The 548,194-nt window shown below is 40.5% G+C and overlaps 7 protein-coding genes, 2 non-coding genes and 4 pseudogenes across 21 annotated transcripts; 7 read left to right on the forward strand and 6 right to left on the reverse strand.

The window, feature by feature from the left end:
• The first annotated feature begins 23,165 nt into the window (after positions 1 to 23,165).
• PPM1E (protein phosphatase, Mg2+/Mn2+ dependent 1E) lies at positions 23,166 to 260,222 on the forward strand. 2 transcript variants are annotated; one of them, XM_012445453.2, is made up of 7 exons: positions 23,166 to 23,773; positions 225,462 to 225,580; positions 239,177 to 239,376; positions 244,300 to 244,488; positions 247,895 to 248,038; positions 249,230 to 249,323; positions 255,115 to 260,222. In XM_012445453.2, the coding sequence occupies exons 1-7, from the start codon at positions 23,292 to 23,294 to the stop codon at positions 256,170 to 256,172; spliced, it is 2,286 nt and encodes a 761-aa protein (XP_012300876.2). In that variant the 5' UTR covers positions 23,166 to 23,291; the 3' UTR covers positions 256,173 to 260,222. The 2 variants fall into 2 exon arrangements, with proteins under 2 accessions (XP_012300876.2, XP_064234480.1); XM_064378410.1 differs by lacking the exon at positions 23,166 to 23,773 and adding an exon at positions 55,035 to 55,206.
• On the reverse strand, positions 49,610 to 50,099 carry LOC135275697 (large ribosomal subunit protein uL11-like; annotated as a pseudogene).
• Positions 110,632 to 110,738, forward strand: LOC135275818 (U6 spliceosomal RNA). The gene has a single exon (XR_010343389.1). It is a non-coding gene; the product is annotated as a U6 spliceosomal RNA (small nuclear RNA).
• On the forward strand, positions 118,588 to 118,683 carry LOC135275829 (U6 spliceosomal RNA; annotated as a pseudogene).
• On the reverse strand, positions 181,614 to 182,296 carry LOC105725782 (transcription factor BTF3-like). Its single transcript, XM_064378043.1, has one exon. It carries the CDS (start codon positions 182,294 to 182,296, stop codon positions 181,808 to 181,810), a length of 489 nt encoding a protein of 162 aa, XP_064234113.1. The 3' UTR covers positions 181,614 to 181,807.
• On the reverse strand, positions 216,282 to 216,387 carry LOC135275803 (small nucleolar RNA U3; annotated as a pseudogene).
• LOC135275809 (U4 spliceosomal RNA) lies at positions 247,481 to 247,621 on the forward strand. The gene has a single exon (XR_010343381.1). It is a non-coding gene; the product is annotated as a U4 spliceosomal RNA (small nuclear RNA).
• Positions 260,223 to 270,324: 10,102 nt separating the features above from the next.
• Positions 270,325 to 380,471, reverse strand: TRIM37 (tripartite motif containing 37). 9 transcript variants are annotated; one of them, XM_012445449.3, is made up of 25 exons: positions 380,037 to 380,237; positions 377,404 to 377,505; positions 369,881 to 369,921; positions 367,156 to 367,272; positions 362,252 to 362,339; positions 359,133 to 359,255; positions 357,775 to 357,898; positions 354,954 to 355,021; positions 345,786 to 345,910; positions 337,936 to 337,986; positions 336,439 to 336,520; positions 329,669 to 329,745; positions 324,875 to 325,054; positions 319,974 to 320,088; positions 318,142 to 318,351; positions 316,666 to 316,802; positions 310,612 to 310,697; positions 301,121 to 301,315; positions 296,792 to 297,103; positions 289,291 to 289,419; positions 287,961 to 288,150; positions 284,568 to 284,686; positions 274,040 to 274,183; positions 271,669 to 271,739; positions 271,499 to 271,581 (listed from the first exon to the last, which is right to left on the reverse strand). In XM_012445449.3, the coding sequence occupies exons 1-24, from the start codon at positions 380,055 to 380,057 to the stop codon at positions 271,681 to 271,683; spliced, it is 2,895 nt and encodes a 964-aa protein (XP_012300872.2). In that variant the 5' UTR covers positions 380,058 to 380,237; the 3' UTR covers positions 271,499 to 271,581; positions 271,669 to 271,680. The 9 variants fall into 9 exon arrangements, with proteins under 9 accessions (XP_012300873.2, XP_012300869.2, XP_064234481.1 ...); XM_012445450.3 differs by lacking the exon at positions 271,669 to 271,739 and having other exon boundaries at positions 270,325 to 271,581; positions 274,040 to 274,156; positions 380,037 to 380,471; XM_012445446.3 differs by lacking the exon at positions 271,669 to 271,739 and having other exon boundaries at positions 270,325 to 271,581; positions 380,037 to 380,471.
• A 5,158-nt stretch (positions 380,472 to 385,629) lies between these two features.
• SKA2 (spindle and kinetochore associated complex subunit 2) lies at positions 385,630 to 419,977 on the reverse strand. 2 transcript variants are annotated; one of them, XM_012445508.3, is made up of 4 exons: positions 419,868 to 419,977; positions 397,242 to 397,328; positions 391,520 to 391,716; positions 385,630 to 386,282 (listed from the first exon to the last, which is right to left on the reverse strand). In XM_012445508.3, exons 1-4 carry the CDS (start codon positions 419,898 to 419,900, stop codon positions 386,270 to 386,272), a joined length of 330 nt encoding a protein of 109 aa, XP_012300931.1. In that variant the 5' UTR covers positions 419,901 to 419,977; the 3' UTR covers positions 385,630 to 386,269. The 2 variants fall into 2 exon arrangements, with proteins under 2 accessions (XP_012300931.1, XP_012300930.1); XM_012445507.3 differs by having other exon boundaries at positions 391,540 to 391,716; positions 419,868 to 419,962.
• LOC135275784 (U2 spliceosomal RNA) lies at positions 394,929 to 395,089 on the reverse strand (annotated as a pseudogene).
• Positions 419,978 to 420,421: 444 nt separating the features above from the next.
• On the forward strand, positions 420,422 to 452,281 carry PRR11 (proline rich 11). Its single transcript, XM_064378412.1, has 10 exons — positions 420,422 to 420,539; positions 432,258 to 432,390; positions 438,850 to 438,997; positions 439,546 to 439,668; positions 443,781 to 444,053; positions 445,174 to 445,272; positions 445,803 to 445,915; positions 447,531 to 447,590; positions 447,680 to 447,776; positions 451,683 to 452,281. Exons 2-10 carry the CDS (start codon positions 432,263 to 432,265, stop codon positions 451,749 to 451,751), a joined length of 1,110 nt encoding a protein of 369 aa, XP_064234482.1. The 5' UTR covers positions 420,422 to 420,539; positions 432,258 to 432,262; the 3' UTR covers positions 451,752 to 452,281.
• A 7,204-nt stretch (positions 452,282 to 459,485) lies between these two features.
• On the forward strand, positions 459,486 to 465,242 carry SMG8 (SMG8 nonsense mediated mRNA decay factor). Its single transcript, XM_012445504.2, has 4 exons — positions 459,486 to 461,261; positions 461,917 to 462,062; positions 462,310 to 463,182; positions 464,798 to 465,242. Exons 1-4 carry the CDS (start codon positions 459,503 to 459,505, stop codon positions 464,993 to 464,995), a joined length of 2,976 nt encoding a protein of 991 aa, XP_012300927.2. The 5' UTR covers positions 459,486 to 459,502; the 3' UTR covers positions 464,996 to 465,242.
• Positions 465,243 to 472,807: 7,565 nt separating this feature from the next.
• GDPD1 (glycerophosphodiester phosphodiesterase domain containing 1) lies at positions 472,808 to 519,983 on the forward strand. 3 transcript variants are annotated; one of them, XM_064378413.1, is made up of 10 exons: positions 472,808 to 473,054; positions 482,608 to 482,650; positions 490,342 to 490,477; positions 494,059 to 494,104; positions 503,575 to 503,693; positions 504,208 to 504,297; positions 511,317 to 511,450; positions 514,627 to 514,686; positions 516,491 to 516,542; positions 517,361 to 518,849. In XM_064378413.1, exons 1-10 carry the CDS (start codon positions 472,913 to 472,915, stop codon positions 517,481 to 517,483), a joined length of 945 nt encoding a protein of 314 aa, XP_064234483.1. In that variant the 5' UTR covers positions 472,808 to 472,912; the 3' UTR covers positions 517,484 to 518,849. The 3 variants fall into 3 exon arrangements, with proteins under 3 accessions (XP_064234483.1, XP_064234485.1, XP_064234484.1); XM_064378415.1 differs by having other exon boundaries at positions 472,839 to 473,054; positions 516,491 to 516,527; positions 518,839 to 519,983; XM_064378414.1 differs by having other exon boundaries at positions 472,844 to 473,030.
• Positions 519,984 to 548,194: the final 28,211 nt, after the last annotated feature.

A 548,194-nucleotide genomic window follows, 5' to 3' on the forward strand; every position in this document is an offset into this window, starting at 1 on the left:
TTTTGTAGATACAGGGTTTCACCATGTTGGCCAGGCTGGTCTTGAACTCCTGACCTCAGGTGATCTGCCCGCCTCAGCCTCCCAAAGTGTTGGGATTATAGGCATGAGCCACCACGACCAACTGTTCTTTTTAAATGTAAGTTTGATAATTCCTTAAAATGATCTGCTTTTATAATTATAAAAGAGAACCCAGCACCATGAGTCAGCGTATTATTCTTTTCAGTTTTATGAGTGAGATACAAATTTTAGGGTGACCAAACTGATTTTAGTGACCTCAATCCTAAAATCTAAGCCATTTGTTTAGATTTTTATGACATTTTATGATATCAAAGGGAGGACTTTGGAGCTGTTATCTCATCTAGAGATTGTTTGGAACATATATCTTCCAGAATAATCAGATTGATAGGCTCACAATCATTTATTTCTACATTTTTGTTTTTTTTTTGTTTTTTTTTGAGACAAGGTCTCACTCTGTCACCCAGGCTGGAGTGTGGTGGCATGATCACAGCAGATCACTGCAGCCTTGACCTCTCAGGCTCAAGCAGTCCTCCTACTTCAGCCTCCTGAGTAGCTGGGACTACAAGTAGGCACCACCATGCCCGGCTAATTTTTTAATTTTTTTGTAGAGACAAGGTCTCACTATGTTGCCCAGGCTGGTCTCAATCTCTTGGGCTTAAGCGATTCTCTTGCCTTGGCCTCCCAAAGTGCTGGGATTATAGATGTAAGCCCCACACCTGGCCTTACTTCTGTATTTTGAAACATGGTATGATCCAATCTAGAATTATAGTTGTTATATTGACATTTTTCTTTGAATAATCTTAAATCAATTAAAGATTTCGATTTGTGATGGTTTCAAAATCACCTAAAAATATTTTGGCACCCCCTCCTGGCTAACACGGTGAAACCCTGTCTCTAATAAAAATATAAAAACTATTTTTTTATATACAAGCATGGTGGCACATACCTGTAGTCCCAGCTACTCCGGAGGCTGAGTCAAGAGAATCACTTGAACCTGGGAGGCGGAGGTTGCAGTGAGCTGAGATCGTGCCACTACACACCAGCCTGGGCAACAGAGTGAGACTCCGAAAAAAAACTACATATATATATATATTTTTTGGCACCTGGCTCTTAGTACTTTTCAACTCACTCACAAAATTTACTTTGGTTCCCTGTAGGGGAAAAAATTTATTTATTTTTTCTTTTGAGACAGTCTTGCTCTGTCACCCAGGGTGCAGTGGCACAGTCTCGGCTCACCACAATCTCTACCTCCAGGGTTCAAGCGATTCTTGTGCCTCAACCTCTTGAGTAGCTGAGATTACAGGTATGCACCACCACGCCCAGCTAATATTTTGTATCTTTAGTAGAGAGAGGTTTCTCTATGTTGGCTAGGGTGGTCTCAAACTCCTAGGGCTCAAGTAACCCACCCATCTTAGCCTCCCAAAGTGCTGGGATTACAGGTGTGAGCCTGCATACCCAGCCATATTTATATATTTATTTTTAAACTTTTAGGTTCAGAGGTACATGTGAAGGTTTGTTACATAGATAAACTCATGTCACAGGGGTTTGTTATACAGACTGTTTCATCACCCAGGAATTAAACTCAGTACCCAATAGTTACCTTTTCTGCTTCTCTCCTTCCTCCTACCTTACACCCTCAAGTAGACCCAGTGTGTGTCTATTGGTTCCTTTTTTTTTTTTTTAATGGAGACTTGCTCTGTTGCCCAGGTTGGAGTGCAGTGGCGGGATCTTGGCTCACTGCAACCTCTGCCTCCCGGGTTCAAGTGATTCTCCTGCCTCAGCCTCCCGAGTAGCTGGGCTTACAGGTATTCGTCATCATGCCCAAGTAATTTTTTCTATTTTTAGTAGAGAGGGGTTTTACCATGTTGGCCAGGCTGGTCTCTAACTCCTGACCTTGTGATCTGCCTGCCTTGGCCTCCCAAAGTGCTGGGATTACAGGCATGATCCACCATGCCTGGCCTGTTTTTTGTGTTCGTAAATTCTCATCATTTCGCTCCCACTTATGAGTGAGAACATGCAGTATTTGGTTTTCTGTTCTTGCGTTAGTTTGCTAAGAATAATAGCCTCTAGCGCCATACATGTTCCTGCAAAATACATGATCTTGTTCTTTTTTGTGGCTGCAAAATTATTTAAATAATTGAATATTAAATACTGCGACAACTATATTTTCCAAGTGTTAGTGATAGTTGATATTTCCTATCACAGACTAAACAGTAAATTTATAAAATTACTTCAGTGTAATTATTCTTTTCTGAAATGGATTATATAGAATAGCCATTTCTTGAGAGTGAAAGCAGGCATTGCTAACAATTATGCCAGTACAGAAGATATGAACCAAGACTAACTTCAAATTACTTCTCTAACATAGAATGACTGGTTGTGACTATCTTTTATGGGCCTCAAAGCATATAATTTTATTATAATTGATGCCATCATTTTAACAAATGCCCATTATTTATATTCTGCCTGCTGAAATCATAAAATCGAGAGTATGGAGCGTTAAGTGATAAGTATCAGTGTTACCAAGCATCAGATAAGGTAGGAGCTCTCTTTTTTTTTTTTTTTTTGAGACAGGGTCTTACTCTGTTACCCAGACTGCAGTACAGTGGAACGATCACTGCTCACTGCAGCCTTGATCTCCCAGGCTCAAGTGATGATCTTTCCACTTCAGCCTCCTTCGTAGCTGGAAATACAGGCATGCACACCATGCCTAGCTAATTTATTTTTATTTTGTAGAGACAGGATCTCACTATATTGTCTGGGCTGCTCCCAAACTCCTGGGCTCAAGTGATACTCCTGCCTCAATCTCCCAGAGTGCTGAACCATTGTGCCTGGCCTCTAGAATCTCTAAAGTATCATAACACTGTACTTTATTTATTTCAAGACAGAGTCTTGCTCTCTTGCCCAGCTGGAGTGCAGTTGTGCAATCTCAGCTCACTGCAACCTCTGCCTCCCAGGTTCATGCAATTCTCATCCCACACCTCCTGTGTAGCTGGGACTACACCATGCATGACCATGCCCAGCTAATTTTTTTTTTTTATAGACAGAGTCTCGCCCTTTTTGCCTAGGCTGGAGTGCAGTGGCACAATCTCGGCTCACTGTAACCTCTGCCTCCCAGGTTCAAGTGATTCTCCTGCCTCAGCCTTCCAAGTAGCTGGGATTACAGGTGCCCACCATCACACCCAGCTAATTTCGTATTTTTAGTAGAGATGGGGTTTCACCATGTTGGTCAGGCTGATCTCGAACTCCTGACCTCGGGTGACCCACCCCCCACTTGGCCTCCAAAAGTCCTGGGATTACAGGCGTGAGCCACCATGCCTGGCTCTATGACCACTTTGAATAGTTGTGTATAATTTAAAAATTTTTTTTTGGAGTTTCAGTTGTTACTTGACTTTTAGTGTTTAAAACAATGCTTTAAATAAACATAAAAGTTCCTTTTTTTCTGGTGCCCCTTGGATTCAGCATAAGTTACGTTTTAAAGAAATCAAAAAAAAAATTTTTTTTTTTTGCTCTTTATTCTTACGAAGACCTCACCCGAAAAAAATTGTTTTTTATTAATTTTTTAATTGCTGCTATAATAAATTTCCACATATTTAATGGCTGAAAAGAACACAAATTGATTATTTTACAGTTCTGGAGTCTGAAATCAGTTTCAGTGGTCTGAAATCAACTTGTCAGTAGGCCTGCATTTTTTCTGGAGGGTGCAAGGGAAAATTTGACTCCTTGTCTTTCTAGCTTCTAGAAACTGCCTGCATTCCTTTGGCTCATAGCCCCATCTTCAGACTCAGAAGTATAGACTCTTCCAATCCCTCTCTGCTTTGATTGTCACATGGCCTTTTTCTCACCGCTACTCCTCCTGCCTGACTCTTACAAGGACACTTACGATTATATTTAGAGCCCACCCAAGATATTCTAGGATAATCTTCCCATCTGAAGATCCTTAATTCAATCATGTCTGCAAAGTCCCTTTTGACATGTAAGATAACATTAATAAAGTCTGGGGATTAAGTTATAAACATCTTAAAGTAATCATTATTCAGCCCCTCTTCATATGGCAACATAATTCAAGAAATAATGACCTTTGGGTGAATTATATGCACACTAAAGTTTGAAAAGCATCCTCTGTGGGTGCTCACAAATGTCAGCTGGTAGCTGCTTAAAAAAAAAAGTTTGAAAAGCACTGTGACAGGCTTGTTACCGTTTTAAAATTGCATTCATGTCTCATCTGAAGGCTTTAAAAAAGCTGTATTCATGGATGGTCATTTCCACTTAGGAAACTGAAGGGTGGTTTCTTAGCTTTTTTTAATTATTATTATTTTTTGTTACTTTATTTTTTAAAAAGTTAATTTTAAAAAAATAATAAATGTAGAAGATTTTTTGGTTTTTTTGGTTTGTTTTTTGTTTTTTTGAGACAGAGTCTGGCACTGTTATCCATGCTGGAATGCAGTGCTGCAATCTTAGCTCATTGCAACCTCTGCCTCCCAGACTTAAGCCATCCTCCCACCTCAGCCCCCCAAGTAGCTGGGAATACAGACATACACCACCACGCCTGGCTAATTTTTGTGTTTTTTGTAGAGGCGGAGTCTCACTTTGTTGCCCAGCCTGGTCTCAAATTCCTGAGTTCAAGTGATCTGCCCGAGTCAGCCTCCCGAAGTTTGGGATTACAGGTGTGAGCCACTGCACCGGGCCAGTTTCTTAGCTTTTTGAAAGCTTTATTTTTCAAAGATTTTTATTTCTTATTCAGTTATGAAATACATGTAAATATAAAGACTTTCCCCATAGCGTTTTCTTTTTCTTTTTCTTTTTCTTTTTTTGAGATGGAGTCTCTTGCTCTGTCACCTGGTCTGGAGTGCAATGGCACCATCTTGGCTTACTGCAACCTCTGCCTCCTGAGTTCAAGGGATTCTCCTGCCTCAGCCTCCTGAGTAGCTGGGACTACAGGCACATACCATTATGCCTGGCTAATTTTTGTATTTTTCATAGAGCTGGAGTTTCACCATGTTGGCCAGGCTGGTCTCAAACTCCTGGCCTCACATGATCCGCCCACCTTGGCCTCCCAAAATGCTGGGGTTACAGGCATGAGCCACCATGCCCACCTCCCTTAGCATTTTCTGTTATTTGGTTTTAACTCAAGATGTAATAGTACACCTATGTCCCACAGCTTATATAGGCTTGCCGCCTAATGCTACATCAGTAAATTGGTTAAAGTCTCACCTTCTGGCAAACCACTGATTGCATCCAGGTTTCATCTTGTGGTGAGTATGGCAAATATAAAAGATGTATATTGCCTTTTACTTTTTTTTGTACCATTGCTATGAACACCCTTTTTGGTAATTCATTTACACATAAGTATATTCATACTCACACTGAAAAAACTTATTTTCAAAGTTTTTTGTATCAACTGCGTTTTACCATAACTTGGCACAGTTCGTACAACACAGACTTCATAGAGTCTACTTTAAAAATTATTCATTCTGAGAAGAACAAATAAATATTATCAATTTGAAATTTTCTCTGCTTTGAGAAACCTATTCTGATGCCTGTGAAAAATCACTCTGATCCCAAATAAGTTATTAAAGATATAAAATAGGCTGGGGGCGGTGACTCACACCTGTAATCCCAGCACTTTGGGAGGCCAAGGCAGGCGGATCACAAGGTCAAGAGATCGAGATCATGTTGAAACCCCATCTCTACTAAAAAATACAAAAAAATTAGCTGGTGTGGTGGCGCACGCCTGTAGTCCCAGCTACTTGGGAGGCTTAGGCAGAATCGCTTGAACCTGGCAGGCAGAGGTTGCAGTGAGCCGAGATTGCACCACTGCACTCCAGCCTGGCGCCTGGTGACACAACAAGACTCTGTCTAAAAAAAAAAAAAAAAAAAAAAGATAAAATATAGTCTGGGCATGGTGGCTTACACCTATAATTCTAGCACTTTAGGAGGCCACGGTGGATGGATCATCTGTGGTGAGGAGTTCAAGATCAGCCTGGCCAACATGGCAAAATCCTGTCTCTACTAAAAACACAAAAATTAGCCAGGCATGGTGGTGCATGCCTGTAATCCCATCTACTCAGGAGGCTGAGGCAGGAGAATTGCTTGAACCCAGGAGTCGGAGGTTGCAAGGAAGTGGAGGTTGCAGTGAGCTGAGATTACGCCACTGCACTCCAGCCTGAGCAAGATTCTCAAAAAAAAAAAAATATGTAAAATAAAGTATGGAATTAAAAGCCCAGAAGTATTTTTTCTTAGAAAAAGTAAATTGTATTTTTAGCTTCGGTTTTGGGGATATGCAACTTAAAACATTTATATGGTTCTTAATTATTTATGAAACACTTTGGCTGGGCACGGTTGCTATTGCTTGTAATCTTAGCACTTTGGGAGGCCGAGGCGAGCAGATCACCTGAGGTCAAGAGTTCAACACCAGCCTGATGAACATGGTGAAACACCGTCTCTACTAAAAATACAAAAATTAGCTGGGCTTGGTGGCACATGCCTGTAGTCCCAGCTACTCAAGAGGCTGAGGCAGAAGAATCGCTTGAACCTGGGAGGTAGTGAGCTGAGAGCACACCACTGCACTCCAGCCTCAGCAACCGAGCGAGACACCATTTCAAAATAAATAAACACTTCTACATCATTTCATTTGATCCTTCTAGCAGCTCTGTAAGGTAGATGTGATAGGCTAGCCTGCCTGCTTTTCATCTTTCCTTCCTTCCATCCATTCAATGTCTAGCACACATTTAACCACTTGTTGAAATAATAAATATTTCAAGTAAGATTTGGAATAAATTGTTTTTTTCTTTCTTTTCTTTTTTTTTTTTTTTTTTTGGTGATCCCGACGTGATATGAACAAATTCTGTTTTTCAAATGGTAAGATGAAAATACTATGGTCATGCATAGGATGGTGTTTATGAGCATGTTTGATTATGAATTAAAATTAATACTTTCTTGGCTTTATCTTTTTTAATGTGGTAAAATAACTATACATAAAATTTGTCATTTTAACCATTTATAAATATACAATTAAATGGCAATAATTACATTCACAATATTGTAAAATTATCACCACTAATTTCTAAAACTTCATCACCCCAGACAAAAACTCTGTACCCATTAAACAGTAACTCCCCATTCTACACTCTCCCCCAGCTCCTGGTAATCTTTAATCTACTTTCTGTTTCTCCGAATTTGCCTATTGTAAATATAAAGTGAAATTATACAATATTTTTATTTATTTAAGACAGGGGGTTGCTATGTTACACAGGTCTTGAACTGCGCTCAAGGCCTCCTCCCTCTTCAACTTCCCAAGTAGCTCGGTCTACAGTCCATGCTACCATGCCCAGCTAATATTGTTCTCTTCGTGTCTCAGTTATTTCTCTTAGCATAATGCTGGTTTTCTTTTTTTTGTGGTGAGGGGAGTGATTTTTTTTTAAGGCAGGGTCTCGCTTTGTCTTCCAGGCTGGAGTGCAATGATGCAATCTTGGCTCACTGCAGCCTCTGCCTCCTGGGCTCAAGCGATTCTCCTGCCTCAGCTGCCAGCATAGCTGGGACTACAGGCACAGGTCACCACGCCCAGCTAACTTTTGTATTTTTTGTAGAGACAGGGTTTCTCATGTTGCCTAGGCTGGTGTTGAACTCCTAAATTCAGTTGATCTGCCTGCTTCAGCCTCCCAAAGTGCTGGGATTACAGGCATGAGCCACTGCATCTGGACTTAGCATAATGTTTTTAAGGTTTATCCATATTGTAGCATATATAAGAACTTCATTTCTTTTAATTGCTAAATAATATTCCATTGCATGTATATACCTCAGTAGTTCCCCTTTATCCAAGGAAGATATACTCTAAGACCCCACCCAGTGGATACCTGAAACCAAAGATAGTACCACACTTCTATGTATATGATACATGAATTTTTATCTTCACAATTCCCTGGATAGAAGACTCGTTAAGAGTTTTGCTCTCTTTTTTTTTTTTTTTTTTTTTTTTTGAGACGGAGTTTCGCTCTTGATACCCAGGCTGGAGCGCAATGGCGCGATCTCGGCTCACCGCAATCTCCGCCTCCTGGGTTCAGGCAATTCTCCTGCCTCAGCCTCCTGAGTAGCTGGGATTACAGGCACGCGCCACCGTGCCCAGCTAATTTTTTGTATTAGTAGAGACGGGGTTTCACCATGTTGACCAGGATGGTCTCGATCTCTTGACCTCGTGATCCACCCGCCTCGGCCTCCCAAAGTGCTGGGATTACAGGCTTGAGCCACCGCGCCCGGCCAAGAGTTTTGCTCTCTTACCCAGGTCAGAGTGCAGTGGCAGGCTCTCGGCTCACTGCAACCTCCGCCTCCCAGGTTCAAGCAATTCTCCTGCCTCAGCCTCCAGAGTAGCTGGGATTACAGGTGCGTGCCACCACACCGAGCTAATTTTTGTATTTTTAGTAGAGACAAGGTTTCACCATGTTGGCAAGGCTGGTCTTGAACTCCTGACCTCAGGTAATCCACTTGCCTTGGCCTCCCAAAGTGCTAGAATTACAGGTGCGAGCCACTGCTTTCGGCCAGAAGGCTCGTTCTTACTATAGCTCCTAGCAATCTTGGCGTAACATTTTTTTCTTATTAAATCTATAATTTTCACCTTTTCACTAAAAAGAAGAAATTTATGGCTTCTCTTTAGCATATCCTAATTGCCAGCATCATTACTCTTGCAATTTGGCACCATTATTAAGTAAAATAAGGAATACTTAAACAGAAACACTGCCATACTTATACCTGACAGTTGATCTGATAACCAAGCCAGCTACAAAGTGATTAACAGGGCAGGTAGCATATAGAGAGAGATGATTCATGTCCCAGGCAGAACAGAGCAGGATGGTACAAGGTTTCATCATTTTACTCAGAACATTGCACAATTTACAACTTAGGAATTGTTTATTTCTGGAATTCTTCATTGACTATATTTAGACATCAGTTGACCTCAGGTAATTAAAACTGTGCAAAGTGAAATCATGGGTAAGAAGAGACTAGTAGTATACATTTTGTTTATCTATTTATCTGTTAATGTAGGTGTCCTCAACCTGCAGGCCACCGACTGGTACTGTACAGCAGAGGTGAGTTCTTGGGGAGAGAGCAAAGTGTCATCAGTATTTACAGCCATTCTTCATTGCTCAAGCTCTGCCTCCTGTCATATTAGTGGTGGCATTAGATTCTCATAGCCCGAACACTATTGTGAATTGTGCATGCAAGGAATCTAGGTTGCATGTTCTTTATGATAATCTAATGCCTGATGATCTGTAACTGTCTCCCATCACCCCAAGATGTGACCATCTAGTTGCAGGAAAACAAGTTCAGGGCTCTCACTGATCGTTGTATAATTATTTCATTATATATTACAATGTGATAATAATAATAGAAATAAAGTGCAAAATAAATGTAATATGCTTGAATCATCCCAAAAGCATACCCCTGCCCCGGTCCATAGAAAAATTATCTTACCTGAAGCCAGTCCCTGGAGCCAAAAAGGTTGAGGACTGCCGTGTTTTGTTTTTTGTTTTTTTTCTTTTTCTTTATTTTCTTTCTTTTTTTATAGAGACGGAGGTCTCACCACGTTGGCCAGGATGGTCTCAATTTCCTGACCTCGTGATCTGCCTGCCTCGGCCTCCCAAAGTGCCGAGATTACAGGCATGAGCCACCATGCCCAGGCTGCCATGTTAATGGATATTTGGTGGACATTATGATTGGTTTTGTTTTTGAGACAGAGTTTCGCTGCTTTGCCCAGGTTGGAGTGCAGTGGCGTGATCTCGGCTCACTGTAACCTCTGCCTCCTGGGTTCAAGTGATTCTCCTGCCTCAGCTTCCTGAGTATCTGGGATTGCAGGAGCCCGCCACCACATCTGGCTAATTTTTGTATTTTTAGTAGAGTCGGGGTTTCCCCATGTTGGGGGCTGGTCCTGAAGTCCTGACCTCATGATCCCCCACCTCGGCTTCCCAAAGTGCTGGGGTTACAGGTGTGAGCCGCTGCCCCCGGCCTTGTTTGTTTTTTTGACTCAGGATCTTGCTCTGCCACCCAGGCTGGAGCACAGTGGCACAATGATGGCTCACTGCAGCCTCCCACACTCAGGCAGTCCTCCTACCTCAGCCTTCCAAGTAGTTGAGACTACAGGCACATGCCATGATACCCGGCTAATTCTTGTATTCTTTGTAGAGATGGGGTTTCATCATGTTGCCGAGGTTGGGCTCAAGCAGTGCCCCTGCCTGGGCCTCCCATAGTGCTGGGATTACAGACATGAGCCACCAGGCTGGAGTACATTAGTGTGATCATAGCTCATGGCAACCTTCAATTCATGGGCTCAAACCCTCCTCCCAGGTTAGCCTCCCAAATGCACATCACCTGGCTAATTTTTTTTTTTTTTTTGAGACGGAGTCTCGCTATGTTGCCCAGGCTGGAGTGCAGTGGCACGATCTCAGGTCACTGCAACCTCTGCTTCCCGGGTTCTTCCCAGGTTCAAGCAATTCTCCTGCCTCAGCGTCCAGAGTAGCTGGGACTACAGGTGCCCGCCACCACACCTGGTTAATTTTTGTATTTTTAGTAGAGATAGAGTTTCATCAGTTTGGTCTCAAACTCCTGACCTCAGGTGATCTGCCTGCCTTGGCCTCTTAAAGTGCTGGAATTACAGGTGTGAGCCACCATGCCCGGCCTTTTTTTTTTTTTTTCTTTCCAGACAGAATCTTACTCTGTCACCGAGGCTGGAGTGCAGTGGTGCAGTCTTGGCTCACTGCAACCTCCTCCTCCCTGGTTCAAGCAGTTCTCATGCCTCAGCCTCCCACGTAGCTGGATTATAGGTGCATACCACCACAATTGGCTATTTTTTGTATTTTTAGTAGAGATGGGGTTTCTCCATTTTGGCTAGGCTGATCTTGAATTCCTAACCTCAAGTGATCCCCCGACTTTGGCCTCCCAAAGTGCTGGGATTACAGTCATGAGCCACTGTGCCTGGTTCGTACATGAGCTATTCTTTTTTTTTTGAGATGGAATTTCACTCTTTGTTGCCCAGGCTGGAGTGCAATGGCGCGATCTTGGCTCACTGCAGCCTCCATTTCCAGGTTCAAGCTATTCTCTTCCCTCAGCCTCCTAAGTAGCTGGGATTACAGGCATGCGCCACCACGCCCAACTAATTTTGTATTTTTAGTAGAGACAGGGTTTTGCCATGTTGGTCAGGCTGGTCCTGACCTCAGGCAATCCGTCCACCTCTGCCTCCTAAAGTGCTGGATATTACAGATGTGAGCCACTGTGCCCGGCTCCTGTATTAGCTATTCTTATTTTTCTCTCTACTGCATTTACTTTTATTATTGATAAGCTTCTTACTAAACTGTTTGTAACTAGTGATAAAATTACAGTATAATATAGTAGAAAATACATGGGACTAGAGTTGGAAGATGTGCATTTTAGTTGCAGCTGAGACATTATCAAGCCATGCCAGATTTGGCACCTTTATTTTCTCATGTCTTCACCTTATTTCTCAAACAAGATAGGACTAAATGATTGCTAAATTCATTGGTCTAAATTTTATGGGTTTTGCTTTTGTAGAGCAAATATTAAATATTTACTTTAAATGATTAGTACTGAAAACATGGAAAGGAGTGACATATACTTTTATTTTCAAAATCAATAATATTAGAGATCCCAATACAATATATTGCACTTCAGTTTTGAGAGTAATGTTGAAATATTCTATTGCTTTAAAAAATAAAACAACAGGGGCCAGGCGCGGTGGCTCACGCCTGTAATCCCAGCACTTTGGGAGGCCGAAGTGGGTGGATCACGAGGTCAAGAGATCGAGATCATCCTGGTCAACATGGTGAAACCCCGTCTCTACTAAAAATACAAAAAATTAGCTGGGCATGGTGGCGCGTGCCTGTAATCCCAGCTACTCAGGAGGCTGAGGCAGGAGAATTGCCTGAACCCAGGAGGCAGAGATTGCGGTGAGCCGAGATCACGCCATTGCACTCCAGCCTGGGTAACAAGAGCAAAAACTCCATCTCAAAAATAAATAAATAAATAAATAAATAAAAATAAAACAACAACATTGAGTTGCAGAAGAGAGGCTGGCTGTTCATAATATGTATTTTTAGTTAACGTCAGTGCCTAAATTTACTGTTACTGTTAAAATTTACAGAACATTTTGCTCCCTCAAAACTGATTTTGGCATAAAATATGTTGACAAGATATCATGTATTTTTGACCACAGTATATTCCTTTGCTTGTTTTCAGTTTTTGTGTACCATTGATATCTGATGATATCCTTTTATGTTTCAACTATCCATTTGACTCCCATTATGTGTAGTTAAGATATAAGCTTTTACCTACCATTACTCAGAGTGATTTTATGTGTAGTTTATTTTATGATGATTTAAAAGTTGGGCTAACTTCAAAAGGGCTTGAGAAATTACAGAAGTTATGTCCTACTTACTTTCAAAATAAAAAATTAACACAAGATAAAAGACAAAAGCCAGGGAGCCAATTAATGAGAATTTGTATCAGAAATTCTTACAAACCAAGGCAAAGACGAAAATAATTGGTTATGTAATAGTCTTGGTCTAATGATAAGAAGTGTATCAGTTTTTCAAGAGAAAAGGTGTTTTCTGGCTGTTTTTATTTGTGTTTTAACTAATTTTTTTTTCCTAAGTAATATTTGTATAGGATTTAAATTATAAAAGCACAAATTTTAAAATTCAGTGAAAAGTATGTTTTCGTCTCCTGTTTCTGAGTCATTGTCCTTAGTTTCTTTTCAGGAGGCAATCATTATTACCAGTTTCTTATGACCTCTCAGAGCTATTCTATGTTTCTAAAATATAACTATATTTTTTCTTCAATACTGAAATAATATACACATTGTTCTGCATCTAGCTTTTATATCAGTACATGTAGAATTTTCTCAAATAAAAACCTGCTGGTCAGGCAAGGTGGCTCATACCTGTATTCCCAACACTTTGGGAGGAGGTATAGGAAGGTCTCTTAAGTCTAGGAGTTGAAACTAGCCTGGGGTAGTTTGTTTTATAGTAACAGATAACTGAAACAGCTGCCTGAGAGCCTCTCTGGGTGAGTTACCAGATCTTCCCAAGTTGTGTCTTTAGGTGCCTTCTTAGAATTTCAGATCTTCTTGTCCAGTGTCTTTTAGCTTTTTCTGTTCATCTTCGTTTCTACTGACACCATTCTTTTCTCTACTCTCATTATCACCCATTGCCCAACTGATTCCAGCCTTCAATCTCTCTTCTTCAATCCATCCTGCATTCATCTGAAAGAATGTCTGCATATTATATTTTCTTAAAACACATTTTGGTTACATTTCTTTCTAAATTCAGTATGTTTGTCAATACTTAGAACACACAATTGTAATTCCATCTCCCACTATAGCCTAGATCTAATCTTGAACTTTTGCCCATAGGCTTTATAACCTTAAAGAGTCATGGAATTGGGCCGGGCGCGGTGGCTCACGCCTGTAATCCCAGCACTTTGGGAGGCTGAGGCGGGTGGATCATGAGGTCAAGAGATGGAGACCATCCTGGTCAACATGGTGAAACCCCATCTCTACTAAAAATACAAAAAAGTAGCTGGACACAGTGGCGCGTGCCTGTAATCCTAGCTACTGAGGAGGCTGAGGCAGGAGAATTGCCTGAACCCAGGAGGCGGAGGTTGCAGTGAGCCGAGATCGCGCCATTGCACTCCAGCCTGGGTAACAAGAGCGAAACTCCGTCTCAAAAAAAAAAAAAAAAAATGTCATGGAATTGTGTATTTCCAGCTATACAAAATTCCAGAATTTTTTTTTTTTTTATTATTTGAGACGGAGTCTTGCTCTGCTGCCCAGGCTGGAGTTCAGTGGTGTGATCTAAGCTCACTGCAACCTCCGCCTCCTGGGTTCAAGAGATTCTTCTGCCTCAGCCTCCCCAGTAGCTGGGATTACAGACATGCACCACTACACCCAGCTATTTAGTAGAGATGGGGTTTCACTATGTTGGCTAGGCTAGTCTTGATCACTCCTGATCTCGTGATCCACTCACCTTAGCCTCCAAAAGTGCTGGGATTACAGGTGTGAGCCACCAGGCCCGGCCAATTCTAGAATTTTATATGACAATTTAAAAGAATATTTTATAAATTAATAATTTCATGTGTGAAGGACTCAAGTTCAGTTTGAATATATATTTTGATTTGCTGCCTTCGTGCAAATAACTGCAATGTATTGTATTATTACTTAAGTATATGGAGGTTCATCAAATCTTAATCCTCAGCTTGCAGAATTATTGGAAATGTGTGTGCTATAATTGGTGCCAAATATGTCATTTATAGATCACTCTTTCATAAGGCAGCAAACTAATTCATATGCCCAAATCATTTTCTTTCTGGAAAAGATACATTGTGTCAGCATGGTTACCATGTGTGGTAATTGACAATGTCTGTGCCACATGGCTTACTTCTACCCTTGTCCGACACAGCTATTCTACCACCTATGATTACCATATGTTACAGCACTCTAGGTTAATGGAATCATTTCCATCTTCCCTTCTAGTCACAAATGTCATTGTGGCTCAATTCCATCAGCTTAAGTAATAATAAAATATTCAGTATTATCTAAGCAAAAAACATACCTTTGTAAAGTTTTCATATTTAGTTGATGGTTTCATTTCCATTTTTAAAAGCTACATTTTTTTGATAAATGCATCTGCTGACTAAAATAGGACATAATCAGTATCACTGTGAATTCTTGCATGTGTTTATTCTAAATAAATATATAAAGGTAATTAAAAATTAGATAATAAAGCCAAAGTTTTACCACCATAAAGCAGTTTTTGTTTTGTTTTGTTTTGTAATGTGAAAACTAGTAGCAGAAGGTTGCAGTGGATTTTTAAAATAATGTCAATGTATTTTAGAAGAACCATTCATTATAGAAGGAACATACCACATGTTAGCCATTTATAGCACCACCATCAAATTACTATCAACCCCTGCCCTCTTCTTCTTTTGTAAGTATATCATAATAAGTTAAATAATTTTGGCTACTCAAAGAACCATGCTAGATAAACAGAAAGATTGTTATTAATGGTTAAAACAAGAAAAAAAGTTAGAATCTGTTTTGGGGATTTACTTCTTTGCTTTCTAAAACTAGTAAAATACAGTGCATGTGGGCCAGTTATTACATGATGTGAGTTTTAATTTTGACAGCTTTGAATTATTGCTGCAATATGCCATATTAGTCAGCAACAGAAAACTAATAAAAAATTATTATAGCTGTAATATTTTTGGCAGTAAATGAGGATATTTTAAAATTATATTATTAATCTGGGATATAGAACAGGAAGAAGTTTCTATTTGAAAACATTTCTGTGTTGCTCAGTTTTTTCAGTTGTCAGGTATTCTGTTGCTTCCTACTAGTCAATTTGACAACATAGTCAAATTAATATTTTAAAAAAACTATTGGCCAGGCATGGTGGCTCACACCTGTAATCCCAGCACTCTGGGAGGCCAAGGTGGGCAGATCATGAGGTCAGGAGCTCGAGACGAGCCTGGCCATATGGTGAAACCCCATCTCTACTAAAAATACAAAAATTAGCCAGGCATGGTGGCGCATGCCTCTAGTCCCAGCTACTCTCGAGACTGAGGCGGAAGAATCGCTTAAATCCAGGAGGTGGAGGTTGCAGTGGAGCTGAGATCATACCACTGCACTCCAGCCTGGGCAACAGAGTGAGACTCTGTCTCAAAAAACAACAACAACAACAACAACAACAACAACAAAACAACAAAAAACTATTTATATCAAACTTGTGCAATCTTTGGCCCATGGGCCACATGCAGCCCATGGCAGCTTTGAATGTAGCCCAACAAATTCATAAACTTTCTTGAAACATTATGAGGTTTATGCATGGACTTTTTTTTTTTTTTATTAAGCTCATCAGCTATTGTTAGTGTATTTTATGTGTGGCCAAAACATTTCTTCTTCCAATGTGGCCTGGGAAAACCAAAAGAGTGGACACCCCTGATTTATATATTAGTTATCCTTCCATTCCATTCTTAAAATATAAATTTAAAATACACATTTTAGTATTTGCAACTTAATATTTATCATTAGGCCTAGCCTTAAACACGTACATAAGCATTAATTTTTAGGCCATGGGATATGAGCTATATAGACTTTGTTATTATACTCTATCCAAAATATAAAATGCCAATATTTTAACATAAACTATGTTTTACTATTTGAGATACGATATTAGCTTCAAATCAATGATTTTTTACAACTAGCAAATCAAAATTGAGGGTTTTCTGAAAATAATGTTTCTATTTTTGCCTATAGAAAAAACAGGCATACTTTAGAATAGAATAGACAGAATATTCCAGACTTGTGTAATCAAGCTAACTTTTTTTTTCTTGAGACAGGGTCTTGTTCTCTTGCCCAGGCTAAAGTGCAGTAGTGTGAACACGGCTTACTGCAGCCTTGATCTCCCAGGCTCAAGCGATCCTCCTACCTCAACCTCCCAAGTAGCTGGGACTACAAGGATGTGCCACTATGCTCGACTGATTTTATTTTTTGTAGAGGCGAAGTTTCACTGTGTTGCCCAGGTTGGTCTCAAACTCCTGGACTCAAGTGATCCTCCCACCTTGGCCTCCCACAGTGCTGGGATTACAGGCATAAGTCACTGTGCTTGGCCCCAAGCTAATATTAACTGCAGGTAAATTGAGAAGTTATAGACTTTTTTTTTTTTTAATCAGCTTTAATAGATTTCTTGGTTATAAGCATCAATTATTTATATATTCAATATTTTATTAACCTTAAAAAATTAATAGACTTTTTAGAGCAGTTTTAGGCTTACAGAAAAGTAGAAAGGACAGTTCCAATATATGCCCTCTCCCCTCACTTACATATTTTCTCCTATTAACATCTTGCATTATTGTGGTACACTAATAAGGTACAATTAATAAGTCAATATTGATACACTATTATTAACTAAAGTTGATAGTTTACAGTAGGGTTCATTCTTGAACATTCCATGGATTTTGATAAATATATAATGATATGTAGCTACCATTACAGTATCATACAGAATAGTTTTCACTGCCCTAAAAATCTCCTGTGCTCTACCTATTCATTCTTCCCTCCCTCCCCCAGAAACCCTGGCAACCTATTCTTCTAATTCCAGGAAACAGTTTACTGCTAACTTCAAGTAAACTCAGTGTTCCAGTAGCCTCTTTGGAGACCTAAACTTGCTTTAACTTTAACTTACTTAACTCATTTATAGTTCTTTCATATATACAATCAGTTTTTTTTTTTTTTTTTTTTTTTTTTGAGATGGAGTTTCGCTCTTGTTACCCAGGCTGGAGTGCAATGGCGCGATCTTGGCTCACCGCAACCTCCGCCTCCTGGGTTCAGGCAATTCTCCTGCTTCAGCCTCCTGAGTAGCTGGGATTACAGGCACGCGCCACCATGCCCAGCTAATTATTTTGTATTTTTAGTAGAGACGGGGTTTCACCATGTTGACCAGGATGGTCTTGATCTCTTGACCTCATGATCCACCCGCCTCGGCCTCCCAAAGTGCTGGGATTACAGGCGTGAGCCACTGCGCCCAGCACAATCAGTTTTTTTTTTTTTTTTTTTTTTTTTTTTTTTTGAGATGGAGTCTCGCTCTTGTTACCCAGGCTGGAGTGCAATGGCACGATCTCGGCTCACCGCAACCTCCGCCTCCTGGGTTCAGGCAATTCTCCTGTCTCAGCCTCCTGAGTAGCTGGGATTACAGGCACGCGCCACCGTGCCCAGCTAATTTTTTTGTATTAGTAGAGACGGGGTTTCACAATGTTGACCAGGATGGTCTTGATCTCTCAACCTCGTGATCCACCCGCCTCGGCCTCCCAAAGTGCTGGGATTACAGGCTTGAGCCACCGCGCCCGGCCACAATCAGTTTTATACTTCCTTAAAGTATTATTTGTTAATATATCAGTCAGGATGTAGTTAAACAGAGAATGGGCTGGGTGCCGTGGCTCAAGCCTGTAATCTCACTTTGGGAGGCTGAGGCAGGCGGATCATGAGGTCAGGAGACTGCGACCATCCTGGCCAACATGGCAAAACCCCATCTCTACTAAAGCACAAAAATTAGCTGGGCCTGGTGGTGCATGCCTGTAATCCCAGCTACTCGGTAGGCTGAGGCAGGAGAATCGCTTGAACCAGGGAGTCAGAGGTTCCAGTGAGCCGAGATTGCGCCACTGCACTCCAGTCTGGCGGCAGAGCGAGACTCTGTCTCAAAAACAAACAAAAACAAAACAAAACAAAAAACAGAGAATGCAGGAAATTGGTTACACAAGTGATGAAAGAGTTAAAAAAAAAAACAAAAAGGATTCACTTCTCTAAGTCCTAAAAGATTAGAAAGCTGAAAGCTGCTACCATCCCTAGGCTAAGGGACAAATTGGGGAAGATGTTATTCTGGAGTTCAGGGGCTAAGGACACTGGCAAAAGCTAGAATCCCAGTGAACATATTCACAGGGAGGAAAGCTACAAAAGAGATGCATCAGGCCTCAGGACCCAGCTAGGGAACAGGGCTTTTCTCCTTTCTTCCCAACTTCCAGTTTCTTCTCAATGCCTACCACTGGACAAATCCCAGATGAAAGTCAGCTGTCACAGTAGCTTAGTAAATACAGCCCGAAAGGGTCAGCCCTCCTACAATACAGAGCAGGGCACAGGAGAAGAAGGAATAGGTATGAGGGGAAAAAGGGCAAGGACTGACACAGTAATCAATTTTTTTTAACTTTAAAAGTCAACTTTATTTAGGTGTAATTTATATACAGTATGCTTATTTTAAATGCACACTTAAATTTTTTTTTTTGAGATGGATTCTGCTATGTTGCCTAGGCTGGAGTGCCGTGACTATTCACAGGTGCAATCATATCACACTGTAGCCTTGAACTCCTAAGCGCAAACAATCCTCCTGCCTCAGCCTCCAGAGTAGCTGGGACTAAGCACATGCCACCCTGCCTGGCAATAATTTTTGACAAATGAGTGTGCCCATATGACTAACCAGTCAAGATATGGAACATTTTCATCACTTCACAAAGTTCCCTCTTACTCCTTTGCCACAAATCTCCCACCTCATCTTAGTCCCAGCCACCAAGAATATGCTTTCTCTCACTATATAGATGAATTTTGCCTGTTTAGGAATTTTATACAAATAGGATTATATAGCATGTATTCTTTTATGCCTGGATTTTTTTGGCTCAGCATGTTTTTGAAATTTATCCATGTTGTGTTTATCAGCAGTTCTTTTATTTTTATTGCTGAGTAGTATTCCATTGTATGAATACACTAATTTATCTGTTCACTTGTTGATGAACACTGGGTTGTTTCCAGGTTTGAGCTGTTGTGAATGAAACTTCTGTGTGCAGTTATGTACAAGTTTTTTTGTGTGTTTGGGGTGTGTGCATGTGCATGTGTGTTTGGTGGATGTTTTATTTCTTATGAATAAAATATCTGGGAGAGGAATTGCTGGGTCATATAAGAAACTTCCAAACTCAACAATTCTTTTTAACCTTATAAATATTACTATGAATGTCCACAAAAGGACATTGTGCATTTCCTCCAAAGAGCAAAGGGTTAGAGGGAGAATAATTTTTATGAGAAAAAAATAAACTCAAAAAATTTAATACGTTAAAAATACTGTAAGCTTTTCATAACTCAATTTTTTTTTCTTTTTAAAAAATGTATTTTAGAGACAGGGTCGTTTTTCTTGCCCAGGCTGGTTTTGAACTCTTGGGTTCAAGCTATCTGCCTCAGCCTCACAAAGTGCTGGGATTACAGGCATGAGACACCGTGCCCAGCCTAGTATGAAAGGGGATTAGGAAAGTGTAATAGGAAAGGAGCTGACAAAGAAAGCAAACTGATGCAAAATAATTACTAAAAGACTTCTTGACAATGGCAAAATCATCCTACACAGCTGCTCTGAGATCTCAGCACTGCTGTCAGCTACCTTCTGGCAAAGCTACTTTGTCAAATGGATGCAATAGGATCCATATTGATCTTTATGAAGGAATATCTTTATTAATATAAGCAAATACGCCTCTCATTTATAGTAATGTAGAGGTGTGGGCTTTTTCTTTTACTCTTAGTAGTATTGTTTCCCCAACATATATCACTTCCCTTTGAAATGTGGGCTGAGTCATAAATTAATGTCACAAATAAATGTCATCTAGATGAGGGAAGCAACTATGTTACAAAGTAGGAGGGCGTAGTTTGATATGAATTGTTACAGTTGACAGCTAAGTACTCTTGAACTAAATGTCATTATGTCAAATTCTGAGATATTAAACAGTTGTTGGAATGTAAAATTGTGGACATTTTGGTTTGCAGCCTAAGAAGTTTCCTTTCTAGATATTCTGAATTGGAAATGAACAGGTGGATTGAAAACAAAGACAAATGAGGAGTTTAAAAACTTTCTTGGCACCTCATAGAGAAGTTGCTCTACACTGGTAATGTTTTAAACAAAACACATATAAATACATTCAGCATTTCTGGAAACAAACTTATTGGATCTTTATTTGCCTTTGGGAAAAAATATGTTACTCAGTATATTCTTTCTATCATGTATTATTTAATCTCAAGCTAGGAGAGGAACTCTGTTTTACATGATGCCATAATGTACATTAGTGAGCTCAACCCACTTAATCTTAAAATAACAGTATCAGGTCAGAGATTTAGAATACAGTATTATATGAAAACAGTTGGCAGAGAGGCTCCCTCTTCTGTCATTAATAACTGGAAATGATATTTCAGACCCTAAATCCAACTGAAACCTAAAAACAATAAATGGAGGCTGATGCGGTGGCTCACACCTGTAATCCCAGCGCTTTGGGAGGCCAAGGCAGGCAGATCACCTGAGGTCAGGAATTCAAGACCAGACTGACCAACATGGAGAGACCCTGTCTCTACAGAAAATACAAAATTAGCCGGGTGTGGTGGCTCACGTCTGTAATCCCAGCACTTTGGGAGGCCGAGGCAGGTGGATCACAAGGTCAGTAGTTTGAGACCAGCCTGACCAAAATGGTGAAACCCTGTCTCTACTAAAAATACAAGAATTAGCCAGGCATGGTGGTGTGTGCTTATAATCCCAGCTACTTGGGAGACTGAGGCAGGAGAATTGCTTGAACCCAGGAGGTGGAGGTTGCAGTGGGCCCAGATCCCACCACTGCACTCCAGCCTGGTGATAGAGACTCCGTTTCAAAAAAAGAAAAAAAAAGAAAAGAAAACACAAAATTAGCCGGGCGCATGTAATCCTGGCTACCCAGGAGGCTGAGGCAGGAGAATCACTTGAACCTGGGAGGCAGAGGGTGCGGTGAGCCGAGATAGTGCCATTGCACTCCAGCCTGGGAAACAAGAGTGAAACTCTGTCTCTAAATAAATAAATAAATGAGGAGGATGGGATGGATAATTTGTGAGAACATGTTTTTCAAAGTAGAGAAAGAATCACTATGTTTTTGCTCAATTATATGTTGCCACGGACATGGCAGTTTGCAGTAATGATACTATGATCTATACAGCTGTATAACAACACAGCTTCTTTCTCTCCCACTCCTTCAGTAAGGTTTAAAAATAATAGGTTTCAGACGGGGAATTGCTCCATATATAACCAGACTCCTAAAAGGAAAAAAAAAAAAAGAAAAAAAAATAATAGGTTTGTGTGCAGTTTGGTAAGAAATTAGAATCACTTAAAGTCATTTCACTTCTAACCCAAGAAAGAAATAAAGAGACTTGGGGAGATGGGGAAGAAGAGTAAACAAACTGTAGAAAAAAATACATATTATATGATAAAGTATAATATGCATTATGCAGAGACTAAAGAGGGGAGTCTTGGTTTCCTGAAAACTAATGGGTAAAATCCATTGAAGTGGGTAAATCCAGTGAAAAGACCTGGATTGAGTCCTTGTTGCATTACTTGCATGTGACCTTGAAGCAAAGTCACCATGTCTTTAAGGCTCAGTTTTCTCACCTATAAAATGGAATCATTTTATAGGCTGGGCGCTGTGGCTCATGCCTGTAATCCCAGCACTTTGGGAGGCTGAGGCAGGCAGGTCACCTGAGGTCAGGAGTTCGAGACAGCCTGGCCAACACGGTGAAACCCCCTGTCTACTAAAAATACAAAAGTTAGGCGGGTATGGTGGTGGGCACCTATCCCAGCTACTTCAGAGGCTGATGCAGGAGAATCTCTCGAATCTGGGGGGTGGAGGTTGCCATGAGCCGAGATTGTACCACTGCACTCCAGCTAGGGTGACAAGAGTGAGATCGTTTCAAAAACAAAAAAAAAATCATAATGGTAATGTCCTATACCTCAAGGGACTGTGGTAAGGATTAAAGGGGTGAAATCAATGGGTAGACTATGAAGCCCAATAGAAATAAGGTGTTATATAGACACATTGCACTGCTGATTCTCCAGAGATAGAGAAGAGTTAAGGAAAAATGCATTTTCAGAAAGCTTTGGCGACTAACGACCTGAGTTCTCCAACGCCAAGGCTGGAATTTTGGAGCCCTTGAAACAAATAATTTTCAGTTCTCTTTTAAGAAATGAGAATAACACCACTTTCTTCACAGAATCAAGTGAGAGAACCTATGCAAAGGAACTTATCACTTGGTAGGTATTTGAAGCTCTCTGTCCCCTAAAATTACTTATTCAAAAGACTGTCAGCAACAAAAGGTGTTCACAGTGTGGTATCTTTCAAAACATACTCTAAGGCAAGGAACAGATAAGGAAACGGAAGTACATTCAATTGGGATCCAAGCAACCCGAGTGGGAACCCAAGAGTTGGAGACGTCTTAGCTCATTCCTAACCACGTGAGGCTAGGGTATCCATCCAATAAAGACATTCAGAATTGGAGAGCGGACGAGTCGAGTGTCCTTTCGACTTCGCGGACTCGACGGGAGGGACCCTGCAATGCTTAATTAGAACCGGTTGCCATGGCGACAGTCTCTAGGCAGCGTGGGCTGAGCTCTCCGTAGGAATAGAGGGTGGGCCATCTCTGGACCCTGCGCGCACCCGCCACCAACTTTCCCTCCAGATCCGAGAGGGGCGGCGCGCTCCGCCCCCGGGCCGCGCACGTCCGTGCTCGGCGGCGCGCACGCCTGCGGGAGCCCTCTCCAGGCAAGCTAGTGCTGATTGCTCGTGCCGGTGCGGCCGTTAACCGCCCTTGCGGGAGCCAGAGGCTCAAAAGCAGCCTCTTACCCTTCCTAGGCTTCCCCTAACCGCTTTCCCCAGTCGGCCCCGGGGCATGAGCAGCGATGGCCGGCTGCATCCCTGAGGAGAAAACTTACCGGCGCTTCCTGGAGCTATTCCTGGGCGAGTTTCGCGGACCGTGTGGCGGCGGCGAGCCGGAGCCGGAACCCGAACCCGAACCCGAACCTGAACCCGAGTCAGAGCCCGAGCCCGAACCTGAACTGGTAGAAGCTGAGGCGGCCGAGGCTTCGGTAGAGGAACCCGGGGAGGAGGCGGCCACGGTAGCCGCGACGGAGCAGGAGGACCAGGAGCAAGACCCGGAGCCCGAGGAGGAGTCGGTGGAAGAGGAGGCGGTGGTCGTCGTTGAGGGTGAGGAGGAGGCGACTGCGGCGGCAGCCCCGGGGCACTCGGCCGTACCGCCGCCGCCATCGCCGCAGCCCCAACTGCCGCCGTTGCCCCCGCTCCTGCGGCCGCTGTCGGAGCGCATCACCCGCGAGGAGGTGGAGGGCGAGAGCCTGGACCTGTGCTTGCAGCAGCTCTACAAATAGTTAAGTAGCTGGGTTCGGCTGGGGGTGGGCCCGCGGTTCCCGCAGCGCCGGCCTCGGACGCGGCTCCCTCGGCCCCTCAAACTGCTCTCTTTTTTGCTTCTCTCCCCCGCGCCCGCGCCTGCCGCCTCTGAAAGCGCCCCCGCTGCTCGGACCCGGACGGTCGGCTGAGAGCGGCCCACGCCCGCCTCGGCCCCCGCGCCTCCTGCCCGGCCTTGGAACCGCTCTCCTGGGCCCTCGCGCCCTCCTGCCGGGCCCGGGCTCCTCATCCCCCTTTACCTTGGTCCCCAGCTTCTAGCTCCACTTCACGCACCCTTTCCCCTTCCTGCCTGGAAAGGTCCTTCCTCCCAGGCTTGAGCTCCCTCTTCTTCCCAGCTCCCTTCTTCCTCCTGGAGGTTTCCTCCCACCCCAGTCTGTCTTTTCCCGGGCTGAGTGCCTTGTTGTTTGGCGGCGGAGAGACGCGACTCCTTTCTAGGCTGAGCTGCGAGGTGCCTCTGCGTAACTGCAACAATGATGATTATACTGGCCCCATATCCAGATGATAGACTGGAGTAGATTTTCCGTCAGGTGCTCAATGTTGAAAGTGAAGAGCTTTTTAGATTTTTTCATACACGGGAGCCTAGTCTCTTAGTTTAGACAATTGACATTTCATAATTGAGAGAGGTGGGCAGGAATTGAGAGGGAAGGGTAAGCAAAATTTCTCAAGCGAGCCTTCAGGTGAAAGAGCATAATTCATTAAAGTGGAAAAGTCAGGTTGTTTTGATAAAATTGCAATTAGGTGCAGTATTTTCAGTCCATTAAGTAGATGGGGTGGGGTGGGGAGAAAGCAGATGGCTTAGCTACACAGATGAAAGTCTAAAATAGAAAGGTCAAGGCTTTGCCTTTCATCCCAGTTCTGGTTTTTATAGGCCTGAAATAGAAACGGTTTACAGTTGCGTTTCTTAACGGAATTGTTCCGCAATAATGTCAGAGGAGAATACTAGTAAGTCTCTGAAAACATTGGTAAACCTAGGACATCTTTTACCATTCAGCTGATAGTTGTAATGGAAGGTGTTACTCTGGCCACCCAAAAAGTTTACTACTGCAAGATTCACTGTAATTAAGTTCACACTCACTTTTGGGATTTTCTCAAAAGCCTAAATAAAGGAAGGCCCTAGAAAATAAACCTGTTTTGTCTTCATCCAAGCTAACAGACACCTGATTAAATTATTCTCCTGTTAAAGCAGCAGTTTGTCAATAGAGGAAAATCATTTAACAAATCTTCCATAGAAGTGGACTGTGTTGATGTCTTATACTGTAAGCTATCTAAAATTTTTAAAATCCAGAGATAAACAGTATTAACATTTAGAGTATTTTTTTCTAGTCTTTGTAAACTATCATAGAAAAGGGCTTATGAGATGTCATTTTTTACACGAATTAAAGATAAAACTTCCTGCTTAAAATAAAACGGAAATGTTTATTAAAGTGAAGGAATTTATCTCAGCAGCAGACTAGCTAATTCTTATGAAGTTTGCAGAATTCAAACTTCAGAGAATGTCCAAATAAGGTCATTAGTTTAGTACAACCCTGAACATTTACCATGTAAGAAGGTCTTTCTCTTTTTTCTTTTTTTCTTTTTTTAATGAAACCTATTTAAAGATGACGGCAAAAACAGCAAAACACACACACACAGATGACGGCAAGAAGATGTGTGATTTTTTAATATAGAAGAAGGACACGGCCAGGCACGGTGGCTCACACCTGTAATCCCAGCACTTTGGGAGGCCAAGGCGAGCGGACCATGAGGTCAGGGGTTAGAGATCAGCCTGACCAACATGATGAAACCCCTACTCTACTAAAAATACAAAAATTAGCTGGGTGTGGTAGCTCAGGCCTGTAATCCCAGCTATTCAGGAGATTGAGGCAGGAGAATCACTTGAACCCGGGAGGTGCAGGTTGCAGTGAACTGAGATTGTGCCACTGCACTCCAGCCTGAGTGACACAGCAAGGCTGTCTCAAAAAAATTAAAAAAGAAAGGGGAAGCAAGATTAATTTTGATACAGGAATAAACTAGAAAACACTGAAATGATAAAATGGCCATCTAGTTGAGAACAAAAATTTAATTTGAAATAAAACTAGCAAAACTAAAGTTACAAAATATTTCACCTTAAATCAGGGATTTCATCATTTATATTGTGTTTTGTGTAGAAGCTGTTAATGTGTTTTTATTCAGATGTAAAATAGCTGGCTTGTTTATGTAAAATATCTTTAAGGTCCTTAACTTAAGGTTAAAAAAAAAAAGTTTTTGTCCAGGAGGCCAAGGTAGGCAGATTACCCTATTTGAGACCAGCCTGGCCAGTATGGCTAAACCGCATCTCTACTGAAAACACAAAAATTGGCCAGGCATGGTGGTGCATGCCTGTAATCCCAGCTACTCAGGAGGCTGAGGCACTAGGATTGCTGGAACCCGGGAGGCAGAGGCTGTAGTGAGCCAAGATCGTGCTGCTGTGCATTCCAGCCTGAGTGACAGAACAAGACCTTGTTCCCCCACCTTGTACTCCCCCACCAAAATAAAATAAAAAATAAAAACACATTTAGCTGGACATGGTGCTGTGTACCTGTAGTCCCAGCTACTTGGGAGGCTAAGGTGGGAGGCTTGCCTGAGCACAGGAAGTTGAAGCTGCAGTGAGCCACTGTACTCCAGCGTAGTGACAGACTTTATCTCAAAAAAAAAAATTACCTATGTTTTACTCCCTTCTCTAAATTTAAATCCCTAAGAGATTAATTTCAATGACAAGCTGAGAATTTCTGAGGTTAAGGAGAGACTGTCCTTTGAAAAAGTGGAGGTGAGAGATTTTATAACTTTGAGATAATTTGTAAATAAGTATATAACTGATCTTACAGGAGATGTGAATATAAGGCTATCCGTGTAGTTTATATGGGTCAGTATTTTGTATTTTATTTCTCTATACTAATAGAGATTTTGTATTTAATTTCTCAATACTAGAGATACAAATATTGTTTTTATTCCAGAAGAAACAAATATTCTCATCTTTTTTCTTTCCATTTTTTAACCAAGAGACTGTCAGACAAAGATGAAGTCATAATTAGAGCTATATTGTCATCTTATTTTCAGAACAGTTACTCATTTAGTCTGGGTTAGACTTCCCAAGGGGGAGACCAATATCCCAAGAGTCTGGCAAAGTTAAGTAGTTCCAGATGGCTTGCAGTAATAATGAGGGTGGACACTTTAAAAATGGCTTGGAAAAGAAAATCGCTGGTTATAGACACTAATAATTCAGTTAGATTGAATTGTGTGAATCATTAATGACTTTGGATTAGGTCAGAAAATCATTAAACTTTATCTAATTTACAAAAATATAAATGGAAAATATATAAATGCAAGTTATATAATATCCATTTTTAAATTGCACATTTTTTCTTATTCAAAAATAATAAATGTTCACATTTATTAAAGAAGTGGAGAACATTCACATAAGCAAAAAGAGGAAAAATACCATTCATTGTTAATCATGCTTTCCAGGTTTTTTTCCTGTCACTCAGGCTATCCCACTTCTTCTCTGTGAGCTTTTAATATTCTGCCTACCCCTTTAGTATTGGTGTTCTGTCCTTGACCTTCTCTTGTTTGACTTATTTGTCCCTAGTCAATATCAATTTCTCACATGACTTCAGTTATTGTAGTTATGCTAAAGGCTCCCAACTCTGTCTCCATCCTTGCTTTGACTGCTAGAACAGCTTTACCTAGATGTCAAATTTTCCTCAAATTAAACTGTCTAAAATAGAATTCAGTCCTCCAACCCTCTTTACCGTCCCCAAAACAAACAAAACCAAAACCTGATGCTCTTTCTGGTAGGTTCATCCCTGACTTCTTTTCACCTGTTACATTTAGTCAAATCTTGTTAATTCTACCTTGTAAATATCTCTTAAATATGTCTTTCTCCATTCCCACTGTCATTGTCATCTCTTGCCAGTCTTACCCTTCTTCAGTATATTTTCTCCAGTGTAGCCAAATTGTTTAATTGTCACACTGCTTAAACATTTTTACCCTTTACCCAGAGTTAGTCAAAGTGTAAGGTTAAGGGCACAGTCTTCCAAACTGCAAAGTCTGCCCAAGACTTCTAATCCTGTTGTAAGGGGTTAGGGTGCAACTACAGATTTCAAATGAAGAGGCTACACAAAACCATCCTCACTTCTGACATCAACTGCAAGTTTGGGGGTTTCCCCAAACTACCCTCAAATTCAGTAATGCACTAGAAAAACTCTTCTCACTGAAAGCTATTACACTTAGGGTTACAGTTCCTTAAAAGGACAAGCTACAAATTAGAACCAGTCAAAGGAAGAGAGATGCCTAGGGTGTTGTCCAAGAGAGTTGCAGATATGAAGCTTCCATTGTTCTCAGGGAACATACCTTCCATACCGTCCCAGCATGAATATATGGATGTATGGAAATACACACACAGTATTGCCCACCCAAGAAGAAGTTCACCTTAGCTTTGGTGTGTCTAGAGTTTGTGTTTTGTTTTGTGTTTTAAAGAGATAGGGTCTCACTATATTGCCTAGGTTGAATTCAAACTCCTGGCTCAAATGATCCTCTTACCTCAGCAGAGAGAGTTTTTATTGAGATTTATTGATTGTTTGCATGGTTGAATTCAGTTTCCAGTCTACCCTCTCCAGAGGTCAGGCTGATACCATGTGGTTCATGGGACCCATCATGAATAGTAAGAATACTCATATTACTCCAGAAATTCCAGGTGTTTAGAGGCTGCCTCCCAGGAGCTGGGGGCAACATCTGGACCTCTCTTTGGACAAGGATAAATTTTTTTACTACATATCCCTCATCACTGATCTCTCCTTTGCCTTCTAGATAAAATCCAAAGGTAAGGGCTTATAATCTTACTTCATTAGTCTTATCTCTAGAATCACTATCCACCTGCTTCATCCCAACTCTACCCCTCCAGAAACTACATTTGAGCTATATTAAACGAATGTATTTGTTTGAATGTATTGTGTTCTCTTTTGCCTCTGCACCTTTGCACATAGTAATTATTCCCTCTGCTTGGAATACTGTGCTCCCCCAATACCCACTCCCAACACAATCCAATATCTTACCCATTTTTTAAGTCTCTGTTTAATGCCATTTCCTTTAGGAAATCTTTGCTTACCATCCTCACACTCATTGTAATTAGTTAGGGGTTCCTAGATGGGCGCCATAGCTCACACCTGTAATCCCAGAATTTTGGGAGGCCAAGGCAGATGGATCGCCTGAGATCAGGAGTTTGAGACCAGCCTGACCAACGTAGAGGAACCCCGTCTCTACTAAAAATACAAAATTAGCTGGGCATGGTGGCGTATGCCTGTTGTCCCAGCTACTTGGGAGGCTGAGGCAGGAGAATCGCTTGAGCCCATGAGGCAGAGGTTGCGGTGAGCCAAGGTCATGCCATTACACTCCAGCCTGGGCAACAAGAGTGAAACTTCATCTTAAAAAAAAAAAAAAAATCCCTCCCCCCCACACAAACAAATGAGTTAGGGGTCCCTTCTATGTTCCCCTCCATAATACTCAGTGCTATTCCTCTTGTAAGTACTTGTTTATTATTTTTTTGTCAACAAATATTTATGTCTCTGTCACTAGACCAGAGGTCTCCACATTGAATTGCACCTAAGATACTTCATGGCCAGGCGCCGTGGCTCACGCCTGTAATCCCAGCACTTTGGGAGGCCAAGGCGGGTGGATCACGAGGTCAAGAGATCGAGACCATCCTGGTCAACATGGTGAAACCCCGTCTCTACTAAAAATACAAAAATTAGTTGGGCATGGTGGCGCCTGCCTGTAATCCCAGCTATTCAGGAGGCTGAGGCAGGAGAATTGCCTGAACCCAGGAGGCGGAGGTTGCGGTGAGCCGAGATCGCGCCATTGCACTCCAGCCTGGGTAACGAGTGAAACTCTGTCTCAAAAAAAAAAAAAAGATACTTCATTGGGGCAAAGGAAGAAAACATTAGAATCTGTTTATTTGTATATAACATATGAAATTAATTGCCATTAATATTTGACATATTGAGATTGGCAACTTGTTCTGTATGACAACTGATTTCATGTGAAGCATGGTAAATGAAGTATTCTGAGGGAGTGCAAATTCCACAGCTTATGGGGGTTGACAGTGGCATCCTTTCTCTAATTTTTAGGCCATTACAAACTATTATGATTTATCTGTGCCTGAGTAAATGGATTTATGGATTATATTTGGTGGTGTTAACAAAATTAACCCTCATGAAATGGAAAATTGGCTTTAAAAGTTCCTATGAAGATGACCAGGCTTGGTGGCTCATGCCTGTAATCCCAGCATTTTCGGAGGCTGAGGCGGGCAGATTGCTTGAGTCTTGGAGTTTGAGACCAGCCTGGGCAACATGGCAAAACCCCATCTCTACAAAAAAATATAAAACTTAGCTGGGTCTACAAGCACATGCCTGGAGTCTCAGCTACTCAGGAGGCTGATGGGAGGACTGCTTGAGCCTAGGAGGTTGAGGTTGCAGTGAACTGTGATCATGTCACTGCACTCCAGCCTGAGTAACAGAAGGAGACCTTGTTTCTTTCTTACCCTTTATTTATTTTTTCACTTTTTATTATAGAAACCTTGTTTCAAAAAAAAATCTGTGACAAAATCATGGGTTAAACATAATATTGATAATGAAAGTGTAAGAAACAATAAAAGTTAATAGCTTATAGTTCTCCCACCCTTAGTTACATTAGATTTTTTTTTTTTTTTTTTGAGGCGGAGTCTCGCTCTGTCACCAGGCTGGAGTGCAGTGGCACAATCTTGGCTCACTGCAACTTTCACCTCCTGGGTTCAAGTGATTATCCTGCCTCAGCCTCTGAAGTAGCTGGGCCTACAGATGCACACCACCATGCCCAGCTAATTATTGTATTTTTAGTAGAGATGGGGCTTTACCATGTCGGCCAGGACGGTCTTGATTTCTTGACCTCATGATCCACCCGCCTCGGCCTCCCAAACTGCTAGGATTACAGGCGTGAGCCACCTCGCCTGGCCCTTACATTTGATTTTTTAAAAGATGATATAATCATATTTGATGAGAAATCAGCAAAAATGGAATTATCGAGTAGATTATGTTAAATATAAGAAATAAATACTAGGATATTATTAGAATGGGATATGTATGTGTATATATTATATATAATAAGTCTACATACACTGGGGTTTATGAGGCTTACATTTTTTTTTAAGAAAAGTCAGAAATGCTTAAATTTTTTGACAGGGTGATGAGCAAATGTTTGAAGGCAGTTGCATTACATTACTAGTGATGTGTTTGTCACTATGTTTCTAAGTTCTACAATGCCAGACACATGTATAATGTGCAGTAAATATTTGCTTATGCAGTGAATGAGCTAAGAGGTTTTAAATGAAGATACTTGTTTTAACCTTTCAAGAAACGTAATTTTTTTTTTTTTTTTTGAGACAGAGTCTCACTCTGTTACCCAGGCTGGAATGCAGTGGCGGCATCTCAGCTCCCTCTGCCTCCTGGGTTCAAGCGGTTCTCATGCCTCAGCCTCCTGAGTACTGGGGATTACAGGCATGTACTGCCATGCCTGGCTAATTTTTGTATTTTTTTTTTTTTTTTTTGAGATGGAGTTTCGCTCTTGTTACCCAGGCTGGAGTGCAATGGCGCGATCTCGGCTCACTGCAACCTCTGCCTCCTGGGTTCAGGCAATTCTCCTGCCTCAGCCTCCCGAGTAGCTGGGATTACAGGCACGCGCCACCATGCCCAGCTAATTTTTGTATTTTTATTAGAGACGGCGTTTCACCATATTGGCCAGGCTGTCATAAATTTTAATATTCTCATGTTACCAAACTTTTTATTGTAGAAAATTTAAGGTATATAAAAAATAGAGTACTGTAGTCATCATCCAGCTCACCAATTATCAGTCTTAGTTCATCTATACCCTGTACATCCCATCTCACCTCCTATTACATTCTATGCAATTTTTAAATAAGTATTCAGTAATTTAATTATAATTCTACTGGACATTTTAAGTGTTAACAGTTTTTGGTTACTCTGAGAATATTGTGATGGTCCTCTTTTGAACAAGTCTCTGATTTCCTTAGGATATATTTCTAGTGTTTGGATTACTATGCTAAAAAGTATTTAAAGGGTTTGATGCAGTGGGTCACATGCTTATAATCCCAGCACTTTTGGAGGCCAAGGTGGGAGGATCGCTTGAGCCCAGGAGTTTGAGGCTGCAGTAATAATCATGCTACTGCATTTCAGCCTGGGTGACAGAGCGAGACCCCATTCTAAAAACAACAAAAGGTATAAAACAAAAGTATAAAAACAAAGGGTATTTAAGACTTTTGATGCATAGTTTAAAAATGTCCTCTTGCAAGGTTATACCCTCTAAGCAGGTTTTATGTAAGAAAAAGATTGGTGGTATTATGAATAACTTAAACATTTTAAAACAGAATAATAAAACATCTACTTTCAACAAATTTTCATTATTATTTTATATTTTTTATAAGGAAATAAGACATTTCATATGAAATTAGAGACTTTGTTGTAAACCCTATTCCCTTTAGTTTCTTTTCAGAGGTAATCTGAGAATTCTGGGAATGTATCCTTCTGGTCTATGTTTTTATGTTTTTACTACATATGAATTTGTATAGTCAACATACATGTTTAAAAAGTTTGTTTTGGTAACTAGCTATTTGAGGTTAAGCTTTTTTAAAAAATTCATGTTGAAACTTGTAGATCTAGTTATTTCATCGTAGCTACTATTTATCATTATATAGTATGATTATACTATGATTTATCCAGTCTCCTATTGATGGACATGTTGGTTGTTTCTAATTTTTCACATATATTAATACTGTTCTAATAGATACATCCCATAATCTCAAAGGCTTAACATAATATTAGTTTATTTCTTGCTCATATAGAGTTCTGTCTGTAGAGAAGGAGGATTTTGTATTATGAAGTCATTAAGAAATCCAAGTTGATAGAGACTCTGTCATTTTTAACCTGTGGTTTCCAAGGTTGCTCTAGGCATCAACATCCATCCAGTAAACATAAGAAAGTGGAGAATGGTGTTTGGAGGTTTTTAAGGGCCAGTCCTTAGAAGTGGCATATATTATTTCTGTTCATTTTCCATTGGCTAGAATTTAAATCATATGACACCACCTGAGACCTATATTTTCTTTTTTTTTTTTTTTTTTTTTTTTTTTAGAGAGAGAGAGAATAGGAAGGAGAAAAAAGGAAGAGAAAGAGAGAGAGAGAATGGGGAGGAGGGAGAAGGAAAAGAAAGAGGGAGAGAGAATGGGAGTATTGGTTTCTTGCCCAGGCTAGAATGCAATTTAGTAATGGGTATTGAAAACCTCTTTTATACTGATAATTATACTTAATGATGTAGTCAGGAAGGAATAAGGGAAGAAGATAACAAACAAACAGCCAACCAATATTTAATTTAAACCTATGAAATGCTATGCGATTACTGAGGAGTGATTTACTTCCAATTATATAGTCACCTTTGGAATAGGTGTGAGGTGGTAATGTATGTTTTGTGTATTTGAAGTGGAGAGTACTATAAATATTTATTAAGTTTACTTGTTCCGGGTCTGAGTTCAAGTTCTGAATATCATTGTTAATTTTCTATCTCGTTGATCTATAGAATCGTTAGCTCTTCTTGTTGCATTGATCCTTTTGCCATTATGTAATGTCATTCCTCGCCTCTTTTGATCTTTGTTGCTTTAAAGTCTACTTTATCAGAGGTGAGAATTCCATCTCCTGCTTTTTGTTTATTAGTTTATTTTTACTCTCTGTTCAATTGGTAAATCTTCCTCCTTCTCTCTGAGTCTTTGTGTATTGTTTCATGTAAGATGGGCCCGGATGCAGCATACCGATGGGTTTTGGCTTTTTATCCAATTAAAATATATGTAAGTTTAATACCAGCATTTGATGCTAGCTGGCTGTTTTGCCCATTAGTTGATGTGAATTTTTTATTGTGTTAAAGTTCTTTGCTTTTTGATATATTTTTGGAAAGGCTGATATTGGTTGTTCCTTTATATGTAAAGTGCTTCTTTCAGAAGCTCTTGTAAAGCAGGCCTGGTGGTGGTGAACTCTCTAAGTACTTGTTTGTTCGCAAAAGATTTAATTTTTCCTTCGCACATAAAGCTTAGTTTGGCTGGATAGGAAATTCTGGGTTGAAAGTTCTTTTCTTTAAGGATGTTAAATATTGGTCCCCACTCTTTTCTGGCTTGTAGGGTTTCTGCTGAGAGATCTGCTGTAAGTCTGATAGGTTTCCCTTTATGGGTAACCTGAACTTTCTCTCTAGCTGCCCTTAGTATTTTCTCCTTCATTTCAACCCTAATAAATCTGGCAATTATGTGCCTTGGGGTTGGTCTTCTTGAAGAATATCTTTGTGGTGTTCTCTGTATTACCTGGAGTTGAATATTACCCTGCCTTGCCAGGTTGGGAAAATTTTCCTGAATGATATCCTGAAGAGTATTTTCCAACTTGGATTCATTCTCTTCATCACATTCAGGTACACCTATCAAACGTAAATTAGGTCTTTTCACATAGTCCCATATTTCCTGGAGACTTTGCTCATTCCTTTTCATCCTTTTTTCTGCATTCTTGTCTTCTCGTTTCATTTCACTGAGCTGGTCCTCGACTTCTGATATCCTTCCTTCTGCTTGATCAATTCGACTGTTTAAACTTGTGCATGCTTCGCGAAGTTCTCGTGTTGTGTTTTTCAGCTCCATCAATTCACTTATATTCTTCTCTAAATTGTCCATTCTCATTAACATTTCGTCAAACCTTTTTTCAAGGTTCTTAGTTTCTTTGCATTGGGTTAGAATAAGTTCTTTTAATTCACAGAAGTTTCTTATCACCCACGTTTGGAAACCTGCTTCTGTTATTGGAACACCCGTGTAATCTATTAAGCCTTGTTCCGTTACTGATGAGGAATTGCAATCCCCTGTAGAGGGAGAGGCATTCTGATTTTGAGTATTCTCTACCTTTTTACGCTGGTTTCTTCCCTTCATTATATATTTGTCCGTCTGTTGTCTTTATAATTACCGACTTTCTAACTGGGTCTCTGACGTCCAACTTGTTGATTCCCTGCGCCGAAATCTGAGCAATCCACTGAGCCGGCCGAAACAGCGGTGTTAAGATTGATGGTGCTTTTCTGCCCGGGAATATCCGGACTCTGCACCAAGAACTGGCGTGCTAAGGCACCAGCAAAACCGCCACGCCGGCCACAAGAGTCGCCCTGGCGACCCGTGGAGCTCCTCCACTGGGAATCTCGTGGTCCGTGAGCAACTAATATTCGTCTGAAAGTGTGGCGTCCTCTCGTTCTTTGCGCTTTCACTGGGAGGTACGTGCCCGAGCTGCTAATCATCAGCCATCTTGGATCTCTCTCTCGAGACCTATATTTTCTAAAAAAGGGGGCTAGAAAATGAATTGCTGGCTTGCAGTTAATTCCAAGAAACAACTCTGCACTATGGAAAAAGAGTACAAAATCTTGATAGCTGGTGGCCTCTGCCCTATAGGTAATGCTAGTTTGGACATGTCTCTTTGTGCGTATGTTCATAGGTTTCTCGGGTATATTTCTAGAAGTTGAAATGTCATATTGATATTAAGTACATTTTAAATGTATTAGGTATTGCCAAATTGTTTTGTCCAGCAGTACTGTATGAAGAGTCTCGTTTCTCTACATTCTTGCTACTATTTGAACTGCTATACCATGAAGCTTATATTTTAACACAGGTGTGTGCCATTATTCCTACTGAACTATGTAGGAAAGAATGCTTATAGCTGAATAGGATCTTGATTTAGAGCATTTTAGAAGAGGAGAAACTGCCTAAAAGTCTAAACCAACTCTGTTCAATAGGAATATAATATGAGCCACATATAGTTTAAAATTTTCTATTAACCACCTTTTTAAAATTAAAAAGAAAGAGGTGAATTTAGTTTTAAAAACGTATTTTAACTCAATATATCCAAAATATTACTATTTCAACATGTAACCCATATTAAAATATTATTAATGAAATATTTTATGTTTTTATACCAAGTTTTTAAAATCCTGTGTGTACTTTACACTTATAAGTACATCCCAATTTGGAGTATCACATTTCAAATACTTAATAATTATATGGGGCTAGTGGCTCCCATAATAAACAGTTTAGGTTTAGATTTGCTATTTTTCAAATATTCTGTAACACATATCTAACAATTTTAAATTCATGTTTAAAATAATTGAGGAAATATAACATTTCATATTAAATTAGAGACTGACATTTCATATTGACATTAGATCCACTCAGCTGGGTACAGTGCCTCACACCTGTAGTCCCAGCACTTTGGGAGCCCAGGCTGGAGTGCAGTGTAAACACAGCTCACTAGAGCCTCAACCTGTGTTCCTGCCTCAGCCTCTCAAGTAGCTGGCACTACAGGCATGTGCCGCCATGCCCAGCTAAATTCTTCTGTTTTGGTTTGGTTTTTTGTTTTTGAGACAAAGTCTTGCTCTGTCACCCGGGTTGGAGTGCACTGGCGCAATCATGGCTCATTGCATCCTTTACTTCCCAGGCTCCCGAGTAGCTGGGACTACAGGCACATGCCACTATGCTGGGCTAATTTTTGTATTTTTTTGTAGAGATGAGGTTTTGCCATGTTGGCCAGGCCGGTTTCAAACTCCTGGCCTCAAGTGATCCATCTACCTCAGCCTCACAAACTGTTGGAATTGCAGGCATAAGCCACCATGCCCAGCCTACTGGTTGTTTTCTTTCTAGGTTTTTATAGGCCTGTTCTCATCATCTTTCTCTTTATTATTATTTTCCTTTTCTGCTCTCCCATGAAAGGTAGAGGATAAGGAAGAAAAAGAAGAAAGTATTCCATTCCCACACCCCTTTAGGTTGGCTTCTTATTTTATGTTTTTGTTGATGTGTTTGTTTTGTTTTGTTAACATTTTCAACTAGCTCTAGAAATGTTTGCAATTCTTATTACTGATTAGCATTCCAAAACTTTGTAATGAACATTTTTTCCTTTTTTTTTGAGACCGAGTCTTGCTCTGTCATCAAGCTGGAGTGCAGTGATGCGATGTTGGTTCATTGCAACCTCCAACTCTCTGATTCAAGCAAATTCTTCTGCCTCAGCCTCCCAAGTAGCTGGGATTACAGGCATGCACCACCAAGCCCAGCTAATTTTTGTATTGTTAGTAGAGATGGGGTTTCACCATGTTGGCCAGGACGGTCTCGAACTCCTGACCTTGTGATCCTCCCACCTCAGCCCCCCTAAAGTGCTGGGATTACAGGCATAAGCCACCGCACCTGTCCATTTTTCATGGATTTAAAAGAGTATTCTCATCTGATTTATATGAGAATATTATGAACAATGACAAGTTTGAAGAATAGCACTATGTGAAGAATTTAAAAGATTGAGAGTATCCTTAATTATTCATGTATGTTTTCACTTAAGACTTTACTCTCTGGTGTATAGCTCCGAGAAAGGCTAGTTTATTACTGCCTATCCTAGTTTAACAAAGAAAAAGAGCCAAAAGAATAATCTGCTGGATAGAAGTATCTGGCCAGGCTCGGTGGCTCACCCCTGTAATCCCAGCACTTTGAGAGGCTGAGGCGGGTGGGTCATGAGGTCAGAAGTTCAAGACCAGCCTGGCTAAGATGGTGAATCCCTGTCTCTAGTAAAAATATAAAAATTAGTCTGGTGTGATGGCGGGTGCCTGTAATCCCAGCTACTCGGGAGGCTGAGGCAGGAGAATCGCTTAAACCTGGGAGGTGGACGTTGCTGTGAACCAAGATTGTGCCACTGCAATCCAGCCTAGGTGACAGAGTAAGACTCCATCTCAAAAAAAAAAAATGTATCAAAGATAATTTTTTTCCTGATGACTTGATCCCATAATGATTTTATAAGATCACTAGAAAAACATTACCATTGCTGTCTTTTATGGATTATAGTATTTGACCTGCTTTTACCACAAAGCACAACCTCTGGTCTTTGATATTTTTGTAATTTCTTTCTTTTTTTTTTTGAGATGGAGTCTCACTCTGTCGCTCAGGCTGGAGTGCAGTCGGGCAATCTTGGCTCACTACAACCCCCGCCTCCTGGGTTCAAGCGCTTCTCCTGCCTCAACCTCCCGAGTAGCTGGGATTACAAGTGTGCACTACCACGCCCGACTAATTTTTGTGTTTTAGTAGAGGCAAAGTTTTACCATGTTGGCCAGGCTGGTCTGGAACTCCTGACCTCAGGTGATCCATCTGCCGAGGCCTCCCAAAGTGCTGGGATTACAGGCACTAGCCACCACGCCCGGCCTACTTTTGTAATTTTTTTTTTTTAAGATGGAGTCTCACTCTCTCGGGCTGGAGTGCAGTGGTGCAATCTCAGCTCACTGCAACCTCTGCCTCTCAGGTTCAAGAGATTCTCCTGCCTCAGCCTCCTAAGTAGCTGGAATTACAGGTGTGTGCCACTATGCCTGGCTAATTTTCGTACTTTTAGTAGAGACGGGGGTTTCACCAAAATAGTATTTTTACTTAGGCTAAAGCTCTAAAGGGGAAGAATTATGTTGTAAACATGTTCTTTATGGAATCTAACATCACATAAATATGAGATGACAGTCGTTAAATCAAGCTATCACTGATTTTGCAAAAGGAATGATCTCTTAAGTTCTGGGGTTTGATTTCTGGCAACTGAACATTTATTCAAATAGTCTTGGTTTAAGGCAGGTTATAAGTAGTTTCATTGATTACTTGGAAAGATACTGGTCATATTCACAATATACTTATATATAATTCGAGGAACAAAATTATTTTCAACTTTTTTAGGGTCACATGGAAAGTTAACGATATATCTTTTCTAGTTTTGAGTGTTTTAAAATAAAAACAATTTTGTGTCTAATAAAAACCCTGTGCCCAGGGTATTCTCAAATCTTGGATTGATAAATACAAATGTCTTTCTGTAAGAGTTAACAACATACGAACTTGCAGAGGGTCAGCATTGTCTACACTCAAAATAACAGTTGTGCAAGTATGAATAGTAGATATCTGTTCCTGTTTCTCTTGCTGCTATGTACAGTATTCTGTGAGAGCTTGTTTAGGTACTGCTTTATATTTATTACCTCTTTTAATCATCATAAAAAGTATATGATAAAAGCTTTTATCATTAACCTGTTTTGCAGATGAAAAAGCTGAGGCACATAGAATTTAAAGAATAAGTTTTCACCATCAGCAGTGTCACCAGGACATTAACCTAGGCAGTAAGACTTGAGGGATTATAATTATGATGTTCATTTTATGATTCTTATGCTATATTATAAACAGTTCCTATGGGGAAAAATTTCAATGCAAATGTAGAAATTGAATTTTGATTACCGCCACTTGCTTAGTTTAGGCTTTTATCATTTCTTGCCTTGATTACTTCAGTAGCCTCCCAACAAATTTCACTGCCATTGGTCTTTTTTCCTTTTAATTTAGCTTCGCTGGATTTTCCAGCATTATTGAACTGACTGTGGTTGTCTTTTTAAATTATTTATTTATTTATTTATTTAGAGACAGAGTCCCGCTCTGTTACCCAGGCTGGAGTGCAGTGGTGCGATTTTGGCTCACTGCAGCCTCTGCCTTACAGATTGAAGAGATTCTCCTGCCTCAGCCTCCCAAATAGCTGGAGTTCCAGTCATCTGCCACCACACCCAGCTAATTTTTTGTATTTTTAGTAGAGACGGGGTTTCACCATGTCGGCCAGGTTGGTCTTGAACTCCTGGCCTGAAGTGATTTGCCCACCTCAGCCTCCCAAAGTACTAGGATCACAGGCATGAGCCACTGTGCCCTGCTTTTTTTTTTTAAATAGACATAGGGGTCTCACCATGTTGTCCAGGCTGGTCTCAAACTCCTAGGCTCAAGTGATCTACCCACCTTGGCCAAGTGCTAGGACTATAGGTATGAGCTACCATACCTGGCCCTCACCCTGATTCTCTAAAGATATTATGTTAACCACATTTTCTTTATACATTTACATATTGATGGACACACACACACATACACACAAAGATATTATGTTATTTCCTGCTTTTCTGCCTTTATAGATGCTGATTCTTCTGCAAGGAGCATCCGCTTCCCTAACAAGAATAAACCTTCCTTTGGAGGCGGATAGGGTGGTTGGATTTTTATTTTATCTTCCACCCAAAAAAGTATCTTACTCAGGGATTACCTATAGATAAAGAGCCATCTAAGGGTTTTCCACCAAATATTTCTCTAAACTCTTGCCTCTAATGAAAGAAAAGAAAAAGTTAATAATTATTGCTGTTTATTAAAAACATAATTGAGAAATCAGAAATTATTCAAACATAGACTGAAATAATAGTTCACAAATTGGTGTATGGCTTATAACAATGGCAAAAAATAGAAAAATACATTATTTTTCACTTACCAAGATGCCTGGAGATTTTTTTTTTCATTTAATACTTGACTAATCTTGCAATCTCTTTAAATTTTTCAATTTCATTATTATTGAAATAGCTGAAGGTACCTATTTTCTATATAATTTTAATTCCTAATGCAGCAGTCATCTTACTCAAGAAATATCCCCTTTGGAGACCGGGCACAGTGGCTCACACCTGTAATCCCAGCACTTTGGGAGGCTGAGGCAGGCAGATCACGAGGTCAGGGGATCGAGACTATCCTGGCCAACATGGTGAAACTCCATCTCTATAAAAAAAAGGAAATATCTCCTTTGGAAAAAAAATCCTGTTTGTGTTTTTGGGTTTTTTTTTTTTTTAAGTAAAAAGAGAGACTGGGCTCAGTGGCTCCTGCCTCTAATCCCAGCACTTTGAGAGGCCAAGGTTGGTGGATTGGTTGAGCTCCCAAGTTTGAGACCAACCTAAGCAACATGACAAAACCCTGTCTCTACAAAAAAATACAGAAATTAGCTGGGCATGGTGGTGCATGCCTGTGGTTCCAGCTACTCAGGAGGCTGAGGTGGGAGGATAGTCTGAGCCCGGAAGACTGGCCTGAACCCAGGAGGCAGAGATTACAGTGAATCAAGATCGCACCATTATACTCCAGCCTGAGTGATACAGCCAGACCTTGTCTCAAAAAATATATATCTAAATGAAAAGAGAAACATTTTTGTTTAGTTAGTTTGCAATCTGTATTAATGCCATATATTCAGTATCTGATCTTTTAGAAGCCAATAAAACACATACGGGTCATAAATAAGCAGTGGATTGGCCGGGTGTGGTAGCTCACTCCTGTAATCCCAGCACTTTGGGAGGCTGAGGCAGATGGATCACTTGAGGTCAGGAGTTCGAGACCAGCCTGACCAACATGGGGAAACCCCATCTCTACTAAAACTACAAAAATTAGATGGGTATGGTGGCTCACGCTTGTAGTCCCAGCTATTCGGGAGGTTGAAGAAGGAGAATTGCTTGAACCCAGAAGACGGAGGTTGTAGTGAGCTGAGACTGTGCCACTGTACTCCGGCCTGGGTGATAGAGCAAAACTCTATCTAAAAAAAAAAAAACCAATGGATGATAAATTGACATAAACCATTGATCGTTTGTATTCTGAAAGAGCCATGGATTATAACCCTCACCATGGTATCCATATACTGTAACATAGTTTTGAAATCATCATTGTAAAATCTTTATTTCTTTGCATAATGCATTAAAAAATGGCTCAGAGCTGGGCGCTGTGGCTCATGCCTGTAATCCCAGCACTTTGGGAGGCTGAGGCAGGTGGATCACCTGAGGTCGGGAGTTCGAGACCAGCCTGACCAACATGGGGAAATCCCATCTCTACTAAAAATACAAAATTAGCTGGGTGTGGTGGCACATGCCTGTAATCCCAACTACTCAGGAGACTGAGGCAGGAGAATTGCTTGAACCCGGGAGGCCGAGGTTTCAGTGAGCTGAGATCATGCCATTGCACTCCAACCTGGGGGACAAGAGTGAAACTCCATCTCAAAAAAAAAAAAAAAAAAAGCTCAGAGCAGAGTAAAGCTTATCTTTTAGAAATAGAATTCCATTTTATATAATAAAATACCCAGTTTATGTTTAATATTAAAGTAAAACTATCCTTGACTGCCAAGGAAAAGAGGAGGAAATAAAACAAATGATATTAACTATAGTGCAGGTCTGTAAAAATACATTGTAGATTAATATACAATTGAGCTGGGCATGCTGGCATACTCCTTTAGTCCCAGCTACTTCAGAGGAGGTGCAAGAGGATCACTTGAACCCAGGAGATCAAGGCTGTAATGTGCTATGATTGCATCTGTGAATAGCCACTGCACTCCAACCTGGACAACATAGTGAGACCCCATTTTTAAATTAAATAAGTAAAATATATTGATTATCAAATATAAAATAAAAACATTCTCTCAGATTGAGACCTTACAAATGAACAGCAAAAATTAGTACCTTGGCCAGTAGCGGTGGCTCACACCTGTAATCCTAGCACTTTGGGAGGCCAAGGCAGGCAGATCACGAGGTCATGAAATCGAGACCATCCAGGCCATCATGGTGAAACCCCGTCTTTATTAACAATACAAAAATTAGGGCTGGGTGCGGTGGCTCACACCTGTAATCCCTGCACTTTGGGAGACCAAGGCAGGCAAATCATGAGGTCAGAGTTCAAGACCAGCCTGGCCAACATGGTGAAGCCCCATCTCTACTAAAAATAAAAAGAATTAGCTGGATGTGGTGGCACACGCCTGTAGTCCCAGCTACTTGGGAGACTGGGGCAGGAGAATCACTGGAACCTGGGAGGCGGAGGTTGCAGTGAGCCGAGACCTCATGACTACACTCCAGCCCGGACAACACAGGGAGACTCTGTCTCAAAAAATAATACATAAATAAACAAATTAGCTGGGTGTGGTAGTGTGTGCCTGTAATTCCAGCCACTTAGGAAGCTGGGGCAGGACAATCGTTTGAACCAGAGCATCAGAGGTTGCAGTAAGCTGAGATCGTGCTGCTACACTTCAGCCTGGTGACAGAGCAAGACTCTGAAAAAAAAAAAAAAATTAGCACCTCAGTGTTGTTCAGACTAGCTAATTAAACATCACAATGGAAAAATCTATTAAATATTACATTAATTAGGTTATTTTTATGTTCTTACATAGGTCAAACTTATCAAACCAAGAAACTGAATTTTTTCTCACTTCCCCAAGGACTATAAAAGATTTTAATTAATTAAGCTTTTCGTATTGAGAATTCCCTTGGTTTTAAGAAGCTTTTTATTTTACTGTAACTTTTCTAAGTAGTTGTTAAAGATAGTCTTATGTGTGGTTTGGTAATTTTTGTGGCTAATACATACTATGAAAAAATATAGGTATGCAGTACCATGGAATATATGATCAGCCATGCCAAAGCAAGATATTGAGTCATTTGTTATTTCATGATATGTATGTTTATTTCATGATATGTATAGTTAAAAGTAAATTCTAAAAAAATATGATTAAGGCTGGGCGCTGTGGCTCACACCTGTAATACCAGCACTTTGGGAGGCCGAGGCAGGTGGATCATGAGGTCAAGAGATCGAGACCATCCTGGCCAACATGGTGAAACTCCGTCTCTACTAAAAATACAAAAATTAGCTGGACGTGGTGGCACGTGACTGTAGTCCCAGCTACTCGGGAGACTGAGGCAGGAGAATCGCTTGAACCCGGGAGGCGGAGGCTGCAGTGAGCCAAGATGGCGCCACTGCACTATATCCTGGCGACAGAGCAAGAGTTCGTCTCAAAAAAAAAAAATGATTAAAGACAGTATTCTTTAAAAACAAAACAAAACCAAAAAACCTGACATCAGTGAGTCTCTTTCTTTCTTTCTTTCTTTCCTTTCTTTCCTTTCTTTCTTTCCTTTCTTTTCTTTCTTTCTTTTTTTTTCTTGAGATGGAGTCTTGCTCTGTCTCGCCCAGGCTGTAGTGCAGCGGCATGATGTCAGTTGACGGCGTCCTCTGCTTCCCTGGGTTCAGGCAATTCCCCTGCCTCAGCCTCCTGAGTTGCTGGGACTACAGGCGCGTGCCACCACGCCCAGCTAATTTTTTTGTGTATTAGTAGAGAGGGGTTTCACCATGTTGGCCAGGATGGTCTCCTGACCTCGTGATCTGCCCGCCTCGGCCTCCCAAAGTGCTGGGATTACAGGCGTGAGCACCGCGCCCGGTCAGTGAGTTAGTTTATTTTTTTATTCACTTGTTTTGCACCTCATTACAGACGGATTTCAAGTACAAATTAATTTTTTTTATAATGGAAGTAATATTTATATATTCATTAAAAATTACGTATCTACTATATTCCAAACACTGTGCTAAACGCTACTTATTCGGAGATAAACATGTTCCTTTCCTCAAGAAGTTTGTGGTTTAGAGGAAAAGTCAGACAAGTTAACCAGCAAGTACAATACAATGTGATCATGTTATTGACACTATTACGTATGAAGTGATATACTGAGCACCTTACATAGTGTTATTCTCTATTTTTCAGATAAGGAAATTCTTAGAGATATTAGGTAACTTGTCCAAGGTCACACAATAAGTGTGAAATTCAAATGAGAATTTGAGCTCAGATGTTTCTGACTCCAAAGCTTGTTATCTTGCTGCCTCTGTACAGTATACTGATTAGAGTTAAGATACAGCAATACAGAGGATTTTATGGGAACACTAAGACAGGTGAGCCAAAGTAGTCCATTGGATTTGGAAGGGGACACTTAAATTCCATTTAGAAGACTAAATAGGAATTAGCCAAGAGGAAGAGGGAGCTGAAAAGCATTCCAGCAGAGACATTACCATGTGCAAAGGTGTGGAGATGAGAAAGCATAGCACATTTGATACTTGTGTGGCTAACTTTTATTTCTCTTAATAAAGGAGGGTAAACCTGCAAGGAAAACCAGAGAATGACCTGCAAGTAATTCATTCACTCATTTATTCAGTTACTGTTGGGCACTGTAAATTCTAATTCATTCATTCATTCAGTTACTTTTGGGCACTGTAGACTATATTGCTATATTTCTAGACTGTATGCTATATTTCTAGGAAGATACTGGAATTTTTAAATTAAGTCACAGACATGTCACACATGTTAAACAACATACCGTGTAATTAGGAAGCAGAAGAGCCTTAAAATCTTAATTCTGCCCTCTAGTTTGTTTTATTTTGCTGTTAAAACAGTGCCTTCTAAATTGTAAAATTTCTTTCTCCCTCTCTCTTTTTTTCCCCGATCATTTCTCTCATCATGCTACCTGATGCCAAGCTGTGTGGAGATTTTAGAACTGAAGACTGCCTAAACTGTTCCCATTTCAACTATGTTTAAATCCTATTTGCTTCCTAAAGATTTGTAAAAGGATAAGTATGTTTTTCTGTATCCTCTAAACGACCTTATCTTTTAGAGGATAAATGTATCAAAAGTACTAAAACAGATCCTTTCAAAGATGTGTCTGGAGAGATAGAAGCATACCAAGCTGCTGCATAGCATACAGGACAACACAAGACTATGACCCATAAATCAAGATATAAAACTTAGGAGGTAGAGAATAACTTTCTGACTTTGAAGGGGTGACGTTCATAGATACATTTATCATTCAGTGAGATAAATTTTTATTTTTTTCAACCTTAGAATCTAAAGAGACGGGCTTCAACACTCATTTCAAATGCTTTATCTTACTAGAAGAATTTCCCTGAGGTCAGCTGGAAGTATCATTCCCTCCCATGAACTACCTCAGTGTTGTATCTTTTTATCTTCTTAGAAGACACTTGGTAATTCCTTCCTTTTTTATTATAAGTCATTTATATGCATGTCTTATCTCTTTTATTAAATTGCACCTTCCCTGAAACAGAATTCATGTTTGATCCACAGCACTAAGCCTTGTACATATGAAGCACTGAGTTAATATTTAATGAATTAAAGCATAGCATATATATTATAAACTGAGTTATTAGAGCAGTTTCTTTTTTTGAGACAGAGTTTTGTTTTTTGACTGGGCTCGGTGGCTCACGCCTGTAATCCCAGCACTTTGGGAGGCCGAGGCAGGTAGATCACGAGGTCAAGAGATCAAGACCATCCTGGTCAACATGGTAAAACCCCATCTCTGCTGAAATACAAAAATAGAGCAGTGTTTCTTTTATTTATTTATTTATTTATTTTGGCTCCCTGTTGGGGAATCGAACCCCAGTCTCCCTCGTGTGACAGGTGGGGATACTCACCACTATACAAATGAGGAGAGCAGTGTTTCTTTTTTTTTTTTTTTTTTTTTTTTGAGAGCAGTGTTTTTTAAGTGTTGAACATGAATTACCTACATCAAAATTACCTGGAGTGTTTTGTTATGCAAATTCAAATTCCTGTGCTTCTGCCCACACCTACTAAACTAGAATTTCTATGGGTTCAGGGAATCTGTTTTGAATAAAATTGTAGGTAACTGGCCACTGGCTCACACCTGTAATCCCAGCACTTTGGGTGGCTGAGGTGGGCAGATCACCTGAGGTCAGGCATTCAAGACCAGCCTGGCCAACATGGTGAAACTCCATTTCTACTAAAAAATACAAAAGTTAGCTGGGTGTGGTGGTGCACGTCTGTAATCCCAGCTAATCAGGAGGCTGAGGTAGGAGAATTGCTCGAACCTGGGAGGAGAAGGTTGCAGTGCACTGAGATCTCGCCATTGCACTGCAGCCTGGGTGACAAGAGCAAAACTCCACCCCTCCCCCACCAAAAAAAAAATGTAGGTAATTGTGGTGCACATTAAAGTTTGAGAACCACTGCACTGGGGAGGATGTAAGAATCCAAATTTAAGTTACATTTACATGAAAGGACAGATGTATATCTTGATAAAAATTATAAACATTTGGTACATGGTAGAGTATAAAATATAAGAAAAAGTGGGCTGGGTACGGTGGCTCACGCCTATAATCCCTGCACTTTGGGAGGCCGAGGCAGGTGGATCATGAGGTCAAGAGATCGAGACCATCCTGGTTAACATGGTGAAACCCCGTCTCTACTAAAAATACAAAAAATTAGCTGGGCATGGTGGCGTGTGCCTGTAATCCCAGCTACTCGGGAGGCTGAGGCAGGAGAATTGCTTGAACCCAGGAGGCGGAGGTTGCAGTGAGCCGAGATCATGCCATTGCACTCCAGCCTGGGTAACAAGAGTGAAACTCTGTCTCAAAAATAAATAAATAAATAAAAATAAGAAAAAGTGAATAAATACGTCCAATGGAAATTTTTCCATATCACAGTAAGGACCAATCAATATTTTGGAAAGTTAAATCTAAAAAAGCATATTTAGATGTAAATAATTTTAAATATTGACCATTTTCTGTGAATGCATTTGAAATAAAATACCATGATTTTATAATTAAAGACTAAGAAAAGACATATGGGACATCTTATCTGCACGTTCTTATATTGCTACGTGCAAAGATTGCCTTTTATGGCATGCTTCTTTATAAAATAGTTTGTAACTAATAGTACTGTTAGAAATATTGTGGTTTAGATAATATTTAACATATTTTGCTCCTTATTTTTCTGTAACAACACATTATATTGTTAGATTTACTTGTAGATTTTCTTATTTGTGAATGTTTTATTTGTGATTTTTTTAAAATGTGAAATTGTTAGAATGCCAGTTACCTTGGCATATGCATTCCTGAATTGATAAGGACTAAGATAAGCTATGGCAAGCAAGTAATATAAATCTTCATCTAGGTAGTTCTTTGTTTTGTTTTGTTTTTGAGATGGAGTCTCACTCTGTCACTAGCCTGGAGTGTAGTGACGCAATCTTGGCTCACTGCAACCTCCGCCTCCCGGGTTCAAGTGATTCTCCTGCCTCATCCTCCCGAGTACCTGGGACTACAGGTGCACGTCACCACGCCTAGCTAATCTTTGTTTTTTTTTTTTCTTTTTTCTTTTTTTGTTTACTTTATTTATTTATTTATTTTTTAATCTTTGTTTTTTAGTAGAGATGGGGTTTCACCATGTTGGCCAGGATGGTCTGGATCTCTTGACCTTGTGATCCGCCTACCTTAGCCTCCCAAAGTGCTGAGATTACAGGCGTGAGCCACCAAACCAGGTAGTTCTTTATCTCTAATGTGATAAAATAGTTTTGTAAGCCTAAACTGTCTTTATAATGGTAATGCAAATGAGAAATGTTTAAATAATGCTTGTAATGTAGAGCACTGGTCCAACTATTTTACATACATTAACACATTTAATCCTTATGAGAACTAAATAAGACAGGCACTGTTATTATCCTTATATTTCAAGTTAGGAAATTGAGGTACAAATTAAGCTATCTAAATTTACACAGCTGATAAGTAGCTAGGACAATCTGGCTTCAGAGTCAGCATTCTGAACCACTCTATAATAATGTTATTGTTGTATTTTTAATTAGCAATTTGTTTGACTTTGTCATAATCATTTTCAGATCTTCCAGCAGTTACATGGCAGATATTTTCAAGTAAGTATTTTTTAAAAATTCAACCTATATCTAAACAATATCTTTTAAAAATTGTTTTTAATGCTATTCTTTTATTGATTATATCTAGTAACATTGAGATTTCTTAAAAATAGTTGGATTTCAGAGGATTGTTTTAGCATGCCATTTTTGGTGTTTGTGATGATAGTAGATGGTCATTTAACTTACAAAAGGAAAAAAAAAGACCAGACATATGGTGACTCATGCACTTTGGGAGGCTGAGGCTGTGAGGATCGCTTCAGCTCAGGAGTTTGAGACCAAACTGGGCAACATAGTGAAACCCTGCCTTTACAAAAATGTTTTAAAAATTAGCCAGACATGGTGCTGCGCCTTTGTAGTTCCAGCTACTTAGGAGGCTGACATAGGAGGATCCCTTGAGCCCAGCAGTTTGAGGTTGCAGTGAATCACTGCACTCCAGCCTGGATGACAGGGAGACCCTGTCTCCAAAAAAAAGGAGGGGAGAGGGATATTTATGTCTTTAGCATTGATCGACTCAAATGAAAGTCTAGTAATTTTAATTTTCAGAAGCTATTAGGACACATATGAATTCTTATGACAAAACCTAGATAAATTTGCATATGAAAGGTACTAGTTTTTCTCTACAAAAATGCATTTTTAATGTCTCTGTGGTATACAAGAATAAAATATTTGTCCTTGATCTGTGTCACTTCCTTATTTTAAATTCACCAAATAGGTCATTTTAGGTGTCATTTGTTGCTTTATTTTAATAAATACTGAAAATGATTAGCCACTTTATAGAAATACCTAACCTATGAACTTGTGAATATTGGACTATGTTTTAATATTTAAATCATGTTTAAAAATTAATCTGTTTCTTCAAAACATGAACTTGTTGAAGTGGTTTAATTGACTACTATCAGTCTCTGTTATAATCAGGACAGTTCAGAAGAAGAGAACTAAATTAGAGAGAAACCCAGAATGGAAAACAAGGGAGAGTTTAACCCTTAGAATTAAGGTTAGTGATCCGGCGTGGTGGCTCACACCTGTAATCTCAGTACTTTGGGAGGCCAAGACGGGTGGATCACGAGGTCAGAAGATGGAGACCATCCTGGCCAACATGGTGAAACCCCGTCTCTACTAAAAATACAAAAAAATTAGCTGAGTGTGGTGGCGTGCACCTATAGTCCCAGCTACTCAGGAGGCTGAGGCAGGAGAATTGCTTGAACCCGGGAGGTGGAGTTTGCAGTGAGCCAAGATCATGCCACTTCACTACAGCCTGGTGACAGACTGAGACTCCATCTGAAATAAATTAAGAATAAAGGGTTAGAAAAAGAGGAGGTGGGCTATAGGAATATATATGATAGGAATAAATGATCCTTTATTGAAATATTTTCCTTTGTGCCTCTTAACTAGCTGGGCATCGAACAGCACCACTGTTGATGTCATCTGTGATGTCATGAGGGTGATGGCCATCAACATTACAGCTCACAGACTGGGCAGTCCCCAGGATCTCTTTAATGGTTCCAGAGAGTTCTCTGGCTAAAGATCAGTGCCACATCTGTCGAGCAATCTCATCGAAAGTGATATTCCCACTGTGTTTACTGTTTTTCTGTTTCTTTCTATCTTTGGTGGTTCCTTGAGGGCTTTGATGATCAGGGCAGAGGCAGAAGGCACCACCTCAATCTGGGCCTGTCTGTTCTGAATGGTCAGTTTCATTGTAATCCTCAGGCCCTTCCAGTCACCCATTGCCTTGGCAATGTCATCACCAACCTTTTTTGGAGACAGACCCAGGGGGCTGATCTTGGGGGCCAGTGCAACAGTGGCACCGACGTCCCCCCCCCGGTGCACCTCAGGTATATGACTTTGATCTCATTGGGGTCGAACTTTGGCGGCATGGCGGAGGCAGCTGGTGTCAGATGAACCCGGATTTGGGACGACCGAAGAAAGTTGCACCTTGGCCTCCTCCAAGCCAAAAGCCAAAAGCAGGAATCTTTAATAAGAAGATTATAAGGCTGGTGCAGTGGTTTATGCCTGTAATCCCAACACCTTGTAGGTTGAAGCAGGATGATTGCTTGACCCCTGGAGTTTGAGACGAGCCTGGGCAACATAGCAAGACCCTGGCTTTACAAAAAAAAATTAGCCAGGCACGTTAGTACCTGCCTGTAGTCCTAGTTATTTGGCAGGCTGAAGCAGGAGGATCCCTTAAGCTAAGAACTTGGAGGCTGCAGTGAACAATGATTACAACATTGAACCTCAGCTTGGGTGACAGAGTGAGACCCTGTCCCTCACCTCAAAAAAATCATAGGTATGCCCAAACATGTTGCTCTTAATAGCATAATTAAGCTGGGCTTCGTGGCTCTCACCTATAATCCCAGCACTTTGGGAGGCCAAGACAGGTGGATCACAAGGTCAGGAGTTTGAGACCAGCCTGGCCAACATGGTGAAACCCTGTCTCCACTAAAAATACAAAAATTAGCCAGGCACGGTGGCAGGTACCTGTAATCCCAGCTACGTGGGATGTTGAGGCAGGAGAATCGCTTGAACCCAGGATGCAGAGGTTGCAGTGAGCCGAGATCGAACCACGACACTCTAGCCTGGTGACAGAGTGAGACTTCGTCTCAAAAAAAAAAAAAAGCGTAATTAAGATATTTTTGTCTTTCAATGCAAATTTGTAATCTAGTAAATTGAAAAGTAGTATGAACATTGACTTATCTGTGGAACTCAAAGGAAAAGGATCACTGTAATTTTATATTTTACATGAGAAAAGATTTCTTAAATTTTTTTGCTTTGATCTATATTTTGTCATTTCATTGAGAGTAGAAAAAGAATGAATAGCTTTTTATAAACAATATTTTTGTTTTCTACATTTGACACCAGTATGAAACTTACCCAAGTTGTTTAAATTTGTTTTTTGAGATGGAGTCACCCAGCCCTGTCACCCAGGCTGGAGTGCAGTGAGTAGCTCAGACTACAGGTGCATTCCACCACGCCCGGCTAATTTTATTGTATTTTTTAGTAGAGATAGGGTTTCACTGTGTTAGCCAGGATGATCTCAGTCTCCTGACCTCGTGATCCACCCATCTCAGCCTCCCAAAGTGCTGAGATTACAGTCACGAGCCACCACACCCTGCCAGTGTTTAGGTTTTAAAAATATAAACTGAAGATTTGATTTTTTTTCTTATTTTTTTTTAAGGGAGGGGGTTGTTGCTTTGAGGGGAGTTACACTTTTTTTCTTTGTCTTTTGTTTTTTTCCTTTTTGTGGAGAACGGGGTCTTGCTATATTGCCCAGGCAGGTCTCAAACTCCTGGGCTCAAGCTGTCCTCCTGCCTGTGCCTCTCTAAGAACTGGGATTACAGGCATGAGCCACAGCGCCCTGCTATTCTTTGTTTTTTTTGAGACGGAGTCTCGCTCTGTAGCCAGGCTGGAGTGCAGTGGCACTATCTCGGCTCACTGCATCCTCCACCTTCTGGGTTCAAGTGATTCTCCTTCTTCAGCTTTTTGAGTAGCTGGGACTAAGGTACACATCATCATGCCCAGCTAATTTTTTGTATTTTTAGTAGAGACAGGGTTTCGCCATGTTGGCCAGGCTGGTCTCGAATCCCTGTCCTCAGGTGATCTGCCCGCCTTGGCTTCCCAAAGTGTTGGGATTACAGGCATCAGGCACCTCAGCCGGACGTTTTTTTTAAGATTGAGTCTCAGTCTGTTGCCCAGGCTGGAGTGCAGTGGTGTGATCTTGGCTGACTGCAACCTCCGCCTCTCAGGTTTAAGCAATTTTTGTGCCTCAGCCTCCCAAGTAGCTGGGACTACAGGCACGAACCACCATGCCTGGCTAATTTTTATTTTTTTTGTAGAGATGGGGTTTCACTGTGTTGCCCAAGCTGATCTCAAACTTCTGGGCTCAAGCAATCTGCCTGCCTCAGCTTCCTAGAGTTGAAATTACAGCTCTGATTCTCAGGCCGACATTACAGGCCTGAGCCATAGCACCTGGCCATAATTTATGTTTTAAATAACATTTTGTTCTGATTAGATAGGAGCCACATGCTCATTATAAGAGTTCTTGAAACTATGGGGAAAAAGAACAAAAATTACTTGTATTATGCCACTCCAAATAGCCATCGTTTAGGAATAGTTTTCTCTTATTTCTTTTTCTATGCAAATATAACTAAATTGAGATGATACATATATGTACATATGGTATTATGCCCTGCTTTTTTCCTTTAACACTTTAAAATAAGCACTTTTGTAAATCAGACGTTTCTTGAAAACATAATGTTGAAATGTTGTTAGTGTGATTTTGCTCAAAATTCACAGTAGGAGGTATATTTTATTTTGTGATTAAGGCCACACATACATATTTAATTGTATCAAAACATAAATTGTAAAACAGTATTAAGGGTAATGCATTTTGATTTTTTTTGAGTCAAAGTTTCGCTCTTGTTGCCCAAACTGGAGTGCAACGGCGCAATCTCGGCTCGCTGCAACCTCTGCCTCCTGGGTTCAAGTAATTCTCCTGCCTCAGCCTCCTGAGTAGCTGGGATTATAGTCGTGCACCACCATGCCTGGTTAATTTTTTTGTATTTTTAGTAGAAATGGGGTTTCACCATGTTTGCCAGGCTGGTCTTGAACTCCTGACCTCAGGTGATCCACCCGTCTCAGCTTCCCAAAGTGCTAGGATTATAGGTGTGAGCCACCATGCCCGGCCTGCATTCTGATATTATCTGTTTTATTTTATTTTTAAAAATATGCTTTTTGCATCCCTTTGAATTGATTTTGCATTTCACTAATGGGTTGCAGCCTGCAGTTGGAAAAATGTCTCCAGTGTGAATATTCTTTAATTCAATTATGACTCTTTTATTGGACAAATTTGATTCAGAATTTTGCCAGTAGATGAATTTAAAAGTGTTTGTGAGTGTATTTACCAAAGTAATTTAGGCTGGCTGTAATAAATTATTGCCAAAGTGTTAAAACATAAGTCTTCCGGCTGGGTGTGGTGGCTCACGCCTGTAATCCCAGCACTTTGGGATGCCGAGGCAGGCGGATCACGAGGTCAAGAGATCGAGACCATCCTGGCCAACATGGTGAAACCCTGTCTCTACTAAAAAAATACAAAAATTAGCTGGGCGTGGTGGCACATGCCTGTAGTCCCAGCTACTTGGGAGGCTGAGGCAGGAGTATTGCTTGAACCCGGGAGATGGAGGTTGCAGGGAGCCGAGATCGAGCCACTGCACTCCAGCCTGGTGCCTGGCGACAGAGCAAGACTCTGTCTCAATTAAAAAAAAAAAAAAAAAGTCTTCCTTATCAGTTTGTTGTATACTTTTTACAGATTTTTGTATATGTTCATTTACTCTCTATGTCATATCTATTTTTACACACTTTTTTCCCTTTGAGGCAGAAGAATCGCTTTACTACACCTTTAAATTTTTTAAAAGTGTATCATGACTATCTTTTCACATCAGCATATAAAGATTTACCCTGTTCTTTTGTCTGCTGCATAGTACTCCATTACAGGTGGATCATAATTTAACTCTTTCATCATTAATGAAAATTGTGTTGCTTCCAATTTTTTGTATTACAAAGAATGCTACGGTGGCCATTCATATATATAGATCTTTGTGCATACCTGCATATATTTTTGTAGAATAAAGTTTCCTGGAATTGAGGTTGTTGAAATATAGGGTATACACACTTAAAATTTTTTTTCTTAAAATCTTCAACCTATCCTTCACAACATTTATATCAGTCAACTCTAACTCCAATAGTATATATAAGAAAGAGGCTGGATGCCATGGCTCACACTTGTAATCCCAGCACTTTGGGAGGCCAAGGCAGGTAGATTGCTTGAGCCCAGGAATTAAAGACCAGCCTGGACAACATGGTGAAACCCTGTTTCCACAAAAATTAGCCAGGCATGTTGGCACACAGCTATGGTCCTGGCTACTCAGGAGGCTGAGGTGGGAGGATCACCTGAGCCCGGGAGGTCAAGCAGTAGATATTTTCAATTTTAATTTTTGCCAATCTGATGAGCAAAAAAAATGCGTTTGATTTGAATGTATTGGTTTGGCATCTTTTCATATGCTTATGGTGTTTTATAGTTCTGTGAATTGCTTGTTGATATCTTTTATGAACTTTTGTATCTTTATTATTGATTTATAGGAAATCTTTATGTATTATGGATATTAGCCACTTGAGTATTATGTGTTACAAATGGCTTCTCATAGTCTATAAAATGTCTTAAAACTACAAGAGAATCTTTTTCTATATAGAAATTAAAATTTTTGTACTTGGTCACATTGGTTAATTTTTTTCTTTATGGCTTCTGGGATTTGTGTTTCTTAAGGGTCTAACTGACCTTGTCTACCTATTGTCTTCTATGTTCCTCTAGATATTTATAGCTTTTTATGTTTATTGGGAATTTTTGTATTGGATACCACCACATATAAATAGTTCTTTTTTAAAAAATTTTATTATTATTATTATTTTTAAGACAGGGTTTCACCATGTTGGTCAGGCTGGTCTTGAACTCCCAACCTCAGGTGATCCACCCGCCTTGGCCTCCAAAGTGCTTGGATTACAGGCGTAAGCCACCACACCCGGCCCATATAAATAGTTCAAATTGATATATCTAATACTTCTGATAAGTAAATAATTCTTTTAGTTAGGAAGATTGGCAAGTTTGTGAAAGGAGTTCTAATTTTGTCAAAATGCTTAAATTGAAAGCTGGGAATCTATATTGGTAAATATAGTTGGCTAAGGCATGAATATAAGATTTATAAATGGTTGGTATAATGGTAGATCTTTTTTGGATAGGAAAATGCTTAAACAAAAGTACAGATATCTTTTTTTTTTTTTTTTTTTTTTGAAACAGAGTCTTACTCTGTCACCCAGACTGGAAGGCAGTGTTATGATCTCAACTCACTGCAACCTCCACCTCCTCGGTTCAAGAGATTCTTCTGCCTCCGCCTTCCGAGTAGTTGGGATTACAGGCGTCTGCTACCATACCAGGTGAATTTTTGTATTTTTAGTAGAGGTGGGATTTCACCATGTTGGCCAGACTGGTCTCAAACTCCTGACCTCAGATGATCCACCTGCCTTGGCATCCCAAAGTGCTGGGCCACCTCACCTGGCTCAAAAGTGCACATTTCTAAGCAATCTCTAGGGCCAACCAAATTCATTTGAAATTAACTTTGGGTGTTTCACAAATTCTTGCCTTGGTGACATTTTCTGTCTTAGAATGTAAGGGAAGAAATATATTTGTATAAGAAATCTGGAGGGATATACACCAAATTATTAACAATGATTTTCTTGGGGCCTGACGTGGCTGACACCTGTAATCTCAGCACTTTGGGAGGTTTAGGCGGGTGGTACACCTGATATCAGGAGTTTGAGACCAGCCTGGCCAACATAGTGAAACCCTGTCTCTACTAAAAATACAAAAATTAGCCGGGTGTGGTGGCATGCACCTGAATCCCAGGTACTTGGGAGTCTGAGGCTCCTAGGAGAATCACTTGAACCTGGGAGGTGGAGGTTGCAGTGAGCTGAGATCACACCTCTGCACTCCATCCTGGGCAACAGAGCAAGACTCTGTCTCAAAAAAACAAACAAAACAAAATTAATTAAAAAAAAAACAGTGATTTTCCTGGGATGGTAAGATTTCAGATTTTTTTTTTTTTTTTTTTTTTAAATTTAAGACAGAGTTTCACTCTTGTTGCCCAGGCTGGAGTGCAATGGTGTGATCTAGGCTCACTGCAACCTCCACCTCCCAGGTTCAAGTGATTTTTCTGCCTCAGCCTCCCGAGTAGCTGGGATTACAGGTGCATGCCACTATGCCTGGCTAATTTTGTATTTTTGCTAGAGGTCTTGAACTCCCGACCTCAGGTGATCCATCTGCTCAGCCTCCCAAAGTGCTGGGATTACAGGTGTGAGCCAGTGCACCTGATAGATTTCAGATTTTTTTTTAAAACCTTTTTACTTATTTTTTAAGTTTTTTTTTAATCTTTTTTTTCTTCTTTTTTCTCTTTTTTTCCTAAGTTTTTTTTCCAACAAAAAAATGTTATTTGTTTAGTAAATATAGGACAGATAAAGGATTAAATGAAGAATACTGCTGCTCTGGATCTATTTATAGCCAATGAGGAAGAATTGGTGGGTAGGAACGATAGAAACCTCTGGAGACAAAGTGACCATTTTATAAAAGTTTGTGATAGCTAGGATGAGAATTCTAGAAATAGCAACATACATATATTGTCTAGATGGTTGGAAGGAGGCTTTAAAAAATTGAACAAAAAATAAGTAGTCATGACCTCATGAGCTAAGACTGGGAAAGTTGGGAAACATTAAAACATAATTATATAATTACACAGTTATAAATTATAGCAATGAGTTTTTTATAAAAGGCAAACGTTACATGCAGAGCAGGCCAGGAGTTACAAAAAGAAAAAAGAAAGAAAAGGCAAGTGCAACTAAAGGTACTGTGACTCCAGTTGCAACAGTGTTAGGTGTTTTTTTTTGTTTTTGGAGACGGAGTCTCTGTGTCACCCAAGCTGGAGTGCAGTGGCGCGATCTTGGCTCACTGCAACCTCTGCCTCCTGGGTTCAAGTGATTCTCCTGCCTTAGCCTCCCGGGATTACAAGCATGAGCCACTGCATCTGGCCTTAACTCAGGTTTTATGAAGGATATATATAAAAGTTGAATATAGAAAAGTGACAAACATATAAGTGTGCCAAAAAAGTTAAAATTCAGAATTAACAGATGTGAGGAATATATTAAAGATAATTTTAAATATTTTACAATTCAGAAACTGGAATAAGGAAAATATATGCCTATTTAATATTAACTGCTCCTATTTTGTTTCCACATTTTCCATCAAGGAGAATAATCTTTATTCTGTAAGAACAACAAATCAGTTAGTAAAGTAGAATTAAAGTCCAATATTCTTTAATTGAAATTAAGAAAGCATCTTAACTACTCAATATGACTTTGTTTCCTACCCTGAACTAATTATATATCTGAGATTGCTATGAACTTGTAGGTAAGAAAGTTGAATTTTGAGGAATTGTTGAGAATAGAAAAATGCCAGAGGATTGGAGGTAAGCAATGAGTAAGGACTTTGACAGCATGTTGATTACATTCAGAAATGACAAAGCTTGATGGACCTTCATGCAAACAGTAAAAATAATTTGAAAGTCTTGTAGCAAGAAGGACTTAACAGATTGGTTTAAATAAGTATAACTAAATATATAATCCTGCATTTGGGTTGGAAAAAAAAAACAGTTGAAGAATTGATGAAGGATAAATAGCCTAATAAAAGCATTTATGACAAAGGGAATTTTATTGTTGATAAACTTAATTACGAATCAGCCACATGATTTGCCTGCCAAAATTCAATTATTATAGTTTTCTGAACAAGAGAGATTGGTTAGGCTTGGACCTGGCATGTATCCAGATTTAGGTGTACTGCATTTGAGAAAAATTGGCGTATGTTCAAATGGTAGCAGTATCAGCTCTTTCTCATGTGACAAAAGAATTAGATTTAATCTAGCCATAAAGCAGCTCTGGGACCAGTGATTACAGGAAGACTTAAGCCCAATAGAAGGAAGAATTTTCTAGTGATTAGAGCTGTCTAGACAATAACAGGATGCTTTGAGAGGGAGTAGTATATTTGTATAGTGGTTTTCTTTTTTTTTGTTTGTTTTTTGAGACAGAGTCCCGCTGCTGCCCAGGCTGGAGTACAATGATGCAATCTTGGCTCAGTGCCACCTCCGACTCCCAGGTTCAAGCAGTCCTCTTGTCTCAGCCTCCCTTGTAGCTGGGATTACAGGCAACCACCACCAGGCCCAGCTAGTTTTTTTGCATTGTTAGTAGACACAGGGTTTCGCCGTGTTGGCCAGGCTGGTCTCAAACTCCTGACCTCAGGTGATCCACTCGCCCCGGCCTCCCAAAGTGTTGGGATTACAGGCGTGAGCCACTGCACCTGGCCTGTTTTTTTTTTTTTTTTTGAGACAGGATCTCACTGTTACCCAGGCTGGAGTACAGTGGTGTGATCTCAGCTCACTGCAACCTCTGCCTCCCAGTTGAAGCAATTCTACCTTAGCCTCCCAAGTAGCTGGGATTACAGGCCAGTACCACCACACCCAGCTAATTTTTTTTGTTTTTTTGTTTTTTTTTTTTGAGACGGAGTTTCACTCTTGTTACCCAGGCTGGAGTGCAATGGCGCAATCTTGGCTCACCACAACCTCCGCCTCCTGGGTTCAGGCAATTCTCCTGCCTCAGCCTCCTGAGTAGCCGGGATTACAGGCACGCACCACCATGTCCAGCTAATTTTTTGTATGTTTAGTAGAGACGGGGTTTCACCATGTTGACCAGGATGGTCTCGATCTCTTGACCTCGTGATCCACCCGCCTTGGCCTCCCAAAGTGCTGGGATTACAGGCGTGAGCCACCACGCCCGGCCCAATTTTTTGTATTTTTAGTAGAGACGGGGTTTCACAATGTTGGCCAGGCTGGTCTCGAACCCCTGACCTCAAGTGATCTGCCTGCCGAGGCCTCCCAAAGTGCTGGGATTAAAGGCATGGGCCACCACTTCTGGTCCTTGTATACTGTTGGAAGGAGGCTAGTTTAATTTTTTGGTAAGAATGTTATAGAGGGAATTAAAGTTTGAATGTCTTGAATATATACATTGGTTTGGCTTTACATTTTTTCATATGGTTACTGGCCATTTTTATATCTTCTTTGGAGAAATATTTATTCAAATCCTTTACCTTTTTTTTTTTTTGAGATGGAGTCTTGCTCTGTTGCCAGGCTAGAGTGCAGTGGCACGATCTTGGCTCACTGCAATCTTCGCCTCCCAGATTCAAGCAATTCTCCTGCCTCAGCCTCCCGAGTAACTGGGATTACAGGCGTGTGCCACTACACCCAGCTAATTTTTTTTTTTTTTTTTGAGACGGAGTTTCGCTCTTGTTACCCAGGCTGGAGTGCAATGGCGCGATCTCGGCTCACTGCAACCTCTGCCTCCTGGGTTCAGGCAATTCTCCTGCCTCAGCCTCTTGAGTAGCTGGGATTACAGGCACGCACCACCATGCCCAGCTAATTTTTTCAGTAGAGACAGGGTTTCACCATGTTGACCAGGATGGTCTCGATCTCTTGACCTTGTGATCCACCTGCCTCTGCCTCCCAAAGTGCTGGGATTACAGGCTTGAGCCACCACACCCAGCTAATTTTTTTTTTTTTTTGAGACGGTGTTTCGCTCTTGTTACCCAGGCTGGAGTGCAATGGCGCGATCTTGGCTCACCGCAACCTCCGCCTCCTGGGTTCAGGCAATTCTCCTGCCTCAGCCTCCTGAGTAGCTGGGATTACAGGCATGCGCCACCATGCCCAGCTAATTTTTTGTATTTTTAGTAGAGACGGGGTTTCACCATGTTGACCACGATGGTCTCGATCTCTTGACCTCGTGATCCACCTGCCTCGGCCTCCCAAAGTTCTGGGATTACAGGCGTGAGCCACCGCGCCCGGCCTAATTTTTGTATTTTTAGTAGAGACAGAGTTTCACCATGTTGGCCAGGATGATCTTAATCTGACCCTGTGATCTGCCTGCCTCAGCCTCCCAAGGTGCTGGGGTTATAGGTGTGAGCCACAGCGCCCAGCCATACCCATTTTTTAAGTGGGTTATTTACCTTTTATTGAGTTGTAAGAGTTCTCTATATATTCTGGACAGAAGTCCTTTATCATATATGCTTAGCAAATATTTTCTCCCATTCTGTGAGTTTGTCACTTTCTTGATGGTAACATTTGCAACACAAAGATTTTTAATTTTGATGTAGTCCTATTTATTTTTTCTTTTGTACTTGTACTTTGGTGTTGCCTAATCGAAGGTCATGAAGATTTACTATGTTTTCTCCTTAAAGTTTTATAGTTTTAGCTTTTCGTTTAGGTATAAGATTTATTTTGAGATAATTGGTTTATATGGGGGAGTTGGAGTCCAACTTTATTCTTTTGTGAGTGAACATCTAGTTATCCTAGCATCATATGTTGGAAAAACTGTTCTTTCTCCTATTAAATTGTTCTGGCAATGTTTTTTTTAAGACGGGGTTTCTCCATGTCGGTCAGGCTGGCCTTGAACTCCCAACCTCAGATGATCCATCCACCTCAGCCTCCCAACGTGCTGGGATTACAGGCATGAGCTACCACACCTGGCCCTTTTGTTTGTTTGTTCTGGCAATTTTTAAAAGGATAGTGTGACTTAAGGCCAGGCTCGTTGGCTTACGCCTGTAATCCCAGCACTTTGGGAGGCTGAGGCGGGTGGATCACGATGTCAAGAGATCGAGACCATCCTGGCTATCACAATGAAACACCGTCTCTACTAAAAGTACAAAAAATTAGCTGGGTGTGGTGGCACGTGCCTGTAGTCCCAGCTACTCTAGAGGCTGGGGCAGGAGAATCGCTTGAACCCAGGAGGCGGAGGTTGCAGTGAGTCGACATAATGCCACTACACTCTAGCCTGGGCAACAGAGCAAGAGTCCGTCCCCCGCAAAAAAATAGTATAACATTTATTTATTTACTCACTTACTTACACTGTCTTCCTCTGTTGCCCAGGCTAGAGTGCAGTGGTATAATCATAGTTCACTGCAATCTCCAGCTCCCAGTTTTGACCCTCCTGACTCAGCCTTCTAGAGTAGCTAGATGTACCACACCTGGATAATTAAAAAAAAAAAAAAATATATATATATATATATATTGTAGAACCATGATCTCCTTATGTTGCCCATGCTGGTCTTGAACTCCTGGCCTGTAGTTATTTTCCTGCCTCAGCCTCCCAAAGTGCTGATATTACAGGTGTGAGGCACCTTGCCCAGCCATAACGGTTATTTTTTATAAAAATACAATAAAAACTATGGAAGATGGGAGAGAAAGTACAGTACCCCCCATCTTAGGGGAATGTGTTCTAAGAATCCCAGTGGATGCCTGAACTGTAGATGGTACCAGACCCAGTTGCTGATTGCATCGATTAAAGCACGTTTTAGCTCATGTCTTCCACTCAAATTTATACCACCTTTTCCGTCTTATCTAAGTACTTATTATACACTGTGGCTATAACTTTTGCCGTTTGAGGTGTGACAGCAAAACTAACACAAATCTTTTTTACCTTCAATTTCACAGTCAGGGCGAGGATCCCTTCTTCCCGTAGATCTCAGCAACCTCAGCATATTATTTTTTTCTTTCCTGAAATCAAGAACTTTCACCTTTTCACTTTAAAGGAAGTACTTTATGTCTTCTCTTTAGCATATTCAAATTGCCAACATCACTACTTTTGCAATTTGGGGCCATTATTAAGTAAAATAAGAGTTCTTTGAACACAGACACTGCTATAATGCTATCTGACAGTTGATCTGATAGCCAGCTTGGCTGCTAAATTACTAACAAAGCTGGTAGCATGCACAGCATAGATACACTGGACAAAGGGATGATTCATGTCCCAGGCAGGACAGAGTGGGATGATGCAAGATTTCACTGGGCTACTCAGAATGGTGTGCAATGTAAAACTTATGAATCATTTATTTTTAGAATTTTCCATTAAATATTTTGGACTACAGTTGACTGTGGGTAACTAAAACTCAAAAAGTAAAACCATGAATAAAGGGAGACTACTGTAAAGTATAATTCTGCCACCCTTACACAACTTCCATATTATTGTTTTTGTTGTTGCCTAATGTTCCATCTGCAGGTTATACATAATTTAATAAATTCGTCCCTTATTTTGAATATTTGAGTTTAATATTAAATATAACACTGAAATCATAATCTTTCTTCATAAGCTATTACCTTTCTATTGCATAATTTTCTTTTATACATTTCTGAAAGGATTACTTCTAAATTTACATTGAAAACCACTAGACTAGTTACATAATTTTGATTTCGAAAATTGTGAAGTAGGGGGTGTTAAATACATTGGCCAGTTTAACATTACAATAGCAGCTGATACTGACCTCTGGCTGTGGGTCAGGCGATATGCCAAATAGTTGTGTGCATAATCATATTTAGTTCAGATTCTATTAGATAAGGAATTCAAGGCTCAGAAAAGTTTGACAACTTGCCCAAAGTCATATAACTAGTAAATGGCAAAGATCGCATACAGGGCTGTGTGACTCCCATACCTCACTGGCTCCCATACTGGACATAAACAGTTACGATGGCAAGATTCCCACAGTGATAGATTAGATTAGATTAAATATTTTTGAAATAATTAAATTTAAATTGAATATTGAATTCATAAGACTTAAGTACTAATATTGGCATTAGTACTTATGTGCATTATTGGCCCAAATTTTTCTTGTTTTTCTTTTCTTTTTCTTTTTTTAAACCCACAGCCAACATTGTAGGCCCAATATTTGTTTTGTAAAAATGGAAATCTAAAAACTGATTATTCTCTGGAGATTTAATAATTTGTTATTCTTGGGCTCCATGGACTAATCATTTTGTATTATTCCCATGTGTATAGCACTTACCATTCCAAAGAGTCTAGAGAGTATACGTAACCAATACAGATATTGTTTCACTTATGAGTACTTTAGTAAAGAAATGGAAAATGAATTAGGAGTCTTTAATATCAATGTGTAAATCTATATTTCTTGATGTCTTAAAAATATAAATTTTAGTATTTTGGGAAGAATATACATAATAGTAGAATTATACAGATAATTCTATATGTATATAATTATGTACATAATAGTAGAAGAATATACATAATTTCTGATCCAGACATCTAGGTCCTATGAATGTATATTCAGTTAATAATGGTCAGCACTTAGTAGTTATTTCAATTGTATAATTAATAAATGTGTTTAGTATTTAAAACAATTATCTTTTTTAAAATTTAATTTTAAAAAAATAGAGATGGGGAGGAGTCTCACTATGTTGACCAGGCTGGTCTCGAACTCCTGGCCTCAAGTGATCCTCCCTTGTTGGCTTCCCAAAGTGCTGGGATTACAGGTGTGAGCCACCATGCCTAGCCTGAAATAATTATCTATAACTCATAATTATTGCTACAGCCTGAAATATAAAGAGAAAAATCACAACTATAAAATGATGCTTAAAAAGAAATGGTAATTTTGAAATGTAATGGCCTAGAAAAAAATGGTTTTGGTCATGTTCACAGTTTTCTTTAAAACATGAAAATGCCAATTCTACACAAATTCTTGGTTTAGGTTTCTATTTTTGCAGTCTTTTAGCACATCAAACTGTATAAACTTTTTTTTCTTTAAGACAGAGTCTTACTCTGTTGTCCAGGCTGGAGTGCGGTAGCACAATCTCAGCTCACTGCAACCTCTGCCTCTTGGGTTCAAGCAATTCTCTTGCCTCAGCCTCCCAAGTAGCTGGATTACAGGTGCTTGCCACCATGACCAGCTAATTTTTGTATGTTTAGTAGAGATGGGCTTTCACCATGTTGACCAGGCTAGTATCGAACTCCTGACCTCAGGTGATTTACCCACCTCGGCCTCCCAAAGTGCTGGGACTGTATAAACTCTTTCTTTGCTTGATTTTCACCCAAAGAGTTAGAGTTTATACAGATTAACAAGGTGACTGGAGGTATTTGTATGTCCTACACAGGAGAGTCACTTCAGTTTGCTAGAACAGTACTCTTTCACTGTGGGTGTAGTTTCACATACAATTGTGAGGGAAGAAGGTACATTTACTTAGCAGAAGCCATCCATTTTACCAAATGCCAATTCCCTGGATTTACTTCTTTTAAACTAGTTTTAGTTGAGTTTTCATCTTATTGGTAACATTTAAAAGAATGTTCAATTTGTTTTTGCTCCAATTTCCTGCTGCTGTTTAGGAGGAGGTGGACAGAAAAGAATTGATCATATTCAAGAATATAATAGCAATGAACATATATTTATCAGTGCAGAACTTAAAGACTAAGACTTTAGGTCTGGTCTTCTTCCTTTCTCTGCTTTTCAGTCTCTGACAACAATGGCAGGGATTTAGGGCAGACAAATTGAACATTCCTTTTCATGCTATTCAGATTAAAACTGATCAACTAAAGAGTTAAAGAAGTGAATTCAGTGACTTGACTTTCAGTTAAAATTATTTTTTGTAAATTTACTTTTTGTCAGTGACCCAGAACTCACCTAAGCAACCACATCAGTTGAATTAATCCTAATAATGAATTGGCAGATGCTTCAGTTACATTGCCTTCATATCCTCAAAATTGGGAATATTCATAATGACACATCACAAAATGGACTATCAAGCCTAACACATAAAGTGTACATCTGTTTTGAACTAAAAGATTGACTAATAAAAGCAATTAAGTGATCTTTTCTCTAGAAGTTTGTTTATGCTGAATTCTTCTTCTTTTTTTTTTTTTTTGAGGTGGAATCTCACTTTGTTGTCCAGGCTGGAGTGCAGTGGTCTGATCTTGGCTCACTGCAACCTCCACCTCCCAGGTTCAAGTGATTTTCTTGCCTCAGCCTCCCAAGTAGCTGGGATTACAGATGCGTGCCATCATGCCAGTCTAATTTTTTGTACTTATAGTAGAGACAGGGTTTCACCTTGTTAGCCAGGATGGTCTCCATCTCCTGACCTCATGATTCACCCGCCTTGGCCTCCCAAAGTGCTGGGATTACAGGCGTGAGCCATGGTGCCCTGCCGTTTATGCTGCCTTCTACACCTCTAGCTCCACACTGACACCACAACTTAAGCACATAATTCTAAGAGAACATAGGAAACATATTTACTTTTCATTTCAGTATATCTAATAAAGATTCTTCCTTGTTCCACATGAAATAGCACCTCTTTAGGTTTCTTCAGACTCGTACCTCATTCTTTTCCATCCCACCCCTATTTAGTTATTAACCATTTCTGTCACTTTTTCCTTTGAAACATGTCTCAGATTTAGTCTTCATTCTTGTTGCAGCCACCTCATTCCAGTCTTCATTACTCATTGCCTTCTAACTTGTTTTTCTGATTACATTCTTCTTTCTAATAGTAGGTTAAATTTACACTGCTTTCATCACATGTCTCTGAGTTAATCCCAGGAACTCTGCAAAATTCACTAGCTAATCTCTGTCTTAACATAGGATGTAGTATCAGAAGAATGAGCTGTGATCCACTAGTGCTTTCCTTGCTCACTTGACAGCTGCCTGTTATTTGAACAAAAGGCATCTTTATTTTTATTCTTTTTTAGATGATTCTCAGATGTGATCCTTTGCACATATATATGGATCACATCTGAGAGTCATCTATATATATATATGTATATACATACACACACATATATATAGTGCAAATACCTGCCTGTTATTACCTTTATATGTGACATGCAAGAACACTGTTGCCTGTTTCCGACATTCAACAAGCATTATAGTTTATCTAGTCCCATAATCTCATTTTATCAAGAAGCCTAAGTTTTTTCAGGCTGTGGTTATCTCTTTCTACCACCAGAAAGTAAATTTCTTGAAGGTAGGCACTATAGAATTTTCATTCTTGCACAATTTTTGGCAGTTTTTATGTATTTTTGAAATTTCTATTGAATAAATAAGTTAGTTGAGCAAACATTTATTGTATTTATTGAGGGCTTACTCCATTCTAGCCACTGTGATGATGTATGTAGCACTGAAAAGGGACAGGCACGGTTCCTTAGTGTGATCGTGGTTCGTTAAAGCCTCAAACTCCTGGGCTCAAGTGATCCTCCTGCCTCAGCCTCCTGAGAAACCAGGACTACAGGTGTATGCCACCATGCCCAGCTAATTAAATTTTTTTTTTTTTTTTGGTAGAGCTGGGGTCTCACCATGTTGCCCAGGCTGGTCTGGAACTCCTAGCCTCAAGCAATCCTCCTGGTGTGGCCTTCCAAAACTAGTGGCATGAGCATGTTTAGCCCAGCTCCTGTCTTGAGTTAATGATCTAGTGGGAAAGGCGGGTATTAAACAAATACATGGACAGTTATGATGGTCTAAAATGGACATCATCAATTCCTTCTCTTTGTGTATATGCATGCTATTTTTCATGTGTAGAAATAGAGTCTAACTCCCTTTTCCTTGAATCTGCTGGCCAATAGAATATGGCAGAAATAACATATTGGAACTTTTTTTTTTTTTGAGACAGAGTCTCGCAGTGTTGCCCAGGCTGGAGTGCAATGGCATGATCTCGGCTCACTGCAACCTCCACCTCCTGGGTTCACACGATTCTCTTGCTTCAGCCTCCTATGTAGTTGAGATTACAGGCACGCACCACCAAACCAGGCTAATTTTTTGCATTTTTAGTAGAGATGAGGTTTCACTATTTTAGCCAGACTGGTCTCGAACTCCTGACCTCATGATCCATCTGCCTCGACCTCCCAAAGTGCTGAAATTATAGGCGAGAGCCACCACGCATAGCCAGATTTTGGAAATCTTGAAGCTAGGCCTTAAAGCTCTAGAGCTTGTGTCTGGGTGTCTGGGAATATTTTTCTTGAGATAATCCCTCTTAAAACCCAGTCACTCTGCTGCAAGAAGCTCAAGCCACATGGAGAGGCTTTGTGTAGGTAACTCCAATCAATAGCCCCAGCTGAACTTCAATGGCCAGGATCAACTGGTCCTGTGAGTGAGCCATTTTGAACATCAAGTCCAGTCCAGACTTTAGATTACTTCATCCCCCCTACTATCTTACTGCAACCATGTGTGAGAAAATTGAGAACTACAGAGCTCAGTTTTGTCAATCCACAAAATCTTAAGAGAGAATGAATTGTTTTAAGCCACCAAATTTGGTTTATTATGCAGCAGTATAATACATTTTGGTTAACCAGAATGTAAATTATCAGACTATCAGATTATGATAAATGCTATAATGGACATGAACAGGGATAAAAGGAAAACATAATTTAGATGATTCAGAGATGGCAACCTACAATTGTTTAACAGTGTTTTGTCTTTCTGCTCAACTCTGCATTTGGTGAGAGCAGATACTGTCCTATTCTTAACTTTATCCGCAGCACATGGCATATATGCTCGGTATCTTCTGAAGTAATAAGGAAGACCTTTTATTAGTGTCTCAGAGAAGTCTCTCCTTTTATTAGTGTCTCAGAGAAGTTACTCCAAAAAGGTTAAGAATCACTTTATTAACAGCAAAACTTTCCTCTTTCTCCACTTGCATAGGAATACCACATTTTACCCAAGGACAAAATTCCAAGTTTTTTGGACTGAATACCTACACCCAGGATCCATGTGAATAGGGCAGTACTTTCCTGCTAGAGGTTATAGGTGTTGCCTTTGAATTTGGGGGATTTAATCATAATGGGCCACATCACATGTATGGAGGTTACGCAAGTGATGAAAGGGACTTGGGCCAAGGAGCACACAGATGAGTCTACTTAATGAAAGAAAACTAAGGCTCCGATGAAGTCTGTTATTCTATAGTCACTGTAATCCTTAACCCTTTTTCCCATTATTCCTCACATGAACTTTCTGCTTAATTTATTTCATTTTAATGTGTTTCAGGGAGTAATTCTCCTCTAAGGTTACACCTAACTCTTTTCTTCCTTGCCCATTTCTTCCCTATACACCATCCTTCTTCCTATCTTTGTGTCTTTCTTAGTATGTGTTTCCCCCATTTTCTACGGTACTTTTCCTTCTTTACACTTACATAGATCTAATCTTTTGGGGGCTATTTTGAGTCTACTTCACTGAAACTTTCCTTGAAGATTCCAAGTTAAATATGTCTCTCTTTCCTGAGCTTTTATTTTACTTATTTGTCCCCAGGACATGACTTTCACTGTATCTTGCTTTATACAATTATTATTACAGCAATAATTATTAGTATATAATATATAGTAATATTATATGGTATATATTATAATTAATAATATTACTATAATTATTATTTTTGAGACAAGGTCTGACTGCCACTAAGGCTGGAGTGCAGTGGTGTGTTCTCGGCTCACTGTAATCTATACCTTCTGGGGTCAGGCCATCCTCCCACCTCAGCCCCTCAAGTAGCTTGGACTACAGGTGTATACCACCATGCTCTGCTAATTTTTGTATTTTTTGTAGAGACAGAGTTTCACCATATTGCCAAGGCTGGTCTTGAACTCCTGAGCTCAAGCGATCCTCCCACATTGGCCTCCCAAAGTGCTGAGTGCTGGGACTACAACCGTGAGCCACCGTGCCTGGCCCATATCATAATTATTTATAATTTTCAACTCTTTTTATGTAATATGGCTAAAAATACTTGGAACAGTGATCATTTTATTTTTACAAGAATTTTACTACTTTTTTTTTTTTTAAGGTGGAATCTCACTTTGTTGCCAGGCTGGAGTGTAGTGGCACAATCTCAGCTCACTGCAACCTCCACCTCCTGGGTTCAAGCGATTCTCCTGCCTCAGCCTCCTGAGTAGCTGGTACTACAGGTGCGTGCCACCATGCCCAGTTAATTTTTGTATTTTTAGTAGAGATGGGGTTTCACCATGTTGGCCAGGATGGTCTCTCTCTCTTGACCTTGTGATCCGCTCACCTTGGCCTCCCAAAGTGCTGGGATTACAGGCGTAAGCCACCGCGCCTGGCCAACATCACATTTTAAAATATATCATTAATGTCTGTAAAATGTATATATATTTTCTATTTTTACATTGTTTTTAAATTCACCTGGATGCAGGTGGGCTGAGGCCACAAAGGGAATCAGCCATATATATTTTTTTGAGATGGAGTTTCACTCATCACCTAGGCTGGGGTGCAGTGGTGGTATCTCAACTCAGTGCAACCTCTACCTTCTGGGTTTAAGTGATTCTCCTGCATGAGCCTCTGGAGTAGCTGGGATTACAGATGCCCACCACCATGCCTGGCTACTTTGTGTGTTTTTAGTAGAAACTGGGTTTCGCCAAGTTGGCCAGGTTGGTCTCAAACTCCTGAACTCAGGTGATTCGCCTCCCAAAGTGCTGGAATTACGGGTCTGAGCAATGGCACCAGGCAAAATACTGATTTTTTTTTTTTTTTTTTTTTTTGAGATGGAGTCTTTCTCTGTCACCCAGGCTGGAGTGTAGTAGCACGATCTTGGCTCACTGCAACCTCTGCCTCCTGGGTTCAAGCGATTCTTCTGCCTCAACTTCCGAGTAGCAGAGACTACAGGCACGTGCCACCACACCTGGCTAATTTTTTGTATTTTTAGTACAGATGGGGTTTCACCATGTTAGCCAGGATGGTCTTGATTTCCTGACCTCATGATCCACCTGCCTCAGCCTCCCAAAGTGCTGGGATTTACAGGCGTGAGCCACTGCACCTGGCTGATTATTATGTTTATATAGTGATATAGTTAACTACACGTGAGATCTGGAATGTAAATTTTACATTAAATACAATATTACTTGTTTATATCTGTACAGTTCTATATTTACAAGTTTCAACATCTATTTTATCCACATCGATAAGTAGAATTTAATACTTCTGTATAAACTGTCTATATATCACTTTTATTTTGAGACAAGGTCGGTCTCTGTTGCGTGCAGCAGCACAATCTTGGCTCACTGCAACCTGTGTCTCCTGGGTTCAAGCCATCCTCCCACCTCAGCCTCCTGAGTAGCTGGGCCGACAGGCATGGACCACCATGCCTGGCTAATTTTTAATTTTTTTTTTTTTTTCGAGACTCAGTCTCCCTCTGTCACCTAGGCTGAAGTACAGTGGCCCGATCTCAGCTCGCTGCAACCTCCACCTCCTGGGTTCAAGCAGTTCTCCCTGCCTCAGGCTCCTGAGTAACTGGAATTACAGGCACCTGCCACCATACCTGGCTAATTTTTGTATTTTTTTTTTTTTTTTTTTTTTGAGACGGAGTTTCACTCTTGTTACCCAGGCTGGAGTGCAATGGCACGATCTCGGCTCACCGCAACCTCCGCCTCCTGGGTTCAGGCAATTCTCCTGCCTCAGCCTCCTGAGTAGCTGGGATTACAGGCACATGCCACCATGCCCAGCTAATTTTTTGTATTTTTAGTAGAGACGGGGTTTCACCATGTTGACCAGGATGGTCTCGATCTCTTGACCTCGTGATCCACCCGCCTCGGCCTCCCAAAGTGCTGGGATTAGCCACCGCGCCCGGCCTAATTTTTGTATTTTTTAGTAGAGACGGGGTTTCAGCATGTTGGCCAGCTGGTCTTTAACTCCTGACTTCAGACAATCAGCCCTTCTCAGCCTCCCAAAGTGCTGGAATTACAGGTGTGAGCCACTGCACCTGGCCAATTTTTAAATTTTTATAGAGACAAGGTCTCCCTATGTTGCCCAGGCTGGTCTCAAACTTATGGGCTTGATATCTTCCTGTCTTGGCCTCCCAAAGTGCTGGGATTACAGGCATGGGCCACCATGCCTGGCCCTATTTATAATTTATTTTTTGAAGTATTTTATTTTTAACTTTTAGGTTCAGGGGTACATGTGCAGGTTCGTTATACAGATAAATTGCGTGTTGTGGGGGTTTGGTGTACAGATTATTTCATCACCCAGGTAATAAGCATAGTACCCAATAGGTAGTTTTTCAATCCTGCTCCCTCTCTCCATTCTCAAGGAGGCCCCAGTGTCTGTTGTTTCCTTCCGTGTCCATATGTACTTGATGTTTAGCTCCCACTTATAAGTGAGAACATGCAATATTTGGTTTTCTGTTCCTGTATTAGTTCACTTGGGATAATGGCCTTGAGTTCCATCCATGTTGCTGCAAAGGACATGATCTCATTCTTTTTTTATGGCTGTATAGTATTCCATGGTGTATATATACCACATTTTCTTTATCCAGTCTACCATTAATGGGCATTTAGATTGATCCCATGTCTTTGATATTGTGAATAGTGTTGTGATAAACATATATGTACATGTGTCTTTTTTTTTTTTTTTTTTTGAGGTGGAGTCTTGCTCTGTTGCCCAGGCTGGAATGCAGTGGCATGATCTTGGCTCACTGCAACCTCCACCTCCCAAGTTCAAGCAGTTCTTGTGCCTCAACCTCCCCAGCTGGGATTACAGGTGCTCACCCCCATGCCTGGCTAATTTTTTTTGTATTTTCAGTAGAGACGGGGTTTCACCATATTGGTCAGGCTAGTCTTGAACTCCTGGCCTCAAGTGATCTGCCTGCCTCTGCCTCCCCAAGTGCTGAGATTACAGGCATGAGCCACTGTACCCGACCTACACATGTCTTTATGGTAGAATATTTTATATTTTTGGGCATATATACTCAATAATGGGATGGCTGGGTCAAATGGTAATTCTGTTTTAAGTTCTTTCAGAAATCACCAAACTGCTTTTCACAACGGGTGAACTAACTTAGATTCCTGCTAGCAATGTGTAAGTGTTCCCTTTTTGCCACAACCTTGCCAGCATCTGATATTTTTGGACTTTTTAATAATAGCCATTGTGGCTGGGTGTGGGGGTTCACATCTGTAATCCCAGCACTTTGAGCTGAGGCAGGAGGATCTCTAGAGCCTAGGAGTTTGAGAGCAGCCTGGGCAACAAAGTCAGACCCTGTCTCTACAAAAAAATAAAAAAAGTAGCTGGTTGTGGTTACACATGCCTGTGGTCCCAGCTGCTCAAGAGGCTGAGGCAGGAGAAATGCTTAAGCCTAGGAGGTGGAGATTGCAGAATGAACTATGTTTGTCCCACTGCACTCAAGCTTGGGAAACAGAGTCAGACCCTGTTAAAAAAAACAACACACACACAGGTATTCTAACTGGTGTGAGATGATATCTCATTGGGGTTTTGACTTTCATTTTTCTAATGATTAATGATGTTGAATATTTTTTCATTTGTTTGTTGGGTACATGTATATCTTCTTTTGAAAAATGTCTGTTCATTCATTTGTCCACTTTTTTTTTTTTTTTTTTTTTTTTGAGACGGAGTTTCGCTCTTGTTACCCAGGCTGGAGTGTAATAGCGTGATCTCAGCTCACCGCAACCTCCGCCTCCTGGGTTCAGGCAATTCTCCTGCCTCAGCCTCCTGAGTAGCTGGGATTACAGGCACACGCCACCATACCCAGCTAATTTTTTATATTTTTAGTAGAGACGGGGTTTCACCATGTTGACCAGGATGGTCTCAATCTCTTGACCTCATGATCCACCCGCCTTGGCCTCCCAAAGTGCTGGGATTACAGGAGTGAGCCACCGCGCCCGGCCTTGTCCACTTTTAAATAGTATTTGTATTTTGCTTGTGAACTTGTTTACATTCCTTATAGATTCTGGATATTAGACCTTTGTCAGATGTATAGTTTGCAAATGTTTTCTCCCATTCTGTAGTTTGTTTATTTACTCTGTTGACAGTTTCTTTTGCTGTGAAGAAGCTCTTTAGTTTAATTAGATCCCTTTTGTCAATTTTTTTTGTTTTAATTGTTTTTGGAGTCTGATTCTGTCACCCAGGCTGGAGTGCAGTGGCACAGTCATGCTCACTGCAGCCTAGAACTAAGTGAGCCTCTTCCTTTAGCCTCTGGAGTGGCTAAGACTACAGGTGCATGCCACCATGCCTGACTAATTTAAAAAATTTTTTAAATTAGCCGGGTGTGGTGGCTCATGCCTGTAATACCAGCACTTTGGGAGGTCAAGGCAGGTGGATCACAAAATTAGCTGGTCATGGTGGTGTGCACCTGTAGTCCAAGCTACTGGGGAGACTAAGGCAGGAGAATTGCTTGAAGCCGGGAGGAGGAGGTTGCAGTGAGCTGAGATCGTGCCACTGCATTCCAGCCTGGCACCTATCAAAAGAGTGAGACTGTGTCTCAAAAATAAATAAATAAATAACATAAGTTGCAAAGTTTCCTCCTAAAAAAACAAATAATTTAGTATAGTTCAATGTTTATTTTTTCAAGTTTCCAACAAGTCATTGTTTACTTTTTAAAAAGTAAAATTTATATGCAGTACAATGCATAAATCTTAATTGTGCCATTTGATGAATTTTGACAGATGCATATATCTGCTAATATCCCTATCAGAATTAGAACATTACTGCTATTCCAGAAGGTTTCCTCATGCCCTGTCACAGTCAGTCTTCACCCATGCTGCCGAGAGGAACCATGACTTTTTTTTTCACCATAGATTAATTTTGCCTATTCTAGAATCCCATGTAAACAGAATCATATAGTATAGACACTTTTGTGGAAAGCTTCTTTAGGCAGCATGTTTTTTGAGATTTATTCATGTCATTGCATGTATTCAGTTACTTCGTTTTATTGCTGAGTAGTATTAGATTGTGTGAATGTACCACAGTTTTTTCATTTATTCTCCTGTTGATGGACATCTAAGCTGTTACTTGTATTTTTGGCTACTATGAATGAAGCTGCTATGAACATTCTAGCGCAAGTCTTTTTTGTGAACATGGCTTGTATTTCTCTTAGGTCAATATCTGGGAATAGAAATGCTGGATCATTAGGTAGGTAGATACACATGTAGTTTTTAAGAAACTACCTGATGTTTTACAAACTTGTTATACCATTTTATATGGCCATGAAAAATGTATGGGAATTTCAGTTGCTCCATCTCTTCACCAGTATTTGGTGTTATCAGTCTTTTAAATTTTGGCTATTCTCTTGGCAAGTGGCACTTGTATATTGAGGACAAATGTAAAAATCAATCAAATTTGGCTAGTCTCATGGGCATGTAATAGTATTTTGTACTTTTTTTTTTTTTTTTTTTTTGAGACAGAGTTTTGCTCTTGTTGCCCAGGCTGGAGTGCAATGGCGTGGTCTCGGCTCACCACAACCTCTGACTCCTGGGTTCAAGTGATTCTCCTGCCTCAACCTCCCAAGTAGCTAGGATTACAGGCATGCACCACCATGCCTGGCTAATTCTGTATTTTTAGTAGAGACAGAGTTTCTCCATTTTGGTCAGTCTGGTCTTAAACTCCCGACCTCAGGTGATTTGCCCAGTATTTTGTAATTTTAATCTGCATTTCCCCGATGACTTATTATTTTGAGGATCTTTTTTTTTTTTTTTTTTTTTTTGAGACGGAGTCTTGCTCTTGGCTCACTGCAACCTCTGCCTCCCGGGTTCAATTGATACTCGTGTCTCAGCCTCCCAAGTAGCTGGGGTTACAGGTGCATGCCACCATGCTCAACTAATTTTTGTATTTTTAGTAGAGATGGAGTTTCACTGTGTTGTCCAGGCTGGTCTCAAACTCCTGACCTCAAGTGATCTGCCTGCCTCAGCTCTCAAAGTGTTGGGATTACAGGCATAAGCCACTGTGTCCAGCCCTGTGTTTTCTTATAGAAGCTTTATGTTTAGGTCTCTGAACCAATGTAAATTAATTTTTATGTATAGTGTGAGCTAAAGATGAGAGTTCATTTTTTCCCATCAGGATATCCAATTATTCTGGCACTATTTGTTGAAAAGATTTACAATTTCCCATTGAATTGCTTTGGTTTATTTATTGAAAATCAGTTGATAGTGCAAGTGTGGGTCTTTTCAGTGTTCTCTAATTTGTTAATATACTTGTCTATTTATGACAGAATCATGCTGTCTTAATGATTGTAATTTCACATTAAGTCTTTTTTTCTTTTTTGAGACGGGGTCTTGTTCTGTCACCCAGGCTGGAGTGCAGTGGCACCATCAGGGCTCACGGGGTCTTGTTCTGTCACCCAGGCTGGAGTGCAGTGGCACCATCAGGGCTCACTGCAACCTCCACCACTGGTGCTCAAGCTATACTCTTGAGCTATACATTTCAAGCTATACACCTCAGCCTCCCCAAGCAGCTGGAACCACAGGTGTGCGAAACCACAGGCGTGCGCCATCACACTCTGCTAATTTTTTTTTTTTGAGTTGGAGTCTGAGTCTGTCCCCCAGGCTGGAATGCAGTGGCACAATCTTGGCTCACTGCAACCTCTGCCTCCTGGGCTCAAACAGTTTTTTTGTCTCAGCCTCCCAAGTAGCTGGGACTACACGCATGTAGCACGTGGTACCATGGCTGGCTATATTTTTGTGTTTTTAGTAGAGACAGAGTTTCATCCTGTTAGTTAGGCTGACCTCGAACTCCTCACGTCAAGGAATCTGCCCGCCTCAGCCTCCTAAAGTACCGGGATTACAAGCATGAGCCACTGCGCCTGGCCAATTTTTTTGTATTTTTGGTAGAGATGGGGTTTCGCCATGTTGTTCAGGCTGGTCTGGAACTCTTGAGCTCAAGTGATCCACCGGACTTGGCCTCTCAAAGTGCTGGGATTACAGGTGTGAGCTACCATGCCTGGCCTCACATTAAGTCTTGAAATTAGGTAATGTAAATTCTCCAACTTTGTTCTCCAAATTGCTTTGGATTTTCTAGATCTGTTGCATTTCCATATAAATTTTAAAATCAAGTTTTCTGTCTCTACAACATTCCTGGTAGGAATATGAATAGGATTACATTGACTATGTATATAAATCAATTTGCAAAGAAAGTAAATCTTACTGAGTCTTTCGATCCAAGAACATTATATATATGTATATACATATATAGATGGATTTTGAATTTTGTCAGGTTTTTTTTCTGCATCTATTTGGACGACTATATGGTTTTTGTCATTTATCTGTTAGTATGTTAATTATGTTAATTGTTTTTTTAAACATTAAACCAACATTGCATTTCTGGAATAAACCTCATTTAGTCATGATGTGTTATCCTTTTTATATACTGCTAGATTCAATTTGGTACTATTTTGTTTTCTTTCCTTCTCTCTTCCTTTTTTTTCTTTTTATAATTTCTCTGGCTTTGATATTGGGTTATTTTGGCCTCAAGAAATATTGAAAAGTGTATCGCTTCTATTTTCTGAGTTGGTATAAGATTGATGTTATTTCTTTAAGTGTTTGACAGAATTCACCAGTAAAACTATGTTGGTATGGGTTTTCTTTGTGGGGAGGTTTTTGATAACAAAGTAAATTTCTTTAATAGACAAGGGGCTGTTGAGATTTTCTCTTTCATCTTATCTAAGTCTTTGTAAATGATGTATTTTAAGGAATTTGTCTTTCATCTAATTTGTCAAATGTATTGAGATACAATTTTTTATAATAGTCTTTTTTTTTTTAAGGTGTGTGGGATTTAAGATGATATCCTCTTATTATTCCTCACCTGGGTGATGGTCTCTGTTTTTTTCTTGACGTGTCTAGCTAGAATATTATAAATTTTGTTGACTTTATCAGTTTCGCTGGCTTATCTTTTCAAAGAAACAACTTTTGGCTTTATTAATTTTTTTCTGCTGTTTATCTGATTTCCCCTTCATTGATTGCAATTCTTTATTGTTTCTTTCCTTTTATTTACTCTGGGTTTACTCTGCATTCCTTGATTTCTAATTTAATTCTACTGGGGTCAGAGAACATACCCTCTATTTTAATCCTTTTATTTTTACTAAAATGTATTTCATAATATATTCTATCTTGGTGAATATAACATGTACACTTGAAAAGAATGTGTATTCTGGCCTTTTTGGATGTAGTGTTCTATAAATGTTGATTAGGTCATGGTGGTTGTTAGTGTTTTTTCAGATCGTATATGTTTTCATTGATATTTTTAAGTGAGAGAAGAGTGTTAAAATCTCCAGTTGTGATTGTGATTTTGTCCATGTTTTCCTTTAATTCTGTCAGTAATGCTTCACCTTGAAACTGTTACTTGACAAAAATGCATATTTATGATTTTTGTTTGTTCCTTATGAATTATTTTGTCTTTAGATAACTGTCCCCCTTTATCTCTGATAATATTTTTTCCCTTCAGTTTTTTTTATTATTTATTTTTATTTTTATATTTTTGAGATGGAGTCTTACTCTGTTGCCCAGGCTAGAGTGCAGTGGCATGATCTCAGCTCACTGCAATCGCCGCCTCCTAGGTTCAAGCTATTCTCGTGCCTCAGCCTCCTGAGTAACTGGGATTACAGGCATGCACCACCATGCCCAGCTAATTTTTTGTATTTTTAGTAGAGGTAGGGTTTCACCATGTTTGCCAGGCTGGTCCTGAACTCCTCACGTCAAGTGATCCACCTGCCTTGGCCTCCCAAATTGCTGGAATTACAAAAAAATCATTGCAAGGCCAATTGTCAAAGAGCTTTCCCCTCTGTTTTCAACTAGTAATTTTTTAGTTTCAGGTCTTATGTGTAAATTTTTAATCCATTTTGAGTAGATTTTCATGTATGGTGTAATAAGAGTCTAGCTTCATATTTTTTGCCTAGGGATATCCAGTTTTCTTAACACCATTTATTAAAAAGATTATCCTTTCCCCATTGTATCTTCTTGGTGCCTTCGTTGAAGATTTGTTGACTATATGGGTTTGGGTTTCTTTCTGGGCTTCCTATTCTGTTCCATTGGTCTCTATGTCTGTGTTTATGCCAGTGCTATACTACTTTGATTACTGCAGTTATATAACATAATTTGGAATCAGGAAGTGTGATCCCTCCAGCTTTGTTCTTCTTTTTCTAGAATGCTTTAGCTACTTGGGATCTTCTGTTGTACTATTAATATACAAATGTTGGGGGTTTTTTCTATTTTTTTATGAAAAAACTATTGGAATTTTGATAGAGATGGCATTGAATCTGCAGATCACATTGGATTATATAGATATTTTAACAATATTAGTTCTTCCAATCCATAAACACAGGATATCTTTCCATTTATTTATGTCTTAAATTTTTTTAATTAGTGTTTTATAGTTTTCCACATTCAGATATTTTACCTTCTTGGTTAAATTTGTTTCTAAAACTATTTTATTACTTTTGATGTTACTGTAAGTGGGATTTTTATCTTCATTTTTTTCCATGTAGTTCACTGTTAGTATATAGTAATGCAACTGATTTTTGTGTGTTTTTAAATCCTACAAATTTGCAGAATTCATTTATTAGTTCTAACAGTGCTTTTTTGGAGCTTTAGGATTTCCTATATATATAAGATCATGCCATCTGCAAACAGAGTCAATTTTAGTTCCTCTTTTCTGATTTGGATAGCTTTTATTTCTTTTTCTTGCCGGATTGTTCTAACTAGAACTTCCTAGTTCTAGTTATGTTTGATAGAACTATGTTCTAGTTTTTGTACTCTGTTGAATAGAAATGGCAAAACTGAGGATCGTTGTCTTGTTCCTGATCTTAAAGGAAAAGCTTTTTAGCTTTTCACCATTGAATGTGATGTTAGCTGTGTTCTTGTCATATAGGGCCTGTATTATATGAAAGTATATTCCTTCTATACCTAATTTGCTGAGAGTTTTTATCAAAAAAGGATGTTAAATTTTGTTTAGTGTTTTTCCTGCATCTCTTGAGATGATCATATGATTTTTATCCATTATTCTGTTACTGTGGTATATCACATTTATTGATTTGTATATGATGAACAATCCTTGAATCTCAGAGATAAATCCCGCTTGATCATGCTATGTAATCTTTTTAATGTGCTACTGAAGTTGGTTTACTGGAATTTTGTTGAGGGTTTTTGCATTCGTGTTCATCAGGGATATTGGCACTACTAACATTTCAAGCCAGATAATTCTTGGTTGTTGGGGCCATTGTAGCATATTTAGCAGCTTACCTGGCCTATACCACTAAATATCAGTAGTACCTTCCCCTACTTCTAACAACCCAAAATGTGTCCAGACAGATGTTGTACCAGAGCGAGCATAGAAAGTCAACACCAAGACAAAAGTATGCCAAATTGCAGGGTCTTTATTGCCAGCGGCCACGGAGGACTCACGTTTCTCCAACCCGGAGCCCCAAAAGGAGAGTGTCAAGACCTTTTATGCCCATAAACCACTTCTTGGACAGGGGTGGGGGCGAGGGGCTTTGGACATACCAAGGGCCAGTGGACTTTGGACATTCTGTAAACCACCTCGTGGATGGGGGTGAGGGTGAGGGGCTTCGGACATTCTGAGGGCCAGGGGACTTTGGACATTCTGATTGTTACTTAAGTGGGTCACAAAAGTCAAGATAAATGTTAGTTTACACATTGCCTGGGTAGGGTGGAAATTACAGACCTTAGTTACTTATTACAAGTTGCAGGGGCCAAGATGGCGTGGGTTTGGACTGCTTACCTGTCACATCAGGGTTACAGAGAGCAGTCTCAACAGAAAGCCGAAGTATGGTTGAGGTATGCAGTTTTATGGGGCTTTTACCATGTCACACAGATTTCCCCTAAAGGACAAAATCATTTTCTGTTCAGAACCACTGTTTAGCCTGTAGAACAAAAGTATACTGAAGAGTAGAAGTAACTTTATGGATTCCTAGATCAGTATGTTCTGCTGCCACTGCTACCACCATCTTCTAGGCTTCCAGAATTTATGGTGTTTTTGTTTTTGTTTTTGTTTTTGAGACAGTCTTGCTCTATCACCCAGGCTGGAGTGCAGTGGTGCGATCTCGGCTCACTGCAACCTCTGACTCCCTGGTTCAAGCGATTCTCCTGCCTCAGACTCCCGAGTACCTGGGATTCAGACACGCGCCACCACACCCGACTAATTTTTGTATTTTTAGTAGAGATAGGGTTTCACCATGTTAGCCAGGATCGTCTCGATCTCCTGACCTCAAGTGATCCGCCTGCCTTGGCATCTTAAAGTGCTGGGATTATAAGCATTAGCTACTGCACCCAGCCCTGGATTTATGCTTTTAATAAGGTAGTGTAGTACTACCTCGCCATTATGTTCAGAAGCAAATGTGAATTTAAGTAGCATTTTAAAATATGTAATTCAAATATTACTAATTTTTTATTTATTTTGTTTTGTTGTAGAGACAGTTTTGTTCTATCACCCAGTCTGGAGTGCAGTGGTGTGATCATAGCTCACTGCGACCTTGAACTCGTAGACTCAAGCAATCCTCCTACCTCAGCCTCCCAAGTTGCTGAGACTGCCCAGCTAATTTTTTAATATTTTGAAGAGACTGAGTCTCACTATGTTGCCCAGGCTGGTCTTGAACTCCTGGCCTCAAGCAATCCTCCTGCCTTAGCTTCCCAAAGTACTGGGATTATAGGCATAAGCCACCATGTCTGGCCTGCAAATATTACTTTAAATAAAGCTGCTTTTTAAATTTAAAATTTTTTAATGATTGGTTTTGAAAAATTTTAAAATTTTTCAAATTTAAATTTTTAAGTTTTCATAAGTGATATATATCATAAAATATTTTTGAACCTTGTTTTTATTATATCCATAAAAGTAATACATTCAAACAGATAATGGAATATGCTTTTTGACTTCATTTTCTTCTTACCAAAACATTCTCTAACTATATTTAATTGTCACTCAGCTTCTAGTGAATTATAAGTGTAGGTTCTCAGTATTTTCATACACTTTTGGAAGACATGGAGATAGTCAGGGAAGGAGGATGGCAATTCAAGTGCATAAAAATAGTTTTTACTTTACATGTTGTGACTCACTTAAGTTTCATTGTTATAATAAATGTTAAAGATATGCTATCTACTTTTTATAGTTTCTGAATAATTTGATCAGGTATAATAGTTATTTGATAATGAATACATTTGAGAAAATATTATTTAAAATGTACTCTGGTACAGAATCTTCCTGCCATTATTATTATTATTATGATTATTATTTTTAAACTAACTTCAACTGGGCGTGGTGGCTCATGCCTGTAATCCCAGCACTTTGGGAGGCCAAGGCAGGTGGATCATCTGAGGCCAGGAGTTGGAGACCAGCCTGACCAATATGGTGAAACCCTGTCTTAAAAATAATAATAATAATAACTTCAGTTTATTTTACTGATATATAACATTTTTTTTTTTTTTTGAGACAGAGTTTTGCTCTGTCGCCAGGCACCAGGCTGGAGTGCAGTGGCACAGTCTTGGCTCACTGCAACCTCCGCCTCCCAAGCTCAAGCAATTCTCCTGCCTCAGCCTCCCGAGTAGCTGGGACTTCAGGCATGCACCACCACGCCCAGCTAATTTTTGTATTTTTAGTAGAGACAGAGTTTCACCATGTTGGCCAGGTTGGTCTCAATCTCTTGACCTTGTGATCCACCCGCCTCAGCCTCCCAAAGTGCTGTGATTACAGGTGTGAGCCACCGCGCCTGGCCGATATATAACATTTTACTTATTTAATGAGGTACATGTCATATGTTTTTGCATACATAGAATGTGTAATGATCAAGTCAGGGTATTTGGGGTATCCATCTGAGTATTTATCATTTCTATATGTTAGGAACATTTCAAGTTTTCTCTTTTAGCTGCTTTGAAATATATAACACATGTTGCTAACTATAGTCACCTACTCTGCTATGCCTTCTATCTAACAGTACTTTTCTACCTCCCTGAGATCAACTTTTTAAAATTTTATTTTTTTTGTAGATATTTAAAATTTTAATAGGTTTTGAGGAATAGGTGGTGTTTGGTTATATGACTAAGTTCTTTAGTGGTGATTTCTGAGATTTTGGTGCACCAATCACCCAAGCAGTGTACACTGTACCCAGTGTGTAGTTTTTTTTGTTTTTGTTTTTGTTTTCTTGAGATGGAGTTTTGCTCTTGTTGTCCAGGCTGGAGTGCAATGGTGGGCACCATCTCGACTCACCACAACCTCCACCTCCCAGGTTCAAGCAATTCTCCTGCCTCAGCCTCCCAAGTAGCTGGGATTACAGGCATGTGCCAATACGCTTGGCTAATTTTGTATTTTTAGTAGAGATAGGATTTCTCCATGTTGGTCAGGCTGGTCTTGAACTCCCCACTTCAGGTGTTTCGCCTGCCTTGGCCTCCCCCAAAGTGTGGGGATTACAGGTGTGAGCCACTGTACTTGGCCCCAGTGTGTAGTCTTTTGTCCCTCATCCTCCATTATTATTGAATGATGACATTATCATTATACAGATACACAGATTCACTTGTATGTACCATCATTTTTTTCCAAATATTCCATAATAATATGTAACCTCACTAAAATAGCCCTGAATGGAAAGAAAATCATTATACTAGTAGCATTATAGGAATTAGAAAACAATGTGCAGTTTCATTTTCTGATCATCAAGGATCTGAAAATACTGTTTTTCTGTAATATGAAGAAAGCAAGTATGTTTCCTTGTATCTATATAAAATCATCTCATTTATTAAGAATAGAAAACCTAAAATGTATGGTTTATTTCAATATGGATCCAGACCAGTTCTGAGAACTTTTTAATATGAGGTTCAGACTGTTCTGCTAAAAAAAATTAATATATCAATCTTGACAAAATCTTTTTGTGAAAAATAACTTCAACTTGTCAAATGAGAGGTATGACTCATAGGATCCCCTCCACTAAAGAAGTATGGCACAGATTAAGCTTCCATAGACTTACGGAACCAAATAAATATTAAGAAGGATTTGTTGGCTGGACATGGTGGCTCATGTCTGTAATCCTAGCACTTTGGGAGGTTGGGGCAGGCAGATCACTTGAGGTCAGGAGTTCAGGACCAGCCTGGCCAACATGGTGAAACTCTGTCTTTATTAAAGATACAAAAATTAGGCCTGGCACAGTGGCTCATGCCTGTAATCCAGCACTTTGGGAGGCCAGGCGGGAGGATCACCTGAAATTGGAAGTTCGAGACTAGCCTGACCAACATGGTAAAACCCCATCTCTACTAAAAAGAACAACAAAAAAAGCCGATGTGGTGGCATGTGCCTATAATCCCAGCTACTCAGGAGGCTGAGGCAGGAGAATTGCTGGAACCCAGGGGGCAGAGGTTGCAGTGAGCTGAGATGTCACCACTGCACTCCAGCCTGGGCAACAGAGCAAGACTCCGTCAAAAAAAAAAAATTAGTCAGGCATGGTGGCGTGCACATGTAACCCCAGCTATTCTGAGGCTGAAGTGGGAGAATCACTTGACCCTGGGAGGTGGAGGTTGCAGTGAGCCAAGATCGTGCCACTGCACTCCAGCCTGGGTGACAGAGCGAAACCCTGTCTAAAAAAAAAAAAAAAAAAGAGAAGGATTTGTTTTCCTTTTAATATTATACTTTTTTTTTCCAGTAAGTAGTACCTGGTTTTCTGTGTAATGTGCATGTTTTCGACACTATGAATGCATCAGAATAGATGTAAAGGAAGACTCATTTTAGAGTTTTTTAGGTTATGAAAACTGACCATTTTAAAAATGTATGGACAATTATTATCATTATTATTATTTTATTTGAGACAGGTTCTCTATTGCTAAGGTTGGAGTATGGTGGTGTGATCATGGTTCACTGCAGCCCCAACTTCCCTAGCTCAGGTGGTTCTCCCACCTCAGCCTCCAAAGTAGCTGGAACTACAGGCATGCGCCACCATCCCTGGCTAATTTTTTTTTTTTTTTTTTTTTTTTGAGACAGAGTCTTTCTTTGTCACCAGGTGCCAGGCTGGAGTGCAGTGGTGTGATCTCAGCTCACTGCAAACTCTGCCTCCAGAGTTCAAGCAATCCTCCTACCTCAGCCTCTGGAATAGCTGGGACTACCGGCGTGTGCCACCACACCCAGCTAATTTTTGTATTTTAATAGAGACAGGGTTTCACTATGTTGGCCAGGATGGTCTCGATCTCTTGACCTCGTGATCCACCCATCTCAGTCTCCCAAAGTACTGGGATTACAGGTGTGAGCCACTGTGCCCAGCCTACTATTTTTGTATGTTTTGTAGAGAGGGGGTTTTGCTGTGTTGCCCAGGCTGGTTTTGAACTTGGGCTCAAGCAGTGCATCTGCCTCAGCTTTGCAAACTGCTGGGATTACAGGTATAAGCCACAGCACCTGATAGCCATTGTTATTTTTTTCTTTATTATCTTTTTTTACTTTAACTTCTGGGATACATGTGCAGGACATGCAGGTTTGTTCCATAGGTATACATGTGCCATGGTGGTTTGCTCCACCTATCAACCCATCATCTAGGTTTTAAGCCCTGAATGCATTACATATTTGTCCTAATGCTTTCCCTCCCCCTTATTCACCACTCCCCAACAGACCCCCATGTGTGATGTTCCCCTCCCTGTGTCTGTGTGTTCATTGTTAAACTCCCACTTATGAGTGAAAACATGTGGTGTTTGGTTTTCTGTTCCTGTGTGTGTTTGTTGAGGATGATGGCTTTTAGCTTCATCCATGTCCCTGCAAAGGACGTGAACTCATTCTTTTTTATAGCTGTGTAGTATTCAATGGCGTATGTATGTCACATTTTCTTTATCCACTCTATCATTGAAGGGCATTTGGGTTGGTTCCAAGTCTTTGCTATTGTAAATAGTGCTGCAGTAAACATACATGTACATGTGTCTTTATAGTAGAATGATTTATAATCCTTTGGGCATATACCCAGTAATGGGGTTGCTGGGTCAAATCGTATTTCTGGTTCTAGATCCTTGAGGAATCACTATACTGTCTTTCACAATGGTTGAATTAATTTACACTCTCCGACAATGTAAAAGTGTTCCTGTTTCTCTACATCCTTGTCAGCATCTGTTGTTTCCTGGCTTTTTTTTTTTTTTTTTTTTTTGAGATGGAGTCTCACTCTGTCACCCAGGCTGGAGTGCAGTGGCACGATCTCAGCTTACTGCAACCTCCACCTCCCAGGTTCAAGTGATTTTCCTGCCTCAGCCTCCCGAGTAGCTGGGATTACAGGCATGCGCCACCATGCCCAGCTAATTTTTGTATTTTTAGTAGAGACAGAGTTTCACCATGTTGGCCAGGCTGGTCTCAAACTCCTGACTTCAAGTGATCCGCCCACCTTGGCCTCTCCTAAACTGCTGAGATTACAGGTGTGAGCCACTGCACCCAGCTGTTTTCTAACTTTTTAATAATTGCCATTCTGACTGGCATAAGATGGTATCTCATTATGGTTTTGATTTACATTTCTCTAATGACCAGTGATGATGAGCTTTTTTTCATGTTTGTTAGACACATAAATGTCTTCTTTTGAGAAGTGTCTTGTTTATATCCTTCACCCACTTTTTGATGGGGTTGCTTTTTTTCTTGTAGATTTGTTGAAGTTCCTTGTAGATTCTAGATATTAGACCTTTGTCCAGTGGGTAGATTGCAAAAATTTTCTCCCATTCTGTAGGTTGCCTGTTCACTCTGATGATAGTTTATTTTTCTGTGCAGAAGCTCTTTAGTTTGTTTAGATCCCATTTGTCAATTTTGGCTTTTGTTGTAATTGCTTTTGATGTTTTAGTCATGAAGTCTTTGCCTATGCCTGTGTCCTTGATGGTATTGCCTAGGTCTTCTTCTAGGGTTTGTATGGTTTTGGGTTTTACATTTAAGTCTTTAATTCATCTTGAGTTAATTTTTGTATACGGTGTAAGGAAGGGGTTCCATTTCTGTTTTCTGCATATGACAAGTCAGTTTTTCTATTTATTTTTTTGAGATGGAGTTTTGTTCTTATTGCCCAGGCTGGAGTGCAATGGCGTGATATCAGCTCACCACAGCCTCCACCTCCCATGTTCAAGCAATTCTCCTGCTTCAGCCTCCCAAGTAGCTGGGATTACAGGCATGCACCACCATACCTAGCTAATTTTTGTATTTTTAGTAGAGACAGGGTTTCTCTATGTTGGTCAGGCTGGTCTCGATCTTCCAACCTCAGGTGATCTGCCCACCTCAGCCTCCCAAAGTGCTGGGATTACAGGCATGAGCCACCATACCTGGCCAGCTAGTGTTTTTCTAGCACCATTTATTAAATAGGAAATCCTTTCCCCATTGCTTGTTTTTGATAGGTTTGTTGAAAATCAGGTGGTTGTAGATGTGTGGTGTTATTTCTGAGGTCTCTGTTCTGTTCCATTGGTCTATATATCTATTTTGGTATCAGTACCATGCTGTTTTGGTTACTGTACCCTTGTAGTGTAGTTTGAAGTCAGATAGCGTGTTGCCTCCAGATTTGTTCTTTTTGCTTAGGATGTCTTGGCTATACAGGCTCTCTTTTGATTCCATATGAAATTTAAAGTAGTTTTTTCTAATTCTGCGAAGAAAGTCAGTGGTAGCTTAATGGGAATAGCAATGAATCTCTAAATTACTTTGGGCAGTATGATTGGCCATTATTTTTAATGAATGAGCTGGGGTCAAGTATTCAGCATTTATAGTCCTCCTTATTCTTTGTGTTATCTCATACTAGCATGTCTTCCAATCCATGGAAAGGACAATAGGATCCAAAAATCATGGTTTGGGGAAGGAAAATGCTACATAAATGTGCATAATGTGAGCAAAATACTTATTTGTATTGGATTTAAGTTCTCTTTTCTGACAGGTATACAAAGAAAAAGCTACATAAAAATGTAAAAATATTTTCCCCCTTTTGGAAAGATAGTCTTCACTCATTATTTACATAATAAAAGGTAGAATTTACAACACTTTGGATACATTTTTTTTTTGGAGACAGAGTCTTGCTCTGTCTCCCAGGCTGGAATGCAATGGCACGATCTCGGCTCTCTGCAACCTTTGCCTCCCAGGCTTAAACAATTCTCATGCCTCAGCTTGTCGAGTAGCTGGGATTATAGGTGCCCGCCACCAGGCCCAGCTGATTTTTCTATTTTTTAGTTGAGGCAGGGTTTTGCCATGTTGGCCAGGCTGGTCTTGAACTCCTGATCTCAGCTGATCCACCTGCTTGGGCCTCCCAAAGTGCTGGGATTACAGTGCCCAGCCTGGATATGTTTTCAATAGAAAAAAATGAAACAATTTAAATTAAGACCATTTTTTAATATGATTTTTGTTTCAAAACCCCTAAGTACTAAACATATATGTATTTTTTGAGATAGGGTCTTGCTGTGTTGCCCGGGCTAGAGTGCAGTGGCATTGGTATGGCTCACTGCAGCCTCAACCTCCTGGTTTAAGTGATCCTCCTACCTCAGCCTCCTGAGTAGCTAGGACTATAAGCTTTTGTCACCATGCCTGGCTAATCTTTTTTTTTTTTACTTTTTTATAGAGGCGGGTCTTACTTACTATGTAGCCCAGGCTAGTCTCAAACTCCTGGGCTCAAGTGGCACTCCCACCTTGGTGGCTTCCCAAAGTGCTGGGATTACAGACATGAACCACCACATCTAGCACAACATAAAAATTTTTAACAGTGACACACTTCATGTGTTACATTTTGGAGTTTAGAAATATTATTCACTGGCTGGGTGCAGTGGCTTACTCCTGTAATCCCAGCATTTTGGAAGGTTGAGTCTGGTGGACCACCTCAGGCCAGGAGTTTGAGACCAGACTGGCCAACATGGCAAAACCTTGTCTCTACCAAAAATATAAACATTAGCCAGGCATGGTGGCAGGCGCCTGTAGCCCCAGCTATTCGGATGGCTGAGGCATGAGAATTGCTTGAGCCAAGATCATGCCACTGCACTCCAGCCTGGTGACAGAGAGAGACTGTGGAAAGAAAGAAAGAGAGGGAGGGAGGGATGGAGGGTGGTTGTTCACCAACCATCAATAAATCTCATTAAGGAGTCATTTAGATAAGAAAGGTGTCATTTTTTTCAGAAAGATGCATTTAGTCTAATGATGCTCTATGATGTCAAATGCTATGGAACATTTATTAAGCTATGCAATAAACTTAAGACTCAGTTCTGTTATATTCTTGGAGCTCTAACACATTTTTAACAAGGAAGAGTAGGAAAACCAGGGGTGTTCTTCCTTCTACAGGGCCCTAGGCATTTTTCTGTTTCTGAGAAAACCAATCATACTACTTCAAGAAAAACATGGACAAACTTTTCAAATCCTACATTACAGTGTTAAGTCAGATTATGATAAATTTAGAGGGTCTCAGATACTAGTTCCATAGTATTAAAGAAATTCTCTTGGTTTTGTTTTTGTTTTGAGACACAGTCTCTCAGTGTTGCCCAAGGTGGAGTACAGTGGCTCAATCTCGGCTCACTGAAACCTCCGTTTAAACAGTTCTCCTGCCTCAGCCTCCCGAGTAGCTGGGACAACAGGCATGCACCACCGTGCCTGGCTAATTTTTTTTTGTATTTTTAGTAAAGATGGGGTTTCACCATGTTGGCCAGGATAGTCTTGATCTCTTGACCTCGTGATCTGCCCACCTCAGCCTCCCAAAGTGCTGGGATTACAGATGTGAGCCACCATGCCCAGCCAGTTTTTGGGATTTTTAAAAAGAAAATGTTTTAGTGAACATACTTGATTGCAAGTTTCTTTCTTTCTTACTTCCTGGAATATCAGAACTATATCTTATATAATACTGTTGTGTATTTCAGGGTGCCTAACATAATACTCATTCACTAAATAAACACCTGAGTTGAATTGAATATAATATTTAGTTGCTTAATTTTAAATGTAAGTTATATTTAAGTAGCAGTATATAAAGTGAAAAATGTGCTTTTTGGTGAATTCTATAAACATGAGAAAATGTTCTGTAATTAGATAACGGTGGTGATTTTGCAATTCTGTGACTATACTAAAAACCATTGAATTGTATACTTTAAAAAAGTAAGCTGTGTAGTAGTATGTGAATTACATCTCAAATTTTTAAAAAGTCAATGTAAAAAAATACAAAGGTGAGTCATAAACTGGGAGAAGATACTTACAACACAAAAAACTCATAAAAGAACTCTCATAGGTCGAGCATGGTGGCTCACACTTGTAATCATAGCACTTTGAGAGGCCAAGGCGGGTGGATCATGAGGTCAAGAGATTGAGACCATCCTGGACAACATGGTGAAACCCCAACTCTACTAAAATTACAAAAATTAGCTGGGCATGATAGTGTGCACCTGTAGTCCCAGCTACTCAAGGCTGAGGCAGGAGAATTGCTTGAACCCGGAAGGCGGAGGTTGCAGTGAGCCAAGATTGCGCCACTGCACTCCATCCTGGGCAACAGAGCCAGACTGTCTCAAAAAACAAAAACAACAACAAAAAAAACTGTCACAAATGGATAAGGAAAAGACAACCCTATAGATAAACAGACAAATAAAACAAATGGGCATTTCACAAAGAGAAAACATGAATAGGCAAGAAACATTTTAAAAGATGCTTAATCTCATTTGAGGTAAAGAGATGAAAATTATTACCTCAATGAAACAAGCATTTACACATACCAGACTTTCAGAAATTAAAGAATTGGATCATCCAAGTAGACAAAATATGAAGAAACATGAACCCTTGTATACTGCTAGTGAGATTTTTTTTTTTTTTTTGAGATGGAGTCTTGTTCTGTCACCAGGTTGGAGTGCAGTGATGCAGTGTCGGCTCACGGCAACCTCTGCCTCCTGGGTTCAAGCAATTGTCCTGCCTCAGCCTCCCGAGTAGCTGGGACTACAGGTGCACACCACCATGCCCAGCTAATTTTTGTATTTTTAGTAGTGACAGGGTTTCACCATGTTGGTCAGCATGGTCTCAATCTCTTGACCTTATGATCCGCCTGCTTCAGCCTCCCAAAGTGTTGGGATTACAGGCATGAGCCACCGCACCCAGCCTGCTAGTGAGATTCTTTAACTGGTACAACTACTTTGGAAAGATGTTTTGGTGTTACCTGGTAAAACTGAAGATGCAAGTACCCTTTCATTAAGCAGTTCTACTACTAGGAGTATGTATGTGTGTTTGTATGTATATGTAATCTGTCCTTTCTCTGTTGATTGTTAATACCACCTTTATCAATTATCCTATTTTCATGGGCCTATTTCTAGGCTCTCTAATATGTTAAGTTGGTGGTTTGTTTATGCAACTATTTTTTGGTGGCTTAATTACTATAACTTAAAAGTAAGTTTTAGTGTCTAGTAGGGTCATCTTCCCGAATGTCTTCAGGGATATTTGGCTATTCCTGGTCCTTTGCTCTTCCATATAAACCTTAGGATTCACTTGTCAAGTCTTATGCCTTGTTGGGATTGTTATTGAAATTACATTGAATTACTTTGAATTGATAGGTCATTTTGAAAATAATTTTCCTGAATGTATTTCTCCATTTATTTAGGTCTATCTTAATGTCTTTCTGTCAAATTTTACAATTTTCTTTATAAACTTCTCATAGTCTTTTGTTAGATTCTTCCTATGTATTTATGTATGTCTGTGTGTTTGTGAGAGAGGGGAGGGAGGAAAGAGGGAGTGGAGGAAGGAGAGAGAAAAAGAATATATAATTAAACATCAATTTAAAAATAGCTTTATTGAGATATAATTTACATACCATAAAATTTACTCATTTTATGTGTACAGTTCAATGATTTTTAGTAAATCTTCAGAGTTGTGCAACTATCACTACAGTCTGATTTTAGAACATTTCTATCACTCTAAAGTTTGTGCCAGTCACTCTTGGCACACTTGTTGGCAGTCACTCCTTGTTCCTATCCCTAGCCCCAGGCAACCACTGATGTAGTTAAAAAAAATAAAAATTAAAAAAAAAAAACTTTTTTAAAGCTTTTTTAGTACGAACACATAAAAATACACAAAGTTGGCCGGGCGTGGTGGCTCATGCCTGTAATCCAAGCACTTTGGAGGCCAAGGCGGGTGGATCACCTGAGGTCGGGAGTTCAAGACCAGCCTGACCAACATGGTGAAACCTTGTCTTTAAAAAAATAAATAAATAGACCGGGCGCGATGGCTCACGCCTATAATCCCAGCACTTTGGGAGGCCGAGACGGGTGGATCACGAGGTCAAGAGATCGAGACCATCCTGGTCAACATGGTGAAACCCCGTCTCTACTAAAAATACAAAAATTAGCTGGGCATGGTGGCGCACGCCTGTAGTCCCAGCTACTCGGGAGGCTGAGACAGAAGAATTGCTTGAACTCAGGAGACGGAGGTTGCGGTGAGCCGAGATCGCGCCATTGCACTCCAGCCTGGGTAACAAGAGCGAAACTCCGTCTCAAAAATAAAATAAATAAACAATAAAAATAAAATAAAAATAAAACACACAAAGTTGACAAAGTAGAACAATGACTCCCAAACAACCAATAAGGACAGTCTTCTAATCTTCTAATTCTCACCTGGATTGTTTTAAAACAAGTCTCATTTATTCCATAAGTATGTCAGTATGTGTCTCCAAGGTATGATGGTTTCTTTCTAAACTGAACTAAGATTTCATTTTCATTATCACACCTAAAAAGATTAATAATCTTTTTTTTTTTTGAGATAGGGTCTTACTCTGTCACTCAGGCTAGAAGTGCAGTGGTGAGATAATAGCTTACTGCAGCCTTAAATTTCTGGGCTTAAGCCTGTTTCAGCTTCTTAAGTAGCTAGAACTGCAGGTGCAAACCACCACATCTAGCTAATTATTTTTTTTATAGAGACAGGATCTTACTATGTTGCCCAGGCTGGTCTTGAACTCCTGGCCTCAATTGATCCTCTCACCTTAGCCTCCCAAAGTGTTGGGATTACAAGTGTGAGCCACGGTACCTGGCCAAACTAACTATATATATAATATATATATATATATATAGTTATATAGTTATATCTATAGTTATATATATTATATATATCTATAGTTATATCTATAGTTATATATATTATATATATCTATAGTTATATCTATAGTTATATATATTATATATATCTATAGTTATATCTATAGTTATATATATTATATATATCTATAGTTATATCTATAGTTATATATATTATATATATCTATAGTTATATCTATAGTTATATATATTATATATATCTATAGTTATATATATTATATATATCTATAGTTATATATATTATATATGTGTGTGTGTATATATATGTGTATATATATATATATATTTTTTTTTTGAGACGGAGTTTCACTTTTGTTGCCCAGGCTATAGTGCAGTGGTGCAATCTTGGCTCACTATAACCTCCAACTCCCAGGTTCAAGCAATTCTCCTGCCTCAGCCTCCCAACTAGCTGGAATTAATGACATGCGCCACCACACCCAGCTAATTTCGTATTTTTAGTAGAGATGGGGTTTCTCCCTGTTGATCAGCCTGGTCTCGAACTCCTGATCTCAGGTGATCCACCTGCCTCAGCCTCCCAAAGTGCTGGGATTACAGGTATGAGCCACTACGCCCAGACAATTTTTTTTTTTTTTTTTGAGACAGGGTCTCACTCTGTTGCCCAGGTGGGAATGCAGTGGCACAGTCTCAACTTACTGCAGCCTCACCTCCCAGACTCAAACAATCCTCCCACTTCAGCCTCCCAGGTGGCTGAGACTACAGACATGTGCGACTAGGCTGGGCTAATTTTTGTTTATTTTTTTGCCCAGACTGGTCTCAAATTCCTGGGTTCAAGCAGCCCTCTGGCTCAGCCTCCTACATGTTGGGATTACAGGTGTGAGCTACTGTGCCCAGCCTCCTGCATTTTTTTCATTGCCACATGTTTGTTGAAGAAACCAGATATTTGTTAGTAGACTTTCTTACATTCTGGACTTGGCTAATTGCATTCTTGTGATATCATTTAATATGCTTTTATATCATATTTTCTGTAAAAAGGTAATTAGTTCTAGGGCAGCACATGCTGTCCAGTTAGAAATACAAATTACAAATGCAAGACACATAATTTAATCTGGTAGCTGCATTAACAAAAGTAAAAAGAAAAAGGTGAAATTATCTTAATGGCACATTTTATTCATCCCACATATTAAAAATATTATTCCACCACGTGATGTACATAATTATTAGTAAGATACTTTACAGTCTTTTTGTACCAAATCTTTGAAATCTGTTGTGTATTTTATGTTTACGACATACCTCAATTCAAAGTAGCAACATTTCAGGTGCTCAGTAGTTATGTGTGGCTGCCATGTTGGATAGCACAGATCTAGAGCTTTGATTTTAGGTTTGAGTTTTTTTCAAGAATAATTCATATGTGGTGCTGTGTACTTTATATTGCATTTCAACAGGAAGTACATAATATGTTTCCTTTTTTGTGATGTTAAGATTGGTCCAAAAGTTTAAGTGTCGTCAGTAATCATTCAGTACTTGCCCCAGCCTTTCACCTAATGGTTTTAGCTGCCTTTGATGATCTTTGCCTATTTTTGTATTTCATTAGTGATTCACAATAGTGACTGTGTAATTCTTTCATTTCTTCTGCATCTAATATCTGAACTGTTCTACAAAGAAAAATTTTTTCTCATCGGTTGTTCTTCTACTGAAGTATTTTCTGTCATAGTTAATCATTTTGTTATAAATTGTTATGGCCCACTATATGGCTATATGGCTGGTTTTTTCTGGTTTTTTTTTTTTTTTTTTTTTTTTTGGGACAGAGCCTTACTCTATTACTCTGGATTAGTACAGTGGCACAATCTTGGCTAGAGTATAGTGGCACAATCTTGGCTCCCTGCAACTTCTACCTTCCGGCTCAAGCAATTCTCCTGCCTCAGCCTCCTGAGTAGCTGGAATTACAGGCACCCGCCACCATGCCTGGCTAATTTTCGTATTCTTGGTAGAGACGGGGTTTCACCATGTTGACCAGGCTGGTCTCGAACTCCTGAACTCAAGTGATCCAGCCCCCTCGGCCTCCCAAAGTGCTGGGATTACTGGTGTGAGCCACCTCACCCAGCCTTGTTTTGCGATTTAGATTGTACGTTTATGTTCATTGGTACTTTACCTCAAGATGATTTTCATATTTTAGCCAGCATTTTTAGGTGACATGTTGAAAGGTATTTTCAGGGTAAATTAGTGTTCTATTTGCCTGGAATGGAAGATAGTAAATTTTTTTTTTTTTTTTTTTTTGGAAGAAAGAAAGAAAGAAAAAGAATGGAGAAGAGGAAGAAAAAGGAAGAGAAAGAGAGAGAGAGAATGGGAGTATTGCTTTCTTGCCCAGGCTAGAATGCAGTTTAGTAATGGGTATTGAAAACCTCTTTTATACCAATAATTATACTTAATGATGTAGACAGGAAGGAATAAGGGAAGAAAATAACAAACAAGCAGCCAACCAGTATTTCATTTAAACCTATGAAATGCTATGCGATTACTGAGGAGTGATTTACTTCCAGTTATGTAGTAACTTTTGGAATAGGTGTGAGGTGGTAATGTATGTTTTGTGTATTTAAAGTGGAGAGTTCTATAAATGTTTATTAAGTTTACTTGGTCCGGGTCTGAGTTCAAGTCCTGGATGTCCTTGTTAATTTTCTGTCTCGTTGATCTATAGAATCATTAGCTCTTCTTGTTACATTGATCCTTTTGCCATTATGTAATGTCCTTCTTTGCCTCTTTTGATCTTTGTTGCTTTAAAGTCTACTTTATCAGAGGTGAGAATTGCATCTCCTGCTTTTTCTTTGTTTATTTTTACTCTGGTTGGTTGGTAAATCTTCCTCCTTCTCTTTGTTTTGAGTCTTTGTATATCGTTGCATGTGAGATGAGTCTGGATGCAGCATACTGATGGGTTTTGACTTTTTATCCAATTAGAATATATATAAATTTAATACTGGTATTTGATGTTAGCTGGCTGTTTTGCCCATTAGTTGGTGTAAATTTTTCATTGTATTAATGCTCTTTGCTTTTTGATATATTTTTGGAAAGGCTGATATTGGTTGTTCCTTTATATGTATAGTGCTTCTTTCAGAAGCTCTTGTAAAGCAGGCCTGGTGGTGGTGAAGTCTCTAAGTACTTGTTTGTTCGCAAAAGATTTAATTTTTCCTTCGCTTATAAAGCTTAGTTTAGCTGGATATGAAATTCTGGGTTGAAAGTTCTTTTCTTTAAGGATGTTAAATATTGGTCCCCACTCTTTTCTGGCTTGTAGGGTTTCTGCTGAGAGATCTGCTGTAAGTCTGATAGGTTTCCCTTTATGGGTAACCTGACCTTTCTCTCTGGCTGCCCTTAGTATTTTCTCCTTCATTTCAACCCTAATAAATCTGGCGATTATGTGCCTTGGGGTTGGTCTTCTTGAAGAATATCTTTGTGGTGTTCTCTGTATTACCTGGAGTTGAATATTACCCTGCCTTGCTAGGTTGGGAAAGTTTTCCTGAATGATATCCTGAAGAGTATTTTCCAACTTGGATTCATTCTCTTCGTCACATTCAGGTACACCTATCAAACGTAAATTAGGTCTTTTCACATAGTCCCATATTTCCTGGAGACTTTGCTCATTCCTTTTTATCCTTTTTTCTCCAATCTTGTCTTCTCGTTTCATTTCACTGAGCTGGTCCTCGACTTCTGATATCCTTCCTTCTGCTTGATCAATTCGACTGTTTAAACTTGTGCATACTTCACAAAGTTCTCGTGTTGTGTTTTTCAGCTCCATCAATTCACTTATATTCCTCTCTAAATTGTCCATTCTCATTAACATTTTGTCAAACCTTTTTTCAAGGTTCTTAGTTTCTTTGCATTGGGTTAGAATAAGTTCTTTTAATTCACAGAAGTTTCTTATCACCCACCTTTTGAAACCTGCTTCTGTTATTGGAACACACTTTTTCTCCATTAAGCCTTGTTCCGTTACTGATGAGGAATTGCGATCTCCTGTAGAGGGAGAGGCATTCTGATTTTGAGTATTCTCTGCCTTTTTAGGCTGGTTTCTTCCCTTCATTATATATTTATCCCTCTGTCGTCTTTGTAATTACCGACTTTCTAACTAGGTCTCTGAGCGGACGTCCAACTTGTTGATTCCCAGCGCCAAAATCTGAGCAATCCACTGCGCCGGCCAAAACAGCGGTGCTAAGATTGATGGTGCTTTTCTGCCCGGGAATCTCCGGACTCTGCACCAAGAACTGCCGCGCTAAGACACCAGCAAAACCACCGCGCCGGCCACAAGAGTCGCCCCGGCGACCCGTGGGGCTCCTCCGCTGGGAATCTCTTGGTCCGTGAGCAACAAATATTCGTCTGAAAGTGTGGCGTCCTCTCGTTCTCTGCGCTTTCACTGGGAGCTATGAGCCTGAGCTGCGAGTGATCAGCCATCTTGGATCTCTCTCCAGATAGTAAATATTAATATTTTTAGTTAATCCATTAGCGAAAAATGAGAGAGCTAATATTATCTATTATACCATAAAATAAGACTCTGCCTTTTAAAGTAGAAAATGTGGAATTTATCCTTTGCACTATTGCCTCAAAAGTGACAATATTCTTGGCAACCAAGTTGCATTACATTTTCAAAATCTGTTATTAATTTGTATGCATTCTGCAATCTGAACAGAAGTGGTAGGAAAAAAATGGAGACTTTTTTCTTTGTATTGTTAACTATTATATTATGTTTAACTGTAGAGGTCTATGTGACTGTGAAGTATCTATCCTTTTACCTAATCAATAAAATGTTACTAATTAGCCGAGCGCGGTGGCTCACGCCTATAATCCCAGCACTTTGGGAGGCTGAGGCGGGCTTATCATGAGGTCAGAAGATCAAGACTATCCTGGCTAACATGGTGAAACCCTGTCTTTGCTAAAAATACAAAAATTAGCTGAACATGGTGGTGTGTGCCTGTAGTCCCAGCTACTTGGGAGGCTGAGGCGGGAGAATCGCTTGAACCTGGGAGATGGAAGTTGCAGTGAGCCGAGATCACGCCGCTGCACTCCAACCTGGGCGACAGAGAGAGACTCCGTCTCAAAAATAAAAAGTTACTAATTATTGATTGATAGGTACAAAGTGAATCAATTTGTGGTGTTTTTCTCATGGTAATTTTGTGTTCACAGCTCACATCCTTAGCTAGAAAAAAATGTATATATATAAGACCTTGCTCATTAAATACTAAAAGATAAGGAATTAAAAATAAAGGCAGGACAGATGTTTCAGAATTGCATTTATTTTTCAATTCTCTAATAAGAATAGGGATTTCTAATATAGTCTATTCAACAACTTTATAATAGAATCCACAGCAAAAGATATGTTTGATAGTAGTTTCACATTTTGTCATAAGAAAATGGTAGGAGATTGAAGTTGTTGCACATCATTTTAGTCCAAATGTCATCTGATTACCTCAGGTGCCTAAAATTACTTACTTTCTTACATTGTTTGAGGGATATATTTTTGTTTTAACCATAAATAGCGCACAGTGTTTTATTTTATTTATTTATTTTCTTGAGATGGAATCCTGCTGTCACCCAGGCTGGAGCATGATCTCGGCTCACTGCAACCTCCTCCTCCTTGGTTCAAGCAATTTTCCTGTCTCAGCCTCCTGAGTAGCTGGGATTACAGGCACATGCCACCATGCCTGGCTAATTTTTCTTTCTTTCTTTTTTTTTTTTGCGGGGGGGAGGTATTTTTTAGTAGAGATTGGATTTTGCCATGTTGGCCAGGCTGGTCCTGATTTCCAGACCTCAGGTGATCCACCGCCTCAGCCTCCCAAAGTGCTGGGATTACAGGCATCAACCAACGTGCCCAGTCACACAGTGTTTTATTTGGTAGATTTCCTCAAGTCTTTTCAGAAGCAAGTGAAATAAAATTATGAAAAATAAAAAAGAATATCCTTCTTCCCTTCAATCTCTGTGGCTCAGTCTTAAGGCCCAAACATTATACGTTTGTTTTATGGTAGTCATAATTGTGATGTGGCAGTGAGAGATGAGAGAAATATTTTAAATTACTGCCTACAAGATATGATGTTCATTATTGTTCTCAAGTTATTTCATATGTTTATTCTTTTTCCCTTGAAGAAAACCCAAGATCTTGTATGGCAGGGACTGTCTTCTACTTTTATGTACCTCTATGTTCTTTTTGTCAAACTTCAGGCCCATATAAATTTCCAGCTTGTTTAAAACATTTTTGCCTTGGCTACCTTGTACAATGGGATCTTCAACCTCACATCTTGGAATTTCTCTTACTATTCATAGAAAAATTATGCACGTAGTGGAGAAAAGCTCAATCTAAGTTGACTTCATAGAACTTCCATATTTAGGGAAAGACCTTAAGATGTCTTTCTGGGTCATTTGCTATTTGATATATCCAGATTGCTCCTTATCCCAATGAAAACAGATAAAGAAGGTTGTACTGTAATTAGCTAATTCTGTGATTCTTGCCAAGATAGTAGGGGTTGTTCATTGTGAACACATTCTGCTGCCAACAGCTGTGTTAGAACATTGTGTTTATTTGTGAGAGAATTTGAGTATGAACAATTTGGTTTAAAGATTAAATGGGGGAATAGATTATATTGATAAAACTGATGAAATATTTTTTATTAAAAATTGTTTTTATACAGAGAAACTTACATTTAAAGCATTAAATATACTGAGCATTGTAGAAATTGAAAATTCTGTCTGTATTTCATTTGAAAGAGTTTCTAGCTCCTCTTGCCTTTTGAGAAGTAGGCAGATGTACTGGAGGCAACCTAGCTTGGCATGATGAGCAACAGATTGGAACACAGCGCAGAACTAGGTGTACAGCATCAGGAAGTACAACTCAATGGATATTTTCTATGCACAAGGAACTCTGACAGGCACTATAGTGGGAGAGGGGGTTGAGGTGAATATAAGCATGAATAAGAAGTAGTCTCCTAAATAATGTAAAATAATAATGCAATGGAAATGGAATTAGGTAAGTAAATAATAGAAAACAGAATGAAACATGTTAAACAGAGTTTCCAATAACATGGTAAAGAACACAGGAAAAAACAATGAATATTGATTAAGGACTCACAGAAGATATCATTAAGAATATGACTTTTAAGTTGATTCTAGAAAAAGGGAAGTATTTTGTTAGATGGAAGATGGCAATATGAGTGTGAAGATCTCTTTTTGGAGGAACTGGTAAATATGAAAGTATGCATTGCCAAAATACAAATTTTATTGAAGGATAAAGGAGAACATAAAGTCAAACTCTGTAATAATTAACATTTCTATAATATTTTTATGTACATATTTAAGACTTTGATAACAGCTAAGGGAGATATGTATTGCAACCCCCAATATTTACATGGTCCTGTGTAATTTAATGGAAGGCTCTGGATTTGAAGGCTAACCTTGTCATTTAAAAGCTATATGACGTTGGGTATTAATTGGTATTACTGAATCTCAGTTTTCTTATCTACCAGATACATATAATACCTTTTTCAGTAAATTGTTTCAGGGCTGCTGCATAGACTGTACAGTGCATCATTCCAGGGGTGGTGTTCACACAGACCGGGGGCTGACAATGTTTTTTTCTGTAAAGAGCCAGATAGAAAATATTTTAGGCTTTGCTAGCCATAACCCGTAAAATATCTGTCACACCAACTCAACCTTGCTGTTACAGCACAAAAACAGCCATAGGCAATATGTAAACAAATGGATATGACTATATTCTAATAAAATTTCACTTATAAAGTTAGATTCTGGGCCAAATCTGGCCCACAGTTCAAAGTTTGCTGACTGCATAGGGCAGGATGTGAATGGTGAACCCTTGAGTTGTGCAATTCTGTGACACAGGTTGTTTTAAAGAATAAATTACTTGCCGGGCGTGGTGGCTCAAGCCTGTAATCCCAGCACTTTGGGAGGCCGAGGCGGGTGGATCACAAGGTCAAGAGATGGAGACCATCCTGGCCAACATGGTGAAACCCCGTTCTCTGCTAAAAATATAAAAATTAGCTGGGTGTGGTGGTCACACGCCTGTAGTCCCAGCTACTCGGGAGGCTGAGGCAGGAGAATTGCTTGAACCTAGGAGGCGGAGGTTGCAGTGAGCCGAGATTGTGCCATTGCACTCCAGCCTAGAGCCTGGCTACAGAGTGAGACGCTGTCTCAAAAAAAAAAAAAAAAAAAAAAAAGAATAAATTACTTATAGCACAGAAATATTTCTTTTTTTTTTTCTTTTTTTTTTTGAGACGGAGTTTTGCTCGTTACCCAGGCTGGAGTGCAATGGCGTGATCTCGGCTCACCGCAACCTCCACCTCCTGGGTTCAAGCAATTCTCCTGCCTCAGCCTCCTGAGTAGCTGGGATTACAGGCATGCGCCACCATGCCCAGCTAATTTTTTGTATTAGTAGAGTCGGGGTTTCACCATGTTTACCAGGATGGTCTCGATCTCTTGACCTCGTGATCCACCCGCCTCGGCCTCTCAAAGTGCTGGGATTACAGGCTTGAGCCACCGCGCCTGGCCGCACAGAAATATTTCTAGTTTAGTACACGTGAATGCTCAATGATAAAAGTCTATCTACTTGGCCGGGCGCGGTGGCTCAAGCCTGTAATCCCAGCACTTTGGGAGGCCGAGACGGGTGGATCACGAGGTCAAGAGATCGAGACCGTTCTGGTCAACATGGTGAAACCCCGTCTCTACTAATACAAAAAAATTAGCTGGGCATGGTGGCGCGTGCCTGTAATCCCAGCTACTCAGGAGGCTGAGGCAGGAGAATTGCCTGAACCCAGGAGACGGAGGTTGCGGTGAGCCGTGATCGCGCCATTGCACTCCAGCCTGGGTAACGAGCGAAACTCCGCCTCAAAAAAAAAAAAAAAAGTCTATCTACTTTTCTTTCTTCTCTTTTTAAAGTTACTGCCATTGAATTCTTGGGTAAACTACTTAAACTTTTACCCTCTATTTACTTCAGAATTCTCAGTAGGGAAATAAAAACTATCTTTTACCAAATTAACTGTAATTATGAGTTAGAGTGATAATAGGTGAATGTTGTTTTGAATTTCTTAAAGTGAATGTTAACTAGAAATTATAAGACATTGTTATAACTGAGTGCCATTGTATTAGCAATCTTAACTACAACATAATAGGCAACATGAAGCCTAAACTGATGGCACTATTTGGTGTCTTATGTGATTTCCTACTATTTGTAAATTAAAATTTTTACCTGGACAATATATATTGTTTTGGATTTCAGCATAATTAGCATATGGTCCTGATTTTGGTACCCACCACATAGTTTTTGTCAGACTGTCATTGCATTATTCTTGAAATATAGCTAATAATTGAAAAAGAGGCTTGTATTCTTTTAGAGATACCTAGAAAGAGTGGGGAAGATGTGAACTTTCTTTTGCTTTATTATAGTTCTGTTAATGGTGTTCCTTTCAAAGAATATTTTCTTTTTTTTTTTTTGAGACAGAGTTTAGCTCTTGTTACCCAGGCTGGAGTGCAATGGCGCAATCTCGGCTCACCGCAACCTCCGCCTCCTGGGTTCAGGCAATTCTCCTGCCTCAGCTTCCTGAGTAGCTGGGATTACAGGCATGTGCCACCATGCCCAGCTAATTTTTTGTATTTTTAGTAGAGACGGGGTTTCACCATGTTGACCAGGATGGTCTCGATCTCTTGACCTCGTGATCCACCCGCCTCAGCCTCCCAAAGTGCTGGGATTACAGGCATGAGGCACCATGCCCAGCCTCAGAATCTCAATTTTTAATTACTGAGTGATTAACATTGTATGTATATACCACATTTCATGTATCCATTTATCTGTTGAAGGACACTTGGATGTTTTCACCTTTTTGACTATTGTGAATAATGCTGCTGTAGAAATTGATATACAAAGTGTCTGTCGAGTCCCTGCTTGCAATTCTTTTGAGTATATGCCTAGGAGTGGACTTGCTGGATCACATGGTAATTCTATGTCTAACCTTTTGAGGAACTGCCAAACTTTTTTACAGTGGCATGCATTATGCTTTAACAGATAGTTTTGGAAGACTTTTTATTACCTTATTTTTAAATGTTTTTTTTTTTTTTTTTTTGAGACGGAGTTTCGCTCTTGTTACCCAGGCTGGAGTGCAATGGTGCAATCTCGGCTTACCGCAACCTCCGCCTCCTGGGTTCATGCAATTCTCCTGCCTCCCGAATAGCTGGGACTACAGGCACGTACTACCATGCCCAGCTAATTTTTGTATTTTTAGTAGAGACGGGGTTTCACCATGTTGACCAGGATGGTCTCAATCTCTTGACCTCGTGATCCACCCGCCTCGGCCTCACAAAGTGCTAGGATTATAGGCGTGAGCCACCGTGCCTGGCCTAAAATGTTTCTTTTTAAAATAAGAAAATGTCTTGGAATTTCATAAATTGTTATTTGGGGGTAATAACATTTCTGTATTTGCCTTTTTAGTACTTTTTTATTTTTCCAAATTTGAAATATTAAATACTGATTTCTTTGGCATACATTTACCGAGAAATTAAAAGGATCCTTGCATTCCAGCAAGTGAAACATGCTATAAATAAATCATGCTACTTCTCTAACTATTAATATTTAACACTTGGGATTCCCAAGCATTCTGAAACTTGTATGTTAACAAAACACTAGATTTTGCTTATGTCCTAGAAAATGCTTGCATTTCTCAAAAAGAATACACTCTAGTTTTTTTCTAAAGTTAAATCTGTGCTGTATCTAGTCCATTATGAGTACTTAACTTGAAAAGTAAACAATATTAAACAGGAAAAAAAAATGAGACAGTACTTAATAACAGTTAAGCTTTATGGAGTATTTACTATATGCCAGACCCCGTGCTAAGTAAACACATTAATTTAACCTCACAACAATGTATATTGGGTAGGAGCTCTCATTGTCTTTATTTTACAAGTACAAAACTTGAGACACACAGAGAGGTTAAATAAGTTGCCTGTGGTCACACAAGTAGCAAGTAGTAGATTCATATTTAATTCAGAACATCTTTATCTACAAGCATATTTTAGTGACTGCGTGTTCCCACTGATGAAGATAATAAATAGATCTTTATTCTTATCTTTTGGAGTTTACAATAAAGATGAGCCCAAAACACTTAATATTACTGTTGTAAAGGCATAGCTAAAAAATGGTAATTGGACCTTAATTATAGAGATTTGAGGGCTATTTATTCCCATATATACACTTTACTTAGTGTAAACTTTTGATATAGACTGACCCCAAGTTCATTATTTGCTTGGTATTTCAGACACTGACAACCCATTTATGAGCCAATGATAATTAGATCACCTAGATCTGGGTTTAAACTTATTACTGACACCACATCCTTTTTGTTCTTTATTATTTTTGAGTGCTTCTCCCCTACTTCCTTGAAATGCTCTTGCTTTCTGGAAAAATCTCTTTATGTAAGTTCCTTATGGGCAACAGTCGATGAATAATGCTTGGTACATTATTAGTACTGAATAAATATTTGTTGAATAGCCATGTGCAGTGGCACATGCCAGTAGTCCCAGCTAAGTCAGGAGGCTAAGGTGGAAAGATCACCTGAGGTCAGGCATTGATATGAGCAGCCACTATACTCGAGCCTGTACAACATGGGCTTTGTGGCTAAAATAAGAAAAAACTTTGATTAATATATCTATATTGTTTCTCTTTATAAATCTTTGGATGATGAAATCCAAAATTATAACTGTTGTTGTTGTTGTTGATCTCTGCCCCCCCCAATTTTCCATAGGCATATTGCTATTTGTTTATTTTTTTGGAGACAGAGTCGCAATCTGTTGCCCAGGCTGGAGTGCAGTGGTGTGATCGCAGCTCACTGCAACCTCTGCCTCCCAGGTTCAAGTGATTCTCCTGCCTCAGCCTCCTGAGTAGCTGGGACTACAGGCATGCACCACCACACCCGGCTAATTTTTTTTGTATTTTTAGTAGACACAAGGTTTTGCCATGTAGACCAGGCTGGTCTTGAACTTCTGAGCTCAAGTGATCCACCTCCTTCAGCCTCCCAAAGTGCTGAAATTACAAGCATAAGCAACTGTGTCCGGCCTATCATAGCCATATTTCTAATTACTTTTTTTCTTGAATATACAAGAAGTACTATAACTGTATTAATCCATTTTTACATTACTATAATAAATACCTGAGACTGGGGAATTTATGAACAAAAGAAGTGTTTGTTTGTTTTTTAAGACAGAGTCTCCGTCTGTTGCCCAGGCTGGAGTGCAGCGGTACCAACTTGGCTTACTGCAACCTCCGCCTGCTGGGTTCAAGCAGTCTCATGCCTTAGCGTCTCAAGTAGCTGGGACTACAGGCACGTGCCACCATGCCCGGCTAATTTTTTGTATGTTTAGTAGAAACGGGGTTTCATCATGCTGGCCAGGCTGGTCTCAAACTCCTTGTGATCCACCTACTTTGGCCTCCCAAAGTGCTGGGATTATAGGTGTGAGCCACTGCAACCAGCCGAACAAAAGAGGTTTAATTGGCTTAGGGTTCTGTAGGCTGTACAGGAAGCATAGTGTCTTCTGCTTCTGGGGAGGCCTCAGGAAATGTATAATCATGGTGAAAGGCAAAGGAGAGTAAGGCTTCTGGCATGGTACAAGTAAGAGAGAGGGCAGGAGAGAGGTGCTACATGCTTTTGAAGGACATGTCAGGGCTGGGTGTGGTGGCTCACACCTGTAATCCCAGCACTTTGGGAGGCCGAGGCAGGCTAATCACCTGAGGTCAGGAGTGTGAGACCAGTCTGGTTAACATGGTGAGACCCCATCGCTACTAAAAATACAAAAATTAGCCAGGCGTGGTGGTGTGTGACTGTAATCCCAGCTACTCAGGAGGCTGAGGCAAGAGAATCACTTGAACCTGGGAGGTGGAGGTTGCAGTGAGCCGAGATGGTGCTACTTCATTCCAGCCTGGGAAACAGCGCTAGAGTCCATCTCAAAAAAGTAAATAAATAAAATTAATACATAAAGGACATGTCTTAAGTGGGCACTCACTCGCTAGTATGAGGAGAGAACCAAGAGGACGGTGCTAAACCATTCGTAAAAATCGACCCCCATGATCCATTCACCTCCCACCAGGCCCCATTCTAACACTGGGATTACAATTGGACATGAGATTTGGGTGGGGACAGAGTTCCAAACCATATCAATAACAATGATAAAGGGCATGAATTTTTGTGTCAGATCTGAAATTGATCCTTGCTCCACTTATTAATTTTGTGTGACCTTGGGCAAGATATGAAACCTCTCCAACCTCAAGTTTCTCCTCAGGAAAATGTGGTTGATAATGGTACTATCTCACAGGATTGCTGCCAGGATTAAGGAAGATAATAATACATGTGAAATGCTAAGCCATGTGCAGGACCCATTAATGTACAATGAATTTTTGGTTTTCGGTTTCAAATTAATTGAGATTCAACTGTAAAAGAAATGATTGAAGTCCCAAAGGAGAGTGCTTATTGGACTAAAAATAGGAAATATATACATAAATGACTTTAACAGACTATATGAATAAGTTAAAACGAATAGAGACTGAATATACATCAATGACTATTATTTCATTATAGTGTCCAAATGGTGCTAGAAGCTCAACAAAATTATTGTCCATGTGCTGTTATCTTATTTAGATATACAAACAAATATTTTAAAATAAATGTATTTAAATTATATCATGAATAAAATAAATTACTTGTGGGAGTGAGTCATAATAAAGCAAATACTGGATAGCAAGCACCCTGAAAAACTAGTGGAAGAGTTGGAAATAGAGTAATAACCGAAGTCTTTAACAATGAAGGAAACTTATTTTAATACTCTAGCGGGTTGGGGAAAGGGTTTTCCTAGGCTCACAACTCTATTGTTATTTACTAAAGGTAGGGAGGCAAGTGGGCTGAAAGTATGAAAACTGTCCTTTCCCAGATTTCTCCCCTGTCTTGTCTAAAATGACACCAATTATTCAACACTTATGCTCCTTTTAGTGTAAACTAGCTTATTTCTAATAACTAATTGAGATATATCAAGGTAATGAGATTTTGAAAGGAGATCAAGGAAAAAGCAGGAGATGTAAGTTGTTGATGAAGACAAAGCTTTTAGTGGGAGTTGAAGTGGCAGCTTTAGGAAAGAATCTGGCAGGAAGAAGACCAAGATAGCCCAGATAGTAATAAGGATTACCAAAACGAGAGATGGAAAGAAGAATATAGTAAAGGAGCTGAGAAAAAAAGTAACAACAGCAAAAAAAGTGGAAAGAGACCAAAGAAAAGGAGGCACTGAAGCATAGCATTGAATGAGATAAACAAGTATGCAACTAGGAGCAAGGACTGTAAAAAAGGGACAGCAGCATGGATTGTTTACTTAGAAGTAAAGTTGCTGAGTCTGATTTTTTTTTCTTGACCAGTCCCAAATATCTTTCTCCAAAACAAGAGGGAATATGAACCAACTTCTTACTATGTTATGGGTTGAACTGATAATTATGGTTAGAATAACTGCTAGGTGTTTGCTATATTGTTAACTAGAATGTTGGAAAATTGGAGCCAGTTTTTATTGGCCATCTGTTCTGATCTTATACTAGGATTAAATGTTTACTAAAAATAGAACAGGTTAACATTCCTAAAGGTTTAGCCCATAGGCATTTGTAAACTTGCTCTTTTATTAAGATAATTTGTATTTTAAACACTGGTTGGCCATGAATAGAAAATGTAAAGATTTGGATTTAATAGGTAGTTCTTTTCTGGAATACATAATGTGTTTTTTTTCTGTCAGGTAATTCTAATTACAACAAGCATAGGTTTAAGCCTCTGGCTGATAGTTAAAGTTATGGTATCAGTCAGGTCTACCACACTGCCAGGACTTGCTGTTGGAGAGAGAATAGATTGTAATTGATTCTGTTGTTTAGGGTCTGTGACAACTGAAGGCTGCCAAGGTCAGTTGCCCTACTCTTTCCATTTTGTCACATGTAAGTTAGGCAGCAAAGTATTGTGAAAAAAATGTCAGAGAGCTGACTTATGATGATTACTATTCTTGTTTGACCTGGGGCAAACCCTTCCGAGCCTAATTTTTAAAAAATTTTCCAAGTGGAAGCATTATTGTAGGGTCAGACATTATAGCGTATGTGAGCAATTTTTAAACTATAAAGGCAACCTATAAAAATGAGGTTTTGGCTGGGCGTGGTGGCTCATGCCTGTAATCCCAGCATTTTGGGAGGCTGAGACAGGTAGATCACAAGGTCAGGAGATTGAGACCATCCTGGCCTACATGGTGAAACATCTCTACCAAAAATAATAAAAAAAAAAATTATCTGGGCATGGTGGCAGCTATTCGGGAGGCTGAGGCAGGAAAATCACTTGAACCCGGGAGGTGGAGGTTCCAGTGAACTGAGATCGCGCCACTGCACTCCAGCCTGGTGACAGAGAGAGACACTGTCTCAAAAAAAAAAAAATGAGGTTTTCATTTCTGTCACCTAAGAATTGTGTCTAGTTTAAGAGAGGCTAAAATGGGCATATCCTTGTCATGTAAGCATTTCTCATAAATTTTTTCAAGGAATGAAATGGGCAGGAAAGGAACTATGGAAGTAATGGAAAAAGAATCATGTGGGTATTTGCATGAAAGATAGACTTACTTGAAATTCTAGGCACAGGAATGGTTTCTCAGGATTGTGATTATGCTATTCTCTGAAAGATTTAGGTGAAAGGACAAAGTCCTTATTTATGATTAGATATGTTTTATATCAAAATACAACAGTATTGAATATAGAAGAATGGCTCTTACGCATCTATAGTTACTCTTTGAAATTTGAAAATAACATTGCTGGCTGCTATCTGAATCACCTGTTGTTTAGTTATATTTTTTCTCCTTAGGAAATTGTGTTTTGCATATCGTTTAATTATTGTAAGACGTCTGCAAAATTAGCACCACAGAAAAGGTAAAAAGTTAAAAAAGAAAAACATCTGCAAAACTAAGCACTGATTAGACTAAATATGGACAAGGTACAAAATTTAATTTTAATTCAATATAATGGACTATCCCCAAATATACAGATGTATAGGATATAATATATGTTTTTAAAACATGAGTTAGAGAAAAGGTTGGAGAAAGGGTTTGAAAGGACATGAGCACAAAGATGAATATCTAAATTCAAGGTAGAAAATGTATGTAAGAATTATCAGTCAATATATTTATTTATATATAATTTAAAACTTTTTTTTAATATGAGAAGAAATCTGTAGGTTGTCCTAAATGTAGCAGTCTTAATCTAAATAATCTATAGAACCAACACTCTTAAGACTACATAGGCATAGATCCTAGCCAAGAAGTTGCTAATCAACTGCTACACTGATACAGAATAAACCTTTTATTTTTATAGTTTTGTGTACTCAAAAGTTTATATCAGTGAAGATATTTCTTCAGTCTAATCATTATTAGTCATTTTAATGGAATCAAATAATCATGAAAGAGGAAAGGTTCAGTTGTAAAATCTTTATTTTTATTAATGAATTTAGGTTGCTTTAGTTGCTAATAAATGTTGTTTTATGTTAATACTATTTTTGCTTCTTTGTGTTTTATCTTGCATTGTGTTACTGTGAAAAGAAGAAATTGATTTAAAATATCTGGCTTATGCAAAGGCATAAGAATGATACAATGGACTTTGGGGACTTGGGGGGAAAGAGTGGAAGGGGGGCGAGGGATAAAAGATTACAAATATGGTGCAGTGTATACTGCTTGGGTGATGAGTGAATCAAAATCTCACAAATCACCCCTAAAGAATTTACTCATGTAACCAGATACCACCTTTACCCCATTAATTTATGGAAAACTAAAATAAAAGTAAATAAAGGGATGTTTGATTTACACACACACACACAAATAAATACAATCCAGCTGAGTGCAGTGGCCTATGCCTGTAATCCCAGCACTTTGGAAGACTGAGACAGGAGGATCCTTTGAGTACAGGAGTTTGAGACCAGATTGGGCAATATTAGTGAAATCGTCTCTATAAAAAATTAAAAACAAAAACTTCTGAATAAAATATCTAAGTGTATTTCTTATTTTTCTTTTTCTGAGACGAAGTCTCACCCTGTTGCCCAGGCTGGAGTGCAATGGTGCGATCTTGGCTCATTGCAACCTCCATTTCCCAGGTTCAAGTGATTCTCCTGCCTCAGCCTCCCAAGTAGCTGGGATTACAGGCATGTGCCACAACCCCTGACTAATATTTTGTATATTTAGTAGTGATGGGGTTTCACCATGTTGGCCAGGCTGGTCTTGAACTCCTGACCTTGTGATCTGCCTGCTTCAGCCTCCCAAATTGCTGGGATTACAGGCATGAGCCACCATGCTTAGCCCCATTCTCTGTCTTATTCTGTATAGTTATAGTACATTTTTATATCTAAGATATAAATGTATAAATTATAGTTTTAATGTTTCCTGACATTTTTCTTAAGTTTATTTAGAGCAAAAGAAAACTGTTTTTGGGCCAGGCACAGTGGTTCATGCCTGTAATCCCCGCACTTTGGGAGGCTGAGTCGAGCAGATCACCTGAGGTCAGAAGTTCGAGACCAGCCTGGCCAACATGGCAAAACCCCAACTGTACTAAAAATAGAAAAATTAGCTGGATGTGGTGGCAGACAGCGGGCACCTGTAATCCCAGCTACTTGGGAGGCTGAGGCAGGGAGAATTGCTTGTACCTAGGAGGCGGAGGTTGCAGTGAGCCAAGATTGCACCATTGCACTCCAGCCTAGGTGACAGAGAGAGACTCCCTCTCACAAAAAAAAAACTGCTTTGATATCTTACATTATGAAAGAAATTTAGCTGGACAGATCCAGTTGTTGGATTTATAAATAGCTGCAGATATTTACAGCAATAAAGGATTTATTCAGGTTGCTATGGAAACTAAAATTCAGCAGAACCTCAAAGATAAGCTATATTGAAGGAAGACGTACATTAACTGTACATTTAACCAAATTATACAATAAAAATTGTTGCTTAATATATTAGATAGCAAGAAATTAGTTTTACATGTCCGTGTAACTTAGTATTTTTAATGCACAAAGATTTTGTTACTAACTTATCTGTATGGGTTTTATATACTTTTTTCTTTTTGAGATGGAATCTTGGAGTCTCGTTGTGTCGCTAGGCTGGAGTGCAGTGGCACAATCTTGGTTCTCTGCAACCTCTGCCTCCCGGGTTCTAGCAATACTCCTGCCTCCGCCTCCCGAGTAGCTGGGACTACAGGTGTGTGCCACCAAGCCTGGCTAATTTACTTGTATTTTATTAGAGATCGGGTTTCACCATGTTGGCCAGGATGGTCTCGATCGCCTGACCTTGTGATCCGCCCACCTCGCCCTCCCAAAGTGCTGGAATTACAAGTGTGAGCCACCGCACCTGGCCTGGGTTTTATGTATTTTTTTTTTATTATTATTCATGTTGAAATCCTAGGGTTTTATATACTTTTAAGGAGCTTTACTTATGGTAATGATGGATTGTGCTGACCCATTTAAACTCTCTTTCTTGGTCTTCTTTGTAATGAGTTGCATTCTTATTTAGATTTGCTGGCTGGGGTTGAGGGTACATTTTTGAGTCAGTGGAATATGGAAAATATGGAAAAGCCTGCATTGGGCTTTAAGTCCATGATCTTTTTTTATTGTTTTGAGACAGAGTTTTGCTCTTGTTGCCCAGACTGGAGTGCAATGGCACGATCTTGGCTGACTGCAACCTCCACCTCCCAAGTTTAGGTGATTCTCCTGCCTCAGCCTCCTGAGTAGCTGGGATTACAGGCATGAGCTACCACACCCAGCCAAAGTCCATGATCTTACACCAGTGTTTTATCCAACTTAACTGTTTACAATCTTTTAAGACATTTAAATATGTCTATCTATTCAGATATTCTGTTACAGTGGGTCTAGGAGAGGGAGATGAGAACCTATAAATTTTAAAAATAATTGGCCGGGTGTGGTGGTTCACACCTGTAATCCCAGCACTTTGGGAGACCGAGGCAGGTGAATCACCTGAGGTCAGGAGTTCAAGACCAGTTTGGTCAACATAGTGAAACCTCGTCTCTACTAAAAATACAACAGGTAGCTGGGTGTGGGGGCAGGCACCTGTCATCCCTGCTACTCAAGAGGCTGAGGTGGGAGAATCACTTGAACCCAGGAGGTGGAGGTTACAGTGAGCTGAGATCGTGCCAGCCTGAGCAACAGAGAGAGACTCAGTCTTAAAAAATAAAAATAAAAATAAAATGTGCTCATTTTGGCAGCACATACACTAAAATTGGAATGATACAGAGAAGATTAGCATGGCCCCTGCACAAGGATAACATGCAAATTTGTGAAATGTTCCATATTTTTTTTATAATTAAAAAAGAAAAAAATAATAAAATAATAATTGTAATTTTTAATGTAATATGTGTATAATTTTTAAAAGTGAAATAGTATACTTTAAAGCGTATACTAAGAACAGTTTCTTACACTTCTTCATTCTCAGTTCCTCCTTGGAAAAAACTATTTTAATATTTTTTTCTTTTTCTCTCTCTTCCTCTCTTTGTTTTTCTTTACATTGGGATGGCAACAGCAAGAGAAGGAACTATTTTTAATTATTATTATGATGATGATTATTATTTTGAGACAGAGTTTTGTTCTTGTTGCCCAGGCTGGAGTGCAGTGGCACATCTGGCTCACCTTAACCTCTGCCTCCTGGGTTCAACTAATTCTCCTGCCTCAGGCTCCAAGTAGATAGTATTACAGACATATGCCATCTTGCCCGGCTAATTTTGTATTTCTTTAGTAGAGATGGGGTTTATCCATGTTGGTCAGGCTGGTCTCATACTTGCGACCTCAGGTGATCCACCTCCCTCACCTTCCCAAAATGCTGGGATTACAAGCATGAACCACTGTGCCCAGCCATTTTTAATACTTTCAATGATTTCTTCTGGGATTTACCTGTCTGTAAATAATGTTTGTTGTGGACATGTTAATATGTTAAATCTTGGGGGAAAAAAAGAATGTTTCTATTGCTGTTTCTTATTTTTTAAGTTATAGACAGTAACTCTTTGTTTTCTATTCTGGAAGATAAAGCTTTAACAATTTTATCCAACTCCTGATACCACTTACTTTCCCCCACAAATCCCAGTATAATCATACCACAACTTTAGGCAAAATAACATTTATATTGTTTGAATTATGTATATATTGTTAACAACTGAGCCACCATATACTGTGTTTACATTTTCTTTCTTGTATAACTTTTTGTTTTTCCTGGAGTTAATAATTTACTTTTCATTTGTTTAGTTTCCCATGTACCTATTGTCCTTTATTTTCTGAACTTTGCAATAGAAATATAAAAACCACTATCAATACAGTTAAACATCTTGGATAATCATTTTTTGTAAGGCTTTCATCTTGGAACTTTGCATCTACCTGTTCCAATCCAGACTGTATGCTCTCTGGATCTTCTGTGTAGCTCTACCATGATCCTTGTGGTTTCTGATGCTTCTTTTTCATTAGAGCTTCGGTTTTCTGGCTTTCATTTCTTTCTGGGTTTCATTCCTCATTTTGCTGGTGCACATCCTTTACTAGTCTTCTTATAAAGGATTCATGGTGGCCGGACATGGTGACTCATGCCCGTAATCCCAGCAATTTGGGAAGCTGAGGCAGGTGGATCACCTAGGGTCAGGAGTTCGAGACCATCCTAGCCAACATGGTGAAACCCTGACTTTAAAAAAAAAAAAAATTCATGGTTAGAAAGCATGAAATGTACATTTAAAAAGTTTTTTTATCTTGGCCGAGCATGGTGGCTCATGCCTGTAATCCAAGCACTTTGAAGGCCAAGTCAGGCGAATCACCTGAGGTTGGGAGTTCAAGACCACCCTGACCAACATGGTGAAACCCCATCTTTATTTAAAAAAAAAAAAAAAAAAAAGTTTTTTTTATCTTAAAAACAAAAAGATTTATGGGTTTTTTTTTTTCAGGCTTTGTTAACCTGAAATATCTTTATTCCACTCCTCCACTTGATTGTTAGTCTAGTTGGGTACACAATTTCAGGTTGAAAGCTAAGCGTCATGGCTCCTACCTGTAATCCCAGCACCTTGGGAGACCAAGGCAGGTGATTTGCTTAAGGCCCAGGAGTTTGAGGACAGCTTGGTCAGTATCGTGTGACCCTGTGTCTAAAACAGCAATTAGCCAGGCATGGTGGGTCATGCCTGTAGTCCTAACTACTTGAAAGGCTAAAGCAGCAGGACCACTTGAGCCCGGGAGTTTGAGGCTGCAATTAACTCTGATTGGGCCACTGTACTCCAGCCTGGAAATCAGAGCAAGATGCTGTCTCTTAAAAAAAAAAAAAAAAAAATTATGTTAGAAAATTGTTTTCCCACAGAATTTCAAAGGCATTAGTCTATTGTCCATCAGTTTTCTCTGTTATTATTGAGAAAGATGATAGCATTCTGATTCCTGATCCTATTTGAATGTGGCTTACTTAATTTAATTTATTATTATTGTTTTTTGAGACGGAATCTCGATCTGTCCCCCTGTCTGAAGTGCAGTGGCACAATCTTGGCTCACTGCAACATCTGCCTCTGGGTTCAAGCAGTACTCCTGCCTCAGCTTCCTGAGCAGCTAGGACTATTGGGCATGCCACCATGCCTGGCTAATTTTTGTATTTTTAGTAGAGACAGGCTTGTACCATGTTGGCCAAGGCTGATCTCAAACTCTTATCCTTAAGTGAGCCATCCGCTTTGGCCTCCCAAAGTGTTGGGATTACAAGCGTCAACCACCCAAAGTGTTAGGATTACAGGCGTCAACCACCACACCCAGCTTGTATGTGACTTACTTTATCTTAGAACTTTTCAACTCTTCATTTTTTCTTTTTTTTAGATGGAGTCTCACTCTGTCACCAGGTTGGAATGCAGTGGCTCAATCTTGGCTTACTGCAACCTCTGCCTCCCGGGTTTATGCAATTCTTCTGCCTCAGCCTCGTAAGTAGCTGGGACTACAGGTGCACACCACCACACCCAGCTAATTTTTATTTATTTTAGTAGAGATGGGGTTTCACTATGTTGGCCAGGATGGTCTTGATCTCTCGACCTCATGATCTACCCACCTCAGCCACTGCACCCAGCCTAGACTCTTCTCTTTAGCCAGCATTTTGGGAACTAAGTAAGGGAATACAGCTGTTTGTATATAATTTTTCACATAGTATTCTTAATTTCAGTAAGGTGATTTACCTCAGTCCCTCACTATATACCTTGTGTCTTTGAATATAAGGCTGTTCTGGTTCAATTAATCAGAAAATAAACATTTTCTCTCCTACCAGTGTGAGGGAGGTGCACTTGTTTGGTTGCATGGGAGGTTGGAAGAAGAATGTCTTAGGTATTTCTTCTGTATAATTTCAGTGAATTGCAATGCTTCCATCACTTCTTATACTTGCTGTCTGAGATAGCTGGTATCTCGAGTTCCTTAGATTCCTTTGATGAAAACCAGCTAGATTCTTGGTGTCATCCCCCATTGGATAGTTTGTACTCAGCTTTCTCTGTCCTGCTATGTGAAGGTTGCTACTCCTTCATTCCCTTTCTTGCTTTCAAATATTTATTAATCTTTTTTGTCCACTGTCATTTCTTCCATGTCTTTTTGTTATTTTAATTTCACATTTCAGGAGGTTTCTGAGATAAATGGATGTGTGTAATCTGCTATTTTAAATCAGAAGTCCTGAAAGGCCAACATTATTGCCAGTGCTTTTACTGTTTCCGTGATAGGCACTGTGTTCTAAGGCAGCTCATTTCCTCTTTGGGAAGCACTGTTTTTTAGTGTCTGCTTATCTTGAGTAAAAGTCTGTCTCTGTAGGACTATTGATCCTATTTCTACACCTTAGAGTATTCCAGATAAATCTGTTGTCTTCCACATGGTAACCTTTTGTAGACTTAAACACAGTATTAGAACTTAAGTATTTTTTCTTCTCTAGAGTAGACATAACCTGGTTCCTCTATTTGATTCTCAGAAAATACTGTTTTAAATTTCTTCACTATCCAGGTCATTCATTTCTGAATTAACTGTTCTTAAAGAATGATACCTAGAATTGAGAGCAGTATTCCAGGTAGGATCTAACCAGCACAGACTAGGATAAATTATTATAATTTTCTTTTGAGATATTGTTTGATAAAAAAAATAAATAAACCCAGCACTCCTGGTATGTTCTGCAGAGGGAGAAGTTTCTCAGAATTTTATCTGCTTGAAATTAAAGAAAAAATGTAAAGCTTCTACTACTTCTATATGTAGAGAGAGAAACCTGAAACATACAGTGATTTGGTTTTGTTTTGTTTTTAAATTAGAACAATTGGTGCTCCTTTTAAAAAATAATCTGGAGTGTAGGTTGAAAATTAAGATGTTCTGCATAATAACATAACAGGAATTTTTAAACTTTAATTTTGAAATATTTTTAGACTCGGCCGGGCGTGGTGGCTCACGCCTGTAATCGAAGCGCTTTGGAGGCCAAGGCGGGCTGATCACCTGAGGTCAGGAGTTCAAGATCAGCCTGACGAACATGGTGAAACCTCATCTTTAAAAAACAAAAAAGAAATATTTTTAGACTCACGTAGAAGTTGTGAAAATAATACAAAGAGTTCACATGTACTCTTCACCTAGCTTCCCCCAATGACATCTTACATAACCATAGTATAATTATCAAAATCAGAAAACTGACATTGGTACAATATTATTTATTAACTAAAATACTGGCCTTATTTGGATTTTACCGGGCTTTCATTTGTTTGTTTTTTGAGATGGCGTCTCACTCTGTCACCCAGGCTGGAGTGCAGCATAGCGATCTCTGCTCACTGCAACCTCCACCTCCTGGTCCAAGCAATTCTCCCGCCTCAGCCATCCTAGTAGCTAGGATCACAGGCATGTGTCACCACTCCTGGCTACCACTAATTTTTGTATTTTTTATTTAGTAGAAACGGGGTTTCACCATGTTGGTCAGACCGGTCTTGAACTCCCAACCTCAAGTGATCCACCTGCCTCAGCCTCCCAAGATTTCACCAGTTTTAACATACAATCCTTAAAAAATGGCTGGGCGCAGTGGCTCACGCCTGTAATCCCAGCACTTTGGGAGGCCGAGGCAGGTGGATTATGAGGTCAGGAGTTCAAGACCAGCCTGACCAACATGGTGAAATCCCAACTTTACTAAAAATACAAAAATTAGCTGGGTGTGGTGGCGCACACCTGTAATCCCAGCTGCCTAGGAGCCTAAGGCAGGAGAATTGCCTGAACCTGAGAGGCGGAGGTAGCAGTGAGCCAAGATCGTGCCACTGCACACCAGCATAGGAGACAGAGTGAGACTTTGTCTCAAAAAAAAAAAAAAAAAAAAAAAAAATTTTGGTGGGGCGGTTATATATAGTTCTACAGGATTTTATAACACGTATAAATTCATATGACCATTACCACAATTGGGATATAGAACTCTCAAAGAAACTCCCATGTGCTAACCCTTTACAGTTACACCCCAATCCTAATCCCTGGCAACCACTGATCTGTTCTCCATCACTATATTGTGTCACTTTGAGAATGTTATATAAGTGGAATTATCCAGTATGTGCTTTTGAAACCCAATAGTTTTTCAACAATTACCTCATCACCCCATTAATAAGTCTCCAGTTACTATTATTGCTATCTTTATGCCCATGAATACCCCAAGTTTAGCTCCCTCTTATAAATGAGAACATGTGGTATTTAGCTTTCTGTTCTTGCATTAATTCACTTAAGATAATGGACTCCAGCTGCACCTGTGTTGCTGCAAAGGACCTGATTTTGTCCTTTTTTTTTATGGCGGGATAGTATTTCATGGTATATATGTACCACATTTTCTTTATCGAGGCCACATTTGATGGGCATCTAGGTTGAGTCCATGTCTTTGCTATTGTGAATAGTGCTGCAATGAGCATGCAAGTGCATGTGTCTTTTTGATAGAATTATTTGTTTTCTTTTGGATATATACCCAGTAATGGGATTCCTGGGACAAATGGTAGTTCTATTTTAAGTTCTTTGAGAAATCTTCAAACTGCTTTCCATAGTGGCTGAGCTAATTTGCATTCTCACCAACAGTGTGTAAGTGTTCCCTTTTCTTCACAGCCTTGCCAACATCTGTTGTTTTCTGACTTTTTAATAATAGCCATTCTGACATCTGACTGATGTGAGATGGAATCTCATTGTGATTTTGATTTACATTTCTCTGATGATTAGTGATGTGGAGCATTTTTTCATGTTTATTGGCCACTTGTATGTCTTCTTTTGAGAGTGTCTGTTCATGTCTTTTGCCCATTTGGAAGTGTTTTGTGGTTCTTGTAGAGATATTTCCCCTCCTTGCTTAGATGTATTCCTAGGTTGTTTTTGTTGTTGTTGTTGTTGTTTGTTTTGTTTTGTTTTGGTGGAGTGGAGGGTATGGCTCTTACAAATGGGATTGCATTGTTGACTTGTTTGCCCACTTTTTTTTTTTTTTTTAATTAGCAACTGCATCTGTAATTTGCCCACTTTTTAATTGGACTGCTTACTTACTTACAGTTGAGGTTAGAAATTTCCTTATTTATTCTAGATATAAATTCTTTGTCAAATATATATGATTTGCAAATATTTTCTCCCAATCTGTGGCTTCTTTTCTCATTTTCTTAATGTATTTCACAGAGCAAAAGTTTTAATTATGATGAAGTATAATTTATTAACTTTTTAATGGGTTTTACTTTTGATGTCATATCTAAGAACATTTTCCCTAAATTTAGGTCACACAGAATTTCTCTTGTTTTTTTCCTAAGAGTCTTATAGTTCAGCATTTGATAAAATTATGCATTTGAAGTTTGTTAATTTTGGTATAACTTGTGAGGTTTAGGTCAAGGTCTATTTTGTCACCTACAGGAGACCAGTTGTCCCAACATCATTTGTTAAAAAGACTATCCTTGCTTCATTAAATTGCTTTTATACCTTTGTCAGAAGTTAGTTGTCTCTACATGTGTGAGTCTATTTTTTTACTCTTTTTCTGTTCTATTCATCTATGTGTTTATATGTCTCCAATATGACCGTTTAACTGTTGTGTATATATAATAAGTCTTTAAAAAGCTAATGTGATTATCCTTATTTTATTCTTTTTTCAAAATTATTTTAGCTATGCTAGTTCCTTTGTCTTTCCATATTACCCTTATTTTATGCTTTTTTTCAAAATTCTTTTAGCTATTTTAGCTTCTTTGTCTTTCCATATAGATTTTAGAATCAGCTTGTTCATATGTAAAAATCTGTTAGGATTTTGATAGGAATTGCATTAAACCAACTGCAGGTCAGTTTTGAGAGAATTCACATCTTTACTTTGTAAAGTCTCCTAATCCATGAGCATGCTACATCTCTCCAGTATTTAGGTCATTAAGACTTTTTTTTGGCCTGATGCAGTGACTCATGCCTGTAATCCCAGCACTTTGAGAGGCTGAGGTGGGAGGATTTCTTGAGCACAGGAGTTCAAGACCAGCCTCAGCAACACAGGGAGACCCCATCTCTACAAAAAACAGAAAAATTCGCCAGCTGTGGTGGTGCATGCCTATAGTCCCAGCTACTGGGGAGGCTGAGGTGAGGTGATTGAGCCCAGGAGGTCAAGACTATAGTAAGCCATGATTGTACCACTGCACTTTAGCCTGGGTGACAAAGCAAGACCCTGTCTCAAACAACAAAAAAACAAATTTATCAGTATTTTGTAGTTTTTAGCACACAGATCCTGTGCATATTTTGTTAGATTTATACCCAAGTTTAAATTTTTTTTTAGTGTTATTGTAAATGGTCTGGGAAATTTTATTACCCATGATATTGTTGGGCCTTCCCACTGTAGCTTTGTATTTTATTAAAACATATATTTTTGACTGGGTACAGTGACTCACACCTGTTAATTCCAGCATTTAGGAGGCATAGGTAGGAGGATTGCTTGAGCCCAGGAGTTCAAGACTAGCCCAGGCAATATAGCGAGACCTCTATCTCTACAAAAAAATTTTTTAAAAATCAGCCATGAATGGTGGTGCATGCCTGCAGTCCCAGCTACGCAGGAGGCTGAGGCAAGACAATTGCTTGAGCCCAAGAGTTTGAGGCTGCAGTGAGCTACAATCATGCTACTGCACTCCAGCCTGGGTAACAGAACAAGACCCTGTCTCAAACAACAAAACAAAACAAAAACAAATGGGACGTTCACTTCAGCAGCACATATACTAAAATTGGAATGATACAGAGAAGATAAGCATGGTCCCTGCACAAGGATGATACGCAAATATTACATATTATAATTAAAAAAAAAAATGGGGAAACAGAGACTTAGAACAGTCAGGTAATTCATTGCCTAAGGTTACAAAATTAGAAAATGGTAGAGCTAGGATTCAAACCCAGGTGTGGCTTTAGAATCTCTAACATGATATTAACTACTATACTGCTGCTCAAAGCAAGGCCATCCTGATCTACTCTAGCTGCTCCTGTTTTTTAAGTGTTGGATATATTGTTGCTCAAAAATGACAATAATCGGTCTAAGACTACTAATTTTATCTTTTATGTTACCCAGATTCAAATTCTTTCAGGTAAAAATGAACCATTTATAACATTAAGATTAATGTAGTTCATCATTGCCTTCTTTTTATCTAAATCAAAGAATTCCCAGGGGGCCTGGCATGGTGGCTCACACCTATAATCCCCACACTTTGGGAGACAAGGCATGAGGATTTAATGAGGCCAGGAGTTCAAGACCAGCCTGAGCAACAGAGTGAGATCCTGTCTTTTTTTTTTTTTTTCGGGGGAGGAGACAGAGTCTTGCTCTGTTGCCAGGCGCCAGGCTGGAGTGCAGTGGCTCAATCTCGGCTCACTGCAACCTCTGCTTCCCAGGTTCAAGCAATTCTCCTGCCTCAGCCTCCCAAGTAGCTGGGACTACAGGCGCGCACCACCACGCCCAGCTAATTTTTGTATTTTAGTAGAGATGGGGTTTCACCATGTTGGTCAGGATGGTCTTGATTGCTTGACCTCATGATCTGCCTGCCTCGGCTTTCCGAAGTGCTGTGATTACAGGCGTGAGCCACTGCGCCCGGCCCGAGATCCTGTCTTTATAAAAAAATTTAAGAATCAACTGGGTTTGTTGGTGCATGCCTGTAGTCTTAGCTACTCCAGAGGCTGAGGTGGGAGGGGTCACTTGAGCCCAGGTGTTGGACGTTACAGTGGGCCGTGATGGTGCCAGCCTGGGCAACAGAGTGAAACCCTGTCCTTGAAAAAAACAGGGCTGGGCACGATGGCTCATGCCTGTAATCCCAGCACTTTGGGAGGCCAAGGTGGGTGGATCACGAGGTCTAGAGATGGAGACCATCCTGGCCAACATGGTGAAACTCTGTCTCTACTAAAAATACCAAAACTAGCTGGGCATGGTGGTGCACACCTGTAGTCCCAGCTACTCAGGAGGCTGAGGCAGAAGAATTGCTTGAACCCTGGAGGTGAAGGTTGCAGTGAGCCGAGATCACTTCACTGCACACTCCAGCCTGGTGACAGATCAAGACTCCGTCTCAAAAATAAAAAAACGAAAACAAACAAAAAAAACCCCAACAAACAAAAAGAATTACCAGGATATGCAACTGTGAGAGAATGAGAATAAATATATAACACACACACACACACACACACACACACACACAATCTCTCATTATCCCTAATAGTTACAAACTGATTTTATTTCTGTTTAAGATTACTCAGAAACATTTATTAGACTTTTAATTTATGTTAAGGAATTGTTTAAAAGACCTTCAGAAATTCTATTAAAATCATGAGACTTTTTTTTTTTTTTGAGATGGAGTCTTGCACTGTCACCCAGGCTGGAGTTCAGTGGCACCATCTCTGTTCACTGTAACCTCTATCTCCTGGGTTCAAGCGATTCTCCTGCCTCAGCCTCCCAAGTAGCTGGGATTATAGGCGCCCGCCACCACATCCTGCTAAATTTTTGTATTTTTAGGGGGTTTTACTATGTTGGCCAGGCTGGTCTTGAACTCCTTACTTTGTGATCCACCTGCCTTGGCCTCCCAAAGTGCTGGGATTGCAGACATGAGCCACCGTGCCCAACCCATGAAGCTTTTATAAATTATATGTGCTACACATTTGCTAATTTAGACAATGTAGTGTGCTGCATATAAAAGTTGGCAGCATTTGAGAAGTTAGTCTTGACTCTGCCTCATCTCCAGCCAGGACTCCTAGACTGTCCCAGAGAAGGTGATGATCACTGACTATAACATGTTAATAAATCTTTGAAGCCATTCAGTTAAGAGAGTCCTGTAGAATCTAAACATAGATCTTACACCTTTCACAAAAATTAACTTAAAATGGATCATATACATGAATGTAAAATGCATAACTTATAAGACTTCTAGAAGATAACATAGGAGAAATCTAGTGACCTTGAATTTGACCATGAGTTATAGATACAACTCAAAGAGCATGATTAATCGAAGAAAAATATTTATAAAATTGACTTTAAACTTGTGTTCTCAGAAAGACACAGGAAAGGGAGTGAAGATAAGTCACAAACTGGGAGACAATCTTTGCAAAACATATCTGATAAAGGACTTGTACCCAAAATATACAAAGAACACTTAAAATTCAACAATAAGAAAATGAACAACCCAACTAAAAAATGAGCAAAAGGCCAGGCTCGGTGGCTCACGCCTGTAATCCAAGCACTTTGGAGGCCAAGGCGGGTGGATCACCTGAGGTCAGGAGTTCAAGACCAGCCTGACCAACATGGTGAAACCCCATCTTTAAAAAAAGAAAAAAATGAGCAACAGATCTAAATAAACACCTCACTAAAGAAGATGTAGAGCCGGGCATGGTGGCTGATGCCTGTAATCCAAGCACTTTGGAGGCCAAGGCGGGCGGATCACCTGAGGTCAAGAGTTCCAAGACCAGCCTGACCAACATGGTGAAACCCTGTCTTTAAAAAAATAAAAATAAATAAAATAAAAGTAAAAAGAAGAAGATGTAGAGACAGCAAATAAGTATATAAAAAAGATGCTCAACATCATTTGTCTTTAGGGAATTGCAGGTTAAAACAATGAGATACCATTAAAGTCTGTTAGAATGACCAAATTTAAAAACTGAAAAGCTGGTGAAGATAAAAAAAACAAAAGAAACTCTCATTTTTATTGGTAGAAATGCAAAATGATGCAGCCACTTTGGAAAACAGTTTGGCAGTGGCTTACAAGAAAGCTAAACATACTCTTACCATATGATCTAGCAATTAATCGATTTTCGAGGTGCAATAGACATACCCATTTGAGTTGTAAACTTATGTCCACACAGCAACCTGCAAAGGAATGTCTACAGCAGCTTTATTCCTAACTGCCCCCAAACTGGAAGCAACAGATTGTCCCTCAGTAGGTGAATGGGTAACCAAACTATTGTGATACATTCATACAATGGGATGTTATTAAGTGATCAAAAGAAAGAAGATACTAAACCAGGAAAAGGCATGGAGAAAGAGCATAGATGCATATTGTTAAGTAACTGAAAAACCTACATACTGTAACAATTCCAATTATGTAACATTCTAGAGAAGGAAAATTATGGTGGCAGTAAAAAGATCAGTGGTTGTCAGGGATTGTGGAAAGTAGTGAGGGAGGGATGAGTAGGTGAAGCAGAGGGGCATTTTAGGGTGGTGAAACCATTGTGTACGCACTGTAATGGTGGATACATGACGTTATGCATTTGTTAAAGTCTGTAGAACTTTACAGCACAAAAAGTGAACCTCAGTGTGTACAAATTTCAAAATAGCTTTCAGAGCTAGGCATGGTGGCTTGTGCCTGTTATCCCAGCTACTTGGGAGGCTGAGGTAAGAAAATCACTTGAGTCCAGGAGTTCAAGTCCAGCCTGGGCAACATGGCAAGACCCTGTCTCAAAAACAAAAAAATTTAAAGAAAAAATAATATTCAGGAGGTCATGGGATTTAGGAAAGAAAGCAGACTGTGACAAAGAGCATCTAACTATATTACAAATATATGAGACAACCTCACCAAAAGGGATGGGGAGAAAAGTGCTACCCTAACTTTGAAAATGATTGGAGTCTGTAAAACTGAAGGCAAAAGGAACTGTACAAGAGTTCTTACTCAAGTTTTTCTGCATGGGTTTATAGGTTAATAAATGCATTGTTGCTATACTTGTACACTAACATTGAACAACTAAAAAAATAGATAGCAGATAGTCAGAGCCAGGTTTCTCATTGTTACAGTAGAAATTTTACAAATCAGCAAGGAGGAAGCTAGAATGACCCATGTGGTAATGGATTAGAGTTGAAGATACCAGAAGAGCTCATGTATAGATTGTTACATGTGGAAATTTTTATAGATGAGATGGGTATATGCACAAGTTAGTATATGTTCTATAAAGTTTAGGAGTTTCCAACACCACCACCACCACTTCTGACTCTGACTGTAAGTTTAGGGATCCCTAAGATCACCCTCAGGTTGAATGATTCCCCAAAGGTACTCACAGAACTCACTGAAAGCTGTTATATTTACAGTTATGGTTTATTACAATAAAAGGATACATATTAAAACCAGCCAAGGGAAGAAGCACATGGGACAGAGTACTGGAGAATTCCTCATGTGAACCTTCCAGTTGTCTTCTCCCAGTGGAGTAACGGACAGTGGTAACTTCCCCCAGCAACAGTTTATGACAACACACTAGAATTACTGCCAACCAGGTAAGATCACTCAAGTCTTGGTGTCCAGAGTTTTTATTGGGGCTTGGTCATATAGACATGATTGACCACTCACATGGTTGATTTTTGTTACAGATATCACATGGCTCAAAACCTCCACCATTAATTACATTGTTAATATAGGCTATTTGGCATGACCTAAAGTTCCCAGGTTAACAAAGACCCACTTTTCAGTCAGGCATTACAAGGACTTAGAGAATATCTCCCTGGAGCCAATGACAAAAGCCAGACCAATTCAGTAGTAACAAGTATACCTTGGCCGGGCGCGGTGGCTCACGCCTATAATCCCAACACTTTGGGAGGCCGAGGCGGGTGGATCACTAGGTCAAGAGATCGAGACCATCCTGGTCAACAAGGTGAAACCCTGTCTCTACTAAAAATACAAAAATTAGCTGGGCATGGTGGCACATGCCTGTAGTCCCAGCTGCTCAGGAGGCTGAGGCAGGAGAATTGCTTGAACCCAGGAGGTGGAGATTGCGGTGAGCGGAGATTGCGGTGAGCGGAGATTGCGGTGAGCCGAGATCGCGCCATTGCACTCCAGTCTGGGTAACAAAAGCAAAACTCCATCTCAAAAAAAAACCAAAAAACAAAAAAGCAAGTATATCTAGTGCTCAGATCTTGGTTTGTAATATTAGTGTTCAGTAAGAGTAACCAGGACTCCTTGGAGAAATGGCTGATTCCAGGGCTGGGGTAGAAAATGTACAAAACCAGCCTGGGGCATTGTAGTGGCAGAAAGTAAGAAAATGCTAAAGAAAAAAAAAAGATCACTGTGAAAGGTATGTAAAAGAAGTCAAATGAAAGAGTACCCAATGGGAAAATGTAGAAACATTTGAGCAAAATGAATGAATGAATACCATACTACTGTATTATAACCTAAAGTATAACAAATATTCATGATTGTGGTGGGTTGCAGCTGATTTGGACCAGTGTCACAGTTGGTAAAATAATTTGCTGAAACAGCCGTAAATTGAAGAAAGTAGTGTGGCCAGGGGCGGTGGCTCACTTCTGTAATCCCAGCACTTTGGGAGGCTGAGGTGGGTGGATCACCCGAGGTTGGGAGTTCAACACCAGCCTGACCAACTGGAGAAACCCTGTCTCTACTAAAAATACAAAATTAGCTGGGTGTGGTGGGGCATGCTTGTAATCCCAGCTACTCGGGAGGCTGAGGCAGGAGAATCGCTTGAACCTGGGAGGTGGAGGTTGCGGTGAGCCAAGATCTCACCATTGAACTCCAGCCTGGGCAACAAGAGTGAAACTCCATCTCAAAAAAAAAAAAAAAAGTAAGTGTATTAGAAAGAAAGTATGTTGCAAGGAAGCAGTGGGCAGCAGAGCAGGGAGGAAGCTGTCTGCAAAGAGGCAGGCCTGGTGGGAAGTTTTATAGGTCAAGCTGGAGGGACTATGTGTAGAATGAGGTATTTGGGAGCAAGATATTGTGCAAATGGGTTTATAGTTAGCTGTTTCTCAGAACAATTGTTCTCCCCTACCCTGGGGCACTCTCCTTGTTGTTGCTAATTTATCAGGACTCCACAATGAGTTCCTGCTGATATATAAATAATTGGATAAATTAATAAATGGAAATGAAGAGACAAATCTTCTCATATGGAAAAATGCTAATTAAATTACGTAGATATTCCATCCTAGGGAGAGGGAGCATAATTCCCCACTCCTTAAATGTGGGCTATGCATAGTGACTTCCTTCCAAAGAGTCCCTTATGAAAAGTGGGGAGTGGGAGGAAGAGAATAACTTCATAGGAGAGACCTGACAAGCACATCTTAAAGCCAAGTGATTATGGTCAACATAAATAGTCATAAATGATGTTGATATCATGTGTACCCTTGATATGATATGATGAAAATGATACTTTATAAATAGTCATAAATCATGTTGATATCATGTGTACCCTTGATATGATATGATGAAAATGATACTTTATCTCTGTGATCTTTGTCACAAAAGTCTGTAACACCAATCTAACCATGAGAAAAACAAATTCTTTTTTTTTTTTTTTGAGGTGGAGTCTTGCTCTGTTGCTGAGACTGGAGTGCAGTGCAGTCACGCAATCTCGACTCACTGCAGCCTCCAACTCCCAGGTTCAAGCAATTTTTCTGCCTCAGCCTCCTGAGTAGTTGGGATTACAGGTGCATGCCACCGAGACCAGCTAATTTTTTTTTTTTTTCTGAGATGGAGTCTCACTCTGTTGCCCAGGCAGGAATGCAGTGGCACAATCTCAGCTCACTACAACCTCCGCTTCCTGGGTTCAAGGGATTCTCCTGCCTCAGCTTCCTGAGTAGCTGGGACTACAGGTAAGTGCCACTACACCTGGGTAATTTTTGTATTTTTTTAGTAGAGACAGGGTTTCACCATATTGGCCAGACTGGTCTTGGACTCCTGACCTCGATCCACCCGCCTTGGCCTCCTGAAGTGCTGGGATTATAGGCATGAACCATTGTGCCTGGCCAATTTTTGTAGTTTTAATAGAGATAGAGTTTCCTATGTTGGCCAGGCTGGTCTCAAACTCTGACCTTAACTGATCCACTCACTTCGGCCTCCCAAAGTGTTGGGACTACAGGTGTGAGCCACCGTTTCCAGACTGAGAAAAACAAATTCTAATAGAGGGCCATCCTACAGTGTACCTGACTGGAACTCTTCAAAACTGTCAAGATCCTCAAAAAGAGAAAGTCTGAGAAAAAAAATCACAGCTAAGAGATATCTAAGGAGATTCGACAATTAAATGTAATACAGTGGCATCCTGAATGGGTATTGGAACAGAAAAAGGACGTTAGGTAAAAACTAAGGAAATCAAACTATGAACCAGTTAATAACTTTTCAATATTTGTTCATTAACTGTAATAAGTGAGCCATACTAATATAAGTTGTTAATAATAAGGGAAAATGGAAAATGTGTGTGTGTGTTGAGAGGTATATGAAAATGCTGTGCTAGCTGCTCAATTTGTAAATCAAAAACTGTTGGCTGGACATATTGGGACTTTGGGAGACCAAGGCAGTGGAACACTTGAGGTCAGGAGTTTGAGACCAGCCTGACCAACATGGTGCAACCTCGTCTCCACTAAAAATACAAAATTAGCCAGGTGTGGTGGTACGTGCCTGTAATCCCAGCTACTTGGGAGGCTGAGGTAAGAGAATCTCTTGAACCTGGGAGGCGGAGGTTGCAGTGAGTCAAGATCACGCCATTGCACTCCAACCTGGGCAAAAAGAACAAAAACTCTGTTAAGAAAAAAATAAAGTAAAATAAAAAACTATTTAAAATGTTTTGATTTTAAAAAGAATTTTGGCCAGGTGTAGCACTTTAGGAGGCCGAGGGGGAAGGATCACGAGGTCAAGAGATCATGACCATTTTGGCCAATGTGGTGAAACCCCACCTCTACTAAAAATACAAAAATTAGCTGGGTGTGGTGGCGCACACCTGTAGTCTCAGCTACTTGGGAAGCTGAGGCAAGAGAATCACTTGAACTCAGGAGGCAGAGGTTACAGTGAGCCGAGATTGTGCCACTTAGCCTCGGCGACCAAGTGAGAGCCTGTCTCAAAAAAAAAAAAGTGAAAAAAAAGCTGGGCATGGTGGCTCATGCCTGTAATCCCAGCACTTTGAGAGGCCAAGATGGGCGGATCATGAGGTCAGGAGTTCAAGACCAGCCTGACCAACACCGTGAAACCACATCTCCATTAAAAGTACAAAAATTAGCTGGGCGTGGTGGCGTGAACCTGTAATCCCATCTACTCAGGAGGCTGAGGCAGGAGAATAGCTGGAACCCTGGAGGCAAAGGTTGCAGTGAGCCGAGATCACCTCACTAAACTCCAGCCTGGGTGACAGAACAAGACTCTGTCTTGAAACGAAACAAAACAAAACAAAACAACGTACTGTAGAACAAGGCTGGCCACAGTGGCTCACACCTGTAATCCTAGCACTTTGGGAGGCCAAGGCAAGCAGATTGCTTGAGCCTAAGACCAGCCTGGGCAACATGGTGAAACCCTGTGTTTTATATATAGATATAGATACAGATATAGATACAGATATGCAAAAATTAGCTGGGCATGGTGGTGTGTGCCTAGAGTCCCAACTACTCAGGAGGCTGAGATGGCAGGATCAACTGAGCACTGGAGGTTGAAGCTGCACTGAGCCGTGATCATGCCAGTGCACTCCAGCCTGGGCACAGAGCTAAACCCTGTCTCAAAAAAATAATAATTGTGAAACAATGAAGATTGTAGGGGAAATGGCATATGAAAAAGTGATTAATCACAAATGGGATACCCTAAGCATACAATGTAAACAACTGTCTGACCTTCAAAGGAGGGTTCAGAGTATGCTTTGCAAGTCTAGGCAGAGCATTATAGTTTTTTCACATACCTTTCTATATGTCATATAGTGTTAAATACAGAGATATATTATTTTGGGAATTAAGTTCTTAAGAATTATACTATATTTTGAGAAATGTATTTCAACTATCATTATTTATTCTTATTTATTTATTTTATTATTATTTTTTTTGAGGTGGAGTCAAACTGAAATGCAGTCGCACGCAATCTTGGCTCACTGCAACCTCTGCCCCCAGGGTTCAAGTGATTATCCCGCCTCAGCCTCCCAAGTAGCTGGGATTACAGGCGCCTGCCACTGTGCCTGACTAATTTTTGTATTTTTAGTAGAGATGAGGTTTCATCATGTTGGCCAGGCTGACCTTGAATTCCTGACCTCGTGATCCACCTGCCTCCCACAGGTGTGAGCCTGTTAAAGTAAGCTTTGCCTGTGTCTGAATGCTGAGTCTTAACAATGTTGCTAATCACTTAGGCAAAACATGTGACCAAGTCTACATTTGCTGGAAATTTCTGATGTTGTAAATATTTGTAAATACTAATTAATCATGATTAATTAGTATCTTCAGGAAGGAACCAGGGGTAACATAGAGTAACCTATCAAGTGGATTTACTTTTACAGATTCATTCCTCTACAATTCTGTTCATGGTTCATGTTTTTTTTTTTTTTTTTTTGTTCTGGGTTTCTTTCATTGTGGTAAAATACACATAACAAAATTTTCTGTCTTACCCATTTTTAAGTATACAATTTAGTGGTATTAAGTACGTTCATATTATTGTACAACTATTACCACCATCCATCTCCAGAACTGTTTTCATTTTGTAAAACTGAAACTTTCTATCCATTAAACAGTAACTCCTCATTCTTTCCTCCTCCTAGCTCCTGGCAACCATCATCCTGCTTTTTGACTCTATGATTTTGACTACAATTAATAACTAATTTGAGTGGACTCATACAGTATTTATCTTTTTGTGACCAATTTATTTCAGTTAACATGATGTCCTCATCAAGGTCCACTCATATTGTGGCATGTATTAGAATTTATTTCCTTTTTTTTTTTTTTCTGAGACAGAGTCTTGCTCTGTTGCAAGGCTGGAGTACAGTGGCTTGGTCTTGGCTCACTGCAACCTCTGCCTCCTGGGTTCAAGCTACTCTCCTGCCTCAGCCTCCTGAGTAGCTGAGACTACAGACATAAGCCACCATGCCCAGCTAATTTTTGTCTTTTTAGTAGAAATGGGATTTCACCATGTTGGCCAGGCTGGCTAAAACTCCTGACCTCAGGTGATCTGCCCACCTCGGTATCCCAAAGTGTTGGGATTACAGGTATGAGTTACTGTGCCCGACCAGAATTTATTTCCTTTTTAAGGCTGAATAATACTCTGTTGTATATATGTACCACATTTTGTTTATCCATTCATCAGTCAGTGGATACCTGGGTTGCTTCCATGTTTTAGCTACTGTGAATAATACTGTTATTATATAGATGTAAGATTATAGATGTATAAGTTTCTCTTTGGGACCCAATTCTTTTGAGTATATACCCATAGAATTGCTGGGTCATTTGGTAATTCTATTTTTAACTCTTTGAGGAAACCATTTCCACAGTGGCTGTACTATTTTATATTTTTAACAGTGCATAGGGTTCTGAATTCTCCACATCCTTGCCAATGCTTGTTATTTTCTGTACCTCATTGTACTTTTGATTTGTGTTTTCCTAATTAGTGATATTGACTTTTTTTTCATGTGCTTTATGACCATTTGTGTATCTTCTTTGAAGAAATATCTATTCACATCATTTGCCCACTTTTTAATTGGGTGGTTATTTATATTGTTGAGTTCTGTATTAATTCCTTGTTAGATATATGATTTGCAAATATTTTCTCTCATTCTATGGGTTGTCTTTCTCCTCTGTTGATACTGTCTTTTGATGCACAAAATTTTTAAATTTCCATAAAGTCCAGTTTGTCTATTTTTTTGTTGTTGCCTGTGTCTTTGGTGTCATATCTAAGAAAGCATTGCCAAATCCAATGTGCTTTCTGGTTTCTTGCCTTGTGTTTTTTTAAATGAGAATTTTATAGAATCAGGTCGTACCTTTAGATCATGGAGCCATTTGGGGTTAATTTTTGTACATAGTATTAGGTAAGATCCAATTTCATTCTTGTGCATGTTTCCCAGCTCCATTTGTTGAAAAGGCTGTCTTTTTCTCCATTGAATGGTCTTGACACCGTTGTCAAAAATCACTTTACTATATATGCAAGGATACATTTCTGGATTCCCTATTGTATTTCATTGTTCTTCATATGTGTCTGTCTTTATGTCAGTACCATTCTACTTTGATTACTGTAGCTTCATTGAAACTTTCGAAATCAGAAATTGTGGACGGGCATGGTGGCTCACACCTGTAATCCCAACACTTTGGGAGGCTTAGGTTGGCGAATCATCTAGGTCAAGGGTTCAAGACCAGCCTGGCCTGCATAGTGAAACCACATCTCTAATACAAAAATTAGCTGGTATGGTGGCGCATTTCTCTAATCCCAGCTACTCTTCAGGAGGCTGAGGTATGAGAATCACTTGAACCCAGGAGGTAGAGGTTGCAGTGAGCTGCAATTGCACCACTGCACTCCAGCCTGGACAACAGAGCAAGACTCTGTCCCAAAAAAAGAAAAGAAAGGATGAAGTGTGACTCTTCCAGCATTGTTCTTCCTTTTCAGGATTATTTTGGCTATTCAGAGTTCCTTAAAGTTCCATATAAATACTAGGATGAGTTTGTCTATGTCTACAAAAAACATTATTTGGATATTAAAAGAGAGTGCATTAAATCAGCAGATCACTTTGGATAGTATTGACATCTGAACAATATTAACCCCATTCAATTCATGAGCATGGAATTTCTTTTGTTAATGTCCTCTTTTCTTTCAGAAATGTTTAGTGGTTTTCATTGTATTGCTTCTTTGGTTAATACCTAAGTATTTTATTCTTTTTGGTGCTACTATAAATAGAATTGTTTTCTTAATTTTCTTTTCAGACTGTTCACATTTAGTGAATAGAAATGCAACTGATTTTTGTGTGTTGACTTTGTATCCTGCCACTTTGATGAATTTATTAGTTCTGACAGGTCTGTGTGTGTGTGTGTGTGTGTGTGTGTGTGTGTGTGTGTGTGTGTGTAATCTTTAGGGTTTTCTACATACACAATCATATTATCTGTAAAGAGATAATTTTACTTTTTCCTTGCCAATTTGGATTCCTTTTATTTCTTTCTTTTTTTTTTGCCTCATTTCTCTGACTAGGACTTCCAGTGCTCTGTAGAATAGAAGTAGACAATCAGGCAACCTTATCTTGTTTCTGATTTTAGAGGAAAAGCTTTTAGTCTTTCATCATTGAATATAATGCTTTTTGTGGGTTTGTCATATATAACTTTTACTACAGCAAGGTAGTTTCTGTTCTTAGTTTTTTTAGTGGTTTTATCATTAAAGGGTTTTTTGAATTTTATCAAACATCAATTGAGATGATCATGTGGGTTTTTTCCTTCATTTTGTTAATGTGGTATATTATGTTCTTTGATTTTTCATGTGCTGAACCATCCTTACAGTCCAGGAATAAATCCCATTCAGTCATGGTGTATAATTCTTTTAATATGCTACTGAATTCTGTTTCTAGTGTTTTGTCTAATGGTTCATGATTTTCAACCAAGTGAGATAAATTATTTAAAATGAGGTCACAGGCAAACTGCTGCTCCCAAAATTGGAGATACCAACAGGTGAAAACACAGAGCCACAGCTTAGTAGAGCAGAAACCCACAAATAGCAACCTCTACAGATACCAATATCAGAGTAGGGAGATCTGAATTGTAATTGATGTGTTCCTGGAAACTCAAGTGTGGAGTTTGAGTGGTACCTGCTCACACCTAGTCATAGGGGATTTAGGGGAACCCAGTCTTACGGGTGCCCCGACACTTTTGTGAGTTTTACCTCCAAGAGCTGTATAAAATTCTCACAGTGAATATATAAAAAAAAAATTCCAATGTGCTTCTGGAAGGGAAAGGGGAAAAGGAACCATGTGGAAATACACCAGAAGACTGTTCTTCTTAACAAGCTCTGCCCTAAGGATAAATAGTTAACTAGAGTCTAACCTGCTAGGGTTTTGTTAGAGCCTAACTGACCTGGGATAAGCTGCATACCCAACTCCAGCCCACTCTATACATCCTGTCCCACCTAAGGGGTAAGGAGTGGGGGTAGACTGAGAAGCAACATGAAGATCACATCTGGAGGTACAGGCTCACTAAAAGATAGAAACCTAATCATAGGACTGTATAATGCTTCTCCTTCCTCCACATCTTACCACCACATTACTAAAGGCCTATTTATAGCAATTCCTTTTACTGAGTATATCATGTCTGGCTATCAAGAAAAATTACAGGACATGCTAAAAGGCAAAAACACAGTTTGAAGAGATAGAGCAAGTATCATAACTAGATATGACAGGAATGTTGGAATTATCAGACCAAAAATATTGCAGCAAGTTTTAGGACCTACTTATAAGTTAGGAGCTTAAAGATCAATTTTTTAAATATACAGGGACTTTCAATTATAGATGGATTTTAGTTCATAATAGTAGTAAAGCATCCTATGTTTCTCAGCTTGTGAAGCAAATTATCTGCAGAACTACTGAGTCCTTTAGGCTTAATCTTTTTGGTTACCAAGTCTTGCTTGATGGACATTAGTACCAGCCCAGTGAGTCTTCTCCTACCGTACAGTATAAATTCTTTTGCACAACACAGACTAGATGTTTATTGCTATACAGATTTACCAAAGCAATATGTAGAAGATACATAGGGAAAATTGTTATGAATAGTATGCTGAATAAACAAATAGCCAAAATCAATTTACTTAATATGGTCATGGAAATTGAACTTTGGTATTTCCAGTGAAATCAAACTTTTGAGGTATATCTTGTTTGTGAAACTTGTATGTATTTAGATACTGCATTATCTAAAAGCATATTCCATGTAAGTGATAATTGTGAAATATTTTTTCATTTTGCTAATAATTCTCTGGAAAATGTTAATCTTGAGTTCTATATTCTAATGTGTAGTAATGCATGGTCATTTTATTTTATTTATGTGGGTTTTTTTTTTTGAGACAGTTTCACTCTTGTTGCCCAGAGTAGCGTGCAATGGTGCAATCTCAGCTCTCTGCAGCATCTGCCTCCTGGGTTCAAGCAGTTCTTTTGCCTCAGCCTCCTGAGTAGCTGAGATTATAGGCATGCGCCACCATGCCTGTCTAATTCTATATTTTCAATAGAGATGGGATTTCTCCATGTTGGTCAGGCTGGTCATGATATATGTTCATTTTACAATGTCTTCCAACAATTAAGACAAAATACACTACCTGAATTGTAATTGTTATGGACTGAATTGTCTCCACAAAATTCATGTGTTGAGGTTTTAACCCCCTGCACCTCAAAATGATACTGGCCCCTATATCATGTTGCAGTTAAGTTTTAGAATGTTAAATGAGGTGTTTAAGGTGGATCCTAATCCATTATGATTGGTCTCATTATAAGAAGAAAAGATTAGGACACAAATAGAAGAAACACCATGTGAAGACAGAGGGAAAATATAGCCATTTATAAGCCAAACAGAGAGGCCTCAATAAATCAACCCTGAAGACATCTAGATCTGGAACTTCTCATCTCCAGAACTGTGAGAAAATTTTCTGTTGTTTAAGCCACCCAATCTGTGGTGCTTTGTTATGGCAGCCCTAGCAAACTGATACAGTAATGATAGTAATTTTCCCTATAGGGAAATTTTCTTCTCTATATAGAAGTTTGTTTAAGATTAAAAATTTGGAAATAATTTCAGATTTACAGAAAGTTGCAACAGTAGTTCAGAGAACACCCTTATACTCTTTACTCAGTTTAACCTACTTTTTCCCCATTTGCTTTGTCTCTCTACTTATTCATACATATATATATTTGAACCATTTGAGAATAAGTTACATATACTATGCCCTGTTATCCCTAAATACTTCACACTTTCTAAAAATAGGGACATGCTATTACATAACCACAGTACAATTATTAACTTCAGAAAATGTAACATTGATAAAGTAATCTGTTGTCCACATTGAATAGAAGATTTTTTTTTTAACTTTGAGTCACTGAGGTTGTTTTTGTTTTATTTTGGTGTTGCTACAATAACGTAGTGATTTTTGTTTGTTTCTTTGTTTTAATTTGTTTTCCTGGGGCATAATGGTTCAATGGCCGTACTATGTGGGTAGCAGTTTTAATCAGACTGAGTTTAAATTCTAGCTCTACTTACTTAGCTGATTGATCTTGGGAAAAATTATTTAACCTCTCTGTGCTTTAATTTCTTCACCTGTAAGGTTAGTAGGGTTACTAAGAGAATTAAATGAAAGAATATTTAACAGCTCTTATTAAAGTACATGCCATATAGTGAGGATTTTTATTATCTATCCAAATAATTTTTAAGTAGTAATTTTTCCTATAGGCTTAACAATGAAATGTTGCTTCTTTCTTTTGAAGTCAGAAAACAATACCTAAAGTTCTCTAGTAAAACTTCCTGGGTTCCTATCCGAGTCACGGCACCAAAAGAAAAAATAAAAATAAATATTAAAAAAAAAACTTCCTGGAACAACACATAACAGATGGTATTTAAAAAAGATCAATAAATTAGAGATGAAGTCAGCAAATCATTCAATTCTCTAGCCACCTATGGTTTAAAAAATTAATTCATAAAACTTCCATTTTTTAAATAATTGCAGGAAGCTGCCCTATCGTAGCAGATAATTTAGGTAAAACCCCATCCAGTGTGTTTACTGTAAACTGCTACTCCCTATGTATTACGCTTTGTTCATCTAACAAACATTTTGAAAATTTTTTCATTCTTTTCTCAGGCATATAAACACTGTCAATAAAATAATTGAGAATATTTCGGAGTTTTTTTTACTTCCTTAGAAAATGTCATGTTACCAAATTCAACAGATGTGATTGAGAATATAATGCTCTTGATTCCTCCTTAACCTCTCTTATAAAGCCACTAAATGTGTTTTTAGAGTATTTTGCAGAATCTTTATTTTTTTATACTTTTTATTTAAGTTTAGCTTTTTAATCAGCACATAATTGTATATATTTATGGAGTACATAGTGATGTTTTGATTCATATAATGTATAGTGATCTGATCAGGGTAATTAGTGTATCTATCATTTCAAACGTTTATCGTTTCTTTGTGTTGGAAACATTTAATATCCTCCTTCTAGTTATTTGAAACTATATATTTTTGTTAATTGTAGTCATCCTGCAGTGATGTAGAACAGTAGAACTTACTCCTCCTATCTAGCTGTAATTTAGTATTTGTTAACAAATCTCTCCCTATCCCTCTCTTTCTCCTACCCTTCCCAGCCTCTAATAATCTCTGTTCCACTTTTTACTTCCATGAGATCAATTTTTTTTTTAGCATCCACAAATGAGTGAGTATATGTGATGTGTAACTTTCTGTTCCTGGCTTACTTCACATAACATAGTGTCCTCCAATTGCATTCATGTTGCCAAGAATGACAGGATTTTATTATTTTTCGGGCTGAATAGTATTTCATTGTGTAATATATACCATATTTTCTTTTTCTTTTTCTTTTTCTTTTTCCCCCAAGACAGAGTCTCGCTCTGTCACCAGGCTGGAGTGCAGTGGTGCAATGTAGACTCAGTGCAACCTCCGCCTTCCGGATTCAAGCAATTCTCCTGCCTCAGCCTTCCGAATAGCTGGAATTACAGGCGTCCACCACCACACCCAGCTAATTTTTGCATTTTTTTTTTTTTTTTTTTTTTTTTTTAGTATTGATGGGGTTTCAGCATGTTGGCCAGGATGGTCTTGATCTCCTGACCTTGTGATCCACCCACCTCGGACTCCCAAAGTGCTGAGATTACAGGCATGAGCCACCGCGCCTAGCTATATACCACATTTTCTTTACCCATTATCTATTGTTAGACACAAGAACGTATGCTGGTTATTATGTGTTTCCATATGTTGGCTGTTGGGAATAGTGCTATAATGAACATGAGGATGCAGATATCTCTTTGACATACTGATTTCCTTTCCTTTGGATAAATAGTCAATAGTGTGATTGCTGGATCATATGATAGTTCTATTTGTAGCTTTCTGAAGAACCTCAGAATTGTCCTCCAGATTGGCTGAAAAGCCATTACATTTTTCATTCGCATTAATTATGTCATTGTCAACCTTAAATAATGAGATTCAGAAAATGTTGTTTTTTTTTTTGAGACGGAGTTTTGCTCTTGTTACCCAGGATGGAGTGCAATGGCATGATCTCGGCTCACTACAACCTCCGCCTCCTGGGTTCAGGCAATTTTCCTGCCTCAGCCTCCTCAGTAGCTGGGATTACAGGTCCGCGCCACCATGCCCAGCTAATTTTTTTTTTTTTTATTTTTAGTAGAGACGGGGTTTCACCATGTTGACCAGGATGGTCTTGATCTCTTGACCTCGTGATCCACCCGCCTCGGCCTCCCAAAGTGCTGGGATTACAGGTGTGAGCCACCGCGCCCGGCCAGAAAATGTTATTAAGTATAGTGTTTATTCAAGTGCAAAACTTGAGGATAGCCACATAGGAAACAGACTTCAAAGAAATGGGGTTAGTGTTCCAGAGTGGAAAAGTTGAGGTTTCACTTATATAAGCAATTAACAGGTTTGCAATATTTTTCATACAGGATCAGTACATATGTTATGGCAATTTGACTGGTTACAGTTTGCTACATTTAAAGGAAGATTGGTTCTACATTCTGTGAGAAGGGGTGATGATCTGAAGGGATCTTATCTCTGGTGCCACAAGACCTTTCCTGATCATTTACAGGAAAAAGCAGAAGATGTAGCTGCATGCTACATGACTCAGGCCCCATAGCCACGGTCCTTTGAAGGTTCAAAATAATTTAAAGTTTCAACAGCTTTAAGTTTAAATTATTTGCATTTCCCCCTTTTTATCAAGATCATTTGAAGAAACCATCATAGATGAACTCAAATGGTTTTGGCTTCTTTTATTTTTCAGGAGCTCAGTCTTCCATTGCTAGGAAGGCTCATTACTAGAGAGTCATGTCCCATGGCAAGGAGAATTTGTCAGACTATAAAGCAAATGGAGTATAGGCCCCATTTAGAACAAGGAGGTGACTTTGTGACTTGAATCAGGCTACACAGCTGTGTATCTTCAGTTAAAGTAATTAATTGAGCAACCATTATTTTAGTCTTTTCAGTTGTGTGTTGACTTCATTACAAACAAATGCCATAGTAGCAATAAGACAAAAACAGGACAAAACACAACAAATGATTTTAATTCCTAGAATAAGTAACAACTTCTGCCACCAGCTTTCCCCAGATCCAAACCAGCTGCTTGTCCAATTGTTGAGAGAGCTGTTGGATCTCAGAAGTTGGTTATTTGGGTTTTCATATCAGCCATTAATTGAGTGATGTTATCTGATTCATCTGGGATATAGACATAAGACTCAGTTTTTATGATAGCTCAGTTTCCCCCTTGGGTTGCAGTGAGTATGTGTAAAGCCATATGGTTTTGCAATACAGCCTTTCTCATAGGACCAACTTCATTGTTCAATAATGAGATACTTATGTGGCTGTCATTTAGGGCTTTTTGATGTGTGTAATTGGTTAGGGTCTCTACATGCCAAATGACATCCTCAATACCCAGTTGTTGGCAGAAAGATGGAAACTAAGTGATCATAACAGTGGTATTCGGAACAAACCCAATGAGATTATAAATAAGGAAGATTTGCAGGCTTTGAAAGGGTATGAACTATTAGACCTTGTGCCCAGGCATAACTCAGAGAATATTGTCCTAACCATCCTGGGAGTAACCATGGCCATGGATTGGTGTCACACAGCCAACTTGGCGTCACACAGCCAACATAGTCCATTTGGAGCTAGCCAGTAAATACACAATGCCCCATTTAGTGGCATGCCAATCAGCACTTTGTAATATAATGGTGCATATGCAGTGTTCCTTAGTTTTCCATTCCATATTTCTAGTGGCAAAGGTGGTTTCATTATTGGGCCATGTATCTTCAGTTTGCTTCTTTTATTCTCAGCGTAAAGGAAAAAGCTGATGAAGCTGACCAAAAGAGGGGGTTATGCCAGCTAAAACAGTCCCAAATTTGTGTTATACCATCCCCCATTCGAGTTGTCTCATTTTTCTGTTGACAACTTGATTTCAGTTGGGGCAGCACTAGCATTAAAGCTAACATACTGGCTTTACTGAAAAATCTCTTCCCATGGCCCTTGCTTTATAAAGTATTATCAATAGGCCAGTGATAGACATTATCTTATCCTTAGTCATACTAAGTGTTAAGCACCAATGATTGTTTTTGAGAAGCATGGATATATTTCTGGTCTTCTATTCAATCTTATCCTTGGAAAGGTAATACCCACCATGGTGGGCCAGATCCACTGGAAAGGGGCATGCAGACACATATCCAACAAATGTTTTTCTGTAATCTGTCAGCATAGTCTTGAGCCCATTACAAGATGTTTGCTTTGTAGACAAGAGCTGGTGATAGCAACAACAAAACGTAAGAACAAGGAATGAAAATAAATTTAGTAGAAACTTGCACAGGGTGACCTTCTCCATCTATTATGATTATTTATATTAAGAGTTTGTTTAGATACAGGCCTGGTTCAGTGTGTTGGGAAAACTGACTACCTCAGATGCTATCTTTTTCTTGTCCTTGTTGGCTCTGGAGAATTTCAATTTTAGATTACTTGTTTGAGATGAAGTCCAAATTGTCAAAGTGACTTTCTTTAAATGGGTGACAGGTATCCAATAATGGATTCCTTTTAGCCTAGCAGCACAAGGGTTAGTTATGTGCACTTGATAAGGTCATTTCACCTTGGTTGGAGGAAGTCCTTTAAAAGATGCCATTTCTCATGTTACTGGCACCAAAACAGAGATATAGACCAATGGAACAGAACAGAGGCCTTGGAAGTAATGCCACACACCTACAACCATCTGATCTTTGACAAACCTGACAAAAGCAATGGGGAAAGGATTCCCTGTTTAATAAATGGTGTTGGGAAAACTGGTTAACCATGTGCAGAAAGCTGAAACTGGGCCACTTCCTTACACCTTATACACAAATTAACTCCAGATGGTTTAAAGATTTAAACATAAGACCTAATACCATAAAAACTCTAGAAGTTTTTAGCTGGGCATGGTGGTGCGCGCCTGTAATCCCAGCTACTCGGGAGGCTGAGGCAGGAGAATTGCTTGAACCCAGGAGGCGGAGGTTGCGGTGAGCCGACATCGCACCATTGCACTTGTCTGGGTAACAACAACGAAACTCCGTCTCAAGGAAAAAAAAAAAAAAAACTCTAGAAGTTTTATTCTAGACAGTACCATTCAGGACATAGGCATAGGCAAGGACTTCATGACTAAAACACCAAAGCAATGGCAACAAAAGCCAAAATAGACAAATGGGATCTAATTAAACTTAAGAGCTTCTGCACAGCAAAAGAAATAATCATTAGAGTAAACTGGCAACCAACAGAATGGGAAAAAATTTTTGCAAGCTACCTATCTGTCAAAAGGCTAATATCCAGAATCTGCAAAGAACTAAAACAAATTCATAAGATGAAAACAACCCCATCAAAAAGTGGGCAAAGGATATGAACAGGCACTTTTTTAAAGAAGTCATTTATGCAGCCAAAAAACTTATGAAAAAATGCTCATCAACACTGGTCATTAGAGAAATGCAAATCAAAACCACATTGAGATTACTATCCCATGCCAGTTAGAATGGCGATCATTAAAAAATCTGGAAACAACAGATGCTCAGAGGATATGGAGAAATAGGAACGCTTTTACACTGCTGGTGGGAGTGTAAATTAGTGCAACCATTGTGGAAGACCCTGTGACGATTCCTCAAGGATCTAGAAATAGAAATACCATTTGACCCAGCAATCCCATTATTGGGTATATACCCAAAGGATTATAAATCATTCTGTTTTAAAGACACATGCACACGTATGTTCACTGTGGCACTGTTTACAATAGCAAAGACTTGGAACCAACTCAAATGCCCATCAAGGATAGACTGGATAAAGAAAATGTGGCGCATATATATCATGGAATACTATGCAGCCATAAAAAAGGATGAGTTCATGTCCTTTGCAGTGACATGGATGAATCTGGAAACCATCATTTTCAGCAAACTGACGCAAGAACAGAAAACCAAACACTGCATGTTTTCATTTAAAAGTGGGTGAGAACACATGATCACAGGGAGGGGAACATCACACACTGGGGTCGTTGGGGGGTGGGGGGCTAGAGGAGGGATAGCAGGGGGCGGGAAGATTGGGGAGGGATAACATTAGGAGAAATACCTCATGTAGGTGATGGGGGGATAGAGGCAGCAAACCACCATGACGTGTATACCTATGTAACAATCCTGCAAGCTCTGCACATTTACCCCAGAACTTAAAGTATATATTAAAAAAAAAAAAAAAAATGCTGTTTCTGTCTGGGCATGGTGGCTCATGCCGGTAATTCCAGCACTTGGGGAGGCTGAGGTGGATGGATCACTTAAGCCCAGGAGTTCGAGACCAGCCTGGGCAACATGACAAAACCCCATCTCTATGAAAAACACAAAAAATTAGCCAGGCATCATGGGGAATACCTGTAGTCCCAGCTACTTTTAGGGTGCTGAGGCAGGAGGATCGTTTGAATCCAGGAATTTGAGGCTGTAGTGAGCCTAGATTGCCTCCGAACTCCAGCCTGAGTGACAAAGTGAAATGCTTAAAAAAATAATAAATAAATAAATAAAATAAATAATGCTGTTTCCAATAGATAAAGACTCATGGTTGAAGTCCATAGTCCTTGGGTTCTTTGTCTTCCAGGAGCTTATAGTGGACAGACTCTTTTACTAAATTACAGTTTTTAGTTAGCTGCCTTACAAGGCCATTGCAGTAATACAACATATATCCTTTTACTGTAATAGATTCACAATTTCCTAGAGACAATTTCATAGGTCTGCCTGTTTCAAATGGAAACAGCTAGTATTTATCAAAAGGGGTTGATCTTAGGCTAAGCAAAACCTTAATGGAAGAGCTTTTGGCAAAGGAATTTTAAAAGCCTTAGTTAATTTTTCCAGTTGATTTTTGATTATTCTGTTTGTGTGTTCCACTAACCCAGATTACTGGGGGCAATATGCATAATGGAAATGTTGGAGAATAGGCCAGATTTCATATATTGACTGGATTATTTCTCCAGTAAGATGAGTACCTCTGTTGCTATGAAGTTATAGAGGAACTCCCCAACTTGAAATAATTTTCCTTAAGAATTTTACTTATTGCTAATGCTGTTGCTCTTCTGCATAGAAATGAGAAAGCATATCCAATGAGAAAACATAATTCATTACAAGAATATACTTGTATCCTTGTGATGGTGGTAGCTGGATAAAATGTAATTGTCATACCTTGCAGGGGCTTTCAGGTAGAGGAAAATGACCTTGATTGCTATGTAAAGGTTTCCCTGGATTATGTTTTGGGTAGATGTGGCAGTGATTGTATACCTATATACCAATCCGCAACTGAGGAAGGCCTCCAGTAATACTGTTTTCCCCAAGTAATCATTTTATCAGGGCCCCAATGAGTTAAATAATGTACATAAGAAAGTTGACTGTAATTTGATTGGAAGTATGGGTAGATCATTTGGTCCATACCATAGTCTGGTCTTGGAGGAGTATGTTTCTGCTTTTGTTTCCCAATTTTCTTTTTTAAAATTATTTATTTATTTATTTATTTTGAGCTTTAAGTTGAGCTAATTTTATGACAAAATCAAGTGCTTTCTTAAAAGCTAAAAATGGTTTGATTTTTTTATTCAAAAACACTTAGAGCAGCCCTTTCTACTGTATTATCTGCTAACTGATATACTTTGCTTTTTGGAATGTCTGACTTTGAATGTCTTTGGATCTTGATAATGGCTAATGATTTGGGCAATAATACAGCTTCTAATAATTCTGAAACATGATATCTATTTTTTTTTTGAGACAGTCTTGAGTGCAGTGGCGCAATCTCGGCTCAGTGCAGCCTCCACCTCCTGGGTTCAAGTGATTCTCCTGCCTCAGCCTCCCAAGTAGCTGAGATTACAGGTGCTTGCCGCCACACCCAGCTAATTTTTTTGTATTTTTAGTAGAGACGGGATGGTCTTGGCAAGGATGGTCTCGATCTCTTGACCTCGTGATCTGCCTGCCTCGGCCTCCCAAAGTGCTGGGATTATAGGCCTGTGCCACCGCACCCGTCCAGTATCTGTTTTTAATGGACTGATCAGAAGAGGTTAAAAATCCTCTTTTTTATCTGGGCATGGTGGCTCACCCCTGTAATCCCAGCACTTTAGGAGGCCGAGACAGTGAAACAGAAGAGTTCCCTTGACGCTTTCGTGAAAATCATGAAGGGGTGGCTTGTTTACTCAGCCTGCAGCTCTGAACCCTTCACGGGAGTGGGAGCATGCAGGTGAGTGGATGCAGGAGCCAGGGCAAACGAATGCTGGAACCAGCCGGCCACCTCTCTCTGGTGGGAGCAGGCCCTGTGTGGGCCCCACAGCAGGATCCAAGCGTGTTGCAGTGGTCTTTTAGCTCTACCATCCAGGAGGAATTGCTGGTGACCCCCAGAGCCCCAGAGTGCATGTTACTAGCTCAGTTGGCCTTTTGCCTCATCATGAGGGGCAGCTGCCCTCTGCTAGTGAGGGCAAAGGGCCAGTGTGACAGCCTTTTTGGGTTCCTGCACCCTGAAATCTTGTCTGATGCCCAAGAGGAATGAGGTCACATGGACTTCAAGGATGGTAAATGCAGAGATTTTATTGAGCAATGGAAATGGTTCTCAGTGGGCTGGGGAGCTGGAAAGGGGATGGAGTCGGAAGGTGGTCTTTCCCAGGAGGTCAGGTGTCCCTGTCTGAACTCGTCCAATCATCCCCAGCTGAACTCCTCTCTGACCGTAGTCTCTGATGTCCAGCTGCTTTTTCTACTCTTGATGTTCAAATGCTTCTCTCTTCTGTGTGTCTGCTGAGTTTTGGTTCTGGGGTTCTTATGGGCACAGGATAGGGGACATGGCAGACCAAAAAGGAACATTTGGGTGGGAAAATGGGGATGTTGGAGTTCTCATTTAGGGCTACAGGTCTGGGGTTGAGGCTGGAACCCTTGCCAGGGACCCCACCCTTTTCTCTCTAGTATTTCCTTGCCTCCTGTCCAGATCAACAAGAGGATCATTTGAGCACAGGAGTTCAAGACCAGTCTGGGCACCATAGCGAGACCCTGTCTCAAAAAAAAAATTATCTTTGTTTGCATAGCACTCCCAAGTCATGAGCTACTCTGACAGCATGTCTGCTGCCAATATAAATATAAGCAGTTGGCCGGGCACGGTGGCTCACGCCTATAATCCCAGCACTTTGGGAGGCCAAGACGGGTGGATCATGAGGTCAAGAGATTGAGACCATCCTGGTTAACATGGTGAAACCCCGTCTCTACTAAAAATACAAAAATTAGCTGGGCATGTTGGCACATGCCTGTAATCCCAGCTACTCAGGAGACTGAGGCAGGAGAATTGCCTGAACCCAGGAGGCGGAGGTTGCGGTGAGCCGAGATCGCGCCATTGCACTCCAGCCTGGGTAACAAGAGCGAAACTCCATCTCAAAAAAAAAAAAAAATACAAAAAAATTAGCAGGGCTTGGTGGTGCACACCTGTAATTCCAGCTACTTGGGAGACTGAGGCAGGAGAATTCCTTGAACCCAGGAGGCGGAGGTTGTGGTGAGTCAAGAGTGCGCCATGCACTCCAGCCTGGGCGACAGAGCGAGACTCCGTCTCAAAAAAAAAAAAAAAAAAAAAAAAGACATGCAGTTTATAGGATATTTATTTAAATATGTGAAAATTAGACACAGCTGGAAGACAGAACAGATAGATCCCCTCAAATTAAGGAGCTAATTTTTACATTGAATCCTAGGTCTCCAAAACCAGGGAAATGCCATGGGATTGGACAGTGTAATGCTTCTACAGTGCCCCTTGCTGGACAGGCATTCCCCCAAGACTGGTGGATAACCCGACATTAATTAGCTACTCCGTGATCAGCCCATCCTCCCTGGGAGTCTTAATGTCTTTGTGACAACTGTTTCCATAGCCCTTAATGGTCAAAATTACTCTTTTGCTGAACGCAGTGGCTCACGCCTGTCATCCAAGTACTTTGGGAGGGTGAAGTGGGTGGTCATGAGGTCAGGAGTTCCAAGACTACTCTGGCCAACATAATGAAACCCTGTCTCTACTAAAAATACAAAAAATTAGCCTGGTGTGGTGATGTGTGCCTGTAATCCCAGCTACTCAGGAGGCTGAGGCAGGAGAATCGTGAAACCAAGAGGTAGTGGTTGCAGGTTGCAGTGAGCCAAGATGGTGCCATTGCACTCCCGCATGGGTGACAGTGCGAGACTCCATCTCAAAAAACAAAAAACAAACAAACCCACTCTTCTTTTATCTATATGTAGGAAGAAATGAGTAGTCTCCTGCAGTAACGACCACTCAGTGTAAATGCTGTCAGCTACCTCCGTAGCTGCAGTCATCACCAGTGACTTTCAGCTATTAAACACTCGAAGGTCATGTTCTCCCATAGTACAAAGTAATCCCTCGTATCCCCAAAAGCCAAAGAGATTAGGGAGAGAGAGCGAGCTTTAGACCTGAAAAAAACCTTCCACAGGTCTCGGGACTCCACAAGGAAAGCAAAAGACCCCGAAAAGTAGATGTGCAGTAACTTTTTCTATGTTCCTCGAGAGATCTTGGGACCACTAGAAGTCTCCTCTAGATTTCTTCATTTGATATCAAAGATGACAAAAGGAAGGAGGAACAGAAGTGAAAGGAAATGGAAAAGTAAGTCTTAGAGGAGCCAAATTGGGATTTTAAGCTTTTCAAAAGGCAAAAATCATGTTACTCAAAATTGTTACTCCCAGATGTTGAAGAATAGTTATATTATTAATTGCTGTTAGATTGTGTAGAAATTTTTAACTTCTGCCATTCGATTTTCTTATGGGAAGGAATGAGTGTTGCTGGGCTTGTACAAGGAATAATCAAGCCTCTTTTTATACAATCCAAAACTACAGATCTTATTCCCTTCAAGACCTTCAATCTTAGAGGGTATTGCTTAAGGTTTGGGAGAAGTTTTGACGGATCTATTTGGATTTTTTTTCTTTTGAGACAGAGTTTCGCTCTTATTACCTAGGCTGGAGTGCAATGGCGCGATCTCAGCTCACCGCAACCTCTGCCTCCTGGGTTCAAGCAACTCTCCTGCCTCAGCCTCCTGTGTAGCTGGGACTACAGGCGTGCGCCACCATGCCCAGCTAATTTTTGTATTTTTAGTAGAGACGGGGTTTCACCATGTTGAGATCTCTTGACCTTGTGATCCACCTGCCTTGGCCTCCCAAAGTGCTGGGATTATAGGCATGAGCCACCGCGCCCAGCCTATTTGGATTTTGATTGGAGGAGCTAAGATAATTTTCCTGATATCAGTTGAGAATTTTGACTTCAACTAATCAGGTACTACTTTTTTGTTGTTGTTGTTTTGTTTTGTTTTTTGAGACAGGGTTTCACCATGTTGGTCAGGCTGGTCTCAAACTCCCGACCTCAGGTGATCCGCCTGCCTGGGCCTCCCAAAGTGCTGGGATTACAGGCATGAGCCATCACACCCAGCCTCAGGTACTATTTTTAACAGTTCTTCTAGTTCTTTATTATTTAACAATTTAGTATTCTCTATGGCAATATAAATTGCAATTAAAAGGATCAAATTTGGAAAAATTTTTGTATCTAACAATTTTGTTTATCTTCTAATTCTAAATACATTTCCTTCTTTTGAAAGGAGATATGGATATTATATAATTTAAAACATTTCTCCTTATCAAATGCATGGGGACTGAGGAAGCTAAGAGGAAAATACGTGTTCCCTCTAGGGAACCTAACTGAAAAACTATAGGATGAGATTTATATTCTGTTATAGGAGTATTTCTTACACCCACCATCTGTATTGTTTTTTGACTCCAAGGAATGAGAATTTGTAAGAAGGTGGGATTTATTATTGAAAATGTAGCTCCGGCATCATTAAGAGCTTGTTTTGGGCTAGGCTCTGTGGCTCATGCCTGTAATCCCAGCACTTTGGGATGCCAAGCTGGGTTGACCGCTTGAGCTCAAGAGTTTCCAGCCTGGGAAGCAAGGCGAAACCCCATCTCTACAAAAAATACAAAAACCATCTGAGCATGCTGGTGCACACCTGCAGTCCCAGCAAGTCAGGAGCTGAGGCTTGAGTCTGGGAGGCAGAGGTTGCAGTGAGCCAAGATTGCACTACTGCAGTTCAGCCTGGGTGACAGAATGAGACCCTGTTTCAAAACAAAAGAAAAACAAAAACAATGTAGGCCCTCGCTAACTGTATTTTTCAAAAAAAAAAAACATTTAAAAAGAACTTGGTTTGTTTTCCATTTAAAATTATTTCAATTACTCCTAAGGTATTAGTGAGAAGAAGAGGGAAGTTTCTTTTGATTTCCTCAGGCACTCCTATTATTCCTTTTCTCTGGCCTGTTTTTGTTCTTTCCATTTTAATTTTCGACAATGCTTTTTTAAATATCCAGGCTTTTTTTGCAGTCATTGCAAAGCAGGGCATTGGGTCAGTTTTGGAGTTTAATAGGCTTTTTAGGGATTATAATTGGTTGGACAGTTGTTTTAGTTGTAAACTCATTACCTTATTGGCTTTTCTTCTTTGTTTAACTTCCGTTTCCTTTTCTTCTTTGGTTAGGGTATGGGACATATGTCCAGCAAAATAAACTAGATAATGAGTTTGAAGGGTAACCTAACTGGTACATTGTTTCTTTATTATAATTGCCAATTCTTAATCTAATCCATTTATAAAGTTTAAGTTACAAGGCCAGGCACAATGGCTCACATCTGTAATCCCAGCACTTCGGCAGGCCAAAGTGGGCAGATCACCTGAGGTCAGGAGTTCGAGACCAGCCTGGTCAACATACTGAAACCCTGTCTCTACTAAAAAAAAAAATTAGCCAGGCATGGTGGCATGCATTTGTAGTCCCAGCTACTCAGGAGACTGAGGCATGAGAATCACTTGAACCCAGGAGGCAGAGGTTGTGGTGAGCCAAGATTGTGCCATTGCACATCAGCCTGGGTGACAGAGCAAGACTCCGTCTCAGCAACAAAAGTTTTAAGTTACAGTAACTGTCATTTTGGTGATTAGTATAACTTTATTCTGATAGATCTGAATATTTTTAAATGTTTTTTCCCCAAATCTTTCATAGTACAACATCACAGGTTTTATATCATTTGGATATTTGTCCCCTCTGAATTTCATGTTGAAATGTGATCCCTAGTGTTGGAGGGACCTAGTGGGAGATGTTTAGCTTATGGAGGGAGATCACTTATGAATAGCTTGGTGCCATCCTCACAGTAATGAATGAGTTTTCATTCTGTTGGTTCCTGTGAAAGCTGATTGTTAAAAAGAGCCTGGTACCTCCCCTCAATTGCTTCCTCTCTTGCCATGTGATCTCTGCATACCAGCTCCCCTTCTTCTTATGCCATGGATGGAAGCAGCTGGAGGTCTTGACCAGATGCAAATACTGGCACCATGCTTCTTGTACAGTTTTCAGAATTGTGATCCAAATAAACCTCTTTCTTTCTTTCTTTTTTTTTTTTGAGACAGACTCTTGCTCTGTCGCCCAGGCTGGAGTGCAGTGGCGTGATCTCAGCTCACTGCAACCTCCACCTCCCGGGTTCAAGCAATATTCTGCGTCAGCCTCCTGAGTAGTTGGGATTATAGTGCCTGCCACCAGAGCTGGCTAATTTTTGTATTTTTAGTAGAGATGGTGTTTCACCATGTTGGTCAGGCTGGTCTCAAACTCAGGCCCTCGTGATCCACCCACCTCGGCCTTCCCAAGTGCTGGGATTACAGGCTTGAGCCACCACGTCCGGCCCCTCTTTTCTTATACATTACCCAGCCTCAGGTATTCTTTTATAGCAACACAAAGATAGACTATGACAAGGCTTATCAAAATTTTGTTGATATTGTATTTTGCTCCAACGTACCACTTTTTGGAAAACTAAGGGGATAGCATGTAGTAAAGCTTTGGCAGTGTTGCAGGCCCATTCACAATCTGCTTGAGAAAATTTATGGAAGTTCTCTAAAGGATTTCTCTAATATGCCTTTGCTATCCTGTTTGGCTTTATCAAAGATGAACAAATTGATATAAGTCAGAGGATCTGGGAATATAAGTTTGAATGTTTAATTCAAATTCTCTAGCAAATACAATAGGATCCTGAAGAGGATCAGGAAATTCTTTTTTATTTTATTTTATTTTTTTAAAAGAGACGGGGTCTCACTATGTTGCCCAGGCTGGAGTACAGTGGCTATTCACAGGCCTGATCCCTCTACTGATCAGCACGGGAGTTGACCTGCTCCGTTTCCGACCTGGGCCGGTTCACCCGTCCTTAGGCAACCTGGTGGTCCCCCGCTCCCGGGAGGTCACCATATTGATGCTGAACTTAGTGCAGACACCCGATCGGCATAGCACACTACAGCCCAGAACTCCTGGACTCAAGAGATCCTCCAGCGTCAGCCTCCCGTATAGCTAGGACTACAGGCACACACCACCACGCCCGGCAGGAAACTCTTTAATTATATCTTAGTTCTACCTTTGAGAATGGTTGAGAAATCAAAGCAGGTTCTCCTTTACTCAACATAGGGTATTCCCTAAATGGAGCCAGAACAGCAGGAAGAGGAGGAGGAGGAAGAAGGGAAGGTAGTCTGATAGACAAGGAAGTTCTGACAAGGAGGGACAAAGAGAGGAAGGAGCTGAAGGAGAATTGTCAGCCATGTTTTTCAATTCAAAATTATTTTAGATGATTTTCTCATTTCCTCTTGCAAAGAAATGACTTTATCAGGAAGCTTCTAAGTATCATTGAAAATAGGTCTCCCAGTTATTTTGTTGTATTTTAGAGCCAGCTTTTATTTTGGATTCAGGGGGTACCTGTGTAGGTTTGTTATATGGGTATATTGTGTGATGCTGAGGTTAGGGGGTGCAAATGATCCCATTACCCAGATAGTGAGCATAGTACCCAATATGTAGTTTTTTAGGCCTTGCCCATGCCTAAGTAGTTTCCAGTATTAGTTTTCCTCTTTTTATGTCCATGTGTACCTGATGCTTAGGTCCCACTTACAAGTGAGAATATGCAATATTTGGTTTTCTGTTTCTGTGTTAGTTCACTTAGGATAATGGGAGCTGGATTTTAAAAAATTGAGTATACAGAGAAACTAGTTTAGGTATTTCAAAGGTACCCGCATTTCGGCCACTGTAATTTGGGGTCATTGCAAATTACGCATGACCAATTTTCTTTCTTTCTTTTTTTTTGAGACGGAGTCCTGCTCTGTCACCCAGGCTGGTGTGCGGTGGCACAATCTTGGCTCATTGCGACTTCCACCTCACGGTTCAAGCAGTTCTCCTGTCTCAGCCTCCCACATAGCTGGGATTACAGGCACGCGCCACCACGCCTGGCTAATTTTTGTATTTTTAGTAGAGACAGTGTTTCATTATGTTGGTCAGGCTGGTCCTGAACTCCTGATCTGGTGATCTGCCCGCCTCAGCCTCCCAAAGTGCTGGGATTACAGGCATAAGCCACCACACCTAGCCTGCATGACCAGTTTTCTAAATATTTATGTGAAGATGTGCCATAAGTATTAAACATGAATCCAGCTTACATTTCCAGTGGTGGATCTCTTCTTCAGGAGGAATACTTGGTTTTAGATGCATAATTACCTAGACTTTAGATTTTCCTCTTGAATGACCAAACAACTTAGTGGAAGATATTTGGGATCAAGTGTGCTTGCCTGGTGCTGCCTGTGGGACTAGCTCCTCAACGTTTCACCCTTAAGTTGGTTCTTCCCTTTTATGTGTCTTGGTGATCCCAAGAGACTTGGGTGCTTAAGGCAGTAGGTGATCATTTAATTAAGCAAGGTTATGTGCGCTCAATTAATTAAGTAAGGTTCCCTGTATAGTTTTTGTTTGTTTGTTTGTTTTTAGACAGGGTCTTGCTCTGTCACCTAGGCTAGAGTGTAGTGATATGATCATAGCTCACTGTAGCCTCGAATTCCTGGTCTCAAGTGATCCTCCCTTGTTTCAGCCTCCCAAGTAGCTGGGACTACAGGTGCATAGCACCACACCTGGATAATTTCTTATTTATTTTATTTATCACTGTGTTGCCCAGGTTAGTCTTAAACTCCTGGGCTCAAATGATCCTTCCACCTTGGCCTCCCAAAGTGCTGGGATTATAGGCATGAGCCACTGTGCCTGGGTCTGTATGCTTTTCTTAAGGGATTTCCTGTAAGACTGTTTCATGTCATCAGCAATGATCTCCAACACTCCCACACAGACCTCAGTAGCCTAAGGTGCCTTTCAGTTGGCAAGAACAGTGTCTCTCATCTTTGGGACTTATTTTGTCCTCAGAAAGAGCCTTTTGTAATTTTAGTTACTCAAGAAGAAACTTTAGCCCAGGCACAGTGGCTCACAACTGTAATCTCAGCACTTTGGGAGGCTGAGACAGGTGGATTGATTGAGCCTAGGAGTTTAGGACCAGACTAGACAATATGGCAAAACTCTGTCTCTACAAAAAATTAGCCAAGTATCAAGGTACACACCTGTAGTTCCACCTATTCGGGTGACTGAGGTGAGTGAATCATTTGGACCTGGGAAGTTGAGGCTTTAGTGAGCCACAGTCGTCACCACTGCACTCCAGCCTGAGCAACAAAGGGAGACCCTGTCTCAAAAAAAAAAAAAAGAAGAATATTTAGATTTGCCAGTTGAACGAGCTTTAGAATCTGGTTAATTTTAAAAATTACAAATTTTGCTTAAGTTACAAAGATTCATTTCCTCTTTTCAAAGATAAACTGTTTTTTCCCTGACCAAACTTCCAAATGAGATAAAAAGTTATAGAAATTCTAATGACGCTGGGCGTGGTGGCTCATGCCTCTAATCCCAGCACTTTGGGAGGCTGAAGCAGGCGGATCACCTGAGGTCAGGAGTTTGAGACCAGCCTGGCCAACACAGTGAAACCCCATCTCTACTAAAAATACAAAATTAGCTGGGCATGGTGGCGTGCACCTGTAATCCCAGCTATTCTGGAGGCTGAGGCAGGAGAATTGCTTGAACCCGGGAGGCGGAGATTGAAGTGAGCTGAGATCGCACCACTGCACTCCAGCCTGGGCAACAAAGTGAGACTCTGTCTCAAAAAATAAGTAAAAGAACCAGGCCATGTGGTCACAAAAAAAAAAAAAAGTAAAAGAAAAGTAGGCCGGGCATGGTGGTTCACGCCTGTAATCCCAGTACTTTGGGAGGCCAACGCGGGTGGATCATGAGGTCAGGAGATCGAGACCATCCTGGCCAAAATGGTGAAACTCAATCTCTACTAAAAATAAAAATAAAAAAATTCTAGAGTATGATGTGCACCTATAATTCTAGCTACTCTGGAGGCTAAGCCAGGAGAATCGCTTGAACCCAGGAGGCAGAGATTGCAGTGAGCCAAGATTGCGCCGCTGCACTACAGCCTGGCAACAGAGCGAGACTGTGTCACACACAAAAAAGAAAAACAATAATAATAATAATAATAATGTTTGAATCTCTACCAAGATGGGAGGTTCAGACCCCGGGAGATACTTTACTAGAGATTTCCATTGACTCTGGCGAGGTTGGATGAATGAAAGTCATTTATGTTGGTATCGGCATTCCAGTTGTCAGCAAAGTGACAGCTATCATTGGAGGTCTGCTTTGAGTCCCTTTGTGGTCACCAAAATGTCAGCCTTAAATAATGAGATTCAGAAAATATGATAAAGTATAGGGTTTATTTAAACACAAAGTGTGGTCGGATCACTGTCCATTTGTTTTTGTGGGCTGGTTGCTGAATGAGTTCTGTCTTCTTGTATGGTCTGGTCATTGTTCATTTGTATATCCTTCAATTTCTTGCTACTACAAACAAATAATAAATGACAGCCACCTAGGAAAAGCAGACTCCAAACACATGGGGGCAAGTGTTCCAAAGTGGGGAAGTTAAGGTTTCACTTACATAGGCAGTTAGGTTGTAACATTTTTCCATACAAGGTCATTGCATGTATTATAGTGATTGGTTACAGCTTGTTAACATTTCAAGGAAGCTTGCTTTAACATTAGGTGAGCAGGGGTGATAATCTAAAGAGATCCGTGGAGCTGCAAGGCTTTTCCTAGTCATTTACAGGGAAAAGCAGAAGTTGCAGCTGCATGCTACTGAGTCAGGCCACATAACCACATTCCTCTCAGGGCTCAAAATAATTTAAAATTCTGACAGCTTTAAATTTGAATTGTTTAATTTCACACCATCATAGGCCTAAGCTCACATTTTATTCAAAACAACTTCAACGTAGTATAGATAAATTTTAGTAACTCTGTAAGTTGGTATGATTTATCTCTTTAATATCAACGAAACTTAGGGATTACCCTCTGATGTTTGCTGCATATATATCCACAGATTGATAGCAAATATTTTATTGCACTATTTAGTTCTATATTATGCCATCAGCATTAATACTTTTCTAAAATAAAGCGGAATCTTTTCTTTGTTTTAAAATGATCACAGTTCCCAAGGAAGAAACTACACCAATTTGAGTCTAAAATACCAAACATTGAAGAATATGAAATTTATTTTCTAAGCAGTGGAAAACCATGTATCTAATGAAGCAAGTTGGTTCAGGTGGGCTAGCTGGCAAACAGAACAAGAGCTACAAGACTGTTGTAGAGGTAGCAAGACTGAAACATGATGTTGATTGGAGCAGAAGAAAATGCTCAAAACACTCATAGTATTAGTGTGTGTGTGTGTGTGTGTGTGTGTGTGTGTGTGAAGGTCTCACTTGTCACCCAGGCTGGAGTGCAGTGGCACAATCTTAGCTCACTGCAGTCTTGATCTCCCAGGCTTAAGTGACTCCTCCTCCCTCAGCCCCCGCAAGTAGCTGGGACTACAGGTCCCTACCACCATGCTGGCTAATTTTTGTATTTTTTGTAGAGATGGGGTTTTGCCAAGTTGCCCAGGCTGGTCTTGAACTCTGAGCTCAAGCAATCTGCCTGCCTTACCCTCCCAAAGTGCTAGGATTACAGGTGTGAACCACCATGCCCAACCTAGTGTTAATTTTCTTTTTGCATGATTTTTACACTACTATGAAAATAAACAAAGGCCACTCAAATGAGAACCAGCATAATTCATTTATTCAAATCTTGCTATAACAAGGAATCAGCCAATGTCACTTTCATTGGGCAGACTCAAAAAGGAGTTAGGCGAGTTTTATAGCGAAAAAAAAAAAAAGATATTAAGGTGTGCTCTGATTGGAGGTTGTTGGCATGGGGAAGTTGAAGGCCAACTATCTGAAAGCAGAGGATCTTGGAAATTAATTCAGGAAACATAGTTGGCTTTCTCTGGTTGGCCCTAAGTTGAAAGGATGTAGGGGTTGGGGCACAAAAATAGGGAAGCTGGTAGTCATTAATGAAATCCTTGCTGTCCTGGGGTGATTGCTGCCAAGATTATAATTTGGATTTCCAGGCTGGTTGCTGAAGAGATTGTAGGTCAGAGTTCTGTCTTCATATACGGTCTGGTCATTGTCCATTTATGTATCCTCTCATCTCTCACTACTGAAGAACAAATAAAAATGATTAATGTTTTATAATTTTATGGAAGACTATATTCATGTAGCTTTGAGAGATTTGAAGAGTCTAATAGTTACAGAAATCTTTGCAGATGAAAATATTTCATGTCTGAGAATATAAGATGAATTATGTTTATACTGTAAGATATCTTTGTGAAGGTCTTGTTACACAGGTAGAAGTGGATTCTGGACTTCAAAGATATATCAGTTACAATAGTAATACGTACTTATGGGTCTTTTGAAAAATTATAACCTGGTTTGGACTACCTCAGAAAGATTGGTTATTTTCTCCATGAATTATTGGAAAATTGGGTCTCTCTTTTTTTTTTAGCCTCTTGCCACCCAGGCTGTAGTGCAGTGGCCCGATAATTGGCTCATTGCAACCTCCACCTCCCAGGTTTAAGCAATTCTCTGCCTCAACTTCCCGAGTACCGAGTAGCTGGGATTACAGGCGCCCACCACGACACTCAGCTAATTTTTGGTATTTTTAGTAGAGACAGGGTTTCACCATCTTGGCCAGGCTGGTCTGGAACTCCTGACCTTGTCATCCACCCACCTCGGCCTCCCAAAATGCTGGGATTACAGGCATGAACCACCTCACCCAGCCAATAATTGGGACTTTTAAAGATGTAAGAAAGAAAGTTACTGGTATATCACCACTGGAAACTCCTCACATTGCAATATTTTGTAGAGAATATACAGAGGAAATTGGTTGGCTGTGATGAAGATCATATTTGAGTGTCTACAGTTTTTTTTTTTTTTTTTTTTTGAGACGGAGTTTCACTCTTGTTACCCAGGCTGGAGTGCAATGGCGCAATCTCGGCTCACCGCACCCTCCGCCTCCTGGGTTCAGGCAATTCTCCTGCCTCAGCCTCCTGAGTAGCTGGGATTACAGGCACGCGCCACCGTGCCCAGCTAATTTTTTGTATTTTTAGTAGAGACAGGGTTTCACCATGTTGACCAGGATGGTCTCGATCTCTTGACCTCATGATCCACCCGCCTCAGCCTCCCAAAGTGCTGGGATTACAGGCGTGAGCCACCGCGCCCGGCCCTTACAGTTTTTTTTTAATTACATTTTTATTTTGATAAATTTTCAAATATAAATATTTTATATAAAAGTAATACAACATCAATAGATAAAGCCTTTGAAGTAGTCTTTATCCTCTTCCCTCCTGCCCCATTTTTTATCCCCTCTATTCCTGTAAGAGGCAACCTCTCTTTAATTTGGTATATGTCCTTTTAACTCATAAAATCATTATTTCTAAAAACAATGTAATTGCCCTTACTTGACTAATTATAAACACAAATATGGAAGGTTTGAAAGACTTACTTTCTAGGTTCTTTTAGACTAGTAAATTATTATAATAAGCCTGAAAAACAGAACATTATTCACCAAACAATTCAATAACTAAGTAACATATATTCTATGTTAACTAGCATATTGTCTTTGTATCCATATTAATGTATCTAATTAGTGGCAGGCATCTAGGTCTCTGAAGGAAGGAAAAAGGAGAGTTTGGGGAAAAGAACCAATGAAAGAAAGCATAGATTGACACCTTGAGAAATGTACAAAAAGTAAGTGAGAGGATTTCCTCTTGATCATGGCGGAAACTATTAGGTCTCAAGTTTGGGTTGATCCTTTTTTGCCTGGCCCTTACAGAAGCCATGCTTTTTCTTGTTTCGAAATGAATGGGCACAATATATATACTATACTTGTCAATCTCAGTGTTTCGAGTACTGCCAGTTTGATGCTGATGTGGCAGAACAAAGTTCAGTTTGTTAAAAGTATAATTTATTCTCCAAATATAAATTGCCTTTGTTTTATAAGTACCTACATAAAAAGCTTAAGTCCCAGCAACAAGTTTTATTTTTATTTATTTTATTGTATTTTATTTTATTTTTTATTTGTTTATTTTTTTGAGACGGAGTTTCGCTCTTGTTACCCAGGCTGGAGTGCAATGGCGCGATCTCGGCTCACCGCAATCTCCGCCTCCTGGGTTCAGGCAATTCTCCTGCCTCAGCCTCCTGAGTAGCTGGGATTACAGGCACGCGCCACCCTGCCCAGCTAATTTTTTGTATGTTTAGTAGAGACGGGGTTTCACCGTGTTGACCAGGATAGTCTCGATCGCTTGACCTCGTGATCCACCCGCCTCGGCCTCCCAAAGTGCTGGGATTACAGGCGTGAGCCACCGCGCCCGGCCTGTATTTTATTTTATTTATTTTTGTTTGTTTGTTTGTTTGTTTGTTTTTTGAGACGGAGTTTCGCTCTTGTTGCCTAGGCTGGAGTGCAATGGTGTAATCTTGGCTCACCGCAACCTCCGCCTCCCAGGTTCAAGCCATTCTCCTGCCTCAGCCTCCCAAGTGGCTAGGATTACAAGCTTGCACCACTATGCCCAGCTAATTTTTTGTATTTTTGGAAGAGAGGGGTTTCTCCATGCTGGTCAGTCTGATCTTGAACTCCCGACCTCAGGTGATCCGCCCACTTTGGCCTCCCAAAGTGCTGGGATTACAGGCGTGAGCCAACGCACCGGGCCTAAGTCCCAGCAATAATTTAATAGAATCTTACGCATTTTGTTTTAAATACTCCTGTGATTCATAGACAATCACAGTTGACTGAACAAAAACCTATATTTAGTACCTATTTGAAAGGTACTGTAATTAAGTCTGTTTTAGTTCTAATCATTACTAACACTGTGGATAATGGAGGAAAGGGGGAAGTGCAGCTTTTCAAAGAAGAGACCCATGAGATGACTATAGTTAGTTTAATCATAATAAAAAATCCCAAGGATGTCGACACATCTGTACTATCATTAATGAGAGATACTGTAGGAATACTTCATCTGAAAAGGATGACTTCACGGAGTATCAATGACTTTACATCACTTCAGAGGATAAAAAGAGTTTATAGACAAGGCAAGGTGGCTCACACCTGTAATCCCAGCACTTTGGGAGGCCGAGGCAGGCAGAACACGAGGTTAAGAGATAGGAACCATCCTGGCCAACGTGGTGAAACCCTATCTCTACTAAAAATACAAAAAATTAGCACCTGGGGCTACAATGCACCTGTAGCCCCAGCTACTCGGGAGACTAAGGTAGGAGGATCACTTGAACCCAGGAGGTGGAGGTTGCAGTGAGCCGAGATCGCACCATTGCACTTCAGCCTGGCGACAGAGCCAGACTCTGTCTCGGAAAACAAAACAAAACAACAAAAAGGGTTTATGTTTTTCTGGTGCCTGAATGTTATATCTGGTGCCTGAATGTTATATATGGTGTCAGTTACGCTGACTGCATGATGAGTATTATGGTTTGTGATTTAAATGTATTATAAACATAATTTTTATTTCCTTCTAAAATTTCGTTTTTGCCTTAAGGAAGAACACAAAATGCTATTCATTCACTGGTAATACATCTGTGATTTATAGCATGTTCTATAAAATTTCATCTCCAAGGAAAAAAATTTCTATTTGTACATAGATAAAATTTTTATGATCTTGATTAATTTTTTTTTCCTGAGGTGGGGGGCCTTTCGAGGGTGGACCTGGCATCCTGGGCGTGAGAGGGAGGGGGATCTTGATTAATTTTTAAAGGAGTTATATTTGTATTATCTTTAACTTTTTAATTGGGTTTTAGAGTATTTTCTTTTATTAATAGGCATATGACTATAGCCTTAATTTTCTCAGTAGATTAGGAAGCATTTTTCTATATTTAATCTCTATATTTCTTTTAGTTTTTTACTTTCTTGAAGATAACTAAAATGTCAATTACTAGGGAATTCTGTAACCTGAGAGTGATATTTTGAAATCTGCTATAATGACATAAAGATGTGTTTTTTGATACAGGAAATGGAAATACTGGCAAACTAAATATTTGTTTATAGCTACTTGTTATTTCTAATCCTCTTCCTGAAATGTAAGGAATTAAAACTTAAACTTTTATTTATGGAATGGTAAATTAGAAATTGATATTTGAATTTAAGAAAATGATATTTGAATTTAAGAATGTCTACTTCAAATAGACATAAAATGTTTTGCTTTAAGATTTTACAGTGTAATAAAACTATTTGCATAGTACATCCTTAGGTAAAGTGGCGTTTTTTCCTCATGAAAAGGATAAGGTTTCCTTAAAGAGAGGAAAAAGGAAAATAAGATACTGCTTTTAAAATTCCCTTCTTTAATTCCTATTTTTCAGAAGATAGCTGGCTCACATATTATATTTCAAAATTTATCAGTTCCCCACCAAAGAGACAAATACATCTTTACAATGGTTTATAGATTGCTGGGAGTTTTCTGCTCCATATTTACAAAAAACCGCAATTTCCAAACATTATATTCTAAAAGTTTGTTTTAAAATTTTAGCTGAGCACAGTGGCTCACACCTGTAATTGCAGCACTTTGAGAGGCTGAGGTGGGTGGATCACGAGGTCAAGAGATTGAGACCATCCTGGCCAATATGGTGAAACCCTGTCTCTAGTAAAAGTACAAAAATTAGCTGGGCGTGGTGATGCATGCCTGTAGTCCCAGCTACTCACAAGGCTGAGGCCAGAGAATCGCTTGAACCCTGGAGGCAGATGTTGCAGTGAGCCGAGATTGTGCCATTGCACTCCAGCCTGGCAACAGAGAGAAACTCCCTCTCAAAAAAAAAAAATGTATTTTAGAATTTTTGATATATTTTTCCATAGAAAGAGTTACAAATGGTAGGTTAATAGGCTAGTCCACAAAAGTATTTTTAACCCACAGAGTAGTGAGGAATAAAGATTTGTTTTAAAGATTTTTAAATTTTTATTTTTATTTATTTATTTTTGATACTGAGTCTCGCCCTGTCGCCAGGCTGGAGTGCAGTGGTGTGATCTTGGCTCACTGCAACCTCCACTTCCTGGGTTCAAGAGATTCTCCTTGAGGCCTCAGCCTCCAGAGTAGCTGGGACTACAGTCATGCACCCCCATGCCCAGGTAATTTTTGTGTTTTTAGTAGAGATGGGGTTTCACCGTTTTCGCCAGGATGGTCTTGATCTCTTGACCTTGTGATCTGCCTGCCTCGGCCTCCCAAAGTACTGGGATTACAGGCGTGAGCCACGTGCTAGGCCTGTTTTAATGCTGGCAATTTAAGGAAAGCAGGTAGTTTGAATCACAGGATTGGGAAACTTGTATGGAAATTCTAAAGAGAACTTCTGGATACATTCAATGTAGCTTCAGAAACTGTTTCTAATTTTTTGTCAAAACTCTCCACTATCTTTTGCAAATGCATTACTATTCTTGAGGTTAATAGCTCACAAATGGAACAATGAGAAATATTTTCTTTGAGTGGTTAGGTGATAGCTGAAAGAGGGATTATGGTAAGAGGATCCATAAATAATAAGAATTTGATATGTGAATTATATCTCAGTGAAGCTGTTATTTAAAAAGTAAAAAAATAATATAAGCTATGGTTCTATTTAAAAAGAATAAAGTAGGTGGTGCTCGGTGGGTCATACCTGTAATCCCAGCACTTTGGGAGGCTGAGACAGGCGGATTATGAGGTCAGGAGTTCAAGTCCATCCCGGCCAAAATGGTGAAACCCTGTCTCTACGGAAAATACAAAAATTAGCTGGGCGTGGTAGTGTACGCCTGTAGTCCCAGCTACTGGGGCGGCTGAGGCAGGAGAATTGCTTGAACCCTGGAGGCAGAGGTTGCAGTGAGCTGAGATAGTGCCATTGCACTTCAGCCTGGCAACAGAGGGAGACACTGTCTCAAAAAAAAAAATAAATAAATAAAAATTGAAAAGTAAAAAATAGGCTGGAGTCTGTGACTGCCCAGAGTCCGCAAATCCTCTGCTCCAAGCCCTTTAAAAAAAAAAAAAGGAAAAGGAAAAAATAAAAATAAGAAAATAAAAAATAAAAGCATGAAAGGGGAAATAACTTCTTGTGACTAAACTTCCAAATAAGGAAAGAGTGGCTTTACATTAGTTGTTTGTATTTGTAATAATAAGTGTCAAGTAAGCCATCAGTTTACTAAATTCAGAAAAAAACAAAACAAAACTTAATCTGCCATCTAGGGAAAGAAACAAATGGCAAATATAGAATAGATGATGTTTTTTTAATTTGAGACGAAGTTTTGTTCTTGTTGCCCAAGCTGGAGTGCAATAGCGCCATCTTGGCTCACTACAACCTCCGCCTCCCAGCTTCAAGCAATTCTTCTGCTTCAGCCTCCCGAATAGCTGGGATTACAGGCCTATGCTACCACACCTGCCTAATTTTTTATATTTTTAGTAGAAACGGAGTTTCACCATGTTAGCCAGGCTGGTCTTGAACTCCTGACCTCAGGTGATCCTCCCACCTCGGCCTCCCAAAGTGCTAGAATTACAGGCATGAGCTACCATGCCCGGCCAAAATAGATGATCATTTAAAAGCTAAGAATATTTTATGAATTGGAAGGTTAGTTTAGAATGCTATAAAATATAGCCTAGAAAATTCTAAAGAAAACTAACTTTTGCTGTTCTAATTTAGGGAACAAAATAAAGGATGATGTTTAATTCATTTCTTCTTTAAGTAATTCAGTTGAATTTTGTTACTAGATTAAGAAATGGTAATATGAAACTAATAAATTATCTAAAAGAGATGTCAAACTTTAATGATTTTATTTTCCTCAACTTGCCATGTATTTTCCCTCCTTTTGTCCTTCAGGACTTTTGCTAGAGATGACAGTAGGATGTCTCTGCAATAATCCAGACACTAGCATTTGACAACTAGGAGGCATTTTTGTATTTTTTTTTTTTTTTTTAGAATAAAGGCATTTTAGTCTTCAGACTACTCAGTTTACTCTATATTGAATAGAATTTTTAGAGAAGGATCTTAATTGCATATTCTGTATCATAAAATGCACATCAAAGCATCAAAGTGTTTGCTCACAGAATTAGGAACACAGACACACATACACACAAAGACACATATACACATACAGTTTTTTAGACGGAGTCTTGCTCTGTTGCCCAGGCTGGAGTGCAGTGGCACGGTCTCAGCTCACTGCAACCTCTGCCTCCTGGATTCAAGTGATTCTCATGCCTCAGCCTCCCAAGTAGCTGGGATTACAGGTACCTGCCACCACACCCAGCTATTTTTTTGTATTTTTAGTAGACACGGTTTCACCATGTTGGCCAGGCTGGTTTTGAACTCCTGACCTCGTGATCTGCCCTCCTCGGCCTCCCAGAGTGCTGTACAGGTGTGAGCTGCTGCACCTGAGCACATATATTATTTTTAATAACTTTGAAGCAAAAGGCTACTTGTAGTGCCTTATTATCTCCACATACATATATACAATATTTATTCTCTGAATAGGTGATGAAAGAAAAAACTTTAAAAATAAAAAAATACATATATACAATATTATAAATATTGGAATGCAATATTATATTTGTATATAATATTGTATACAGTATTATGAGTATAATATTGTGCATATATATAAAAAACATGGTCTCACTATATTTCCAGGTTGAACTTGATCAAACGCCTGGACTCAAGCAATCCTCCTACCTCAGCTTCCATAGTAGCTTGAACTACAGGTGTGTACCACTATGTTTGGCTAATTGTTAACTCTGTAGTTTTGACCATGAAGTTAAAACCTAAAATTAGGATATCATTTAGGAAAAAAAGATTAGGTGCTGACATAAACTAACTTTTAAAATATTTGGGCTTCAACTTTATCCGCACATGTATTTCCAGAACCCTTGGGCTTTGTAGGAGTGGCAAAACTCCACTTCCATCCTCTTAGGGTTCCAGCTGGGCCTGAGAATTAAATTGACATAAGACATTAACTGGAGAAAAACATACAAATTTATTTAATACACATTATACATGGCATGGGAGCTCTCGTAAGGAAATGAAGACCCAAAGAAGCAGTTAAAGTCAGTCATTGATATACTGAATTGGACAAAAATAGTAGCTGTGAAAAAGCAGCTAAATTGTGTGGGGAGGCTTAAAAGATAAGAGTTATTTTAACAAGGTCTGTACAGAATTCTTTTGGTCTCAGCTTCATCCTTGAGGATAAGGGTGTTATTCCTTTTGGTATAGTGAGGGTGTCTTTTACTAGGAATTTCATCTCCTGCTTTTAGAAAACAGAAAAGAGGTTAGGATGATCTTTTTGCACCTGCTGTTTTTCAAGTGCCTTTAATTCAAAATAGTCAATATGTCTTAGTGGTATATTTTTAACTCCTTCAGCTTAAATGGAAGATTCATGTTTTCTTGAAAGGATTTGGAATATGAAGTTTCCTGCAGAATTTTACACCTAAGATGTATAAACATAAGAACTTTACCAGAATAGAGCAGTGAGAGTCTGAAACAATCTTTCAGGGAAAATCTGATGATATCTCCTGAACATGTATGTAATATTTTGGCTGTACTTACAGACTTCTTAAGAAGTATAATTGTAAGGAGAAAATTTTTCTTCTGATTCTGTTGCAAAAGAATTTGTTTGTTTTGTTTTGAGACAGGATCTTACTCTGTCACCCAGGCTGGAGTGCAGTGGCATGATCTCAGCTCACCGCAGCCTCGACATCCAGGGCTCAGCTGATCCTCCCACCTCAGTCTCATGAGTAGCTGGGACCACAGGCACATGCCACCACTCCTGGCTACTTCTTTTTGGTATATTGGGATTTTTGCCATATTGCCTAGGCTGGTCTCGAACTCCTGAGCTCAAGTAATTTTTTTTTTTTAAGTTGGTGATGGTCCACAACTTGTGATACCTAAGTTTATGTTTATGTCAGTAATATATACAAACAACATGCAATGTTTATTTCCTATATATTTTATTCTGCGTTAAGTTTTTTAGAGGTAACTTTGTCTACTCAGCAAGTAGAATGTTACACACAAGTAAAGTCGTTGTTGTTTTGTTTTGTTTAGTCTTGCATTGTTTTTGTAATCCTAATTAAGGATAATATTCACTTCCTATCCAGAGATTATACCAATCCATTTTATTCTGCTTTTTGTTTTCCCCTTTCCTTCTTTTTCTTTTTCTTTTAAAACATACACAAGTGTCATACATGAAAACACTTTAATTGCAAAAACTTCCAAAAATAGAAATATAGGAGGCTGGGCTCAGTGGCTGATGCCTGTAATCCAGCACTTTGGGAGGCCAAGGCAGGTAGATCTCCTTGAACCCAAGAGTTTGAGACCAGCCTGGGCAACACAGCAAAACCCCATCTCTATAAAAAATACAAAAAATAGCCAGGTGTGATGGTGTGCACCTGTAGTCTCAGCTACTCAGGAGGCTGGGGTAGAAGGATGACTTGAGCCTGGAGACAGAGGTTGCAGTGAGCGGAGACTGTGCCACTGCATTTCAGCCTGGGTGACAGAGCCAGACCCTGTCTCAAAAAAAAAAAAAAAAATTGCCTGGCTTGGTGGCCTGTACCTGTAGTCCCAGCTACTTGAGAGACTGAGGTGGGAGGATCACCTGAGTCCAGGGGGGTTGAGGCTGCAGTGAGCCATGATCATGTCACTGCACTACAGCCAAGGTGACACAGTGAGACCCTGTCTCAGAGCAAAAAAAGAAAAAAGAGAAATATAATAAAAAGCAAAGTGTTATCTTTTTCCTTTCCTCTTCTATCTTATTCTCCTCTCCAGAAATCACTACTTTAATATGTTTCATTCAAAATCTTTTTCTGTATATTTACATACTAGTTTCTATATAAAGAAACATATGGTTTGCAGGAGGATTTTCCACCTTTCATATAAGTGGGGTCAATGAGTCTATATTTTTAGCATCTTGCGTTTTTTGTTTTTTTGAGATGGAGTTTTGCTCTTGTTGCCCAGGCTGGAATACAATGACGCGATCTCAGCTCACTGCAACCTCCGCCTCCTGGTTCAAGCTATTCTCCTGCCTCAGCCTCCCGAATAGCTGGGATTACAGGCGTGTGCTACCACACCTGGCTAATTTTTATATTTTTAGTAGAGATGGGGTTTCACCATGTTAGACAATGTGGTCTCGAACTCCTGACCTCAAGTGATCCACCCACCTCGGCCTCCCAAACTGCTGGGATTACAGGCGTGAGCCACAGAGCCTGGCCTGCATTGTTTTTCAGTTAATGAAATGTAGAGGTCTTTCTGTAGCAGTACTACTATTTAACTAAAATAACCACTTCATAATGTTCCACAGAGGTTTATTTAACCATACTGAACTGATGGACAGTTAAGCTTTTCTGTTTATCATCAAAATTCTCTGATATTCTCCTCTCCTATTTTTTCTCTTTTTCTGTTTTACTCTGTTCTTTTTGAGATTTCCTCAACCTTATCCTTCTCTTAAGATTTTCATTTTTTGTTATTACATTTATAATTTATAGAAGTTTTTCTACTCACGCCTGTAATTCCAGTACTTTGGGAGACTGAGGCGGGTGGATCATGAGGTCAGGAGTTCAAGACCAGCCTGACCAATATGGTGAAACCCTGTCTCTACTAAAAAAAAAGTACAAAAATTAGCCGGGTGTGGCGGTGCGCACTTGTAGTCCCAGCTACTTGGGAGGCTGAGGTAGGAGAATCACTTGAACCCAGGAGGCAGAGGTTGCAGTGAGCTGAGATCGCGCCATTGCACTCTAGCCTAGGCAACAGAGAGAGACTCTTTGTGTGCTGAATGTTTTTTTTTTTTTTAATTTTGTTTGTTACCGGTATCTCTTGGAAATAATTTTTTTCCCTAACGTTTTCTTCTGCTTGCATACTTCCTTTCTACTAGATTACTTTCTTTTCTTTTGTTAATTTTGGTCTCTATATTCCAAATATAGGCTTTCTTTAGGTATCTAGTAATTCTTAGCTGTCTGTTCTTAAGTAAGGATAGGTGAATAAAAGCCAATTGGGAAGCCTAAGTGCATGAATGGGTCTTGTAGATTTTGAGTTTTACTGTAGGATGACCTGGTTAGAACATTTGTTAGGTAACCTTCTGGCTTCAACCCAGTAGAGAGGAAGAAGAGGGCTTCTGATCCTAGAATTCAGCATTCACCTATGCATAGGGTCACTTAGTCTCCTTGTTATTCAGAATAATACCTGCATCCTCAACTGTACCTGGTGTCTTCTAATCAAGGGATGTCATTTTATCCTCTCCAGGGAATAAGGTGCAGACTTCTGCCATGATTGAGTTGTTAGGGAGAGAAGGTTACCTGGAGATGTGGAATGGAGGAAGGAAATCTAAGGATCTAACAGCTTCTTAAATATCTTTCATCCAATTTTTCTTATTTTAACCATTCCACCCCCCACTTACCCCCAGTTCTACAGGTCTGTAATCTTGCCAATTCTTATGCCTTTAGAAGATTCTGTGGTATATATTGCTTTCCTCACTGCCAGTTTAGGACTTGGCTCACTCAGCTTTCCTCACTGCCAGTTTAGGACTTGGCTCTCTCTGGTCTGCTAAGTCAGTTACCACTCTGTCATCTACTTTCTGATTTACAAAAATCTGTTGCTTTTTTTCTTCTTCTCTTTTCTTCCTTACCCTTTGGGATTATGTATCTTAAGATTTGCCTTAATTTTTGTTTTAGTAGGGTTTCTGAAAGGAGTACATTGAATATACATATTAAATCTGCCCTCTTACCCTGTGAGTCTCTTATGTTATTTCTTTGACAGAGAGGCTGCAGTACATAGTAGTTGAGAGTGTGAGTTATAGCACCAGACTCAATCAGAGTTTGAACTCTGATTCTGCCACTTACTAGCCATTAGATTAACCTCTACATTCCTATTTTCCTCATCTGTAACATGGGGGATAATACCTACTGTGTAAGGTGACCAGAGAATTAATTAGTTAACTAAAATTAACTTATGTAAAGGACTTAGAGCAATGCCTTGCACATAGTATACCCTTAATAAATATTCATTATTAATATTACCTTTCTTCTCTTTTCTCCGTCTTTCCTGGAACTCCTGCTAGTAAAATATTAATCTCCTTAGATTAATCCTTGAAGTATCTTATTTTTCCTTCATACTTTTAACCTCATGTGTAGTTATACTTTCCTGGGGATTATTGTAACCTCTGTTTAATATCTCTTTTTTTTTTTTTTGAGATGGAGTTTCGCTCTTGTTATCCAGGCTGGAGTGCAATGGCACGATCTCAGCTCACTACAACCTCTGTCTCCTGGGTTCAGGCAATTCTCCTGCCTCAGCCTCCTGAGTAACTGGGATTACAGGCACGCGCCACCATGCCCAGCTAATTTTTTGTATTTTTAGTAGAGACGGGGTTTCACCTTGTTGACCAGGATGGTCTCGATCTCTTGACCTCGTGATCCACCCGCCTCGGCCTCCCAAAGTGCTGGGATTACAGGCGTGAGCCACCGCGCCCGGCCTAATGTCTCATTTTAACAATCTTATTTTAAATATCAAATAGCTCTTTTAACATCGGATTTTAATCTTTCATGTTAAGGGATTTTCTCACATGTTCAGTGACCTTTGGTAGTTTGTACATATTTATTTTAAATTTATTAAAAGCTCTTTACGAATAAAACTAATTGTGGAGTAAGTAAGGAATAAGCCTTACTTTTGGGTGTTAGGATGGACATAATTATTATGAAAAGGACCTTTCTCTCAGATTGTGCCGTGCCTCCAAAAAGACTTACAGTTTCTCTCCTGGGCAATAAAGTACCTCTGCTCTCTATTCTGCCTAGTGTCCTCAAGTCTGGAACACCCCTCTTCAATTTCTCTAGAGGTCAAACTGTCATTCCCCCACCAAGTTTGGGGTGTATGCACTTAGCTGCTGGTATTCTACACATGGGAGTAGGGAGGAGAATCAACTGTTCACATACGCAGACTCTTATCCTGGTTTTTCACTTTGTGCTTCCTCTTTACCCACTTGGTACTTCCAAGGTCAGAGGCTTTCCCAGATTCTTTGTGGGTAAATTGACTTTCTTCTCACTAGTGTCCCCCTTTGCAATTTCCTGAGGTTATAGCTTCTTCCACCATAATAAATGAGATACCACTCCTCCATTTTCTCTCCCTTTTCTAAAAATATGTTATCCACTGTAAAAAAATACCATGTATTCTCTCTTGTGTTTGATTGTCCTTGAGGAATTAAACCTTTTAAATTATGTTGCCATCATTTTATTACGGGAGCAGAGAAATACATATGCTTGATCTTCCTTTTCTTTTTGACAGAAGTTGTCAGATAAATGTTATTTTAAAGTATTTTATCATTGCATTTAACTATACTTTTTTTGTTTTTTTGAGATGGAGTCTCGCTCTTATTGCCCAGGCTGGAGTGCAGTGGTGCAATCTCGGCTCATCGCAACCTCCACCTCCCAGGTTCATTCTCCTGCCTCAGCCTCCCGAGTAGCTGGGATTACAGACGCCTGCTACCATGACCGGCTAATTTTTTATATTTCTAGTAGAGACAAGGTGTCACTATGTTGGTCAGGCTAGTCTCGAACTCCTGACCTCAGGCGATCCACCCGCCTCTGCCTCCCAAAGTACTGGGATTACAGGCGTGAGCCACCACGCCCGGCCTTAACTACATAGTAATTTTTATGAGTGGCTGGCATTCCCTAGTACACCTGGAAAAAGTAGGCCAGATTTCTTCATATATATGTATGGCTGCCATGACCACACCCTCCTCTTTATAACAAGCAAGTGGTAATGAACAAACTCAGGTCATAGAATCCAGTGTAAAGAGTTTGAATTCCCACAGGCAGGCCAGGTTCCTCTACTTATTGTTAATGTGCTGGAGCTTGACATCTGTCTCTCCTAGAAACAGACTTCACTCAGCCATAATTCTATTTTCTTTTTCTTCCCCTTTTCCCTTTGCTAGCTTGAATTACTGGCATTAATTGAGGATTCCTTTTCTCTGACACATAAGAAAGATAAGGTCCATTTGGTACACTCTAAACATCCGTACAGTGGAATATTTGGGAGGCCGAGGCGGGTGGATCACAAGATCAAGAGATCGAGACCATCCTGGTCAACATGGTGAAACCCCGTCTCTACTAATACAAAAAATTAGCTGGGCATGGTGGCGCGTGCCTGTAATCCCAGCTACTCAGGAAGCTGAGGCAGGAGAATTGCCTGAACCCAGGAGGCGGAGGTTGCGGTGAGCCGAGATCGTGCCATTGCACTCCAGCCTGGGTAACGAGCGAAACTCCGTCTCAAAAAAAAAAAAAAAAAAAAAAAAAAGAACAAACAATGTATGCTTCAATATCTATGATCTTCAAAAATACTATGTTAAGTGAAAGAGCCACATGCAAAAGATTGCATACGAAAGGTTCAGAAAGAGCATATCTATGGGGCCGGGCGCGGTGGCTCACGCCTGTAATCCCAGCACTTTGGGAGGCCGAGGCGGGTGGATCACGAGGTCAAGAGATCGAGACCATCCTGGCCAACACGGTGAAACCCCGTCTCTACTAAAAATATAAAAAAATGCCGGGCGCGGTGGCTCACGCGTATAATCCCAGCACTTTGGGAGCCCGGGGCGGGTGGATCATGAGGTCAAGAGATCGAGACCATCCTGGTCAACGTGGTGAAACCCCGTCTCTACTAACACAAAAAATTAGCTGGGCATGGTGGCGCATGCCTGTAGTCCCAGCTACTCAAGAGGCTAAGGCAGGAGAATTGCTTAAACCCAGGAGGCGGAGGTTGCTGTGAGCCGAGATCGCGCCATTGCACTCCAGCCTGGGTAACAAGAGCGAAACTCCGTCTCAAAAAAAGAAAAAAAAAAAAATACAAAAAAATTAGCTGGGCGTGGTGGCATGTGCCTGTGGTCCCAGCTACTCGGGAGGCTGAGGCGGAAGAATCGCTTGAACCCAGGAGGCGGAGGTTGCAGTGAGCCAAGATTGTGCCACTGCACTCCAGCCTGGTGACAGAGCAAGACTCCGTCTCAAAAAAAAAAAAAAAAAAAGTGACCATCACATATATAAAACTCTGTGCATCCTAGCTAACAAATTTAAACAAAATTCCTATAGCATTTAATTATTAATTTATGGAGATTTAGGTTTGTTGACCTCATAAGTGAGGCCTTCTTTTAAAGATAATTACTGTATTTGAATTTGTTTCATTCATTAACTCACCAAATCTTTGTGAGTTCCTTTTATATGCCAGGTACTGTTCCTAGGATTACAACACTGAACAAAAACCAAGAAGGCCCCTCTTTTCGAGGAATGAGGTGGAGGTGCATAGGAGTTTGCTGTTTTTTAATAAGATGATCAGGGAAGGGCTCTCTGGTAAGGTTAAGTAGAGATCTGATTTTTATTCTTAAAAGTAGAGATCTGAAATAAGTGAAGGCATGAATGATGTGGCTATCTAGGTGAAAAGCTTTTGAGGCAGAGGAATCAGTAAGTGTAGAGACAGGTAAGAGAATGCTCAGCAGGTTTGAGGAATGGCAGAGAGATTTGTATGACTTGAAGCAAAAGTGAAAGAATAGTGTTAGAAAACAAAATCAGAGAGCTGGCAGGGTATTAGACCGAGTAGGGTCTTGTAAGCCATGGTCAGGATTTTGAGTTTTTCCCTGAGTGAGATGGGAAGGCAATACAGGGCTTGAGCAGAGGAAGGACATGATCTGATTTGCATTTTTAATGGATCACTCTGGGTGCTGTGTGGAGACTACAGTATGAGGAAAGAAGGTGGAAAAGGGGAAATAATTGGTAGTAGTTAGTTGTCCAGGTGAGAAATGATGTTTAGACCAGGGAAGTAGTCTTGGAAGCAGTCATAAGTGGTCAGGTTCTGGATATATTTTGAGAGAAGAAACAATAGGATTTGTTTATGTAGTGTATGAGAAGAGAAGAATCAAGGAAGGATAAATCCAAAGATTTTGACTTGAGCAACTGGAAGAATGGAATTGCCACTTACTACGATGGAGAAGAGCAAGCTTAAAGGGAAAAATCAAGAGATTGGTTTTAGATGCTTAAGATTGTGGTGGCTATTCAAGAGAAAATACTGAGCATGTATGACTGGATATAAGAATCTGAAGTTCAGAAGAGAGGTCTGACTGGAAGATACAAATTTAAGCATTGGCTATAAGTAAATGGTATCCATTGAACTGGCTTTACAATTACCCACTATACATACAATGAAAACTTCTCTTTATTTTTTTCTCACATTATGGAATATTGATGTCTTGTTCTCTTTGGGACTCTTCTCTTTAGACAATGATTTTTACTCTCATTTATTTCCTATGTTTTAAAATAGAATTTGAAATCAGCAAAAAACTTTTGGCATTGCCAACCTCATCAGTTTCTAACAGTTACCTTCCAAAACTACAAATGGATATTTAAAATGCATAATATGTAGCTCTTAATTACTAGATAGTTGAATGTCATTTAAGAGGTACAGACCATTCAGCAAGAGATAGGAGAAGTGTCATTATGAATTTAAAATTTAACATTTTAAACAGGTATGGATTTATAGCATCATTCTCAGTCATGACTTCAGGGTCTATGTGTTCTTTTAAGTTCATTTCTTTTTTTTATTTTCTCTATTTTAATGTAAAGGAAATGTGAAATTTTGAATTATATTCTTCAAAGTTATTAGAATCATTATAATGGAAGTGTTAATGTTAAAAAGTCTTTATCAAGATCTAATATTAAATTGTATAACTTGCTTATTCTACTTTTCTATCAAGATTAACCTTCTACCAACTTAACTGCTTAAGGATATTACCTGCTTCTTTTTCATTATAATAAGCAAATGTGTGTGTGGGAGTTTATATGGTATTTGCTCATTGGAATCATTTTCGGAAAATGATAGTTCAATTCTGATAATTGATGAGGAAAGCGTTTTAAAAATAATTTTAGATTTTTTTCTACTGCAGTTTTTACTGTACTGCTTTTGCCACTATTCACAATTATACTTAGTAGAAATGCTCAGTTAGTAAAATTATGCCATATCTAGTTCTGTAAATTTCTGCTTTACTCTTATGTGGTTGCAGGTATATATCTTTATGTGAGATATTACTGCCCTTACTAGAAACCTCAAAATACCTCATAATACTGTGCTTGTTCTTGAAGTGATGGTTTTAAAAGCTATGCATAATAAACTGTCAGTTATCTTCAGTATACTTGATTATTCATTACTTATTCAGGATGAGGCAATATACTATGTATATCTAATCAAAGTAATCAGTGGTTCCTATAAATAAATTGTATTCAAAGAAACATTTGTTAATTAGTAAATAAACACACATACAGTTGCTTCTCAATTTACAGGTAGTTAGGTTCTGTAAAGTTACCACAAACACTGAATCAGTGAATATAGAAGCATTGCTTCTAGAGGAAGTAGAGGGTTAGGTTCCTGTGAGCCTCTGTTCATGACATTTTTATCAACCAGTCAATACAACCTTGTTTGATGTGTGTTTTTGTTTAAAGATACCTTATTTAATATATACTGTTGATTCATTAACACTGAACTCAGGCCAACAGGACTATATATAAGAGTTAAGGTTGTTTAACACAACTATTTTTTTCATAAGGCACCTCATAATCTTCTTATGCATCAGAACACTAGATAGCATATCAGCATTATGCATAGGGACCATTGTAAACAGCAAAATTACTAGCACAAAGCATAAAAATGTGAAAAACAGCATGAAAGAGAGTGAGAAAAGGACACCCTGAGAGCTAAAATAAGAAGGCAGAACAAACATCACTTTGTTTGACCTGAGCTGGGTGTGTATGCTTCAGGTAAATCAAATTTTTTGCCACTTTGTACATGTCCATAAATGACTGTGAAAGTATTGACTTTGGGGTTACAAATAAATTTTAGTGACTGTGGATTTGCAAATATAGACCTTGCAAATAATGAGGATCAACTGTATTTATGTGTGTATATAAACATACACACATATATATATACATGAATTTTTTTTCATTCCTGCCTGGAATGCATTTTAATTTCTTTTCTATCTGTTCTATCTTTTTAACAGAATGCATTTTAATCTCCTTTCTATCTTTTCTATCTGTATTCTAACTATTCAGCTCCCTGCTTGGATGTTATCCTATCTCAGAAACCGTTTCCAGCTCTCTTAAATAGTCATTGAGTATGATCTCATATCCCTGTGTACATGTCTTTTATAATATTTTTCACATTTTGTGTTAATTCTTTGCCAAGATTCTCTAGACTGTGAGCTCCATAATGACAAGGACCTTTTCTCATTTACCTCTGTATCCTTAGTGATCAACACAGGGACTAACACATAGTTGAAATGAAATAAAAAGAAATTTTTTTTTTGAGATGGAGTTTCACTCTTGTTGCCCAGGCTGGAGTGCAGTGGGTAGGCTTCTGTAAAATTGACAGACAGGGGAAAACCCTGTAAAGTGGTTGGTTGCAGTTGTTTAGTAGGTAAGGACTAAAATTAGTTGATAAAGCAGTGGCAGGATTTGAGAGGATTGACTCCAATTTTGAAAGAAGTTCGATTGTGGGCAAAATTTTCTCAACCAGCACTGTATGCTACAGAGAAGGCTTTTATGAAAGGAAGAGTCAATAGGTGTGGCAAACTTCATTGTTGTCTGTTGTCTCTTTTTTTTTTTTTTTTTTTTTGAGGCGGAGTCTTTGCTCTGTCCCCCAGGCTACAGTGCAGTGGCGCAATCTGAGCTCACTGCAGCCTCCACCTTCCAGGTTCAAGCAGTTCTCTTGCTTTAGCCTAGTGAGTAGCTGGGATTACAGGTTCCTGCCACTGAGCCTGGCTAGTATTTTTGTATTTTTTAGTAGAGACGACGGGGTTTCACCATCTTGGCCAGGCTGGTCTCAAACTCCTGACCTCGTGATTCACCCGCCTCAGCCTCCCAAAGTGCTGGGATTACAGGTATGAGCCACCCCGCCTGGCCTGTTGTCTTATTTTAAGAAATTATTACAGTCACTCCAACTTTCAGCAATCACCACCTTGATCCGTCAGCAGCCATCAATTTGGAAGCAAGACCTTCCACCAGCAAAAAGCTTATCACACTCTGAAGGTTTAGATGATTGTGAGCATTTTTTATCAATAAAGTATTTTTAAATTAAGGTATGTACATTTTTTTGGCATCATGCTGTTATACACAATAGACTACAGTATAATGTAAACATAACTTTTATATGCCCTGGGAAACCATAATGTTTGTACAACTCACTTTATTGTAATATTTTTATTTTGCAGTAAAGCAATATTTGTTTTATTGTGGTAATCTGGAGCTGAGCCCATAGTAGCTTTGAGGTATGCCTGTACTATAGTTTCTTTAACCTGTTTCCTTATTGATGTTGTTTTGTTCCAGTTTGGGGCTATTAGAAACAACATGGCAATGAATATTCTTGTTAATGTCTTCTTATGCACATATGTAAATTTTCTCTAGTTATGCTTGGGAGTGGATTGCTGAATCTAGGTTATGCACATCTTGAACTTTATTCTATAGGGCATGCAGTGTGCCAGATATTATTCTAAGTACCAAATGTAAATATAAATATGTACCTCACAACCATCCTGTGAGGTAAATATTATTTTCCCTGTTTTACAGATTGGGAAACTAAGACACAAAGAGATTAGGTGACCTGCCCAAATCACATAGCTAGTAAGTAGCAGATCCAAGCAATTTGATTCCAAAATCCAGGCTTTTACCACCACATCATGCCACAGCATGATGCTTTTACATTCTGGGAATGAATGCATGTATTTTTCTGCTGTATGCTTATCTAATCTCTTCAAATCTTGGTTCTTTTTCAAAGTTTGATGTTGTTTAATCAAGGGCGAAAATATTCACTAGAAATATCATCATCATAAAAAATTGTGAATATGATCAACACGAGCCACTGCCTTGACTTTGATCAATAGTCAGGAAACTAAACTACCAATGTTCTTCCCCTTTTGAACAAATTACATTGCATTTTTTGATTACATAACTACTGAGGTGTTCTATTAAAAAATAAAAAATGGGCTGGGTGTGGTGGCTCACGCCTGTAATCCCAGCACTTTAGGAGGCCGAGGCAGGTGGATCACCTGAGATCAGGAGTTCGAGACCAGCCTGGCCAACATGGTGAAACCTCATGTCTACTAAAAATACAAAAACTAGCTGGCCATGGTGGCGTGCGCCTGTAGTCTCAACTACTCAGGAGGCTGAGACAGGAGAATCACTTTAACCCAGGAGGCAGAGGTTGCAGTGAGCCAAGATGGCCTCACTGCACTCCAGCCTGGACAACAGAGTGAGACTCTGTCTCAAAAAATAATAATAAAGATAATAAAATATGAAAAATTAAAATATAATTATTTTATAACAGCTAAAAATTCCTGTTCTGTAATGTAGCTTAATATTTCAGACTACTGATTGTATTATACATTAGTAATAAAGATTAAAAGAATGTTCTAAATTGTGGAAAGTGAGGAAAAGGAGAAGAAATGAGAAAATAATAGATTTCTATATAGAGTTATAGAAGTAGCTCTATGTCTGCATAGTTTAATGCTGGTTGGAAATTTCAGACTACTTTGAGAGTGTAAGAATTTTTTTCATTCTTACTGCTAAGATAGGGTTGCAGTCCATTTAAAGTTTGTTATAGATCTTTGTGGGAGAAAAAAAGGAAGATAAATGTTTGAGGTTTTTTTTCCTTTGTAAGTTCTTTAGCTAAACCAGCTATGCTGCATTGTATGAGTGGATTTAGGATGTTAGGGATCCTTCACCATTTTTTTTTTTAGAATAAAATATACCCATTAAGTATCATTTATTTAATCTAGCATGTGGGATGTGAAGCATTTCCCACAGAAGTCATTTGTCTCTGTCTATGGAAAGGCCTTCCTAGGGAACAGTTAATGAGATTGCTTTTTCTCCTGACTCCTTTATGCAGTTTCTGAATCCAAATTATAAATTTATCTTGCAATATTATACTTCTGATGATGAACTTACCGACAGTAACAATCAACTGCCATCATTGTTTTGCTTCAAAGAAAAACTTAATCCTGCCTGGCACAGTGGCTCACACCTGTAATCCCAGCACTTTGGGAGGCCAAGGTGGGCAGATCACGAGGTCAGGAGTTCAAGATTATCCTGTTCAATGTGGTGAAACCCTGTCTCTACTAAAAATATAAAAATTAGCCAGGCATAGTGGTACGCACCTGTAGTCCCATCTACTCAGGAGGCTGAGGCAGGAGAATCGCTTGAACCTGAGAGGCAAAGGCTTCAGTGAGCTGAGATTGTGCCACTGCACTCCAGTCTGGGTGACAGAGCAAGACTCTTTCTCAAAATAAAAGGAAAACTTAGTCTTTCAAAATGCTGACATTTTAATCTTTCAGATATAGGCATTGTGAAGCAAAAAATAATAAATAATAAACAATGGAAAATATTTATTAAAGTATATTAGAAACATATAGATCCATATTGTCATGTTTAGTTGGATAACATCACAAATTTATATGTGCAAGAAATATAAAATTATTTTATTTCCTATAAATTTTTTTTTTATTGAGACAGAGTCTCACTCTGTTGCCAGGTGCCAGGCTGGAGTGCAGTGGCGTGATCTTGGCTCACTGCAACCTCCGCCTCCCAGGTTCAAGCAATTCTCCTGCCTCAGGCTCCCAAGTAGCTGGGACTACAGGTGTGTGCCACCACGCCCAGCTAATTTTTGTATTTTTTAGTAGAGACGGGGTTTCACCATGTTGGCCAGGATGGTCTCGATCTCCTGACCTCGTGATCTGCCCGCCTCGGCCTCCCAAAGTGCTGGGATTACAGGTGTGAGCTACCTCGCCCGGCCTATTTCCTATAAATTAAATTAAAAATGACTTTGAATTGCCCAACCTGGTAAAATAAAGATTTATATCAGTCATTATGGGAACACACAGAAAAGAATATGTCTTTCTTCCTTTCCTTCCTTGGTCCTCTCCAACCTGAGTAGCACGAAAACCTAAGAATCTTTTAGGAAAAAGAAAGCAAACAGGAGATGGGCCCACTTGTCTGCAGTTATCACCATCATGGACTGATACCCTTATAGAAAAAGTTCATGCTTCAAGTCTAATGACATTACTGCTTTCTGGTCAAGCTTGGGCATGAGAAACTCTGCTGATTGTGAGTCCCCAGTACCTACAGTTCAGGCTCCCAAGATACTCCATATAGCCATCTTCTTTGAGGTTTTTGTCATTTCCTTGGGAACAGCCAGGAAGTAGGGTTCAGGTCACAACTATCCCTGGTGTTGCTACACATTTTTCCAATTTGGGGAAGTTGGGTTTAGCAGGCTATTCCCCTGTCTCCCTTACAGTTCTCAAAGCTTTTGCCTTTATCTCAAGCTTCCAGAAAATAAAAGTTCAAAGGCAGATTATCTACAAAGAGCTTCTGCTTTCCACTCCGTAACTCATATCTTCTGTAAATAATAGAACCTGAAGACCTGGTTACCTGTTTAGAATGAGGAAAGGGGAAAAGAAGTAGAGAACAAATAAAAATTAAAATCTTAATAAATTGTCCTGCCACACTGACATGCACACCCACAGATATAAACATACCACTTTTCTGCCTAGTCCTGGCTTCTGGGTTGTTCAATTTTTATTAAGCACTAGTAGGAAGAGGGCCTAGAGTATTATAGATTAATCTGTATTTATGAATAATTGAGAACTGACTAATAAAATGGGCAACTTCAATATTATGTTTACTTCTTGTTGTAAAAATCAGAGTAAAGTTTTGTTACCTAGGGTTCTCTCCTCTTCCCTTGCCAATTATTAGAAAAGTATTACTTTTCTAATAATATCATTGTGGAGGACTTTCAACAGACACTAAAGGGTAGCAAAGTAGCACAGATCTATAATGAGTCATAGAAACCAGATCTGATAGTATTATGACTTTTACTTGAATTTGAAATAATTTTAATAACAGCCAAAAATCATTGTTGAGGTCTATACTATTCTGAAAGCTGAGATAGAGAAGAAAGGTGAATATATGTCCTTACAAGGATCTTGCAGATAGTGAAAAATATGTGAATACATTTATAATTATGACATAATAAATTTAAAAGTTGCCATGAAAGCATAGAAGTGGAAGAAGGCTACTGAAGAAGGTAAGGTTTTAACTGAGTTTTAGGGCCAAGTAAGTGTTATTGACTAAATGAAGAAGAGAAGTTTAGGCTGAGGAAATGGCATCTATGAGGTTGTGTTAACATGAAACAACATAACACACAGTTACGTGTACCTCTACTATGTAAATACTTGCATATAGCGGGAGTAAAGGGTATCTAGGAGGAATGGGGTGAAGGCAGAGACAGCATGGGTCAGATATGCTAAGTTAAGCATATCTTGAGTGTCTCTTGCCACTGAAACCTTGGTGGAATAAAATCTGAAAAAAACTTACTATAATTCCTCCCTTTACTATTTTGTTAAGTTTATGTTACCTCTTACATGGTTAATTGTAAGTTCTTAATAGTGCTGTCCCATGGAGAAAATATCTCTTTTTTTTTTTTTTTTTGAGACGGAGTTTCGCTCTTGATACCCAGGCTGGAGCGCAATGGCGCGATCTCGGCTCACCGCAATCTCCGCCTCCTGGGTTCAGGCAATTCTCCTGCCTCAGCCTCCTGAGTAGCTGGGATTACAGGCACGCACCACCGTGCCCAGCTAATTTTTTGTATTAGTAGAGACGGGGTTTCACCATGTTGACCAGGATGGTCTCGATCTCTTGACCTCGTGATCCACCCGCCTCGGCCTCCCAAAGTGCTGGGATTACAGGCTTGAGCCACCGCGCCCGGCCCATGAGAAAATATCTCTTAGCACCACAATGACATATGAATAAGTGATCCTGACATTTTATCTTACTAATTATCTGTTACTTTTTTTTTTTTTTTTTTTTTGAGAGGGAGTTTCGCTCGTTACCCAGGCTGGAGTGCAATGGCGCGATCTCGGCTCACCGCAACCTCCGCCTCCTGGGTTCAGGCAATTTTCCTGCCTTAGCCTCCTGAGTAGCTGGGATTACAGGCACGCACCACCGTGCCCAGCTAATTTTTTGTGTTAGTAGAGACGGGGTTTCACCATGTTGACCAGGATGGTCTCGATCTCTTGACCTCGTGATCCACCCGCCTCGGCCTCCCAAAGTGCTGGGATTACAGGCGTGAGCCACTGCGCCCGGCGAAATTGTTTTATAATAGATCTTTCAGTAAGTTTCAGAGTAAATTAAAAAATGAACTTCTTGCCTCTTTAATGGTGTTATTAGAAAGGGATCAAGTCATTGTAGCTTTGCAGATTAAGCGCCAAACAGAGAGAAATCAATTGCATTCTCTTTACCTTCTTCTTCTTTTTAACATTGTTTTTAAGACTGAGCACAGTGGCTCATGCCTGTAATCCCAGCACTTTGGGAGGCCAAGGCAGGTGGATCACCTGAGGTGAGTTCAAGACCAGCCTGGTCAACATGGTGAAACCCCACCTCTTTAAAATACAAAAATTAGCCACTCATGGTGGTGGGCACCTGTAATCACAGCTACTCTGGAGGCTGAGGCAGGAGAATTGCTTGAACCTGGGAGGCAGAGGTTTCAGCGAACCAAGATCATGCCACTGCACCCTAGCCTGGGTGACAGAGCAGGATTCTGTCTCAAAAAAAAAAGTTTTTAGAGACAGGGTATCACTATGTTGCCCAGGCTAATCTCAAATCCCTGGTCTCCAATGATCCTCCTGCTTTTCAGCCTCCCAAAGTGCTGGGAGTAACACAGAAAACCCTAAACAGGAAAAGTGAACACACAGGGAATCTTGCACCATCTAATTTAGTGGATTAGGGGAAACTGTGTAGATATCCATCTCTAATGCTTTGAAATTGTATCTACTTTTGTGAGGTCTCCCACTGGTCTGCAGCTACTCCTTCATATTTTCTGCTTCACTTTCTGATTCTCTGTTGTTTTCTTCTGACTGTTGGATATTTTCCCTTAGACCAGGCTGCTTAGATAGCTCTAGCAACTAGGTACAGTCAAATGTCATATAATAAAAATCAGTTACAACTAGGAAGTATTTTAAAACATCAGCAACTGGAAAGCTAATTTAGTGGTTTGTTTTTTCCCAAGCAGCAGGTGCCAAGTAAGCTAATTTAATTTCAACTATTTGTCTACCAACAAGGCTACTTAAGTAGACTCTGTCTGTGTTCAAAGCAAGCTGGGCTAATGTCTTTGGCTTCATTAAGTTACTCAGTATTTACAGATGATATGCCTACTTTTCTGATTGCAGTTAGTGGGAAGGTAAGAGAGATAATAGGTATAATGCTGCTTAACCTATATAAAGTAGAGAATAATTTAGATATAGTGAGAAACTATTAAAATTCCTAGGGGATAGGATAAAGGCTGATAACTAATCTAAATTTTTTATTTTTTTTTTCGGAGACGGAATCTTGCTCTGTCACCCCGGCTGGAGTGCAGTGGTGCAATTTCAGGCCACTGCAACCTCTGCCTCCTGGGTTCAAGCGATTCTTCTGCCTCAGCCTCCTGAATAGCTGGGACTACAAGCCTGCGCTACCATGCCCGGCTAATTTTTGTATTCTTAGTAGAGACAGGGTTTCACCATGTTGGCCAGGATGGTCTCGATCTCTTGACCTCTTGATCCACCTGCCTTGGCCTCCCAACTTACTGCTAGGATTACAGGCATGAGTCACTGTGCCCATCGCCCCCGCCCCCCCCGTTTTTTTTTGTTTTGTTTTGTTTTTTTGAGATAGAGTCTTTTTTTATTTTTTTGAGATGGAGTCTTGCTGTGTCGCCAGGCTGGAGTGCAGAGGCGCAATCTCGGCTCGCTGCAGCATCCGCCTCCTAGGTTCAAGTGATTCTTCCACCTCAGCCTCCCAAGTAGCTGGGACCACAGGCGCGTGCCACCATGCCCGGCTAATTTTTGTATTTTTAGTAGAGACAGGGTTTCACCATGTCGGCGAAGCTGGTCTCTATCTCTTGACCTTGTGATCCACCCACCTTGGCCTCACAAAGTGCTGGGATTACAGGCGTGAGCCACCACGCCCGGCCTGAGATAAAGTCTTGCTCTGTTGCCCAGGCTGGAGTGCAGTGGCGCAGTCTTGGCTCACCACAACCTCTGCCTCCCAGGTTCAAGTGATTCTCCTGCCTCAGCCTTCTGAGTAGCTGGGATTGCAGGTGCATGCCACCACACCGGGCTAATTTTTGTATTTTTAGTAGAGATGGGGTTTCACTATGTTGGTCAGGCTGGTCTCGAACTCCTGACCTTGTGATCCGCCTGCCTTGGTCTCCCAAAGTGCTGGTATTACAGGTGTGAACCACCATGCCTGGCCTCAAGCCCACTTTCAAATAACAGTACACCATTTCATTGATAGTGTGAGTACATTATAATAATAAAATAATTCTAACTCCTACTTGCCATCTATCTCTTATATTGTTGTTATTTATTTTACCTATACATAAACATATCCTTAAGCACATAGATATATGTATACACATAAGATATATACATATTCATAATCAAATGTATTGTTGCCATTATTATGGATAAAGTGTTAGGTTGGGTCAATTAAGAATAAGAAAAATAAAAGCTTTAACTTTTATTCTTACTTATTCCTTCTTTTGTGCCCTTTTCTTTTTTATGTACATCTCAGTTCTGACCTGTATCAATTCCTTCTTTCCAAAGAACTTCTTTTTTTTGAGAGAGAGTTTTGCTCTTGTCGCCTAAGCTGGAGTGCAGTGGAGTGATCTCAGCACACTGCAACCTCTACCTCCTGGGTTCAGGCGATTCTCTTGCCTCAGCCTCCTGAGTAGCTGGGATTACAGGCGCCCACCACCACACCTGGCTAATTTTGTGTTAGACACACACACACACACACACACACACACACACACACACACATTTTTTTAGTAGAGATGGGGTTTCGCCATGTTGGGCAGGCTGGTCTCAAACTCCTGACCTCAGGTGATCCATCTACCTCTGCCTCCCAAAGTGCTGGGATTACAGGCGTGAGCCACTGTGTCCGGCCCCAAAGAACTTCTTTTAATATTTCTTGCAAGGCAGATCTACTAGCAACAAATTTCCTCAGTTTTTTTGTTTGTCTGAGAAAGTCTTTATTTCTCCTTCACTCTCTCCTTCACTCTCCCCTCCCCTTCCGCCCCCACTGAGACAGGTTCCCACTCTGTCACCCAGGTTGGAATGCAATGACTGACCATAATTCACCGTAACCTTGAACTCCTGGTCTCAAGCAGTCCTCCTGCTTCAGCCTCCTGAGTAGCTAGGACTACAGGTACATGCTGCCACACCTGGATATCTTTGTTTCCTTTTTGTAGAGACAGGCTCTTGCTATGTTGCCTGTCTGGACTTGAATTCCTGGCCTCCAGCAATCCTTCCAAAGCACTGGGATTATAGGTGTCAGCCACCATGGCTGACCTCTCCTTTACTTTTGAAGGAATATTGCAGGGTACCGAATTCTAGGTTGGTGGTTTTTTTCTCTCAACAGTTTTTTTTCACTCCATTCTCTTCTTGCTTGCCTGGTTTCTGAGGAAAACACAGATACAGTTCTTGTCTTTGCTCCTCTATAAGTAAGGTGTTTTATTTTTCTGGCTTCTTTCAATATTTTATTCTTTATCCTTGATTTTCTTCATCTTTTTTCTTTCTGAGACAGAGTCTCACTCCTCTGTTACCCAGGCTGGAGTGCAGTGTTGCAATCTCAGCTCACTGCAACCTCTGCCTCCTGAGTTCAAGTGATTCTCGTGCCTCAGCCTCCCCTGGGATTACAGGCACCTCTACTATGCCTGGCTAATTTTTTTTCGAATTTTTAGTAGAGACAGGTTTCACCATGTTGGCAAGGCTGGTCTTGAACTCGTGACCTCAGGTGATCCGCCCACCTCAGCCTCCCAAAGTGCTGGGATTACAGGTGTGAGCCACCGCGCCCAGCCTATCCTTGATTTTCTATAGTTTAAAAATGATATGCCTAGGTGTGTTTTTGTTGTTGTTGTTGTTGTTTTGACATTCTGCTTGGTGTTCCAAAATTTCTGGGTCTGTGGTTTGGTGTTAAGACATTACTTTGTGGAAATTCTCAGTCAATATCCCTTCCCCCTCCCCCCTCCCCCCTCCCCTCCTTCCCCCCTTCCCCCCTTCCCCCCTTCCCCCCTTACCCCTTTCCCTTTTCCCTTCCCTTTTTGTTTTTTGACAGAATCTCACTCTATTGCCCAGACTGGAGTGCAGTGATGCTATCTCGTCTCCTGTAACCTCCGTCTCCTAGGTTCAAGCGATTCTCCTGCCTCATCCTCCCAACTAGCTGGGATTATAGGTGCCCACTATCACGCCTGGCTAATTTTTGTATTTTTAGTAGAAATGGGGTTTTGCCATGTTGGCCAGGCTTGTCTTGAACTCCTGACCTCAGATGATCCACCCACCTCAGCCTTCCAAAGTGCTGGAATTACAGGCATGAACCACTGCACCCGGCCATCATTATTATTTTAAATATTTCTTCTGTTACTTTCTGTCTTTCCTTTTTTTTTTTTTTAACTAGGCAAAGAACTTTATTAACCTTAGTTTCAAACTTGATTCCCAGGCTTCTTCGGCTTAATTAGCTGCAAAGAATGAATTGTGTATAAGCAAAAAACTGAAAAGAACTGCAGTGTCCAAGGGGCTTGGGCTTAAAAATATTAGAGATCTAGATTTTATCAGATCCATAAACAAAAATTTCTTAAAAAGCAGTCATAATATAAAACAGCAGCTCCCAGTAACTTCTTCAAGTTTTATCTTCAGAAGCTGACTCAATTCAGTTTGCCTTATTCTTGGAAGCCTCATCAAAATTCTCCACAAGATCTGGAACTTCATCATCATCCTCCTCTCCAGTAGCAAGTGGTGCTTTTCCATCCACAGATTGTTTGGGCAGAGCTTCAGCCAGTCTCCTTAAACTAGTCAGACTGTGTGCCCCAAGCTGGTTTAAGATGCTGGGTAGCATTTCTGTCAGCTGCTTTGTCTCAGCATGGCCTGTAAAGGTGAAAGTGTTTGCTGCCAGAGATGCCTGAGCTTTAGGGTTGTTAAAGTGGATCACTGTTCCTTGGTTTGTAAACACATTCACCTCTTCAATACCAGAGATATTGTTTACCCCTAACTTCTTTAAGGAGAACTGAAGTTTTTTATCATCTGCTGTGGCTGTTCTATGAACCACCTTCTTCTTTCTGTGAGCAGTTCCTTTCCCACCAATGCACACTTGTGCCTGCAGTTTGGCGAGTTCTTCCTGGTTCATGATTGTTTCTTTCATCTTGTCAGAGTGGATAAGGGGTCATGTCGGGGACTATGGTTGGCGCTCAGGGGGTCTCGGGTGGACCAGCTGAGATTAGGCGCACCCTGTCTTTCCTTTTGCCTGGTATTTATATAATGAGTTGCCTCACAGTTCTTGAATATTCTGTTCTTTTTTTTTTTTCTTTTAAATGAATGAGAAGTTCTTATGTTGCCCAGGCTGGCCTCGAACTCATAGCCTCACCTCCTCAAGCGCCAGGACAACTGGCCTGAGCCACTGAGACTCCCTGTTCTGGGTTTTTTTTTTTTTAGTATTTGTTTTCTTTGCTTTTCAGTTTTGGAGGTTTCTATTGTATATCCTCAAGCTTAGAAGTTCTTTTCTAAGCTAAGTCTAGGCTACTCATAAGCCCATCAAAAGCACTCCTCATTTCTTTTACAGTATGTTTTATCTCTAGGATTGATTTTGGTTCATTCTTAGGGTTTCCACCGCTCTGCTTACATTGCCTATCTCTTTGCATGTTGTCTATTTTATCCATTAGAGCCCTTAGCATATTAATTATAGTTGTTTTAAATTCCTGGTGTGATAATCCCAACATCTCTACCATATCTAGTTCTGATACTTGTTCTGTCTTTTCAAAATGTGTTTTTTGCTTTTAGTATGTTTTGTAATTTTTTCTTAATAGCCAGACATGATGTATAGGGTAAAAGGAACTGCTATAAATAGGCCTTTAGAAATTCAGGGAAGCATTCTAGAGTCCTATAATTAGACTTCATTCTTTTAGTGAGCCTGTATCTATGGATTATGAGCTTTACATATGGTTTCAGGGTTTGTTTTGTTTTTTTCTTCCCCCTTAGATGGGACAAGAAGGCTAGAGTGAGCTAGAGATGGGTATTGCACTTCCTCTAGGTCAGTTAAGCTCTGATAAACCCCAGCAAGTTAGAGTCTGGTTAGCTAGTTTATCCTGAAGGAAGACATTGTTAAGAAGACCAGAGTGGCCGGGCGCGGTGGCTCACGCCTGTAATCCCAGCACTTTGGGAGGCCAAGGCGGGTGGATCACAAGGTCAAGAGATGGAGACCATCCTGGTCAACATGGTGAAACCCCGTCTCTACTAAAAATACAAAAAATTAGCTGGGCATGGTGGTGCGTGCCTGTAATCCCAGCTACTCAGGAGGCTGAGGCAGGAGAATTGCCTGAACCCAGGAGGCGGAGGTTGCGGTGACCCGAGATCGCGCCATTGCACTCCAGCCTGGGTAACAAGAGCGAAACTCCGTCTCAAAAAAAAAAAAAAAAAGAAAGAACACCAGAGTGCTCTGCCACATTTCAACATGGTTCCTTTCCCTCTCTTCTTGCCAGATGCATGAGGGGACTTTTCTCTGATATTCACTGTGATGACCTGGTAGAGCTCCTGGAGGTGAAACTCATAAAAGTGTGGGGAGCCCCTCTGACTGGGTTTTCCTGGAGTTTTTGACTCTCAGACTTCTACACCTCGCCTCCAGCAGTTTTTCAATTAGTTTAGGTTTTCTTACCCTGGACCTGGTTCCTGTGGAGGTTTCTGATGGATATGTTTTATAATTCTCTGTATACATCTGTCCAATTTTAGAGGCAGTTGTGACCTCACTTCTCTTAAGAATCTAAGAAGTGTTGTTGGTTTTGCAGTTTGCTTAGCTTTTTACTTGTTGTTAGGTTGGAGTGGACACTTCCAAGCTTCTTACAAGTGGAACAAAAGCTGGAAGTCGTCTTCTATTGTTAAAATAATTTTCTTCACATTTTTTCCCTTTATTTTAATTGTAACAGGAATCGGGGATAACACTTAACCTTTTTGTGTGCTACAGAATAGTGAAGTGAAGTTCTTACTAAAGATTGGAGTAGTCCTTAAGACCAGATGAAATAAGCAATGATCTATACATGATTTCAAAGGGTCAGTTAAAGGATGTTCAGGTGCATTTAAAAGTATCTCTACTGGTTAATAATAATATCTAAAATCGTAGCACTAGAGGTTTATTTCTTTGTTTTATTGTTTTGTTCTTGTTTAAATGCAGATAACCCTGAAGGGTTTTCTTTTGTATGTTTTTAATATAAGGTCATTCATTCATTCAACAAATATTTATTGAATGCCTGCCATATATTAGATGCTGTTCTGGGTGCTGAAGATGTGAACATTATTGATTGAGTCCCTATGGAGGGCAAGAGTGAGATAGACAATCATTCACAAATAAATAATAAGAAAGATAACAAGAAGGTTCTTTTTTAAAGAGAGTAAGAAAATCCTCTCTAATGTTACATTTAAGCAGAGACTTGAAGGAAATGAGGGTATGAACCATATGACTGTCTGAAGAAAATTTGTTTCAGGCAGAGAAAATGATGCAAATGCAAAGGGCCTGAAGTAAGTGCATAATTGGTATGTTTGAGGAATAACAAGGAAGCCAGTGTGACTGGAGTGGATTAAGGAAAGAGTAGCATTGTAGGAGACAGTCAATGTGATACTGTGATTTATAGTAAGAAATAATACCTTTGGTCTTCCTCACCATTTCCTGACACACAGCTCCTAAAACTCTCAGAATCTCCAAAGTGATGTGTCTTTTTGTATGATAATGTTGGCTGGTGGCTCCTATATGACCTCAGGATGGGGAGGCTGGTTGCCAGGGAAACAGACCATATGTCTAAAAGATTGAAACTTTTGGCAGCGCAGTGGCTCACACCTGTAATCCCACCACTTTGGGAGGCTGAGGAGGGTGGATCACGAGGTCAGGAGTTCAAGACCAACCTGACCAAAATGGTGAAATCCCATCTCTACTAAAAATACAAAAATTAGCCGGGCATGGTGGTGGGCGCCTGTAATCCCAGCTACTCGGGAGGCTGAGGCAGAGAATTGCTTGAACCCGGGAGGCGGAGGTTGCAGTAAGCCAAGATCGCACCACTGCACTCCAGCCGGGGTTACAGAGCAAGACTCTGTCTCAAAAAAAAAAAAAAAAAGATTGAAACATTCAGTCCCACTTCCTCTAACTCCTACATCCAGGGAGGGGAGAGGAGCTGAAGATTGAGCTGGTCAACAGTGGCCAGTGATTTAATCAATCATGCATACATAATGAAGCCTTTGTAAAAACCCAGAAAAGGACTAGATTCAAAGAGGTTTTCCTGCTGGGGAGGGTAGCACACCTTTAACTCCACAGGGACAGAAGCTGCTGTGCTTGGGACCCTTCCAAACATCACCCTAAGTGTCTCTTCATCTGGCTATTCATTTGTATCCTTTAAAATATCCTTTGTTGATGCCATTTCTTACCATTTGTACAAAAAAAAATAAAATATCCTTTGAAATAAATTGGCAATAGTAAGTAGAATTATACCTGAGTTTTGTAAGCTACTCTAGCAAATTAATTGGACCTGAAGAGGGAGTCATGAGAACCCCTAATTTATAGCGAATTGATCATTCTACCTATCTCCAGGTAGATGGAGTCAGAATTGATTGAATTATAGGGCACTCACTTGGTGTCTGTTGGAGAATTGCTTGATGTATGGGAAAAAAACCCCACACATCTTGTGTCAGAATTAACACGTTGAGTGTTGAGAGTAGGAAAAGTGATTTTTCCCATGTCCTACAGTTAGCAAGGTAATGAGTGAATTTATAAGTATCTAGCCTTGAGCAGATTTTTAAAGAAACAAACTTTTAAATTTTGGATAATTTTAGATGTACAGGAAAGCTGCTAAGTTAATATGATAATCACCCAGTGGGTTCTTCTTGCCTACTGCATAGAGCTGATTTACTGAGACAGCAGTATTGCAATAGAGAAACAGTGTAATGAATGTAGAGCCAGCTGAGCAGAGGACAGGAGTTTATTACTCAAATCACTCCCCCTGAACATTCAGAGACTAGGGTTTTTAAAGGATAATTTGGCAGCAGGGAGGTAGCAGAATGCTGATTGGTTGAGTTGGGGATGAAATCATAGGGGAATCTAAGTTGTCTTACTGTCTTCACTTCCTGGGTAGGATTGCAAGACCAGCTGAGCCAGTTTTACCTGTCCAGGTGGCACCAGCTAGTCCATGAAAATAGAGGTGTGAAAAATACCCAAACACAAATCTTAGGTTTTATAATCATAGGAGCAGTTGAAGAGGTTACAAATCTTGTGACCTCTATACATGGCTGCTAAACCACAATTGTAACCTCCTGGCTAATTTGTGAATTTTACAAAGGTGGTTTTGTTCCCTGAGCAAGAAGGGTATTACCATCTTTGTTTTATTTTATTTTATTTTTACTTTTTAACATTTTTATTTTAAAAATGAGGTTTCACCATGTTGGTCAGGCTGGTCCTGAACTCCTGACCTCAGGTGATCCGCACGCCTTGGCCTCCAAAGTGCTTGGATTACAGGCATGAGCCACCACGCTCACCATCTTTGTTTTAAAGTTAAACTAAATTTCTTCCATGGTTAGCTTGACCTCTGCCCAGGAGTGAATAAGGACAGTTTGGAGGTTCGAAGCAAGATGGAGTCAGTTAGATTAGATTTCTTTCACCATCATAATTTTTCCATGTCAGATTTTTCTCACTGTCATAATTTATGCAAAAGTAGTTTCAGTTTCAATATTACCATCTACCTCTTACTATTTCCCCTAATTTTGACATCTTACACTATCATGGTATGTTTGACAAAACTAAGAAGCCAAACAGCATTTGTTCGTTACTGTTAACTACATTCCAGACTTATCTTGTATTTCATCAGCTTTTCCACTAATGTCCTTTTTCTGTTCCAGGATCCAATCCAGGATACTACATTGCATCATGTTTCTTTATTATTTTGCAGTCTGTGACAGTTGCTCAATCTTTCCTTGTTTCCTATGAGCATAGCAGTCTTAAGGAGCTCTAGCTGGGTGGTTTATAGAATGTTTTTCAATTTGGGCTTATCTGATGTTTTCCAAAAGACTAGACTGGGGTTATGGGCTTCTGGAAAGAATACCACAGAGGTAATAGACCCTTCTCCAGGAGGTAGTGTTAACCCACATCCCCAGTCTTGAGTGTGGGCTGACTCGCTTCCTAAAAAAGAATATGGAGAAAGCTGGTAAATACTACCTTAACCAAGTGATCAAAGTTACTATCACTATCAGTGATACTATGTTGATATGATGTGATGAGTCCAACAAATTTTGATACAGAGATAACTTGTGAACAAGACCTGTTTTTAGAGAAATCTTTACCCACTTTACAATTTTCCATAGACTAAACTCAGTAAAAAGTACATATAATCTATAAGAAAGTTATTTTAAATCGAGATTTTTGACATTTCTCTTTGTCTTCCACAATTATTTATTAGTTAACACCCAAGATTGTTGTCATTTGGTAGTGTCTGTATGGGAGAGAGGAAAAGAGAGAGGAAGAGAGAAGGAAGGAACAGACTTTGGCTGCTTTGCTGCTTTTGTAGTAATCCACAAATACATCATATCAGTGGTTGTAATTCTTACCAGAAAGGGATTCCAATCTAGACCCCAAGAGAAGGTCAAGAGAAGGTTCTTGGATCACAGTGCAAAGCAAAAGCAAGTTTATTAAGAAAGTAAAGGAATAAAAGAATGACCATCCCATAGACAGAGCAGCCCCAAGGGCTGCTGGTTGCCCATTTTTATGGTTATTTCTTGATTATATGCTACACAAGGGGTGGATTATTCGTGCCTCCCCTTTTTAGATTATATAGGTTAACTTTCTCATGTTGCCATGACATTTGTAAATTGTCATAGCACTGGTGGGAATGTAGCAATGAGGATGACCAGAGGTCACGCTTGTTAAAGTCTTGGTTTTGGTGAGTTTTAGCCATCTTCTTTACTGCAAACTGTTTTATCAACAAGGTCTTTAAGACCTGTGTCTTGTGCCGACCTCCTCTCTCATCCTGTGGCTTAGAATGCCTGGCTGTCTGGGAATGCAGCCCCGTGGGTTTCAGACTTATTTTACCCAACGCCTATTCAAAATGGAGTTGCTGTGGTTCAAAAGCCTCTGACACAATGACCACAGACTATATTGAATCATGTATGGTCAGTAGATTGTTAGTTTGTAAAAGCCCTGAATTATTATTATTTTGAGATGGCGTCTCACTGTGTCGCCCAGGCTGTGGAGTGCAATGGCGTGATCTCAGCTCACTGCAACCTCCGCCTCCCGGGTTCAAGCAATTCTCCTGCGTTAGCCTTCTGAGTGGCTGGGACTACAGGCACCTGCCACCAGGCCTGGCTAATTTTTGTATTTTTAGTAGAGACAGGGGTTTCTCCATGTTGGCAGGCTCATCTCAAACTCCTGATCTCATGATCTGCCTGCCTTGGCCTCCCAAAGTGCTGGGATTACAGGCGTGAGCCACCGCACCCAGCCGAAAGCCCTGAATTTTACATCTTTATAATTCCCATTTAACTCAGAGCTGGCTATATTAAGTGACATTTTTTATAGCCAAATGGTTACCTTTTTGTTGCAAATTTAAGAGATTTTCAAATGTTGATCTCTATTAAAATGCACTGTAGCTTACCTACTTGGCAATGTGGAATGGAATGAATACCGAATTTGTAGATTGAAGATTTGTGTTCTAGGCCCTATCCCGTTACTTCCTAAATATAACTAGGGCTAATTCACTTCTCAGTTTTCTTTTTTTAATTTTTGTTTTGTTTTGTTTTGTTTTTTTCTTTCAATTTTCTCATCTATAAAATTGGTATAATCATACTTCACCTTTAGCTACGCCTAGTATTCAACATGCATCATCAGAGTTTTTCTATTTAAATCATGTTGTGTGTTTTTGTTTGTTTGTTTGTTTGAGACAAGGTTTCTCACTTTATTGCCCAGGCTAAACTCAAACTCCTGCTCTCAAGTGATCCTCTCACCTTAGCCTCCTAAGTAGCTGGGACTACGGACACATTTCACTGCATTTAAGTAGATTTTAAAGGCCATTAAATAATTTGGAAAAAATGATTTCAAGCATAGCATTCCTAACAATTAAGCAGCTATTAACTGCTCCTTACAGGTTGTTGTAAAGTTTAAAAGAGAGCATATACATAAATGTCTGGCACATAATAAAGTTTGAATAAACAGAAAGTAATAGGAGAGAGATAGAGTTTTCTATTGTCCTGTTTCCCTGATCCTATTTAAGTAAATATTTAATTCAGCCTTGTTCATTCTCCATAGGCCTTTGCTTATAAATTCCTGTCAATAAGAAATTATAGCTTAAGGATGAGCTTGCTGTCATTAAAAAAAAGAAATTATAGCCCAGCACAGTGGCTCACACCTAAAATCCCAGCTACTCAGGAGGCTGAGGCAGAAGGATTGCTTGAGCCCGAGAGGTTGAGGCTGCAGTGAGCCATGATGACACCACTGCACTCCAGTCTGAATGGCAGAGGAAGACCCTGTCTCAGAAAAGAAAGAAAGAAATGACAGAAGCTAACTAATCAGATGTTAGGGATACTATAGAGAGAATTCCTACTTGCAAATTGAAAGTTGACTAGATGACTTCTGTGGTTCCTTCCGATTCTATGATTTTGCTTTAATACATATTGTACCTATCTCTTAGGATTTAGTTGAGAACTTTAAGGGCTGAGATAGTATATGTGAAAACCATTTGAAAACATAAAGTACTATACAAATATGTGGTATTATTATATAAGACTAGTAAACTAGTCAACAGAGATTCCCTCAGTAACTATAAGAACTATCTGTGGCCAGGCATGGTGGCTCATGCTTGTAATCCCAGCACTTTGGGAGGCCAAGGTGGGTGGATTGCTGGAGGCCAAGAGTGTGAGACCAGCTGGGCCAACATGGTGAAACCCCGTCTCTCTACTAAAAACACAAAAATTAAATGGGCATGGTTGTGTGTGCCTGTAATCCCAACTACTCAGGAGGCTGAGGCATGAGAATTATTTGAACCCAGGAGGCAGAGATTGCAGTGAGCCGAGGTTGCACTGCTGCATTCCAGCCTGGGCAACAGAGCAAGACTCTGTCTCAAAAAAAAAAAAAAAAGGCCGGGCGCGGTGGCTCAAGCCTGTAATCCCAGCACTTTGGGAGGCTGAGGCGGGTGGATCACGAGATCGAGACCATCCTGGTCAACATGGTGAAACCCCATCTCTACTAAAAATACAAAAAATTAGCTGGGCCTGGTGGCGCGTACCTGTAATCCCAGCTACTCAGGAGGCTGAGGCAGGAGAATTGCCTGAACCTAGGAGGCAGAGGTTGCGGTGAGCCGAGATCACGCCATTGCCCTCCAGCCTGGGTAACAAGAGCGAAACTCCGTCTCAAAAAAAAAAAAAGGAAAAAACCTATTGGTATTCATTAGAAATTAAAAGGTATACATAATGTATTGAGGTTTGTTTTGTTTTGTTTTGTTTTGTTTGGTGAGGCCCAGAATTTATTGTATTAATAATTGTTACCATTGTTTGTTATCTATTTCTGTTTGTTTTCTTAGCTAGAGGATTGTAGCACTTTTTTATTGCATACATTCTCCTATTTCTTACACTCCATTTACTCTGTGACAGTTTTTCCTAAGGCAGTGGCCAGATGTGTTATTGTGGTTCAGGTTATAATTCAGCATTTCCATCAAGGAGACATCTTTCTGAAAACTATTTGGAAATAGACAATAGCCCTCTGCAATCAAATTCACTCAGCTTGATGCCACTACTCTTGGTTTAACATAAGCAGCACAGAACCAATTTTATGGTGAATTCGGAAGAGAAGCTATTGCTGGAAAGTAAAATGACTTTGAGCCCTTCTATGATATCTACTGCCAAGTATTTCTTCTTCTCATTATGAGAATAATACATACTTTGTACTGTTGTGGTTCTTCTGCATAAAAAAAGTTTTGTGTTTTTTTTTTTTTTTTTTTTTTTTTTGAGACGGAGTTTCGCTCTTGTTACCCAGGCTGGAGTGCAATGGCGCGATCTCGGCTCACCACAACCTCCGCCTCCTGGATTCAGGCAATTCTCCTGCCTCAGCCTCCTGAGTAGCTGGGATTACAGGCATGCGCCACCATGCCCAGCTAATTTTTTGTATTTTTAGTAGAGACGGGGTTTCACCATGTTGACCAGGATGGTCTTGATCTCTTCACCTTGTGATCCACCCACCTCGGCCTCCCAAAGTGCTGGGATTACAGGCGTGAGCCACCACGCCCGGCTAAAAAAAGTTTTATAACCCCTTTTTTTTTTTTTTTACTTTTGTCATTTTTCATTCTCTGACCAGATCAGATCTTTTCAAAGTCAAACTGTAATTTTATTATTTAGTTCCCTATGGAGTAGCAGTTAAAGAAAATCATGGTAAATTACTCTATTCTTAGTTGTAATTTTATTTCACAACTATGAATAAAAGCATTTTCCAGGTAGGGCGTGGTGGCTCATGCCTGTAATCCCAACACTTTGGGAGGCCAAGGCAGGTGGATCACGAGGTCAGGAGTTCAAGATCAGCCAGGCTAAGATGGTGAAACCCTGTCTCTACTAAAAATTAGCCGGATGCAGTGGTTTACTCCTGTAGTCTCAGCTACTTGGGAGGCTGAGGCAGGAGAATCACTTGAACCCGGGTGGCAGAGGTTGCAGTGAGCTGAGATTGTGCCACTACACTCCAGCCTGGACGACAGAGTGAGACTGTATCAAAAAACAAAACAAAACAAAACAAAACACATTTTCCTAGATATTTTCCTTAGAATTCCTGAAAACGGTTTCTCAGATCTTTCTCAGTATTAAAGCCATTTTGTTCCTAGTTGCTGTAATTTTGTTACTTCCCCCATCAGCATTCCTATTTCTTTTCATTTCTAAAATTCTTTTGGTTTATTTTCTGAGTTTAACAGTGGGAAATCCATTTGACTGTGCTCACCGCAGGTAGTAAGTACTGTGGTAGTCACTGGATTGGTTTCTTTGGATGGTTAAAAGAATAAGAGGGTAATTAAGCTTTTCTGAAGCTGCCAACTGTATTGGAGGTTTGGTGTACATTTAAGGCTTATTTAAAAATAGTTCCTTCAGAAACTGAACTATTAACCAGTAGAATTCCTAAGGGCATATTCTTTTTATCAGGTAGAGATTACTTAGATTACTGGAATTTGTGTCAAATAGATTTCCTCTTTCATATAAGGCTAAGTCTAATGCTATACTATCTCATTCAGATTTGTAATATTTAATTTATGATCTTTAGTAGGGTACTTTTTACCTACCATAAACTCCCAAATACAGCTTTTTAAAATAATGTATGCTTTAAAAATACAGACTTCTTGTAATCCTAGCACTTTGGGAGGCTGAGGCAGGCAGATTGCCTGAGCTCAGGAGTTTGAGACCAGCTTGGGCAACATGGTGAAATCCCGACTCTACTAAAATACAAAAAATTAGCTGGGCATGGCAGCGTTCACCTGTAGTCCCAGCTACTCGGGAGGCTGAGGCAGGAGAATTGCTTGAACTCAGGAGGCAGAGGTTACAATGAGTTGAGATTGCGCCACTGCACTCCAGCCTGGGTGACAGAGGATGACTTTGTCTCAAAAAAAAGGCTTTTAACGGAATAAGAAACATTTATTCAGTTACTTTTAAAGACGCAGAATTAGCCACGATCTTTGCTTCTTGAACTCAAAATCTAAATCTAGATAAAATACAGAAAAGGAATTGCTTTTATGAGCTACAGTTATGAGGTCTAAAATTTTATCTGCATAAACTGGGATGTTGACATCTTTAAAACCCCAAGCATTCTGTTCTGAACCATAAATGGAAGCAGAGCTATAGCCTTCAGATTTATAATTTTCACAGTGGTTTGATTCAGAGCGCTTTGAAAAGGTAATTTAAATTTAGATTTAAATTTGAAAGGGAGAAATGCCTTAAGGTTTTATAGCTCTCAGAAGATAATGGATAGGAATAGTCATTGTGTGTGAGAGAAGAAAGAAAACCATAAGAGGAATGTGGAATTTAGAAACATGTACTAAACCTGGTGGAAGAATAGAAATTGATAGATGGAAAGAGGTGATGTAGGGAAATATACAGTCATTGAATTTGAGAGTTCTTGAATAGTTAACATTCAGCTTTCAGCTGTTCATTCAGTAAATATTTATTGAGTACCTTTTGTGTGCTTTTTGGCACCAAGGTTTTAAGAAGATAAGTATCAATGACATAACTAATTTTGAACTTTTTGTTTTGAAATTATTTTAGATTTTTTTTTTTTTTTTTTTTTTTTTGAGACGGAGTTTCGCTCATTACCCAGGCTGGAGTGCAATGGCGCGATCTCGGCTCACCGCAACCTCCGCCTCCTGGGTTCAGGCAATTCTCCTGCCTCAGCCTCCTGAGTAGCTGGGATTACAGGCACGCACCACTGTGCCCAGCTAATTTTTTTTTTGTATTTTTAGTAGAGACGGGGTTTCACCATGTTGACCAGGATGGTCTCGATCTCTTGACCTCGTGATCCACCCGCCTCGGCCTCCCAAAGTGCTGGGATTACAGGCTTGAGCCACCGCACCCGGCTTTGAAATTATTTTAGATTTATAGCAAGTTGAAAAGATAGAGAGTTCCTTCTCTCAGGTGCTACATGATTGTGGTACATTAATCAAAACTAAGAATTTACCATTGGTACTGACATTTTTAAAGGACTTATCTGGCTCTTGCTGGCAGAATAAACTATGGGGTCGAAGGAGGCAGAGTGGAAGCAGGGAGACCAGATAGCAGTTGATGACATTAATCCAGTGAAAGCATAGTAATGATGGTTTAGACTAGTGGGCTATCTATAAAAGTGGTAACAGATAGTCAGATTTTGAAGATAGAACCAAGAAGATTTGCTGATGGATTGGATTTGGGATGTGAGATAAACAGAGGAATCAAAATGACTCTAAGATTTTTGGAAAGGAGTCATTTCTAAAAATGGAAAATGAGTTTTAGCACCAACCTTACTGTCCTTTCCTCCACAGCTCTTTAAAAGTTTTAGTTATTTTAGTATCTACACAGACAATCCTGTAATGTTCAGATATCTCTGTTTCTTGACCTCCTCACCTCCAATGATCTTGTCTTCCACCTCAATTTAGTTACTCACTCCTAAGATCATCCTCTAGGCCATGTCATTACTAATAACTAAACCTTCATTTTAAGCATTCCACTCTCCTGTCACAACTCCTGTCTTTCCAGCCCTCTCCCTATAGTACATGGACTTCAACAATTTTAACTCCAACTGGAGCTTGGATCCATTTTCCCTATAATCTTCACTACCCTCCTTCCTTGGCCCATTGTTAAAATTAGGGCAAATGAAAAAATAGAGTTACTGTTTATTGAAATAAGGAAGTTTATAGGAGAAATGGGTTTGGTGAAAAGAGGTTGAGAATTAGGATTTTGTTTTGGGACAAATAAGTTTAATAAGTTTGAAATGGGGCCGGGCGCGGTGGCTCATGCCTGTAATCCCAGCACTTTGGGAGGCCGAGGCGGGTGGATCACAAGGTCAAGAGATCGAGACTGTCCTGGTCAACATGGTGAAACCCTGTCTCTACTGAAAATACAAAAAATTAGCTGGGCATGGTGGTGCATGCCTGTAATCCTAGCTACTCAAGAGGCTGAGGCAGGAGAATTGCCTGAACTCAGGAGGCAGAGGTCGCAGTGAGCTGAGATCGCGCCATTGCACTCCAGCCTGGGTAACGAGCGAAACTCCGTCTCAAAAAAAAAAAATAAGTTTGAAATGAACATTAGCTATCCAAGAGCAAGTACTTGAGTATAAGAGCCTGGTGTTTGAATGAGAAGTTTGGACCAGAAACATACACTGGGAGTCATCAGCATATGGATAATATATAAAGATATGAGACATGATGAAATCTATTAAATGGCTTCAGATAGAGAAGAAAGCAAGGAATCAACCCTAGGCAATTACCATTTTTAGAGGTCAGGAAAGACTTGGTGCAGTGGCTTACACCCGTAATCCCAGCATTTTGGGAGGCCAAGGTGGGTGAGTCACCTGAGGTCAGGAGTTCGAGACCAACCTGGCCAACATGGCAAAACCTTGTGTCTGCTAAAAATACAAAAATTAGCCAGGCATGTCTTGGGAGACAAGAGTGAAACTCCATCTTTTTTTTTTTTTTTTTTTTTTTTTGAGACAGAGTTTTACTCTTGTTACCCAGGCTGGAGTGCAATGGCACGATCTCGGCTCACCGCAACCTCCGCCTCCTGGGTTCAGGCAATTTTCCTGCCTCAGCCTCCTGAGTAGCTGGGATTACAGGCACGCACCACCGTGCCCAGCTAATTTTTTGTGTTAGTAGAGACGGGGTTTCACCATGTTGACCAGGATGGTCTCGATCTCTTGACCTCGTGATCCACCCGCCTCCGCCTCCCAAAGTGCTGGAATTACAGGCGTGAGCCACCGTGCCCGGTGAAACTCCATCTTAAAAAAAAAGAAGAGGAACCAGTGAAAGAGATCAAAAGAAGGATCTAATGAAATAGAAAGAGAACCAAGAGAAGTAGTGACCCAAAAGTGAAACAGAAAGGTTTCACGGTGGAGAAAAATGATCATTTATGTCATATACTGCTGATAGTACAAATAAAATTCAGATGAGAATTGACAGTTGAGTTTGGCAAATGGAAGACATTGTGACTTTAATAAAAGCAGTTTGAGAAAAACAGTGAGAATTAGAGCCTGAATGGAATGAGTTAAAGAGAAAATGGGAAAAGAAGGTAGAGTCGCAAGTACAGATTGCTCTTTCATACCTGATTGGAAAGGGCAGTAGAGAAATGGGACTTTGACTGGGGAGGTGAGATGTTGGTCAAGAAACCTGTATTTTAACATTGGAAACATTGCATGCCAATGGAAATGACTAGTAGAGAGAGAGAACTGATAATGTAAGAGAGAGAGAAAATTGCCAGTTGGTGAGAGGGGGTAGAATCCATAGATGTGGTTAGGTGCATTGTTTCACGTCTGTAGTCCTAGCACTTTGGGAGGCTGAGGTGGGTGGATGGCTTGAGCCCAGGAGTTTGAGACCAGCCTTGGCAACATAGTGAGATGCCATCTCTATAAGAAACAAACAACAAAAACAACACCCAGGTGCCTATGAGGTAAGAGAATCGCTTGAACCTGCGTGGTTGAGGCTGCAGTGAGCTGTGATCATGCCATTGCATTCCAGGCTGGGTGACAGAGTGAGACTCCGTCTCAAAAAAAAAAAATAATTAAATGGATACATAGAAGAGATGGCCTTAGATAGATTTATGGACAGTTTTACGATTGTATAGGAAGAAAGTGTACGGGTATAGATGCACATATTTTAGTATATGTTTAGTGTGATGAGAGCTTATCTGAGTTATAATTTCTATTTTTTCAGTGAGAATGAGGAGAGGGAGGGAGAAGAGTTGGTTTTTTAAAAATATAGTAAAAGGTCACTTAAAGTTAGTAGTAATGAATTAAAGGAAGCCAGGTCATTATGTTTGAATTTCTTTAGTCACATTCAGCTGTTTCAATGGTACAGTGGCGTGATCATAGCTCACTGCAACCTTGAACTCCTGGGCTCAAGGGATCCTCCACCTCAGCCTGCCATATAGCTAGGACTACAGGTGTGTGCCACCACACCTGGCTAATTTTTGTATTTTTTGTAGAGATGGGATCTTACTATGTTGCCAAGACTGGTCTTGAACTCCTGGCCTCAAGCAATCCTCTTACCTTGGTCTCCTAAAGTGTTGAGATTACAAATTGTGAACCATTGAGCCCAGCCTCTTACCTTATTCTTTTTAATGGCTGCACTGTATTCCATTGTGTTTCACCAGTGCCCTATTGAGAATTAAAAAAAAATTATTTCTAGGTTTTTGCTGTAGCAAACATCATTAAATATATGTCTTGAAGTACTTTTGTGTGTATGTGTGTGACGGAGTCTCGCTCCTTCGCCCAGGCTGAAGTGCAGTGGCATGATCTTGGCTTACTGCAGCCTCCACCTCCTGGTTTCAAGCGATTTACCTGCCCTAGTCTCCTGAGTAGCTGGGACTACTCTGGTGTGGCACATACCATCATATCCGGCTAATTTTTGTATTTTTAGTAGAGACAGGGTTTCACAGTATTGGCCAGGATGGTCTCAATCTCCTGACCTTGTGATTGAAGTACTTTTACAGCTATATAAATAGAATAAATTTCTGATGTTAGGTTGAAATGTGAATTTTGAAAAATATTAGTGATAGGTGTGATGGCTCATGCCTGTAATCCCAAGACTTTGGGATGCCAAGGCAGCTGGATCACTTGAGGTCGGAAGTTTAGTCCAGTAGCATGGATTTCTTTTTCTTTTTAATTTTACTTTAAGTTTCGGGATACAAGTGGAGAATGTGTAGGTTTGTTACATAGGCATACGTGTGTCATGGTGGTTTGCTGCACCTGTCAACCCATTATCTAGGTTTTAAGGCCCTGCGTGCATTAGCTGTTTGTCCTAATGCTCTCCCTCTTTTTGCTCCCCACCCCCTGACTGGTCCTGTTGTGTGTTGTTCCCCTCCCTGTGTCCATCTGTACTCATTGCTCAACTCCCACTTATGAGTAAGAACATGCGGTATTTGGTTTCCTGTTCCTGTGTTAGCTTGCTGAGGATGATGGCTTCCAGCTTCATCCATGTCCCTGCAAAGAACATGATCTCATTAATTTTTATGGCTGCACAGTATTCCATGGTGTTTATATACCACATTTTATTTATTCTATCATTGATGGGCATTTGGGTTGGTTCTATGTCTTTGCTATTGTAAATAGTGCTGCAATAAACATATGTGTGCATGTGTCTTTATAGTAGAATTATTTATATGCCTTTGGGTATATACCCAGTAACGGGATTTCTGAGTCAAATGGTATTTCTGGTTCTAGATCCTTGAGGAATCACCACACTGTCCTCCACTATGGTTGAACTAATTTACATTTCCACCAACAGTGTAAAAGCATTCCTGTTTCTCCACAACCTCACCAGCATCTATCGTTTCTTGACATTTTATTAATCACCATTCTGACTGGTATGAGATGGTATCTCATTGTGATTTTTATTTGCATTTCTCTAATTACCTGTGATGTTGAGCTTTTTTTCGTATGTTTGTTGGCCACATAAATATCTTCTTTTGAGAAGTGTCTGTTCATATCCTTTGCCCATTTTTTAAAGGGGTTGTTTTTTTCTTGTAAATTAGTTTAAGTTCCTTGTAGATTCTGGATATTGGAACTTTGTCAGATGGGTAGATTATAAAAATTTTCTCCCATTCTGTAGGTATAGCATGGGTTTCAAAGAGTTTTGAGGGAGTAAGGAGAGACACTGATCTGTAGGTGTCAATAAGGAGCAAGTCCCTAAAAACAATAAATAAAATTAAATGATTTCATTAAATTACATTCTTTTTTTTTTTTTTTTTTTTTGAGACGGAGTTTCGCTCTTGTTATCCAGGCTGGAGTGCAATGGCGTGATCTCGGCTCACCGCAACCTCCGCCTCCTGGGTTCAGGCAATTCTCCTGCCTCAGCCTCCTGAGTAGCTGGGATTACAGGCACGCGCCACTATGCCCAGCTAATTTTTTGTATTTTTAGTAGAGACAGGGTTTCACCATGTTGACCAGGATGGTCTCGATCTCTTGACCTCGTGATCCACCCGCCTCGGCCTCCCAAAGTGCTGGGATTACAGGCTTCAGCCACTGCGCCCAGCCATTAAATTACATTCTTATCAATAGTGTATGGATGTACTAGTTTCTCTATACCGTTCCTTCTCCCCTCCTCCAACTGGGAATTGTTAATGTTACATGGTTTGTGTTAAGCTAAATTGCAAAGTATTGGCTGGGTGCGGTGGCTCATGCCTGTAATCTCAGAACTTTGAGGGGCCAAGATGGGAGGATCACTTGAGGTCAGGAGTTTGAGACCAACGTGGCCAACACGGTGAAACCCCATCTTTACTAAAAATACAAAAATAAGCTGGGTGTGGTGGCACATGCCTATAGTCCCAGCTACTCAGGAGGCTGAGGCAGGAGACTTTCTTGAACCCAGGAGGTTGCAGTGAGCCAAGATTGCACTACTGCACTCTAGCCCAGGCAACAGAGCGAGACTCTGTGTAAATTAAAAAAAAAAAAAAATTGCAAAGTATTCTCATTGGTTTATTAGTTGTCTCTGATGAATAGCATTGAAATAGGAGGGAAGAGTACTATTGCTTTTCATTATAACTCCCTTTATATTTTTTAGTTTTTAACTATGTGCTTGTTATAGGAATTATTTAAAATATGTGTGTATGACTGGGTGTGGTGGCTCATGCCTATAATCCTAGCACTTTGGGAGGCCAAGCAAGTGGATCATGAGGTCAAGAGATGGAGACCATCCTGGCCAACAAGCTGAAACCCCGTCTCTACTAAAAATACAAAATTTAGTTAGGTGTGGTCCCAAACGCCTGTAATCCCAGCTACTAAGGAGCCTGAGGCAGGAGAATCACTTGAACCCAGGAGGCGGAGGTTGTGATGAGCTGAAATCTTGCAATTACACTCCAGCCTGCATGACAGAGAGAGACTCCGTCTCAGTCAATCAATCCATCAATCAATCAATAGTGTGTGTATGTGTGTGAGTATATGTATGTTATAGAGTGTATATATAAAGAATAGTCAAATAATATGATAGACTTAGCATCCATAACCAATTAATTGTGCTGTGCTGACAGATTATTTTGCATGTGTGTGTTCATTTCCTAATAAACTTTACCGTTTCTTTTTTTTTTTTTTTTTTTTTTTTGAGACGGAGTTTCGCTTGTTACCCAGGCTGGAGTGCAATGGCGCGATCTCGGCTCACCGCAACCTCCGCCTCCTGGGTTCAGGCAATTTTCCTGCCTCAGCCTCCTGAGTAGCTGGGATTACAGGCACGCACCACCATGCCCAGCTAATTTTTTGTTTTAGTAGAGACGGGGTTTCACCATGTTGACCAGGATGGTCTCGATCTCTTGATCTCGTGATCCACCCGCCTCGGCCTCCCAAAGTGCTGGGATTACAGGCTTGAGCCACCGCGCCCGGCACCATTTCTATTTAATTGAAGAGTAGCTTGAGATTTTAAGAGAAGCTGATTTTTTTTAAATTAGTATTTGTATGGCATTTGTGGAAACCGATTGTCTTCAGCGTAACATAATAAAAACAATTAGCTATTGAGGCTAATATAAAACTGCAACAGTATCTACAGCTTCAGATTTAATATGCTTGCATTAATTAAAACAACCTAATTTTTCTAACCAAATTGACTATAATATGTAAATTTTATAACCTCAAATATATAAAATAAATGTACATCTAAAAACAAGGTATTATAACATGAAAATTAAACTCTTGATTTTAAAAATATTGACTAACATTGAATTCAGAGACTTTGTGTTTTCCTTTTTTTTTTGAGACAGCGTCTTGCTTCATCGCCAGGTGCCAGGCTGGAGTGGAGTGGCGCAGTCTCGGCTCACTGCAACCTCCGCCTCCCTAGTTCAAGCAATTCTCCTGCCTCAGCCTCCTGAGTAGCTGGGACTACAGGCACGTGCCACCATGCCCAGCTAATTTTTGTATTTTTTAGTGGAGATGGGGTTTCACCATGTTGACCAGGATGGTCTCGATCTCTTGACCTCGTGATCTGCCCGCCTTGGCCTCCCAAAGTGCTGGGATTACAGGCGTGAGCCACCGCGTCCGGCTGCTATGTTTTCATTTTAACTCACAATTTAGGTTTTTATATCTGATTGAAATTTGTCAGAACATATGGACTTAGAATAAATGTCTTTGCTTTAAAATATATATATTTTTTATACTATAGAGATATATTACGTACTGATTTTTAAATTAGAGTATTTTCAGTCTTTTGGCCTTTTGCAGCTATCTTTCCAAAAAAATAATGGAATCTTAGTGAAGTGTTTGGGTTGCAGTTTCCATTACTGTTACCAGTTACCCATAATAGATATATCAATCAGGGGCCTTTGTTACTATAGCAGTGTTACCTCAAATAAATTCTTTTAAGGCCACGTGTGGTGGCTCACTCCTGTAATCCCAGCACTTTGGGAGGCTCAGGCAGGTGGATTGCTTGAGCCCAGTTCAAGACCAGCTTGAGCAACAAAGTAAGACCCTGTCTTTAAAAATTAAAAAATTAGCCAGACAGCCGGTGCAGTGGCTCACGCCTGTAATCCCAGCACTTTGGAAGGCCAAGGTGGGTGGATCACCTGATGTCAGGAGTTCGAGACCAGCCTGACCAGCAAGGTGAAACCCCGTCTCTACTAAAAATACAAAAAATTAGCTGGGCATGGTGGCGTGTGCCTGTAATCCCAGCTACTCAGGAGGCTGAGATAGGAGAATTGCCTGAACCCAGGAGGCGGAGGTTGCAGTGAGCCGAGATCGCACCATTGCACTCCAGCCTGGGTAACAAGAGTGAAACTCCGTCTCAAAAAAAAAAAAATTAAAAAATGAGCCAGGCATGGTGGTGGGTGCCTGTAGTACTAGCTACTTGGGAAGCTGAGGCAGGAAAATCACTTGAACCCAGAAGGCAGAGGTTGCAATGAGCTGGGATTGCACCACTGCACTCCAGCCTGGGCAACAGAGCAAGACTCCGACTCAAAAAAAATAAAAAAAACAACCAGGCATGGTATGTACCTGTGGTCCCAGCTACATGAGAGGCTGAGACAAGAGGATCACTTGAGCCTAGAAAGTTGAGGCTTCAGTGAACTGTGTTCGTAGCACTGCGCTCTAGCCTGGGTGACAGAGCAAGACCCTGTTTCCAAAAAAAAAAAAAAAAATGCCAGGCGCGGTGACTCACACTTGTAATCTCAGCACTTTGGGAGGCCAAGGTGGGAGGACCTCTCTACTAAAATACAAAAATTTGCTGGACATGGTGGCGTGTGCCTATAATCCCAGGTACTCAGGAGGCTGAGGCAGGAGAATTGCTTGAACCAGACCTGGGAGCTGGAGGTTGCAGTGAGCCGAGATCCCACCACTGCACTCCAGCCTGGGCTACAGAGCAAGACTACCTCTCCAAAAAAAAAAAAAAAAAAAAAAATTGCTTTATCTGGCAGATACAACCAGAAACAAAAAAGCCTCTCACTATGGAAAAATCTACTATTCTGGCATTCTTATACTATTGTCAGGACTACTTGACATTTGAAAGAAATTATTATATGTATTATTACTATTATTTTATCTGGATAGTAAAATATTAATGGTGAATCTAAATAATGGGTATATGAATATTTATTGTAAAATTATTTTCATTCTTGTGTACATTTGAACATTTGTATAAGAGAATACTGACAAGGAGGAAAAAAGCATTCGATACTCTCAGAAGCAATTTTTTCCTTATGTATTTCATGAAGAGAAGCAGAGTAACTTAACCCCTGAAAGTTAAGTTACTTGCTTATTATGTTTCTGGCTGGATATAAGTTTTCACAGAACCAATCTGAGATACAACTGGGTTTCTTTATGTTACGTTATTTTGTTTTATGTACATATTTGGGAATTTAGCTTGTTTATTCTTACCTCATTTAAAATTCTGTTAGCTTTGGAAGGTCTTAAAAATGAGATACACTGTCATTATTTTCAATATCAGAAATTCTTCCTGCTATCTCTGTTTTGAAAATTTACTTGTTTTGTCTATGTTCATACCACCCTGAATGTGCTCAATCTCATCTGAAAATTTACTTGTTCTATCACAATTTATAAGAATCAAGTACCTGGGCTGGGTGCAGTGGCTCACATCTGTAATTTCAGCACTGTGGGAGGCCAAGGTGGGAACATGGCTTGAGCCTAGAAGTTGAAGATCAGCCCGGGCAACATGGCAAGACCCCATCTCTACAAACATTTTTAAAAAATTAGCCAGGTGTGTTGGTGTGTGCTTGTGGTTCCAGCTACTTGGGAGACTGAAGTGGGAGAATCACTTGAGCCCAGCCCAGAAGGTGCCAAGGCTGCAGTGAGCTGTGTTCATACCACTACCCCTCAGCCTGGGCAACAGAGCAACACCCTGTCTCAAAAAAAAAAAAAAAAAGAAAGTAGAATAACAATGACCTTGTCTGCTTCTCTCAAAAATCATCAGAAAAAAATAATTGGGGGAAAAAAGAAAAATGTCAACACCATCTTCAATAAGAATAGGAAATACCTGTACCATCAAATGACAAAATAGTATAATAGCTATCAAATGGAAGAAAGACCAAATAGGTATGAAGAAATGATGAGATGCTTGCATCTGCAGATCTCAGTAAAAGCCAGTAGAGTTTATTCTCTAAAGAAAGTGGTGTACGCCAGGTATAGTGGCTCACATCTGTAATCCCAGCACTTTTGGGAGGCCAAGGCGGGTGATCACAAGGTCAGGAGTTCAAGACCAGCCTCACCAAGATAGTGAAACCCCATCTCTACTAAAAATACAAAAATTAGGCCAGGTTCGGTGGCTCACGCCTGTAATCTCAGCACTTTGGGAAGCCGAGGCTAGTGGATCATGAGGTCAAGAGATTGAGACCATCCGGGCCAACATGGTGAAACCCCGTCTCTACTAAAAAATACAAAAAATTAGCTGGGCGTGGTGGCGCACGCCTGTAGTTCCAGCTACTCAGGAGGCTGAGGCAGGAGAATTGCTTGAACCCGGGAGACAGAGGTTGCAGTGAGCCGAGATTGCACCACTGCACTGCAGCCTGGCACCTGGTGACAGAGTGAGACTCTGTCTCAACAACAACAACAACAAAATACAAATATTAGCTGGGTGTGGTGGCGGGGGCCTGTAATCCCAGCTACTTGGGTGGCTGAGGCAGAGAATTGCTTGAACCTGGGAGGTGAAGGTTGCAGTGAGCAGAGGTTGCATCACTGCTCTCCAGCCTGGACCACAGAGCAAGACTCCATCTCAAAGTAAAAAAAAAAAAAGAAGAAGAAGAGAAAAGGAAAGAAAGAAAAAAAGTGATGTATCCTGAGGAGCAAAATCCAACAATTTGGGAACCATACAGGACTGGCAGTGGGAGCTTCTCAAGGCACCAAGGAGGAGGAGAGGAGGAGTTGAATGAAGCATTGGAAATACACCATATTTGTAAAAAAGTGACCAACATAGTGAAACCTCATCTGTACTAAAAATACAAAAATTAGCCAAGCATGTAGTGCATGCCTATAATCCCAGCTACTCAGGAGGCTGAGGCAGGAGAATCATATGAACTCAGGAGTTGGAGGTTGTAGTGAGCCAAGATCACACCATTGCACTCGAGCCTGGGCAAGAGTGAGACTCTGTCTCAAAAACAAACAAACAAACAAACAAACAAAAACTAGCAGGAGGATGTACTCTAGTAAAATCTAAGAACTAATTTGTTAAAATAAATTTTAAAAAAGAGAAACATGGGATCTGGGAACAGGTGATTCACCACAGAAGGGCTCCGTAAGGAAGTTCCAGGATATCATTTCTATATCAGGTATAGGCCAAGGAATTTTCTAGGGAAAAAAAAACAAGAAACAGGGAGTTTAAGCCTAGACCAGGGAGTTTCCTAGGAAAAAATAAGGACTGGTTTATATGAGCATATGAAAAATATTATTGAATGACATGCCACAGTGATGTTGGAGCATTTGGAAAAAGAATATTGATAGGTCTGTTGGAAACAAAGCAAATGAAAAAAAATAAAGCAAAGCCGGGCGCGGTGGCTCAAGCCTGTAATCCCAGCACTTTGGGAGGCCGAGGCGGGTGGATCATGAGGTCAAGAGATCGAGACCATCCTGGTCAATGTGGTGAAACCCCATCTCTACTAAAAATACAAAAAATTAGCTGGACACGGTGGCGCACGCCTGTAATCCCAGCTACTCAGGAGGCTGAGGCAGGAGAATTGCCTGAACCCAGGAGGTGGAGGTTGCGGTGAGCCGAGATCGCGCCATTGCACTCCAGCCTGGGTAACAAGATTGAAATTCTGTCTCAAAAAAAAAAAAGAAAAAAATAAAGCAGTTATCAACTCTACGAAAAACAAAATACAGTCAGGCACCCCAAAACAATGTTTTAGTCAATCATAGGCCTCATATACAGTGGTACTCCCATAAAATTATAATAGAGCTGCCCTGCCCTATACAATTGTATCATTTTTATCTGTTATACCATATTTTTTACTGTATTTTTTCTATGTTTAGTTACACAAATACTTACCATTGTTTTAAAACTGCCTACAGTACTCAGTATTGTAACACACTGTGCAGGTTTGTCTCTAGGAACAATAGGCTGTACCATATAGCCTACATGTGTAGTAAACTATACCATCTAGGTTTATATGAGTATGCTGTATGATGTTTGCACAATGACGAAATTGCCTGACAATGCACTTCTCAGAACGTATCCCCATTATTAAGTGACACATGACTGTAATTGTACAAGAAAGGGGTTGTGGTCTTAGTCTACTGTTCAGCAGTTCACACTATTTGCATGACTGTAATAATAATTTAAAACTCACTGATTTAACCAAATATTGGGAAAATTTAGGGAGAGGTTCTGTATGTGAGAATAATTACTAAAACTTCATGTTGTTGAAGTGATATTGTTAATATTGATAAAGCAAGAAATCAAAAAGAACTAAGATGTCTTCTACCATGGGGGGAAGATAATAAATCTGGTATTTAATATTGACAAATTAAGAAATATCAGTATAAATATTTTATTTAGAAAGATGGAAACAGGCTGGACATGGTGGCTCACACCTATAATTCTAGCACTTTGGGAGGCTGAAGCAGGTGGATCACCTGAGGCCAGGAGTTAGAGACCAGCATGGCCAACAGGGTGAAACCCCATCTCTACTAACAATACAAAATTAGCTGGGCATGGTGGCAGTTGCTGGTAATCCCAGCTACTAGGGAAGCTGAGGCAGGAGAATCTCTTGAACCTGGGAGGCGGAGGCTTCAGTGAGCCAATATCGAGCCACTGCACTCCAGCCTAGGTGACAAGAGTGAAGCTTTGTCTCAAAAAAAAAAAAAAAAAGAAAAGAAAAGAAAGATGAAAACAGGGAGAATGACTAGAAGAGTTGAAATTGGTAGCCTCTGGAGCTTAGAGAAGAATGGAGAAGGGTCTTTCATTATAAGTCTTATAGTACAATTCGACTTTTTAAAGGAGGTGACTATAATATTTTGACAAAAATAAAAATAACCAGTAAGGGATTATTTGTGTGTAGTGTATGCAAAAAGTTATGTAAAGCTATTCTTAGCTATTCTTGTATTTATTTGGCATTAATTACAAATTATATCCTATAGGTAACAACTGAAGATTACTGAAGATTATGTTATATGGTACACTCTTTTGTAAATATACTGATTTTTTTTGTTTGTTTGTTTGAGACAGAGTCTCGCTCTGTTGCCAGGCTCCGGGCTGGAGTGCAGTGGCGCAATCTCGGCTCACTGCAGTCTCCGCCTCCTTGATTCACGCAATTCTCCTGCCTCAGACTCCTGAGCAGCTGGGACTACAGGCATGCACCACCATGCCCAGCTAATTTTTGTATTTTTTAGTGGAGACGGGGTTTCACCATGTTGACCAGGATAGTCTCGATCTCTTGACCTCGTGATCTGCCTGCCTCGGCCTCCCAAAGTGCTGGGATTATAGGTGTGAGCCACCGCACCAGGCTTTTTTTTTTTTTTTTTTTTTTTTTGAGACGGAGTTTCACTGTGTCACCCAGCCTGGAGTGCAGTGGCGAGATCTCAGCTAACTGCAACCTCAGCCTTTTGGGTTCAAGCGATTCTCCTGCTTCAGCCTCCCAAGTAGCTGGGATTACAGGCATGTGCCACCACGCCTGGCTAATTTTTTTGTATTTTTGTAGAGACGGGGTTTCACCATGTTGGCCAGCCTGGTCTCAAACTCCTGACCTCAGGTGATCCTCTCACCTCAACTTCCCAAAGTGTTGGGATTATGGGCATGAGCCACTGTGCCTGGCCAATTTTCTACTCTTAAGGAATATTCATTCTAAGGAGTTACGGAATGGCTTAAACTTTACTGCATGAATCAGAAAAATAGTAATACCCATTCAGCAAATATATATTGAGTACCGTGTGCTAGTCACTGATCTGGGCACTAGGCATCAAAAAGAGACAAAAGCATCTGCAGTCTAGTGGAGGAGCAGTGGAGACATAAACAGTAAACATAATAAAAATGGCGTGGCTGGGCACTTAATCCCAGAACTTTCAGAGGCCAAGGCGGGCAGATTGCTTGAGGTCAAGAGTTTGAGACCAGCCTGGCCAACATGGTGAAACCACATCTCTACTAAAAATACAAACATTAGCTGGGCATGGTGGTAGGCACCTGTAATCCCAGCTACTCTGGAGGTTGAGGCAGGCGAATTACTTGAACCCAGGAGGCAGAGGTTGCAGTGAGCTGAGATCACGCCATTGCACTGCAGTCTAGAAGACAGAGTGAGACTCAATCTCAAAAAAATAAAACAATTAAAAAAATGGCTGGACTGTATTAGAAGTTGGTAAAGTCTATGCAAAAAGAAAAAGACATGCAACATAATCAGAGGGTTCGGAAGTGCAGTGAGAAGAGGAGAAACCATCAAAGGAGACTGGAAGACAGAACCCCGTTAAGTAGTATAGGAAAATGTGACATTATAGAAGCCTAGAGAAGAAAGTGTACCAAGGTAGATGGCATGATCAGTAGTCAGAGGCTCCTGAGTGAAATGGACTTGAGAATAGACTACTGGATTTAGCAACAGGAAAGTCTCATATGTGATGCTGACATGAACTGTTTCAGTAAAGATGTGCTAATTTCTTCTCATTGTGGAGAAAGGATGACAAGAAAGATAGTTACTGCTAAGCCCTCTTCTTTTTGTGGTATTATAGCAGTAGTGGTAGTTTGATCTCTGGTAAATTTGTAACATCTAGATTGCTATTCACAGAAAACAGGATAACTGGTTTTGCTTGGATGTCAACTTGATCAGTGTGAGTAAATGGTAAGATTATACTGATAGCATCAGTAGGGAATGAGATTTCTGTTGTGAAAACCCCAAACCCAGAACTGCAGGAACTAGTCCTTTGGTAAGTTACATTATTTAGGTACAGAAAGGCTAATGAAGAAAACTGGTGGTGTGTGGGCTTTGCAATCAGTTGACTCCAGGTGGTATTCCTAGAGGTTGCTCGAGAAAAAAAATAGTTTAAATTCAGCCCCAATTTTAATTCCATCTAGTCCACTAAGAAAAAGAATACTAAGTCGGTGGAGAACTTGCCTTTTTTATTTTTAGCTTAATGTTTATTCTAGATTTAGAATACATTTGATTAACTGGGGTAAGGGGATGATCAGAAATTCAATATTTAACTGCTGTCATTCCAGCAAGGGCATACTGAGCAGATAGCATCATCATAATATGTGGGTTGAGATGAGGCTGCTTCAGATGAGTCTCTCTCAAAGTTAATTGATGGAAACTTCCCACCTTCAAGAATTTTTATTACCTTAGCAATGCTATGCCAAGACTGCTGAAACACAGCTGTGGGTGCTGTGCAGACGCCCACATTGCCAATGTCAGGAAGGATGTACTTTTAAACCTCTAATTTATCTAATAATGTCGTTAGTGATTTGTGTAGGTTTGACATTGTGATGAAAATTCTTCCTGGCTTGGTTTATAACAAGAATTCAGTTTGCAGTCTTAAAATGTATATTGTCTTAATATGCATGTGGAAGATACTAACAAGTCAAATTACAAAAAGATCTGACTAAAATACCATCCTGTCTATCTAAAGGAACTTACTGTCCACCATGGTATTTGAAAATGAATGCAAATTAAATGTTTTTATGCTGTAATAATCTATCCATTGTGGTTCCTGCTTTATAACAAGATGGCAAGATGCAGTGCTGAAAGAGAGCCAGCTTTCATATTCAGTCCAGTCTGACTCCTTTCCTATTCTCTAATGGAAAATATAAATAGATTGGATTGATGTCAGCTTATATAGTGGAGATGGAATAGTAAACTCTTGTAAATAAATATTTTAAAAGAGGTAGGAAATAGTACTTTCTTGTTTAAAATATAAAATTTTATAGTAACAATATTGTTTTATATGATGTTTATCATGTAGGCTTGTCTCTTTTTTGTTTGTTTTTGAGACAGAGTCTCACTTTGTCAAGTCCAGACTGGAGTGCAGTGGTGTGATCTCGGCTCACTGCAACCTCCACCTCCCGGCTGAAGTGATTCTCCTGCCTCAGCCTCCCAGGTAGCTGGGATTACAGGCGCCCGCCACCATACCCGGCTAATTTTTGTATTTTTAGTAGAGACAGGATTTTACCATCTTGGCCAGGCAGGTCTCAAACTCCTGACCTTGTGATCTACCTGCCTTGGCCTCCCAAAGTGCTGGGATTACAGGTATGAACCATTGTGCCCAGCCATAGGCACATCTCTTTAATAAAAAATGTGAGGAATTCTTTCCTAACTAATGGATTCACTGCAAGGATTGATTGCGTTTATCAAAATCAGTATACATTTAATGTTTCAGAATACACCCACTGCATAAAGTAGAGTATTCCTAATTACTTATAGAAAGAATATATAGCGTTTCTTCCACTCTACTGGACTATGTGAAAACCTTTGGATCTGAAGTGTCTTTATACTTTTAAGCTGCCTTTGTCCCATGTTTGAAATTAAAAAACCTTATTTGGAATAGAATTATAGAAGTAGAATTTTAGACCTGGATTGACTTTAGAGTTGTTTATTTGTTTTTGTTTGTTTGTTTTTTCCAGGTGGAGTTTTGCTCTTGTTACCCAGGCTGGAATGCAATGGCGTGATCTCGGCTCACCACAATTTCTACCTCCTGGGTTCAAGCGATTCTCTGGCCTCAGGGTCCCGAGTAGCTGGAATTACAGGCATGCACCACCACGCCTGGCTAATTTTGTATTTTTAGTAGAGACGGGTTTCTCCATGTTGGTTAGGCTGGTCTCAAAACTCCCGACCTCAGGTGATCCACCCCTCTCGGCCTTCCAAAGTGCTGGGATTACAGGCATGAGCCCCACTACCGGCCGACTTTAGAATTATTTTATATTCTAATTTCTTAATTTTCTAGTTGAAGAAATTGAAACCCAGAGAGTTTAAGTGTCTTTTCTAAGATAACCGAGCTAGAACTAGAATCCACCTTTCTAACTCCTTGTATTTCTGCTATAATTTCTTGTCTCCAACAAGTTAATCAAATAGCAATTACATTGTAAGTTGGCAGAAGTTTTAGGTCTCCGTCGTGTGTGTGTAACTATATATATTTTCAGACTTCAAAGTCAATAGTGATCTATAATTATTCTTCATATGTATCTATGTTTTTATCTCTGTAGTTACAAGGAGAAGTCACAGTGTTTAAATTATAAGTTAAAGTGATTTCTGAGTATCTATGAATATATAAATAATAGTGTTTAATATATAGGTAACAAGGATCCATATATAATTAAGTCCTGCAAGCACTATAGGTGAAGGAAATGCTAAGGATTCTCCTGTGACTGGGCCCCAATCAATACTTATCTAAAGCATAAGAAATGAACATAGTCAGTACTGATAGGCTATCTGTGCCAATACACTAATTCTTTTTTTTTTTTTTTTTTTTTTTGAGACAGAGTTTTGTTCTTGTTGCCCAGGCTAGAGTGCAATGGTGTGATCTCAGCTCACTGCAACCTCCATCTCCTGGGTTCAAGCGATTCTCCTGCCTTAGCCTCCAGAGTAGCTCAGGTGCCCACTACCACATCCGGCTGATTTTTTGTATTTAGTAAAGATGGGGATTCACCATGTTGATCAGGCTGGTCTTGAACTCCTGACCTCAGGTAATCCACCCACCTTGGCCTCCCAAAGTGCTGGGATTACAAGTATGAGCCACCTTGCCTGGCCCACTGATTCTGATAGTGACTTGGATAGTTTCCATAATGATTTAACGTCATCTCCTGCTTCAATTCTGTCCCCAGATACTGAAACAAACTAAAATAATTTGGGTAAATAATAATACTGAACTATTGAAGGTCATTAGAATGCAGTTACATTTTTATAATTCAAAATCTTCCACCAAGCATGTTTTCAGCTGTGGCTATTTTTGAAATAGAATTGAGGAAGCAAGATTGACCTACCCAGATAAATATTTGGAGGATAAAGATGATGCTAGCCAATGTGAGCTGCAGAAAAGAACAGTCAGAACATTCATGAATTCAAGTTTTGTGGGGCTTTTTTTTGTGTTTGTAGAACATTTATTGTTAGCTTAAAGCAAGCAAGACCCCATGCTTTGTTTACAAAGCTCAGTTTATGAAGTTTTAGGAGAACCTGTATTTCTGCTTTACAATTTATAACGTTGAGAAAGTCAGTATACACAGAAATTCAGATATGTATTCATGAGCATAAATAGCTTTAATGAAGTGGAATGTGTTACTTATATGACTAAACTTAAAAATTAAAACCAAATGGGCCCCTAATTAATTATTTTCAACATTGTTTAAAAGGCATTTATGTATATAATTTTTATATGCCTTAGCCATAAAATAGGCAAATATTTTAATTCTGTGTAAATATATAAAAGCTGTACTTTGATACCTAAAACAAACAAGAACATATCAAACTGGTATGTATGGAAACAAATACCCATTTCTTCTCAGGATGTGAATTGCTTGAAGATAAAATGGAAAGCACTTCAAAATATCTGTTTATGTACATAAAAAGAAAAGCATCATTCTTGGATTATATTTGAGAGTCCTAACAAGATTAATTTGACTTGGACACAGAGTCCCCCAAAATGATACTGCAAATATTAAGGAATTTCTAATCATATTGCACTTCAGCAGTGTTCTCAACACAATGACATTTATAAGCCGAGTTCTCCAAACTGCCACGAATATTGGCTCTGTTCTGATATTTGCTATTCTTATTACATTCGCCAAACTTTAAAACTTTCTGTATCAGGATCTTTCAAACATTTTAAGAGAAATGATGAAAGAAAGCAGCTTGCTATGTTATTATCATGTTAGTCACTCCTAGAGATTCTCTTAAAATGACAAGCGTTAATGATAAGCTTTTATTTGAGGTATATCAAATATTCTCTGATGTGATGGCTTTAAAATATATTTGCAATTCTGATTTTTCAGAAATAATCGCTTCCAAATCAAAGTCAAAATCAGAAGTTATTCATGCTAAGTGTTATAGCTTTCTGACATGTAGGAATAACTGATGTGGGTGAAACGTCTTGCTTGATGTTTTACATCTAGCTATTAGTCAGCTAATCCTTCTCCCTGCTTCACTGAAAATATTTTCATTCTGTCTGACAAAAGGTAAAATTATATTAACTGTGACTAAAAATGGATTGCAGATGACACCTTAATGAAACTAATGGTTCTTGCCTTATTCTCTCTTTATTATTATTATTTTTTTGAGACGGAGTTTCACTCTTGTTGCCCAGGCTGGAGTGCAACGGCGCGATCTTGGCTCACCGCAACCTCCACCTCCAGGGTTCAAATGATTCTCTTGCCTCAGCCTTCTGAGTAGCTGGGATTACAGGCATGCACTACTACGCCCGGCTAGACAGGGTTTCACCATGTTGGTCAAGCTGGTCTCAAACTCCCAACCTCAGGTGATTCGCCCGCCTCAGCCTTCCAAAGTGCTGGGATTACAGGCATGAGCTAACACACCCGGCCAATTCTTGCCTTATTCTCTAAAGTTTTCATTTCTTACATTTGGTGAACCTATATCTAGATAGTTTAATAATTACACAGAAGATATCCTTTCTTTTGGAACTTAGATGGAACAAGATTTCATAAAAGTTTTCAGATCATTTTTGTTTTTTGGGGTTTTTTTTGAGACAGTCTCACTTCATCACCCAGGCTGGAGTGTAATGATGCGATCTGGGCTCACTGCAACCTACAACTCCCAGGTTAAAGTGATTCTCGTGCCTCAGCCTCCCAAGTAGCCGGGATTACAGGTGTGCGCCACCATGCCTAGCTAATTTTTTTATTTTTAGTAGAGTCAGGGTTTTGCCACATCGGCCAGGCTGGTCTCAAACTCCTGACCTCAGGTGATCCACTCACCTCAGCCTCCCAAAGTGTTGGGATTACAACCATGTACCACCATGCCTGGCCCAGATCATTTTTAATGTAAATTTAAAAACAACCCAATAAATTCCATAATGACATACTAAACGTTCATTTAGTTAAACATTTGGAATGTGCCTAGTTAATCAGAGTAAGGCATGACAGACAGGTAAGCAGTTTTTACAAAGGGATTAGTTTTGTGAAGAAGCATTTTTACTCATCAAGAAAAATTCAGTTAATCTCCATAGCATGGAAGGAGACATGGTAACATTGTTTATAAAGCATTTGGATTTTAAAGAGATCTCATTAATTGATTTCATAATTGTTAAAAGGTAGTAACTTTCAAATTTTTTTGATCATAATTCAGTATATACTTATCTACATATATATGTGAAACAATACTTTACTTCATGCACCTTATTCTTCTATTTCCTTTAAAAAATGCTGGTCATAATTCATACATTAATTGCATTATCCACTAATGGATCATAAACTGTAATTTGAAAAATACTGATGAATAGCTGGATGCAATGGCTCACACCTGTAATCCCAGTACTTGGGGAGGCTGAGGCAGTAAGATCGCTTGAGGACATGAGTTCAAGTCTAGCCTGGGCAACATAATGAGACTCTGTCTCTAAAAAAAAAAAAAGCAGGGCATGGTGGCTTGCACCTGTAGTTCTAGCTCCACGGGAGGCTGAGGTGGGAGGATTGCAGGAGTTTGAGGCTACAGTGAGCTATGATTGCACCACTACGCTCCAGTCTGGGCAACACAGCAAGGCTCTATCTCAAAAAAAAAAAAAAAAAAAAAAAATTATTGATGAATAAGAAAATAATTTTCTATTATTTTTTTTCTTCTTGAAGACAGAATGTAAGCATTGCCATTTTATGTGTTTCTGAACCACTCATTTCTTTGAACTCATCTAGACCTTGTTATCAAAAATTGCATCAGCTCAAAAATCTTGTACACAAGCATCCTGCTCTAAGACTACAAATTCTGCCCTAGATTTTGTGCCCAAGTACTCCCACCTACAATTCTTTAATTACATTTAGACCACATTGGTTTACAACTCAAGTCTGTTCTTTCTTTCTTACCCAACTTAGAGTCCATGGTCCAGTATTATAATCACATCCTTAAAAAGATACTCAGTTCCACCCAATGCTGTGGCTCTCTGTAATCCCAGTTACTCAGGAGGTTGAAGTGGGAGGATCCCTTAAGCCCAGGAGTTCAAGGCTGCAGTGGGCTATGATTGTGCCACTGCACTCTAGCCTGGACAGCAGAGCAACATTCTCTTAAAAATAAGTCAAAACAATTTTTTTTAAAAAAGATACCAAATCTCTAGCCAAAGATGATTGAATAAAACGTGAAATAAAAAAAAAAAAAGACTGGCTGGGCACGGTGGCTTATGCCTATAATCCCAGCACTTTGGGAGACCCAGGCAGGTAGATCACGAGGCCAGGAGTTCAAAACCAGCCTGGCCAACATGGTGAAACCCCGTCTCTAATAAAAATACAAAAATTAGCTGGGCATGGTGACAGGTGCCTGTAATCCCAGCTACTTGACAGGCTGAGACAAAGAATTGCTTGAACCCAGGAGGAGGTTGCAGTGAGCCGAGATAGTGCCACTACACTCCAACATGGGTGACAGAGCAAGACTCCGTCTCAAAAAAAAAAAAAAAAAAAAAAAAGATACCAAATCTGGCAGGGGAGGGAGATTTCAGTGAGCTGAGACTGTACCACTGTGCTCCAGCCTGGGTGACAGAGTGAGACCATGTCTCAAAAAATAAAAATGCCAAATCTCCATTTCTTCACTTTATAGTGCTACCTTGCAAAACCCCAAATCCTCCTTGTCAGAGACATTTCTCTAAAACTTAAATACAAAAAAGAAAACACACAAAACAAAAACCCCAAATAAACTGCAAATCTTGATGAACTAGATGGTTCTTTCTGTCTACACATGTGCCAACATAGATGAAAAAGTAATGCCATAAGAAAAACTGATTTCATTTAAAAATTATCTCAAACTTCCCATAGTCTCGTAGCACTGTGTGACGATCCTACTACTCTCTGATATTACTATTTCATATCTACTTTGACTTCATCCCTCCTCCTCCCTTTTTACCCTCATTACCTAGTTTGTGATTTAACCCAGTGGTTCTCAAAATGTGGTTCCCAGACCAGCAGCAGGGTTATTGAAAAAACTGGAGCTTTGAATGAAAAGACCTTCCAAACAGGCTTTGTGTGAGCAAAATGGCTGTTTATTCACCTGGGTGCAGGTGGGCTAAGGCCGAAAAGGGCATTAGCAAAGGGCAGTGGGATAGGAGTTGGTTTTATAGGTTTGGGTATTTTTTTTTAGGGAGGCAGAGGTGTTGCAGAGTAAGATCAGTTACAGTGGTGGAGGGTAGGGGCAAGGGAGTATACATGACCACAAGTTTAGTTACAATGGCAGGGTTGGGTGAGAGGTATTTACATTATCATAAGAACAGTTGAGATGGCAGGGTTGGGTGAGGGGCTTGTTTGAGAAGGGATCAGGGAGTGGGTGGGGGACGTCAGCCAGGACAGGCAAGACTTCTGACTTTCGGGCTCCAGGCTTGCTTATGGAAACCTGACAGTTATCACCTGGGAACTTGTTAGATATGAAAATTCACAGGCTTCACTTCAGGCCTATTGAGTTAGAAACTCTGTGGATGGGGCTCAGCAATGTGTTCTAAGAAGCCCTGTAGGTGATTCTGATGCATGAGAAAGTTTTGAAAATGAATCTAGCCTCATACTTCATTGAGAAGCCCTTCTCTAGAACATAAGCTCTAAGAGGGCAGGGGTTTTTACTTTTTTGTTTGTATGTATCCTGAGCACTAGAACAGTGCCTGGTACATAGTAGGCCTCAATAAATATTTGTTGTTTCAAATCATTAAATGAGAATACCCGTTGTTTCCTGCTAACATCTAAAAATGTACCTGCATCTGTATTCATTTTCTTCTTTTTCTAACTAAGGAAATGTGCCTCATCCTACAGTCAGATTCTACACCATTCCAAAACAACAGACTTTCCCTTTCCCCTATCCCCTATCAGTTATTGCCCTATATCTCTGTTTCCCCTCTGTCCCAAATCTCCCTGCCCCCTACCCAGCAGTTAACCCATTCTAGTCTGACTTTCACTTCCACTATTCAGTGGTTCTTGACAAAGTAACTTTTTTTTCTACACATTCAGAGAAACTTCTCTAGTAACACACTATAGAAATGATCCCTGAAAGTATAGTCTTGACAAAGTTAATTTTTTTTACTGTCTTTATTGAGATATAATTCACATAATATAAAGTTACCCGTTTAAAGTTTACAACTAACTGATCACAACCAGTCATAGGTTTCTTTATTTCTTCTCCCACTGCTTCACAACTCGCCTTTTTAAAAAAGTGTACAATTCAAGGGTTTTGATACAGTCACAGTTGTTCAACCATCACCCTAATCTAAGTTTCAGAAAAGTTCCATCACCCCAGAAAGAAACCCCCTGTCTATTAGCAGTCACTTCTCATTCCCACCACCCCTCCAGTCTTAAGCTACCACTACTGTCTGCTTCTATAAATTTCCTGTTCTGGGCTTTTCATGTAATTCTTATTATAGAATTACAAATTCTATAATAAATGGTCTTTGTGATGGGCTTCTATTACTTTCCATAATGTTTTCAAGGTTCAACCACATTGTAGCATGTATAAGTGCTTCATTCCTTTTTATGGCTGAGTAATATTCCATTGTATGAATATACTGCATTTTATTTATCCATCAGTTGATGGATACTTGGTTGTTTTTACTATTTGATGATTATAAACAATGCTGCTATGCACATTAATGTACAAGTTTTTTTTGTGGATGTATGATTTTATTTCTCATGCATACATACCTAGGAGTGGAATTGCTGGGCCGGCTATATGGTAACTTTACCTTTAAAATGTTAAGGAACTACCACCAAAGCAGCTGTACCACTTCACATTTCCACTAGCAATATATGAGAGTTCCATTTATCCACATAGTTGCCAACACCTATTATTACTAATTGTCTTTTTTCTTATAGCTATTTTATTATAGCTATCCTAGTGGATGTTAAATGGTTTCTCATTGTGGTTTTGATTAGCATTTCCCTAATGACTAATAGTGTTAAAAGGAAAAAAAAAAAACCTGTTTTTCTGTACACCCACCTTTTTTTTTTTTTTGAGTCTCACTCTGGTCATCCATACTGGAGTACAGTGGCATGATCTCTACCTACTGCAACCTCTGCCTCCCAGGTTCAAGCTTCAGCTTCCTGAGTAACTGAGATTACAGGTACGCCACCACACCCAGCTAATTTTTTGTTTGTTTTTTTGTTTGTTTGTTTTGAAACAGCATCTTGCTCTGTCTCCAGGCTGGAGTGCTGGAGTGCAGTGGTGCAATCTCGGCTCACTGTAACCTCCGCCTCCTGGGTTCAAGCAATTCTTCTGCCTCAGCCTCCCGAGTAGCTGGGACCACAGGCATGTGCCACCATGCCTGGCTAATTTTTGTATTTTTAGTAGAGACAGGGTTTCACCATGTTGGCCAGGATGGTCTCGATTTCTTGACCTCGTGATCCTTCCACCTCGGCCTCCGAAAGTGCTGGGATTTCAGGCACGAGCCACTGTGCTTGGCTAATTTTTTAATTTTTAATAGAGACAGGGTTTCACCATGTTGGCCAGACTGGTCTTGAACTCCGGCCCTCAGGTGATCCACCCACTTCGGCCTTCCAAAGTGTTGGGATTACAGGTATGAGCCACCTTGCCCGGCCCCACAGACTTCTGACACTAAATGTGTGTGGGGTTTTCCCACCAACCAATTCTCCATTTCTCTCTGGACACCAATTTTACTCAATTCTGACAGTAATTACCTGGAATTACAACAGATCCCACAGGTTAAGGGCTCAGTCCGGCAAGATGCCCCCACCTCAGATGCCAGTTATAAGTCTGGACCTCCCAAAATTCTGGCCAACTGGTTATAAATCATGAGTTCCCACAACCTTCTCCTAAGTTAAATAACTTACTATACATAGTCTTATAAAATTCAGGGAAACATTCACTTATGTTTACTGGTTTATGAAAGGATATTATAAAGGATACGAATGGCCGGGCGCGGTGGCTCACGCCTGTAATCCCAGCACTTTGGGAAGCCGAGGCGGGTAGATCACAAGGTCAAGAGATCGAGACCATCCTGGTCAACATGGTGAAACCCCATCTCTACTAAACATACAAAAAATTAGCTGGGCAGGGTGGCGCGTGCCTGTAATCCCAGCTACTCAGGAGGCTGAGGCAGGAGAATTGCCTGAACCCGGGAGGCGGAGGTTGCGGTGAGCCGAGATCGCGCCATTGCACTCCAGCCTGGGTAACAAGAGCGAAACTCCGTCTCAAAAAAAAAAAAAAAGGATACGAAGGAACAGCCAGATAAAGAGAGCTACATAGGGTGAGGTCCTGAAGGGGATGAGTCTTAAACATAAGAGCTTCTGTTGGAGGTGGGATATGCCACCCTATGTTCACCAAACCAGAAATAATGTAGACATATTCAAGTAATTATTAAGTCAGTCTCCCATCTCTCTCCTTTCCTCTAGAAAATGAGAATAGGGTTGAATATCCAGGCCTCTTACTATAGCTTGGTTTTTCTGATGACCAGTTGTCATCCTGAAGCTATCCAGTAGCCCACCAAGAACAGCTTCATAAGAACAAAAGGCATTCATAGACTATACAGGAAATTCCAAGGAATTTAGAAGCTCTATGTCAGAAGCCAGGTTCAAAGACTAAATATTAGAAAATGCTTCCAGTACCCCTATTACTCAGGAAATTAAAAAGGTAGTTTTAGGGGCACTGTGTCAGAAACCAAGGCAGAGACCAAATATATATTTCCAATGATGTCACAGATGTTGCACATCTTTTCATGTGCTTATTGGCCATTTGTATATCTTCTTTGGAAAAATACCTATTCAGATCCTTTGGGCTGTCTTTTTATTACTGAAGTATAAGGATTCTTTACATAGTCAGGCTACAGTCTCATTAGATGTATGATTTTCAGGTTTTTTTTTTGTTTGTTTTTTTTTTGAGACAGGGTCCACTGTCTCCCAGGCTGGAATATAGTGATGATTATGGCTCACTGCAGCCTCAAACTCCTGGGCTTAAGCAATCTTCCTGCCCTAGCCTCTCAAGTAGCTGGGACTACAGGTGCACCCACCATACCCAGCTTTTTTTCTTTTGTTTTGTTTTGTTTTTTTTTTTGAGAGACATGGTCTTGTGAAGTTGCCCAGGCTGATCTCAAACTCCTAGCCCCAACCTTACCCTCCCAAAGTGCCAAAATTACAGACATAAGCCAATATGCCTGGCAGATTTGCAGATGTTTTCTGCCAGTGTGTGGGTTGTCTTTTTACTTTATTGATTTGTGATACAAAAGTTTTAATTTCTATGTAGTCCAATTTAACATTTTTTTTTCTTTTCTGCTTATGCTTTTGGTGTCAGATCTAAGAAAACCATTGCCTAATCCAAGGTCGTGAAGATTTACTCCAATGTTTTCTTTTAGGTGTGTTACATAGTTTTAGCTTTACATTTAGGTCTGTGATGCATTTGGGGTTAATTTTCATATGTGGTGTAAGGAAAAGGTCCAACTTGATTATTTTGCATGTGGATATCCAATTTTTCCAGCACCATTTGACCATTTCTTGAAAAGATAGTTTTTTTCCTTTTTTGTTTTTTGAGATAGAGTCTTATTCTGTCACCCAGGCTGGAGTGCAGTGGCATGATCTCAGCTCACTTCAACTTCTGTCTCTTGGGTTCAGGCAATTCTCATGCCTCAGCTACCCAAGTAGCTGGGATTATAGGTGTGCACCACCACACCCACCTAATTTTTGTATTTTTGGTAGAGACAGGGTTTTGCCATGTTGGCCAGGCTGGTCTCGAACTCCTGGCCTCAGGTGATCCACCCACCTTAGCCTCCCAAGGTGCTGGGATTACAGGTATGAGCCACTGTACCTGGCCTTCCCCCTTACCCCCCACTTATTTGACCTCTCAGCAATTGACAGAGTTCACTACTCCCTCCTTCAAATACTCTCTACTATCTTGGTTCTCCTTTTACAAATTTTGCCATTTCTCTTTAGTCTTTATAGGTCCCTTATCTTCTTTTTTTTCTTTTTTTTTTTTTTTTTTGATATAGAGACAGGGTTTCATCATGTTGGCCAGGCTGGTCTTGATCTCCTGACCTCGTGATCCGCCCACCTCAGCTTCCCAAAGTGCTGGGATTACAGGCGTGAGCCACTGCACCCAGCCCCTTATCTTCTACTAAGCTTCTAAATATTGGGTTTTCAGTTATTGTCACTGTATAGCAAATTACCATAAAACTTAATAAATAATAAATAAAACAATTATTTATTAAGCTTACAGTGTTTTTGAGTCAGAAATTAAAACTGGGTAAAGCAAGGTCACCTTATCTCTGTTCCAACTGGGGCCTCAGTTGGAAGACTTAGGCTGGGGGACTAGAATCATCTGAAGGCCTGTGAACTTACATGTCAAGCAATTGGTAATGGCTACTGGCTGGGGGACCACAAGCCACATCCGCATGAGCCTGTTCATGTGGTTTCTCCACATGAGCTAGTTTGGGATTCCTCATGACTTGATGGCTTAGCTGAGTATCAAGAGCAAGTATCCAGAGGGAGACAGAGGAAGAAAGAAGAGGGAACCAGAGGGAAGCCACATGGCCTTTTATGACCAAACTTCAAAAGTCACACAGTATCACTTTTGCTACATTTTTTTTATCCAAGTAGTCACCATGCCTCACCCATGTTGAGATTAGGAAGGGAAACAGACTGTCTTTTTATGGGGAATGGCAAGGTTCTAAAATGGCATGTGGAACCAGGAATGTTGTCGTGGCCTTTTAAAAAATATTTGCCACAGTCTTTTCTGGCCATGCAGTTCACATCCTTTCCACTTGCTAAATACACTCACCCACATCCCCTAAGATTTCCCAAAGTCTAATCCCATTATGGCATTAGGCTTAGGCTTGAGGTCCAAGATCTTATTGAGGCCAAGACCATGTACAGATAAGATTTCTTAGGTAAGATTTCTTCCTTAAAAAAAAAAATCTCCAATAAAAGTTTGAATTTTATGTTTAATTATCAAAATGTATACTATATTAGATCAATTGTGTGCCAGTAATTACACTGATAATGCAGTATAAAAGAAAATGTTTAACACCGGAGGCTTATGGTCACAGGAAGGTTTTTTTTAATTTAATTTCAATTGTCATACATATTTTTACTGCAGAGACATATTATATACTGCTTTGACTGAGTCCCATAGACTTTGGTATGTTGTGTTTCTATTTTCATTTGTTTCAAGGAATTAGTCAATTTCCTTCTTAATTTCTTTCTTCACCCATTGGTTGTTCAGGAACATGTTGTTTAATTTACATGTATTTGTGTAATTTTGAATGTTTCTCTTGTTACTGGTTTCTAGTTTTATTCCATTATGGTCAGATAAGATATATGATTTCAATTAAAAAAATTTTTTTGGCCAGGCACAGTGGCTCATGCCTGTAATCCTAGCACTTTGGGAGGCCTGACTGGGTGGATCATGATTTCAGGAGTTCAAGACCAGCCTGGCCAACATGGTGAAACCCTGTCTCTACTAAAAATACGAAAATGAGTTGGGTGGGGTGGCACACACCTGTAGTCCCAGCTACTCGGGAGGCTGAGGCAGGAGAATTGCTTGAACCCGGGAGGCAGAGGTTGCAGTGAGCCGAGATCACGCCATTGTACTCCAGCCTGGGAGACAGAGCAAGACTCTGTCTCAAAAAAATAAAATTTTTTTTTAGTCTTGTTTTGTGTCCTACCATATAGTCAGTCCTGGAGAATGTTCCATGTGCTAATGAAAAGAATTCGTATTCTGCAGCTGTTGGGTGAGACGTTCTATACATGTCTGTTAGATCTATACTAATGTTTCTTTGTTGATTTTCTTTTTTTTTTTTCTTGATGGAGTCTTGCTCTTTCACCCGAGTTGCAGTGCAGTCGCGATCTCAGCTCACTGCAACCTCTGCCTCCAAGGTTCAAGGGATTCTCAGCCCTCTGAGTAGGTAGGATTACAGGCACCTGCCATCGTGCCTGGCTAATTTTTGTATTTTTATTTTTATTTATTTATTTATTTTGAGACAGAGTTTTGCTCTTGTTACCCAGGCTGGAGTGCAATGGCGTGATCTCGGCTCACCGCAACCTCCACCTCCTGGGTTCAGGCAATTCTCCTGCCTCAGCCTCCTGAGTAGCTGGGATTACAGGCACACGCCACTATGCCCAGTTAATTTTTGTATTTTTAGTAGAGATGGGGTTTCACCATGTTAGCCAGGCTCATCTTGAACTCCTTATCTGAGGTGATCTACCCACCTCAGCCTCCCAGAGTGCTGGGATTACAGGTGTGAACCACCGCGCCTGGCCTCTTTGTTGATTTTCTGTCTAGATGATTTGTCCAATGCTGAGTTGGGCGTTGAAGTCTCCAAATGTTACTGTATTGGCATCTGTCTCTCCCTTTAGATCTAATAGTATTTTCTTTATGAATCTGAGAGTGCGCTGGTGTTGGATGCATATATATTCACAATTGTTATAGCTTCTTGCTGAATTAATCCCTTTATTACTATATACTAATCTGCTGTTGAAGCTCTTTATTGTATTTTTTATTTCATTCATTGAATTCTTTAGCTCTAAGATTCCTATTTGGTTCTTTTTTTATGATATCTCTTTATTGAATTTCTCTTATTTTTGTTAACTGGTCTGTACGTATTCTCTTGTATCTCATTGCATTTTCTTAAGATGATTATTTTGAGCCACATGTGATGGCTCATGCCTATAGTCCCAGCTACTTGGGAGGCTGCAGCAGGAGGATGGCTTGAGTCCAAAAGTGCTGGCCTATAGCGTGCTATGCTAATCCAATGTCTACACTAAGTTTGGTATCAATATGGTTACCTTCTGGGAGCAGAGAACCATCAGGTTGCTTAAGGAGGTATGAACCAGCTCAGGTCAGAAATAGAGCAGGTCAGCCAGGTGTGGTGGCTCACACCTGTAATTTCAGGAATTTGGGATGCTGAGGTAGGTGAATTGCTTGAGCTTGGGAGTTCTTTTCTATTTCCATAGCTTAAAATACCATCCATATGTTTGCAACTTCCAAATTTCATAACATCTCAAAATGCCAGATTAGAATACTCAGTTAACCATTTGACACCTTGACTAGAACATCTCAAGTATTTCCATCTTTTTTTTTTTTTTTTTTTTTTTTTGAGATGGAATTTTCACTTTTGTTGCCTAGGCTGGAGTGCAATGGCACGATATTGGCTCACTGCAATCTCCACCTCCCGGGTTCAAGCGATTCTCCTGCCTCAGCCTCCTGAGTAGTTGGGATTATAGGCATGCACCACCATACCTGGCTACCTTTTTTTTGTATTTTTAGTAGAAACGGACTTTCACCATGTTGACCAGGCCAGTCATGAACTCCTAACCTCAGGTGGTCCACCCATCTTGGCCTCCCAAAGTGCTGGGGTTACAGGCATGAGCCACCGTGCCGAGACGATATTTTCTTTTCTTTTTTAATACAGAGTCTCACTCTATTGCCAGGCACCAGGCTGGAGTGCAATGGCACAATCTCAGCTCACTGCAACCTCCACCTCCTGGGTTCAAGCAATTCTCCTGCCTCAGCCTCCCGAGTAGCTGGGACTACAGGCGTGCGCCACCACGCCCAGCTAGCCGAGCCGATATTTTCATCTTAACATGTTAAAATGGGCCGGGCGCAGTGGCTCACGCTTATAATCCCAGCACTTTGGGAGGCCGAGGTGGGTGGATCATCTGAGGTCAGGAGTTCAAGACTAGCCTGGCCAACATGGTGAAACTCCGTCTTTAATTTAAAAAAAAATGTTAAAATGAACTTTTGATTTCTATGTTACCCCACTTGCTTCACAAACTTGTTTTTTTCCTGGTTTCCCCATCTTGGCAGATGATTCTACCATTCACCTAGTTGCTCAGACCAAAACCCAGGATCAGACTCAATTATTTTCTCTCCCTCTCTCACTGCTACATCCAGTCATCGACAAGTTCTATATTTCTTCTCACCTGGGTTATAACAACTTCCTTATTGGTTACCCTCCTTCATTCTTGCTCCCTTCTAATTTCCTTTCATACAGCAGTCAAAGCAATAATTTAATTCATATGTCTGATGTAGAGCAATTATGAGTACTCTCTTGCTCATAATCTTCTGTGAATTCACATTACCCTTTGAAGAGAATTCAAATTCCTTACTATAGTCTATATCTGGTCTTTGCCTATTCCTCTGATTTTAATCTGTGCCACTTTCCCCTCACCCACTATGCTTCACTTCCTCTGGGCTTTTTCAGTTCCTTACATATAACAAGCTCTCAAAAAGGTCCTGTATCACTGAGTACAGTGGCTCACACCTGTAATCCCAGCACTTTGGGAGGCTGAGGCGGATGGATCACCTTAGGTCAGGATTAGCCTGGCCAACATAGTAAAACCCCATCTCTAGTAAAAATACAAAAATTAGCGCACGCCTGTAGTCCCAACTACTCGGGAGGGTGAGGCATGGGAAAATAGCTTGAACCTGGGAGGTGGAGATTGCAATGAGCCAAGATCGCACCACACTGCACTCCAGTCTGGGCAACAGAGGCGAGACTGAGTCAAAAAAAAAAAAAAAGTTCTGTATAAATTTTATTCCCTCTGCCTGGAGTATTCTCTCCTGACTTCCCACTCCCACATAACTGAGTCGTTTTCATCCTTTAAGATACTGCATTCCTAGCCGGGTGCGGTGGCTCACGCCTGTAATCCTAGCACTTTGGGAGGCCGAGGTGGGTGGATCACCTGAGGTCAGGAGTTCAAGACCAGCCTGGACATCATGGAGAAACCCCATCTTAAAAAAAAAAAAAAAACCAATAAAAATAAAAAAATAAAAAAAAAGATACTGCATTCCTGAGCATTCTATCTAATAAGTATGTACCCCTCTTTATTATTCTCTGTTGTTGTATCCTGTTTGTTTCCTGTATAAAACTTATCCCGCTTTTAAGTTATATCCTATTGGTTTGTCATCTGTCACTAGTTCCACTAGGTAAGGAGCCATGTCTGTGTTATGCATCAATATATACCCAGTGCTCATAGTGCCTAATCAATAAATATTAATTAAATATTGTTTAAAGGTGTAATTTTGTTTTGAGACAGTCATAATTTATTTTAAAAAGTATATAATTATTAATAATGTTAAATGTATTACCTCCTAATTCTTTTACTGAAAATAGCCTTTTATCTTTTTTCTTGCAGTAACTGTCCTTCCTTTTTGGCTGCTGCTTTAGCCAGAGCCACATCAGATGAAGTCCTTCAGAGTGATCTTTCTGCACATTATATCCCAAAGGAAACAGATGGCACAGAAGGGACTGTGGGTGAGTACCTTTCTACATTATTTGTTTAAAAATACTAGAATCTTCTCTGTGTAGTTGTCCACAGAAAATACCTGCAAGATACTTAATCTAATTACATTTACCTGCTGGTTATTTATATAGTGGTAGGAGGAGAAAAAAATTGCTATTTTTTTCCAAATCAATAAAAGGAGGGGAGAGGAGAAAAATACAAGTGTATTTTGAAAAAGGTAGAGTAGTATATAGAAGGTAACTGGAGCAACAGGAGATTGTCATAAGTGATATCTAGATGAATGGGAAGATTAAAGTGAGGAATGTGAAGCTAACAACAACAAAGATGAGTGAGTGAGGGAGGGAGAATTTGAGCAAAACCTACTTGAAATGTTTAGGTTACCTTTAAAAATCCAAGTTAGGTCAGGCACAGTGGCTCACGCCTATAATCCCAGCACTTTGAGAGGCCGAGGTGGGCAGATCACCTGAGGTCAGGAGTTTGAGACCAGCCTGGCCAACCTGGTGAAACCCCATCTCTACTAAAAAAAAAAATACAAAAATTAGCTAGGCATGGTGGCACATACCTGTGGTCTCAGCTATTTGGGAGGCCGAGGCAGGAGAATTGGTTGAACCCAGAGGGGCGGAGGTTGCAGTGAGCCGAGATCACACCACTGCACTCCAGCCTAGATAACAGAGCAAGATTCTGTCTCGGAAAAAAAAAAAAAAAAAAAGTCCAAGTTAAAAGATACAAATATTCAAGAAATCAGTTGCAACACAACTTCTCACTAATTATATTAAATTTTATATCAGCCAGGCACGGTGGCTCACGCCTGTAATACCAGCACTTTGGGAGGCCAAGACGGGCGGATCACAAGGTTAGGAGATCAAGACCATCCACAAGGTTTCACCTACTAAAATACAAAAAAATTAGCCAGGCGTGGTGGCGCACGCCTGTAGTCCCAGCTACTTAGGAGGCTGAGGCAGGAGAATCGCTTGAACCCAGGCTGCAGAGGTTGCAGTGAGCCGAGATTGTGCCACTGCACTCCACCTGGACAATAGAGCAAGACTCCATCTCAAAAAAAAAATTACATCTACCAGTAAATAGAGCTCTTTATGACAGATATGCAATTGTTATTTAATTGCATAGATCATTGTACATTTCTTTTCCAGGGAAATGATGAGGCTCTATTTCTTAAATAAGTTATGTTTATTGTCTTAGGCTTATATGTATTTGACAAGATCTAAAGAAAAGATTTTTATAAAAATTAGAGAATTATGTCCGGGCACGGTGGCTCACACCTGTAATCCCAGCACTTTGGGAGGCTGAGGCTGGCAGATCATGAGGTCAGGAGTTTGACAACAGCCTGATCAGCATGGTGAAACCCCATCTCTACTAAAAATACAAAAATTAGTGGGGCATGGTGGTGTGTGCCTGTAATCCTAGCTCCTTGGGAGGCTGAGGCAGGAGAATTGCTTGAACCTGGAAGGCAGAGGTTGCAATGAGCCAAGATCGCGCAGCTGCACTCCAGCCTGGGCAACAGAGCAAGACTCTCACAAAAATAAAAAAATAGAGAATTACTACTCAAAAATTGTTAAGAAATTTTAACATTTCATACGGTTTGTTCTATTTAAAGCATTTGCCTTTAAACATGGTATATATGGAGCAAAGCATATATTAATGAATTTGAGTAGCTGGATTCCAGAGAATGTGAGGCAGAGGCAGCTATGAAAGTAAACATTTCTGTTCTTCCTTTATCTCTGTAGATTGTTTGTGACAGAAAATTGGCAAGGAAGGAATTACTTTTCTTGTTTTTACTGAGAGTAACTGATTCACCTAGAATCAAATTGTTCCAGAGTCAAGTTGGATAGAATTCTTGCTAAAAAGTACTGGTCTTTCCTCTGCTACTGATGCATAGAGTAAAAGCCTTATAATGAAAAGATAGATTAAATTCTGCTTCACTCCAGCCAGGGTAACAGCTGATTCAGCTCCAGCTCAGAACAATGACATTAATGACTGATGAGTAATTTACAGCTGTGAGGGGGTGGACTGCTACTTTGGACAGTTTTCACTTTTTTGCATCCTTTTTTTTATTTTTCCATTTGAAGCAGCAAGTATTTATATACTGATGTCTTACACTACTCCCTGCAGAAGGAGAATACTTAATCTAGAAAGATTAGAGTGTTGCCCTACATGCCTACTTTGGAAGAATCTTTTGATCCCTATAAGATAGCAAAAGTGAAATGAAAGGTTTTCTTTTTGTGGACATAATTGGTTATTCTGATTTTTTATTTTTTCAAGAGATTACCTAGTAATCTCTGTTCGACTGCTGTGATTCAGACTGATCTACTATTATTCTAAACTATTTGGAAATCCTTTATTTAACCAAAAGCACTCATTGTGAACTGCACCACAGAGAATCTCTGTGGGGCATATTGTGTTTATCCATACATCAAAGCAGGAAATGAGCGTACTGAATAAGGCCTGCTGTCACTGCCTTAAAGTCCTCACTGAAGTGCCTTTTTTTTTTGAGAGGGAGAGAATAGGAAGGAGGAAAAAGGAAGAGAAAGAGAGAGAGAGAATGGGGAGGAGGGAGAAGGAAAAAAAAGAGGGAGAGAGAATGGGAGTATTGCTTTCTTGCCCAGGCTAGAATGCAATTTAGTAATGGGTATTGAAAACCTCTTTTATACTGATAATTATACTTAATGATGTAGTCAGGAAGGAATAAGGGAAGAAGATAACAAACAAACAGCCAACCAATATTTCATTTAAACCTATGAAATGCTATGCGATTACTGAGGAGTGATTTACTTCCAATTATATAGTCACCTTTGGAATAGGTGTGAGGTGGTATGTATGTTTTGTGTATTTGAAGTGGAGAGTTCTATAAATGTTTATTAAGTTTACTTGTTCCAGGTCTGAGTTCAAGTTCTGAATATCCTTGTTAATTTTCTATCTCGTTGATCTATAGAATCGTTAGCTCTTCTTGTTGCATTGATCCTTTTGCCATTATGTAATGTCATTCCTCGCCTCTTTTGATCTTTGTTGCTTTAAAGTCTACTTTATCAGAGGCGAGAATTGCATCTCCTGCTTTTTGTTTATTAGTTTATTTTTACTCTCTGTTTGATTGGTAAATCTTCCTCCTTCTCTCTGAGTCTTTGTGTATTGTTGCATGTAAGATGGGCCCGGATGCAGCATACCGATGGGTTTTGGCTTTTTATCCAATTAAAATATATATAAGTTTAATACCGGCGTTTGATGCTAGCTGGCTGTTTTGCCCATTAGTTGATGTAAATTTTTTATTGTGTTAAAGTTCTTTGCTTTTTGATATATTTTTGGAAAGGCTGATATTGGTTGTTCCTTTATATGTATAGTGCTTCTTTCAGAAGCTCTGGTAAAGCAGGCCTGGTGGTGGTGAAATCTCTAAGTACTTGTTTGTTCGCAAAAGATTTAATTTTTCCTTCGCTCATAAAGCTTAGTTTGGCTGGATAGGAAATTCTGGGTTGAAAGTTCTTTTCTTTAAGGATGTTAAATATTGGTGTCCACTCTTTTCTGGCTTGTAGGGTTTCTGCTGAGAGATCTGCTGTAAGTCTGATAGGTTTTCCTTTATGGGTAACCTGACCTTTCTCTCTGGCTGCCCTTAGTATTTTCTCCTTCATTTCAACCCTAATAAATCTGGCGATTATGTGCCTTGGGGTTGGTCTTCTTGAAGAATATCTTTGTGGTGTTCTCTGTATTACCTGGAGTTGAATATTACCCTGCCTTGCCAGGTTGGGAAAATTTTCCTGAATGATATCCTGAAGAGTATTTTCCAACTTGGATTCATTCTCTTCATCACATTCAGGTACACCTATCAAACGTAAATTAGTTCTTTTCACATAGTCCCATATTTCCTGGAGACTTTGCTCATTCCTTTTCATCCTTTTTTCTGCATTCTTGTCTTCTTGTTTCATTTCACTGAACTGGTCCTCGACTTCTGATATCCTTCCTTCTGCTTGATCAATTCGACTGTTTAAACTTGTGCATGCTTCGCGAAGTTCTCGTGTTGTGTTTTTCAGCTCCATCAATTCACTTATATTCTTCTCTAAATTGTCCATTCTTGTTAACATTTCATCAAACCTTTTTTCAAGGTTCTTAGTTTCTTTGCATTGGGTTAGAACAAGTTCTTTTAATTCACAGAAGTTTCTTATCACCCACGTTTTGAAACCTGCTTCTGTTATTGGAACACAGGTGTAATCTATTTAGCCTTGTTCTGTTACTGATGAGGAATTGCAATCCCCTGTAGAGGGAGAGGCATTCTGATTTTGAGTATTCTCTACCTTTTTACGCTGGTTTCTTCCCTTCATTATATATTTGTCCGTCTGTCGTCTTTATAATTACCGACTTTCTAACTGGGTCTCTGACGTCCAACTTGTTGATTCCCTGCGCCGAAATCTGAGCAATCCACTGAGCCGGCCGAAACAGCGGTGTTAAGATTGATGGTGCTTTTCTGCCTGGGAATCTCCGGACTCTGCACCAAGAACTGGCGTGCTAAGGCACCAGCAAAACCGCCACGTCGGCCACAAGAGTCACCCTGGCGACCCGTGGAGCTCCTCCACTGGGAATCTCCTGGTCCGTGAGCAACTAATATTCGTCTGAAAGTGTGGCGTCCTCTCGTTCTTTGCGCTTTCACTGGGAGGTACGTGCCGGAGCTGCTAATCATCAGCCATCTTGGATCTCTCTCCCGTGTTAATAATCTGAAGTGCCTTTTGTCTCTCCTCTTGCTTGTTTCCAAAAATAGACTTAAAAAAAAAAATCCTTAAAGTTATTTTCATGTTTACATTATCCCTAACAGAATGTTTGCTAAGTGACCTTGGATATCTCACTTAGTACAAATTTAGTTTGGTAGATACAACTTTTGTCCAGACAAACTAAAACCAATTTTAGGGCCGGGCGCGGTGGCTCACGCCTGTAATCCCAGTACTTTGGGAGGCCGAGGCGGGTGGATCACGAGGTCAAGAGATCGAGACCATCCTGGTCAACATGGTGAAACCCCGTCTCTACTAAAAATACAAAGAAAATTAGCTGGGCATGGTGGCGCGTGCCTGTAGTCCCAGCTACTCAGGAGGCTGAGGCAGGAGAATTGCCTGAACCCAGGAGGCGGAGGTTGCGGTGAGCTGAGATCGCGCCATTGCACTCCAGCCTGGGTAACAAGAGCGAAACTCCGTCTCAAAAAAAAAAAACAATTTGAGGGCCAAGTGTGATGGCTCATGCCTGTAATGCCAGTTCTTTGGGAGGCCAAGGCAGGAGAATCACTTTAGGCCAGGAGTTTGAGAACCAGCCTGGGCAATATAGTGAGACACTATTTCTACAAAAAATTTAAAAATTAGCTAGGCATGGTGGCATGCACCCGTAGTCTCAGCTAATTGGTAGGCTGATGTAGGAGAATCACTTGAGCCCAGAAGTTTAAGGTTACAGTGAGCTATGTGCTACAGCCTGGGCAACAGAGTGAGACCCTGTCTCAAACAATGACAAAAACAACAACTCAAAAAAACAATTTCAAATATCACAGTGTAAAAATTATTATTATTATTATTATTTTGAGAGAGAGGATGTCACTCTGTTACCCAGGAGGGCTGTGGCATTATCACAGCTCACTGAAGCCTCTACCTCCCAGGCTCAAATGATCCTTGCAACTCAGCCTCATGAGTAGCTGGGACTACAGGCATGCACCACCATGCTCAGCTAATTTTTGTATTTTTTGTAGAGACAGGGTCTTGCCATGTTACCCAGGCTGCTCTTGAACTCCTGGGCTCCAGTGATCCTCCTGCCTTGGCCTCCTAAAGTGCTGGGTTTATAATCATGAGCCTCTGAGCCCAGCCTACTGTAAAAATTAAAAGCAAGAAGGGAAAATGATCACTAATACAGATGAAATTAAAGAATGATAAAAAGTTTTTGTAAGTAAATTTGAAAACCTGAATGTTTTCTAGAAAAAAATAATTAACAAAGTTTATCTAAGAAGAAAGAGATTGAGAAAATTATCGAGGAACTGTCCCCCGAAAGGCCATGGAGTCAGTGACTCTGCAGGTGAGGTGAACATTTTCAGGTGATCGAAGAAAGGGAGATAATTCGAATACTTTTTATTTTTTTAATTATATATTTATTTGTTATTTTTTGAAACAGAATCTTGCTCTGTCACCTACACTGGAGTGCAGTGGCGTGATCTCGGCTTACTGCAGCCTCTGCCTCCTGGGTTCAAGCAATTCTTTTGCCTCACCCTCCTGAGTAGCTGGGATTACAGGTGTGCACTACCACACCCGGGTAATTTTTGTATTTTTAGTAGAGACAAGTTTTGTTATGTTGGCCAGGCTGATCTCGAACTCCTGACCTCAAGTGATCTACCCAACCTGTGCCTCCCAGAGAATTACAGGCATGAGCCACTGTGCCTGGCCCCAATCCTTTTTAAAATGAATGCTCCATTTGCACGAAAAAAGAAGGAAAATTTGCATAACATAACACTGATACCAAAATCTACCCAAGACTTAAAAAGGAAATGAGAGACCAGTCTTAGTGATCAACATAAAAAAAAACTTAGGCTGGATGTGGTGGCTCATGCCTATAATCCTAGCACTTTGGGAGGCCGAGACGGGTGGATCATGAGGTCAAGAGATTGAGACCGTCCTGGTCAACATGGTGAAACCCTGTCTCTACTAAAAATACAAAAATTAGCTGGGCATGGTGGTGCACGCCTGTAGTCCCAGCTACTCGGGAGGCTGAGGCAGGAGAATTGCTTGAACCCAGGAGGCGGAGGTTGCGGTGAGCCGAGATCGTTCCATTGCACTCAGCCTGGGTAACAAGAGCGAAACTCCTTCCCAAAAACAAAAAACAACAACAAAAAACTTAAGTAGGCTGGGTGTGGTGGATCACGCCTGTAATCCCAGCACTTTGGGTGGCCAAGGCGGGCAGATCACCTGAAATCAGCAGTTCCAGACCAGCCTGGCCAACATGGTGAAACCCCATCTCAACTAAAAATACAAAAATTTTCTGGGCGTGGTGGCAGGTGCCTGTAATCCCAGCTACTCGAGAGGCTGCGGCAGGAGAATTGCTTGAACCCGAGGCATAGGTTGCAGTCAGCTGAGATCATGCCATTGCACTCCAGTCTGGGCAACAGAGCAAGACTCCATCTCAAAAATAAAACAAACATCTTAAGTAAAATATTTGAATATTGAGTACAGCAGTTAATTCATTCAGTGAATGTTTTATTGAGGACCTACTATAGATGCTTATTATACTGGGGAAACAGCAGTGAATAAAAAAGATCAAGAATGAAATATTGGGAAGTCTGTAGCAGAACTTATCTATTAATAGGGCAAAAGAAAAATAATCTCTAAAGATGCCAAAAGAAATATCTGATAAAACTTAATATTCCTAATTTCTAAAATATTCTTTGTAAAGTAGGCCTAGATAGATATATCTTGGATGCCACATTTATGCTTAATGTATATTCTAGAATTTGTCAGTTGTACATGACTACAAACACAGCTTCAGTTATCTTTAGCAAAACAATGTATGGACTGTCTTCCAGAATAAGGGATACACAGGTAGATTCAAGGCTTCAAACGAGCTCAACAGGATCTGGCATTTCTCCAACTCTCAGCTGTACTTTCTCTCATTTTGATTTCATTTTCAGACTCCATGAGGTAGCAGTATGACTTGCTAGGAACCCAGGTCTTATCTGTCCATATTTAAGTTGAGCAGGAAAACAAGAGTAGATTTTCTCAGTTGTTCTTACATAAGCCACAGGATTTACTCCAATTGACCCAACTTGGATGGTTTCCCATTCCTGAACTAATTACTGTGGCCAAAGGAGGGGGATTCTTTACCTGGCTAAACCTGAATCACAAGGTCTCAGAGTAAAGAAAGAAGGAAATGTTACTGGAAGAAAGAGCAATGTTTGCTGGTTTTAAATAACAATTAAAGTTCTGGCCAGCACTGGTGGCTTATACCTGTAATCTCAGCACTTTGAAAGGCCAAGGCGGATGGATTTGAGGTCAGGAGTTCAAGACCAGTCTGGCCAAAATGGTGAAATTCCGTCTTTACTAAAAATACAAAAATTAGCCAGACGTGGTGGTGTGCCCTTGTAATTCCAGTTACTCGGGAGGCTGAGGTATGAGAATCCCTTGAACCCGGGAGGTGGAGGTTTCAGTGAAACGAGATTCCACCACTGCACTCCAATTTGGGCTACAGAGCAAGACTCCATCTCAAAAAAACAAAAACAACAACAACAAAAAAAAAGAAAAATAATTACAACAAAACAAAATCTGATTCAAAATGGCAAATAAATAACCAGGAATAAATTAAGAAATACGAAGGATTTATATTAACACTCTATTGAGCAACATAAAAAGGATTTAAGTTTAAAAAACACTATAATTTGTGCTTAGAAAAGACTCTATGAAAATTATATATGTTTTTTCCAAATCTACAAGTTCTATGTGATCCCAAACACAATAGCAACAGGTTTTTTTGCCCAAACTTGTCAAAATGTTTAGAAAGTTCACCTGGAAAAATAAACATAAAACTACCCAAGTGACATCCTTTAAAATTAAGAGTAATAGGTAGGAAAACTAGTCCTCCTGATATTAAAACATTTTAAAGTTATGGTAACTTAAAGAGAATAACTTATAGAAATAGATACTGAAATGAGTGAAGCAGAACACGGTCAAAAAGCATATAAATGTTTATTTAATATTTTATTTTATTTTTTTGTTCATCTTTTTTTAAATTCACAATTTGATTCTCTGCATATTTAATATTTTAATGGTTACTTAATTTATATAACAGTTTGCATATTTATTTTTCAACAAGCATGTAATGAGACCCTGCTATCTGCTAGGTACTATGCAATGGCTTGTCAAGGGCAGTTAAGACAATCTCTATCTGTAGTCCAATTTGGAGATGAAGAACATGGACTTTGGAGTCAGACAGACCTAGGATTAAGAATGATTTTGCCTATTTGTGAAATGTTCTAGAGGCATAGAATGTAGCAAATACTCAATAAATGTTTTTTTTTAGTTTTTTTTTTTTAGAGATGGGGTTTCACCATGTTGGTCAGGCTGGTCTTGAACTCCTAACTTTGTGATCCACCCACCTCGGCCTCCCAAAGTGCTGGGATTACAGGCATGAGCCACCATGCCCAGCCTAATAAATGTTATCTATTATTACCAAAAGTGGTTAAGAGCTTTAATAGACAATATGAACAAAGTATAATGGGAACACATGGGAAGGCAACTGGGAGTGGTATGAACAGATCTAATGATTTACCAAATGTTAGAGGAAACTGGTATTACTTCCTCTAACCAATTTAATCTGTCTATACCAGCTCTGTCCAATGGACAGTGCAGTGATGGAAATGCTCCCTATCTGTGTTGCTGAATGTGGCAGCCACTAGCTACACGTGGTTATTGAGCAACTGAAATACAGCTAATCTGGCCAGGCACAGTGGCTCATGCCTGTAATCCCAACACTTTGAGAGGCTGAGGCGGGTGGATCATGAGGTCAAGAGATTGAGACCATCCTGGCCAACATGGTGAAAAACCCCGTCTCTGCTAAAATACAAAAAAAAAATGGCCAGGTGCAGTGGCTCACACCTGTAATTCCAGCACTTTGGAAGGCTGCGGTGGGAGGATTGCCTGAGGGCAGGAGTTCAAGACCAGCCTGGTCAACATGGTGAAATCCCATCTCTACTAAAAATGGAAAAAATTAGCCGGGCATGGTGGCGGGTGCCTGTAATCCCAGCTACTCTGGAGGGTGAGACTGGAGAATCACTTGAACCCAGGAGATGGAGGTTGCAGTGAGCCCAGATTGCACCACTGCACTCCAGCCTGGGCAACAAGAGTAAAACTCCATCTCAAAAAATAATAATAATAAATTTAAAAATAAAAAACATATTGAATTAATTGTTTTAATTTTCCAGGGCAAAAAGTATATATATATGTGTATATATATAAAAATTAGCCTGGCGTGGTGGTACGTGCCTTTAGTCCCAGCTACCTAGGAGGCTGAGGCAGGGGAATCACTTGAACCTGGGCAGTGGAGGTTGCAGTGAGCCGAGACTGTGCCACTGCACTCCAGCCTGGGCAACAGAGCAAGACTGTCTCAAAGAAAAAGAAAAAGAAATATAACTAATATGACCAAAAAACTGATTTTAAATTTTATTTAATTTTAACTTACTTTTTTAGATGGGGGTCTTGCTATGTTGGCCAGGTTGGAGTGCAGTGGTGGCTATTCACAGGCACAATCATATCATACTATAGCCTCAAACTCCTGAGTTCAAACAGCCCTCCCATTTCAGCCTCCCAAGTAGCTGGGGCTGCAGGCACACTGAGACCACTGCACCCTACTGATTAATTTAAATAACCACATGTAGTTAATAGCTACTGTACTGGACAGTACAGATCTGTATAATAAGAGTAATATAAAAACCAAAGAATGGTATAATAGTTTATTATTTGGTGACTATCCTGATAGTTAGTATGTTGTTTCACCCTACCCCACTCTCCCTGAAAGTTTCTGAATTCACTTGATTGTTTTGTAATCCTCTGTTATGGCTGTGTCAGATGAGGACACGTCCATCCCAGGGTCTGCATTTGGGGGACTATACTGCTGCAGAGACCAGATAGGTTGCAGTGATACAAGCAGGTAATTGCTAGCTGGAAGAAATAGTTTCTGGCGGCCAGTGCTTAAATGAAAATTGAAGTTGCTCAAAACAATCAAAATGTTGGATTGTCTATTGGCCTTAGTTTTCTTCTTGTATATACCTCCATAGGCTGTCTTTGCTCTTTGTTTTTTCTCTTTTAAATTTATCTTTGATTTTCAGTTATATAAAAATGTTAACAGTAGGGATAGGCATAGTAGCTCATGCCTGTAATCCCAGTACATTGGGAGGCTGAGGTGGGAGGATCACTTGAGGCCAGGAGTTTGAGATGAGCCTGAGCAATATAGTGAGATCCCATCTCTACAAAAAAAAAAAAAATTCTTTTTTTTTTTTATATATATTTTTCTTTTTCCTTGCAGATTCATCAGGAAAAAAATATTTTCTTTTGGTTAGCCATGGGTGGTGGCGTGTACCTGTGATCTCAGCTGCTTGAGAGGCTGAAACAGAATGATTGCTTGACCCCAGGAATTGTAGGCCACAGTGAGCTATGATTGCATCACTCCACTCCAGCCTGGGCAACAGCGAGAGACCCTTTTATTAAAAAAATAAAAATAGGCTGGGCGCGGTGGCTCATGCCTATAATCCCAGCACTTTGGGAGGCCGAGGCGGGTGGATCACGAGGTCAAGAGATCGAGACCATCCTAGTCAACATGGTGAAACCCTGTCTCTACTAAAAAATACAAAAATTAGCTGGGCATGGTGGCGCACACCTGTAGTCCCAGCTACTCGGGAGACTGAGGCAGGAGAATTGCCTGAACCCAGGAGGTGGAGGTTGCGGTGAGCCGAGATTGTTCCATTGCACTCCAGCCTGGGTAACAAGAGCGAAACTCCGTCTCAAAAAAATTAAAAAAATAAAATAAAATAAATTGGCCAGGTGCAGTGGCTCACGCCTGTAATCCCAGCACTTTGGGAGGCCGAGGCGGGCGGATCACAAGGTCAGGAGATGGAGACCAGCCAGTTCGAAACCAGCCTGGCTAACATGGTGAAGCCCCGTCTCTACTAAAAATACAAAAAATCAGCTGGGCGTGGTGGCAGGCGCCTATGATCCCAGCTACTTGGGAGGCTGAGGCAGGAGAATTGCTTGAACCTGGGAGGTGGGATTGCAATGAGCCGAGATTACGCCACTGCGCTCCAGCCTGGGTGACAGAGCAAGACTTCTGTTTTGTGGGGAAAAGAAAATTAAAGGAGACAAAGCCACGATATGGGATTTACCACCCTGTGCTATGTTAATGAGGAAAAAAGGAAATGAGGAAAAACTTCAGGTCAACTTTTTGAATATAGTCATTTTAAAAATAATTTTGAATAAGGAAAGAGGTAAATGTAGTCACAGATTAAGGCAAAGACAGGACTGAGAAGTTGGGAGTCCACGTCCCGGGCTGTTCTAGAACATACAGTCTCTCTCTTCTTTGGGATTTGTATTCTAGATTGGAGGAGGCCTGTGTAGCCATTGCCATCTGGCACTTATTTTCTCAGGCTGTCAAGCTATATCTGATTTAGTTAAGTAAAAAGAAAATTTAAGTTCAATTTTTTTTTTTTTTTTTTTTTTTTTTACCTGAGATATAGGAGCAACTTCTAAAATACTGGCCTGAGAAAACCTAATCTCTCTTTGGTATTTCAGTAGCTCAGCTTAAGTGGTGGACGCCTTGAGTGGAGGGTTCAATGACAGGAAATACAATCTCTTCAGTACCATTCAGTGTTGGCTTAAAAGGCTTACACATCTGTCCATCTACTGAGGGTACATGTCTGCCTCAGAAGTCAGCTCGCCAATTCTAGCCAATAGGTGAAGTAGTAGACACAGGTGAAGCAGTAGGCTTAGGGTCAAGAGTTCTGTTGGTATTGCTTCTCTGGTTGCTCACTCTCTTTTTCTATCTAAGGTCACACGAATAGACAGAGTTTAGGTACCTTTTTCCTTAGAGTAATATAAAAGTTTTAACTCATTTGCTAACCTATTGGCTAAACTATTTAAACTACTGCCTAAAACTTTAATAAACAAATACATTAAACAGAAAAGACAGGCTGAGCATGGTGGCTCATGCCTGTAATCCCAGCACTTTGGGATGCCAAGACGGGTGGATCACCTGCGGTCAGGAATTCGAGACCAGCCTGGCCAACATGGTGAAACTCCATCTCTACTAAAAATACAAAAAATTAGCCAGGCATAGTGGCGGGTACCTGTGATCCCAGCTACTCAGGAGGCTGAGGCAGGAGAATCACTTGAACCCAGGAGGCAGAGGTTGCAGTGAGCCAAGATCACACTATTGCACTCCAGCCTGGGCAACAAGAGTGAAACTCTGTCTTAATTTAAAAAAAAGAAGGAAAAAAAATATACACACGCACAAACAAACACAATTCAGTTACAAATGATGATCATTTATAGGAGAAAAAAGGGTATTGGATATAAAGGAAGAAGTCAGGAAGAAAGAGAACAAAGACAAATGGTAAGCAAAGTAAACCCTTCTTATTTCTGTAGTTTGTGAGCTGTTTTCATAGGCCTTCCATATCCTAATAAACACTGTGTATATCCAGCTAATTGGACCATGGAAGCAGTGTTAATCACTACTTATTTTTCTAAGCATGGCTCTCCAGGTGATAACCATAGCAGACAACCAAAAAGAAACTGGTGCTGGGAACTAGGGAGCAGTGTGGCAAGAGCACTTCTTCGGCTGAAAGTCAAGCCAGGAATAGGTCCAGCCCTGGCCAAAGGTTTTCTCCTCATAACAAGAATATTTAGTGGCAGCTGCAGGCTGCTGATTTTCTACTAGATAGGTTGTGATTTTCTCTCTTCAGAAGCAACATTTCATTTTTCTTGAGAAGGATGAATTTCTTCTATTAAGGAGGAACTTGATTAAGGTGACCTACTTCTGTCTTTAACAAGCAGAGAAGTGAAAAGCAGTTTTACAAGGCTCTTCATTGGGGATTTCTGTTTCTTTCACAGAGATTGAGACAGTGAAATTGGCCCGTTCTGTCTTCAGTAAACTACACGAGATTTGCTGCAGCTGGGTGAAAGACTTCCCCCTCCGCAGGAGACCCCAGCTTTATTATGAGACATCAATCCATGCCATCAAAAACATGCGCAGGAAAATGGAGGACAAACATGTCTGCATTCCTGACTTTAATATGCTCTTCAACCTAGAGGTAAAGGGCACTTCTGGAGAGTCAGTGAGATTTTAAAAACAAAACAAAACAAACACCTTCATGGTTCTGTTAGAAAAGGAGAATTCTGATATATTTCTAACTGTATCTCTGGTAGATTAGATAGAGTAGGGCTAAATGCAAAGTGGCACAAATTTGCAACAGAAAGGGAACTATTTTATGTTCTTTGAATAGGTAATGCATTCATATGGTTCAAAATTGGGAAAATAAAAGTGTCTTTTTTTTTTTTTTTTTTTTTAAGACGGGGTTTCACCATGTTGGTCAGGCTGGTCTTGAACTCCCGACCTCAGGTGATCCGCCCGCCTTGGCCTCCAAAGTTCTTGGATTACAGATGTGAGCCACCACACCCAGCCAAAAATGTCTTTCTTATCCTTGTCTCCCAGATACTCAGTTCCCTTCCATGAAGGCAAGGAAGTCAGTCTTTTGTATCACCTTCCAGAGCTATTCTATAAACATATAAGCAAAAAAGAAAATGATTAGGCTGGGCACGGTAGCTCATGCCTGTAATCCAGCACTTTGGGAGGCGGATGCGGCAGGATTGCTTGAGACCAGGAGTTCGAGACCAGCCTGGGTGACAGACATAGTGAGACTGTCTCTTAAAAAAGAAAAAAGAAGACTGGGCGCAGTGGCTCACGCCTGTAATCCAAGCACTTTGGAGGCCAAGGTGGGCGGATCAACTGACGTCAGGAGTTCAAGACCAGCCTGACCAACATGGTGAAACCCCATCTTAAGAAAAAACAAAACAAAACAAAAAAAAAAAAAAGAGAAAATACTATTTAAAAAAATTATATCTCAATAAAGCTGTTTTGTAACAGCAGCAGCAGCAATTTCTATAGCATAATCAAATGGGGTATTAAGTTCTCACACTACTATGATGCTGAAGCAACACAAACATAAAAGGAAAATTTAAGGCTGATGCAGTTTTTTTATTTCATGTGATTTTCTTTTTAAAATCTTGGTCTCTGAGATAGGAAAGTAGCTGGAATTATATTTCATGAATCTCTGTGTCTGACAAATTGGATCCATATGAGCCTTGGCAGCTTAATAACTATTTTCTTGTTATCTTTCTTTTCTTTTTCTATTAAATGTATTATGTTAATACAAACAGAAGTAGGTTTGTTTCTTTTGCCTGTCACTTGCCTCTTTTCTTCACTCAAGTCCATAACTTAAAAATTACAATGTAGTAATTTATGCAAAGCATAATATTTCCTCTATTTGGCAGCAAAATTTAAATTTTAGTTGACTGTCAAGGTTTAATCAGCAATGATGGCGGGTTGGTAATTGGTGCTTATGTTATATGTTATGATAGAGCAGCTGATGCCTTTGTTTCCAGTACCATGGCCATGCAAATATAACACAGAAGGATTGTGTGATAATCCTTGTATCACTATACCTACTTGAAGATTATACTCATGTTTGTGGGCATTATTGTTGTTTGTTGACTTGGTTGGTTTTTATTTTGCCTCCTAATTTCAAAATCAGCCCAAGGTCTTAACTCAGAAAGGAGCACCTTGCTATAGTGAAACACACTTTGAGAGTAATATGGGAACACATGTTTAGAACCTAATAAATTTTCACACTCTTTGATCTGGTCATTTCACTTTTAATTCTTTATTATAAGAAAATAGAAATGCAGGCTGGGTGCGGTGGCTCACGCCTATAATCCCAGCACTTTGGGAGGCCGAGGCGGGTGGATCACGAGGTCAAGAGATCGAGACCATCCTGGTCAACATGGTGAAACCCCGTCTCTACTAAAAAATACAAAAATTAGCTGGGCATGGTGGCGTACGCCTGTAGTCCTAGCTACTCGGGAGGCTGAGGCAGGAGAATTGCTTGAACCCAGGAGGCGGAGGTTGTGGTGAGCCGAGATCACGCCATTGCACTCCAGCCTGGGTAACAAGAGCAAAACTCCATCTCAAAAAAAAAAAAAAGAAAGAAAATAGAAATGCAGAAAAGTCTTAGACATGTTTTGTTTGACATAAATGTTTTCTTTACAACATTGTTTATAATAAATTGAAAATGATCTAAATCATGAAAGGGAATGATAACTATATGTTCATATAAGATGCGTATTTTAAGCCATTTAAAATAATGTCTTCAAATAAATCTTAATGAGATGAGGAAATGCCAATAATAAAAATGACAAAAAGTAGGATATAAAATGTTATGCACATTCTGATCCTAATTTCATTTACATATATATGTATATATAGATATAGATATGGATATATAGAGACAGAGAAGACTGGTTATCTGTGGATGGTGGAATTATTGGTGATATTTCCTTTGTCATTAGTCTAAATTATCACACATTATTATAATAGGGAAAACATCAGTGAATGTTTTTAGTTCTTTTAAAAAGAAGCTATACTTCTTTTATTTTTTAAAGAAATAAAAAAAAAATTCTTCCTTTTGTTTCTTCTGGTACTGTTTTGAGTTGTTTAAAAATGAGTACTGCTTTAGCAGAGATAGAAATTCTACCTATCAGGATTATTCCTTTTTTTTTTTTTTTTTTGAGATGGAGTCTCACTCTGTTGCCAGGCTGGAGTGCAGTGGCATGATCTTGGCTCACTGCAACCTCCGCCTCCCAGATTCAAGAGATTCTCCTGTCTCAGCCTCTAGAGTAGCTGGACTACAGGCATGCACCACCATACCCAGCTAATCTTTGTATTTATAGTAGAGACGGGGTTTCACCATGTTGGCCAGGATGGTCTCCAACTCCTGACCTCAAGTAACCCACCTGCCTCAGCCTCCCAAAGTACTGGGATTACAGGCGTGAGCAACCGCGCCCAGCCGGGATTATTTCTAGAGAGTTGTTTAATCTGTCTTTAATGGTGTTAAAGTTGCTAAATGAACTAGTTGTAATGTGCGTATTAGACATAGGTTTCATAATATTTTGGTTATTCTATGGACCTTTATATTTGGTACTTTTGGGAAAGTAACATACCCTTTTAAAAAGAACTTTTTCAGCCAGGTGCAGTGGCTCTTGCCTACAATCCCAGCTACTCGGGAGGCTGAGGTGGGATGATCCTTTGAGCCCAGGAATTCGAAGTTACAGTGAGTTATGATCATGCCACTGTACCCTAGCCTGGGTGACAAAGTGAGACCCTGACTCTAAAAATAAGTAAATAATAAGAACTTTTTCAGGCTGGGTGCAGTGGCTCACACCTGTAATCCCAGCACTTTGGGAGGCTGAGGTGGGCGGATCACATGGTCAAGAGATCGAGACCATACTAGCCAACATAGTGAAACCCCATCTCTACTAAAAAATACAAATTGGCTGGGCGTGGTGGCATGCGCCTGTAGTCCCAGCTACTCGGGAGGCTGAGGCAGGAGAATCATTTGAACTTGGGAGGCGGAGGTTGTTGCAGTGAGCCAAGATCGCGCCTCTGCACTCCAGCCTGGCGACAGAGCGAGACTCCATCTCAAAATAAATAAATAAATTAATTAATTAAAAAGAACTTTTTCTTTTTTTTTTTTTTTTTTTTTTTTTTTTTTGAGACGGAGTTTCGCTCTTGATACCCAGGCTGGAGCGCAATGGCGCGATCTCGGCTCACCGCAATCTCCGCCTCCTGGGTTCAGGCAATTCTCCTGCCTCAGCCTCCTGAGTAGCTGGGATTACAGGCACGCGCCACCGTGCCCAGCTAATTTTTTGTATTAGTAGAGACGGGGTTTCACCATGTTGACCAGGATGGTCTCGATCTCTTGACCTCGTGATCCACCCGCCTCGGCCTCCCAAAGTGCTGGGATTACAGGCTTGAGCCACCGCGCCCGGCCTTAAAAAGAACTTTTTCAAAGTGCAGATATACTTGTTATTTTAATAGCGCTTCCAAATCCCCATGAGACAGCAACTCATCCCTGCCTAACAGATGAGAAAACTAGCACAGAATCGTATGTGATTTCGCTTAAGAATCAATGACAGGCCTGGAGTCCTCTAAGGCTCCTAGAGCCTAGGAAAAAGAACTCAAAAGACTTGCAAACGAAAGTCATTACATACTGTTGCCTGAAGGGAGCTCAGGACTCAGTGCCAGTTCAGTTGCCACAGATCTCTTAAGTGAGACAGAGCTGAGATTTAAACACTTGAGCAGATGATAAAGCAGCAAACTACTTAATGGTTGATATGGCATCTTATGATTAGGCCTTTTTTGTCAAGATAAAGCACAGGATTGGAAGATCCCCCCACTGGCAGTTGCCTTTGCAAGGAAATGTGAAACTAAAATCTTAGATCATGGGGTGAGGCAAAGTGGTCAGCCACACAGGGCATTTGAGCATCTGATGTGGTTCAAGTTTGGTAAACTAGTTTAGAGATGCTATGCTGTTTATGATGAGAATGCAGTGTGACTGGGAATGATTTATGAAGAACGTATTATAGTTTAGAAGCATGTTTATGCTTTCATATCTTTATATATCTTAAACTTGAATTTAATTGCCCTTGTGCTGGAAGCCCAGTTATTTTCTATTGTTCTCAGGTTCTAATTTTGCTATTAAAGAACTTTCATTTTGAAAAAAAAAACTCACTCAATCTAGAGCTGCTTTTGTTCAATTCCTTCTCATACCCTCTGTATTCCCCCTCCCTCAACTTGTAACAGGAATTTTGAAGCAAATGTATGTGGGTGGTTTCCATGGTACAAGACAACAACTTTCACGGAGAGAGAGGGCACTTCAGCTTGAGCTAATTGGGTATGACGTGTTCCTGTGTTCTGGTGTGTAAACACAGATGCCCTAATATTGCAGGTATTTCAGCAGTTGATCAGGCATGTTAGAGAAGGAAAACATTTAGTCTCATTATTCCGAATGACAAATGCAGTGGAGGAGAAAGGATGGGCAACAGTGATGCCAGGAGGTTGGTTCATTTGAATCATGCTATACCCAGCTCCCTTAACTGTTCTGTGTTTCTTTTGACAGGACCAGGAAGAACAAGCTTACTTTGCAGTGTTTGATGGCCATGGGGGAGTTGATGCTGCCATTTATGCCTCCATTCACCTCCACGTTAACTTAGTCCGCCAGGAGATGTTCCCCCATGATCCTGCTGAGGCCCTTTGCAGGGCCTTCCGGGTCACTGATGAGCGGTTTGTACAGAAAGCAGCCAGGGAGGTATGCCCCTTTCTCACAAATTCCAGCTAGAATTGCACTAGCTGAGCTCAACTTAGTCTGTATAGTTAAAGGGCTATTTAGATTTTCTCTTTCGGGGCAGACATTATCCAAATTGTATTCTTGACTCATAGTATTGGATTCTGTTGTAGTTCTAATTGCCTTTTCAGGAAGTTTCAGGGGGTACAATGATGTACTATATAGAAAGTCTCAAGCTGTAATTTTCTGGATTCATTTCTGTAATAATTGCTGGATTTGGCAGGTGAGTTTCATCTTTCTTTTATTCACCATTGCTTGTCAGGTTCACACCAGGACCATCTCTCTAAGCAGACTCTTGCTGACAAGATCTGGATATGGTGAATAAAACAATGGTCTAAAAAAGAAACAGAAACTGGGATTACTTCCATACATTTGGTTCTAAATGGGTAGGCAGTGTTTTGCTGAGTATCTCTTGAGGGAAAATTCTCTTGGAGAAGGTGAATCCTTAGATGATCCTTGAGCTGATTTTTCTCTTACTGGCAGAAAAGTCAGAGCTCCTGTTCTACGTTGCTAAGGTTAATCAGACCTAAGTTTTTTACTTTGAATGAATGGCAAGGGCTCTGTATTAAGGTCTAAAAGTTAAAAAAATTAATTATCATTCTAGGTATTGGTACATAATTAACTAAAACATAATTAACTATAGTATTCTATATTGGTTTTGTAACGAGGGATGAATAGAAAGAAAATGATTTTTAATTTTTTTTTTTTTGAGACGGAGTTTCACTCTTATTACCCAGGTTGGAGTGCAATGGCGCGATCTCGGCTCACCGCAACCTCCGCCTCCCGGGTTCAGGCAATTCTCCTCCCTCAGCCTCCTGAGTAGCTGGGATTACAGGCACGCAACACCGCGCCCAGCTAATTTTTTGTATTTTTAGTAGAGATGGGGTTTCACCATATTGACCAGGATGGTCTCGATCTCTTGACCTCGTGATCCACCCACCTCAGCCTCCCAAAGTGCTGGGATTACAGGCGTGAGCCACCGCGCCCGGCCCGATATTTAATTTTTAAAAGTAATTACAGAAATAGATACAGACAGAAAATAAGACTCCTGCCCTGTGACTTAAACATTAACTTTTTTTTTTGAGATGGAGTCTCGGTCTGTCGCCAGGTGGGAGTGTGGTCGTGCAATCTTGGCTTACTGCAACCTCCGCTTCCTGGGTTCAAGTGATTCTCCTGCCTCAATCTCCTGAGTAGCTGGGACTACAGGTGTGCGTCACCATGCCCAGCTAATTTTTTGTGTTTAGTAGAGACAGGGTTTCACCATGTTGGCCAGGATGGAAACATTAACTCTTTTTAAAATGGGCTTGGAGGCCAGGTGCAGTGGCTCATGCCTGTAATCCCAGCACTTTGTCAGGCTGAGGTGGGCAGATCACAAAGTGAGAAGTTCAAGACCAGCCTGGCCAACATGGTGAAACCCCGTCTCTACTAAAAATACAAAAAGTTAGCTGGGTGTGATGGCACATGCCTGTAGTCCCAGCTACTCAGGTGGCTGAGGCAGGAGAATCACTTGAACCCAAGAGGTGGAGGTTGTAGTAAGCTGAGATTGCGCCACTGCACTCCAGGCTGGCTGACAGAGGGAGACTCCATCTTAAAAAAAAAAGAAAAAAGAAAAAAGAAAGGGCTTGGAAAGATCAGGGTAATCATTTAATCCATAGTTAACACTACCAGCAATAATGAGGCTTGGAATGAATAAAACAATAATTCAGACCTATTTGATATTAAGAAAGAGAATTATTTTTTATCTCTCCCCTCCCCTAAGTTTGGATTAATATGCAAATCCAACAGTAACCAATAGAGTCCACACAAAGAGGTGGGGCTGGAGAATAAAGCCACGCTTGACCTCAGAGCCCCCAGTCTCTTGAGGACCTGCATTCTGCTTGGCTCTGCCTCTCTTGAAGCTGTGGGCTTTCATCATCAGAGTTGAGGACAAGAGCGGGCCCCTGAGAGGTGACCTGTAATCACTAATGTGAAACAAAGAGAATCACTCTGTCTTCTTCATCCTGTATTCTTTTTTCTCTGTCTTCTCAAAATTATGTTTTTTTTTTCTGACCACGTTTACCTCATTTGTTTCGTCAGTGACCCTGGTGTCGCTCAGTTCTGCCAATAGTTCTGAATAATATAGGTTTGTCTCAGCAGCCTCTTTTTTCCTCCTTATGCTTCCATGTGCTGCTAACTGCTGGGAAGAAAGCAGCTATTCCTGTTGTGAAGCAGCCCTGCCTCCTGTTCTCTCTAGGGCATATGCACTAAAGTGTCTTTATCATGTGTTCTAGGGGGCTGAGTTTTTGAACATTCTGTGTGGGAAGACATTTTATTGGTGGGTGAGGATGTATAACAAACTTTCCCTATATAGGGAAAATGAGAAGTTGTTTTTCTCATTGGATACAAGAGGCCTTTTACCACCCCTGACGCATTGGTTCTAATTTAGGCCACGTCCTTAGTAACAGAAAGTCATGCTTGTTTGGTGGTGACTCATGTCAAATGGGGATGTCATTTTCGTATAGTAGGATCAAGAGCTTTAAGTACAGTGGTAGCTACTGCAGTGAGATTCCAGGCTGTTTGTTCTTTATGCAGTGTTCCAAAAGCAAAGGCCCCTAAAAATATTGGTAGGGAGGATATTTTTTAAAAGTACAAGCATCTTAGTACTCCAGGGAACGTAAACTGTCTCTTGGCTCCTTAGCTTAATTTCCAGAGATTAGAGCACTTGTTGTGTACCAGTCAGATGTTTTATATATCATTTTGTACAGCTAGGATTCTCCCACTGAACAAATAGGATGTCAGTAATGAAATGGAGAGCAGAATATAGATATTTTTACTCTGAAGATTTGTATAGGGGATTTGGTGCTTGCCTGGGAGGAAAAAGAATTTCCATTCTTATTTATGTACTAATCAGTTATCTGTCCTTGGGCAAGTCACATAACCTGCCATAGTTTTCTTATTGGTATTTAAAGTGGAATTAAGCTTTGCACAGTGGCAGTATCATAGCCAATGAGGTTTATCCGAGGCGCAATTATTGCTAATTGAAAACTTTTCCCAATACCCCGCCGTGACGACTTGCAACACAGTCGGCACTGGCAATATTTGACAGTCTCTACGGAGACTGATTATAAAAAAAAAAAAAAAGTGGAATTAATAATCATCCCCATTTTTGCATATCACAGATCAGGTGGACTTATATGTGTATATACACATAAATAAATACATGTATGTAAAAATGCATTGAGACATATGAATTATTGTGTATTTGTGAAATTCCATTATCAATAGTGTAGCTCCCAGCTGAAAAGCTTACATTAATTATAAATTGCTTCTCAGTAAGAATGTAGTATCTATTTCTTTTCACTGAATGTGGTTTTATTTAAACTATTTTCAGAGCTTAAGATGTGGGACCACAGGAGTGGTGACTTTCATCAGAGGCAACATGCTACACGTGGCCTGGGTGGGTGATTCCCAGGTTATGCTTGTGAGAAAGGGCCAAGCTGTGGAACTAATGAAGCCACATAAACCTGACAGAGAGGTAAGTATGGTCTGTTTTAATAGAGCCTATGGTCTAGTTATTAGTTTAGATTTTCTAGTTACTGATTAGGATTCACTTAATTTTTTTTTTTTGAGACGGAGTTTCGCTCTTGTTGCCCAGGCTGGAGTGCAATGGTGCAATCTCGGCTCACTGCACCCTCCGCCTCCCAGGTTCAAGCGATTCTCTTGCCTCACCCTCCCTAGTAGCTGGGATTACAGGCATAAGCCACCATGCCCGGGTAATTTTTGTATTTTTAGTAGAGACATGGTTTCACCATGTTGGCCAGGGTGGTCTTGAACTTCTGACCTCAGGTGATCCACCCGCCTTCACCTCCCAAAGTGCTGGGATTATAGGCGTGAGCTACCACACCTGGCCAGGATTCACTTAATAATAATAATTATTTCTTGAGATGAAGTCTCACTCTGTCACCCAAGCTGGAGTACAGTGGTGCAATCTTGGCTCACTGTAACCTCCAACTCCCTGGTTCAAGCGATTCTCCTGCCTCAACTTCCTGAGTAGCTGGGATTACAGGCATCTGCCATTATGCCCAGCTAATTTTTTTTTTTTTTTTTTTTTTTTGGAGACGGAGTTTCGCTCTTGTTACCCAGGCTGGAGTGCAATGGCACAATCTTGGCTCACTGCAACCTCCGCCTCCTGGGTTCAGGCAATTCTCCTGCCTCAGCCTCCTGAGTAGCTGGGATTACAGGCATGCGCCACCATGCCCAGCTAATTTTTTGTATTTTTAGTAGAGACGGGGTTTCACCATGTTTACCAGGATAGTCTTGATCTCTTGACCTCGTGATCCACCCGCCTCGGCCTCCCAAAGTGCTGGGATTACAGGCGTGAGCCACCGCGCCCGGCATGCCCAGCTAATTTTTTCTATTTTTAGTAGAGATGGGGTTTCACCATGTTGGCCAGGCTAGTCTCAAACTCCAGACCTCGTGATTTACCTGCCTTGGCCTCCCAAAGTGATGAGATTCCAGGTGTGAGCCACTGCGCCTGGCCACTTAATATTACAATTATTACTACAATTATTACAATTATTGCTATCAGCAACTGTGTCCACCCTCCAATGGAGAAATAAGAACCTTTTCATGAGCAGATAAGTATTATATTTGTTGTTTACTGTTAAAGTAGATGAATAAATCCTGAATCCAGTTATTTGCTTCTTTTTATTGTATTGCTGTTTAGGATGAAAAGCAACGAATTGAGGCCCTTGGAGGTTGCGTAGTCTGGTTTGGTGCCTGGAGGGTGAATGGAAGTCTGTCGGTCTCCAGAGCTATTGGTAGGAAAAACAATTTTTTGTTTCTCCAAACTGTCCTCTTCTAGCTCACTGTCCTGTATTAACTCTGATGCAGGGAATCTGAGATGATAATTTATATTACCAGAGTGCTTATTATTATTCTTTAAAATAATAATTGGATAATGCCTCTTTTAATAATTGGATAATGCCTGTTTTGAGTTAATTAAACCTGTATATTTATATACTTAAATTCCATTACTGAGAGAACCATATCAAGAAATGCAGAATTTACTTTCTATGCTTTTTAAATTTTGTTTTATGGAAGCCTTTAATCATCAGTACACAAAGCTGCTTTAAACCACAGCGATTGGGCCAGGCACAGTGGCTCACATCTGTAATCCCAGCACTTTGGGAGGCTGAAGCAGGCAGACCGCTTGAGCCCAGGAGTTCAAGCCTGGGCCACACAGTAAGACTCCCATCTCTTTAAAAAAAATTTATGTATCTGGGCATAGTGGCTCACACCTGTAGTCCTAGTACATGGAAGGCTGAGGCAGAAGGATTGCTTGAGTCCAGGAGTTTGAGGCTGCAATGAGCCAAGATTGTGCCACTGCACTCCAGCCTGCGCTAAGGGAGTGAGATCCTGTCTCAGAATAAAAACAAAAAATCACAGTGTTCCTCATTTCATTGCATTTTGGATGAAATCAGTATTTTCCAGAGAATGAAAGTCTTTATATTTTATCCACATTTATTTTGTTTATGCCTTTAAGTTATTTCAATGAAGGGCTGGGCATGGTGGCTCACGCCTGTAATCCCAGCACTTTGGGAGCCGAGGTGGGTGGATCATGAGGTCAGATCAAGACCATCCTGGCCAACATGTTGAAACCCCCATCTCTACTAAAAATACAAAAAATAAGCCAGGTGTGGTGGCACATGCCTGTAGTCCCAGCTACTCGGGAGGGTGAGGCAGGAGAATTGCTTGAACCCAGGCGGAGGGTGCAGTGAGCCGAGATTGCACCACTGCACTCCAGCCTGGGTAAAGGAGTGAGAGACTCCATCTCAAAAAAAAAAAAAAAAATTATTTCAATGAATTTTAAACTGATATAAATAACAGAATAATAGGAAAAACATTGTGCTTTGTATATGAAAACTACTTTCTGTATGTGGTATGATAATTTGTCAGATAACCCTGGGGTTTCAAAGCATCCTATATCCCTGGGACTTAAATTTTTCAAAAGAAGGGGAAAGTCAAACTTGGTCTAACACATAAACAGCTAAGTTGGCTGGACACAAATGCAAGGGTATAAGTTCAGAGAATTCCATTTCTGTCTTTGTCTCACTTTGGGCCCTGGGTTTATTATTTTAGGCTTCCTGGATTCAATTCCTGTTTTTTAAAAAAGAATAAATCAATATGTGTATCTATATGGGTGATATGTACATTGCATGTATACTGCAGTTTTTTATCTGCTTCCCTAAAGAAATGAAGTAATTAGACATGGGGATAACATGGATAAATGGAATTCACATCTAGTCTCAAAATTTAATCATTAACAAAAAATTCCAGAACATGAAGAAAATCTTAAAAGGATTGTGCTTTCACCACTGATTTGAGTTCCTCCCACTCTTTGGGAAGTTGCTGGCAAGCTGTGAAGTGGCCCAAATATGAGCAGAAAGCTGAAAGGGAAATAGAGAGCTAGAAGTCTACAAATACCTCCTGAAAAATTGAAAGTCGGCTTTACCTTAGACTGGAGGGAGTTAATAGGAACTCTAGAATAAGGCCAAAAAGGGGAAATTGCTCATTTCTAAAATATACCCTTATATGGAATTATTATTTTTGGTAGGGAAAATTGTTTATTATGCACATTGTAGGAGGTTTAGCAGGACTGTCCAACACCCATTAAATGCTATCCTTGATTGAAAATCATTGAACCGGGCCGGGCACGGTGGCTCACGCCTGTAATCCCAGCACTTTGGGAGGCCAAGGCGGGTGGATCACGAGGTCAAGAGATCGAGACCATTCTGGTCAACATGGTGAAATCCCATCTCTACTAAAAATACAAAAAATTAGCTGGGCATGGTGGCGCATGCCTGTAATCCCAGCTACTCAGGAGGCTGAGGCAGGAGAACTGCCTCAACCCAGGAGGCGGAGGTTGTGGTGAGCCAAGATCGCGCTATTGCACTCCAGCCTGGGTAACAAGAGCGAAACTCCGTCTCAAAAAAAAAAAAAGAAAGAAAAGGGTTCATTTTTATTGTTTCTATTTTTAGGATGAGGGGATTTTAGATTTCAGCATGTTTGTAAGAAAAAAAAGAGAGCAAGTAGAGGGGAAATTGAAGACGAGAGAGTAGAGAAGGCGGAGTCGTCCTGTGCAGGTTCAGTTAGGACAGGAAAAAGACACCTCTTAGCCTGAGAAAATGGTAGCTCATATAGGGGAATCTCTACAGATTAAAAAAGAGTGTAAGGGGCAGGGGTGGGAGGGGAACTGAGAAAATTCAAGCCTGATCAACTTGTCTTTGAAGTAGGAAATCAGGCCATCTACCAAAATCCAGTAGCTTAAGTGGATGAGGGAGTTGAAGAATTTGAGAAATAATTGGAAACCTCATGGAATAAAATAGGGAGTTGCAAAAGGACTCCTGGGCAGAGTTCAGCTCTACTTAGGAAATAAATGATACTTAAATTTTAAAAGGTTTTCGACAGTTTCTCCCCACGAGCCCTTCAGACTTATGATTCAAAGTTGACAGGGGCATGATATGTTTCCTAACATATGAAGAGAGGAGGTTGAAGACAAAAGGATGTTGCCATTTCTACCATCAAATGGATATTCATGCCCTCCTACCAAATTTGGGGGCGAAATGTCATGAATTTGACACCCAACAGTAGAGCAGGTGAAAAGCCAGAACTTTGGCAGCGTTTTCTCTGTGCAAATCTTTGTATGTTCTGTTTCAAACTAACAGTTGCAGTAGTCTTTTAATTGAAGCACTAAAACAAGATTTTTGGGAACAGTGTGACTCAGATCACATTTATTTTTAGAGGTGGAATTCAGAAAATAATAACGATGATAATCATATAGTCAGGTAGAGTAGGGTATGGGAACTTTAGTAAATTGGTGAAGGACACTGAATCCCATATTGGGTTTTATTTATTTTTTATTTTTAAATATCTCTTAGATTTCTGCATTTTCTGCTTAAGTAGATTGGGTTTTAATGAGCTCTAGCAGGCTATGGAGGCACCATAGCATGGAAGTGAAGTTGATTAAATTAAAAGGATGCTTGGGAAAGATGGTTTGACTCCTGTAAGAAATAATGAATGGAGAAGAGCCTAGATATGAGAAAGATGAGCAGGTTATATGTTTGTGAATGGAAGGCATGAAATGAACATTTATAACATCGAAGACTAATTTCTTACCTAATAAATATACTAACCTGGGTAATTAAGTAATTATTTGTTGCTCTGTGTATCTAATCATGCAACCTGCTGGACAGGGCATGTGCCCACATTGGTTCCAGCAGAGTTATTCTCAGGGTTCCTAATGAGCTTTCTATCCTATCATCTGAGGAGTAAACAGAGATGTAAAATGTTGGAGAGAAACTTTTTTTTGAGACAGTCTCCTTCTGTCACCCAGGCTGGAGTGCAGTGGCTCAATATGGGTTCTGCAACCTCTGCCTTCCCTGTTCAAATGATTCTCCTGCTTCAGCCTCTCAGGTAGCTGGGACTTCACGTGCACACCACCAGGCTTGTCTAATTTTTGTATTTTCAGTAGAGACAAGGTTTCACCATGATCGCCAGGCTGGCTTTGAACTCCTGACCTCAAGTGATCCTCCCGCTTTGGCCTCCCAAAGTGCTGGGATTACAGGTATGAGTCACTGCTCCTGGCCAACTTTCTTGGGTCAGAGAGAACCTATAACAGATACTAGAAATAATGAAATATAGTCAGATCACTCAAGTGAGTTTATCTTCATTTTAATCTTCCCTGAGTCAAAAAGTTCAGTTTTAGCACAATGGAAAGGATAGTAATTGATGAGAATTGTGTAGGTAACAAGTAGAAGAGCTAGGACTTGGACCCAGGCAGTCTGACTCTAGTGCTGGTGTCCTTAACCACTAAGCAATATGCCACTGCTGTATAATAAAGCCGTTTGTAAATATCTAGAGTTTATTTTTTGTTTTTATAATACTATTTAATGATGATTTATGATATCCTACTCTAGGAATTATTGCTCATTACCCTGTGTGTATTGTTTTTTTTTTTTGTAAACAAGTGAATGAGAGGCCAGTTGCAATGGCTCATGTCTATAATCCCAGCACTTCGGGAGGCCAAGATGGGCGGATGGATGCTTGAGGCCAGGAGTTTAAGACCAGCCTAGGCAACACAGGGAGACCCTTGTATCTATTTTAAAAAAAAAAAAAAAAAGAAAAGAAAAATTAGCCGGGCATGGTGGTGTGTACCTGTAGTCCCAGCTAGTTGGAAGGCTGAGGTAGGAGGATCACCTGAGCCTGAGAGATCAAGGCTGCAGCGAGCCCTGATCACACCACTGCACTCCAGCCTGGGCGACAGAGTAAGACCCTGTCTCAAAAAAAAAAAAAAAGGAAGTTAGTTAATTAGAGTCCCTTGTAGTAGTCATAAGCTATTTGGTTACCTGACAGGCTAAGGACCCTTTTGCTGCGTTCTCACAAAGTACCTAAAGGAATGTAATCAATGTAAACAGTGAATGAATCTGGAAGTGCTCTGGATCTGAAAGTCCTAAGTGAACAATTATCTCAGTAGTCTGGTGATAGAAACCTAGTTTAGTGTGGGCCCGAGGTCTGCAGTCTCACTCCTACCCCAAGCACCCTACTCTCCAACTGCAGGTTACTCCTTAATAGTCCTGTTCCCTCAATTGAGGCAACTTCTCTTCCTGGTGATAACTGACTTACCCTTCAGGACCAGCTCAGATGTTATTCTGTGAAAGGATAAGCGAAGCAAGGATGAGATGTCATTCTTTCTTCTCTAAAGAGAGAAAGGCCCAGAGAGCCCTTGGGTTCTCACAGTTGTTAGTAAGTGGGGAAATGCACAATAACAATAAAGACAGGAGTGGGTGATGATGGGAGCATACAAAGAATATGGTAGTCTCTAAATAGAAGAGAAAACAAGCCATACATTTTTGTCTGTTCTCTAGAAAAGCACCATTAAAAAACAGAAAGCCAAGTGGGTTGGGAATCAAGAAAACTGCATTCAGCTCCCACGTGTGAGGCCTTGGGTCGGCACATAACTCTTCCTAGCTTAAGGGAGTTAGACTTGATTTATAAAATCTCATGTAACTCAAACCTTCCTTCATGCTCACAACATGAAGCTATTTATTGATTTCTAAACAAGAACACAACAAAAATTGTTTAATGGAGAATGATCAAAGCTTTGGTTTCTTTCTTTGAATGTGGACTTGTTCTCAAATTTCAATTAACTCAAACCTAACCTCCTGCAAAAGAACAGCTCTACTACATCAATCATGTTTTCCTACATAGTGTACTGAATTTTCCAGTACATCAACGAACTTAGATCTGACATTGTTGTTATACTCAGCTAAGCCTAAATAATAGCCAGAGGCACATATTCAGAGTCTAAGCTACATAAGGATTTATGCTCAGTAACTAGCAATTATTTAACTGGGAATAAGGAGTAAACAGACCTGATTACCAGAGAATTTAAGTATTTTGTCAAAAACTATTTAAAAAATTCTTTCCAGTCAATTCAGTTCACAATCCAGTAAGTTGTGATCAGAGTCATGGCATTGTTCATAAATGTTCTTAGCACAATAGGTAAAACAAAGGCTGACTAACGATGCCCCTACCCTCTGCTTCCCACAGGAGATGCTGAACATAAGCCATATATCTGTGGGGATGCAGATTCTGCCTCTACTGTTCTGGATGGGACCGAAGACTACCTCATTCTGGCCTGTGATGGCTTCTATGACACCGTGAACCCTGATGAGGCAGTCAAAGTTGTGTCCGACCACCTGAAAGAGAATAATGGAGACAGCAGTATGGTTGCTCACAAATTAGTGGCATCAGCTCGTGATGCTGGGTCAAGTGATAACATCACGGTTATTGTGGTATTCCTGAGGGACATGAACAAAGCTGTAAATGTTAGTGAGGAATCAGATTGGACAGAGAACTCTTTTCAAGGAGGGCAAGAAGATGGTGGGGATGATAAGGAGAATCATGGAGAGTGCAAACGCCCTTGGCCTCAGCACCAGTGCTCAGCACCAGCCGATCTAGGCTATGATGGGCGTGTGGATTCATTCACTGATAGAACTAGCCTGAGCCCAGGGTCCCAAATCAACGTGCTGGAAGACCCAGGCTACCTAGATCTCACACAATTAGAAGCAAGCAAACCTCACAGTGCCCAGTTTTTGCCACCAGTTGAGATGTTTGGTCCTGGTGCACCAAAGAAAGCAAATCTTATTAATGAGTTAATGATGGAGAAAAAATCAGTTCAGTCATCATTGCCTGAATGGAGTGGTGCTGGAGAGTTTCCCGCTGCTTTCAATTTGGGTTCAAGAGGGGAGCAGGTATACAGAATGGAGAGCTTGTCTCCTGTCTGTCCAGGGATGGAAAATGAACAGTTAAAATCCCCGGGAAACAGAGGAGTTTCTAGATTGTCCCACTTACGCCACCACTACTCAAAGAAGTGGCACAGATTTAGGTTTAATCCAAAGTTTTATTCATTTCTCTCTGCTCAAGAGCATTCCCACAAAATAGGCACTAGCCTGTCCTCACTTACTGGAAGTGGGAAGAGAAATAGGATAAGAAGTTCTCTGCCTTGGAGGCAAAATAGTTGGAAAGGGTACAGTGAAAACATGAGGAAGCTCAGAAAGAGTCATATTCCATGCCCAGATCTTCCTTGGAGCTATAAAATAGAATAATTTTTCTTTCAAGTAGGCTAGCTAGCTCTCCCCCAATAAAAAACACCACTATCAGAGTAGAAACAAGGTAGACATTTCTAAAACATGTGCTTCATTATGAATCCATGGATGGCTCAACTCTTCAATGTAAATAGATCTCTAGGAAACTCAAAGTACACTGTTTTCAATCTAAAAAAAAAGTATTGGCAGTTTCACTTGCAAAATTATACAACTGGTCCCTGTGATGTGTCTCGACACCTATATACAACCCCCTTCCCACCATCCCTTCATGTCACTAGTGGAAGCTTTCAAGTTAGTTATTTCAGTCAGGATATATAGTGCTGAAATCTCAATGCAGTTGAAATCTGGTCTGATGTGCCTAATATATCTATGGAAAATTTAATGCTGAATTAAATTTAGTTGGGAAATGTCCCTCAAAATCCTGGGCACTGGCCGGGCGTGGTGGCTCACGCCTGTAATCCCAGCACTTTGGGAGGCCGAGACGGGTGGATCATGAGGTCAAGAGATCGAGACCATCCTGGTCAACATGGTGAAACCCCGTCTCTACTAAACATACAAAAAATTAGCTGGGCATGGTGGCGCGTGCCTGTAATCCCAGCTACTCAGGAGGCTGAGGCAGGAGAATTGCCTGAACCCAGGAGGCGGAGGTTGCGGTGAGCCGAGATCACGCCATTGCACTCCAGCCTGGGTAACAAGAGCGAAACTCCGTCTCAAAAAAAAAAAAAAAAAAATCCTGGGCACTATGAAGGAACCCCCTGCCCCCTCACATTTTTGGGTAGGTAAAAGACTAAAAGCCATATGGATTTTAACTGATAACAATGAAAGTGGTAAATTAGTGTAAAAGTGTCATATTCACAGACTTGAGGCGATTTATAGTCAGAAAAATTTACTGATTTTTTTCCTGTAACATAAAAGACTGAAAATTTTTTTTAATTAAAAATTTCCTAGGGCTATAGTTATTTGGGAGTTTCATAACCTGTTATGGTGCTTTCGGAGGAATTTTTATTATTTAGCATTTTAGGAGACCGCTGTCAACTGGTTTTAATCTAGGATGCTAATGTGTTTTCCACTGTACCCTCATCTCAGGAATAAAACTGGTTTAATGGAGATGATGTCAGGTACAAATATACTATAGAGTCAAAATGCCATTTACAAAGAAAATCAAAAGCATTTCTATATTTTGTCTTTTTTTTTTAGTTCAGACAGCAAAGGCATGTACTACTATAAAATAGTGATTTTAGAGAATGAAAAATGCTAGTTTTAACTTCTCTAAAATTATTTCCCCCAAGGGAGTGAAGTAATTGGCATGAAGGAGGCTGAATGAAAGTATTGCCTAAAGTAAGCCCAGAGGCCGTGAGAAAGCAGATTTCCAACAGCCAGGTCTGATCATGTGTTTATAGGATAGTAAATGATCCCCAGGCTCATAACAGAGGACTAAAAATCCCTGCATTTTAAAGACATAGATGACTGGCATATTTTGGGTACCAGTATAGCTATATCAAATAGACAAATAAAAACAGCTTCACTTTAGCAATGATCAGATTGTTAATCTACAGATTTTATTTTTAAAAATTTGGATGTAAGTAGAGACTTTCAGTATTTGTTTTCTTTGATTTTGAAGTCATTTCTTCTTAAGTCTGTGACAAATGGTTAAAAAGGAGTCAACATGGCCCCAACTATAGCACTAGAACCTTTTCATCATTCTGAGGCTTTGCCCCACATGTGGACCTCACTCTTATCTGTCACTTTCTGAAGCCTAGATCTTGTTAACAACCCATCAGGTGCAGTGTCAGTTTCAAATCAAATTATCTAAGAAAACAAGAGAGGCAGCAGAATATTGGTACACATTATAGTCCAAAGTGCTTAGTGAAGTAAAAAAAAAAAAACTTTTAAAAATTTCTATAGTTGTCTATTGGTAATGTTTCTGATCAGAGTAAAGAAGGTAAAGGGAAAAGTTAAACATGATAGGCTTTTTCAGTGGGGGGAAAAAAAAATGGCTGCATGAAACTGGGACAAAGACCCATCTTTAAGGGTCTGGATTTTGTAGGTCAGACTACACAGCAGTGTTAACTCATTTCTCATGCCATTAGCTCTCTAGAAAATAAAGCAAAGTAGTTCTAGTGTGGTCGTTATAAACCAATATTGTAAAAAATAGCAACTATTCATTTGTTCACAACATACATATTTATAGTTAGGTACCATTTGTAAGGTAAGTCCTTTAAAATCCTATAATACATACTAAAATAGTGGTTATTGGTCTGATATATGCTGCTCTTGGTTCTATAAACTAAATAAATAAAAAGCAGTGCTTTGTGAAATGCAGTGTTATATCTTAATGCCACTGGTGATAGAAAGTAGTTCCCTTCAGTTCAAATCCTGTGCCCTTATTTGCTGCTTGCTGACGTAAGCAATAAGTAACCCTCTAATGGTATCTACACATTTCTGTAACTTGTATTTAATGATGGTGTATCTGGTGATTGTAAAAATATTAGACAGATATAAAAGTATCTATATAATATATATATAAATTGTTAATGCTGAGGTAGAGTCTGTGAATTATGTGTTTTGTATTTTTATTCATTGTGTAATTTAGTGGTGGTGAAAGTTCTACACTCAATCCTTAAAGAGTGGCAGTATCCCTTTTTCAATTTAACATGGTCTGCATCAATCTGTTTGCCTGCTAAACAAGTTTTGTTAGAATAGGAAATAGTAAATACAAACAAGAGTGTAGTATTGGTTAGGGAAACAGACTTTAGGTCACCAACTGGAGTCATTACAAACTCCTTGTACATTCACTGTGAGTTTCAAAGGGAGTCAGTCCCCAATTTAAAGGTTTCCTTTGTTCACTTTCTAGATGTGTACTTTTGAGGGATATGAGGTTAGGCAACATTACAGCAACATACACTGGGGCTATTAATCCCATTTAGGTCTGTACTGAAGAGGATGGGTAGAAACACATATGTATATACCTTTTCTTTACCCAGAAGTGCCATCCATTGTCCTTGAATTATTAGGATTAAAGTTACTGTTGCATTTAACTAGGAGGCTCCTTGAAAGTAACACCTTTTCCAAGGACAATGGCAACAATATCAATGTCAACACTGAGTCTAATTTTGACCACATTTATAGTGGTATAGTGTCAATACTGCATTTTCATGACAACCACACTCCAATGTTGGAACACTGTGCCAGTAAGAAGTGCAACATCCCGTAGGCAGATGAAAATGATGCACGGACAAATTCAGTGTTTACAGAAAAACTGCTGTGGTTCAAGTACTTCCTTCCCCATCAAATCCTTGCTAAGGCTTTGTGAGAAAATGATCTACATTTTTAAACCTAATTTATTCATTCTGTGAACATTCTCACCTAAGCAAGGCTATAAGGGAATATTATACTTTTGTCCACACTTTAAATTTGAGACTATTTTTCTTTGAATCGTAAGTTGGCAAAAGAAATTTTTTTCGCCTTTGAAAATCACATGATATTAAAGGTCAAATACCCACTCTTCTATTCTGATCTGCAAATAGCTCAAATGTCTCTTGCAAAGCAAAGTAAGACACTGCCAGTATTATAACACAATTATTTTTCAGAAAAATGGTATGATGTTGAAAAATAATTGTTACTTCCTATTGCAGCATTTTATCTTCTATCTTGAAGACCATTTATTGTACTAATTAGAAAATATAAACTAGGACAGGGAACTCTAGACTGACACAGCAGTTGTTTTTTGAAAAGGAAATAAACTTTGATGAACTAGATAATCAGATATATCACTGTAAACTCTTACCCTAGGTGCTCTTTGGTGAGACAGGCTTTGTTCTCTTGTTCATAACATTTCTCTGCAAAGAATTCTCTATGGAGTGAAGCGAATGAAGTTAATTATTTCTTACCAAGTAAATTTATCAATTTACAAATCAGCTCTACAGCTCACTTTTGAGTTTGGTTGTAATCATGAGTGATCCTTCATATTTTATTAAAACTGTTCATTCAGGTAGGGAGTATGTTGAAATTTTGCCAATTATCTTAATAAAACCCGGCAATTTAAAACCACTAGTCATTTGTCTTTTTATTTAAAGGAAAGGTAAGTTATGTAGTGTTTAAATTTGTGTAGATTCCTTCAGAACTGGAAAATAAAATCCTGAGGTGGACATTTTCTTAAGGTTGGAACATTTAAAATAAAATTTGCTAAATGCTGCTATAACATTATTTTGGTAACCAGCAAAGAGATGTTTCATCTTATACCTGTTCTCTTTTTTTTTTTTGGAGACGGAGTTTCGCTCTTGCTACCCAGGCTGGAGTGCAACGGCGCGATCTCGGCTCACCGCAACCTCCGCCTCCTGGGTTCAGGCAATTCTCCTGCCTCAGCCTCCTGAGTAGCTGGGATTACAGGCACGCACCACCATGCCCAGTTAATTTTTTGTATTTTTAGTAGAGACGGGGTTTCACCATGTTGACCAGGATGGTCTCGATCCCTTGACCTCGTGATCCACCCGTCTCGGCCTCCCAAAGTGCTGGGATTACAGGCGTGAGCCACCGCGCCCAGCCCATACCTGTTCTCTTCATTAGTTTAATTGAGGGGAGATAGAGCGGTGTGTGTTAGAATCCTAAAAGAGAAGAGGAACTGGACCTGCCAAAGGGCTAAGTGTTGGGTTCTCCTTCTCCCAGCTACTTCATTCTTAGAACTCTGCATCTAACAAAGTTTTCCCATTTTACTTTGCCTCTTTTAGTTTCAAGCTAGAAGAAAGTAATTTCTTACTTTGGCCAATTATTAAGCCAAATCAAATCGTTACAGGATTACCAGGTCAAATAAAACCCAGTGGGAGGGGAGCCTATGGAGCAGCCTTTCCCACATGCACACCAAGAGACACTGACTGACCTGCAGGTCTCAGACAAGGACTCTGGCCAGCAAGATCTGCAGAGCAGGAATGGAAGGGAGACTCCCTGTCAACATGCCAGCCAAGAAAAGGATTTTAGAAAGAGAGCAGCCCGTACAACTGATGTCCCGGACTCCACAGTGGCTAATCTTACCATGCGTTCATAAGCATCCCTAGGCAGAGTTTTAAAACTTCTATAAATCTAGATTATGAAGGCATGTATTGGTGGATGTGGAAACAAGAGGTAGAATGAGAAGTCTAAAAATATTACCACATAAAGATTCAAATGAATATGCAAAAAAGAAAATAGCTCTTGGGGTTTTCTATTTCAAATTTCTCTATCTTACCCTTTATAATTTAAACATCTAAAAATTTAGATAAAAAATTTAAAATGGCTTTTTCTGAACTGTGGTTTGAGGATTAATTACACTCGTTTTACATTCAATAAAATGTGTATTTTGCATATATAAATATTTTGAATCACAGCACCTCCAGCTTCCACTCTGGGATGTAGGGGTAGAAGGAACATTTCTTCCATTCTTACTATGCAAACAAGCCAGATGGACTATTAAATTAGGACTTTTTTCCAAATCCACTGGAAAGCTGAGGTTGCAGATTAACCAAATGGCCCTGAATGCAGAGGGGCAGTTGCCTGCAAGTGGAGAGAAGACACTAGCACTAGCGTCTGTGGGGTTGCTGTAAACAGACTAGAAAGAACATGCTAGCTAAAAGTGATGATCAGTGAAGGCAGAATATGGGCTGCAACAAGATGTGAAGTCCCATAACGTGAAGGCCTGCAGAAACTGGGGCAGTCGCCTATCTTGCAGGCTTTTTCTTCACAATCTCTACCAGGGGCTGAGAGAAAATACTGGAAAGAACCCTAAGAAGTGTCAGCTGTGGAGTACACCCAGGGAAATATACAGCAGCCTTGGACACGGGTAAAGGAACTTACCATACTCCTTCTCTCATCTCACAGAACAAAAGTGTTATTCTGTGAGGGAAAAAGGGCATAAATACTGTTGCCCTCTGGATCCTGGTGAAAAGTCACTGTGGCAGAGGGAAGAGGCTAGGGAAAAAAAAGCCCCATCCCAGGGGAGGGGCAGAGTAAATGAAGACCCTCCCAAACCTAGGAACACAGTGCCTAAAACTGCAGCTTAATCGAAGAATACCAGCCCCTCCCTAGCCCCCAGTTACACTTCAAGTAACAGCAGAATATTTCCAAGAGGACGACAGGAGAGCAACAGAAGCACACCGAGAGACCCTCTCGGAGACCCAGCACAAAGCTTCTGAGCCTGGAAACTCAGGGTCAGAAACACAGTGCTCTGGCATCCAACCCCAATCAGAAATGCTATGTATCATCACAGGAACTTGAGACCACTAAGGATAATCAGCAAATCCAATCTTGAACCAAGCACAACTCCTAACTACTATTAAAAAGTAATTTTGGTTCTTGCCATTACAAAAGCGAAAACCATAATTACTTTTGCACCACCCCTAATACATTATTTCCATCTCTGCGACAGAGGTCTTAGCAGCAGCAAAAGCCAGCCCACTTTCAGGTGTAAAAACTATTCATCAAAGTATCTTGTCCTATGTGAGATGTGTTGCTTTTAACAAAATACAGTCATATGAAAAGCCAAGAAGAAAACATTCTGAAGAGATGAAACAATCAGAACCAGACTCAGACAACAGAGATTTTGGAAGAGAGAATTTTAAGTAATTATAGTTTTGGGATGCCAAGGTGGGAGGATCACCTGAGCTCAGAAGTTTGAGACCAGCCTGGCCAACATCGCGAAACCCCATCTCTACTAAAAATATAAAAGCTCCATGTGGTGGAGTGTGCCTGTAGTCCCAGCTACTCAGGAGGCTGAGAGTGCAGTGAGCCGAGATTGTGCCACTGCATTCCAGCCTAGGTGATGGTGCGAGACTCTGTCTCAAAAAAAAAAAAAAAAAAATTATGATTATGTCAAGAAAAATGGTTGATACTACGCAAGATCATATGGGTGATTACAGCAGAGAGATGGAACCTATAATTAAATATTAAATGTAAAACATCAAAAATGCTGTAACAGAGATGGATGAATGGCTTCAGTTGGCTAATGAGGCTCTAAACTACTGAAAAGAAAATCAGTCAAACTTAAAGACAAGTTAACAAAAATTACCCTGAAACACAACAGAAAAAAAAATGAAAGAAAAACACAATCAACCCAGAACATAACATACAAAAGCTGTGCGGCAGTATCTGTGTAACATATGCACAACTAGAATCCTAGAAGAAGAGAAACATAACGGGCAGAAGAAATATTTTGAAGACATAATGGCTGAGAGTTTTCCAAAGTCAATGACAAACACAAAACCAAAGACAAAAGAAACCCAGAAAACACCAAAAAATGCTGGGCAAGGTGGCTCACACCTGTAATCCCAGCATTTTGCGTGGCTAAGGTGGGAGGATCACTTCAACTCAGGAGTTCAAGACCAGCCTGGGCAATGCAGTGAGACCCTCTCTGGGGAAAAAAAAAAAAAATTAGCTGGGCATGGTGTATGGTTTGTAGCCCCAGCTACTTGAGAGGCTGAGGTGGGAGGATTGCTTGAGCCCGGGAGGGGCGAGGCTGCAGTGAGCTGTGATCCTGCTGCTGCTCTCCAGCCTGGGTGACAGAGCAAGACTTTGTCTCAAAAAAAAAAACAAAAAAGAAAAGAAAAGAAAGGCTAGGCATGGTGGCTCACACCTGTAATCCTAGCACTTTGGGAGGCCGAGGCAGGCATACCACTTGAGGTCAGAAGCTTGAAACTAGTCTGGGAAACATGGAGAAACCCCATTTCTACTAAAAACACAAAAATTAGCCAGGTATAGAAGTGCATGCCTGTAATCCCAGCTACTAGGGAGGCTGAGGCACAAGAATCATGTGAACCTGGGAGGTGGAGGTTGCAGTGAGCCAAGATCGAGCCACTGCACTCGAACCTGGGTGACAGAGCGGGACTCTGTTTCAAAAGGAAAAAAAAAATCAGAGCACACCAAGGAAGATAAATACCAACTACACCACACCTAAGAAAAAGTAGTTTTCTGTCCAGGTGTGGTGGCTCACGTCTGTAATCCCAGCGCTTTGGGAGGCCGAGGCGGGCAGATCACCTGAGATCAGGAGGTCGAGGCCATCCTGGCTAACACAGTGAAACCCCGTTTCTACTACAAAAACAAAAAATTAGCCAGGTGTGGTGGCACGCACCTGTAATCCCAGCTACTTGGGAGGCTGAGACAGGAGAATTGCTTGAACCTGGGAGGCGGAGGTTGCTGTGAGCTGAGATCATGCCATTGCACTCCAGTCTGGGTGAGAAGAGTAAAACTCTGTCTCAAGAAAAAACAAAAAGAATAAATAACACCGATAACACCAATTCTACACATTCTTTTCCAAAAATAGAACATTCACCTTATGACATCAGCATTACTCTGACACCAAATCAGATGAAGACAGAATAAAATTTCAGACCAATATCACTCATGAATATAGATGGAAAAGTTCTGGGCAAAATATTAGCAAAATACCATTACACACCTATGGCTAAAAAATGGTTGGTTAGCTCAGCTGGTTAGAAAAAAAAAAAAGAATGGCTAAAAAACTACTGGCAGTGCCAACTGTTTGTGAGATGCAACTGGAACTCTCGTGCTACTGATGAGAATGCAAAACAGTTATGTTAGGGTGGAGGTTGAGCAGCATCTTAGAAAGTTAAGACTACACTTACCATGACTCAGTACAATGAGTTCTGACAGCAACTATGTGGAGGTAGGTCGAACTGTACAGGTTACGGGCAAAGTCTTCCACAAGACTGCCCTCATTCCAGACACCAGCTCCAAGTTCCGGGATCCTGAGGCCACCTTCACTTTTAACCAGCTAGTTACAAATCTGGGCATTTCTGCTATCCTACTCAGGTTTGAAAATTGACTATAACAACTCACAGAACTCAGAAATGTACTTATGATCAGAGTTTCATTATGATAAATGGATATAAATAAGCCAGCTAAAGGGAGAGATACATAGGGTGAGGTGTGGGAGAGTCCCAAATATGAAGGCCCCTTGACTTGAGGACAACTTTACTCACTCTCCAGGCACACTGTTACATGTAATATATACAGAGTACTGTCAACCAGGGAAACTCACTCAAGCTTTAGTGTCCAGAGTTTTCCCTGGAACTTCCTTATATAGGCATAACAATCATTAGCAATGAGCTTAAACTGGGCTATCACATGGTTCAGAAACTCAACCCTCTAATGATACTCATGGCCTTTCTCGTGTAGCTAGCCCCCATCCTGAGTCATCTCATTAGCATAAACTAGCAAGGCCCACCATAAATTACTCCTATCACTTGAGGAATACCAAAGATGTAGAGGGCACTTCCTAGGAACTAGGGACAAAGGTCAGACAACTATTACACACCCAGCAATCCCACTCCCAGGCATATGCTATGGTTTGGCTGTGTCCCCACCCAAATCTCATCTTGAATTCCCATGTATTGTGGGAGGGACCCAGTGGGAGGTAACTGAATCATGGGGGCAAGACTTTCCTGTGCCATTCTCATTATAGTGAATAAGTCTCATGAGAGCTGATGATTATATAAGGGGGAGTTTCCCTACATAAGCTCTTTTCTCTTGTCTGCCGCCATATGAGACGTGCCTTTCACCTTTCACCATGATTGTGAGGCCTCCCCAGTCATGTGGAACTGTAAGTCCAATAAACCTCCTCCTTTTATAAATTGCCCAGTCTCATGTATGTCTTTATCAGCAGTGTGAAAACAGACTAATACAGCATATAACACTCTAGAGAATAAAAGCTTATGCTCACACAAAAATTTGTACCCAAATGTTTACAAGAATCTAATCAGCCTAAACTAGAAATAACCCAAATGGGTAAATGAATAAACGGCGATATATCCGCACAGTGGACTACTACTACTCAGCAATAAAAAAGAATGAAGTACTGATTCACACAAGATGAGTTAAACTTAACTGCACTTTGCGAAGTGAGAGGCTGAATTGTGATCCCATTTACATGACTCTCTGGAAAAGGGAAAATTAAAAGGGCAGAAAACAGAACAAATCAGATCAGTGGTAGCCAGGAGCTGCAGGGAAGGGAGGTAGTTACCTATAAAGCACCAGGACAGGGAATTTTTGGGGTGACTGAAATGTTGTGTATAGTATTGTGGTGGCAGACACATGACATTTGTTGAAACCCACAAAACTATGCCACGAAGACTGAATTTTAATGTATGTAAATTTACAAATTAACCAGGATATGTGGGGGAGGACAGAATGTAAACCATAACAGATGGACCTAACTGTGTTACCAATGAAGCACAAAACACAATGAAGGGAATGGAAAAGAAAAGAACTGATTTTGAATCTAAGGACCTACGTATCTGAAAACATGTTATGACACAATACTGAAAAGCTAAAGACTCAAAGAACGGTACACAAGCACTATATTTTAGGTGGTAAATTTGTTTTTTGTAGGGCATAGCCTGGAATCCACAGGAGGCCAAAAGTTTTGAAGCTACCTGTATATTAGGGTTGAACAAGTACATACATATATTGTAGCTAATGAGAGCTAGGCTTGTGTCAGAGAAAGGTAAGAGGGAAGGCCAGAATGAGGCCTCTCAGAGTTGAACTGTTACCAATATAGACTCATAGTCACACACACACACACACAGATGTGTACAGACATACCTATGAATGTGTGTATTTGCATGTGTACCTTTACAGTCAGCCCTGTATCTTTGGTTTCTGCATCCATGGAGTCAAGCAACTACGGACAGAGTTTATTTTTAAAAATAAAGAAAAAATATAGCACGACACTAATTTACATAGCATTTACATTGCATTAGGTATTATAGAGATGATTTAAAGTATCTGGAAGCTCAGGCATGGTGGCTCACACCTGTAGTCCCAGCTACCTGAGAGGCTGAGGTGAGAGGATTGCTTGAGCCCAAGAGTTCGTAGCTGCAGTGAGCTATGTATGCACAACTGCACCCCAGCCTGGGCAATAGAATGACACCCTGTCTCAAAACCCAAAACAAAGGATCCAGGAGAAGGTGCACAGGCTATATGCAAACACTATGCCATTTTATATAGGGACTTGAGCATCTGTGAACTTTGGTATTCACGTGGGGTCTTGGAACCAATCCCTCACAGATACTGACGGAACAGCTGTCTACATACATTTACTTTTTTTTGAGACAGGGTTTCACTCTGTCACCCAGATTGAAGTGCAGTGGCACAATCTTGGCTCACTGCAACCTCTACCTCCCAAGCTCAAATGATCTTTCCACCTCAGCCTTCCAAGTGGCCAGGACCACAGGTGCACGCCACCACACTCAGCCAATTTACATTTTCTATCTATCCACTGAGTGGGACTAGAAGCAGTGAGTCTAATAATAATAAATACATGGCATCCAAATCTTTGTTTCTAAATAGCATTCTCCAATAAAAAGAACCATGGTTCCTCAGGAAATGGTTAATTCCATGGCTGGGGTCACATCTTGTGATGTCAGAAAGCAAAGAAATGCTTAAAAAAACCAAGAATGAGACATATGAAAAGGGCACAGGAGCCAATCTGGAAGAGTTTCCATGGCTAAAACTAGAACAAGCCAAGCTACAAAATATTTACAGCATTGAGTCATAACTCAAAAACAAAATACATATCCATTATATATGGACATAAAGTAGCTGATAAAATTAAGTGACTGAAATTTTTAAAATGGGGAAGGACTTTTCCTTATAGCATTCTAATAAAAAACACAGAAGAAATTAGAGAATTAGAAAATTAAACATTACAGTAATAATTCCCATAGGCAAGATCAACTACTAGGTGATAAAATTAGTAAGTGAGAGTTTTGTTCGGGCGCAGTGGCACATGCCTCTATCCCAGCACTATGGGAGGCTGAGGCAGAAGGACTGCTTGAGCCCAGGAGTTCAAGACCCCATCTCTACAAAAAATACAAAAATATTATTTTTTGTATGCCTCAGGAGGCTGAAGTAGGAGGGCCACTTAAGCCCATGGGGTTGAGGCTGTACTGAGCCTAGATCGAGCCACTGTACTCCAGCTGTTTGGGTAACAAAGCCAGACCCTGTCTTTGAAAAAAAAGGTTTAATAGAAACAAGGTATCTGCATAGTTTCAAAGTATCTGCCCCCAATACTAGTAATTACAAAGGGAAAGAAACTAAATTTAAAATTTCTAGTAGGGAATCCTCACAAACACCACCTTAACCAAGTAATCTCAAGGTTAAGTTCACCAACAAAAAAAAATCAACATCAGCTGGGCTCGGTGGCTCACATCTGTAATCCCAGAACTTTGGGAGGCCAAGGTAGGCGAATCACAAGGTTAAGAGATCAAGACCATCCTGGCCAAGATGGTGAAACCCTGTCTCTACTAAAAATATAAAAATTAGCTGGGTGTGTTGGCGTGCGCCTGTACTCCCAGCTGCCTGGGAGGCTGAGGCAGGAGAATCACTTGAACCCGGGAGGTGGAGGCTGCAGTGAGCCAAGATTGTGCCACTGCACTCCAGCCTGGCAACAGACCGAGACTCTGTCTCAAAAAAAAGGAAAAAGAGAAAAGAAATCAACATCAGGCCAGGAGTGGTGGGTTGTGCCTGTAATCCTAGCACTTTGGGAGGCTGAGGTGGGTGGATGGCTTTGAGCTCAGGAGTTGGAGGCCAGCCTGGGCAACATGGTGAAACCCTATCTCTACAAAAAATACAAAAGTTAGCCAGGTATGGTGGTGGACACCTATAGTCCCAGCTACTCGGGAGGCTTAGGTGGGAAGATCGCTTGAGCCCGGGAAGCAGAGTTTGCAGTGAACCAAGCTGGTGCCACTGCCTTCTAGCCTGAGTGACACAGTGAGACTCCATCCCAAAAAAATATAAAAATAGGAAGAAAAAAAATAAATAAAAACAAATCTATATGTATGTATATGTATTTACATATAAACATTGTATTCCTGCTGATCTGATGCACTGAGAAGGGCCTTCCCAATAATGCATAACTTCAAGTTAATATAAGAAAGCATCTGACAAACCCAAATAGAAGAACATTTTTTTTTTTTTTGAGACTGAGTCTCGCTCTCGCCAGGCTGGAGTGCAGTGGTGTCATCACGGCTCACCGCAACCTCTGACTCCCAGGTTCAAGTGATTCTCCTGCCTCAGCCTCCTGAGTAGCTGGGATTACACCACACCCAGCTAACTTTTGTATTTTTAGTAGAGATGAGGTTTCACTCTGTTGGCCAGGATGGTCTCAATCTCCTGACCTCATGATCTACCTGCCTTGGCCTCCCAAAGTGCTGGGATTACAGGTGTGAGCCACTGCGCCTGGCCAGAAGAACATCTAATAAAATAACACATCCTCTTCAAAAATATCATGGTCACGAAAGTAAGGAAAGATGGTGGGGCTATCATATACTGAAGGATACCAAGGAAACGTGCTAACAAAGTACAATGTGAGATCCTAGACTGGATCCTAGAACAGAAAAAGAACATTTGTGAAATAACTGATGCAATCTGAACAAATTCTGTAGATTGATTAACAATACTGTAACCAGGATTAATTTCTTAGTTTTGATCATTGCTCTATAATTATGTAAGGCATTAACAAAGGAGAAGCTGGGCAGAGGGTATACGGAAACTCACAATTTTTGCAACTCTTTTGCAAACCTAAAATTATCTTAAAATTAAAAGCTAAAAAAAAGAATAATCTTTAGGTTTTTAATTATTAGGTATCAGAATGTTGGGTTTGGTGCAAGTGAGATAAAGTGGAAAAGGCACTAGACCAGCAGTTCACCCATCCCTGCCAGTGGTGTTAAACCTTAAGAGAATCATACAACCTCCCCACACCTCAGGCTCCACGGCCAAACAGGTTTGATATACAACTCATCTACCTCAAAGGTTACTTAAGGATCAATGACACAAGTAGTTAAAGTTGTCTAGAAAGGATATGTTCATAGACAACACAAGCATTAATGTATCTCTAGCCCTAACAGAAAACTATTCAGGAGAAATTTTCCAGAAATGAACTTGAGATAAAATACTAAATACAGAAGCAAGGTAATGAAGAAATCTTTTGGTCTTTCAGGTTTATTATAATTTTAGAATGACTGGGATCAACGCTAGGCATCACTCCTTACCATGAAACTAAACACAAAACAATCAAATGTTTGGATCTTCTCTATACTACTAAATAGCCACAGGCAATGAGTAGAAAAAAGGGTTTCTGGTCCCAATTTAATAAATAGCAGAGGCATATTTTCTCAAGTTGATTTTATTTAAAAAAGTGCAAACTATTTTGAACAAAAGTAAACTGAGTCACAGCATTCAGCAAGACATCACACACGGAAAAGTGAACAATATTCACTAAGAAAAATACAGCAGATGTCTCTCACATGTATAATTATCATGCTTTGTCAATAGTCTCTTAGTCAACTTTCCATGTAATTTTTACAATACATAGCAGCTCAAACACAAATGCAGGAGCACAATGGCAAAGTGTGGCAACTGTTTTGGGCTAATTGTAAGTAAGAAAGAAAATCTTTGATCAGTTTCACTTTCATGTAAGCCACTGCAACATGAATGAATCTTTAAATGTGTTGACACTGAAATCAATGTCCAACTGATGAAAATAAAGAAAAAAATGGGGGGCTTTAAAATACTTGTTCCACTACAGTTGTATGGTAAGAGGCAGAAAAAAATGAAATAATTTTAAATAATCTTAGATGTGTTTACAGGACCAGGAACAGAACAAGTCCACGTTAACTTGATTCTTTTAAAATTACACTTGCAGAAGTCACTACAACAGAAAGATTACATGCCAATAAACAGTGTGCCTGTGGAAAAGGCACTAGAAATAATGAGAAGATACCTACCCAAAGAGGAGACTCAGCCTAGTGTTACTTCAGTTATTCACATAAAGTGTCTACAGGGCAGAATCTGTTCATAAGCAATTGTTCTGTTCACTAATCTATAGGCACTAATGGAACTGTAACTAAAGTGTATTTAAAACCCCAAATATAAAGGTGATCATTTAAACACAACTAAGCTCTAGCCAAAGACAGTAGAGCACCGATGCCGAGCAGGTTACTGAGGGCATGCATGACCTGGGGGTACATTTTCTGGCAGTTAACCAGCCTCTGTTGTAGTAGACAAACTGCCTTTTGTGAATGCACACATTTGCTACATTAATAGAGAACTACACTGTCATTTCCTTACATTACAAAGAACTCTTCCCATACAGTTTTTTCCCATGTACTACTGCGATCTTATTCTAAATTGTGCCACCTTCCGACAGTTTTCAAATTACTATTTCAGGTAAGAAAAAGTAAGACTAAATCTGATTATCTGACTGATGACAAATTTGAGCACCAACTATAGCAAAATTCAGGGTCAAGGGAGCTTGCAAGTCAGTTCTCTTGATTTGGCAATTACCTTCCACTGTTTTCATCTGTATTGAAGCCAAGATCTTCAGGGCCTATTTGTTCACCATCAGGAAAACTGGAATGTGTATCTATGAATAAAAAAAATAAATAATTTAAAATTTAAAAGCATATAACAAGAGGAGTATCTTCCTTCCCAAGTCTTTAAATCATCTTACCAAATGTGTTATTTAAGTGATAAAGATGTGCTGGGTTGTGAACAAATCTCTGTCTTCAGAAAATGTGTGATCTGAGTCAGGTATAAGCAAACACAAAGAAAAAATAAAGGAGAAAAAACAAAACGTGTAACAGACACCCACAATTAAAAGATGACAGAAATTGTCTCATTTTGTCCTCTTAGGGACAATGTGGGGGCAGCTTAAGAAGGGAACAAGAAGCAATGATATATATTCTCAAGATTGAAGACCTTATAAACATAAAACCTATTTCAAAGCCAGTTAAATTACACATGCAAGTATCACAAAAACCACCAGTGCGCCAAATAACTTGCACAAAGTTTAGATGCTTCTTTTAGAAGCAGAGGAAGTTACTAAAGATGCCTTAATACTTACAAATCATCAAATGCTTGGTTCTGTATTGAAAAAGTTACCAGAACACCAGGAAAATATGTAAAATATAAAGCAGACAATTAGCATAGGCTTGACAATGTAGTCACTCTAGGATATCTTGTAGAGGAATGTTCAGATTGATTATTAAGGCCTCTGGGTAACTTTAAATGTGTATTTCTCTAACTTGACAGTATATCCTTTTATTGATTAATCTATATTCCAGAAAATTGCTTCACAGAAGAATGCTTATGTTATATCCACATGATAGAATATTAGGTTGCCATAAAATAAAGTTTATGAAATTTTAAATAACTTATAAATATATTTAAGTGAAAAAAGGAGAATACAAAACTACTTATAAAATATTTAGGTAGGGCGGCGTGGTAGTTCACACCTGTATCCCAGCACTTTGGGAGGCTGAGATGGGCAGATCACCTGAAGTCAGGAGTTCGAGACCAGGCTGGCCAACATGGGGAAACTATCTCTACTAAAAAATACAAAAAATAGCTGGATATGGTGGCACGTGCCTGTTGTCCCAGCTACTCAGGAGGCTGAGGTGGGAGAATTGCTTGAACCTGGGAGACAGAGGCTGCAGTGAGCTGAGATTAAGCCACTGCAATTCAGCCTGGGAGACAGAGCAAGGCTCTGTCTCAAAAAAAAAAAAAAGAAAAAAAAAATTTAGGTAGAAGAAATGCAAATGAGAACAGAAAAAAAACAAGGTAAAATATTAACAGTAGGTTTCTCTTGTTGAGTTTTTTCCGAATAACTTATTTGGGGGTAGGAGACAACAAAAATTGATTTCATAATCTTCATGTATTTCTAAGAAATCTAAAGTTAACTTAGAGTAGGCTAGAAAAATCTCTGAAAAAAAACCCAAACATCTAAAGTCTCCCCAGGGGTTGCCAATCATTTGCTATGAAAGGTAGATAGTAAATATTTAGGCATTGTAGGCCACAAAATGGACTCTGTTGAAAATTCTTCTTTGGGCCGGGCACGGTAGCTCATGCCTGTAATGCCAGTATTTTGGGAGGCTCAGGCGGGTGGATCACAAGGTCAGGAGTTCAAAACTAGCCTAGCCAACATGGTGAAACCCCATCTCTACTAAATATACAAAAAAAATTAGTCGGGTATGGTGGTGTGTGCCAGTAATCCCAAATACTCGTGAGGTGGAGGCAGGGGAATCGCTTGAACCCAGGAGGCGGAGATTGCAGTGAGCCAAGATCGTGCCACAGCACTCCAGCCTGGGTAACAGAGCAAGACTCTGTCTTGACCGGGAAAGGGGGAGAAAAAAAGAAAATTCTTCTTGGTTTCTTTTGCTTTTTTTTTTTTTTTTTTTTTGAGACGGAGTTTCGCTCTTGTTACCCAGGCTGGAGTGCAATGGCGCGATCTCGGCTCACCGCAACCTCCGCCTCCTGGGTTCAAGCAATTCTCCTGCCTCAGCCTCCTGAGTAGCTGGGATTACAGGCACGCGCCACTATGCCAAGCTAATTTTTTTTTTGTATATTTAGTAGAGACGGGGTTTCACCATGTTGACCAGGATGGTCTCGATCTCTTGACCTCGTGATCCACCCGCCTCGGCCTCCCAAAGTGCTGGGATTACAGGCTTGAGCCACCGCGCCCGGCTCTTTTGCTTGTTTTTTAAGACTATTTACCTCTTTACAAAGTAAAAACCATTCTCAGGTCATGGACTATACAAAAGCAGGTTGTGGACCCCTTCTCTACCTAGTAAGTAGCACTCATTAGGTACAACCAAGTCAAATATTACCAACTATGTTTTTTCAGTACTCACCATAATAGTTTAACAAAGACTGTTGTCTCACAAATGACAATAATTAAAAAAAAAAAAAAAAAAAGAAGTAGAAGCAAAAGAAGCAAAAGCAGCAGAGCAGAAGTAGTAGAAGTAGCAGCAGCAGCAGAAGAAGAAAGAGAAGCAGCAACGGCGGTTTTATTAATCTGTGTAAAATGACATCATGTGTTGCACCTTCATCCGGGGGCTGTGTCATGACCATGAAAGAGTCGTGAAACCCGCCCACACTGGTGTGCTCTTCCTGCTCCTCATTCTCAGTGTCACATTCAATGTCACTGTCGCTACTCATTCCTGGCAGGAAGGAAGGAGAACATGTTTCTGAAAAGAAACCACTGTTAGTGAAAGGAAATAGAAATCTCCTTATCTACTAACCTGAGATTCCTAACTGAATTTTACATGGAATGCCAAGAATTCAATAAACTAAACAAAGACAAAAGTAACCACACAAACGTAGATTCTCTTTAGCTGTTTATAGCAGTGGTTTTATTTTTGTTCTCAAAGTTCAAAATTGCCCTTTCCACAGTACCTGAAAGTTACAATTTGAAACCAGCATTAATTTCATTATATTGAAAATTTCTTTTTTCTAAATCAAACACTGCTTTTTTTCAGTCACAAGAGATAATAGGAATTCTTTTAATCCTAATTATAGACGTAATTATAGTCCCTAGCCTAAAACATATATAAATATAAACATATTATACAAATACACATGGTATAAGAATATTAGAAATTCTGGCAATTCTAATAATACATTAGTTTGTATTCTAATTGGGCATCTACTTTTTTTGTGTATGCCATTTGATTTTTATTTATTTTTATTTTTTGAGAGACAGGGTCTCTGTCAACCTAGGCTGGGTTGCAGTGGCCTAATCATAGCTCACTGCAGCCTCAACTTCCTGAGCTCAAGTGATACTCCTGCCTTAGCCTCCCAAGTAGATAGGACCACAGGTACATGAAACCACGCCTTACTAATTTAAAAATTTTTTTGCAGGGACAGGGTCTTGCTGTAATATGTTGCCCAGGCTGGTCTTAAATTCCTGGGCCTGAGAAGAGATCCTCTCACTTTAACCTCCAGAAAGACAAGAAACTTTCATTACTGGGTCAGAGGCTATAGTTGCCCTAGAGAGCTACATGTGAGGATTTAAAAAAAATTTGTTTGAGATGGAGTCTTACTCTGTCTCCCAGACTGGAGTGCAATGGCACAATCTCGGCTCACTGCAACCTTTGCCTCCCGGGTTCAAGCGATTCTCCTGCCTCAGCCTCCTGGGTAGCTGGGATTACAGGGGCCTGTCACTGTGCCCAGCTAATTTTTGTATTTTTTAGCAGAGATGGAGTTTCACCACGTTGGCCAGGCTGGTCTCTAACTCCTGACCTCAGGTGATCTATTCGCCTCGGCCTCCCAAAGTGCTGGGATTACAGGTGTGAGCCACCATGCCTGGCCCTTGTGAGGATTTTTCTTTTTTATCTTTTTATTTATTTGTTATTTATTTATTTTTTAGAGATGGGGTCTCACTATGTTGCCCAGGCTGGAGTGCAGTGGCTATTCACAGACGCGATCCCACTACTGATCAGCACAGGAGTTTTGACCTGCTCTGTTTCCGACCTGCCTGGTTCACCCCTCCTTAGGCAACCTGGTGGTCCCCTGCTCCCGGGACTTCACAATATTGATGCCGAACTTAGTGCAGACACCCGACTGGCATAGTGCACTACAGCCCAGAACTCCTGAACTCTAGTGATCCTCCAGTCTCAGTCTCCCGAGTAGCTGGGACTACAGGCATGTGCCACTGTGCCTGGCCACATGAGGATTTTTAACACTGCTTTGGGATAGAAAAATGGACCCATAGCAGAAAGGAAATTGAAAGTGAGACTAAAACCCCACCCCCTGCATAATGTTAAAATTTTTGTTTGTTTTTTGAGATAAGGTCTCACTCTGTTACCCAGGCTGGGGTACAGTGGTACAGTCATGGCTCACTACAGCCTTGACCTCCCAGCGCTCAGGCAATCCTCCCACCTCAGCCTCCCAACAGGCACACATCACCACACCTGGATAATTTTCGTATTTTTTTGGGAGAGACGGGATTTAGCCATGTTGCCCAGACTAGTCTTCAACTCCTGAGCTAAAGCGATCCACTTGCTTTGGCCTCCTAAAGTGGTGGCATTATAGTCAATAAGCCACCATGCCTGGCCAGTGCTAAAATTCTTATTGAAAGAATAGGCTAGAAAAAATCTCTGCCTACTGGCATAGGAAAATAGAAAGGAACTTTGTTTCTACTGGGCTCTGAAGAGGGAGAAAAAAGTCTCATCTCTAAATTCAAAGTAAGATTTATGTGTCTAATTTAGGTTTGGGATTTAAGGTTGAGGTTCAAATTTCAAGAAATTAACATAAAAATTGTTCAGGAGCTAGTGTCATTTGAATACGGCAAAAGTAAAATCCTCTCTGGAAGGAAGGTTCTAGGTACGATGGAGGAAGAACATTCCAACCTATCTTTCCCATTGAAAGTAGCAATAAAACCTGGAGAGATGGATGGTATAGTAATTTAAGGATGTTCATAGTTATTTACTTTGAAAAGTAAATAGAAACAGGCATATTGATGAGGCCTGATTTTGAATGACAATAAAACTGGCAGACTGATGAAACAAGACCCATAGTATTAAAAAAAAAACCTAATGAAAATGTCCAGGATATAACCCAAAATTACTCAGCATATGAAAAACCAGGAAAAGTCAAGCACAAATATCAATGATGAGATGACACAGATGTTTGGAATTATTTAACAAGCACTTTAAAGCCAGATAAAAATGCTCATCAACCAGGCCTGGCAGCACATGCCTCCAGTTCCAGCTACTTGAAAGGCTGAGGCAGAAGGATCACTTGAGGCCAGGAGTTTGACACTAGCCTGGGCAACATAGCAATGCCTCATCTCTACAAAAAAAAAAAATTAAAACTTAGCCAGGAACAGTGGTGCGCACCTGTAATTGTCCTAGCTACTAGGGAGGCTGAGGAGGGAGGCTCACTTGAGCCCAGGAGTTTAAGGCTGCAGTGAGTTGTGATTGTACCATTGTACTCCAGCCTGGGCAAAAGAACACAAGACTCTGAGGAACAGAGGAAGGAAGGAAGGAAAAATTAAGAAACAAAAGGATAAAGGGACTGGTCTAAGTTGTGTCAAATAGACTGCCATAGAGATAGCAAAAATAACAAAGGAGAGACAATAGATAAAAGGAAAAAAGCTGAAAATTTTGTAGAATTATAAAAAACATTCTAAAGTAAATACATATACAACATATCAAAATTTGTGTGATGTGACTATAGCAGTGCTTAAAGAGAAAATTATGCCATTAAATGTTTATATTAGAAAATATCTCAAATCAATAATCTAAACTTCTACTTTAAGAAACTAGAAAAAGTAAATTAAACCCAAAGCTAGTAAAAGTAAGGAAATAGAAAACATAATAAAATGAGCAGGCAAACCAAAAAACCCTAATGAAACAAAATGGTGTTTCTTTGAAGAGATCAATAAAGTTAAAAGCTCCTAGGTATATTCACTAACAAAAAAAAAAGCAAACAAAATTTCCAATATCAGGAATGAAAGAGGACATCAACTATAGATTCTATAAACAGTAAAATATAATAAAATACTATAATATTTAATTAACATTTATTATATTTAAATGTTAAAATATATTTAAAAATATTAAAATCTAATAGTTTAAATTTTTATTAAAATATAATAAAATACTATCAATAACTCACGAAACCAAAAACAGATGAAATGAACAAATTTTTTCATAGATAAAAACTACCAAAGCTTACTCAAGGAAAAACAGATAGGTATTTTAACTCTTAAAGAAATAAAATCTGCTTTACTTTAAAAAGCTTCCAAAAAGATAACTGTGGCCCCACATGGCTTCAGTGGTGCATTCTTTCTTTTCTGTTTCCAACAAGAGTTTGGTTAGCATTATTTCTGCCTTAAATGTTTAGAAACCGTCTCCATCATCAGCAAAGAAAAAACAACAAAAAACAAAAAAACAAAAACCCAAACCTGCCTGTTCTAAAGAGTGAAGAGTCTACAACAATCTTACAAGGTAGAAGGAAAAAAAAAAAAAAAAGAGCAAAGAGATCATTAAAGAGACTTTAATGATTAGAGACCGTAACTAGCTAGTTCTGTGAAGTACCACCTCCACCTTGTGGCCCTTCATGGAACTGTTGCTGAAAACACTGAAACCACACTGAGTTGAACTTCAAGGCACAAATTTGATTTCTTAGTAGTAGTATTTCTTAATTCCCAACAATACCAATCTTCAGGATTCAAAAACAATGAACTGGAATTCTGTGGAATTCCCAAAATCAAAATTATTCTTTTTAAAAAGTTATTATTTAAATACATTTTTCAAACTCTTTATTCATTACATGCGTATTTTTTTTTTTTTTTGAGAGGGAGTCTCACTCTGTCACCCAGGCTGGAGTGCAGTGGCATGATCTTGGCTCACTGCAACCTCCGCCTCCTGTTCAAGCAATTCTCCTGCCTCAGCCTCCTAAGTAGCTGGGATTACAGGTATGCGCCACCACGCCTGGCTAATTTTTTCCTATTTTTAATATTTTCAGTAGAGATGAGATTTCACCATATTGGTCAGGCTGGTCAACTCCTGACCTTGTGATCTGCCCACCTCTGCCTCCCAAAGTGCTGGGATTATAGGTGTGAGTCACCGCACCCAGCCTACATGGGTATCTTTTAAAAAATCATTCAATTAGTATTTATAAGAACTGAGGCCTATAGTGAATATTCAAATGCTAGACTGCATGTGAGTATTACTGGGTAGTATGTGAATAATGTAACATTTAGGACTCAGCAAAGTTTACAATACTGTGCAGAATCACACGTCAAAAATGCCAATATAAGGATTTTGCTTCAAAATCTATTTCTTGGAACACCACTCAATTTTATTAAGTATACTGTGTGTGTAAACTCATTAATATTTACTTAGCAGCAGACAGGGCCATGAACACACATAAAATGGCAATATTTATCATGAGGACTGATTTGTAATCACTTCTTTCCAAGGAGCTCCTGTGGACTTTAACCTTTGATTCCAGGAATCAGTATTTCTAGTTTTTACTTTCAACTTGCCCTAACTAGATTCCTTCAAATCAGTAATGTTTCTGTGTTGTTAAAATTAATTCTAATTTTTCTCAGAATTCAAAAAAAACATACATTTCTCAAGAAATGCTGGGAAGAAAATCCTCCATGAAAACACCTGGTCAAGCACTAAGATCTGGAAGTTTCCTACCTTTGTGAATGTAAAGAAAAAGACAAGTTGCAGGATGTCAATTACAAGATACTATTAATTGTAAGAAACTTCAGAGATTGTTAATGCAAAAGAAATCTGCATCGTATTAATCTATCAATCATCTACCAAATTTTTTTGAGCACCTCCTACATACGTGCTCAGTAAAGCTAACTTGAGTTATAACTCCCATAAATCAAGTTACTCAAATTTCAGATGCTTAAAAAATATATTAACCACCTGATACAGCTGACCCTTTGTATGCTAGTCACTAACAATTTATCTGCCTTTCCCCTTTCAAAGAGGACTGTGATATTGTTCAGGTATTTTCCTTCTTCCACTAAGCCATGTGGAATGAGTTGGGGAGGGAGACCAAATAACTGGACTTGGCTGGCAAGGCGCAGTGGCTCACACTTGTAATCCCAGCACTTTCAGAGGCAGAGGCGGGTGCATTGCCTGAAGTCAGGAGCTCGAGACCAGCCTGGTGAAACCCTGTCTCCACTAAAAATACAAAAATTAGTCAGGCATGTGGCAAGCACCTATAATCCCAGGTACTCAGGAGGTTGAGGCAGGAGAATCGCTTGAACCCAGGAGACAGGTTACAGTGAGCCGAAATCATGCCACTGCACTCCAGCCTGTGTGACAGAGCAAGATTCGATCTCCGAAAACAAAAAAACTGGACTTGGACAATTTTCCTTGACAGTGGCTGACAAGACAGAAGACGAAGTTGTTGAGGTGCTCTGAGAAAGGTTTTCCTTGTTGCTAGAGATACATAAAACAATCTTCTCCCACTCCCAGAATGTTATTCTGACTCTGATGTCTTGTACTACAGAAACCATCTTACCACCCTGAGAAGAGCTAAGCCTCTCACTGAGAAAGTGAGGATAGGGCAAAAGATGAAACAACACTCCAACTCCATGCCACACACACACGCTAAAGGCAAGTTCTTGATGACACTGAGCAGCTAAATTTTCTAATTCTGAAACTGCTCTATCACAATTAGGTATACCTTCTTATTATTAGGAGACTTGTTAATTTAAGAGACTTAATTTTCCTTTTTGTTCAAGTCAGTTATTTTTCGGTAAATTTTGTTAAAGCCATCTTAATCATTACCCTAAATGATCAGCAATGGCAGGCCATCAGACTCTGTGTTCCTCTTAAAGAGGCTGCCAGCAAGGGTTATGACAGATGTGCCAAGGCTTTTCCCTGGATGATGTTTTGAGTACCCCTGATTTAACTGAAGGGGGTTTGTGCTACTTCAGCAAGAACTAAGAGAGCAAAGCCTTCAGTTTTACAAAGAACAAGAAATAACCTGGCCTACCTACAGTTCTGCAGGTTATCAAATGAAAGAAAAAATAAGTCAACCTTTTCAACATCAGGTCATTAAACCAAAGGCTAATGCAACCAAAGGTTGTCCCATATGGTGCCAGCAAAAAGGAAAAGGCCTACTTATGACTATCATGTCTAAGAAAAAAGTTATTTTTAAACTGATGCTTAAGAGCAATTAAGAGACACTTTAGTAGTCCCAAATTCCCAGCCAGTACCACAAAGAATGCCTTATTTTAAGGTTCTTCAGACAGCCCTCTCTTTGAGAAAGAGGGAGAACCCCACAGTGATTTGACACAGAATGTCTTCTTTTTGTGTTTGGCTCAAATAAAGTGTCTTGTTTTTCCTAAGCATGGATACAAGACAAATCCATTCAACTGTCTACTAAGTCTTACAGGTATGTAAGGGTTTCCTGAGAACTTGCTCTTGCTGATGATAGAATAACACTGGCAGCAGTGAGCAAGACCACATTCTCCTCGAGAAACAAAGCTGACTGCAAGAGGCAGAGGGCTTCCTTTGTCTCCTGTACTACCTTCTCTCAGCCTCATCAACTAGTCTCCTTCTTACAGTCTATCCTGGGACTTGGAGGTAAGAACAAATTACAAGAGTGTACCTCTGTGTCACTGCTGATTTACACATTCACAGCAAATTTTCTTATTGAGTTCTAGGTGCTTTATAGCACAACACCCCATATATAAAGATAAAATGTGTTACTGAATAACACTCACCACTTAACTCTAAATCCCACATGAATAATTCCATTCTTTGAAAGACTTGTAAAATGTACAGTAGCTCTTAACTATGGCCAAGCAAAATGCCTTTCTTCAGTTTAGGATAAGCTGTCAACTAGCTTTAAATAAGAAATGAAACTACTGTCAAAAAGTTCCAGTGTTTTCTGTGCTGACCAACTATTTTACATATAAAAGTTAATTCTGAAATAATGTAAACTGATAAATTGGAGGCTGAAATTAAGTTCAAATTGGCTGGATGTGGTGGCTCATGCCTGTAACCCAGCACTTTGGGAAGCTGAGGCAGAAGGATCATTTGAGTCCAGGAGTTTAAGACTAGCCTGAGCAACACAGCAAGACCAAGTCTCTATAAAAAATTTTAAAAAAAAAGTCCAAATCATTGTACTTAAATTAACATGCTTCTTACCAATTTTCCTGCCCCTAGGTCCACATACTCCATTCCCACCCCAAATTCATTCTCCACAATGCAGCTGGAGTAGAAATTTTAAAGCGTCACTTCTTAGATCTTATTCAAATGACAAAATTCAAATTCTAGCTGGGACATACCATGTAACTCTTCATGAGCTAACCTCTGTCTGTCTCCATTCTGGCTTCTCTTTTACCAATATTCACCTGGCTAACTCCTACTCATCCCTTAGGATGATCTTTCCAAGGGTGGACTAGGGACTAGGTAAGCAGAGAGGCAACAGTTAAAGAGCACTGGCTCTAGGTTCAAATTCTAGCTCTTCCAATTTCTTTTTTCTTCCGAGATGGAGTCTTGCTCTGTCACCCAGGGAGGAGTGCAATCGTACAGTCTCGGCTCAATGCAACCTCCACCTCCTGGGTTCAAGTGATTCTCCTGCCTCAGCCTCTTGAGTAGCTGGGATTACAAGAGCATGCCACCACGTCCGGCTGATTTTTCTATTTTTAGTAGAGATGGGGTTTCACCATGTTGGCCAGGCCGGTCTCAAACTCCTAACCTCAGGTGATCTGCCTGCCTCGGCCTCCCTGAAATGCTGGGATTACAAGTGTGAGTCACCGCACCCGACCTTCCAATTTCTAACCCTGTGACTTTGGGTAACATAAATTACATCTCTAGGCCTCAGCTTACTTACCTGTAAAACTGGGTTAACAAAAGTAACTACCATGTAGAGTTATTTTGAGAATAACATGATACTGTTAGTCTTTAACATAGTAAGAACTTAGTATTATCTATTATTTTTATTACATATCTCATATTTGAGCTGCCTATACACCTTATCACAGCACTCATCGTTCTGTATTATAATTGGCTATTAGTCTCCCCAACACCTAACCATTGGTTTTCACCTGCCCTCCCTGCCACCCTCCTACCACTATCACCACACATACCTAACACACCTGAGAGTTACAACTTGTTTCTATTAGTAACTGTGGCCCACTCTGGCAAGTGATTCTCAAGAAGTGGTCATCTCTGGTTGAGAATTATTTAGTTCAACTACTGGTTCTTGACTGGGGATAATTTTGCCTCCCAGGAAACATTTGGCAATGTCTAGAGACATTTTTGGTTGTTGTACCACTACTGGTAACTAGTGGTTAAAAGCTGAGGATGCTGCTAAACATTCTACAATGCAGAGAATAGCCTCTGTACCATAAAGAATTATGTGGCCTAAATGACAATGGTGCTAAGGTGGAGAAACTCTGAACTGAACAGTAGGTTCAGGAATTTTATCACTGGCATAGACTGTAACATCTGGTAAATTAGACATTTAATAAATGTTGCATGAAAAAAATGAGCTTGTTATTTATCATCTGAGATGAAGTCTCACTCTGTCGTCCAGGCTGGAGTGAAGTGGCACAATTTTGGCTCACTGCAACCTCCACCTTCTGGGTTCAAGCAATTCTCCTGCCTCAGCCTCCCGAGTAGCTGGGATTACAAGTGTCTACTACCACACCTAGCTAATTTTTATATATTTAGTAAAGATGGGTGTCACTGTGTTTGCCAGGCTGGTCTCAAACTCCTGACCTCAAGTGATCCACCTGCCTTGGCCTCCCAAAGTCCTGGGATTAGAGGCATGAGCCACTGTGCTTGGCAGGAAAAAAAAAATGAGCTTGTAATTCCAGCATATTCTGTAGTAATTTAAGCTACTAGAATCCAATATATATGGAGACACATAGAAAGTAACTTTTTCCCATAGGCCCTTTCTATAAAGATCATCAATCATAATATTTCTTTCTTGATGTTTTAACAATAAACACATCATTTAAAAAATCTTTTCTATTTAATCTCTTCTACTGAAATAATGCTGCCCACACAGGAGCACCAACTAAGAAGACCAAAATGTTTAGTGTTCTTTAACTCAGAAACCTTAAAATGCCACCACCCACACACCCTCTCTTAGGGCAGCCAAGTAGATGCTGGCACCTGTATGTATGCTTTGAGCTACAATTCATCAATCATTGAAATTCAAATGAGTGCAGAGGAGGAAGGTGGTAGAATTTCACTAAGAAATAAAAAAATTACAAGGCCAAATATCATTAAGAGAGTTGACGTTCTTTTCTGCCGAACTTATGAAGGACACAGCAAGGGCAATACACATAGTCTTGTTCCAAGCACCTCTATTGCCCCAAATTGCAAAATGTCTTCTATGCTTTTAGATAAACAATAACGAACTTGGAAGAACACGCAGAAGAAACACTAGAAAGTGTAATTGAGAACAAGCTGAGGTCAGTCATCATAAGGGATTTAAAAATGGTTAAAGCTTGGAATGCTTCTTTAAAAAAAGCCATCTACAGACACTAATTAAGACTGACTTAAAAAGATATTTAACATTATTCTAATTAGTTGCTTTGGGGCACATCTTCCCCATTAGACTGTGAACACATCTAATTCAACTTTGTATTAATAAATACAGCAGGCTGGGCATGGTGGCTCACACCTGTAATCCAAGCACTTTGGAGGCCAAGGCGGGCGGATCACTTGAGGTCGGGAGTTCAAGACCAGCCTGACCAACAAGGTGAAACCTCATCTTTTTAAAAAATAGATAAATAAAAAAATACAGCAAAAATTTGATGCCTGGTATGTAGGTGCCTTAACACATTTATTGACTGAACAGATGAACTATATGTAGACCTTTTTTCTCCCTTTCTAGTAAGGCATGTCCTTTCATATAGTAACTTAGCCATTTCGCCTTCCTCTGAATTTAATATCTTAGCAAATCAAATTCAGTGGCACAAGGAATGCTGTATTCAGATCAAGTACGTCAAATAGCAGATCTCAGTAACATTTCCATGAAACCAACCCCTCCCTATCACTACCACTACCCACCACCAAAAAAGGACAGAATTCTCCCTTCCTGCTTACTTATAAGGTTATCATTCCTTACCTTCTTCAGGGGCAGCTGAAGCTCCCTCAGGTAGTACAGGCTGTAACTCTCCAGTTTCAGAATTATTTTCCAAATCAGTCATCTGCAGTCCTTCCAGATGACCTCCTTTAGCATTAGCCCTCAAAGAAGAAAACAACTTGATATTTTTATATAAGTAGTAAGTGACAAAATCATCTATGTTTTCTTTTTCTTTTTTGAGATGGAGTCTCACACTGTTGCTCAGGCTGGAGTGCAATGGCATGATCTTGGCTCACCCTAACCTCCGCCCCCCGGGTTCATGTGATTCTGCCTCAGCCTCTCGAGTAGCTGGGATTATAGGCACACATTACCATATCCAGCTAATTTTTTATATTTTTAGTAGAGATGGGGTTTCACTATGTTGGCCAGACTGGTCTCGAACTCCTGACCTTGTGATCTTGCCCGTCTGGGCCTCCTAAAGTGTTGGGATTACAGGCGTGAGCCACTGCGCTTGGAAAATAATCTACATTTTCTTTTTGAACTGAGCACCAAACTAAGTAGGGTACATGCGCTGGTGTTTAACACTAAATTTCAAATTTTATCTTAAAATATTTCACTAAGGGCCGCACACAGTGGCTCACATCTATAGACCTAGCACTTTAGGAGGCCGAGGAGGGCAGATCACCTGAGGTCAGGAGTTCAAGACCAGCTTGCCCAAGATGGTAAAATCACGTCTCTACTAAAAATACAAAAATTAGCCGGGCATGGTGGTGGGCAGGAAAAAATTGTAATTCCAGCTACTTGGGAGGCTAAGAATTGCTTGAACCTGGGAGGTAGAGGTTGCAGTGAGCTGAGATTCCATCACTGCACTCCAGCCTGGGCAACACAGTGAGACTCCATCTCAAAAAAAAGTTATGAAATGGTGGATTATATCAATGTTAGTATTCTGGTTGTGATACTGTATTTCTCCCCTAATCTTATCATTAAGGGAGAAAAGGTAAGTACACAGGATGTCTCTGTATTATTTCTTACAACTGCATATGAACCTATAATTAGCTCAATAAAACTGTAATTTAAAAATAAATATAAATAGAAGTTTTAAATAATATGTTCTAATAAGGAAAGATTTTTGAGATATATTATTACTATTTTTTGAGATACAGTCTCACTCTGTCACCCAGGCTAGAGTGCAGTGATGCAGTCTCAGCTCACTGCAACCTCCGCCTCCTGGGCTCAAGCGATTCTCCTGTCTCAGCCTCCCAAGTAGCTGAGATTACAGATATCCACCACCATGCCTGGCTAATTTTTGTGTTTTGTTTTTAGTAGAGACGGTGTTTCACCATGATGGCCAGACTGATCTTGAACTCCTGAACTCAAGTGATCTGCCCACCTCGGCTTCCCACAGTGCTGGGGTTACAGGTGTGAGCCACTGCGTCTGGCCTGAGATATATTATTAAATGAGAAAACAAAGTACACATTGTATTAAAAAAGTTACATAGTCACAGTTCCTTAAATATACACAAAAACTGAGAAGACATAGCATACATGAAAACTTAAGAACAGTATGAATGTGTATGGGCAGAGGGTTGGACAACTAGGTTGTGGGAGATAAGGATGGGAAATTTTTCACCTATTCTTTTTTTTCTTTCATTTTCAAACACTTATCATTAGTATTTAATATTTATTTTTTATTAAAAAACTAAACAGATAGCCAGGTGCGGTGGCTCACGCCTGCAATCCTAGCACTTTGGGAGGCTGAGGTGGGTGGATCACCTGAGGTCAGGAGTTCAAGACCAGCCTGGCCATCATGGTGAAACCCCATCTTTTATAATAAATAAATAAATAAATAAATAAAAAATAAACAGATAGCGAAAAGGTCTTGCTATGTTGCCCAGGATGATCTCGAACTCCTGGGCTCAAGCAATCCTCTCGCCTCAGCCTCTGAAAGTGCTGGGATTACAGGTGTGTGCCACTGTGCCCAGCCTTTCATTAGTATTTAAACTTTTTGCTTGCACTACTTTAGATCAGGCAGGGAAAAAAAAGACATGAGTTGGACAGCACCTACGTGAACCAGACTGGCAGATACAATCAACTGTAAAATGAGGATCATGGCTAAGAGCTGCAGACATTTGTACAGGATTTTACCTTCTAGGGAAAAAAAACTACGTTCATGTATAATTTTGATGACTAAAGGCAGATAAAAAGATCTCCATAGCAAATAAAATGTAAGAGCTACCTGCAGCTTTAACTTGAAGGAATGTACATAACATCAGGCTATGTAATAGGTAGGGAAGACAAGATAATCTCCAGTGATTTTAACACCTTTCTACTGTGAAACTTAAGCTACAAGGGAAAGCTAAGCCACCAACTGATCTAAACTTAAAGGGTGTTCATCTTTCTCCAATTTAGTTAAATTCTTTTTAGAATCTCCAAAATAGAACTATTTCATTGTTTAAATTTAGAAATAGGTTTAATATCCATAAAATAGATCAACAGATATATACTAATGGATCATCTACCACATTCATAGTCAATATATTCCATAATTACTCTATCTTTTGAATAGATGGAAGTTTAATTGCCATGCCTGGGATTTGAGTTTATGTTTCCTAGGGGAGAGATAAAGGTGTCAACTACCATATATCCTTTTGGGAAATTCCAACTATAAGTTTTGAGGATACTTTGATAAGAGGAGAGAAGGTGAGATAAAAGCAGAAAAGCAGTGTTAAAATTGCTGTAAGTGCTTTGTTTCATAGAAAATATGCATGAAGGCCTGTGACAGGTAATATAGCCTAACACTAACATCTTTGACAAGTGTAGGACTGAAAAAAAAAAAAGCTGACACACACACACAAATTTACAAGGCAGAGTTCAGATAAAGTTACATAACACTGTGAAAATGAGCTCCAACATATTTTAACTAAACTTCTGGTACAATCTCATCCTGTTAAAAAAAAAAATAAGTAAAATCTCTGATACTTTAAAAACTTAAAATTTAGGCCAGGCGCAGTGGTTCACGCCTGTAATTCCAGCACTTTGGGAGGCCAAGGTGGGCATACCACTTCATGTCTCAGGAGTTCAAGACCAGCCTGGCCAACGTGGCGAAACCTTGTCTCTACTAAAAATACAAAAATTAGCAGGGTGTGCTGGCAGGCACCTGTAATTCCAGCTGAGGCAGGAGAACTGCTTAAACACAGGAGGCGGAGGTTGTAGTGAGCTGAGATTGCGCCACTGCACTCCAGCTTGGGTGATAGAGCGAGACTCGGTCTCAAAAAAAAAAAAAAAAAAGTTAAAATTTAGTGCAATAAACGTACTTTCTGTCCACTAAAAAATTAACAAGGTAGAAATTAATTTGTTCATCATGATGCATTCTTAAAGTTCCAAACAAAGCTATTAACTTTTATACCATTATATATACAAAACAACTTAATTTACCCCAAGGTGACCATTTTCCTCCTTTTCTCAAAAGCAGGTAAACCACTGAAAACTGCAACCACAACAGCATCTGAATCCAAAGCTTTACACTGCCGGTCTTCAGTTTTTGGCAGAATATCACCGACATTGCCATGTATCAAGGCTCGGGGAGAACTGTGCCTGCTCCCAGACTGAGAGCTTCCTGGGGAGCCTTCAAAAAAGAAAGAGAGAATACAAAAATTAGCTGGGCATGGTGGTGTGCACCTGTAACCCAGCTACTCTGAGACATGAGAATCGCTTGAACCTGGGAGGTGGAGGTTGCAGTGAGCCAAGACTGTGCCACTGCACTCCAGCCTGGACAACAGAGCAAGACTCTGTCTCCAAAAATAAAAAATAAAAAAGAGGGACAATCAGCAAGAAGGCAAATAAACATGAAAGGTCTAAGTTATATTAGAAAACCTCACTTTATATATAATTTTAAAACTACATAAAAACTTCAAAAATAATTTTGAAATATATCCCAACTTTTTTGATGCCAAGCATTTAAAATTAAGGAGTCCAAAGGCTGTGGCTCACATCTGTAATCTCATACTTTGTGAGGCTGAGGCAGGAAGACTGTTTGAACCTAGAAGTTCAAGACCAGCCTAGGCAATGTAGCAAAACCCTGTCTCTGCCCAAGAAAAAAAAAGAGCCAGGCAAGGCTGCATGTGTCTGTGGTCCCAAAGCTATTTGGGAGGCTGACATGGAAGGATCACTTGAGCCTGGGAGGTTAAGGCTGCAGTGAGCTATATGATTGCACCCCTACATCCCCAGCCCTGACAACAGAGCAAGACCCTGTCTCAGGAAAACAAAAAATAAATAAAATAAAATTAAGAAGTTTAGAATATATAGTCTAATGACTGTATTTTGTTAAGGGTCTGTTCTGTTGTGAGATCAAGAAACTTTCGGGCCAGGTATGGTGGCTCATTCCTGTAATCCTAGCACTTTGGGAGGTTGAGGCAGGTGGATTACTTGAGCTCAGGAGTTTGAGATCAGCTTGGGCAACCTGTCTCTACAAAAACTACAAAGATTAGCCAGGCATAGTGGTGCACACCTGTAGTCCCAGTTACTTGGTGGGACTGAGGCAGGAGGATCGCTTGAACCTGGAAGGTTGAGGCTGTGGTGAGCTGAGATCACACCACTGCACTCCAGCCTGGGTGACAAAGTGAGACACTGTTTCAAAAAAAGAAACTTTCAAATCCAACTTTAGCATTTTTGGTACCCTTCATGGTCTAAAGTTTCATGACAATATAAATTTCAGGTAACAGATATCTACCCCACTGAAAGTACATTCTGAATCCCTCAAATTTACCTTCAGACAGTGGCTGACAGTCTCCCTTTGAACGACTACTTTCCCCAGGGTCCACTGCTCTTCGAAGTGATAGACTACCTGCTACACTGGACCGAGCTGGCTTGGGCGAACTACTCTTCTTATTTGTGGCTGCAAAGACATTTAAGAACACCTCTGAACAGGATACAATAGCACAAAACTCACTATTTAGTCCATCAGAAAAAGTGTTAATCTTACCTTGCATGGAAGTTTTTCTGTCTACTGCCTAAAAATAAACAACATTCTGTAGCCCCAACTGGTTTATGACTTTTGTCACAAAACATTCCCATCTTGTTGCTTGTGAAGTAGAATCTTATTTTTTTGAGACAGAGTTTCACTCTCGTTGCCCAAGTTGCAGTGCAATGGCGCGATCTCGACTCACTGCTAGCTCTGCCTCCGGGTTCAAGCGATTCTCCTGCCTCAGCCTCCAGAGTAGCTGAGATTACAGGCTCCTGCCACCATGCCTGGCTAGTTTTTGTATTTTTAGTAGAGACGGGGTTTTGCCATGTTGGCCAGTCTGGTCTCCAGTTTCTGACCTCAGGTGATCTGCCCGCCTCAGCCTCCCAAAGTGCTGGGATTACAGGCATGAGCTACCACGCCCAGCCTGCCGAATCTTAACATAAAAGATTATCTGTGAGCTCCATAAGAAAAGTCATACCAATTTCAATGCAATTAAACTATTAACAAAAATATAACCCACCAAACATTTGGAAATTATAAAATATTATTGGACTAAAAAGAAAATTAAAGCTAAATTAGAAACAAATTATGATAACAGTACTTCAAATCAAAATATCTGGCCAAACCAGTAGTGAAAAGAAAATATATAGCCTTAAAATGAATTAATTAGGGAAAAAAGGAACTATGTGACCTAATATGCATAGATTCAAGAGCTAGGAAAACAATAAAAATAAGCAAGAATGCTATTGCCAGAAGGCAGGGCCTTGCCCTTGAACTCAGCCTGCAGAACTGTGAGTTAAATAAACCTCTTTTAAAAAATAAATTTTTAGGCCAGGCACAGTGGCTGGCTCAAGCCTGTAATCCCAGCATTTTGGAAGGCCAAGTGAGTGCATCACAAGGTCAGGAGTTCGAGACCAGCCTGGCCAACATAGTGAAACCCCATCTCTACTAAAAATACAAAAATCAGCCGGGCACGGTGGTGGGTGCCTGTAGTCCCAGCTACTTGGGATGCCGAGGCAGGAGAATTGCTTGAACCCAGGAGGTGGAGACTGCAGTGAGCCGAGATTGCACCACTGCACTCCAGCCTGGACAACAGAGTGAGACTCCATCTCAAAATAAATAAATAAATTTTTAAAAAATAAATTTTTAAAAAAGAATAAAAATAAAATTAAAAAAATTCATTAATAGATAATAAACAGGTTCAGCAAGGATGCAGGATATAAGACAAAATAATTCATTGTATTTCTCTACACTAGCAGACAATTTGAGAATGAAGTTAAGAAAATTTTATTTTTAATAGCATCAAATACAATTAAAATACTTAGGAATTTATTTGACATAAGAAATGCGAGACTTGTCCACTGAAAACTACCACACATTGTTGAAAGAAAATAGAGACAACAGGAAAGACATCCTGTGTTCATCACTGATGGAACACTTAATATTGTTAACAAAGCAATATTCCCAAAATTGATTCAGAGATTCAACACAATTTCTATAAAAATAGTAGTTGTCTTTTTTTTTTTTTTTTTTTTGCAGAAATTGACAAGCTAATCCTAAAATCCATTTGAAAATGTAAGAGACCCACAACAGCCAAAACAATCTTAAATGGAACACTCACTTCTGGTTTCAAAAGTTACTATAACTACAGTAATCAAGACTATGTGGTACTGCCATATACACATATATATCATCAAAACAGAACTGAGAGTCTAGAAACAAATCCTTACATTTATGGTCCACTGATTTTTTACAAGGATGCCCAGACAATTCGATGGGCAAAGAAAAAAAGAAAGACAATAGCAAGTGTTGTCAAGGGTGTGGAAAACCTGGAGCCCTCATATACTGCTGCTGGGAATATAAAATGATACAGCCACTTTGAAAAATAGTCTGTCACTGGTAGTTCCTCAAAAAGTTAAACACAGTTTCCATATAACCCAGTAATTCCACTTCTAAGTATATACTCAAGATAAACAAAACCGTATGTCCACACAAAAACTTATACATGAATGTTCATAGCAGCACTACTGATAATAGCCAAAAAGTAGAAACAATCCAAATGTTCATCAACAAATAAGTGAATAAACAATATGTGGTACAGCCATACAATAAAATATCACATAGCCATAAAAAGGAATAAATATATTCCACAACATGGATGAACCTTAAAAGAGCTGTGTTAAGTGAAATAAGCCAGACATAGAAGACCTCATATGGTATGAGTCTATTTATATGAAAAGTCCAGAAGAAGAAAAATCCATAGAGAAAAAGTAGATTAGTGGTTACCAGAAGCTGGGAGAAGGGCAAAACGGGGAATGACTTTTAATGGGTTTGGAGTTCTAGGGAGAAAGCTGATGAAAATGTTCTTAGACTTATGTATATGTTCTAGACTTAGGAAAAATGATGATCAATTTCTCCACTAAAAGGATAAATGAATTATTGGTTAAGGGAAACAAAATGCATTAACAAAGACAAAAGCAGAAATACAATGAAGTGGTAAAAGACAATGGATGAAACAAATCTAAGAACTTGATCTTTGAGGAGATGAATGAAATTAACAAATCCCTTGAGCAGGTCAAATCAAAGGAAAAAAAACACAAGTAAGCAATAAAATAAGTGAAAAAGAAGTTAACACCCCATATGCACAAGAAGTTTTAAAAATTTAAGAAAATAGAATAAATGACTATATATCAATAAATTTAAAGGCCCAAATATAATTAGATTTTCTTGAAAAACTAAATTATAGTAACTGATTTAAATAGCAGCAGAAGTACAAGAAAACCACATCTGACAAGAGATTAATGACAAGAATTATAAGGAGCTCAAACAACTATATAGGAAAACATTTAATAGTATGATTAAAAATGGGTAGAAGTTCTGAATAGATGTTTCTCAAAAGAAGACATACAAATAGCAAACAGGCATACGAAAAAGTGCTCAACATCACTGATTATCAGAGAAATGCAAATCAAAACTACAATAAGATACCATCTCATCCCAGTTAAAATGGCTTTTACCCAAAATACAGGCAATAACAAAAGCTGGTAAGGATGTAGAGAAAAGGCAACTATCATACACCATTGGTGGGAATGTTAAGTTAGTAAAACCACTACAGAAAACAGTTTGGAAGTTCCTTGAAAAGTTAAAAATAAATCTATCATATGATCCAGTAATCCCACTTCTGGTTATATACCCAAAAGAAAGCAAATTAGTTTATCAAAGAGATATCTGTACTCCCATGTTTACTACAGCACTATTCACAATAACCATGGTTTGGAAGCAACCTAAGAGTTCATCCACGGACAAATGGATAAAGAAACTGTAGGTCACCCCTGTAATCCCAGCACTTTAGAAGGGATTCACTTTTGAGGTGGGTGAATCATTTGAGGTCAGGAGTTTGAGACCAGCCTGATCAACAAGATAAAAGTCCATCTCTACTAAAAAATACAAAAAAAAAATTAGTTGGGCATGGTGGCGCATGCCTGCAGTCCCAGTTACTTGGGAGGCTGAGACAGGAGAATCACTTGAACCCAGGAGGTGGAAGTTGCAGTGAGTTGAGATAGAGCCATTGCACTTCAGCCTGGGCAACAGAGCACTCCAGGCTGGGCAACTCTATGTCCAAAAAAAAAAAAAAAAAGAAGTGGTACATATACACATGGAGTATTACTCAGCCACAAAAAATGAATGAGAACCTGTCATTTGCAGCATGGATGGAACTGGAGGTAATTATGTCAGTGAAATAAGTCAGGCACAGAAAGACAAACTTCACACATTCTCACTTATTTGGGGGGCTAAAAATTAAAACAACTAAACTCAAGATAATAAAGCAATGGTTCCCAGAGGCTACAGAGTGTAGTGGGGTAGCTGATGGGATGGTTAATGGGTACAAAAATACAGTTAGAATGAATAAGATCTAGTATTTATTAGAACAACAACAGGATGACTACAGTCTACAATAATTTATTGTACATTTAAAAATAACTAAAAGAAGGCAGGGCACAGTGGCTCATGCCTGTAATCCCAGCACTTTGGGAGGCTGAGGCAAGTGGATCACGAGGTCAAGAGATTGAGACCATCCTCGTCAACACGGTGAAAACCCGTCTCTACTAAAAATACAAAAATTATCTGGGCATGGTGGCGAGTGCCTGTAGTCTCAGCTACTTGGGAGGCTGAGGCAGGAGAATTGCTTGAACCCAGGAGGCGGAGGTTGCGGTGAGCCGAGATCGCGCCATTGCACTCCAGCCTGGGTAACAAGAGCGAAACTCTGTCTCAAAAAACAAATAAATAAAATAAAAAATAAAAAATAAAAAAAAGAAAAAAGAAGATCTCATAGTAGGAAAAGAGGCAGTTTGGTGTTAGGGTAAAGGGCATAGGCTCTGAAGTTCAAGTTTTTGGCTGTCAATTACCAAGGTGAAACTCTAGCAACATTATTCAATGCCTGCTGCCTTGGTTTCCTCATCTGTAAACTGGGAATGAAATTAACTTATCACTTAGACTTCTTGTTAAGATTAAGTGAGTCAATGCATGTGATTTAGAATAGTTGGAATAATGTCTGGCACACAGTTAACACTTAGTCTTTAAATGTAAAGCAATTCCAGTCAAAATGCTTTGGAGGAAGATTAAATGCACAAGAACCACCAATAACATTTTGAAAAACAAAAACAGAATAAACATAACCTATCATAATAGTATTACAAACTATAAAACTACATTAGTTAAGAACAAGTGTTAGTCTGGAAGAGGACACAACAAATACTGGGTTGAACAACACCAAATTGCTGTTTTTGTATGTCCAAAAGTTGAGTACTGGCAATTTCATTTGTTTCAACCTCTATGAGTTCAAAAACAGAAGAACCATGTTTGGGAATCTGGTTTATAATAAAGGATAGATTTCATATTGCATCATATTTCAAAAAACACGTTTCATTCATTTGGGGGAAAATCATTCCATTTACCTCAAATATCATCATATAAAATTAACTTTATATATATGAATTAATGACCTAAATGTAAAAAAGTTAGAAAACAAAAAGTACCAGAAGAAATTAAGGGTTGTTTCTATTAACTTGGGAGTTAAAAAGCCTTCAAAATAAAAATAAGACCCCCAACACCATGTTATATTATTAATACAGATGTCTAAGATATAATTTTAAACCTTTGTGATTAACAGGAAAAAAATGTGGCAACAGGGAAGATACAGTTGTCTCTTGGTATAAGTGGGGGTTGGTTCCAGGAGCCCTGCATATACCAAAATTCTTGACTGAAGTCCTACTGTAAAACCTGCAGAATCCACCTATAGTAAAGCTGGCCCTTCTATATGCAGGCTTGGCATCACCCGAATACTGTATTTTCAATCTTCCTCTGGTTGAAAACAATCCGAATATAAGTAGACCTGTACAGTACCCTTGGCCTCTCACCTTGACACTTCTCAATGACATTTATTGAAGGTAACCACTCTACTTCTTGAGATGCATTATTTTAGATTTTTGAGATACTATCCCTTCCAGTGTTTTTCCTACCTTAATGACTGCTCTTTCAATTTCCTTTGCTGGCCTCTCCTATTTATCAGACCTTTAAGTGCCAGAGAGTCAAAATTTTGCTTATCCATTGAAACTCCCTCTGAACTTGACCCTATTCAGTCCCCTGGATTTAAATAATATAAAATACTATTGATTCCCAACTGTTTATATACAGCATTGACCTTTCTCTGGAGGTCATTATGTTCAGTGAAATAAGTGATTGCTACCTCTGTATTTGGCAATAAACAAGACAAAATTCTTAACATCATAGATCTTCTATTCTAGTAGTAGGAATCAGATATTAAAACGTGTAAACAAATAAGTAAAGATAATTTCAGTGGTTAAAAAGTGCCGTGAAGGAAACAGCAGAGGAGTAGGATGGGAGGAGCAGATGAGACATGTTCTGTTGGGGTAGTCAGAGAAAGTCTCTGTGAGAAGCCAGCACTTGACCTGAAACCTGAAGGTTAGAAGGTTGCAGCTATTTAGAGATCTAGGGCAAGCAGTGTTTGCTTCTCTGAGTTTCTCTCTCAGTTTCAAACCGTGTACCATTCATGTGCCTGTAACATTTTACTAGAGTATCTAGCAGGCATCTCAAATTTAACATGTTTAAAAAAGAGTACCTGACTTTCTGCCCTTGTCTTCTCCCAAACCCCACAATCTGCTTCTTACCTGATTTGCTCCTCAATAAATGATACCACTGGCTACTAAGTTGCTTAGGCCAAAACTTAATCATAATTCTTAGTTTCTCTCTTTTCCTAAAACTCCATTTAGGCTTTTTCAACTATGGTTCTGAGAAAGAACTCAGCCCTGTTGATGTAAGAATGGATTAACTTTTCTTCTATGCATCTAGAATAGCACATCCTTAAGAGAACTGAAAGACAAAAACCTCAGTCAAGAAAGGCTGCTAGCCTAAGAGCAAGTCCCTCTATCCACTATTATAACTCCAGAAAATGCCATATTTCATGCAAGATACTGTAATAGACTGTTATTGGTCTCACAACTCCTGTCCTCAACCCTTTTCAGACCATCCTCCACACAACAAGCAAAGTCCTTTATAAAGTGTAAATCAGATTATAAACACTCCCCTCTTTATTCTCTAGAGAGTTCCTCCTTAAATAATAATAAAATTTGAACTCCTTATTGACGTTTTACAAGACTCTCCCTGATCTAAATTCTGCCTAAGTCTCTCTGATTTCATCTTCTGCTAGTCTCCTCTCTCTGCTTTGCTTGCACACTGGTTTTCCTTCAATCCTTCAAATATGCAAAATAAATTCTGTGTCAGTGACTTTGCATTTTCTGTTCTATTTACTCAGAACACTGCTTGCCCTAGATCTCTAAATAGCTGCAACCTTCTAACCTTCAGGTTTCAGGTCAAGTGCTGCCTCCTCACAGAGACTTTCTCTGACTAACCCAATAGAACATGTCTCATCTGCTCCTCCCATCCTACTCCTCTGCTGTTTCCTTCACGGCACTTTTTAACCACTGAAATTATCTTTACTTATTTACATATTTTAATGTCTGATTGCCATTACTAGAATACAAGATCTATGATGTTAAGAATTTTGTCTTGTTTATTGCCAAATACAGAGTAAGCAATCAAGAAATGTTAGTTCTATTATATAATAAAAATACACAGAATCAATTTTGGATGGGGAAAAAACTCACATGTAATTAGTCTTAATTCACTGGAAGAGAGATATTTAAATATTATTCTTTCGAAAAAACGAGTCATCTAGTTTCCCAAATAACATGTGGAGAAATGACACTAGGAAGACATTACTTACAGTTTCGTATGTAACAACTGGCAACTGATGACTTTGTCAGGAGTTCCATTCCCAAATCCTGTAATCTGCCAGAGTTTTCAGCTCCACATGCAGCCAGAGCTGCCTGGTCAGCAGAAAAAAGGCTTGTCTGCACGTCTCCAGAAGTAGTAGCACTGCTGCTTTTTATTTCTGAAAGTGTATTCTTTACATCAGTTTTCATACATCGAACTTCGGCCATTTGAGTTTTGAGTCTTTTTAGCATCTTTATATCAGAGGGCACTCGCCACATTGCCTGCTGCTTCCTTTGGTCTTTATCTTTTCGAGAATATGATGCTTCAGAGAGAAATTGACAAGTCAAATTAATATAAACGTTAGCATTCAGGAAATCATTTGTACCATGAACATATGCAAATTTGATGTGTAAAATAAGCTAGGGTGCTTTATGTGATATCAACAATAAAACATGCACTAAATTCTGTTAATGAAAATAAAGAATCCTAACTTCATTCCCATCTTCAGAGTTAGAATCTGAGTCATATCATACTCAAATTTGAATTACACATTCAATTCAAAAGTTTAAAAGCTGCCCTACTGCCTTGTGTTTTCTTCTTTAAACTTCTCCGCTTTTCTAAAACTTTCTACAGAGCTTTTATTATGTTTATAATTGAAAAAAATGACGAAGAAAAATCTAGTACCCAAATACTTTGTCAAATCTGCCATAAATAATATTATGTTAAAAATATATATTTTGGCCAGGAGCAGTGGCTTATGCCTATAATCCCAGCACTTTGGGAGGCTGAGGTGAGAAAATCGCTTGAGGCCAGAAGTTCAAGACCAGCCTGGGCAGTATAGTGACACCCTGCTAAAAAAAAAGTTTTTTAAATTACCTAGGCTTGGTAGTATGCTGACTGACCTTCCATTTTTGATAATTTTCTCAGAATTGTCAGCTTTCTAAAATACAGTTTGAATCTAACCACTTCTAAAATAAAACAATGACTCTCTGTGTATACTATGAATAAATTCCTCAGGCTAGCATGCAAGTCCTTTCATAGAATGGACCCAACATAACTTTCTAGTTCTATTTACCACTACATGTACCTTAAAATCTGGTTCAACTAGATTATCTGATACCTTTTACAATACTCTTTTACATGGCGTCAGTCACCATGGTTACATGGTTAAGAACATGGACTTGAAGTGAATCTGACAAGTGTTCACTAAATATGTGTTGAAATAAATACACAGAAAAAAAATAAACATCAGAACCCAAACAGGCCGGGCACAGTGACTCAGGCCTGTAATCCCAGCACACTCTGGGAGGCCAAGGCAGGTAGATCACTTGAGCTCAGGAGTTCGAGACCAGCCTGGCCAACAAGATGAATCCCTGTCTCTACAAAAAATACAGAAATTAGCTGGGCGTGGTGGTACACGCCTGTAACCACAGCTACTCAGGTGGCTAAGGCACGAGAATCACTTGAACCCAGGAAACAGAGGTTACAGTGAGCCGAAATCCTGCCACTGCACTTAAGCCTGGGCAACAGAGTGAGACTGTCTCAAAAAAACAAAAACAACAAACAAAAAACAAAAAAAAACGACCCAAGCAGACCTTTTCAATAAAAAGAAAGTCAGGCCGGGCGTGGTGGCTTATACCTGTAATCCCAGCACTTTGGGAGGCTGAGGCAGGCGGATCATGAAGTCAGGAGATTGAGACCATCCTAGCTAACATGGTGAAACCTCGTCTCTACTAAAAATACAAAAAATCAGCTGGGTGTAGTGGCACACACCTGTAGTCCCAGCTACTAGGGAGACTGAGGCAGGAGAATCCCTTGAACCCGGGAGGTGGAGGTTACACTGAACTGATATCGTGCCACTGTACTCCAGCCAGGGCGACAGAGTAAGACTCTGTCTCAAAAAAAAAGTAAGTTAGATCTTTCTGCAAATTAGCTTTTATTAACATCCCTTTACAGACAGGTATTTTCATTTGGCTTCCATGACTGTTTCTCCTGGTTTTTCTCCTTTCTAAAAGCTCTTTATCTGGCTCATCTTCCTCACACTCAGTAAAAACAGATGTTCATCGAGATTATGTTCCTGGCTCTCTTCTTTTAAAATATTCTTAAAATTCGTTTGCAATCTCACACCCTTGGTTTTAATCATCCAGTATCACCTCCAGGAAAACAACTGTCTGCATTCCAGTCCATTTTTTATTTTTTTTAATTTTTTACTTTTTTGAGACAGAGTTTCATTCTTGTTGCTCAGGCTGGAGTGCAATGGCACAATCTCGGCTTACTACAACCTCCGCCTCCCTGGTTCAAGCGATGCTCCTGCCTCAGCCTCCTGAGTAGCTGGGATTACAGGAACCCGCCACAACGCCTGGCTAATTTTTTGTATTTTTAGTACAGATGGGGTTTCATCATGTTGGCCAGGCTGGTCTTGAACTCCTGACCTCAGGTGATCCACCCACCTTGCCCTCCCAAAGTGCTGGGATTACAGGCATGAGCCACCACGCCCAGCCCCAGTTCTTAATTTTTAGCTGTCTAGTGGTCCTTTTTAATTTGATGTCACACTAATTTGATGCCCAAGTCAAAATGTTTAAATCTAAAACTTGCTTTTTCCTTCATTTTCCCCACCCTCATTATCATCAGCATTTTATCACCTAAATTTGAAATTCAGATCATCTTATTTATATTATTTTTACATAGAAAACTAGTTTTAAATATAAATCTTACTGTTTAGTTTGCATTTTCTCCTAAGGACACTGAATATTTTCAAAAACATGACTTTATCTGTCTATAAAATATACCACTGCATGGTTACACTGTAATTTATTCAGCCATAAAGGTACTGTTTAATATTTTTAAACATCTTACTGTTTTCTCTTTGGAATATACTCCTCGAAGTGAAATTACAGGTTTAAAGGATACAGATATTTTTAAACTACTACAAAATTGTTCTTCAAAAAGGTTAAACCAACTTACATATCCCAGGAAATGGAGGTTTCAGCGAGTCAAAGAATCAAAACCTGTCCGTTTCACTGGGCCTTTGCAAACAACACTTATCATTTAAGCAAAACTTTATATAAAGCATACTTGGCGCACACATAAAAGGCAACTGTTTCATAACCTGAAGATAGTCTTTTAAACTGAGGATCCAGACTTTCAGGAAGTATACTTGGCTCTTAGGAATGAAGAAGCCTAAATAATCTGGGCTCCAGACCTGCATGCCAGTAGAGCAGCTCTATTTCCCTGTTATTTACACAGAGGTTCTGCCTTGGACTTTGCAAAATGAATTGTTGCCTTAAAACTGCATCAAAGTCACAGTCCTAAATCACTGATTTGATTTACATAATACAGTTGTTTAAGAAGGTAGAAAAATATTTGGTATATGTATTTGAATATACTGAATATACTTTAGAAAGCATTCCAACAAAAATGGTTTTTAAAATGTAGCTTTTAAAGGCAAATCCTTAGCTGTCCAAAATTACCCTACTCCTGAGTTTTAAAAAGCCCATGTTTGACTATACAAATCTCCATTTTATTACAGTGACATATATGTAATTTCTACTTAACAAATATCCTTTGCACAGAAAACACAGCTGCCAAATGGTATACATTTTTAAGCTATTGAACATCAAAGAATGAGAAGTCACCTTTTTCTATGTTCAATTTAGATACAGTTCCACTTGGAAGTAAGGAAATTCATGAAGTCAACCAAAAAAACTCCATTCACGGTCGGGCGCGGTGGCTCACGCCTATAATCCCAGCACTTTGGGAGGCCGAGGCGGGTGGATCACGAGGTCAAGAGATTGAGACCATCCTGGTCAACATGGTGAAACCCCGTCTCTACTAAAACTGCAAAAAAAATTAGCTGGGTATGGTGGCGCACGCCTGTAGTCCCAGCTACTCGGGAGGCTGAGGCAGGAGAACTGCTTGAACCCAGGAGACGGAGGTTGCGGGTGAGCCCAGATCACGCCATTGCACTCCAGCCTGGGTAACAAAAGTGAAACTCCGTCTCAAAAAATAAAATAAAATAAAATAAAAAAATAAAATAAAATAAAAAATAAATCCATTCACAAAGAAGGTAATTGTATTTCATATGGATCAAACTACCAGGTCCAATCTGAGTAGCAAATCATAAAAAACATTCTTGCAGGCATTTTTACTTTGTTTTTGCACAAATCACCTTGGAATAGTAATTTAAAAATTACTTGGTTGATATAAATGTCATTTTACTGACATACAATGAAAAACAGAAATACACCATGTTCCACATATAGGTGAAATACTTAAATGAAAATCCAAGCGTTCTTTTAGAGAACCACAGAAAAAAAGGAAATTGTCATTGTTATTTTACCTGTGGGCTGCAAAAGTGAAGCAGGTGGGCGAGGCTGAAAGCCCCACAAATTTTCTATACTGCTCCGGTCCTTAAGGTCCAACAAATGTATTAAAATTAATGGATCAATGTCTAGTAAACTACTGGTAGCAGCAGAGCATAAATGTGTTCTTCTTGACATTCTACTACTGGCACCCACATAGCCATGGCTACTACCTGAAAAAGAGATGTAGAAAATGTATGATATATATATCTGCACAAATTTAGGTATATACTTAAATGAAAAAATGAACTGGTTAATATTTTATGAATACTTGTCTATGGATCTATTTCTTAGGAGTTCAAGTTCATGATAAGAAGCAGAAAGAAGGAACCAGACAGCCAGAGAGTTGTAAACTAGCACAGTGATTGCGTGTTGGCCTCATTAATACTTAGAATTCAGAAGCAAGCATCAACCCCATCCTGAGCACTAGAAAAAAAAAAGATGACAATGTGTACAATGTGCATAATTAAGGGGATGAGGGGTGAGGCTGAGAAGATTATATCCCATGACCACCTGTCTTAGATGAAAGAAGACAAATTCCCATGGTATAACAGATTCCAAAGAATTAGACACCAAAATAGGAACCTCCTCCAAGTCTCCGGACAGCAAAATGTATAGGTCATGACAGGTTGGTAGACTTTTTCTACTTGGATTAAATAATGGGGTACAATGAGAAGTTTTCTGACTGTCATGTTAATGGCTGATGCATATTACAGACATTGGCAAGAAAATGTTATGCCTATGCTACCTATATTTGACTATGTGCCTTAAGCCAAGAAAAGCATCTGACTTTTCTCTAGCACCTAGTACAATACATAGCAAATACCAGATATAGAAATGTTGCTTAAAATTGACCTTCTTCAATAAAGCTGTTTAAATATATTCTAAAGAGATACAATATTTAAAAAAAATGCTACATGCAGGAAAGTAGATAATATAAAAATAATATTAAAAAGTCAGGTTCTGACTACCCATGAGTATTTCTAAGAGATCCAGTAGTACATCTTTCAGAAGCTTCAAGCCAATTAATAATTTATGCTTTTCACATTCTCATGTTCTCACTGTCTTCCACTTCTAAGATTATTATCTCACTGACAGTTTTTCTTCCCAGCCTCTGTAAACACTGTAATTCCTACTAAATAGAGACAAAGATTTCCCCTTCACATTGAAAACTGCTTTTTGTTTTGAGACAGAGTCTCGCTCTGTTGCCCAGGCTGAAGTGCAGTAGTCCAATCTTGGCTTACTGCAACCTCCGCCTCCCAGGTTCAAGCAATTCTCCTGCCTCAGCCTCCCATAGCTGGGACTACAGGCATGCACCACCAAGCCCGGCTAATTTTTGTATTTTCAGTAGAGACGGGGTTTTGCCCTGTTGGCCAGGCTAGTCTTGAACTCCTGACCTCAGGTGATCTGCCCGCGTTGGCCTCCGAAAGTGCTAGGATTACAGGCATGAGCCACTGTGCTTGGCTGAAAACTGTTATCTCCTTTCTTTTGCTAAGGAATTCCCAACTCAGGCTGTATGTCAGCTGAAGAAGTTTTTAAAATCACAGATTCCTAGCTCCTTCCTAGATATACTGAATAAGAATACTGGAGTGACAGGCTGGGCACGATGGCTCACACCTGTTATCCCAGCACTTTGGGAGGCCGAGGCCTAAGGATCACCTAAGGTCAGGAGTTCGAGACCAGTCTAGCTAACATAATGAAACCCTGTCCCTACTAAAACTACAAAGATTAGCCAGGCATGGTGGTAAGCATCTGTACTCCCATCTACTCGAGAGGCTGAGGCAGGTGAATTGTTTGAACCTGGGAGGCAGAGGTTGCAGTGAGCCGAGATCATGCCACTGCACTGCAGCCTGGGTGACAAAGCAAGACTCTGTCTCACCAAAAAAAAAAAAAAAAAAAAAGAATACTGGGGTGAGATCCAGGACTTTTTCCCAAAAAGCTACTCAGATTGTTCTCATGTTTAGTAAGCCCAGTAGCCCAGTAAATGGAGTCTATTGCCCTAATATCTGGTTGTCCTTTAAAAATGGACGTTGCTCATTCTTCCATGTTAAATGCACTTACTTACAGTATAGAAAGCAGTGTCTCCTGTTTCACACTGCCCTTTCAGGCCATTACTCTCACCACTGAACAAAAACTCCTTTTTTTATCCTGTGGGTATGACCTTTCGATACTCCCCTTCCAAATGTTCCCACCACATTTCCCCACAGGCATCAAAGACTCTGGCATCTATTTCAGTTTCTCTCTTTCCAAGCTATTCTGTGTGCCTCATATATAAATGTACAGCCCAATGAATGCTCACAGAGTAATCACACACACGTGAAGAAATAGATTACCGGCATCCCAGAACTCCCTCCTATGTCTCCTTAAATTGCTCACTCCTCCTACTCAACAAAGTAATCTTCATCCTAACTTAAATAACAGATTGGTTTTGCCTGTTTTGTATTTGCATAAAAGTAGTGACAGAATATGCTCTTAGGCTCTTCTTCTTTGCTCAACATTATTCATGAGATTCATCTATATGGCTGCATATAGCAGTATCTTACTCATCTTCTTTTTAAAAATTTTTAAAAATATTATTTTTAAAATTGTTATGTCTTTTTTTTTTTGCTAATTGGCTTTTTTTAAAAAACTGAGTCTTGCTTTGTCACCCAGTCTGGAGTGCAGTGGCACAATTTTAGCTCACCACAACCTCCACATCCCAGGTTCAAATTATTCTCATGCCTCAGCCTCCTGAGTAACTGGGATTACAGGCATGTGCCACCACACCCAGCTAATTTTTTTGTATTTTCAGTAGAAATGAGGTTTCACCATGTTGGCCAGGCTGGTCTTGAATTCCTGGCCTCAAGTGATCCATGTGCCTCAGCCTCCCAAAGTGCTGGGATTACAGGCATGAGTCACTGCCTCATTTTTATTATTATTGTGCAGCATTTCAATTTATGACTATATCCAATTTATTTCTCTAATCTATTAAAAAAACTTAGGTTGCTTCTAGCTTTGGCTATTAAGAATAAAGCTATGCTTCTGAGGTTCGCATAGGAGGAAAAAAACACCTCATTAAAAGACTAACGGATCAGTAACTAGTTCTCCTCCATTTGTGCCAAGTCATATGAATCCTGCTAAAATGTCACACTGATACAGATTCATTACAGCAGTTCATTATAGCATATTGTGTGTATGCATTATCATTTGACACTCAAGGCCCTATTACAGTCTAGTCCTAAACTACCTTTCTAGAATAGTCAACATTTTTACATCCTTTACTTTATTGGATTTTCATTTTAAAATTATGCTCATTTGGCCAGGTGTGGTGGCTCACACCTGTATTCCCAACACTTTGGGAGGCTGAAGTGGGCAGATCACCTGAGGTCAGGAGTTCGAGAACAGCCTGGCTAATATGGTAAAACCCTGACTCTATCAAAAATACAAAAATTGGCTGGGCGTGGTGGAGGGCACCTGTAATCCCAGCTACTCAGGAGGCTGAGGCAGGAGAATCGCTTGAACTCAGGAGGCGGAGGTTGCAATGAGCCAAGATCGTGCCACTGCACTACAGGATGGGCAACAAGAGCAAAACTCCGTCTTAAGATTAATTGAGGCCAGGAATTGGAAACCAGCCAAGGCAAGAGAACAAGACTCTGTCTCTACAAAAAATAATTACCTGGGTGTGGTGGTGTCTGCAGACGTCTTCTTATGAGAATTGCTTTTAGTTTATTCAGTTATTTGAATTTAAGTGAAAGATAATTTCTGTTTAAAAATATTTGTGCTGAGCCGGGCACAGTGGCTCACGCCTGTAATAACAGCACTTTAGGAGGCTGAGGCAGGCGGATCACAAGGTCAGGAGTTCAAGGCCAGCCTGGCCAATATGGTGAAACTCCCTCTTTCATAAAAATACAAAAATTTGCTGGGCGCAGTGGTGTGCACCTCTAGTCCCAGTTACTCAGGAGTCTGAGGCAGCTGAATCACTTGAACCTGGGAGGCGGAGGTTGCCGTGAGCCAAGATCACGCCACTGCACTCCAGCCTGGGTGACAGAGCGAGATTCCATCTAAAAACAAAAAAATTGTGGCCAGGTGCAATGGCTCACGCCTGTAATCCCAGCACTTTGGGAGGCCAAGGCGGGTGGATCACCGGAGGTCAGGAGTTTAAGACCAGCCTGACCAACATGGAGAAACCCAGTCTCTATTTTTTTTTTTTTAATATTTAAAAATTTTTAAAAATTGTGCTAAAAAAGTTTAAGTATGTATTTGCTGTGTGTGTAAGAGACAGGGTCTTGCTCTGTCACCCAAGGCTGGAGTACAATGGCACAATCATGGCTACTGCAACCTTGAATTCCTAGGCTCTGATCCTCCTGCCACAGCCTCCTAAGTGGCCAGGACTACAGCCACTTGGGTCAATAAATATTTGTTTCAAGCTATCTCCTTATTTAATATGGTCTATAAAATGAGATTATTAAGTAAACATTTAACTTTATATCTTTTATATAAGCCCAACTTTCTCCTTTTTAACGCATGACTTAACATTGTAATTCTTTAGATGACATAACTCTTTAAACAATTGTGTAGTTCTAAAACATTAACCAGGCCGGGTGTGGTGACTCATGTCTGTAATCCCAACACTTTGGGAGGCCGAGGCAGGAGAATTACTTGAGGTTAGGAATTCGAGACCAGACTGGCCAGCATGTGAAACCCCATCTCTACTTAAAATACAAAAAAAATTAGCTGGGCATGGTGGCATATGCCTGTAGTCCCAGCTACCTGGGACAATAAGGCAGGAGAACTCAGAAGGTGGAGGTTGCAATGAGCCAAGATCACGCCATTGCACTCCAGCCTGGGTGACAGAGCAAGACTTCGTCTCAAAAAATAAAAATAAACCATTCAAGGCTTGAAATGGACCTTCATAATTAGCATATAACAAAAAAGCATTTCCACACTCTACCCACTGTCACCCTGATCTAGCTTTTTCATTGCCTTGGTTAAAAAAGCTTTTTATTTTAGAAGAGTTTTAGGATTATAGAAAAGGTAAAAATATAGAGAGTTCTTGTACAACCCAAACCCAATTTCCCCAATGTTAATACCTTTCATTACTATGGCATATTTGTCACAACTAATGAACCAATACTGACATATTATTAACTAAATCCTATACTTATATTGAGATTTCAGTAGTTTTCCCCTAATGTTCTGTTTTTGTTCCAGAGTCTCATCTAGAGTATCAAAATATATTTAGTTGCTCATGTCTTTTTAGACTCTTCTGGTCTATGACAGTCTCTCAGACTTTCCTTACGTCTGAAAAGTATGTCAAGTATTTTGTGAAATGTTCCTCAATTAAGGGTATGATTTTTTCCCCTCATTATTAGATTATGTTTGTGGGTTTTTAGGGGGAAGACACTACAGATATAACTACCATTCTTTTTTTTTTTTTTAAGACAGAGTCTCACTCTGTTGCCAGGCGCCAGGCTGGAGTGCAGTGGCACAATCTCGGCTCACTGCAACCTCCGCCTCCCGGGTTCAAGCAATTCTCCTGCCTCAGCCTCCCGAGTAGCTGGGACTACAGGCGCGCGCCACCACGCCCAGCTAGTTTTTGTATTTTTAGTAGAGACGGGGTTTCACCATGTTGACCAGGATGTTCTCGATCTCTTGACCTCGTGATCCACCCGCCTCGGCCTCCCAAAGTGCTGGGATTACAGGTTTGAGCCACCGCGCCCAGCCCATAACTACCATTCTTAACATATCTAAGGTACATGCTATCAACATCACTTATCACCTACAATACTAAATTTAATCACGTGAGTAGGTAATATTTACCAAGTTCTCCACTTCAAAGTTGTGTCCCCCTTTTGAAACTGTACTATTCAGAAGCAAGTCACTAAGCATAGCCTAAATTTAAGGTGTAGAACTTATATTTCACCTCCTTGAGGAGGGAGTATTTAATTTGGAATTATTTTGTATGTATACTGTCATATTCTAGCTAATTGTTCATCTACTCACCTTTACGTTATAAATTACTTAAGAGTATTCTATTTTCCAGGAAGGTGTAATATTTAACAAATGTTTGCCAAATATGTACATTTCCAAAAGCATGTAATAAAAATAGACTGGTTCATTATTTTAACATCTAGAATATAAGTGCCTGAATTATTACAGAATATTCCGAATTATAACATAGGCTCCATAAGAACAGGGATATCTTGTTATTCAATATTGTTACCTCTATATAGTAACTGTACACAGTTCAAGTGCTCAGTAAATATTTGATGAATAATTCAAAAATGTAAGCTCTTCTTTACCTTAAGTGTATATAAATGTTATATACAAGAATTTCCCTACCACACAGTTTAAGAGAGGAAAGAACGTACCCAACTAAAAGAAAACACACAAGGCTGAAAAGTTAGTCAGTCAATAAGACCTAAGACCATGCCAGACAAGGATTAAGTCACACATTCCCTATACTTAAAGAGTAAACTACATTCTAACTGCAACAGGGTTTCTTCTTTTTCCCTAGAAGCTAAGCAAGCACTGGCTTCAAGATAAGCAATATTGAAATAACTGCAGCTTACTGACTGCCAGATGCTGACTGACTCACTCCCTGTTCCGCAAGCTGTAACTACAGCTTTGACTGGACAGGAGACTGATTTCAGCAACTTTCTCCTGATAAGCGTCACCAACCATGAACTGGTTCTGGCCCATGTATACAAAGGCTGAGCACTGAATGCCTTCCCGACCTCGGCTTACCTTTTGACAACAGGGCCTAATTGTAATGCATTTAAATGTTAAGTCCCCACCCCAAAGTAAACATGAGATACATGTAACATGCATGTTTGTCTCCTATGCATGCTTGTGTTCCCCTCTTCATGATATTCATTGCTCCTCCTATAGCCTAACTGATTATGTATACTTGGCCAACTCATTCAGCATAAATTCTCACCTTACCCTTCCCTTCTGGAAAGTACCTGCTTTTAGTCTTTGCCAGAGGCTACACTTCCCAGCCTATCAGGATGGCCAACCTGCAGGCTCTAACACTTTATAAGAGTTAAAGCTCTTCTCTCCAAATTTGTAGAGATCCTGTGATTCTTTGAAGTACCTCCTGACTAAAGAATGACATAGAGGAATAAGAGAAGTAAGACTAAGGAAACAAACAGGAGTCTGGACCTAAAGAAATTTACATGTCATGTTAATAACTCTGGACTTTATCCGATAATAAATATAATCCTTAAAGAGTTAAGTAGAGAACTAACATGATTAGATATTATTTTCTATTATTTTTATTTCTTTTCTTGAGACAGGGTCTCACTCTGTTGCCCAAGCTGGAGTATAGTAGTGCTATCTCAGCTTACTGCAAGCTCTGCCTCCTGGGCTCAGGTAATCCTACCTCAGCCTCCCAAATAGCTGGGACCACAGGTGGCAATTCAGCCACTACATCTGGATAATTTTTTGTATTTTTTGTAGAGACAAGGTTTCACCACGTTGCCCAGGCTGGTCTCAAACTCCTGCACTCAAGTGACGCCACCACCTCAGCCTCTCAAAGTGCTGAGATTACAGGCGTGAGTCACCACGCCTGGCAGAGAAGTAACATGATTAGATATTATTCAGAAAGAAAAAACACCCTCATTCTGAATTCATGCAGTAAAAATACAATGGAGGGAAACAATAACGAACACAAGGAACCCAGAAGAAAGACTGGTTGTGAAAGACAAAGGCCTGGACTAGAAATGGCAAAGGAGTGGTAGTACCAAATGAATTTATGCATGATTTAGGAAACAGAATCAACAGATCTTGGTAATACACTAAAGGTAAAGTTTTAGGGAGAAGAAGTAAAGAATGTATAGCCTATCAGTCAGGGTGGCTACTGCTAATAGGCAGGCTGGCAGATGAAAAGACAGTAATTTGTGTTTGAGAGGTGCTGAGTCACATCAAGACTGCTACATGGGTTTGGAAATTATTGGAAAGATAAAGGCTAGAGAGAGAACTTGAAGAGTAATCAGCATATAGATAGTAACTGAAATACAGATGTGGATAAGATCGCCCAGGATTACAGTCAGGAGTAGAAATACAGGGCTTAGGTTGGAAGTTGAAATGTTGAGGACTAGTATTTAAGAAGTCTTTAGTTGAGCCGGGCACGGTAGCTCACGCCTGTAATCCTAGCACTTTGGGGGCTGAGGCGGGTGGATCACGAGGTCAAGAGATCGAGACCATCCTGGTCAACATTGTGAAACCCCGTCTCTACTAAAAATACAAAAAAAAAAAATTAGCTGGGCATGGTGGCGCATGCCTGTAATCCCAGCTACTCAGGAGGCTGAGGCAGGAGAATTGCCTGAACCCAGGAGGCGGAGGTTGCAGTGAGCCGAGATCGCGCCATTGCACTCCAGCCTGGGTAACAAGAGTGAAACTGCGTCTCAAAAAAAAAAAAAGAAAAAAGAAGTCTTTAGTTATCCAAACATTATTAAGAATATGTTGGTTGGGCACGGCGGCTCACGTCTGTAATCCCAGCACTCTGGGAGGCCAAGGCAGGAGGATCACCTGAGGTTGGGAGTTCGAGACCAGCCTGACCAACATGGAGAAACGCCGTCTCTACTAAAAACACAAAATTAGCCAGGAGTGGTGGTACATGCCTGCAATCACAGCTACTTGGGAGGCTGAGGCAGGAGAATCGCTTGAACCCGGGAGGCAGGGATTGCAGTGAGCTGAGATCATGCCAAAGAATATGTCAAAAAAGAAAAAGAATATGCCACTATTCATACTGAGAACATGGGTAAAGCACAAACAGTAGAAAGCTAACTTTTAATTGTTCTACCCAGATTCACTATTTAATTAAACAGATCCAAGAACACAAAAGAAATACTCATTATATAAGTCAGTTCTTCCCAGGTGAAGCAGTGTAGTTTGGGAGAAAAATACTGGGTTCACAAACCCAGGACAATGTGGGGTTCTAGTCTGGTTGTACTAACAACCAGCTATATGACCACGCAACTAAAAACTGACCAGTTTCATGCATAAAATGAGCTGTTTAAGATCCTAAGTCTAAGAGTCAATTATTCCATTGAGATCATTCTATAGTCCAGCAAGGTATACAAGTAACACTTTATATCAGAAATAATAGTATAAAATATGAGTATGGGACACAGACAAATCTAGGGATTGAACTACTTTCATTTACTAAATTGTTAAAAGTTGGCAAGTTGCTTCTCTATGCATAAGTGAACATATCACACAGAATTTTATTAACACAAGATAAGGTACATAAAGTGCTTCACACAGTGCCTGGTATATATGAACATTTTGCAAATGTTAACTATTATTATTGTTTTAAATATCTTAGTAATAAACTCTAAAAAATCCATATTGTAAGATATAGCACTTTCGACATTGATATAGCACTTACGAACCATGTAAAAGCCACCTATTTAAAATATGATAAAGTCAGAGAAAGAGCAGAGAGAAAACAGAATGTCTTGGAGGCAGTGGGTGACCGCATTACCTGGGGGTCCTGCAGCAGCTGCATCTTCCATGAGTTCCCCCTCTTCTAACTCCATGTTGTTATATTCCACATCATTTTCTCCAGACCTAAGAATATACAAAATCTATCATTCTTACAGAGCAATATAATGAATGCTGTTTTTCACACCTCAATAAATTTTACAATATGCACACATTTTTCTGTGAAGATATTTCTAAATACAAAAAGGAGAAAGATTTTTGTCACTATCACAAATTTAAGTAGTGTTTATGTTATTGTTTAAAGAACCTTTAAAAAATTCAGTCAATTCTTAGAAAGCTAAGAAAAAGGCCGGGTGTGGTGGATTACGCCTGTAACCCCAGAACTTTGCAAGGCCGAGGCAGGAAGATCATGAGGTCAGGAGTTCAAGACCAGCCTGGCCAACATGGTAAAACCCCATCTCTACTAAAAATACAAAAATTAGCTGGGTATGGTGGCGTGTGCCTGTAATCTCAGCTACGTGGTCGGCTGAGGCAGGAGAATTGCTTGAACTGGGACCCAGGAGGCAGATGCTACAGTGAGCCAAGATTGCACCACTGCACTCCAGCTTGGGCTACAGAGCAAGACTCCATCTCCAAAAAAAAAAAAAAAAAAGCCAGGAAAAAAAGAATGAAAAGGGCTGGGTGCTGTGGCTCACACCTGTAATCCCAGCACTTTGAGAGGTTGAGGTGGGTGGATCACAAGGTCAAGAGTTAGAGACCAGCTTGACCAACATGGTGAAATCCCACCTCTACTAAAAATACAAAACTTAGCCAGGTGTGTTGGTGGGTGTCTATCATCTCAGCTACTCAGGAGGCTGAGGTAGGAGAACAGCCTGAACCCGGGAGGTGGAGGTTGCAGTGAGCCGAGATCGAGCCATTGCACTCTAGCCTGGGTGACAGAGCAAGACTCTATTTAAAACAAAACAAAACAAAAAACCCATGAAGAGAAATTTTACTGACGAGGATATACAGATGGCAAATTAAGCAGATGAAAAGATCTTCAACATCATTAGTCATTACAGGAATGCAAATTAAAACCACAATGAGGCCGGGTGTGGTGGCTCATGCCTGTAATCCCAGCACTTTGGGAGGCTGAGGTGGGCAGATCCCAGGGTCAGGAGTTCGAGACCAGCCTGACCAACATGGTGAAACAATGTCTCTACTGAAAATACAAAAATTAGCCAGGAGTGGTGGCATGTGTCTATAATCCCAGCTACTCAGAAGGCTGAAGCAGAAGAATCTCTTGAACCTGGGAAGCGGAGGTTGCAGCGAGCCAAGAGGCGACAGAGTGAGACTCCATCTCAAAAAAAAAACCACAATAAAATCACACACCTATCAGAATAGCTAAGATAAAAACCAGTGACAATGATAAATACTGGCAAGGATCCAGAGAAACTGGATCACTCATATACTGCTGGTGGGAATGTAAAACAGTACAGCCATTCTGAAAAATCATTTGGCAATCTCTTTAAAAACTAAATACGCAATTACCATATGATCCAGCATTTACATTTATTCCAGAGAATGAAAAATTACATTGATATAAAAACGTGTACATAAATGTTTACAGTACCTTTATTCATCATAGCCAAAAACTGTAAATAACCCAGATGTCCTTTAGTGGGTAAATGGTTAAACAAAGTATATCCATAATAAAAAATACTACTTGGCAACAAAAAGAAATGAAGTATTGCTACACACATTGACATGAATGAATCTCCAGAGAACTGAGCTGAGTGAAAAAAGCCAACCCCTTAAGATTATATACTGTATGATTCCACTTACATAAAATTTTTAAAACGAGATAATTAAAACTGGGGAACAGATGAGTAGATACCAAGGGGTAAGGAGATGGCTGAGATGGGAGAAAAGTGGGTGTGGCTATAAAAGTGCAGCCTGAAGAATTCTTAGGGTGATAGAAATGTTGTATATCTTGACAATATCAATGTGAACATCCTGATTGTGATGTTGTACTATAGTTTAACAAGATGTTATCACTAGGTAACAGATATTGGAATCTCTGTATTATTTCTTACACCTGCATGTGCATCTATAATTATGTCAAAATTTTAAAAAAATGTACAGCAGGAAGAAAATATACAGTACTATCATAGAAAGATCAATGAGCGTAGAGGCAGAGGATGAGAGAAAAGGAAAAAAAGGACTGTTCAATGAGTACGTTCTAGTTAAAAAAGCTACTTATAATCATTACCCAAGTAAACTATATGCCTATTTCCTCATTGTTTTTCTTTGAGAAAAAGTTTCGCTCTTGTTGCCCAGTCTGGAGTGCAATGGTGCAATCTCAGCTCACCGAAACCTCTGCCTCCCAGGTTCAAGTCATTCTCCTGCCTTAGCCTCACGAGTAGCTAGGATTACAGGTGCACACCACCGCACCCGGCTAATTTTTGTATTTTTAGTAAAGATGGGGATTCTCCATGTTGGTCAGGCTGGTCTCGAACTCCTGACCTCAGGTGATCCATCTGCCTTGGCCTCCCAAAGTGCTGGGATTACAGGCGTGAGCTACCACACCCGGCCCTTTCCTCATTTATAAAAGGAATTAACCTTAATCTCTGAGAGCTAACATTTTATGATTTAAGTACTCAAAATGTCTCAAGATTAACTGTGCTATTATTTCTATGAATTATACCAAACAGTGAGAATCAAGATATTACTGTAGATACATGTATATAGAACACAGTCAAATTTTAAATGTTTTCTATTAGAAAAAAAGATTAAAAAGTCAATCTAATGAGAAGTTGTGAAGTTTTACATAAAGTTGTGACGTTTTACATAAAACCCGTTGGTCCTCAGAACCACCTTCAAATAAAGTCAAGTAACATAACAAAGAAATTAATTCAGTGAGTACTGAATATTTAAGCAATAATCAAGTTAGATTTCATTTTAAAAAGCATTATCTAAAAGAATAAACTGTAAATTTTCCATATTGACTCAAAATAATCAGTTCTATTTTATATATCTAAAAATCTCAATAAACTTTTAGAGCTGGGCATGGAGTTCCAGCTACTTGGGAGGCTGTGGCGAGAGGATCACCTTGAGCCCAGGAACTTGAGATCAGCCTAGGCAACACAGCAAGATCTCATCTCTAAAAAAAAAAAAAGTTTTTAATTAAAAAACTGGGTAACTTCTGATTTAGGGACTTCAAGGTAACTTGGCTTCACATTTTAACTGACTAGCCCATTTTAGACATTTTGTTACATATGCTAAAGGGGAAAGAGTAAGTAAAAATTCTATTTTGAAGAGCTTATCAGTGAGAAGATTAAAAAGTCAATCTAATGACTTTTAAATTTGAGTCAAATAGAGTGTTAAAACTCTTACCTTACTCTTTTGTGAAAGAGCTGATGCCAGTGTTGGGACAGAGTAAATATGAGATAAACCTGAAATGTTTTGTGTGGAGTCCTAATAAGGGAAAAGGAGTCAGGCTGGTAGGAGCAGGGGAAAGCAAAAAGAAAAAGCAAATAATGCAGTGAGCCGAGATTGTGCCACTGTACTCCAGCCTGGGTGACAGAGCGAGACCCCATCTCAAAAAAAAGAAAGAAAAGAAAAAGAAAAAGCAGATAAACTGTAAGTCTGCCTTTCTTCACAGTCCAGGAAGTGTAGCCCTCCAGTGTAAATAGCTCATGATCTTCCTGTGACTGACTGCTCACCAGACACTTTGGTTTACAGAAAAATGGAAGTTAGCTCCTGCAACCTTGGCATTATCAGTACTGCATATAACCCTCTCCAGCAAAAGCACCATTCTATAAAATCCGCAGCCTTTGTCTCCTTGCAGTCAGTTCCTCTCTTGCTTTTTTTTTTTTTTTGAGACGGAGTTTTGCTCTTGTTACACAAGCTGGAGTGCAATTGTGCGATCTCGGCTCACCGCAACCTCCGCCTCCCGGGTTCAGGCAATTCTCCTGCCTCAGCCTCCTGAGTAGCTGGGATTACAGGCACGCGCCACCATGCCCAGCTAATTTTTTTTTTGTATTTTTAGTAGAGACAGGGTTTCACCATGTTGACCAGGATGGTCTTGATCTCTTGACCTCGTGATCCACTCGCCTCAGCCTCCCAAAGTGCTGGGATTACAGGCGTGAGCCACAGCGCCCGGCCCTCTCTTGCTTATCTACCCATTGCTTTCTTATAAAGTATTTTCATATTTTCTCTAAGAAATCTGCCCTTCTTCACCTACAACTGTCTTGGTAAAGTCCTTTACCTCCCACACCACTGACCCCAAATAGCTGCTACCCGTGACATGTTATAGTATCAGAAAGTAAAATAGTGCTTAAAAAATGATGGAGACATATCAAAAGAACAAAGGAATTGGCTATAACAGGTTCTCAGCAGCCAAATCCCAGATATCTGAGCAATAAAATGTGTAATGGTAGTAAATAATTAAATCATTTGGTAATATAAGAATTGGCTGGGCATTGTGGCTCACGCCTGTAATCCCAGAACTTTGGGAGACCGAGGTGAATGAATCACCTGAGGTCAGGAATTTGAGATCAGCCTGGCCAACATGGTGAAACTCCATCTCTACAAACATAAAAAAAAATTAGCTGAACATGGTGGCGAGCGCCTGTAATCCCAGCTACTCGGGAGGCTGAGGCATGAGAATCTCTTAAAACCGGGGGGCGGAGATTGCAGTGAGCCAAGATTGTGCCACTGCACTCTAGCCTGGGTGACGGGGTGAGACTCCATCTGGAAAAATTAAAAAAGGAATCCATAGGCCATATAGGCCAGGCACAGTGGCTCACGCCTGTAACCCTAGCACTTTGGGAGGCCAATGCAGGCAGATCACTTGAGGTCAAGAGTTCAAGACCAGCCTGGCCAACATGGTGAAACCTCATCTCCACTAAAAATACAAAAAGTTAGGCATGATGGTGTGCACCTGTAATCCTTGCTAATCAGGAGGGTGAAGTGCAAGCATCACTTGAACCCAAGAGGTGGAGGTTGCAGTAAGCCAATATCTTGACACTGCATGACAGCCTGGGTGAGAGCAAGACTCCATCTCAAAAAAAAAAAAAAAAAAAAAAATTCATTCACATTAATGAAATTAATTAATTCATCAATTAATAGGGCAGAAGGGATAGTTCTTCCTTAAATTGCCACTAATGAATGAATAAGAAATAATGGCATTAGAAAAAAACACCACTTGGCAATCAACACAGTAACCTTTTCAAGCAACAATCAAGGGATATCAAAATTCACAGAAAAAAGTAGGATGAAAAATAGATATTTACAGTACCACACATAAGATACTTATTAATTATAAAGAAAAAAGTAATTTTGGAGTGCAGAAACCTGGCAGATGCTACCTCAACCAAGTGATCAAAATTAACTACCAAGAGTGGGACATATTGACATCATGCTCCACTCCCATATGATGCAGTGAAAAGGATACATTATCATTTCTGTAGTATCCCTGCCAGAAGTGAGTAACCTCTATTTACTCATGAGGAAACTTTAATCCAAATTGAGGAACTTTCTACAAAATAAACTATTCTGTATTTATCAAAAAGTATGAGTCATGAAAAACAAATTTTGAAAACAGTAACAACCCAGATTGAAGATGACTAAATCGATTTAACAACTAAATGCAATGTGATCTTGACAAAGAACATTACTGGCAAATTTTTAGAAGGTTATAGTATTATATCAATGTTAATTTCCAGATTTGGATAACTACATTATACTTATGTTAAGAATATCATTGTTTTTAGAAAAGTACACAATGAGAAGTGTATTCAATCTCAAGTGTTTCATGAACAAATCATATACAGAGAGACATAAAGCAAAATATTAACACTTAGGGAATGAATCTGTGTGAAGGAAATATGGAATTCTGAAGTTTTCTTAAGCATGAAATAATTTCAAAATTAAAATTCAAAAGTTAAAACAAAAATTCTTGGCTAAGAGCCAAGAGATGAGATGGAGAAAACTGGTTATTGATTCAATCTTTCAAAAAACTGCTGAATATCCTTAAGTGTGAGTTAGTTAATATGCTTCTAATAATTACCACTTAAATGCTTTACAGTAGTAGTTAAAGTGGGATACTCACATAGTTTCTTCATCAATATCATTTTCTTCTGTATTACTTGTTGCTGTGGAACTAGCAGAGGAACTGCTGCCATCAAGCTGATTTACTTCATCCTCACAAACAAGATCCAGATCCAGATCTCCATCTGAAAGCTCATGCTAGATCAAGGTCAAGAAAACAAGATGTCTATTCCGTATGTTTCCACTCAGTTGATCACCCCAACCAGCCCATAAAACAAGCACCGAGTAATACAGTTATCAGAAGTCTGTTCTCTGCTCCTGTGCCTCAGTTGCTGAGTCCTGTAGAGAAAAATCACACAACCACACTGACTGATACAATTTTACTAACTTATGCGTGCCGCCTTCAGTTGGGCCTTCAGTGCTACTACAATGCCTCACATATTCCATATCAGCTTCCTCAGAGTTAACGTTTCAAACCATCACTCCTCTCTCTATTCTACCTAATTTTACCATTATCAAGGTCATTAATTGTCACATATCTACACAGAAAAAAATACCCACTATTAAGCAAAAACTTTCAGCTGCCTTACCTGCAAACTCCACCCTTCCTTTAACTCAGTTTATCAAAGGTTAACTGCTTCACCTGACTGCTCCATTCCAAACCCTATTATCTCTAGTTTATCAAAGCATTTAATCTTCTGTTCATTCTCTCAACCCACTGGGTCCTTCATTTTAACATAAAGCTAAAGTCTCTCATCTTAAAAATTACTACAAAAAACACACAATTGTCTATGCATCCCTTCTTATGTAAAAATATCAACTACTTCTTGAATTCTTATTCCAGATTCTGGTTGTTGTTTAGCTGGGATAGAATCTGGCTATCTTCCGAATACTAAATCATTCTACCCATGTAAGTAACAATAAGGTATGTACTAGTTTTAGTGAATAAAAATAGAACTATTTTATTTTTTTTGAGTTGGAGTCTCACTCTCTCCCCCAAGCTGGAGTGCAGTGGTGCAATCTCGGCTCACTGCGACCTCCACGTCCCAGGTTCAAGTGATTCTCCTACCTCAGGCCTCCCGAGTTGCTGGGATTAGAGGTGTGTGCCACCACATCCAGCTAATTTTCGTATTTTTAGTAGAGACAGGGTTTCGCCATGTTTGCCAGGCTGGTCTTGAACTCCTGACCTCATGTGATCCACCTGCCTGGGCCTCCCAAAGTGTTGGGATTACAGGCGTGAGCCACGGCGCTCAGCCAGAACACATTTTTAAAATCCACAATTTATGGTAGTTTAGTTTCTAAAATGTACATCACTTTGTTTTGTAGAATGTATAGTGTTTTTTCAGAACCTTGAAATGCTTTGATTCAACAACTTCTGACTTATTAACATTTACATAAGGGCATACACACATTACTAATGGAAATCAATGGACAATATTTTCAGCTTACTGTTTCAGCACATTATATGTTACAAGCTATGATTCTACTATTTCTTTTATCAAACACAAAATAAATCTAAAACTGGCCAAATTATTACATGATAATCTTCATTCTGAATCTTCTCCTCATCTTCATCCTCTTTGGCCTCTCTTATAGAAACTGTAGGACCACCCTCGAGAAGCATGTCAGAGCATGCAGACTTCTTAGCTCGTGTCTCAGGAGCATCATCATTTTGGGGACTGAGATGGTTATCTGGTGGTGACAAATCTCTTGATTTCTGAGTTCGAGACAGCTCAATAGTAAGTCTCTTTTAAAACAAGAAAAGCACAAATATTAGCCATACCTCACTGACATAGTAAAAGATGTTTCAAGTAAAAAGAAAAATGCATCCAGATGTTCCTAAAACCATTTTTCTTTACTTTTTTTTTTTTTTTGAGAACAGTCTCCTTTTGTTGCCCAGGCTGAAGTGCAGTGATGCCATCATAGTTCACTGAAAGCCTTGAACTATTGGGCTCAAGTGATCCTACTGCCTCAGCCTCTCAGGTGGCTGGGACTGGAGGTGTGTGCTACCATGCTTGGCTAATTTTGTTTTTTGTTTATTTGTTTTTAGAGACAGTATCTCGTTACGTTGCTCAGGCTGGTTTCAAACTTCTGAGCTCAAGCGATCCTACTGCTTCAGCGTCTCAAATGGCTGGGACTAGAGGTGTCTGCCACTATGATTGGCTAATTTTGTATTTATTTATTTACAAAGATGGTATCTCGTTATGTTGCTCAGGCTGGTTTTGAACTCCTGGGCTCAAATGACCCTCTGGCCTCGGCTACCCAACATGCTGGGATTATAGAAATAAGCCACCTCACTTGGCACCATTTCTTAAACCATTTCTCTGAATCCCTACTGCCTTTTATTTATGAAAAAAATTGATGACAAAAATAAATTGCCCAATTTATGCTCATCCTCCTCCTTTCATATCCAGTCTCAGCTCAACATACAATTAGCAAGCAGTATAGTAAATACAGCCAGTTTTAAATAGCATGTTTAACATGAAAATCTCTGAAAGTATATTTTCCTCCCTGACCTACTAACAACTCTCAGCACTCCAAACCTCCCACAACATCCTAAGTTCCTAAGGAAAATGAAACATTCCTTAGTTTACCACTGTAAAATAAAAATTCATCAACTAATCTTCCCCAGTGCTCATTCAACAAGAGTTCAAGATGGGACAACTTTTAATTGTGCTATAGCCTAGAATCCTCTAAATCCAAGGTAATTGTAGAAGAGAAACTAAGTCACTGACAGAAAGAGCTTACCTCAAACCACAGCCACACTGTTCAATACAACTTTATGCAATGATGCAATATGTTCTAGATTTCCAGTACCCAATGCAAGCACTTGAAATGTGGCTACTGCAACTAAGGAACTAAATTTTTAATTTTAATTAAGTTAAATATACACACCAGGGCACAGTGGCTCACACCTGTAATCCCCGCACTTTGGGAAGCCAAGGCAGGCAGACTGTTTGAGCCCAGGAGTTCAAGACCAGCTTGGGCAACACAGAGAAACCCGTCTCCATAAAAAATACAAAAATTAGCCATGGCATATGCCCATAGTCCCAGCTACCTTGGAGGCTAAGGTAGGAGGATCACCTGTGCTTGGGAAGTTGAAACTGCAGTGACTGGAAATTGTACCTGGCAACAAGAGCGAGACCCTGTCTCTTAAAAAAAAAAATTTACACAGCCATATGTGGCTAGTTGCTACTAAACTGGACACTGCAGAACTGGTAAGGATGGGGAACAGGATAACCTGATTTTTTTTTTCTAATTACAAATTACAAAATTACAAATAGCACTAAACATATAAAATCTAATTACAAATATAATAAGCCAAAACGACAACAGGAAACACTAAACCAGAAATAGATATTTCCTTACCTCTTTAAGGTTGTTTATTTGTTGGATATAACTAGTCTGTGCAGCTTCCAACTGAGTAATGTACCAATGCTGGTCCCGGCATTTTTGAAAGAAAGTTGGTGAACGTACCTGAAACCTTAAAACAATCATGCCACATTAAAAAAAAATCCAAATAGTAAAATATTATCAGTCTAGTAATGAATTGGCAATTATAAATTCTACTATTTTGGTTACTTGATTATAAGGCCAAAATTCAAATAAACTCAGAGCTGCTGGTATTTGCTGTTTATACATGTGTCCACAGATTGCGACACAAGGTTCTGAAAAGCCACTTGTCCTCAAATTATCTTTCTCAAGAAATAACATTGTACATTGCAGTTAAGCTCCCAAACTAACCTACTAAGGCATATTTATTATAATAATGTAGCTAAAATACAATGATGATCATGAGTTGGGAAGAAGAGAGCCACACATTATGCAGTTTCCTCCTATAAGGAGTAAGATAACTCTTATCCCTTTCTTGCCTAAGTCAGGCGCCGGCAAAATACAAAGTTTTAAGTGCTGCTCTTTATATTTCTCTATTTCATCTCCCCTTCCCATATTTCCTGGCCCTCAGAAAAAAATCACTTACTGGGTCAATCACCCAGGACTGCTTTACTGTCCTCCAAAGAGTTACATGCTCTAAATAAACTACTTCTTAAACTCTTCAAGATAGCAATCAAAACTGCCCATATTACAATATGGCATTATTTCAGCTTATGTTAGGAAAAAAAAGTACTGTATCTACATAAAATCCTATTAATATATAAATGAGAGAATCTCAATCTATCCAGAGTTGCTTTTATTTTTAAAAAACCAATTATTAAAGCAAACAAACCTCTTTGTTACACAGCCTAATGTGACTACATATACAGTGAAAAAAATGCAGTGAATGTGTAAAGGTGTTTTTGAAGAAAAGAAAAACCACAGGGCAAGACTAATTAGGACATCCACATCTCTCTCATTCCTTCCAGCCATTTCACTCTGCTACACAATGTTAGCTGTCCATTTTTTTCTAGGATTTTACACCTTAATGTAAGAACTTACTGGGCATTTAACAGTTATCTGGCAATAGACGTCTAATTTTAGTTAAGAATACTCACGCAAAAAAGGATAGAACATAAACACTGACTATAAAACAACAGCCCTATTTAATGTTGGGGTAGTCTTTATAAGTCAGAAGTTTTGGGGCATCATTATATGATGTTATAATTCAATGATCAAAATGAGAACTTGAATATTTTTAAAAAAAGAGAGACTGGCTGGCCACGGTGGCTCATGCCTATAATCCTAGCATTCTGAGAGGCTGACGCAGGCAGATCATCTGAGGTCAGGAGTTTGAAACCAGCCTGGCCAACATGGTAAAACACCGTGTCTACTAAAAACACAGAAATTAGCTAGGCGTGGTGGCGCACGCCTGTATTCCCAGCTACTCGGGAGGCTGAGGCAGGAGAACTGCTTGAACCTGAGAGGCAGAGGTTGCAGAGAGCTTAGATCGCACCATTGCACTCCAGCCTGGGCAACAAGAGTGAAACTCTGTCTCTAAATAAATAAATAAAATTTAAAAAGAGATCAAAATATATTCTGAACTGAACTGAGATGATTCACTCAACTGAGGAGGAGAGATGATTCACTGTCTAGGAAGTACCCAGCGGCAAGACATTAAAGTAAGACCGTCTAAACACTATTATTTTCTTTAAACGATTTAAACCACTGGTTAACCCTGAACACTAGTTCTAATATTTATGCCATTAAAACAAAACCAAGCAGCAGGTAAAATTTCTTTCTCTTTTAATGAAAGAACGAAACATACATTCATAGTTATAGAAATGCCTTAAATTACTTTCTAATAAATACACATAAAATTCCACCAGAATCTTGAACTAAATGAGGTTTAAACTTTAAGCAATGTCTCATTAAATAAATATATATAATAATTAGAAGCCCCCTATCCATGAACCTACAGTGCTACTATAGCATTATTTTATAATGAGAGTAAAAATTCTGTTTTTATATGCCAATTTCATCTTGAGTCCCATATGGACAAAAACCATGTCTATATTTTTCTTCTTATCAACTCAGTGTCAGGCACATGGTACAGACTCAATGTTGCTAAAAACAAAAAATGATGTCATAACAGGAATTTGTTTCTGTACTAATATATAATAATGCCCATAAGGATGAAACTAAGGCTATAAGAAAATGTCTCTTTTATAGGCTGGTAAAATTGATGTTTGAATAATTTTTTAATTCTCTCTATGGCTGAAGCATGAAATAGCAACATTTCTCTTGGTGAATAGTCAAACCCCAAAAGTCTGAAAAGTTATAAAGAAGATGACTAAAATAATCCCTCCCCTCAAAATACATGACGCTAGGCACAATGGCATGCACCTGTAATCCCACTTACTTGGGAAGGTTAAGGCAGGAGGATCACTTGAGCCCAAGAATTCTAGACTAGCCTGCGCAATATAGCAAGACACTGCCTCTATTTAAACAAAGCAAACAAAAAAACCCACAAATAACAAAAACATAAATCTTTTTTCCTACACTGAAAATACCCCTTTTAAAACATCTTTATACTTCAAGAAAAGCTACAGAAAACACGTAATAGCAAATGCTGATATGATAGCAACTCAAATTTGTCCCGTATGCTCAAGAACAAATAGCTCCAAATAACGGAAATGTAGCGTACATTAAATCACTATCAAGAGAAAAACGTTTAAAAGTGTTGTGATGAAAACTTTTCAACTGTTAAATACTATGAAACTTCTCAATTCAATCTTTTTTTAAACACTCGAGTTCTCATTTTGATCATCAAAGTATAACATCAAGTAATGATGCCCAAAAACCTTTTTTTGTTTATTTTTTTTTTGTTTTTTTGAGACAGAGTTTCACTCTTGTCACCCAGGCTAGAGTGCAGTGGTGAAATCTTGGCTCAATGCAACATCTGTTTCCTAGGTTCAAGCGATTCAATTGCTTCAGCTTCCCAAGTAGCTGGGATTACAGGTGCCCACCACCATGACCAGCTAATTTTTGTATTTTAAGTAGAGACAGGGTTTCACCATGTTACCCAGGCTGGTCTTGAACTCCTGACCTCAGGTGATTCACGTGCCTTGGCCTCCCCAAAGTGCTGAGATTACAAGCATGAGCCACTGCGCCCAGCCGATGCCTAAAAACCTCTGATCTGTGAAGTCTACCCCACCTTAAATAGGGCTGTTGTTTTTATTTACTTTATTATTGTTTTTGAGATAGGGTCCCGGTATGTCGCCCAGGCTGAGTAGCATAATCTAGGCTCAATGCAACTACCACCTCCTGGGTTCAAGCAATTTTCTTGCCTCAGCTTCCTGAGTAGCTGGGATTACAGGAACATCCACCATGCCCAACTTATTTCGTATTTTTAGTAGAGACAGGGTTTCTCCATGTTGATCAGGCTGATCTTGAACTCCGGACCTCAGGTGATCTGCCCACCTCAGCCTCCCAAAGTGCTGGGATTACAGGCCTGAGCCACTGTGCCCAGACCAAACCAATCACTTTTATTGTTCGTTGGTGGCGTAATATTTGCAAGAAAGAACAGAACATAAACACTGACTATAAAATAACAGCCCTGTTTAGCTGGGCATGATGGCTCATGCCTGTAATCCTAGCACTTTGCGAGACTGAGGCAGGTGGATCGCCTCGGGTCAGGAATTTGAGACTAGCCTGGCCAAAATGGTGAAACCCCTTTTCTACTAAAAATACAGAAATTAGCCAGGCTATGGTGCTGTGCTCCTGTAATCCCAGCTACTCAGGAGGCTGAGGCAGGAGAATCGCTTGAACCCAGGAGGTGGAGGTTGCAGTGAGCCAAAATCGTGCCACTGCACTCCAGCTTGAGCAACTAGAGTAAAACTCTGTCTCAAAAAAAAAAAAAAAAAAAAAGAGAGAGATGGTTTTCCCAACTACCATCTGTGCTTACTTATTATTAAGCGCTAAATGATGAGAATTCAAGGATATGAAGAGGGGACCAACAAACATGGGGGCCTACTTGAGGATATAGTGTGGGAGGAGGGAGAGGATTAAAAAAATAACTACTGAGTACTAGGCTTAGTATGTGGGTGACAGAATAATTTGTACACCAAGTCCCCATAATGTGAGTTTACCTATGTAACAAACCTGCACGTGTACCCCAAACCTAAAATAAAAGTTTAAGAAAAAAGTAGAAAATTGCTGGTTTTCATCAACTTTCATCTTGATTCTTCTACTTTTAGATTGCTGTTACTTTTTTCTTTTTCTTTTTTCAATCTAGACTCAGGTAAGATTAATTTGCTGTTATTTACAAAGAACTGACAGTTGTTTTATAAAATTAAGTTGTAAAACCAGTCACCCAAATATAATATGCATTGTGAAGTGAAAAATATCAGCACATTATCCCTCACTATGTTAGATTTCCAAATGGTGAGGTTGCTAGGAGTTCAACAGATAAATGGAACATTATTTACTGGAAGTTGTAGTTTCCCCCTCCTTTTTTTTTTTTTTTTTTTAAAGTTTTAAAGAGATGGGGGGTCTCATTATGTTTCCTAAGCTGGTCTCAAACTCCTGGGCCCCAGTCATCCACCCATTTCAGCCTCCAGAGTAGATGGGAGTACTAGAGCGCCACTGCACCCAGCTTAGTTTCCTTTTCAATGGAATTACTAACTAGATGTCAAAGAAATGTTTGACTTTTAATATCCACTGACTACAAATTTTTGATTATCCACTAAAATAAAACAGTTAAGAAAGGGATGATAAAATTATAGTTAGTATGAATTTCAATATTTACCTTTGTTAACTGAATGATCTCTGAAATGTAGTTCTGATGATATTATTTCCCCACAATAAAAGCCACAACATCAAGTTTTTCCTATTACCTTAAAATCACTGTATCATTTTGTGGATTCAAGTATCCTTCATTTGCAAGTAAGTCCAAACGGAAAAATCTATTATAGCCCCAGCATTCTCCAACTTCAAAGTCAGATGCAAATTCTCGAATGATATTTTTTGTAGGATCATTACAGGACTGGTGAACCATCTCTACACGATATTCATATCTAAAATTGAAAAACAGACCATTACTATACAATTAGTAAAGTAAGAATAAAAGACAGACTCATCTAAACATTACGGTCACTAAGTAATTACCTGAGAAGAAACCTTATTGATATATGCAGTTACATTTCTTTTTTATTTTTTTGAGAGGGAGTTTCACTCTTGTTACCCAAGCTGGAGTGTAATGGTGCAATTTCAGTTCACTGCATCCTCTTACTCCCGGGTTCAAGCAATTCTCCTGCCTCCACCTCCAGAGTAGCTGGGATTACAGACGTGCACCATGCTTGGCTAATTTTTTATTTTCAGTAGAGACAGGGGTTTCACCATGTTGGCCAGGCTGGTCTCCAACTACCGACCTCAACCTCCCAACATGCTGGGATTACAGGCATAAGCCACCATGCCCAGCTGGAAAAACAGCAGTATATATATATATTTTTAGACAAAGTCTCGCTCTGCTGCCCAAGCTGGAATGCAGCAGGGTGATCCTGGCTCACTTCAACCTCCGCCTCCTGGGTTCAAGCGATTCTCCTGCCTCAGCCTCCCGTGTAGCTGGGACTACAGGTGTGTTCCACTATGCCCAGCTAATTTTTGTAGTTTTAGGAGAGACAGGGTTTCACTATGTTGGCCCGGTTGGTCTCGAACTCCTGACCTTGTCATCTGCCCACCTCAGCCTCCAAAAGTGCTGGGGTTACAGGCATAAGCCACCATGCCTGGCCCAGTATTTTTTTTTAAATGGAGTCACTCTGTCACCTAGGCTAGAGGGCAGTGGCACGGTCTCCCCTCTGCAACCTCTGACCCCTGGTTCAAGCAATTCTGCCTCAGCCTCCCAAGTAGCTGAGATTACTGGCACATGCCACCACTCTCAGTTAATTTTTTATATTTAGACGGGGTTTCATAATGTTGGTCAGGCTGGTCTCAAACTCCTGACCTCAGATGATCCACCCCCTCTTGGCCTCCAAAAGTGCTGGAATTACAGCCGTGAACCACCACACCCGGCCAAAACAGCAGTATTTTGAATGGACCACCAAAATATGAATGGCACTAGGTCCTTTCTTCTTCATAAAGATGTTTACCAATATATCAGGTATAAGACAACAGCTCAAAAAAGAAATAATTTTTGAATAAACAAGTAATTCAAAATTGCTTTTGTTTTACTAACGCAATATTTTTTCTATATATTCACTACATATGTTTGCTTAAACATGAAATTTCTATTATCCTTTGAGGTTTATCATCATGTAATTTTAAAATACAAATTTTGAAATACTCTATTTTTCCAGTATAACTTATAACAAAGCAAATTACTGTGCATTTAGAAATTCAAGGTTATAAAATTTCCTAATAGAAAATAAATAAGCAGGCCAGGCACAGTGGCTCACGCCTGTAATCCCAGCACTTTGGGAGGCCGAGATGGGTGGATCACCTGAGGTCAGAAGTTCGAGACCAGCCTGGCCAACATGGTAAAACCCCAACTTTTAAAAAAAAAATAAAAAAGAAAATAAGTATGCAGCCAAAACAAGATCATGTTTTTTGTGCAACATGGATGGAGCTGGAGGCTATTATCCTCAGCAAACTAATATAGGAACAGAAAGCCAAATACCCCATATTCTCACTTATAAGTGGTAGCTAAATGATGAAAACTTATGAACACAAAGAAAACAACAGACACTGGGGTACACTTGAGGGTAGAGGGTGGGAAAAGGGAGAGGAACAGAAAAAACAACTACTGGGTACTGGGCTTAACTCCTGCGTGATAAAATAATCTGTACAATGAACCCCTGTGACAGGAGTTTACCTATGTAACAAACCTTCATACGTAACTCCACACCTAAAATAAGAGTTGAAAAAAGAAAGTAAATAGGCTCGACACAGCGTTTAACACCTGTAATCCCAGCACTTTAGGAGGCCGAGGTGGGCAGATAGCTTGAGCTCAGGAGTGTGAGACCAGCCTGGGCAACATAGTGAAACCCTGTCTCTACAAAAACAAAAAAACTAGCTGGGTATGGTAGTGCATTCCCGTAGTCTCAGCTACTGGAGTAACAGAGCAGGAGGATCACCTGGGCCCAGGTTTGCAGTGAGCCATTACTGTGCCACTGTGGCCAGCCTCAGTGACACAGTGAGACCCTGTCTCAAAAACAAAAAGAAAATAAGTATACATTGGGAAAGCCAATATATGCTGATTTATATATTCAATTGTATAAAATTTTCAGGTTTACAAAAAGATAAAGAAGATACAGTCTATAAACTTTTGTGCATTAATGGACATTATCAAGAAAGTGAAAAGACAACCTACCAAATGGGAGAAACTATTTGCAAATCATATGTCTGATAAATGTTTAGTATCCAAAACATATAAAGAATTTTTGACTGGGTACAGTGGCTCACACCTGCTCACACTTTGGGAGGCTGAGGTGCGTGGATCACCTCGGGTCAGGAGTTCAAGACCAGCCTGGCCAATATGATGAAACCCTGTTTCTAATAAAAATACAAAAATTAGCTGGGTGTGGTGGTGCATATCTGTAATCCCAGCTACTCAGGAGGCTGATGCAGGAGAATTGCTTGAACCTGGGAGGCAGAGGTTGCAGTGAGCTGAGATCTCGCCACTGTATTCCAAGCTGGGTGATAAAATGAGACTCAAAATAAGTAAGTAAATAAATAAATTGAGACAGGGTCTCACTCTGCCATTCAGGCTGGAGTGCAGTGGTGCAGACACAACTTACTGTAGCCTTGACTTCCTGAGTTCAAGCAATCCTCCTGCCTCAGCCTCCTCAGTAGCTGAGATGTGTGCAGGGTCTCACTATATTGCCCAAGTTGGTCTCAAATTCCTGGTCTCAAGCAATCCTCCCATCTTGGCCTCCCAAAGTGCTGAGATTACAGGTATGAGCCAGCCAGTCCAGCAAATTAGTGACTGAACACAAGATATTATAAATTTTACTCTGCCGGATGTTAGATACTTCAACAACCTTATAAATTTTCTTGAGCTTCATTCTGGGATGCAGCTAAGTTACTTGAAAACAATTTGATCCTTTCAGGTCTCACATTTGTTAGGTGGGCCTAGAGCAGTGTTCAGTCTAGGGCTAATTCCTACTACTGAGGCAAAAACTTCCTTAGCATTATACCCAATGACCCATGAATTATAAATTTATCCACTGTGGCTGGTTGCAACCCACACAGTTCCTGGCCCTATGTGAGCACCAGGCACTCACTATTCCCTCTAATCATGTCAGACAGTTCTTTCCCCAACCTCAGGTAGTTTCCTCACACATATGCCCTAATAAGTACTCTGCTGAATACTCAAGGGAAACCCATTACGATCTCTAGACTTCAGTCTCTGCAGTTTTTTCCTCTCTGGTATTCTGTCCAATGCACTCAAGCTGCACTGTCCTTCCTAAACTCTCAGCACTATTTCCTCAACTAAAACTGCCACAATCTATCTCAGTCCTAGCTTCTCCCTGTGTTGCAGCCTGAAAACACGCTCAAGACTGTAAGCTGGAGAAATCACAGATCTAATTTGTGTTTCTTGTCTCTCAGGAACTTCTTTCATTTGTTATCACCATGTCCAGTGTCTAGAAAATGTTGTTTCATGAGGTTTTTGTTTTTTTTTTTGGTTATTGCAGGAAAATGGGTAATCTCATCCCTCTTGCTTCATGTTAGCTGAAAGCAGACATTCCATATCAAACTAACAGATTTCATGTAACAGAGTAAAAAAAAAAAAAATCATTAATATGATTCCAGATCCCACATTATAAATAACATTAACCTACCACTTGTTCAGTTTGGGTGTAATATCAAAGAAGATCCACAATTATCTAAAACTACTTTTTAAAAAATTCCTCCTTAACAAAAAGTTTATTTGTGGTTGCCAGGGACTGAGAAGTGACTGCTAATGAGTACAAGGATTCTTTGTGGGGTAAATAGAACACTGTAGATGTTGGTGATGGTTGTATAGAACTCTGCAGCCAGATTTTATACATGTACTTCAATCAAAATGATATTTTAAAAAAATTAAATATAAAAGTAGACGTGAGAATCCAGTTGTCTTGTTTTAAGCCAGACAGTAAATATTTTTCCAAAAATGCAAAGCAATATGCAGGCAAAATGTCTGCTTTCAGCTAACATGAAGCAAGAGGGATGAGATTACCCATTTTCCTGCAATAACAAAAAAAAAGAACAAAAACAAACAAAAAGTCATGAAATAACATTTTCTAGGCAATATTTTTAAGTTTTCTTAAAAATAGTTTTAGAAAAAGTTACTTTTCATTTAAAAATGTTATTCACGTTAGTATGCAATGGCTTGTTATCTTAAAAGTGAATTAAAATTTTAAATAATTTTTTTCAGTTTTAAGTTCTAATTCCGAAAATAACAACATATATAACCCATATAAACAAAAACTCTTTGGGGTTCCCAGTAAATGTTAAGAGTATAAAGGATCCTGAGACCAAATAGTTTGAGAACTGCCAGTGTATACCATCCTATGATGCCAAGAATTCCATATTACTCTGTATCTTAACAGAAATACCAACACAGTAATTAACAAAAATTAAAATTGACAATAATTGCTAGGGGGAATATATATAAATGCACATTAAAGTTGTTATTTAATTACACTTCTTACTTAGAAGTTTCAGGTAAGCCAGCTGAGAGTTCCAGAAACACAGATAAGTAGTAACCTCGCACAACTCCATTTCCATCCTGAAAGAAGAATATGAAGTTATACAAACTCCAGATCAGTTTAAGTGTAAAAAAAGTTAAGCCACAATAAAACAAAATGCGGATTAATATCTGATCTCTAGATTGAGAAGTACTTCTAAGCCTCAAAGCAATGGAGGAAATAACAAAAAAAAAACACCAATAGATTTGAGTTCTTAACAACTTTTAAACTTTTGTGCACTCAACACACATGAAAATATTAAGGCACAGCAATGAAGGGAAATATAAACAACCATGAAAAAGGTTAAGAGTTTTAACATATATAGAACTACAAATCAACCTTAACAAAAAACCAAGACCCTAATGGGAAAAATAATTTCATTAGAAATGAGGCAAAAAAATTTTCAAACCAAAAGTTAATTTTTAAGACCAACATAGAAAAAGGTAACACCCTAGGCTAAAAGTAATTAAAGGTAATTTCCATATGATTTTAATGTTAGAATTCCATATAAGATTCTGTCTAGAGATTGAGAAGTTGTTTGAATCTCTACTACAGAGATTTTATCTTATTTTATTGTGGCCTGCAATTTCAAGGTGTTTAATAGCATGTCCTCTACTCACTAGATGCTGGGAGCACCTCCTCAGCTGTGATAACCAAAACCATCTCTAGACACTGCCAAATGTTCCTGGGGGTGGGATGGGAGGATCACCCACTCTTCAAAACCACTGGTCAAGATGTCCCGCAGGAGATATTTGGCAAGACAATGCACAGGCCAGACCCCCATGGCAGAGAACTATCTGGCCCCAAATGTCAATCAACCCCAAAACTGAGAAACCCTGGTTTAGACTCTAGCTGAGAACTTATTCCCGGAACCAATTTAGGTCCGGCTGCATTTTCTTGTGGCCCAATACCAAGAAGCACACAAACTGGGAAAGAAGGGAATTTATTGTTGTCACTGGATATAGGGAGAGTGTCGGAGATAATTCCACCAGACCAACTCAAAGTGTTACAATTTTCTTAGTGCTTATATGGATTGGGGTTATGTGCCTACGTGCAGTTTGGCATTCACTTAAGTCTACTGGTAACTAATTTTGTTTCAACTAGGTCAGAGGCAAAAAACTTCTTGCTAAGTCTGATTAAGCTGTAAGGGCCCCAGTACCTTCAAGGCCTGTCTACTGTGGTACTAGAGTGATTTTTTTTTTTTTTTTTTTTTTAGAAAGAAAAAAAAGAATGAAGAAGAGAAAGAGAGAGAGAGAATGGGAGTATTGCTTTCTTGCCCAGGCTAGAATGCAGTTTAGTAATGGGTATTGAAAACCTCTTTTATACCAATAATTATACTTAATGATGTAGACAAGAAGAAATAAGGGAAGAAAATAACAAACAAGCAGCCAACCAATATTTCATTTAAACCTATGAAATGCTATGCGATTACTGAGTGATTTACTTCCAGTTATGTAGTCACTTTTGGAATAGCTGTGAGGTGGTAATGTATGTTTTGTGTATTTGAAGTGGAGAGTTCTATAAATGTTTATTAAGTTTACTTGTTCCGGGTCTGAGTTCAAGTCCTGGATGTCCTTGTTAATTTTCTGTCTCGTTGATCTATAGAATCGTTAGCTCTTCTTGTTACATTGATCCTTTTGCCATTATGTAATGTCCTTCTTTGCCTCTTTTGATCTTTGTTGCTTTAAAGTCTACTTTACCAGAGGCGAGAATTGCATATCCTGCTTTTTATTTGTTTATTTTTACTCTCTGTTTGGATGGTAAATCTTCCTACTTCTCTTTGAGTCTTTGTGTATCGTTGCATGTGAGATGGGTCTGGATGCAGATGGGTTTTGGCTTTTTATCCAATTAGAATATATATAAGTTTAATACTGGCATTTGATGCTAGCTGGCTGTTTTGCCCATTAGTTGGTGTACATTTTTCATTGTATTAATGCTCTTTGCTTTTTGATATATTTTTGGAAAGGCTGATATTGGTTGTTCCTTTATATGTATAGTGCTTCTTTCAGAAGCTCTTGTAAAGCAGGCCTGGTGGTGGTAAAGTCTCTAAGTACTTGCTTGTTCGCAAAAGATTTAATTTTTCCTTCGCTTATAAAGCTTAGTTTGGTTGGATATGAAATTCTGGGTTGAAGGTTCTTTTCTTTAAGGATGTTAAATAGAGAGATCCAAGATGGCTGATTACTAGCAGCTCGGGCACGTAGCTCCCAGTGAAAGCACAGAGAACGAGAGGACGCCACACTTTCAGACGAATATTTGTTACTCACGGACCAGGAGATTCCCAGTGGAGGAGCCCCACGGGTCCCCAGAGCGACTCTTGTGGTCGGCACGGCGGTTTTGCTGGCGCCTTAGAGCAGCAGTTCTAGGTGCAGAGTCCGGAGATTCCCGGGCAGAAAAGCACCATCAATCTTAACAGCGCTGTTCTGGCTGGCGCAGTGGATTGCTCAGATTTTGGCGCTGGGAATCAAAGTTGGACGTCCTCTCAGAGACCTAGTTAGAAAGTCGGTAATTACAAAGACGACAGACGGATAAATATATAGTGAAGAGAAGAAACCAGCCTAAAAAGGCAGAGAATACTCAAAATCAGAATGCCTCTCCCTCTACAGGGGATCGCAATTCCTCATCAGTAACGGAACAAGGCTTAATGGAGAACGAGTGTGTTCCAATAACAGAAGCAGGTTTCAAAAGGTGGGTGATAAGAAACTTCTGTGAATTAAAAGAACTTGTTCTAACCCAATGCAAAGAAACTAAGAATCTTGAAAAAAGGTTTGATGAAATGCTAATGAGAATGGACAATTTAGAGAGGAATATAAGTGAATTGATGGAGCTGAAAAACACAACACAAGAACTTCGCGAAGTATGCACAAGTTTAAACAGTCGAATTGATCAAGCAGAAGAAAGGATATCAGAAGTCGAGGACCAGCTCAGTGAAATGAAACGAGAAGACAAGATTGGAGAAAAAAGGATAAAAAGGAATGAGCAAAGTCTCCAGGAAATATGGGACTATGTGAAAAGAACTAATTCACGTTTGATAGGTGTACCTGAATGTGATGAAGAGAATGAATCCAAGTTGGAAAATACTCTTCAGGATATCATTCAGGAAAACTTTCCCAACCTGGCAAGGCAGGGTAATATTCAACTCCAGGTAATACAGAGAACACCACAAACATATTCTTCAAGAAGACCAACCCCAAGGCACATAATTGCCAGATTTATTAGGGTTGAAATGAAGCAGAAAATACTAAGGGCAGCCAGAGAGAAAGGTCAGGTTACCCATAAAGGGAAACCTATCAGACTTACAGCAGATCTCTCAGCAGAAACCCTGCAAGCCAGAAAAGAGTGGGGACCAATATTTAATATCCTTAAAGAAAAGAACTTTCAACCCAGAATTTCATATCCAGTCAAACTAAGCTTTATGAGCGAAGCAAAAATTAAATCTTTTGCGAACAAACAAGTACTTAGAGACTTCACCACCACCAGGCCTGCTTTACAAGAGCTTCTGAAAGAAGCACTATACATATAAAGGAACAACCAATATCAGCCTTTCCAAAAATATATCAAAAAGCAAAGAGCATTAACACAATGAAAAATGCACACCAACCAATGGGCAAAACAGCCAGCTAGCATCAAATGGCAGTATTGAACTTATATATATTCTAATTGGATAAAAAGCCAAAACCCATCGGTATGCTGCATTCAGACCCATCTCACATGCAACAATACACAGACTCAAAACAAAGAGAAGGAGGAAGATTTACCATCCAAACAGAGAGTAAAAATAAACAAATAAACAAAAAGCAGGAGATGCAATTCTTGCCTCTGATAAAGTAGACTTTAAAGCAACAAAGATCAAAAGAGGCAAAGAAGGACATTACATAATGGCAAAAGGATCAATGTAACAAGAAGAGCCAACGATTCTATAGATCAATGAGACAGAAAATTAACAAGGACATCCAGGACTTGAACTCAGACCCGGAACAAGTAAACTTAATAAACATTTATAGAACTCTCCACTTCAAATACACAAAACATACATTACCACCTCACACCTATTCCAAAAGTGACTACATAATTGGAAGTAAATCACTCCTCAGTAATCGCATAGCATTTCATAGGTTTAAATGAAATATTGGTTAGCTGCTTGTTTGTTATTTTCTTCCCTTATTTCTTACTGTCTACATCATTAAGTATAATTGGTATAAAAGAGGTTTTCAATACCCATTACTAAACTGCATTCTAGCCTGGGCAAGAAAGCAATACTCCCATTCTCTCTCTCTCTTTCTCTTCTTCTTCTTCATTCTTTTCTTTCTTTCTAAAAAAAAAAAAAAAAAAAAAAGGATGTTAAATATTGGTCCCCACTCTTTTCTGGCTTGCAGGGTTTCTGCTGAGAGATCCGCTGTAAGTCTGATAGGTTTCCCTTTATGGGTAACCTGACCTTTCTCTCTGGCTGCCCTTAGTATTTTCTCCTTCATTTCAACCCTAATAAATCTGGCAATTATGTGCCTTGGGGTTGGTCTTCTTGAAGAATATCTTTGTGGTGTTCTCTGTATTACCTGGAGTTGAATATTACCCTGCCTTGCTAGGTTGGGAAAGTTTTCCTAAATGATATCCTGAAGAGTATTTTCCAACTTGGATTCATTCTCTTCGTCACATTCAGGTACACCTATCAAATGCAAATTAGGTCTTTTCACATAGTCCCATATTTCCTGGAGACTTTGCTCATTCCTTTTTATCCTTTTTTCTCCAATCTTGTCTTCTCGTTTCATTTCACTGAGCTGGTCCTCGACTTCTGATATCCTTTCTTCTGCTTGATCAATTCGACTGTTTAAACTTGTGCATACTTCACGAAGTTCTCGTGTTGTGTTTTTCAGCTCCATCAATTCACTTATATTCCTCTCTAAATTGTCCATTCTCATTAGCATTTTGTCAAGTCTTTTTTCAAGGTTCTTAGTTTTTTTGCATTGGGTTAGAACAAGTTCTTTTAATTCACAGAAGTTTCTTATCACCCACCTTTTGAAACCTGCTTCTGTTATTGGAACACACTCGTTCTCCATTAAGCCTTGTTCCGTTACTGATGAGGAATTGCAATCCCCTGTAGAGGGAGAGGCATTCTGATTTTGAGTATTGTCTGCCTTTTTAGGCTGGTTTCTTCCCTTCATTATATATTTATCCCTCTGTCGTCTTTGTAATTATCCACTTTCTAACTAGGTCTCTGAGTGGATGTCCAACTTGTTGATTCCCAGCGCCGAAATCTGAGCAATCCACTGTGCCAGTCAAAACAGCGCTGTTAAGATTGATGGTGCTTTTCTGCCCAGGAATCTCGATACTCTGCACCAAGAACCGCCGTGCCGGCCACAAGAGTTGCTCTGGCAACCCGTGGGGCTCCTCCGCTGGGAATCTCTTGGTCCGTGAGCAACAAATATTCGTCTCAAAGTGTAGCGTCCTCTTGTTCTCTGCGCTTTCACTGGGAGCTACGTGCCCGAGCTGCTAGTGATCAGCCATCTTGGATCTCTCCCGAGATTTTATTTTTATAAAGATAATCACTCCCTCCCTTTTTGCTTAATTTGGCAAGACTGTTTAAAAAAAAGATAATTATTCCCTATGTGTGTTTCCCTAGTACGTCAGGTGCCTGTGTTTTAAAAGGATCACATTTGCTATAACTACCTGTTTAAATATCTGTTCCCCCAATGAGACAATGAAGGCTGAGAACAGAGACGCTTATACATCTCCAGTGTCTACTGGGATATGACTATAAAGGGGTACAGTTAACCTCTTCATTTTTAATCTACCTTGCTTCAAAGGACCTGAGGCAGCCTTTGAGGTTTGAAATGATAATCACTCAATAGATATCAATGAGTAAGTGAATCATCAGCTAGGTGAATAAAGCCAGACACAAAAGATTATATATTATTGTATAATCCCATTATGCAAAACTCTTCTAAAAAAAAAAAATCTGAAACTACATATTCAAAGTGTTCAGTGTGTAACTGAGAATACTAACCCAGGAGGACTAAAATGTGTAATAGTAAATTACTGGACTCAAAAACATTATTTAGCATCTAGATGATACAACCAAATTTCTTTAAAGGTAGACTTTACCTAAAGAAAATGGAATTGCACATTTAAGATACCCAATGAAAAAATATATGGGCTGGGCATGGTGGCTCACACCTGTAATCCCAGTACTATGCCAGGAGTTTAAGACCAGACTGAACAACGTGGTGATACCTCGTCTCTACTAAAAATACAAAAATTAGCTGGGCATGGTGATGCATGCCTGTAATCCCAGCTACTCAGGAGGCTGAGGCAGGAGAATTGCTTGAACTGGGACCTGGGAGGCGGAGGCTGCAGTGAGCCAAGATCACACCACTGCACTGTAGCCTGGGCTACAGAGCAAGACTCCATCTCAAAAAACGTAAAAGAAAAAGAAAATATGAGCCAAGCATTTTATATCCAGCAATACTAGCCTTAGACTATAAAGGGCAAAAACTGCTTTCAACATATGAGAATTCAGGGAATATTGTTTTCAATCAGCCTTCCAGAGGAATGTACTAGAGAACAAGGTTTGGACAAACAGTTGTCGAATATGAAGGGAGAGGGGGAACAGGGAATGGGGACAGCATATGTGACAACAAGAAATAAAGAGTTAACAGTTCTCAGTAATCAAACTAGTGTACAACAGAACTCTGAAATAAAGATCTTGGTTTCAAAATTTATTAGAAATACGAAAAACTTACTGGGTAAACTTTTAACCTCCAGCAAAGTCCTGAAACTTGAAGAGGTGGACTGTAAATGGGATCTGCTCTCTGACGCAAAGTGCTAAAGAAAAAGAAAATCAACCATATCCCAAGATCAAAACTGTTGTGAAATGGCAACAGGCAAAAAGAAAAGCCAAGCAGTTTCTTTGTTATATATTTGAAATTCTAGACAAATAACAGAAGGTGACTAAACAGGTCAAAATTCCACTGTAAAAGTTTAGATATGCTTAAATTGTGAAATAAAATAAATTTTTAAAATACCGAAATATTCAGTATTATCTAATATTCAGGAAAAAATACCCTCTCAAAATTGTGAGGAAGGAAAAGGGAAAAAAAAATGTATTAAGTCTCCCAAATTTAATTAACACTTCAATAAGCAGTCTTTCACCATTAAAAATAAAACACAACCCAAAATGTTTCTTCCTCACTTCTCGGCAGTATAATCATCCTTGTTTAATATTGAAAAATGAGAGAACATGCACTAAACCTTAATACATGTGGAAAAAAGACATGTCTTTTTTCAAAGAGACTGTCTTTTAGCCACAAAAGTATCCCATAAGAAAAAACAAATTAAATGGGAAAAGGTATAAATTCTCAGTGTGGCCTTATTTTAATTGCCTTTGCCTATTATTTGGAGTTTCCTTCCTGAAGACCTTGTATTCTTTGTTTCCACTTGCATGCTGCCGTCAAAGACAAACTGCTAAGAACCTTGCATTTTATGATCTTCACTTCTGATTTTAGAGAAAAGGTAGTAAAAGCTAACAAAACTAACATGCAACTGACAAAGTCTATAGATTTCTTACAATAATGGTCCCTTATCCACAATTCTTGACTTTGAGCTGAGATAAATGGATCTTAATGAATTTCCTCCCACCACTTTTATTTCTGAGGTTGGGTGAATGGGGGCTCATCAACCTCTAACTGTCTGGCCTCTCACCTTAGGAAAAGCTAAGTGATCTCTCTTATTAAAAATGGTTCCCCCACTTTGGACAGGGCACCATGGCTAATGCCTATAATTCCAGCAATTTGGGAGACCGAGATGGGAGAATCACTGGAGCCCAGGAGTTTGAGACCAGCCCAAGAAACACAGTGAGACCCCCACAACCTTTGTGGTGGTGCACGCCTGTAGTCATAGTTACTTGGGAGGTGGAGGTGGGAGGATTGCTGCAGCCCAGGAGGTTAAGGCTGCAGTGAGCAATGATCAGGCCACTGCACTTCGGCCTGGGTGACAGAGAAAGACTCTGTCTCAAAACAAAAAGAAAAGGTTCCTTTCCCCAGACTTGAGAAGCAGTCAGTCTAAAGATACAATATAATCCAGCACAAATAAGCTCTAAGTTTCTAATAGGAAACTTATTTTTCTAAGACTTCTAAAGTGGGTAACACAGTTCACTAGATTACTATCTTACCAAAGAATACTTTCCTGGCTTTTCCTTATATATATACACATACAAAAAATCAAATTTTAAAAACTCTTACCTGAAATTCTCTAAAACAAAAGTAGCTGAATCATAAGATGGCACTAATTCACTAAAAGCAAGCAAAAGGCAAAAAAAAAAAAAAAAATTATTTAGCTTTTACGTTTAAAATTCCATTTACCTAAAAAAAAGTCCCTCAGTAGTATCTTGAAAACGTTATTAAACTAAAATCTAAGAAATATTTTAAAATCTTTATTAAACGTAACATTAAATCAAATGAATTCATAAAACCATCAAAGGTTTTCCATTAAATTAGAAATATAAATACTTCCTAAAAGTTTTTTGGCAGGTTACAGTGGCTCACACCTATAATCCCAGCACTCTGGAAAGCCAAGGCAGGTGGATCACTTCAGGTCAAGAGTTTGAGACCAGCCTGGCCAACATGGTAAAGCCTCGCCTCTATTAAAAATATACAAAAATTAGGGAGGTGTGGTGGTGCACGTATGTAATCCCAGCTACTTGGCTGAGGCAGGAGAATTGCTTGAACCCTAGAGGTGGAGGTTACAGTGAGCCAAGATCGCACTACTGCACTCCAGCATGGGTGACAGAGCAAGACTCTGTCTAAATAAATACTTTATACAAGTTTTTTTTCTTAAAAAAAGGCCATACAATATGAATAATTATTAAAGTAAGTATAAGAAATACACTTTAAAAAGTACTCATGGAAATGGGAAAAAGAAAGTGATGCTTAGGCTGTGAACCTAAATTATAAAACAGATATAAACATGCTTTAAAAAATGAAAAGAAACAATAGTCAGTGATATCACAATTAATCCCCAAACTTCCTTCTTTGGACAAATTATGGGAAATATTAACAGACCTTAAATACTTTGCAACTATTTACTAGCAAATCAAACTTCACATTTTATAGGATTAGAATACCTAATTATCTAAGGGGCAACTGTGATGAACTAGCACATTAACACATTCTTGGCAAGTCAAGATTACTTCAAGCAACTTTAGTCCCATTCAATACTCTTCAAAGAGAACTGAACTATAATCACAGAATGTACTAAAGGGTAAGTCATTTTGCTGCTAAGTACTTTTAATCATATAGACGGTTTGTACACTGGCATTAGAACACCTCAAAATTCATTAAAACACTATGAAAAAGACTATCATACAGTATTAAGAGTGTTATAAATTTGACATATAAAATTACAAATTTACCAAAACAATAAACTGCAAACCATTTCACCATATCTTCAGAAATATTTTCTAAAATTCAATTCATCAGAATTTTGGTTATCATCAAAACAAGTTAAAAGATACATCTATAGCACTGCCACACTGTGATAGTGTCTAAAGAAATTAGTGGCTTGCCACATGAAAATACAATATAGGGCCAGGCGCAGTGGCTCACGCTTGTAATCCCAGCACTTTGGGAGGCTGAGGCGGGTGGATCATGAAGTCAAGAGATTGAAACCGTCCTGGCCAACATGGTGAAACCCCGTCTCTACTAAAAATACAAAAATTAGCTGGGCGTGGTGGCGCATGCCCGTAGTCCCAGCTACACAGGAGGCTGAGGCAGAAGAATCATTTGAACCTGGGAGGCGGAGGTTGCAGTGAGCAGAGATCCCGCCACTGCACTCCAGCCTGGCAACAGAGTGAGATTCCATTTCAGAAAAAAAAAGAAAATACAATATAGATAATTCTTTATTTTAATGTAAGTACGTATAGCTAAATAGGTCACATCTTTTACAAAGTAAGCAGATGTACTCTGCCCTGTGATTAACTGTATAACTATTAACCAAATTGACTATGTCAAGAACTCCTATCATATCCCTAGCCAGTTGTTATCCTTCCTTGGAAGACTCACATTCCTCATCCCCACATCCTTTTGCCTGGTTAACCCTTAGCATTTCTTCAGATAACAGATTAGAAGTCATATACTCTTGGAGGTCTGCTCTAAGGTCTTCCCATTATATGATCTCCTAGCACTCAATATACACAATCCCCAATTAGCAGGGCCAATGCAATTAGTACCTAGGAAGACTTTCTGGAACCATAAACCTAGTAAGAGCTCTCAGGGAGTCTTCCCAGTATAGTCTACAAATCTGACATGCTTTTATAATTTTGTGCAACTTTCAATAAGGTCTCTCATCAAGTACAGAATATCCTCCACAATATGCAAAGGCTTTAACCAATCCCCAGTTGTCTGCTAATCTGCATACTACTTCCTCCACCATGTCCAATGTGATTTATTTCTTGTGGTGTTGTTATTGTTATTTCTGCTGTAAGTCCAGACTATCATTATCATATTTTATTGGCCATAAAGGGTCAAAAGACTTCAGCAGAACACAAAATAAAAAGGAGGAGATGCCATCTTCAACTTAGAATGGTGAAGCAGAAAGCTTCCAGGATAAAGAGAGTTGAAAAAAGATATAAACAAAGCAAAAAGACAGATTAAGAAATGAGTGAACAAAGCAGCCCTGAAATCAACAATTTAATTAAAGAAGCAACAGAATTTATCAAGGAGAATATTGTGATATCCAGTGGATTTGTGGGAGGCTTTTTGCTCGGACTTGCATCTTAAGGACATGAATATTCTCCCATGGTGAATTCAACTATGAGAAGAGAAGTGGTAGCAATAAGGCAGTATCTCAACAGTACATGCTGCCAGAGTCTGCAGGACAAGGAAAAACAACTAGCTGGACAATACTGAATTCACAACTTAGCATTTTGCCATCTGAAGCTTGGCAAACTAATATCTGCTGTAATACAATCTATATGATATGTGAACCATAGTATTCCTGAGCAAAACGCGGCTTTCATCACTTTGTAAAAATTTGCAGCTGTTTAGAAACTAGCCTATAAAATATCAACATTGGATGTCAATATGGGGATAAAAGAAATATGTTGGATTTATTGCCTAGAGAAGTATTATTCTTTTTATTTAAATTAAATGTTCTTCATTGTGTTTTATGGTATACGTCAATAATTTAAAATTTGTATTATAGCTTCAGTATTAAGGCTGACTTTTTTTTAAAAGATATGTTTGCAATAAGTTAAAAAATTGTAATACCCTTTTGTGGAAAGCTTTAGAAGTGATATAATTATTAAAGATATTAAACAGACTCTGCTGATGTAATATGAAAAAAAAAAAAGAAAATTTCCAGGCTAAAGAGCATAGGCTGCTAACACTCATGAATCAAGAAGTTACAGTCCAGCTTGCCCTAGCTCTCACTTGCTAAGAGAAAATGATCACATTCCGAGCACAGAAAACAGGTACTGTGACATATTTCTATATATGTACATTTTCCAAGGGAAAACTTTTTGGACACAAATAACAACAAATTAGCAGTATTGGGCAGGATTAAACAGGATACACTTACCTCCCCTATCACCAGTTACCAGATGAATTTTATTACTGTTTCAATCATCTATTTTTCCTCACTAAATGATAATTATAAATCAAAAGAGCTCTGTATTATGCTTACTGCTAGCACTTAACACATACCTAAAATATAGCTGGCATACAGTCACTGAATGTTTACAAATAATTGCTGGCAGATTCACAGAGTTGGAAATATTTGCTCAAAATATTCTTCTGCAAAAGAAATTATTTTGCATTTTTAAAATTTTTGTATTTATTTATGATACAGAGTCACGCTCTGTCACTCAGGCTGGAGTGCAGTAGCACGATCTCAGCTCACTGATTTTGCATTCTTTACATGTATACACAAAGCTATTGCTACTGCTAGGCCATCTAACTCTACCACTTTTAACTATTTATTAACATCTCCATATTATGCTCATTAATTTAGAGGTTATCTTCAGTCATACTGATGTTACCATTCTGTGGCTGCAGATGAGGCACCACTTTATCTTTTCAAACTTTTAAAATTTCTCCTACTCTCTTCGAAGTGTAGACTACTCTGGTCTTTGTGATGACCGGATTCATCTCTTGATGGTGTCAATGAATCTTCGTTTTCACAGAACATGGGAAACTAGCTGCAAACCATCTCTAGCCTAGTATTCTGGAAGTCACTGATGTGCAACATCTTCAGACCAGTAACCTCATCAAAACTTCATGAACAAAAGGAAAAAAGGGAGAACCACAGTATCCATTTGTTCCTTAAGGAAACAGAATGTTGAGCTATATAAAAACTGGTTCTCTTTACCAACTTGACTTTTTCTCCCTGAAAAATAAAACTCTCTATCAACTGAGAGCTATACTACTGTATTTTTTTTTTTTTGATACGGAGTCTTGCTCTATTAACCAGGCTGGAATGCAGTGGTGCGATCTTGGCTCACTGCAACCTCTGCCTCCCACGTTCAAAGAATTCGCTGCCTCAGCCTCCTCATTAGCTGGGATTACAGGCACCCGCCACCATGCCCGGCCAATTTTTGTACTTTCAGTTGAGACGGGATTTCACCATCTTGGCCAGGCTGGTCTTGAACTCCTGACCTCGTGATCCACCCACTTTGGCCTCCCAAAGTGCTGGGATTACAGGCGTGAGCCACCGTGTCTGGCCTACTATTTTATCTTTTAAGTCCTCCCTGAAGACACATATAGTCTTATTTCTTATTATGCACCAAAAATAAATAACCCATCAAATTCTGGTTGAAATAATTTTCTTGCTGTCCTCCAAATATACCAGCTCTTATATCCATATTTTTGTTCATACATAGACTATCTGCCAAATAAAATGCTATGTAACTTTTCAGGTCTTCTTCAGTTCCTTTCCAGAAGTCTTCTTGACCATGCCAGTCTCTACCCCTGCCCTCGTTTCAGAATTTCTGATATAAGATATATAACTGAGAAACACACAATACGTTTTTTTTGGTTTTGTTTTTGAGACAAGAGTCTTGCTCTGTTGCCAGGCGCCAGGCTGGAGTGCAGTGGCGTGATCTCGGCTCACTACAACCTCCGCCTCCTGGGTTTAAGCAATTCTCCTGCCTCAGCCTCCTGAGTAGCTGGGACTATAGGCGCATGCCACCATGCCCAGCTAATTTTTGTATTTTTAGTAGAGACGGGGTTTCACCATGTTGGCCAGGATGGTCTCGATCTCTTAAGCTCGTGATCCGCCCGCCTCGGCCTCCCAAAGTGCTGGGATTACAGGTGTGACCCACCACTCCTGGCCCATAATATGTTTTAATAAAGAATTTGCTATTATTTAATGTGAAATAGTTACGCAGTAAGATTTTTAGTTCCTCTTCTCCCATGTACCACCTACAAACAATACTGGGCACACGGCCTTTAATAAATAACACTTCACTGATTTAGTGAACTTTTCTTCTCCATTGTGGCTCCAACACCAACACTAACTAATGGAACTAAAGGCAACAGAAACACCACTGCTTTGCACATCTAAAATGGTGTGTAATTTAATGTTACGATGCTGGTCTTTCTTATTTGGCCCTCTTTTCCTGTATGGTGCAACTAATAAAATGGGTTTCTAATAAAAATTAAATTAAAAGACAAAATTTCCAGTAAGGTAGTGAGCATTACTGGAGAAAGAGAGAAGGCCCTAACAGTGCTTAATTAACAGACTAGTGAGCATTGTTGCCTGCCTGATGAGCTGCTGAAAATGGTGTAAGAATGGGAATTTATATACATATGTTTTATTCCACAAGTGATGAAATGGTTCAGAAAACATCTTCAAAACTGAAACAGCTCATCACACTGTCATACAGGCAACCTATGGATACTGGTGAACATTTTTCAACTAAATCTACTTAATAGTCCTTTTAATAATATTCAGTGCTTTCATTCAGAAATGGAGATTTAAACAAAAAAGGCAGTGCTTTAAAAAGAGACGACTATTTTATGAGGTTGTTAATCAGAAAGAAAGGAAGACTTCTACTGGTCAATGAGAACCACCAGAGTAAAAACCTTTGCCCTTCTGTTTATAGAACTGTGGCATTTGTGACAAGGAATAAGGGCTTGTAACAGTGATTCTCAGCCAAGGGTGATTTCGTACCCATGGACATTAAGCTATGTCTAGAAATATTTTTGTCACAACTGCAAGGTGGTGGGATGGGGAGTGCTACGGGGATGCTGCTAAAGATCCTACAAAACACAGGAAATCTCACCCCACCCCACAAATAATTATCCTGCTCAAAATGTAAACAATGACAAGATTGAAAAGCCCTGGCTTATACAATATATTCTAGTATGATGAATGCAGCTGGGCACGGTGGCTCACGCCTGTAATCCCAGCACTTTCGCGAGGTCGAGGCAGGTATCACTTGAGGTCAGGAGTTCAAGACCACCTGATCAACGTGGAGAAACCCCGTCTCTCCTAAAAATACAAAACTTAGCCGGGCGTGGTGGCGTATGCCTATAGACCCAGTTACCCAGAAGGCTGAGGCGTGAGAATTGCTTGAATCCGGGAGGTGGAGGTTGCAGTGAACGGAGATCACACCACTGCATTCCAGCCTGGGTGACAGAGTGAGAAGGAATAAATAATAATAAATAAAATAATAAATTAAAAAAATAAAACAGTACAATGAATACTCTGAGGTCATCAGAAGGCATCACATTAGAGAAAAAAGAAAGGCAGCACAAAATAAACATTTTTGTAACAAAGGCTGTTTTCTAAACGTACCACAGCCCTCACCATGCTAGGAAAACTTAATAGTATTCCATAAGTCATCTCTAGAAGATAAAGTCTGTCATATCAGAATATTTCTGTAACAGTGGCTTCAACCCTCATCTCTGAATAAGCTAAGGAGATTTAAGAAGAACTGAAAATGCCCATCTGAACCCAATGTCATAGGCTGAACTGTGTCTCCGAAAATTCCTATGTTAAAGCCCTAACCCCCAGTGTGACTGTGTCTAGAGACAGGGCCTTTAGGAAGATAATTAAGGCCAAATGAGTTCCTAAGGGTGGGTCTAATACAATAAGGCTTGTGTCCCCATAAAAAGAAGAGACACCAGAGATTGATCTCTCTCCAAACAAAAACAGAGAAAAGGTATGGTGAGGACACAGAAAGAAGGAAGCTGTCTGCAAGCTGAAAGGAAAAAAGCAAATTTTCTGACACCTAGATCTTGGAATTCTTGCCTCTCGAACTGTGAGAAAATATGTTTCTGTTGCTTAAGGCACCTAGTATGTGGTATTTTGTTACGGCAGCCCAAGTAGACTAATATACACACAAAGATTTTCTTTCAAATGGCCTGGGGTATGGTATGAACTGATTAACTTTCAGACAAATCCCAAGTGACTCCAACATCTAGTCAGAAACTACCAGTCTAACACTACAGAGTAATTACAAACATGCTTGAAGGAATACGCTGTTCAGAAAAATTCTAAGGTTTAGCCCAAGGTGAAAACTAGGATACTTTTTGCCAAAATTATTTCCTCTCTCTATCTTTTAGGATCTGGAGATAACATGGCGTCACCTTCAAATTCTTTTGGCATTTCATTGGTTTCTGAGTTTTGTGTTAGGAGATATAATTTAATTCAAAAGGTACACTGATAAAGCTAATGTCATCAATTATTTTCTTCTACACTATCAAAGATGGAGCTCCTGGGGAAAAAAATGATTCCTAGTTCATTATTTTCTCTTAACAATCACAAGTCTGAGTCAGTCGGTGAGACTTTTCAGGAGGACTAGATTTGTATGTATGAAACAGTGCTCACCAGACCATTCCATTATAAAGAAGACCTTAAAAAGCTATGAAGTGGCCAAGTTTGGTGGCTCATGCCTATGATCCCTAGTAATTTGGGAGGCCAAGATGGGAAGATCACTTGAGTCCAGGAGTTTGAGACCAGCCTGGGCAACAAAAATAAAATAAAAGAGAGAGAGAGAAATGGCATAAAAAAAAATTACATTCTTTCGAAACAAGTATACGCATTTGCACATAAATTTTAAATGAAAATGAAATTAAAAACTGTATCATACCTGGTAAAGTCTGGTGGAACAGGAGTGGTAACAAAAGATGCCATGGGCTTCCGATGAACTTGCTGAAACATCGTAAGGATCTCTGAGCTCTTAGATATCAACTCACTCTTACTACAAGACCGCAACTGTGTGAGGAAAAAAATTATCTGAACAAACAAAATTACTGTTCACTACAACCTCAAAATTTACAAATTATTCTGATTATAAACTGAAAAAAAAAGTGAGCCTGAGAATTAAGAATCTATAAAAAATCTAGGTTTATTTCTATAATATTCTAACAGTAAAGTCACTGAATAAGTATACTTAATATTAATGCATTTTTCTGTTCTTACATTTTAGGGTAAGTGAGGTTTTAAGCAAATACAAATATATTTTCAGGCTGATACAGTGAAGTTCTTATGAATGTATTAATGAACAAACCTCTAAGTTGAAAGCTTTTAAAAGCAATCATTTCTCAGATTGTATTCTAGGTAACAGAATACAGAATGTAGACACACACCCCATTACTCAATACTAATTTGGGAAACACTACTTTGGGAAAAAGTAATAACTCTAACTTCACTAACATAATCATGGTAGATAAAAGACAAGACTACTAATTTTTTCTTCAAGAAAACCAGTTTTAAGTTCCAGTTCTGCCACTGACTAATTACATAACTCTGAGTCTGTTTACATAACAAAACTAGAATAATAATCCACCACTGCTTACTTTGTTAAGTTTACTATAAGGATTATGAAGCTATAGTGAAAAAGATTTGCAAACTATCTGTTTTGCGCTTAATTTTGTGCCCCCTTCCTCCATAATTTGTATGCTGCAGGCTCAACTTCCAGTACCTCAGCCTATTTGGAATTAATCTTTAAAGAGGTGATTAGGTTAAAATAAGGCCACTGGGGTAGGGCCTTAATCTAACATGACTGGTGTCCTTATTAAGATCAAGAGACCTAGGGCTGCATAGTCACACAGAAAAGTCCATGTGAGGACACAGTTAAGAAGGCAGTCATCTACAGGTCAAGAAGAAAGACCTCAGAAGAAACTAAACCTGCCAACACCTGAATCTTAAGACTTCCAGTCCCTAGAATCAAGAGAAAACAAATTTCTATTGTTTTAAGTCTCACTGTCAGTGGTATTTTGTTATGACAGGCCTAGCAAACTAATGTACTATCAAATGCCATATTAATGATATTCATAAAACCCACCTACAGTTGTGTTTATATCTTTTATGTAACAGTTGCTTATGGCTCACCAAAAAGAATGTATCATATGTTTGGGCACAGTGGCTCACACCTGTAATCCCAGGACTTTGAGAGGCCAAGGCAGGTGGATCATTTGAGGTGAGGAGTTCAAGACCAGCCTGGCCAACGTGGTGAAACCCCATCTCTACTAAAAATACAAAATTAGCTGGGCATGGTGGCGCATGCCTGTAGCCCCAGCTACTCAGGATGCTGAGGTACGAGAATTGCTTAAACCCCCAGGAGGTGGAGGTTGCAGTGAGCCAAGATCATGCCACTGAACTCTGGCCTGGGTGACAGGGTGAGACTCCATCTCAAAAAAAAAAAAGGTATCATATATCATATGATATATACCAAAATGTATAGCCTTGGATTACTAAGAATGATGATATATGTTCGAGCTACTGCATTAACCAATGACATAACGGTAAGTGGTAATAGCAGAAAACAAGCAGCTGCATAATTTGTCATTCATATTATTATGTATCAGGCATTGCCCAAGACATTAAGATTTTTTGAATACTTTACTTAAAATGATCTAATGTTATTTAAATACTGTTTGCTTATAATTTTTAAGGTATGATAAAAATCACTCTGTATACATACATATATACACACATAATACAAAAAATTTTAATTTATATTAATTGAATGCTTACTGTGTATATCCTTCCTTGACACCATTTCTTCCAAAAGCAACTTGCTCCCTCCAACAGAAGTTTATTATCACCATACTTGTGTTTCTACAATTACTATGTGTGTATATACATCCATAAACAATGTTTTGACTGTTTTCAAACTTTACATAAACACTATCAGGCTGTATCACCATGTAGCCTACATTTTTCAGTTAATATTATTTCTTTACTTTTTTTTTGAGACAGTGTCTTGCTCTGTCACCTAGGCTGGAGTGCAGTGACACAATCTCAGCTCACTGCAGCCTCTGCCTCCTGGGTCCAAGTGATTTTCACGCCTTGGCCTCCAAGTAGCTGGGACTACAGCCATGCACCACCACCCCCAGTTAAGTTTCGTATTTTCAGTAGATACAGGGTTTCACCATGTTGCCCAGCCTGGACTTAAACTCACTCAAGTGATCCACTCACCCTGGCCTCCAAAAGTGCTAAGATTACCGGCGTGAGCCACCACGCCCGGCATATTTCTTTACTTTTTTAAACAGACAAATCTTGCTACGCTGCCCAGGCTGGAGTGCAGTGGCTATTCACAGGTACAATCACAGCACACTGCAGCCTTGAATTCCTGGACTGAGGCAGTTCTCCTGCCTTAGCTATTTGAGTAGCTGGGACTACAGGCATTCACCCAACCTCAATACTGTTTGTTAAAAACTAGACGATAGCCTAGGCCTACACATGGTCAGGATCATCAATATCACCATCTCCCACCTTCACATCTTGTCCCATTGAAAGGTCTTCAGGGGTACAAGCGTGTATGGATCTACAATGATAAAAATGCCTTCTTCTAAAATATAGTCAACTTTTTAAAAATAAGTATAAGTAAATCCTAGAATATACTCTAGAATAATGAATAAAAGTATGGTATAGTAAATACATAAACCAGTAGCATAGCTGTTTATTATACTTATCAAGTATTATATACTATACATGTGTTATACTTTTGTACAACAAGCAGTCCAGAATGTTTTTTTACACAAGCATCACCATAAACACGATTAATGGTTTGTGCTACTACATTACAATGGCTATGATGTCACTAGATATTTCTACTAGGCAAAAGAAATATTTCAGCTCCATTATAATCTTATGGGACCACTGTCACATATGTAGTCTGTTATTGACCAAAAGGTCATGATTTGGCACGTCTGTACATGGCAGATGTGTACAGGTTATACTTGCCATTTCATATAACGGACTTGAGTATCTGCATTTTGGTATCCATGAAGATCCTGGAGCCAATGCTCCACAGATACTGAGGAAAATTACTATATTAAGAAAGGGGTGTTCAAATTTTTTACTATAATTTTCTATTTGTCTATTTCTTTTAGCACCTGTATCAGCTTTTTATTACCGTATTTTGAAGCTTTACTATTAGAAACATAAACATCTGGGACTGTTAAACATCCTCTTGATTCAACATCCCTATTAGCATTGTGAAATCACCTTTTTAAATCATGGTAATATTGTTTGCTCTGAAATCTACTCTGGTATCAAAAAGCCATTTCAGGCTGGGTGTGGTGGCTCATGCCTCTAATTCCAACACTTTGGGAAGCCAAGGTGGCAGGGTTGCTTGAGCCCAGGAGTTTGAGACCAGCCTGGGCATCATGGTGAGAACTCATCTACAAAAAACTTAAAAATTAGCAAGGCCTAGCTAACATGGCCAGACCTTGTCACTACAAAAGACTTAAAAATTACCCAGGTATAATGGTGCATGTCTGTGGTCCCAGCTACTCAGGAAGCTGAGGAAGGAGAATCACTTGAGCTCAGGAGTTCAAGGCTGCAGTGAGCCTTGTTCATGTCACTGTACTTTAGCCTGGGTGACAAAGCAAGACCCTGTCTCAAAATAAAAGAAAAAAAAGAAGAAAAAAGCCATTTCAGCTTTCTTTTAACTAGTGTTACCATGCAATATCTTATTTTCTCCATTTTTAGTGTATTTGTGTTAAAATATTTGAAATGCATGCCATGTAGGCAGCATATAATTGAGTCAAGTTTTGTTTTTAAGTCAGACTGACAGTCTTTGATTCTAATTGGGATGTTTAGAATCTTTACATTTAGGCCAGGCCCAGTGGCTCATGCCTGCAATTCCAATACTTTGGGAGGCCAAGGTAGGTGGATCACTTAAGCCCAGGGCAACATGATGAAAACCCATCTCTATCAACAACAACAACAACAACAAAAACCAGACATGGTGGCACACATCTGTAATCCCAGCTACTAGGGAGGTTGAGAGAGGAGAATCACTTGAACCCAGGAGGCAGAAGTTGCAGTGAGCCATGATTGCAACACTGCACTCCAGCCTGAGCGACAGAGCAAGACCCTGCCTTAAAAAAAAAAAAAAAAAGAACCTTTAACGTGCTTACTGATATGGTGAAGTTTGGGTCTCCCATCTTACTATTTATTTTCTATTTGTCACATCTGTTTTCTGTTTTGTTTTCTTTTCCTATTTTTTTCCTTTTCTAATCTATTAAGACATCAAAAATAAAGTTTAAGAAATCAGTGTATACAAATATACTTTTACAACATTTAAATATCTACCTAATTCTTTTTTTTTTTTTTTTTTTTTTTTTAAGATTGAGTCTGCCTGTAGTCCCAGCTACTCGGGAGGCTGAGGCAGGAGAATTGCTTGAACCTGGGAGGCGGAGGTTGTGGTGAGCCGAGATCGCGTCATTGCACTCTAGCCTGACAAGAGCGAAACTCCGTCTCAAAAAAAAAAAGAGATTGAGTCTCGCTCTGTAGCCCAGGCTGGAGTGCAGTGGTGCAATCTCGGCTCACTGCAACCTCTGCCTCCTGGGACCGGGTTCAAGGAATTCTCCTACCTCACCTCCGAAGTAGCTGGAATTACAGGCACGAGCCGCCACCATGCCCAGCTAACTTTTGCATTTTATAGTAGAGACGAGGTTTCACCATGTTGGCCAGGCTTGTCTTGAACTCCAGACCTTGTGATCCACCAGCCTCAGCCTCCCAAAGTGCTGGGATTACAGGTGTGAGCCACCGTGCCCAGCCTAAATATCTACATAATTCTTAAAGAGGAAATCACAAATGAAAGTATAAATTATTAAAATACCAGAAATAGCCATGCCGTATTCAGAAAGAAACTTTTAGTCTAAAATGCAATTATTTTAAAAAGAAAATCCATGTGAAAAGGTAAAAAATAAAAATAAAGGCTGAGCATGGTGGCTCACACACGTAATCCCAACACTTCGGGAGGGCAAGATAGGCAGATCATTTGAGACAATCCTGGCCAACATGGTGAAACCCCTGTCTCTACTAAAAATACAAAAATTAGCCAGGTATGCGTGAGTGCCTGTAACCCCAGCTACCTGAGAGGCTGAGGCAGGAGAATTACTTGAACCCAGGAGGCACAGGTTGCCAAGAGCCAAGATTGCACCACTGCATTCCAGCCTGGGCAAGAGACTCCATCTCAAAAATAAAATAAAATTAAATAAACAAAAATAAAAAAGATTAGGAATAAACAAATTTTACCACAAATGGTAAAATAAAATAAACTACATATATTTAAAGTGTATCAATATATAAAAATCAGCTGTACAGCCATGAGTAATCAGAAATCTTACTACAGGCTGGGCACGGTGGCTCACACTTCTAATCCCAGCACTTTGGGAGGCTGAGGCAGGTGGATCACCTGAGGTCAGAGGCTAAAGACCAGCCTGGCCAACATGGTGTAATGTCATTTCTACTAAGAACACAAACATTAGCCAACTGTGGTGACGCACACTTGTAATTCCAGCTACTCGAGAGGCTGAGGCATGAGAATCATTTGGGCCCAGGAGGCAGAGGTTGCAGTGAGCCATGATCATGCCACTGCACTCCAGCTTGGGCGACGGAATGAGACTCTGTCTTGGGAAAAAAAAAAACGGCCAGGCGAAGTGGCTCACACCTGTAATTCCAGCACTTTTGGAAGCCGAAGAGGAAGAAGAAAGATCACTTGAGATTGTGCCAGTGCACAATCAAAAGTTGAGGTCAGGAGTTTGAGACAGACCCATCTTTAAGTAGAGAAACCCCATCGCTACTAAAAAAACAAAAATTAGCCAGGTGTAGTGGCGCACACCTGTAGTCCCAGCTACTAGGCAGGCTGAGGCAGGAGGATCGCTTGAACCTGGGAGGCAGAGGTTGCAATGAGCCAAGATCATGCCACTGCACTCCAGCCTAGGTAACAGACTATGACTGTTTCAAAAAAAACCAAAAAAACAAAAAACCTTACTACAGCATAAAAATATATGAAATACTGAATAAATCTGATAAAATATGTGAAAGACTTGAAGAGACACCTTAACAAACAAGATATATGAATGGCAAATAAATTCCAGAAAAGATGTGTGGTTGCTCATGCCTGTAATCTCAGCACTTTGGTAGGCCAAGGTGGGCAGATCACTTGAGCCCAGGAATTCGAGACCACCCTAGGTAACTTGAGAAAACCCCATTTCTACCAAAAACAAAAACAAAATCAAATTAGCCAGGTGTGGCAGCACATGGCTATAATCCCAGTTACTTAGGAGGCTGAGGCAGGAGGATTGCTTGAGCCCAGGAGGTTGAAGCTGCAGTGAGTTGTGACTGCACCACTGCACTCCAGCCTGGGAAACAGAGCAAGAACCTGGCTCAGGAAAAAAAAAAAAAAAAGAAAAAAAAAGAAAAGAAAAGCTCAACATTATTGGCCATATGGCAAATACAAATTAAACCCAGATTTAGATACTCTTATTTGAATGGCTAAAATGAAAAACACAACACTATGTATTGAAAAGGATGTAGAGGAACTGATACTCAACACACACTACTGGTAGGAAAATTAAATAATGTAATTATATCAGAAAACTGTTGGCATTTACTTAAAAAGTTAATGATATATCTACCATCTGACTCAGCCATTCCTTCTTATGTGAAATCAAGAGAAAAAGAAATGTATGTTCATGTAAAGCTTTGTACATGAACGTTTATAGCAACTTTATCTGTACCAAAAACTGGATTTTTTGGTTTATGGTCAATTCAAATGGCCATAAGCAGCTGAATGGATAAATGTATATATATATACAATGGACTACTACTATTCAGCAACAAAAGGGAAAGAATTATTGATACACGCAGTAATGTAAATCTCAAATAATTTTGCTGCATGAAAAAAGAAATGAGTAGACCAGTATATAATTTGATTTCTATAAAACTCTAGAAAATGCCAATATTATCTATAATGACAGAAAGCAGATTGGCAGTTGCCTAGAAAGGGAAGGGTGTGAGAAGACAGCACAAAGAGGTGCAAGGAAACTTTTGGGGATAATGCATGTGTTTATACCTTCACTGTGGTGAGGGTTTCTCTGGCATCAAAACTTACCAAATTGCATACTTTAAATACAGGTAGTTTATTTTATGTCAAGTATACATCAATAAAGCTGTTTCAAAAAAAAAACCACAACACATAAATACTCAGATTCCCCACTCCTATCCCACCAAAGGTGGTCTAAAATTGTCCCATCACTCCAGCAGAAGGCTGCTAGTTTATTCTCTGGAGGAGACGAAGTCTTTTGACTATGGAAACAACATATACAATTAAAAATGGGTATAATGGGCCAGGCATGGTGGCTCACACCTATAATCCTAGCACTTCTGAGAGGCCAAGGCGGGCGGATTGCTTGAGCTCAGTAGTTCGAAACCATCCTGGGTAACGTAGTGAGACCTCATTTCTACAAGGTGGTGGTGCACACCTGTAATCCCAGCACTTAGGGAGGCCAAGATGGGCAGATCACAAGGTCAAGAGATTGAGAGTGTCATGGCTAACATGGTGAAACCAAGTCTCTACTAAAAATACAAAAATTAGCTGGATGTTGTGGTGTGTGCCTGTAGGCCCAGCTACTCAAGAGGCTGAGGCTGAGGCAGGAGAATCGCTTGAACTCGGGAGGCAGAGGTTACAGTGAGCCAAGATCAGGCCACTGCGCTGCAGCCTGGTCACAGAGCGAGACTCTGGCTCAAAAAAACACACATACAAACACACACACACGTGTGTGTGTGTGTGTGTATGTGTAAAAAGGAAAAGGAAAAATGAATGAGGATAATGAAGAAAAATAACAATATTTAGTAAATATTTATGTACTGAATCCTACTAGCCAAACTGTCAATCAAGTACAAAGATAAAATAAAAATATTTTCAGACATGCAGTTCAAGAAAAATATGTTCTGATTACCCTTCCTGGAAAGCTACTGAGGGAAGCGGAATATTAAAACAAAACAAGTAAACCAAGAGGGTGGAAGCCATAGAAATCAAGAAACATGGAATTGAACACAAGAAAGATGTGAAGGGAATCCCCAGAATGCTTAAGATAAAAATCTCAGGAGAGAGCTGTGTATAATGCATAAAGAGTTATTACAAAAAGCAAATTCCAGACAAGTGAATATATCAAATATTTGTATAACACTATATATTTTATTTACTCATTTACTATATGCTTCATATTCACCTATCCTAATCTAAAATATAAACTCTATGAAGACAGAATTTCACCATTTTGTTCACTGCTGTATCCCCAATATCTAGAACAATGCCTGCTATTTAGGACTTAATATTTCCTCAACAAATAAAAATGATAAATTTTAGCATAATAATCGCTATGTATAAAGTAATTGGTAATAATATCTCAAAGCCACCACTTAAGTCACAGTGTGGGGAGATTTTAACTTTTTTTTTTTTTTTTTTTGAGACGGAGTTTCGCTCTCGTTACCCAGGCTGGAGTGCAATGGCGCGATCTCGGCTCACCGCAACCTCCGCCTCCTGGGTTCAGGCAATTCTCCTGCCTCAGCCTCCTGAGTAGCTGGGATTACAGGCACGCGCCACCATGCCCAGCTAATTTTTTGTATTAGTAGAGACGGGGTTTCACCATGTTGACCAGGATGGTCTCGATCTCTTGACCTCGTGATCCACCCGCCTCGGCCTCCCAAAGTGCTGGGATTACAGGCTTGAGCCACCGCGCCCGGCCAGATTTTAACTTTTTATACATTCAGATTTCTATGGAAAGAACTCTATTCTTACAAAGCAGAATGTAGTTCTACTAACGTAGTTCCCAAAAATGAAGAAAAAACTTGAGAAGAATCAGCAGATTCCTATTTCATAAAAATCTCCATTATAGCACAAAGATTGACAGATCTTTTAATCTCATACAGGTAATCTGCCCCCAAAAAAACTTTTACAGTATACAGAGAAAAAAGGATAAAGACTATTTCATTACATTTAATATTTCATCACCTGGTGCTCCACCTCCTGAAGTAAGGATTCCAAAAGTTCTGTTTCTTGGGTTAGAGATGTCTTCTGACCTGTTTAAAAATAGTGAATCATCAACACTTGGACTCATTATTGGTTTAAGAATAAAATTAACTTCCAATGAACATATTCAATAACAAGAAATCCACTTCACGTAAGCAAAAATTCTTCATTACAGCCACCCTAAAAATTCACATACAACTTTGAGGTTGAATTTAATATTATAGTAGCCTTGAAAAGAGAACTTCAGAACCAATTCTAATTAGTCTTAGATGAGATATCATTTAGATTAAACTCATCTAAGAAATGAAATGTGCAATGACAATATACTTTAAGCAAAAAATTTACTTTTCTAGATTTTCATATTCCCCTGGGAAGAAGCAATAAGAAGAATTTCATTCGGTCAGCTATTCTGAAATAATTTTTTACCAAATTTAACCATAGCTTCAAAGAGAATACAAAGTGGGCCAGATTTTTATGTTAAATATCAGCAAAAGGTCTGTCTTGTAAATATACAAGGATCTGTTAAAAAAAATAATGCCCAGAGAGGTGAACAGTCTCAAAAAGTTGGAGACAGAAAACAATAAACAAATTATTATTACTGGCTGGGGACGGTGGCTCATGCTTGTAATCCCTGCACTTTGGGAGGACAAAGCAAGATAACTTGAGCCTAGGTATTTGAGACTAGCCTGGGCAACATGGCAATACTGTCTTTATAAAAAAATTTAAAAATTAGCCAGGAGTGGTGATGCATGCCTGCAGTCCCAGTTACTCAAGAGGCTGAGGCACGAGAATCGCTTGAGCCCAGGAAGTCGTCATGCAGTGAATCTTGACCACACTACTGCACTCCAGCCTGGGCAACAGAGACCCTGTCCCAAAAAAAAAAAATATATATATATATATATATAATATCTATAATATACATATATATACACACACACCCCTCATTACAAAAATTATAGAAAAGGAAGAAAGTGCTTTATATACATATACATACACATTATCTATTAATATAAATGTTATATATAAAGATATAATATATTTATTATATATAAATATATTTATTATATATAAATATATTTAAAATATATAAATATATATATTTTTGAGATGGAGTCTCTCTGTCGCCAGGCTAGAGTGCAGTGGAGCAATCTTGGCTTACTGCAAACTCTGCCTCCCAGGTTCAAGCAATATTCCTGCCTCAGCCTCCCAAGTAGCTGGGACTAAAGGCGCCCACTACCACGTCCCACTACTTTTTGTATTTTTAGAAGAGACAGGGTTTCACCACATTGGCCAGGATGGTCTCAATCTCTTGACCTCACAATTCGCCCACCTCGGCCTCCCAAAGTGCTAGGATTACAGGCGTGTGTGCCACTGTGCCTGGCCACTTTATATGTTTTTAAACAAAAAGAAAATAGGTATGCTTACCAAATCAGGCCATTTTCTTTGTAAACCAAAAAATTTGAAAAATTGGAAGTACATCCATGAGGAGAGCAAAAGTTTTATCAATCTGTAGTGTTATTTGACATGGAAAAACATTTATGGAAAAAGGGAGAACTTTTATTTATTTTTAACTTATTTTTTTGACAGGGTCTCGTCTGTCACCCAGGTTCTAGTATAGTGGCTTAATGAACTTAAAGGAAACTCAAATATCATCTCAAGTCCTGAAAAATTAAGATGACCTACATGTATCACTGACTGCAACTGAGGACCTAAGAACAATTATGATTTTCATTTACATAAAATCTTTATGTGGCACTGTGACTGGTATAATTAATACCTGCAGGTTTTGTCTAATTGCTCCACTATGTGGATGAATTGTACTTTTCAATCTAACTACTATAAGAATGATTTTTTAAGACTATTTGCTGCTGGGTCTGTGGGAAAAAAACCTAAAAAATCAGGTATTAAATAGTATAGAATTATAAAAGCAATTCATGAATGATATACAAATATTCAAATTCAAAGATATTTGCATCTTATTTTTAAAAAGTTAAGAGTAAAATGATAAAATCATTATTTTGGATGACACAAAGACATGGCTAAAATCTTGGAGAATCAAGACAGTTGATAAAAAAATTCTTCGTTCACACCTTAATTAAAGTATATATTTTACTTTGGGCTATGATAAAAAATACAAAGCAGGTTTTTAGGCAGCAAAACACTTGAAGGACTAAGATCACCAAAACAAATAAAACAAAACAAACTTTAGCATTGGTTCTAACTCTTAAATTTTAAGTTTAATAGCAGACTCCACAATCAAAGAAGAATGAAGGAATCTTTGAAAAGCAAAGTTCAGCAATAAATATAATTAAACATATATAAAATGAAATCTACTAGAAATCAAAAGCCGAGACTTTAAGAAAAAGCTGGCGGGGATGATGGTGACATTTACAAATGTCAGTTCTTCATCCTCAATGAAAATGGACGGAAAGGATATGGGACATTAGAAGAAGGAATTCCATTAGATTTGGAAAAAAAGCTAACTAACAATAATGTCCACTGGCCATTAGGATTTTCATCCAAATGGCTATGAAAACTTTTCTCTCCTGAAGATTAGCACGGCCCCTGCTCAAGGATGACATGCAAATTCATAAAAAAAAAAAAGAAAAGAAAAAGAAAAACAACTTTTCTGTCCTATCATTTCTAAGCATAAGTCAAACATTTATCTGCCTACATTGTAACAACATGGAGTTGACTAAAATCTCAAGATTCCTTCCTAGGATCACCACCCTTACTCTTCAAAGACTGAATCTCAAAGAAGCTGAAAGCACCAGGTACCCCAGCAGCATACAAAAACACTTACCCATCAGCGTTATAAGCTTATTCTTCAGCTGTGTGTCTAACCGTGCAATCATCATCTCCACTGCATTCCTAATTTCACGAACACGCTCATCTTTTGCATTTCTTACAGCTTCTACGTTCCTTTCCTAGAAGATAAACAGGTCAGAATAATTTTAACTGGGTAAATTTTAAAAACAGAAGCACCACGTTATAATATTGCCAAGAATAGATAATAGGAGAAAGGTAGGCCAAATGGAAATGACCCAACTTTCTTGTACTTCAAAATGGCATACATGCAATCAAAATCAAAGATTTTCTGTATAAAGAATGTTACAAATGATCACTTCATTCTTGATTCCTAAAGGGGTAAAACAAAGAATGCATCTGTTTTTAAGTTAGGATATGGTCCACAAACTTCATTTTAAGTTAGGAAATGGTCTACAAACTTCATTTTAAGTTAGGAAATGGTCCATAAACCTCATTTATGACTGTCATTCTGCCAACGTGAAACAAAATATATTCTAAAAATACACTTAGTATTTCACTCTTTGGGGCTTATCACATTTTTTCACAGAAATAACGTACATAGCCCACTAAAGCTGTTTGACTTATACAGTATCTAAAGAATAATGTTAAATATTACACTTCCAACTCTGTGGAGTTCTAAATCAGCACATGACAAATAGTTCACTCCTTAGTAAAAGAAACTCACCCAAAAGCTGGGGATCCAAACAACGTATAATTTAATGAATGACTGTAAAAGTCAGTATTGATTCTGTTTAGAAGTCAATTATTGGGGCCGGGCACAGTGGCTCACGCCTGTAAGCTCAGCACTTTGGGAGGCTGAGGCGGACAGATCACCAGATGTCAGGAGGTCGAGACAAGCCTGGTCAACATGGTGAAACCCTGTCTCTACTAAAAGTACAAAAAATTAGCTGGGCATGGTGGCGGGTGCCTGTGATCCCAGCTACTCCGGAGACTAGGGCAGGAGAATCGCTTGAACCCGGGAGGCAAAGGTTGCAGCGAGTTGAGATCAAACCATTGCACTCCAGCCTGGGCAACAAGAGCGAAATTCTGTCTCAAAAAAAAAAAAAAGAATTACTGACTCTGTAACAAATAGACTTTTAAAACTCACTAACTGATTTTCTAATTCTGCCTAAGTGGTAATTCTCTGACTGCAACTGCTTCCTTACAGACCAGGGGCTTTGTATGCAAATTCCTCAGCAAGTCTGAAATTTATGGAATTTGACTATAGGTGCAGCCTATCAAATTTGCAAATCTTGAAAATCTTGATTTCAACATATGATTAATTTGTATTATAAAAATATATTATTACATATTACAGATTAAAAACAAAATAACTTTTAGTAGTAGTCTTACCACTTCTTGAACTAAGCTGATCAGTTCCATGAGACGCCGACGAAGTTTGGCTACCTCTTCGTTCACTTTAGTGACATGCTGCTCATAAATTTCTGCCAAAGGTTTAAAGGTATGTCCGCCATGCTATTTAAATTAGGGTAGTTTTAGAACAGTTCCACATCTCTCATAAACATTTACATTCCTTTGTAACACTCTATGGACACTAATAAACCAGTAAATATTTCAAATGAATTTCATCTTTTTAGCTAACTTAATTTTGAAGCAGGCCAGTGCCCGCTTAAAATCATTTGGTCCACGTAGGAACTGTTTCAAGACTGTAAATAAAGGGCTTTAGCAAAATATTCATTTAACTGGAAATTAACTATTAAAAAGAACCAAAATCTTTAACCACAGGCCAAATCATTTGCTACAACCTTATCAGCCACTCACTCTTCTCTCAGGCTACACAAGTCTTTTTCCATGTCCTCAAATTTCTTCCCACCAGGCCTTTACAAAAATTACTCCCTCTTACTAAAAAATAATTCTCAGCCAGCTGCGGTGGCTCATGCCTGTAATCCCAGTACTTTAGGAGGCTGAGGAGGGAAGATCACTTGAACCCAGGAATTCAAGACTGGCCTGGCCAATATGGCACAAACCCATCTCTACTAAAATACAAAAATTAGCCAGGCGTGGTGGCGCACACCTGTAATCCCAGCTACTCAGGAGGCTGAGACACGAGAATTGCTTGAACCTGGGAGGCAGAGCTTTCAGTGATCTGTGATCACGCCACTGTACTCCAGCCTGGGTGATAGAAAGAGACTCTGTTCCAAAAAAAGAATAGTATTTTTTAAAAAAGAAAAACAACAACAACAAAATAATAAAAATAATGCCAGGTGTGGTGGCTCATACCTGTAATCCTAGCACTTTAGAAGGCTAAGGCGGGTGGATCACCTGAAGTCAGGAGTTTGAGACCAGCCTGGCCAACATGGCAAAACCCCATCTCCACTAAAAAATACAAAAATTAGGCCGGGCACGGTAGTTCACGCCTGTAATCCAGCACTTTGGGAGGCCGAGGCGGGTGGATCACGAGGTCAAGAGATCGAGACCATCCTGGTCAATATAGTGAAACCCTGTCTCTACTAAAGATACAAAAAATTAGCTGGGCATGGTGGCGCGTGCCTGTAATCCCAGCTACTCATGAGGCTGAGGCAGGAGAATTGCCTGAACCCAGGAGGCAGAGGTTGCAGTGAGCCGAGATCGCGCCACTGCACTCCAGCCTGGGTAACCAGAGCGAAACTCCGTCTTAAAAAAAAACAAAACAAGAAAAAAACAAAAAATTAGCTGGGCATGGTAGTGCATGCCTGTAATTTCAGCTACAGGAGGCTGAGGCTGGAGAATTGCTTGAACCCAGGAGGAGGAGGTTGCAGTGAGCTGAGATCTCACCACTGCACCCCAGCCTGGGCTACTAATCCCAGCTACTCAAAGGCTGAGGCAGGAGAATCGCTTGAACCTGGTAGGCAGAGGCTGCAGTGAGCTGAGATCATACCACTGCACTCCAGCCTGATCAACAAAGCGAGACTCTGTCTCAAAAAACAAAACAAAACAATAATAATAATTCTCCATCTTCCCTCTCCCATCTTGGTTTGTCTTAATCCTACTCATCCTTTGAAGCTTAATTCAGATTTATAGGATCAGCTGCCATAGTTCTGCATCCTCATCAACTCTCTGTATTTATTCCTATAACTTATTATACCAATTAAATATGTAATTAATTGTTTGATATGTTCATCACCAAATCCCTAGTCTCTACCACAGTATGAATGTACCACATATCCCTAGTCTCTACCACAGAATGAATTAGAAAAACACTTGATTTAACAGCACCTTGAAAAACGCACTGAAAAAAAAAAGACGATACTTGAACAAAAAGCCCATAATACAAAATTAGCAAAAGCAATGAACCCATTTCCCATCCCACAGTTACTACAGAGATAGAAGGCTGATACAAGTTAGCCTCACAAATTCAGTTGCATTCAGCTAACTAATTTTTATAGCTAACTACCTAAAAATAATTTTCTTGATTGGTAACCATAATTATTAAATTTTATTATAAGAAGCCTCCTATATTTGATGTAGCGTTGAAGGAAAAAAAAAAAGCCTCCTATAAACATGTAAGTTCTTACTAAAATTGTCTTATTTAGCCAAAGCATCCCACTATTATCTCCAAAAGAAAAAAGATGTAGATTTGTACTTTAAGTATACAAAAAAATGCTTCTACTATCTTTTATAAAACCTGTATATTTAAAGTATTAAATGTGATAACTTCTTATTTTTTTCTAGTCAGCACATTAATATTCAAATTCTAACAGAAAGCTCTCCGAATTGAGCTCTACTCAATCTGGTCTGCCACTCTCTGTAAAACATACTGACTGATTTCCTCAGAATGATCAATTCTCATGGCAACTCTAGATGCCTACCCACTTGCATTTCCCTCATCACTTATTTTTCCTCACTAAGAATCTATTGTGTTTATTCTCAACCTATTTATGTCAACTGAACTTATTAATGTAAGGAAATCATTTGATTAAGTATTCATTAAACAACAGAACATGACTTTAAAATAAAAAAGCTGCTTCTAACAAAACTGATTTTAACGCTTCAGACTTGATGGGAGATTGTCTTTAAAAACTGCTCTTGAATTCGATGGGAAAAAAGAATCTAAAAAATAAAAAATGATTATAAGATCCAGATATATTCACTCATGTTGTTTCACAAATGTCTAAGTTCTTACTCCATTGGAAATCCTGGCCCCTACATCTATCTGATCAACTGACCTTTAATTTAAAAAATGACCTGGATCCTACAACAAAAAGATATGCAAATGAAGAGAGGATATGTTTTATCAGTGTTAGAGGTTAAAATATTTATATAAGGGGTTCATGTCTTACATCAAACCACACAAATAAGATTCTTCTGGAATAAAAGTGCAATACCTTTAATAAAGCATCTATAAAGCAGATGCATTTTAATTTTCATCCTACGAGAGCATAACAACACTATTTCCTATCTGAATAAAACAAGTATTTCAGTGCCTTCCAGTCTCTAACTAAAAAAATACATACTGAATTTGTTCTGCTCACCATTCCTCCCCAAAGTGCACACTGATGGCAGATACACTTCTTACAAGTCCAGCAAAACACACTAAGTTTTTCATGGTGATTTTCACATCTATACAATATGAAAAGAAAAGAAAGTTATAAATTAAATAAAATTAGAACATAAGTACCTCCATAAATTCTTAAGGTTGGGCAAAGAGATCAATTTTAAATGATTATGTCTCAAGAAACACAGAATAAAATCTACTCCATGGCTTCTGTAAAGTAAGCTAAAGAAGTTTATGTGGACAATTCTTTTTAAAGTACTGTTTTCATTAAACTGGACTTTATAATCACATGTAAAATACATATTTGCTTCTCAAAAACAGCACATATATTGCATCATTTCCAAGCAACACTACAAATGATATATTCTATTGTACTACTACATTTTGGGCAAGTACTTAATAATCACATTATACATCTATACCTACATAAGCATGCACAAATACTTTTCCCACATGTGGTCAATGATAATAATGAAGGTCAGGCGCAGTGGCTCACGCCTGTAATCCCAACACTTTGGAGGGTCGAGGTGGGTGGATCATGAGGTCAGGAGTTTCAGACCAGGCTGTCCAACATGGTGAAACCTTGTCTCTACTAAAAATACAAAAATTAGCTGGGTGTCATGGCATGTGCCTGTAATCCCAGCTACTCAGAAGGCTAAGGCAGGAGATCTGCTTGAACTCGGGAAGTGGAGGTTACAGTGGGCAGAGACTGTGCCACTGCACTCCAGCCTGGGCAACAGAGCCATCTCAAAAAAACAAAACCAAATAACAAACAACAAACAAAACCAATAATCAAGACACATGATTAATTGCACAATTTAAGACTAGACCCTCATGGAAAATGAACAACTCAATTTTAAACTTTCTCTTAAACTGGATATTCACATGAAAAACAATTAAGTTAGTGTGCCACTGCACTCCAGCCTGGGCAACAGAGCCATCTCAAAAAAACAAAACCAAATAACAAACAACAAACAAAACCAATAATCAAGACACATGATTAATTGCACAATTTAAGACTAGACCCTCACGGAAAATGAACAACTCAATTTTAAACTTTCTCTTAAACTGGATATTCACATGAAAAACAATTAAGTTAGACTCTGTTACGGATTGACTATGTCCCCTCATCAAATTCATAGGTTAAAGCATTAATCCCCAGTGTGAATATATCTGGAGACAGAGCTTTTAAGGAGGTAATTAAGGTTAAGTTAGGATCATAAGGGCGGCACCCACATCCAACAGGACTAGTGTCCTTTACAAGAGGAAGAGACACCAGGTGTGCATGTACACATAGCAAAGATCATGTGAAGACAGAGCTAGGTGGTGGCCATCTATAAGTCAAGGAGAAAGAGAGGCCTCACCAGAAACCAACATTGCCAGTATCTTAATCTTGGACTTCTACCTGTAAGAACTGTGAGAAAGTAAATTTCTTTTTTTTTTTTTTTGAGAGAGAGAGAGTCTTGTTTGGTCGCGAGACGCCAGGCTGGAGTGCAGTGGTGCGATTTTGGCTCACTACAACCTCCACTTCTTAAGTTCAAGCAATTCTCCTGCCTCAGCCTCCCGAGTAGCTGGGACTACAGGCGCGTGCCACCATACCCAGCTAATTTTTGTATTTTTAGTAGAGACGGGGTTTCCCCATGTTGGCCAGGCTGGTCTCGATCTCTTGACCTCGTGATCCACCCACCTCAGCCTCCCAAAGTGCTGGGATTACAGGCGTGAGCCACCAAGCCCGGCCTATAAATTTCTATTGTTTAAGCTACCCAGTTAGCAGTATTGTTATGGAAGACCTAGCAGAATAATACAGACCCTTACTTTACACCATATACACAAATAAACTATAGGCTGGATGCGGTGGTGGCTCATGCCTGTAATCCCAGCACTTTGGGAGCCCGAGGTGGGTGGATCACTTGAGGCCAGGAGTTTGAGACCCGCCTGGCCAACAGAGTGAAACTCCATCTCTACTAGAAATACAAAAAATTAGCTGGGTGTGATGGTGCATTCCTATAATCCCAGCTACTCAGAAGGCTGAGCCACAAGAAATCGCTTCAACCCAAAGAGACAGAGGTTGCAGTGAGCTGAAAATTGTGCCACTGCACTCCAGCCTGGATGACAAAGCAAGAATCTGCCTTAAAAAAAAGAAAGAATGAGGGTTTACTACCAGGCTATATAAATAACCCTTATAATTCAACAAATAAATTTTTAAAACTCTAAAAATGAGCAAAAGATCACCAATAAGCATATGAAAAGATTCTCATCACCACTAATCATTAGAGAAATGCGAATTCTAAACTCATACCATATTAGGATAGTTGCTATCAAAAAAACAAAAAACAAAAAACAGCGAGTGTTGGCCAGGATGTAGAGAAATTGGAACTCTTGTGCACTGCTGGTGGGACTGTAAAATGGCACATACATAGTCACTATGGAAACCAGTATGGAGATTCCTCAAAAATTTAAATTAAAAATAGAATTACCACATGATCTAGCCAATTTCTATTCTGATTACATAACCAAAAGAACTGAAAGCAGAGTCTCAAAGACATGAACACCCATGGTCACAGCAGCATTATTCACAACAGCCAAAAGGTGGAAGCAACGCCAATTTTCACTGACAGATGAATGGACAAACAAAATGTGACATATACATACAATGTAATACTATTCGGCCTTAAAAAGGTAGGAAATTTTGACACATGGAAGAACCCTGAGGACGTTACGCTAAGTAAAATAAACCCCTTACAAAAAGATAGGTACTGTATAGTTTTACTTATATGCAGTATCTAGAATACTCAAACTGATAGAAACATAAAGTATAATGGTGGCTGCCAAGGGCCGCTGGCAAAAGGGAATAGGGAGTTGTTTAATGGGTATAGTTTCAGATTTGCAAGTTTAAAAAGTTCTGGAGATTGGCTGGACATGTCAACATATTTAACATAATTGATCATACATTTTAAAATGATTAAGATGGCCTGGGCACGGTGGCTCACACCTAAAATCCTAGCACTTTGGGAGGCCGAGGCAGGTGGATTGCCTGAGCTCAGGAGTTCGAGACCAGCCTGGGCAATATGGTGAAATTCCCATCTCTACTAAAACACAAAAAATTAGCCAGGCATGGCAGCATGCGCCTGTAACCCCCGCTATTTGGGAGGCTGAGACAGGAGAATTGCTTGAACCTGAGAGGCAGAGGTTGCAGTGGGCCAAGATCACGCAACTGCACTCCAGCCTGGGCAACAGAGCGAGACTCCAACTCAAAAAAAAAAAAAAAAATTAAGATGGCAAATTTTATGTATATTTTACCATAATTAAAACGTTTTAAGTTTCCTCTTGCTTTACAAGCAAGAGGAAACTTGCTTTTTTTTTGAGATGGAGTCTAGCTTTGTCGTCCCGGCTGGAGTGCAATGGTACAATCTTGGCTCACTACAACCTCTACCTTCCAGGTTCAAGCAATTCTCACTGCCTCAGCCTCTCGAGTAGCTGGGATTACAGGCAACTGCCGCTATGTCCGGCTAATTTTTGCATTTTTAATAGAGCCAGGGCTTTGCCATGTTGGCCAGGCTGGTCTTGAACTCCTGACCTTAGATGATCCACCTGCCTCAGCCTCCCAAAGTGCTGGGATTCTGCTACAAGTAACAGAATTCCTTAAGAGTCCAGTTAAACTTGAATAGGTTGTTGTTGTTTTTTTTTTTTTTTTTTTTAGAGACTGAGTCTCGCTCTGTCGCCCTGGCTGGAGTGCAATGGTGCCATCTCGGCCCACTGCCACCTCTGCCTCCTGGGCTCAAGCTATTCTCCAGCCTCAGCCTCCCAAGTAGCTGGGATTACAAGCATCTGTCATCAAGCCTGGCTAATTTTTGTATTTTCAGTAGAGATGAGGTTTCACCATGTTGGCCAGGCTGGTCTTGAACTCCGGACATCAGGTAATCCACCCACCTCAACTTCCCAAAATGCTGGGATTACAGGCATGAACCACCGCACCTGGCCGAATAGTAGGTTTTAATTCTGATTATGCATTGATGCGTTATACTGTCATAGTTAAGCCTCTTTCTCTATTTTTTTTTTCTTTTTTTAAGAGATGGGGTCTTGTATGTTGCCTAAGCCGTCCTCTGGGCTCAAGAGATCCTACTGCCTGAGCACCCCCATGTTGCTGGGACTACAGGTGCACACTACCATGCCCTGTTCTCTTTTACTTCTATGGTTCTATTTCCTCAGTATAATAAAGAAACAGATACAATTTTTTCTAATGACCTGTGAGGTTTCAACCTCTTGCTTTACTATGTTATAACTCCACAGAAAGTGATATGGCTTTGTTTCTAAATATTCAAGAATCCTGGAATCTCACCTAATTCAAGTTATTTTTATTATTGCTGAACAATGAAGCCTTACAATTCACCATGTTGTAGTTTCTTCATCTATAAAAACAAATCACTGCCACATTATTCTTTCCTTTGTTTATCTGCTCCCCATAACCACTCCCCAGATATGTTCAAAATCCTTCAGTCACGGAACATAAGACCATTTATTCATTCCTGTCCCTCAAATGATTTGACACTGTATTATCACTGTTTCCCATTAAGTAGTTAACAGAAATCATGTCTCATTTACCTCTGTATGCCTATCATTTAGCAAAGTACTTCCTGTGTGGAGAGAGAGGGAGGCAAGGGGTGTCTGTGTGTATACAGGGCATGAAATAACTGTTGTTAAATAAACATATTAAAAAATATGTTACTTAATAGGAACAACACATGATTGAAAGAATTAAAAACTTAAGAACTATAACACCACTTATTCATAAGTAACTAAAAGGCAATTACCAATATACTGTCATTAAACAACACAAAGGCAAAATCCATTCAATACTGAACAAAGAAATTGAGGACATACTTGTCCTTTTCATTTTCTTCATGTTTGGTGAGACTGCAGAGTTGAAGAGTATCAAGCTGTTGTGTTACTTCTTCTGCCCAACGACAATTTACTAGTTCTCGTAGCTGGAGTGGAGCACTGGGGAGAAAATCCATCTATGTTTCAAATTCTCAGGAATTTGAGATTATTTTCTAGAATAAACACATTTCTCAAAATAGAAGGCACAATAATATTCATACTCTAACACTACTTTTTTCTTTTTAAGAGACACGGTCTCATTCTATCACCCAGGGTGGGATGTAGTGGCATGATTATGGTTTACTGTAGCCTTGAACTCCTGGGCTCAAGTGATCCTCCTGCCTCAGCCTCCCAAGTGGCTGAGATTACAGCAGGACACCACCAAACCCAGCTAATTTTAAAATTTTTTTGTAAAGATGGGAATCTCACTATATTGCTCAAGCTGGTCTTGAACTTCTGACCTCCAATAATCCTCCAACCTTAGCCTCCTAAAGTACTTGGGATTGCAGGTATGAGCCACCACCTGGCCCCATAACACTATTAAAACAAAAAACAAAAACAAAAACAAAAACAAAAAAAACCTCTTTGCAACTTATTTTCACCACATTAACACATCGTTTACCAAAAGAAATTAAAAAACTAAACAAAAAAACATGATTCAGAATATGGACCAAATTCTCAACTTCTAAGTCTAAAGCTGTACTGTTGGCATGGTGGCTCATGCCTGTAACCCCAGCACTTTGGGAGGCTGAGGCAGATAGACTGCTTGAATCCAGGTGTTCGAGACCAGCCTGCACAACATGATGAAACCCTGGCTCTACGAAAAATTAGCCAAACATGGTGGCATGTGCCTACAGTCCCAGTCACCTATGACACTGAAGTAGGAGGACCACCTGAGCCAGAGGGATGGAGGCTGCAGTGAGCCAAAATCATATCTCTACACTCCAGTCTGGGCAACAGAGTGAGACCCTGTCTCAGAGGAAAAAAAAAATATATCAGCGATACTGTCCAAAATGATAGCCACTAGCCACATGTGACTATTTAAAATTAAAATTAAATAAAAATATTTCATCATATAGTCACACTAGACACATTTCAAGTGATAAATAGCCACACATGGCTAGTGGCTACCATACTGGACAGTGTAGACACAGAACACTTTCACCATTATAGAAAGTTCTACTTGATAGTGCTGGTCGTCTTATAAGATAATGTTAAGAAAGGTGGGACTGGGCACGGTGGTTCACACCTGCAATCCTAGACCTTTGGGAGGCTAAGGTAGTAGGATCTCTTGAGCCCAGGAAGTTGAGACCAGTATGGCTAACATAGTGACATCATATCTCTACAAAAAACAAAATTAGCTGGGCATGGTAATACACACCAGTGGTCCCAGTTAGCAGGGAGGTTGAAGTGAGAGAATCACCTGAGCCCAGGAGGTCGAGGCTGCAGTGAGCTGAGATCACACTACTGCACTTTGGCCTGGATGACAGAGTGAGACCCTGTCTCAAAAATATGAAGGGGGGGTTGGACAAAATAAAAAAAGAAAGAAAGAAAAGTTAAAAAAAAAAAAAAAAAAGAAAAAGAAATCAAGAGAGAGAAAAAAGAAAAAAAATGAAAGAAAAGTGAATACAAAAAGAAAAATAGGCAACAGATGGCACTCTGGCATTATTTTTTGAAACCAAAAGTAGAGACAATCTAAATGTCTCTCAATATGGGCATAAATAAATCAAGGTATGACTATAGTCACTTTTTTTTCAAAAAATGACATGTATACATATAATCAAGAAAAGATACATTTTTCAACGAAAAAGCAAACTGCAAAACAATATTATATCATTTGTACATTCTAAGAAAAAGCATATGGGAATCACATAGATATATATATAAATATAGGCACAATCATACTAGATTAGGGCCTTAAAAAATACATGCACAAAAAACGGTCTAGAAGAACAGATACCAAAGCCAACAATTTCTTCTGAAACAATGTCTTCTGAAAAGACAGGGTAGAGAGGTATCAGAATCAGATGTCTTTTTATTTTATATTTATCTCTACTATTTGAATTTTTTTTTTTTGGCTTTGTTGCCCAGGCTGGAGTGCAATGGCACGATCTTGGCTCAAGCATAGCAGCATGACCTCAGCTCACTGCAACCTCTGTCTCCCAAGATCAAGCGATTCTCATGCCTTAGTCTCCCGAGTAGCTAGGACTACAGGAGCGCACCATCACACCCAGCTAATTTTTGTGTTTTTGGTAGAGACAAGGTTTCACTATGTTGGCCAGGCTGACCTCAAGTGATCTGCCTGCCTTGGCCTCCCAAAGTGCTGGGATTATAGGTGTGAGCCACCATGCCCAGCCAAACTATCTGGATTTTTTAAACCAGAAACATTAAACATTTTTTGCTTAATTATAAAAGGTAAGTTATGACCTATCTAGATTATTTTAGCCAGAAACATTAAAAATGTGTTGCTTAATTATAAAAGGTAAGTTAAGAAATTATACAATAATTTTCTATGAGAGGAAGGGTACAACATATTAAATATAATTCTAAGTCACATCAATTAGTCCCCGCAATTCTTTTTCTAGTCAGATTGCTTATTTCTACTCAACTATCTTTACGAAGAAGAGAAACATGGCAGATTGCAGGAAAACTGCCTTTATGAATCCTAAGGCACATTCTGACTCTTGCTATTTTCCAAATTCAAAAATAATCATAGCAAAACACTTACCGGCAATGAGGACATTGAGCTCTCTGCTCTGTCAGCCAGCGCTAAGGGGGCAAAAGAATTAGATTTTGATTAGAAAACACCATTACTCTGTGTGTGTGTGTGTGTGTGTGTGTGTGTGTGTGTGTGTGTGTCAAATACTTAATACAAACCTAATGAGTTTAACTCTCTACAGTGCTTAAATTAATTTTAGAGATTAAAATAACAGGCAATCTACTGTCTCCCTCATACTGTCATCTGATAGGGACAATTTTCTAAGGGACAGAACTCAAACCAAAATAGCTGTTAAAAGGCTATTCTCACACAGGAAAAGGAATGATTCCAGGACTAACTGCTTCTCACGGAGAACGTGTATATAATCTTATTGTCTTATAATAACGATACTGTCACCTTCGCACCCAAAAATAAACCACAGTGATGGTTTATTTCTACTTAAATGTACTTCTAAATTTATTTTTTGAAAAATAAGCTAATTCGGCAAGGCATGGTGGCTCACACCTGTAATTCCAACACTTTGGGAGGCCGAGGTGGGTGGATGACCTGAGGTCAGCAGTTCAAGACCAGCCTGGCCAACATGGCAAAACCCCGTCTCTGCTAAAAATATAAAAATTAGCCGGGCATGGTGATAGGTGCCTGAAATGCCAGCTACTCAGTAAGCTGAGGCAAGAGAATCACTTGAACACGGGAGGCAGAGGTTGCAGTGAGCCAGGATTATGCCACTGTACTACAGCCTGGGTGACAGAGTGAAACTGTCTTTAAAAAAAACAAAGGCCGGGTGTAGTGGCTCACACCTGTAATCCAAGCACTTTGGAGGCCAAGGTGGGCGGATCACCTGAGGTTGGGAGTTCAAGACCAGCCTGACCAACATGATGAAACACCGTCTTTAAAAAAAAAACTTTGTAACAGAAAACAATCTCTTTAAGAAACAGCTTCTCAAGAGTCTGAAGCAGGTCAATTGCTTGAGCCCCAGAGATAGAGGCTGCAGTGAGCCGTGATTGTGTCACTGCGCTCCGGCGTGGGCAACAGAGTGAGACCTTGTCTCATTAAAAGAAAAACAAGCAAATTTTACATTATGTATATTTTGCCACAATTAAAAAAAAAGTTAAACAAAATACCGTATGACCCAGCAATTTCACTCCTAGATATACATTCAAGAGAAATGAAAGCAGGAATTCAAACAGATAACTGTTAACTATAGAACTATTAACAATATCCAAAAGGTGAAAACAACCCAAGTGTCCATCAAGAGATAAAAATATATAAACAAAAGGTGGTATAGTCATGTGTCACATAAAGATGTTTTGGCAAACAATGGGCCACATATACTACAGTAGTCTCATAAGATTATAATGAAGCTGCCCTACATTGGTATACCATCTTTAATATCTTTACTATACCTTTTCTATGTTTACTTATGTTTATTTTATTTTTTTGAGACAAAGTCTCGCTGTCACCCAAGCTGGAGTGTAATGGCAGGATCTCAGCTCACTGTAACCTCCGCCTCCCAGGTTCAAGCGATTCTCCTGCCTCAGCCTCCTCAGTAGCTGGGATTAGAAGCCCATGCCACCACGCCTGGCTAATTTTTTATATTTTTGGTAGAGACGGGGTTTCACCATGTTGGCGAGGCTAGTCTCGAGCTCTTGACCTCAAGTGATCTGCCGGCCGTTGCCTCCCAAAGTACTGGGATTACAGGCATAAGCCACCGCACCTGGCCTATTTATGTTTAGATACACAAATACTTACCACTGTGTTACAATTACCCACAATATGCAGTATATGCTGTACAGGTTTGTAGCCCATGATGGGCCATTCCACCTAGCCACGGTGCATAGGAGACTATACGATCCAGGTTTCTGTCAATATACTCTATGATATTCAAACAACAAAAATGACTAACAAACATTTTTCAGAACACATCCCCGTCGCAATGCCTAACTATATACATACAATGGAATGTTATTTAATGATGAAAAGGAATGAAGTTCTGATACAGGACACATGGATGAACCCTGAAAACCTTATGCTGGCCAGGCATGGTGGCTTACGCCTGTAAACCCAATACTTTTGGAAAGCAGAGGCGTGTGGATCACTTGAGTCCAGGAAATCAGACCAGTCTGGATGACATGGCAAAACCCCATCTCTACAGAAAATACAAAAGTCAGCCAGGCATGGTGACACAGCTACTCAGGAGGCTCATTTGAGCCTAGGAGGTGGAGGCTGCAGTGAGCAGAGATTGTGCCACTGCCCCTTCCACCTGGGCAACAGAGTAAGACCCTGTCTCCAAAAAAAAAAAAAAAAAAAACCATTATGGTAAGTGAAATAAGCCAAACACAAGACAAATATTGCATGGTTCCACTTACATGAAATATCTAAAGTAGGCAAATTCAGGGAAACAAAAAGTAGATCAAAAGTTACCACGGACTAGGGGAAGGAGAAAATGGAGAGTTATGACTTAATGAGTACAGACTTTCTGTTTGGGGTGATGAAAAGTTTTGGAAATAGTGATATGGTTGTACAACATTATGAATGTAAAGACGCTGAACTGTACACTTAAATATGGGTAAGATGGAAAATTTTACTATATTTATTTTAGCACAAAAGGACAGGGCACTGAACAGACCCCTTACCAAAGACAACAAAAGGATAGTAAATAACTCCTGGAAAAGATGCTAACTTGATTACTCAACAGAGAAATGCTAACTAAAACAAGGAGATAACTCTGAGAATGGCTACATACCCCTGAGAATGGCTAAAATTCACAAAATTGAACATACCAAGTGTTAGCATTACAGTGGCAAAATTGGAACTCTATACACTGGTGGTGAGAATGTAAATTATAAAAGTATTTTCCTTTTTTTTTTTTTTTTTGAGATGAAGTTTTGCTCTTGTTGCCCAGGCTGGAGTGCAATGGTGTGATCTCGGCTCACCGCATCCTCTGCCTCCCAGATTCAAGCGATTCTCCTGCCTCAGCCTCTGGAGTAGCTGAGATTAGAGGCATGCGCCACCACACTAGCTAATTTTGTATTTTTAGTAGAGACGGGTTTCTCCATGTTGGTCAAGCTGGTCTTGAACTCCTGATCTCAGCCTCACCTCAGCCTCCCAATCCTTCCTTTTTTTCTTTAACCTTCATCTCTTTCCTCCCTTCCCTCTTTTGGAGTCTCCAGTGTCCAGCATTTCTCTCTTTATGTCCATGTATGCTCACTGTTTAGCTCCCACAGCTGGGCAATCTGTCAAAATGTTAAACACACATCTACCATGTAATCCCTATCCATTCCATACCTATTTATCCAAGAGAAAAGAAAGTTTCTTGTACACAAATGTTTGCAGCAATTTTCATTGTAATAGCAAAAATTGTAAGCATGCCATATGCCTATCAATAGATGAATGCATAAACAAATTGTGGCACATACACACAATGGAATACTACTTAGCAATTAAAGGAATACTACTGATACATACAGTATTTTCGCTGAGTGAAAAAAAGTCAGATCCATAAAAGTACATATTGTCTGATTTTCATTTGTGTAAAATTCCAGAATATGCAAACTTATCAACTTTTTTCTTTTTCATTCCTCTTATCTCTGAAGTAAACTTATCTATCATGACAGAAAGTAAATCAGTGGTTGCCTGAGAAACAAGGCAAGTAGAGAGAGGAATTACCAAGAGACACAAGAAAACTTTTGGGGATGACAGATACATTCACTAACTTGGCTACAGTTATAGTCTCATAAGAGTATATATATGTCAAAACTGTACACTTGGCCAGGTGTGGTGACTGACGCCTGTAATCCCAGCACTTTGGGAGGCTGAGGCGGGTGGATCACCTGAGGTCAGGAGTTTGAGACCAGTCTGACCAACATGGTGAAACCCTGTCTCTACTAAAAATACAAAATTAGCCAGGCGTGGTGATGCATGCCTGTAATCCCAGCTACTTGGAACGCTGAGACAGAAAAATCACTTGAACCTGGGAGTTGGAGGTTGCAGTAAGCCAAGATTGCGTCATTGCACTCCAGGCTGGGCAACAAGAGCAAAACTCCATTTCAAAAAACAAAACAAAATAAGTAACTGTACACTTTAAATATGTGTTTATTGTATGTCAATTATACCTAATAAAAAAATGACTGGCTTGAAAATAAGTAGGCAGGCAAGTAGTATGTGCTGAATGAATGAACAAATGATCAGTGCATTCAGGAACCAAGACAGCCCCAGAAAGAAAGGTCAGAACCAAATCTGGACAGTCTGAACACAAGGCTAACATTCTTGGACTTTATGTAATAAATTTCTGAGGCTTCTCGGAAGAAAAAAGTGACATCAATGAAAAACATTAATATAGCAGCAGGACAGAAAATGGACTGGAGAAAAGAAAACACTCAAACCTTAGAGATGAGATATAAAGTAATTATAATAATCTAAGCATGTAGAAACCAATGTTGATACCTATTAGGATGGTAAAGATAAAAATAGAAAGGTAAGACAAATATAAGTGACACCGGGAAATAATAACTAACTGTACTTAAAAATCACTGGTATAGGCTAGTCATTGTGGCTCATGCCTGTAATCCCTGCACTTTGGGAGGTCAAGGTGGGTGGATCAGTTGAGGTCAGGAGTTCAAGACCAGCCTGGGCAACACAGTGAAACTGCATCTCTACAAAAAAGAAAAAAAAAATACAAAAATTAGCTGGGCATGGTGGAGTGCACCTGTACTCCCAGCTACTCGAGAGGCTGAGGCAGGAGAATAGCTAGAACTTAGGAGGCAGAGGTGGCAGTGACCTGAGAACACACCACTGCACTTTAGCCTGGGCAACAGAACGACACTCCAACTCAAAAAAAATTAAAAATTCATTGATATAGTTTCCGGTTTGAGTGATTGGCAGAACAGAACAAAAAGAATGAACTTAGAGTCGGTTTGAGAAGATGGTATGAACAGATCTTGAACGAAGTTCAAGATGCTAGAAGGACAACAAGATAAGACATCCAAAAGTCTGTGCTGAAGGAACAAATTAAGGAGCCATACACATTGAGATGATAGCTAAAGCTGTTAAAGTAAATCAAATTTCCCAAAGTAGATGAATATTCCCAGAAACCTCAGAGGAGAGAACAGCAACAAGATCTTAAGAAATTAAGAAATAAATGCATGGGGCAGGAGGAAGATGTAACAATGAAAAAATACAGAATCAATGAGGCCTACAACCAGAGACCATAAGTATATGGGACCTTCATCAAAAGAAATAAGCCCAGTTCAACCATTGTGGAAGACAGTGTGGCTATTCCTCAGGATCTAGAACCAGAAGTTCCATTTGATCCAGCAATCCCATTACTGGGTATATATCCAAAGGATTATAAATTGTTGTATTATAAAGACACGTGCACATGTATGTTCACTGCAGCACTGTTTACAATAGCAAAGACTTGGAACCAACCCATTGATGATAGACTGAACAAGGAAAATGTGGCACATATACATCATGGAATACTAGGCAGTCATAAAAAACTATGAGTTCGTGTCCTTTGTAGGGACATGGATGAATCTGGAAACTGACAGAAGAACAGAAAATCAAACACCACATGTTCTCACTCACAGGTGGGTGCTGAACATAAGAACACATGGACACAGGGAGGGGAGCATCACACACTGGGGTCTGTTGGGGGGGACTAGGGGAGGGACAGCAGGGGGAGGGAGGTTGGGGAGGAATAACATGGGGAGAAATGCCAGATATAGGTGACAGGGGGATGGAGGCAGCAAACCACATTGCCATGTATGTACCTATGCAACAATCCTGCATGATCTGTACATGTACCCCAGAACCTAAAGTACGATTAAAAAATAAATAAATAAATAAATAAATATATATATATATATATATATATATATATAAAGTAAAAAAGAAATAAGCCCAGATCCAGACTCTACCACTTAATTAACTATAGTGATGGAGGCCAATTACTTCATTTCTCTATCATCAGTTTCACTGTTTATAAAACACAGATAAGTGTTAACGTGTATTAGTAGCTTTAACAACTAAAATAACACTTTACAAGTAGATACAGTATTTTATAACTTCTGAATTACTTTTTAGTTTATCTAATTTAAGGCCATAACCACCCTGTGAAGCAAATCTTGTCTGAATTCTACAGTTGAGGAAACAAGGCTAAGATAGATTGGATCTCTTAATTTTAGGAGTATGAGAACATCATATTTAACTTGGTCTTCTGTACACGCTACAGTGATAAAGAGAAGGCTATAAAGGCAGTCTTACTGGGTTGAAATCCAGTACCACCAATTATGAGTTGTGTGACTAGAAAAAAATTATTTAAGTGCTACAGACACTACTCTTGACAAAGGCATATTTAACTTCCTTAGGCAAGAATAAGGAAACAGATTTTTTTTGAGATGGAATTGCACTGTTGTCAGCCTGGAGTGCAGTGGCCTCTCGGCTGACTGCAACCTCTGCCTCCCAGTTACAAGCAATTCTTCTGTCTCAGCCTCCCGAGTAGCTGGGACTACAGGTGCATGCCACCAAGCCCGGCTAATTTTTGTACTTTTCGTAGAGACAGGGCTTTACCATATATGTCAGGCTGGTCTCAAACTCCTGACCTCAGGTGATCCACCCACCTCAGCCTCCCAAAGTGTTGGGATTATAGGCGTGAGCCACCGTGCCCAGCCAAAACAGAAAGTTTGAGATGAAGAGCATGTGACCTCTTTAATTTTCTCAGGAAAAGAAATAAATAATTGAAGAGGAATGTGAACAGGGCAGTTTTCAACTGTGCTCTGTAGATGTGGTACTGGACTTTGCCATGTACAACCAAAATCTTGGACCTCCTCATAATGGTTTGAGTTCACCTACATTCAAGTTTTTTTGTTGTTGTTATGGTTGTTTTTTCAGACAGTCTCCTCTGATGCCCAAGCTGGAGCACAGTGGCATGACCTCAGCTCACTGTAACCTCTGCCTTCTGGGTTCAAGCGATTTTCCTGCCTCAGCCTCCTGAGTAGCTGGCATTACAAGCGCATGCCACCAAGCCAGGCCAAATTTTGTATTTTTAGTAGAGACAGGGTTTCACCATGTTGGTCAGGCTGGTCTCAAACTTCTGACCTCATGATCCACCCACCTCGGCCTCCCAAAGTGCTGGGATTACAGGTGTGAGTCACCTCGCCCAGCCAACATTCAAGTTTTAAAGCCACTAGATTATATTCATCTCTACGGTGTCTTGTAACTATAGGATTATCCACTTTTTCTCCATCTTACTCACCAAACACATAAAACTAGTCCTCTTCTGAGTCCCACAGCACTTTTTTAGTGCCTCTTTATGATACTACATATTCTTCAATATAAACATTCTAAACTCCATTCCCTATTAGATTTAAGCTCCTTCAAGGCAGGCAATTTGTCATTTATCTTAGCGTTCCTCAATCCCAGGCGCAATGCAAGCAAGCACTTAAAGGCAAAAAATGTAAAATAAAAAGATAAAGGAAATGGTTAATCCTTACAATATATACTAACTACATGTAAAAAGAAACACAACTTACCCTAATACAGCTGAAACAACACAGCTTGGAGCAATGAGGACACAGGCGAGCATCCCGCAATTTCTCCATACAAATGAAACATCGGAAAACCTCAGCAATGCTCTGAAAACAGTAAAAGATGCAAGGTCCACCACATTAGGCTACTGAATCAAGTGTAAAAGGCAAGCTAAAAACAATTCACTTGGCATTTACATTTATTTTGGGTTGATAATATCTCAATTTTAATTATATTACATATCAGAATTTGATCAGTCAAGGTCCAGAGTATCTCAAAATATCTGGAAAATATACTCTCGTTTTTTTAAGCTTCGTGATGATTCTATTCTAAGGAAAATATATGAAATGCAAACACAGACTTATGCACAACAACTTTTAATGAAGCAGTAATTATAATGGCAAGAATCTAGATACAGCCCAAATATTAAGTAAATTACACGTAGATTAGTCACTAGAAATAGTTCTTCATTTAATGACACGAAAAAATGCATATAATGTATAACAGCAAGAAAAAAGGGCCAGGTGTGGTGGCTCAAACCTGTAATCCCAGCACTTTGGGAGGCTGAAGTGGGTGGACCACTTGAGGTCGGGAGTTTGAGAACAGCCTGGCCAACATGGTGAAACCCTGTCTCTACTAAAAACACAAAAATTAACTAATTTGAGCTACTCGGAAGGCTGAGGCAGGAGAATCACGTGAACCCAGGAGGCAGAGGTTGCAGTGAACTGAAATCGTGCCACTGCACTCCAGCCTGGGTGACAGAGCAAGACTGTCTCAAAAAAAAAAAAAAAAAGGGGGAAAAAAGGGCAGACTCTATGACTAAATACACAACACGAACTTTTTTTTTTTTAAATTATACTTTAAGTTCTGGGGTACATGTGCAGAACTTGCAGGACTGTTGCTTAGGTACACACATGCCATGGTGATTTGCTGCCTCCATCCCCGCCACAAATCACCTACATCAGGCATTTCTCCCAATGCTATCCCTCCCTAACCTCCCCCGCCATCCCTCCCCTAGTCCCCCACCCAACAGACCCCAGTGTGTGATGTTCTCCTCCCTGTGTCCAACATGAACTTTTATCTGCAATTTCTCCAAAAGGTATAAACTGATTTTATAATTTAGAGGAAAAAGAAGTTTAAAAAGACATCCTCTGAGCAAGTGTGTTAAAAACAAACAAACAAACAAACAAAAAACACAACAACAACAAAAAAAGACACTTATCCTAATGGCAGTGTAATGTGACCCAGAGAAAAATGAATTCAGAATCCAGAAATCTGAATTTCTGCCCTGATGTTACAACCAACTAGTTACTTATTTGAACCTGAGATACTGACCCAATTGATGGTAGTTCAATGAGATCTTGGGAACAAAAACAAAAATATGTAAATAGAAGAAACAGTATTATCTTTGCAAGCCTGTTTAATCAATTTAGGAAGTAATTGAAAAGTTTTTAAAGAGAAAAAAGATATAATTAAATGTATTGTTACTGTTAACTCCTAAAACCAAGATAAGTTTACAAAACCTTTATAATACTTTACATGAGGAATTAAGGAGAAAATTACTCATGAACCTAATTTTTTTTTTTTTTTTTTTTTTGAGACGGAGGGTCGACAGGCTGGAGTACCGCGGCGCGATCTGAGCTCACTGCAACCTCCACCTCCCGGTTGAAGCGATTCTCCTGCCTCAGCCTCCCGAGTAGCTGGAACTACAGGCGCATGCCACCACATCCAGCTAATTTTTGTATTTTTAGTAGATGGGGTTTCACCATTGTTGGCCAGGATGGTCTCGATCTCTCGACCTCGTGATCCGCCCGCCTCAGCCTCCCAAAGTGGTGGGATTACCGGCGTGAGCCACCACACCTGGCTAATGAATCTAATCTTGACTCTGCAGGGCCAGAAAGCACCTGGGAGATGTAGACTCTGTAATCTGCAACCGGGTGGATAAGACTATCGAATGATTAGTTTCAAGTGGAATATCCATAACACAGTTACCTCTTACTAAAAAGCAAGTATTTCCTATTTCAGTATCTGAAAGGTTCAAAATTTGACGACTATATAATTATGTCCAATAAACAATCTTTTAAAATATATTCCTACCCTTTACTTACATATCCCAACTATTTTAACTCACAGTTTACAAGAATCAGTTATAAAAAGAAGAGTTTGTTCTGGAAACTACACACGAGAAAGTATTATGTGCTGATTCAATCTACGAAGGGCAGAAGCATGCAAAATGTGCCACTGAGACGGAAAGATTATCCATTTGGAAAGAGATTTAGAGCAGATCAAGAACTCGCAAGGACTGGTGATGAGTGGCAAGGTACGTCCATCTGATGAATCTGCAGTTTTGCTCTAAACAGGCTGTAGTTTGCAAATACCCGGTGGGGATAAGTACCTGTGCCGAGACATCCTTGAAAACGCCAGAATATGCACCACCTGACTGCGGAACAGTGAGCACAGGACACCTAGAGGGCTGCAGAATGAGCACGGCGTCCTTGGTACTGGGCCAGCCCTCTCCACAGCCGCAGGGGCGGGGTAGGGGTGCCCTACTAGAGGGAGGACACGGGTACCGCTCCCCGAATACAAACCGCTAATTGGGTGGGGGTGGGGACTAACCACCACCCTCACAACCCCTCACCTCCACGCTCTGTTCATCCATTGCCTCCGGCTCTCTGCGGGGCCGCCGGCGACCCGCGGACTCCGTAGTCTGACCTCTTAGGCGCCGGCCCGAGGTCGCCAAATCAAGTCACCGAGAAAAGCACGGCGCCCACGTCAGGGGGCTCCGACAACCGCCCCACCTGCGCGCCCCATCGCTTCAGGTCCGGCGTCGACTACCCCCATTTCGCCATTTTTACCCGCGCGCCCGCCCCGGGGCGCAGAGGTAGGGCGAGCGACGGACGCAGCTCCTTCCTCCTGGCTGAGCCGCCGGCCAGCAGCCGTGAGGGAACCTCGGCCCACGTGACGCGGTCGCGCGCGTATGGAACTGCCGCTGGAGTTGGGCGAGGAAGGCGCCGCAGAGAATTAGCAAACACCAACGGTAACCAGGGCAGCTGGGGGTGCGCCGGCGAGGGAAAGCGCAAAGCGCATGCGCCGAGGACGCTGGGAAGAGCGGGGAGGGTTCGCGTAGTTCCCGCGTTGCGGGACGCACACGAGACTTGGCGGTTAGCTGGCGCCGCGATGCGTGCCTCTGGTCCCAGCCGGCGCCGGCGCCGGCGGCCTGAGCGCGGAACTCCGCTATGCCACGCCCACCTCGGCGGAGGGCGGGGCCCCACGCCTCTCTGAATTGCGCGCCAAAGACCGAGCTAGGTATTCCGACTCTGAGAGTCTAGGGTGGAGCCCGGGCCGTAAGCATTTTCACCCACCACTGTTATGATTCGGCAGCAAGTGGTCTGTGACCCAGACTTTTGAGAAACCCTGGTGCAGAGGGTTCGTAGTTAGTGGTTCTCTCTCGAATAAAGAGTCTAAGGTTTGTAGGATTTGCGTTCCACCTACCAAGGCAAATGAAATTTGAAAGCTCCAGACTGTGAAGCCTGGAGAGGTGTCATTTCTCATTTCAGTGGTGAGAGGACGGGACCACACACTGTGAAGGCCTCATTCCCACATCCCACCCTTTATTCTTGCCGCCTTAGTTGTCGCCGTGAGACTACTGAAAGGGCAAAGGGTATCACCGATATTCATTTTCCCATAAATAGCATCTGTTTTCTACAATTTCCTGCCAGAAGAAATGTGTAAAGTTTGCAAGAATTGAAAAGGTGCCTGAGTCAAAGAGGGCACATCAAATTTATAATTTGAATTTAATTTTTCCTGTATTTATTGCAAACAAATAATTATACTTAACCGACCTAGAGTGCTCATGTAGAGAATCACCAATAATTTAGAAATAAGTTCTTGAATATCAGGCATTTAGGCTTATAGGTGGTGGGCAGCAACAATTTTCTTCTTAACTACTTGAGTCATGAACAAGATTAAAATTTAGAGAGATTGGGCCGGGCGCGGTGGCTCACGCCTGTAATCCCAGCACTTTGGGAGGCCGAGGCGGGTGGATCACGAGGTCAAGAGATCGAGACCATCCTGGTCAACATGGTGAAACCCCGTCTCTATTAAAAATACAAAAAATTAGCTGGGCATGGTGGCGCGTGCCTGTAATCCCAGCTACTCAGGAGGCTGAGGCAGGAGAATTGCCTGAACCCAGGAGGCGGAGGTTGCGGTGAGCCGAGATCGCGCCATTGCACTCCAGCCTGGGTAACAAGAGCGAAACTCCGTCTCAAATAAATAAATAAATAAATAAATAATTTAGAGAGATTAATCTGAGGGCCGGGCACTGTGGCTCACGCCTGTAATCCCAGCACTTTGAGAGGCTGAGGCGAGCAGATCGCCTGAGGTCGGGAGTTGGAGACCAACCTGACCAACATGGAGAAGTAAAATACAAAATTACCCGGGCGTGGTGGCGCACGCCTGTAATCCCAGCTACTCTGGAGGCTGAGGCAGGATAATTCCTTGAACTCGGGAGGTGGAGGTTGCGGTGAGCCAGTGTGGCGCCATTGCACTCCAGCCTGGGCAACAAGAGCAAAACTTCGTCTCAAAAAAAAAGATAGATTACTGTGAGACTGAAAAATGCTTTCAGTAAGAATTTTTTGTGGTCTTTTAAGTACATGGAGGTGATGGTTGCATAACGCTATTTTTACTAAAATGCCCTCAGTTGTGCATTTTATTCACTTATTTTGAGATGGAGTCTCGCTCTGTCACCAGGTGGAGTTCAGTGGCGCGATCTCGGCTCACTGCAACCCCCACCTCCTGGGTTCAAGCGATTCTCCTGCCTCAGCCTCCCGAGCTGGGACTACAAGTGCGCACCACCACACCTAGCTAACTTTTGCATTTTTAGTAGAGACAGTTGTTCACCATGTTGGCCAGGATGGTCTTGATCTCTTGACCTTGCGAACCGCCCACCTCAGCCTCTCAAAGTGCTAGGATTACAGGCGTGTGCCACGGCGCCCGCCAGTTGTACGTTTTAAAATGGTTGATGGTTAATTTTGTTATGAGAATTTTACTTAAAAGAATTAGTTATAGAATGCAGTGCTGTACTTGGGATTCAGAGTAATGAGAAGTGGGCCCTGCTCTCAAGGAGCAGTATAGAAGACAAGACAAATTGCAATACCTATATGATAAACAGTAAAATAGATTATTGTATGTTTGCAGAAGAACCCAAAAATGTTGAAGGACTTATTGCGCTAGTTCAAAATAGTGAACAATTAGAAACCTGTACAACTGATTAAAGGCCGTTGGTTGCAAGCAAAAAGGATAACCTGAGCAAAATAAATAATTTCGTTGGCAAAATGTTAAACTCACATTGTTTGCCAAGCCCTGGGGTTTGGGAGCCAATCGTCTGCTCCATCAGAATCCCTTAAAAGCTAACCTTGCTGCCCTCCCCACAAGAAAAATCTTCTAACTTGATATGATATCCTTAAACAACTTGCCATTATACAACTTACTTGTTATATTATTTGTATAACTTGCTGTTATAGAGCTTAGGTGTCTATCAATAAGGAACTGATAAAAATGATGATATATCAGCTGGGTGCAGTGGCTCACACCTGTAATCCCACCACTTTGGGAGGCCGAGACAGGCGGATCATCTGAGGTTGAGAGTTCAAGACCAGTCTGACTAACATGGAAAAACCCCATCTCTACTAAAAATACAAAAAAATTAGCCAGGGGTGGTGGTGTATGCCTGTAATCCCAGCTACCTGGAGGCTGAGGCAGGAGAATTGCTTGAACTCGGGAGATGGAGGTTGTGGTAGCCAAGATCGTGCCATTGCATGCACTCCAGCCTCGGCAACAGAGTCAGATCCTGTCTCAAAAAAATAAAAAAAAAGTAAGGTATATCCCTATAATGGATTACATCTGTTAAAAATGAGGGTAGATGTGTGACATAAAAATATATTCGAATTGAAGAGCGGGCACAGTGATTCATGTATCCCAGCACTATGGGAAGCTGAGGCTGGCAGATCTCTTGATTCCAGGAGTTGGAGGCTGACCTGGACAACACGATGAAACCCAGTCTCTACAAAATATACAAAAATTAGCTAGGGTTGGTAGCATGTACCTGTGGTCCTAGCAGCTACTTGGGAGACTAAGGCCAGAGGATTGCTTGAGCCCTGGAGGCTGCAGTGAGCCATGATAGCACCACTGCACTCTAGCCTGGGTGACAGAGCGAGAACCTGTCTCAAATAAAACAATGAAATGAAAAAAAAAAAATCTAAGTACAGTGCCAGTATAAGGTACACTGTCAACTACTTTTGTTGAAAAAAAATTGTTTAATTTATATACATATAGAAATGCCTGAAGAAATTGCTTGATTACCTTGAGAATTGACATGTCTGTGTTTTTTAAATTCTTAAACATGTATTATCTATAACTGAAGACATAAAAACACCATAGTCACATAGGAGAAAACAAGTATAATCCAGATAAGAAACAAAAGATCTGGCCAGGCGCTGTGGCTCATGCCTATAATCCCAGCTCTTAGGGAGGCAGAGGTGGGAGGATAGCTTGAGCCCAGGAGTTTGAGACCTGCATGGGCAATATAGCGAGACCCCGTTCTCCACAAAAAGGAAAAAACAAACAAACAAACAACAAAAAGACAAAAAAAAAAAAAAAGAAAAGAAACAAAAGATTTAAGGAGGCATGAAGATAGTGTGGAGGTTGTATACTATGATCATTTCAGAGACAGAACTGTAGGTTTTATTGACTAAGAAGATAAAGGGATGCAAATTAGTTACACAGGTTTTAATTCCAGACAACAGAATATCCAGGCTATTAACAATAAAATCATCCTCAGGATTCATCTGGAAAAGAAATAAGAAAAAGAAAGAAAGAAATAAAATAAAATCAGTAAGTATTCTGGAAATGTTCAATTTCAATATTCGGGTAGGGGATTTTATTGGAAATATGGATCTAGAGCTAATGGAAGAAGTTAAATTTACGAGTCATTCACAAAGAGGCTTGAGAAACATGAAAATGTATTGAGAAGTGCACAGAAAACAATGTTAAGGGGGCTGTGCATAGAGAATAACATTTGGAAGATAACTGAAGGAAATCACAGAAGAAAAATAGTACAATCTAATTTTTCTCCCTAACTAAAAGCAAAACCACTTTTAATACTATTGTAATAAGTATTATGACCTCTTCATGATACCATTTTTTCAATCCCAACAATCATCATCACATCCCAAAGCCATCTCATTACAAGAGCTTTCTAAATACTAACTGCCTGAACACTGAAGAAAATTAATATGATACTAGGGTGTAACTTATTTCTCTGTAATTAAAAAAAGGGAGGCTTTCTGTTCTTGAAATATTCAAACTGGAAAGGACAATTTTAACTGAAGCTGTTCTCACAACTCTGTCTTTCAGCTATTGTTTGTTAATGGACAAACATGCTCATAACTGAAATTTTTAAATTATGTAAAAGTATAATTCTGTAACCTGCAGAACATCTGATGCATTTTTCCTAGTCTTTTCAATGCTTAGTTCTTATTATATGTATGTAATATCATTTATTGAAGGCTTACTAAATACTGAACCCTGTATTAAAACACTTTATTATCTTGTCCTTCCAAACATCCTGACACTCAGAAGTTAAGTGATCTGCACAGAGTCATACCTAGAATTTAAAACCTGCTACTTACATCTCAGGTATGACTCCAAAGCCCAATCTTCACTACAAAACTGCAATATCTGCTTCCCCTCTTCCCCTCTTCCCCACTTAGCATAGTTTCAGCATCTCCCAGAACATTAACAGTAATAATTTATTGGCAACTTGACCTCTTATTGTATACATACAACATGATTTATTTTCCTATTTACCTAGTACTAGCCAAATGTGCATGTATATTGCCATTATGAACAAACCTGTGATTAACATCTTTGTATCAAGATCTGCCTCTACTTTGAACAGTTTCCTCATTGCCAATAGTTATTTTTAAATAAACAGGGAAATTGACACATACACATAACACACCCAAAACTGGCAAGTAGCAGATAAGTGCTCTTCTAATTTCAGTCTCTTAGCTTTCATGTAGAATGAACAATTACAGTAATAAAGAATGAAAGAAAACAAAGGTATTATTGAAATACAGCAGGGACAGTCTAAAGCAACATGAAAAAGCAAGTTTATGCTGCTCAACATTAGCAGGCAAGGGAAATAGGGAAAAAAAATACACAAAAGTGGCTATCACAGAAAAGCCAGCTTATTACTTTAGGTTTTGTGGGAGACTACAGGTCACATAAAAGCAGTCTCAACAATAATGTTACCACATATGCAATCAACATTTACAAAATGAAATTAGATATAATGTATAATACAAATATTTTTGCCTATACTTTAATTTCCGAAGCATGGAATTCACATATAGAGTGACTGAAATGTACATAAACATTCTTTTACAATAGACTAGAACATCTATATTATCATGACTTAGACAAATAAAACAGATGCAAAATAGTGTTCAGACTTTCTTGCCTGAAATTACAAGACTAAGTGTGTATATGTGTGTGTGTGTGTGTGCACGCTCATGTGCACATATATTTAAATCCTTTTATTCTCATTTGATCCTTTTGGCTGAACTTTAGTCATATATTATCTGCCCTTCTTCTTTTAGTCAGTCTCATGAAAAGCATCATTATTCAGTCATTGAAGCCAAGCCTCCTTCACCAGCCCCCAACCTCTAGACATCAAGTGTTAACAAGACATCTTCTTAAATTTATCTGGAATTGAGCTCTTCTCTGTTAGAGTTTCCTTTCCAAGTCCATTTCTTCACAAATCTGGCATGTGAGATTTTAATTGGTCTGCCACAGTTTTCTCTTCATCAGTCAATGGTGACAGCTAGAAAATAAACAATAAAATCTTTATTTCGAAAATCTTCAAAGGCTGTTAAATCAGTTTACTTAACTTCTGCATTGTCACACTAATAAATGTTTCCATAAGCTTATACTTTGTATGTAATCACAGATTTAGAAAGACAAGAGAAAAAAAACAGATATTTGGCTATTTATATACGGATCCTATGATATTTGAGCTTCTAAAGAACTTGCAATTAAGTTGAAGAAACAAGACCAAGAAATGAAACAATTTAAGGATTATAGCAGAACCAAATAAGTCATGTTTGGATGCCATATTCTAAAAGTACGGTTGGCTGGGTGCGGTGGCTCACACCTGTAATCCCAGCACTTTGGGAGGCCAAGACAGGTGGATCACGAGGTCAAGAGATGGAGACCATCCTGGCCAACAAGGTGAAACCCGTAAAAATGCAAAATTAGCTGGGCGTGGTGTTGGATGCCTGTCATCCCAGCTATTAGGGAGGCTGAGGAGGAAAATCGCTTGAACCTCGGAGGCGGAGGCTGCAGTGAGCCGTGATCACACCACTACACTCAAGCCTGGTGACAGAGTGAGACTCCATATCAAAAAAAAGAAAGAAAGAAAAAAGAGGCCGGGCACAGTGGCTCACACCTGTAATCCTAACACCTTGGGAGGCCAAGGCAGGCGTATCACCTGAGGTCAGGAGTTCAAGACCACTCTGGCCAAGATGGTAAAACCCCATTTGTACTAAAAATACAAAAATTAGCTGAGCATGGTAGTGGGTGCCTGTAATCCCAGCTACTTGGGAGGCTGAGGCAGGAGAATTGCTTGAACCGAGGAGGTGGAGGCTGCAGTGAGCTGAGATTGCGCCACTGCACTCTAGCATGGACGACAGAGCAAGACTCCATCTCAAAAAATTAAGAAAGAGGCTGGGTGCAGTGGCCCACACCTGTAATCTCAGCACTTTGGGAGGCCAAGGCAGGTGGATCACCTGAGGTCAGGAGTTTGACCAGCCTGACCAACATGGTGAAACTTCATCTCTACTAAATACAAAAAATTAGCTGGGCATGGTGGCAGGTGCCTGTAATCCTACTCGGGAGGCTGAGGCAGGAGAACTGCTTGAACCTGGGAGTGTAGGTTGCAGTGAGCCGAGATTACACTATTATCCTCCAGCCTGGGTGACAAGAGCAAAACTCTGTCTCAAAAAAAAAAGAAAAGAAAAGAAAAAGAAGTCTGGGTGCGGTGGCTCACACCTGTAATCCCAGCACTTTGGGAGGTCAAGTCAGGCGGATCACCTGAGGTCCAGCCTGACCAACATGGAGAAACCCTGTTTCTACTAAAAATGCAAAATTAGCCAGGCGTGGTAGCACATGCCTATAATCCCAGCTACTCGGGAAGCTGAGGCAGGAGAATCACTTGAACCCGGGTGGCAGGGGTTGTAGTGAGCCAAGATCGTGCCATTGCACTGCAGCCTGGTCAACGAGCGAAACTCTGTCTCAAAAAAAAAAGAAAAAAATATATCATTGCACAATAACTTCAGAAAAAGGAAAGACTTCAGGAGCAGCTTATTCAGCAGCTTAACAATGTTAAGGACTCAGTTTTTTGCATCTCACAGCTCTAATATCCTGGATGCCTTTACCCTCAAGCTGACAGCAAATGGCTTTAACAGTGCTAGGTCGCACAACTCTACACAATATCCAGAAGAAGAAAAAAAACTTTCTCTTCTCAGTGTTCTCTCAGCAGTGAGGAGTCTTCCTAGTTACCTACTTCCAGACTTTCCTTCCTCACATGTAATTTGGATTACTAACCCATTCCTGAACCACTGTTAGTTAAAACAGAAAGTCTATTCCCCATGCCAATCAGATGCACTCCAGGAGCTGAGGATGGGGCCAGCTTCATCTCAGGCATGACACATATCTCAAGAAAGTCAGTATAGTCATGTGTCACTTAATGACAGGAATATGCTCTGAGAAATGCATTGTTAGGCAATTTCATCCTGTGAACATCACAGAGGGTACTTACACAATCAGAGATGGTATATATATATATATATATATATATATACCTAGGCTATATGGTTTAGACTACTGCTCCTGGACTACAAATCTCAACAGCATGTTACTGTACTAAATACTGTAGGCAATGGTAACACAATAGTTTTTTTTTTTTTTTTTTTTGAGACAGAGTCTCACTCTGTCGCCAGGCGCCAGGCTGGAGTGCAGTGGCGCGATCTTGGCTCACTGAAATCTCCACCTCCTGGGTTCAAGAAATTCTCCTGCCTCAGCCTTCCAAGTAGCTGGGACTACAGGCACATGCCACCACGCCCATCCTGACCAACATGGTGGAACCCCGTCTCTACTAAAAAAAAAAAAAACAAAAAACACACAATAGTATTTTTACATCTAAACATCTGAACATAGAATATAGTAAAAAATACAGTATTGGCTGGGCGCGGTGGCTCACGCCTGTAATCCCAGCACTTTAGGAGGCCGAGGCGGGTGGATCACGAGGTCAAGAGATCGAGACCATCCTGGTCAACATGGTGAAACCCCGTCTCTACTAAAAATACAAAAAATTAGCTGGGCATGGTGGCGCATGCCTGTAATCCCAGCTACTCAGGAGGCTGAGGCAGGAGAATTGCCTGAACCCAGGAGGCGGAGGTTGCAGTGAGCCGAGATCGTGCCATTGCACTCCAGCCTGGGTAACAAGAGCGAAACTCCATCTCCAAAACAAAACAAAACAAAACAAAACAAAAACAGTATTATAATCTGGGACTACTGTCATATATGCGATCCATTGTTGACCAAAACATCATCATGTATTCCATGTTTATACTCTAGTAGGCAGGAAAGAACAGATGCTAAGAAAGAAAAACAGCCAACAGCATCCACCAAAAGCAGATAGCAACAAAAGAAGGGAGGCTGAAGGGAAGTTGTAAGAGACTTTCACAGAACACCAACAAACAGGCTGGCTGAAACAAAGTGTTATATGAGGAATTAATAGGAGGTACAACCTGAAGAATCAAGTAGTTACACATCTGCCAACTATATAGGTCATCTCTAGAGAGACTGCCAAATCTAGAACACTCCAGACCTACAGAATCAGAATCTCTAGGGCAGCCCTGTCCAATAAAACTTTCCATGATGCTGGAAATATTCTATATCGGCACTGTCCAATGAGTAGGTGAAAAACTTAATGTTCACTTTTATTTAACTACCTGAAATTTAAATTTCCTTTTTTTCTTTCTTTTTTTTTTTTTTTTTTTTTGAGACAGAGTTTCGCTCTGGTGCCTAGCTGGAGTGCAATGGTGTGATCTTGGCTCACTACAACCTCCGCCTCCTGGGTTCAAGAGATTCTCCTCCCTCAGCCTCCCGAGCAGCTGGGCCTACAGGTGCCCACCACCACAACCAGCTAATTCTTTGTATTTTTTTAGTAGAGATGGGGGTTTCACCATGTTGGCCATAGTGGTCTCGAACTACTGACCTCAGGTGATCCACCCACCTCGGCCTCCCAAAATACAGGCATGAGCCACTGTACCCAGCTTAAATTTAAATTTATATAGCCACATTAGTTTATGTAAATAGGACAGCCAAGCTCTAGAAGAGCCACAAAACCTATATAATTCTGATTGCAGTTGGTTCCACTGATCAAACCAACATTTGCCCAACATATTCACAAGGACAAAATGAAAAACAATCATGTCTTACTACAACCCAAACAGTTATAGGATTTCCTTCTTCTATCTCAAAAAAAGGAAATGTTATTCTGACAAGACTTGGTTTTTTCATTTTCTTTTTGTTTTAGAGACAGGGTCTCATTCTGTCACCTGGGCTGGAGTACAGTGGTGTGGTCATAGCTCGCTGCAGCCTCTAACTCCTGGGCTCAAGCAATCATCCCACCTCAGCCTCCCAAGTAGCTGCGACTACAGTTGCACACCACCACACCCAGCTGTAAGACTTGTTTGTTCTCAATGAATCCATGTAGCTCCTTGTTATCGCTACAAAAGCATTCAGACCATCTGTTTAATAAATTCTCAAAGACTTTTTCCAGAAATTAAGGTCAAGTTAACCAGTCTAAAGTTTGTAGAAATTTTTCTTCTTTATCACACATTTTGGAAGATCACAGAACACTACATATTCTACTTTTAATGCCTTTTTAATCTTCTATTTATTGTTATATTTGTTTTGGGGGTTTGTTTTGCTATTTTTTGTTTGGGTGTAAGTTTAGTTCCTTTTTTCTTTTGATGAGATCACTTTTATAATTGAGCATATTTAAACCTCAGTGTCAGCCAGGCACGGTGGCTCATGCCTGTAATCCCAGCACTTTGAGAGGCCAAGACAGGTGGATCACTTGAGATCAAGCATTCTAGACCAACATAGTGAAACCCCATCTCTACAAAGAATACAAAAAAACATTAGCTGTGCATAGTGTCACGTGCCTATAGTCCCAGCTACTCAGGAAGCTGAGACCAGAGAATTGCTTGAACCCGGGAGGTGGAGGTACATATAATAAAGAATATGTGATTTGAGACTATTTATAAAAGCTTATCATATACATTTTTTTTGCATTTAATTTACTAGCATGTGACACCACCCTTACTGTTTTAAATTCTGTCTCTATGTTACCTCTATTCCGTTTAATTGTCCTTCCTTCCTCTACCACTCATCTCCTTGTGACATAACAGATACATCTAAGGTATCGTTTTATAGTTCTAACCAGATATTATTCTGTTTTTTCCCCTCCATTTGCAATATAAAGAATTCTTGATCAAACTGACCTGGGTAATTACCTTTCTGATTTACTCTAGCTACAAGCCCATAATTCAAAGTATCATAAGGAGAAATTTAGTGCAGAGTTGGCAAATAAATTCTACATATGCAGCTGCTAGTCCTTCCCATGCTTTTATGGCAGATAGCACTATTTTCTGCCATGCACAGACACAGCTCCTTAATACAGATTCTAAGCAACCATTTTCCAGACTTCTCAGTCTCACTACCACTTACAGGAACCAGCTAAGCTGCTAGATTTAATAAGTATTACCAAGTTTTCTGCCATGGTTACATAATCCAAGACGGCACACTTCTTTATTAACCATGTCAAGTCCAAATGCTTATTTTAAAATAAATGGAAATAAGAGCTATTATACTTCAGGGTATCAAGAAAATCTTTTAATAGTTCAAACTGACTGCTGAGTTTCAAAATTTAAGTTACAGCAGGTTTATTTTTCAAAACAACACTCAGAGCTAAAAGTATACAAATCTAACCTGTCAATTGAAAGCATTACCTCCAGGTCTGTTTGCTTTTGTAGGTTTTGTATCACATTCATAGTCTTATTCACAGTTGCACAAATGCGGCTCTTAGTCTCTTTCTGCTCAACAGCAACTGGTTTAAAGCGTGCATATAAAGTTTGATATCGAGACTTTATCGCTGATAATTCCTTTAAGAGTGTAACTGGATTTTTCTATGTCAGGAAAAAAGTTAGCATGTATTAAATTATGGAAATGAAAGATTAAGCTTCTTTTTAGGAATTAAAATAATGTACATACAATACATTCTACCATCCATTTAATTGAACATTGTTGAGTAGTTAATTATGCAGCCACGTGACATCAGAAGGGAGGTGGAGAAGAGAGAAAAGTATAAGACCTAGATCCTATTCTCAAGGAATTTATAGCCTAGGTACAGAAATAACCCACCAAAAAAATCAGCAATATTAAACAGAAAATAAGGTTACCTTAGATATGTAACATTTGATACATAGTCCACAATAATTAATTATACAATATTTCTAAAATATAATTCTAAATGCTATTCAGAAGAAGATAAAAGGCACTATTTGGACTTGTTCTTAAAGAATAAGACAACTTGAAACTACTTATAATATACTTTATTTTTTTTTGAGACTGAATTTCGCTCTTTGTTGCCCAGGCGCAATCTCGCAATCTCGGCTAACCGAAACCTCCGCCTCCCGGGTTCAAGCGATTTTCCTGCCTCAGCCTCCTGAGTAGCTGGGATTACAGGTGTCCACCATCACACCCAGTTAATTTTGTATTTTTAGTAGAGGCCGGGTTTCTCCATGTTGGTCAGGCTGGTCTTGAACTCCCGACTTCAGGTGATCCACCCGCCTCAGCCTCCCAAAGTGCTGGGATTACAGGCATGAGCTATCATGCTACCAAGCACCCAGCTCTTTTGTTGAGACAGAGTCTTGCTCTGTCATTCAGGCTGGAGTGCAATGGTGTGATCTTGCCTCACTGCAACCTTCGCCTCCTGTGTTCAAGCAATTCTCCTGTCTCAGCCTCCTATAATCCCAGAGTAGCTAGGATTATAGGCACATGCCACCATGCCCAGCTAATTTTTGTATTTTTAGCAGAGATGGGGTCTCCACACGTTGGCCATGCTGGTCTTAAACTCCTGACCTCAGATGATCCACCTGCCTCAGCTCCCCAAAGTGCTAGGATTACAGCCGTGAGCCACCAGGCCTGGCCCACAATTTTTTTTTTTTTTTTTTTTTTTTTTTTGAGACGGAGTTTTGCTCTTGTTACCCAGGCTGGAGTGCAATGGCGTGATCTCGGCTCACCGCAACCTCCGCCTCCTGGGTTCAGGCAATTCTCCTGCCTCAGCCTCCTGAGTAGCTGGGATTACAGGCACGCGCCACCGTGCCCAGCTAATTTTTTGTATTTTTAGTAGAGACGGGGTTTCACCATGTTGACCAGGATGGTCTCGATCTCTTGACCTCGTGATCCACCCGCCTCGGCCTCCCGAAGTGCTGGGATTACAGGCGTGAGCCACCGCGCCCAGCCCCAATTTCTTTTTTTTAAACTGAGAATGTACAATACTTTAGATGCCTTAGAAAACAGTTTGGCATTGATTCTGACTGTGACAAAAAAAATTAAAACTAGAAAAAAATAGAAAACAGTTTGGCAGTTCCTCAAAATATTAAACATGAGTTACCATATGGCCAGCAATTCTACTCCAAGGTATATACCCAAGAGAAAGGAAAACATGTGTCCACAAAAAAACTTGTAAATGTATGTACATAGCAGCATTATTCATAGCAACCAAAAGATGAAAACAACACAAATAACCATCAACTGATGACTGGATAAGAAAATGGAGTATAGGTTTGTAATTCTAGCACTTTGGGAGGAGGCCTGAGGCAGGCGGATTACAAGGTCAGGAGTTCGAGATCAGCCTGTCCAATATGGTGAAACCCTGTTTCTACTAAAATACACAAAAATTAGCCAGGCATGGTGGCGCATGCCTATAGTTCCAGCTACTTGAGTGGTGGAGGCAGGAGAATTACTTGAACCTGGGAGGCAGAGGTTGTAGTGAGCCAAGATCATGCCACTGCATTCCAGCTTGGGTGACAGAGTGAGACTCTGCCTTAAAAAAAAAAAAAAAAAAAGGAAAAGAAGGAAAGAGGCCAGGCACAGTGGTTCATGCCTATAATCCCAGCACTTTGGCAGGCTGAGGTGGCTGGATCACCTGAGATCAGGAGTTCGAGACTAGCCTGGGCAACATGGTGAAACCCTGTCTCTATTAAAATACAAAAAACCAGCTGGGTGTAGTGATGGATGCCTGTAACCCCAGCTACTCGGGAGGCTAAGGCAGGAGAATCGCTTGAACCCAGGAGGCAGAGGTTGCAGTGAGCCAAGATTGTGTCACTGCACTCCAGCCTGGGCGACAGAGGGAGACTCCATTTCCAAAAAAAAAAAAAGTTAAGAAACATCCTAAGTGAAAGAAGCTAGAAATGAAAGGTCACATATTATATGATTCTATTTATTTGAAGTGTTCAGACAACCAGCCTATGGAGACAGAAAGTAGATTCATCTTTGGGAGCGGGTGGGACAGCGGGGAAAGGTGATAAGGAGTAACTATTTATGGGTATGAGGTTTCTTTCTGAAGTGATGAAAATGTTATTGTGGCAATGGCTACAAAATTGTGAATACTAAAAGCCACTTAATTGTATACTTTAAAGGGGTGAATTTATTGGTATATAAATTATAGCTCAATAAAGCTGTTTTTTTAAAAAGTTGTAGGGAAAATAAAAACTCACAGGTGAAACAAAGATGAAAGATGGAAAGAAGAGGAAAAGTGGGAGTACCACACTTCAATGTCTTTCAAAATAGTACTTGAAAGATACTGACTAACCCAGGCGTGGTGGCTCACACCTGTAATCCCAGCACTTTGGGAGGCCAAGAAAAGTAGATTGCTTGAGTCCAGGAGTTCAAGACCAGCCTAGGCAACATGGTAAAACCCTGTCTCTACTAAAAATACAAAAAATGCTGGGTCTGGTGGTGTGTGCTTATAGTTCCAGGCACTTGGAGGACTGGAGTGGGAGGATTGCTTGAGCCCAGGAAGTCAAGGCTGAAGTGAACTGAGATCTTGTCACTGCACTTGAGCCTGGGTGACAGAGTGAGACCCTGTCTTAAAAAAAAAAAAAAAAAAAAAAAGGCTGGGCGTGGTGGCTCACACCTGTAATCCCAGCACTTTGGGAGGCTGAGGCAGGCAGATCACGAAGTCAAGAGATCAAGACCATCCTGGCCAACATGGTGAAACCCTGTCTCTACTAAAAAAAAAAAAATACAAAAATTAGCTGGGCCTGGTGGCGCGTGCCTGTGGTCCCAGCTCCTCAGGAGGCTGAGGCAAGAGAATCACTTGAACCTGGGAGGCAGAGGTTGCAGTGAGCGGAGATAGTGCTGCTGCACTCCAGCCTGGTGACAGAGCAAGACTCTGTCTCAAAAAAAAAAAAAAAAAAAACTGACTCACACCAGTCTTTAAACTGAAAAGAACAGATACTACACTTGATCTTAGCCAAAAGGCCAAGAAACAATATCACATCAGTCTTTAAGTTGAAAGGAAGGAAGGAAGGAAGGAAGGGAGGCAGGGGGAGGAAAGGGAAGGAATGAAGGAAACAGAAAGGAAGGGAGGAAAGAAAGGAAGAAAAGGAAGGAAGGGGCTGGGCAAGGTGGCTCATGCCTATAGGAAGCTGAGGCGTGTGGCTCACTTGAGGTCAGGAGTTAGAGACCAGCCTGACCAAGAAGGTGAAACCCCATCTCTACTAAAAAATACAAAAATTAGCCAGGCGTGGTGGCATGCACCCGTAATCCCAGCTACTTGGAAGGCTGAGGCAGGAGAATCACTTGAACCCAGGAGGGAGAGGTTGCAGTGAGCTGAGATCACATCACTGCACTCCAGCCTGGGTAACAGAATCAGACTCCGTCTCAAAAAAAAAAAAAAAAAAAAAGAGAGAGAGAAAAGAATAGGGAGTAGAATTCTAGCATTCTATGAAATAAACAGTAAAAACTGAACATTCATGAAATTTTCCCAATTTTTTATAAAATGTTAGGTTAACTTGTACTTCTACCCAATCCAAAAAAATTTTTAATTGTATAGATTTTTTTTTTTTAGCTGTAAAATGCAGTATTTCTTGTTGGCTGGCAAGTGCTATCAAAGATAACTACTGGTGTCTCATGCCTATAATCCCAATACTTTGGGAGACCGAGGCGACAGATCACTTGAGGTCAGGAGTTTGAGACCAGCCTAGACAACATGGTGAAACCCTGTCTCTACTAAAAATAAATAATTTTTAAAAAGGCTGGGCGTGGTGGTGAACACCTGTAATCCCAGCAATTTCGGAGGCTGAGGCGGGCAGATCACAAAATCAAGAGATCGAGACCAGGCCAGGCGCAGTGGCTCAAGCCTGTAATCCCAGCACTTTGGGAGGCCGAGGGGGGTGGATCACGAGGTCAAGAGATCGAGACCATCCTGGTCAACATGGTGAAACCCCGTCTCTACTAAAAATACAAAAAATTAGCTGGGCATGGTGGCGCGTGCCTGTAATCCCAGCTACTCAGGAGGCTGAGGCAGGAGAATTGCCTGAACCCAGGAGGCGGAGGTTGCGGTGAGCCGAGATCGAGCCATTACACTCCAGCCTGGGTAACAAGAGTGAAACTCCATCTCAAAAAAAAAAAAAAAAAAAAAGAGATCGAGACCATCCTGGCCAACATGGGGAAACCCCGTCTCTACTAAAAATGCAAAAATTAGCTGGGCGTGGTGTTGCATGCCTGTAGGCCCAGCTACTCAGGAGGCTGAGGCAGGAGAATCGCTTGAACCCAGGAGGCAGAGGTTGCAGTGAGCCGATCGTGCCACTGCACTCCAGCCTGGTGAAAGAGCAAGACTCCGTCTCAAAAAAAAAAAAAAATTATCTGGGCATCATGGTGCACATCTGCAATCCCAGCTACTCATGAGACTGAGGCAGGAGAATTGCTTGAACCCAAGAAGTGGAGGTTGCGGTGAACTGAGATTGCACCACTGCACTCTAACCTGGGTGACAGAGTGATCCATCTCAAAAAAAGAAAAGAAAAATATTAATTAAGACTGACACCTGAGCTTTGGCGAAAAAAACATCATTTTTTTAGTGATTTAAATTAACATTAACAGACAATGCTTGGAGATTGTTTGCTTTCATCCCCATGGACATGTATGTATACTTACACTTAATGATTTTATGGGATAAAGCAGAGTTAATGTTTCTAATCAACTAAACTTAGAATAATTAAATACATAGTTTTATGTAGAAATCACCGTTCATAAAATATAAATAAAAAATTTAATAGTATATCATTATCTTCCTCAGAGAATACACTGACTGCCAGGACTTCTCCCTCAAACTTATTGCAGAACAGTTGCCCTAGAGGTAGCTATATTCTCTCTTGGAATTTCAGAGGCTTCCACAGTGGTTTGTGCCTTTGAACTCAATGATTATTTTTTAAAGGTTGGGGAAAAAATAGCCACAAATTTCACGTACTATTGGCACTCTCTCTCTAGTATGCCATAACCAAACTTCCAATGTAATGACAAGATTTTAAGATTCTATAAACTTAGTATTTAATAATATAATTCTTATGATCTGTTATATTAGGAATGCTGTCAGAAAATTCTAAAGTATTCAGTTAAGGCTGCTTTATTTATTTTGGAGATTACCTCGCCAGCTGAATCAGGATGATTAGTCTTGATTTCATATTCCAGCCTGTATTGAATGTAATCCAGATCAGACTCAGCTTTCTGGAACTAAAGATTAGCACAAATCATAATTGTGTAAACCAAAAGACTAATAGTAAACATAATACTTTATTCTTTTTTTCTCTTTACATTTGCTGGTATTTCAATAATAAGTGATACATACTCATTTGAAAATGTGGAAATAAAAAGTATATAAAATATTCATTATCCATAATAACTATGCTCTATTAAAAATTTAAAAACTAAGGCTGGGCGTGGTGGCTCATGCCTGTAATCCCAGCACTTTGGGAGGCTGAGGTGGGCGGATCACCTGAGGTCAGAAGTTCGAAACCAGCCTGGTCAATGTGATGAAACCCCATCTCTACCAAAAATACAAAAAAATTAGCCCAGCATGATGACACATGCCTGTAGTCCCAGCTACTTGGGTTCAAGCAGGAGAAATGCTTGAACCCCGGATGGGGAGGTTGCAGTGAACCAAGACTGCGCCACTACATTCCAGGCTGGGTGACAGAGTGAGACTCTGTCTCAAAAAAAACACAAAAATTAAAAATTAGTTAACATTTTAAAGTCATTTCTCTATGCCTCTCTCTTATATTTTGAGCCAAAGTCAAGATACTGAGTAGCCACTGTCAGATAGTAATACAAAAAACTAATAATAACTTCAAGAATTCCCTAGGGTCATTGATACTCTCATCAGTTAGGCACTGTTTTTCTACATTTGGCAGAAAATACAGTTTCAAGTTAAAACACAGAACAAATCTATTTCAGGAATAGTCACATTGTTACCTTTATTAGCAATCCCACTGATCTAAGAGTTACAGCTATGCACCACCAAAATTAAGAGAGCTGCCACCAAAATTAAGAGGGCTTAAAGAGTTACAAACTTCACAAGAAAAGCTACATATGGTATAGGAGTAACAGTTTGAATAACCCCAATTTAGTGAATCTGGGTGCCAGCATGGGAACTTGATCTGTAGTAAACCTCCAAGGAAGAAAAAAGGGGCAAACTGCTACCCTGAGGCCATTATGGATATAGGATGTCTGAATTAAAGCGAGAAGTTACATTAAAAAATATCAGTATTGGACTGGCCCAGTGGCTCACGCCTGTAATCCCAGAACTGTGTGAAGCTGAGGTAGGCAGATCACCTGAGTTCAGGAGTTCAAGACCAGACTGGCCAACACAGCGAAACCACTTCTACTAAAAGTACAAAAATTAGCCAGGCATGGTGACATGGGCCTGTAATCCCAGCTACTTGGGAGGGTGCGCACAGTGGCATGTGACTGTGGTCCCAGCTATTTGGGTAGCTGAGGCACTAGAATTGGTTGAACCAAGGAGGCATAAGTTGCAATGAGCCAGGATCGGCCACTGCACTCCTGCCTGTGTTGCAATGAGCCAAGATCAGCCACTGCACTCCTGCCTGGGTAACAAAGCGAAACTCTATCTCATAAATAAATAAATAAATACCAATATTTGGAATACCATGCCATTACTGAAAATGATGGTATACAAAATAACACTTAAGGGAAGGCTTTCATATTTCATTCTATGTATTTCTGTACTATTTGTAATAAGCAGTTATTTAACCTTTTAAAAGGCCAGTGTTTTTTAAGATAATGTGTAGACAGATTGGACATGACACTGTATTTATGACTCGTTAAATACAAAAACAGCCTTGAGCATGGCCTCTTTTTGTAAAAGAAATGTATGTGTACATATAGAAAGTCGAGATGGGGCCGGGCGCGGTGGCTCACGCCTATAATCCCAGCACTTTGGGAGGCCGAGACGGGTGGATCACGAGGTCAAGAGATCGAGACCATCCTGGTCAACATGGTGAAACCCCGTCTCTACTAAAAATACAAAAATTAGCTGGACATGGTGGCGCACGCCTGTAGTCCCAGCTACTAGGGAGGCTGAGGCAGGAGAATTGCTTGAACCCAGGAGACGGAGGTTGCGGTGAGCTGAGATCGCGCCATTGCACTCCAGCCTGGGTAACAAGAGCAAAACGCCATCTCAAAAAAAAAAAAAAAAAGAAAGTTGAGATGGACATATGACATGGTAAAAAGAAGTTTTTCTTTTTTATGAGACAGGATATTGCTCTATAGCCCAGGCTGAAGTGTTGTGGCATCATCACAGCTCACTCCAGTGTCAAACTCCTGGGCTCATGGGATCTTCCCACCTCTTTCCCAGTGCACCTGGAACTACAGGCACATGCCATGACACCCAGCTAATTTTTTATTTTTTGTAGAGATAGGATCTCATTATGTTGCCCAGGCTAGGCTCAAGCAATCCTCCCGCCTCAGCCTCCCAAAGTGCTGGGATTACAGGTGTGAACCACCATGTCCAGCATAAAAGTGGTTTCTTTCTGCAAGTGGTATAATCAATGAATTATTCTTAACTTCTTGAAATTTTGCATCTTTTACAGGGTCTTAAAGCATATATTGCCTTGAGTTCATCAAGGATATAACCATGGTTCTTAGAGTTTACTACAGAAAGGAAAACATGATTTCCACAGGCATGGTCTCCTATTCCTATTCCTAGCCCAAAACACAGGAGACTGTTTGCAGGGAGGCTGCTGTTCTTATTATGAACTTTATCACTGAACTAAAGATTGATTCTCAAAATTCTGAAGCCTTACTGGAAGGGCAAACACTGTTAAAAGCAGTTCTCAAGTCTAAGAAGAAATGATGTACAGTTATTTTTAGTATATAAAAGATATTATTAGGACCTTTCAAATGTAGAGTAAGACATAATGGCTGTCAAAAGTTAAAATGCTTCTAAGGTCAGAAGCTATCATCATTGAACAGAATTTCAGAAATAAACTAGTTCCCATTACTAATAATTTTTCTCATCATTGACCTAAATTGGAATGGAAAACTCTGCAATGACCAAAATTCTATCTTTATAGCCAACACTTGGGGGAGGGGGGTCAGGTACAGATAGAAGAAATAGAAAGTTTTTGTTTTTAAATATACTTTCCAGGTCAATATCTGATTTCCATCTCTAACATCAGGGAGTTGCTCTAAGCCTGAAAAATTAATGTTGAGTACATAATTACAAAGTGTGTTTAAAATGATTTCCAAAAAGTGGAGGCTTTTCATTTGTCCTATGTATTTGTTAGATTAGATGTCATGATTAAATTAATCAATAATTATACTTCCTTAAAAATACTAATGTGTGTGTGTCTGTGTGTGTACTAAGATATTCTTAGTGGCATAATTTATCATATTAGGATATACTTAGGGATTATCTTCTCCTATAAATAAGAGAAGTACACTAACCCATCAAACATGTGGATGGAGAGAATGAGGAAAGGCCAGGAGCCAGAGCAAATCAAAGTTAACAAAGGCTGTAAGCACTCAAGACCTGATTTCTTGTTTCTCTTAATTACTTAACAGACCACAATTCCATAGCTTTATTCAATGAGTTACATAACATTCTTAAGCACAACTTTAAATAAGAGTCTTTCAAGCTTGTTTTATTCATTTAATTCACTATAAATTATGGAATTTGTGGCTCCAGAAATTCCTCAGACAGAATCTTTATTTTAGGAGCCCTTAACATGTTTATGAAACAGTTTTTTTACATATTTAAAAACTTGATATTTCAGTTCTGTTTGAAGTTTAGCATAACCTCATGTAGTTCCTTGAACAGTAACTTCTTTTTTTTTTTTTTTTTTTCTGAGACAGAGTCTTGCTCTGTTACCCAGGCTGAAGTGCAGTGGTGGCATCTCAACTCACTGCAACATCTGCCTCCTGCATTTAAGCAATTCTCCTGTCTCAGCCTCCTGAGAGCTGGGACTACAGGCATAAATTGTCCTAAATTTGGCAAGTGAGAGCTCCAAGGTTTGAAAGATCTTTATAATAATCTAATGTGTATATCACAAAACATGATGAGTTTGGGGGACATAAAACTCTAAAATGTAGACTATATAATTATATATACATTATATATTTTATTTCATTTTCTTTTTTCTTTTCTTTTTTGAGATAGGGTCTTGCTCTGTCACACAGGCTGGAGTGCAATGGCAGCATCTCGGCTCACTGCAGCCTCTACCTCCCAGGCTCGAGCGATCCTCCCACTCCCACCTCAGCCTCCCAAGTAGCTAGAACTATAGGTACATGCCACCATGCCCAGCTTAATTTTTGCATTTTTAGTAGAGACAGGCTTTCACCATGTTGGCCAGGCTGGTCTCGAACTCTTGACTTTGTGTGATCCGCCTGCCTTGGCCTCCCAGAGTGCTGGGATTACAGGTGTGAGTCACTGGCCTGGCCTCTTTTCAAGAGAGTGGTTTTTAGCTATGGTTTCCTGTAATACCTGGGGGCCAAAAATGTGTTAATCATCAAATGGTACCAAAAAGAAATGGTTTCTACTTTTAAATAACCTATATTTTAAGATGATACCAAAGAGTACCCTTCTAATCGATGGTATGATGAAGTCAACTAAACTGTCAACTTTTTTTTTTAAGAGGGAGTCTCACTCTGTCCTCTATCATCCAGGCTGTAGATGCAGTGGCTCGATCTCGGCTCGCTGCAACCTCCACCTCCTGGGTTCAAGCAATTCTCCTGCCTCAGCCTCCCGAGTAGCTGAAATTACAGGCGTCCACCACTACACCAAGCTAATTTTTATATTTTAGCAAAGATGGGGTTCACCGTGTTGCCCAGGCTGGTCTCAAACTCGTGACCTCAAGTGATCTGCCATCCTTGGCCTCCCAAAGTTCTGGGATTACAGGCGTGGGCCACCAGCCCCAGCCTAAACTGTCAAGATTTTTTGCAAGACAATTATTAAAAACAGCCATCATTACAAATTAAATTATATAAATTAGCTGGGCATGGTGGCTGAAAAAATATTTTCTACCATGCCCAGCCTGAAAAAATATTTTTTAAAAAGACAAGAAAAACAGCTTGTGCTAGGTTTGATGTGTACCTGTAGTCCCAGTTACTTAAAAAGCTGAAGCAGGAGGATTGCTGGAGCACTGGAGTTCAAGGCTACAGTGTGTTAATAATCTCTCCTGTGAATCGCCACTGCACTACAGCCTGCGCAATATAGTCAGACCCCATCTCAAAAACGAAGGGAGGAAGGAAGAAAAGAAAAACAGCTTGTAGGTAGAATGTTATCCTCTGTGGAAAATTGTACAAGAACATCTTATAATAATACACAAGGGTAGTACTGGCTTTTCTTCTTCTTTTTTTTTTGATACGGAGTTTCACTTGTCACCCAGGCTGGAGTGCAGTGACTGGATCTTGGCTCACTGCAACCTCTGCTTTCCGAGTTCAAGCAATTCTGCCTCAGCCTCCCTAGTAGTTGGGACTACAGGCGACCACCACCACGCCCAGCTCATTTTTGTATTTTTAGCAGAGGTGGGGTTTCGCCATGTTGGGCAGGATGGTTTCAAACTCCTGACCTTAGGTGATCCACCCCCCTCGGCCTCCCAAAGTGCTGGGATTACAGCCGTGAGCCACCATGCCTGGCCAGTACTGGCTTGTTAGTGAAGTCAGTGGGCTAGGGAATAAGCAGGGAGCAAAAAGGATGCCAAAGAAATGATGAAAGATAGAAAAATAATCTTAAGGCCAGGCATGGTGGCTCGCGCCTGTAAAGTCAAGAGATCAAGACCATCCTGGCCAACATGGTGAAACCCTGCCTCTACTGATAATACAAAAATTAGCTGGGCATGATGGCACGGGCCTGTAGTCCCAGCTACTTGGGAGGCTGAAGGAAGAAAATTGCTTGAACCCAGAAGGGAGAGGTTATAGTGAGCCAAGATCAAGCCATTGCACTCCAGCCTGGCAACAGACAGAGACTCTGTCTCAAAAAAAAAAAAAGGAAAATAACCTTAAATGTCTCTGCTCTGAACCCTTCATTTTATAAATGGGGAAATAGCAAAATAACTTGCCTCTAGTTCTATTTCCATTACTGTTTTCTTACGTAGTTAGACAAAGTTATAGACGATATTTAAGCCAGTAAGAGTCACTCATGTGGATGGAAAAAATGTGGAATTCTTTTTTTGTTTTTTTCTTTTTGAGACAGGGTCTTGCTTTGTTGCCCAGGCGAGTGCAGTGGCATGATCACAGCTCAATAGAGCCTCAACCTCCTAGACTCAAGAGATTCTCCTGCTTTAGCCTCCTGAGTAGCTGGGACTACAGACGTATGCTACCACACCCAGCTAATTTTTGTATTTTCTTGTAGAGACTAGGTCTTGCTACGTTGCCCAGGCTGGACTTGAACTCCTGAGCTCAAATGACCCTCCTGCCTTACCCTCTCAAAGTGGTGGAACTACAGGTGTGAGGCACCATGCCCATCCAAAAATGTAAATTCTTCACCTAAAATTAAAGGAGGTTTTTTTTAAGTTTTAAATTAATATCACTAAAGTTATAAAGTTAGTCAACTAAAAATTCCCTCTGAACACAACCTGGTAGTATGGTACAGAAAAATAAGAGAATTGGGATACATGGTAGAAATTCTAGTCCTGGTATCACTAACCAGCTATGTGGCTCTAGGTTAAGTCCCTCATTTCTTTGGGTCTCTCCTATCAAATGAGAGTTGGAATCTAAAATCCCTTTCAATATTAAAATTCCATTATTTCTTTATACTACAAATAAACCCATTTATCAAAAAGAAAAATGTTACCTTCTTCTAATAAATTAAAAATTTACATTTAAGCCTCAGATTTTAATGTGTATAATGAAATCTAGTTCCTTGTTTGCTCCCTAAATAAAGATGACTTTTGCTTGTTTCAGCTACTTAGTTTCTGCAGCCTGCCCATTGTTCTTCCCAAACACCAAAACCCTATAAGCAATATTGCACTACTCAGAACTATTTACACAGCAGAGACAATATTGATAGGGTTCTAGGATCTGGTGATAAACATATTTTTTTTTAATTAGATGACAGGAAATTTACTAAGCAATTATGATGATCTAAAACTCATTAGGGTCTGATTAATCATGTAAATTGATACTGATAAACATCATTCACTGCCCTTTCAGTTATAAATCAAGCCTCCTGGAAGCCTTGTAAATCAGTGAGGTTATTGTTTAACTTTTTAGGGGCACTGGAATATTTAAAATAAAACGTGATTTTTTAAAAGGCCAAGATATTCATATTTCAGAAACCAGTTTTCTCCAAAATCAGTAATAAAAAAAAAGGGGAAAAGTTTTATACTGATCTGAAAAGTGTTAAATAAAATACAAAATTTAGCTGAAAAAAGTCTATGGAAATCATTATGAAAGCACCCCAAGGGAAGCCAGGTCATATTCTGCCAATTATATTTCTGATTTCCCCCATTATTTTGAAATATTTGCATTATAATTACTGGTTGAGCATCCCTAATCTGAATATTCAAAATGTGAAATGGTCCAATGAGTTTTAGATTTTGGAGCATTTCAGATTTTGGAATTTTGGATTAGGGATACTCAACCTGTACTAGTTGTTTTGTTTGTTTTTTGGGACAGGGTCTCACTCTGTCGCCCAGGCTAGGGGGCAGTAGTGCAATCTTAGCTCACTGCAACCTCTGCCTCCCAGGTTCAAACGATTCTCATGCCTCAGCCTCCCCAGTAGCTGGGACTACACGCACATGCCACCATGACCAGCTAATATTTTGTATTTTTGGTAGAGATGGGTTTCACCATTTTGCCCAGACTACTCTCAACCTCCTGAGCTCAGATGATCCACCCACCTCTGCCTCCGAAGTGCTGGGATTACAGGTATGAGCCACGGCGCCCAGCCTGTACTAGTTTTTAATATGACCAGTTTAAGGCTTTAAGTAAGTGGCACAAGGTATTGCATACCACTCAACTATTAGGCAGCAAGGAGAAAATAATATATTGTGGTTGTCACAATATATTGTGTGATCCCCAGTTTTAAAACGCTTGCTTTTTACAAACAACCCATAGATTCTCACTGCCACAGTATGCTCTCCTACAAAGGACTAGTGCTGTTAAAGCTCCAAACACATCCTCTTGTGAGAGACCTTATCTCAACAGCATTAAATCACATAGAGTGAAAAAAAGTATTTCAGTCTCACCTATGGTGGGCTAGGCATAGAGAGAAGACTTGGTAGACAGATGTGTTCTGGACTCACTAAATAGGCTTAGAAATGCATTTTCCAAAGAAACATTTTAAGGGAGAATTATCTTTTTTTTTTTTAAGGTACTCAAATGTCAACTTTATTGTTTCTATATATACACCTTTTTTGTACTGAAAACTGTAAAAATAGCACAAAGGTTGCTCTTATTGCAACCCAAATTTTTGAAAGCCAGAAAATCTAATTATTATGCTCTAGCCAAACTAGCTAATGCTTTCTTTATCCACAAGTAACTTTGCTTCAATTTTTGGGTTTCACCTCACTGACTTTGGGCTTCTAAAACACATGAGAATACTTATATCCTCTTGGCTTCTTTGGGTCAAATCAAACAGTAGAGCTAAAGTTATTCAAATACATTCAAACTACACAGATCCCTTATAAATTACTAGTATCACAGTAGGAAGAAAAAGATACAAGAAAAATACATCCTAGAACTCACTATCAAAATTATTGGTGTATAATCTATACTAGTAGAGAGTAGCTTTCTCGGTCTGCTATATAAAATTACCAGCAAGAAAAAAAAGTGCAAGAATAAGGTTTATCGCTGAAGTGGCTTGCTGTCTTAATTCCCTATTCTAGCATTCTCAGAAGGATCCCATCCATTAGACACAAAGAAACTGCAGGGACATTTGAACATTCCTCTTCTTGATGAATTCTTTTTTTTTTTTTTTTTTTAGACAGAGTCTCGCTCTGTCTCCCAGGCTGGAGTGCAATGGCACGCTCTTGGCTCACTGCAATCTCTGCCTCCCAGGTTGAAGCAATTCTCCTTCCTCAGCCACCCAAGTAGCTGGGATTACAGGTGCACGCCACCACACCTGGCTAATTTTTGTATTTTTAAGTAAAGACAGGGTTTCACCATGTTGGCCAGGCTGGTCTCGGACCCCTGACATTGTGATCCACCTACCTCAGCCTCCCAAAGTGCTGGGATTACAGGCATGAGCCACCAGCCCGGCTAATGCATTCTTAACTCCCTTAAGCCCAGTGTTTGTTAGTGTTCTTAGATGCTTCCTAGGACCTCTGCCGAGTAACGTATCTGAATCTTGCCATCCTTTCTGCACAGACAGCAATGTTCTTATTCCTCCCCTCCTGTAAGGTAAATCATCTCCGACTTCCCTGCTGCTCCTATAGACTGTTGATGAAGTAAACCTTCTGGTAAAGGGGAAGGGAATTCAGTACTAGTGTTGAGAGTCAGCTTACTAAGGTTCTTTATCAATGTCTCGGTGAAGTTTTGAGAGGCCCCTGAATCGTCCCGGGAATTTTCTTCGGTGAGCATTTGTGAAGACTCTGGGATGAAGGTTGGATTAAACTTCTGTGTTAGGTCCATCCTCATTTTGACACAACACTAAGCTTCTCCTGGATCTTTGAAACCGAGCAGAAACTGATGACAGACCCTCAAATTGCTACAAGGTAGCCTGGAAAGAGGCTGAAAACCGGAGCTCCAAGGAATGGTGGAAGAACCGACGTAAACCAACGTTAATGGAACTAGTTTGGCTATATTATTAATCAAAATATCTACTTTCATTTTTTAACTTTTTAAATTTTTGAAATGAGTTCTCACTATGTTGCCCTGGCTAGTCTCGAACTCCTGAGCTCACGCAGTCCTCTCACCTCATTCTCCCAAAGTGCTAGGATTAGAGGTGTGAGCTACTGCGCCTGGCCAGAATCTGCTTTTTGTACATTTTCTTCTCTTCAATATACATTTAGAAACACCTTTATCTACTCTCCTTTTACTTTGTTCATGACTTCGGTTTACTATCTTCTGTATTATATTTTAATCATATGCTTATATGGTAATGTCACCACATGATTTCAAACTTCTTCCTGGTAAGAGCTCTCTTTTTTTGGTATCCTTAGTTTTTAATATACAGCCTAATGTGCAGTGATGAAAGGGAATCGATGAAAGAACAAACATTCATTCATTTGAAAGAACAAACTACCTGGGAACCCAACTACCCTTTAAAACATGTTTTAAGGAGAAATATTTCAAGTTTCCATCAAGCTAAGGACTACCTATATCATGTCTACACAATCAAAATTGGTTTTATTGGTTTTTGCCTTTTTCTGCTGCAGAGAGTGTTAACTATTATCCATTTTCTCTTCCAAACAGAACAAATGCATGACTATGCTTGTCCAAAACAGATAAGCAGTAATATGCCCTCACACCAGGTCACAGACATGTTATTGGCAATAACAACCAGAGGGGATGAAAGTGGGCAACCAGAGGGGATGAAAGTGGGCAGGGGCTTCAGGTTCATCAGTTCCCAATTTGCAGGCTTTTATGGAACAATTGTTAGGATATATACATGAGGCCCTGCCTCTAAAAGGCTAGTTTTATCGTCAAAATAGTCTACTTAACTTTTTCAAATGACAGCTGTGACCATGCACAGTGGCTCAGGTCTGTAATCCTAGGACTTTGGGAGGCCGAGGCAGGTAGATCACTTGAGTCCAGGAGTTCAATACCAGCCTAGCCAACATGGTGAAACCCCATCTCTACAAAAAATACAAAAACTAGCTAGCATGATGGCATGCACCTGCAGTCCCAGCTACTCAGGAGGCTGAGGTAGGAGGATGGCTTGAGCCTGGGAGGTCCAGGCTCCATTGAGTGGTGATTGCGTGACTGCACTCCAGCCTGGGTGACAGAGCAAGACTCCGTCTCAAAAAAGAAAAAAAAGAAAAAAAAAGAAAAAGACAGCCTAGATTAAACCAACATATTTCAAAATTATGGCACATGATACCAAGAAACTCAGTGCCTTTTAATTTATTCTCATGGACCTGCACAATGACCCATCTCAGCCTTTGAAACAGCTGGGATTACAGGCCTACACCACCATACTTGGCTAATTTTTACTATTAGTTTTTTTGTTTTGTTTTGTTTTGTTTTGAGTCAGAGTCCTACTTTGTTGTCCAGGCTGGAGTGCAATGGTACAATCTTGGCTGACTACAACCTCCATCTCTGGGGTTCAAGTGGTTCTCTTGCTTCACCCTCCCTAGTAGCTGGGATTACAGATGTGCACCACCATGCCTCAGTCCCCAAAGTGCTAGCAAGGCTGAGTTTGGTGGCTTTGCTTCACACAGCAGTTCTGGAGGTCTGCTACTGGTGTCTCTCACCCTCTTTGAATCCATGAGATATTCTCATGGAGCTAGAGGAAGCATAAGAGTAAGCAGAAAGATTTGAGGTCTCTTAGAGGCCCAGGTTTAGAACTGCACACTGTCAATGCTACCCACATGACATTGGTCAAAGCACATCAAGAGGAGAAAAATGTACCCTGCCCACCACGAAGTCATGACAAACATGTGGATACAGGCAGAAGTGAAGAAATGGGGTAAATTATTCAGTTTACAACAATACTTCTATTTTCTTTGAGAAAAATCAGAGTAGGTCATGGTAGTACACGCAAATGACAAGGATGGTGTTATTGAAAGCATATTCAGATAAATTCTTTAGTTTATATATGTATTTTTTAAATTTCTTTCTTTTTTTTTTTTTTGAGATGGAGTCTTGCTCTGTCGCCCAGGCTGGAGTGCAGTGGCACAATCTCGGCTTACTGCAACCTCTGCCTCCCGGGTTCAAGAAATTCTCCTGCCTCAGCCTCCTAAGTAGCTGGGATTACAGGCGTGTGCCACCATGCCCGGCTAATTTTGTATTTTTAGTAGACATGGGTTTCACCATGTTGGCCAGGCTGGTCTCGAACTCCTGACCTCGTGATCTGCCTGCCCTGGCCTCCTAAAGTGCTGGGATTACAGGCATAAACTGCCGTGCTTGACCTAATTTTTATTTTTAATAATTATTCTAAAAAAGAGACGGGCCAGGTGCTGTGGCTCACGACTGTAAAACCAGCATTTTGGGAGGCCAAGGTGGGCAGATCACCTGAGGTCAGACGTTCAAGACCAGCCTGGCCAACATGGCAAAATCCCATCTCTACTAAAAATACAAGAGTTGGCAGGGCATGGTGGTGGGCGACTGTGATCCCAGCTACTCAGGAGGCTGAGGCTGGAGAATCACTTGAACCTGGGAGGTGGAGGTTACAGTGAGCTGAGATCGTGCCACTGCACTCCAGCCTGGGCAACAAGAGTAAAACTCCATCTCAAAAAAAAAAAAAAAAAAAAAGACAGGGTCTGGCTATGTTGCCCAAGGCTGGTCCTGAACACCTGGGATCAAACAATCCTCCTGCCTTGGCCTCCTACAGTGCTAGGATTACAGGCATGAGCCACTGTGCCCAGCCAGGTTTATTTTTAAAAGACATCTCTTATTTATGCTATCTTGTAGCAAATAAATAGAGCAATAACAAATGTAGAATAATTAATATATAATGGTTTTCATCAGGAGTTGTTAAATTTCCCTATATCTTATCCAAAACTTTTTTTTCTTTCTTTTTTTTTTTTTTTTTTGAGACAGAGTCTTGCTCTGTCACCCAGGCTGGGGTGCAATGGCCCCATCTCAGCTCACTGCAACCTCCGCCTCCCGGGTTCAAGTGATTCTCCTGCCTCAGCCTCCCAAGTAGCTGGGATTACAGGCACGCGCCACCACGCCCAGCTAATTTTTGTACTTTTGTAGAGACAAGGTTTCACCATATTGGCCAGGCTGGTCTTGAACTCCTGACCTTATTATCCACCTGCCTTAGCCTCCCAAAGTGCTGGGATTACAGGCGTGAGCCACTGCACCCAGCCTAACTTTTTTTTTGAGACAGAGTCTCACTCTGTCACCCAGGCTGGAGTACAGTGGTGCAATTTTGGTTTACTGCAACCTCCACCTCCCAGGTTCGAGCAATTCTCCTGCCTCAGCCTCTGAAGTAGCTAGGATTACAGGCCTCCACCACCATACCCGGCTAATTTTTGTTATTTGTTTTTTGTTTGAGTCAGAGTCTTACTCTGTTGTCCAGGCTGGAGTGCAATGGAGCAATCTCATCTCACTGCAACCTCCGCCTCTGGGGTTCAAACGATTCTCTTGCTTCACCCTCCCTAGAAGCTGGGATTACAGATGTGCACCACCATGCCCGGCTAATTTTTTGTATTTTAAGTAGAGATGCGGTTTCACCATGTTGGTAAGGCTGGTCTTAAGCTCCTGACCTCAGGTGACACCACCTCGGCTTCCCAAAGTGCTGGGATTATAGGCTTGAGCCACGGCTCCCAGCCTAATTTTCATATTTTTCTCTAACTCCTGACCTCAGGTCAACCTTCTGCCTGGGCCTCCCAAAGTGCTGCGAATACAGGACTGACCCACTGTGCCCGGCCCCAAAACTTTAACTGGATGTTTATATGTAGATTATTAAAATTAAGGAATATAGGTTCATGATTACTATAGAATATGAATTTAAAATGATTAAAAATGTTTAGAGAAAAACAAAACAAAAACAAAATGTTTAAAAGGCTGAGTGCAGTGGTTCATGCCTGTAATCCCAGCACTTTGGGGGGCTAAGGCAGGTGGATCACAAGTTCAGGAGTTCAAGACCAGCCTGGCCAATATGGTGAAACCCCATCTCCAAAAATACAAAAATTAGCTGGGCATGGTGGCAAGCACCTGTAGTCCCAGCTACTCAGGAGGCTGAGGCAGGAGAATCACTTGAACCCGGGAGGTGGAGGTTGCGGTAAGCAGAGATCATGCCACTGTACTCCACCCTGGTGACAGAGCGAGACCGTCTCAAAAAAAAAAGAAAGAAAGAAGGTCCTCAAATCGACCCCCTGGCCCCTCCTCTAGGTTATTTTAAAAAACACACAAAATTCTACCCACTGCTCTAGCAGCCCACTAGGGAATGGTAAGAAACTGTAATTAAAAGCCAAAGAAGAGGAAAGCAGCTGAACTTAAGGCCAGATTTGGTAACTCAGAAAGAAATATTATAGATAAAACACACACACAGAATTTGGAATAAAATGGCTTTATCATGAGGATTTATGTTCTTCGTTCTCTAGAAATTATGTCCTTGAGTTCATGCCTAACATCTTAGGTATCTTTCTTTCTTTTGGCATCTATATTTTCCCAACCATTTTTTAAGGACATTTGCTTAACAAATGGCTTACTTTCTTCTGAAATTCAATGCATTTAGAATCCATGTTGTAACTGTTCTTGATCTACTTTTTGTTTTTTTAAATTTTATTAGAGATGAAGTCTGGCTATGTTGCTCAGGCTGGTCTCAAACTAATTGGCTCAAGTGATCCTCCTGCCTCACCCTTCCAAAGTGTTGGGACTACAGGCGTGAGCCACTGTGCCTGGCCTCTGCTCTATTTTAAGAGCACTAGTAGAAATCACACTAAACAGACTATTAAATTTTTTTTTTTTTTTTTGGTCACCTGCAACTGTCTTGATTGAATTATATAAAAATATTTTTAAGCAAAAAAAAAAAATTTTTTTTTTTTTTTGAGACAGTCTCCCTCTGTCACCCAGGCTGGAGTACAGTGGTGTGATCTTGGCTCACCACAACCTCCGCCTCATGGGTTCAAGCTATTATCCTGCCTCAGTCTCCCAAGTGGCTGCACCCGGTTAATTTTTTGTATTTTTACTAGAGACAGGGTTTCATCATGTTGGCTGGGCTGGTCTTGAACTCCTGACCTCAGGTAATCTGCCTGCCTCAGTCTCCCAAAGTGCAAGGATTACAGGCATGAGCTGCCATGCATGGCCAAAAAAATACTTTTTTAATTTAAAATAATTATAATCAGACAAACACACTGAAAACTGCAAAACTCTGTTGAGAGAAAATTTTAGAGACTTAATAAATGGAAAGTTATGTTGTGTACCAGAAGGCTCAATATTGTTAAGATAACAATTCTCTACTGGGCACAGTGGCTCACACCTGTAGTTCTAGCATTTTGGAAGGCTGAGGCAGGAGGTGGGCTTGAGCCCAGAAGTTTGAGACCAGTCTGGGCAACATAGCCAGACCCCATATCTAAACAAAAAAAAATTTTTTGAGACAGTATGTCACTGTCAAGAGGCTGGAGTGCAGTGACACAATTGCGGCTCACTGCAGCCTTGACCTCCCCAGGCTTAGGTGATCCTCCCACCTCAGCCTCTCACGTATCTAATACTACAGTCCTGCACCACCACACTCAGCTAATTTTTCTTTTTTTTTTTTTGTAGAGACAAGAGGTGTCGCCATATTGCCCAGACCAAAAACTTTTTTTTTTTTTTTTTTTTGAGACGGAGTTTCGCTCGTTACCCAGGCTGGAGTGCAATGGCGTGATCTCGGCTCACCGCAACCTCCGCCTCCTGGGTTCAGGCAATTCTCCTGCCTCAGCCTCCTGAGTAGCTGGGATTACAGGCACACGCCACCGTGCCCAGCTAATTTTTGTATTTTTAGTAGAGACGGGGTTTCACCGTGTTGACCAGGATGGTCTTGATCTCTTGACCTCGTGATCCACCCGCCTCGGCCTCCCAAAGTGCTGGGATTACAGGCGTGAGCCACCGCGCCCGGCCACTTTTTTTTTAATTAGCTGGAGTAGTGGCACATTCCTGTGGTCTCAACTACTTGGGAGGCTGAGACGGGGGAGTATCATCTGAGCTTTGGGAGGTTGAGGCTGCAGTGAGCTATGATAGTGCAACCTGGGTAACAGAACAAGACCCTGTCTCAAAAAAGAAAAGAAAATAGGCAAAAGATTTTAAGACATTTCACTAAAGAAGATGTACCAACTACAAATAAGCACATGGAAAGAGATTCAATGTCATTAGTTAAGGAAATGCAAATTGAAACTGCAACGGGGCACCACCACACACCTATTAGAAACCCTTCTAACAGCTTCAAATTAAAGCTGATATTTTTGCACCAACCTAATACCAAGTGTTGATAAGAATATGGAAAAACTAGAACCTAATCAGTAGCTTTGGAAATGCAAAATATTACAACCACTTTGTAAAATATTTTAGCAGTTGCTTATAAGATCAACCATACTTCTTTTTTCCCCAATGATACATTTATCATGCTACCAGCAATCCCATTTCACTATTGATTCAAGAGAAATGAAAACATTATGTCCACACAAAGACGTACTCCAGCCCATGGTGGCTCACTCCCAGAATCCTAGCACTTCGGGAGGCTGAAGTGGGAAGATCATTTGAGCCCAGGAGTTAGAGATCAGCTTGGCAACATAGTGAGACTTCATCTCTACAAAAAAATTTTAAAACTAGCCAGGTGTGGTGATGTACACCTGTAGTTCCAGCTGCTCTGGAAGCTGAGGTGGGAGGATTGCTTGAGCCTAGGAGTTTGATGTTACAGTGATCATACCACTGAACTCCAGCCTGGGTGACAGTATGAGACCCTATCTCTAAAGAAAAAGGAAAAAATATTGTTAAAAAAATTAAACAAAGACATTTGGGAGGGCAACACAGGAGGATCACCTGAGCTCAAGAGTTCGAGACCAGCTGGGCGCAGTGGCTCATGCCTGTAATCCCAGCACTTTGAGGCCAAGACAGGTATATCACGAGGTCAGGAGATCGAGTCCTTCCTGGCTAACATGGTGAAACCTCATCTCTACTAAAGACACAAAAAATTAGTTGGGCATGGTGGCATGCGCCTGTAGTCCCAGCTACTTGGGAGGCTGAGGCAGGAGAATCGCTTGAACCCAGGAGGCAGAGGTTGCAGTGAGCAGAGGTCGTGCCACTGTACTGCAGCCTGGGCAACAGAGCAAGACTCCATCTCAAAAACAAAAACAGTTTGAGACCAATCACAGCCATTTTATTCATAATAGGCAAAACGTGGACATGACCCAATGTTCATAATTGGTAGATAAAGAGTGTGATATTCTATACAATGAATACTACTCAGCAATAAACTGTCCAACTACTAATATGTACAACATGGATGAATCTCAAAGTGCTGTGCTAAGTGCAAGAGATGAATCTCAAAACACTGTGCTAAGTGCAAGAAGCCAGACACAAAAGATTGTATAATGTATGATTCCATTCACATGAAATTCTAGGAAAGGTTAAACTAGAGATCAGTGGTTGCCAGGGAGTTTGGAAAGAAGAGGTTGACCGCAAAGAGGCACAAAGGGGTCTCACTCTGTTTGTTGCCCAGCCTGGTCTGGAACTACTGAGCTCAAATGATCTTCCCACCTCAGCCTCCTGCGTAGCTGAACCTACAGGTGCACCACTGTGCCTGGCCACAAAGGAGCTTTTTGTAAAGTGACAGAAATGTTCTATATCCTGACTATAGTGGTGGTTACATGACTGTATATATTTGTCAAAACTCATCAGTTCACTGGGCATGCCACACCCCTGTAGTCCAAGGTACTCAGGAGGCTGAAGTGGGAGGATCGCTTGAGCCCAGAGTTCTAGGCTGTGCTACATTATGATTCCACCTGTGAATAGTCACTGACCTCCAGTCTGGGCAACACAGATAGACTTCAGCTTTGTTTAACAAACAGCTTGCTTACTTTTGTTTTATATAATTGTATCTCAATAAAACTCATTATTTTTAAAAAGTGATGGATCCACATTATTATATCTCATAATTACAAGAATAAACTGTAAAAGAAGCACTCTTAGGTTTTAAATTCAACTATTTCCTAGACAATACGCTAAGTTAACACCAATTAAGATTTGGAGGACAAGGCACAGTGGCTCACACCTATAATCCCAGCACTTTGGGAGGCCAAGGCAAGAGGACCATTTGAGCCCAGGAGTTCAAGAGCAAACTCGGCAACATAGTGAGACCCTGTCTCCACAAAAAAATTCAAGAAAATATTAGCCAGGCATGGTAGGACACATCTGTGGTCCCAGCTACTTAGGAGGCTGAGGAGGGAGGATTGTCCAAGCCTAGGAGGTCAAGTCTGCAGTAAGCCATGACTGGGCCACTGTACTCCAGCCTAGGAAACAAAGCAAAACTCTGTCTCCAAAAAAAAAAAGACTTGGGACAAGTAACTGTAGGAAAAATATACAGCAGAAATTGTTTTCATCACAACCAATTCATCATAAAACTCAAATAAAACCTAAAGTTTGCCAGAACCTATCCAAATATGTAACAGAAAGCAACAAATTATAAAGTATTATTCAATTAGACAAACCATAACTACTTAGATATAAAAAATATTCTATAGATGTGTTTCATAATGCAGTAAAATAGTGAGTTTTTAAAGTTTTTTTTTCAAATTATGACTTTCTAAAAGATACACTGTTAGTAACATTATAGTTTTCAGCAACAAACGTTGTGATAAATTATTCACTGATACTGAAGAAAGATGTGAGGTAAGAAGCAAAATTCTGATGTGCATCCTGCTTTCAGATGCTTTGACAATACTATTGCACTGCTAGCTGTAAAGTACAGTAGTGCAATAAAGTCAGAGCATTCGTTAGCAGTAATAAGTAGGAAAGGAACACAAAAGCACCTTGCATCAGTTGAAGCTTCAGTGTGAAACGAATTTAAAGTAGGATTGCCATTTTGGACAGAAAACATCCAAAACCAAAAAACATTTATATCAATTTTTTTTTTAAAGGATAAGACTTAAATATCAAAGTAATGTTGCTTATTGATGCCTAATACACAAATTAACATTCAAACAGAAACATGCATAGATGTAGAAAGGAATTTTGTAAATATGCCCTAAGCTTTAATAGTAATTAGAATGGGTATTGTTAATACTTGAGGATTGGTTATTAACAAAACCGGTTATAATTACTACTAAGGCAAAGTTGTAAAAAATAATTCTGTTCTCTGAAGAGACGTTGGTTAGCTCCTTCTGCAAGGCAATTTACTAACTTTAACTGCCACATAAAACAAGCCCTTTGAATAAAAGTATCAAAGAAAACAAATGGAAAGTAAAATAAGTTTCTCAATCTCTACCTAATCTATCACTCTGGAATCTAACCCACAATACAAAGAAAACACAAAAGCACTTACCATCTTAGGCTTTTTATCTCGAGTTTACTAAAGGCCATTATAACAATGGAAGGGAATTAATGTGCTGTAAACAGGACATGAACCCTATCTAACTGAATACTATCCAAGGGGATTTTAAAACTTCAGTTAACTCCTAAAGTCTTAAATATAGCCAGAAAGCATCCCCATTTCCTTCAAACTTAGAAATATCAAGAGAAAATGATAATAGGGGGAGGTGGAACTGAGATTTAAGTAACAAGTTTCCTCAGTTCCAAGCTAATTAACATTCTAATTTTTTTTTTTTTTTTTTTTTGAGACGGAGTTTCACTCTTGTTACCAAGGCTGGAGTGCAACGGCACGATCTCGGCTCACCGCAACCTCCGCCTCCTGGGTTCAAGTAATTCTCCTGCCTCAGCCTCCTGAGTAGCTGGGACTACAGGGGCGCACCACCATGCCCAGTTAATTTTTGTATATTAACTAGAGACGGGGTTTCACCTTGTTGACCAGGATGGTCTCAATCTCTTGACCTCGTGATCCACCTGCCTCGGCCTCCCAAAGTGCTGGGATTATAGGTGTGAGCCACCGTGCCCAGCCAACATTCGAATTTTTTAACAGATAAGAACCCAATCAGAAGTCAGATGTAAACGCAGAAACAGAAATAGTATCATAGTATCACACTGTATTACCTTTTATGTACAATCACTGGTAGTTCCAGGAAAGAAGGAAGCTAAACAAATACCACTCTATCAATAAGTAAAGGGGAAAAAGTTAGAGAACAAAAATTGCCCTACAATAAGCTTATTCTCCCATTAGTAATGTTGATTGATGCAAAAATACATTTCCATTATTTTCGCCAACCTCTTTTTAAACGGTCCAGTTCAACTACTTAGTTGGATTGAGCCTACTAAGAAATGGACTCATATTAAGGACAGCTGAAATATAAGTGTCTTGGTGTCAAATCCCAGGCCACATAACTCAAATATCAGGATGTTTAACTCTAGTAGCTAAGTATCAGGTTTAAAAAACAAATTGTAACAAGTGTTTTCTGAATAGGAAGTTATTACAAACAAGAAAAATATGAAAAAAAATTAAAGGTATCAACAAAATTAGGATAAACACTTTCTTTTCAAATTAAATATTATGTATTCTCTTTTTATAAATTAAATAGTCAGTGCTAGTTCCTTGGCAAATTCTTTATTAATTGATGTAAAACCAAAAATCAGAAGATAGCACAGGAAATCATTTACCCTTAAAATCTTAGAAACTAAACTGGTCCACAAGCATAACATTTTTTTCTAAAAGCACATGGCAAATCTGAAGATGAGATGCACTGTTTTCTACTATCAAGTCTCAAAGCAGTAATATTTAAAACCATGATAAAAATTCATTTTTAAATCCTAATAATTATGGAAACAAACTAATAAACTGAAAGGAAAAAAAAGCTACCACTAATTTACTTGCAAGGATGTAAGAAAGGAAAAAAACCTCATTTCTTTTCTTCCTGTCTTCAAAAAGAATTTAAATACTACCCCCATCATTCAAACAATACCTAAAAGTTTAAATGTCTGGCTACCTCATAATTTTCTAAAACCTACTTTTTCAAAATGTTTACTTCATCATTGTTCACATAAAAGAGAATTTGTTCAATCTAAAGAAGTCCTATGAGAACTGACTCTACTGCAAAGGCCAAAGTTTAAAAATTAAATAGCCAACTTGAGAAGCAAACAACCTGTTAAAAGCAGAATTGGCATCATTTAGCAGAAATGAATTTAAGCAGAAATATCTGTATCAGTAGGGAGGAATTCAGAATGGGAGAAGGGCAAGATAGTCTTAACATTTAAGCCTGTTCACAAAATCAAATTACAATACTTAATATCTTGTTTTTAAAAAGACGATAAAAATAATAATTAACTTAGAACTAAAAGTTCATTATTGCAAGTGTGATTATCTGCAGGAAATTCTTCCTTCTTCCCTGCCATTTCTCCCTACACTTCTCCAACCCCACACACGATGCACAAAGAAAATTTAAACACAAAATGTTAAAAGCAATTGAAAGCCTTAAAATTAAATTTGCATATGAGTGGCATTCCAATTCATTAGCACATCAGAAGACGATATATCAAAGGCCTCACTTTTTCTAGGGTGGGAATGGGGGGTGGGTAAGGTTTCTTCCAGGATCACCACACGTCCTTTCCAAGGCAGAAGTTAGAGACCTAAGATTTAGCTTGGAGAAACCAGGGCAGGCACAAACGATACCTAAGTAATAATGCCAGGGAATGGCATGGGGAGGAAGGACGCATTACAAATGAAGAAGAAAGAAGTTTTTTACTTTTTTTAAACTTAAACTTCTTTTCTTTCTTTCTTTCTTTCTTTTTTTTTTTTTTTAGGAGTTTCGCTCTGTCGCTGGGCCCAGGTGGAGTGTCACGATCTCGGCTTACTGCAACCTCCACGTCCCGGGTTCAAGGGATTCTCAGCCTCCCGAGTAGCTGGGATTACAGGCACGTGCCACCACACCCAGCTAATTTTTGTATTTTGGGTAGAGACTGGGTTTCACCATGTTGGCCAGGATGGTCTCCATCTCTTGACCTCGTGATCCGCCCACCTCGGCCTCCCAAAGTGCTGAGATTACAGGCGTGAACCACCTCACCCGGCCAATCTTATTTTATTCAATAGACAAGCAAACAAAAAAAAGAGGAGCTCAGAGGCAGGCGCTTCCTCCGAAGTCCAGGTTTCTAAGGAAAGCAGCCCAACCTGGAAAAAAAAAAAAAAAAGATAATGCAGGACGAAAAGGACTGAAGACAGAACAAGGGAAGTAAGAGGAAAAAAGCGCGGGCGATCAAACTGGTAATCTAAGGATAGGAGGGAGGGAATAAAGAGGGCAAATGAGGGACAGATCCTTAAAGAAATCTGGAAGGGCAGCCCCCCCAACTGGGCGCCCCGGAGCAGGCCAAACACGCCAGCAGCAACGGGAGTGCTAATTCTTCGCCCCGGTTTTCTTCTTTCACAGATGAATGAAAGTGGACAACTCGAGAGCAGGGTCTTTCCCGTCCCAATCCCGCCCGCGCTCCAGAAATGGAGCTCGCGGTTCCGATCCCCTTCGCTCACACCTCTTCTCTCACCCAAGGTCTGCCACCTCCGGACCAAACAGAAACGGGTCTAGGGGCTTCCTTGGCCGTTAGGAAGTTGTGTATACAAGCCTAGCATCCTTTCTCAGACTTTCTCCGCCCGCCTTTGAGAACGTGAGCGAGGTCGGCGCTACAAGGATTTCTCCCCGCCCCCCTCGGTTTATTCCCCACCCCACCCTCTGTTCCCCTTTCTTGGAGTGTGAACCACCTCTCCCTTCTTGGGACTCTTAGGGACGGTTCCAGTCACATTTTTTTTTTTGGTACAAACACTGAATGCGGTCTGCACCGGGCGCAGTTCCGTGAGGGGTGTAAATCTGAGGGAAAGGAACAAGGAATTCCAAAGGCACCGCACCCTCAGCGTCTCCCGCCATTTCCCTGACAAGTTTCCCGGATGTAACCCCTTCCCCCGCGGCAGTTTAGACACCACAGTGGCGGCTCCCTTTGGTGCAGGAGGAGGGAACTCGACTCTGGTCCAGCCTCCGCTGCCCGGAGTTTCCGGCGACTCCAATTTGTGCCCCACCTTCGAGGCCACTGGGGAAAAATAAACTACCCAGTAGATCTCCTTCACTTTGCACTCACCATCAGTTCGAGCTTATCGACCTCCGCCTCCATGTTGAATAGTTGACATTCCTCAGACCGCTGCGGCGCTTAACCCGCAAGCCAAACTAGCATGGAGGGCCTCCATTGGACAGCTGTCACTCAACGTCTCGCACTCATTGGCTCCTCCGTTCCACCGGCTCCCGCCCATTGGCGACTGGGTAACGCCCCTCTGCATGAGACACATTTTCCTGTTGGACAAAGACACAAAACGCCGCAGGAGGATTGGCTGCTGTGCACATTTTTTTTTCCATTGGCTGCCCCCTCCTCTCTACTTTAAATTTTATAGTTAGGGCTCCGCAGAGAAGAGCTTGTGATTGGTGCAATCGGAAGAAGAGCTGACCAATCACACGAGAGCTTCCACCGACAGTAGAGGGGACGTAACACACCTTTCCTCTCCTGCTTCCCCTCCCCTTCTCTCCCGACTTCCACTTATTCATACCAGAAGCGCCTCAGCTCTGATTGGCCGGGACACTGTGCTATCTCAGCCAATCACAAGCCAGGCTGTGCTCCTACACTATCCAAAGAGCGAATCATGCAGAAACCGTGTCTACGATTGGTCCCTCCCTGACAAGTATTTAATTTTGAATTTTTCTTTATGGCGTGGGAGAGACTACAGCCCGGACTCCATCGACTCCCCCGGCTCTTAGACTAGTAAGTGCAGGGACGATTATTTTTTTGTTATCCAGGCTCGCGTCTTGAGTAGCTGGGCCTGTTGCTGCTTGTGTTTTTACGGTTTAAGGAGTTGGGGACTTTGGCTGGACACGGAGGGGAAATGAAAAAAGGAAGGGGAGGTTTGGGGCTGGGGAAGAAGTGCTCGGCCTGGCTTCATCTTAAGCGTACTTCTATTTAATTAACACTAAGCAAAATATGTTTTAGAGCAAAGCATCTGCCTTCCTTTTGAACATTTCTCTACATGTTTACTGCTCAAAGTCACAGATCAGCGACATCCGCATCTCTTGGTTGCTTATTACAAATGCAAATTCTCGGGCTCCACCCAGATTTACTGAATCAGAATATACATTTTAACAAGATTTGCCTCAGTGATTTCTATGCACATTAAAGTTTGAGATGGTACATTTCTTGACTGGGAATATTACTATGTTACTCGGTATTGTCTGGCATTCTGTTAGAGTGTCAACTTTAAAAGTGTGTCCTGTTTACTGAGTGCCGAATACTGTGCGGGACGAGACTTTAGGGAGCTGCAGAAACAAGACAGGAACAAAAAAAAAAAAAGAAAGAAAGAAAGAAAGCTTTTTCTTTTTCTTTTTGCAAAAACAGCATAAAATGTAAAATTAAATATAAGTAAGTACCCGGAAATAATGCTATGGGTGTTCAAGAAGAATCAATTGAACTGGTAATGGAAATTAAGCAATCGAAGGCTATTTATGGAGGAGTGCAAGAGACCTCCATAAAAATGTTTTAGGAAGATGGCAATGAAATGCAGCAGTCATTTCTGTTGTTGCCACAGCTTTGAACGTACCCCAAAGCAAAGAACTTTTTTTTTTGAGACAGAGTCTCACTTTGTCGCCGAGGTTGGAGTGCAGTGGCGCGATCTTGGCTCACTTCAACCTCTGCCTCCCGGGTTCAAGAGATTCTCCTCCCTCAGCCTTCTGAGTAGCTGGGATTACAGACACACGCCACCATGCCCAGCTAATTTTTTTATTTTTACTAGAAATGGAGGTTTCACCATGTTGACCAGGATGGTCTTGATCTCCTGACCTCCTGATCCACCCTCCTCGGCCTCCCAAAGTGCTGGGATTACAGGCATAAGCTACTGCGCCTGGCCATCATTGCCTTTTGTGTAAGTCAGTTTCATATGGTTTAACCTAATATATTGGTGAAAAGGGTCCAGTGTTTGTCTACTATCTTTCCTCTCAACTTCTGACTTTGAACATAGAACATAAGCAGTTAGATGTCTTTATATATCCTATTGTCACTCCTATAATCAGATCCTCATCCCCTAGACAGTTGCAATAGGCTTGTAAGTGGTCTCTTTGTCTTCAGTCATGGTCCCATAAATCAAATTTCCACAATGCTACCTAAGTGTTCTTTCTAAAGGACATGTATAAGCATGACAATTATCTGCCTAAAATTCATTATTGTTTCTGATGTCTTGGTCCTTATCCACCCTCCAGCTTCATTGATCCCAAACAAAACTTTATGTTGCAGGATATGCTTTAGTCACAGTGAGTCCTTTCTGTGATTCCCCTGACATACGTTTCTGTGAAATGTTTCCATGTTATTCCCTCTGATGAGATGAGTCCTCCCCAGGTCCACCTTAACCTAGCCCCTTCATCAAAGCTCAGCTTAAGGAAAACCTTTTCCAAAAACCTCAACCCTATGAAAGAGTTATGTACCCTTGCTTTATTTCTCCATTAGCATACACATTTCCCATCATAACCCATACCATATTGTATACCCGTTTACTTTCTGCTTACCCATCTCTCCCCACTATAAACTCTTGGAGGGCAGGGATGTGTCTTGTTCATCTTCATAGCAAGTTATCACTATATGTTGAATTAAACTTAACTTCTGTATTTTAAAAAATCAGATATAGTAATCTCAAGCAGTAAAAAAAAAAAAGAATCAAAGAATAATAATGACAAAACTTACTGCATGCCAGGAACTGTAAATACTTTACATGATTTACTCATGTACTCCTCAAAACTCTGAAGTAACTTCCTGTTAATATTATTAAATTGTGCCAGATGCTGTGGCTCACGCATGAAATCCCAGCACTTTGGGAGGCGGAGGCAGATGGATCACGAGGTCAGGAGTTGGAGACCATCCTGGCCAACATGGTGAAACCCTGTCTCTAAAAATAAATAAATAAACAAACAAACAAACATACATACATACATACATATTATTAATTCTCAGGGGAGGAAACTTATGCAGAAAGGTTAAAAATCTGTTGAAGGCCATAAATAATAATTTATGACAGTATAGTAGAGGCATGATTTGAGCCTATGCAGTATAACTCCCTGGTCCTCATCCTTAACCCCTACAGTATACCTCCTTTTGTTGTTTGTTTGTTTGCTTGGTTTAATTTTGGGGGGGTTTCTGAGGCAGAACTTCATCCTAATTTTTATATTTTTAGTAGAGATGGGGTTTCACTGTGTTGGCCAGGCTGGTCTCGAACTCCTGACCTCAAGTGATCTGCCCACCTTGGCCTCTCAAAGGGTTGGGATTACAGGTGTGAGCCACCATACCTGGCCTATAATATTGTCTTTATTATTGCTTGATTTGTTATCAAGAGCTCCAGATATACAGTTTTCTGGTTCCTTAGCCTAAAAATCTTTTCTTAATGAAAAGAGGATATAAGTAAAAATGAGAGCAATTTCTGCAAATCATAGAATTACTTAGGATATATTTATGTTGTTTTTTCTTTCTTTTTTTTTTTTTGGAAATAGTTTCTTGCTCTGTCTTCCAGGCTGGCGCGTAGTAGCGCAGTCATGGGTCACTGTAGCCTCAAACACCTATGCTTATGCCAGCCTCCTGCCTCAGCCTTTGGAGTGGCTAGGACTTTAGGCGGGCCACCACTATGGGCTTTTATTTTTTTATTTTATTTTTTATTTTTTGGTAGAGTTGGGATTCTTACTATGTTGCCCAGAGTGGTCTCAAATTCCTGGGCTAAAGGGATACTCCCACCTCCACCTCAGCTTCCCAAAGTGCTTGGGATTACAGGCGTGAACCACCATCCCTGGCCTGTATGTTTTTATTTCTAATGACTTTTCAGATTATTTGAGAAAGCAGTGTAAGAAAAAAATTAGTTTTAAAAATACATAGACCAGGCACGGTGACTTACGCCTGTAATCCTAGCACTTTGGGAGGCCAAGGTGGGCAGATCACCTGAGGTCAGGAGTTCAAGACCAGCCAGACCAACATGGCAAAACCCTGTCTCTACTAAAAATACAAAAATTAGCTGGGTGTGGTGGCGCGTGCCTGTAGTCCCAGCTACTTGGGAGGCTGAGGCAGGAGAATCGCTTGAACCTGGTAGGCGGAGGTTGCAGTGAGCCAAGATTGTGCTACTGCACTCCAGCCTGGTGCCTGGTGACGGAGTGAGACTCTGTCTCAAAAAAAAAAAAAAAAAAAAAAAAAGACATAAGTGCTGGGTGCAGTGCTTCACACCTGTAATTTCACCACTCTGGGAGGCTAAGGCCAGTAGATTGCTTGAGCTCAGGAGTTTGTGACCAGCTTGGGCAATATGGTGAAACCCTGTCTCTAAAAATAGAAAAACCAGCCAGGCATGGGGGTGCACCCTTGTAGTTCCAGCTACTCAGGAGGCTGAGGCAGGATTGCTTGAGTCCAGGAGGTCAAGACTTCAGTGAACCAAGATCGTACCACTGCACTCTAGCTTGGGCAACAGAACAAGACCCCGTCTCAAAAAAAAAAGGAAAAATGTTTTAAGGAATCACAAAAGAATGAGTTTCTATTCAATGTTAACAATTAAAATCTCACCTAATCCAGCAAAAAGAATTTGTAGGTCTCATCACCCTTTTGGAAAGGGGATAAGTATATGTTTTTTTTTTTTTTTTTTTTTTTGTGAGACGGAGTTTTGCTCTTGTTACCCAAGCTGGAGTGCAATGGCGCAATCTCAGCTCACCGCAACCTCCGCCTCCTGGGTTCAGGCAATTCTCCTGCCTCAGCCTCCTGAGTAGCTGGGATTACAGGCACATGCCACCATGCCCAGCTAAATTTTTTTTTGTATTTTTAATAGAGACGGGGTTTCACCATGTTGAGCAGGATGGTCTCGATCTCTTGACCTCGTGATCCACCCACCTCAGCCTCCCAGAGTGCTGGGATTACAGGCGTGAGCCACTGTGCCCGGCAAGTATATGTATTTTAAGCTAGAGGAAGACTCCTACATACTCTTTCAATTTGGGCAATTATCCTCTGGAAAGTACCTAATGCTTTTAATAAAGTAATGATACTTAAAAAAAAAAAAAACCTTGCTTTTTTGAGTTCTTGTTCTGACTGAGGTAGAAATTTGCTATTCTCCACTTTTGCAAGAGCTGTGATTATTTTTGGATGGAACAACTATCTAGGAATTATCTCAGACTGCATCTTTCTACCCTGACAGATTTAGCATAGTTCCTTAATCCTCTGCATGTGCCAATTACTGTATTTAATTAGCAGGAGATTAGATAGAAGCACTAATGACCCAGGTCAGATACAGACAGAGACACGCGCGCGCGCACACACACACACACACACACACACGCACACAGAGAGAAAGAGAGAGAAGAAAACATAATTTAGTTCCTAGACATCTTTTTTATTGAAAAATAATTCCCAAAATGACAGACATTGGCTTGTGTAGGACTCTGGAATTTGAATGCATAGACATTGGAACAGCTACCAGGAAAGGACTAGCAAGAGATGGCCCTGTTTCAGAATGGTGCTACTCAACTTTTCCAGCTAATGGTACATACCAAAGTTTAAACGTCAAATACACTACTAGCCTTATTATTATTATTATTATTATTATTATTATTATTATTATTTTTGAGAAAGTCTTGATCTGTTGTCCAGACTGGAGTGCAGTGGCATGATCTTGGTTCACTGCAACCTCTGCCTCCCAGGTTCAAGCAATTCCCTGCCTCGGCCTCCTGAGTAGCTGAGATTACGGGTGCATGCCACCATGCCCAGCTAATTTTTTTTTTTTTTTTTTTTTTTGAGACAGAGTTTCGCTCTTTGTTACCCAAGCTGGAGTGCAATGGCGCGATCTCAGCTCACCACAACCTCCGCCTCCTGGGTTCAGGCAATTCTCCTGCCTCAGCCTCCCAAGTAGCTGGGACTACAGGCGTGCGCCACCATGCCCAGCTAATTTTTGTATTTTTAGTAGAGACGGGGTTTCACCATGTTGACCAGGATGGTCTTGATCTCTTAACCTCATGATCCACCCGTCTCGGCCTCCCAAAGTGCTGGGATTATAGGCGTGAGCCACCGCGCCCGGCCTTGTATTTTTAGTAGAGATGGGGTTTAACCATCTTGGCCAGACTGGTCTTGGACTCCTGACCTCATGATCCACCTGCCTCAGCCTCCCAAAGTGCTGAGATTATAGGCATGAACCACCACCCAACCTACAGGCCTTATTATAATTGAAAAGAAACAACACTGGACATAGTGGCTCGCACCTGTAATCCCAGCACTTTGGGAGGCTGAGTGGTCAGATCACGAGGTCAAGAGATCAAGACCATACTGGCCAACATGGTGAAACCCCATCTCTACTAAAAATACAAAAATTAGCTGGGCATGATGGCGTGTGCCTATAGTCCCAGCTACTCAGGAGGCTGAGGTAGGAGAATTGCTTGAAGCTGGGAGGCAGAGGTTGCAGTGAGCCGAGATCGAGCCACTGTGCTCCAGCCAACAAAAAAAATGGCAATCCAGTTTAAACCACCCTTCTGTAATCCTGACTCCCAGTTGTCAGAGGCAACAGTATTAAGTCTTGTAATTATTTCTTCTGGTATTTGCCTTCATATTTCTAAGCAACATTCATACTATTATTTCATGATTTTTTTTCAAGTTTAGACACTATATAAATTTAGACAAATACTGACATTTTCTCTCCTTCTTCCCAGTATACGTACATCATCATTTTTGTTTAAATAAATAGTCTATGCTTATACTTTTTTTTTTTGAGATGGAATGTCACTCTGTTGAACATGGTGAAACCCCATCTCTACTAAAAATACAAAAATTAGCCAGGCGTTCACCTGTAAACCCAGCTACTCAGGAGACTGAGGCAGGAGAATTGCTTGAACCTGGGAGGAGGAGGTTGCAGTGAGCCGAGATTGTGCCACTGCATTCCAGTCTCAGCGACAGAGTGACACTCCGTCTCAAAAAAAAAAAAAGAATTCTAGGATGGGGCCAGGCATGGTGTCTCATTCCTGTAATCCCAGCACTTCGGGAGGCTGAGGTAAGAGGACTGCTTGAGCACAGGAGTTCAAGATCAGCCTGGGCAACAGAAAAAGAATGGGGGAGGACCGTGAAGGGGCAGATGGAAGACAAAAGGAGGTTGCTAGGGGAGTTTCAGATACTAGGGCTCCCAACCAGTGGACTCACCCTTACATAGAAGTTTCCAGTGGCATTTGTCTATAGAAGGTCTTGACCATACAGGAGTTCAAGACTAGCCTGGCCAACATGGTGAAAACCCATCTCTACTATAAATAAATAAATAAAATTCACTGGGCATGGTGGCACACACCTGAAATCCCAGCTACTCTAGAGGCTAAGGCCGAGGACTCATTTGAACCTGGGAGGCGGAGGCTGCAGTGAGCCAAGATCATGCCACTGCCCTCCAGCCTGCATGACAGACCAAGAGCCTCTCTCAGAAAATAAAAAGATCCTTACCATAGGTAACTGTTTTTTTTTGTTTTTTTTTTTTTTAAGGCAGCCACAAGATTACTCCTTCCTAGAAGGCTCTACCTTTTTTTTTTTTTTCTTTTTTTTAAAGACGGGGTTTCACCATGTTGGTCAGGCTGGTCTTGAACTCCCGACCTCAGGTGATCTGCCTACCTTGGCCTCCAAAGTGCTTGGATTACAGGCGTGAGCCACTATGCCTGGCCTTTTTCTTTTTCTCTTTTTTTTTGGAGGCTCTCCTAAATATCTTCCTCAGAGTATTTTTGTCTTGTGGTTTTGTTTTGTTGTTTATGTGCTTGTTTGTTTTGGAGACAGGGCCTCCCTCTGTTGCCCAGGCTGGAGTGCAGTGGTACAATAAAATTCGCTACAGCCTCAAGTTTCTAGGCCCATGTGATCCTCCCACCTCAGCCTCTTAAATAGCTGGGACTACAGGCTTGTGTTGTTTTAAGTTAAACAAACAAAAAATCAGTCCTTTAGACATCCCGTATGTTTAATAATCCCTGCTTCACCTTCCTTCATTATTTCAGCAGGAAGAAAAAGTGATATAATAAAGGTGAAGTCAACCAACTATGCTTGGTGTGTTTTCCAAGCCCCTGAGGAAAATTAAGAGCTTTTCTTAATTATCAAATTGGAACCTGATAGTCTAATAAGATGCTATCAAGAATCTCTACTTCTGGCTGGGTGTGGTGGCTCATGCCTGTAATCCAAGCACTTTGGAGGCCAAGGCGGGCGAATCACCTGAGGTCAGGAGTTCAAGACCAGCCTGACCAACATACCAACATGGTGAAACCCTGTCTTTGAAAAAAAAAAAAAATCCTACTTCTAGGAGAAGGGCTGTGGATAGATAGATGCATTGCCACCATTTGCCATTAGGGGTGTCCTCTGCAAGTCTTGGAACCAAACCAGTGCTCAGTTTTTACAACCTGCAACAGGGTAGTGGGGGTTCATCAGCCAGTGGAATCTGAGCACTGAGCAAGTATAGTGCTGCATACCAAGTGCTGAAAGGTTACTGAGTGAACAAAAGTGGAATGAATGTGTATTTTAAAGGCCAATTGTTCCCATTCAAATCTGAGTTTGAAGGGAAAGAGGCCCAGACCTTGAGATAATTTTCAGTTCTGCTACTTGAATAACAACATCTTTGTTCCTCAAGTAGCAACAACTAAAACCAGCAAAGCCCTTCTGGAACTTCAGCTCAAACTAGCTGTGACTTAATTTTCTTCAGAAAAGGATCCAGACTGAAATGTGAATATACTAGATAATGTTTTTGTTCTGTTTTTCCATTTTGTGCTGCAGCTACAGAGACCATTTTATTGAAGGTTTCCAAAGTGTTCACTTTGTCACAATCAACATAATGGTAACACATATTTAATGGTAATATATTTAATGTTAAATTGATCATTATGATATATAGATATATAGATATATGTTAGTGTATAGTTTATCAGTATGTATAGCATCTTAGAACAGATTTTTTTAATATATATACACACACATACATATATGTGTATATATATATATATATATTTTTTTTTTTTTTTGAGACGGAGTCTCACTCTGTCGCCAGGCTAGAGTGAGACTCCTGTAATCCCAGCACTTTGGGAGGCCAAGGTGAGCGGATCACAAGGTCAGGAGTTTGAGACCAGCCTGACCAACATGGTGAAACCCCTTCTCTACTAAAAATACAAAAAGTTAGCTGGGTGTGGTGGCTCGTGCCTGTAATCCTAGCTACTCAGGAGGCTGAGGCAGGAGAATTGCCTGAACCCAGGAGGCGGAGGTTGCAGTGAGCTGAGATCGAGCCACTGCACTCCAGCAGCCTGGGCAACAGAACAAGGGTCCGTCTCAAAAAAAAAAATTCACGTTATTTTGACAGATCCTAATTTACTGTTACTGCATCAAGTGGCATTGCCACTTAATTTTTTTTTTTTTTTTTTTTTTTTGAGACGGAGTTTTGCTCTTGTTACCCAGGCTGGAGTGCAATGGCGCGATCTTGGCTCACCGCAACCTCCGCCTCCTGAGTTCAGGCAATTCTCCTGCCTCAACCTCCTGAGTAGTGGTATTACAGGCACACGCCACCATGCCCAGCTAATTTTTTGTATTTTTAGTAGAGACGGGGTTTCACCATGTTGACCAGGATGGTCTCGATCTCTTGACTTCGTGATCCACCCGCCTCGGCCTCCCAAAGTGCTGGGATTACAGGCGTGAGCCACCGCGCCCAGCAAATTTTTTATTTTTTAACTTTTATATTTTTATTTTGATTATTTTTAAATTGGCCAATAATAATTATACATATTTTTGGGGTACATAGTGATGTTTTGATACATATAATGTATAGTGAATAGATCAGGGTAATTAGCATATCTATCATCTCAAACATGTATCCTTTATTTGTGTTAGGAAAATTCAATACCTTCCTTCTAGCTATTGGAAACTAGATAATATATTATTGTTAACTATAGTCATCCAGCAGTGCTGTGGAACACTATAAGTTATTCCTCTTATCTAGCTGTAATTTTGTTACTGGAAAGGGGTCCCAATCCAGACCCCAAGAGAGGATTCTTGGACCTCATGCAAGAAAGAATTCAGGACAAGTCCACAGAGTAAAGTGAAAGCATGTTTATTAAGAAATTAAAGGAATAAAAGAATCGCTATTCCACAGGTAGAGCAGTGGCATGGGCTGCTCAACTGAGTATACTTTAGTTGTATATTTATATTTATTTAGTTATATGCTAAACAAGGGGTGGATTATTCATGGGTTTTCTGGGGAAAGGGCAAGGATTTCCCAGAACTGAGAGTCTCTTCCCTTTTTAGACTATACAGGGTAACTTCCAGACATAGCCATGGCATTTGTAAACTGTCTTGGAGCTGATGGGAGTGTCTTTTTGCATTCGAATGCCTTATAACTAGTGTGTAATGAGTAGTAAGGATGACCCGAAGCTACTTTCATTGCTCTCTTGGTTTTGGCCAAGTTCTTTACTGCATCCTGTTTTATCAGCAGGGTCTTTGTGACCTGTATCTTGTGCTGACCTCCTATCTCATCCTGTGACTAAGAATGCCTAACCTCCTGGCAATGCAGCCCAGCAGGTCTTAGCCTCATTTTACACAGTCCCTATTCAAGATGGAGTCACCTGGTTCAAACGCCACTATTTTGTATCCTTTAACAAATCTCTCCCTATCCCTCCTTCCTCCCCACATTTCCCAGCCTCTAGTATCCTTTGTTCTACTAGGTAATGCTTTTATTTTACATTATTTTATTTATTTATTTATTTATTTTTGATTTGGAATCTTGCTTTGTCACCCGGGCTGGAATGCCATGGCATGATCTCAGCTCACTGCAACCTCTACTTCCCAGGTTCAAGTGATTCTCTTGCCTCAGCCTCCTCAGTAGCTGGGACCACAGGCACATGCCACCATGCCCAGCTAATTTTTGTATTTTTTTTTTTTTTTAAATGGAGTTTCGCTCTTGTTACCCAGGCTGGAGTGCAATGGCGCAATCTCGGCTCACCGCAACCTCCGCCTCCTGGGTTCAAGCAATTCTCCCGCCTCAGCCTGCCAAGTAGCTGGGACTACAGGCAGGCGCCACCATGCCCAGCTAATTTCTGTATTTTTAGTAGAGACGGGGTTTCACCATGTTGACCAGGATGGTCTCAATTCCTTGACCTCGTGATCCACCCACCTTGGCCTCCCAAAGTTCTGGGATTATAGGTGTGAGCCACCACGCCCAGCTTTAATTTTTGTATTTTTAATAGAGACAGAGTTTTGTCATGTTATCCAGGCTGGTCTCAAACTCCAGGCATCAAGTAATCTGCCCACCTCAGCCTCCCAAAGTGTTGGGATTACAGGCGTGGGCCATCTCACCCAGCCAGTGATGTTTTAAAATACTTTATTTTATTTTTACTTTTATTTATTTATTTTTAAAATATTATTTCCTTTAGAAAAAAGATGGGGTTTCACCATGTTGGTCAGGCTGGTCTTGAACTCCCGACCTCAGGTGAACCGCCTGTCTTGGCCTCCGAAGTGCTTCGATTACAGGCTTGAGCCACCACGCCCAGCCTAAAATGCTTTAAAATAACTGTTTTAAGGCCCACGCCTGTAATTCCAGCACTTTGGGATTATGCCACAGGCTGTGGTGGCGTGTGCCTGTGATCCCAGCTACTCAGGAGGCTGAAGCAGGAGAATTGCTTGAATCCGGGAGGTGGAGGTTGCAGTGAGCCGAGATTGCACCACTGCACTCCAGCCTGGGAAACAGAGCTACACTGTGTCTCAAAAAATAAAATAAAATAACTTTTAAAACACCCATGTCTTAGATTTGGGGTAATTGTTATTTCATTTTACAGTATATTGCCTATTTAATCTAGTCTCACACCACAGCATATCAGAAAGAACATGGAAGACTTACAGGTCTAAACTTTATGGCATTGCATTGACAGATTGTCTAATCTTTCTTACCCTCAGTTTATTCTTCTGTAAAAATAGGAATAAAAATCCTCCTTGTCAGGGATAATACATTGCAGGATAGTGAGGGTTAACTGAAAAAGTGTATGTGAAGATGCCTAAAAGTAAAGGGGTGTTGAATAAATGGTTAATGTTTCCTCATCTTACTACCAATTCCACCTGTCACAGTGGGTGCTTAGTAGATGCTGCTGATAAAGAAACATATTCTTTTAATAACTGACTATATCCCAACTACAGCCATTTTCACTACTATAAAGAAAGGGAAATTCATTTGACTTAATGAAGAAAAGCAAAACAAGCAAACCAAACTTAGAGAATAATATAATGCCAAGACTCAGATCTCCCAAGAGATAGTTTAAATCTGGGTTTACATTTTCCTCTACTTTAGGGCTCTTCTGGGATGTTGGTAGTGACCTATTTCTTAACCAAGATGGTGTCTACAAGGGTGTGTTCATGGTATGATAATTCATTGAACTATATACTTAAGATCTGTGTATTTTCTATATGTATATATTATTCTTCAATTAAAAATGTAAAAAAATTTATCTGCAGAAACCATGCCCAAGTTCAAACAACGAAGAAGAAAGCTAAAAGCCAAAGCCAAAGGATTATTTAAAAAAAAAGAAGCCTCCCATGTTCAGCCCAAGCTAATTATACCTCCTCCTCCACCACCCTCACCAGAAAGGTAAGGCATAATGTGGAACAGAAAAAAATACTAGAAAGATCTGATCAGTTTAAGATAAAGTTTCCAGATTTAGCAAATAAAACTAGAAGGCAGGGCCAGGTGCAGTTACTCATGCCTGTAATCTTAGCACTTTGGGAGGCTGAGGCAAGTGGATTACCTGAGGTCAGGAGTTCGAGACCAGCCTGGCCAATGTAGCGAAATCCTGTCTCTACTAAAAATACAAAAATTAGCCAGGCGTGATGGTGGTTATCTGTAATCCCAGCTACTTGAGAGGCTTAGGCAGGAGAAATGCTTGAATCCAGGAGGCAGATGTTGCAGCGAGCCAAGTTAGTGCCACTGCACTCTAGCCTGGGCAACAGAGCGAGACTCCATCTCAAAAAAAAACAAAACCGGCCGGGTGCGGTGGCTCATGCCTGTAATCCAAGCACTTTGGAGGCCAAGGCGGGTGGGTCACTTGAGGTCAGGAGTTCAAGACCAGCCTGACCAACATGGTGAAACCCCGTCTTTAAAAAAAAAAAAAAGGCCCAGTTAAATTTGAATTTCAGATAAACAGTGAATAATTTTTTCATATAATTATATCCTATGTGATATTTGGAATATATTTATACTAAAATTATTCATGCTTTATCTGAAATTAATTTTTTTATTTTAATTTTGATTTATTTATTTTTGAGATTGAGTCTTACTCTGTCACCTAAGCTGGAGTGCAGTAGCACAATCAAGGCTCACTGCAGCCTCGACTTCCTGGGCTCAAGTGATCCTCCCACCTCAGCCTCCCAAGTAGCTGGGACCACAGGTGCGTACCACCACATCTGACATATTTTTTATTTTTTGTAGAGATGGAGTCCCACTAGTTTGCCCAGGCTGATTTCAAAATCCTGGGCTCAAGCAATCTTCCCGACTCAGCCCCCGAAAAGTGCTTGGATTACAAGTGTGAGCCACTGTGCCCAGCCTGAAATTAAATTTTAACTGGACATCCTGAATTTTACTTGGCAAACATAGTTTAAGAGTTCTATGGGAGCCCAGGGAAAACTTCCCCTTCCATTTCTGAAGGTTCATGGAAAAATCAACTGACAAAAGGCAGATTAATCAAAGAAAAGACATACAAATGTATTGATGTGCACACAGGGGAAAAAACCACAGAGTGATTACCCCAACCCCTCAGTGGGGTTCAGTACCTTATATATCCTTGCGGTTGCAGAGAGAATGGGAGCTTAGATTGTGTCAAAACAGCTTATGGGAGGTGGAGAAGAGGAGGCCTGGCTAACAAAGGTGGTCTTGTTTGCAGATAACCTCACAAGTAGCAGCCCTCAGAGACAATAGATGGTAAATGTTTCTTTCAGATCTTTAAAGGTGCCAGGCTGTCTGTGAATCTCTTCTAGATCTGAATGGACAAGGGAAAGCCTCAGAGAAAGTCTGGCTGCATCAACGCAGATTTTCTTTACAGATGCAAATCTCTCCCACCAGAGACAACTTCACGGCTATTCCTATATTTCTAGTCCTTCTGCATACCATCTGAACTGTGTCAAGGACATCTATTGTGGGGTGAAATATTTTGGTTTCTGGCCTGGCACAGTGGCTCATGCCTGCTGTAATCCCAGCACTTGGGGAGGCCAAGGTGAGAGAATCAATTGAGCCCAGGAGTTCAAGACCAGCCGGAGCAACACAGTGAAAACCTCATCTCCAAATAATAAAAGTAAAGTTATAGCACTGAAATGTCCTTTGATGTGATTAAAAAAAAAGAAAGAAAGAAAAATAAAAGTAAAGTTAAAAAAAAGAGAAATATTTTGGTTTCCTTCACTTCGTTTGAAATGAAAATAACAAGGAATTATATTCAAATGCAAAGTAACTACTTTTTTCTTTCCTTGTGAATTTAATGGCACAAATCTGGCAACTAAATAATGAAAGAAGGGCATAGGACTGCAATTGCCTGACAGGTTCTCCTTGTCCATTGCCCAGAAAAAGCCAGTTCACTGAGATAGTGGAATTGCACTAGAAAAAGAGCTTAATAAATGCAGAGCTGACTAAGTGACAGACTAGAGTTTCTTACTATAATCAATTTCCCAAAATATTCAGAGACTAGGGTTTTTAAAGGATAATTTGGTAGATAGGGGGCTAGAGAATGTGGAATGCTGATTGGTTGGGTCAGGGATGAATTCATAGGGGGTCAAAGTATGTTCTTCTTGCTCTCTTCAGTTCCTGGATAGGATCACAGAACAAGTTGAGCCAGTTTTCCAGTCTGGGTGGTGCCAGATGGTCCATCAGAATGTGGGGCCTAAAAAATATCTTGGGCCAGATACCAGGGCTCACACCTGTAATCCCAGCACATTTAGAGACAAAGGCAGAAAGATCACTTGAGCTCAGGAATTCAAGACCAGCCTGGGCAACACAGCAAGACTTTGTCTCTATTAAAAATTAAAAATAAGCTGGGTGAGGTAGCTCAAGCCTGTAATCCCAGCACTTTGGGAGGCTGAGGTGGGTGGATCACAAGTTCAGGAGTTCGAGACCAGCCTGGCCAATACGTAGAAACCTCATCTCTACTAAAAGTACAAAATTATCCAGGCATGGTGGTGCATGCCTGTAATCAATCTCAGTTACTCAGGAGGCTGAGCCAAGAGAATTGTTTGAACTCCAGGAGGTGGAGGTTGCAGTGAACCAAGATCTGGCCACACTCCAGCCTTGGCAACAAAAGCGAAACTCCGTCTCAAAAAATAATAATAATAATAATTTTTTTTTTTTTTTTTTTTTTGAGACGGAGTTTCGCTCTTGTTACCCAGGCTGGAGTGCAATGGCATGATCTCGGCTCACCGCAACCTCCACCTCCTGGGTTCAAGCAATTCTCCTGCCTCAGCCTCCCGAGTAGCTGGGACTACAGGCACACACCACCATGCCCAGCTCATTTTTGTATTTTTAGTAGAGACGGGGTTTCACCATATTGACCAGGATGGTCTCGATCTCTTGACCTCGTGATCCACCCGTCTCGGCCTCCCAAAGTGCTGGGATTATAGACGTGAGCCACCGCGCCCGGCCTAATTTTTTTTTTTTTTTTTTAAGACAAGGTTTCACCATGTTGGTCAGGCTGGTCTTGAACTCCCGACCTCAGGTGATCTGCCCACCTTGGCCTCCAAAGTGCTTGGATTATAGGCGTGAGCCACCATGCCTGGCCAATAATAATAATAATTAAAAATGATTATCCAGGCATGGTGGCATGCACATGTAGTTCCAGCTATTCAGGAGGCTAAGGTGGGAGGAATGCTTGAGCCCAGGAGATCCAGACTACAGTGACCTATAATTGTGCCACTGCACTCCAGCCTGAGTGACAGAGACCCTGTCTCAAAAAAGAAAAAGACCTTGAACAGCAATCTTAGGTTTCACAATAGTGATGTTATCCATAGGAGCAACTGGGTAAGTTAGGAATCTTGTCGCCTCTGGCTGTATGACTCCTGAGCCATAATTTCTAATCTTGTGGCTAAATTGTTAGTTTTACAAAGGTGATCTAGTCTCCAAACCAGGACAAGGTTTGTTTTGTGAAGGGGCTGTTAGCATCTTTGTTTCAAAGTTAAACTGTAAACTACATTCTTCCCATAGTTAGCTCAACCTATACCCAGGAATGAACAAGGGCAGCTTGGAGGTTAAAAACAAGATGGGTCAGTTAAGTCAGATTTCTTTCACTGTCATAATTTTCCTATGTCAGATTTTTTTCTCACTGTCACAATTTTGGCAAAGGCAATTTCAGGACTAGAATTTAAATCTTCATTTAAATATTAGTTTAAGTTTGGTAATTTATTTTCTGACACTCACAACTTAAATGGACCATTCAAAGAGATGAGACTCTGGGCCAGCATGGTGGCTCATACCTGTAATTCCAGCACTTTGGGAGGCTAAGGCTAGAGGATCATTTGAACCTAGGAGTTCAAGGTTACAGTGATTAAAAGCAAAAAAGAAAAGAGATTCTGATTTCCTAGGGGGCTGGTTTTCACAGTAACTTTGTTGTTATAGCTCTTTTTACAGAAAGTTTTTTTTTTTTTTTTTTTTTTTTTTTGAGACGGAGTTTCGCTCTTGATACCCAGGCTGGAGCGCAATGGCGCGATCTCGGCTCACCGCAATCTCCGCCTCCTGGGTTCAGGCAATTCTCCTGTCTCAGCCTCCTGAGTAGCTGGGATTACAGGCACGCGCCACCGTGCCCAGCTAATTTTTTGTATTAGTAGAGACGGGGTTTCACCATGTTGACCAGGATGGTCTCGATCTCTTGACCTCGTGATCCACCCGCCTCGGCCTCCCGAAGTGCTGGGATTACAGGCTTGAGCCACCGCGCCCGGCCCCGGTATTTTCTTTAGAAAAAAATTTCAAGTTAATAAACCACTTTAGGCCAAAGTAGGAATTCACCGTTCATGGTTACTTTGTGATTATTGAGTTTCTATTTCAATTCAATGGAAATGGATTTGGTTTTTGTTTGTTTTTATGGGGATTTGTTGTACATATTATTACATCACCCAGGTGTTAAGCTCAGTACTGGATAGTTATCCTTTCTGCTCCTCTCCCTCCTCCCATCCTTATACTTTGTGAAAAGTAGAGTCATGTTTCTCCTTTACTTAAAATTCTCTAATGTCTTTCTCTATCAGAATAAAAATTAAAGTTCTTGGTATGACCCACAGGGCCTTTATGATCTGACTCTGACCTTATTTTATTTTTTTAGACAGGGCCTCACTCTGTTGCCCAGGCTGGAGTGAGTGCAATGGAGATCTCAGCTCACTGTAATCTCCACATCCTTGGCTGAAACAATCCTCCCACCTCAGCCCCCCAAGTATCTGGGACTAGCACATGCCACCATACACAGCTAATATTTGTATTTTTTTGTAGATATGTTTTTTTGTTTTTGTTTTTCAGATGGGGTCTCACTCTGTCACCCAGGCTGGAGTGCAGTGGCACAATCTTGGCTCACTGTAACCTCTGCCTCCAGGGTTCAAGCAATTCTTGTTCCTTAGCCTCCTTAGTAGCTGGGACCAGAGGCGCGCACCACCATATTTTGGTAGAGACAGGGTTTTGCCATGTTAGCCAGGCTGGTCTCAAACTTCTGAGCTAAAGCAGTTCATCAGCCTCGGCAACCAGAAGTGCTGGGATTATAAGCGTGAGCCACTGTACCCAGTTTAATTTTCTAAGATTTTTTTCTTCTTTTTTATTTTTTATTTTACTTATTTTCTAAAAAGTCTCTCCACCCTAGTCATCCTGTCCTACTTGCTATTTCTCATATACTTCAGGCAAAATTCCACCTCAGGGCCTTCGTACTTACTATTTTCTCTGTTGATAATTTAAAAGGAAGATGCTTAGGCACAAAATATAATTTAAAGAGTTGACTTGAGCCCAAGTGAGAACAGCTGCCTGGAAGAGTAAGACCCAAGTAGCATTGGATACGAACTCCATTCAGCCTTTGCTACCAGCAGGTTTTTAAAGGCTTAAAAGGGGCACACAGAGTGGGCTGATAAAACCATTTGGCAGGAATTCTCAGTTTATAGAAATAACATTGATTAGTGATTGGCTACACATTGTTAAGCTATAGGGCATGGATTATAGTGTCATGTGGCATTATTAGGTTAATTTATAGCTACTTGTGGAAACAGCAAGCAATTTCAAGGGATGAATACATAGCTCAAAGCATGGAGTAGAGTGTGATTGCCATCTCATTTTAATGTCTTTCTGGGCCTGACAATTTAAAAGGACTCACATTACTCAGGTAAACAAAAGTCATCTTCTCAGCGAGACTTTGGTATCTAAAATATCACCCCATTCAACATTTCACATTTCCTCCCCTCTCTTGCTTTTTTTCTCCTTAACATTGATTCATTCTCTAACAGCCATATTTTTATTTATTTATTTTTACTTTCGTTCCTATGAAACTGTAAACTCCATGAGGGCGGATATTTCATCTATGTTGAGCATTACTGAACCTCTGGTGCCTAGAACATGGTAGGACTTAGTAAATATATGTTTAATAAATAAATCCCTGAATTCTAGAATTTAATGAAGAGTTTGGCTATAGGGAGTCTCTGCTTCTGAGTAATACTAAACAACCACCTTCTTGTTTAATTAGAGGCTATTATTATTATTATTATTATTATTTGAGACTGAGTCTGTCTCTGTCACCCAGGCTGGAGTGCAGTGTCACCATCACAGCTCACTGCAACCTCTGCCTCCCGGGCTCAAACCATCCTCCCACCTCAGCCTCCTGAATAGCTAGTACTACGGGTGCTCACCACCATGCCTGCTAAGATTTATATTTTTTTTGGTAGGGACAGGATTTCACCATATTGCAGAGGCTAGTCTTGAACTCCTGGTCTCAAGCGATCTGCCCACCTCAGCCTCCCAAAGTGCTAGGATTAGAGGCACGAGCCACCATGCCAGACCAAGGCTATTATTCTAACTTAGGGTTTTTTAATTTGTTTCACTTTGTTTTTCCTACAGAGTCATTTCTTCAACAGATGTATCTCAAAACAGAAGCTGGCTAAGATCATCCTGGAACTTCAAATTTCCTAACATCAGTGGTGCAATAAAACTTTGGACAAATAGAGTATGGTCTATATACAGCTTGTGTCAGAACTGCATAACCCAGGTATGGATGTGTCATCCCTGTTTTCAGCAGTATAGTTTTCCTACACACTTGGTGTTTATGTACATACGTGCTCAGGTCAGTCCAACCCTCGGGCTAAACTCAGATAAGATGAAATTACTGAGTTATGTCTGCCTTTACTTCTATAAAACATACATCAAGTCATTTGCTGGTTCCTATTTTCTTTTTCTTTTTTTTTTTTTGAGACAGAGTTTCGCTCTTGTTACCCAGGCTGGAGTGCAATGGCGCGATCTCGGCTCACTGCAACCTCCGCCTCCTGGGTTCAGGCAATTCTCCTGCCTCAGCCTCCTGAGTAGCTGGGATTACAGGCACGCGCCACCATGCCCAGCTAATTTTTTGTATTTTTAGTAGAGATGGGGTTTCACCATGTTGACCAGGATGGTCTCGATCTCTTGACCTCGTGATCCACCCACCTCAGCCTCCCGAAGTGCTGGAATTACAGGCGTGAGCCACCACACCCGGCTAATTCCTATTTTCTTGTCCTTATCATATTACTCATAGGACTCAGCATTGTTTATTATTAATTTCAGAGTTTAGAAGTATTGAAAGACACCATCTTTCCATCTCGTATCTGCCACCGAGAACTTTACAGTCTAAAACAACAGTTTTGCATTTTGGAAAGTAGATTATGCAAGCTCCAGGAAGCCCTGAAGGTTAGTATTGTCAAGTAAAAAGTAAATCTGGAATTAGGTAAGGAGACACTTTATTTGAAAAGACTATTACAATAGGGAAAATGCTCAAGTCATAAGATTTATATCTCAAACATTAAGCAAAAAAGTTTTCTTTGTTAGCAAGGAATAAATAAGGCTAGAACAAGCCAGGTATGGGAAAGTAGGATGAAGAGTTGGGGTTATCCGATCAGACAGTTGATCAGATCAGGGAACATCTTTTCCTGAAGGTTGTTCAGCATGCCGATGCTTGCTGAAGCCCAAAAATAGGTCAAGGTTCAAGGGCCTATGGGGAGGGGTAAATCCTGACTAAAGTTTGGTCAAGTCAAGTTAGTAGATATTTTTGTCTAGATTGGTCAGTGGCAATGAACAGTTCAGCTAATCACTTAGCAGACAAAGAATGGGCATTTGGAAGGTCTGTGTCTGGGTTTGTCAGATAAACAAAGGAGCCATCCATAAATCTTAACAAACTGATATGGAAAAAGTTGGTTCCATATTGCTTCCAAAATTGTGCTCTCTTGTTATTGAGAAGGGCCTAAATTAATAAAACCTCTATGGGCTATAATTAGGTAACATCTATCAAAATTTTCAAAATATATGTCTTTTGATGCAACCAAATTTTGTACAGATATAAAAAGTTATTTGTTGCAGTGTGATTTGAAAAATTGCAAACGAAACTAAGTGTCAAAGAGAATGGGATTAATTGAATAAATTATAATCCATTCATTCAGTGGAATACTATGTAGCTGTTAAGAAGAATGAGGTAGTTTTTTATATACTAATGAGATATGACCTCAAGAATACACCATCAGTCCCTTTCCCACTAAGAAAACTTTTGTTAAAAGAATACACTAACTTTTGTTAAAAGAATACACTGGATTACAGGTGCAGTGGCTCACACCTGTAATCCCAACACTTTGAGAGGCCAAGGTGGGTGGATCATTTGAGGCCAGGAGTTTGAAACTAGGAGTTTGAGACCAGCCTGGCCAACATGGCAAAACCCCATCTCTACTAAACATACAAAAAATTACTTGGGCATGGTGACACACACCTGTAATCCCAGCTACTCCAGAAGCTGAGGCAGGAGAATCCTTGAAACACAGGAGGCAGAAGTTGCAGTGAGCCAACATCATGCCACAGCACTCTAGACTGGGCAACAGAGCATTACTGTGTCTCAAAAAAATAAAATAATAAAAATAATAATACACTATCAAATTAAGTGTAGAAGTATATTTAGAACAGTGTTTATAGGATGTTCCCAGTATATATATATATTTTTTTCCTGAGACAGAGTTTTGCTCTTGTTGCCCAAGCTAGGGTGCAATGGCGCAATCTCAGCTCACCACAACCTCTGCCTCCTAGGTTCAAGCAATTCTCCTGTCTCAGCCTTCTGAGTAGCTGGGATTACAGGCATGTGCCACCACATCCATCTAATTTTTATATTTTTAGTAGAGGCAGGGTTTCACCATGTTGGTCAGGCTGTTCTTGAACTCTTGACCTCAGGTGATCTGCCTGCCTCAGCCTCCCAAAGTTCTGGGATTACAGGCATGAGCCACCATTCCTGGCCTGTTCCCACTATTAAATTAGATGTAGAAGTATATTAAGAACAGTGTTTATAGGCTATTCCCATGTATTATTAAAATGTATAACTTTGGGAGGCCAAGGTGGATAGATCACTTGAGGTCAGGAGTTCAAGACCACCCTGGCCAACATGATGAAACTTCGTCTCTACTAAAAACACAAAAACTAGCCATGCCTGGTGGCACACGCCTGTAGTCCCAGCTACTCAGGAGGTTGAGGCAAGACAATCATTTGAACCCAGGGGGCAGAGGTTGCAGTGAGCTGTAACTGTGCCACAGAGTGAGATTGTCTCAAAAAATATTTAAGACAAAAAAAAAGAATGGAATAATTTTTTTTTTTTTTGAGATGGGAGTCTCATTCTGTTGCCCAGGCTGGAGTTCAGTGGCATAATCTTAGCTCACTGCAACCTCTGTCTCCCAGGTTCAAGCAATTCTCCTGCCTCAGCCTCCTCTGAGTAGCTGGGACTATAGGTGCCCACAACCACACCTGGCTAATTTTTGTATTTTTAGTAGAGATGAGGTTTTATCAAGTTACCCCGGGTGGTCTTGAACTCCTGTCCTCAAGTGATCTTCCCTCCTCAGCCTCCCAAAGTGCTGGGACTCTAGGCATGAGCCATAGTGCCAGGCCTAAATAAAATTATTGAGACTAGGTGGACTCCAAAAATAAAAATAATTAAATTAAACATAAAATAAAACTAATTGACCAGTTGAGAATTTGATTCTAGAAGTAAATTCATTGCTTTTTTGAATTCCTATAATTTTGTAACTTTTTTGTCAGAGTAGTTTGCTGCGGGTGACAAGGCAGTATTCAAATAGACCTTAAAAATGAATTTTTTAGCTGAGGGTGGTGTACACATTGTAGTCCCAATTACTCAGGGAACTGAGGTGAGAGGATTCCTTGAACCTAGGGACACTCTAGCCCATTGCATTCTAGCCAGGGCAATATAGTGAGGAAAAAAGTTGTTTTTTTTTTAATTTAAAAAGTCTAGAATGAGAGTGTGTGTGTGAGTGTGTGTGTGTGTGTGTGTGAAATAATTCTATAAACCTTCCCTTCTTTCCACCTCTAGGATACACACTCCACCTTTCATGACTTTTCTCCTATTTCAGCTCTTCTTATAATTTAACCCCAAATCACTAATCCCAATGTACCAGGGAGGATGGTGATATAGAACAAAGAATGAAGCTTGTGTTATTTCCTTCACTAAGAAAGCTCCTAGAAGGTTGTATCAGTCCAAATTCTTTTTAGCCACAAGTGACAGAAACACAATGCAACCTGGCTTAAGCCCATAAAACCAGTAAGTTTAGGGTATCTCTGGATTCAGAGGCTCAAATGATAGTGTCAGCATCCTGGCTCTATCCCATCTTTCAGTTCTGCCTTCTTTAGAGTAAGTTTATGTCTCAGACAGACTCTCCCCTTGTGCTAGCAACATGGCTGCTGGCAGCCTTAGATTCTTATTCTCATACCAGAACAATCTCAGCTGAGAGAACTTGGCCTGGATTATGTGTCTAGTCCTTGAGTGAGTATCCCAACCAGATCATGTGGACTGAGGGAGAGAAGGGAAACCCAGGTGCTTTTACCAGAAGATGGAGGAATGGCTACAGGTGAGTGCTAGTCCCTGGGGCTGTTTGCCCCACTTCAGAAACTCTGCTCTGTATTGCTGGGAGGGCTGGCTCCTACAGGATACATTCCTCAAACTCCAGGTTACCTGGTTCCTGGTTGTGATGGCCTATTGGGAGACACTGATGAAAGACTAGAGGGAGGGAGGAGACAAGGAGTTTCTTCCCCTCCTCTTTACTGCATGATTTCTTCAGCAATGGTAGTTGTTACCTTCCTGGCCTCATCTGCCACAGAAGTCATGCTCCAGATTCTTGGCCTTTATCAGTTTCTTGAATGTACTATATTCTTGACTGCATTAAATATTTTTTCCTCCAAAAGGAACTCTTCCTCTAGTCCTTATCTCCCTTTATCTGCTAAGTCTCCATTCATTCTTGAGATCATGGCTAAATATCGCTTCCCAAGACTCTAACTGTTCATTCTCACAGCACACTTCATTGCTCTTATTGAAGTAGTGTTTTGTTTTGAGTGTGTTTGCGCATGTTTTGTTTTGTTTTATTTTGTTTCAGATGAGGTCTCACTATGTTGTCCAGGCTGGTCTCGAACTCCTGGACTCAAGCAATTTGCTGGACTCAGCCTTGCAGAGTGCTGGGACTACAGGTGTCTGTCACCGTGCCAGGCCTTCTGTGCATGTTTAATGTCTGTCTTCCCTCACCAGACTGTCAGCTCCATGAGGTGACAGACAGGGCCTACATTGTACTTATAGTGCCTGGCATATAGCACATACAAAATAAATGAATGAATGAATGAAATGAAAAAACTTGTGATCATAAATGAGAAAATATTATGACGCACATGATAAGAAAGCATTCAATACATGGTAGCTATTATTTTGATGATGCTCCCCGTCAAGAATCAAATTAACTTGTTATGTATTTGCCAAATGTGATGTCTTCTTCCAGACTATCTCAGAAAGTTCTTCCTGTCCAAGCTGTGGTCAAACATGTCACATGGGTAAACTTACAAATGTGCCTGCCTGTGTTCTAATCACCACTGAAGACTCCAAAGCTGTGCTTCCTCCCACACTGCCACAGCCAACCAGCCATCTTCCTCCTCCACCTCCACCTCCACCTCCACCTCCACCTCCACCTCCACCTCCTCCTTCTCAACCACCTCCTCCACCACCACTAGCACCTGTGCTGCTCCACAAACCCAGTCTCGCTAAAGCACTTCAGGTAGGAAACAATCTAGTAATGATATGTTTTGGTCAGTGTGTAATACAGGAATAAAGCCACGTGGCCTTTTAAGGCCAGGCTAATCAGGGCTTGGGCCAGAAGGCCGTATTTTGTTCTCATTCCATATCTTAATTATTGTGTCTTTAAAATCTCAGTCCCTAAGGAATTCCTAGAAGCTGGATTGAGAAATGAAAGTGATGTGTGTGAGGCCGGGCGCGGTGGCTCACGCCTGTTATCCCAGTACTTTGGGAGGCCGAGGCAGGCGGATCACCTGAGGTCAGGAGTTCAAGACCAGCCTGGCCAACAAGGAGAAACTCCATCTCTTAAAAAAAAGAAAGTGATGTGTGTGAAACCCAGTATAGTGGAAGATTCCTATTCCCCTCTCAGCATGGCTTTTTACCCAGAGGAAAACCTCCCTAGGAAACCAATTTAAGAATAGAAGATTGCTTAGTGAGTGACTCAGAACAAAGAGTTGGCTGATTCCAAAGTTTCATGTCATTAGGCTGGAGAACCAATCTCTATTATAGTTACTTATTTACCAAGGGGACCAGAAAATTTGTGAATCACTAAGTCAGGCATGACCCTATTTTAAAATCTGCTGAATTTTCACTATGAATACATTTGGTTTAATGTAGCTAAATTAAATCCAGAGTCTTCCCAACCCTGACACACAGACACATGCAAAAATAATCCAGAGCCTATTTGCCCTAGTTATACCTCTCTGACTATATACATTCTTGCTCTGTGGGAACTGTGTCATCTTTCTAGGTAATTCAAGCAAAACTTCAGTTTAACCTGATTAACTCCTTCAACTCTTGTCTTATTATAATGACTCTTGGGGAAGATGAATTATTGCAGGAAACTAGTCTATCTCTTATTTGTTAGCAAAGCCTAAGCTTATAAAAACAAAATTAGGGAGAGGGAAGCCTTACATTTTGATGAATATTTTTTGATGGGTGATGAAAACAGGATTATTCTTAGTTAAGTGGAAAGAATATGACAGGTTCCTAGGGTAAATAAGAGTTACCTCTTAACTGAGCTTTAAAAACTAGATTTGGATTTGCATTTCACAAGTTGTGCTGGTTCCAATTTGAATTCTAACTGCACCATATATTTTAAGGCTGGACCATTAAAAAAAGATGGACTCATGCAGATAACAGTTAAAGATCTGCTGACTGTAAAATTAAAGAAGACACAGAGTTCAGATGAAAGGAGGAAGGTAAGATGTCATTGACCATACATTTGTTCTGTTTGCTTTCAACCTTGTTGTCCTTTTATGGAAAATAAGCATAAACCTTATATATAGAAGTCATTCTAGGCAGGGTGCAGTGTCTCATGCCTGTAATCCCAGCACTTTGGGAGACCAAGGTGGGAGGATCACCTGAGCCCTGGAGTTCAAGACCAGCCTGGGAACATGGCAAGACCTCATCTCAATTTGTATACAATTGTGGGGGGAGGGTGGAAGAAGTCATTTCATTTCAAGTTGAGTTTTTGATGTTTTATTTTAGTAGTTTTGGATTTCCCAACAAAATGTGTATATTAGAAAATGATTTAATTAGGCAATTTAATCTCCCAACCATTAGTCTGAAAACGTAGAGACATCCTTTGAAGCTTTGGAATAAAAATTGGGTGGAATAGTGGATATGCCTTACACATACTCAGCACTCAGATATTTGCCATTTTTGCATGTTTACGTCTTGAATGATATTTTAAAATGTGTTTTAATAATATCTCATTTTATAATTAAAGATTATACCATCGCCGAAGGCACGGAATCCACTAGTTACTGTCTCTGACTTGCAGCGTGTTACCCTGAAACCTAACTCCAAAACGTTATCAACTCGAGTTACAAATTTCTTAATGTAAGGAACTGCAGAGTGCTATGCTCTACTACTACTTAAAAGAATGATATTGTTGTACAAGGGCCTAAAAACAGGAAAAATGACTTTTTTTGCTTATTTTTAATGTTAAAAGTTATATATGCTCATAGAAAAATTGAAATCTACAGAAAAGTTTAAAAAAGAAAACAAAAATTATCTGAATAATCCTATCATTGGAGATAGTCATGGTTAACATACTGCTGTTTATTATTCTAGTCTTTTTCTAGGCATATGCTTTATTGCCCCATTTAAAGATGTTGTTTATTATAAGATGTGTCATTGCCGGGCGTGGTGGCTCACGCCTGTAATCCTAGCACTTTGGGAGGCCGAGGTGGGTGGATCACCTGAGGTCAGGAGTTCAAAAACCAGCCTGGCCATCATGGTGAAACCCCATCTTTAAAAAAAAATTAAAAAAAAGATGTGTCATTGATTTAATAACAGATTTTGGGAGAAAAATATTCTATCAAGAATTTTAGGATAAACGTGATGGCTTATGTCTGTAATCCCACCACTTTGGGAAGCCGAAGTGGGAGGATTGATTGAGGCGAGGAGTTTAAGACCAGCCTGGGCAATGTAGTGAGACCCTCATCTCTAAAAAAAAATAATTAAATTAAAAATTAGCCTGATGCAGTGGTGTGTGCCTGTAGTCCCAGCTACTTGGGAGGCTGAAGCAAGAGGATCACTTGAGCCCAGGAGGTCAAGGCTGCAGTGTGAAGTGACTGCGCCACTGTACTCCAGCCTGAGCAACAGAAAGAGACTCCATCTCAAAAACAAGAAAAATCCTAAATGTCTCAAAACAAGATTTTATCTATGAAATTTACATACAATGAACTGCCTATTTTGAAGATGTCAAAGTGATACTTTAAGTTAATTTTCAAAAAGATGAGGAAGAGTTCATGATCTATTAAATGGGAAAATCTATATCTACAATATGATTACACACAGACATATATATACATATACCATGTTTCCAAGACATACTAGTTTTCATATTATATAATTTCTCTCTCTTTTTTTTTTTTTTTTTTTAAGACGGGATTTCACCATGTTGGTCAGGCTGGTCTTGAACTCCTGACCTCAGGTGATCCGCCCGCCTTGGCCTCCAAAGTGCTTGGATTACAGGCGTGAGCCACTGCACCCGGCCTATATAATTTTTCAAAGCATCCTGTTTAAATTTGTTTTTTTCCCAAGATGCAGTCTTGCTCTGTTGCCAAACTAGAGTGCAGTGATGCGATATCGGCTCACTGTAACCTCCACCTCCTGGGTTCAAGTGATTCTCCTGCCTTAGTCTCCTGAGTAGCTGGGATAACAGGCACATGCCACCACACCTGGCTAATTTTTGTATTTTTGGAAGAGATGGGGTTTCACCATGTTGATCAGGCTAGTCTCAAACTCCTGACCTTGTGATCCACTCGCCTTGGCCTCCCAAAGTGCTGGGATTATAGACATGAGCCACCTCGACCAGCCTCTACTTCTATTTTTTAATGTAACACATAGAACTACTTTCCAGGACGTTGTCTTTAGAAATGATTGCTTTCCTTTGGGAAAAAATAATAAAATCTCGCAAGTTCTAATTTTTATATCTTTGTTTTATCAGTACTCCTGGAAAAAGTCAGATCGATCTGCGGAAACTGCTTAGAAAAGTCGATGTAGAGAGGTAATACATTCTCTTTTCTTTATGCTTTCTAAATCCATTTTAAAACTTGGCATAGAACACAGCTACTATTATTGTTTATACCTTTGCAGGAGCCCAGGTGGAACCCCTCTTACCAATAAAGAAAATATGGAAACAGGAACAGGACTGACTCCAGTAATGACGCAGGCCTTAAGGAGAAAATTTCAGGTAACGCTTTAGGAAAAAAATATTGGTTCCTTTGCTGGAAAATAATTTGGCCTGGTATTGTGGCTCCTGCCTATAATCCTAACACTTTGGGAGGCTGAGGGAGGGGGGATTGCTTGAGCCTAGGAGTTCGAGACAGGCAACATAGTGAAACTCTGTCTCTACAAAAAATACAAAAAATTAGCTAGGTGTGGTGGTGCATGCCTATAGTTCCAGCTACTTGGGAGGCTGATGTGGGAGGATCACTGGAGCCTAGGAGGTCAACGCTGCAGTGAGCTGTGATTGCACCACTGCACTCCAACCTGGGTAATAAAGCAAGACCCTGTCTAAAAATAAATAAATAAATAAATGATCATAATCATAATTTATGATAATAATTTAAAGCAGCTTTCTTAGTAATAATAATTTTTAAATGGTGCCCTGTGTTTTGCAAAGTACTTTCATATTTAGGCTTCATAAAATTCTACAAAATATAGGTAGGGCTGGGCGTGGTGGCTCACGCCTGTAATCCCAGCACTTTGGGAGGCTGAGGTGGGCAAATCACAAGGTCAGGAGATCAAGACCATCCTGGCCAACACAGTGAAACCCCATCTCTACTGAAAAAAAAAAAGATTAGCTGGGCGTGGTGGCACACGCCTGTAGTCCCAGCTACTCAGGAGGCTGAGGCAGGAGAATCGCTTGAACTCAGGAGGTGGAGGTTGCAGTGAGCCGAGATCAAGCCATTTGCACTCCAACCTGGGTGACAAAGTGAGACTCTGTCTCAAAAAAAAAAAAAAAAAAAAGATTTACATTACTTTAAAAATAAATAAATAAATAAATAAATAATAAAAAATATAGGTAGGATTGGCCAGGCACAGTGAGATCACGCCTGTAATCTCATCACTTTGAGAGGCTGAGGTGGGCAGATCACATGAGGCAAAGATTTCGAGACCAGCCTGGCCAACGTGATGAAACCCTGTCTCTACTAAAAAAATACAAAAATTAGCTGAGTGTGGTGGCCATGCCTATAATCCCAGCTACTTGGGTGAGTGAGGCATGAGAATCACTTGAACCTGGGAGGCGAAGGTTGCAGTGAGCTGTGATTGCACCACTGCACTCCAGCCCTGGGTGACAGGGTGATACCCTGTCTCAAAAAAAAAAAAAACAAAAAGAAATATAGATAGGATTATCATGTCTATCCATAAATGTCTGATTTTATTAATTGCTTTAGTAAATATTTATTAAGCACTTCCTATATGCCCAGCAATGTGCTGAAATACTGGGGATATAGTGGTAAGCAAAAACAGATATAGGCCGGGCGCAGTGGCTCACGCCTATAATCCCAGCACTTTGGGAGGCCGAGACAGGTGGATCACGAGGTCAAGAGATCAAGACCATCCTGGTCAACATGGTGAAACCCCGTTTCTAGTAAAAGTACAAAAAAAAAAAAATTAGCTGGGCATGGTGGCGCACGCCTGTAGTCCCAGTTACTCAGGAGGCTGAGGCAGGAGAATTGCCTGAACCCAGGAGGTGGAGGTTGCGGTGAGCTGAGATCGCGCCATTGCACTCCAGCCTGGGTAACAAGAGCGAAACTCCGTCTCAAAAAAAAAAAAAAAAAAACAGATACAGATCTACTGTCTTGAAGCTTTCAGTCTAGTGGGGAAAATAGGCATTCATCAAATGATCCCTTATTTGTATACTATCACACTGCAGTATGTGCTCTGAAGGAAAGGAACGAGGTTCTGTGGGAACCCAGAGAGGAACGTGATCTAGCCTGGATGATCTAGGAAGGACTCCCTTAGGAAGTGATGATGCTTGAGATAAGAGTCAAGGAGGAAGAGGCATTTACTGGACAGGGTAACTGTGGGGTGGGTCCACCATGAATGTCATGGAGAAGAGAGTTCCAGGCAAAAAGAACAACATGAGTAAGAGTCCCATGGTGGGAAGATCATGGAATGATCTCAAGGAATTGAGAAGTGACCAGTGTGGCTGTAACATAGAGAGGGAGCCCAATGGTGGTGAAAGACAGGGATGGAGATGTATTTAGGAGTCAGACCATGCAGAGTTGATAGGAAAAGGTTTTGACAGCTTTCTTTGTCACCTACATATACAACCACACACCAAAACCAGTAGATCAGCTGGCCCTGGTGTTACTTCTTCCAAACCCTGTTGATCTTAGTCATTTCCCTGATTGCCTTTATCATTAGATCTGTGAAGAACAGCCATCCACTGGCCACCCCTGCTGGAGTGCTGGGACACAGGGCAGCTGGCATCTTTGGCTTTGAACTTCATAGTTCGTTCTCCCTCTGGATGTAGGACATATCAGACTCCACTGCTGACATTCTCCACCCCAATACTGTCTTCCTTTTCTTCCCTGTTTGAGAATCCGTGCTTTTTGTGGGACAATATGATTTCTCTCTTACCAATCAACTTGGTCCTCCTAGGCAGTATACAGCTTTCTCTGGAGATGTGACCAGGTTCTTCTTTCCTTCTTTTAGAGCATGCTACCCCTAATCACATTCCTTGGTGATACCCAAAATTGTGAAGGGTGTGAGCAAAGGGAAGAGGCCTCACAGAAGGTCTTAGCCCCTTCCTTTTTCTGTTTAGCTCTAAGATCCTTGTTGTCACTGCCCCACTTTATAACTAGTACAGTGAGTTGAGAACGCTGAAAATGGATAAATGGTAATAAATAGCAAGGCCACATATTGAGCAACAACAAAAATCACAGATAAGATCTATGCCATATGTTGTGCACCTAAAATCTACTAAGGAGGAGGATGTCTAGTTAAAACTGTTGTTAGATACAGATGACTTATCCCATCCAGCCCTTAGGCTTCGACTTCTTTTTTCCTTAAACTCTGAATCAACTGTATCAGGTTTTGCATTTGGTTTTAGATAACAGAAATCTGAACACAGTGGTTTAATCCAGTAGGGACATGGTAGGGTGTGATGGCTCACACCTGTAATCCCAGTGCTTTGGGAGGCTGAGGCCGGAAAATCACTTGAGGCCAGGAGTTTGAAACCAGCCTGGGTGATACCAGCAAGACCCTGCCTTGACAAATAAATGAATAGATTAGGACTTTTTTTTTTTTTAATATGCACAACTAAGTCATTTTTGTTTTTTTATAATTTACAGACAAGATCTCACTGTATCTCCCAGGCTGGTCTCGAATTCCTGGGCTCAAGTGAGCCTCCTGTCTCGGCCTCCCAAAGTGCTGGGATTACAGGTGTGAGCCATCACACCCTACCATGTCCCTACTCGACAGCGTGAGCCACTGTGCTCAACCCACAACTATCTCTCTTTTTTTTAATGTATTTTTTATTTCAACAGGTTTTTGGGGAATAGATAGAGTTTGGTTACACGAATTAGTCCCTTAGTGGTGATTTCTGAGATTTTGGTGCGCCCATCACCCAAGCAGTGTACACTGTTCCCAATGTATAGTCCTTTATCCCTCAAGACCTTCCCACTCTTTCCTTCCCCAAGTCCCCGAAGTCTACTGTATCATTCTTATGCCTTTGCATCCTCATAGCTTAGCTCCCAGACTTATTTTTTAAATTTAAATATTTCTTTAGGAAGTAGGAAGTCCACAACTATAATACATTGGCTTCACTATATCATCACTGTTCTTCCATCCTTAATGTGTGGTTTTTATCCTTATAATACAAAATGGCTATATTTTCTGAAGCGTCATGTCTGCATTCTAGGCAAGTGGTGAAGAAAGGCAAATGTTAAGCTAAGCTACGCCTCATTTCTTCAAAAAAGCCCTATCCAGGAACTTCTGATTGCGTCAGGGAAACTGGGAAAAGTGGTATTTAGACTCTGAATGCAGTGTTGCCCTGCAAAAAATCTGGGTTCTGTTGAGAAAGGAAAGTTCTATTTATCACAGGAATATAATTGATATTATAATTGGGACTTTTTTTTTTTAATAGCTGGCTCACCCTAGAAGCCCAACTTCAACTCTACCACTTTCTACAAACAGCTTTGATGAACAAAACTGATGCCAACTCTGCCTGACTCCACGTGATGATCCATAAAACATACAAATGAAAACACCCAGCCGGGTGTGGTGGTTCACACCCGCAATCCCAGCACTTTGGGAGGCCCATGTGGGTGGATCACCTGAGGTCAAGAGTTCAAGACCAGCCTGGCTGACATGGCAAAACCCTGTCTCTACTAAAAATACAAAAAATTAGCTGGGCATGGTGGCAGGCACTTATAATCTCAGCTACTCAGGGGCCTGAGAATTGGGAATCTCTGTTGCCCAGGCTGGAGTGCAGTGGCACAATCTTGGCTCACTGCAACCTCTACCTCCCAGGTTCAAGCAATTCTCCTGCCTCAGCCTCCCAAGTATATGTATGTGTATATATATGTATATATACATATTTTTTGAGATGGAATCTCACTCTGTTGCCCAGGCTGGAGTACAGTGGCTCAATCTTGGCTCACTGCAACCTCCACCTCCTGGGTTCAAGCAATTCTCCTGCCTCAGCCTCCCGAGTAGCTGGAATTACAGGTGTGTACCGCCTTGCCCAGCTAATTTTTGTATTTTTAGTAGAGACAGGGTTTCACTGTGTTGGCCAGGCTGGTCTTGAACTCCTGACCTCAGGTGATCCACCTGCCTTGGCCTCCCAAAGTGTTGGGATTACAGGCATGAGCCACCACAGCCAGCCAGAGATCCACATCTATATTTATAACACATTTATGTATGAAAATTAAGCAGGTGGCTGGGCACAGTGGCTCACGCCTGTAATCCCAACGTTTTGAGAGCCTGAAGCAGACAGATCACTTGAGGTCAGGACTTTGAGAACAGCCTGGCCAACATGGTGAAACCCATCTCTACTAACAATACAAAATTAGCCAGAAGTGGTGGCACATGCCTGTAGTCCCACTTACTTGGGTGGCTGAGGCTGGAGAATTGCTTGAACCTGGGAGGCAGAGGTTGCAGTGAGCAGATCGCACCATGGCACTCTAGCCTGGGTGACAGAGCAAGAGACTCCGTCTCAAAAAAAAAAAAAAGGAAAAAGAAAATTAAATAGGTAATGAAGTTAAGAGGTATATCAGCTTCTAGTAAAAGTTGTTTTTTTAAAAACCTGTGCTGGGCTCAGTGGTTCACACATTTAATCCCAGCACTTTGGGAGGGTGAGACAGGCAGATCACGAGGTCAGGTGTTCAAGACCAGCCTGGCCAATATGATGAAACCGTCTCTACTAAAAAAATACAAACAAATTAGCTGGGCATGGTAGTGTGCGCCTGTGATCCCAGCTACTCAGGAGGCTGAGGCAGGAGAATCGCTTGAACCAGGGAGGGAGAGGTTGCAGTGAGCCGAGATCGTGCCATTGCATTCCAGCCTGGGCAACAGAGTGAGACTCTGTCTCAAAAAAAAAAAAAAAAAAAAAAAAAAACCTGCTAACTACATTTATATTATGTAAAAATAAAGGGAATAATCACTGAGAATAAAGCAGCTGAATATAACAATAATATTTTATGGGGCACTTATAATGTTGATAATATTGTAAACCACCATGTACTCTATTCATTTAATGCTAAATGACTTGACCATTCCTGTGGGATAAAAGATGGTAAGAAAAATGCTGGGGCCAGGCGCCATGACTCACGCCTATAATCCCAAGACTTTGGGAGGCCAAGGCAGGTGGATGACTTGAGCTCAGGAGTTCAAGACCAGCCTGGGCAAAATGATGAAAACCCCGTCTCTACAAAAAATACAAAAAATTAGCCAGGTGTGATGTTATGTGCCTTCAGTCCCAGCTACTTGGGAGGCTGAGGTAGGAAGATGGTTTAAGCCTAGGATGTAGAGGTTGCAATGAGCTGAGATCGTGCCACTGCACTCCATCCTGAGCAGTAGAGTCAAACCCTGTCTTAAAAAAAAAAAAAGAGGCCAGGTACAGTGGCTCATGCCTGCAATCCCAGCTCTTTGGGAGGCTGAGGGTGGAGCAGATCACTTGAGGTCAGGAGTTTGAGATCAGCCTGGCCAACATGGTGAAATCTCATCTCTACATATATATATATATATATATATATATATATATATATATATATATATATATATATATATGGGTATATAATATATATATATATTAATATATAAAAATTATCTGGGCATGGTGGCATGTGCCTATACTCCCAGCTACTCAGGAGGCTGAAGCAAGAGAATTACTTGAACTCTGGAGGCGGAGGTTGCAGTGATCCGAGATCACACCACTGCACTCCAGTCTGGGCAACAGAGTGAGACCCTGTCTCAAAAAAAAAAAAAAAAAAGAAAGAAAGAAATACTTTATGGCAGTGCAGTGGCTCACACTTATAATCCTAGCACTTTGGGAGGCTGAGGCAGGAGGATCATTTAAGGCCAAGAGTTCAAAACAAGCCTGGGCAACATTGCAAGACCCCATCTCTACAAAAAACAAAAAAATAGCCAGGTGTGGTGATGTGTGCCTGTACTCCCAGCTACTTGAGAGACTTAGGTGGGAGAATCACTTGAGCCCAGGAGGTTAAGGCTGCAGTGAGCTGTGTTCATACCACCACACCCCAGCCTACTGGGTAACAGAGCAAGACTCTGTCTCAAAAAGAAAAGAAAAATGCTTTGCTACATAGTGAGGCCAGGCAGATAAAAAAAAAAGTCCTACAGAAATCATATAGATAAATATTTGCAAAGCTGCTACTGCCATTGTACCAGTGTTAAAATGTATTCTACCTTGTATCTTTTACTGATTTTTATGACAGATTTTATATTGCAACCATTTGAGAACTGACTAAGTGTTATAGCTTCCTTAAACTACTATTTATCATATGCTCCCAGTATGTACTTTGAGACTGAATAGCAACCAGAGAATGTAAACAACCAAGGTGCATCTGGTTTTGTTTTTAAATAAAGATTAATAAAATTTTGGTTTTTCTCTTTCTTTTTTTTTTTGAAACAGAGTCTCTGTCACCAGGCACCAGGCTGGAGTGCAGTGGCACAATCTCGGCTCACTGCAACCTCTGCCTCCTGGGTTCAAGCAATTCTCCTGCCTCAGCCTCCCAAGTAGCTGGGACTACAGGTGCATGCCACCAAGCCCAGCTAGTTTTTGTATTTTTAGTAGAGACAGGGTTTCACCACGTTGGCCAGGATGGTCTCGATCTCTTGACCTTGTGATCCGCCCGCCTCAGCCTCCCAAAGTGCTGGGATTACGGGCTTCAGCCACCACGTCCGGCCCTTGGTTTTTCTGTTTCTAACTTTTTTTTTTTTTTTGAGACGGAGTTTCGCTGTTGTTACCCAGACTGGAGCGCAATGGCATGATCTCGGCTCACCACAACCTCCGCCTCCTGGGTTCAAGCAATTCTCCTGCCTCAGCCTCCCGAGTAGCTGGGACTACAGGCGCGCACCACCATGCCCAGCTAATTTTTGTATTTTTACTAGAGACGGAGTTTCTCCTTGTTGACCAGGATGGTCTCGATCTCTTGACCTCGTGATCCACCCGCCTCAGCCTCCCAAAGTGCTGGGATTATAGGCGTGAGCCACCACGCCCGGCCTTTTTTTTTTTTTTAACTAGAAATATGATACCTAAAGAAAAGTGTATGTTGGCTGGGCGTGGTGGCTCGCGCCTATAATTCCAGCACTTTGGAAAGCCAATGCAGGCAAATCACTTGAGGTCAGGAGTTTGAGATCAGTCTGGGCAACATGGAGAAACCTTGTCTCTACTAAAAATACAAAACTAGCCAGGCATGGTGTCACATGCCTGTAATCCCAGCTACTCAGGAGGCTAAGGCAGAAGAATCACTTGAACTTGGGAGGCGGAGGTTGTGGTGAGTTGAGATTGCCTCATTGCACTCCTGCACTTCAGCTTGGGCAATAAAAGTGAAACTCTGTCTCAAAAAAAAAAAAAAGAAAAGTGTATGTTAAGTAGAAAAATATATAAATTAAAAAATTAGGTCGGGTGCAGTGGTTCACGCCTGTAATCCCAGCACTTTGGGAGGCCAAGGTGGGTGGATCACGAGGTCAGGAGATCCAGACCATCCTGGCCAACATGGTGAAATCCCATCTCTACCAAAAAAATTACATAAAAGTTATCCAGGTGTGATGGTGTGTGCCTATAGTCCCAGCTTCTCAGGAATCTGAGGCGTGAGAGTCATGTGAATCCTAGAGGTGAAGGTTGCAGTGAGCCAAGATCATACCACTGCACTCTGGTCTGGGCAACAGAGTGAGACCCTGTCTCAAAAAAGGAAAAAAAAAAAAGAAAAATGCTTTATGGCCCAGTGCAGTGGCTCACACCTATAATCCTAGCAATTTGGGAGGCTGAGGCAGGAGGATCACTTGAGGCCAAGAATTCAAAACCAGTCTGGGCAACATTGTCAGACCCCCATCTCTTAAAAAAAAAAAAAAAAAAAAATTAGCTAGGCATAGTAGTATGTGCCTGTAGTCCCAGCTACTCGAGAGGCTGACGTGGGAGAATGACCTGAGCCCAGAAGGTTGGGGCTGCAGTGAGCCATGTTCATACTACCTGCACTCCAGCCTGCTGGTGACAGAGCAAGACTCTGTCTCAAAAAAAAAAAAAGATGCTTTGCTATGTAATGAAGCCAGGCAAGAAAAAAAAATCCTATGGGAATCATATAGATAAACATTTATAAAGTTGCTACTGCCATTGTACCAGTGTTAAATGTGTTCTACCTTACATCTTTTAAATAAAGATTAATAAAAGTTTTGGTTTTTCTCTTTTTAACCTTTTTTAAACTAGAAATATAATACCTATAGAAAAAAGTATACAATAAACATAGAAAATATATATAAATTCAAAAATTAAGACTGGTTGTGGTGTGGCTCACACCTATAATCCCAGCACTTTGGGAGGCCGACGTGGCCGATGTGGGGTTGGGAGTTCGAGACCATCCTGGCCAACGGTGAAACCCCATCTCTACTAAATATATAAAATTAGCTGGCATGGTGGCATATGCTTGTAATCCTAGCTCCTTGGGAAGCTGAGGCAGGAGAATTGCTTGAACCCAGAAGGCAGAGGTTGCAGTGAGCCGAAATAGCACTACTGTACTCCAGCCTGGGCAACAGAGTGAAACTGTCTCAAAAAAAAAAAAAAAAAATTGGTGGGGGTTGGGGGGCGGCACATAGCCAAGGGGCTGGGTGCAGTGCCTCACACCTGTAATCCCAGCACTTTGGGAGGCTGCGGCAGGTGGATGACATGAGGTCAGGAGTTTGAAACCAGCCTGGCCAATATGGTGAAAATCCATCTCTACCAAAAAGAAAAAAGAAAATTAGGAGAGCATGGTGGCACATGCCTGTAATCCTGGCTACTCAGGAGACTGAGGCATGAGAATCACTTGAGCCTGAGAGGCAGAGGTTACAATGAGCTGAGATCATGCCACTGCACTCACACCTGAGCAACAGAGCAAGACACTTTCTCAAAAAAAAAAAAAGGCCAAGGGCAGGCTGCAGTGGCTCACTCCTGTAATCCCAGGACTTTGGGAGGCCAAGGCTGGCAGATATTTGATGTCAGGAGTTTGAGACCAGCCTGGCCAATATGGTAAACCCTGTCTCTACAAAAAATACACAAATTTGCAGGGCATGGTAGTGAGCCTATAATCCCAAAACCTTGGGAGGCTGAGGCAGGAGAATTGCTTGAACCTGGGAGGTGGAGTTTGCAGTGAGCTGAGATTGTGCCACTGCACTCCAGTCTGGGCAACAGAACAACACTCTGTCCAAAAATATATATATTTATATATAACAAAAACTCATAACCACCAAAAAATATATATGATTAGTGTCCTCAGAAGCCCTATCCATCTCCTTCTATCATAATCCTGTCCCTCACTAAATAATCACTGACCTGTTTAGTACAATAAATATTTCCTTGCTTTTACTAAGAACACACCCCAAATGCTATGGTTTATTTTACTTGCTTTTGAACTCTATAGAAATAGAATCAGGCTGGGTGTAGTGGCTCATGTCTGTAATCCCAGCACTTTGGGAGGCCAAGTCGGGCAGATCATGAGGTCAGGAGATTGAGACCATCCTGGCCAACATGGTGAAACCCCATCTCTATTAAAAATACAAAAACTAGCTGGGTGTGGTGGCACGTTCCTGTAATCCCAACTATTTGGGAGGCTGAGGCAGGAAAATCACTTGAACCCCAGAGTCAGACGTTGCAGTGAGCTGAGATTGCACTACTGCATTCCAGCCTGGCCATAGAGTGAGACTCTGTCTGAAAAAAGAAAAAAAGGGCCGGGGGTGGTGGCTCACGCCTGTAATCCAAGCACTGTGGAGGCCAAGGTGGGTGGATCATCTGAGGTTGGGAGTTCAAGACCAGCCTGAGGTGAAACCCTGTCTTTAAAAAAAATAAAATAAAATCATATGGTAGATATACTTTTCTTTCTGATTTCTTTCAATCAACATTTATTTTGATTCATCCATGTTAATGTATAGTACTATAGATACTTTATTTTAGATTTAAAGATTTTTATTTTTTACAAAACCCCAAAATAAACATGTTATAATTGTACATTTAAATTTGGTTGTAAGTTTTATCCTGGCAGCTATTTGTCAATATGCCTGCTACTAAGAGAGAATCTGCAAGTTATAATTTATACACAAAGATATTTCACAAATTTTCTCTTTTTTTTTGAGACAGAGTCTAGCTCTGTTGCCCAGACTGGAGTGCAGTGGCGCAATCTTGGCTCACTGCAACCTCCACCTGTCGGGCTTGAGCAATTCTCCAGCCTCAGCCTCCTGAGTAGCTGGAACTACGGGTGTGTGCCACCATGCCCGGCTAATTTTTGTATTTTTTTTTTTTTTTTTTTTGAGACGGAATTTCGATCTCGTTACCCAGGCTGGAGTGCAATGGCGCGATCTCGGCTCACCGCAACCTCCGCCTCCTGGGTTCAGGCAATTCTCCTGCCTCAGCCTCTCGAGTAGCTGGGATTACAGGCACGCGCCACCATGCCCAGCTAATTTTTTTGTATTAGTAGAGACGGGGTTTCACAATGTTGACCAGGATGGTCTCGATCTGTTGACCTCGTGATCCACCCGCCTCGGCCTCCCAAAGTGCTGGGATTACAGGCTTGAGCCACCGCGCCCGGCCTAATTTTTGTATTTTTAATAGAGATGGTGTTTCACCATGTTGACCAGGCTGGTCTCGAACTCATGACCTCAAGTAATCCACCCACTTCTGCCTCCCAAAGTGCTGGGATTACACCGTGCCCGGCCGAAATTTTCTTTTTTCTTTTCTTTCTTATTCTTTTTTTTTTTTTTTTTTTTAATTTGAGCGGAGTTTCACTCTTGTTGTCCAGGCTGGAGTGCAATGGCACAATCTCGGCTCACTGCAACCTCTGCCTCCCAGGTTCAAGCGATTTTCCTGCCTCAGCCTCCTGAGTAGCTGGGATTACAGGTGCCTGCCACCATGCCCGGCTAATTTTTGCAGTTTTATTAGAGACGGGGTTTACACAATGTTGGCCAGGCTGGTCTCGAACTCCTGACTTCATGTGATCCGCTCCCCCTTGGCCTTCCAAAGTGCTGAGATTACAGGCGCGAGCTACCGCGCCCGGCCCCAGTGTTTTTGTTTTGTTTTGTTTTTGATATCTCAATTCCTGCAGTTGAGTAAACACTTCAACTAGGAGAAGAGAGGCAGGAGGCGGAACCCAAGTGAGGGGAAAGCAGGAACTGAAAAGCAGAGGAAGGATTTTTGAAATCGGACGGAAGCCGGTCGGTTTTACTAGCGGACCGGAAGGACTCTAGAGAAGGCTCTGCACCATGGCGGGTCCTGTGAGCTTGCGAGAGCTTCTAATGGGAGCCTCAGCCTGGGTGGGTTCCGAAAGTCCCGGAGGGTCCCCTACTGAGGGCGGAGGGAGCGCGGCTGGCGGGCCGGAGCCTCCATGGCGGGAGGATGAGATCTGCGTTGTGGGAATCTTCGGCAAGACGGCTCTACGCCTGAATTCCGAGAAGTTCTCTCTTGTGAATACGGTGTGCGACCGACAGGTCTTTCCCCTCTTTCGCCACCAAGATCCTGGGGATCCAGGGCCTGGAATCAGGACTGAGGCTGGCGCCGTGGGCGAGGCCGGTGGAGCCGGGGACCCTGGGGCTGCAGCCGGGGATCCAATTCGGGGAAGTGGAGCTGCCGCGGAAGGTAACCGAACTGAGGCAGGCTCCCAGGACTACAGCCTTCTGCAGGCCTACTACAATCAGGAAAGTAAAGTTCTGTATCTTCTCCTCACTTCCATCTGTGACAATTCACAGCTTCTGCGGGCTTGTCGGGCTCTTCAGAGCGGGGAAGCTGGAGGTGGACTCTCTTTACCTCATGCAGAAGCACACGAGTTCTGGAAGCATCAAGAGAAGCTGCAGTGTCTCAGTCTCCTTTACCTATTCTCTGTCTGTCATATCTTGCTTTTGGTCCATCCCACTTGTTCGTTTGATATCACTTACGATCGAGTATTCAGAGCCCTGGATGGGCTGAGACAGAAAGTGCTGCCACTCCTTAAAACAGCTATTAAGGATTGTCCAGTTGGCAAAGACTGGAAGCTAAACTGCCGACCTTGCCCACCTAGACTCCTTTTCCTCTTTCAACTCAATGGAGCCCTCAAGGTAGAACCTCCTCGGAACCAAGACCCAGCTCATCCAGACAAGCCCAAGAAACATTCTCCCAAAAGGAGACTGCAGCATGCCCTGGAAGACCAGATCTATAGAATCTTCCGAAAGAGTCGTGTCTTGACTAATCAGAGCATCAACTGCCTCTTTACTGTGCCTGCCAACCAAGCTTTTGTGTACATAGTACCTGGAAGCCAGGAGGAGGACCCAGTAGGTATGTTGCTGGACCAACTTAGGAGTCATTGTACTGTGAAGGACCCGGAATCTTTGCTGGTGCCTGCACCCCTTTCTGGGCCTAGGCGATACCAAGTGATGAGGCAGCACAGCCGCCAGCAACTTTCCTTTCACATTGACAGCAGCAGTTCCAGTTCTTCAGGCCAGCTAGTGGATTTCACTCTTCGGGAATTCCTATGGCAGCATGTGGAGCTAGTCCTAAGCAAGAAAGGTTTCGATGACAGTGTGGGCAGGAACCCACAGCCTTCCCATTTTGAACTTCCTACTTATCAGAAGTGGATCTCAGCAGCTTCAAAACTGTATGAAGTGGCTATTGATGGGAAAGAAGAGGACTTGGGCTCACCCACTGGGGAGCTAACATCTAAGATTTTAAGCAGTATTAAAGTCTTGGAAGGGTTTTTGGATATTGACACAAAATTCTCAGAAAACCGATGCCAAAAAGCTTTACCCATGGCCCACAGTGCCTACCAGTCAAATTTGCCTCATAATTACACAATGACTGTCCATAAGAATCAGCTTGCCCAGGCGCTTCGAGTGTACAGTCAACATGCTAGAGGTCCAGCATTTCACAAATACGCCATGCAGTTACATGAGGACTGCTACAAATTTTGGAGCAATGGCCATCAGCTCTGTGAGGAGAGGAGTTTAACTGATCAACACTGTGTACACAAATTTCACTCATTGCCTAAATCAGGTAGCTAAATTTTTTTCATAATTTTGAAATAAAAACTTTGAGCTGTGTTTTCATTCTTGTTTTAAGATAGTTCACTATGTACTGATATTTTAGAAGGAGCCCTACAGAAATTCTGGTGCATCAACTATACGTCTTCTCTCTTGCCGCAAAAGGAAAATATCAGCTGTGACTACTTATTTTTTTTTTTCATTTAAAGAATTAGTCCTAGTGAATTGGTAAATTAGAAGTAGTAAGTAGTACAAAATTTCAGACATTTCATATTAATATTTTTGCCTTGGAGGATTTGTTAAACTAAATGAATGTTAGATCACCATGATGATGATAGCAGAAGGAAAAAATCACTTAAAAACTCTAAACTTCTGGGGCAGGGTGGGGGCTGCACCTGCTCGAGGAGCTCGGCACTGGTCTTCATGCGCCCCAGCCTTTTATATAAAAAATAAAAATATAAAATAAACACTCTAAACTTTAGATGTATAATATAATTATTTTATATATTTTCACTTGCTGCTTCTGTTATGTGTATTTAGTTAAGATTTTTGTTTTTCTTTCCAAAGAACTATTTGGAGTGTTTGTGGGGTTAGATGTTGTAGAATGCAAAGTAAATTTGACTGTGCATTGCGTTTGTGAAATTAATAGTGGCTGTTATATTTTCCAGGAGAAAAACCAGAGGCTGATAGAAATCCCCCTGTGCTATATCACAATAGCCGAGCTCGATCTACTGGTGCTTGTAACTGTGGAAGGAAACAAGCACCTCGAGATGATCCCTTTGATATCAAAGCAGCCAACTATGACTTCTATCAGGTAGACTCTGAATTTTTTCTTCTTCCTCTTCTGTCTTTTTTTTTTTGTTGTTAAATATCATCTGAGTAAGAACATAATTTCAATAGCAGAATAAGTAGAAAAGCAAATGAAACTGCAGTATAATATATAAACAGCAAGTTCTTTACATGTAAATATTTGCTTACACATCAATTATTGATCTTGTTAAAGTGAAGAATGTATTATTTAAGATGAAAAAAATTACTGGATTTTTTTTCTTCCCCCATAGCTTCTGGAAGAAAAATGTTGTGGAAAATTAGATCATATCAATTTCCCAGTATTTGAACCAAGTACTCCAGATCCTGCTCCTGCTAAAAATGAATCTTCTCCTGCTCCTCCAGATTCAGATGCTGATAAACTTAAAGAAAAAGAACCTCAAACCCAAGGAGAGAGCACAAGCCTGAGTTTAGCTTTGAGTTTGGGCCAGTCCACAGATAGCTTAGGTACCTATCCAGCTGATCCACAAGCAGGAGGAGATAATGCAGAAGTTCATGGTCAAGTAGAAGTGAAAACTGAGAAGAGACCAAACTTGGTTGATCGACAGGCATCCACAGTTGAGTATCTCCCAGGCATGCTACATTCAAATTGCCCTAAAGGTCTGCTACCCAAGTTCTCCAGCTGGTCTTTGGTTAAACTAGGCCCTGCTAAGTCTTATAACTTTCATACAGGTTTGGACCAACAGGGCTTCATCCCAGGAACAAATTATCTTATGCCTTGGGACATTGTCATCAGGACTAGAGCTGAAGATGAAGGAGACTTAGACACAAATTCTTGGCCTGCTCCAAATAAAGCTATTCCTGGAAAGAGAAGTGCAGTTGTAATGGGAAGAGGAAGACGGCGAGATGACATAGCTCGAGCTTTTGTGGGCTTTGAATATGAAGACTCTCGAGGTCGGAGATTCATGTGCTCTGGGCCTGACAAAGTAATGAAAGTAATGGGAAGTGGGCCAAAGGAATCAGCTTTAAAAGCTCTAAATAGTGACATGCCCTTATATATTCTGTCATCCTCTCAAGGTAGAGGGCTGAAACCTCATTATGCTCAACTTATGAGGCTTTTTGTTGTGGTTCCTGATGCTCCTTTGCAGATAATATTAATGCCTCAGGTAAGAAATATAACCCTCTACTGCCCCAAACAAGTAAAAAATTCTGATATTTGTTTTGATTGTTTTTAAAAAGTACAGGTTAGTATCAAAACTAATTGTTTCAGGCTAAGGGCAGTGGCTCATGCTTGTAATCCCAGAACTTTGGGAGGCCAAGGTGGGAGGATTGCTTGAGCTCAGGAGTTTAAGACCAGCCTGGGCAACAAAGTGAGACTTGCATCTCTACAAAAAAATTAAAAAACTAAGTTGGGTGGGCCGGGCGCGGTGGCTTACGCCTGTAATCCCAGCACTTTGGGAGGCCGAGGTGGGTGGATCACGAGGTCAAGAGATCGAGACCATCCTGGTCAACATGGTGAAACCCCGTCTCTACTAAAAATACAAAAAATTAGCTGGGCATGGTGGCGCATGCCTGTAATCCCAGCTACTCAGGAGGCTGAGGCAGGAGAATTGCCTGAACCCAGGAGGCGGAGGTTGCGGTGAGCCGAGATCACGCCATTGCACTCCAGCCTGGGTAACGAGCGAAACTCCATCTCAAAAAAAGAAAACTAAGCTGGGTGCAGTGACTCACACCTATAATCCCAGCACTTTGGGACACTGAGGCAGGCGGATCACCTGAGATTGGGAGTTCAAGACCACACTGACCAACATGGAGAAACCCTTTCAAAAAAAAAATGTGATTAGGCCGGGCTGGGTGGCTCACGCCTGTAATCCCAGCACTTTGGGAGGCCGAGGCAGGCAGATCACCTGAGGTTGAGAGTTTGAGACCAGACTGACCAACATGGTGAAACCTTGTCTTTTAAAAAAAAAGAAAAAGTAAAAAAAATGTGATTAAAAAAATTTAAGAACTTATTATTTTATTAAACAAGTCTTAAATTTAAATACCATCATACCTAATATTCTTTTAAAAAAATACATTGTGGGTATTTTAATCAATTCACACTATCATTTCACATCATTTCATTCAAGGGCAGAGCTTTAAGTTAAAATTCTGGAGAAAAGGCCGGGTGCAGTGGCTCACCTGAGATCAGGAGTTTGAGACCAACCTGAGCAACATGACAAAACCCCGTCTCCAGCCTGGTGAGAGAATGAGACTCTGTCCCCTCCACCCCTGAAAAGAAAAGTTCTGGAGAAAAGCAGAATAATATTAGAGACTAAATAATATAATACTGGATACAGTTAGAGTTAGGAGTGTACCCATATCTGCTTAATCTTATGTGCTCTTTTATTTATTTGTGTTTTTTTTGAGACAGAGTCTTGCTCTGTCGCCCAGGCTGGAGGGCAGTGGTGTGATCTCAGCTCACTGCAACCTCCACCTCCCAGGTTCAAGCTGTTCTCCTGTCCCAGCCCCCACAGTAACTGAGATTACAGTTACACCACCATGCCTGACTAATTTTTCGTATTTTTAGTAGAGATGGGTTTTGCCATGTTGGCCAGACTGGTCTTGAACTCCTGACCCGTGATTCATCCACCTTGGACTCCTAAAATGCTGGGATTACAGGAGTGAGCCACCACATCTTGCCTTACATGCTCTTTGAACTTATCGTTTGTTTAGGCATTTATCTTTCACTTGTTTCATATTTAGAAATGTAGAAATAATTATATTACCTGTGTTTTTCAGGTTCAACCAGGCCCACCACCATGTCCAGTATTCTACCCAGAAAAACAAGAAATCACCCTTCCACCTGATGGCCTTTGGGTTTTGAGATTTCCGTATGCATACGTGACTGAGAGAGGACCTTGTTTCCCCCCTAAGGAAAATGTGCAGTTAATGAGCTACAAGGTGCTCCGTGGGGTTCTTAAGGCAGTAACACAATAAGTGTTTTCCAGCCAGTTCAATCCTATACTTGAGCTGGTTTTTATTTTTGGTATGTGTGGTTATGTTTTTGGTATGTGTTTACTGTGTTTTAGTTACAGACAATACTTGGAAAATTATTTGTTCCACTATTTCATGATACTGTTATTTATTGTAAGCATGGCTACAATTTTCTAATAAAGATTGGTTGTTGTAGAAAAGAATAATAAATACATGGATGGTACCTGTTTTTTCTCATTTCTGTTTTACTCTCCATAATTAAACATGTTTCTGTTACAACTGAATGTTGCATAACCATGTTAAGCCAAAATTTTGTTTTTGCTAAAATGATGTTTTAGCTGGAATTTTTATTAAGATGCTGGTCTTGAAATTATCTTCAAAACAAGTTGGTACATTAGGTTATCTGATAATAATATGAAGAGATTTGACTTAATTCCAGAAAAAGCATAATTGTTTGACTCACAATTCTGGTACTTTAGTTAAATTGTTTTGTTCTTATCTTGGCCTGATGAGATACCTTGTTTTAAATGAATGTTATCTGAACTAAACTTTTTAATCCAATATATAAATGCAGACTTTTTTTTTTTTTTTTTGAGATGGAGTCTTACTCTGTCACCCAGGCTGGAATACAGTGACTCACTGCAACCTTCCCCTCCCAGGTTCAAGCAATTCTCCTGGCTTAACCTCCCAAGTAGCTGAGATTATAGGTGTGTGCCACCATGCCTGGCTAATTTTTGTATTTTTAGTAGAGATGGAATTTCAACATGTTGGCCGGGCTGGTCTCTAACCCCTGACTTCAGGTGATCCACCTGCCTTGGCCTCCCAAAGTGTTGGGATTACAGGCATGAGCCACTGCACCTGGCCAATGCAGACTATTCTTCAAAAATTCCTACACTGTGAAACAATTTGCTAAGTGATCCAAATCTTATGAATAAGGCTGAGCACAATGGCTCATGCCTTTAACAGTACTTTAAGAGGCCTAAGCAGCAGGAGGATCCCTTAAGACCAGCCTGGATGACATAGTGAGACCTTGTCTCTACAAAAAAACAAAAGTGTGGTGGTGCATGCCTGTAGTCCCAACTACTCAGGAGGCTGAGGTGGGAGGATGGCTTGATCCCAGTGGATCTAGGCTACAGTGAGCTGTGATCATACTGCTGCACTCCAGCCTGGGCAACAGAGCGAGACCCTGTCTCAAAAAAAAAAAAAAATGACTTACCAATCTATGGTAACTTTCACCAGCATCAACATGACAATATAACACTACAAGCTGGGCGTGATGGCTCACGCCTGTAATCCCAGCACTTTGGGAGGCTGAGGTGGGCGGATCACCTGAGGTCAGGAGTTTGAAACTAGCCTGGGCAAAATGGTGAAACCCTGTCTTAAAAAAAAAAAAAACAAAACCACTACATCACCATCTAAATCTATCACCAATTAGATGATGATATAGTGGTATAGTAATATATCACCAATTAGGTAAGTACAAAGTAAGCATACTTAAACTCTTGTGCAATTGATTATATTTCTCTAGACACACTAATTTTGAAATGCTGGACAAATACAATTGTAGATTTTAGTCTCAATATATATGATACACATTTTTTAACACATCTTGCTACATTTAAAGCCATTGTTTTTTGAATTAAAAATATACAGAGGCCAGGTGCGGTGGCTCACCATACAAGCTGGGCATGGTGGCTCACGCCTGTAATCCCAGCACTTTGGGAGGCCAAAGTGGGCAGATCACTTGAGGTCAGGAGTTCAAGACCAGCCTAGCCAACATGGTGAAACCCTGTCTCTATTAAAAATACAAAATTACAGGCCGGGTGCGGTGGCTCACGCCTATAATCCCAGCACTTTGGGAGGCCAAGGAGGGCAGATCACAAGGTCAAGAGATTGAGACCATCTTGGCCAACATGGGGAATCCCCGTCTCTACTAAAAATGCAAAAATTAGCTGGGTGTGGTGGTGTGCACCTGTAGTCCCAGCTACTCGGGAGGCTGAGGCAGGAGAATCACTTGAACCCGGTGGCAGAGGCTGCAGTGAGCCGAGGTGGCACCACTGCACTCCGGCCTGGTGACAGTGTGAGACTCCATCTCAAAAAAAAAATTAGCTGGGCGTGGTGGCACATGCCTATGATCCCAACTACTTGGGAGGGTGAGGAAGGAGAGTTGCTTGAACCTGGGAGGCAGAGGTTGCAGTGAGCCGAGATGGCACCACTGCACTCCAGCCTGGGCAACAGAGAGTCTCCATCTCAAAAAACAAAAACTGGTGGGCACCTGTAACCCAGCTACTCAGGAGGCTGAGGCTGAGGCTGAGGCAGGAGAACTATTTGATTCCAGGAGGCAGAGGCTGCAGTGAGCCGAGATCCAGCCTGGGTGACAGTGAGACTCCATCTCAAAAAACAAAACATGTATACACACATACAGAGAAACATGTAACTGGCAGCCAATTTAGAATTGTAATTTAATTAGATGTATTTTTATATCTATTGTACTGTAGTTTGATTAGGAAAAGGAGATATGTGAGCCAATATGAAAATATGGTGGCTCACACCTGTAATCCTAGCACTTTGGGAGGCCAAGGCAGGAAGATCATTTGAGTTCAGGAGTTGGAGACCAGCCTGGGCAACATAGCGAAAGCTCATCTCTATTTTTTAAAAAAACTTTAAAAAAAAATTTTATAAAAGAAAATTAGGCCGGGTGCGGTGGCTCACGCCTATGATCCCAGCACTTTGGGAGGCCGAGGCAAGTGGATCACCAGGTCAAGAGATCGGACCATCCTGGTCAACATAGTGAAACCCCGTCTCTACAAAAAAAAAAAAGGCCTTATAATTAGGGCCAGGCGCAGTGGCTCACGCCTGTAATCCTAGCACTTTGGGAGGCCGAGGTGGGTGGATCACCTGAGGTCAGGAGTTCAAGACCAGCCTGGCTATCATGGTGAAACCCCATCTTAAAAAAAATAAAAATAAAATAAAAAAGAAAATTAGTCTTCATTCTTACATCACATGCTTCTTTTTTTTCTTTAAACTCTGTCTCCCAGGCTGGAGTGCAGTGGTGTGATCTCAGCTCACTGTAACCTCCACCTCCCGGGTTCCAGCGATTCTCCTGCCTCAGCCTCCTGGGCACATGCCACCATGCCCAGCTAATTTTTGTATTTTTAGCAGAGATGGGGTTTCACCATGTTGGCCAGGCTGGTCTTGAACTTCCTGACCTCAGGTGATCCACCCTCCTTGACCTCCCAAGGTGCCAGAATTCCAGGCACAAGCCACAATGACTGGCCTATTTTAATTTTTTATAGAGACAAGTTCTCTCTATGTTGCCCAGGCTGGTCTCAATCAAACTCCCAGGCTCAAGCCATCCTCCTGCTTCAGCTTCCTGAAATGCTGGGATTACAGGTGTGATCCACAGTGCCCAGCCTCTGATTTTTAGAAAGGACTTCATATGTTTATTTACTTAAAGTTAGGTTTTCTTTTACTAGGGAAGCCCAATTCATAAAAAATAACAATAGCTACTCTTATTGAATGGCACACAATAATAGTAGCAGTTTCACGAATATCCACGTATGTAATTTACTAAGCATTTAAAAAAAAATTTTTTTTATTAAGACGGGGTTTCACCATGTTGGTTAGGCTGATCTTTAACTCTCGACCTCAGGTGATCCGCCTGCCTTGGCCTCCAAAGTGCTTGGATTACAGGCGTGAGCCACCATGCCCAGCCGACTAAGCATTTTATATGCATTATCTCGAATCCTCAAAACATTGCAAAATAAAAATTATCCCTATTTTATAGACAAGGAAATGAAGGGTTGGAGTAGTTAAACAATTTGTCCAAGGTCACAAAGCTAGGGAGTGGCATAGTCAGAATTTAAATTCAGAACTCTGCAGTATTTGGGTAATGTCTATGCTAGAAGCCCACTTCTCATCCCTGTGCAATATACCCATGTAATAAACCTGCATACCCCTTGAATCTAAAAAAAAGATTAATATCACTATATCACCATAGGTTTTTTTGTTTTTTGAAACGGAGTCTCACTCTGTCACCCAGGCTGGAATGTAGTGGCACGATCTCAGCTCACTGCAACCTCTGCCTCCCAGGTTCAAGTGGTTCTCCTGCCTCAGCCTCCTGAGTAGCTCGGACTACAGGTGCACACCACCACGCCCAGCTAATTTTTGTAATTTTCGTAGAGGATGGGTTTCACCATATTGGTCAGGCTGGTCTCGAACTCCTGACTTCAGGTGATCTACCCACCTCAGCCTCCCAAAGTGTTGGGACTACAGGCGTGAGCCGCCACACGTGGTCATCATTATAGTTTTAAATAGGTAATTGCGCCTCTTTTTTCTCTCGATTTCATTAAAAGAAAATTATATAAAATAATAACTAAAAACAACAAATTCAGAACTCTGATTTTGAAGCCATACTTTTCCTGTTGTTCTGTCTTCTTAGAAAATATAAGGATGCCCCATCTTTTTTTAAAAAAAAAAAAGAGCCGGGCGCGGTGGCTCACGCCTGTAATCCTAACACTTTGGGAGGCTGAGGTGGGTGGATCACCTGAGGTCAGGAGTTCAAGACCAGCCTGGCCATCATGGTGAAACCCCATCTTAAAAAAAAAAAAAAAGAAAATATAAGGATGAATCTGTAATCCCAGCACTTTGAGAGGCTGAAGTGGGCTGATTACTTGGGGAGTTTGAGATCAGCCTGGCCAACATGATGAAACCCTATCTCTACTAAAAATACAGAATTAGCTAGGTGTACTGGTGCGCCCCTGTAGCCCCAGCTATTCAGGAGGCTGAGGCAGGAGAATCGCTTGAACCCCCTTGGAGGCAGAGGTTGCAGTGAGCCAAGACTGAGCCATTGAACTCCAGCCTGGGCCACAGAGTGAGACTCTGTCACAAAAAAAAAGAAAGAAAGAAAGAAATGAAGAAAGCAGTTATAATTTGTGGTTTATATATCATCTAAAATTTACTGGGTGGGAAGGAGTAGAGGGGCACTTCCAGAAGAACAAATGACTTCTTAGAAGCTGGGGAGAAAGCACTTTTTGGAAAACAAAATGACTTTTTGTAAAGATAAATATGGCCTCAGGAGAATACATGGGAGAAATCATACTTTTGTAACAATGTCTCTCTCCCATCTCTGACAAGATTAGAGTTGTTCCCAGGGAGGAGGTTTATGACAGTTGGGTTCTTTTGGGAGCCTTTGATTTTAGGCAGATAAAGGATTCCAGGAACCTAAAATAATTTAAGTTTAAAATAATTTCAAAAAAAATTTTTTTTGAGCCACGCGTGGTGGCTCACGCCTGTAATCCTAGCACTTTGGGAGGCTGAGCTGGGTGGATCACCCGAGGTCAGGAGTTCAAGACCAGCCTGGTCATCACGGTGAAACCCCATCTTAAAAAAAAAAAAATTTTTTTTTTTTTGAGAGAGAGTCATGCTCTATTGCCTAGGCTGGAGTGGAATGGTGAAATCTCGGCTCACTGCAACCTCCATCTCCTGAGTTCAAGTCATTCTCCTGCCTCAACCTCCCTAGTAGCTGGGACTACAGGCATGTGCCACCATGCTCAGCTAATTTTTGTATTTTTAGTAGCAATGGGGTTTCATCATGTTGGCCAGGCTGGTCTCAAACTCCTGACCTCAGGTGATCTGCCTGCCTTGGCTTCCCAAAGTGCTGGGTTTACAGGTGTGAGCCACTGTACCCAGCCTCAAAATAATTTTTATGCCACAGTGGTTTATTCTATACCCTTCCATTGCCATCAGGTGATATTTTGAAAAATAGAAACAGAACTATGTCCGTCAGCTGATCTACAGGAAATAGTTTGACAGCCCAACAGAAGACATGATTTTTCAATCTGTGAGTTTCCTCAAAATGTTGCTCTGTTGCCCAGGCTGAAGTGCAGTGGCACCAGGAAGGCTCACTTCAACCTTGACTAAAGGAATTTTTATACTTTGTTCTTCTACAAAGGTGTTTCCATTTCTCTGGATATTTTTGGTGTTAGATGAAGAAATAAATGGCTGCTGATAATCAATTGATACAAAGTCTTTTACAGCTATTTTTTAAAATCGAATGAAGGCTCCTCGTTTTTATTTATTTATTTATGAGGAGTCTCACTCTCTCACCCTGGCTGGAGTGCAGTGGCATCATCTCGGCTCACTGCAACCTCTGCCTCCTAGGTCCAAGCGATTCTCCTGGCTCAGCCTCCCGAGTAGCTGGAACTACAAGTGCACGCCACCACCCTGGCTGATTTTTGTATTTTTAGTAGAGATGGAGTTTTACCATGTTGGCCAGGCTGGTCTCGAACTCCTGACTTCAAATGATCTGCTCGCCTCAACCTCCCAAAGTGCTGGGATTACAGGCTTGAGCCACCGTGCCTGGCCACCCCCTGTTTTCTTTAACTTTCTTTTTTTAGTTGAGATAGGGTCTTGCTCTGTCACCCAGGCTGGAATGCAGTGGTGCAATCAGAGCTCACTGCAGCCTCGATCTTCCAGGCCCAAGCAACACTCCCACCTCAGCCTCCCAAGTAGCGGTGACTACAGGTGCCCGCCACCACGCTGGGCTAATTTTGGTGTATTTTTTGTAGAGATGGGGTTTTGCCATGTTGCCCAGGTTGGCCTCCAACTGCTGGGCTCAAGCGATCCACCCTTTCCGGTCTCCCAAAGTCCTGGGATTATAGGTGTGAGCCACCGCGCCTGGCTGAATCACAGGATTTTAAATACTCACTCTGCTTTTCTAGTCCTGTGGGAGACGTGGTTTTCTCCGTAAAATTTCTCCCTCTGTCCTGGGTGATTTATTTCTTTTGCATTGAAGTGTGGCTCTTCGTTTGTTAGAAGTTTGTTTTTACTTATTTATTTTTGAGACGGAGTCTCACTGTCGCCCAGGCTGTGGAGTGCAATGGCGCCATCTCAGCTCACTGCAACATCCGCCCACACCAAGCGATTCTCCTGCCTCAGCCTCCCGAGTAGCTGGGATTACAGGCACCTGCCACCCTGCCCAGCTAATTTTTGTATTTTTAGTAGAGACGGGGTTTCACCATCTTGGCCAGTCTGGTCTTGAACTTCTGACATCGTGATCCACCCGTCTCGGCCTCTCAACATGCTGGGATTAAAGGCATGAGCCACCGGCGCCCGGCCAGCAGTTTGTAATTTGTAGGGTGAAAGGAAACTAGTAGAGCCTTCTGGTACTTAGTTATCTGTCTTTCTGGGAGTTTTAGGTAATATTTTACAGACTTGGCAGTTTCCTTATTTTATACGGACTGGGAAGTCAACAAATACTTCTGCCGTGCCCATTGTGTACAAAGAATCAGGATTGCACTTTCACAACGAAATGAGGGAGGCGAAGGGCTGATCTCTCAGATATTTGCCTGGTAAACCAGTACCTTTTCTAGTACATGTGACCATAGGGGAAATTCTCTCTAGGCTAGATAAACGGAGGAGTTTATTTAGTGTTTTAGCAAGCTTTACTGCCTCCATAGGTAACAATTATTTGCATTTCCTAGAGTAGGGGCTAAGACGCGCCCTGGAATCTTTCCTTCTTGCTGTGGATTTTCCAGTGAGGTCAGACTTCCCTGAAGGCTATCCGTGAATAGTCTTTTCTGCTTGAGTGATGGCCAACACACGGGCAGGTTTGCAAGCTTTCTCTTCATGCGGATCCGTCCATAGAGGTAGGTGACAAACGCTCACTCGAGGATCTCTGCAGTCTTCTACTCAGGAACCCAGGCGCGCCTGCGCGTCGGAGCCCCTTTGTTGCTGGGGAGCGGGGGTCCGGTTGCGCATGCGCAGTAGGCCGGCACCGACAAGTGCGCTGCACCATTGGCACCGGCTGGGGGCGAGCCGACCTTAAGCAGCCGCCGCCGCCGCCGCCGCCGTCGTTGCTACTGCCGCAGCGGAGTTCAGAGGGCCCGGACGTGGGAGACTTCCCACACGGTGACTGAGATGTCGTCCACTGCGGCTTTTTATCTTCTCTCTACGCTAGGAGGGTACTTGGTGACCTCATTCTTGTTGCTTAAATACCCGACCTTGCTGCACCAGAGAAAGAAGCAGCGATTCCTCGGTAAACACATCTCTCACCGCGGAGGTGAGAGGGGTCCCCAGAACCCGATGGCGGAGGTGGGGGAGGCTGAGGGTCCTTTGCGGCTCCGCAGAAGGCAACCGGGTGGCAATCCCTGAGAGTTTGAGGAAGAATGGGGTTGCGTGAATTGAGGGCTCCTCCGGAGGCGAAGGCTGTGTGAAGGGGAGGTCTCCTGAGGGGAGGGAAGGAGAGGGATCCCCAGTCTGAGCCACGGCGGGGGTCTCTCGGGGGCAGCAGTGTGAGGGGTTCTCTGAAACAGGAAAGACCCGATCGAGAATGAAGGGTAGGCGGAGCGTTTCTCGGCGGATGGAAGGATGATCGCAAGGTCCCTTCCTAGCACCAAGACACAAAGGGGGACAGCCGTGCAGAACCGAAGGTGCTCGGTGAGGGGCACCGGGAACTCACTGCTCCGAGCGAGCCGGTGGCTGAGTGGATGGGAAGAGCCGAGGCGGGGAGCTGGGCTGGGGATTTTCGTGAAGCTGGACAAGCTGTAGCCCCTGTGTCTGCGGTGCCTGGGGGCCCGTCCCACCCCCACGCTCCGAGCACTCAGAATTGAGAAGAGAGGGAAAACGAGTCCCCCGAGTCAGGGACATTTCCCAAGGTCACAATGAGAGCTTGGGCTGAACTGAGACAGGAACTAGAGTGTCCATGTCCCCAGGGCTGCAAACCTTACACCTTTTTTCTGTCTTTTGAGCACTGCAAAAAAACAAACAAACAAAAAAACCACACACACACACACACACACACACACGCAAAGACAGGTGGATTTTCAAAAGACTAAAAATAATTTCGTTTAGGACAGGACAGTATTGTTTAAATAAAACAAAAATAAGTTTCTTTTTTTAACTTTTTTTTTTTTTTTTTTTTTTTGAGACGGGGTTTCACTATGTTGGCCAGGCTGGTCTCGAACTCGTGACCTCAAGTGATCCACCAGCCTCGGCCTCCCAAAGTGCTGGGATTACAGGCATGAGCCACCGCACTCAGCCAATTTTTGGAGGGAAATACTTTAAAAAAGTAAGTACACAAATATCCTGTTCCTTAGCAAATTATCAATCGTTTATTAAAATGGATTCAGAATTTATTATTTTTTTTCTTTTTTTTCCCTAAAAAGAACTTGGAATTAACTTTTTTATTGTTATTTTTTGAGATGAAGTCTTGCTTTGTCTCCCAGGCTATAGTGCAGTGATGCAATCTCAGCTCACAGCAACTTCCACCTCTACAGTTCAAGTGATTCTCCTGCCTCAGTCTCCCAAGTAGCTGGGACTACAGGCACCTACCACCATGCCCAGCTAATTTTTGTATTTTTAGTAGAGACGGGGTTTCACTATGTTGGCTAGGCTGGTCTCAAACGCCTGGCCTCAGATGATCCGCCTGCCTCGTCCTCTCAAAGTGCTGGGATTACAGGCATGAGCCACCATGTGCCCAGCTTGGATTCAGAATTTCTTTTTTATTTTATTTTATTTATTTATTTATTTTTTCTTAAATTTTTCTTTTTTTTTTTTATAACATTCTTGGAGTGCAGAATTTCCTACTCACTAATTTAAAATCTGTCACTCTCATTATTTTGATGCTAGCAGTGTCACAGATTTGTCCAGTGAGAGGTCCTTCAAGCTGGCTTTTGTGTCCTTTTAACTTCTTTGCTCTTTGGTACAAGTGGTCAGTAGTTTAACTTAACTTACTGGTAACCCCTTTAGCACTCTTGTCTTTTTAGAAATATTCAAGGGTGCTTTGTTTTTGAATATTGTCTGAATATAATGTATGTCCATAGTTTTTGATCAAAACAAGGGCCAACTAACGTCATCCAATAAAAGGGTCATCTAACCTCAAAAGGCAACTTAAAAACAAACAAACAAACCTATAACCTTCATATTTACTGCATCTGTTTTCTATCATTGCATCAAGTCTAGTAACCAAGTGAATCTAAAATCAAACTAGTGGTTTTTTTTTCTACATGGGTATCTTCCCTCTGCTAAAGTGATGAAATTTTAGCATATTAAAACCAATATATTTACTTCTGCATATCGTATATTTCTATTGATTATTAATTAGGTCATCATAAGAATACAATCTAACAGGGCCTGGTGCGGTGGCTCACGCCTGTAATACCAGCACTTTGGGAGGCCGAGGTGGGCAAATCAGGAGGAGTTTGAGAGCAGCCTGACCAACATAGTGAAACCCTGTCTCTATTAAAAATACAAAAATTAGCTGTGTGTCGTGATGCACACCTGTAATCCCAGTTACTCGGGAGGCTGAGGCAGGAGAATCGCTTGAACCCGAGAGGTGGAGGTTGCAATGAGCCGAGATTGCGCCACTGCACTCCAGCCTGGGCGACAGAGTGACACTCCATCTCAGAAAAAAAGAAAATTACACTCTAACAATAAAAAAGAAGAAAAATTTAATACTCACAAATATGTTCAGATGGTATTATATATAAAACATTTTAATGCTAATACTTAAGTACTTTAGGTACTTTGAACAGTACCTTTTTTTTTGAGATGGAGTTTTGCTCTTGTTACCCAGGCTGGAGTGCAGTGGTGCAATGTTGACTCACTGCAACCACCACCTCCCAGGTTCAAGCGATTCTCCTGTCTCAGCCTCCCAAGTAGCTGGGATTACAGGCGACCACCACCATGCCCTGCTATTTTTTGTTTTTGTTTTTTTTTTAGTAAAGATGGAGTTTCACCATGTTGGCCAGGATGGTCTCCAACTCCTGACCTCAGGTGATCCACCCGCCTCAGTCTCTCAAAGTGTTTGGATTACAGGCATGAACCACCGCACCCGGCCTAAGCAGTACCTTAAATCCTCTTTTTATTTAGAGTTTATTGAATTGTCTCTTTCTATTAAGAAGAAATTGGCTGTTTTTCCAAAGTGTATGGGAAAATATTTCCAAAGTATTTTTCTGTATATTTCATAAATTATTTGGTAACACTGAAATGTTATAGTTTTAAAACATTTTAGGCTGGGGATGGTGGCACACACCTGTAATCTTAGTACTTTGGGAGGTCGAGGAGGTCGGATCACCTGAGCTCAGGAGTTTGAGACCAGCCTGGCCAACATGGCAAAACCCCATCTCTACTAAAAATACAAAAATTATCCAGGTGCGGTGGCATGTGCTTGTAGTCCTAGCTACTCAGGAGGCTGAGACAGGAGAATCGCTTGAACCCAGGAGGTGAAGGTTGCAGTGAGCCAAGATTGTGCTGCTACACTCCAGCCTGAGTGACAGAGCAAGACTTTCCGTCAAAAAAAAAAAATTTTTTTAACTTTTGAATAGCATCCGTAAAGTTAGTTAACATTTTTTACATACTATATAACATTAGACTATTTTTTATAATTCAGTATGTTCACATCAAAATCTGTAAAATTACAATATTATTTATTATTCCAGTTAATGGACATTTACCAAGTACCTACTCTTTACCAGTTACTATGATAATGGCAATAGTAATAATAATACTAATAATAACAATCATTTACTTTCACGGAATGTTTACTATAGAATTTCACTGAATCTAATGCCTTCGGTTATAAAGTACACTTTTCACATACTGTTAAGAAAGAGACCCCTGGCCGGGTGTGGTAGTTCACACCTGTAATCCCAGCATGTTGGGAGGACAAGACGGGCGGATCATGAGGTCAAGAGATGGAGACAATTCTGGCCAACATGGTGAAACCCCATCTCTACTAAAAACACAAAAATTTGCTGGGCATGGTATACAGTCCCAGCTCCTCGGGAGGCGAGGCAGGAGAATCACTTGAACCTGAGAGGCGATGGTTGCAGTGAGCCAAGATCGTGCCACTGCATTCCAGCCTGGTGACAGAGACAGACTCCTAAAAAAAAAAGAAGAGCCCCTATAAAAGTTGATGGAAAAAAAAAAGAGAGAAAAGCTTGCCAATTAAACTGTTCATTATACACCCTTAATTGTAAAATACATCTTAACTTCAGAAATGTTAAAAAGTGAAAAGCTATCATTTTAGAATTGACTGGCTGGACACAGTGGCTCACGGCTGTAATCACAGCACTTTGGGAAGCTGAAGTGGGAAGATTGCTTGAGTTCAGGAGTTCGAGACCAGACTGACCAACACAGTGAAACCCTGTCTCTACTAAATAAAAAATTATCCTGATGTGGTGGCGTACGCCTGTAGTCCCACCTACTCAGGAGGCTGAGGCAGGAGAATTGCTTGAACCCTTGAACCCAGGAGGCAGATGTTGCAATGAGCTGAGATTGTGCCACTGTACTTCAGCCTGGGCAACAGAGTAAGACTCCATCTCAAAACAAACAAAACAAATAAACAAAAAAAGTCGATGATATACAGCAATTTAAGTATTAATTCATTTGATTACACCAATTCTATGAAAGTTAGGTAGCTTTCCTAAGGTCGCACAATTATTAAACAGATTGGAGATCAAGTATACTAAAACTCCAGAGTCTCACCCTTAACCACCACACTATACTCCCTTCAGTCGAGGTGATTAAAACGGTCACTTCTTTTAAGCAATTCATGGGAATGGGAGGAGAGAAACAGATAAATAATTTATGTCATAATATGATAAATGCTTTAGTAGAGCTATGCATAAGAGACTATGGGGATACAGAGTAGAGACTGTTTAACTCTGTCTGAGGAGATGTATGTGTATCAAGTCCTCTTCGGTCTTTCCTTTGACAAATAAGCAGATATTACGGCTTAAAAATCATGGTTAGGCCAGTCACAGTGGCTCACGCCTGTAATCCCAGCACTGGGATGCTGAGGCAGGAGGATTGCTTGAGTCCAGGAGTTTGAGTTTGAGACCACTCTGGGCAACATAGTGAGACCCTTGTCTACACACACACACACACACACACACACACACACACACCCCGCGCGCGCGCACACGAATTGGCTGAGCATGGTGGCATGTGCCTGTAGTCCTAGCTAATTAGAAGGCTGAGACTGTAGGATTGCTTGAGCCAGGAGTTTGAGGCTGCAGTGAGCTCTGATTGTGCCATTGCACTCAAGCCTGGGAGACAGAGTGAGACCCTGTCTCAAAATAATAATAATAATAATAATAATAATAATAATAATGTTTAGGTTCTGTCTAACCCTCTTGTGTTGCTGTGGCTGTGTTTTGATCTTTGATTCCTACTGTTGCAGCTAAAAAATATTCAAAATACAGATTAAGCTTCCCTAATCTGAAAACCTGAAATGCTCCAAAATCTGAAACTTTTTGAGCACACACACAGCTCCACAAGTGGAAAATTCCTGGTAAAAAATAATTTGAGGGAAAAAATAAATTTTTAAAAAAGAAAAAATATACATATTTATACAGTGAATTCCATACCTAACCTCATGTGACAGGTTGCAGTCAAAACAAAGGCAAACAACACACTGCTTATTCAGCATCCCCAAAGGAAAAAAGGCGCTTCCAGCTCCCTTCAGTTACAATATATCTTTTCTGAGTTTGCCCAGATTTCCTCATGCAAGCATACCCATGAAGGGTAATAAAATGGTACGTATTCAGACTGGTCACAGCAACAGCAGATTCCTCATGATGCCCTGCATGGTGCCAAGACCTATATGCATTATTCATTGTGTGTTTTTGTTTGTTTGCTTGCTTGCTTGTTCTCTGCTCTTTGGTATAAAGATGTTGTTAAAAATATCAAAAAGGCCCACAGATACCCCTATGGGTTATAGTGATAAGAAAAAGAGTTAACATTTATATTTATCTATTGCACAGAAAGCTAAGGTGTTGTAGAAACTGAACAATGGTGTAAGTGTGAAATATCTTACAGAGGAGTATGGTGTTAGAATAACCACTATATATGACCTGAAGAAAAAGAAGGATAAACTGTTGAAGTTTTATATATATCAGAAGTAGTACATATGAAGTGGAAGTGATGAACAGAAGTTAATTAAAAATAGGAAAACACTGCATAAAGCTGAAATGAAGATCTCAATCATGTATTGAAAGTGCATCCATCAGCATCACAGTAAATACATGCCACTTCATGGTATGCTGATTAGGAAACAAGCAAAGAGCTATCATGATGAAGTTAAAATGAAGGGAACTGTGAATAATGAACAGGCCAGATGCAGATTTTTTTTTTTTTTTTGAGATGGAGTTTCGGTCTTGTTGCCCAGGCTGGAGTGCAATGACGTGATCTTGGCTCACCGCAACCTCTGCTTCCCGGGTTTAAGTGATTCTCCTGCCTTGGCCTCCTGAGTAGCTGGGATTACAGGCATGTGCCTGGCTAATTTTGTATTTTTAGTAGAGATGGGGTTTCTCCATGTTTGTCAGGCTGGTCTCGAACTCCCGACTTCCGGTGATCCACCCACCTCAACCTCCTGAAGTGCTGGGATTACATGCGTGAGCCACCCGCACCTGTCCCATTTGCAGATATTTAAGAGAAGATGTGGCCGGGCGCAGTGGCTCAAGCCTGTAATCCCAACACTTTGGGAGGCCGAGGCGGGTGGATCACGAGGTCAAGAGATCGAGACCATCCTGGTCAACATTGTGAAACCCCGTCTCTACTAATACAAAAAAATTAGCTGGGCACGGTGGCGCGTGCCTGTAATCCCAGCTACTCAGGAGGCTGAGGCAGGAGAATTGCCTGAACCCAGGAGACGGAGGTTGCGGTGAGCCGAGATCGCGCCATTGCACTCCAGCCTGGGTAACGAGAGCGAAACTCCGTCTCAAAAAAAAAAAAAAAAAAAAAAGAGAGAAGATGTGACATTACATTTTTAAAGATTAATGGTGATTTAGCATTTGCTGATTACGAAGCAGCAAAGAAATTCATTGACAAGTTTGCCAAGGTCATTGCTGTTGAAAATCTGACCCAAGAACAAGTCTATAATCCTGATGAAACAACACTGTTTTGGCATTACTGTCCCAGAAAGACACTGACTGCAGCTGATGAGATGAGAATTAAGGATGCCAACGATAGAATAACTGTGTTAGGATATGCTGATGTAGCAGGCATGCGTAAGTGTAAACTTTCTGTGGTAGGCAAAAGCTTCCTTCCTCACTGTTTTCAAGGAGTGCATTTCTTACCAGTCCGTTATGCTACCAAAAAGGCATGCATGGATCACCAGGGATATCGACATCTTTTCAGATTGATTTCACAAACATTTTGTACCAGTGGCTCGTGCTCACTGCTGGGAGGTTAGACTGGATGACAACTGCAAGATTTTGTTATTCCTTGACAACTGTTCTGCTTATCCACTAGCTGACATTCTCATACCAAATAATGTTTATGCCACGTACTTCCCCTAAACGTGACTTTATTAATTCTATGTGACCAGGGTATCCTTGGATCAATAAGAGTAAATATAAAAACATTTTCTTGTGCTAGCAGTAGTGAACAGAGGTGGGGGTGTGGGATGTTTTCCTTTATTTAAAATTAAGACAACCACAGATTGTTCCCATGATGATTAACATAGTGACTCCTTTGCTTTCTGATGGTTCAGGGTACACAAACTTTGTTTCATGCATAAAATTATTTTTGCTGTGTTGCCAAGGCTAGTTTCAAACTCCTGGGCTCAAGTGATCCTTCCACCTGGGCCTCCTAAAGTGCTAGGATTATAGATATGAGCCACTATGCCCTGCCAGAAAGTTTTCAAAAGGAGTTTAGCATGGACACCTTATATGCTGTTGCCAATGCTTGGAACACAGTGAATAAAGATAAATTTGTGTGTGCCTGGCACAACCCTTGGCCTCTGACTATGTTTAGTGATGATAATGAACAAGGTGGTGACTTTTAAGGATTCCATGTGTTGACAAAGTGAGAAAAAAAATGATGTCTGACCTACTTACATATACAAAAAAAAATGCCTTGAATTTGTGAGTAAACTGAAAGAAGTGGATATCAAAGAAGTTGTTTTTTTTTTTTTTGAGACAGAGTCTCAATCTGTCACCCAGGCTGGAGTGCAGTGGTGTGATATTGGCTCACTGCAACCTCTGCCTCCCTGGTTCAAGTGATTCTCCTGCCTCAGCCTCCTGAGTAGCTGGGAATACAGGCGTGTACCACCACGCCCGGCTAATTTTTGTATTTTTAGTAGAGACAGAGTTTCACCACGTTGTTCAGGCTGGTCTCAAACTCCTGACCTTGTGATCCACCTGCCTTGGCCTCCCAAAGTACGGTTTTTTAACACTGACCATGAGGTTCTAGTTGTTCATTAATTGACCAATGGTGAAACAGCTGAAATGGTTCTGAATCAAGGTGGTCATGGTAATAGTCATGATAACAATGAAGACGATGTTAACATGGCAGAAAAAGTGCCCATAGACAACGCAATGAAAATATGTGAAGAGCTTATTGAAGGACTAGAGCAGGGTGCATTCATAACAGGACAGGAAATCATGTTCGTTTATAAAATCAAAAAGAGACTTCCAAGACAAAAACTTGTTAATGAGGCACATGACTCTGGAGGAAACATTTTAAAAATCCATCCAGCAGAATGCCCCCTTATCCCTAGCGGACCCAATTCCTGGTCCTTCAACTGCTTCTGATGTTTCTTCTCACCTAAAAAAGGAAAAAAAAAATACAGTGTATGGTAACCTTTCAATCAAAACACAGCGAGGCTGGATGCAGTGGCTCGCACCAGTAATCCCAGCACTTTGGGAGGCCAAGATGGGCGGATCACTTGAGGCCAGGAGTTTGAGACCAGCCTGGCCATTATGGCAAAACCCCATCTCTACTAAAAATATAAAAATTAGGCAGGCGTGGTGGCACATGCCTGTAATCCCAGCTACTCGGGAGGCTGAGGCACAAGAGTCACTTGAATCTTGGAGGCAGAGGTTGCAGTGTGCGTTGATCATGCCACTACACTTTAGCCTGAGCAACAGAGTGAGACTCTGTCTGAAGAAAAAACAAACCAAAACAAAACAATGAGACAGGTGGAGACTAAACACCTGCCTTTTTGTTGCTGTTTTTAACAACTGATAGAGGTTTTCTGGTGATGCTACTATGTTACTTAGTTACCCTTACCATATCATTTTTTAATTGCATTAGTGGTATTTCATATTTTTTACCGTTACATCTTACATATGAATAAGTGTAAGAAAATGTTTACTGGTAGCCTATAAATTCAGAGTCAAGAACGATGGTGATGCCAAACAACCACAGATTGTTCCTGTAAATGACTAAGAGAGTGGCTCCTTTGCTTTCCGATGGTTCAGAGTACATAAACTTTGTTTCATGCATAAAATTATTTAAAATATTGTGCAAAATTACCTTCAGCCTATGTGTATGAAGTGTGTATGAAACCTAAATAAATCTTATGTTTAGACTTGGGTCCTATCCCCAAGATATCTCATTATATATATGCAGATATTCCAAAATCTAAAGAGGTCAGAAATCCAAAACATTTCTGGTCCCAAGCATTTTGGATAAGGGATACTGAACCTGTATCATTACACTCTTTAAAACACTTGTAATGTCCACCCCCCCCACCCCACACCCCTCCCCCCCACCTGCCTCAGCAAAAAAAAATCAGGATTCATTAGGTGTATCTTATTAGAATTAACTTCTGGAAAATTAAAATGTTCAAAATATCTAAGTAAATAGAGTTTAAATTTTCACAGGTGCTGGAGAAAATTTGGAGAATACAATGGCAGCCTTTCAGCAGTAAGTATGTAAAAAGGTACTGTTTTGTTTTACAGTGTGCAGGTTTTCTTTAAAGTGATGATGATCCACAAAGTGAGGATAGTGTAAGTGTAACATCCATTTGTGATAGTTGTTTCTATTTTATTAAAATTTATTTTTTTAATTAGTTGGTCAGAAGTGTTACAAAGAGTGGCTTCTGTATTACTGGAAAAGCAGATGGGAGTTTAGGATAATCAAAAGATACTATAGTTACAAAGCTGAAAGAAGACTTTGTAACAAGGAATGTACTGTGTATAATGCTAATTAGTCTTGGAGAGAAAGAGAAAATGAAACAACTGTTACAGTGGCTGCTATTTATGAATAGGATTATGTGTCTTTGTACTCAGTAATTTTTGTACAGAACTGAACCCTCAATCTGGTTTCTTGGAAGCCTCAAGAGTGTTGATCTTTTTTTTTTTTTTTCAAATAAAATACATTTTAAAAATTCCTATTTATAAATTATTTCATGTAAGTGTCTTTTAGAGCATCTCACAGAGAAGCATCAAGAGAGACAGGAATGGAAACTAATTAATACCTTGTCTTTGTCTTAGAGTCAATGATTATCATCAATCTATGGTAATTGTGAGAAAACTGTTTTCCCTGAAAAATAAAGCAAAGAATGTGAAAAGTTAAACCTAATGAAAGACATTACCTATCCATATTTAGTAAGATAATTTTTTAATATAATTTTTGAGCCATTTTAACGTAAGTAATTGGGGCTAAGAAATCAGAAGAATTTGACTTAACTTTTTGTTCTGCTTCTCACCATTCAAAGACACCTTAGAGATTATTTTTCCTATTATAATTAGGTACAAAGTTACTGTGTTTTCATATGCTAGTTTCACCTAAATCCCATCTTCGTTGTATTTATCATCTCTTACTCTTCTCGTTCTATTCTATGATGACTTTTGTCTATGATCTTAAAACCCTCTTACAAAAATTTTAAATTTTGACTTGGTGCAGTGGCTCACACCTGTAATCCCAACACTTTCGTATGCCAAGGCGGGCAAGTCACCTGAGGTCGGGAGTTCGAGACCAGCCTGGCCAATGTGGTAAAACCCTGTCTCTACTAAAAATACAAAAATTACCTGGGCATGGTGGTGCATGCCTGTAATCCCAGCTACTTGAGAGGCTGAGGCATGAGAATTGCTAGAACCCAAGAGACGAAGGTTGCATTGAGCCGAGACTGCATTGCTGCACTCCAGCCTGGGCATAGAATGAGACTCTGTCTCAAAAAAAAAAAAAGTAAAATTGTTCCTCCTATCACCAACCATGAAATGGACTATTTTAATTTAAATTACTTTATTTATTTTCTCTACTTAGATTATATATCTGGCTAGCTAGCCATAACTTAATATAGATATATGTTACGTGTACAAATTCTACAACACACACACACACACACACACACACACACAATCATATATCATTTGTTGCCCATGAGGTAGGTGATACATATGACTTGAGAAAAAAAAACTACTTATAACTTTGAGTGATTTTAGCATTCTTCACATTTAAGGTACATTATTTTATGTTTTTCTCCATATTTTTTGTTAAATTTTTATCAACCACCATTCTTTTTGAAATTAAAACACTGGGTTATACGACACGTTATTTTAAAGGATGATACATTTGAAAATATCACAGTTTTTTTTAACCTTTGAAGATTTTGATCCTCTGAACATTTTTCCTTCTATAACTTAAAATGTTTTTGGAGATTTTTCTAGTACTTCAGAAGAGGGGAATAACTCTTTCATGTGCTATTTTTTTGTTGTTGTTTGTTTGAGACAGAGTCTTGCTCTGTCACCCAGGCTGGAGTGCAATGGCACTATCCTGGGTTCAAATGATTCTTCTGCCTCAACCTCCTGAGTAGCTGGGATTACAGGCACCCACCACCTCTCTTGGCTAGCTCTGTGTGTGTGTGTGTGTGTGTGTGTGTGTGTGTGTGTGTGTGTGTGTAATAGAGACGAGGTTTTACCATGTTGGCCAGGCTAGTCTCGAACTACTGACTTCAAGTGATCTGCCCACCTCGGTCTTCCAAAGTACTGGGATTACAGGCGTGAGCCACCACACCCAACCTTTCATATGCTATTGTTAATGTTTGTTAGATGTATTTATTTGTAAGGCTGCTTATCTACTGACTTAGAAATTTGTATGAAACCCCTCTTTTATTGAGTTTTTTTATTAGTGGTGGTGGTTTGTGTGTATGTGTTATACATTAGTGCCCTTGTTAGGAATACATACTTTTTTATTGTACTTTAAAAAATTACAAATATTTCTACTGTTTAACTGCTAGGAAACTTAGAAGGGGTGTGTGTGTTCAACATACTTGTTTTATTGAAAAGCAAGAAAACACTGTTTAAACATACTATTTTGGCCAGTCATGGCGGCTCATGCCTGTAATCCCAGCACTTTGGGAGGCCAAGGCCCATGGGTCACTAGAGCTCATGAGTTCAACACTAGAAAAAGTAGAAAAAAACAATTAATCAGGCATGATGGTGTAGCCTGTAGTCACAGCTACTCCAGGGGCTAGCTTGAGCCTGGAACATGGAGGTTGCAGTGAGCCGAGGTGGCACCACTGCACTCCAGGCTGAGTGACAGAGCCAGACCTCATCTCAAAATAAATAAATAAAAATAAACATACTATTTTCAAGGTACTGTATATTAAAATACTAAAGAGTTGTAATATACAATCAGGAAAAGATACAACTATGCTTATGTATGGTATATTCTTGATAGGATGGGTAGTTGAAGGAGAGAGAGTAAGAATAAAATGACTAGCTAAAACTTAGATTTTATTTATGTACATATTTAGATGTACATTTCACAAAGCATATACATTTCAAAATAGAGGTGAAGCCTGGGTACGATGGCTCATGCCTATAATCCTAGCACTTTGGGAGGCTGAGGTGGGTGGATCACCTGAGGTCAGGAGTTCAAGACCAGCCTGGCCATCATGGTGAAACCCCATCTTAAAAAAGAAAAGAAAAGAAAAGAAAATAGAGGTGAAGATGAGGAGCTATTGAAGACAATATACACAGTCGGTATGGGAAGCCTGATTAAAATTAACCAGAAAAATGCCCGGGTGAGGTGGCTCATGCCTATAATCCCAGCACTTTGGGAGGCTGAGGTGGACAGATCACTTGAGGTCAGGAGTTCGAGACCAGCCTGGCCAACATGGTGAAACCCCGTCTCTACTAAAAATACAAAAATTAGCCAGGCATGGTGGCCCATCTGTAATCCAGATGCTTGGGAGGCTGAGGCAGGAGAACTGCTTGAAGCCAGGAAACAGAAGTTGCAGTGAGCCGAGACTGCACCACTGCACTGCACTCCAGCCTGGGTGATAGAGCAAGACTCTGTCTTGGAAAAACCACACACAAAAAAAACCCCAGAAAATCAAAAGATATTAAGACTAGAAGGGCTTCATTGAAGACAGAACGGAGCTATTCTGAAAATGTAGGCTTAGCTGGGTGCAGTGGCTCATACCTGTAATCCCAGCACTATGGGAGGTCAAGGCAGGCAGATCACTTGAGATGAGGAGTTCGAGACCAGTCTGGCTAACATGGTGAAACCCATCCCTACTAAAAATTTAAAAATTAGCTGGGCATAGTAGCACTCACCTGTAGTCCCAGCTACTTGGGGGGCTGAGGCAGGGGGATTGCTTGAACCGGGAGGTTGAGAGACTGAAGTGAGCTGAGATGGTGCCTCTGCACTCCAGCCTGGGTGACAAAGTGAGGCCCTGTCTCAAAAAAAACAAAAAACAAAAAGCCACACCCAAAACATTCATTATGTGTGTGTGTGTGTGTGTGTGTGTGTGTGTGTGTAAATTTATTATGTTACAGTATGTTACAGTGGGGCTAAAGAAGTAATTAAAACTGACAAAGAAATAATTGTGTCTCATAATGTATGAAATGTCCTTTAATGTGGTATATAAAATGCTTTCACAAACACCATTTAATGTGGTTTATAAAATGCTTTCACAAACAACCATCTCCCTTACGTTATGAATATGGCTCTTCTATTATTTCTTTAGGAGCAGGAATCTTTTCTTATTGATTTCACAATTCTTAATGCTTAGCTCGGGCTCTGACATCAACAGGCCCTCACTAGTTGCTTAATGAATGAAATACAGAGTGGGACACTCAGAAATAAAGCAGAACATTATTAAAGACTGACTGAAGGAGACTGAACCTCCTTCATAGTAAAGCATAGAAGCAAAAACTAAGGAATTGTACTGTACACGTATACACACACACAGCCATTAAGCCCTTGAGTATTTAAGATGTGGTTCCCAAGGGCTAATACAACTAGGTTATTAAACCAGGCTGCCTTAGGAAATACCCGTAGGACAATGTCATCCCTATGGTATTAGGCTGAATGGTAAGGAGAAAGAAGCAAATCGTATTTGCAGTAGCTAGAAGTATAAGTTGGCAGTCAAAGTAATTAATCAGTGACCTGGTTCTCATGTTAAATATTTTAGAATATCTAATTAAGATGACTAATTATCTATGAAATGGGAATAATGATACAACTTCAGTGTTGTGAAGAGTAGATGAAATTCAAATAAATTCTTTAACATAAGTGCTTTAAGTTGTGCTTTGTTTCCGTGGAGTTTCTTTCACATCTTCTTTTAGAGCTAGAGGTTTTATTTCTTTTTCTGGAAATGGATCCTTGGCATCTCCAACTTCTTTTTTGTATTTGTCAACAGCTTGTCAGAAATTCAGCTGTAAAATAGCTGATATTTCAATGGAAGTAGGTGCATGCTGTTATTTTTGGAAATTTTTGAAGGCAAAAGCGTTAAAAAATTTTTATTTTTTCATTATGTTCTAGCTATTTATGTATCAAATTGGATAATTTTACTAGAATAATTTACAAGTTCTCCTAGATGCACTTACTGTTGTTCTAATTTTTTTATCTATTAGTTTGTCAATAACAATAAACATACATAGAAAATATTTTTCAAATAATTCCTAAACATTTCTAAAAATAGCTAGAATTTAGCCAGAGACAAACTTCAAACTTAGAAAGGTTTCTGAGATAAAACGTATAGTTTTTTTTAATTGCCAGATTAGGACACACTTTTCTTTTTTTTGAGACAGGGTCTCGCTCTGGAATTCTTGCCCAGGCTGCAATGCAGTGGCATGATCTGATCTCAGCTCATTGCCACCTCCCCTTCTCTAGCTCCCACCTCAGTCTCCCTAGTAACTGGGACTACAAGTGCATGCCTCCATGCCCGGCTAATCTTTCATATTTTTTTGTAGAGACAGGGTTTTGTAGAGATGGTTCACCTACCCCAGCCTCCCAAAATGCTGAGATTACAGACCTGAGCAACTGCACCTTTAATTTTACACTTTGGCTGGATGTGGTGCTTGTAATCCCAACACTCTGGGAGGCCAAGTTGGGAGAATTACTTGAGCCTAAGAGTTCAAGACCAGTCTGGGCAACATAGTGAAAGCCCATCTCGCTTAAAAAAAAAAAAAAGGTAAAAAAATTTTTAAATAGAAAAAACTTATATAATAAGGATATAAAGAAAGAAAATATATGTATACAGCTGTAAAATGTTTGTGTTTCAAGCTGTTATTACAAAAGAGTCAAAAAATTTTTAAAAATATAAAAGTTTATAAAGAAGTTACAGTAAACTAAGTTAAATATGTATTTTTAAATTTTTATTCTTTTTAAAGAGACAGGGCCTCACTTTGTCTCCTAGGCTGGAGTACAGTGGCATGATCATAGCTCACTGCAACCTTGACCTCTTGGGATCAAGTGATCCTCCTGCCTCAGTATCCCAAGTAGCTAGAACTACAGGGATGCGCCACTTTACCTTGCTAATTTTTGAATATTTTGTAAAGATGAGATCTCTTCACGTTGCCCAGACTTGTCTCCAATTCCTGCAACTCAAGCAATCTTCCTGGCTCGGCCTCCCAAAGTGCTGGGATTACAGGCATAAGTCAGTGTGTGCTTGCCCTATTTTTAAAATAAATTTTAGTTCTTGGAATAAAAGTTCATGATGTAGAAAAAGAACAAAAGAAAAAATAAAATAAAAATAAAATAAATTTCATGTTTATTGTGTTTATAACACAATAAGGTTTATAAGGTCTGCTGTACTGTAATGTCCTGAGCCTTCCTTTCACTCACCACTCACTCACTGACACCAAAAGCAACTTCCAGTTCTGTAAGCTCCATTCATGATAAGTGCCCTAATTCAGGTGTACCACTTTTATCTTTTATATCATATTTTAACTGTACGTTTTGTGTGTTTGAACAGATTCACAAGTACTTAACACTGTGTTATAGTTGCGTATAGTATTCAGTACAGTAACATGCTGTACAGATTTGTAACCACGTAATAATAGGCTATAGTCTATAGCACAGATGTTTAAATACCATCTAGATTTGTGTAAGTGCACTCTGTGATGTCCACACAATGACAGAATTGCTTGACCATACATTTTTCAGAACATATGCCCATTGTTAAGTGGTGCATGACTTTATAATATTTTTATTTTATTTTATTTTTTAAATAGATATGGGGTTTCTCCATGTTGGTCAGGCTGGTCTTGAACTCCCAACCTCAGATGATCTGCCCGCCTAGGCCTCCCAAAGTGCTGGGATTACAGGTGTGAGCCACCATGCCAGGCCTATAATATTTTTATATTACATGTCATAAGTATAAACAGGAATATATATTTACCCCACGCAGGTGAGTCACAGATAAAAGAATTATGTAAGCTAGTATATTTAAAAGAATGCTCAGCTGGACGCAGTGGCTCACGTCTGTAATCCCGGCACTTTGGGAGGACAAGGTGGGCAGATCATAAGGTCAGAAGATTGATACCATCTTGGGCAACATGGTGAAAATGCGTCTCTACTAAAAATACAAAAATTAGCTGGGCATGTGCGCGCCTGTAGTCCCAGGTACTTGGGAGGCTGAGGCAGGAGAATCACTTGAACCAGGGAGTTGGAGGTTGCAGTGAGCCCATATCGAGCCATTGCACTCCAGCCTGGCAACAGAATAAGAATCCGTCTCAAAAAAAAAAAAGAAAGAAAAGAATGCTCAGAGGCTGCGCGTGGTGGTTCACACCTGTAATCCCAGCACTTTAGGAGGCTGGGGCAGGCAGATCACCTGGGGTCAGGAGTTAGAGACCAGCCTGACCACATGGCAAACCCCTGTCTCTACTAAAAAATAGAAAAATTAGCTGGGCATGGTGGCAGGTGCCTGTAATCCCAGCTACTCAAGAGGCTGAGGCAGGATAATTGCTTGAACCCAGGAGGTGGAGGTTGTAGTGAGCTGAGATTGTGCCACTGCACTCCAGCCTGGGTGACAAAAGCAAAACTCTGTCTCAATAAAATAAAATAAAATAAAATAAAAATAAAAGAATGTTCAGCATTTATTAAATTCTTGCTGTAATTCATTATATTGACTTTGAATAAATTGATGCCAAGAATGTTGTCTTGTAGATAACTGGTTATGGAAAGGAGGCAACATGATTCTTTTATTCTCAGTTCAATTAGAATATTTTCATATGAATAAGTCATACTAGGTGGTGGTATTAAGGAGATATTTTAGTATTGTGGGATTTTTTGGATTTGTAACTCTGAATTGTTACATCTGATGCATGTAACCTAAATGTATACTTAAGTGTCACAATGTTATTCTTCTTTTGTTTCTTCAGTGCAGTTAAAATCGGAACTGATATGCTAGAATTGGACTGCCATATTACAAAAGATGAACAAGTTGTAGTGTCACATGATGAGAATCTAAAGAGAGCAACTGGCATCAATGTAAACATTTCTGATCTCAAATACTGTGTAAGTAAAAATGCATGAAAAATTAATATCTAATAGATATCATGGCCTGTAAGATTTTTTTAAAATAGTGAATAGCTGACATTGCTTCGGTAAATAATTTCTAAAATTATTTAAATATTGATTAAATACTGAATGTCAAAGGAAATTAAAAAAAAAAACTATTTTGGGGCCGGGCATACTGGCTCATGCCTGTAATTCCAGCACTTTGGGTTGCTGAGGTGGGAGGATTGTTTGAGGTCAGGAGTTTGAGATCAGGCTAGGCAACATAGCAAGATTCCATCTTTATTTAAAAAATAGGAAAATTGACTGGGTATGGTGGCTCACGCTTGTAATCCCAGCACTTTGCGGGGCTGAGGCGGGTAAATCACCTGAGGTCAGGAGTTTGAGATCAGCCTGGCCAACATGGTGAAACCCCGTCTCTACTAAAAATACAAAAATTAGCCAGGTGTGGTGGCGGGCACCTGTGATCCCAGCTACTCAGGAGGCTGAGGCAGGAGAATGACTTGAACCCAGGAGGCAGAGGTTGCAGTGAGCTGAGATGGTGACACTGCACTCCAGCCTGGGACTGGAGCGGGACTCTGTCTCAGAAAAAAAAAAAAAAAAAAAAAGGAAAATTATCCAAGCATAGTGGCACATGCCTGTATTCCCAGCTACTCAGGAGGTCAAGGTGGGAAGATCACTTGATCCTGGGAATTTGAAGCTGCACTTGGCCAAGATTGCACCACTGCACTCCAGCCTGGGTGACAGAGTGAGAGCCTGTGTCAAAAACAAAATGAAGCCAGATGCAGTGGCTCACACCTGTAAGCCCAGCACTGTGGGAGGCCGAGGCAGGTGGATCACCTGAGGTCAGAAGTTTGAGACCAGCCTGACCAACATGGTGAAACCCCATCTCTACTAAAAATACAAAAATTAGCCTGGTGTGGTGGTGCACCTATAATCCCAGCTATTTGGGAGGCTGAGGCAGGAGAATCGCTTGAACCTGTGAGGCAGAGGTTGCATTGAGCCAAGATCATGCCACTGCACTCCAGCCTGGGCAAGAGTGAGACTCTAACTCAAAAAAAAAAAAAAAAATCTGATCATTATAATGTACATATTCATTATAGTAAATACTGATGAATGGAAGGAAAAATCGTGCATAATGTTACCACCCAAAAAAAAAACCACTTATGTTAACAGCCTTCTACCTTATGTATACCTTGTATGTTTTTTAGATTTATTTTCTCACTGTGCATCATGTATGTTGAATGTTAGATACTTTAACATTATAACATGATAATGGCCAGCCTCAGTGGCTCATGCCTGTAACCCTAGCACTTTGGGAGTCTGGGGCAGGCAGATCACCTGAGGTCAGGAGTTCGAGACCAGCCTGGCCAACATGGTGAAACCCCATCTCTACTAAAAATACAAAAATTAGCTGGGCATGTTGGTGTCAGACTGTAAACCCAGCTACTTGGGAGGCTGAGGCAGGAGGATCGCTTGATCCCAGGAGGTGGAGGTTGCAGTGAGACGAGATGGTGCCGTTGCACTTCAGGCTGGGCAAAAAGAGCAAGACTCTGTCTCAAAAAAAAAAAAAAAAAGAAAAAGAAACATTATAATATAATAAACATTTTTCCATGCTTCCCATGCTTTCCATCGTCCAGGCTGGAGTGCAGTGGTGCAATCTTGGCTCCCTGCAACCTCTGCCTTCCAGGGTCAAGCTATTCTCCTGCTTCAGCCTCCGGAGTAGCTGGAACCACAGGCGTGCACCACCATACTCAGCTGATTTTTTGTATTTTTAGTAGAGATGGGGTTTCACCATGTTGGCCAGGCTGGTCTTAAACTCCTGACCTGAAGTGATCCACCCACCTCAGCCTCCCAAAGTGTTGGGATTACAGGTGTGAGTCACTGTGCCCAGGCTTTTCCATGCTTTAAAAAAAATAGACTTTATTTTTTAGAGAAGGTTTGGGTTTCCAGTGAAATTGAGTGGAAAATACAGAGTTCCCACATACTTGCACAGTTACCACACAGACACAGGGTCCCCCACTTTTAACATCTGCACCAGAGTGGTACATACATTGACACAATATTATCACCCATAGTCCATAGTTTACATTAGGGTTCACTCTTGTACATTCTGTGGTTTTGGACAAATTTATAATGACATGTATCCACAATTATACTACCATACAAAATATTTCCACTGCTCTAAAAATTCTGTGTTCTGCCTATTCAGTCCTCCCTTCCCTCGTCCCCTGGCAATCACTGATCTTTTTGCTGTCTCTATTGTTTTGTTTTTTTCCAGAATGTCATATGGTTGGAATCATACAATATTTGGCCTTTCAGATTCCATGCTTATCTGCCATTAACATTTCAAATGACTGTAGTTATTCCATTGTGTGGATATATAGTTATTTTTTAACGATTCTTCTATTGTTGGGCATTGGATTAGCTCACCGTTATAGATAACACTGCACTAAACATTTTTTTGTTTTTTTGGGACAGAGTTTCACTCTTGTTGCCCAGGCTGGAGTGCAATAGCGCAATTTCGGCTCACTGCAACCTCTGCCTCCTGGGTTCAAGCAATTCTACTGCCTCAGCCTCCCAAGTACCTGAGATTTCAGGCATTCGCCACCACACCCAGCTAATTTTTTGTATTTAGTAGAGACAGGGTTTCACCATGTTGGTCAGGCTGGTCGTGAACTCCTGACCTCAGGTGATCCACCTCCCTCAGCCTCCCAAAGTGCTGAGAGTACAGGCGTGAGCCACCATGCCCGGCCTGCACTGAACAGCTTTATGCATAAAGACAAAGGTTCATCTCCCCAGTGGGGATGTGTGTAAAAAAAAAAAGAAAAAAAAAAAAAAAAAAGACAAACCTTCGTCTATCTTTAGCTTTTTATATAGTTATTTATAAAGATATACAAATATTTAGATTTATAAAAGTTATTTATGTAAAGTTTTCTCTATTTTAAGATTATTTCTCTAAATATACTCCCAGAAGGGAAATTATTGAGTAAAAGGACATTTGCCAGCTGAGTGTGGTGGCTCATGCCTGTAGTCCCAGTCCTTCTGAGGATCCATTGAGCTCAGAAGATCAAGGCTACAGTGAGGTATAATTGTGCTACTGCACTCCAGCCCAGGCAATAGAGTGAGACTCTGTCTCAAAAAAAAAAAAAAGAGAAAATAAAATAAAAATAATATTTACTAGTATTGAGCATTATAATTATACCAAAATTTACTAGATTAAATTTTAATTAACACTTTATTGGTTATTAAGAAGTTTAAATATCTATTTAATTGTTAATTATTTTTCTTTTCTTTTCATTGAGTTGTGTATTCCTGATATTTTTCTACTGAAATCTTTGTATATTATTGTGAAAAGGTGTATATTAAGTAGTACAGATATCTTTTTTTGTAGATGGCATAAGTAAATAATATGGTTAATTTGCTGTTGGGGATGTTCTGCTGATGGGCACCTATGTAAACATGTTTCCTAGTGTTTTACTCTTTATGTTGAAGAAGGACATCTTTATGTCTTAATGCAAGACATTAGAATCTTACTAGTTTTTGAAAGGTAACTTTTTTTTCAATCGTATCTTTTAAAGGAGCTCCCACCTTACCTTGGCAAACTGGATGTTTCATTTCAAAGAGGTAATATTTCTTATTTGTCGCTTAAACATTTATATTTTTTACATGTGTGTGTTTCTTGTCATAGTACGTTCTTCCTGATAGTAACTGACCTCGAAGCTTGTTCTCTCAGGCCTATAAATCTGAAGCCTCGAAGATTATCTGATATGAAATTATCAGGTCCAAAGATTTAACTGATTCATTCTACTTAAATTCACATACAGTTGATTTAAACCTGAATACTGATTTCAAGAAACATTTCACTTCTAAAGCTTCAAATCGTAGAATACTGTTGCAACTTATAGTAGCCATCCATCAAAAAATATAATAAAAAATAAATGAAAAGGGCTGGGCACCATGGCTCATGACTGTAATCCCAACACTGTGAGAGGCTGAGGTGGGCAGATCAGTTTAGGTCAGGAGTTCAAGATAAGCCTGGCCAACATGGTGAAACCCTGTCTCTACTAAAAATACAAAAAAATTAGTCAGTCATGGTTGTTCGTACCTGTAGTCCCACCTACTTGGGAGACTGAGGCAAGAGAATCACTTGAACCTGGGAGGCGGAGGTTGCAGGGAGCCAAGATTACACCTGTGCACTCCAGCCTGGGCGACAGAGCAAGACTCTGTCTCATAATAAATAAATAAATAAATAAAATAAAGATAAATGAAAAGAATGGAAAGGATCCCTTTCAAATCCTTTCTGGTTCTATAATATTTAATTCTGTCTTTTAGCTGCTCCCTATTTTAAATGATTAAACAGGGATTACATAGGGATTCTGTCATTCAAATAAACCATTTCCTAGTCATCTTCACTTAGCAGTTTTCTTCTGAGGGAACATTTCTTACAAAGAAACATGTCCCTTGACCCAACTTGTTAGTTACTGCAGATGTTAGAATGGAAAATATACCACCTTAAGATATGTGCTGAACAGATATAGGCCCCCTCATTGTCACAAGTCAGCCTCACATTTTGGAATGATTCAAATGTATAACTCAATAAAACCATAAGATGCTACATATCTTATGTTGTGAATATATCTTGAATCTCCGTATCATGTATGATTTGCAATTATTATCAGTAGAGCTGACATTTAATGAAAGTTGAAACCTTCATTAAATGTCAGCTCTACTGATAATAATTTTTTAAAAGAACTGTAATTGCTCTATGAACTAGATTTAAAATGGGCCAAGCCAGGTGTGGTGATGTACACCTATATTCCCAGCTACTTGGGAGACTGAGTTGGGAGGCTCGTTTGAGTCCAAGAGTTGGAGTCTAGCTTGGGCTACATAGCAAGACCTTGTCTGTTTAAAAAAAAAAATTGACCACTGATAGGGAAATTTTGGAAAACCAAATAAAAATCAGAAAAAATTTAACATTAGCTATTTCTAAGGGATATTTAAATCTCAGATGTGTTTGATTTCAATTTCCAGGTAAGTCGAAGTTGTTGGTTTGAGGAAACTTTTTTCATTCTTGTAATTTATAGGATTATACTTGCCAAGCTATTGTGATATTTGTGTCAATTTTGAACTTGTGAAAGTTAAAAAAATTTCAGAAATGAAGTTTTTTCTATTTTTCCCTTTGTAGAACAAAACCAAAGAAAGCACCACAAAAATTAAAAGATCCAGCAGATGTAGTGGCTCACAACAATAATCTCAGCACTTTGAGATGCCAAGGTGGGAGGGTTTAGCAAGACCTCATCTCTAAAAATATTAGCCTGGCATGGTGGCATGTGCCTATAGTCCTAGCTATTTAAGGTGCGAGGATCCTTTGAGCCCAAGAGTTCAAGCCTGCAGTGAGCTATGATCATACCACTTTGCTCCAGCCTGGGAGACGGAGTGAGACCTTGTCTTCCCCAAAAGAATCCTTTGAGGGAAATAAAAAAGTTTTAATATTTTTCCTGGTTTTGTATGTCACTCATAAAGTGACAAACTGTTTGCCTAGGCTGGAGTGAAGTGGCTCAATCTCAGCTCATTGCAACCTCTGCCTCCCAGGTTCAAGGGATTCTTATGCCTTAGCCACCTGAATAGCTGGGATTACAGGCGCCCGCCACCACACAGCTACTTTTTGTATTTTCAGTAGAGATGGGGTTTCACCACATTGGCCAGACTGGTTTTGAACTCTTGGCCTCAATTGATCTGCCCAACCCACCTTGGCATTTCAAAGTGTTGGGATTATAGGCGTGAGCCACTGCACCTGGCCAATTTTTGAATGTGAAGAGACCTTTGAGACTGTCTAATCTCATTTTCTGTTATAGACAAGGAAACTGAAGTCTAAAGATGCAAATTGACCTAATGAAATTCATGTAACAATTAAATAATAATGCTAGAACTTGAACTAGATCTCTGTCTTATCAGACCAGTGTTCAGCTATACCATACTGCCTCTCCACTGGAACACTATTCTCAAATGCTGTATTAAGAACAATGCTGGCCGGGCGCAATGGCTCACGCCTGTAATCCCAACACTTTGGGAGGCCGAGGCAGGTGGATCATGAGGTCAGGAGTTCGAGAGCAGCCTGGCCAACATGGTGAAACCCCATCTCTACCAAAAATACAAAAAAAAAAAAAATTAGCTGGACGTAATGGCGCCCGCCAGCTACTTGGGAGGCTGAGGCAAGAGAATCGCTGAACCTGGAAGGCAGAGGTTGCAGTAAGCCGAGATCAGGCCACTGCACTCTAGCCTGGGCGGCAGAGCAAGACTCCATCTTGGGGGAAAAAAAAAAAAAGAACAATGCTGTGGACTGGATGCAGGGCTCACACCTGTAATTCCAACACTTTGGGAGGCTGAGGCAGGTGGATCACCTGAGGTCAGGAGTTTCAGACCAGTCTGGCCAACATGGTGAAACCCTGTTTCTACCAAAAATACAAAAAATAGCCAGGCATGGTGGTGTATGCCTGTAATCCCAGCTACTCAGGAGGCTTAGGTAGGAGCATCGCTTGAACCTGGGAGGCGGAGGTTGCAGTGAACTGAGATTGCGCCATTGTACTCCAGCCTGGACAATAACAGTGAGACTCTTTCTCAAAAAAAAAAAAAAAAAAAAGGAACAATGCTGTGGGAAAAAAATGAACAATGCTGTGTACTGTCAAGTTCAGACATCTGTAAGGAATAATAATAAGCTTTCATTTTATATTGCATTCATCTCATATCATAATTGACTTTAGACTGATCCTCACATGTGAAGTTGACTGCATTTGAAACAGACTAATAAACCGTGTATAAAAACTTGACTCAGAACTATGGCAGTGATCACATCTGTAATCCCAGCACTTTGGGAGGCTAAGGCAGGATGATCACTTGATCCCAGGAGTTTGAGACCAGCCTGGGCAACACAGAGAGACTCCATCTTTACAAAAATATTAAAAATCATATTAGCCAGGCACCATGGTGTGCACATGTGGTTCTAGCTAGGGAGGCTGAGGTGGGAAAATTGCTGAGCCCAGGAGGTTGAGGCAGCAGTGAACCATGATTGCATCACTGCACAAAATGAGACTCTGTCTTTAAAAAAAAAAAAGAAAAGAAAACAAGAAACTTGACTCACATTAGTCAAAAAGTGGTTCCGTTTTTTCTGTCCTATTCCCCTGCTTAGAATTCTTGCTTACCAGGCTGGACACAGTGGCTCACACCTGTAATCCCAGCACTTTGGGAGGCCAAGGCAGGCAGATCACCTGAGGTCAGGAGTTTCAGACCAGTTTGGCCAATATGGCAAACACTGTCTCTACTAAAAATACAAAATTTTAAAAATTTTTATTAGTAATTTTTTTTTTGAGTCAGAGTCTTGCTCTTGCCAAGCTGGAGTGCAGTGGTGCAATCTCAGCTCACTGTAACCTCCGCCTCCTGGGTTCAAGTGATTCTCCTACCTCAGCTTCCCAAGTAGCTGGGACTACAGGCACGTGCCACAAAGCCCAGCCAATTTTTGTATTTTTAGTAGAGACAGGGTTTCACCGTGTTTGTTAGGATGGTCTCGATCTCTTGACTTCGTGATCTGCCCACCTTGGCCTCCCAAAGTGCTGGGATTACATGCATGAGCCACTACGCCTGGCCAAATTTTTATTATTAATTTTTGAGATGAAGTTTTGTTCTGTCGCCCAGGCTGGAGTGCAGTGGCACAATCTTAGCTCTCTGCAACCTCTGCCTCCCAGGTTCAAGCAATCCTCCTGCCTCAGCCTCCCAAGTAGCTGGGATTACAGGTGCCCACCACCACACCTAAGTTTTGTATTTTTAGTAGACAGAGTTTCTTCACCATGTTGGCCAGGCTGGTTTTGAACTCCTGACCTCAGGTGATCCACCCACCATGGTGTCCCAAAGGGCAGGATTACAGTTGTGAGCCACCATGCCTGGCCAAAATACAAAAATTAGCCAGGTATGGTGGTGCATAGCTGTAGTTAGTCCCAGCTACTCTAGAGGCTGAGGCTGGAGAATCACTTCAACCCAGGAGGCAGAGATTGCAGTAAGCCGAGATCACACCACTGCACTCCTGCCTGGGTGACAGTAGGAGACTCTGTTTAAAAAAAAAACAAACAAAAAAAAAACGAAAAAACTTGCCAGGTGTGGTGGCTCATGCCTGTAATCCCAGCACTTTGGGAGGCCGAGGCAAGTGGATCACTTGAGGTCAGGAGTTCAAAACCAGCCTGCCTGTCCAACATGGCGAAACCCCGTCTCTAAAAAACAAAACAAAACAAAACAAAAAAAACTGTTGCTATTGCTTACTTTTCTTGAATTACTAGAGACAGAGACTATTTTAGGAATACAAATTTCAGGTCTCTTTCTCGCCTTGTGGTTCACAACTTTACTGGAGAAGTAATTGTTTTCTTTTAAAGGGTTCTTTGATGTGTGTGCCACAGGCTACATTAAAAAAGAAATGTGAAGAAGGAACATAAAAAAGTGTTAACCAGGCCAGACATGATGGCTCACACCTGTAATCTCAGCACTTTGGGAGGCTGAGGCAGGTGGATCACCTGAGGTCAGGAGTTCGAGATCAGCCTGGCCAACATGGTGAAACCCCATCTCTACTAAAAATACAAAAATTAGCTGGACATGGTGCATGTGCCTGTTATCCCAGTACTTGGGAGGCTGAGGCAGGATAATCACTTGATCCTGGGAGGTGGAGATTGCAGTGAGCCAAGAACATGCCACTGCATTTCAGCCTGGGCAGCAAAGCGAGACTTCTCTTAAAAAAAACAACAAGTGTTAACCAAAGGGTTTGTTATTATCTATCCCGATTATTTGAAAGTAACCTATTTGTTTTTCATGGAAAACATATAATTTGGATAATCTAGAGTTGACTATAATTATCGTTTTTGTTTGTTTGTTTGTTTGTTTTTAAGACAGGGTTTCACCATGTTGGTCAGACTGGTCTTGAACTCCCGACCTCAGGTGATCCACCTTAGCCTCCAAGGTGCTTGGATTACAGGCGTGAGCCACCACGCCCAGCCTATAATTATCGTTTTAAAGTTCCCCGAATAGTGAAAACTATTTAAATAGTGGCCCCTAACTTTTATACTGGCCACTATTACATCAAACAACACATCCTGTGGCATACTCCTTGTTTATCTTTTCTGTTTCCTGTTATTTCCCTCTTTTCTTTTTGTAGTCCACCATTTTCTAGCTGGCTATCATCTATCTAGAAAAATACTGGGGCAAACTTCTCTTTTTCCAACTGTTTTTCTACATTCTAAGCAGGTTGAGGCATGTTATTTATGTATTATTATTTTTAAGTAGAGATTGGGCCTCGCTATGTTGGCCAGGTTAGTCTTGAATTCCTGGCTTCAAGCAGTCTTTCTGCCTCAGCCTTCCAAAGTGCTGAGATTACGGGAGTGAGCCATGGCGCCTGGCCTCATTTTTGTATCTTTACATCACTGTAGCACTTTTTTTTTCTCAGCACACATTTTAGTTTTCTCATATACTCGTTCTTAGACAGATTATTCTTATGTGTCATTTTGCTGTTCCGAAGTTAGTTTCATCTGTTTGACCTTTTTGTAAATTGATTCTTTTTTTTTTTTGAGACAGAGTCTTGCTCTGTTGCCCAGGCTGGAGTGCAGTGGCATGATCTCTGCTCACTGCAACTTCTGCCTTCCAGGTTCAAGTGATTCTCCTGCCTCAGCCTCCTGAGTAGCTGGGATTATAGGCGCCTGCCACTGTGCCTGGGTAATTTTTGTATTTTTAGTAGAGATGGAGTTTTACCATCTTGATCAGGCTGGTCTCCATCTCCTGACCTTGTGATCCACCCGCCTTGACCTCCCAAAGTGCCGAGATTACAGGCGTGAGCCACTGCGCCCAGCCTGTAAATTGATTCTTGCATGTATCTTACTTGACTGCTAAATTAATATTTTAATTTGCCCACACCATGACAGAAAGACGATTTTCCTTGTGAACTTCAAGCGTGAAGTCCCAGAGAAAGATATTGATTGGTCTAGCTTGGGTCATGGTGGCCATCTTGAAGAAAAGAAATGGGGTATTATGATCATATGCCCACCCCTGAGGGTGAATGGGCAGTGGTTACTGTGATGACAGCCTTATCAGAACAATGTGAGATAAGGAGATACAATGTGAAATTCAGGTTTCCAGAGGAAGGAAGAATGTTGAGTAGGTAAAAACATGGTGGCTATAATCTCAGCATTTAAGGAGGCCAAGGTGAGAGGATCCCTTGAGGCCAGGAATTCAAGGCCAACCTGGCCAACAAAGCAAGACTTCATCTCTACTTAAAAAAAAAAGATATGCCTCTAGTCTCAGCTATTTGGAGGCTGAAGCAGGAGGATAACTGGAGCTGAGGATCACTGGAGTTGAGGAGATAGATAAAAGCTATCTACTATAAACATAATTTTAAAAGTTTAATTATGTAGTCTATGATGAATTTAAACTCAGTTATAAGTGTTAGATACACATCTTAAGATAGCTTAAGAAAAAAATTAAAAAATGAATTTATTTTCATAATTGGAAGTCCAGGGGTTATATGCCCTAAGACATGACTGATTCCAGTTGCTTAAGCAATAATTGGTCTCTATCTCCATTTCTTGCTTTTGGTTTCATTTGTGTTAGTTTTGCTTTCAGGGACACGCTTTCTGCATAGAGATGAAATTTTGGCAGCTGGTACATGATCCATTCAGCAAAGGATTTCAAGATGCATTCTCTCTCACTGTCCATATTGTTATGCTTAACAGGTTAGATTGGTCATACGTTTAGTCTGTGATCAGAGAGGCAGAGCCAATAATTGACAGTCCCATCAGAGTAACCCAGAGCCCCATCAGAAGTACAAGTAGTAACAGACTTTTCCTTTTTTCATCTTTAATATACATGCTGCTTTGTACATGAGTTCTAATTATAAATAATTTTATTTTCGGATGTGGATTTCATTTACTTTTTGATAATGCATCTTTTTTTTGACTTGCCATATAATAAGATGGCATAAAGGATTTTTCACCATTTTGTTATTTACAGATTAGTGGAATTGAATTTTCATATGGAAGCAGAACACTTTTTACAATAGTTATATAGTATGTAGAGTAAATTATATAAATGATTAGCGTCATTAGAGTCAAAAGGGACTAGAGAACTAGGTGTGGTGGCTCACATCTGTAATCCCAGCACTTAGGGAAGCTGAGGCAGGAGAATTGCTTGAGATCAGGAGTTCAAAATCAGCCTGGGCAAAATTAGTGAAACCCTTCTCTACAGAGAAAAAAAAAAAAGGCCGGGCGCGGTGGCTCACGCCTGTTATCCCAGCACTTTGGGAGTCCAAGGCTGGTAGATCACTTGAGGTCAGGAGTTTGAGACCAGCCTGCCCAACATGGTGAAACCTCGCCTCTACTAAAAATACAAAAAGTTAGCCAGGCATAGCAGGCCCCTGTAATCCCAGCTACTTGGGAGACTGAGGCAAGAGAATTGCTTGAACCTGAGAGATGGAGGTTTCAGTGAGCCAAGATTGCACCATTGCACTCCAGCCTGGGCAATAAGAGTGAAACTCCGTCTCAAAAAAAAAAAAAAAAAAAAATTGCTGGGCGTGGTGGTGCATGCCTGTAGTCCCAGAGGATTACTGGAGTTGGGGAGGCTGCAGTGAGCCATCATCATGCTATTGCACTCCAGCCTTGGCTATAAGCAAGATCCTGTCTCAAAAAAACAACAAAAAAGGGATCATGCTTGTGGCTCATGCCTGTAATCCCGGCACTTTGAGAGGCCGAGGCGGGCCAATCACTTGAGCTCAGGAGTTCAAGACCAGCCTGACCAAATGGCAAAACTCCATCTCACAAAAACTACAAAAAAATTAGCCAAGCATGGTAGCACTCCTGTAGTTCCAGCTACTCAGGAGGCTAAGATGGGAGGATCACTTGAGCCCAGGAGGCAGAGGTTGCAGTGAGCCAAGATGGTGTCACTGAACTCCAGCCAGGGCGACACCCTGTCTCATCAAAAAAAGGGACTAGAGAAAGACTAAAGAAAATAATCCTCAGGAAATATAAAGAACAATTAAAGTGCCCTTCTAATTTTTTCATTACTTGAATTTTCCTTGAATAACTGCATTCATATAATTCTTCAACACATTACTGATTTAGTGTGTACTTCCCTTGCCTGAATGTTATTTTTAATCTCTGAAAAATTCAATGATGATATAGCAAAACTTTAGAACCCATCTCAGTATTTATTAGTAGGGAAATGGTTAAATTAGGATAAATTATTGTATAGATACTCAATGGAGTATTTTGACACCTTTTAAAATTATGATAGAATTAGATCGGTGGATTCTATCAATGTCAATATCATGGTTGTGATATTGTACTACAGATTTGCAAGAAGGTTATCACTGGGAAATCTGGACAAAGGATGCATGGAGGCTGGGTGTGGTGGCTCAAGCCTGTAATCCCAGCACTTTGGAAGGCCGAGGTGGGCAGATCACTTGAGGTTAGGAGTTCAAGACCAGCCTGGCCAACATGGTGAAACCCTATCTCTACTAAAAATACGAAAATTAGCTGGGTGTGGTGGCAATCGCCTGTAATCCTAGCTATCCAGGAGGCTGAGGCATGAGAATCACTTGAATCCAGGAGACAGAAGTTGCAGTGAGCTGAGATCATGCCAGTGCACACCAGCCTGGGCATCAAAGTGAGACTCTGTCTCAAAAAAAAAAAAAAAAAAAAAAATGGTGCATAGATCCTTACAATTCATGTGAATCTGTGGTTATCCCAAAATAAAAAAATTAATTAAAAACAAATCATAATCATAAGCACAGTAAATCAACAGGAAAATATTTTTATGTGAAAATATCAGGTTAAACTCTGTAGCACATCATATTATTACTATATTAAATCATGCATAGGAAAAAAGAGTAGAGAAAGTATACCAAATGGTCATAGTGTTTATATCTAAGTTGTTGGATTTACATGATTTTTTTCTTCTTTATACTTTTCCTTATTTTGTAAATGTCCTTTAATGAATATATACTATAACTTTTCTAGTTATCAAAAAGTAAAAGTTATATTTAAAAAATACATTTTAAAATCTTGCTTTCTCAGCATGCCAATGTGAAGGAAAAGATAACCGAATTCCATTACTGAAGGAAGTTTTTGAGGCCTTTCCTAACACTCCCATTAACATCGATATCAAAGTCAACAACAATGTGCTGATTAAGAAGGTACTCAAGGCATTGCCTCTTCTGGGTGTGTTACATCCTATTTCACCAACTAAATGAGGTTAGAGTAGGTGACTGCTTAGATTGATAATGCTCAAGGAAATGTGATACCCTAGGGATCAGCATTGTTTTAAATAATGCCCTAGTAGAAGAGATCGTTTTACTGTAGGAGAGCCTATTTTCAGAGAGAGCTGTCATGTCTCAGTCATGGATAAAATAAGCTTGTATGAACCAGTCATTCTGGCATTTATATAATTAACTTCTAGTCTAACTTGTTTCATTCGTGATTAGTTTATGTCAAATTACTAAATAACTGTAATCTGTTAAATAAATTATATAATGGCATAATGTGAATTAATTTTGCATTTTATAAAATAATTAAATTTATATATTGATTCTTCCAAAATGTTATGCTATTCATTGACAGATAGTCAATTCTAATTCATTTTTTAAGTGAAATGTTGTTAGTGGATTTGCAGATAGGCACATGGATAAAATTTTGAATTTTCACACATAGGTTTCAGAGTTGGTGAAGCAGTATAATCGTGAACACATAACAGTGTGGGGTAATGCCAATTATGAAATTGTAGAAAAGTGCTACAAAGAGGTAAGCTTCAAAAATGATACAGAATTATCTATCTTTGTTGTTGTTGTTTATCTATAAATGATAAATTATTATAGCAATACTTTTTGTTTTCTTATTTTTAAAGATAGGGTCTCACTTTATCACCCAGGCTGGAGTGCAGTGGTGCAATTATAGCTCACTGCAACCTCAAACTCCTGGGCTCAATCAATCCTCCTGCCTCAGCCTCCCAAGTAGTTGGGGCTACAGGAACCCAGCTAATTTTTAAATCTTTAGTAGAGATGAGGTCTCACTATGTTGCCCACTCTGGTCTCAAACTCTTGGACTCAAGCAATCCTCCTGCCTTGGCCTCCCAAAGTGCTGGGATTACAGGAGTGAGCCACTGTGCCAGGGTCCTATTACAATAATAATTTTTTTTTTTTTTTTGAGATGGAGTTTCGCTCTTGTTACCCAGGCTGCAGTGCAATGGCGCGATCTCGGCTCACCGCAACCTCCGCCTCCTGGGTTCAGGCAATTCTCCTGCCTCAGCCTCCTGAATAGATGGGATTACAGGCACGCGCCACCATGCCCAGCTAATTTTTTGTATTTTTAGTAGAGACGGGGTTTCACCATGTTGAGCAGGATGGTCTCGATCTCTTAACCTCGTGATCCACCCACCTTGACCTCCGAAAGTGCTGGGATTACAGGCGTGAGCCACCGCGCCCAGCCTACAATAATAATTTTTAAAACTTATCTTATTTCAGCCGGGTACTGTGGCTCACACCTGTTATCTCAGCACTTTGGGAGGCCGAGGCGGGTGGATCACGAGGTCAGAAGTTCAAGATTAGCCTGGCCAACATGGTGAAACCCCGTCTTGACTAAAAAATGCAAAAATTAGCCGGGCATGGTGGCACACGCCTGTAATCCCAGCTACTTGGGAGGCTGAGGTAGAGAATTGCTTGAACCTGGGTGGCGGAGGTTGCAGTGAGCCAAGATCGTACCATTGCACTTCAGCCTGGGAGACAGAGTGAGACTCTGTCTCAAAAAAAAAAAAAAAAAGAAAGAAAGAATTTATTTAAGGGGTGAGAATTGATTGAGGCCAGGAATTTGAGACCAGCCTGGGCAGCATAGTAAGACTTCCAATTCCATTTAAAAAAAAAAAAAAAAAAAAAAAAAAAAGGCTGGGTGCGGTGACTCACCCCTGTAAACCCAGCACTTTGGGAGGCTGAGGCAGGCAGATCACCTGAGGTCAGGATTTCAAGACCAGCCTGGCTAACATAGCAAAACTCTATTAAAAATACAAAACATAGCTGGGCATGGTGACATGCTCCTGTAATCCCAGCTTCTAGAGAGGCTGAGGCAGGAGAATTGCTTGAACCTGGGAAGCAGAGGTTGCATTGGGCTGAGATCATACCACTGCACTCCAGCCTGAGCAACAGAGCTCCATCTCAAGAAAAAAAAAAAAGAGAGAAATTATTTAGGGTCAGGCTGAGTGGCTCACACCTGTGTAATCCCAGCACTTTGGGAGGCCAAGGCAGACAGATCACTTGGAGCCCAGGAGTTCAAGACCAGCCTAGGGAACATGAGGAAGCCCTGTCTCTACTAAAGATACAAAAACTAGCTGGGCGTGGTGGTACATGCCTGTAGTCTCAGCTACTTGGGAAGCTGAGGTGGGAGGATGGCTTGATCCTGGTAGACAGAGGTTGCTGTGAGCCGAGATCCTGCCACTGTACTTCAGCCTGGGTGACAGAGCCAGACACTGTCTCAAAAAAAAAAAAAAATCCTATTATCTTTCAGGAAAAAAATAGAAAAAAATTATCTGGTTCCTCAACTTTAGCTTCTTTTTACCCTAACCCCCCAAATAGACTTAAGGAAGTTAAGCCAAGATCATGCAAGTTCATGATTATTAAGTAATATGTAAAAGCAGGACCACCCACTGAAAATTTTCTGGTTTAAGAAAATATATCAGCTGGGCGCAGTGGCTCATGCCTGTAATCCCAGCACTTTGGGAGGCTGAGGCGGGTGGATCACCTGAGGTTAGGAGTTTGAGACAAGCCTGGCCAACATGATGAAACCCCTTTTCTCCTAAAAATATAAAAATTAGCCAGGCATGGTGGCACATACCTGTAATCCCAGCAACTGAGGAGGCTGAAGCAGGAGAATGGCTTGAACCAGGGAGGCGGAGGTTGCAATGAGCTGGGATTCCACCACTGTACTCTAGCTTGGGCAACAGAATGAGACTCTGTCTCAAAAATAACAAGTGTATAAAAATTAATTTTATGTGTTTTAAAATGATAGTTAAACCTTCATAAGCAAGTTTACATACATAATCAGCTAAGAGAATTTAAAATTTAAGATGTTGAAAAATCTTGAGCATTGAAGATGCTGAAATCATCTGTCATAGAGAAGAAATACCATGATATAAGTAGCAATTTTTAAATACAAAGAACTTTTTGGTGGCTGATCTGAATGTAGTGGTGTTTACAATTAATTGATTACAACCAATTACTGATTTCTTTCCTTCTCCATTCCCACTGCTTCATTTGACTAGCCTTAAAAAATAAACAAACAAAACAAAACACCTATTTGGGCAGGCCTTCCTTCCTAGCAGAGAAGGCAAAAACTTGGAAAGTCAGCATCGTTACAATTCAGAGTATAATTGAGATTCCCATTAAAGCAAGTAAGTTTGTTGTTGTTGTTGTTTTGGAGACTCCAGCCCAGGCTGGAGTGCAGTCGCTTGATCTCGGTTCACTGCAACCTCCGTCTCCTGGATTCAGGCAGTTTTCCTGCCTCAGCCTCCTGACTCGCTGGGATTGCAGATGCGTGCTGCCATGCCCAGCTAATTTTTGTATTTTTAGTAGAGATGGGGTTTCATCGTGTTGGCCAGACTGGTCTTGAACTCCTGTCCTCAAGTGATCCGCCTGCCTTGGCCTCCCAAAGTGCTGGGATTACGAGTGTGAGCCACCATGCCTGGCCTAACGCAAGTAGGCTTTATGTGCAGCAGAGCCTGAGAGATCCCAAGGTAACTGTATACAAAAGGGGAGAAAAGAGGTGATGAAACAGCTTTGTATCTTGACTGTGGTAGTGATTACATGAATCTACACATGGGTTAAAATTGCATAGAACTACACACACACAAACGAATGCAGTGTTTAAAAAATAATGAAAATCGAATAAATTATGTAGTCTAATGAACAGTAAGGTACCAATACCAATTCCAGGTTTTGTTACTATACTAGAGTCAAATGTCACCTCTTGAGGAAGTTGGGCAAAAGCTGCATGGGACTATACTATTTTTGCAACTTTCTGTAAGTCTATAATTCTTCCAAAATAAAAGGCTCACTTTTGGCCTGTAATCACAGAATATTTCCCTTGATTCCTATATTTTTCCAGAATCCTCTGGCTTTCTGTCATTTTTGAATTTAAAAACTCTAAAAACCTTTCAGCAGCAATTTCCAAACATCACAGTAAAAATGTGTCAATAGGCTGGGTGTGGTGGCTCACGTCTGTAATCCCAGCACTTTGGAAGGTCGAGGCGGGCAGATCTCGAGGTCAGGAAATTGAGAACATGCTGGCCAACATGGTGAAACCCCATCTCTACTAAAAATACAAGAATTAGCTGGATGTGGTGGCGTGTGCCTGTAGTCCCAGCTACTCCAGAGGCTGAGGAAGGAGAATCGCTTGAACCAGTGAGTCAGAGGTTGTAGTGAGCCCAGATCGTGCCACTGCACTCCAGCCTGGTAATGAGAGAGAATCTGTCTCAAAAAAATTTGTCTTTCATGTTACCAACATGCTATATAATTGATACAACTTTTGCACGTTTTTGTTTTTTTTTTGAGACAGTTTCAAGAAAACTCCAGTCCAGGCTGGAGTGCAATGGCATGATCTTGGCTCACGGAAACCTCTGCCTCCTGGGTTCAAGCAATTCTCCTGCCTCAGCCTCCCCAGTAACTGGGATTACAGGCATGTGCCACCAGGCCTGACTAATTTTGTATTTTTAGTAGAGACGGGTTTCTACATGTTGGTGAGGTTGCTCTCGAACTCCTGACCTCAGGTGATCTGCCCGCCTCGGCCTCCCAAAGTGCTGGGATTACAGGCATGAGCCACTGCACCCAGCCTACTTTTGCAATTCTTAAAGTATGATTTATAAGAATTTTACATTAGCCTTTTAATTTCCAGATGTTGGAAACTCAAAATATAAACATAAGAAGAATTGGGGCACACAGTGGTAGTGGGAAAATGTGGCTCTTAATGACTTTTTATTCATTCATACTTAATGCAGTGGTTCTTTTTTTTTTTTCTTTAGTGCTCTGGTTCCAAAGTTGCATAAGTATATTTTATTTTATTTTTTGAGACAGAGTGTTGCTCTGTTGCCCAGGCTGGAGTGCAGTGGTGCAATCTTGGCTCACTGCAACTTCCACTTCGTGGGTTCAAGCAATTCTCCTGTCTCAGCCTCCCGAGTAGCTGGGATTACAGATCCCACCACCACACCCAGCTAATTTTTGTATTTTTAGTAGAGATGGGGTTTCACCATGTTGGCCAGGCTGGTCTTGAACTCCTGACCTCAAGTGATCCACCCACCTCAGCCTCCCAAAGTGCTGACTGGGATTACAGGCATGAGCCACTTGTGCCCAGCCAAGTTTTTTTTTTTTTTTTTTGAGAGTCTCACTCTTGCCCACAATGGAGTGCAGTGGTGCAACCTCAGCTCACTGCAACCTCCATCTCCCAGGTTCAAATGATTCTCCTGCCTCAGCCTCCCGAGTAACTGGGGTTACCACCGTATGCCACCACACCTAGCTAATTTTTATATTTTTAGTAGATATGGGGTTTCGCCATGTTGGCCAGGCTGGTCTCGAACTTATGACCTCAAGTGATCCCTGCCTCAGCCTCCCAAAGTGCTGGGATTACAGGCGTGAGCTACTACCACCAGCCTAGAACTAATTATTTAAAATAAATTACTTTTAGGCCGGGCGCGGTGGCTCACGCCTGTAAGCCTAGCACTTTGGGAGACCGAGGTGGGTGGATCACCTGAGGTCAGGAGTTCAAGACCAGCCTGGCCATGATGGTGAAACCTCATCTTAAAAAATAAATAAATAAAATAAAATAAAATAAAATATTTTTATGTGATTTAAAAAATATGTTTTTAATAAAAGTTCAATGTAAGCATAATTTTTGTTTTTTAAAAATAAATATAGCAGGGCCTGGCATGGTAGCTCACGCTTGTCATTCCAGCACTCTGGGAGGCTGAGGTGGGAGAAATGCTTGGACCCAGGAGTTCAAGACCAGCCTGGGCAATATAATGAGATTCTGATTCTACAAAAAATTTTTGAAAAATTAGCTTGGCATGGTGGCATGTGTCTGTAGTCCCAGCTCTGTGGGAGGCTGAGGTGTGGGATCACTTGGGTCTGGGAGGTCTAGACTTCAGTAAGCCATGATCCGGTCACTGTACTCTAGCCTGGTTGACAGAGTGAGACCCTGTGTTTATATACGTGTGTGTGTGTGTGTGTGTGTGTGTGTAAACACATGGGTCTATCATATGTATATATGAGGGCAAGGAGAGAGGGAATGGAGATTTGTTGTTTAATGGTATAAAGTCGGCTGGGCGAGGTGACTAACACCCATACTCCCAGCACTGAGAGGCTGAGGCAGGTGAATTGCTTGAGCCCAGGAGTTCAAGACCAGCCTGGGTGACATGGTGAAACCTCATCTCTATAAAAAAATATAAAAATTAGCTGGATGTGGTGGCTCATGCCTGTAGTCCCATCTATTATAATTCAGGAGGCTGAGATGGAAGTATCGCCTGAGTCAGAGTCAAGAATGCAGTGAGCTCTGGTTGTCCCACTGCACTCCATCCTGGTTGACAGTGAGACCTTGTCTCAAAAAAAAAAAAAAAAAAAAAAAGAGGCATAGAGTTGTTTTCAGTTTAGCAAAATGAAAAGACTTGGGACTTTGGTTGTACAACAGTGTCAATATACTGAAACCACCAAACTGTACATTTAAAAATGATTGACATTCAATTTTGCTGGGGGGCAGGAGGTGGGGGTGGTGAAAAAATAAATAAAAATGATTAAGATCTTAAATTTTGGCTGGGCATGGTGGCTCATGCCTGTAATCCCAGCACTTTGGGAGCCTGAGGCAGGTGCATCGTCTGAGGTCAGAAGTTTAAGACCAGCCTGGCCAACATGGTGAAACCCTGTCTCTACTAAAAATACAAAAAATTAACCCGGCATGGGGGTACAGGCCTATAATCTTAGCTACTTGGGGGACTGAGGCAGGAGAATCGCTGGAACCCGGGAGGTGGAGGTTGAGGTAAGCTGAGATTGTGCCACTGCACTCCAGCCTGGATGACAGAGTGAGACTCCATCTCAAAAAAAAAAAAAGATCTTAAACTTTGTTATGTGTATTTTAGCACAATTAAAAGTGTGTGTGTGTGTATATATATATATGTGTGTGTGTGTGTATATATATATATACATATATATTTATATGTCTATCTTGCATTTTAAAAGTTTTGGGATATTGAGCACATTTCCAATAGAAACTTAAAATGGTGGTTAGATTATTGGACTAATTTACAAAATCCTATTTATATTTGATATTTGATTCATAACATAGCTAAAAGATGACATTTCCAACAGTATTGATATGTATCTATATATACTCATATATGGAGATATGTAGCTATATATTTTTTAAACAGAAGTAAAGTTATTGAATATTCCATATATTCATCTTTTCATTTTGTTCCATTGGATTCTGACATGTTTAGTCTTTAGCTGTAAGTACTGTAACCAACAGACAGAAGCGGTATTGCAAAAGCAGAGAAGGTAATAGAGAAACTTTAGTAGCATCATTACACTATAAGGCTCCAAGATCAATCCTGACCCATTTGTCAAGGACTAGCCACTTTTAAGTGTGGTGTATTTGAAAATGAATATTCATAATCCAGGGAATGCTTGTAATAGATATCAAGATATAGTCTTGGGAAATATTGAAAGTTGGAAGTAACCCTCTTTATTTGAGCAGTTGTAAAAGCAACATGTAATATTGTTTGTGTCTTTTAGAATTCAGATATTCCCATACTCTTCAGTCTACAACGTGTCCTGCTCATTCTTGGCCTTTTCTTCACTGGCCTCTTGCCCTTTGTGCCCATTCGAGAACAGTTTTTTGAAATCCCAATGCCTTCTATTATACTGAAGTAAGTGGTTACTCTTTTATTTTAAAATCAATTATCAATTACAGAAGGACTAAGATAAAAGCTCACTAATATCAATATCAATGATGAAGAAGAGATTTCTGCAGTGATTTCCATGTTCTATCACCTGACCTATATTATGAATTTTTTTATAATTAAGACACATTCTCTAAAACAAATAATCAGGACCCAGTTTAGATTATAATGATTTTCTGTGCCTGTATAGTCAGAAATCAGATAAAAAGAATTTAGTTTAATTACAGAAAGTCAATAATTCTTTTATTCTCACATCAAATAACAGTTGCCCTCCACTTTCCCTTACTGCTTTCTACTTCATTGACAGCTTTACCCAGCTGAAACTCCATTAAACTCCAAATTAAACAACGGTATTACTGTAATACATTTAGGAAGAAACCCGCCCCCCGCCCCACTACCATAAAAACCTCTGGAGATAGGAAAAGAAAAGTTTATGTAGGATACCTCTTTTTTTGAGACAGTTTCGCTCTTGTCACCTAGGCTGGAGTGCATGATGCAGTCTTGACTCACTGTAACCTCTGCCTCTGCCTCCCAGGTTCAAGCGATTCTCCTGCCTCAGCCTCCCTATTTATTGACAAAACAAGAGAAAACACTTCTTATCTACCAAAAAAAAACCCCTATTTTATTTGCTAGATTAAAGTGATCCTTAATCATTTATTCCTGGCCAAAAGAGGTGGCTCATACCTGTAATCTCAGCATTTTGAGAGGCCGCAGTGGGGGATCACCTGAGGTCAGGAGTTCCAGACCAGTCTGGCCAACGTGGTGAAACTCCATCTCTACTAAAAATACAAAATTAGCTGGACATGGTGGCGCACACCTGTAGTCTCAGCTACTCAGGAGGCTGAGACAGGAGAATCACTTGAACCCCAGAGGTAGGGGTTGTAGCGAGCTGAGATAGCGCCATTGCACTCCAGCCTGGGCAACAGAGCAAGATTCTATCTAAAAATAAATAAATAAATAAACATTTATTCCTAAACTACTTAGCTTTCCTCTGGCCTGGAGTAGACTGTCTCTATATTTATCTTCATGTGTTCCTTTTAGAAGCAAGTATTATTGGAATACAGACATAAGAACAAACTCTATAGAATTAATCTTTTCTCTAAAAAGTGATTATGGATTAAGACACAGGTAGGATATCTTTTGTGTGTTTTAATACTTCTATGGAAAACAATGGATACTTCCTAAGACAATGTGTGATTGTTTAACGAGGTAATCAGTATTTGAGGTACTAAGTCTTTAAGATTCCTGAAATTGCAGCCAGGACTTTCCATTGAGGCCAGAGTTAGGGAAAAAAGAACTTGTACTTTATTTAGCACTTTTTTTTTTTTTTGGAGATGGAGTTTCACTGTCGCTCAGGCACAATCTTGGCTCACTGCAACCTCCGCCTCCCAAGTAGCTGGGATTACAGGTGCCCACCACCATGCCTGGCTAATTTTTCTCTATTTTTAGTAGAAACGGGTTCACCATGTTGGCCAGGCTGGCCTCAAACTCCTGACCTCAAGTGATCTGCCCACCTTGGCCTCCCAAATTGCTGGGATTACAGGCATGAGCCAACATGCCTGGCCCAGATATACATTTTTTTTTTTTTTTGCTGAGGTGGAGTGTCACCCCATCACCCAGGCTGGAGTACAATGGCTCAATCTTGGCTCACTGGAACCTCTGCGATTCTCCCACCTCAGCCTGGGATTACAGGCGTGTGCTACCACGCCCAGCTAATTTTTTTGTAACCTTAGTAGAGACAGGGTTTCACCATGCTGGCCAGGCTGGTCTCAAACTCCTGACCTTGTGATCTGCCTGCCTTAGCCTCTCAAAGTGCTGGGATTGCAGGCATGAGCCACTGCACCCAGCCCAGATATACTTTTTTAGTAGTAAAGATAATTATAGGTGGGATACAGTGGCTCATGCCTATAATCCCAGCACTTTGGGAGGCTGAGGTGGGCTAATCACTTGAGCTAAGATGGGCTGATCACTTGAGCCTAGGAGTTTGAGGCCAATCTGGACAACATAGGGAGACCTCCATCTTTACAAAACATGCAAAAATTAGCCAGGCACGGTGGCATGGGCCTGTAATCCCAGCTATTTGAGAGACTGAGGTGGGAGGATTGCTTGAGCCCAAGGGTTCAAGGCTGCAGTATGCTGGGATTGTACCACTGAACTCCAGCATGGGCAACAGAGTAAAACCCTGTCTCGAAAAAAAAAAAAAAATACACACACACACACACGTAATTTTTATTTATTTATTTATTTATTTATTTTATTATTTTTTTTTAAAGATGGGGTTTCACCATGATGGCCAGGCTGGTCTTGAACTGCTGACCTCAGGTGATCCACCCACCTTGGCCTCCCAAAGTGCTAGGATTACAGGCATGAGCCACCGCGCCTGGCAATGTAATTTTAAAATGATAATTACAAAGGACAGGGTCTAGGTCTGCAGTTTTTTTTTTTTTTTTTGAAACAGAGTCTTGCTCTGTTGCCCAGGCTGGAGTGCAGTGGTGCTATCTTGACTCACTGCAACCTCTGCCTCCTGGGTTCAAAAGATTCTCCTGTCTCAGCCTTCTGAGTAGCTGGAATTATAGGTATGCACCACCATGCCTGGCTAATTTTTATGTTTTTAGTAGAGACAGGGTTTCACCATGTTTGTCAGGCTGGTCTGGAACTCCTGACCTCAGGTAATCCACCTGCCTAGGCCTCCCAAAGAGCTGGGATTACAGGCATGAGCCACCACGCCTACAGATATTTTAAAGGAAAGGAAAACATGCAGTAAATACCTCGCTTAATCTATAGTACAGTTTCGTTGTACATTAAAATCTACTACATTCTAAATTGTAGCAGAGAAAGCAGGAGAAAGATTTCACCAAAAAAGAAGAGGCATGAGCCCAGGGCACCAGGGTCTCTGGAAAGACATTCATTTATTTATTTTTAAATTTATTTATTACTTTTGAATAGGGATAGCAAAAAGTTAGCTTGAGACCAGTGGAAACAGAACCCAACTGGACTTTATTTTGTTTTTTATCATTTTTACAAATATTTTTTGAGAACATACAAAGTACAAGGCACTGTTTTCATTTTTGAGTTTATTTTTTTGTATCACACTGATATATTCTGTGTTTCTAATTTGTAATTCAGACTTTATTTTATCCTAGGCTAAAAGAACCACACACCATGTCCAGAAGTCAAAAGTTTCTCATCTGGCTTTCTGATCTGTAAGAATTTTAGTTTCTTAATATGCAAGTTATTGCTTCAGCTATATTTATTAAATACTACACTTAAAATTTAGTGCAAACTTTCCACATGTAATTTGTAACAAGGACAAATTGAGTACCTACTATGCAAAACGTATATGAATCATTTAGAACTATCTTAATAACTAATCACAAAACCTTAGGAAGCATCTTGAGAGACAATCTTGTCCAACTTCATGAGAAAAGTGAGCCCCCATATAACCAGTTAAATTATTTACTTGGGGTTGTCTAGGTAGTTAGTAGCAGAACTAGAATAAATAACCGTTCCCTTTTGCTTACTTGCTTTCCACCAAGCATGGTGAAAAGAAGTATAGCAACACAGTATATATAAAAGTATGTGTTGCCTACAGCACATTTCTCAGAAAAATCTGCTCTGCACCAAGACTTAACAGCAGAAAGGAAATCCCATCTATAGAGCAAATATCAACTTTAAAGAAAATGCCTTAATTTAGACATGTTGGGTTTAATTTTAGTAAAAATCACAATATAATTGTACTATATTTTGCTTTAAGATGGAATCTTGAATGCTTAAATATTTTAATAGTCCCAAATCACAACTTTTTATTATTTAACACCTTTTTTTTTTTTTGAGACAGAGTCTCACTCTGTTGCCCAGGCTGGAGTGCAGTGTAGCGATCTCTGCTCACTGCAACCTCCCCTTCCTGGGTTCAAGTGATTCTTCAGCCTCAGCCTCCTGAGTAACTGGGACTATGGACACCTGCCACCACGCCTGGCTAATTTTTTTTTTTTTCCCCACAACGAACATCATATAATTTTTGTATTTTTTAGTAGAGATGTGGTTTCATCATGTTGGCCATATTGGCCTCAAACTCCTGGCCTCAAGTGATCTGCCCACCTCAGCCTCCCAAAGTGCTGGGATTACAGGTGTGAGCCAACGCAACCAGCCTAATGCCTTTTTCAAAGAGTCTTAAACAGTTAGTTTTGTCTTTTCTCTGTGCCAGTGTTTATTATTTTTTGCTTTAGTCCTGATTTAAGCTCCAGTTTTCAAGATGCATTTTTTTTGTACTCCTCAAATAAAACCAGGATGCATTTTTCCTTCTTTTTTCAACCCTATTAACTGACAAGGATGCATTTTTTAATTGGTGTTAAGAGCACATGATTTGTACTTTCTGATATTTAATCATTCTAATAGATATAACAGAATAGAAATAATGTATATATCTTTTCCAGTACAATGAATTCCTATCTTGCTCAAGAGATTTGTATTCTGAAAGTTCACTTATCAGTGAGTTACTTGAAACAAAAAAATGTTTTTTTCCTAGACATAGGATAGTATAATTAATGGATATAATGCTTCTAACATAGCTTAGAAAAGACTAATCCATTATGTAACTGAACTATGATGGTAATAGAAATTGACCTGCATTTGCTGACTTATTTTAACTTGGAAAGTCAGGAACACATATTAATAGTAAGAAAGGAAAGACAGCTCTTTCTCCTTCTTCAGCAGTGAAAATGAGGCAGCCTCTATTCCATTGAGCTGTGTCAACAAGAATGAGTCTGCTACGAATCTGGTAGCAGCAAGGAGTGTAAAGGAGGTTCTGGTTGTCCACCAACCAGCAGCCCGCAGTGAAAGAAGATCCAGCAATTAAGACATAAATTAATTCACAGCAGCCAGTATTACTTGAGACCATTTATTTTATTGCTGAAGCATTGGAATTAAACTAGGAATTACTAAATTCTAATTGACTCAATTAGGACTAAGGACTAAATTCCTAAAACAGTTATGCTTTTTCTTTTCTAGTTTACTAATGAGGAAAGCTTTGTTTGACCACCTAACTGCTCGAGGCATTCAAGTAAGTTTTTGGAATGATGCATTTTGGAAGCAGCATAGCTCACCAGTTTAACACAAATATAAAGAGCAAGAACTATTATCTGACTTAGTTTGGCCCCTAACTCTGATGCTGCTGCTTTACTGACCCACAAATGAGGACCTTTAAGCTCTTCCTTACAGTTAGCAATGAAGGATTAGCATTTCTGAAGCTAGATTCCTCTTATGTACAGAATAGTTGATGCCAGAGGGGTGGGACAGTGTATGTGTGCATGTATATATATATATATATATATATATATATATATATACACTTTTTTTTTTCATCTATTTTTTTGAGATGGAGTCTCACTCTGTCACCCAGGCTGAGTGCAGTGGTGCAGTCTCAGCTCACTGCAACCTCTACCTCCCGAGTTCAAGCGATTCTCATGCCTCAACCTCCTAAGTAGCTGGGATTACAGGCGTGTGCCACCACTACTGGCTGATTTTTGTATTTTTAGTAGAGACTGGGTTTCGCCTTGTTGGCAGAGTTGGTCTCAAACTCCTGACCTCAGGTGATCTGCCTGCCTCAGCCTCCCAAAGTGCTGGAATTATAGGTGTAAGCCACTGTGCCCAGCCAGGACAGTGTATATTTAATAAGCACGGTGAATTTTTTTTTTTTTTAACATCTCTCATTTCTGTAAGGAACAAAGTGGAATTTTAAAAAAAGATCTAATGATTTCTTTAAATGACAGCTTTAAAAAGGTTATTTCTAAATGTACCAAGATTGTAGTGGATACTGTTCTAAAAATAATTTTGTATTTTAACATTTATTCTCATACTTCTCACACTTTTAATTTTCAGGTATATATTTGGGTATTAAATGAAGAACAAGAATACAAAAGAGCTTTTGATTTGGGAGCAACTGGGGTGATGACAGACTATCCAACAAAGCTTAGGGATTTTTTACATAATTTTTCAGCATAGAAAAAGAGGTACTTAGAAGTATTGAAAGAAAAAATGAAGACCTAAGAAAAAGATATTTCACCATCATTTCCCTAAGCCATTTCCAGAATGGTAAAAGGTTTAATCAGTTTTTATTACCTCATTTTTAAGCCTGTATGAGAATGTAGACACTATATATTATATGTATATTTATTTTAAATATGTATATTTTATGTTTGTAAATTATTTAGAAAGATAATTGGTTATGAGATGTAAGTCTTAGTTTCTTAATATGCATTTTAGTTTCTAGATCTTCTACAGAAATCTTGATTAATAACATACACAAAAATGTTACATATACTACATCATCTACAAAAATCTTGATCAATAATTAGAAACTAGATTATCTTTTATTAAAAGCAGATTTAATAAAAGATTTAAAATGGAACCTTGAATGCTTAAATATTTTAATAGTCCCAGTTACAACTTTTTATTATTTAATGCCTTTTTCTTTTCTTTCTTTTACTTTTTTTGAGATGCAGTATTGCCCTGTTGCCCAGGCTGGAGTGCAGTGTAGCAATCTTGGCTCACTGCAACCTCCGCTTCCTGGGCTCAAGTGATTCTTCTGCCTCAGCCTCTAGAAACAAAGTTATCTAGATTATTGATCAAGATTTCTGTAGATGATGTAGTGTTCTATTATAAGTAATTTTGGAATCAAAGACTATTGGGTACATTTGGCATTGGGCCACGTGCGGAGGCTCACACCTGTAAATCCCAGCACTTCACGAGGCTGAAGCAGGTGAATCACCTGAGGTCAGGAGTTTGAGACCAGCCTGGCCAACAGGGCAAACCCTGTCTCTACTAAAAATACAAAAATTAGCCAGGCATGGTGGTGCACATCTGTAATTGCAGCAACTTGGAAGACTGAGGCAGGAGAATTGCTTAAACCCAAGAGGTAGAGGCTGCAGTGAGCCAAGATAGCGCCACTGCACTCCAGCCTGGGAGACAGAATGAGACTCTGTCTCAAAAAAAAAAAGAAAAAAAAAATCGGCATTAGCCTTCATTGGAATACAATCAACTAGTTAGTAAAAGGTTTTTTTTTTTTTTTTTTTTTTTTTTACTTTGACACAGAATCTCGCTCTTTGACTGAGGCTGGAGTGCAATGGTGCAATCTTGGCTCACTGCAACCTCTCCCGGGTTCCAGCAATTCTCCTGCCTCTGCCTCCCGAGTAGCTGGGATTACAGGCATGCCCGCTACCAAGCCTGGCTAAGTTTTTGTGTTTTTAGTAGAGACAGTGTTTTGCCATGTTGGCTAGACTGGTCTCGAACTCCTGACCTCAGATGATCCACCTGCCTTGGCCTCAAGGTGCTGTGATTACAGGTGTGAGACACCACAGCTAGCCAGTAAAAGAAATTTTGAAGGCCATTGCAGCTATTTGGTAGTGTCTTGTTATTTTTAGGTACATCTTAGTTAAAGGGGAAATATAAAAAGGAAGAAGAGCTTGGAAATCAGTGATGTGTAGTTATCTGGCAAGTTATACATAATTAGCAGCAGTCAGGCTCAAGAAAATAAAAGTTGATTAGTCGATCAGAAATAAAATCCTGTAGAGTGAATTAGATTTCTGAGTTGCTATTGTTAATGGGAACATTCTATTTGAGACCGTTTTAAAGTTTGTAACAATTCTACCATGTCCCTTTTTTTAAGCATTAAAAGTGAACTTATCAATTGTAAATTAAGACAAGATCTGGGCCGGGCGCGGTGGCTCACGCCTATAATCCCAGCACTTTGGGAGGCCGAGGCGGGTGGATCACGAGGTCAAGAGATCGAGACCATCCTGGTCAACATGGTGAAACCCCGTCTCTACTAAAAATACAAAAATTAGCTGGGCATGTTGGCGCATGCCTGTAGTCCCAGCTACTCAGGAGGCTAAGGCAGGAGAATTGCTTGAACCCAGGAGGCGGAGGTTGCGGTGAGCTGAGATCGCGCCATTGCACTCCAGCCTGGGTAACGAGCGAAACTCCGTCTCAAAAAAAAAAAAAAGATAAAAGAAAAAAAAGACAAGATCTTTCTGTTTCCTCTAAAAAAAATGTAAGATTTCCCATTTTGGCATTAACTAACTGAGCCTACATCTAGATTTTAAATGCCATCTTGAATCCTAATAATTATAGTAAACTGATGAAAGTGCATATCATTGTTCCTAACACTTAAAAACCCCCATAAAGATGTTCCTGATCCTTAAAATTCATTTGAGTATTCAGTAGAAACAGAATTTTCCAAAGCATTAGACATGACTTTCTTAGTTTATCTGAGGTGACATTGTGTAAATCTGTTTTTAATGTATTTGACTAATTTTTATGATCTCAGATTGTGAGGTGAATATAATCAGGAATAATAAGTGTCTTTTACCTAGATTGCATCTATTGTTTGGAGTTCAGCAATGAAACAACTATGAAGGATGACTGTACTCTCCCTTTGTCCCTGGATGACATAAATATCATTTGCTTTGTTGTTTAAACTGAAATAAAGTTTTTCAAGAATAAAGTAAGGGTTCTTGATTTTTTTTCAGTTTTAATTCCAAATATGCTTTATAGATTTTTTTTTTTGCAGAATTTAATGAGGTATGCTTTAATCATATGAATAATAAATGCACATGAGATTTCTCTCTAGTAAAGAAAATAAAAGAAAATATGGAAACACTTTCATGGTAAGAAAGTTGCTTCTTGGCATTTGAACAAATAACTTGGGCGGGTAATCCATTGAATCAGTCATTTTCAATTTCACTTATTGTAACTTATGGTTATAGTTGCTAGGGATCATTCCAATCATCTTTGATAGAATTATTTTTGCTATTCTTTCTAAATTTTGCTTTGTTATGATTCAGAGTAGATCATATTAAAGGGCCAGCTTATATTTTATGTAAACCAGTAGGAGAAAAAGCATCCAACAAGGTAAAGATGTTTAGAAAATAATGTTTCAAAAGTTTGGTGATTTTATTGTCAAGGTGACTTTAATTTTTTAATAAAACATAGTATTTTCTAACAAGAAGTTGATCATCATTCAGTTAACATCTGAATTCTGCTTCCTTATGGGGCATCATGTATTTGTTTGTTGGTTTGTTTTTTAGGACAGGTCCTTCTCTGCCACCCAGGCTGGAGTGCAGTGGTTCAGTCTCGGCTCACTGTAGGCCAACCTCCCTGGCTCAGTGATCCTCCTACCTCAGCCTCCTGAGTAGCTGCCACTACAGGAGTACACCACCACGCCTTGCTAATTTTTGTGGAGACAGGGTTTCACCATATTGCCCATGACTCAAGAAATCTGCCCGCCTTAGCGCCTCCCAAAATGCTGGGATTACAGGCATGAGCCACTGTCCCCAGCCTCAGAGTTTCTTAAATCTCTCATTTCTGGCCAGGGTTAATTCTAGAAATTGAAGAGTGTGGAGGGACTATAGGCAGTCATCTCATAGCCATACTGTGAAGAAGAATGGCTGTGATGGGTTGAGAGACCAGAACGTAAATCATAAATCACAGTATCCTTCAGTATGGGAAACCATTAACATCTAATACAATCCCAGCTACTTGGGAGGCCGAGGCAAGAGAATTGCTTGAATCTGGACGCGGAGGTTTTGGTGAGCCGAGATTGCGCCATTGCACTCCAGCCTGGGCAACAAGAGTAAAACTCTGTCCCCCACCCCCCAAAAAAAGATATTTTCTGTGCCTTATTTAGGTAACATTGAAAAATTAATGTCTGGAAAGTTGATCATCCTATAATCTGAAAGAAAGATACAAGCCTAGAGCAGAGAACAGTCCAGAAACCAGGTCAGAAGTGTAAACAGATTCATACAAATCTAAATTGCCTTAGATTGCATAAAAATTAATTTGGTGGCCAGGCGTAGTCGCTCACGTCTATAATCCCAGCACTTTGGGAGGCCTAGGAAGGCAGATCACTTGAGGCCAGGAGTTTGAGACCAGCCTGGCCAACATGGTGAAACCCCGTCTCTACTAAAAAACACAAAAAATTAGCTGGGCATGGTGTCTCACGCCTGTAATCTCAACATTTTGGGAGGCTGAGGTGGGCGGATCACGAGGTCAGGGATTCAAGACCAGCCTGACCAACATGGTGAAACCCCATCTCTACTTAAAAATACAAAAATTGGCCGGGCGCGGTGGCTCACGTCTATATAATCCCAGCACTTTGGGAGGCTAAGGCAGGTGGATCACGAGGTCAAGAGATCGAGACCATCCTGGTCGACATGGTGAAACCCCATCTCTACTAAAAATACAAAAATTAGCTGGGCATAGTGGCGCATGCCCGTAGTCCCAGCTACTCGGAAGGCTGAGGCAGGAGAATTGCTTGAACCTGGGAGGCGGAGGTTGCGGTGAGCTGAGATGGTGCCATTGCACTCCAGCCTGGGTAACAAGAGCAAAACTCCGTCTCAAAAAAAAGAAAAATACAAAAATTATCCTGGTCTATAATCTATATATTTAAAAAAAAAAAAAAGCCGGGCATAGTGGCCTGCACCTGTAATCCCAGCTACTTGGGAGGCTGAGGCAAGAGAATTGCTTGAACCTGGGAGGCAGAGGTTGCGGTGAGCATGCCATTGCACTCCAGCCTGGGTGATAGAGCAACACTCTGTCTCAAAAAAGAAAGAAAGAAAGAAAGAGAGAGAGAGCGAGAGAAAGAAAGAAAGAAGAAAGAAAGAAACACAAAAAATTAGCCAGGTGTGGTGGTGCACACCTGTTACCTCAGCTACTTGGGATTACATGATAATTGAGGCACGATAATTACTTGAACCTGGAAGGCAGAAGTTGCAGTGAGCTGAGATCGCACTGCTGCATTCCAGCCTGGGCAACAGAGTGAGACTCTGTCTCCAAATAAAAAAGAAAAAAGAAAGTAATGGTAGTGTAAGTAGGGAAACAATCTATTTACCTCTGTAAGGGAAAAATTAGATCGGGCGCAGTGGCTCACACCTGTAATCCCAGCACTTTGGGAGGCTGAGGCAAGTGGATCACCTGAGGTCAGTAGTTCGAGACCAGCTTGACCAATGTGGTGAAACCCCATCTCTACTAAAAATACAAAAATTATCCAGGCATGGTGGCACATGCCTATAATCTCAGCTACTTGGGAGGCTGAGGCAGGAGAATCTCTTGAACCTGGGAAGCAGATGTTGTAGTGAGCTGAGACTGTGGCATTGCCTGCCAGCCTGGGCAACAAGAGCAAAACTCCACCTCAATAAATAAAAATAATGAATAAAAACAGGGAAAATTGATAAGAGCTGGCAACTGGATAACCTTAAAAGAAGAAGTGAAAGTTACAAACCTAGGCCGGGTGCGGTGGCTCAAGCCTATAATCCCAGCACTTTGGGAGGCCGAGGCGGGTGGATCACGAGGTCAAGAGATTGAGACCATCCTGCTCAACATGGTGAAACCCCGTCTCTACTAAAAATACAAAAAACTAGCTGGGCGTGGTGGCACGCACCTGTAGTCCCAGCTACTCAGGAGGCTGATGCAGGAGAATTGCCTGAACCCAGGAGGCAGAGGTTGCGGTGAGCCGAGATCGCGCCATTGCACTCCAGCCTGAGTAACAAGAGCGAAACTCCGTCTCAAAAAAAAAAGACTGTGTGGCTTATAATTATTCAATGAATCTTTATGAATGCCTGACTTGCCAAGCACCTGAGTTACAGCTGTGAATCGTGCTGAATATTTCCTGCCCTTGGTACTTATGGTCTAGTTAAGTAATCCAGAGCTGAGAGAAGAGAAGGAAGACGTATTTTTTTTTATTTTTTTTGAGATGGAGTTACACTCTTGTTGCCCAGGCTGGAGTGCAGTGGCTGGATCTCAGCTCACTGCAACTTCCACCTCCTGGGTTCAAGCAATTCTCCTGCCTCAGCCTCCTGAGTAGCTGGGATTACAGTCATGTGCCACCATGCCTGGCTAATTTTGTATTTTTAGTAGAGATGGGGTTTCTCCATGTCGGTCAGGCTGGTCTTGAACTCCTGACCTCGGGTGATCCGCCTGCCTCGGCCTCCCAACGTGCTGGGATTACAGGAGTGAGCCACCGTGCCCGGCCAAGATGAAAATTTCTATATGTTAAGTGTATTTACTGTCCCCTGATTTAAACACTATTAATAGCACTTGTGGAGATAAGAATTAAGTTGCTATTCCCATGAATAACTGAAACCATTGCCTGTGGGAACAGATGGAAAACAATACCACTGCCTTTTTGAGAAATTAAGAAACCTCAGGTAAGAATATTAAACATTTGTCATTCAGTACCCAGAATTTGTTTGGCTTATACAACTAGACAGATTAATAGTGGGGTCATTTGCTGAGATGGAGAAACTGAAAAGGAAACATTTCCAATGGGAATGTGAAACATTCTGATTCAATTCACGTTTTGAGAAACATTATCATCGCTTTTCGGCCTTTGGGCCAAGATCAAATGAGAAACATCCCAAGCCCAAGTATGGTGCTTTAAACTCTACAACTCCAATCCTACTTTGAAGGAAGGGATTAACATTTATTTCCTACCTTTTGTATGCCAGGTGGCTATCACACTCATCATCTTATTTAATCTTCACCAGTCTTGTGAAATAAGTAGTAGCATTTCTGATTTCTAGATGGGGAAATAGAAGCTCAGATAGGTCGAGTGACTCACAAAATCGCACAGCTAGTAAGGTCACAAACCTGGTGTTCAAACCTAAGTCTTTTTTTTTTTTTCCCGGAGACGGAGTTTTCGCTTTAGTCGCCCAGGCTGGAGTGTAGTGGTGAGATCTCAGCTCGCTGCAACCGCCGCCTCCCAGGTTCAGGTGATTCTCCTGCCTCAGCGTCCTGAGTAGCTGGGATTACAGGCACCTGCCAAATGCCTGGCTAATTTTTGTGTTTTTAGTAGAGATGGGGTTTCACCGTGTTGGCCAGGCTTATCTCGAACTCTGGCCTTCAATCCTAAGTCTTGAGAGAGCAAATTCAAAGCTGTTTTCACCACACAGTGCTGCTATTCTTTCTCCATAACCTTTGTCACTGAACTTCTTGAATAAGATTATGGAAAGAGTGTCGTAAAAGAAATAAAATTTGGTCAGGTGCAGTGGCTTATGCCTATAGTCCCAGCACTTTGGGAGGCCGAGGCAGGAGGACTGCTGAAGGCTAGGAGTTTGAGGCCACTTGGGCAACATAGACTCCACCTCTACAAAATTTTTGGTAGAGGAGTCTCTACAGAGACTCTAGAGAGATGGAGTCTCGCCCTGTCGCCAGGCTGGAGTGCAGTGGTGCCATGTTGGCTTATTGCAATCTCCACCTCCCAGGTTCAAGTGATTCTCCTGCCTCAGCCTCCTGAGTAGCTGGGACTACAGTCATGCACCACCACACCTGGCTAATTTTTGTATTTTTAGTAGAGTTGGGGTTTCACCATGTTGGTCAGGCTGGTCTCGAAATCCTGACCTTGTGATCCACCCGCCTCAGGCTCCCAAAGTGCTGGGATTACAGGCATGAACCACCGTGTGCCTGGCCTTTCTAGAAAAAAATTAATTAAAAAAAATTTTTTTAATTAGTATTCCTAGCTACTTGAGAGGCTGAGGAAGGTGAGACTGCAGTCAGCTATGATCATGTCACTATACTCCAGCTTGGGCAACTCTCTTAAAAAAAAAAAAAGTAAGAAGCTGGGTGTGGTGGCTACCCAGGAGTGCAATGGTATGATCTTGGCTTACTGAAGCCTCTGCCTCCCAGATTCAAGCAATCCTCATGCCTCAGCCTCCCAAGTAGCTGGAATTACAGGCATGTGCCACCACACTGGGCTAATTTTTATAGTTTTAGTAGAGACAAGGGTTTCACAATGTTGACCAGTTTGGTCTTGAAATCCTAGCCTCCCAAAGTGTTGGGATTATAGTCGTGAGCCACCGTGCCTGATCAACATTAATATTAAAACTACTCCTAGTTGGCCTCAGTGGCTCTGGCTTGTAACCCCAGAACTTTGAGATGCAAGGTGAGAGGATGACTTGAGCCTTGGAGTTCGAGACTGGCCTCGGGAACATAGGGAGACCCCATGTCTATAAACAAAAAAAACAAATCTCACATGGAGCAAAGATTTAAATATCAAGAAAATGAAACAATAAAAATTCTTAAAAAAAAAATAGGCCAATGTGCTGGGTGCAGTGGCTTATGCCTGTAGTCCCAGTTATGAGGGAGGCTGAGGCAAGAGAATTGCTTGAGACCAGGAAATGGAGGTTGCAGTGAGCCAAGATCGTGACACTACACTTTAGCATGGCCAACAAGCGAGACTCTGTCTAAAAAAAAGTAGGCTGATGTCTGGGCATGGTGGCTCACACCTGTAATCCCAGAACTTTGTGAGGCCGAGGTGGGGGATCAACTGAGGTTGGGAGTTTGGGAGCAGCCTGGCCAACGTAGTGAAACCCCATCTCTACTAAAAATACAAAAATTAGCCGGGAGTGGTGGCAGGTGCCTGTAATTCCAGCTACTAGGGAGGCTGAGGTGGGAGAATCACTTGAACCTGGGATCGGGAGGTTGCAGTGAGCCGAGATCGCGCCACTGCGCTCCAGCCTGGCGCCTGGTGATGAAACAAGATTCTGTCTCAAAAAAAGAAAAAAAAGGAAAAAAAAATTGAGGTTGAGCATGGTGGCTTACACCTGTAATCCCAGCACTTTGAGAAGCCAAAGTGGGAGGACTGATTGAGTCCAGGAGTTTGAGACCAGACTGGGCAACATAATGGGACCCCATCTCCTCAAATATCTATATATTTTAGTGTTTACAATGTGCTAGGTTCTATAGATACACTAGTGAAAAAGGCAGGCAAGGTCCCTGTTCTGAAAGTCCATTCTGAAATTTTAACCCAACTTGTGTGCAGGTTGACTAAACCACCATTGTATTTTACCTGACTCAGCAGCCTTTTTTTTTTTTAGGCTGAGTCTTGCTCTGTCATATAGGCTGGAGTGCAGTGGCATTGAGGAAGGAGACCCAGGCATCTGGGATTCCCTCCCCCTCTGTCATCCACCGTGCATCTCATTAAAGAGAAAGCAGGCCAGCTGGCACCTCCTGAATCTCCTTCCTGAAAATAACACGCTTGGTCTTGGAGAAACTCTGTGGAAGACACTATTTTTACTTAAAACAAGATCAAACCAGAAACCTTTTCACATGTGAGTCCTAAAACTGTAAACCGGGACCCTTTCATGTGTAATTCCTGAAGCTGTAAACCGAGACCCTTTTCATATGTGATTTTTAAAGCTATAAACCTAAGATTCTTCCACGTGTAACATCTAAAGTATAAGCCTATATAAAGGCAGAACTTTCCTTTGTTAGATAAGCTAGGCTTTGGACAAATTATGCCCAGGCTCCCGGCCGAATAATAAACTCTTTCCTCCTGTATTCGGTGTTCGGGAAATCTTGTTTGCTGCGGCCATTTCTGCTACAGCATAATCTCGGGTCACTGCAACGTCTGCTTCCCAGGTTCAAGTGATTCTCGTGTCTCAGCCTCCTGAGTAGCTGGGATTACAGGTGTGCACCACCATGCCTGGCTAAGTTTTGTAGTTTTAGTAGAGATGGGGTTTCACTATGTTGGCCACGCTGGTCTCAAACACATGACTTCAAGTGATCCTTCTGCCTCGGCCTCCCAGAATGCTGGGCTTACAGGTGTGAGCCACTGTGCCCAGCTTCAGCACCCTTTTTTATTAAGTCCCTACAGAAAACAATCAAAGAGCAGAAAATATGGATAGTATCTGATTCTAATTGATTAAATGAATTAGCATTCCTTTCCTTTTTGGAAAAGCAATCCAAAAATCCAGGCTTTTAATGAATGCCAAGTGCTGACGGTAAAAGCTGTACACGTGCAACATTAACCAGTTTTGTCTCTGTGCGTTTCCGTTTCCAATGGAATGCTGACAAGCCTGGCCAAAATGATGAAACTTCGTCTCTGCTAAAAAGACCAAAAAAATTAGCCAGAAATCGCTTGAACCCAGGAGGTGGAGGTGCAGTGAACTGAGATTGTGCCACTACACTCCAGCCTAGGTAATAGAGCAAGCCTGTCTCAAAAAAAAACCAACTTTTTTTAAGGATGTGTCCTTAATTGCATTTTGGAAATATAAGTTCTTTCAACTGTCGTTTCTGCCTTTTATAGATCGGTATAATATTTATAATATTGAGCTGGAAATATTAGAGAGGCGGTCCCACTATGTTGCCCAGGCTGGCCTCAAACTCCAGAGCTCAAGCCATCCTTCCACCTTGGTCTCCCAAAGTGTTGGGATTATAGGTGTGAGCCACCGATCCTGGCCTTGAGCTGGGAATTGGCTAACTTTTTCTGTAAAGAGCTAAATCGCAAATTTATCAAGTCTTGCAGGTTATAGGGTCTTTGCCACAACTACTAAACTCTGTCATTATAGTACAAGAGCAACCACACGTCTTGCCTAAATAGATAAGTGGGGCTATGTTTCAATGTACATATTTTTATTTGATATAATTTTCATGTGTCACAAAATATTCTTCTTTTGATTTTTTTCTAACCATCTAAAAAATATAACATCCATTCTTACAATCAGGTTGGACTTGGCCTGTGAACCATAGTTTGGCAATTCCTGCTAAGAGGACTGGTTAGTTCAGTTAATTAGGACCTGGTGATGAAGACAAGGTTGTGGATTTAATTCTCATGTGAATGATCAAATTACTTTTGCACTGGTGAGCCTGTTGCAATCTCAAATCCCGCCCTCATTTCTTGCCGGTAACTTGAAGATGTGGGCCATTATTGTCACCAGAAGAAGCTAATGAAAGATGCCATTTCCTCATGCTTCTATTTCTAATATAGCTTACTGATGATTATCCACACTCAGTCACTGGAAAGTTTTTCTGTTTGTTTTTTTGAGGCAGTCTCGCTCCGTTGCCCAGGCTGGAGTTCAGTGGCACGATCTTGGCTCACTACAGCCTCCACCTCCCAGGTTCAAGCAATTTCTGGCTAATTTTTTTGGCATTTTTAGTAGAGACAGGGTTTCACCATGTTAGCCAGGCTGGTCTTGAACTCCTGACCTCAAGTGATCTGCCCACCTCAGCCTCCCTAAGTGCTAGAATCACAGGCATGAGCCACTGCGCCCAACCCCTGGAAAGTTTTTGAATTCCACTTTTTCAGAATAGGGTAACACAAATTGAACCATGCTTTTCTCACTCCCATAATTAGGGCAGTTAATGGAAAACTGACTCATAAGCATTTTGGATAATTCTCGAAGAAAATAAAACAGCTGTGTTGTGCAAATTTACCATTCACCTTGAACATTTTATTGACCAAGATCATATCGTTCTGTGAATGCTCTAAGCAATTCCGGTAGATTTGCTCTGGGAGGAAGGAAGGAGTACTTTTGTTTCCTGTCTGGATCATTTCTGAGCCTTTTGAAAGACCCAGAGCTCTATTTACCTTAACCAAGAATTGCAGGATACCTTTGTGCTGTTTTCATCTGAGAAGGCTTTAGCTTTTCTGACCTAGATTCTTTTGCTCCCTTCACACCTCTTAATTATCTGCTTTTGAAATGGCTTTGTTTTCTAGGTAAGTAACTGGCCAGGGGAGATTTGTGAAATGTGTAGAGCCCTTGGGGGAGATTTGTAAACAAAGCCACTCTTTGTCACTTATCATTATACACTGCATTCCTCCAGTAGAAATGACTTTTTAGTTACAGGTAGAAGTAGGTTCAAGGCTGGCAAAGCCTTGTCACAAGGCATAGTTCCTACGATGGATGTTTCGGAATTGAGGTTTGAGGGAGTGATTCCTGCTTCTTTCTCTGTGTGATCGATAGAAACAAAAAGTTTGTACAGAAGACTTGGGTTCAAAAAAAGAAATAAAAATGTAAAAAGGCCAGTTGTGGTGGCTTACGTCTGTAATCTCAACACTTTGGGAGGCCAAGGCAGGAGAATTGCTTGAGGCCAGGTTTGAGCTCCTAGTTCAAGCCCTCCCCGGCCAATATAGTGAGACCCCATCTCTAAAAATAAATAAATAAATAAAATAACAAAATAAGGCCAGGTGCTGTGGCTCATGCCTGTAATCCCAACGCTGTAGGAAGCCGAGGAGGGTGGATCATTTGAGGTCAGGAGTTCAAGACCATCCTGGTCAACATGGTGAAACCCTGTCTCTACCAAAAAAAAAAAAAAAAAAAAAAGCCAGGCATGGTGGCAGGCACTTGAGATCCCAGCTACTTGGGCGGCTGAGGCATGAGAATTGCTTGAAGCTTGGAGGTGGAGGTTGCAGTGAACCGAGATTGTGCCAATGCACTCCAGCCTGGGTGACAGGGTGAGAGCCCGTCTCAAAATAAATAAATACATAATAAAATAAAATAACAAAATTAAAAAAAAAAGAATTCCTGGGTTTAGTGGCATCCTGCTGAAGTCTGAAAACTTAGAATCATGCTTGATACTCTCCCCCCACTTTTTTTTTACTCCCTCAAGATGGAGTTTTACTCTGTCACCCAGGCTGGAGTGCAGTGGCACGATCTCAGCTCACTGCAACCTCTGCCTCCCGCTTTCAAGCAATTCTTCTACCTCAACCTCCCAAGTAGCTGGGATTACAGGAGCCCACCAGCATGCCCAGCTAATTTTTGTATTTTTAGTAGAGACGGGGTTTCCCCATGTTGGCCAGGCTGGTCTCGAACGCCTGACCCCGTGATCTACCCTCCTTGGTGTCCCAAAGTGCTGGGATTACAGGCGTGAGCCACAGCGCCAGGCTCTTTTTTTCTTTTTCTTTTTTATATCAAGCAAATTTATTTACTGAAAATGTCTTTTAACGTTTGAAAACACCCAACCTCCTACAACTGAAAACTTCACTGAGTTGGAACCTCGCACTATGGTGGCTTGAGAGCCTGTACGGTGGTGAATGGTTAAGAAGCCGGGGCCGGGCGGGGGCCACCACACATCAGGGCCACTGACAGAGGGAAGATGAGGCGTGGGAGGCTGAGAGCCCAGGAGAAAGCAGTGGCTGGTGGGGGACACGGACCCCAAACCCCCAACAGAGGGGACCCAGCACAGTCTGGGCGAGGACCTGGGTCAGCAGCTGCCCCCAGGTGATCTCCCCATGAGGACCTTATCCCTCCTGAGGCCGCATCTCGCACAAATTCACAAGTGAATGGGGCAGACTGGGTCATGGGAAGCCGCACCCCAGGACTGGAGAACTTGGGTGGAGGCGCCTGCCTTGGGGAGTCCAGAGGAGCAGCAGCTGTGAGAGAGCTGAGGGGCCAGACTCCGGCAGGGTAGGGCAGGGGCTTCCATCCTGCAGATGATGGGGGTCACTGTCCATGTATCCGCCTCCAGGTGGCGGCTACTGCACCACCCGGTAGGTGATACACCTGCCCACTGTCTTGCTAGGTCGGATGATCTTCACCACCTGCCCATACTTTACCCCAAAGTAGCGTGCCACGGGGTCCCCCGCCTGCATCCTGGGCAGCTAGTTCTCTCAGAGCTTATATCGGGCCAGCAGCTCTGTGACCTCCTTGGTCATGTTGGCGTGCTCAGGGACCAGCTCGTGCTCTGTGATGTTGATGAGCAGCTCTTGCTGCAGGGTGTGGTGGTGTGCGCCTGTGGTCCCAGATACTTAGTAGGCAGAGACAGGAAGGTTACATGAGCCCGGGAGGTTGAGGTTGCAGTGAGACATCATCACGCCTTTATACTCCAGGCCCAGCAACAGAGCAAGACCCTGTCTCAAATAAATAAATATATAAAATACTTGAATAAGTGGAAAAATAAACCATATTTTTGAAGGAGAGTAGTAGTTAGAATAAAGATTAATATTATCAAATTAATTGCTCATGTAGATTTCATCACATTCTCAAACTGGATTTTTTAGGGGTTTGCTTTTGTTTTCGTTTGAGACCAACCTGGTTAACATGGTGAAACCCTGTCTCTACCAAAACTACAAAAAATTGGCCAGGCGCGGTGGCTCACGCCTGTAATCTCAGCACTTTGGAAGGCTGAGGCAGATGATGAGGGCAGGATTTCGAGACCAGCCTGGTCAACATGGTGAAACCTCATCTCTACTAAAAATACAAAATTTAGCCAGGGGGTGACAGAGCAAGACTCCATTCTGTCTCCAAAAAAAAAAATTTTTTTTTCAAATATAGAATAGTTGAAAGAATTGTACAGTGAACATCCAGTTAAACTTTAAAATCGTCTTGCAAGGCTCAAATGAAAACAAAACCAAACCCTTAAAAAATCCTCTTTGAGGCCAGGCTTGGTGGCTCACGCCTGTAATCTAAGCACTTTGGAGGCCAAGGCGGGAGGATCACCTGAGGTCGGGAGTTCAAGACCAGCCTGACCAACATGGTGAAACCCCGTCTTTAAAAAAAAAAAAAAAATCCTCTTTGAGAATTTGATGGAATCTATATAAGCAATCTCAAAAAAAAAAAATTACCTGAGGGTGGTGGCACATGCCTGTAATCCCAGCTACTCGGGAGACTGAGGCAGGAGAATCACTTGAACCTGTGAGGTGGAAGTTTCGGTGAGCTGAAATTGTGCCATTGCTTTCCAGCCTGGGCAACAAGAGTGAAACTTCATGTCAAAAGAAAAAAAAAAAAGTGAAACGCTATCTCAAAATAAATAAATAAATAAAAATAAAAATTAGCTATGTGTGATGGCAAGTGCCTGTAGTGCTAGCAACTTGGTAGGCTGAGGAGAGAGGAGTCCTCGAGCCTGGAAGTTTGAGACTGCTATGAACTGTAATCATGCTACTGCACTCCAGCCTCATTGACAGATTACAGTAGCATGAACTATAATCATGCTACCAACTCAAAAATAAATTGGCCATGTGCAGCTGCTCATGCCTGTAATCACAGCACTTTGGGAGGCCAAGACAGGAGGATAACTTGGGTCCAGGAGTTCGAGACCAGCCTGGGCAACACAGGGAGACCCCGTCTTTACAAGAAATAGAAAAATTAGCCCAGTTTGATGGCGCAAGCCTTAGTCCCAGCTACTCAGGAGGCTGAGGTGGAAGGATCGCTTGAGCTGGGGAGGTCAAGGCTGCAGTGAGCTATGATGGTGCCACTGAACTTCAGCCTGGGCAACAGAGAGACTCTGTCTCAGGAGAGGGGCCACCTTTACAAATTTATGTCCTGCTTTTTAGACAAATCCAGGGAGGGCAGAGGGTTTTCTTTATATTTGCTGTTTCTCAATTGTCTTCAGCTCAAAATAGTTAATATGCCAAAATGGCATATTTTGGTGTGACATATTCTGCTACCCTTCCAGCTGTACATTTTTTTTGAAGAATTCATCTTTTTTTTTTTAACAAAATAAGATCTTTTCCTCCTTCTCATTACAACGTATCCCTTTGAACATTATCTGTAACTTTTATAAAGCTGTTAACCACAGAATTTCTAACCTTCAGCACTATTGACGTTTTGGCTCAGATAATTTTTTGGGTTTTTTTGTGTCTTAAGCGCTGTATATTAAGCAGCATCTCTGGTCTCTACTTGCCAGGTGCCAATAACATCGCCTTCCAAAAGTTGCGGCAACCAAAAATGTCTCCACGTATTGTCAAATGTTTCCTGGGGATGACGGGCAAAATTGCCCCTGATCGAGAACCACTACGCTAAAAGAAAGTCAGTGGCATAAAATGAGAGCGTGTAGCTGACTGGTTATGCCCTTATTTCACCACGAGAGGTCTCCATAGACCCCATTATGGCTCTAATCTGGAAAACACGGGGCACCAGCAAATGGATTGTTATGACTTGGTGGATGGTGACAATAGGTTTACACACTAAAGCAGTTGATCAATCTCCCATGCAGAAGAATTCCAAATAAATTATGTAACTATTGTACTACAAAGGAGGGGAGCATTACTCCTCACTCCTTACATGTAAGCTGTGTATGGTGACTTCTGTTCAAACAACGTGACAAGGAGTGGGAGGAACAGTGGGGGAACCTGACAATCAGCCAGGTGATCCAGGAGAACATCAACACTGATAAATCATATTGATAGCATGTACCCTTAATATGACGTATGACAATGGCACTTTACCTCTGTGTCTTCCTCCCAAACACACATGACCCCAGTCTACTCATGAGAAAAGCATCAGATAAATCCTAATAGAGGGGCAGCCTACAGTATATCTGATGAGAACTTCTCAATACCTGAAGACCATCAAAACTGGCCAGGCGTGGTGGCTCATGCCTGTAATCCCAGCACTTTGGGAGGCCAAGGCAGACGGATCACCTGAGGTCAGGCGTTCGAGACCAGTCTGGTCAACATGGTGAAACCCCATTGCTACTAAAAATATAAAAATTAACTGAGCGTGGTGGTGCGTGCCTGTAGTCCCAGCTACTCAGGAGGCTGAGGCAGGAGAATCACTTGAACCTGGGAGGTGGAGGTTGCACTGAACCAAGATCGTGCCACTGCACTCCAGCCTGGTGACAGAGTGAGACTCTGTCTCAAAAAAAAAAAAAAAAGAAAATAAAATAAAAAAAGAAAAAAACCCACCAAAAAACATCAAAACCAATGAATGTCTGAGAAACTATGAAAACCAAGAGAAGCCCAAGGAGACATAAGTAAATGTAATGTCATCTCCTGGGTGATACTGGAGCAGAAAAAACATTAGATAGAAGCTGAGGAAATCTGCACAACTAAAACAAATGTACCATACTAATATGCAATATTAATAATAGGGGAAGGCCGGATGTGGTGGCTCACACCTGTAATCCCAGCACTTTGGGAGGCTGAGGCAGGTGGATCACCTGAAGTCAGGAGTTCAAGACCAGCCTGACCAACATAGTGAAACCCTATCTATTAAAAAAAAAAAAAAAAAAAAGAAGAAGGGGAACTATGTCAAAGGCAAGGTTTTATGAGAACTCTGAATGCTGTTCAGTTTTTCCGTAAATATAAAACTGCTCTAAAATTTGTCTATTAATTTTTATTTTATTTTGAGACAGAGTCTTACTCTGTCACCCAGGCTGGACTGCAGTGGCATGATCTCAGCTCACCGCAACCTCTCAGGTTCAAGTGATTCTCCTGCCTCAGCCTCCTGAGTAGCTGAGATTACAGGCACTGGCCACCACACCCAGCTAATTTTTGTATTTTCAGTAGAGACAGTTTTCACCACGTTGGCCAGGCTAGTGTTGAACTCCCGACCTCAGGTGATCGGTCCACCTCAGCCTCCCAAAGTGCCCGGATTACAGGCGTGAGCCACCACACCCAGCAAGAGCAAATAGTTTTTTTTTTTTTTTTGAGACAGAGTTTTGCTCTGTCTCTCAGGCTGGAGTGCAGCGGCGTAATCTCAGCTCACTGCAACCTCCACCTCCCAGAGTCAAGCGATTCTCATTCCTCAGCCTCCCCAGTAGCTGGAATTACAGGCACGTACCACCACACCTGGCTAATTTTAATATTTTTAGTAGAGACAGGGTTTCACCATGTTGGTCAGGCTGGTATTGAACTCCTGACTTCAGGTGATCCTCCTGCCTTGACTTCCCAAAGTGCTGGGATTATAGGCATGAGCCACTGCCTAGTCGAGTGAATAGTTTAAAGTAAGACATTAAGACCTGGGTGTTGGCTGGGGGCAGTAGCTCAAGCCTATAATCTCAGCACCTTGGGAAGTCAAGGCAGGAGGATCACCTGAGGTCAGGAGTTTGAGACCAGTCTGACCAAATGGTGAAACCCCATCTCTACTAAAAATACAAAAATTAGCCAAGCATGGTGGTGGGTGCTTGTAATCTCAGATACTTGGTAGGCTGAGGTAGGAGAATTGCTTGAACCCGGGAGGCAGAGATTGCAATGAACCAAGACCATGCTATTGCACTCCAGTCTGGGCAACAAGAGTGAAACCTTGTCTCAAAATAAAATAAAATAAAAATATTTGCTCTTAACTCTTTGGCAATATTTCCTCCCTCTATGTGACAGTCGAGGTTATTCACTGTCACTGTAGAGTAGGTGTGATATAATTAAATGGCACTGAATCGGCTGGGTGCAGTGGCTCACGCCTGTAATCCCAGCACTTTGGGAGGCCGAGGCAGGTGGATCACGAGGTCAGGAGATCGAGATCACCCTGGCCAACATGGTGAAACCCCGTCTCTAGTAAACTACAAAAAAATTAGCCAGGTGTGGTGTGGCACATGCCTGTAGTCCTAGTTACTCGAGAGGCTGAGGCAGTAGAATCATTTGAACATGGGAGGCAGAGGTTGCAGTGAGCCAAGATCGCACCATTGCACTCTAGCCTGGGCAACAGAGCAAGACTCCATCTCAAATAATAATAATAATTAAATGGCACCAAAGGAAAACCAGAAATCTGAATCCTCCTTTGGCTCAGGATACCAATTTCCTTACCAGAAAATTGTGGACAATAATACCTTACCGTGCTTACCTCCCTGAGTTATTTTAAGGGTTAAATGACAGAATCTATGAGAAAATGTCTTGCAACCTGTGAAGTATGGCATTGTATCACGAACACATTTTTACTTTCCAGCTTTCTGCAAATATGTGTGTGAGCTAATTGTAAAATGGAATGTGTGCAGATGATTGAAGTACACTTCAGACCAGAAGCCTTAGAAGAAAATTTTGTCAGCTTTGAATCTGCCCTTTGAATAGAAGATCCCAAGCCCATGGTCCTCATCATCACTGATTACTTGTAGATCTTTTTTTTTTTTTGAGACAGTCTGGCTCAGACACCTAGGCTGGAGTGCAGTGGCCTGATCTTGGCTCACTGTAACCTTTGCCTCCCAGGTTCAAGTGATTCTCCTGCCTTAGCCTCCTGAGCAGCTGGGGTTACAGGTATGCATCATCACACCCAGCTAATTTTTTTGTATTTTGAGTAGAGATGGGGTTTCACCATGTTGGCTAGTCTGGTATCGAACTCCTGACCTCTAGTAATCCTCCTGATTCAGCCTCCCATAGTGCTGAGATTACAGGCATGAACCACTGTCCCTGGCCACTTGTGGGGTTTTTAAAGGCATCCATGACCAGGATCTATCCTGGACCAATTAAGACAATTAGAATTGCCTAGGAGTAGGGCACGCGCTGCACTGGTATATTTTAAAAGCTTTCCAGGTGATTCTCATATACAACCAAGGCTGATAACTGCTGTCCTAATTGATCTAAAGTCAACCCAATTCCATAGGGGCCCAATGTTACCCAGCCTGCATAGATGGCTCCTCACCCCCCAAAACTGATGAAGTTGGAATATTCCCATCAGATAGTGAAGCTAAAATAAAAGTCTGGTCAGTCAGGCTGCTAGGACAGCAGATGATATTGTCATTTAACTAAATGAAATGGATCTATTTCTTTTCCTTTTTTTTTTTTTTTGAGACAGCATTTTGCTCTTGTTGCCCAGGCTGGAGTGTAATGGAGCCATCTCAGCTCACTACAACCTCCGCCTCTCAGGTTCAAGTGATTCTCCTCCCTCAGCCTCCTGAGTAGCTGGGACTACAGGCACATGCCACCACACCTGGCTAATTTTTTGTATTTTTAGTAGAGATGAGGTTCACCATGTTAGCCAGAATGATCTTGATCTCCTGACCTCACGATCCACCTGCCTTGGCCTCCCAAAGTGCTGGGATTACAGGCGTGAGCCACCATGCCTGGCCTGAAATGGATCTATTTCTGTTTCATTCAAAAGAAGGAAGAGCCCAGTCAAGGGAAGGAGAATGCAGCAGAAAGGAGGAACAGCTGGTCATGCAATGAGTTAGCACTCTGCCATGGTAGAATGCTAGTATGTCAGAAAGGCTGCTCTGAGCTGTTGTTTAAACTCTGGCCCCTGAGTCTCTGTTGATCTTGTTTATCATGTTGACTGATGAACCTCTGTTGGGAGCCTGGGCCTCAGTGTTGGGCAGACCAAAGCAACAATTAAGCTTACAAATTAGTAAATTAACACTTCGAAAACAACCCACAGAGGCCGGGCACGGTGGCTCACACCTGTAATCCCAGCACTTTGGGAGGCTGAGGCAGTCGGATCACCTGAGGTCAGGAGTTCAAGACCAGCCTGGCCAACATGGTGAAACCCTGTCTCAACTAAAAATAAAAAAATTAGCCAGGTATGGTGGTGCACATCTGTAATCCCAGCTACTTGGGAGGCTGAGGCAGGAGAATTGCTTGAACCTGGGAGGTGGAGGTTGCAGTGAGCTGGGATTGTGCCACTGCACTCCAGCAAGACTCTGTCTCAAAAAAAAAAAAAACAAAACAGCCCACAGAAGAAAGAGCTGTTAAGCTAGGATAACAATAGGTGGCCATGCTCATGCCTGTAATCCCAAAACTTTGAGAGGCCAAGGCAAGCGAATCACTTGAGCCCAGGAGTTCAAGACTAGCCTCGGCAACATGGTGAAACTCTGTCTCTAAAAAAAAATGCAAAAATTAGTTGGAAGTGTTGGTTTGTGCTTGTAATGTGAGCTACTCAGGAGGCTCAAGTGGGAGGATTGCTTAAACCCAGGAGGCAGAGATTGCAGTGAATTGAGATTCTATCACTGCACGCCAGTTTGGGGTGACAAAGCGATACCCTGGCTCAAAGCAAAAACAAACGAAAAACCAAGCAGTGGATCACACCTATAATCCCAGCACCTTGGGGGGCTGAGGTGGGTGGATCACCTGAGTTCAGGCATTTGAGACTAGCCTGGCCAACATGGTGAAACTAATAATATAAAAAATTTAGCTGGGCGTGCTGGTGCACGCCTGTAACCTCAGCTACTCAGGAGGCTGAGGCAGGAAAATTGCTTGAACCCAGGAGGTAGAGGTTGCTGTGAGCTGAGATTGCACCATTATAGTCCAGCCTGGGTGGCAAGAACGAAAACACCACCTCAAAACAAACAAGCAAACAAATGAAAAAATGTTAGGTGTCCTACAGAATTAATATAATTCAGGACTAGAAACATCCTTCATTTGGAAACAAAACCCAGGTTATCTTGACAAATCTAGGACCTCATTTTGTCCTAACCTTGACATCACCTCTCAAGGTGAGACAGGGTTAGCTAAATTATCTGTGGTTAATTTAGCTGTCTTTTTTTTTTTTTTTTAATGTGGATTACTTTCCAAGACACTGACACTGAGTTCACAAGAGACCAGTGCTGCATTATGCAATGACCAGACATTACCACTGGATGGTGCATTCTTTACCTATAAGAAATACACATTGGGGCGGGCACGGTGGCTCACATCTGTCATCCCATACTTTAGGAGGCCACAGTTGGCAGATCACCTGAGGTCAGAAGTTTGAGACCAGCCGGGCCAACATGGTGAAACTCTGTCTCTACTGAAAATACAAAAATTAGCTGGCCAAATTGGTGGACACCTGTAATCCCAGCTTCTTGGGAGGCTGAGGTGTGAGAATTGCTTGAACCCGGAGGTGGAGGTTGCAGTGAGCTGAGATTGCACTATGCACTCCAGCCTGGGTGAAAGAGAGAGACTCAGTCTTGAAAAAGCAAAAAAGAAATACACATTGGTTAGCCTGGTTAGATCTTTAAGTTACACTTGAAAATCAAGGATATAATTAAGAAATGCGTTGGATGACATTAAAAGATAGTACCATCGGCCGGGCGCGGTGGCTCACGCCTGTAATCCTAGCACTTTGGGAGGCCGAGGTGGGTGGATCACCTGAGGTCAGGAGTTCAAGACCATCCTGGCCATCATGGTGAAACCCCATCTTAAAAAAATATATAGTACCATCAAGCTACAGTAGCTGGATTCGTTCAATTCCTCTGTAGGGGTAACCAGTTAAGGAGAATGAAATACTTTAGATTGTGGCTGGATATTTTCTGCTTGTACTATGTTGGAGAAATTCTTGCTCTGTTTTATTCAGATGGGGTCTCACTCTGTCAACTTAGGTTGGAATGCAGTGGCACCATCGTGGCTCACTGCAACCTCCGCCTCCCAGGCTCAAGTGATAGATCCTCCCACCTCAGCCTCACTAGAGGCTGGGACCACAGGCTGATGTCACCCTGCCCAGCTAATTTTTTTTTTTCTACAGAGTTTTGCTCTGTCGCCCGGCTGGAGTGCAGTGGCACAATCTCAGCTCACTGCAACCTCTGCCTCTTGGGTTCAAGCAGTTATCCTGCTCAGCCCCAAGGAGCTGGGACTACAGGCATGCACCACCACACCTGGCTAATTTTTGTATTTTTATAGAGATGGGATTTCACCATATTGGTCAGGCTGGTCTCGAACTCCTGACCTCAGGTGATCCACTCACCTTTGGCCTCCCTGGCCAAAATTCTTGCTCTGCAGAGATCACTTTTTTCAGCTTGGCATGGTGGCTCATGCCTGTAATCCCAGCACTTTGGGAAGCCAAGGTAGGTGGATCACTTGAGGTCAGGAGTTCGAGACCAGCCTGGCCAATATAGTGAAACCCTGTCTCTACTAAAAATGCAAAATTTAGCAGGGCGTGGTGGTGCATGCCTGTAATCCCAGTTACTCAGGAGGCTGAGACAGGAGAATCTTTGAACCGGGAGGTGCAGGTCGCAGTGAGCTGACATAGTGTTACGGCACTCCAGCCTGGGTGACAGAGTGAGACCCTGTAGCAAAACAAAAACAAAACAAGAAATCACCTTTTTCAGACCAGGAGTCTCCAATATTTTTTCACTGTGTGTTCCTAATGGAAAAAAATTATAAATCCATCTTTCAAATTTTGATGGTTAATATTGAATGCAAACTTGATTGTACTAAGGGATGCAAAGCATTGCTCCTGGATGTGTCTGTGAAGGTGTTGCCAAAGGAGATTAACATTTGAGTCAGTGGACTGGGAAAGGCAGACCCACCCTCAATCTGGGTGGGTACCATCTAAACAGCTGCCAGCGCAGCCAGAATAAAAGCAGGCAGAAGACCATGAAAAGGCTAGATTGGCCTAGCCTCCCAGCCTCCATCTTTCTCCCGTGCTGGATGCTTCCTGCCCTCAAACATCAGACTCCAAGTTCTTCAGCTTTGGGACTCTTGGACTTTCAACCACAGACTGAAGGCTGCACTGTTGGCTTCTCTGCTTTTGAGGTTTTGGGACTTGACTGGCTTCCTTGCTCCCCAGCTTGCAGATGGCCTATTGTGGAACATCATCTTGTGATTGTGTGAGTAAATGCTCCATAATAAACTCCCCTTCATATATACATCGATCCTATTCATTCTGTCCCTTTAGAGAACCGTAACACCCAAATCATCTGTGGATGATTTAGCTGTCTTTTTTTTTTTGTATTATCTTCTTATCTAATCTCATTTGCTTTTATCAAGTAATATGTCTGGCAGATAGTCTGACAGATGTATTAAAGGTAAGTAAAGTATCAATCTAGCTGAGTGTGGTGGCTCAAGCCTTCGATCCAGATTTTGGGAGGTCAAGGGCAGAGGATCGTTTGAGGCCAAGAGTTGGAGACCATCCTGGGAAACAAAGCAAGACCCCATCTGTACAAAATATTTGATAATTAGCTGGGTGTAGTGGTATGCACCTGTAGTCTCAGCTACTCGGGAGACTGAAGTGGGAAGATCGCTGAGGGCCAGGAGTTCAAGGCTATACCCTTGCATTCCAGCCCAGGTGACAGAGCAAGACCCTGTTTTTGGAAAGAAAAGAAGAAGAGGAGAGGAGAGGGTCAGTCGTACCATTTTCTTGTTTGCTTATGCTTTATTATTTTTGGTTTTTGTTTGTTTCAGACAGAGTTTCGCTTTTGTGGCCCAGGCTGGAGTACAATGGCATGATCCTGGTTCACTGCAAACCCCGCCTCTCGAGTTCAAGCAATTCTCCTATCTCAGCCTCCCAAGTAGCTGGGATTACAGATGCCTGCCACCACACTGGCTAATTTTTGTATTTTTAGTAGACATGGGGTTTCACTGTGTTGGCAGGCTGGTCTTGAACTCCTGACCTCAGATGATTCACCTGTCTTGGCCTCCCAAAGTGCTGGGATTACAGGTGTGAGCCACTCTGCCCGGCCTTGTTTTTGTTTTTTGAGACAGAGTATGGCCCTGTCCCCCAGGCTGGAGTGCAGTGGCATGATCTCAGCTCACTAAAAACCCTGCCTCCCAGGTTTAGGCAATTTTCCTACCTCAGCCTCCTGAGTAGCTGGAATTACAGGAATCCATCACCACGCCTGGCTAATTTTTGTATTTTTAGTAGAGATGGGGTTTCACCATGTTGGCCAGGCTGGTCTCCAACTCCTGATCTCAGGAGATCCACCCTCCTTGGCCTCCTAAAGTGCTGGGATTACAGGCATGAGCCCCACGCCTGGCCTGCTTATGCTTTAATTATTATTATCTTCAATGTGTGGTTTCTTTGCAAGAATCTTGTTAAACCCTTATCTATTTTGTGAGGATTAACTTAGTGGAAAAGGAATAATGTAATTCAATCTGTAAATCCATTAAACAGGACACAGTAACTGCAAGGTCCCACACAATATGCTGAGATGAAGCTAGTGACTCAGGTGTCACTGTCAACCCCTTCAGTTGTGATGTTTTTATTCTTCCCCGAGGTTCCTCAGTAATTTAAGAGGCTATTCTTTTTTTTTTTGAGACGGAGTTTCACTCTTGTTACCCAGGCTGGAGTGCAATGGCAGAATCTTGGCTTACTGCAACGTCCGCCTCCCAGGTTCAAGTGATTCTCCTGCCTGAGCCTCCCAAGGGATTACAGGCATGTGTCATCAGGCCCAGCTATTTTTTTTTAATTTTTAGTACAGATGGGGTTTCTCAATATTGGTCAGGCTGGTCTTGAACTCTCGACCTCAAGTGATCCACCTGCCTCAGACTCCCAAAGTGCTGGAATTACAGGTGTGAGCCACCACGCCCAGCTCGTGAGGCTATTCTTCAGACAATATACAATACAATGGATTCACTCAGGGGCTAGAATATTTTACAGCTTTGGATACAATAGCAATATACAATTGTTCTTAAATTAGAGCCCAAGAATTATGCCCCAGTCCCTGTGATTAGATATGGGTGGCCCCAAATCTCTAGTCACCTACTTGCTGACAAGGTGAGTCTTTTGTGTAGATGTCAGGAGTTCGAGACCAGCCTAGCCAGCATGGTGAAACCCCGTCTCCACTAAAAATACAAAAAAAATTTAGCCGGGCATGGTGGTGCATGTCTGTAGTGCCGTGTACTTGAGAGGCTGAGGCAGGAGAATTGCTTAAGCCTGGCACTCAGAGCCTGCAGTGAGCTGAGATCGCATCACTGCACTCCAACCTGGGCAACAGAGCAAAAATCCATCTCAAAAAAAAAAAAAAAAAAAGGCCGGGCATGGTGGTTCAAACCTGTAATCCCAACATTTTCGGAGGCTGAGTGGGCAGATCACGAGGTCAACAGATCAAGACCATCCTGGCCAACATCGTGAAAACCTGTCTCTACTAAAAATACAAAAAATTAACTGGGTATAGTGGTGCACGCCTGTAGTCCCAGGTACCTGGGAGGCTGAGGCAGGAGAATTGCTTGACCCCAGGAGGTGGAGGATGCAGTGAGCCAAGACTGTGCCATTGCACTCCAGCCTGGAGACGGAGACTCTGTCTAAAAAAAAAAAAAAATTGAGATGAGTAAAGTCAATGGATAAAAAGAAATTTTGTTGAGGCTGGAGTACAGTGGCATGATCTCATCTCACTGCAAACTTTGCCTCCTGAGTTTAAGCCATTCTCCTGCCTCAGCCACCCAAGTAGCTTGGATTACAGGCGCCCCCCACCATGCCTGGCCACTACTTGTCAATTTTGATAGACTAAAATAGCACCTCATTGTAATTTTATTTTTTCTTGTTATGAGATTTAACACGGCCAGGCGCCGTGGCTCACACCTGTAATCCCAGCACTTTGGGAGGCTGAGGCGGGTGGATCACCTGAGGTCGGGAGCTCGAGACCAGCCTGACCAACATGGAGAAACCCCATCTCTACTAAAAATACAAAATTAGTTGGGCGTGGTGGCGCATTCCTGTAATCCCATCTACTCAGGAGGCTGAGGCAGGAGAATCCCTTGAACTCAGAAGGTGGAGGTTGTGGTGAGCCAAGATCGCGCCACTGCACTCCAGCCTGGGCAACAAGAGCAAGACTCTGTCTCAAAAAAAAAAACCAAAAAGATTTATCACTTTTTTCCCCCATATCTTTACAAGTTATTTCTTTTTCTTCTACCATGAGCTATCACTTCATATCCTTTGCCTTCGGAAAAGTTAACCCTTAGTCTGTAATATGTGTTCCAAGTATTTTTTTTTAGTTTCAAATATATTTCTTTCTGTTTTTTTTTTTTTGAGACAGAGTTTTTGCTCTTGTCACCCAGGCTGGAGTGAAATGGCGCCATCTTACTGCAATCTCTGCCTCCTAGGTTCAAGCGATTTTCCTGCCTCAGCCTCTGAGTAGCTGGGATTACAGGTGTGCACCACCATGCCTGGCTAATTTTTTTTGGCATTTTTAGTAGAGACAGTAAATTTCACCATTTACTCAGTCTCTAATGTGAAACCCTGAGATAGATGTGTTTTAGATTCCCGAATCATTCAGCTCATATACTGCATATTACAGAGAACCCCAGGGAGTATTTATTTATTTATTTATTTACAGACAGAGTCTAGCTCTGTTGCCCAGGCTGGAGTGCAGTGGTGCCATTTGGCTCACTGTAGCCTCTACCTCCTGGGTTCAAGTGATTCTCCTGCTTCAGCCTCTCAAGTAGCTGGGACTACAGGCACGTGCTACCATGCCTGGCTAACCTTTTCTATAGTAGGGACAGGGTTTCACCATGTTAGCCAGGCTGGTCTCAAACTGCTGGCCTCAAGTGATGGGCCTGCCTTGGCCTTCCTAGGAGCTGGGATTAGAGGCATTAGAAATCTTGCCCAGATGAGTTTGTACTCTTAAACGTTAATATTTCTACAAGAAACATATGGTTATTCTAGGTGGGATTAATAAAGACTAGATATGGCCTGTAATCCCAGCACTTTGGGAGGCTGAGGCGGGTGGATCACGAGGTCAAGAGATTGAGACCATCCTGGTCAACATAGTGAAACCCCGTCTCTACTAAAAATACAAAAAATTAGCTGGGCATGGTGGCGCGCGCCTGTAATCCCAGCTACTCAGGAGGCTGAGGCAGGAGAATTGCTTGAACCCAGGAGGTGGAAGTTGCGGTGAGCCGAGATCGTGCCATTGCACTGCAGCCTGGGTAACTCCATCTCAAAAAAAAAAATACTAGCTATGACCTCATGTCAGATAAGGTTTGCCGTCGAGTGAGCTGCATCGAACCAACTATGGATTCTCAGAGTTTTTTGGACTTTGGAATTATGCTTAAAAAATGTAGACCTGTGGTTGTTGTGAAATTAGATTAAATTAAACAATGCATGTAACATGTCTATACTAGTTTCAAAAACATAGGAAGCACCAAATAAATGATTTTTACTGTAGTTAAGAGGGAGGTGCTAGGCCCTCACCACTCTTGCTTCCAGATCTTACAGATTGGCATAGGGCTTTGCTTTGGGGAGTAGTTTGATCTTTGGGTGAGTCTTTTTATAAAGGCGATTGGGATATTTCAGGATACCAGAAGGTAAGCAGTTTTAGTCTTTGACGGTGTAGAAGAAAAAGAATGATTAGATTTTGAAGCCAGTTGGGTCAGGGTTCAAATTTCATAGCATCAGCTCCTTTTTAAAATGAGGGAAATATCTATCTTGCTTGTTGCTTTGAGGATTAAATATAACTAGTTAGAAGAGAAACTGCTCTGCACACAATATGTGCTCACTAAATGGTAGCAAATGTTTTGTTAAGGAGCATTCGGGAAGCCTGATGTACAACCCTTCCTTGTTAACAGTCTGAAAGGCACAGAATCAGCCACTTTCATGACTGAAAAATGAGAGACTTGGACAGGGATCAGAGAAAGCATTTATTGTACATAAAGAAACAAAGCACTGTTACCATAATCTGTCTGCGGGAAGATGGCACCAGGCCCTGTCTGTGATGTAATGTCATGGGACTTTACTGGAGGGGGGTTGGAGGGGGTATGGTGAGACCTGTGAGGGGCAGCGCTCCCTCCTATACAGGCAGAGCTGGCTGTTTTCCCAGGTGATATGGTAGTGTGAGAGCCTGTGGTCTCCAGCTTTCAGGAAGTTTCCATTGCACTGTGATTTTAAAATGTAGGTTGTCTCTTTTATTATAGAATATCCTAAAGTTTCAAGTTTAACGTTATCATACTACTAAGTAAGACTGTTATCTGTTGATCAGTATACTCTCAGAACAGACCCTCTCCATTTCTGCTTGGATTCCCACTGGATGCAACTCAGATATAAAGCTTTAGAGAGGGCCTACCGCGTACCTGGTGCTGAAAATACAAGGATGATCTGATAAGGTTCCAGCCCAAGAGGGACTGGCAGAGAGGACGGATAACTGATAACTCTTAATTGGGAGTGTGGAGTGTGGGGTGACGTAATGGAGCGCTGAGTAAAGTGCTATGTAGGGTACTAAGAATAGGAAAATTAATTTTTCTGGGGAAGCTACGGGAAATTCTTCCACAGAAGTGATACTTGATCCAATCTTTGGACTGAATCGTCAGGCAAATGGATTTGAGATGGGATGAGAGCAAAGGGCTGAGGGGTGGGGAAGGGGGATAAAGGAGAGAACAATATTCCAAGTGAAAGAAACCTCAGGGACAAACATATGAGATGAGGCAGTAGGCACATTCATGCGTTTGTTCAGATAGTCTTTCAAAAATCTGTTGAGTGCTAGTCACAGTTCTTGGCAACGGGACACAACAGGAAGCAAGACAGACAGGTCCCTGATGTTTTCACAGTTTACTCTTCAGAGCTGGATGGGACAAAAAAACAAGCACAAAGCAATGAACAAGATGATTTCAGAAAGTGGTATGTATTATGAAGAAAATGGGGCTATGATAGAGAGTAAAGGGGGCGTGGCACGTATGACTGGGTAGTCAGGGAGGCCTCTCTGGAGGAGGCTTTATTTATTTATTTATTTATTTTTGCCACTAGGGTGCAGTGGTGTGATCTTGGCTCACTGCAACCTCCGCCTCCTGGGTTCAAGTGATTCTCCTGCCTTAGCCTCCCGAGAAGCTGGGATTATAGGCGGCCAACATCATGCCCAGCTAATTTTTGTATTTTTAGTAGAGACGGGGTTTCACCATGTTGGCCAGTCTGGTTTCAAACTCCTGACCTCAGGTGATCTACCCGCTCTGGCCTTCCAAAGTGCTGGGATTACAGGTGCCCGGCCTGGAGGAGGCATTTGACTTCAGAACCAAATGGTGAAGAGGCAGCCTTCTGGGGGCAAGGTGTTCCGGGAGGATTCATGAGCGAGGTTGCTGGAAAAGAATGCCTGTGAAGGCTCCGAAAATGAATGAATTTGGCTTCACACAGAGGAGATGGAGGTACTGTTCCATTGACAAAGCCAGCCTGATAATCTGTCTGTGAGGCCAAGAATCTTTCAAACTTTTACCAGCAAGGGTTTTTGTTTGTTTCATTAAGACTTGGCTGACTCTAAACAAATTTGTGTCTCTCTCTCTCTTCATCTCTCCATCTCTTTTTGCTTTCCAGGATAAACATCTGTCTCATTTCACCAACTCTCCATTGGCCTCAGTGTCTCTCCTCAGTAGATTCTTCAGAATACTATTATCCAAGTCAAGTAGGAAATTCTGCCCATAAGAGGCACTGAGAAAGTGTTTTGAGGGACAATTCAAACGCCCCTCTTTGAGTTCAGAGAAGAGAAGTTGCATATATTACTTTGTTTCACTTACTTCTTTGTTTCACTTCTCCCTTCTCCTTTACCAGCTCAAAATGCTTGGCTCTTTTTGACTGGGAGGAGGCAATGACCAGGCTTAATACTTTTTCTGTTGTTGACTGACTGGCTGGTTCTATTGTCTTCTGGCCCTAAGGTCTGGGGCCTCTTCCAGTCCCCTGCATACACACAGCAGGCCTGCAGGGGTCCTCAGAGCTCCCTCTGAAACCACTGTACCAAGCTGGTCTTCTTTAGCTAACATTATCTTTTATTTAAACAGAAACAGTAGCCACCAGTCTTGTTACATAACATACCAATATCCTAGGGTGTTAAACTAATTCAGCATCTACTGTTAGGAAGTGGTGATGTGGCAACACAAATATTCGCTCGCTCGCACAATATTGCGGAAACGTTGTAACAAATATGACTTTCTGGCCCTACTTAGAATTTCAGAGCTGCAAGGGACTTGAGATCATCCGATTTCAACCCTCCTTGTTTTAAACTGTGAAAACCTAGGCCTGGAGAGACAAAGAAACTTGCTCAATAAGCAGATCAGGGTGAGACAGCAAACTCTTGCTAATCTAAAGAATCCATCACATCTTAGATTAAGGATTAAATGCTAAACAGTTCTTGTTTGTGATTCCTTCTCATCTGAAAGCATTTCCACCCATTTTAGGCTCTCCAAACTAGTCAGCTGTGAACCATGACATAGCGCCTCTGAAACTGCAAATCAGAGGCTATGTCGGCACCACAATACTGATGGATTTGGGGTGTTTTGTTGTTTTTACTAACTTTGGGGATTGGATTCACATGCAATAGGTATTAACTGAATACAATTTGGTCGACCAAGCATATTTTAAAGACAGCTGGGTGGAGGTGCAGGTGAGCCAGCATTCTGGGTGTACGTGCAAACCAGTGTGTGGAAGGCGGGTAGTCAGCTGCACCTCCTGCAGCACCCCATATCCTGATGGCTGCACAGTGAAACACTAGTTTCCTCGGAGTTCCCAGAGGAACTGCGGAACCCCAGTGTCTTCAGTGAAAGGCAGGACCTGCTCTGTTCACCTTGTTCGTGCCAACATTCTTTATCAAACTGACCTGTTTTCCTGCTGGGAGACTGCCCCACTCCACCCACCTGGTGCCTCCCTGGTTTCCTGACTGCCACGAGCTTATTTTTTAACCTGCTCT

The sequence above is a fragment of the Aotus nancymaae genome, unplaced genomic scaffold (assembly GCF_030222135.1).
Source record: "Aotus nancymaae isolate 86718 unplaced genomic scaffold, 86718_ANA_hifiasm-v0.15.2.pri h1tg000018l, whole genome shotgun sequence".
NCBI lineage: Eukaryota > Metazoa > Chordata > Mammalia > Primates > Aotidae > Aotus > Aotus nancymaae.

Bases quoted from the DNA above. Each gene is read 5' to 3' on its own strand.
- PRR11 (XM_064378412.1), top strand. From the start codon at position 432,263: ATGCCCAAGTTCAAACAACGAAGAAGAAAGCTAAAAGCCAAAGCCAAA. The intron at 444,054-445,173 runs GTAGGAAACAAT...ATATATTTTAAG, and splicing joins GTCTCGCTAAAGCACTTCAG to GCTGGACCATTAAAAAAAGA. The intron at 447,777-451,682 runs GTAACGCTTTAG...TTTTTTTAATAG, and splicing joins CCTTAAGGAGAAAATTTCAG to CTGGCTCACCCTAGAAGCCC.
- LOC105725782 (XM_064378043.1), bottom strand. From the start codon at position 182,296: ATGAAAGAAACAATCATGAACCAGGAAGAACTCGCCAAACTGCAGGCA.
- SMG8 (XM_012445504.2), top strand. From the start codon at position 459,503: ATGGCGGGTCCTGTGAGCTTGCGAGAGCTTCTAATGGGAGCCTCAGCC. The intron at 461,262-461,916 runs GTAGCTAAATTT...TATATTTTCCAG, and splicing joins TCACTCATTGCCTAAATCAG to GAGAAAAACCAGAGGCTGAT. The intron at 462,063-462,309 runs GTAGACTCTGAA...CTTCCCCCATAG, and splicing joins CCAACTATGACTTCTATCAG to CTTCTGGAAGAAAAATGTTG.
- GDPD1 (XM_064378413.1), top strand. From the start codon at position 472,913: ATGTCGTCCACTGCGGCTTTTTATCTTCTCTCTACGCTAGGAGGGTAC. The intron at 482,651-490,341 runs GTAAGTATGTAA...TTGTTTCTTCAG, and splicing joins ACAATGGCAGCCTTTCAGCA to TGCAGTTAAAATCGGAACTG. The intron at 494,105-503,574 runs GTAATATTTCTT...TTGCTTTCTCAG, and splicing joins GGATGTTTCATTTCAAAGAG to CATGCCAATGTGAAGGAAAA.
- PPM1E (XM_012445453.2), top strand. From the start codon at position 23,292: ATGGCCGGCTGCATCCCTGAGGAGAAAACTTACCGGCGCTTCCTGGAG. The intron at 23,774-225,461 runs GTTAAGTAGCTG...TTTTTCTTGCAG, and splicing joins TTGCAGCAGCTCTACAAATA to TAACTGTCCTTCCTTTTTGG. The intron at 225,581-239,176 runs GTGAGTACCTTT...TTTCTTTCACAG, and splicing joins TGGCACAGAAGGGACTGTGG to AGATTGAGACAGTGAAATTG.
- SKA2 (XM_012445507.3), bottom strand. From the start codon at position 419,900: ATGGAGGCGGAGGTCGATAAGCTCGAACTGATG. The intron at 397,329-419,867 runs GTGAGTGCAAAG...GCTAATCTTTAG, and splicing joins TCGATAAGCTCGAACTGATG to TTCCAGAAAGCTGAGTCTGA. The intron at 391,717-397,241 runs GTAATCTCCAAA...TTCCTGACATAG, and splicing joins ATCCTGATTCAGCTGGCGAG to AAAAATCCAGTTACACTCTT.
- TRIM37 (XM_012445443.3), bottom strand. From the start codon at position 380,057: ATGGATGAACAGAGCGTGGAG. The intron at 301,316-310,611 runs GTAATGCGGTCA...TCTCTTTTTCAG, and splicing joins AGCTGCTGCAGGACCCCCAG to GTAGTAGCCATGGCTATGTG. The intron at 284,687-287,960 runs GTAAATTAAGTT...TTCTTCTTTGAG, and splicing joins AGGAAAATGGTCACCTTGGG to GGCTAATGCTAAAGGAGGTC.